The sequence below is a fragment of the Psittacula echo genome, assembly GCF_963264785.1.
Source record: "Psittacula echo genome assembly, chromosome: 2".
NCBI classification, from domain to species: Eukaryota; Metazoa; Chordata; class Aves; order Psittaciformes; family Psittacidae; genus Psittacula; species Psittacula echo.
In genome coordinates, this window is record NC_137737.1 from 35,361,279 (window position 1) to 35,937,994 (window position 576,716).

General features: G+C 39.2%; 9 protein-coding genes and 1 pseudogene across 36 annotated transcripts; 6 read left to right on the plus strand and 4 right to left on the minus strand.

The window, feature by feature from the left end:
* Positions 1–275: 275 nt before the first annotated feature.
* On the plus strand, positions 276–124,116 carry CDK6 (cyclin dependent kinase 6; the record flags this gene model as incomplete). Its single annotated transcript, XM_080610869.1, has 8 exons — positions 276–362; positions 2,437–2,928; positions 30,965–31,100; positions 58,002–58,169; positions 96,203–96,312; positions 118,230–118,280; positions 122,162–122,297; positions 123,970–124,116. Exons 2-8 carry the CDS (start codon positions 2,477–2,479, stop codon positions 124,114–124,116), a joined length of 1,200 nt encoding a protein of 399 aa, XP_080466995.1. The 5' UTR covers positions 276–362; positions 2,437–2,476.
* Positions 124,117–141,596: 17,480 nt separating this feature from the next.
* On the plus strand, positions 141,597–157,680 carry FAM133B (family with sequence similarity 133 member B). 4 transcript variants are annotated; one of them, XM_080610292.1, is made up of 11 exons: positions 141,597–141,803; positions 145,639–145,736; positions 146,432–146,510; positions 148,688–148,762; positions 148,936–148,968; positions 149,353–149,421; positions 150,015–150,110; positions 151,351–151,398; positions 152,945–153,040; positions 153,650–153,698; positions 155,292–157,680. In XM_080610292.1, exons 1-11 carry the CDS (start codon positions 141,780–141,782, stop codon positions 155,294–155,296), a joined length of 672 nt encoding a protein of 223 aa, XP_080466418.1. In that variant the 5' UTR covers positions 141,597–141,779; the 3' UTR covers positions 155,297–157,680. The 4 variants fall into 4 exon arrangements, with proteins under 4 accessions (XP_080466418.1, XP_080466417.1, XP_080466415.1 ...); XM_080610289.1 differs by having other exon boundaries at positions 141,601–141,803; positions 153,650–153,694; XM_080610291.1 differs by lacking the exon at positions 153,650–153,698 and having other exon boundaries at positions 141,598–141,803.
* A 300-nt stretch (positions 157,681–157,980) lies between these two features.
* On the plus strand, positions 157,981–169,925 carry CLXN (calaxin). The gene is made up of 7 exons (XM_080611628.1): positions 157,981–158,072; positions 158,377–158,532; positions 160,047–160,151; positions 161,637–161,788; positions 163,949–164,053; positions 168,022–168,124; positions 169,800–169,925. The coding sequence occupies exons 1-6, from the start codon at positions 158,015–158,017 to the stop codon at positions 168,064–168,066; spliced, it is 621 nt and encodes a 206-aa protein (XP_080467754.1). The 5' UTR covers positions 157,981–158,014; the 3' UTR covers positions 168,067–168,124; positions 169,800–169,925.
* On the minus strand, positions 168,439–172,412 carry RBM48 (RNA binding motif protein 48). 3 transcript variants are annotated; one of them, XM_080611627.1, is made up of 5 exons: positions 172,081–172,412; positions 171,387–171,577; positions 171,114–171,259; positions 169,626–170,161; positions 168,439–168,624 (listed from the first exon to the last, which is right to left on the minus strand). In XM_080611627.1, the coding sequence occupies exons 2-5, from the start codon at positions 171,512–171,514 to the stop codon at positions 168,538–168,540; spliced, it is 897 nt and encodes a 298-aa protein (XP_080467753.1). In that variant the 5' UTR covers positions 171,515–171,577; positions 172,081–172,412; the 3' UTR covers positions 168,439–168,537. The 3 variants fall into 3 exon arrangements, with proteins under 3 accessions (XP_080467753.1, XP_080467752.1, XP_080467751.1); XM_080611626.1 differs by having other exon boundaries at positions 171,878–172,412; XM_080611625.1 differs by having other exon boundaries at positions 172,277–172,407.
* A 210-nt stretch (positions 172,413–172,622) lies between these two features.
* On the plus strand, positions 172,623–198,024 carry PEX1 (peroxisomal biogenesis factor 1). Of its 6 annotated transcripts, none has more exons than XM_080611709.1 (24): positions 172,623–172,848; positions 175,119–175,262; positions 178,185–178,268; positions 178,518–178,632; positions 178,722–179,488; positions 180,975–181,094; positions 182,656–182,779; positions 183,049–183,158; positions 184,503–184,603; positions 184,895–185,027; positions 185,778–185,874; positions 186,378–186,548; positions 187,398–187,552; positions 188,797–188,986; positions 189,180–189,346; positions 190,174–190,308; positions 190,891–190,955; positions 191,765–191,907; positions 191,985–192,088; positions 192,755–192,931; positions 194,460–194,690; positions 196,207–196,416; positions 196,744–196,874; positions 197,806–198,024. In XM_080611709.1, the coding sequence occupies exons 1-24, from the start codon at positions 172,720–172,722 to the stop codon at positions 197,888–197,890; spliced, it is 3,888 nt and encodes a 1,295-aa protein (XP_080467835.1). In that variant the 5' UTR covers positions 172,623–172,719; the 3' UTR covers positions 197,891–198,024. The 6 variants fall into 6 exon arrangements, with proteins under 6 accessions (XP_080467835.1, XP_080467836.1, XP_080467838.1 ...); XM_080611710.1 differs by having other exon boundaries at positions 196,207–196,407; XM_080611712.1 differs by having other exon boundaries at positions 187,500–187,552.
* Positions 198,025–201,742: 3,718 nt separating this feature from the next.
* On the plus strand, positions 201,743–211,377 carry LOC308216902 (1-aminocyclopropane-1-carboxylate synthase-like protein 1; annotated as a pseudogene). Its single transcript has 6 exons — positions 201,743–201,804; positions 202,881–202,938; positions 203,683–203,807; positions 209,909–210,183; positions 210,373–210,511; positions 211,251–211,377. The product of its transcript is annotated as a 1-aminocyclopropane-1-carboxylate synthase-like protein 1 (transcript).
* Positions 211,378–214,873: 3,496 nt separating this feature from the next.
* GATAD1 (GATA zinc finger domain containing 1) lies at positions 214,874–218,503 on the minus strand (the record flags this gene model as incomplete). The annotated part of the gene is made up of 5 exons (XM_080609582.1): positions 218,297–218,503; positions 218,043–218,168; positions 217,440–217,499; positions 215,811–215,994; positions 214,874–215,064 (listed from the first exon to the last, which is right to left on the minus strand). The coding sequence occupies exons 1-5, from the start codon at positions 218,486–218,488 to the stop codon at positions 214,874–214,876; spliced, it is 753 nt and encodes a 250-aa protein (XP_080465708.1). The 5' UTR covers positions 218,489–218,503.
* Positions 218,504–228,936: 10,433 nt separating this feature from the next.
* On the minus strand, positions 228,937–324,781 carry ANKIB1 (ankyrin repeat and IBR domain containing 1). Of its 3 annotated transcripts, none has more exons than XM_080611793.1 (21): positions 324,281–324,781; positions 323,509–323,704; positions 287,168–287,433; positions 269,373–269,673; positions 266,787–266,969; positions 259,280–259,397; positions 255,683–255,891; positions 253,335–253,423; positions 251,887–252,031; positions 250,325–250,491; positions 245,541–245,629; positions 244,431–244,561; positions 241,227–241,361; positions 239,982–240,068; positions 239,796–239,862; positions 239,248–239,393; positions 238,251–238,429; positions 237,642–237,693; positions 234,219–234,330; positions 232,525–232,568; positions 228,937–232,091 (listed from the first exon to the last, which is right to left on the minus strand). In XM_080611793.1, the coding sequence occupies exons 3-21, from the start codon at positions 287,353–287,355 to the stop codon at positions 231,339–231,341; spliced, it is 3,195 nt and encodes a 1,064-aa protein (XP_080467919.1). In that variant the 5' UTR covers positions 287,356–287,433; positions 323,509–323,704; positions 324,281–324,781; the 3' UTR covers positions 228,937–231,338. The 3 variants fall into 3 exon arrangements, with proteins under 3 accessions (XP_080467919.1, XP_080467917.1, XP_080467918.1); XM_080611791.1 differs by having other exon boundaries at positions 232,435–232,568; XM_080611792.1 differs by lacking the exon at positions 323,509–323,704 and having other exon boundaries at positions 232,435–232,568.
* A 78-nt stretch (positions 324,782–324,859) lies between these two features.
* Positions 324,860–360,659, plus strand: LOC308217095 (krev interaction trapped protein 1). 9 transcript variants are annotated; one of them, XM_080609839.1, is made up of 26 exons: positions 324,860–324,939; positions 326,001–326,325; positions 326,996–327,114; positions 327,574–327,733; positions 329,072–329,164; positions 330,032–330,161; positions 332,196–332,439; positions 332,726–332,841; positions 333,273–333,416; positions 334,524–334,680; positions 334,963–335,070; positions 336,577–336,733; positions 341,125–341,276; positions 341,913–342,079; positions 344,191–344,278; positions 345,478–345,720; positions 345,987–346,103; positions 350,303–350,401; positions 351,440–351,616; positions 355,140–355,266; positions 356,412–356,586; positions 356,893–357,012; positions 357,456–357,651; positions 358,238–358,333; positions 359,004–359,172; positions 359,875–360,659. In XM_080609839.1, exons 3-26 carry the CDS (start codon positions 327,013–327,015, stop codon positions 360,051–360,053), a joined length of 3,516 nt encoding a protein of 1,171 aa, XP_080465965.1. In that variant the 5' UTR covers positions 324,860–324,939; positions 326,001–326,325; positions 326,996–327,012; the 3' UTR covers positions 360,054–360,659. The 9 variants fall into 9 exon arrangements, with proteins under 9 accessions (XP_080465965.1, XP_080465964.1, XP_080465966.1 ...); XM_080609838.1 differs by having other exon boundaries at positions 326,001–326,074; XM_080609840.1 differs by lacking the exon at positions 324,860–324,939 and adding an exon at positions 324,989–325,104 and having other exon boundaries at positions 326,005–326,325.
* A 5,054-nt stretch (positions 360,660–365,713) lies between these two features.
* Positions 365,714–478,460, minus strand: AKAP9 (A-kinase anchoring protein 9). 7 transcript variants are annotated; one of them, XM_080610571.1, is made up of 51 exons: positions 478,271–478,460; positions 454,787–455,041; positions 445,828–445,872; positions 438,793–438,846; positions 438,221–438,388; positions 435,630–435,785; positions 434,522–434,719; positions 431,193–433,637; positions 429,470–429,683; positions 428,628–428,707; positions 426,933–427,071; positions 426,353–426,474; positions 424,327–424,432; positions 423,751–423,949; positions 420,260–420,356; positions 419,506–419,598; positions 417,910–418,275; positions 416,727–416,951; positions 415,017–415,157; positions 414,360–414,463; positions 413,432–413,637; positions 406,556–406,767; positions 401,436–401,598; positions 396,661–396,873; positions 395,655–395,693; positions 394,226–394,458; positions 392,085–392,204; positions 389,038–389,214; positions 388,822–388,926; positions 388,257–388,409; positions 387,834–388,013; positions 384,561–385,640; positions 383,332–383,478; positions 382,441–382,944; positions 381,969–382,032; positions 381,076–381,194; positions 380,483–380,674; positions 379,578–379,766; positions 378,787–378,931; positions 377,849–378,068; positions 376,683–376,833; positions 375,157–375,825; positions 373,270–373,475; positions 372,325–372,433; positions 371,301–371,486; positions 370,561–370,701; positions 369,947–370,179; positions 368,891–368,976; positions 368,055–368,130; positions 367,123–367,262; positions 365,714–366,306 (listed from the first exon to the last, which is right to left on the minus strand). In XM_080610571.1, exons 1-51 carry the CDS (start codon positions 478,316–478,318, stop codon positions 366,263–366,265), a joined length of 11,757 nt encoding a protein of 3,918 aa, XP_080466697.1. In that variant the 5' UTR covers positions 478,319–478,460; the 3' UTR covers positions 365,714–366,262. The 7 variants fall into 7 exon arrangements, 6 of the variants coding, with proteins under 6 accessions (XP_080466697.1, XP_080466694.1, XP_080466696.1 ...); XM_080610568.1 differs by having other exon boundaries at positions 370,561–370,761; XM_080610570.1 differs by lacking the exon at positions 438,793–438,846 and having other exon boundaries at positions 370,561–370,761.
* Between the last annotated feature and the right edge of the window lie 98,256 nt (positions 478,461–576,716).

Below are 576,716 nucleotides of genomic sequence, written 5' to 3' on the forward strand. Positions count from 1 at the left end.
CGGCCGCGCCGAGGGCCGGCGCCGAGCCCCGCACGGGCAGGCTACGGCCGGCGAGGCTGCGGTCGCGGCGCTGCAGCTCCGCGGGGGCCACCGGCTGCGATTTTTCTTTCCCGTTTTCGTTTTCCCCGGGCAAGGGGGAGGGGGGGGGGGGGCGGGAGGAGCGGGCTGGGGGACGAGTGTGAGCTGCTTTCTGCGCCAAGGTGCAGCCCGGCGGCGGCAGGAGGATGCGAGCCGAGGGCGGCCGAGCCGCGGAGCAGCTACCTGTGTGGCCCGGGCGGCCGCTGCCGGGACCTGCCGGAGACATCGCCATGTGAAGGGGCAGACCCGGGGCCGGCTCTCCACCCCGCCTCGCTCAATGGGAGGTTTGTTTTAGGGAGGACTCACACCCTCCCTCTCCACCCCCCCACACCCTCGGGGCTGAGGATTATTTGGGGATCTGGTGGCGGTGCAGGCGTCCGCGGCGCACACCAGGTAACGCGGGGCGCCCATGTGCTCCGCGCACCCGGCCCGGCGGCGTGGCCCACACGCCGCCCCCGGCCCGCAACCCCCCTGGGACGCCACCGGGGACGCGTCCCTGCGGCGGCCGGGGGCAGCTCGCCACGCCGTGCAGCCGCATCCCGCCCTGGGGTCGGCGTGGGGGCGCTCCCCGTGTCGGGGGCCGCGAAGGGGCTGCGGGGGAAGGGGCTTCCCTCCTGGGGAGCCACCGGGGGGGTCCCCTCTGCGTCCCGCCGAGTGCCCGAGCCGGTCTCCCACCCCCCCTCCCCACACCGTCCGTCCCCTGAGAGGAAGCGGGGGTACGCGCTTCCCCGCGTGTCCCCCGCCGCCACCCCCCGCCGCGTGTGGGGCGCCCGCGGAGGGAAGCTCGGTGCCGAGGCGGGGGGGGTTGGGGCCGTAGCGGGGGGGGCACTCGCGATGTCCCGGCGTGCCCGGGGAAGGCGAGCGGTGACTTTCCGCCTGGCGCCGCCGCCGCGCCGAGGCAGGCCCGTCGACCCCGCGGCCACGCACACGGGCACCTCCGCTTCCCGCCCCTGCCCGCCGCTCGGGGGCGCCCTCCGCAGCGGCGTGGGCCGGGGGCTCCGGGGCAGGTGTCTGTCTGTCGGTCTGTCTGTCGGTGTGTGTGTCCGGGTCCCGGTGGCGGGGCAAGGCGCTGTGGTCCGCGCTCGGTGTCGCCCGGTGCTGCGGGGTGCGCCGGGTTGCACGGGGCGGTGCGGCGGCAGCAGCTCCGGCGGTGGCAGCTGGAGTCAGTGAGGAAGGCTGCGGGAGGGGGGTGAGGAAGGGGGTCGGGGTTGCGCCAAGCTGCAGCCGGAGAAAAGCGGTGAGCAGCGGGCACGGGTTTTCTTCAGGTTGCTCTGCTTTTCTTCTGCGAATAAGGTGTAAGATCAGCATAAAGGTGCAAAATGCCTCTGGCTTTATGCGTGGATTCAGGGTAGAGGAGCCCCGACTGAGCTGTCTGGGGCTCTTTAATCCTAGCCTGGTGAAAACGGAGCGTAGGAGAGGGTTACAGCCCCAGAGGTCACCGTATCACTATATTAAAAAGAGGCAAGGGAAACGGAGAGCGTTGATGTGAAGCCTTGTGAGGGGAGAGGATTTGCCCTCAGTTCTGCAGAAAGTGTGGATGGAACTGGATACAGGCAAACTGGGTACAGGAGGACGCGCTTCTGCTCTCCAGCCTCGTATGCTGCGCAGCAGAGCGTGCTGTTCCTGAAGACCATGTCTCGTTGGGCTGCTCTGGAAAGAGCTAAGCTGCCAGTCACACAGGCAGCAGTAGCTGTGTCCACAGATGAAGTCCTTGTGTGTCAGTAACTTTCCTGAAGTGTCTATTTCTGAACCTACCTCAGCACATGATGCTTGGTAACATAATTGTCAGTTCAATATGTACATATTGCTCCTCCGCACGCATGCTTCAGGATAGGAACTTGCCTCTTGCAATGTATTCATGAAGGGCTTAGCACAGGGGAGAGGAAATCGAGGCCGAAACCTCCAAATGTTATTATTTACAAATAAGTAACAGTGATATAGTATGGGATATATTCCGAAGACTCCGCTGCATGCACTCATGAAGCCTTTGGGTCCTGCAATCCTGACATGAGTTGCTGGGCATGACTTCCTTGCATAGTTAGTTAGCTTTGCCATCCCCATCACCCATGTGTTGGAGAGTCATCATATTCAACCCATTGCTCAGTCAGATCTCACAGCACGCGGTTGCTCTGTGGCTCTGTGTTACTGCCTTCTGCGCAGACTGTGATAACTTTGTAGTGTTGTATCAGCCATGCAGGGACACTGATACACGTCTCCCTGCTGGTTCACGTCTTCCTTTGCACCATGTTTTTGCTTTGCATGCAGTTACCTACTATATGAGTTCAATTTTCTCATTTTTTGAACAATGCTAAGTAACAAAGTAAACTAAACTCACTTCTTGCTTGATTTGTCCTCCAGATCTAACTGGCTTTACACAGACAATGCTCCCAAAGACTGTATGATAATTCCTGGTGGCCGAAAGAGGAGGCACACTGGGGCCCTTACAGAAGAGGACCGAGAACAGGAGGGCAAGAGCTTCCTACTGCCCCTCTGGCAGAGGTATCAAGTGCGTGGCCTATCTGCCAACGTGAACAACGTACTAATTGTCAGAAAGCAGGCGAGACTGAGAGCTACCCCAAGACACCTGGAGCACGGGAGGAAGAGGAGTGGTGCCAGCATGGATAAGGACAGCACAAGCCTGGCTGACCAGCAGTATGAATGTGTGGCTGAGATTGGGGAAGGAGCCTATGGGAAGGTGTTCAAAGCCCGAGACTTGAAGAATGGTGGCCGCTTTGTCGCTCTGAAGCGGGTACGGGTGCAGACCAGCGAGGAGGGGATGCCGCTGTCCACCATCCGAGAGGTGGCAGTTTTGAGGCACCTGGAGACATTCGAGCACCCCAATGTGGTCAGGTGAGGAAGTGGGGCAGGCATCCCCATCAGTGGGATCCTGGTTTTAGTACATGAGTTGGCCAAGCAAGAGTTTGGGTACATAAATGGACTGGACACTCGTTTGGGTTTGTGGATGAAGTGAGCACTAAACTGTGTGCATGGAATGTGGTTTGAGGTTTCAGCAGGCCGTCGTGCTGCCTGCCAGACCTCACCTCATCCCTGTGCATTGCCTCCCACACACACAAACACCCATCTCCAGAGGCATAGGTGTGTGACTTAAGTGTTTGAGTGGATGGGCAAGGAGCCATGTATATGTTATTTCCTCAGGCATAAGAGAGAATGAGGAAAAAAAGTCTCCCTGGTTTTGTCTCAAGTATTAGTTCTGCCAGCTGCAGCTGATTTTTAGCAGCTCTGTTCATTATTGAAATAGCAAAGATGAGAGCAGTAGTGGAATGTGCATTCCACCTTTTTAGATGGTTTTACAGAGAACTGTAGATTATCATATTAAAGAGAAGTAACAGCTTAAGACTTCAAGCTTTGCAGGCAGCCTTGTAGTTGAATACTGTTTGGCTGGTACTAATTTCACCGTGTACTGATGATTGTGCTGCCAAGAGTGCAACAGTAGAGATGTCAGGCCTTGCTTGCAAAATGGTGGCCATGGCCCCAGGATGTCATTTCTGTTGTGTTGGTAGCAAAAACCCCGGATAAATGACCTGTGTTCTTGAACAGATTCTCTCAGTGGTAAGGCTGGCCCTACTCTAACTTCTTACAGTTTTTTCTGTAGCTGGAAACCTCCAGCAGCCTGTGAGCATCTTTTATTAATATTATGCACTTTAAGAAGTAAGCTTCACTTTGCCGATGCCTAGATATGCAGTGATTTGAAACTGATCAGCATCTTACTGAAAGTGCTATAGTAACAAGAATATTTCCTGCTATTTGTGTTATTATATGCACATATTGCATAGAAAAAGGAAAATATTTTATACTTCACTGACACCGAGGCTTTTTCAGTCCTAGAGAAACAGATCCTCTGAAGCTAGAGAAGACCTTCAAAATCGCTTGTAGCTGTGATCCTCTGCTTTTACAGTCTGAGATGAGGGGGTTTTTAGTGTGTGCAAGAGGAAAGGTGAAACAAAGAATAATATTTAAAATACAACGTGCATAGCTGAAGTAATTTTTGCTCATCTCAAGGCAGCATAATACAACAGTCTACCTTCTCTTAGGGTAGATTTAGAGTAGATATTAAGAAGAAATTCTCTTTACTGTGAGGGTGGCGAGGCACTGAAACAGAGGTTGCTCTGGGGAGTTGTGGCTGTGTTCAAGGCTAGGTTGGGTAGAGCATTGAGCAACCTGGTCTAGTGTGAGGCATCCCTGCCTGTGGCAGGGGGGTTGGAACTAGATGGTCCTAACGTCCTTTCCAACCCAGACCATTCTATGATTCTGTGATTTATGTCTGAACTGAATAGGCAAAACATGCATTCTGAAATACTGATAATGGAGAGCACATCATCAGTCTCACTGCAGTGTGCAATGAGATACAGGTTGCAGCTCACACTTTCCCACTGCTTATCAAACAAATCCGAAGTTTGGTTAATAACCATTATTTTGACTGGCTCCCAGTAATGCCAGAGGCTTAGTCAGTAAATTTCAAAATGGTGGGATATTTGTGTGGAGGTGTTGTATTTGATCACCAAGTCCAAGTGGCTTGGTTTACAGAGGAGAGCACACAAGGTTCTTCCTTGGCAGAAGACAGATAATTGAGAGTTCTCAGATTTTCTGAAATGCAGCCCAATAATTTATGAGTGTAAGTGAAGATGTAGTTGTCCAGGTTTAGACATTTACGTATTTGAAAACTGTAAACCTTCTTTGGGAATAATTCAATATAACGATACTTCTGAATGTTTTTGCCTGCCATTGAGATCTTTCCATATGAAGTGAAATATTTTTAAGAGCTCTTTAATCCTGAATTCAGCAAAACCTTGAAGCTAAAGTCCCTGTTTTCCAAAGAGCTGTTTGATGAACTGACTATGCAGCTGCAGGCTTGTTTTCCTTGGGCTTAAGTGTAGTGCAATCTTGACATAACGTTGCATAAATACATTGAAGCTTAAAATATTTTTACAAGTTTGAATGAAAATTCATTCTCTGCAAGCAGGATTTCAGCCAGCAATATGAGAATGTAGTTTCAATATAAAAAGCCCTGACAGTGTGTTCCAGGTCCTCACAATGGTGTTGGGAAGCCTTTTGCCATAAGCAGCATTTCGAACACATTTGGTCTGTGATGTGTGGGGATGCTTGAGACCTTGACTGCTCACCTTTTCTCACAAACAGGCAGGGGAATATAAGAAGCAATTTCAAACATTCTCTCTTCTGAAATGTGAGGAATTCTGTTTAAAAACTCCCTCTGTTGTGCATGTTTTTAATCTGCAGAGCAGATGAAACTGTAAGTAGCACTTTGGAGAGACTGAAATTATATGAAAGATTATTTGAAAATATTTAAATGCTCCTGTTCCGTTACAAAGTACGGTAGAAGAGTTTGTAATTTATCGAAATTAAAGGTCTATTTTTGTATTATGTAAATATACTCAGAAAAGGAAATACTACAAAAGAAGCTCTGCAGTTTTAAGCAGCTGACCTAGCTGTACCTAATTATTGAGCATGTTACGCTCACAAAAATGCTCATTGTTTGGGCATGCATTCTGGAAACTGGTATAAAGGCCAGGCTACTAAATAAAAATAATGTCAAGTGCACTGTCTACGTGCTGGATTAAAATGTACATTATTGTCAGAGCACTGGGATAACAACACAAATACTTGAAATCAAAGGGTTTTTTTTTTATTTTGAAGGGACATCTAGCTTTTTTTCTGAATATTACAAGCAACTAGCCTGAAAGGAATGAGAACTGCAAATTTGAGGTTGAATCTGTTAACTATGAGTAATGGCATGTGTGTTGCTTAGTGCAAACTGACAGTCATCCTGAGTCAAAATTTAGACAGACTTCAGACAGACGAAGTGCGTACTCCTGTGCTTGACTGCGGTACTCTGGCATCAGCTGGCAGCAATGGCAGAAATTATAGGCCACGTGAAGTTACGCCGTACGTGCTGATCTCTTTCAGATGGTGTCTCCAGAGGGTAGAGTTCAGAGCTCAGCAGTCCAGAGCTTCTCTGTCTCTATGAAGTAATGCTGAATGTGAAGCATAATTTGGTAAGGATGAGACCCAGTACTTACTAGGCAGAGGTAGAGCTCAATGGCTTTGTTGGTCGTGGAGCCAGGATGCAGGACCAGCACTGCTACTGCAGTCCAGGTTTGTCATAGCGGTTGTAGATTCCCTTCCTCTAAAAGCCTGAGCAATGCTTGAAACACTGGAGGGTTCCAGTGCTTGGCATTTGTAATGGAAGAGAATTTTATCCATAAAGTAGAAATGTCTAAATAGTGCAGAATAATTTTAAACAAATATCCTATTTTTCCATGCTACTGCTAATTTTGAGAGCTTTGTTTCATGTTCCTTCTCTCCAAGTCTGTTGTTTCCATATTCGTACAATGAAGAGGCACATTTTTTGCAGCACAGTTGCTTTTACAACGGTAGACAATGAAGTTAGGTAAGACTTCACTGCAGAATGAAATAAAACGAGGTGCAAAACAAGGACTGAAAGGAAGTCTAATCTTCATCAGAAAAGTGGTTTGTAGTGGAAGACTCCGGACTATTGAGTGTGATGGTGGAAATAAGGCCTGGGGGACTGATATAAACTTTTGTAAGACTGTCAGAACAGCACACAGAAAGGCATGGGGAAAATACAGTTAAAAGCATGAATTCTGTATGCTTAAAATCCTCTCCTGCTCATATCTGCCTTTGTTTAAAGTTCCCCTCTGTCAAGGACATCTTAGTCTATTCTATTTATCTTCACAAAGCAAAGTAAAAGATAGAATCCTCATGAGTAAATCTTACTGTGAATTGCTCTAAAATAAGGTATGTTGTAGGCTTTGAAATGTCCTTTGTAACTGGTAGGATGATTGAGGTGCTCTGCTAGCTCACCTTTCAGATAATAGGATGTAATGCTTTAATAAAGCTTTACTATATACGGTAGTCAAAGCTGGCAAAAGTTGGTCCCACACTTATATAGCTTAGTGCTGTTCTGTTTGGGAAAAATGAAATATATGTAGACAAAGGACAGACTTTGCCAGGAGTAAATGACATATTAGATTCAGGAAATTCCTGTGTGTAAAACTGGGAGTATTCCCTGCTGCAATATATCTGTAAAAATTCTTCTTGTGATTACAATGCTAAATTCAGCAATATATTGTGTTCATTTTATCTCTCTCCTGCTGGTAATCAGATGAATAATTTTCCCCTAATGTTAATCATACATCAAACTGTGGATTTGCACTCTGGGAAGGCGATGTAAAAGACAGAATGCTGTAACTCTTGCCGTGCTTGTTTTCTAACATATATATGTATTTAACAGTTTTAATAGTGTTCAGCCTTAAGCAAATAGAGCAAACCTGCAGAGCTGTATATTTTTGCTTCCTGGCTCATAGTTTTTCTGATAAATAAAACTTTTTTCATATTTTCATGGGTTAGCAAGTCTTCAAAATAACCAAAATTATATTGAATATAATCTATTAGAATATAATATAATCTGGGTTATTATTTCAAAGATAAGTGTCAGAAATCCTGCCATTTGAGGTCATCATTAGCATATGATAGAGAATTAATCTTAGTTCTGGCCTTCCTTGCAGAATAGGTGCCCCAGCTAACTGACTTAGGTTCAACAGGATGAACCACTGAGCTGGAATTATATTCCTCAGTCTTTTTGGTACACAGATCAGTTGGGGGCGGGGGGGAAGGGGATGGAACCCAGTAATGATGAGTATTTGCACAGTTATGCCAGGTTCAAGGTTTTGTGTTATTTTATATCATTGAAACATAAATGACACTGTAAGCTGCCCTCTCTGGCACAACACGACAACTCTCATGCTGCTTTTTCCCTGCTTTTTCAGTCCAATGGTCCATGTTGCTATCTCTTGGTTTGCGCTTGAGTTGTTGGTGGAACCAATCAACTGATTCCCTCGGCAAGCAACCTGAGCATGGGGGGAAATGGATGGGGCACACGTGACTCCTCATCCCTATGTGTCCTCACATAGGGATGAGGTCACATAAGACCAGCGCTTGACTCTGCTCAAAGGTCCCAGAACTGTATAATGGCTTGGTGCTTAAAATTATGTTTCACTCAGAAGGTGTCTTTTTATAAGTGTCTTGAAATTCTCTACCATTATAGAGAGCATTCAGAATGTATCTGTAGCAGCTCAGCAATACCAAGTTAACCTTTTGCAAGGCAATTTGAACTTGTATCAAACTGAAATGTTATGGGAACATACAGAGGGAAAATCATTTCAAAATGCAGTAGCTAATTTTGTTTCTCTTTCCAGTTTGTGGTGACGCTCATACTGGCTGCTGGCTTTATTACTGTACTGTTCATAAGTTTAAAGGATGATCTTCTCAGAGTCATTGAGATACTCCATCCCGTCAAGTGAAACATTTCTATTTTCGGGGGTGTTTGTCTCCGGTGAATTCTGCTTCCTTCCTTACTTCCTTTTTCTGCCAAGCTAATGGTAAACTTGCAGTGTGTGACATCATTCTTGCAGATCAGCAGTGTGCTGTATTGTGCGATGCAGTTTATTTTTATGTAGCAACACTCATACAGCATCTGTCAGGCCCCTGGAGAGAAAGAAACGGTTACCTCTATATTGCTAGGTACAGGGATTGTTTTGCACACAGAAAGAGTAAAATAAGATGGAGGGATGGAGCGAAGCAGAAGAAACTGAACTTGAATCTTGCCAAGCTTAAAGGGATTAATGTGGCAGATGAGTCTCAGCTGAGGTAGAGGAGGTGGATGAGTAATGGGAAGGAAAAACTGAATGAGCTTCAGAGTCAGTTTTAGCCTAACGCAAACAGGATGGTCTTCAAGACAGATGTGAAGACGGGAAGTGCCTTGGCGAGAGAGAGGCGTTTCCAGGCTGGAGAGCAGTGATGGTCAGAGAGGAAGGGAGATGGTTCCTGCACTGACCAGGCACGGCAAGGAGGATGCTGCAAAGGTCTTGTGGAGGGAGGGACTGCCTACCTGGAAATATGGCTTCTCCAATGGCAAGACGACAAAGGGGAACGATGTGGCTGACACTGAACAGGGTTTGGCAGTAGGTAGGATTTGGAGAAGTCTGTGAAGCTGGCAGAGGACACTGTGAAGTGACTGCACATGAATGCAGGCCTGTCATCATCTGCTTGCAGCCCTGCAGTACACAGAATAAGCACGTACAGGGAAAATAAGTGATATTCTTCCTGTCGATACGAATTGTTTACTAGTAATGGATGTGATGATTTAGTTTGGATACATGGTCTGCCAGAAACAGGACAAGATAAGAGCATGTCAGGAAGGAAGGGTTGAATATGGAATAGCCTTTAGATCCTTAGGAAATTCAGTTTCTGGAGTGAGTACAAGCTTTCTTCAAAAAGTATTTTATCTTTGTCTGAATCTAAGCTTTTTACAAAAAACATATTTCCAGTCTTTGTGTGAGTGAATATTTGTCATTTTAGATTATGTCCGGTGCTCCATTCCTTCTTTAAATCTGTGGATGGTTGTGTCTTGGAGAGATCTAGTTTTGCTGTGCCCTGCCCAGAATGGAAAACCCAACTCATTTTGCCACAACCGTTGCTGGTAAGAGGCATCCCCTGGGTTAACAGAGCAGGGTCTAGGATTTTGAAAATATTATTTCATGGAATATTTCCTTGTGAACATTTTCTAAGGATGGGACAAGTTTTCAAAGGCTAAGGGTAAATAAATTAATAGTAAAATCAATACAATACTTTGGATGCAATGATGTATTTTGAAAGGTCAGGAGAGTGGATGGTCCACCTCAGAAAACAGGGGCCAGGATAGATTAGTTGGGACTTTCCAGTTTGCTTCATGGTACCTACCCCTTGCTGAAGTGCGGAACAGAATAGGGAGAGGGAAAGGAACTGAACAGGGAGAAGGAAAGTGCTGACTTTCCAGGTGTTTGGAAGAGAGTAGGCTTGAGGCTGTGACTTAACAAAGCACTAAGTGAGTCACTCGGTGGGATTTAAATCATTCTTTGAGGTTTAGCACAGATGTAAGTGCATTATTGAACAGAAATAGCTATGATATTAACTATGCACTGAATTTTAAAATGCTTTACTGAATAGAGTTCAGGGATAATATAGGTAAGGATATGAATCACAGATACTGATTCTTATTCATGTATTAAATTAGCTGAGGCCTTACTTCTAGAGAATTTTTCTATTAAAAGTTAAATCGTGCAGAATAAATACTGTAACTAACCTGATGTAGCAGTAATGTGAATTTGGCCTCGAGTGCTCCCATAGTAATTCTTGGTTGACTTAATTTAGTTATGAAGTTTTTAAATTATTTTCATAAAGTTTCATATTGTTCATCCCCAAGTTTGCAGCTTTATGTGGAGCATTTGTTTTTTACTCTTTGTACAAAATCTGGCTGTTTTCCAGTTTTGCTGAGCAAGTTGATCTTGATGGTTCTATAAAATCATCAAAAGATTGCTGTGCCTATACACGTATACAACTAAGCTGTGTTTTTTCACTCAGAAGAGGAAATTTCTCCTATATCAGTTCTTATATTTTTCTTGTATTCTGAAGAACATTCTAAATTGCACATGCATGCTTATTTAACAGCCATACCTTTAAACGGTAAAGCGTTTGTAACTAGTAAACAAACCACTTTAGAATTTTCCAGGGGGTGTTTTTTTCTGTCACGTACTTTGACATTTTCCATTTGGGAAACCTCCATTTAGGAAGCTTTTGATAAGATGAGCATCAATGTGGAAATGTGACTGGTGATTTCTGAACTGTTTCAAAATACCTCATTGCATCCAAAATACTGTATTGATTTTCCTGTTCATTTATTTACCCTTAGCCTTTGAAAAATTGTTCCATCCTCAGAAAATATTCACAAGGAAATATTCTATGAAATAATCTTTTCAAAATCAGGCCTTAAAATTATAACAACACGGTTATGTTTTCTTTAGGAGGAAAAAAGAATGGTTTATATGAGTGATAAGAAAGTCTTCCATATGATGCTTTATTTGTCTTTTTAGGGCTTTAGAAGAAGATGGGTCTCTTCTCCAGGAAGCATCCTACAAAATTTTAGGACCAGGTGATGATTTCAGATACCTGAATACAGGCTGTAGTGGAATGTGCCAATTTGCTGGTATGGGTAGAGTTGCCCTGGGGTAGGTTTCCCGTGGCATACCTAGCAAACAATTTACAAACTTAGCAAAACCTTAGTTCCGTATTGTTTTAAAAGCATTCCTGCTAACACTGACTAGTTACCACTGCTAACACTGACTCGTTACCACTGCTAACACTGACTAGTTACCACTCTGCATTATCATTAATAGGTGACCAATTTTTTCTTTAGGAAAAGAAAATAAAAAAATAACTGGCATGAATTCATCTTTGCAGGGATTTCCCATTTTTAGTGATCAAAATCTCAGTTCTAGTACAGATGAATCATACTGAGTTTAAATGAAACCTACGGAGTTTGGGCTTTTGCAACATTAGTCAGTGCAGAATGTTACGTGTTTTGATAGAAACAGGGAAAGGAAGTGAGAAATAGAATGGAAAAGCCTGTGTGGTTTTTTTTCTCTCTCTTTTATGGGAAGCTTTGGCTAGTCTTTTAATATCAAAGTGTGGTCACTGACAAATAACTGAAGGTGTCTGTTGCTGTTTAACAATGTCAGAGAATTCACTTTTCCCTGAAATCAATTAATTATAAACTGGAAATTTCAGTACTTTGTTCACTGTTTCTTAACTTAGCATATTTCCAGGAGCTTTCTGTGAATGTAGTTCCTAGCTGCATTGGTGCTTTTGTTTCTCTTCATCTGTGGAGCCAGTGCTCTACTGTAAGGATAGAATTCTATCAGTTGTTTTTTTTTTCCACATTTGATGTGGTATTTTGCATACAGCTGCAGAGTAGACAGTTACCTTTGAAAAGAACATTTGGCTGGTTTAATTTGATTACAGCAAACCACCTCAATCATTTCTGAACTAAGACCGTTTTCATTTTAACTTGGCAGTAGGAGTTGGGAATGTACTGACTGTGCTTAGATGTTTGGGGGAGGACTCGTTTGGACACACAGCTACTGCCAGAGTGAAACAACCTTAGAGGACTTTGCCCATTCTGCTCCTTCCCCATAAAAAGGGAGGGCTGTGGAGCCATTGAATGTCACATTTAACTTTCACTCGTTATGACAAGAAATTGGAATCCTTGCGAGTGTTCCTACACAAAATTGGAAACCTTTAATGCGTAGAAATACATAATCATACTTTTTTATTTTTAATGTAATGTTAAAAACATTAGGATACGAAAGGTTGTTTTTATTTACAACAAACTCAGATATCCCTAGAAACAGTATTTTGAATAAAGATGTATTAAACCCCAATGTAAATAGATATATGGCGGGTTTCTCATAGATATATTGTATCACTGTAAAAATTGTATCACTTTCAGTAAGTCTCAGTGAGATTCCCACATTCTGTCATTCTCCTAGCTTTGACTTTCTACCCCTTTCCTCATCCTATAAATATATTGTGATGGGGATTTATGTTGCATATTAAAGATTAAATTAGATTCTTCAGATTTACAGTATTATGTATTATATATTTGCTTTTCAGTTGCCCTCAGTGGTGATCAAATTATTTTCCTAGAAAAACTCTTGTGGCTGTCTAGAGTATCAGTGTGTGTCTTAATAAATGTCAGAACTTCAATAAATCATGGTCAGATGGTATTCTCCTGAAAAGATGGTTCTGTTCTTTAAGTGCTCTGACTTTGCTGTACAATATTTTAACCAGAAAATTACGTTTGAAGGAAGATCTTCCAGTTATTTTTGTATTATGTTCTGAAAACCAGTATGCTCAGTTAACTGTTCATCTATGTGAGCAGCCTAACACTCGCTACTGACAGAGGAATTGGATCCACATCTTCCAGCTAATCCAAAATGCAGTTGTAAGGCTTGAGTTTCTGCTGGTGAAGTTAAAGTCCGTAGAGCTACACTGATTCAAACAGCTCTAGTTGTTCAAACCATAAATTCCTAATGTTAAGATGACCAAAAATGCATTAGGAAAGGCAGTCTGTGCAGAGGTGTCCCATCAGGCACACACATTTGAGACTTTACCGTTCAGATTTTAGATGCTTCGACTACTGAGTTCACCAAACTGAGCTATAAACGTATTCTTTAATGAGAAGATTTTTCAAGGAGATGGGCAGTTTCTGTTGACCCATTTCACGCCTCCTAATTACATTCCCTATTAGCACCCCCCTACCTTAGTATGTACCCTCTGTTATATTTGATGTCTATCCCTTGTCACCTAGGCAATTTGTACAGCGCTGTGCTTACCCTCAGACTCCAGATCACATCACAGACGTGGTCACTTCAGTGCTATATACATCTCCCTGCTTCAAGAGAAAATGATTCTATAGCTACAGTTAGAGACTTCCTGAATGCTGTACAGCATTTAAAGTTTATGTCTCACTTGTTATTCACTAGCACAGTGGTAGAACCTTTATTATTGATTTCCAGGTTTGCTTCAGGGTGGTAAACGTTAATGACCTGTATTATTTTTCTCTACTAGGAAGTAGGTTATAAGGTGAATCTCATTTTGCTAATTTTATCTAACAGCATACTTTGTTTGTGTGTGTGATCTTTATGACATAGAGATGGAGCAGCATCTACACTTCTAATTAGTATGTTGTTTATCCTTAGATAACCTTCTAGATTGTTAATGGAGATAGGCCTACCGCTGATCCTTGTGGTTTCCTCACAGACATCTCTCATCAAGTTGTTGCCTTCGTGTTCATCTCTGTTTTTTATAGAATGCTGAGCAACGAGTTTTAATCAAAGCAATAATATCCATATCCAAACAGGTTTGAATCAGTGACTGTAGTCTGAAAATCAGAATGAAATATCTCATCAAGCTTAAAAGATTTGGCATTCTTGTAGGGGCCCAGACAAGTTAGTACTTCTTTAGAACTGAGCACCTGTATCTCCTCATTGCACGGAATCCTGTTCATCACATTGCCTTTATGTTTGTAAGAGCATTTTAAAAAAAAAAAAAGGAAGAGTTAAATGGCATTACTTAATTCTATGCTGCTTATTATTCATGGCTTTCTCTACTTAAGAAATCAAGAAATTTTATTACATTTTAATTTTATTTGGTGAGATTAAAACATCTTTTAGAGTTGTCAGTTATTTCAAAAGCAAATATTAATGAAGCAGTGAAAAAAACACAAACAGAAATGAGACTGAAACTGAAAACCATGACAGTACAACAGCAAGAATAGTTCAGAGTTGCATAGAGGAGTCAGGTAACCCATTTGACTAAAAATGAAAGGTATTTGTGGCTATAGATAAAACCTAGATAGGTGAATAACACTGATGAGGGAGTCTTTTTAGAAGATATTTGAAGTGTAGTGTAATGTCTCAAATCAATAGGATATTGTGATGTCTGTAAGAAAATACATTTCAGACTGAGAAGCTGAAGCTGAGACCATTCTGCAGAAACAAAGCACAAGTCATAAAAAGCAAATCTAAATATTCTGCCGTACTCTAGATTAGTGAAAGGATATCGGGCCTATAATTCTGGAAGATACTGGACAGTTGACTAAACTTACTAAAACAGTAATAAAGAACAATTCCAACCACTGTTCATAATAAAGTGGGCAAATCAGACAAAGTTTAAAGACATAACTTACAGACACCGTCAATGAAGCAGCTGTTCCTGGAATACTGAAAGAGAGATCACTCTCTGCGTAGCTTGAAGTAACTTGCAATAGCTGGATTAGGAAATTCTTATAGTCAAGACACACAGTCGTAATGGCCACAATAATTAAATCTGGTATTTCTAGGAGAGGGATGGTTCTCAAGCTTGGTGTAATAACAATAGGCTTTAGAAAAGAGAGATTAAGAAACAGGAGGTAATAAAAGTTGGAACAGTCAAGAGGAAGGACATGAAAATGCTTAGATTTAACTTGGAGGTACTTAAATAGAGATTTGTAGCAGCACATTTTGTCACTTGGGTCATACACCTTCCCTGGTGTGATGCTCTGTTGAGTCACTGGAAATCCTACCTGCTGCTTTGGATCTGTAGCCTCTTCCTGGGTGCTAGATACAGCAGGACAATTTAAACATTTCTGGTTTCTCAAACTCTCCAGAGGGGTGGGGGATGTCAAAGGGAAACACCAAACTTTCTCTATCCCTTTAATGGTTCTGCACCAGGTATTATGATGGATGCACAGAAGGTACCCATAGCCATGCATAGAAAAATAAACCAGCTATGGTGAGCAGACATCTAACCATCTGAATATTAAAAGTATACTCCATCCAAGTCATTCATAGTCTCCCCATCATGAGTGCAGAGAGAGGATGAGCTTTCTGAGAATAATTTATCCCACTCACCCTCTGTGCCCACCCTGGAGCGGAATGAATTGCCCTCTGGAAACCCCTGCTTCTCTCTTGTTGCGTGCAGAGAGAGCCCAGATGGCTAATGTAGAGTGGACACCCAGCTGTAGCCTGCTACAGCTGGATGAGATTAATGCCAGTCAGTATGGTTCACTTTTGAAGGTGGAAAGTGGAAACACTAGCAGGGAGTTTGTCCAGCAAATAAGAGAAGTTACAAAAGCAAATAGGAAATTACTTGGTGGGGCAGGGAAACAAAAAGCTACTATTGAAATCAGAGGGCACTTGAACTATGAGAAAGATCAAATAAGGAATCAGTATTATAGGGGAGCGTATTTTTTTTTACTGAAGTGTATGGATCGATGGTAAGGGTTTGTACAAGACACTTTTTTTATCAGTTGGCAAAAATTATGTGCTTTTCCTAATAGCAGGGTGTGGGTTTCTGTGAAATGTACTGACTTCAGACAATCTGCTTCTAGTTTGCACTTGGCATTAAAGTACTGAGGGGAACAGGGAGCAGCTAGAATGGGTGGGCATTCCCTGGTTACCCTGTATCCAACTTTAAACTCCAGCAGAAGCCATTTTGATCAAAACTTGCTAACCTTTTACAGGAGGAAGAGTGTTTAAATGTGTGTTGGAGAGGGCCAGTTACGCAGCCTGGGAGGGGTTTGAGGCACCTTTCAAAGCTTTCTCAGATGCAGTTTCTCTTGTATATTTTTCTCATTCCCCTTCACTCTGCCATCCTGGTCTCATACAGGATTTGCTACTAAGTGGGCTAATTATCTCATTATTGATAAAATTCTGATGCTACACATATTCTCATTGTCTCAGATTTCTTTTCCAGCAAATGATGTGATTGTACAGTTGCACGTAAATGGAAATTTTTGGTGTCGAACACATATTCCACTCTGAATTATCCAAGACCGGAGTGCTTGGAAAGCGGTGGTACAACGCCATTACCTCTTAGAATATTTTTTTTTAATTTAAAGTTTTGTTTTTCCCTAAGCTCAGAACGTGTCAGCCCGCATTGCTGGTAATAGTCTGCACAATTAAAATCAATCAGTAACGCTATCAGGTTCTGCTCTTCATTTTTGATGTTGATTGTTGGAGCCAATTTTTTAATGGCTCAATTTATAGAGTTTGAAACAGCTTTTTTTATTATGGAACCACAAAGACAATACAATTTAGTAAAGCAAATAATCTGCTCTATTAAGTTGTTTGGATATGCGTATTACATACCTGTTGTGTGCATGTGGAAAAGAAAAACCATGAAAATCTTAAGATTTTATTGCAGTTATAACAGGAAGTTCAGAATTCCTATTTTGTAACATGGATGGAGATTGTAAAACATGTAGGGCTGCAATTAGTTAAAGTCTGTGCTTTAAAAATGTTTGGACAGTTTTCTTTATTCAAGTTAAAAGAAAAAAATTAAAAGGGAATGAGGGCAAGCCAGGAAAAAAATCCATCCCAAAAGCTAATTGTTTTTAAAAAGTTACATGACATTGAAAATTGGAACTTGGAACTGAAATGCCATCTTGCTCCTAAGTATAATAAAATAGTAAATGCTATTAAATGTATTCTGGAAAGAGTAAATGAAAATTGTAAAGCCTGATGTGAGTGGCAAAGAGCCCAGGCAATATCCAAAAAAGTAAACATCTAATGGCTTAACCTAACTGGGGCACAGTCCATTGCAGCAGGCAATTCAACAGGGGATGTCAATATTTAAAAGCAGCAAACTAATTTTTAAAACAGATTGCTTTTTTTCCTCTTGTGTGCAGTACAAATATATATTTTTAAAGGCTTTAGGGAATAGTTAGATGCTGGGAGTGTGTGTCTCCTTTTAATATTGACCCCTTTAAAAATCGTTCAAATCTTGTAAAATTTAAGGTCATTTTGATCTTTCTTCTTTCAATCATGAAATTGCCATCTTTAAATTGCATTATTCACTCAGTTCCAGAGCACATCCTTTATACAAAAATATTGCAATAGCATTTTCTCAGCTTTTAAATGGAGGCTCTTCTTAAAAAGACTGTCGAGTTCTTGAAATAATTTAATGAAACTTTACAGAATGGACATGACTATCATAGCATTTCTAATATATTGATCACTGTCACTCTCACAAGTCTGAGAAAGTATTCTTGTGCTTCGGAAAATCTAAATCCATGTCACTCTGCCTTCGGGAATGAAATCACATGGACTGTACTGCGTGTACAGCAATAGTCATATGCCGTAGGGGCTTGTGTACGGAGGCATTCATGGAAGTGAAGACTACTGTGTCTTTCTCTATTCAGGAAAAAAAAAAGCAAAGCTCTACTGTGTATGTTTCTTCCAAATGGACTTGAGACAGTTGTTTCCCAGTCAAATATTCTCATAATTCAGACACAGATTCTTATTTCAGAACGTACAGATGCCAGTTGTGGTCTTTGAAAACTAAGACATGCCTGCATGACAAGTAGGTAAGGGAAATCACCAGCACATTTGACTTTTCACAGAAAGTCACTTCAATTCTGTGATAACTCAGAAAGCGGCTGAATGGACCTTTATAAAACATATGAACTAAGTCACTTCTAAGTGGAGACAGCTGGGGTCTATTTAATATCCTGTGTAAAATAGTAGAGGTCAGCTTCCTGGAATAACTTAGGAGTTTTATTTCACTAATACCCTACTGCTGCGGGGACCTGGGGTGATGGTGAGGCTCTTGACCTGAAATGCATCGTAAGGAAGAGCTCCAGGGCCGTAGCTCTTGTACTAGCTCTGCATTTGGTGTGGAATGATAGGCAGCATCTCATGGCCTGCAGTATTTGCACATCCTCATAAATGTCTAATGCATGGGTGCTTATTAATGCAGACAACTAGTCTCATTTTTTTCTTAAAATCATATGTTATCAGGACATTGGGATACTAATTGAGAATCATCAAGAAGTCATACTTTGGTCAACAAGTGATTCTCAAATGTACTGATGACCCTAAATACCTGGGTTATTTTGCAATTTGGGACCTTGGTTTCTAAATCACTTATCTTGACAGTTTAATCATGTAATTTTTTCTCCTTGCAATTAATGCATCCATATCTTTACTATCTAAGATCATGCATTTCCTTAATGTGTTCCCTGTATCTGTTCAATTTAATCACTCTTGACTCCTTGAGTTTGGAATCTTACTTTATTTTGTAATTCCTGCTATTCCATTGTATATTGGCCATGTGGGCTAGTGCCACTGGTGAGTGTTCACTCCCGCACAGTTGTTGCAGACTACAGCAATTGAAGTAATTGGTAGGCCAGTGACACTTCAGTTAAAAGCCCAAGGTGCAGTAGGCATGATAGTTCAAATAAAAATTGTATCTATATATAATGGTGTCCAGTATGTTTACATGCCTTTCACAGTGCAAAAAACTTGTCTTTTCCTTGACTGCGTATTTAAATAGAAGATAAATGGAAGCTCTGAAGAAGAACAAAGAAGGGCAATTGTTTCTGTTAGATGGAAAAAAAGACGGAATTTGAAAGGAAATGAATAGTAGCGTGTCATTGGAACAGGCAAGCTGATCACATCCCGAAAACGCTTTTGTAGACCATGCTGATTTTTTGGGCCCTGTATGGCGTGTAGTGTTGCCTCTTTAGTCAACTGTACAAAGGCTCAAGACCATCAGCTGTGGTGTAAGTTTATGTGCTGTTTCTGCAAACAGAGGTAAATAGGATGATTGTAGGGTTTGGGATGGATTAGAGAAAATGATGAGGAGTAACTTCTTCAGCCCTTGATGTCTCTGAGCTTATTCTTGAAATAAAAATAATTACACTAATAAAACAATCCGTATGTGGCTTACAAAGGGTTAGAACAATATCCACCTCACCCAGTATTTTTCTGATGTGAGAAAGAGGAGATATCTTAGGGAACGGTGTAAGAGCAGAACAGACCTGAAGTGATAATTCCTGACAAATGAAGGCTCAACGGTTTTGTTGCTGGCTTGCTCTATGATTTAAAGTAATCTGTGTCCACTGCTTTGTAAGTCCCTGCAGCATTTGCAAGCAGATGTGAGCCAGCCCTGCCTCATTCCCAGGCAGATGCCTACCCGCTCTGCCGGTGCTCGGAGCCAGCTGGAAGCCATGTAGCCATGTTAGAGCTGCGGAGCCTCAGCCATTACGTCCTCCGATCTTCCCTGGCTCCGCAGGGGCTGACACTGGACGTCTCAGAGCACGCTCTCCTCTGCTTGCAGAGCTTGGGTACATGGACTTGTTTTCATTTGCCTAGATGTAAAGATGTTTTAGTGCTTCAGGAACCAGACCTTGTTTTGTGAGATTTATTATAGTGTGCTCATTTCTTTCAGAAATGTGAAAGGTGATGTTGCAAAAGAGCCGAAACAGAGTTTTGGCACGTATTTACATGTGACATACACTACAATGTACAAAATTCTGCATTTATTTCAAAATTATTCCTACATTAAAATGTAAACCCTCATTTCATGCTGCTAAAAGATGCCCCAAAAGAAACAGTTGCCTTTGCCCCAAAGTAATAAAACAGTCGAATAAAATTTATTGCCAGCTCAAAATGTTACTAACACCTCATTTTCATTGCCAAACTCTGCAAATAATCTTTAATTTGTTTTCTTTTACATATGTGTGCAAGAGCTTAAAGGAAATACTGAAAGAGCTGTACAGGCTGCAGAATACTTCACTATGGTGCATTAATCTTTAAATGGCTAGCTCACAGTGCCATGTAAACAGGCTGGAAAAGGAGGAAACATGTATTAGACCTCCACCTGAAGAACTGGAGGATGAAAGCACCTGGGAATCTTACAGAAATAGCTATTTTCTTTGTATGTGCTATGAATTAATTTAATATTAAAAAAGACAGAAATGACAGCCAAGGAGTTTGTGTGGCCACGTGGGGATGACTGTACAGGAAAAAGGGCAGCCATGAAGTCCACGCTTTTAAAAACTTGTAAGATGGAATGTCTTTAATTCTGATGAAACGTGTAAGGAATTTGCGTGCTAATGGAAACAAGGATCCCCTTTTATGTATTGAGTGTTTAAGGGCAATTGCCCTCTGGCTAAATTTATTAAGCTAGGAAAATCTTGTAAAATTCTATTGAAGATATATTAGTCCCATTTGTTTCTGTTCTGTACAACATGAATATTAAACTCAATCCTGCAAGTTTGTTGCAGGTGGAACTCCCTTTCGAATTATAGGAAATTCTGGACCTGAGCCAAAGCCAGTTAAATACTGGCTTCATTAGGCTCAGGTAGAGGCTCTCGTGTGCAGTTCTTCTTAGGATTGATCCTGGTCTGTGGGGGTTCAGGGAATAGGGCTGAGAAGTTTTCAGTCTCTTTTAGTTTTGCCTTCTCTCTCATTTTCAGTTCCTCATGAGAAATAATATCTTTAAATATCTTCAAAAATCAATTGAACGTAACCTGGGATCCAACCAAGTAAACCAAGTATGGTTTTGATCGTTCTCTTCAGAACCCTTTTTCTCTGAAGTTTTCCATTTGCCCACGGAGAGCTGCACCAACCTGATATGTTGGAAACATGAGGACTAAGAACATAAGTTTGTCTCAGGTCCAGATTCAGCCTGATCCAGTGAGGAGGGAAATGCCACCATGCACATGGCCATAGCAAAAATTACCCTTTCCAGCAGCCGAGCATGTATTCCCTTAGTTTTGCTGCTTTGGTTTTAGAATAAATAGCCCTCGCTGTTTTCTTTTATCTTGTAAAGTTACATGAGACTTGCTGCCACTGAGTTTTTCTTTTAGAATGCAACATGTAAAGAGGAGTGCAATGTTTAGGTGCATGAATCTGCCTGCCTCCCAAAACCTCGTCAAATCCTGTTTGGTTTTCTTCCTCATGTGAACAATTGTCTCTGTCTTCTGATTTTGGGAACTCACCTGAGTGCTATTTACTTTTGGATATATGTGATGTGATTTGTAATACATTGAATGGTGGCAACAGGACACGGTACAGTGCCACTGGGAGGTCAGTTGAGTTCACTGTGCTCCCTTCCAGGTTTTGCTGAAGTGAATGGAGGAATTCCCTTTGTCGGAATTTATTGATGCCCCTGGCATCATGGCACATGGGCTTCTTGGGAGTACATCTGGCATCAAAGCCTGATCAATGTCATTCCCTGTATCGAGAGTAGCGAAAAAGCACTGTGAACTGTGTGTCCATTTTTATGTTCTTTAACCTCATGCAGGGGAAGCATGTGTGGAAATCAACACCCAAAATGTAAGACACCTTTTGGATTTTCACTTGGTCTATTGCTGATGGTGGCGTTCGCTGCCTAATCACTCTGCTTGCGTTGGAAGTGGGTAGATGTGTCTGGTCCTTTTTCAGGAAATGTTGAGCAGTTCTAGTGAATCTATAAACAGATTCTTTCAACAGATTTGGACATTTTTTTAAAGTTGTTTTCCTGTGGTTTAAATATCTGGTGTTAATTTGCTGTTTGCATTTGTAAAAGATAACAAGAGCAGTTCATATCCATTGCTGTTTTCTAGTCCCTCAGGTAGAGATTGGCAAAGCAACGGTTCACATTTGTATTCATTTTAGAATTTAAGGAAAAACGAATCTTGTGGTGGACTCTCTGGAATAAATCATGAGCACCATTTTCAGAGGTGTATGGTCATATTCAAGAATTAACTTGAGTCCTGAAGTTAATTAAAAAGTTAGGAAAGAGAGACCTGAGGTGCAAAAGAGGAGCTCACATGGAGGACCCCAAGTTGTAGAGCTTTCACTGCATGGGTAAGAGTCGCTAGACTAGGTACCACAAGCATCAGCTACCATAGTAGGTAGGCGTTTAAATGGCATACAGGGATTTACATTGCTCTGTGTGGTTAATGACCGGCTGAATATAACAAAGAGAAGAATGTCCTTTTTTGGCTTTTTGTCTCTTTGTTCCATGTGACACAGACAATGAATGATTTTTTTTTTTCTTCTCTGCTTTTGTTTCTGAAAGATACCAGACATACAAGGGAGACAGAGCTTCAGATGATGTATACTTCCTTAGAAGTCACTTAGGTTATTTGCATGCTGGAAGTTAAGCACAGCATAAGTTCTTCGGTAGTTCAGGGCTAATGGATTGTGCAAGATCAAGACCTCTGACAGGCTTCTTCTGCACACTACTACGCTAACTCCAAAACTGCCTTTTTGTACTGACAGATCTAAAGACATTTCATAAAATAGTGATGCTTTGTCAATAAAATACTTGTGTTATGTCAACTGACCATGCTGTCATAGCAATAAACAAACAGACCCTGTAGGAAGTCTGCACCTGATTTCCCAGAGTGGTGCTTGTTTCATTCTCTTACGAAGGGTTTTCTTTGTTATAATGTCATCTAGAGAACCAAAAACATTGTATTTAAGAAATGATACATAATAGTAAACCCAAATATAAACAAACGGGTGTGACAGTGAACCATGCAATGTTTTACTGTGTTTTACCTCTGCATATATACATACATAAATTGCTTTAAGACTAATACATGGATATACAGCATGTTCACAGTAGTTCATAGTAGTTGAACCATGGAAGTTTTCCCTTTCTAAACATCAGCTCTTCATCCTTCCTTGAGAAACATAGACCATTTTGTCCCATCTCTACCTATGAAATGTTGTAGAAATGTGTTCTCTTACAAGGCTTTAATGTGTCAGTGTCTCACACATCACTACAACAGTGCTTGTTCTGATGGCTTCAGGCAAAACTGTTGTTAATGCCAGTAAAAGAACTACAGCAAGACATTTTGTATCTAGTACCCTCTCTCCCCTCCTCATCACCATCACCATCGCCGTACCAGCTTTGGGCTCCTTGCAGCTGCTGCCACTATTGGCCCTTCTTCCTAGGAAGTAGTAGCAAAATCATCAGGACTCAGGTGTACTTGCACTGTTTAGCAAGCTGCTTTATCTTAGTCGTTCGACGGCTCTGATAACTGGATTTGCCCTCCAGAAGTAGCCAGACAGTGATTTCTGAGGGCTTCATGTATGCTGGAAGGTTAATTTGGATTCAGACAGAACCTGAGTTTTGTGTACAGCCACCATTCACTGTAGAATTGTGGCTGTAGAGCAACTTGGAGATCATTCAAGAACAGTAGTCCCTTAACTGATGGTAAGCACCAAAACAGTAGACCTCTTCTGTCATCTTCTACAGTACCTGCTTCTTGTTTTTTAGGTTTCCCCATGTCTAAAAAGCAAGAGCTTGGACTCAAATTTGCATTGGAATTACCTACAACTTAAAAAATGCTGAATTAAACACCTCAGGAACTACTGTGACATTGCAGGGATTTAAAAAATTACATGGGGTGGTACAGAGTATCAAACAGCACATTTCAATTTTTGCTGTGAATGTGCTTAATATGGAGTTTAGGGATGTTACTTCCTTTGTTATTTTTTGTATGTTGGCATCAGTGTTAAGTCTCAAGTATTGGTAGATTATTAAGCTACTAAAGAATGAATGATAACTTATGTTGTTGTAAAATCTTCCAAAGATGGGTTGTTAATTTTATTTAAATCTAGGAAAAAGGTGATCAACTTTTAGATCCTGTAGGTTTGGCACAAGCATGAATACAAAATGTAAACTGAAATGTGGAATCTGTAATGATCAGTTTGACTGAGTTACACGTGAGTAAAGACTGGATTTTGTTGTATATCATCTTGCACCAGGTAGAGCTGGGAGTCCAGAACAACTTCTGTGCTCCCTCCATTTGAATTAACAAAATCAATATTCAGACATAAGTTTTATTTACATGTTGAACAATTTAGGGAATACAAAAAGAAAGGCAGCTTTCCCTGAGGAAGGCATTCCACAGAAAATCTAGAACACTTAATAATAAGATGCACATGCACTGCCGATGAATCGGAGCATCTTTAATTTGTACTCCAAACTGGGAGCTGATGGAAGCCTACTGGAAGCTCTCAGTACTGTGTAACAGCAGCATACATGACTCTGAAAGGCAGTGTACATTTGCTTGCTCGAGGATCACATGAGAGCACTATGAATAGGTCAGACAGCTATTGCTGATCCTAAACAATCTGTCAGCGACTGTCTTCTTAACAGGCCACGTTGTTTTTCTGATTTGGGGGTGACTTGGCCTGTCCCTCGCAGAGAGAATCTGACTGTCTCTTCAGTGCAGCAGCACACAGGAGTAAGCATAGGCACCAGCAGGCTGGTATTTTCCCTCAGTAATGGCAATTGCTCAATGTGTGGCCAGTTTGGATTTAAAATCAATTGCAGTGAGATGAAGCTGTTAATGGACTGGTGAGAAGTTTAAGTATTTAAAAAACTGTTGAACTGTAGGACAAGTCCTGAAAGTGAAGTTCTGCAAAGCAGGATATTGTTGGAATTACAGAGACTTCCCAGATCCATTTCTGGTCATTGCCTATTAAAAATAATCTCCCTTTGCAAAGGTGAACAAGAAATGGCAGTGGGAAGGCTAAAAAAGACAGTATGCTGCTATAAACAGAGAGGTGCAGAAAACGTCAGGCGTATGTTTCCTTAAAGTAAAGCTCTAACAACTGCATCTTTTAGTGACTTGGGTGGCACAGTGACTACATGTACTTGGCCTTTTCATCTTTTGGGCACAAATCTTGGCTTCTGTTGAAAATGAAAATTAGCTTTGGTGGTTTCATCGGAGCAGACATTTGTCTGCATCACAAAACCATTCAGTCTGGCACCAGGGCTCGTCGTTGCTTGAGTGGGGCCCAGCGCAGGAGAGCAGGGGTGTTGCAGGTCAGGGCTGCAGTCGGTACTGAGCGTTGAAAGCTTGCCCAGTCAGCCCACACTATCGGACTTTAGCCAGTACTATTTACTTCACTTTCAAGAGCATCTATTTCTCTCTGTCACTTTCTCTGTCTCTCTTCCTCACACACACTTAAAGAACAAAAACCTCTTTTATACAGCTGAGCATTTTAAATAATTTTTCCAAGTCAGAAAGGGAGAGAGACTGGAAAAAATTACCGCACAAAGCTCAGCTTGCAGATGAACGATTGCCTTGTCATCCTAATGTCCCCTTCCTTCCCTTAAACCTCACTGGTGAGTGAGTGGGCTATAAGCAAGAATATTGGCTGGGCTCTGCTGGTGGAGGTCTCCAGGATAGGACTTTCTGCTGTCTTGTTTTCATCGTGCAGTTGCTTCTTTGTGGTAGCTCTGTGCTCAGCAGATAATGAATGAGTGACTGCAGAGTTGGAAACATCTATCTGTATAACATCTGCTTGTCCTAGATAAATTCATTTATTTTATCTGATGTTCGGTTCTGCCTTTTTCTGCTATTTGCCTGAAAGAAGTTTCTTCTGAAGACAAGAAGAGGGGCATAGCCTAAGTATTGATGAACACTGGTGCAGCTGCAGCTGGCATGACAAGCACATTGGGAAGCTCCTGAAGATTCCATATGCTTTTGAGAACGGAACGTAGGTCTTGCATTGCTACATGGTTTTACAAATGTTATTGCCCAAAATGCACTTAAATGTGAGATACTCAAACTTAGTGGCTTGTTCATCTGCATGCACTCTTTTTTCATCTGAAAGTGCTTCACTAAAACTCCTTCAAGCAAGAAAAATCTGTGTCTGAAATACCAGCTTTCAGAGACATGGAGGAGTAGGTGATTGCTGATTAAGGTGAGACAAAGCAGCATGTCCTGAACAAAGGAAAGGAGTTCTGTCATATGTTTTAGAGTGTGAAGTTCTATTTCCTGTTTTGCTATGTGGAAAATGATTCTCGCAATGCATATGTTCCACTGCACTTGCCCAGTTATTGTCTTCTTCACCTGAAATATGACCCCTTTATTACAATACATTGGGTATATATGATTCCAAGAAGAGACTGGTTTCTGTTAGCAGAGTCTCTTTCCTCTTCAAAGACAAGAAAGGAGATGGGAGTTGATATTAGAAGTACAGGGAAACCTGGGTCTTTTTTCAAGGAGTATGTAGTTTAAGAAGTTGGGGTGAACGAAGGGCTTGCTGCTGTGTGGCTTCCACAGAACAGAAGAATCTAAGGCTGCTGCTTAAATTTGGACTCAAAGGATGCCTAACTGATACTCTTCAATGCTTGTAGGTATAAGAGGCTGAAATTTTCTGTGCCATTGAAAATTACGACTCACAGGATTAACCTGAGCCAAAGGCAGTGAAAACAGAACCTGTTCAGGCTCCCCCTCATGCGTTTATCAATAAAGCTCAGTCACGACCTGTGATAGTCTTGGTATCCCAATCTTGTGGTGTTTGGGTAGACACTATCAATCATACATAAATTCTATGCTGGTTTTCTGTCATGTGGATAAATACCTTTCAGAGTTAGGCTGAGACCACCAAACTCCTTCCATCTCAGTCTCTGTACAGACTTAATGCGATCTTAAAGCCTTAGCATATTACTGTGCCAGTACTTACCACATCACAGTCATCTTAAAACATTTCTCCTACTCATAAATCGGTGGTTCTAGTTCTCTTTCTCCGTCACACATAAACCAGGAAGCATCTCTTGCTAGGAAGACACTGTTCCCAAGAAAAATTAAGTAAATCCATATATAGCTTTACAGCGCAAGGTGTGTGGTTTTGGTCAGGGCTGTGAGTGACCAGCAAAGTAGAGGGATATGTGTTCATATTGGATTAGTCCTACTGCAGTAAAAATAACAGCCTTTGGATGCATTGGCAGCAAGTGTCTAATTCTTTGGTCTTCCCTTGGACTATGATCTAGCTAATTTTCCAGATGTACTTGCTCATCTGCCAATAGCCAAGAGAACTGATGTTCTAGAGTTTTTCAGGTCTTACATTCAGATCTGATTTTTACTATTTCTTGCAGGTGGCTTGGGCTTATGGGTTTGATCTCCGTTGTTATTATCTAAGTTTGCTCAGGAAAATATTGTTTATTCTGCGTGAAAGTGGGTAACTTTATAGCAGGTCTCAGAGCATCCCAAGAGCAAGTACAGTAACATTTAAGGACTTTCCAGAAGCAGTTACCAAATTAGTACCAGTCAGTAGATGCAATAGTTTTCACAGGAATTGGCATAACTGTGTCTTCTTATAAAAACATTAAGCATTCAGCCTGTGTATTGTAAAATGAAGATAAACTGAGGCTGTATTTGTTGAATTACTTGTTGTCAGAAGCTATGGAGACTTTAACGTGCATCATCTAGTTTTCTGCATTCAAAAAAACCAGAGTATTTTTGTATGAAGGCAGGTATTCTGCTAGGTTACAGTAAGATCCAGTAGGCACTGGACACATAAAAGAGAGACATAGATTTGTAGCTGATAATTTTTTTTACTTGTAACTTTTTACTTTCCATTAACTTGGAAAAATGTCTGCATTAGAATGCAGGTACTCCCTAAGTGTCTGTTCAACAATGTCCAGTTCAGATCCACACATCAGGCGGTGTGTGACTCCCAGCCAAACATCTTGTTAAATACTTGCAGGATTTCCCATGGCGGATCTTACTTTAATCAAATTCAAACGTTTCTTTTGTAAGTACAATAGAAGGGCAGGGCTTGTGTTTACAAAGTGTTCAGTATGGAAATCCTGTATTAATTGAGGTACATTTACTTCACTTAGGACAGCATCCACATAGTAACTATTTACATAAAAGGCCTTTTACTGTTGCCTGTTCCAGAGGGGCAGTCACATGCAAAACTAACCTGTCACGTACAGAAAATCATGAGGAAGTAGCTTGAGAGATGTTCACTGTAGACAGCAGAGGTGTTCCAGGTAAAGAAGACAACTTCATGGATTATTTTGTCACAGTGGATATGAAAGAATATAATTTATTAAAAGTATTTTTATTCCTATGGAAAGTACTAAATAAATAGGCTGATGTCTTTCTCATTCTATTTGCAGAATGCCGAGCATGGGCAGTGCCGGATGTTGTTTTTTGTAACATCACAGATTCATACAAACTGTGCTTTAAATTATTGTCTTTCTGAGGCAGAAGCTGTATTCTTTTGTGAGTAAACACAATGTGCTTCCACCCAGCCTCATGCAGGATTTGGAGTTTTTATTATTAACAGTAAAGCTTTCAGAGTTTCACATAAAGGGTGTATAAGTAGGAAAGATTACTCAGTGATAAAATTATTACTTAATAATAGGTGACTAGAATTGCACTCCTCTGAGTTCCTTATTTTGCTGTGCCAGAAAATGCCAGAATCAAAATAAGCCACATACAGAAGAATTAAACAGAGAATCAGCATCTCCCTCCACAGTGAGTTGGAAATTACGCGTTTCTTCTATATTCTATACAGTGAAATCTTTTTTCCTTCTTTTCTTGAATTATAGTTCTGCTATCGTTGAAAAGATAATCCTGCCGGTGTGTTAAATACCTGGCAAAAAAGGTGTTTTAGAACATTTTTAGGTAAATGTAGGTCAACACAAAGGAATCATACAGTTGGAAATATTTTCCAGTGTTTATGTTCAGATGTTCAGACCTGTCTGGCTCCTCTCTATTTGCATGTGTTGGGGTTATAGGCAGTCCGGCTACATTCCACATTGATTTATATAAATATATTGCAGATTATTAACCTCCAGCCAAATACCAGCAAATTGCACTTTTCAGGAAGGTTTGTGACTTTTCACAAGACTGATTTACTGTGTACAGGACATCTATCTTCTGTGTACACCCCATTAAGGGAATAGTAAAGAGAACAGTATTTGTCTTTATGAGAAATGTGCCGAGACATTTGCTGTTACAGTCGCTATGTTACCATAATAATTTAATTAATATTTGTTCATATGATGATTACAGATTAAGTACAGATTTGTCTTCTAGTCAAAGACGGTACCCTGGAGGTAGGGTGGCAGTCCCTCCATATTTTGTAACTCCGGTTCCCACTGAAAAACCTCTTCAAGCTAAAAGGAACACACATTCATCCATTTGCAAAACTTGGTAGCTAAGAAACAATTTTTAAGTGTCTGACCACGGATTATTTCGGAAATGCTGTTAAAGTGGAACCGTGGCCTTAACATGTTAAATCTCTATCATCTCAAGTGAACATACTGCTCTCGTAAACCTGGATTACAGTCTTCACAGATAGTTGTGCCAATTTTTCCCTTCTCTTGTGAAATGTTTTGAGATTTAAGGTAAGAAGTAAAAACTCACTCCGAAGTGTTCTCCTTGTCTGTTTGTCAGATGTCCTCTTTGAAAAGCAGTGATCCTCAAGGCTTTGCGCGTGATCTGTTGTCTACAGATCCTGCGTATAAACAGATCCTGTTTACAAAGCCTCTAGTCCTTCAGCAAAGGACAAAAATACTACTTGATCAGAAATCCTGCAGTTTGCACAAAATAAGGAAGCAGTTATTCTAAGTCAGAGGTTGAAAAATACATGTAATAAGACATCATAGCTGCTGTGATGTTGACCAAAATAAGCAGTAGTATCAACACTACTTTGGTTTGTTATCGATGGTAAGTTCTTCAGTTTAACTGTATAGACTTTTTTCTTGATGACTGTATTCATACATTTTTTAAATCAACTGTCATGTAATTAAAGTAGCAATTGATTTTCTGCCTTGCTTCAGAGAGGAGGGAAATCTGGTCTGTACAATTTAAAACTAAATGAATAAACACATGAGTAAAGTATGTGAGGGGGGAACAGCATCCTTCCATCTGTGAGATGGTTTCCTATTGTGATTTTGAAGAAGTGGGACTTGAGGAAGGATGGTGAAAGTCACTGGTATGAGTACAGGTGTCAAGCACAACAGGATGGGCAGACATTTGTGAAAAAGATAAAACAGTGATTAAAGCTGGGATGGTAGATGAGGTGGAGAAGATGAGAGAAATCCTAATTAAATAGAGAAAACAATAGAAAATAGAGTAATCAGACAGGAATGTGACATTATGAACAGCTTTGCAAATTAGTTTGATGTTGTGCAACAAGGTAAAATGATAGCGAAATTTTAGCAAAAGAATGACAGAAAGTGATGAGAGAGGAAATCTTTCTCAGCAGTGGCATCTTGTGCGCAAAGCTTTTTTTCCAGACTGCATCCTGACTGAAGGTATTCCTTGCATCCAGGAACTTGCATGAGTAATCAGTAAAAATGTTCTGTTCCTGCCAAAGGAGATATAATTATAAAGTGCTGTAATGGTGAGCATGGGAGTTATGTGGGAAGAAGAAGGTGCATGCAAACTCCATGTTTCTCAAGCATGTTTCTCACAGTTCTTTTTTAAAGTGACTCTTAAGTGCTGCAGCATAGTATGTGGATAAATATCATGTAATTTTGTGTATTGACTCTACTTGCTCTACCCAAAAGAATTTTTTTCAGGTAATTACTTGACTTTGAACAGCTGATGAATTTTTAATCTCTTAACTGTATTTCACAATCCACAGATGAAAGAAAGATGTTACTGGTGTATCGGTAGTTATGTGATGATCAAGAGCTCAAAGATTGCTCTATCTTTGGAAAGCATTTTGTGCCATCCTATACTGCCCATGGCAGGGCTGTCCTGCCCACGGCAGGGGGGTTGGAACTAGATGATCTTAAGGTCCTTTCAAACCCAAACCATTCTATGATTCTATATACTGTAAGAAATTTAAATAGACATATATGAGCTGCAAGGTACGGATGTCTGCACTGGTTCCTGTGTACTTACCTCTTCTTTTCCTCTTCTCAGATTGTTTGATGTATGCACCGTGTCACGAACAGACAGGGAGACCAAACTAACATTAGTGTTTGAGCACGTGGATCAAGACTTGACTACTTACTTGGATAAAGTTCCAGAGCCTGGAGTGCCTACTGAAACTATAAAGGTATTTAAGAAGAAAAATGTTGTATATTACTTTGGAAAATATTAGATAGGCAAGTAGATAAATCACAAAGAGAAGCTGTGTTTTGATTCCATAGGATTTTGTTATATCAAAATTGAGTAATGCCCAGCCTGGAACATGAATTGCAGCGTGAAGATCTGTATTCACCAACAGATGTAATCTCCTTGTGGAAATGTTGCACTTGTGTTTTGGGTTTTTTTTCTCTTTTAGATTTATAAATCTCCTGAATCTCTACTGTTTTACCAAATACAGCATTCCAGGTCATTAAGAATGACCTTTAATTGCAACTGTAGACAGATGGTTTCATTATTATTTAGTCCAAGACTACTTGAGCCTTCCCTAGAAGGTGTCTGGTAAAGTGCTGAATGTTATTAGAATGGATAAAATAAATCCTGTACTCCTATCACCTTCCTTCTGTCTTTTCCCCAAGAGATTCCTTTAATTTCATATCCCTCTTGCCAGAAAGGTTTCTATATGTTCCAAGAGCAGGAAATGATCACCTGTAAATGGATCTGTGGTGAGCTCTGCAGAGCTTGGGCTTAAGGAAGGGGGTACCCATGACCTTTGTTGTAGAAGCTGGGAAGGCACTCAGTAACTGGAAGTTACTAAGTTTTCCCATCATGTTGCTTCATATTCTGCACCTGTAAGGGAGGACCTCTTCCTGGGATAGGATGTGCTTGCATTATTTGTACTAAAATATGTATACCAACCCCTCTTCTCTCCTGTGAATTTCCAGCAAAGTGCTACATTGAGGATCATAGCTTGAAATATTTGACAAAATGTTTGTGCCTGGGAAGAGAAAGAGGGATTGATGTTCCTGCATGGGGACTGTCTGCTTAACATTTCTTTTGATTTTCTTTTTTTCAAGAGAAGAAATAATTTATGCTTTCAGATAATCTTGCATTTATGAAAGTACTTTCTGGAAATATGTTGTGTCATCTTAGTCTAGCAAAAGTCCTGAGGGAGGAAAAGAAAACATGAAACCTATCTGAAATTCAGTTGGTTTAGTATTTTATTACTTTTTTGTTAACAGCTCCAAACTTAGGTGTTGTTTGATCTTTCAGTATAAAATGAGGCATAAAACTGATGAAGATTGCTTCATTTGTATCAAAGTCACAGATGTGTAATATCAGCCAGTTCCAGCAACCATGGTTTTTAAAGTAACCTTAATGGATAAAATAAAAAAACTGGATACAGCTGTGATTCAGTCCCAGCAGAAGACTGGAACACACCTCTTGCATTTGAAGGACTCTTTTATGATAATGCTTTTAGGGTTCTACTTCCTTTTACAGCTTTAAAGCTACCTTAGGGAACTGTATCTCAGTGTAACTGGCATTATGGAAATAACATACAAGGTGACTGACATACTACCTAAATATATACATTGAAATGGATGGGAACTGAATGACCAGGCCTCTGAAATGTCAATTTTAAGTATCATTCAAGCTATGTTTCATTTAAAGGGAATAGAAGAGGTGATGATTGGACTAAAACATCTGTGATTTTCTAAAAGCCTGTTCTAAATTTGCACTAGTAGACTGTAAAACATAATTGTGAACATACATTTCATGGAGGTAAAACACTGGTGAAGGAAATGGTTTGATTTACGTTTGGAAAGCGCTGTTCCGCATGTACAGTTCCGTAGTTCAACCCAGCTGATACATCTGATAATTTGGCTCAATAAAAGAGAAAAATTTAGCCACACAGAAATCAGGAGGAGCAATCCTGGTGTTTTATGTACAGTACAAGCTCTGCCACAGCCGGTGAAATGAGTGAGTGTAAAATTCCGCTTGTGGTACATACCGCTCCTCTTAAATGTCTGATGAAAAACATAAAATTGCTGTTTACTCAGTCGTTGCTGTTGATTTCAACATTTGCACAGTAGCTGATGTGCATTTCTTGAATTCTGTTTGGCACAGGGGAAAAAGAGAGATTTCATTAACCTAAGTTGCACCATGTTGCTTCACTGTTTATGTGAAAATACGCAGTTTATGGAGGTACTTTAGCTGATAGTCAGGGCTGATCACATGAGGAAGGGTTTCAAGGCTTATTCCTATTACATTTCAATACCTTTCTAATGATATAGTCTTTATGGATATTCCTGATAGAAACTGAAGCAAAGTATAGTTCTCCTGGCTGCAGGGAAATATTGCAGCAGCTGAGCATTTAACCCAGAGCACATACATCGTTAAATGACTAATCTGACTTTTTATAGTTTGGCTTTTGAGGTTAATATGGATTTGTACTTCATTTATTTTCCAGAATTGCAGACAATTTGTGTAGAGTATTTCCCCTCACCACTAGCACAGTACAAAACAACTGCCAGTATTGTAAGACCATCTGTTAAAGTTCTGCATGTGTCAGCAACAAAGAGGTGCCAAATGAGCCGAATAAGCTCTGGATAGCTTGAAGGATCTAATATACCTCTTTGGCACCATGGTGTAAACTCAGCAGTTGTTAGTAGAACTTGAATGACATAAAATTACTATGAGAGAAGTATCAGCCCCAAAAGATCTTTTCTGTGAGAATTAACTACCATCATTACATAGCATTTGGGGGAGGGAGGCTTAGCTTTTGCTGGTTTGGGGCATGTGGGGATTTTACTTACCAACTGTCAGGGAATATAAGTGATATCGGTACCATTTTAAGGATTTTCTTTATGTTTAGCAGATAGTAGTCAGACTTTAGCTGTTCAGAGAAACTAACCATATCCATCATTTGAACATAACTAAAGCTTTTGTCTTAATGCTGCTCAGCAATGCCTTTCTAATGTCTGAAGTCCTGCAGTGGGAGTCACCATACAGGGGGTTTTAGGAACATATCCATAGGTGCCCGTGAAGTGATAGAAGAGGGGCAGTTGCCCTTTGAGGCATTGCCTGCTAGTGGGAATACTTACCTAGGATGTAGAGCAGACATGCTCACTTCCTCTCCCTGTTGCCTGTTGCCATAATCCATTTCTTTGGTTATAAAGCTGGCTACTGAGTTCCAGGTTATTCTGGACTGAGGTATTTTAAATCTTTTTTGCTGAAGCACTTCCACTATTTTTTCATGTAGTATACTAGAGAGATGAAGAACATGACTCCAAATACTCATGGACATGGCTTTCACCTTTGAAAGAGAACTGTGGTCAAGTCCTTAATCTGATTAATATGTCTTCATAACTACTGGGTTATAGTCTTGCTCACCCTTACTGGCTTGCTCTGTCAGACCTTGTTAATATATGTTCCATATGGCATGAATCAGAATCGGCAATGACAACGTCTTCCTTCTTTCCTCTCTAGCCATCGTATCCTCCTTTCTTTTCTTCCTGGGACACTCATTAGGGTAGTTTATGTGGAAATGGAAGGTATGAGTTCAGTTTCCTCAGGACACAGCTGTTAGTCATGCACAGGTCTTTGGTAATGTTAATGGCATTAGCAGTTGAGCGTCCGAGAGACTTGGCTCATTAGGAACTTTTGTTAGTTGACATAAGGGTAGTGGAAATGGGAATGACACCGCTGCTACAGAAAGTCTTAAAAAAAAATGTTAACAGGCCACTAAAGCATTCTGATGTGTTGGTCTTTGGGACTGAAGCATGCTTAAGCTGGGTGGTCACATTTTGAGGTGATGCTTGTGAGGCTGGCATGGGGGTTTTGGTCCTGAAGGATTTGGATATGTTTGTTATAACGCTAATTACGTTTTTAATATGGAAATCATGTGCATGCAAGCAAGTTGATGTTTATTGATTTAAGCTATTTCAAGGTATATAACAATACTTAGCTTTAAATTAATGTATGCATGTGATGGCTTGGTATACAGAGCTGTAAATTAAGTGGTTTAGGAATGGCTCTGTGGAGTTCCCCCCAGTCATCTTGTTCTGCTGGCCAAGGAGTCTGGAAGAATAAGAGGGAATACCAGACTATTACCCTGTTTCTTTCATTTTAGTGATGAAGCAAGTTACCTTTACAAGGTAATGTCATTATAAGTAAAGTTGTGGCATCTTGCAGTAGTTTTCTCACAACTGATCAAAATTTAGCCTACCCAAGCTACACATGCTAACTGGGCTGGGCCTGTTTCAATGTGACAGTCAACAGAGGAGGGAGCAGAACAAACATCTCCAGTAACAGCAGGTGCGTACTTTATCTGTTGTGGGATGTTATAAGAGCTGGGAATGTTCTTCTGCTCAGGTCTGTGTCTGTGAATCTTCATGGTATTCCTCCGCAGCTTGGAACAGGGCAGATAAATCAAAGGTATATCTTTTTACCTGGTGTTTCCTGATTCCTCCTGAATTGCTTCTGTGGATATTATTCTGTTTCTCCTATGTATAGGAAGCCTAGGTCTCCATCTGATTCAGGGATCTAGGTTTTGCTATTTAGATGCCTAAAATTGAGGAAGTACAGCGGTGAACCTAATTTCCTTTTGTGGATTTATCTGATAGTAACCCATACATTGAATTTTAAAATATTGCCCCCAGTCCTAGAATAAATGTAGCTGTTACATCCCTGTGCATTTCCTGTAACTTACATTACCTGCTATCAAACCAGGCACACCAGTCATATCTTTGCAAGACTCTTAGAAAATTAATATGAAGATATTGCTTCTCAGAAGGCAAACCAGTGTTCGGTGTTGTGAGGTGAGTCATCAGCCATCTGCCACGGTTGTACCTACCCGCTTGATCACGTATGAGATGTGCAGCAGATGTCACACAATCATGCAATTCTGAAAACAACACAAGATATTCCAGGAAGACAGATTCGCCAGTACTGAGTCTTCAGAGTGTGGCCGTATTTAACAGCATCAAAGTTAGAAGTAACTGAAAAAAGAGCCTACTCAAATTAATAAGAAAGATACTAAGAATAAGAGCTGTTACTAACATTTTCCTGTCAGTACTTTTGTTTTAAAGAGAGAAGCAAAACTTAGTGAGGAATTTAGAGTCCAAAAATAATGAATCAGACCCAAAACTGATACTAAGAGGTGTAAATCCATTAGCTTCAGTGAAATGATGCTCATTTACAGCTGCTGAGGATCTCATTCTTTGTGGAATATTTTGCAATAAATTTTGTTTGGAATCTGTATTATGAATGAAAGAGTTGCCACTAAAAAGAAATTAAAAACAAAAGGACTGAACTGATATATTATTGTGAGATAAATCTTTTCTTTTTTTCTCTGTTATGGTACTGCTAGGGTTTGGACTGCTTCATGGAAGGATTGCAGGAGAGACAGCAGGTGCCCTGCAAAAGTGGCAGCTCTGAAGGAGCTAAACCTTAAAAAGAGGTTATTTTCCAAAGGGAGTGGTTCCCTCTGTTGTGGGTGTTGTCATTTGTTTCCCATACAGTCAGTCTACAGCCTCTGATTTTAATTATGGTGGCATTAAATATCTTCAGATGCCTGCCATTTGCAAATTCAAATTGGTCATAATGTATAGTTGGGTTTTTACAGTGCTATAGCCCAAGACTGCCTAGACCCCCATTGCTTGCAAACTGAGAGCTCATAAAAATGTGAAGCACTCCAATAATTTTCAATCACTCTGTCCTGTCTAGAATGATTTAAAATCATTGGAGCGCTTCACATTTTTTCAGTTGTTCCAGTTTGGAAGGCAGTCAAGCAACATTGTGGCATAATTCATGAACACAACCTGCCTGAAATAATAATTTTAGCCTTTCAAAACAATGACACCGAATTAGAAATGTCACTGTGAAAAGATGTCAATTAAGGACTCTAAATGGACATCTCAACCTACTTTTCTTTTAATGGCCCAAACTCTCAAGGCAGCAGTTCAGTCCAGTAGGGCTCTAAGGGACACATCCTTTCTGAAGTCAGAAGGAAGCTATTGTTTTCAATAGATGGAGGGCCAGAAATCATCTTTATTCTGAAAGTCAAAGGGAATTAAGAAACTGAAAAGATTCTGAATTGTGGTCAGGGATGGAGATTGAGCCTTTGGTAGATCAGGATTTATGATCAAATCATTGCAAAATGCCAGTATTGCAAACACTGGAAGTGAAATGTTGCTATCAGCTCATTTAATTTCTGTTAGTTCTGCAGAGCTGGACATTGATGTGATGCAAAAAAGAAAGCTTATGGATCCTACTGCTCCAGATTTTCTGAAGATGCTCTCGAATTATTCGTGGCACTGCACTTTCGCTGTTGGAACATCAGTGTGGTAGCAATTGCTACGTAAAAGGCATTGATGCCGCTGAAGAAAGAAAGAGAGTATGAGGTAGGGATAATGCTCAAGCAGGTGTAAAAGTGGGGCTACATGTCAGGCAGCATATCAGAGACAGTGCTGTACTGTTCCACAGCGAGCTTGTGGCCACTCCTTGGAAGGGGGAGTGTTTTCAAGATGCTTTCCTTTGCCTCAGTGGTGGTGTATAGTCACAACTTGCTCTGCAGGTAAATCCTACCTCAGTGATCAGCAGAAGCATTACTCTTGTTTTCAGAGTCTTTCTCTTCATCAAAAATGAGATGCCACAGTTAAAGCAATTAAGAGAAAGCTGTTGCAGCTTATGGTGTATGTAAAGCAGTGGCAGAACAATAGACTGAAATGTTTGGATTTACCCATGTTCTGTATTTTTCTTACAAGCCATGTGTCATTTTTGACAAGTAATTTGAAGGTCAGATTGCAGCATATGTGAGATAAAGAGGAGACGTTCGAAGAGCCATTCTTGATCAACAAAAGTTGGGGGCAGATAGAAATCACCTTCTTAACAGTTTCTGCACTGGAAGGAAATAAGACCCCTATGCTTCTGCATATCCACAAAGCTATACTTCACCCTTTTTCAGAATTCTTATACTTAATGTGGAAGGGGAGACCGAATGACACAAACTGTGACAAGACAGATACTTGGGAAACCTGACCAGCGTATTTTTTCTTGTTGAACTCTAGATTCTAAGGGTTGAACTCAGCTGATCTGGGACAAGAAGCATTGCACCAGGATAGCCAAATCAGCCAACTCAATTTCTCATCTCAGCCAACTCAGCCAAGTTACCACAGCTCAGATTCTCTATACTAGAATATTCACACAGTGTCCATATTTATTCACAGCAAATACACAGCTGTAGGGTAAAATAATTCAGAAGTTGGCCACAGACAACTCACAGCTGATAGAAGACAATAAACAAATTATTCTTTATAAAACTGTTTTCTCTATTCCACCCCACGAGAAACTTAATACTCTTGCACTAGCTACATGCACTGCTTATATGCCAGTGAATAGGCAGGTTATTTCATCCCACAGTAAAAATTAATTTGAAGCATGTTACTTTATTGGCACACTGATTTAATCAAGATATGTTGAATTTGTTTCTTTTCCTCTGTAGCAGATGTATTTAGCTTATGCCAGAGAACAATGTCCCATACAAATGGATGAGGTGGAATTTTTTTGTATTACATGTTCACATATTTACAACTTAAAATTAACTTTAAGAATTTAAAAATTATTTATACATATATATATAGGCACATAAAGACACATACATATATACATACAATTACTTTAAAAGTCCTCTGGCATATTTGCAGAAAGAATGTTGCTATTTGAGCAAGTGGGAGAAAGGGAATGGGAAACTCGATGATCATCACTCTACTGTCTATGAAGTTCATGATCTCAAAATAGATGTGAGCCAAAAGAGGCTAGAACTGGCAACCCAGATGCTTAGAGAAGAATCAACAGTTCAAGAACACAGAAGGGATAGCACCAATTCTCCTCCTGTGTCTAGGGGGTGCTTTGGTGTAGATTATTTATTTTATATGTGTACACGTGAAGGCATACTGCACATACACATACATGTATATATATATATATATGCACGCATGTATTTCTGCTGATTCCTAGAGTCCATCCCATAGGCTTATGTTTCAGCTCATCATCAGATACAGCCAAGCTGGAATGAGGGCTGTTACAGTCACAGGGAAGGAATAAAATGGGACTCAGCTGAGGCTGCACCTCTCATTCCTACCTAGTGTGTCAGATCAGAGTCACCTGGAGACCCCCCATCCCACCTGCCCGTGCAGATACCAGAACAGACATGGTTCCTTCCAGCTTACCATCCTCTGGCCATCAGGGACAAAAAGGCAGAGAAGCACCAGCCAATGATGCCAGCACTACCCTCAGCTGCTGGAGCAACCAAAGCCAAAACCTCTGACACTCAGAGAACTTTCAGTGATTTTAACTCCGTGTTCTCTGCCTGTGCTGATCCTGTTTTTTATCCAGCCCTTTCCTCCATCCTTCCCTTCCATCTTCATTTTTTCACCTCACTTCCACTCTGTATTTACGATGTATAGCAATCTTTTGTTCTTTCCCTCCCTCCAGAATTTTTCTGTTCATCACTTCTCTTCCCATTTTGCTTATTCCCTCCTAACTGACTCTATTCCCATAAAAAAGTAATGTCATGGAACTGTCACACCATTTCTCCACCTGGGGTCTGTCTTGTCCATTTTATTTGTAAGCTTTTAATGGAAGAGGCTGTATGAAAACCCTTGACTGTATAAGGGCTCACCATAATAGGCCCTCCTTTTTGGCTGGCCTTTACACAATACCTTGTTAAACATGAGTCATGATAATCAGATCCTACAACAGCATTATTTGTCTAAAATTGTGCTTCTCCTATGCTCTGCTGTTTCCCTACCACAGCCACTTCACACATTTACACAACTGCTTCCTTTATGTATCAGTGCTCTATAATCAGCGGATGGTTCATGTTACAGGTTCCTCAGGTTTCAAAGTGAGATAAAATGAGCTTTCTTCCATTTTGAGAATATCCTTCTTTTTAAAAAGTCCAAACAAAGACACACATTACTAGTAAGTTTGCAAGCAGCTGCCAGAAGACAGAAAATTTAGAATGGAAACACGAGAGAAGTAACAGAAATACTGTTTGTTGCTTGCTTTTGGTGCGACAGCAGGGGAAAATATTTGGAAATTAAAATGATTAATTTATTTGTAGTTCCAATAAAACAGACATGGTTTTGTAATATTTGCCCATGTCGGTACCCCAGAGCGCCACTATGGGTCAAATTCTTCTGTCGTGTAATTGTGGGCTTCTTTGGGTTCCTCCAGGGGTGCATGTGGTGCAATGCTATTAGCATCAGTTAGCAAGCAGCATTTCATTTGTTTTCCTCCAAAGTTTGCAATTAAGAGCAAATTACAGCGGCTTTAGCTCCTAGATCAAATTTGTCCTTAATTTTTTGATTGGAAGCCTTATCCAAAGACCCATAAACATCAATATTTTAGGTTCTTCTTACTTCTCTGTTTTCATTACAGCTATACAATACTGCCACTGATGTCGGTATATGTAAAACATTTAAACTCATGCTGGAATATATACCTGAACCTTATGATTCAACTGTAGACCTTAAGGGAGAAACCCCAAAGGGAGCAGGGGCTGTGCTCCAGCAAAGCACTTAAGCTTCCGCTTAATTTTATGTAAACAGATTGCTCCAGCTTTAGAAGTGAGGTTGAAAGACTGTGAATTAGAGGAGCTAACAAAGGAGAATCAGTTCTTATCCTATACTATGACCTGATATATTCCAGGGTTAAAGAATTGAAACCATTGTTTCTGTAGTCTCAGATTAGTCATAAACATGCATTTTGCTTGTGTTTAAATGCTTTGTCAGAGTGAGGAAGTAGTCTTCCCTCAAAACTTATGTGTAAGCAGTGTCTGTGCCATTGGAGCCCAAATTCTGACTATTCACGAAAGTGTGTCATAGTTGGTCATCGCGGTAAACTGACTCAGTCCTGGAAAAGGGCTCCGGAGAATCACAGGTTTGACAGACTGGTTTGTTTATTTCTTTTTTCATTAATACCATAACTTCTGGCCACAGAATTTTCCCATTTGCCTTCTTTGAAAATCGTGACTCTTGAGATTACCTGCTTAAAAGAAGCAGCTGGTTTTTACCATCGTGGGCAACTCATTAGAAGCCAGCACATTATAACGTTATGTCACATTATATCTTTATTAATATTGAACAGTGTCTTATACCATAAAGGGCACATTGAAATTAGTGGCTTAATTGCAAACAAAGCTACTGCTCAGCAGTTTTGAGTGTTGCTAAATATGTGACTTTACAAGCAGCGCCATAAAAATTCTAAGTATTTCTAAAATGTCCCATTTCTTTGGTCTGTGCAATAGGAAGCGTTGCACTGTAACTTTAAAATGCCAAAAATAATCAAGAAGACATGTTAGCCATCTCTTAAGAGCGTTTCATTTCCAAGCCAATAAATTCAGCTGCTGAATGTTTGTCCTTTGTTTTAGGATATGACAGTTCTGTTGCATAACTACAATTAAGGAATCTCAGAAAGCTCCAAAATGTTACAATATTCTGTGCGTGCAAACACAGAGTCATTTTTCGTTAAGTTTTACAGCAGGGAAGGGGCACTGGAATGGCAGAGTGTTGCCTTTTTTAACATCTAGTTTATGATTCATTCTAAAATATTCTTTCATTTGGAATTAGCTGCAGATATTCCTGTTCTGACAAGCAGGGTAAATATTTTAGCAAGGACTTTTTAGAGAGAAGTTTTGACAGTAACATACTCCTCCCTTAGTGTTACAAAGGAAATGCTTGCTATCCAAACCCAGAGTCGGCATTTTAATGGAAATGGTTCCAAGAGAATACGTAGGATGTTACAAATGTAAAATGCATTTAATGAAAGAGTATACAGATGTCTTTCATGTATTTTAAATAAAAATGTCTAATTTGAGACTTGAGAAAGTCAACAGCGATCTCTGAGCCATATGCTTGTTATTACAATAGTATGTTGTGTATAACTGTCATTTGGTGAGAAGCAACACAGACCAAAAAGGAAAAGACATATAAAAACATGAAGTTAAAGGAGGAGAAACCATCTTAGAAAGCATTTTTTATTAGGGTTTTGCCTTGATTAGAATATATCCCTTTCTTGCTGTTTGTTTGCTCCCGTAATTCCTGTTGATGTCTATAGGGCTTATTGAAGACATAGGAAAAGGGGAATAGAGGCCAAGCTGAGTGGGCTATAGTGAACCAAAACTGCAAAGAGATGCATACTTGACAGGGAGTTTAAAATAAAAATAAACCACAGTTTCTTTGCTTGGTTTCTGGAGCAGAAAGTCGCAAAACAAGCAGAAAACTTTTGGTTCTTGATGAAATGGTTAGTTTAGCTTTCTTACCTCAACTACTCTGAGTGTTTCAACTGAGTGTTTTAACCTTCGTTTCAGTGCAGAGAATTTAGACCTATTTCAACTTAGGCTTATGTCTGTGAAACTGGGGCTTTGGAAAATATTTCAGAAGTAGCTTTAGTCGTATGTTTGCATTTTGTTCTTTTGCAAATGTGGTGGAGGTAACCTTGATTTGCTAATTAGTGGAGTCATGCTTTATTGTGACAGAAAACTAAGAACAGTCCTTCAGTGAAAATAACAAAGACCTACCCCATGGTGATTGATGAGAATGTTGTACAAGTGAAATGAGCTGGAAAGTCATCATCTTGTCTTTTCCTTTGCCACAGAAAAAGCATAACAGAGAGATTTCTTTTCTTCTGGTCCTGATAAGGAATCTAACGAAGCATAAGGAGAGGTTACACAGCATGGAAATGTGTTACACCCAGCTGCTCACTAGCTTGCAAAGCTGCAGTAAATAATACAGTTGCTATTTAATAAACAAAAGAAAACAGAAGTCCTTTGATAGTGATCCCTAGCCTCTCTCACTTGCCCTTCTGAAGATACAGTTTGTTTATACTTAATTGACTGTCATTTTTGAATAATATAGAATTTGATATTGTATTGCAGAATTAGTAAATATTTTTGTTGTTGATAGGGAAAACAAAAGACTTACCTTTTTAGAGCCTGATTTAGCAAAGCACAAACTTATGTGCTCCAGTTTAGGTTGTAGGTACTTTCATCCTCATAGGTTTTCTGTGAATGGTTACAGTGAAGATACACAAGAAGACATGTTGTTTTCTTTTCCAGATTGGTTTGCATAATAAACAGCATACTTCTTTGCCTGTCACAAGTTACCCTTTTGAGAAGCAATGATGCATATGTCACAAGCTACATTTGTCATGTGTGTCATTTGTGACACTTTATTTTCAAAAGATACTGGAGGCAATCTTCTCCCCTCCCAAGAAGACCATTGACTCTCATGTTACACCTTTCCCTCCATCCCCAAGCCTCACCCTCATCCCCAAAGCAGAGCTGATTCTAATCTATTGTCCTAACACTGAGAAATAGGTAGGCTCATTACTCATTGTGTCGAAGATGCCTGCTTTTTTAAGGAACAGTCAAGTGTTCAAATGAAAACAAGGTGAGGTTTACACTAATTTACACTAATGTAAATCAGTGTCATTTTGATCAGAACTGGAGGGGCTATGGCCCATGAACTTCAGAGAGACTTGGCAGATGTATGGGACCATTCCCACCAGTGCAGGCACAGCAAACATCTTAGGCGTATCACTACTTGTTAAGGTTTGTTATATCAGAAATCCAAGATGAGCTGCTAATGCTAATAGCTGGCATCTTCTGCTGACCTACCTTACTCAGTAATCACCTGGCCAGCAACCCAAAGAGGTGGAGTAGGACCGCAAGGCCTGAGAGTGTGTTCAGTGGGAGAGGAGATAGCTGAGTGGGATGGGTTGCAGTGAAGGAGAGAAGGGTTGAAACTGGGGATGGGGCAGAAAAAGGGAAACAGGGTGCATGAAAGGAGGAAAGAAAGAAGTAAAGGAAAAGGTAGGGAATTCTGCTTTTTAAAGTAAACCCTACTTTTAAAAGAAAAGAAAGGAGAAAGTTGATGGACCATGCGAGTGGAAGGGAATGAGTAGTTGTTCCCCTAGTCTGGTGCTGTCAGCAAATTTCTCATGCTTTTCGTGAAGACAAAAGGTCTTGTGCACTTGCTTGGCTCCTCTTGCAAGACCTCTTCACTATGGCTTGGCTGTAGGTTAAAGTGCCTGTTTCCCTTGTAATGCTCTTGGTTCAAGAGCTATGGATTTTTTAATTCAGCATAATAGAATTGCAAATGAATTGCTACAGTGAATATGTAGAACAACGCAATCTGCTGAGTGCTTTGAAAAAACAATTGTCTTGTTCCCTACTTTTTATTTAGGTGTACTAAGGCATCAGTAAGATTCTCATCCCTATTTTGACAATCGATACAATGCTATAACAGCATTGCAAAGCTATATGTACAGGTCTTGGATTGGAGCTCTTGCCAAGCTGGTTCCAGTAGGCCACTGTACCCTTTCAGCTCTTTCTTGAAGCCCATTTCCACCCATAACTTACATCCAAGAAATCTTTCTTCTTGTGTTTATCCTTGGCTTTCTACAAGGTTGTCATGCCTTTATAACAAAAGCAAATTCTAGATCTTTGGAGTACTTAACAAACATTAACCAGTTAATCTTTGCAACACTCATGAAGTAGTTAACCATTATCCCTGAATTTATAATATGGAGCAAGAGAGGCAGCAAAGTTAAATGAATTCCTGTAACTAGAGCTCGGGTAGTAATTCACCCTAATGTTGAGCCATTGTATGGCACTGAGGAGCATCAAAATGCTTCTGCCATGCAAGTACATTACAACCAAAAAGATCATTGAAGAGTGGCTTCTAAAATGTGCAAAACTGAGGTTTATTTATTATGTATTCCATGGAGGGATTTGGAAGAGATTGTCTTCTTGCTTCCCTTCACATCTTTAATAAAAACTTAACTATTTATTAAAGGAGCGTCTAACTCTAGAGAATAGCTGTATTTCGATGTCAGGTGTCATGCTGACAGTTTTGTCTCAGAGAAAGTTGGCTGCATCTTTCTGAAGGTCCTGCTGGACCTGATGAGTATGGGAGGAGAATGGAGATATTTAAAAGCAGTGGAACCAACTTAGATCTTTGAAAACTGATGGATAAAGTCCCAGTGACTTCACTGGGCTTTAGCTGGGCCTAATATAAAGCCATCTTCTTCCTTAGCATGCAAGTGTTATTCATGACTACGCTGAATTCTGAGAGATTTTTGTGATGAAAACAGTCAAAATTAATGAGGCCTAAAGTTCAAACTCTACACTAACCCCAGTTTCTAATTCACAAAGTGACTGCTTGCCAGCCAGTCTTGCCAGCCTCTTTTACGGTGCCTTGAGCTCATATGTATCTGTATATGTCCTGATATGTGTGTATCAGGAAATAGAGCATGCTGGTGATAAGTTTGAACAAGTTTTTTCTATTAAAAATTGCTGGACAAAGTTTGTAACTTCAAGGGAGCCATGAAAATTAGGTGCGCAAGCCCTACTGATTTTAAATGATGTTTGGGGTTTCTAATTTGTAGGATCCATTTGACTGCTTTTTTTCATGGTTCAAAAAAAGCATGACTTATTTTCTTGTTGCCATGTAGGTATTTCATAAAGAACCTATGAATTTTAGTGGATGCTGTTTAAAAAATCTTGGCTGAAATAATCAAAGCTGCCTTGGGTGTAGGAGATCTGGTCATCCAAATCCCCTGGGATGCTTCTAAAGTCTCATCCTTTGTTGTTATGTATCAGCGTATAAACAAATCTCATCCTTCTTGATGGCACACTGCAGACAAATCCAGTGAGAATTTCTGCAGAAATGTCAATAATGTTGCCACGGTGTTGATAGACCATTAGGAGGAGTAGTCTGTCATAAATCTCTCTGTATTTACATAATTTGAATGCTCCTCTGGACCACAATCCATGTGGTCTAAGCTGTTTGCACATGATATTGAGCATGTTGAGATGTTAGTCTTTGTTCTGAGATTAGCCCTTCTTCTGCTCAGGTGACAGTGTAGGACAGTCATCTTGCAGGACCGTCCACGTTATCTGTAGTGTTAGCTGAAGGTAGCAGTTCCCAGATGATAAATTTACAGATTTCCTTTTTTGGGAGACTTTACCTCTGAAGTCCAAAGCTGTTTGTAAAGCATTTTTCTTGATGTATGTGCACAGCATTGTTTCAGCTTTCTAATCACTGACCAGCTGGCTTGTTAGTGAATAGAGCTGTGGGCCCCTTGCCACATTTCATGTGAGGTCTTGGCTGGGTGGCCAAGCAGGCAGCCTGCAGCCAGTGTCAAAGCAATTCAAGAGGTATTGGCACAGCAGTGTCCCCATTAATTTCTGCTTGTCACATGCTGTCATGCAAGTTACACCAGAGAGGAAATGACCGTTGGAAAAAAAAAAGTATGCTTGTGGCACTTGGTCCCCTCCAGACGTTATCCTCGAGGTTAAACAAGTGGATACAATTAGCTGCTATCCACAGACAGCTGCAGCGAAGGAGAAGCTGAGATCGGGCCCCACAGCAACATGTCTTTCCTGTTGTTGAGGAGTGTTGGCTGTCAACATATGCCATATTTTTAACCCTTAACAGAGTTTGAGTAAATTAAAGAGTTATTATGACCAACAGCATCATGAAGGTGCTAGTACACAGCTGTAGTGCTGATTGAGCAGCGTTCTCCTCCAGGGAAAGGGCTTTGTTTCTTGGTACCATTTCTCATAAAGACCAGTGTCACAGAATTGGTCCATCAGTGGTTGATAACGTACTGCAGTTTGTAGATTCTGGCAAGGAGTGAGACAGTGATTCTGTGAACTCCTTCCAGAAGCAAACTGAAGTAGTTGAAGGGAGTCTCATCCAGCTTTGTGGATTTTCTGGGTGGACTGATTTCTCTGATTACATCAGGAGAGCTTCCACAAGGATTGAAACAACTGATGATATGCTTAGGATGTCCCAAAATACAGCTTGGGAATGCAGAAGTAAAGCCTATGAAGAGGAAATGACAATGATGTCCAATGATGAGAGAAGGAAGTATATACTATTAAAAGCAATCAAAAATCTATGCTCTACTGAGAGGTGATAGAGATAGGGGAGTGTACAGAGTGCTCCAGAATAGACTGACTTAGTCAAGTGAAAGTCTGGGTTTACCCCAGAAGGAAGAGGCTCACAGCCTCACAATCATTGTCGAGTACAGTGACCATTAAAGAAGGTGGAATTACATGAGAAGTGTACTTCAGAATTCAAACTACAGTTCTGCCCCAGCAACCCAGCTTGATCTGATGTGATGCTTAGATACCAAATTTTGACAGCTGTCAGTCACCAGCCATGTGCCAGAACGGGCTTTAGAGCCAATGCATACAAATCACAGAGCCTATTTCAAGTCTCAGCCAACTGGGTGAGCCAGTAAAAAGTTTGGGGACTTTCTTGGTTCATTTTAGTCCTCATCTCTTTCTCAGACGGTATGAGGAATCAGAGTGGGTAACAACCAGCATGAGCTGTGAGAGACTGTCTCAAATACAGTTTTATGAAAAGCTTGCAATGAAGAGAAAGTTTCCCACAAAGTGCATGGAGATGTACATAACTGTGATGATATCATCCAGGGATACAGGAAAAAAATATTTTTTTGCTTATCTAGGCTCAGATCATAGAATTATAGAATCATAAAATGGTTTGGGTTGGAAAGGACCTTAAGATCATCTAGTTCCAACCCCTCTGCCATGGGCAGGGACACCTCACACTGGACTAGATTGCTCAAGGCCCTGTCCAACCTGCCCTTGAACACTGCCGGGAATGGAGCATTCACAACTTCCTTGGGCATCCCGTTCCAGTGCCTCACTGCCCTCATAGTATAGAACTTCTTCCTTATATACAACATAAATCTCCCCTGTTTAAGTTTAAACCCATTACCCCTTGTCCTATTGCTACAGCCCTGATGAAGAGTCCTTCTCCAGCATCCTTGTTAACCACCTTCAGATACTGGAAGACTGTTATGAGGTCTCTACACAGCCTTCTCTTCTCCAGGCTGAAAAACTGATAAATTCCATTAAGAGCTGTGCCTTCTACTGTGTATTGTACTGGGCACAAAGAGTGGAAATTTTTGAGCAGTTAAAAAAGATTGTTGATCACAAAGTTACATTTACCTGCTGTAAAAATTTCATAGCCAGGACAGGTCTTGGTGACAGGTCTTGGTAACAGTACAGCACATTTGCTAATTTCTGTCAAATTGTTAAACCAAAATTCCCCTCTGTTCTCATTTAATTTGCATGTATTTTCTCTTAAAAATACCAATAGCCAGATAGAAAATGTTATGTGCTTCATTTGCATGTCTGGTAATTCCACTTTGATTGGAATTTTTGGTACACTGAAACACTGAAAATAAGTAAGTGGGACAATAATTGTATAGGTTTCCTTTCAGCCACACAAGTCTTTCTCATCAAATACAAAAAATTGCAGCTGATGAAGTCAGACTTGAAAGATCTATATTGCAAACTGACTTGAGAGGTGTTGAGCTACAGAATGAGAAATTGGTGTGGGAGGACTTACAGACACTTAAATTAATATTGATCTGCCTGAAATGAAATACATCCACATGTATGCTTATACACATGTAATGTGCATGTGTCCCACAGGTGTTAAGTACACATTTCATATGCTGAATTTGCTTCACAAATACTGAGATCAATATGCAAATCCGACAGTATTAAGATACTGGTAAAACAGACACGTACTAAGACTGATACTTTTAAAGACCTCTAAAATATTAATGCAGGTCTCTGTTTTAAGGAGAGCACACATAAGGTTACTCAGAACAAGCACACATAAGGTTACTCAGAACAGTTCCTTGAACACAATTAGGTGCATCCATTTGTCTTAGTCTTGTCTTAACTATGTCACCTTTGCTGCTGGTGAGTACTGGTGGTTGAGTAGTGTTTGGAGCATGCCAAAATATGCTTGGTCAGGGTCACCTGTGGCAGTAAAAATTCAGTGGTTCCCCTCTAATTTAGAAGGGACAGTTGATGAGTTTAAGCAAAGGAAGCAGAACATGTTAAATGTGCTGTGGGAGCTATGAATTGAATTCAGTCTACCAACAGCAGCCTGACAATAAAATAAAAATAGTTCCTTGCGTAAAATTCAGTCATAACCTTATGGCATTGCAAATCGCATTGTTCAGCCTCAAGCTTTTTCAAAGACTACCATGGACGTATGTAATTCAGTTAAAATTTTGCACTTTTTCTGCATCTTTTTCACAGTTGCAGTAATTTATTTAGAATTTTCTAATCTTGCTTACCTTACTACTTCTAATAGCAATGAAAATAGTCTTCAAAACAGTGTTTTAGAGACTCCAGTCCTTCAGGTATTGTATCTTTTAAATTGTTATACAAACAGTTCTAGCCATAAAAACCCAAAACAAATTAAAAAGACCCAACCAAGCAGACAGACCTGTGTTCATTGTTTATACTTTTGCAGTTGACTAGTATGGATAATATTGCCTTCAGTGGGATTATTCAAAATACTGAAATGCATATATGCATCCATGAATACTGTTGTGAGTGTGCATGTCTGTAGGGTTCTTCATCCTAAGAACTGGATAATCAGAATCACTTGCCTGAGCTGTGCTTTCTGTCTTCCAAAAGTAGGTTAAAATGAATCAAAAACTGTTTATCAAAATCTATTTTAAAACATCCCTTAATCTACCCTGAGTGTATTGAAGTGTCTTTAATCTAATTGAAATAATTTTTCAATTCAAAAATAATTATGCAAATATTTTACCTCATATTTAAAGATACTTACAACTGGCAATTATTTGTTAACAAATTGTTTACCTTTGGTGCAGCAGCATACAAAACTCCCAGCAATTATTAGACCAATTCCTTGCCTAAGCCTTGCAGATATTGGTTCCCTAACAATACACTAAATGAGTTTGCTGTATTTTTCTCTCTGGACAGCATTTTATTCTGCAAACAGAAAATGAACATTTTGTCTTGTACAGTGAGGTTGATTAATATGGCAAAGTGAATGGGTCATTTGGATTTATTGTTCTCTTATCAAAACAGTGAACATATTTAAATTGAACATGCTGTGAAGTTCACATTCTTTCGGTACTCTAGTTAATTGACAGGAATATCATAGCAGTCTTCTCTTCTGAAGGGACGAACCTTACCCTGTAAATGCTTTCATGCAAAACAATAGGACTACTCTGAGATAAACTACCACACAATATAAGGCAGAGGAAGAGCTCTGTATCCGGGTGTATATTGGGTTGGATCATGGATGACTTCTGAGAGACTATAGTTTGGCTAGGTGAAGGCAAAGAGTACAGCCTCCTCCTTCGTTTTTGGAATGCCCTGCAGGGAGACCAAACAGAATAGCTTTCTCCTGAGAGAAGAAGGAAAAGGGCATGAGGACAGGGTTCTGTCTGCTTCTTACTCTGTCCCAGCCACTGCACCCAGCCAGCTGCATGGAGAAGAGCATCCTGCAGCTCCATAGGCTGTGGCAAATTGCCTCTTTGCCCCCACCATCGCAGTCATGGCGTTCTGGATGGGCTGGTGTGATGGGCTCCCAGCCCAGCGTGAGGACAAGATTTAAAAAAGAAAATAACTGCATTTAACAGGGAGTCACTACGTTATTACTAATGCCTCTGAGATTCAGTGTAACAACATTAATCATGTCTTTTGCTATTCATGTATCTGTACTGTGTAATTCCTCAGGAATGCCATTGTTTTTTTGGCATTAATTAATGTTGACTGTTTGTTACAAAGTATAACCATAGAAGTGCTGTAGTTATTCTGCTTCAAAAATAGGCCCCAGAGAATGTGAAAACTCTTTAAACTTTCATTCCCGCATGTTTAAAAAATACCCTTTAAATTGAAAGCAATTGGATGTTTGGGGGTTCCGTATAATCCTGTAGGATACGAGGGAAGCCTCGTCCTGCTCTTCATCTGCTCAGAGAAGGCCCTGCTGTTCAGTGAGAGGCAGTGCGCCTTTTTGTCAAAGTAGCCTGACGCATTACACGTTGCTGGCTAAAACTCGTCCTCTTTGTTTACACTTGCAGTTGTCTCTTATGCAAACACTTCTACAGGAAATGTTCAGGACAAGTATCCCAACACCTGCCATCCAAAATAGGGACATTCCATTCTGTTCAGCAAAAAGAGAAAAACACTTTACAAGTAGATAGAAACTCTGGGTGAAGGATGCAGGTTGTTGTGCAGGTGCATGTGATACTCCACAGAGAAGCAGAAGAAATGTTAGGACATTCCAAAAGATTGCTGTGTTTTACCAAATCTTAGCACATAAATTGAGCAGGAAGAGGAAAAAGAAAAAAAAAAAAAAAAAAAAAAGCCATAAAAAGCCTGTGTGTTAGTGCAGATTTAGGTAGGGTCTGTTGTAGCTGACAAGGATCTGTACTGTGTTGCTTTTATTTGGTGATATGACAAGTATATATATTCGTGGATTTCCAGAGGCTTACTTTCTCTGGTATTAGGAACTCCTACGACCATGAGCAAGGGCAATCTGATTAAAGATTTTTCTTTCTTCACATACTAGTCAATGGAGGAAAAATGCAAGCTTCATATAATAAGCAGCCATTCAAATGTGTATGTTACCTCTCGGTGGAGGTCTTCTCTGAAAGAGTATTATTCTTGGTGTTTTCCTTCAGGTTGCATCATGCTGTGTCCCCCTTTACCAAGGCCAGTTCTAGCATCTGTACCTTTACCATGGTGCTGGGATAGCCTAGCCCAACAGCCGAACTCCCACCTAGCCACTGACTCCTTTCCGCCACCTCAGCTACAGAAAATAAAGAACAAGGAAAAAGGTTATGTGCTGAGACAAGACAGGGAGATTGCGTACTGTGACAAAACAGATCCAGCCTGGAGAAAACGATCTTAGTTTGATGCCAGTTAAGACAGATATTTAATTGGTAATTAGGTAGCGGGGGGGGGGGGGGGGGGGGGGGGGGAAAGGAAGCATTCAGAGAACACCTTTCCCTGCCTTTTTCCAGGCTCCACTTCACTCCTGACTCCCCGACACCGAGCACTACAGGTCCATGGGTTGTGAGGGGCTGTGGTCAGCCCATAGTGACTCTCTGCCACTCCTTCCTGCTCATGCTTTCTGCCTGCTCCAACGTAGGTTCTCTCCATAGGCTGCAGTTCCCTCAGGAATATCCACCTGCTCCCATGCGGGTCTTCTAGGGGCTGCAGCATGGATTTCTGCTCCACCATGGAGTACCTCCTCTTTCTCCTCTCAACTTGATGTTCCCTGTGCTATTTCTCACTCCTTTTGTTTCCTCCTCCTCTTTCCGGCCAGCATTTTCTACCCTTTCTTAAATATGTTTTCATGGAGGTACCGCCATCTCGGCTGACAGGCCCAGCTGTACCCTCTGGTGGGTCTGTTGGAGCCAGACGTGTCTGGCACGAGGCAGCCCCCGGTCTCCCCTGACAGAGGCCCCCACAGCCCCAGCTGCCAGTGCCTGGGCACCAGCGCCCAAAACAACTCCATAGTTCCTGTTTCCCTGGAGTAGATACTTCAGTTATTTGATCAACAGCCATGCCATCCTCTTTTGGATTAGGCAGGCTGAGTACTCTGGAGAACCTGGCTATTCTTAAACAACAAGTAAGTTATTGCAGGCAATTGACAGATACTGTAGCTGGAAGTCAAGATGGTGGGTGACTCTTAAAGGATCAGGATGGTATTTTGAAAATCAATGGCTTGGAAGGGATTTATGGTTCAGAACCTGGAGGAGGGTTAAGAGGGGTCATTGAAGCATAGAGTCAAGAGGGGAGGGCACAAGGAGGAGACAAAAGTCTGTGGAAAATCAAGGGTTTCTGCTCCTGTTGCCACTGAGTTGGCAGATGTGAGCCATGATCTTGCCTGTGGCAGAGGCATGACAGCAGCTGCTCAGCCTAACACAGCCTATCTCCATCTTTGCTGACACCAGAGGCAGAATATGCAGGACCTACTTCTTATGTCATGACACTCATGACATAATATGGTGTTGCTTGAAAAGTTCATTGTAATTTGGTCCTGACATTCAGTGCTGATAAATTCAGTAAATATCAGACTTGAGCAATGCCATCACTGACACCATATATGGTGGAACATGCAAGAGATGCAGCATTCACATAACAAATGTTGCTCCTAACTGTTTCCATTATGAGGGTTTTACAAAATTAAAGCTACGTATTTGCCTCTAAGGAAAGTGTATTTGTTCACTGTATCCCAAAATAGCTCAGTTTTCAACTGAGTTATAGATAAATATTTGAGATTTGTGCATAGACCACATTGAAAACGTAGCCTGAAAAGGGAAAACATTGTGAAGCCACGTTTATCTGAAAGTAATCACAGTGAAATAATGTGTATATCTTCAACTCAGGCAAGAACCGTCGTGGGTTTTGTGATATTAGAAGCATGGCAGAAATCTGTAATCAGCAACAACAGATGCTATTCTGTGTCTATGTTTGTAAACATCAAATATCCAAAGAAATCTGATAGACGTCAGTAGAGGATTGATCATGACTCGTTGGAGCTTGTTCCTTAAATCTGCCAAGACATGAATCTTCTTGTTTGTCTAATAGAATTGATCATTTTTCAATTAACTTTTGTAATACGATTTTAATTGTAATTCCAATGTATGGAAAGAAAAATTTTCCAAAGAAAATTTCTCAGAGAAAGGTAGACATGGTATAAGCTAATCCTTGATACACATGAAGCCTGTCTTGCAGTTATTTCTATATCTTGGTAACTGAGATAGTCCTGGGCATTCATCAGTGATACAGATGGATGCTTTTCTGTTAGATGAGTAGAATTATCCTGATTTAATTAGCTAGTGATCTGGCTTGTGCATATTTATGGCCTTTATCCAATTTGCTAGCAAAGGTTAGTATCTTCTGATTAGTTACGGTATCAAAGAAAACACACATCCCAGACTGAGTCTGATGTTTCTTGCAAGTGCCTGACCAAGAATATGAAATGGTTTTCCAAATGTGAAGCCTAATGGGTTTTGACTAGGCTTATGTACAGCACAAAATTAATGATTCATTATGGATAAGAGTAATTTAAAAGCTCTCTCTTTTGTTTGCTTTGATACTGAAAATGTATCTGTGCAAACAAAATCAAATTCTGAGCTGCACAATTTGGTATTTTGTATTTAAAGTGCATAATAATAAGCCTGTATCATGTGATTTTGGTTCCTGCCATTTTCCATAACTGGCTGGGAATTTCAAAACAGGACAATAAAGAATCACAAATAGCAAATGGTCTTTTTATATCAAAATGCCCTTCTGTACACACATGAGTCTTTGGGCTGTTCTTGCAAGATAATTTTGAACTGAGGTCTTTTTGTATGTGCAGTATTAAGCAATAAGAGATAGCAACAGAGCATAATCAACAGTCCAGAATGAATACGAGAGAATAACTTGTATGCACTAACTTTGAATTTCCCTGGAAGAGGAAATTTAGCGCTTCTTTTCCCAGTTTTACTTCTTCCTAATACCTCTTAAATTTATACTTTCCTGATACACTTTTCTACGGCACATCTCATTTTTTGTGTGTGACGAGAACTTCTGTAGATTATATTCCATCTTTTGAGTCCTATGTGGGGAGGGAAAGATATACCAGTTTCCATTTTCAAATATTTTCGTTTTCCACGTGTGCCTGGAGGAAGGCTCTGAATTTAGAAACTGAAGACATTGCTTGCAACTTGCAGCTAGCAGAGCAGGATTGAATTTGCTGAGCTTGAGGAAAAAGGTTGAAACAAAATCAGCATCAGTTGCGGGAAAAAAAACATTCTTGATATGTTTGGTAACTGCAGGAATGAGTTTACATACTTGACAAATGAGTCGGATGCAGAAATATCACCCAAAAGGGACTCACCAAGGTCTACTGACTAATCCTTAAGTTCTTTAAATTATTTTCTTATTTAATCTGGTATTATGCCTACTTGGAATAAAAAAATTAGGCCCAAATTCAGTGAAACAATTAACTTGAGATAACCAAGTACTTAAATGTTCTTGACATGTTCTTTGCATATGAAATACTGATCCAAAGGCTGTTGGGGTTTGACTTAAGTTATAATAGCACAGAGTGAGCATTTATGACACATACTAATTCCAGTGATGACTGAGACCTGCAGAGCTATAGTCCTAGCTCTTCCACATGTTTCTGAACTGCAAAGGGAAATTATATAAATATAAGAGGATTCAATACACTTTGTATATTTGTTTTAAAGGTGTAAACCTTTAAAAGCTAGTTACCAAATTATCAGATCTCAATTTTTCCTGGGGAAACAAAGGGAATAAAAGGCATCAGCTCCAAGGAATGAGGTTCTCAGTTTACCACCATCCTTCAGAGGTGATAATAATTAAATGCTGTCACAGCTTCTGTAGTTCCATGGTAATATCTTCACTATCAGAGTCTTGACTAAACACTGATTACTTTATGAGCAGCCCACTGTTACTACCGTTTGGCAGAGTTATATACAGAAATGGCCATAGAATCATAGAATGGTTTGGGTTGGAAAGGACCCTAAGGTCATCTAGTTCCAACCCCCCTGCTCATGGGCAGGTGTGCCTCACTCTAGATCATGTTACCCAAGGCTCTGTCCAGCTTGGCCTTGAACAGTGCCACGAATGGATCATTCCCAACTTCCTTGGGCGTCCTGTTCCAGTGCCTCACCACCCTCACAGTAAAGAACTTCTTCCTTATATTTAACCTGAACTTCCCCTGTTTAAATTTAAACCCATTACCCCTTTTTGTATCGCTACAGGCCCTGATGAAGAGTCCCTCTCCAGCATCCTTGTAGGCCCCCTTCAGATACTGGAAGGCTGCTATGAGGTCTCCACGCAGCCTTCTCTTCTCCAGGCTGAACAGCCCCAACTTTCTCAGCCTGTCTTCATATGGGAGGTGCTCCAGTCCCCTGGTCATCCTCGTGGCCCTCCTCTGGACTTGTTCCAACAGTTCCATGTCCTTTTTATGTTGAGGACACCAGAACTGCACACAATACTCCAAGTGAGGTCTCAAGAGAGCAGAATAGAGGGGCAGGATCACCTCCTTCGACCTGCTGGTCACACTCCTTTTGATGCAGCCCAGGATACGGTTGGCTTTCTGGGCTGCGAATGCACACTGCCAGCTCATGTTCAGTTTCTTAGTGACCAGCAACCCCAAGTCCTTCTCTGCAGGGCTGCTCTGAATCTCTTCTCTGCCCAACCTGTAGCTGGGCCTGGGATTGCCCCGATCCAGGTGTAGGACCTTGCACTTGGCTTAGTTAAACTTTGTGAGGTTTTCACTGGCCACCTCTCAAGTGTGTCAGGGTCCCTCTGGGTGGCATTCCTTCCCTGCAGTGTATCATCTGAACCACACAGCTTGGTGTCATCAGCAAACTTGCTGAGGGCGCACTCAATCCCACTGTCCATGTCACCGACAAAGATGTTGAACAAGACCAGTCCCAACACTGACCTCTGAGGGACACCACTCATTACTGGTCACCAGCTGGACATCGAGCCATTGACCACAACTCTTTGTGTGCAGCCATCCAGCCAGTTCTTTATCCACCGAGTGGTCCACCCATCAAATTGATGTCTCTCCAATTTAGAGACAAGGATGTCGTGTGGGACAGTGTCAAACGCTTTTCACAAGTCCAGGTAGATGACGTCAACTGCTTTACCGCTGTCCATCAGTTCTGTAGCCCCATCATAGAAGGCCACCAAATTGGTGAGGCAGGATTTCCCCTTAGTGAAACCATGTGGCTGTCACCAACCACCTCGTTGTTTTTCATGTGCCTAAATTGTTTTTCATTGTGCCTTTGTTTTTCATGTGTCATGTTTCATTAAAAATCAGATTGGAGTTTCCAGCCATAATAGCTATGCATTTTATAATACTTTTGATAGAGGTATCAGGAAACATTTACATGAAAGCAATAATTTTGCATTAAATTATATAGTGATGTCTGTGAAGTGCATCTAGGTAAAGCAATATTATCAAGTTGAATATTTTGAGGTAGTTTTAAACCCATTTTCAGGTATCATTCCTTTTAATAGTGTGCCTTGACATTTACTTGAAACGTGTCCAAGTCCATAGAGAAGAACAAAAGCCACCAACTTCAATTTATCCATCTTCCCTTTTCTCATGTTTCATGCCATGTACCTCTCCAAAATCATTTTGGTTGCTAATTACAGGATTGGCAGACACCTTGCTGCATGGCTTACAGAAAGGGCATATGTCACTGACAAACACAGAGCTGGAGTTTCATGAATTCAATTCAAGTGCATACAGAAAATAACCTTTTTCTTTATTCCTTTTGTTTCTTACTTGTTGAAGCATCTTCATGTAACTGCATGTTTTGCAAATATAATTTTCAAGTTGACAGTATCCTTCTAGTTTGGAATTCAGGGGGATTTCTAGTATAGATTTCTAGTATTTCAGTTTTGATTCTGTTGGTTCATTTTTTTCATGTTACTAAGATTAATGTGAACACATGAGTACAGGTGAAATAATTTCTTCAGCTGTGGAAATGTTATAGAAGATTGCATCACTATAACAAAACAGAAAAAAAAATGAGAACTGTTACTTAATAACTGTTATTATTACAATGATTTAGTGCTAAACTTTGATCTTTAGGTACTTTCTGTCCTATTCAGTACATTCTATACAACAAGTTTAGCCAAGTAAGTTTTTCCCCAGTGTAACATTAAACCCTGACAAATTTGTCATTTAAACAGCTTTTCTAATTGAAACAGACCCTGTGCCTGTGAAGTGAATGATAAAATTTCACTTTGCTCTGGCAGGATAAAGCATAAACTTGTGAGATGCAAAGTGGTGTGTGGTTTAAAGTTAAGAGCAAAAAGCTGCTGTGTATTTTTCTTACTTGGACAGCTTACTTCTGAAGTTTTCCCAGGATTTACAGACATGCTTTTGCTATTTCTTTTAAGTATGTTAACCAGCCTCTATGCTTCTATCAATCAACCTCAAGTAATTCAACTAGAAGCAATACGTTAACTTGATAAGGACATCTGTTGATGTCAGCTGCTTCTAGCAACATCCTGACCATTTTATATTAATAACTGTTTTTATCTCCTATGCACATATTTAAGTCAATATTTATTAAATTAGTTTTGCAGATTATGACAGGTAGTTTGCTTGTTTGCAACCTTGTCTTGATAATCACATATTGAATTCTTCTTTATATTTAGGATATGATGCTTCAGCTGTTTCGGGGACTGGATTTTCTGCATTCACATCGTGTGGTGCATCGGGACCTGAAACCCCAAAATATCCTTGTAACCAGCAGTGGGCAGATAAAGTTAGCTGACTTTGGCCTTGCACGAATCTACAGTTTTCAAATGGCTCTAACATCAGTGGTAAGTTTCTTGAGGCTTTTATTTTTCATTTAATGCACCAGTGTGCTTTACTCTTTATGTTCCCGGCTTTTTATCCCATATTATAATGCTGCTTCTAAAATTATCTCTGCAACTGAAGTTACTTGTGTCTCTAAACACAGTTGCTTTCCAGAGAGCATTGAAGTTCTGGTGATTACTGCGTACAAGTGATCAATTACTGATTATCGGTTCTAAATTAAATCATGACTAATTACTGAAGGATAGGGACGTGCTAGTTTTCAGAAATGCAGTGAGCCTAGCTTCTGTTGTGATAGTGACGTCTTTTGCGTATTAAACCAGACAGGTAGGGTGAAAGTTTCTGAAGTATCCATTTATTTTAAGATAAAAGTCTTGCTGATCCCCAAGCATCTTGCCTGAAAAAATGTACAGATATACATGAAAATGCCACGCTATCATGCCTCTGATTTTCCACCTCTGTGAATACAGGTTTGATGCTTGCTCCCATATGTTACTGGATGATTTCAAATAGTGCTGTGCTGGAGGCAGCTATTTCCCAAGGCAGTTGTTAAAGAGCACCTCCAGTATCACTAGGCCCCCTGCCACTGTTGCCCGTCTCCCAGCAGTTCTCCTGGTTGTCCTTGGCTTGTATATGAGCTCACTCCCAGAGGGTCTGGCCCTCTCTTGCCTTAATGTTGGTGCAGAAGCCCTGCCGCTTCTCGCTTTTTGACATCGTTTCCACGCTTGCTGGCCTTGCCCCCAGAATCTGCTGCTGTTTGCTTGTCACAGCATCTCTGACGTGTACTGAAGAGTAACCATGCTGCACGTGTGTTGGGTGTCATTTTATTTTGCTCTCTCAAGAACTTTTTTGTTTCCGTTTCCTATTTTGAGTATCGTAACTACTGTTGCAGCATCATTTACGGTAAAGACGGAAAAAGGAGAACTGCTGAGAAAAGAAACTGAAAGGAGCCCACTTTGTATTTTACATTGTATTGTAGAAATCAGGCTGGCTCACAATATAAAATCATAGAATGGTTTGGGTTGGAAAGTACCTTAAGATCATCTAGTTCCAACGCCCCCACCATGAGCAGGACCGCTTCACCCTAGACCTTGGCTCTGTCCAACCTGGCTTTCCATTATTATTATTAGTTACTGTAAGAGTCTTCCCATCATTGTGTGACATAACTGTGACATCCTGGGTTCTGGCTTCAGTGTGAATGAAAGCAGGAAACAACAGCAAATGATATCATCATCTTGCTAAACACATGAACATATCCTTGTCACATAAAACATGTGCAAACTTGTGTTTTGGGGCTGGTTTTTTTCATTGCCTGTAGGATGTAGACTAATCCAAAGCTGAAAGGTTCTTTTTGCTGAGGTCAGTCAGGATTGATCATTTTGTAACTCAAAACAGAGCTTTGAAGAAAATGAGAGAAAAGTTGTTCCTGAATTGCTGCAATTTTTCATTTCCCATTTATCACTCTGTAACAGCTTCAGTGAGTGTTTCTCTTGATCCATAAAATTCTTTAAGCTAAATCTTCAGTATTGTATAGTTTCTAGTGGGGCACATTTTCAGAAGTTCTGCATAAAATGAGGGAAAAGTATCTAAGAACTGAGCAGGAGTTTGTCCAGGATCATGTAGCCTGCATAGGGATGAAGGTCAAAAGACCCAGAAATAGAGTGCATCTACTGAGGCAAAAACGTACCAAGACCTGCTTGTAAGAGAACATTGCCAGAATTGCTCTGCAATTGCTCAAGTATCTAACACTTGCATGCTAGAAATCATGCTTCAAAACCCACTAGTTAGTACCCTTGATGCTGCTGTGAACAAGAGTTGTTCAGACTAAGGGACTGTCCACATGCAAGTCTGGACCATGTTCATACAAGCATGCAACTGTCATTGCAGCTATGCTAAAGAGTATTAAAATAACTGAATTATTCTGTGACCAATGACAACTAAATTATATGGGCATAAGCATGAATAACGGCTTTCACACACCTAGAGCTTAGTTTATCATTATTTTATTAAAAGGGGAAAAAAAAAAAAGCTATGACCATGGCTTTTTTGAGTTAAAAGTCTATTGGTTTTAAAGCAGTTAGTCTTTAACACCTTCAAAATCAACTTTTTTCTCAGTACACCGAAACCTATAGGCAAGTGTTGCTTACAATGTGATAACATGGTGTGGTTTTAAATGTCAGTCTTCATTGCTCCTAAAGGCTGAGTGCTGGTTAGAAACTTTTACTAAATGTGTAAATGTGTATTAGTTGACACAGGGCACCAGTTTTCCTTTTCTGAATGCAACTTTTACCTTTGGCTAGCTGCTTTGGTGTGCAATTTTTTCTTCTTTCTCCCCTCCATTAAACTCAATACAGGATACCAAACTTTTAAAAAACCCAAAATCTTCAGTTTCTTAAACATAAAGATATTCTGAATTTTTCTGTCCCCAAAATAGTCTAAACTGCAGTTCTTTGCCAGGCAATGTGCAACCTTTCATTGATTTCAGCAGGAGCAGTTGAAGTGTATGCAGAAAAAAATATTTCATTATGAAAGAGAGCATATATCTCCATATGTATCAATTAATAGAAGTCCTAGCTTGCAAGGATTTGCTTCTGAGTTACACTGAAAAGCGATAGTGCAGACAGTCCAGTGATAGAAGGCACATTGCATGCGCTATCATTGTGATCAGTACAAGGGCTCTGCAGCATTTCCTTCAGAAGAGAAGCTTACTGCAAGATAAACTACAAGAATCATCTTTTGAAGTATCAGATCATTCCCAAGATGCACCCTCATTCATTGCTCACAAAGAAACCCTTCAGATGGGACAAAAAGAGCTTGCCGTGAAAATAATGCAGTAAAAACTGATTTAACCCAAGTTCTCTGGGCACTGCAAATGGTAACTTCAAAGCAGTCTCTCTCTGATAGCCATTTATTTCCACAGTGCTAAAGAATCCTTCTGGCAGATCAGTCATCAGGGAATATTGCTGTCATTTAAAGAAACCTCTCGATATTTCTGTCAGCGAATGAATGAAAGATTCAAACTAATGTTACGTGGGCTTGGGGGGGCAGGGTGGAGATCGCTGCTCCCAGCCGTGGTGACACTGAGAACTGATACAAGTCTGAAATAACAGCACTAGAAAGAAGGTCAGGCAGGGGTGTCTCAGATGCTGGGTAATGGGGCACGCTTTTGGTTTTGTACAAAGTTAGGCTCTTTTTCAAGGGTTGGTCTTGGCCCTTGGGGAAATTTTGAATAGGCTTTGTGATAACAGAGCAGCTCCATAGGACAGAGGAGGTGGATTGATGTGACTGTAATTTTAGAGTTTGAGAGCAAAAGCTAATGAACTGTCACTTTTCTTCCTGATGCAGAAAAATGGGCACTCAGTTCTAACTTTCTGTGAGTAAAGGAGCAAGTGGCTGTCTGGAAAATCTAAAGTTAGATTGTGAAAAAGCAAGAGCAATAGAAAGAAAAAGCAATAGAGAAATCTATTTTTGTTGACTTCTAACTGCCTTAAAGGAAGGAAATGAAGCTGAATCATGGCACAAGAAAGTGCTAAATGAGATAAATGCACGCAGTTGTGATCACAGCATCTAGGTGGAGCTGAGGCTGTCCAGCTTTTAAACCTGACCTGCATCAGGATCTGAGTGAAACTGTTAGTGTTTGTCACACACTCATAATACTTTCTTTGAAAACATGTGTACTTTACCTTAGATGGCAGTGCTGCTGACGGTTTTTTTTCCCATGAAATGCAAGCAAAAGTGTTTTATGTCTTCCTTCTTTAAGAAAATCACTTGTTTTCAGATTTACTGAAGGGAAAGCATCATTTTCTTTGCTGATGCTTTACATTGTTGAATAATAGCCTCACTTAAATAGATGATTAAAAAGAGAAGACACAAAAAAATCGTGCAGTTGCCATCAGTGAATAATTTTAGATTATGCTAGCATTTTATTTGAGTATTTCTTCAGGATAAAAACTTTCCATCCATTTCTGGCAGTCACTTCAGCACAAATGGTTTACATGTCACATCATGCAGGAGCTTGGATTTCATTTTTTGCTATAGTGGCAAGGGAGCATAAAATAATTTTCACTAACTGGGTTTGCTTTGTAAAAATAAATGTATAAATTAGTTACAGCAACAAAAGCAACAACAAAAATATATAGAAATATCCTCTTCCAAAAAGGAACGAGCACTTTCCTGTTTTCTGTCCACCATTGCATTGTAATTTTCTAATAAATGCCACCTGTTAGTAGATAATGTGAACGTAAACTCTCATCAGAGCTAATAGGATAGTTGAGAGCACAGTCAACTTTCTTTTTTCTTTGCCTTGATTTGGGGGTTTTCCCCCACATTTTTATGGCCACCTCTTGCTGATGCTCTGCTTTCAAAAATCCATATATTTATTCATATGTAATCCACCTTGCAGAGTCCATTCCTATGTTGGGTAGGTTCCAGCAGACCTGCAGTCTGTTGCGGCACACCTTTAACCTGAGATGGATCGGATATCCCAAAATGGACCTGATTCAGTAATCTATTTAAAGCTCGCAGTTAATATCAAACATAGGAGTGGACCTGTGGAAATTAATGAAGCACATGCCTCTGGTGAATCAAAGTCAAAATTAGGGCTACGTTAAAAAGGACCCTAATGGAATTAGAACAGTGACACTAGAATTTATTTCATACATAATTTGATTAGAGCATATGTCTTCCTCCCTCTGACAGCTGGAAGTGACATCGGTTTGGTATGCACTGAGTCCTCACTCTTGTGAGGAAGCCCATCACATTAGATCTGAGACCCAATCTCCAGTTCCTTCTTCATGGTGCATTGCTCCAGTCCACCCAAATGTCCCTGAAAAGGAAAATGAGTCACAGACAGACATCCAGAAGATCGAAATATGTGTTGGTGAGCTTGTCAGTGCTGCTGCTGAAAGGTTGTGGCTATTTAGGAATGCAGTATGATTAAACTGGTTGGCTTATTTAAACGAAATCTGTCTTGCCTACTAACGGAGTTCTGCGTAAAAAGTCCATGTATCTGGCTTTGTGAAATGAGTGAATTTCTCTGATGTTTTAACATCTGGATAGCTGTAGGAATCTTTATTGTTTCCTCCCAAACACTCTATAGGAAAGTTATTTCCATCACATAAAATAAGTCATTTATCTACAGAGCCTTCTTAAGAACAAAAATCGTTATTAGCACATTGACAGTAAAGTCTGCAGCTGACTAAAAACATTTTAATGTATATTTATGTTGACTTCACTCATCATATGTTCACTAAGAGGGCTCAGATTTTTATGAAAATAACAACGAAAAATCAGATTGCTCAATGTCGCAGTATCATAGGGCAATACAGAAATACACGTGGAGAAAGTTAGGAAACTAGAAGTTTGTTTTATTCATCTGCATTATGATCATATAAGATCATTTCCAAAACTGACAATTTTTGTTGCCATCTTAAGAAACTTTAAAGTTTGTAAGACTTGTCTGGAAGAGCAGTACTAGCTGCTCTTGTAGACAGACAGAGGATTTATGGCAAGGTTGTTATTTTTAGGAGCATATCCTAGAGATAATATTCTAAGGGTGCCATTTCACAGTCAGCGTAAGTAGATGTAACATTCCTCCTGCTGCTGAAATGATGGCCCTGCTTTTGACCACACACTCACATCACTTCCCTTGCATTGGCATTGGTGGTCGCGCCCTTGCAGTCTGACTGAAAATGAGCCCCATAAAAAGTAGTTACTCATTTCCAGGTGGATTAGTAGATGCAGATCACTGTGCGGCTACATGAGTTAAAAGCACTGACACACAAGGGAGGCTAAGCAGAAAGGTGGGGTCATCCACTCCACAGACACCACTGTCTTAGATTTGTTGGAGTCAGTTATGAAACCACATCCAAAGTCTTCAGCTAAGGGCTCGAATAACTAAACTAACTCAAAGGCGGAAATGTTTTTCAAAACCTCGCAGCTGATGCTGACTTGCACTGTTTTGAAGATGTTAGAGGAGCCAGTTGCTGGTTCATTTAAGTCTTATCTACTTACCCAACTTTAACAAAACTTCTAAGAGTATCTGTATCAATGTTTGAAGTATTTCTTACCCCTTACTGCCAAGGACTGGGTTCAGGGCTCTGTGCTGTTCCTCCACAGCTGATGGCACAACTCACCCTTGAGACCTGTCAGGAATGCAGGGAATGCAACCCTCTGCTCTGATTCAGGCCCAGGTTTATCATGAACCGTAAAAAGTCTATCTTTTAATCTTTCGAAGAAAGGAAATTATTTCACAGTAAACAAGCAAATTGGCTCCTCATAAGAATATTTTCTGTGCCAGAAAACTCCTTTTCAGAGCTGCAAACATAACAGTATGCATCATTTGATGACAGAGTTTGTCTACAGTGAGCTGATCATGTTTTGCAGCCCTGCAGCTGCACCAGTGCAACCTTGCAGAATAAATTTATCTTGTGCTGGTGGAAAAGTGGTTAAAAGGCACAATTTTGAGCACAGATCGTATCAGAACAAAGGAAGTTTCTGCTGGGCTGGACCAAAGGTTGGTTGTGTGCACTATCAAAGGATAACATCCAACAGAGGATGCTTAGGAAGGACAGTAAGAACCAGCTTTCAGCAATCAGAAATGTAGTGATTTCCAGTGCTGGAGGTTGTATCTGGATCACTGTGAGTTATTCCCTTTTCACCTCCGGGTAAAATTTGGTATTATTTTGCAGCAGTACAGTTCCATTGGTGCAAGAAAATGTACACTCTGCAAATAGACCTTCAAATGTTGATGTGAAGATAAAATGTGCTTTTTCCTTTTCTCTTTACTTTCCTTCTCTTTCACTTAGGAAGATACAGGCTTACAGTTTTCATACAAATATCTGGTGAATGTGCTTTAGGATGCAGAAGAACTGAATTTATAAAGAACAAGCTGTTCTTTATCTACTAAAAAAATGGTGGGGGAGGTTAAGAAAGGGGGAAGGTAGAAAATTACTAAAGTGTATTTTTTCTATACTATAAATGAGTATCCTGCTATTGTGTGACTGTACTTCTGTCCTCTGTTTTCAGATATAAAAATATGTAGTGCATTTCCCCCACCCAGTGATTTACATCTTTTTGTACTATTTTTCTGTTGATTTAAGCTGATCTGTTTTTACATCTACTCCCAGAGATAATTGAGTGGGCTGGATTGTAAAAACAATTTGATTGTTTGACAAGGTCTCTCCCTGTGTATTTACAAAACCGTTCCCACATAATTTCAGACCATCCTGAAACACTAAAATACAGCCTGAGGTTATGCTCTTATCAGAGCACACAAAATAAGCAGGCATGGGCCTGTATGGTACTTGAATGTGAGGCAGTGAAAGGAAGAGGAGCAGAGAAAACAGCATACTCTCCCTGGAGCTTATCCTATTCCAGAGCAAAGGCAGGTGTCAGTGCTTTGCTGACGGAAATGCTCTTAGGGCTTAATATATAATAAAAATGAGTTGTTGACATGTTTTTGCAGTGGCAGGGAAGCATCCATAAATTTTCTCTGCACACTGGCCAAAGTTGTGCTGTAGAAGGTATTTCTAACTGAAAATTCCCTTGTACAGGTACAGCCGAGGAAATGTCTCTTTGCCTAACAATATTTAGTACTTACTCAGTGCTGCTGGCCTGGAATTCTAGAGCTCAAAAGCAGAAGAGACATGAAATCATCCAGTCCTTTTGCAAATCAGGCAGGATTGTTCTCTGTTATGTCATTTCTAATGTTTTGCCCATGTTAACTTTAAATGTTCCAAGAAATAGGGATTCCATTCCCATGGGAGCCTGTTCCAAAACCTCTATATAATCACTCTCAGAAGGTTTTCTTGATGTCCAGCATTCAATTTCCCATTCTTAATTTAACTCTGTTATATTCTTTGTTATCATATGCTGAATGGTAGCAGATGGCCAGGGCCTTGTAGTTGGCTCCCTGCATTGCAGAAATCAGTTCCATATTGCTGTATACATTTGTTTCTGCAAAACATGAAAAGATAATTCATTTGGTAAACAGTGAAAGTATAGATTATCCAGACTTCAGTAAATTATAGGGTACCAATGAATTAAACTAGGTTGCTCTAGACTTCCCATCTTCTAGAATTAAATGGATAAATCCAGAGGAAAATACGTTATGCTAAAAGAATTATTGAGCTACAAGGTAAATTCTTCAGTTTTGGGGATTTTACAAATAGCTTGGTAACAAGCTGCAGAGATCACAGGCAGGCTCTGAGTCACTGTTCAGATGCATGAAAAGAGCAAATGGAAATCTAGACTTTTCCATTTAGGATATTTTATTAGAAATAGGAAAATAGTGATGCCACAACTAGTTGATCAGGCCTCATCTACAATACTGTGAGCTATGCGGTTTCCCTGTGGTTGAGAGATGATTCGGGGCAGGAACAGACATGGGGAAGTTCAGATTTCTGTCCAATGATCGGGTAAGGGGAGACAATATTTTCTGTGAAGCAAGAAGAACCTGACTTAATTTAATGAAATGAATCATGAGAGTAGATACAATTGATACCTAAAAACACCAGGAAGGAGCCAGAGAGGAAGAACAGGAGTTAAAAAAACAATGGTGGCATGAGAGCTAGTTGGTTTAAACTCGCTTAAGTAACTTGAGACAAGATGTTAGAATACAACCTCTAATTCTGAAGCATCCTACAGTAGGACCAGTGCAGGCAAGAAATACAACTGAGAGAGAGCTTGATGAATTTCTGTGATGCAGTGGCAAATCTTGATGACTTGACAGCCCATTTCCAGTTCCATATCTCTGTATTTGCCCCTTTAAGATTTCATGTGCACTTATATAGTCAGCTTTGTTAAAGAGGTGCACTTCATGAGCTCCATCCTGAATGGAAACAGCTTTCAGCAGGTCAGATGGATTGGCATAAACAGCTTTATTCCTAGCAGAGAGTGTCTGAAAAGACTTATATTCTATTCTGCCTAACAGGAGGAAGCATGGATCACTAGTGGTGATCTAGTGGATAGTGAGTTGCTTCCAAAAGAGGTCTTTTGCCTTGCACACAGAGTCTGTGAAAGAAAAGACACTTGCAGCTATACAGATCTGTCAGCTCCGCAGTCACTCACCTGTACAGAGCATTGTGTTCCACGACATCATGAAAGCTATGCTGTGCCTCAGCATTCATTATGTCTAGTTATGAGCTAATGATATACATTTACATCATGCACGCTGCATGGATCTGCAGGAAACATTATTCTCCTGACAGGAATGAGAGAGTTGGACCACTTGGTCTATGCAGAAACTGGCCTAATTTGGAAGAGCTCACATCTTTCTGAGGAAAAACTGGTGATATTCTCTCATAAATTAAAAATGCTCAGTGATTTATATCATGTGCCAAAGCTTTTAAAAAGGGGGGTGTTGATACTGTCCGAGGGGGTTAGGAGAAATTAGAGGGTAAAAATCAATACTGAAGAAACTACTGTCCAATGCTGACCTGCGTAAGTGGCGTGGTGAATAGGAAACCCCTAGACAGATCCCACAGTAAGCTCAGCATTGCCGAGCTAATACCCACGGAGCACCTATCAAATATATATACATGTTGCCAAAAGAAAGTTGAAAGAACTATAGTACTGATAAATTCCCAATTAGGATAAAACTGTCAAGGTGTGTCCCTGTGTCCCAGACAACCTATTATTGTTAAAAGCAAAAAACATTTCTTGGGAATACCTGAGAAGTAGTTGAAAGAAAATTTGACAAGGGAGGAAAAACTGTAAGGGGACTTGTAAGGCTGTATGAATATCTCCTGACATAAAAGTACTCTGTGTGAGATATATCTGACCAAGTGTAGACATCTAACTAAGCAATTCCACTGAATAAGTAGCCTAGTAGTAACCAAAGGAGATCTCCTAATCAGTGAAGCAAAGAGTTAGTTATCTCAACCTAAAGAAGACAGTTAACATAGGTCAGATGAATCAGACTCTAAAAGCACCCACTTCTTTCCACTGACCATCAAGGGCGAGAATTACCCCTGTGAATATCTACATGGTATTTAGATCTCAAGTCAACTGAGCTGAATCCACCCCAAGCCTATCCTGATTTCATTATTTTGGGCTCTTGGTGAGTCAGAAAGAACATTACTATCAAGGATTCCATCAAGATATGGGCAAAGCTGAGACAGCTCCTGGTGAAATGAGGTCTAATTGAAGTGTAATAGCAGTGGTACCTTTCAGGTAAATCTGTAAAAGCAATTAAGCATTTTTCTGGAATATATAGCTGAAATAATAATAACCACCACCCAAAATACACAACACATGCAGGGCCAGTTAGGAATCTAAGCTATGTAGGTGAGCAGGTTTGATTGAGATCTGAATGGAAATGCAGAAGAGCCAGTGGTGTTTGAGAAGATACCTGTGAGAGTGAAAAAAGCAATGGGAAGCAGTGTGCAAATACATATGCACACACAAGTCAACACATCAGTAGGAAGGCCTAAGTCTGTGAGAATCTTACTACTCCTAAAAGTAAGGTATCAGCTTGAAAATGAAAGCTATTGGGAGCTGCCAATGTATATCATCTTTGGGAGTAGTGTAAATCACTAGAGGCTTTCTCTGGCATGCATATCTCATAATACCACTTACGGCAATGGTTTTCAGAGAATAATTAAGTAGTATTTTTTAATCCACTTGGAATATCAATAGCATTGAGATAGATGCAAACTAAGTGCTATTTTGTGATAGTACCGCTTCTACTTACTGGCTTCATGGAACAAGCGAACTAGCTGCTTAGTTCACTCTGGCATAAAGCCTGGCAATTCTTAGGTGGTGGTGAACAAAAATTTTAGCTCTTTTATGGGGTTCACTACAAAGTGTGGAAAACAAGTAGGTCGGGGGGGGGGGTGTTAAATGTGAAGACCATTTGTGGAAACCCAGTTGTTTCTGGGGTTTTTTTCAAAGTGCTTTCTGTTGAACAGTGTCATGACTGTGTTCTTTAAGGGCAAGAAAGGAGCATGGCATGGATTTCATGTAGAGCACATAGAGTCATGCTGAAGTTTTTGAAATTCCACTGAAAAAACAGGAGAACCTTTGAGTGTTTTTGTGGGTTTTTTTTTTTTGGGGGGTACTTTTTAAGTTCTGTTGCAAAGTATAATCAAACACACTTTTCCTGACTATTCTGTACTTTTAAACAGCTTTAGTGTGAGTACTTGAGTAAATTTTTCTAATATTCACAAGAGTAATATGTATTTCTTATGTTTTTAGAGGCAGAGCAGTTCTGGCTACCTTGCAAACTGATCACTTCAAAGAATGTGCTTTCATCACTGGTACTGTGATTTCAATGACAGTATGTCTCAGAAAAAGATTTACTGATGCTTTTTAGCCCTGTTTTATTTGGATATACGGTTTTCACTAATTCTTACATGTTCTGCTTCCTATTGCATTTGCAAGAACAGAACAAGTCGAGTCATTCTTAAAATGTAGAAGATGATTGCTGGAAAATCTGAACATCTTGGTGTGCAGTTTAGTGTGCTGTATTGATCTGGGTGCCACATTACATTAAGAAAGCAACATATCTCAAAGCATGCTCAGTATGACATCTAAACAGAGAGGAGTGGGGTAGATATGTATCTTTTTAATGAAATGGGATTTTCCTTAGTTTTGTTTACATATTTATAGTCTGGCTTCATAAGATGAAAACCAGCTTGTAAACCAAGCTTAAAAATTGGGAGTGCTTTACTGGTTTACATTTTCTTATGGCTATTGCAGTAGATCATGATAGCCACATATTTCAGCTGGTATAAATCACCATGGCTTCAACAAACTAAGCCAATTTATAAGGCAAATAAGAGGTTATGTCTTTAAATCAACAGTTAGTACTTTGCTTTTGGTTTATTTTTGTCTTATATTTAAATTTTATACTTAATTGTCCCTTTGTTTCTCTTGCTGTCTGATGCTACTCAGGCACTATTGCTTTGAAATAAAAGAGACTATTTAAGTTAATAAAGACACAGCTGGCACTGTGTAGATTCAGTGGTACTAAGTTATGGATAGATTTAAGTGATTTGTGACACGAAAGATATCCTGCACCTTATGTAATTTAAAGACCAGAAGAATTAAATAAGGAGGGGCCTGTGCACGGTATCAGTTCTTGTGGGAAAATATGCTTCAGTGACTTACTGGCACTGGTTTTGGAATGTGGCCTTTAAAAGTACCTTTTTACAGTGGGAAAGAATTTGGTCAAGAATAAACAGTCTGACCTTGTTAAATGGACCAAAGGCTGTGCATAACCTAGTTCCAGAAAACTAGTTCTCACCAGTCTGAGATAAAAAAAATAACCCGTTTATAAAAAATGCAACTAGATTTTCTAGAGAAACAAATATGTAGAGGGAACAAAGCGAAAAAAAAAAAAAAAAGATATTTAAATGTGGACTTCTCTGGGTTGTGGGAACCATGAGCTCTAAACATGGTTCAAACCATAATTTCAAGGCATTAAAAGCAGTCAGTGTCCTATACTGTAGCCAGATAAATTCAAGTCATATACAGGATCAGTGTCTAATTTTCAACAGAAATCAAGGCCATTTGTCTTATCCTCAATATCTGAAAAGGTAAAAAACATGAGTTTATAGTAAAACTGAGTTTATAGTATGAGCTAAGTTATAAACACGAAGCTTGGTATCTTCAGGTTTAGTCACTTGGCTGGCAAGAATCCTTTGATACAAATGAAGAGGAAAAAATATGGAGCAAGAAATTTACTCCATTTTGGGTTTAGCTTCAAATTCAGCTAATGGTGAACTGCCACACTGTTACTGAATGTCCATGGTATGAAATCCTAGCTTCAGTGCATTCAGTGGAAAACATCCCTTTAAATTCACTGTGGCCAGGATCTCATTCCAGGTTTTCACATTCTATTCGAAAATTTGAAAAACACAGACACTTGCTCTGAACAAATATTCAGGCTGCTTTGGAGGAGTGGAGTATACAGAGAAGTGCAATGACCTTTGGAAATGATATAAGTGCCATTGATATAAGATACTCATTTCACGGGCCTTGGCCACAGAATTCTCACAGGTACTTTGTAGAATACAGCCTGGTTTTTTTTCTTCCCTAGTGTTAACACAACAGCATCAAAATAACATATTAAAATTATCAAGGCCTTGCAGGTGATGCATTTTTTAATGCAAGAGTGAATGAAAAATCTTACAACAGTTCAAGAATGTGAAATAACATTGGAAGACATTATTGAATAATACTTTGGGTACATCATTTAAAAACTATAGTAGCCAGTTGAGATCCACTAACACAGCAGTCATTGCTGCATAAAAATGAAAATACGTCTGTAACTGCAAAATTACTGAAATGGTACATTTCTGTGTTATAAAATTAAATTCAACATCAACATCCAATAGATGCAACTGTTTAAAAAGCAGCATTACATAGAACAAGTGAATCAAAGAAAAAAATATGCATCAGAAATGTTCAGATTAAAAATTAGAAAGTGAGTACATTAGGTTTTGACAAGTTTGGATAAAGAATCTGTATTAGGCCAGAAAAACAGAAAGCCTCTCTCAATATAAACACCGTTTTCAGATTTTTATAGTCAATGTAAACATCTTCTGAGCTTAGCTTGAGTTTCCTGAATTCTGTCTCGCTCTACTTTGTGTTTACTACATCAGCTATATATTTATCCTGCAGAGATTTCTTGAGGCCCTAAAGGGGGTGGAGTTCCCACCCTGCTGTGAGAAGGCTCTGTGCATTTTCTATGTATAGTCACATGTGACAGATGGACTGCTGCACTGCTCCAGTATTTAACCGTCCGGTTCTGAAAGTGGGAGCTCTACGCTGTTAACTCTGAATGTATGCACGGATTTATCCCCTTCTGTAGTCTTGGACATTACCACTAACTCACAGAAAAGCAAAGACAAAAACTACAGCTGTGCTTAGAATTTAGAGGCAATGATACCTTTTTAAATAAGTTTTATTATCAAGAATGGATTCACCAGGAAGGGATTAAGGACCTATTATTTACCTTTCTCCACATCATTAATGTGCAGGATGGTGTGCAAATACCAAGTTGTCTGAGAGGGAAACTACTATGCTTACACAGAACTTGCTTTTCTGTACTTGATGCACCACATCAAGTGATCTGACCCTCACACTATTAGCAAGTAACATGCATAAATCTTTCCAAAACCTCTTAGATTCATACTGAATTGAGGAAGCTATCAGACTGACTAGAAATAACAATGTTCATGATAAGTGCATGGCAATTCTTATTTATACTGAGTATTCCATAACACTTTGTTCATTGTGTCACTCTTCCTCCTGGGTACTCCACTAGTAAGTTTTTCTTCTTATTTTTCACACCAAGGGATGATTTTATTTTTTTTTTTAATAAGAGACCTATGAACATATTCCCATCTCATAGGCACATACATTCAAAAATATGCAAAATACCTGAAGCTTTTTAAGTCATATTAAAAATCTAAGAGATTTTTTTTTTCCCTGTATACCTTCAATAACATCACAAATAGTGGTAGTAGGCTACGGTACACAGATAACTGGTATGAAAAAATGGAAGGCATTTTTTACTTTATCCTGAGGAACAGATGAAGGTGAAGGGAAACATGCATTTTGTGTTTAATATGCATTGAAATAGGCTCTCTGTGCACCTGCTGCTCTCTGTGAAATTCAAGTGAGTTAAGACTTCAATACAGTTTATATCCTGGTCTTAATTTTATTTTTCAGTGTTGCTAGTCAAATCATCATGGCAGAGAAGCTTTTATCCTGTACCTTGAGAAGATGTTCATATTAGATTTGCATTAGATTACTAACATGAATAACTCAGTAAACAGTAGTTGTAATTAAGCCCAGAAGCCTGAAAAGACAGCATGTGTATTGAGCAAACAATCATATCTGTTGGAGCTATCATTTTCTTCTGAGGATTCCCTGCGTGTCCTTTAGGCTGTGGAACCCATTCAGGGGCGTGAGCAGAAATCTCTCGATAATTCCTGGTGAGGCACATGCTAAAACAGAGAAGAGAAGCCCTTTAATCCTGGTTGAACATTAATTTCAAGACTGAAATGACCTGCTCTGAACACTGCTTTGGATACTTCCAACAACTACTGCATCTGTATAGGCACCTTGTCCAAGTAAGGAGTTCAGCAGAATTCCTCCTGCGTGCTTCCAGCTCAGTCTTCAGAAAATCTCCCATGGCATGGTTTGTATATGTATAGATACACCACCAGGCCAGTATTTACACTGTAAAGGATTCCAGATTTGGTCAGTGGAACTGAGGATGAAGGGCTGTAAAATGAGGGAACTTATAGGGCCATCCTGTGAGTCTAAGCTCATTCAGAGAAACTATGCATTTATGTTCTGACATCAGGAAAGGAGTTGTCTATAGTTAAGCTTTTGCTGTCATAATTCCCTCAGCAGAGGTGGTTCCTTTGAGGCTCCCTCATCATGAAACAGAACATCATTGTTAAGACCTGTACAAATTTGAATCAAGATCTAGTTGTGTGTCATAGCCCTTTTTGAAGGCGTTTTATGACATTATATATTTATGGCCAAGCAATAATTTTTTTCCAGTATGATAAATTCCTAGTTAATATATTAATTATTCCTAGTAGCCAACATAATTATTTTAATCAAGGATTTGAACAGGGTCTCCTAATCTTCAGAGGAAGGATTTCTTTATGTGTCTATTACTCTCCTTTGATGTTTGTAAGCATCTGTGTGTAGTTATGCATATTGCTTTTCATTCTCAGGGGTTCGTCCTCTCAGGAATATAATGTAAAGTCATGTAAATTACTGAGTTTTTGCAATAATGCTCAAGTTCATTTGGTCAGGAAGTGAAAATAGGGAAGACTTTTGGCATTGTCAGAGCTTGACCTCTGTTTCATCTTCTCATGACTTCTCATAAATATACTGTAATATGTTTTTAAATTGTGGTGTTCTGGCTACAATACAGCCCATCCCATCTCTTTCTTTGACTTCCACTTAGCACAGTTCCTAATGTCTTTGTTTCCAGCGAATATTGTATATTTGATGGCACATCCCTAGCAGTCTGTGTAGAGTACTTAGAAGGAGTGAGGAGAAGAGAGCAAAAAGAAAGTGAGGAGGCATAAAAAGACTGGGATAGTCATTGCATTGACAGGGAAAATGAGGCCATACTAAATACAATGACAAGGATTTTTTTGTTGCATTTTACTTGGTTGGGGTGTTTTAATTTGTTGTTGCTTTAGGCCAAGGAGCATTTGAATTCACTTATTTCCAGTTGCTGCTTTGCCTTCTGGACAGAAGATGCTACTTTTTTATATGCAAGAAGTTTGATTTGCCACATAGCTGAAATTCTTTCCCAATGAATATGTGAAATACTATACCCTGAATTTGCAATTGATATGACAAATGACATCAGTTTTGTTCTATTCCTTGTTAAAGGTGCTTCACAGGCAGAATCGTTCCAACTCAACTTAGTGCTATTTTAAAGCTATGTAAAAGACATTCCAGAAGCTTTTTAAGTCTTGCCCTCATCTAAAACACCTGACTTGTTACATTATGTTTGAGCCCACGTGGGCACAACAGAAATCTTTCCATTCCTATGATAGGTTAGTGCATGACCTAATCAAAATCACTAACATCTATGTTGATCACTTGCAGACTTACCATGGCAGTGCACCTATTTAATAGGAGAAAAATGAGTGAAGTTCAGTAACATTTCCTCAGTTGCCATAGAAACCATTCCATCTTATATAGAAAACTTGACTGCTTTTGGGCCTCCATCCTTTGATATGCCAAGTGGCTTTCTGAGAGTCCTTATGTCCTCTTCGCCTATTGAAAGTGCTATCAAAATCAGGCAATAAGATCTTAAACGCTGTGACTTGAAGACAGGCAGTTTCTATCTTACCTTCATTTACGTGAATTTCAACCTGCTACAACTAGATTCCTTTGAATGGTCTGCAGCAACGAAGAGGTAAACTCTGCACACAGAAATCAGAGCCCCAGTTCAGTGTGCTGAAACTAACTCATATGGTGGGACCTTACAGCATCAGATACTTTCCCTGGCTATCAAATGCACTTTTGAAGTTGCAGGCAGCAAACGTTTGCGTCACATTAGCCAGTCCAGCATTGGTCTAACCTCAGATTAAAAAAATGGCACTGTTTTCCAGGAAGACAGAACTGACAAAGCACTGCCTGTGCACCTAAGCCTGCACAGCCAAAATCCCAGCTGACACAGTATTTTGAGTCATATGCTGACCTTACTATGAAAGAGAACTTCAGTTAGATGTCTATTGTGTTTTCAAATATAGAAGAATGGCTTTGTGTTCAATGGATTACCCCACTGATTAAGACAAGGAAGCAGATGCTGTGAGGGCATATAGAAGGAAAGAATTTCATTTTTCCCATTTTATCATAATTCAGAATCTGTTCCATGTACCAGTGCAATTAATACGTAAAGTAAAAACCCACAGATGTATTAGGACCATGAGAATCTCTCAATAGACAGAGGTACTGGTACCTATGTATAATGAAGCTCCCAGCACCTTCCATGTCCCAAAAAGCAAATAGAAAGGATGGGGGAGGGAGGAGAATCATGAAGGGAAGTCTTTTTATATTCTTCTTTTCACGTGAAGGTTTATAATTAAAGGGGAAAGTAAATTAATTACATGAATATTAAAAGGTTACTCTTCTATTCTAACATTTGGTCACAAGTTGTCTAATGAAAAGGAATGCAGGCTGGAGGGCTGCCATGCCTTTGCTTCTTTCTGCAGAGGGCCACAGGCTGAAGCAGTGATTGTGCGTGACAGATTCTGGGAACAATGAGCCTGCGCACAGATCATCCAGATGGAGCATGCTTTTCTAAATTACACCAACAACAGGGTGGCCCACAGGCAAACAAAATAGTTAAACAATACATAATAAAGTTTTTATTTGGTATTTCCTGTGAGCCTCTGCCAGTTGCCAGGGAGTGTACTGTATTTTTCTTTTGCTGTATTAATTGTTGACCACAACTGGCAAGGACCCAAACTAGCAGGGACAGATAAGGGGGGGAAAATGGCATCTGGACACTAAAGCCTCAAGTGTACTGGGAAAAAAAAGCACAAAAAATTACAGCATATATCTGGAATTTTCCAACTAACGATGTGCGGATGTGGTAGCGCTAGGGAAAAAGAGCCAAACTGAGCCTGCTTTGTTCACTAAGAGAGGCCCCCCTGTAACATTCCTTTTAGCTGTGCATATTTTGGCTTCAGTTGTGCAGTTTTAACTATATACTGTGTATGGAGCAGTTCAGTTGTTGCTGCATGAATCTAATGATTTTGTTACAAGAAATGAAATTATGTCAATGCATATGCATTTTTGTTGTGGTGAGATGTTTAAACGGAGGCTGTGTTTTAAATGTTAAATTATAGGTATTAAGTTTTCACAGGGAAGAGGGAGAAAATTTCATTAAGTACAACCCATCACAGCAACAGCTGCAAGGAGGAGACCCTCCGTAGCAGTGAATGCTGCCTTTTTAAACTCATCAATGAAATCAGTCCTTACAGTTATCTGATTTAGGGAAAAGCCACAGTATAGCATTACTACTTGGATAAAAACAGGAGGCTGCATAAACATGCTAGTTTGATACTGGGTTTCTATTTTCATTGCCTTTCTAGCTATAAACAGTTAAGGTATTGGCATCTTTTTAAGGAAGTTTTATACTCCTGATTTACTATATGCAATGTTGTAAATGATTTTGCTACTACTAGTACACAGCAAAGAAGACAAGAAATAAGAACAAGTTGCTGTTATTTTCTTCTACAGGTAAAATAGCCTTGCAGATATTAGGCAGCCTCTCCAAAGAAAGATGAAAGCTGGTGTGAAAACTATCAATATGTATAAAGAAGAGAACCAACTGCACTAGCCAGTGACAGGGTTTGCAGCTTCAGCAGATCTGTAGTTCAGTTGATGGGGAAGAAATTATTGTTAGGAGCCTAAATTGTCATATATTTATACAGCATTTTTGGATGTACTTGGACATCTTCCGGTGACCAGTGGCCCTTGTTGCCACAGGTTTGTTTTCACTTCCCAACTCTCATGCTTTTCCTGGCGTTAAGTACTTAATTTTTTTTCTTGTTTGTGTTTTTGGTTTTAGGGCAGATTTTTTTGAGATTGGTTTTAGCTGCAAAATATGGAAGTCATCTGCTTCATTATTTCTTTGTGCATGTGCAGTTCTTTTCCTTAAGAAAATAAAAGTGTATTTAAAAATTAACTTTCTTCACTTGGCATTATATTCATATGCCCGCTGGTTACCAGCAGGGCTGAACCTATGGATCAGTCACATAGATTCTTTAGTCTGAGCTAGCAGAATACCTGGCTGTAGTGGATGGCTGTCATAAATAGCTGATTACACTAGAAAAAGGCAGGATGCTTTGCCAGTGGATTTCCCAGATTCCTGTTCATCATCCAACACAGAACTACTGCTGTTCCTTCATCACGAGCCTGTATTCCTACCTCTCCTCCAGCCAGTCTCCTTTCTCTACTAAATCTAGCTCCCTCCCCAAATCCTCTGTGAAGTCTGCCCTCCCACTCAGGGGCTCCAGACATGCCCCTCAACAACTTCACAGTCTCCACTCAGCTGCAGGCTTTTCATCAGCCTCTATCTCCTTTAAAAGTTTTTGTCTGATCCCAGTCTCACACACCTGACTGGTCATTTTTCCTCCTTCTCTCCATAGCTCATAGTCTTTTTTCTCAGTCAGTGTCAAGTTACCTCAGCTCTCCACACACACTCTCACTCCTCATTGTTCTTCAACCCAACAAGGGGATATCAATCTCTTCTCTTAATCTGGCTTTCATACTCTCCTCCCACAGTGTGTCCATCTGTTTTCATCTCTGTGGCTGAGTCTGATAGGTTCCTCTTCAAATATGGGACAGATCATTTATAGAGTAACAGGCTTTCTGCACTCAAGTCAGAAGTTTGACATGCCATGACATCCCACTGAGCCCCCTGAAGCTGGCCTGAAGCATACTTGTTGCAAGCAAAACCTTCTGAAAGTGCAGTAATTATACCAGTATAAATCCTTACTGAGCATGCGCTGTTTTTCAGATTTATGACATGGCCAAATTTGGAGCCAAGTTTTAAAAGGATGGCACCACCTTGACATAGAGGCCAAGTTCTATAGCCCTTGTTCCAAAACATGAGAGCACTGGAGCTTCTCAAAAAGGTCACCAGAATTTAAGATGGGCGAACCATGTATTTTTCCCTAGTCTCACTCATGGAAACCCCCAAACAGCTTCAACTGAAATATTCCAATAGGCCTGAGTATATTCCAGAGAGATCAAGCATGGAAAATGTTACTGTACGCAGTGAAATGCTGGTGAAGTTAAAAACTGCTGAAAACAGGGTCTTACACAGATAACTTCAGTAACAGGCCCTGCTAGAAGCTTGAATGTATTATATGTGATGCTTCTGATGCTTGTCTCCTTCCAGAAGGAATGTGAGTCTCTAAGGACTCTTCCCCTCAGTAAAAGCCAAGGCACAAAATCACTCAGTTTTCACTAATATACGTGCTGTTTCCTATGTATCGATGCCTTCTTCATACCTCATAACCAACTATGGTGTATCCTACCACATGTGGAAACTAATTCCTATTCACTTTAAAGAACCTCTACCCATTTCCAGTCTCTAATGGCATCTATAAATGTAATTTATTCACAATTGGGGATGTCAGTTGGGAACAAGCCATCAAAGTGGTGTAAAAATGCTAGATAAGAAAAGTGTCAAATCTGTGGTAGAGATGAGTGTGGCTAACTACTGATCACTGACAGGCATGAGACTCCTGAAGTCCCACTGAAGTCAGCAAAGTTGAAGAGCAGGTCTATGCTTAGCAACATAAATGTACTGATTCCAAAATTCCTTTCCAAATTACAAGTTTGTCTTTTTCTCTCATGATATGAAAAATCATACAATCATGCAACCTAGTGAGCTATTATTTATCATAAAATATGTAAAACTTAACTGGAAAAGAAATAAATTAGAATAGGCTTAATTTCTCATAACTACACTGGTTCCTTTTCCAGTCAAGGACAAGGCAAGTCTTTTAAACTTTCGAAAAGAAGTGATTTATAAATCACTTATTATGGGAGCGGTAAGTAATCTACTTTGTACTTGCCCGAGATGTAATTGATTAAAATTACGTTTGTACCCGACGTGTGAGCTACAACATACAGCATTCATGTATACAGCATTTCCCAGTTTTAGAACTGGAACAGCAGGATGGTTAAGAGATCATCTGCAGTATTCTACATTATTTTTCAGCCTGAAGATTACATCCCAGAATTGTTTTAAGACATACTGTGAGTCTCTACAGAATCGATTTCAAGGCAGGTTGCCAGACTAACACTTCATAGAATCATAAAATCATTTAGGTTGGAAAAGATCTTTAAGATCATAGCGTCCAACCATTACCCTAGAACTACCAATTCCACCACTAAACCGTGTCCCTAAGTGCCACATCTATACGTCTTTTAAATACCTCCATGGACGGTGACTCAGCCACTTCCCTGGGGAGTCTGTTCCAATTCTTGACAACTGTTTCGGTGAAGAAATTTCCCCTAATATCTAACCTAAACCTCCCCTGGCGCAACTCGAGGCCCATTCCTCTTACGCTATCACTTGTTACTTGGGAGAAGAGTGCGACACTCAATTCACTACAACCTCCTTTCAGGTAGTTGTAGAGAGCAATAACGTCTCACCTGAGCCTCCTTTTCTCCAGGCTAAACAACCCCAGTTCCCTCAGCCCCTCCTCAAGACTTCAGTTATTTAGAAGAAGTGCTAGAGGCCTCTTTTGTTGTTCCCAGTAACACCTTTACTGTAACTGAAAAGATTTAAAATCTGTTCTGGTTTTTTTTCACTAGTTGTGCTGTTCACTTCTGTTTTCCTTCTGTTGGATTATGTTAATGGGTTATTTTAGTCTTGTTTCTACTTTGCTTCAAGCAAGTTTTATTTTCAGATTTTCCTGCAGTAGCCCAAAACAAAACAAAGTTTATCTGATGTTTAAAGATGCTTTGTAAATAAAAAAGCTTAAGAAAGGGTCATTTAGCCCCATGTTTTGTAAAAACTTTATATTACAAAATCTAACTTGGTCTAAATTCATCCTGAGAGTATCCTTTTAAAAACAATCTTACTGTTAGCTCTTGAAAGCACTTAGTTTCTGATCCCACAATCATTAATGATTTTAAACAGCAGTAACATAACCTCATGATATTAACAGAAAAGAAAAATACTGTAAAAAAAATGCTTTTTTCTTTCTGTCATAAAAAAATACCTTTTCCTTGCTGATTACCATTTTCCTAGAAAAAATGGTATTTTTAAATGGAATTGTATACTTTCTAGAAAACATAGGTTATTTCTAATTTCTTGTTTCTAAACCTACTTTTTAAAATACTGAAAAATAAAAATGAGGATAGATCTAAATATAAATGATTCCACGGTCTGAAGATGTCTTCCTCTAACCACCCAGAGCTTCCACTGGGATCAGTAGGAATTACATGCATATTTGGAGTTAGGTTGGAGCTCTTCATGTGATGTCCAGTTGGCTTTTTTAACACAGCCTAATAACATTAACCTTTTCATTAGCAAACGATGCATGACATCTTTTGCCTCAGAAGAATAGATGAGGTCCTATCAGCTTGTTCTGTACCTTCTCTACCTTTAGGATTATACCCTTAAATGATGCAGCAACTTTTGGGACTGTTGGTCTGTGTCAGTCCCAGGGCTGTTGGCACTTGAGCTTGGTTTCTGTGTGGATGTTCTAGCATCAAGCACTGCTTCCCTGTTCTGTACTACTAAGCATCTGTAGAGCCATGCATTGAAGGATTTCCTGACTGTATGAGAATATTATTTACAGGACTTCCTCCGAAAGTTCATGGAAGGGAGTAGAATGTTGCTATCCTTATGCAGCTGTTAATAATGTGAAAGTTTTCTGGAGGTGGCAGAAACTCTAATTCCTTTGCAGGGAATATGTAGGGAGATTTTTGCATGGAATGATTGCTTCTGAAAACAGATCTTTTTGGGGAAAAGGCGTGGACAAGCATCATGATGATGATGGGGAAACACACAGACTATGAAACAGATTATTCCAAGGTCAGCTGGTAGTAAAGCTGGTACCGCAAGATCTCTCTGAGTAGAACGTTTAAACTAGTTCTTGAATATTAGTTCCCATTTAATTTATTCTCCCTTTTCAAGGATGGATTACATACTGCAATAAACATTTCAGAAAGCCTTTTTTCTCTGTCCATTTTTATCATTTTTATAAGGACTCTTCCTGCACAGTTAGGAGCCATAAATGATTCACAAAGCAGCAAAAGGGATGTGACACAGGAGGAGATCTCCTCAATATTGTATTTTTTATTCTCAGACAGGAGTGGGGCAAAGCCTCTTAAAGCAGCAGATCTCCATTCCATCATTCCACACCAGGTGCTCCCTTGTGGTCCACTGCACCAATAGCAGGTCAGCCTGTCTTCAATTTTGAGTATCACTTCTCTCCCAAGGAGACCTCAGGAGAAGGTATTGCCACTACCAGCAAACAGCATTGCTACTTATTGTCCAGAGAGAACTAAAACATATCTCTGTAAATTGGTTGTTTCCTTCTCTCCTGGAGACTCAGGACGCCCAGTGTTTCACAACCCCTGTGCCCATAAACTGATGTGATTGCCTGAAGGTGAGAACATTCATTTTGTAACATGCAGAACAACTAAAAAACCCAGTTCTGGACTATTAAAATTACGTCTCAATGCCACTGGTCTAACAGTGGATGCAGAGCACATATATTAGTCCACAATCACTTAACCACTGCTGAAATTGAAGTCTGTCGAACACATGCCTGGAAGTGGATTTGGACTCTCAGAGGAAGTGTTTCCTCTCTAAGGCCTCAGTGCACACAGTGTGCAAGGGGTTAACAAGGGAGCTACTTTGAAAACAGAGGCAGAAGGTCATTGGCGGCAACAGCAAAGACTCCTACAGCCTGCCATGGAGAGCCTTTCACCCGTCATTTCCCACCCAGGGGATTGTAAACATTGGCGCGCAGCCATGGAGTCCTACAGAACTTCTCTTTACTTTCGGCATATACATTTATATGTCTTAATGGAAACTGAAGCACAGCAAGTTATTCCTGCATGTCCAGAAGGAGAGAGGGAGCTTCTGTTCAAGTTGAAGAGATGAGAGAAAGAGCCATTACTCATGCTGGAATTTGAAAACATAGAGATATGCTTGTTTAGTGGTACTTCACATGTAACATAGCTGCTGTTCTCAGGCAAACTTGCTCAACTCACAGGAATGTGTAGAATGCTGTCACTTAATCAGAATCCAGAAGAGCTCTTTTATCGGCTATTTGTTAGTAACTAGCAATATTGTTCTTATCTCATTGTCCTTTAGCCTGATGCAGTGCCCTCAGACATGAGAACTTGTAACATGAAAGCACTCATTACCTTGAACATTCCTGTTTGTATTGTCTTCAGCTATTATCTCTTTAGCTTGAATAGGATGCTTTGTATCAATTTTGAGAGAGATGCATCATCTGTAGAAGTCTGTGTTATTTTCACAAATAGAACATTTATATTTTTAATCTATAACCACTTTGGAGTAGAGTCTTCAGTGATCTAGACTAATTCAGATCTTTTTCATCCAATTGATACAATATGTTATCTCTAACTAATTTCCCTTGGAATCTGGCTTCTTGAAAATAATGTAAATTAATCATACACACTTTAAAGTTAAAATTGGGAAATAAAGCCTAGTCCTAGGATTGGATCAACTGATTTATTGTTTCTGCTAAATCTCCAGATACTTAATAACAGTTTATAAAATCCTGTAGTGTTTATAAGTGGAGGAAATTTTCTTTTGGGTTCTTTACAAATCTTGGGCTTCGCTTTGTACTGTGAATCCTAAGTTTTGGCTGGTGAGTAGTGTATCAAGTAACAAGGGAGGAGATGCTGCCTCTTTCTCCACAGAATAAAACAGTGCTTTCTTCTTCTAGAGTTTTTATTAATCCTATCCATTAAAGTCAGAGAGATGGAATACAATATGCCTAGATCCAAAGTAGAATCCAGCCTGGTTAATGTAATTAATGCCTGCTTTTATTTTTATCCAGTGATGGTCTAATGTAAAATGCATACACATTCCGGAGAGCAGTATCCAGAAACTCGGCTCCTTGCCCCTTCCAGCTGATTGTTCTTAAGCGCTCCGCTACTTTCAGACACAGTCTTGCCCCATGACTCATATACTCCTGGCAGAATAGTGACTTGGCTTCAGCAGAGGCAAGGAAAGATCTATCACCCAAAAAATCCCTGGCCTAGTGGTCAAAGTATTTGCTTTGTAGATGTAGAAGATGCCAATTAAGTCGCCTTCAGAGTGAGTTTCCGCTTTGAGATTAACGTAATAACATATGTACAAGATGTTCATGAGGATGGAAAGGCATAGTGCTTCCACCATCACTCTAGTTACATGCTTTACTGGGTAGGACTCCATATTGACTTCTGTTGAGAACATCCTGGTACCTAAGAAATCTATCTGCCTAAATATGCATTACACACAGTAGTGCTTCAGCTGAAATGAGGCTGTTTGTTTCTGCAGCACAGGCCTTTCTAATGTGTGTGACCATCTACACTTCAGACGCACAGACACTTTAAGAATAAGAAGAGGCATTTGATGAGTAAAGATGCCTACAAAGCTCATAGCCTTGGAAAGTCAGCAGGTTGTGCCCGCCATTTTATTGGTCTTAAGCTCACAGAGATACTTAAATGTGAGATTCAGACAGCCTGAAGAATTGCCTTAGAGTTTTTGTCCTTGCTGTCCTTGGTTGTGCCATGAAATTACATGTCTGCAGCAGGTCCTTGTCCTGATGGTATTTACTTCAAAACTCAACTCATTACAAATTATCTGTGGTATGTTTAAGTATATATAAACACATACACCTATCTACATATTGTTTCTGTATTTAAAAAGTTCCAAATTTCTTTTTTCTTTTTTTTTTTTTTTTTTTGGTGGAAATAAGTATTTCCAAACCTTTTTTCTCATTTGTTTTTAGAAAGAAAGATGTTTCTTGAGGGTTTGGTTTCCCAAATGTAATTTCAAGGAGCAAAGTGTTTCATCTCTGTAGTATCATTTATATTTTTACTTTCCTCAATTCAAAGCAATACATTTATTTAAAAGCATAGTAAAATCTATTGCATTCAATTTCAAATGTCGAATGTATTTGCAGTGTTTAGAGTTGCCCAAGTTCTTTATGCCCTAGGGATAAATGTCAGCCATCATGGTGACAGTAGGATTGAAGTGTGCACCTTGTGAAGCAGTGAAGGCAGGTACATCCCAAGAGGAGCTTCTACGGCAGAGAAGCTGCCTTGTTTGCAACCCTGGGTTCCCTTTGGGTTTTCCTGTAATACAGGAGGTTTAACTGTAAGCTATTGCTTCACATGAGCATCACTGACATGTTGCTCCACCAGCCTTTTTATATACCATGCTGTATGCAATACCAGGCTATCAGTGAAATTGATACTTTGCCTTCAGGCCTCTACTCAGACCTCACTGGTGTCTGTGTCACTAGGATCACAAGTTTGCACTTCCAACAGGGGATTACAGTCCCAGTCTGCTACGGGGAAGGAGAGCTGTGTGGCTGCATGATAAATACATCAGGTGCTATGGTAGCTCCCACCATACCATGCCATGCTGTGGGGAAAGGTAACAGCTCTTAGTGCTGCTGGTAGAGTACTCCTCAGGAGCTGATGGGGCATAGAAGTGAAGAGAGCCCAAAGTTACAACAAGAATTTTTAACAACTGTAGCTAAAATATAGTAGAGAGATGAAATTTCTCATATGTATCATAGAATCATAGAATTGTTTAGGTTGGAAAAGACCATTAAGATTATCGAGTCCAACCATATCACCTTTATAAGTTATCCAGACAAATATTCTAACTTTAGATGTGCCAAAGACTACTTTTGTCCATATCAGACTTTCAGGATAAAAGACATCTGGATAAATATTTTCAGATTAATTGGGACTGAGCTTATTTTTCCTTCATTGCGCATTCTGGTAAGCTCTTATTCAGCACCTAACCCACTCGTGCACACATATCCCATGTTCACCCTGCTGTATGCAGACAAGTACACTTATCTTACTTACATGCCCCGACTGCTGTTTTTCTCCTTACTTTCCTGTTCAGCTCTGGTCATTAACTCAAATCATGGCATTAGTTCATAAGTTTCATTCTCAACTGATTGAAAACAGTCTCTTGTAGAAGTTTTTTGCACCAAGTTTCTCCATTTGTTAGAGTCCAAGCTGGAAAACTTTGTTTTATTCATAGTAGTCTTTATCAGTTCAGGATGCTAACAGAAGTCTGTGTTAAACTCGGACCCATTGGTTACATTTGCCTCAAAATGGTATAGACCTTTTTCTTCTTGAGAGTTCAGGTTAGTTTTGATGGTCGTGTTTCATTGAAAACTTTTTAATTCAACCTTCTTTCTCATCTAGAAGCAGCTGTAGACTGCACGTTAAAGCCTTTCATGTTGAGAACCAGCAGTATTTAATCCATTCTTTGAGGCAGTATTTTCTTTCTGCATCATCTCCTTTTGTTAAACATGGTTTGAAGCAGAAATGGGCCCAAGTTCCATGGGAGAGAGGTCTGTGGTGGCCTTCATGGTTTTGCTTTAGTTACTTTTTTTCTGTTCAGAACTGAAGTCTAACACAGAACCCCAGGAAGTGGGAACACTTTTTTCTGTCAACCAGACTCTGGTTTTCTAGTAGCACTGGAAAGCTGGTCTTCATTATAAAGCCAAACTGTAAGTGGTAAGGCTCAGATTTGCTAGTCTGATGAACTTGGGAAGAGACCAGGCAATCACAAGGGCAGCTTCAGGGCATCTCAACATGCAGCCGACCGTGATTTGGTCCTTGGCACAAGTTAGAGCTACATGTTCTCCTTTTCTCAGAGACTGGGCATAAGTGATGTGGGAGACTGTAAAAGAACTGGATGCCACCCAGTGGGAATATTAGGGTGCTAGATGTGTTGGTTTTGTGGCTACCTAAAGACATAGAGTAGAACAAAGCAACTGGAACAAGGCCCAAGATTTGGTACTCAAGAATATGAGTGTTCCCCCAGCTAGCTAATAGCAACAGGTGACCGAGCAAGTGGAAATGTGCCAAGATCCAGAACAAGACTTGTATTTGAAGGCACAGTCACAGGCTGACACCTTTTTAATGTTTTGTTTCTTCTGGTATTGTGGACAGAATTCTTTCTTACAGTGGATGTGTGACTTGATCAGCGTAAGAAGCCAGTGGTGTTTATTTCTTAATGCCATTGTGGTTTTTTCAGCTCTGAGATAGATTATTAGAACTTGCTGTTTCTGTCTACAAATTTTGTTGAATTATTGAGCCTTGAAGCTTGACTGAAGAATGGCTACTTTTTTAAAAGCCTGTCACTCTCAGTGTTGTCAAGTATCTCTATATGTAAATACATTGCTATGTCAGCACAAGCCTCATTGCATGCAAGGCTAACCACCTCTTTAAAGAACTGAGGTGTCCCATAATCCATAGAAGACTGCTCTGCTCAGAGATAAGGGCATCCGGGTTTTGATTTTATACAAGACAAACCCTGGCAAATCTTTCAGGTACAGCAGTGTTGCTGATAGTATTTTTGCTTTTTTACTTTTCGTATAAAGATAAAACACTTTTCAAGTGAAGTTTCAGGTAGTCTCTCAGAAATGCTGTCTGTATGCTCTGCTGTCAGCAGAGAATTCTATGAAACATCCTGCTTAATGGAAAAATATTTCCTTGTATTACTTTTGAGGTGAGTTCTGAATTACCACTAATGTTTGAAAATATTGCCTCGCCTTAAGAGCCAGTTTTCCTTTCTAGTAGCTGTAGCACAGAACTGCTTAGTGCACAGAGACTTTTGAGGTAAAAACCTCTGAATGTAAAGTATCTTCCGCTAGTGTTTTATGTGCACACGTGATGTGCAAACACACATGCACTCCTACTGACAACGGATGTACCTAGAAATATTCTTCAGCAGCACCATCACACTGGGTTATGTGGTTCTTCCTGGAAATAAAAAAAGCAAAATTCTGATTACCTTGGTGTGTATCAGAGAAATGAATGGCTTCTTTATTTGTCAAGTTATCTTGCAGTAGATGCTAAATTTTGCTTTCTTCAAAGCACAAATGTCTTACCATCAAAAAGAGGAGATCACATTGTAAAATAACGTGATAGTGGGTGGTACATGTGATCAGAATTTGCATCGTTCTATAAATAGTTATTTTTTTCTTGACAATTTAATGAAATAATAACAACAATTCTTCTGTTTTTTACAAAGCAGTTGATAAAGCTTGTACCTACAATAGAGTCAAATGTGAATAAAGAGATAAAATTGCTATTACCATGTTCACTTCGTGAGACCCACAGCACTTGAAAGGATGTAATTTTCATATATATTAAACCTTTTGTCAGAAAATAAAGTGCTCTCTAAAAGCCAGTGTACACTTTTACTTTAAAAGGGAAACTATTTTAATGGTTCTATAAACAGACAAAATATAGTCATGTTTCTCTAAGAAATGTTCTTTTCAGCCATACCTATCTCTGCAGTTGAACTGGAAACAATTACAGTAGTGAAGAACCACTACTCAAAAAAGTGATTAGACAAATATAATTATTTGAGCTGAAATTATCCCTGAAAACTAAAACACATTTTATAATCTAGTGATTATTACCTTCTCCATCACAGTAAGAAACAGTAATAGGTAGGTATTCAGACATAAAGAGAGTCCTGGGCTTGCTTTATAAATGCGTAATGCTCAGCAAATGATTTAAGGATAGTGATGGGAAAATACAGTAAAACAGTCCCCATCACATGAAGCAGACACACTCCTCTTTCAAACCAGGGTTGAAGAATGTGTTGAATTCATTGTACAAAGGCTAAAAAGCCTACACTACCATCACCTGTCTTGGCCTTATTACACCTTTTGGACAGGTGGGTTTTCAAAGAGCTCTTTCCCCATGCTGGAGGTTGCTGTGTGATGTGCTGCAGGGTGCAGTGGGGCATCATCCCTCCGTTCCTTCATCATCTCTTCTCTCCTTCCTCCCCCCTACAGCACACCCCAGACTACCCACTCCCTTGACTCCTGGAACACCCACATAGGAAAAGTTTCCCTATATGGCACAGGTGTGCTCTGCTCCCACAGGTCTTTGCTGTGTCCTGGGAGGACTTGGCGTCAAATTCTTCCTAAGCAATTTTTGATGTTACATTGACTTCATTTTAAGTAATGTTACACTGTGAGATCAGAGCCATTTTTAAGCAGGTTCATTTAAGAAATTACAAACCTTCTTTTCAGACTCTGTGGAGATTCAGTGCTCTGTTTCCAGCAAGCAAGAGGGAGGTGTATTAGGGAAAGAGAATCTCTCCACAGTGGAAAGTAAAGGCAGGTTTCAATCAATATACAAGTCTGCAAGCCCAGATTTTTAGCCATCTGTAATTCTCTCCTTCCCAACTAGTCTGTGACGAATGTCAGGCTTAATTATACAGATAAGGAGAAATTTTCTACAAAGCTTGGAGAAGATTCTGCAACTCATTTTAGAATCTGAGACCTGAAGCAGAAGCCATGCAGTAGCAGTTCCATAATGAAGCTGGAAAGATTCCACTTTGAATCCTCCTGAACAATTTGAAGTGAAGCTGGGAGACCATGAAGCAACACTAAAGAGCTGTATTCTAGATACTACAACATATATTAGCTATATTCCCTCATTTTTACTCAAAAAGAAAGGACAAAAATAAATGAAAAGGAGTCAGAAAGATGCCCCAAAGATAATATGAAAACCCTGTTAGTGAGAACTGAAAAAAATAACTTGAGTTTAAAAACCATATTAGGGAACTTAAAAAAAGTAAATTCCAAGTAATCTTTCATGAGGTTGAAATGCTTTAATGCTTTAAGCAATGAAATGAGCCAGTGTCTAATGGCAAATATAATTAACAAAATCAGCAGCAAAAGAAGTACAGTAGAAACCACAATCACAAAAGCAAAATATTTGGAAGGATGTTATTTGGATTCAAGGATGCTTTGTATGAATTTAAGCATCCTGCTAATTGCCTTTGTGGCATGATTTCTATTAAAGCTAATATTTTAAAAGATTTATAGGCCTCTTCAAAGTCCCCTCAGAATTAATTAGAGTAGAATTAATCTCATCCAGCTTTAGATGTCTAAAAGGAATATGTCTACACGTGGGCCAGTTAGTTAAATTCTCCTCATGGATAGCAAGCAGTTGCAGCATTTGTTCATCTGACCTGTACAACATGCTTAAGGTAAAATAAGACTAGCTGCTGGGTGAGATGAGGAGTGGGCCATGCCTCCCCCACCCCATTGCCTTCCTGGAGTCCCTTCTAAATCAGGAGGGGTGAGGGAAGCATAGCAAACCGCTTTCTCTCTGGAGTGAAAGGAAGACCCAGGGCCACAGTGTGACTCACTGGCTAGTAGACTAAAGAGTGCCAGGAAGCGTTCGTGGGTACTGGAGCTCAATTGTCTATACTGCTAAATTATTAGAGTAGTTCCTGGCATGGTTTTAAGTTATACCAACCAGCCTTTCCCCAGACAGTTCCTAGGCACAGTTAAGCATGGACCAGACATCATTCCCAATAAGCAGTTTGCATGTGGTCACCTTTTCTGAAGGGCTGAGAATTTAATAATATGGACATAGGCCACTCTGTGCCTGTTGGTCTCAGTGCCAAAGGAACATTTCCTGTCCCATTTAATTTCCTAGCACAGACATAGCCGCTGTGTTACAGTCTGATCCCTGCTTTGTTCCTGTAGCTGTGCAACTGAGCACTGGTCTGTACTTAGTCTGTGGCAAACCAAAATGTAGTCTTTTGTGTCTGTGTTACTCAACCCCATCCCTAAACCTCTGTTTGTCTTTTTTGAACTGTATGCTATTCAGACAGCAACTATATTTGGAAAGGGCTGTGTATTGTGAGATCCATTTAACTTAAGCAGTTTTCCAAAAGCTAAAATCTGCTCTGTAGAGTAAATGCAAATTAAATGAGACTGACACAATGCCTAGGTCTTACGTTCACGTTGCTAGTGAGCAGATACTTACCACTAATTTGACTTCATCAAGAACAGGTGCCATGAACTGCAGGATTGAAACTCCTGGGGCTAGATGATCCCAGATAGCAAAATCCGTCAGGTATAATAAGGGAGAAAGCTGTATTTCAAAATAAAGTTCTCTTTCTTCTCTGACTCTAAATGAGCTGTCCCCTTGCTTCTCACTGAGAACATTTCCTTCTTTAAGGGGTCAGACACAGTCTCAGTAGACTTTTGCAGATGTTCTTTTCCTTTCTAATACCTCTCAGATATACATTTCATTTCTTTTCATCCCAAAGTGCTGCCTTAATCTATTGGCATTTAAATTGTTAGAACCAGTGATCTGCAGCTACTGGTACCATTTTTATCTCACATCATCCCGTCTTATCTGGGTAGTGAAAACACAAATATGCACTGGAAAAGGAGCGTAGTTACTCCTTTAAGTATGCACTCCTTCCAGTGTATGAGTTATTCTCAGTCTTTCGTATGTTGCTCAGACTATGAAATACAAATGTCATAGGGTATCCTCAGGACAGGCAGAGTGGGCTGAGAAGCTAAAGGAGGAAAAAGAGCTAATCTGACCCAGGAGCCTGCTGACGCGGCTGGAAAAAAGAGGGGACAGTGTGAAATTCAGGGAGTTTGAGGGTGTGAAGGGAGCAGACAGGGAACGTGAGGGACATGGCAGGGCAGCAGGCTGAGTCCACTTGGATGTCTACGCATGAGCAACAAGGAGGGTTAGTCATGTTGGGTGACACTGTCAGGGGGGACACTGGCATGTGGCATGTGGTATGTTTCGAGACCATCTTAAAAACCTAAACGTACACAAGTCCATGGGACCTGACGAAATCCATCCGTGGGTCCTGAAGGAGCTGGTGAATAAAGTTGCCAAGCCCCTGGCCATCATATTTGAAAAATCATGGCAGTCAGGTGAAGTTCCCGATGACTGGAAAAAGGGAAATATAACCCCCATTTTCAAGAAGGAGAAAATGGATGACCCGGGGAATTACAGACCAGTCAGTCTCAACTCTGTGCCTGGCAAACTCTTGGAGCAGATTCTCCTGGAAGAAATGCTAAGGCACATGAAAAACAAGGAGGTGGTTGGTGACAGCCAGCATGGCTTCACTAAGGGGAAATCCTGCCTGACCAATTTGGTGGCCTTCTATGATGGGGCTACGGAACTGATGGACAGGGGCAGAGCAGTTGACGTCATCTACCTGGACTTGTGAAAAGCGTTTGACACTGTCCCACACGACATCCTTGTCTCTAAATTGGAGAGACATCAATTTGATGGGTGGACCACTCGGTGGATAAAGAACTGGCTGGATGGCTGCACACAAAGAGTTGTGCTCAATGGCTCGATGTCTGGCTGGAGACCGGTAACGAGTGGTGTCCCTCAGGGATCGGTGTTGGGACCGGTCTTGTTCAACATCTTTGTCGGTGACATGGACAGTGGGATTGAGCGCGCCCTCAGCAAGTTTGCCGATGACACCAAGCTGTGTGGTTCGGTTGATACGCTGGAGGGAAGGGATGCCATCCAGAGGGACCTTGACACACTTGTGATGTGGGCTGATGCCAACCTGATGAGGTTTAACCATGCCAAGTGCAAGGTCCTACACCTGGGTCGGAGCAATCCCAGGCCCAGCTACAGGTTGGGCAGACAAGAGATTCAGAGCAGCCCTGCAGAGAAGGACTTGGGGGTGTTGGTCAATGAGAAAATGAACATGAGCCAGCTTCAGTGTGCGCTCGCAGCCCAGAAAGCCAACTGTATCCTGGGCTGCATCAAAAGGAGTGTGACCAGCAGGTCGAAGGAGGTGATCCTGCCCCTCTACTCTGCTCTCGGGAGACCTCACTTGGAGTATTGTGTGCAGTTCTGGTGTCCTCAACATAAAAAGGACATGGAACTGTTGGAACAAGTCCAGAGGAGGGCCACGAGGATGATCAGGGGACTGGAGCACCTCCCGTATGAAGACAGGCTGAGAAAGTTGGGGCTGTTCAGCCTGGAGAAGAGAAGGCTGCGTGGAGACCTCATAGCAGCCTTCCAGTATCTGAAGGGGGCCTGTAAGGATGCTGGGGAGGGACTCTTCATCAGGGACTGTAGTGACAGGACAAGGGGTAACGGGTTCAAACTTAAACAGGGGAAGTTTAGATTGGATATAAGGAAGAAATTCTTTACTGTGAGGGTGGTGAGGCACTGGAATGGGTTGCCCAGGGAGGTTGTGAATGCTCCATCCTTGGCGGTGTTCAAGGCCAGGTTGGATGAGGCCTTGGGTGGCATGGTTTAGTGTGGGGTGTCCCTGCCCATGGCAGGGGGGTTGGAACTAGATGATCTTAAGGTCCTTTCCAACCCTAACTATTCTATGATTCTATGAAGGCAGAGGCGAGGGAGAGGAGCCAGGAGGGCAGGGGACAGGTGGGGGGAACCTGGATGTTGTAAGAGAGGAACAAAATAGACCAGGCAGGGTGAGGAGAAGTGAGGAGGAGGCAAAGGAGGGAAGCTTACTTGATGGGAGGACTAAGATGCGACATGGTCACTAAAGCCTACAACCTCTCATGTATTCAGGAGTCTTGCACTGAATTTAGGATCTCTGTCAGCATGTGTGCATGAATTCCTTTTCCTACAGAAATCACCATGTGCCACATCACATGTTTCTCAGACTTTCAGGAGAGGCAGAATTTAATGAAATGTGCCAATGAAGGTGGTTGTTTTTTTCATCCCAAAAATGAGACTTTATCAAGCAGCTCTTTATCAAGTGCTGTATCTGTCAGGGACAGCCTGTTTCACTGGTGGTGTGGCTTACCTAAGCAAAGCATTTTTTCATTCTAAGTCAGAACTGTGTTAAAGAGGAAGTGATGATCTAGTTGTTCAGGCTCACCATATCCTGTGTTCAAAATAATTTTCATTTCTACTTATCTGCAAATGTTAATGGAATGTCCACAAATATTTTCTTGGTTTCTATGGTAAGAGAGAGTGCGAAACTGTATGTCAAAACCACTGCGTCATCTGCATCATCCTGTGCTTTTCAGGAGAAGACCCTGACCACTAGAGGAGTCATCTGTAGCATTACTTGTGTGCAAACTGACATTCAGTACATTTTGATCCTTTTCAGGTTCACATTTTGAAACACAGACTTACATATTACAAACCACAAAGGTTACTTGGTCACTTTTATAATTACACACTTATGACGGACTGTAACAAAACAGCTCAACACGGATTACTTCCTCTTTGACTATAAAGCAGTCAGGCACTTGCTGGAATTTTAACTGTGAGACTTTGGAAATATATATCTTTTTTAAAAAAAAAAAAAGTTTAAGTTTCCGAATTACTCAGAACTCAAACCTCCAGGTCCCTGTGTATGCGTGGAGTGTCGCAGGGTACAAACGCCTGGGGGGCTGTGCCAGTCAGTGGTCACGTGGGAGAAGCAGCTAACGTGCTGCACGCTTCTGTAGCCTTCTGAGCACAGCACCGTGCCCCCTGGGCCAGCACCTGGGGGCAGGCCACGGGCTGCAACAGTCTTCTCTGGAAACAACCAGCTTCCCGGGAAAACGGACTGCAGTTGGGAGCATACATTGTCGAAAGTGTTCAGACTGTGCAGACACAGCCATGCATCCCCGAATCCTTTGCCCGTGAGAGCGCAGAGCCTCAATGTGGCAGGGCGGGGGGGATTGGGGAAAGTAAAGCACCCTTTCACGCTGTGTGAGAAGAGCCATGTGGATCTCAGACCAGGAATCATGAGGTTTGGTGGTATTCTCACAGATCAGAGATCACAGAGCTCTTACTTCTGACGCCGCACCCACCCACTGACTAACAATAATGAGTTGAAATTGTTATATCTAATTTCTCAAAGCAACACTTCTTAAGTAAGCTTTTCTACAAATGTACTGAGAGACTAGAAGTGCAGTGCAGTTTCAGAGCTATATCTGCATCAGGAAAAATATGTATGTGTTTTAGGAGGAAATCCATGGGACTCCAATAGGGCAGCTCCAGTAAAATCTCTAAGTTCCTGTGCCGTTGTTTTCTTTCCCTGGAGTGAATCTCTGAAGAAACTTTCCTGGTTTTTATCGGGAGAAATATTTTGGAAAAAGCATCAGTGGTATGTATGGTACCAAATCAGGAACAAGACAAATGAAGTTAAATAATGCCCAGCTTCCACACAGGAATCTGTTTCTGTGGACAGCTACCTGGAAGTCTGGTTTGCCAGTGCAGTACTTTGCACTGTGTTATTGAACTGTTTCAAAGACAAATTTTATGAATAGAGATCAAAGTGTTTAAGAGGACTGTTAGCAAATATGACCACTTGTGCAAATATCCGTGAACCTCCCTTCAATAGCCATTCAGGAGTTCCAAAGGCTGTCAGGGCATGTAATGATTGTAATAAATGTTTTATTTGCTTTTGTTTCAGCTGGCTTTGACCAGCAAATTTGGCTGATTACTTCCACTGTTATTTTTGCTTAGAAGACAATTATTTTGTTATCATTAAAAAAACCCCACTCTTCTTATGCATTTCTTTGTCCTGGTCTTGAAATTCAGAACTCACTATCCTAGTTAACATACTTTTTAAAGTTATTCTTATTCTTGTCTTTGCACTTGTTCCTTTTCAGTGTTTTTGCTTTTTTTCATGCTCCTTCTGAATGCTGCATCTCCAACATTTGTGACTGTAGGAGAAACAAAGCAATAATTGCTGAGACCCTCCCTGCCCCCAGGTTAATAGTCAGAGGTTTAAATTATAGCACACAGTAAGAAAATACTGTTATTTAGCTGATGATCATGTATTGTTATGGCTGTATTAGAACTGTATTCAGGAGCAGGATACTCCCATGGCTCTGAGAGTATATTCCATCAACATAATAGATCAGGCAGGACTCTGAAGAAGGTCCTTGTGTTCTTCTGTAAATACACTGAAGATACAGTCAGCTTTGTCTGTATTTGGTCTACGTGTGGGAAACAAAAGGATAAATATAAACTGTCCCATCTCTGTTGTGGGTCCAATATGCAGGACACATCAAAGTACATTGATGAAGCAGTACCAGTAAAATTCCCACTGGATGTCTACAACATGTTGCAACATGACCACCAGGACAAGAACAGCCTAAAAGCAGACGCTTTACATGGCTTATGTCCCTGGGAAAGAGTGTGTCATTCAGAATTCTGAGAGAAGTTACTGCTGGTCTAACCAGCAGCACATGGGCAGAGACTCTCACACAGTTATAAAAGTCAGGAATATGCCAGTGATCCCTATGCTCTGTTGCTCAGTTGAAAACTGAGTTTAAGGTACCTCTAGTGTGTAAGGAAGCCACAGTGGACAGCACTGAATGCCTTTCATAAGGAACATCGTTGAGGATTGACTTAATCTATATCAAATTGATTCAAAAAAAATAAAGTTGTTTCTTTAACAAGAACTTTTGAGATGAGTCAGACATATTCACCCAGCTTGGCCCATACACTTGAGCTAATCCCATTCCTTTAACAAAGAATAATACATAGACTATGAAGGGTGTAGGACAGACAAGGTTCTCCTTTGCCCTATGGGTAAACCCATGTCATTCGTTAGCTTATTTGTTTCCAGTTTGGCTCTGGTGACTACATCTAAGGGGTCCACAAAAGTTTAAGAACTTATTCTGTAGACTAACGTTTGCTCTGTCAGAATCCAGATCTCCACTGGAAAGTGTTTGGAGGCCTGTAAGTTGCAAAAGTGTCAGCATTTCTCATAGTGTGCTGTGATATTGTGATATCACACCAACACTGTACTCTGTTACTGTATTTTTGCTGTACCCTGAACTGGACTGTTCTTGGCATGAAGTGGTCTCATTTCCCAACTCATCATCACTGCAGCTATCTATACTAAGATTTTCCTTACAGGGCCCTCTTCTATGTGCTGGCCAAGCCAGTTTGCCCTAATTTGTGAAATTTTTGATTTGGATTGAACTAAATGGGAGCTGTAATACACAGCACTCATGAAGTTGTACTAAGCATGCACTCTTTTATGTTCATTTTTGTTTTACAGGTTGTTACTTTGTGGTATAGAGCTCCTGAAGTTTTGCTTCAGTCCAGCTATGCAACACCAGTCGATCTTTGGAGTGTTGGCTGCATATTTGCAGAAATGTTCCGTCGAAAGTAAGAAATACGGTTTTATTTTCTTCATGGTTTTCTTCTGTAATTTTAAAAAATGTGCAGTAATGTCTGGTACAGTACACTGGATCACGTTTATATTGGGGAGGCCTGATAGGATGTGTTATTTGCAATGCAACATTTAAATGCCCATTGCTAATTCATACTTGTTGCTATCTTGGAATCTTTCTTTTCTGATACAAGTTTTGGTAAAGCCTGTGTCAGCATTGATGTATTCCTGTTACATGTAAGTCCAAATGCAATTAAAAGTGGGCTAGAGAGGCTGTTGATCAAGTAAAGCAGGGTTCTGGAAAGGATTTACCCTGAGGAAAGCAGGGCTTGCTTAGTGGTCAGCAGTCTTCTTGCTCTGGAGTTTGCGCACTGGAGCATCAGGTGTTTGCTTATAGTCCCCTTTTCGCATATTTGAGATCTCAAAAGTCACTGTAAAGTGGATTTATAGAAGTAGGAAACAAAGATAGGATTTTTTAAAGAATAACCTATTTAGCCTGAGTGTAGGGTAACAAATGTTAAATGTAGTAAAAAAAAAACCAAACAAAAATCCAGCAGATGAAAGACTTGTTGGGGGAGCTGATTCGATTAAATTGGCTATCAGAACTATCATGCTGGAGAATGTCACTGCTGGATGCAGAGTTGTGAATATGAGAGGAACACTTGTGTACTTGTCTTTCCCCATGGGAGGACACTAATTTGGAGGTTGTACTATGTAGGGTTTAGAGAGGAACAAACCCTCAGAAACTTTAACAAGATGAATCTGTCTCAGTATTAACTCAGTCACATGCATTTTGGTTGAGCTTACTGCAAAAAGTGTGTGTTGTCATCACCTGGGTGATCTCTGTCTTGAAACTCTATCGCATTTTGTACACTCACTGTAAAATCAAAAAATACACGTAAAGAAAATGTGAAAGAAAATGATACATTGGGTAACCTAAAACCAAAATCAGTCTAATTTACAAGGAGAAGCCATACTGCAAGGGCCTTGCGAAACTATTTAACTTATACAGTGTTAAGTTCAAAATGCTAATTGAAGTCTTGAAAAATAACTTTAGGGTTCTACTACTTATTAATGTTAGTAAATGGAAAAATCATTTTTCTTGGGCTTCCTGCCTGGTCAAATGGCCTGGGTAGAATTATTACACTCCACCCTCTCTGCTTCTGACTCAGAAATGAGGTCAGAAAATGTGAGAAAAAAAGAATGTGGATTGAGGAGAATCAATTAAACCCTCCATTGCAAACTTCTGAAGATTTAGTCTTATCCCATCTACTGCCAGATTCAGAATAGCATTAAGCCATTGATATTTTTTCTAATTTGAATAGCAGAGTCAACAAGTTAATTTTAGCATTTTCAATAAGAGTAGTACAGGACAAACAACTGAACTCAGAACTTTATTACATGCTTTTTTCTCATGTAGTCTGCAGTATTCTGACAGATACGAAATATTGCCATATACAACCACCACCAATTTAATTTAGTTTTTCGTTTTATGATGTATAAGTCTCACTGACTCTCCAAGTCCAACATAGTAAATTAAATTAGGGACAGTTCAATTTTCTACTTGATTACAAATGCAAATATTACATTAATACATTTTTTTATGGAAATGAGATCAGACTTAAGACAGAGTTTGATAAAACCAGGACTTGTATTATTCTTGCCAAATGCAGGGTCAGTCTGACATTCTTAGTCCTAAATTTGGGAGTCTGTCAAAAACCGTAGAGGTCAGGAATCTGCCAAGCCTGTATGTACTATGTTATTTCATTGGAAACAATATGACTTTCACATACAAGCATGATTTGGAAGGCTACTCTCAAGGCGCATTGCCATAAAGTCACAATGAACAGCACCAAGTGCTATCTCCATGGACAGTTGTATGGGGTTAATGTTGCAATACTCTCTATATGATATGTTGTCTTTTGATTCTCCTGATGGATTGCAAAAGAAAACCCATGTTACTGTGACCTCGGTAGCAGTAAACTGTAAAATTTTGCAAACTCCATGGACTATTTCCAAAAGATTGAATAAATGCAAGAGCTATTTCTGCTGGAAAATGGTAGTGCCCTTGGGTAATCACTGATCTGTATTTCCACTGGTGTTGACAGGATAAGAGTATGAGAATGCTGCTAAAGCTTAGAAGTAGACGTTGGTTTGACATTAAGACAACCTTTTCTTTTTAGTGTGGTACTGGGTACTTGTTGCCTTCTTTCCCTACTCTTTTTTGCTTTCTCTTTGAAAGGTTTTAAAGCTGTGTCATTTTTAAGAAATGTACTGAGGCTCTTCTGAGCTTTTTTGCAGTTTTTTACAGTTTTTTACAGTTCATAGTTTGAGTTTGCTAGAATATGGTTTTGTAGGAAAACACAGCCAAGTTGCTATAGGCTTGGACAAGCGTAGGAGAGATGTCAGCTCTGTATGAATGTTCCAGTCCTGTGTTACAAATTGCTATGTCTATAAGTGGAAGGCATCTCATTTAGTTTAAATCTCCCTTAATCCAAAGCCATTTAAGACAAATGCAAACAAAGTGTTTATCTACGAAATAGATCTAAAATACACAAAAGTGTATAAAGGAATTCATAGACACAAAAAATAAAGTAAATACGTCTCTGTCTAGATACACCTAGAGTAAATTTTAACATTTCTTTCATCTTGGCTGATGGAGCTAAACAAGTGAGTCCTCTCAGCTGAGGACTCTGGTCCTCCTGCAGTCTGAGGTTTGTATAAAGTCATAGCTATATTTAAAATGCATACACTTTAAATATGGTACACATTTGTAGGCTTCTGTGTATGTGAAGGCACAAAGGTTGTATCTTGAAACCCCTCACACAGATTTCTGAGGATCTTACTCTACTTACAGATCAGCAATAAATCACTCAGTAGTCAGGTGTATGTTACGTATGAAAAACTGTTCTGGTTTGTGCATCATCTGTCCATGTGTACTGCTGATGAGATCACCCACAAATAAAGCATTACTTGAAAATTTCCTGTCTAATTAAGTAGGTTGCACTGACTTTTAGATACATGTGGATGGACTATCCTTACCTAACAAAAGTGTAAATGTATTTGTAACAGTGACTGTTTTCTTTGTCATTCAAAAGCTATGGTGCATTAAGAATAACAACCAGTAAGGAAAATTATGAGGTATGCTGTGGCTTGCTGCCGTATCACAAAATCTTTCAGAGATGCAGCGGGCAGGGCTGACAGGGCCCAGTGGCATGAGGGCAGCCTTTGGCACAACAAGAAGATTAGCATTATGTTTTCTTTACATTTAGGTAAAATAAGGATTACTTATAAAAAGGTTTCACTCTGAGGCTGAGCATTTTCCTGGCCAGTAGGAAAGGGCTTTGTACCTCCTACTCAGTGAACAATTCATTAAAGAGAAAGGCAAACATGGGAATAGCATCCACTTCTGTCTGGACACATGAAACTTCCAGCTGGCTCAAGGACTGCAGGCGGCTCCAAAGCAGGAAGCCATGACCAGTATTTTTGAGAAGAAGGGACTGTCTCTCTTCTTGCTTGGATTAGGTAATACTTAATCAATTTGAATGAGTGTGAGAGGGAAAGAATGAATCTGGGTGAAAGAAAGCAGAGATCACCAGTCTTGGACTCTCTTCTGAGTCGGCAGTCATGAGAAAAAATGTCAAAATCTTTTGATGCTTAGTTCTTAGTGCATCTATACATGCCCAGTCTTTAAAATCACAATCCTGTAAGTTTTTGATCCTGCACACACGAGGGTGTTAGTATGTGTATTTGTAGGACTCATCAGTCGGATATATATATAATAATACCAGCTAGGCAAGTTTAACTATAATATTGCACAAGCAACTGAGTTTGTCTTCCTTTGTAGTAAATATAGAGTTAAAAATCATCAGAAGAGATCACCAGTTTTTGTAGCTGATGCTATATTCACAGCCCACTCAAGCTGAAGAAGTCATGCATTGGAATGGGTTGCCCAGGGAGGTTGTGAATGCTCCATCCTTGGCGGTGTTCAAGGCCAGGGTGGATGAGGCCTTGGGTGGCGTGGTTTAGTGTGGGGTGTTGGGGTAGCCATGGCAGGGGGTTTGGAACTAGATGATCTTAAGGCCCTTTCCAACCCTAACTATTCTATGATTCTATGATTTGAGAGTGGCCAGTGTTGTGACTGCATGCACCATCTTCACGAACTTTACAGGTACCAATTCAAACCCAAAAATTGAAAGACAGTCCTCTCCCAAAAACCTTTTCCACCTCCCCAAACTGAAAGTAAAACAGTATTATCTCAGTGCCCCAAGCTTCATCCAGCTGAGAGAAATTAATTCCAGGCACATGGGCTTCTTACTGAGACAATCCATGCACCAGCTCCATGGTGTTTTAATCAGCCTGCTGTTGGTAAGATCATCAGTCCCAGAATTCCATAAGCCACATGATTGGCACAAATAGCATGAGGTTATTATTTATTAATTTTTAAATATTAAATCATGTTTTTAGCAGTTGTCTCATTTTTCAGCTTTCTCTGCCAGCTCCTTATATATGTGAGACAGTTATTGCCATACCAGCCATGCTTGAAAATTGGAGCAGCAGTTAAGAGATGTGTGGCTCTACTAAAACACCTATGATGGGACAAGTTCCCTGGTGAGCACAAACAACAGGCATAAGGAAGCCAGCTATAGGCATGTATTTATACCATCTCTCAATGGAATAAATTTGTCCAATTAGAGTTACATCATTGTGTGTAGAAAAGCCAGGATTCCAGGACTTTGTTGCTCTAGGTAATGTACACAGATGTGACAAAATCAAAGCTTAGAGCCTTATCTGGTGATCAGCCTGTGATGCGAACTCTGGATTTGGGACCTTCATTGTAAAACTTCTAACAGGTTTAAAAAACCTAGTAATACACACATACACTTTCTTAGACACATATTATTACAGTATAGAGTAATTGTAAAGAATCTTTCACACAAAAAGAAGTGTAACTTTATGCCCCTCTCCAAATAAGCCAGAGGTTATTACTAGTGTTGAAAATGCAGCCACCAGCCACATTGCATGCACTTTTTCTGTGTTGACTCCAGAACCAGGTGATAGGATAGATGTGATCTGTGGACAGAGATGTGGCACCTACCTGCCCCTGGATTCTTCTTCTATTTGTGAGTGAGGGAAGAGCAGTCAGGTCTGCAGCTTCAGTTTCAGTTAATGCTTTGTGGGATAAATATGGTAAAGTGGTTGCAGAAGAAAATAGCCAAGTGTAACAGAGGAGCACCTGTTTTTAAGCTGTCTCCAAAACCTGAAGCTGGATAGGAAACTTTGAACTTCTATCGCTGAGTGGAAAGAATAATTCTTTTTAGCTGGATCATGTGGTAAAGTTTTGGCTCCGCTGAAATCACTGTTGAAATTAACCCTGACTCCAGAGGGAATTGTAACCTCTCTAGAAACAATTCAGTCCAACAGAGTGGTGCAAGGAGTGGCAGAGCTAATCTCTGTTAATGTGCACAGTACAGCACTTAGTTGGAATGATCTCCATAAAAGACGCTATTGCAAACTGGCAAGGAGGAGAGTATTGCTTAGTGTTGTCCCAGCTCCCATTTCTTGCACTTCTTTCAGTGATCCTGTTGTACAAGCGTTTGATTGTCTTATCTGTGAAACAAACCTCACCAGGTAACTCCCTAGGACCATAAGACTGTGATTCAGCATAAGGCTGAATGACTCTTCAGGTCTTTGCAAGACTGTGTAGCACAAGCAAAAGAGTGTTCAAGCTATTTTTACAATAATTTAAGGCATTCTGCTAGAATAATTGTTGTTACCCATCTGCTAAAATATCACACACACATGCAAAAGGTAGCTTCAAAGGAAATTAGACCATGGGTAGGTGAGCTGCTGTATGCATTTCCGTGTCCAGAGAAGGAGGTGTGTACTCCCATTTCTTAGCAGTAGGCAACAAAGGGGTGGGTAGTTCATAAGAGAGTCTGCGGGTTCTCTGGTGCTTTAAATGGGACAGGCAGTTTTTGTCTTGGAAGAGATCTGCAGTCCAGTCATCCGTGAATCTGTTCTAACTAGCATCAGTTTTATCATGCGGTCTGAATTAGCAGTTCCTACAGGTGCTAACCTCTTACAGATGTCGTCTGTTAAGGTTGCGCTTTGGAAAAATTAGGTATACATCTGGCGACGTATGTTCAACAGCAGAATCACAGGTTCTCAGCTGCCTAAGCATGTTCTTCATCTGGAGAATGAATTAGAGGACAGTGGGCTTTGGGGAAGGTGATTCACAGAAATTCTGCAATTGCAGAGAACTGCTTGGAAATTTGAAGTACTGTGTCCTCTACTCCAGACATATCCTGGGTTAGTCATTCCTTGTGGTGAGTTGCTTTACTGTTGGATGGTCTTGAGAAACAGACAAAGAATCTGTAACTTTGCAAATGCATACCTGACAGAAGGATTTATATGTACTAAGTGACCTTCAATTCAAATTAAATGAGAGCATGTAATCTCTTAAAATTGTTTTCCATTAATATTGTTCAATTATTCAAATCACTGGGGGAGCAGAAACGTTTGTTTAAAGCCTGTAATTGATAGTAAAGTATCATATGATTCTATGATATACTGGAACTTTAACAGCAAAATACTACGGAACTTAGTATGGAGCTTGTTTTTCTAGGTACAGTACATAACTCTTGCCATAGATCACGTTCATCAATTCAGGCTGCAATATGACTGAAGGTACTTCAGTTTGAACAGGACCAGAAGAGACCACATCTCCATAGAACACACCATAAACAAAACTGTCTCAGATCAGTGGATAAACTTAGCATGACTTATGTCAGGTGGGAAATAATGGAAAAATCAGCAGGATTTCTGTAGGGAAGGATTATATTCCTTGTCTTTTTAAAATTACCTTTATTGAGAATTATTTTGCACCAGTTGTGAACTATCACCCAACTGGGTTTTTAACTTGCTATGTGTATGGATATTGCAGGTGACATCCTGGTCATATTGAACAAAAGAGAAGGCAACTCTGACTGACAGTAGTGAAGACTTTAATTTTGCTTTACCTTTCTGCACATACAAGAATAGTGCCGTGAACAGAGTCTGAAAGGAGACTCTAAAGATAGTGAAGAGTCTAAAATATGAATACTGCCATGTAAGGTATTGTGAAGCATACTTCTATGACATGGCTTTGTCTTATTTTAGGTGCATTTTAATTCTTTGTCAGTTATTTTCCTGTGTTTCAGTTTATCTCCTCATTTAATCCCCACTGGCTTAAGTAGGCACTGTAGTTATGCAGCATTAGATATTTTGCTTTGCCTACTAGATCCTATATTTCTCTATATGGTAAGGTTTCTTATCTTTTTTTTCAGCTCTAAGCTTAACCCTCCCTTTCTGTGCTCTGTTTGCTTATTTCCAACACATTTCAAAAATACCTTTCAAAAGCAGAGAGAGAAGAGAGCTGTAATATATTTTAAAATCTTCTTTATGTTGGAAAGAAGAGAGAAATAGAGGGAGCAAAAGAGGAACACGTGAAAGAAAAAAAGGATGTAGAACTGGATATTGGGAGTAGAGACAGTAGAGACATCTAGGCAAAAAAAACCTATGTAAATACAACCATGAATGCTGCTTATTAGTTGGGTTTTCTGTATAAACTGGCAAACATCTTAAATATGGTTAAAGAGAGAACTGTTCTCTTTATCATGAAGAAATTTTAAACACAGACTTTGCAATCATATTATCTGGTGTTTTCCAGTGACCCTTACACCAACGTATCTAGTGGACCAAGAGCTTGAGAGTGTAATCATTCACTTACCTACGTGCTTGCAGTTAGATTGGTAGCAGAAAAATTAAAACAACTTTCTCTCCCCCTTTCCCCCCTCCCCTTTCTGTTTTGTCTTTGTTTTAACAAGCAAAGGTGGATGTTGCAGCTTAGAACTGTATAACCTGCATAGCTGGATTTGCAGCCTTTGAACCGAAGTACTGTACAGTTCTGGCCTGAGTTTGTTTTTGCCATTTTTGGAAATTATCTTGTTTTGTTACAAGAATGATTTAAGTTGCAAGTGCCATAAAAGTTCACCACAGTCCAGACCAACTGTACTGAGAGAAGGTTCGTTCCTTGGAAAGATCTTGTCAGCGTTCAAAATTCTGTGCTTTGCACTTTTCCGCCTTTATTCTTCTGCCATTCATGTGCATATGAGTGTGTGGGAGGCTGATGGTTTTTCCAAACCAGACCTAATAAAATAGGATTTTTAGTTCCTCCCCAGATAAGTGTCCAGCCTATTACAGAGATTTTCTTCAAGCATTTTTTAAGTTGAGTGGACCCAGGCCACAATTTAGCTTAGTGACCCTCAGTGATCTGATGGAACAACAATGACATTTTGCTTCAAACTTAACTAACAAACGAAGACAGGAGACTGCACTTGTTCATGCTATTTTACTTTCTGGATAGGCAGGATTGTTTTCTGTTTAATCTGACCTCCAAGGCAGAATTCCCATTGGCTTTGGGCAGAGGACAAGCACACATGAATGGAGAGAAGGGGGAACAGTCAGAATGATACCACTAATTATGAAGTATGAAATAGATGTGAGTTTCCAAGACAGCATTACCCAATTAAAGGTAAAACACCTGGTTGGTTTTTAGCTCACTTTTTTCCTCAAGCCTTTTCTAACATATCTTTCTAAGTGTCCACAGTCTGGCTGATTGATAGCCGTTAGTCAAATCCAGTAACTGTATCGGTCTGTGGTTGGAGATGAGTGGTAAGTGAGTGCCAGGCCATTCACATGTGGTTTTCCTTCTAGTTTCCAGCTGTGCCAGGCTTTCAGCCAGAGGAATAGATCGGTTGGTAAGGGAAACCGTTGATAAACCATAAAAACCAAAAACTGTCACTACCCGTGACAAAAAACCAGAAGGGAGCCTTGAGGGCAGGGGTAAGGAGACCTGCAGAAACAGTGTTAGCTGACCAAGTTTAATTTGACTGTTAAGCTCTGGTGTGGGGTCACGTCAGGCAGGCACGGGGCAAGGGACCAGGACTGGGTGGCTCTGGGCTGGCAGCTCAAGCCCTGCAGGAACTGTGAGAGTCCCCTCCTGGAAAGCTTCTCATAGCTTCTTCATGTGCAGGTGACACTGCCCTAGTCTGGAATTCTCCTGAACACATCAGCCTTACACAAACATACATTCCTTAGAGGTGTGGTATTCCAGATTGACAATCTGAGTTAGCCTGGCCAGAGGTCAGAGGAAGAGACCTTGTGGCTAGGAGAAAGACCACAACATATCAGTCATGATGCAGTCCTTGGTATTACATCACAGCATTTGTAATGGATATTTGGAAATGCCACTAGTCAGTCCGTGGGAAGATGCACCACCTGTGTGTCTTCTCGAGCATCTCAAAGACAAGTTCATTCCTGGGATAATCCAGAGCAGCCTGAGGGCTGCTTTAACGGTAACCCCAGCTGCAGATGGCTTTTAGCAGTAACATCACCAGCCAGAGAACAGGAGAGAAGCAGAGCAATGTTACCCTTACCCCTTCCTCTCCAACCTGGAGAGGGATAGCCAGCTGTACACTGCCCAAAGACTTCCCTTTTGAAAGGGTCTCCTGGCTCTTTCACACAGCTTTCCTCTTCAGGAAATTGGCTGAGAAAGGCTTTGCTTTTTGCCTAGAGTTTGGCGAGGGGAAGCTCTGTGTACTTTTGTTTGACTTGTAATAGAACTAAACCGTGTTTCTATTTACTTTACTCTTTCATGAGAAAATGGCTACAAAAAGGTATTAAAACTCCTGGGATCATTTCCTGGACACTGGTGCACTCCAGAGAGGGGGGCAGAAAGACTAGATTTTAACTGTGGCTCATGTTGCTGAGCTCCCAAGTGTGGGTTTTTCCCAAGTTGAGTGTCTAGTCAGAAATTCTGATCTGGCCAGCTTTACTGATTTTTATGTATTTGATTGTCCAGAAAAAAAAACATTGTAGTAATTAGCTACCATTGGTCAGTCATAAAAATGGTGTGTAATAGTCTGGAAGTATAGAGAATCATAAAATCATAGAATGGTTTAAGTTGGAAAGGATGTTAAGGTCATCTAGTTCCAATCCATCTGCCACGACAGGGATATCTTCCACTAGACCAGGTTGCCCAAGGCCCTGTCCAGCCTGACCTTGAACACTGCCAGGGATGGAGCATTCACCACTTCTTTGGGCAACCTGTGCCAGCACCTCACCACCTTCACAGTAAAGAACTTCTTCCTTATGTCTAACCTGAACTTCCCCTGTTTTAAGTTTTAACCCATTACCCCTTGTCCTGTCACTACAGTCCCTGATGAAGAGTACCTCTCCAGCATCCTTGCAGACCCCCTTCAGATACTGGAAAGCTGCTATGAGGTCTCCACAAATCTGTCTCACATTTGTGTCTTTTCTTCTCAATAGCTTCATACTACTACTCCATATCTGTATGCTCACCAAAGCTGTTAGATGTTCTTTACATTTAAAAAGACTTATAAATCTGCATGAGAGAAGTGGAAAGTACGCTAAAGGTACAGACGGCAGCAGGAGTTTAAAAACAGCTAAAGACAGCAGAGAAAAACAGCTTTCTGAAACATTGTACTACTTTGTACCAAGAAAATAATTGGCTGAGAGAGAAAAACTCAAAATGTCAAAGAGAAAAGCAAGAGAAAATTTGATATTTAACTTTCTGGAAAACCATTTCTCCAAAGGAACCACAGTGCCCAGAGGCAGCTGCCCGCTGCCTTTGTGGAAAAGCTTACCTACACCACAGGGTTCAGACCACTGCAGAGAACACTGCCAGCTGGGCTGGGAGTCTGTGCTTTGGCTGTAGTTGCAGATGTCAAAGACCTAGATAGAGTCCTAGTCAAGGGGGATGGCCACAGCCTCTCCTGCGTCTGTGTGCTGACTGCCACAGAGTAGTGTACATGGTACCCACATGTGGCTGGAGCCATCTTTGCCATCAGTCCTCACGGTCCTGGTGTTGGCTGCATACTAAAAAATAGAGAAGAGGCATGGCAGGATACAGCTCACACTAGTTCCTGTCCCTTCTTCCTCTGAAGCCACAGTTTGCCTTGTGATATGAATACACGCATTGTTGCCTTGCTTCTGATTTTTGTTTGCACAACGCCTGTGGCACTGCCATCACATATGCTTCCATGTTCTGCTTGACCTGCTGACACACTGGCCCTGTCCACATGAGTCCGTGTGAGACACAGCCACCACAGTACGCTGACTCTGTGAGAGACAGAGCCAGGATGTGACAAGTGGAGAGCTCTTGGTGTCAGCATGTGACATGCCTGGCTGCTCTCTTACGCTGGCGGCATGCTTCATTTTGCAGTCTTTGAGGAAACGACGGTCTGGCTATGCATGGTCAAACCGTATGACTTCTTCCAGAAACTCGTGCGTAATGTGCTCTGCTTTCCTTTTATAGATGCGCTGAATGCATGCTGTCCAGAAGCAACTCTGAGGCAGACTTTGATGCAGGATTTCTTCTTTTACTTAAATATTCTGTATATTCATAGCTTCTTTCCTAACATATCCAGGTTTGTCAGTAATAAGTGCTTTTGGAATATAGACATTTGTCAAATAAGAATTTCATCCAAGGGATTACTTCATTTCCACTAATTTATTCTACTGAGCTGGAGTAAATTGGCACGAAGATTCAGTTACTATTGATTTGACTGAGTCTGGTTCAGTTACCTAAAGATAAATGGCTCAGTCAGCTATATCATCCAGAATCTGGCCAACTACAGTGAATTACCAGATCATTTTTTATTAGATTATGTCCATGAAACAGGTTTTGTTATTATGTCAGTACAGCACACACACACTGTTCTATACAATTGAATTATTTTATAAGTGCTCTTTATATCCAAATAATTGGAGTGCAATCTTTCAGCATCTAAAGGAAGTATACATAGCAAGAGATTTTTTCAGTAATGTTCCTATCTGTAGCTGTTAAATTAAGCCTGTTTGGCAGTGATGACTCATACTCTGCTGCTGTAAGAATGAACATACTCAGTTACAACTAGATCTCATCAGACCATTAGCAATGAAGAGTGTATGTACAAAATCAGAAGTGCATTCTAGCTGGGTGTCCTACACACTGAGGCACAGAAACAGGCTTGCTTGCTTCTCTCCTCCCTTGGGATCAGTTTTCCTTTTCCAGAAAGCAATTATGAAAGGAGAGGTAGGTGTTGCTCATCTGCTAGATCTTACTAAGAATTTGATGGTGAGGGCACTTTGCTGGAAAGTGAGAGCAGAGTTTAAAGAGGGCCCAGAGTTTTTTGTAAACTCCATTTTTGGCAAACACTACAGCCAAAGCTGTATGAAAAGCAAGGCATAAATTGCTTACCATGGAAAGAATTATTCCCGTGCTCCGGAAAAGGATTCTGTTGTGGGTTTTTTTTCAGTTCTGAGCAAATCACACTTTTTTTACAGAAAAGACAGCCAACTCCTGAGGAAATCCTTGTAGTTGACATAAGGGTGGTAAACAACCTGGTGATGTGAGGATGAAAAGTTCAAGATGTGGGATGGCTCAAAGAGCTACAGGTGCTCAGCACTTCAGAGACTGAGCAAACATTCCATTTGCAAAGACAGAGTTGCATGCTATTCTTATTAAAATAATGTCAAAAGCCAATAGACTTGTCCCATGGGCAGCACAGAAGCAGGGCTATGGCTCAGTGATGGCAAAGCAGAGATAACAACATGAAAGTTCTCCCAGCATTAATTTGGGAAGCTTTGAAACACGCAAATGTACAGCATGAAGTGTATTAATGCTGTAGTTGCATAGGGGTAGGTGGCATCTGAGCAGGATTGTCACCTGAAAGTTCTTTATTTGTTTATTTTCTCTTTAGCATAAGAAATTAACTTACTCTTCCTTGTGGTCAGGATTCAAGTGAGAAAAAAAGATTTCATGTGAAATCAGTAATAGCTGAACAGGATAAGTAACCAGAGAGCTCTCAATAGGTGAACTCAGAATACTATGCGCTGTCATGGGCCAGTGAATGTAAATTGTGCAGCTACTCCAGCCTAAGTAACCGAGTGTATTGCATGAGACAAAGCGGGGCAAAGTTCTATGTAGTTTAACTGGCCTTTGAAAACTCTATCAGATTTCCTTGCATGTTTGCTCTACATACTTTCTACTTTTAAGTGCTTAAGTTCTTCTGTAGGTGTTTATTAATTCACTCTAAACCAGCACAGCTGCTAAAAATTAAAGTATTTTCTTCACACCATTCTTCTAACCCACTTTCATGTCTTTTGACACTCAGACTCAGCAGCTGGAGAAAAAGGTTGAAGTTGAAATTTCACGTCTGCTCACATAACAGTTTACTGTTTGGTACTGAAATATTTTCCCTGCCTTTCTTGTCTGAAGGGTTGTAATCCGCTTTCAGAGATTTTTTTTCTGACCAGGAGTGTTTTATTACAGCTGAAGGTGATGAGACCTATTAGTTGCTGGGGGAAAAGGGGGCAGCAGTTCTTCTGATGTTTCAGCTTTATCTGAGAATTTAAAGAGGCTTAGTGCAACAGGTGCCATTAACACCTAATACAGGGGCAACAGAAGTGATCATAGATCAAAACATGTACTCAGTACCACATAGAAGCAGCTCAAGCCTAGCTGGAGAGAAAACTCAAGGATTCTCTCTCTTAGCTTGTAATGTTTACTCAGAGGGGAAAAAAAAATGCTAATTCCTTATTCTTGGATTTTATTCTCTATTGAGAATTTTAGGTTCCAGATTGTGTAGAGCATTTTGAATTCTGTGTTTCCTTCAAATATGAAAATTTGATATCTGTTGGAGCTCTCATCTGAAGTCTCAGAGACTGCCCATACACAGCCACTGTTACCTCATTTTTCTCTCTCATGAGAGAGAAGGGAATACAGAAAACTAAGTAAGTGATCACGGGAAGAGCATGACCACACTGTAGTGTCATATCAGTAGTTCTTTCAGAATGCTATAAAAAAGAAGCCTGGAGTTCAGTTACATAATTAAACTTCAAAATGCTGACGAGTAGATGTAATTTAACTGTGTGTGGTGTGGGGTGGGTGTTTGACACACAAGGAGTTAAACTATATTGGTGGTAGAACTGTCAGTACAAACAAGAGGATTTATTCTTTCTCTACTCTGAGCAGAGACCATACACTTCTTTCCTTTCCCTTCTTCCAAGGTCAGTTGTGTACATAGTTCCAGAACTTGCTTCAAATGTTAGGACAGTGTTCAAGATGCCACTGTTATATCATGCTCCCGTAGCTGAGATAATGACTTTTAAAGCCCTGGTGAAATAAACCTACAAATCTTCTGGAAAAGCAAATGTCCACAGATAAGAGAACTGACGTGTGCGCTGAGGGACTAAGTGAAGGACATTCAACCATCAAGGCTTTTCCATTTAAAAATTTAATAGTGAATGCTGAAGCAGTTTTGCCTGTGAACAGATGAGATCTGCCCACGTTAGAGCATATATGGTCAAAGATAATATCTGCACTTACCTAAATTTTCAGGGGTTTTAATACATATATGTGTGTGTGTGTGTGTGTGTTTATCCTTCTGTTGAAGCACATTTTTATTCCTATTAGAGGTTGTGAAGCTACATCTCACTTGCCTTGGTCCTGGGGTCATTGATGTCTGTGATAAAGCTCCCTTTCATGTCAGTGATGGGGCAACGAGACCCATCATTCTGCTCCAAGGACACCAGGGACCTTGAAACACTATGCTTTACATGAAAGGTGTCAAGAAAATTTTGAGCACCCAGAAAAAAGGTCTTCCATTGCCCAGTTCCTAAGGGATCTTTGAAGATTTATATTTTCTCTCATTTATGCTTCCTCTTTATTTATTTATTGTTTTATTTATTTTTTGTTGTATTTTTAATCAACAAGTGAATTACACAGTAGCTGGCCCTTCATTGGTCATAAAGCTGTACACTGTGTCTCTGGTTTCCCTTTTGCTAACATTTCCCTTTCAGTTATGCATGCAAAGGAAACATGCATATCCATCTGCAAGTTTCTTGTGGTTAGTCCACTTTACAACTCTGGCTCTTCCCAAGCTGACAATCTGTATGTTAAAAGCCTGGAGAAAGTCCAGCAGTCTCCAGGTAATACAGTCATTTGCAGCCAAGCGGTGCAAACTTCCCATGATGAAGACCCACACCAGGAAATGTTCATCTAATGATCAATCCTAGCCTCAAAGTGGACTGGCAAAATGCTGCCAAATCCTTTTTAGTGTCTTCTCTTTCGATATTAATATTCCCTTCTGTTTTACCTTTTACCTCCCCTGGCACACCAGTAGCTTGCAGCTTCCAGCCTTATTTCTAGCAGCTTTGTACATGAACAGTGTCCTGAAAGCTCGCTGTGCCAGCTGGGTATTTCCCTTGTTGGTTTGTATCTACACACAGCTCAGAAATCCCATGTTTCTTAGGAACTAGACTGCAGGTACATTTGAGAGTCAGAATATTATCTTTAGATTTAGAATTCATTTACATAATTTTAAATGGCAATGGGGAGCACTGGAAGTTTGCAATAGCTTTTCAGAAACTACCTGTTTATCTGCTTCTGTCTGCTGGATGACATGAGAAACTCCAGAGAAAATAATTACTGCAGTTCTTTTGATGCATTAGATCTGATTCTAATAATAATTTACTGCTGACATAGTCCAAATGATCTTAGAGATGTTATTCGTAATCATGGTACTGTCCTACTTGAAGAATGATAGATTTAAGTAAAAAAAAAATGCTATTAAAGCTAAAATGAGAAACTCAAGATGGCTGATCTGTTTTCTGTCAGATTTTAGCTGAAGAGCATTTCCTCAGTCATAATGTTTATCTATGTCATCTTTCTACTTACATGTAGGAGAAGAGAAGTTTCTTAAAAGTTTTGAGCAATTTGTGATCAAGTGTAATAAGCTCTACGTGAAGTAACTTCTTCCTATGCTGTGTCTGGCACCCACCCACATGAAGATATTATTAAAAGGAAAGGAGAAGGAGAAGTGCAAATAATGTTACGTTTAAAATGAGAACTCTGAATTGCACAACAGCTGAGGCAAGTCGCTTGTGACTGAAAGTGGATAACTGTCCAGAGTGTGCAACGTTGTCAGCCGTGGCCTACTTTCAGAGTAAAGCTTTATACTATACCATATTCTTTTCACCTATCAGAAGGGCCAATGATCTCCATCTTTAAACAGTGATACATGTTTCCTATTGTCTTGCCTTAGTTTCTCTTTCCACGCCTGCAGTACGGACTTGTCCAGGGGGTGTGTCAAAGAGAAACAGTAGTGGGAAAAAGAGTGAGGAATCAGCTCAGAAATAATCCCTCTGAATAAGGGTTTCCACAGGACAGTCCAGGTCATGTTATTTCTAGTCATCTCATAATTCTAGTTTTAGGTCTTACTTGGTTTTAATTCTAAAAATGAAAATATTTTCTTCATAAAAGGTAACTAATAATCTGACAAATTATTTGCCAGCTATTCACATTTTGTAAAATGAAAAGAAAGAAGAAAAAAATCATTTAAATATGTATCTGACTATGTAGCTTGGCAGGTTTCCTGTGGCATGATGCTGGATTCCTTGGCAAATGTTTCTTGGCTTTAGCTTTTTTAGTTTCTTCACCATCCCCTTGTTCCTCTTACACACATAGATATACAAACTCCTAGACTTATACAATATGCCCTTACCAGCTTCTAAAATTCCTCATACTACTTCCATGAACTGCTGCTATATTCTTTCCCTTTACATTTTTTGCTCCACTGTGTCAAATTGTCATGGACTTTCTTTCAACACCTCCCCCATCTTGTCTAATGTCTTCAAAGCAGTAGCTATCTGTTCTGAAATCACTATTCTTTCCATCACTTCTCCTTGCCATCTCTTCAACCGGACTGTCTAAGCCCTACTTGCGCAAAAAGCAAATTGTACTTTCCCACTCATGATGCTCTTTCCTTTGTAGGGAGTTCTTGAATGACTTCACTGAGTACATATTGATTGCCAATATAGACTTTTCACTGAGAATGTTGTATATATTCAAGTTAGTGATCAAGAGATTATCATTACTGTTTTTTCTGTGATAACAAGAAAGGGGATGGGATTCCCAACTGCTCTTGTCATCCTACTGAGCAAATGGACTAGCAGAAACTAGAAAAGGAAATATCTGGAAGGAAACAAGGCTTGTCTAGCCTTGGAGACACTTGGATTGGCAACTCTAGAACTGTCATGGTGGCTCTGTAAATTTAGTTTTGATTAGAAAGTGAATTTCTAGACTTTTTTTTTCCCCCTCTCCACTAAAGTTTTTCTTCACATGACCTTTCTTACATGTATCTATTTTACATGTAGTTTAATAACTCAATGTCAAAAATTGAGAGATACATTTCCGATTAAAGTGTCACTAATTGGTTCAGAATGTCACTGTCAAGAAACCTGCAGACATCTTTTCCTGTGTCTCAATGCACATGGGTTTGACTATTTTTTTCCTGGCATCTGCACTGCAGAATAGACCAGAGCAGTGCTTATTAATATCTTTAATTCCAATCTATGAAAATTCTAACTTTTCTTACAAAAGGTCACAGAACCTCTTTGCTTTGTAGACTGAAGGCTGAAAGTAAAGTCTAGAAGTAATGTGACCACTTTACAGGTAAACCTCATTTATTTATCTCTTGGGTGTCATTGCATTGTTATTGTATACAATACTTTTAGCATTGCTTTGGCATGTCCATGGAGTTGCATCAGGGAACATTTCTTCATGAAGACTTGCTTAGGAAATGTTTATACCTTAGTTATTACTGAGTAGCACAGACATGAAACACAGTGTCCATGATAAAGTACTAAAATAAAGCACTCAACCTTTCAGACACCAATATCCAGTTCAGATAGACAGAATATTCAGTGAAGATGAGACTCAGCACAGAACAACAACATGAGCTGAGTATATTCCTTTGGACAAGAGGTTGGTAAATGGTGAAATTTATTTTGTTCAGCTACATAAAGGCATGAGAGCTTTTCAGCCAGAAGATTAGTGGTGCAAGTCCTGCCAAACTGTAAGCAGATAGTAACTTTTTCAAGATTTGTGAGGTTTCACATTGCAACCTTATGTCATGAACTGTATTTTTATTTCTGTATTATCACAGAATCAAAGAATAGTTGAGGTTGGAGGGGATCTCTGGAGATCGTCTGGTCCAACCCCAACTGCTCAAGAAGGCCCACCTAGAACTAGTTGCCCAGTATCATGTCCAGATGGCTTTTGAGTATCTCCAAGGTGGGAGGCTCCACAACCTCCCTGGGCAACCTATGCTGGTGTTCAGTCACCCTCACAGTAAAAGAAGTGTCTTCTTATGTTCATAGGGAACCTCCTGTGCTTCTGTTGGTGCCCATTGCCTCTTGTCCTGTCACTGACCTGTAACCTGATTTTCCTCCTCCTTTTTCCCTAAAAAATCAAAAAAGCAACAACCAACAAAAATAGGAAGTTATGGAAACACAGCAACATAGAATCATAGAATCATGGAAATAAGACTTCTTGAGCAAATAGGGAAATTAAATGTCTTGGGTACACTGTAAGTCTTTTCATCCCATTTTCTTCCCTGCTCAAGTGTGTATTTTGTAGCAGCAATAGCGTTGGAGCCCTCACAGCATGGATTCTGTAGCAAATAAAGTCAGAGAAGGTTGAGAGGATCAAGGAACCACCCAAAAGGCAAGTGTATCCCTACTGATAGCCCTTTCCTCCATTGGAGTATCCCTCTTTCCTGAGACACTCGAACACACAGATTTTAGAAGTCGTTTGAAGTCAGAGGACATGCATCTTCTGCCACAGGAGACAAACCCAGCTCCATGCCTTTCCCAAGGGATAAAGAAGGAATTCTACAAATCAGCTCTGAGAGTCCAACCAGTCTTACACAGATTATCACAGAGAGAACATATCCCCAAGTAAGGACTTCTGGATTGAGTTTGCATAAATAAACCTCAGGGGTGAGTGGGTGAGTGAGTCAAGTGAAAGAGATACCAAGAACAAAAGTGAAATTCTACATTTCTGTGACTGCTGGGTATGGTCCCAGTTCACAGGTACTGGGAGAGCTGATGTGCACCTTTAAGAATAGACTTTAAAAAACAATCAGCTTGAGGTGAAAGTTTTTATGTGTACTGGACTTGCAGTGCTGGCAAGTCATTGCTAAAGAGTAACTAGTGCCAAAATGTGAGACGAGATCTTCATACAGCTGCTGATTAAGTGAATCTACTTCCCCAATCATCCGTCCAGTATTCCAATTGAACCTCCAGCCAAAATTCATGAGGCAAATTTCATTACATTAGAGGTGCCTAACCTGGAGTTGGCAATCTGTTGTAGTCATGATGGTGGGATGGATAGGAGGTTGAAAGATGAATTAATAACACTTCATTATGATGAAATATCAAAGTATGTTGGAAGGTCACCTTGTGTTGTATAATTATATATTCAAAAGAATTTAAATTCTTGCTTCAGCCCCCAGTGAATCTGAGACAGCAGCAATGATGGGAAAAAACTCCCTTAAAAATCCCAAGAATTATACTTGTTTTGGCATGACACTGCCTAAGGTGATTCGCAAACAAGGCTGACTTTGCCAAGCTTTCACATTAATGCAAGGTTCAGCAAACATTTTAAAACATTAAATCAGCTTTCCATTTCCATGGATAGGATTATTTGATTGTGTAGATTTTGTTAGTTTAAAGGGCCTAAATATTCTAATGCTGAAGCCAAAATTAAATATGCAGATTAGCTTCATATTAATAAATTTAAGTAGCCATTCAAACAAAAAAATGTCTAAATTGTTGTATTGTCTGTCTTTGGAAGATAAGGAGTGTGTCTGCTACCACGAACAATACTAGGATTGTAGCTGCTGACCGTTTTGAAAATTGGGCTCAAAACTTACAGCAGCAATAAATGCTCCTGTCTGAGTGAAGCGAAGCGTTGGGGTTTTGGAGAAGCCAGAATTGCTGAATACTTTAAAGCTCAAAAAAATACCTCCATTATATACCTCCAAATACCTGCAGTCAGTAAATATCATGTATATCTGGGAAGCAGCACATAACATTATTTATTATTTATTCAGAATCAAAATAAACAAAGCCCTTTATGGACAAGAGGCTACTGCATTTTACCCTGTCTGTTTCAATCTGACGTCATATGGTTTCAAATTGGACTTGATGAAATTGTTCTCTCAGTGTCCCTGCGCAAAGCAGTTTGCCGTGTAAGTCGATATGACGTGACCTGATTGGCAGTAAGCGTGAAGGAGACAAAATGCATGTTCAGTCCATCAAAGATGGTCAGCATGTCTTCCAGTTATTGCTCTGCTCTTATTTTTAGAATCATAGAATCATAGAACGGTTTGAGTTGGAAGGAGCCTTAAAGATCACCTAGTTCCAGCCCATCTGCCATGGGCAGGGGCACCTTCCACTAGACCAGGTGTTTCTTGGTGGCATGCTTTCTGCAGATTATTATGTTTAACTGAGAAATGTCACGGTGTTCTGGGTCTACTTCCTGTATTTGATGTGGACCCACAAGATAGGCAGTGACATTGAAGCTCTTGTCTGTGTGAGAGTTTCAAGATATAAAGCACCATTTTTCAGAAATAACTTGTGGTTAGCAACAGGATTCCTAGATTCTACACCTGCTCCTGCTTATGGGCAATGAGAGGGGCAGGACTATAGCTGAGTCCCTCTTGTTCTCTCAGTGTAGATGAGAGAGGTTTTCTCCTTTGAACAGCAACAGTGAAATGTCTTTGGCTATCACTGCTGTTAAGGACCTATATCAGACAGAAGAAAATGAGTAGGCAGAGAGAGGCAGGAAAACCAGTGTTTCCCCGTAACTAAAGGCTGACAGCGAAAACATGGGAATACGCATTATTTAAGTCACCAGGTCTCAGCTGAACAGGTTTGGAAACTGGAAGTTTACAGCATGCCCTGTACTCTGAGCTGTGCTCCAGAAGAGAAGGGCAGCCTGGCTATGAGTTGACCCAAATTAGTATCCAGTTTTCAGTGTATCTGAATAGTGTTTTCTGGAGTAATCTACCATTTGTTGAACCAAAATGGTAAGCAAAACCTCAGGCCTGATCTTCACAGATGGCCTCATTCTTGGCTGGATCCTTAATCATCCATTAGTAATCTGTTGGACTGTCTTAGGAGTTTAAACACAAAATTGCACTGTTGATCACACCTTACTGAATTCAACACAAGGGTGGCCATATAGCCATACAAATCTGAATTTCATATTTTACTTAGGCACGATGGGGTGACAGTATTTTATAAATGATGAGTGAAAATATTTTAAGTTGCACTTTGAAACGAAGTGTGTACCACTCTGAAAGTGTTCTTAGTCGCTGTTTTTTCTGAAAGCCTTTGGACATTCAGCCTATTAATTTGTTTCTTTCCTGCACATATCTTTATTTATGCAGCAGAAGTATTCCTCTCCTTCAAGGTAAATTCTGTACTGTCTCACACCCCATTCTTTACAGACCTTCATAAATCCATTGTCATTTATTTGAGCCCTTGAACCTAGGAGCACATTTCCAACATGCAGATACAAGAAATTTAATCTTAAATTTATATCCATTACAATTCATCTCTAATTTGATTATGTTTTAATGAATTGCATGACATTCACTCTGCTTTTGTCTCTCTAAACAGCTATTTGAGTATGTTCTTTACAGTGAAAATTATTCTGTTAATGATGTAATTCATAAGACAGTATTAGTTGAGAGAGAATAACTTCATTCATGTTAAAGGACACAAATTTTCAAAAGTAGTATATTTAAAACTATGTCTCATCTGTCAGTTTTATTATCAGTTTCAGTAGAAACTTGGAAGGTCCTCTCACAGACTGGATAAAACATGGAGGCAGAAGAAGTGAGGTCTCAAAAAAAATAACATGTTTTATCCTATGTTGGCAGGTGTCAATGACAAACATAAATTCATTGTTAATTAAACCAAGTCACATCTTACAAATATTCCTTTATTTTTTCAGACCACTCTTCCGTGGAAATTCAGATGTTGATCAGCTAGGAAAAGTCTTTGAGTAAGTAATAACTAGTTTCATTATGTCAATATCTGTTTAACATTGAAACTTTGTGAGGTTTCTTTGCCATGTTTTTATGCAACAATGTGACTAGAACAAAGTATTCCTAGAACATATTTCCTATTGCTACCGTATGCAACATGATATTTCCGTGTATTCTGTGTCAGAGTGGGAGGAGGAAGCAACATGGAATATAGTTTTGCAGAATTAACAGCCATTATCAGGAAGTTACGAGGGACTTCTCTTTTGGACTTTTTAAATCTCTCAAACATATTGCACATGTATCATTCGTGCATATTCCTAAAGAATTCAATCCAAGAGATTGCCTTCACATAAACAAAGGTTTTATTTTTCATTAATTTCTTTGTGTATTTCAGAAAGCAACATTAGAATACTTACAGTTGTTATTAAACTGAAATCTCTAAGATTATTACCAACAGCTTCTTTGAATAAAAGACTTCTGTACATCAGAACATATTTTAGCTTTTAAGATACACTGTGTAGACTGTTCACAGTCCATATTTTGGTCAAGTTAACTGTGAGAACAGAAGGAATATCAGCATTTTAACATGTGCTTTGTCAGAGATTAACTAATTTGCTTTATTTTCAAACCATCTTACAGTTCTAGGAGTTTGTGCTTTTCTTCGTCAGAGATGTCAAAAGTCTGGAAGGTGGGGAGGCTGTAGACTCTCTGAGGGAGAATAATTCTCATTCAAAATATGTTCTTAGTTAAAAAACAAGAAAATAAGTTATTGATTTTACAGATAATTAAGTAGGATTATATCACTTTTTTTTCTAAAAGCTCTTCAGACCAAGGAACATTGCTGAATTTAGAAGAACCATGTAAATTTTATATCTCATGCCTGTATCATGTACTTAAGAAATCAAGACCACGTAGGGCTGGTCCCACTCTGGAGAATGGATACTGATTTGCCTCTGTATCTCTGTCTTCTCTTTCGTATGGAGGGGCTTCAGGGATCCAGGTGAAGTAAGAAATAGGTAGCAGAGAGAGAAGGCTGAAATATTATTCTGGAAGACACTCGAAAGAGAAGACAGTAAAATTTCTAGGGAGAAGTGCTTAAACAGAACAAATACTGAATTTCTCCATTTAACCATTTTTCCAGTTCTCAAATTGTAACAGATCTGTTTCTAAGCATTTTCATTATTTAATATGAGGTTCACAAATTGCAGGTCTTGATTTCACACAGTTGACTTCCCTTTCCTGCATACCATACCAGTGTATGTGACTCACTTGCGTGGTTAATTTGTCATGCGCTGAATAGCTCTTCCTGCCCAATCCAGAAAAATCAGTCCATAAAGTTTACTTCTTATTCTTCTGCCAAAGCTACTGCTTTAGTCCTACAATATTCTTCTTTATTAAATGAAGACAGTTTTGATACATCAACATAATTTATAATTAAAAAGGACACAGCTGTGATTTTTTTGAAGGACTTTAGTGACATTTAAGGTGAAAAATCAAAATGAACTGGACTAGGATTAAATACATAGCTGCTAGCAGCAGCCTCCAACGGGGATCTTTCCATCCCTAGGGGCTGAGATTACCTGTGCAGAAAAGAATTCATCAAGAAAAGAAAATGCTGTGTTAATTTTAGAAGAAATTCCTTATTACACATCTACTTGAAGTTTGTTTTTCCTTCTTTTGTGCAATTCTCCTTAAATAGTTCAAAAGTTTCTTTCTTGGATTCTGAGGGGCTTATGTTAAATAGTATTTATGTTGTGTTTTCACAGCTGGAGAACCCCCTCCAGTAAGGCATAGCTCTTTTTGTAGGAGGGTTGTTTCTTTCTACAGTAGTGACTCATTCTGCAGACTAATTTGGACAGAAAGTAATTTTGGGATTTTTGTGTAATCTGGACTCTTGCATTCTTTCAGATAATGGGGCCATGGTCTACCTTTGCTTTACCAGTTCATTCCAATTTGCATCAGGTAAAATTCCACCTCACGTGAGGGTAAATCCCTCAGAGGCAGCCCAAAACATTTTCCTGCTTTTCCAGGTCACCATCAGAGCGTGGGATATCCTCACAGATTTCAGGCTAAATGCTGAAACGATTTGAGCAGACTTGTCTCCCATTGTGATCAATGGGAGTGGAAAGTACTTGGCTTTTCTCAAGACCAGGCCTGAACCTTTGGCAGGAGGTGAAACTCATCCAAGATGCTCCCAAACTTAGTCACTGAAATGGTAGTGCTACCAAACCAGAGTGAGGGCACCTACTCTGACATTCATTATTAGAGTTTTGAGTACTACATGAGTATATAACTAGAAATGTCTTTCCTTTCCACTCTTGGTCTTGTCCACCCTACCTGTCTGACAGTCTGCCTCCTTGTTTCTTTTTGTTAGCTTTGCCTATGCTTACTCTGCCCTGTTTATGATCTCTCATGCAAATGTTAAAAGAATTGGGACTAACCAAACACATTTGAATGGCAGTTGAAACTTCATTGTTGTTTAAAATATTTAACTCCCGTATCATGCTACAGTGCTCTTTGTATTCGATTTAATACGGGTCCAGACCCTCAAATAGATGATTACATAGCTTTAACCACCGTGGCCAAGGGAATTGCCCCATACCCCACTCACTATACTTGTGGTGATAAAAGAAGAACTCAATTTTTCATACAAATTTAACTTCTCTTTTCCCAAAAGCTATGGTATCTTCAGATGTCAGAAAATTACATTGTCCTGACATTTTTATTGCTTTGCCCTTCTAGCCATGCTGTTGTTTTGAGGACATACTATTTTTCGGAGGCATTTTCAGTGAGCGAAATTACGATCTAAAATCCATGTAGGTAGATGTGGAGTTCCACTAAGCTCACTGAGGTAACTTATGATTTGCATCGAGATGTTGATGTAAATAGCCCAGTCGCACTACCAGCCTCACCTAGAAGAAGGTCAATGCTGCTCCCTAGCGGCATTTAGTTTAGCGCCGACCCGAGTATTCGGGGATGGTTTTTTGCGTTCCTTCTTGTCTTACTCTGTCAGCGTTTCCACTAAAAATCTCTATTTTACAGGCTGTAAAAAATGATTTTTCCTGAAGCCTGACAAGTAATGCATGCTCTTGTCCAGAATTTCCTTCAGAAACTGCTGTTTCAACACCACCAATATTAGCATCAGACTAAAAGACAAAATTTGTGAGACATGATCCATCATTGGAGGTTTACCTAGTATTTCATTTATTTGTTTTTTAAACTTTAGCATGATTATTTAGCAAGTATAAGTATGGTTTAAAATTTAAAGAATAAAAAAATTATAAAAATAAATTAAAATATTCTTTTAAAGGGTAAAGAAAAGCTGAAATACAAAGTAAAAAAAAAAAACATAAAGACACTCAAGTCCTATGCCCCTTCTGAGTTGAGACTTTAAAACCTGTATTGTGAAGCAAATAAATTGTTTAAATTTGGGCAACAATTACTGCACATAGCTTTGAAGCATTATGAAACATCCCTTTTATTGCCTTACCCTCATCTTGACCCACACTCTTCTCTCAGTCTCTATTCTTGTGAATGAAGATCCTTGCATGCAATTCCCCTTTGAAACTTACTGCTTTTAATCATCCTGGAGCGACATATGTTGCACCATCCAGTCAAGAGCTGAGCAGCTTTCTTCCAAAGCACTCAGCCCGTTTTCAACAAAAAGACACAGAAAATTGAGATGTAGGCCAGAAAATTGTGCTGGCCACAGAATGATTTCTACCAGACACACAGAGAACTTAATCAGCCCCTGTGCACAGAGATCAGTGTACTACTTGTACAATTAATCTCATTTAAACAAGAAGACTTATAAAGTAAACTGCCACTCAGTATAATCAATATAAAGGGGAGAGGGTATAAAATGTTCAGACCTGACATTATGTTTTTCCTTTCACAGTGTAATTGGACTCCCAGAAGAAGAAGACTGGCCTAATGATGTTGCCCTTCCAAGAAATGCTTTCACTTCCAGACCCGCACAACCTATTGAAAAATTTGTACCAGATATTGATGAACTGGGCAAAGACTTGCTTCTTGTGAGTTGCTGTTTGTTGTTCTCCAGGATGCATGACTGATAGTTCCCATTGCACGTGTAGCCTGCCAAGAAACATTTGTTTCCTTTTAATTAAGCTATTAAAGAAAAGCTCAAAAGTAGGTAGATAAATTCACGTAAATCTGTGAAACATCAGCACAAAAACACTCAAGAGGTATCAGAGATGATAACAGCTAGAGACTAGAAAAAGTGTGTCAAGGAAGCGCCTGCTTGACTTGTCTTTAGAGCTTATGCTTAGATCCTCATTACTGAACACAGTTGTGCCACTGGTTAAGCCATTCTCATAGTATAAGATTGACCTGAGTGCGAAAAATGATCTGCCATTTTCCATGGTTTAGTGGACCCAGTATAGAGCAGAAAGTAAGCTGTAGAGGTAGATTACGGCTGCATGCCTTCTAGTGAATGCTGAAAACTTGAGATTTGGAATTCAGCAACAGTTGCTCTTACGAATGGCAGGATTGAACAGAAGCAAACAAATTGTGCTGGCGCAACTGGTAACACTGAATTCAATTAAATTGTTTCTATAATTTTTATAGATACGTTATAAACCCCAGCCCTGAAGTTCAGTCTTGCAATGGAATATAGGGAATGGCCTTGCCTCAGTTTGCCTTTTGCTGTGTTTGTTGAAATCTAGCTAAATTTGTTCTCTGGAACAAATGCTGGACTACATCTGGGCACTTGAAATGACAGGAGAAGCACATCTGTTGTTCTTGCAGCCTGGAAAGCGAAGCTTAGACATGCGACAAGAATTAGATTCTGAGAACAAGAAGGAATAAATATGGCAGAGTGCTCAGTGAGTATGAGGCATGATGGGAGGAAGGAAAAAGACAAGTATCTATGTGTAGAAGGTAAAGTGGGAAGGGTTAGGCAAAGACATGAGAACTGGGAGCCAGCCACAGAAGAAAGGGGAGAATAGGACTGGAAGTCACTGAATTAAATTTCAGAAGTTAATGACAGAAATTATGACACAAGAAAATAAAGTAGGAGTAGGAAGTGCTTAGATAAGGAATAGTGAGGAAAATACTATTTGGAGGTGAATGAAGAAAAAGAGGAGAACAAGATATAAAACCACAAGGCCACACAAGGAGAGACTTCAGTGCTGGCTGGGCAGCGGCTGGGATAAGGATCTGGAAAGATAGCAAGCAAAGTACACATAGGAAGAAGGGGCAGAAACTAAACACAAGACATTAGCATACAAAGGCTACAAAGTCAAAGACCCAATGCCTATAGACATACTGAGCCGAGGAATGAACCTTACAATGCCATCTGTGTTTGTATAACCACAAAACAACAGTACGTTGAGCACTGAGGGATGCAAATGCTGTTTATGAATAGCTGCTCCCTCCAGCCTGTGAGACAGGTGTTCTGTGCATGTGAATTCAAGAAAACCTGAATTCTGGAATTTCCGAAACCATGAATACTTGAATTTTCTAACCTGTTATTTTCTATTAGCTTTGGGGATGCCATATTCATGCACTATGCCACCACTGCTTGTTTTAATGTGAATGGTAATGTTAACGTACAGCCCGTAGTGAGACCCTGTTGTGTTTCATACTGATCATAAATTGAAGGTGGCATGCATCAATGTATATATGCAATGTTAGCCCTGTTAACTGTACATTTTAGTTAAAACCAACTTCTTTTCATACTTACAGAAATGCTTAGCATTCAACCCAACCAAGAGGATATCTGCCTATGTTGCCCTCTCTCACCCATATTTCCATGATCTGGAGAAATGCAAGGAGAATCTGGACTCTCACATGTCATCCAGCCAAAACTCTAGTGAGGTGAATGCATCATAATGCTGACTGAAGATGAACCATTAATGAACAAGATGTGTAGCTGACAAGGCCACTGTCCCATACAAACCACATAGCTGTTCTAGCGAAGATCATTATTTGGAGGTTTTATGCACTTATCGTTTATTTGGGGACTGTGATATGCTTATCCAAGAAAATCAATCTAGTTTACTTTCATCAGAGCAACGCAAGGGCCAGTGCTTTGACCTGCTCCCATTGCAGCTTTATGTTTGTTTTGTTTTTGTTTTGTTTATCTACCTGGGAAAACTCCAGACAAAGAGAAGCTGCTGATCAGTTTTGCTGCCATTTCATCCTTTTAATATCGAATGCTGCCAGTGTGGAGTAGGATGATCGAGTCACTGCCAAAACATGATGCAATCTCTCTCTCTAGCTGCTGAAGCATGATTTGGTACTTTTTAAACTATTATTATGTGATCTCTTACAGTGATATTTAAAGAATGGCATTGAAATATCAGATCTCTGCAACCTGCAGTTAACTGATACATGCATTAATACATCCAGCTACTGTTCATTCATAGCGTATGTGCAGGTGCTTCCCCACTTGAAAACTCGTATGGATTATTTTATAATTTCATTGCTCTAAAAATAACAGTGATGATGGTCATCATCATACATGTGTCAACTTTTAGGTTTTTTCACACACAAACGAGTTACTATCTAGCTACATTTGTGTGCATGTTGCAAAACACAGGTGTTCTAAAAATCCTCTAGAGTTGCGTTCTTAAAGACTCTTTCGGTTTCCAAATGGTCGGTTTGTGTTGAAATCCAGGCACATTCTAGCCCATGATCTAACCCATCATTCCCCCCTGGAAACAGCTGCAAGCACATTCGCTTTATCTCATTCCAGTTTTTCTGATATGCAGCTCAAAGACATGAGCACAGCTAACGAAAATCAATACAGATTTTCACCTTCAGCCTGTTCTGATCATCAGCCAAAAAGGAAAATAGAAAGAAATTGCCGATTCAGAAGCAGAAAATCCTGTACCTGTAATAAGCACAGATATGTATTTGTGCAGAATTGAATGCTGTCTACTGCGCTGCCTTACCTGCAACACCCACCCATGCATTATAAGTGCATGAATATTACTGTCTCAAAATCCCTCAGATGTCATTTATTAAGCAGATTTGTTTTCTATGCAGAAATGCATGAGCTTCTCTCCTAAACCACCATGTGGGTATACTGGCACATGTGTCTCCACTAGGGTTAATGTGCCATTATTGAATGTCAAAATAACTAAGCAATTCACATGCCTTTATAGCACAGTTATTTTAAATATTACATTAAAATTTTATATTTAGTATTTTTACCTTAACTAAAATATATTTTCAGTATTTTAAAAAGTTTTTATTTTTTTAATACTGTACTGGAGAAAAAGAAATATTTTAAATCCATAAAAGCTGTTCCCTAGCATGACTTTCATTCATTTACCTGGATATGACTTGGGGGAAAATATTGGTCCAACGAGTTAGCCCTTACCATAAAACCATAAATATACACTATTGCAGTACAACTGATGATAAGTGAGGCAGCTAGCTTTGCTTACTCCTGTCAGAGTCCCTTAGGCTTTTCTCTTCCTCATTTCTATTTTATCTTTTCTAGCTAGTGAGCCAGCATTATATCCTCATTCACAGCATGCTTGGCAGAAGCAGGTCCTCAGCAGTGAGTTTAGCGATATAGTTTTTTCCAGCTGTGTCATGAGAACTTGTAGCCATCCCCATGGCAGGTTTCTCAGTCCTGTGATAGACTGGCTGTTGTGGCAAACTTCGCTGTTAACTCTGTCTGGGACATGGTCCATTGCTAGCATAGTGAGTAGAACTTATCTGTCTCTTGGATAAAGCTTTTCCTTATTGTTAGACATGTAAGTATGAGACATGGTTAAATTAGGTCTGTTTTAAATAAGCCAGATTTTAAAAGGACAGCTTGCATGCATGCGTGCAGTGGCCTGTGCTTTTCTTCATGCCCAGGATGATGCCTATGCAAAACCTACTAGCATGAACAGGCAAGTTGCAAATTAGGCCTGGCAAGAGCATGCACAAGGCGTCTGCACACAGAGATACTGCACATGCAAAATACAAGGATTTTGGAAACTCTATGAGCAGCAAGCTGAAGGCCAGGGAGCAGTCATGGCAGCTAACCCTCTAATCTTGGCCTTGCCTCTGTCATTCTCTCTGTTCCTCCATAGAAGGGTAACTCACTGCCCTGGTGTTGTCCCAGCCCTATTCCTCCATGTGTCAATGGACCTGAGTGTGAGTAGGTTTTAACAATCATAGAAAAGGATGGGCCAGAGTGAAATTTTTGCTAACCATTTTTAAACACTAATTAGAACAACAAACAGAGCCAAAGTTCAGGAGAATCTTGTGACAGTAACAAACAAGAACATTTTTGACACAGTTTAGCATCTTTAAAAACATTCCACATTTTACCTAGCTCCAGGCTATCATACATACTTTATCAGGGCATTCAGATGGTGCAGCTTTCTAGCAACTGTCAGGGAACTCTCCCAGAAGTCTCCAACAACTAACATAGGTGAAAATGTAGGGGAGGAGAGGGCATTTTCAAATTAGGCTCAAAACTCTCAGATAGAGGTGTGCATCTGTTCTACAAAGGGAAGAGAACATTTTAAGCCAAAGGTTAATGTTGGCCCGAAAACTAATGAGAATGTAGAAATCACAAGGAAGTTAACTACTGGAGCAGTATTTCCCAATCAGTAGTATCAAAAGAAGAGCTCGGAGAGCAGCAGAGAAAAGCAGGAGCTTCTGCAACATGGTGCTGTATGTTGTCTAATACAGGATAAGGTTATAAGTGGGGGTATTTGGGAGAACAGCTTGAGAAGGGCTGCATTAATGGTTATATTCTGGAATATCCAGTGGGAATGGCAGGAACAAAAAAAGAAACCTAAGTTCTGTCTTGTCAGGTTTAGGGAAAACATTTATCTGATAGGACCATTGCAGTAGCAAGGTCCTACATTCCAAGGACCAACAACTTCTCAATTGACTTCCTTTCAAAAATCTCTTTAGGAAGAAATTCCATTTGACATGCCATGGGCTTGCTCATATTCCAGCCTTCCCTGCCAAACTGGGGGGTTTCACTTACACTAGTAAACTCAGAAAGCCTGTTCTCTGGCTGGGCAAAGTGCTGGCACTGGCTAAAATCGTGGCAAGAATCATGCTCATAATTAGACAGTATATACAACTGTTGGACTGTGCTTGAGCATGTGCCCTTGCTCTTTTTATTTTACTGGTATAGCTCTAGTATTTGTGTACCTTTACTCATTACTGCCATGTGTAGAATGTTGGAATTGTGTCAGTGAAAAAGAAGGTGTCTCTGGGGACACATGTTCCAGACTGTGGTGCAAACTCTTCATGTGTCCTTTAAATAAGACTTCGGAGTGCAATTCTTCGTAGCAATAACTATGCCTGTATGTGTTCTACAGGAGCAGTTCAACAACAGCTAAAAACCACTGAATAACAAAAGATACATAAAAATAAGTATAGATGTTTAGCTTCTAGAGCACCCACAACCAGGCACTGTGCTCTCCTCAGCAGAGAACGGGGTGTTCTTAGTAATGGAAGGAGTGATTTCTATTTCCCACCAACCTTTTTTTCTTATCACTACTACATAGTTATGCAGGAAAAACAGACCCAGTAGCCAAGGAAAAAAATCACCAAAGCCAGCTAGTGAAGTGCTAATTGCAATACATCTGAAGCAGCCCTTTTCTCTTTCACCCTGTCTCCACGCTCATTCTAGCTTTTTAGTTCTTTGCTCAACTTCCTTATGGAAACAGATTTCAGTGACACTTACAGGTGCTATTTCCAACAAGATTCTTCCAAATTTTCCATAGCTACCCAGTATCGGCGTATTACCAAGTATTGCTTCAATTCAGTCCAGAACCAACAATTTAGAAAGATTCTCGTTGTACACCTCTTTGCTTACCCTTAGTTCTGCATACACCTATGCTGCTTTCTGTGCGTCAAGTAGAATTCTACAAATAGAGTCTGCATATTTCTGTGTTGGCTGCGCCCACACTCCAGGGTTTTTTCAACCTGTTAGTCCACAACAGTAAATGTTAGAGTACTTTTCCTTGTTGTTTCTGTCCTAAAACACACCAAAAAAAGGGGACAAAATGTTTGCAAAATACTGAAATTTGGTGCTATGCATACAGAGCCTTTTACATGAAATGAATCAGTAAGTTGTTGTATTTGAGCATCTTCTGCGTCCGGGGTGGTACCCAGCATCGTAAGTAACTCTTACGTGGTTTTTACACTTGATAGTTGTTTTGGTGAATAAGAAGAAAATACTGTGCCATGCTACTTTTCACAGGTTCACTCACTGTCTTTGAGAAGCATGTTTTATTATACATATGATTGTCTCTGCTGTTAGGTATTAGGTCAACTTTAATATGGAAAATAAAAAGAAATCATGCTGGTTTGGTCTTTTAACCAACCAATTTGGAGCACTTACCAGACTCACAACTGAAAACACATCAGTTGTCAAATAGGTATATGAATCATAAACCACACAGGTTGGTTTAAAAGGCCACATAAATTAATTATGTTCCATGTATAAGACACAGTTGAATAAGGAGGAATTTTATTCTAAGAACTCTGTTTTATAGAACCACTTTGCTAGTATTTTTTCATATACAGTAGTTTCAGGAATAGATTGATTTTTATATACAATGTGAATTAGAAGATTCTAGGCTATTAGAGTGATTTTGCTGTGTTATGCTTGAAGCTTGAATTGAACACAAGCTTAGGAACCTAACATATTTATTTTATTGCTACAAAACTGCTTCTAAATACCAAGATCTTTCTTGATGTTAACAGATTTCACACTTCTCCTAATCTGTAAATGATTATTTTCTTGAGATTAGTATATTAGAAAAAACATTTTTCCAAGCTGCAGTTGTGTGGGAAAAATTAAGAAATGTATTTTTACTTTCACAGAGAATAATAACATGTTATATACTGAAATCTTCAGTAACTGTCGATAAGCTATGTATCTCTTTTGCTTCTTTTTGATTACTAAGTATCAGAGTATACAGATTACTTTCCATGAAGGAAAAAAAAAATCAGAAACAATCTCAAGAAAAGTAAACGGGATTTTATATATTTAACCTTCCAAGTTTCATTTCATACGCAAATTCTTTATTCAAGTACAGTTCAGGTGTGCAAAAACATGACTACAATTTTAACAGTCTAACAGGCTGTACAACTTAAACAGAGGTTTTATTTGTGAGCTATTTATTTTATCTCTTTGGTTTTCAAATTGTTAGATAATGGCTGTAATATAATTCTAGTTTCTGGACCAGAATCTGTAACCATCAACTCCCAGTAATTTATGTAAAACAATAAGAAGCTTTCTCATGGATTTAAATTAACTAGGCCATTAAAAGATGAAAGATGTGGACATACAAACTGACAAATATGCTTTTGCCAAGTGTTATTTCTTCCCTTTAGTTTTAAGCTTAGCAAATACTGCATACTGATATGCAATATAAATACAAAATAAGAACCGTAAAACCCACTTAGGAATAGTGTGCACAAATAATAATTTTAAAGCGCTCATTAGGTTCGCACAGAAACCAGCTGAAAATCATTCTTTTGGCTGTAACAGTCAAAATTTTGAAACTGATATATTTTTCCATTTAAAATATTCCTGAAAAATGATGTATATGTTTTTAATCCAGACAGTGATAGGCACCCAAACAGAACTGAATCAAACAGGAACTTGTGCTTAAAAAAAGATTCTGCAAAGCCAAGTAGATACCATCAGATCTTTATGTGTTCATCAGAAGCTGAAATCAGCCAGCACCATGCTTAGATGAGCCTTCTACTTTCTGGGCAGAAAAGCCCAAGGTTGCTGCAAGTAAAGTTAGTGGAAAATATGCCTTGACTTAAATAAAGCCCTATGAGAGCTTCTGCAATATTCAGATTTTCAGCCTTCATTGAAAGACACTGCAAAGCAGCTCAGATAAACCAAAACTCCATAACCATCTACTATTTCTTTTCCTTCAGATTAAATGTTTAATCTGTGTTAGAATATATTGGTGGGCTTCATCCAGCCTATTGTCAATGAGGCTTTTGCATGGCTAGAGAAAGTAAGAAGAGATTCTGCTGTGGATATTTTGAAATGGGGTGATTGTGGTAGAGTAGTTTTTTTGTTTCCAAAAAAGGTCAGAGAAATGATACTGCATTCTTTTGAATAAAACAAACAAATGAACAACTGACAGTAAAGATTAATAAGGAGATTTTAAGGAACTATTGGGAAAATATTGTTTGAGTAAGTGAAAAGGAGCCTATTTATAATGTGAAAAAAATATAAATACAAACAATGTATATTAAATATGCATTGAAACTGATACCTTTTCACTGACCCTGCAAAGTTGATGGGGTTTTATGGAAGAAAAGCATCCAAGTATGAACTTATTCTAACTACCATTTTAATGTTCATTTGCACTAACGCAACCTATGTTATTTGACTGAAAGGAGAGGGGAGAGCAGGTAGTGTTTAACTTGTGATTTATTTTGCTGTAAAGCTCTCAAGCTCACTGTTTTCGAGTGAGCTACATTTACATCCACACTATTTAGCTTTCTATACCTTAAACGCGTCCACATGCCAGACACATTTTCTAGTGTTTACATGGATACTTGCTCCCATTGACATGGTCATGTTAAACCCAGCCAAAGAGCACTGTCTCTGCCACTGAATGGAAAATGGATTGTCACAGACTGCCAGCTTCCTTCATACAGTCACTCCTAAAGAGTTTGCAATTAATATTCTACAGTATGCAGCCTTTCCTGGAATTCTATATTTCTTATGTATGTCATGTTACGCAATCCTCAGCTTTTTTTCTTTTTTTTTAAGAAGAAAGTTTTAAAAGAAAAAAAAAACAGTTCTTGAATGTTAGGAGCAATTTTGGGTGGCTAGGTGAGGGAGGAAAATCGTGAAGTGCTGCAAAGATAAGAAAATGAGCAGAGATTAGGAGAGTTCAGGACAATTTTGGCAAGTGAATTTAAGTATGTGGAAAAGTTATGTATAAGTGTAGGGGGAAGACTTTTTTTCCACATCTTTTGTTCTGTCATTCGCTTTCATTCACTTGTCATTCACTTTCATAAGCATCAGATGATAAAGCAAGACTCTTGCATGAGATTTTAGTTCCAGATACTTACTATGCCAACTCAAGTCATGAGCTCCAGCGCAGTTTTTCAGCATAGCAACAGCTCTATTTTTTAACTCACAATTGCAGGAAGCTAGAGGTTTTTTTGTGTAGATATTGAAATAAAAATCTTATGAGACAGCTTGAGAGCAGGTTAAACTGGCCACACAGGCACTGCCTGTAGCTCAGCTGCATGATGTGGAGAACACACAGCTTTAACACAGGAGGGTCATTAACTGTGTCCATTAGTGTGCAATATTGCCATGTGTTGCGAGCTGACTCCTGTCACAAAGTGAAAACCCTTTGGCAATGCAGAATGGCATAGTTTTGAGCACTTGGATTATCTGAATGCAGGTTTTGCTGTGCAGGTGGTTCACCATCTTGCAGGAGCAAGTCTGAGAGCCTAGCAAGTCTGTCCAACACCCAGTGTAACTAGTACTGCAGAACCATCTGCTATGGAAAAAGTCTTTTTGTAGGTTGTACAGCAGGAATGGAACTTTCTGAGCTGCTCTGCCAACCTGACAGCTACCTTTAACTATTGTTATGCCACCTCCAAAACCCATAGAATATAAGGCCTGTGTGGCATTTTGTTTTGTTCAGTCCATGTGTGGGAGTGGCTGTATATGTTGGCTCAGAGCAGCTAATTTTGGTCCTTCCACTATGTGTGAGCAACTGAGCTTGGCACAGAGACAAATTTCACAGTTTCAGGAATGGGAAACCTCTAATTCTACACTGTAGTTCTCTGGCATTTGTTAAATACATACAGTGATAGATCACCCAGACACTCGAGCTGTCCTGTTGTTTTCCCAGATCATCCTACTGTGACACTATGAAAGAAGCCCTGGGTTTGTCTACTCCTCAACAGTCCTTCAACATCCTGCTTCCTCTCACTGCAGTGACAGTTACCTATCATTTGTGTCTGATCCTGCTGGTACTTCCACAGCCATTTAAGAAGCTGTGAGCTTTTAAATTACTACCTTGTGATTCTGCAGCCCCTTCCAGTCTGCAGGCAGCCAATGATTTGTACTGTAATTTTTCTTAGCTTCTCATTTGGAACTGGGAAATACTACAGTACAATATGGGAAACTGTGCTACTTTTACTCTTTGGTTCAAGCAAAGAGATGAGCTAGAATAGATTGGACTGAACCTAATGTGCTTGATCAGCCAAAACAATTTTTGATTCAGAAGATTATCTCAAAAGACTATTTGGTAAGTATAGAAGATCCCTGGATAACTGTCTGTGATGTACATATTTACAAGAGCAGCCAGTGATGCTTCTGTTATACAGAAGTTTTTAACAGATGCAAATCTCCTACTGCTTACCCTCCCTTTTCCTTCCCCTTCCCCAAGATCACTGTTCCCAGGGAGAGGTTTCCTTCCAGTGTGAGGCAGAGCAACTACAAAACAGTTCTTTTATGAAGGTCCCCAACTCTCAAAATAACTTGAGCACATGTAGGCAATCACACTCATTCATTTGGTTTTTTCTACGGCAGCTTTGAGTAAAGAGCCTGCCACAAGTAGTAGGCACAAATGGACTTTAACCCCCAATATATTCTCCCAAGGAAAAGTCTTTCCAGGATCTTGAAGGGACAGTATGCTTACTGTTTCTGACAGTCAACTGTTTTGCATTTCTAAGAACTTCTTAAGAAAGCTCTCTCACTACACAAGAAGGATGACTGTGAATCTGACCATGTTTCTCAACCTTTTTCCAGCAAGACACAAAATCCATCAAGATTTCTTGCAGGGACTTTGTCTTGCAACAAAGGTGGCTGTAACCGTGGGTTGCAACTACAACAAAAAGCACATCAGAAATTGAATGCTGGCAAGAAGTTTGTGGATGTGAGGCTGTACAAGGTAGCTAATAGAAGCTCAGTGTGGATGTGCTCATCTGGAAGTATTGATTGACATGCACATTTCGAACTTACTTATTTTGAAGTTGCCTGTCATAAATTGACAGAAGGCCTGCAGTGTCCTGAGGTTACAGGCTGAAAGGACTGCAAAGATCGATCCATCTTTTCTTTTTCTTGCTAGATGTCTGGCAAACCAGCGGTTTTCCAGCTTTGTTCTGCTTCAATTTGTTTTATTTCACTTCTACCACCACCTTGCTCCTTCCTATTGTGCATCCCAAGTTGAATAGAAAAGCATTACTCTAGTTTACCAGCTCGAAAATCAGAGCAGGCCAGCACTGTCTAAAAGTTTTGATTGCTCTCTGGTGGTCAGTATTAAGTGAATCAGTTTCCCTGTTTAGATTCCAACAAACAGAATTCAGTATCCATGACACCTTCCTTCAGTACTGTCAAATAACCTTGCTGTCATTCTCCACAGTGTTCAAAATCTTTTTCTGGAGACTGAACTCCCCTCCTACAACCCACCTAGAGTCATGGCAGTGTAGGCATAAGAAGTTTCCATTATGGCACTGCTTTTCTGTAAAGAATGAGTCTCAAGGACTCTTAGCCAGGCACCTTTCACAGACAAAGCAGTCACTTCTGTTAAGGTGAGAAACACATTTTAGAGTACTTAAGATAGAGAAAATGTAAAGATGCCATTTATTTTTCTGATAGAATCTGTTTTCTACACAAAGCTGTATGATTTTGGCACTGAAAACAAGCCCATGGGCACCCGTTTATTCTTTTCTTTTAGTCTTTATTTTCTTTGTAAATTCCTTTCAAGCATTCAGATTAATGTATTTATGGTCCATTTCATTCCAATTCATTTAAGTGGTCTGTATCTGCCACTGAATCTCATTAGTTTTATTTTTAATGTAATATTTAGCTGCATTACTTTGAACAGCTTTAAAAGTATGTCTTTGAATGCTCTAGTTAAAGAAAAATTATACCCTCAAAATGATGTCTTAGAAGTTGAGCTGTATACTCGGGAAATAGTGTTTATATTATAACTCCCAAAAGCATCACAGGGTGCTTTCGTCTGTATGTCTGTCTTCTACTTTCAGTGTAACAATGTGTATTTGTATTTCCTCACTAGCTTGATCCTCTCCAGTCTGAAGGCATGCAAACATATGAATACTGTGCCTCGCCTGAGCAGTCCCACAAAGCTAAGCGGGGTTGCTCACGAAGTATAGTTGCTCACAAGAAAGTGTTTGCAGAAAAAGGCTTCCCTTTAGCAACTGACTGTAGTTGTGAGGACACATGGTTAATAACAGCACCAAGACACCAGTAAATGGGGTCAGTGTTTATGAAAGATGTGGACACATTTATCTGCAAGTTATCTGACATTAACCTAAATTATTGCTATTATAATTCAGTATATTATTTCTGATGAAAACACACTAGTCCTGTGAAAGGGTAGTTGCCAAAAAATGTGTTGAGTCTTGCTGCTTTGTTGTTTATTTGCATTTAGTATACATTTTGGTTGTTGAAGTTAAGCTAGTTTCATAGAGAGGCAGAAAGCTAGATCAGTCAAAAAAAAATATAAACAAGCTTCATACTGTACATTGAGTTTTGCAGCTAAGGTAGTATGTGTGTTCAGATGTAGTATGTTTTATGCTTTAGGGTATTTTTGTTTGTGTAAGTATGTAAAGGAATAAGCAGATTACTTTGAAATGCTGTTGTAGAGCAAATCTTACACATAGTGGGGGAATGTTGTCTGAAAAAATAAAGTTAGAAAACATTACATAGGCTGCCTTTGGCTTCATTTTGTTTGTAGCAGGTCCAGCAGGTATCTGGCGATTCCAGACGCTTAAGCCAAGGGCCAAGTTTGTGTGGCATCTTGTAACTGAAGAAAGTTTTTTGCAGTGATAAAGTTGCCCATCTGGGCTTTAAGTAAGAAGATTGTTGGCTAAACAGAGCATAAAGGCAGCAAATATAAGTATTATTTTGTGCATGCACAATTGCATGAAACCGGATTGGGGTTTCAAAGTATTTTAAATTATCTAGCATAATTTACATCTGTTGTAACTCCACTGACTGCAGTTACATTAAGCCAAGAATTTGACCTTGTAAGTCTACAAATTTCAGTGTCAGGCAGCTCAGGTCTATGAAAAGATACTTAAGCTTAGTAAATCAGCAAGAATACTATATAAATGGTAATGTGTGATAAAAATCTTAACTCTAGTAACATTATTTCTCTCAACATTTCTATTCATTACTTCTTTATACAAGAGTTCAGAAGTGCACTTCTTAGTGGCATCGAGACATGGAGAAAAGCATGATGCTGGTACAGAAATGTATCAGAAGTAAGATTCAATTCTTACTGCTCCATACACTCTGTTTGTGCCTACCTTACATGTTACAAATTCCACTGAAGTTAACAGAAGACATGTAGAAAGTTAAGCCTGTTAGTAACTCTCACGGGACACTGGTTTCAGAATCTGCAAGAAAAGTTATGTTCTCAAAAGAAAATAAAAACTTGGGGTTTCAGGTTTACAGAATACCATGGACAGTGAGGACAGCTTCTGAGACACGTCCAGAGTGACTTCATATTACATCAGACCAACATCCATTCGCAAACAAAGTCCATCTCTGTACCTTTGTTTCTCAGTATGATTTTACATAAAACCGAACATAAAAAACATTTGGAAAGTTAAAACAGCTTCTAATGCTGTTTGGCTTATTTTTTTCTCTTTTTCTTCCCCTTTTTTGTAATAAAAGAGGATTTGCTCTGGAGGTGTCTAGGATTTGGTAATTCAAGGCAAACATGCAAAGCAGTTTTGAATATACTTTTTGTTTCATTCACCTTAGGGCATATAATCAGCTGGTGAAAATCAGCACAGTCCTGTTGACTTCTACAGTGTTCTATCAGCTTACACCAGCCAAACAGCTGGCATGCTGAGTTTTAGCATTTCAAGTCACTTTACCTACACATCCAGTAGGATTTTATTTTGCAAGGTGGAAAGTTACCTACGACGCAAACTGTACTACCTAGACTACCATTGATACCTACTCACAGGACATGATTTCACTGTATCACTTCATACTTGAACTTCGTGGTGTTCTTTTAATCAGGGTACAAACATGACAAGGTGCGTATGTTACTGTTTCTTTTAAAGGTGCATCTTTTTTTATTATTATTATTCTGTGTGCTTAATAGTTACTATTCGGTGTTCTTTACATTCTTTGCATTCAGCCTTCAAATGACCAATATGTGAAAACACAGTATCACCTACAGAGGTACAGATAAATGTAACTTCTTGTATTGTTACTCAAATATACTGGCTTACCTTTTGGTCACCAATATGCCATCAAGGGGATACAACGTGCAGATTCTGGTATACAAAAGCCTTGCACCATTACTGTACACGAAATCCTGCAGCCTCTCTCTCTTGTTCTTGCACAGCTGCTGATTACCGTATCCGCCTTGGGGAAAAGTATGTTTCTGCTGTACAGAGTGGCTGGGAAATCATGTAGCCACGTTGGAAGCTCTAGAGCTCCCTTTGCAAGCTTTCAAACGCAGCAGCCCTTTGAGCTAACCTCATGACTGCTCTGTGTCCCCTGTTGCACCCCTTGGGGCTTTCTGCTTTAAGAACACCCTAAGCTGGGTCTATTTTATGTTGACTGCATTGAAGTTCACCAGAGCATGCACCTTACCATATAACATACTTTTTCGCTTTTACACATTTGTAAAGATGGTCGATTGCAAAAATAATCATGTGTCAATACAGCAAAATTAAATTAAGGCACACAGAAGGTTATCAATATTGTATTATATCAGAATTACAGTCCTTCGGAACTGAACATTTTGCTGCTGGCAGTGCAAGAAAAGCAAAGTTGTGTATTTATTGTTGGGTGCTGAGGGTTCAGAATGAAAATCAATATAATAAAAATTCTCATGGTGTCAAGTTCTTTTTAGCTGTTCCCAAACTATTGGAAAGTAAAAAGGCAAAAAAAAATTAGTTTCGTATTTAAGACTGCTTTCCTGAGGTTTACTTCACCTTTCTAGCTATATTTGTCTTTTATCTAAAAATGTAAAATGAATACAAATGCAGTAAGTACTGTATATTAAATACAGAAAATTAGCAACACTGCTTTCTAGTTTTTTCTGTTGGCAAGTGTTTTTCCCAGCACCATGGGTATTCTAGGGAATCAACAAACATACACACAACCAGACACAGGACCATAAGCACGTGCACACCCTTCCCATACATACACCTTCAGTTTTAGGGAAATCTAACCACATTTGTCCTGGTTTCTCATTTCTGAACTACTTTATTGCTTATGTAGGATGAATTGCATTTAAAAAAAAAAAACATACAAAATTCAGTGATCCCTTTTCCTTTCAAAAGCACAACATGAGTGCAATTGCTGTGAACGCTGTATGGTTCAGCACTGGTTTCTTTACTGAAATCTTTGGTTTGGTTTAGGCCACTTGTGCTTTAATTCAGCTATACTGGCTCTCAGTCATTCCTGAAATGCAACGTTTTCTCCAAATGTTACTTGATTCAGCTGTTGCACTAATATGCGTGGTATTTGTGTGTTCCTAAAGATTCTGCTGCCTTCATTTTCCATCATTCAAGAAGGTGAGCACGCTTGATGATTGTTGTTTCTTGACTGACTACAAATATGACTAGTAACATTGCTGTAACTAGTATCATAGAAATGGTAAAAGTGCATGTCTTGAGTCAAACACAAAATGACACAACATTAAACTAAAACCGGATGCATATTTCCTGTCTTCACTCCCAAACAGCCAAAAAATCCTCACTGAAACAACTCAAAGCTTTAGCTTATTGTAAGGATCATTAAGAGCTCTTTAGAGCAGGATCAGGTAGTTTCTATTGATGAGGCCTCCAATGAGCCACCAGGCATAGAAACCTAAAACCTATTAGCCCAAGCATCCAGATTTCAACTTCTGGGTGAATGCTCTAGACAGAAATGACTGCAAAGTTTACCACACCACAAAGGATTTTGTAACTTGGAAGCAAAACTTTGTGCTGCCCCTAGAAACTATAAGGAACCATGAAATTCAACAAGGGCAAGTGTAGAGTCTTGCATCTGGGGAGGAACAACCCCATGTACCAGTACAGGTTGGGGGTTGACCTGCTGGAAAGTGGTGAAGAGGAAAGGGACCTGGGGGTCCTGGTGGATAGGAGGATGACCATGAGCCAGCAATGTGCCCTTGTGGCCAAGAAGGCCAACGGCATCCTGGGGTGTATTAGAAGGGGGGTGGTCAGTAGGTCGAGAGAGGTCCTCCTTCCCCTCTACTCTGCCCTGGGGAGACCGCACCTGGAATATTGTGTCCAGTTCTGGGCCCCTCAGTTCAAGAAGGACAGGGACCTGCTGGAGAGAGTCCAGCGCAGGGCGACTAAGATGATTAAGGGAGTGGAACATCTCCCTTATGAGGAGAGGCTGAGGGAGCTGGGTCTCTTTAGCTTGGAGGAGACTGAGGGGTGACCTCATCAATGTTTACAAATATGTAAAGGGTGAGTGTCAGGATGATGGAGCTAGGCTTTTCTCAGTGATGTCCAGTGATAGGACAAGGGGCAATGGGTGTAAACTGGAGCATAAGAGGTTCCATGTGAACATCAGGAAAAACTTCTTTACTGTGAGAGTGACAGAGCACTGGAACAGGTTGCCCAGGGGGGTTGTGGAGTCTCCTACGTTGGAGATATTCAAGGCCCGGCTGGACAAGTTCCTGTGTGACGTACTCGAGGTTACCCTGCTCTTGCAGGGGGGTTGGACTAGATGATCTTTAGAGGTCCCTTCCAACCCTTGGGTTTCTGTGATTCTGTGAAAGTCCTTTACAAATCATAGTTACATATGCTGCAGGTGCGACACAGCATTAAATAGAAACAGCAGCCACCTTTACCTCATGTGACATTGCAAATCAGGCTTTAAGCACATTATAAGATTACAAGCAGCAGTCCAGACACAAAATCAGCTGCAGTTAGGTCTGTGGCTGGGAACAGTCAGCATCATAAATACCCATTTTCACCACAGCTAATGCATTGTGAAAAGGGGAGAAAATTGTGGAACTATTGAACAGATTAAGTGGGAGCTAACGTATAGATCTGGATACTATCCAGTGGTTTATCTCTGATAGTGCTCAGGACAAGGTACCACAGAAGAAAATCCAACAGCCTGTGGACAATTACAGAATAAATTCTTCATACGGGTATTTTTTTCCTCACCCTTGTCTGTGAGAAGGTGACTTACCCCTGCATGAAGTTCATAAAACCCAGTTATGGAAGTGAAAATTGTGTTTTAAAAAGAAATCCATTACGCAGAATACTAACAACCTTGTAGAAATAAGCACAAATGTTACTTTTCTCGTTATTCACATTAATGTTCTCATCCTCTTTCTTTGCCTCAAAATTATCTAATGACACTTGATGTCACATGCCTATGAGCACCATAGAAACAAATGTTCATTTTAAAAGACTTAAACGCATTGCCTTTGTCTGTCATTTGCTTGCCATTTACTGACACGCAGAAAGCAGGATTTACAGTGTCTGTGACACTCCTCATTTTACACCCCTCAGTTGTGTTGCTTTGTTCCCCCTTCAATAACCAAGGTCATCTTCCAGCTTCCTGTCACTCAGAAGACTTTCCCTAAGTATTTTCATCCATTTTTAGTAATCTGACTTAGCTGGCTGGACTCCCGAGCTTCCTTCACAGCCAAGGAAGAAAAGCTAATGGGGGTCTAATTAAAATGCCCCAGAGTGCGCAGGGGAGGACTCCCTCCTCCCCACTGCCTCCACAGGCAGAGGGACCCGCACCCCTGCCTTCCCGCAGTGGCACATCTTCCGATTTGCAGCCTCACGGTGCAAAGTGCTGGATGAATAAACTCTCCCCATTCCCATTTCTGAAGGCAATTCTGTCCTGGTAGATCTGACACAGGTCAGGTATCGCCTCCGCTGCTGCAGCAGAGCTGAAGCGCACAGGGACCTGCAGTCCTGCCACCATGTCACCGCAAGGACAGGGATGGACAGACAGAGCCGTGCTCCCTCCACAGCCAGGGCCACCCTTGTGCCACCAAGGGCTGCAGCAGTGCTGGGGACAGCCTGCATGGGTGGGAAGCTGGCAGTGGCATTAATCACCTAGAACTGGATTGCAATGGGGTGCTCTAAAATGGCCCACATCTGAAAGTGTGCCCAGGGTAAGGACATCTCCATGCTTCACAAACATTATCATGATACATTTAGTAATAATCCTCATCTTATTCTGTATGTATTTTAATGCAGTTTGTTTCTTCTGTCATCAGTGTACTCCTGCAGCACCACAGGCAGCTCAGTGAGAACTTGGGCCTGATGCATTTCCAAAGCGGCTGTCCTTGTTTCAGGACATAACGAACTATTTTCTGAGGATATGAAGTTATCCCTTCCCTGATGCACCACGCTGCAATTTTCAACGTCAATAGCTGCAATTCTGCTGTCGTCACCTCCTTGGTTTTCTTCTAGTTCCTCGCAGCCTGCTCTTGGATACCACTAAGGAATGTGCTATCACAAACCCCTGTGGGCTCACCGATTTTTCCAGCTCTTCTCAAATAGGATGAACACAGCAATGCTATTGCAGAAACAAAGCTCATTTGTGCTTTGTATGAATAATGTAGGAACATGCATTTACTTTTCTTCGTTTTTACAAAGCTATAACTAACGTGGTGATTTTTAATGGTAACTCTTTAAGAAACGGACACTTTAAATTCTGAGTTGGTAGATACTGGTAACTCCCAGGCCCCCTTCGTCATTTCCATTAACCTAAAGCAATAATAACCCTGTCAGTATTACTGTGTTCTTTATTTTGAAGTGCGGATTGCTGGCGATTAATATGCACTTTTTTCCTTTTTTTTTTTCTTTTCAAACAGAGCCCCATTTCATAGAATTCTATGCCAGGACAGGCTGCTAATTCACACCACCTTAGTCTATGCACCTACTGAAGGAAAACAGAAACGCTGCTGTTCCACCTGTGACTAGGTACATCAACAGGGGGAGAAAAACCTCTAACAACAGAATTCCGTCCCCTCTCGGGGTGTTTATTCCAAACGGGTGCTCCGCCCGGGACATAAGTGCAAGCTGACATTCCATTTCTCTCTCAGAGAGCTCTTCCCCTCCCGCGGGCTGGCCCAGCTTTATCTTCCCTCAGGCAGGCTGGGTGCTTCCCCCTCACGACGACGCTCACCCTGCCGAGGACATGACCGTCACCCCAACCAGCGCCCTGCATTACAGCTTCCGCTCCCTCATCACCCCCTCCCGCCCTTCCTCTTCCGACCGGTCCATCCCGGCGCTCCCCAGCGCCACCACCCCTGCTGGCTGAGCGGCCTCGCTTCTTCTCCGAGGGGCCAGCGGAACCAGCGGGGCAGAGGCGGGGCGCTAACGGCTGCGGCAGCGAGGGGACGCTACGGCCGCGGTGGCGCCGCGGCTCCGGCAGGCGGCGCTGCGCGGCCGCAGCTATCGCCGCTCTTCGGAGCTCGGCTGCTGCTCGGAGCCGAGCTGGGCCGAGGCGCTTGCGGCGCGGCTTCCCGAGCGCGGGGAGGGGGCCCCGAGCCGGACCCAGACGACGACGGCAGGCGGCGGCGACGGGTCCTGGCGGCGCCATGGGGAAGCGGGACAACCGGGTGGTGAGTAACAGGGGCAGCCCGGCGGGAAGGCAGCAGCGGGAGCCAGGGCGCCAGAGCGGCCGCTGCTGGGATCCGCGACAGACGCGGGCAGCGCGGGAGGTGAGGCTGTGGGCAGCTGGGCGCTGCCTCAGCCCTGGCAGCCGCACCCCGGCTGCGGCCGAGCCGGCTCTGTCCGGCCTGCTGCCGTGCTCCAGGCGCTGCGGGGAGGGCAGAAGGGTTCGGCCGCCGCAGATGGGGGGAGAGGGGCCCCATGGCGGCGGGCGGGAGCCACTTGAGGGCAGGCTGGTTACGCAGGGTCGAGGCTGGGGCCCGGCCGGCCTTGGGTCTTCGTGCCGCCAGACAACAAAGACGGCCGTGCCCTGCGGCCCCGCCCGGCCGGAACGGGCGGCTCGGGTGCCGGGGGTCCCGTGTGGGGCGGGTGGCTCCGGGTGCCTTGTTAAATCCGGCTGCGATAGTGACCGGTGCCCGCCTTGTGAGCTGCTAGTGAAGATGATTGAGATGCTGGCCTGGTCCTTGCGAAAATAAAACGTTCCCGGTGGGAGCTGCAGCATTCGCTGAAGTAGCTCTGGTCCTTACTGAGCCGCATTACCTTAAACTTGGCGTTCAGCTGTACCTGAGCAACTGGAAATGTGGCTTTGTGCAGAGCGCTGCTAACCTCGGGAGACAGCAATTCAGAAGGCCAGAAATGCACTTACACACACCTGATTGCAGAGCCTGATTTTATACTGTCACCACATTCATTCCTCCTAGTATTTTTCTTTAAACTTTTTTGTACCAGTTAGCCATTCACCTTATGCTCATGCTTCATGTAGGCATTGTAAATTTACGATTAATGAGGTTTATGATTAAAAACATAATACTTTTTATTTTCCCTGTTTCTTTCCACCTAGTATGTACGGTGAATTCATACTCAGATCTATTCAGGGGAAAGTTTTTGCTTACCTTGGTGGAATACTATGTAATAGACATGATAGACATACACATTATACAAATGGATAGTTCTCATTGCTTTATCGAGGCACCAAAATAATTGAATCACTGAGAAAGAGTTGACAGTGTTAGACTGCAAGACCCAGCCAATGCTTGAAATGTATTGCCCTCTTGTAATGGATTTGGGTGTCCAGTTATTTATTCTTAATTTTCTTTTCCATAGGGCAGTTGGGATGCACATAGCTATGCCATCAAATTTTTACATTCCTACGTAAGATTCATTATGCCACGATGGCTGCTAGTTCAAACTAATAGGACCCTTCTGTGATCATAGAGCTTTCTACCTGTCACTTTTTTGCCAGGTCCGTTCTTAAAATACACCATCATTTTAACTATTTGAAGATGGAAAATTAATCTGGGGGATTTTACATCTGCAGGACACTCTCAAGGTGATAGTAGTTCGTATTGCTTGCCCAGAGACCCTGAGCTGATTGAAGGTGCCTTGTGCTTTTCAGGAGCATGAAAGCTATATAAAAAATACCTTTTAATGACTGCTGAGCAAAATGCCAGCAGAACAAAATGAATGTGCAGGCAAGCACTTTCTTTACTGAGGGCACATTTCTGTGCTCTCTCTGGCTCATGATGTGCAGTTTGGCAAAGTATTGTAAATACTTCTAAGAAATGGTTATTGGCAAGTAATTATTCATAAATAAGCCTGTTTGAAATTCTAAGAATGTGGTTGAAGACATAAATTTCCTGATCATGAAACAGTCATCATGTGCTTGCTGCTGGAAAGTTAAAGCAAGCCACTGAACAGAGAGGATGCTTCCTAGGTAGTTACCTGGGGTTAGTTTGAGGAAGTAGAAAAACAACATTTGACAGTCATAGCCTCTTCTGCAGGTAGAGAGGGAGTTTTGCTGGGAGGCAGGGGGGTGTTCATTTCAGGTAAGCTCAGGTGAAAAAGTAGCTAATTTTTATTTAAGAGCAGCAGGAGACCTTGTTTTTAGGTATAATAATTACATGAGAAGATAGAGCTTTCAGATCTAAGTTCTGAAATGGTAACCAGAAAGAGTTGATGCACTTTACTCTCTAGAGTAAGCCAATTCTTAAATTACATTTCTGTTGTCTAGTCAATCTAGTACATTGAAATTGCTTTTGTTTAATGAAAACAGTGTTCAAATACTGTTTTCCTGCACTGGTAGAGGAATACTTTTTCTACTTTAAGCTGAATTCAAATGAATATTGACTCACTTGTGAATTTGTAATATAATAAAATGTTAGGGTTAATAATGTGAATATTTATCTTTAAGTCCTGTAACTACTTGAGTGCGTATATCCAGCTGGCTACAAAAGAAGGTTCCAAGCTTAGGTGATGAGACTAAACTGGCTTAAATTTGAATACCTCACCTTTACCTTACCATGTTATTTAGTCTGTTTGTATGAATTCAACGAAGCAAAGCCCCAAGAAATGGCAGCAGATGTCACTCTTAAAGAATTGCAGAGTCAACTTGAGTCAAAAAATGGTCCATTTGAAAGAGTTTTTGGGCTGCTCAGTGTGGTCCAGTTGATCTGAACTCCATGTGGGGAGTGCTGCCCTCTGGCCCTCTGCCCCATTCCAGGCAGAGCCCAGAGACCCTCTTCCAGGACTAAATGTAGCCAGAAGAGCTGAAGCCACCAGCCTCCTCGCAGTCCAGAAAGTTGATGTGGCTATGGCCACTGCTCCTCCAGTTGAGGAGGGAGCAGGAGGGGAGGGAGGCAGCAGCTGCTGCTTTTGGCAGCTGTCACGAATGGTCATTTACCTTGCATGGTGGCTTCTGAATGCTTAATTTATGGACTGATAAAAGGCAGTGTCAGACATGTAGGAGCTGCACATGTGGTCGAAGCTTTACCTTCAATCTGCAGAATGTTGTACTCCTAAAAAAATTATCTCAGATTGGGCAACCAAAGTTAGTAGTTGTTTTTACTATCTGATTTTACTTTTATTTTCTCATCTTCAAACTACGGACAGTAAGTACAGCGTGTGTTATGCTCTGAAAAAGTAAATTATGAAGTGTTGGGATGGCATAGTGACAAAACCTGATGACATAAGTGGGGATATGTACCTCCCTTTTACAAGAGCGAAATATTATTGGCATTAAAAAAAAATGAACTGTTTGCTAGATTAGAGTTTTTCCATGAACTGCTGAGGTGGATTGTGGAATCTTAAGTTTTAAATTGATTTTTTTTATAACCTATTACATTTTAAGAGTGAACATGAAGAGGATGCAGGGATTTGAAACATGGAACACCTCATAACAGTGGGGGGTTTTCCCTTCTTAAAATAGCCCTAAATCACAGAATCTTCATACATGCATAATTGTAGTGAAGCACCACTACTTTCTTGCTTTGATGTTACAGCAAGAAACTTTATGCAGAATTTGTGGAATCTACTGTCATCAATTTTGAGTAGAACTTTAAAGACATAGGATCAGTTGTCCCAGAGAGTGAGAGCTGAAATTTAAGTATGTTGTCCCAAGGAAGAATATTTCAGCAATCAGGATACTGTCCTCAGTTTGCAAAAGAAGGTTCCAAGCTTAGGTGATGAGACTAAACTGGTTTAAATTTAGTTTTATTAATTCCCCTCAGGGAAGGAAGTTTCCCTCAGGGAGGGGAATTAGTGAAAGGAACATGGTCTCTTTGTGAATGAGTTCTTTCTGCTACAATATAACTCACATTGAAGGCACCTGAGTCTTTCTGCCAGACCAAATCAGCTTGGTTTAGTTAAATAGTTTACATTTGTAGAAATGAGCCAGAATTGTTTGTCAGGGAGCAGGGAAAAGTGTCTGTGAAGAACAAAAAGGACAGATTTTGGTATCGCAGCATAGCTGATAAGTTTTATGTTTCTTTTTGTTGTTTAATATTAAAGGCTTATATGAATCCCATAGCCATGGCCAGAGCACGAGGTCCTGCCCCAAATTCAGGACCAACAATACAAGACTACTTGAACAGACCCAGACCAACATGGTAAGTAGCAATACTTGTCTGCCCTTCTGACCTTTGGAGTAAAAGATTTGTTCCCTCTGACTGAGAAGACACTGTACCCACTTCCTCTCTGGATACCCAGAAGTAGATTTTGAAAGATTCCTTGTCTCTGGTGAAAGTGTTCTTTTCTAAAAATGTATTCAGTCCCCTCTCTTAAAAATGACAGTATATCATTTTAAAATGCATATTTCTCATTTGTCTTTAAATATTTTGGCAACAGTTTGTCAGAAGAGGAAAACTTTGGTCACTTTACCTCTGTCACAAATCCCAGTACCTACAGCCTGCAGATATATTTAGCTCTTAAACAAAGTAATCTCCAAAACCCATTTTGCTGGTCTATTCTTAGAAAACAGTTTATCATACCCAGCAAAATCATCACTTTGAGATGTTACCAACAACTTACTTTACATTCTGTCCATTTTGCCTCCTCTCGTAAGACATTAGAGAACAATTTATCTAATTGTAAAGTTAGCTTTAGATCTTTCAGAGGGCTTTAGCTACAGTACTTAAGTTACTGGGTTTAAGTTACCATATGCATAACATCAAAGATGCTTTTATTCTTCTTTCTGTTGGAAGTTCAGCCAAAGCTAAACTTCAAAAAAAACTATGGAAAGTTAGACACTGAATAAGGTATTTTTAATTGTGAAAATTGTGATCTATCATTTTCTTTTATGTAGGGAAGAAGTGAAAGAGCAACTAGAAAAGAAAAAAAAAGGATCCAGGGCTTTGGCTGAGTTTGAAGAAAAGATGAACGAGGTTGGTAATGTTAATATTAGATTCTTCTTATATGCTACTTTTTACCCATAATATTTCACTTCAGTGAAGCTTTTAATGAGTAAATGTTTTGGATTATTCATATCAGATGTTAAGGTTACCACTTAACCAGTTAGAGCTAAGTCTCAATTCAGAGAAACATTATATTAAAAGTTTTGAAAATTGCTGCTGAATAAAGCTTAGAGTTTTCATAAATGTAAATATAGTTACACAAATGCATGTGTTTATATTAATAAATGAAACTCCTGTGTTTTCAGATATGATAACCCAAAGTCTGTTGTGCTAATCTTCATTTGTTTAAGGTCACACAATCCAAATATATTGAAAAGAGGGAATTTGTTACTGGGAACAGGTATCTTTGGCAAGGAATGTACACATAACGTTAATGTGGGAGAAGGCACAAAGAATGGCCTTCAAGGTACAGATAGGTTTATGAAGTACTTCTTTTGCACTCATCCTAAGCTGATTACATTCTATACTAGTTCCCTGCTATAAACACAGCTGTTCCGATGCTTGTGTTCAGTACCTGCTGGAGAGCAGCGCGGTATAAGAAAGTTTCACATATAATTCCTGTTGTAAACATAGGAAGAAATTAGTATACAATGAATTTAACAGTTCTGGTTCCTTCTTGGGTCCTGGTATCTTGAGGTAAGATTCAAGCAGTACTTCTCATCATTGTGAGTTTCTTGTCGAAGTAGGTGGTGCTCCTCCTCTGCTACTGGAGGGGCATAGCTCCCATAGTACTCTTGCTACACCTTTTTGCCTAAGATATACCAGTATTTGAAGGGTCATGGGGTGCTATTCTGAGAGGATCAGTTGCTCAGCACTCTGAGTTTTAGCTTGGTGAGTTCGGTTTAGTATTTTATTGTATTCTTTTCCTGTTTTATCTTTGCTTTAATGTGAAGTAATGGAAACACGCATGAATAGAAGATAACAGCTTTTCAGTGTAGCAGAAGGGTACGAAGGGATGCAGGGAGTTGTGAAATGGCCATAAAGCTCCTAAGAACGAATCTGTGAATGGTTGAAAAGATTACAAGTCTCTGAAAGGTGCTGTCTCCTATTTTACTTACAGACATTCTGCTTTTTTATTTACAATGTAACACTAGCACAGAGTTAAAATAGTTTGAAGAGAACACCTGACTGATAAAGTAAAAGCTGTTGTTAGAGACCCCTGGGGTAGCTCTGAATAGCTGGTATATCAAAGTATGCAATGTTGCACAGATGTTACCTTGGGCTGTGGAAGAGCATAACACACAGCACTGTGTCCGAGCACATCTGCCGTGCCTCAGCAGATTTACAGGATGTTGACTTAGGGATCTGTATATCATACTGCATTGCACAGGTATAATCTTACTTAATTCCTGCTATTTCTGTCCCTTCAGCACAATATGTGGATTATTGTTGCTTTGCCAAAACAATACCAATGCAGCTTCATTGTGACAAAAGGGGAGGATCAGAATAAGAGTAAAAAAAGGAGGGAGCACATGGTGGGTCTGACACAGGAAGCAGGAATAGCGCAGATTGAAACCAGCAGCTTTTCAGTCTAGTGAGTGTGGGTTGGATGTTTCAGAGCTCATGAAGAGGGGATTTTAGAGAGACCTAGAGATCTTGTGGGGGATTGAAAAGGAGGAATGAGAGGAGACTTGTATCCATGCAGCGTGTGCTTGGCCTAACAAAAATAAGAGCTTTTTATGAAGATGTATGTATCATTGTTGACACTGACAGGGCCTAGAACAGACACTAGAGATACCCATACATTGAAGAATGGCCAGGAGAATTTGACTTGAATTTTGTTGCAGGTGATTTTAAATCTAAGACAAAATAGCAATTTTTCTGGTAGCGTCGCCTGGCTTCCCAAAGTACTCTATAATTAACATTGTGATACATCACAGTTGATGGCTTTCAAAATAAATTACAATCTCTTGAGTCCAAAGAACTTAAACATTAAGGTATGGACTGACATGGTGTTTCAATGGGTATTAATATTCTGTAAAATCAAATGCATTGTAGCCTTGGTTAACATTATATGTCATTTATTTTCTGTGGCTTTTGTAAAAACTATGATGTCAGGTAGAGGACAGGATTTCAAAAAAGGTCTCTTAAAAAAAGCTATTTGAAAATGACACTCATGTCACTGTTCCGTTTGGTTTTGTTTTCAGAATTGGAGAAAAGAACTGGAAAAACACAGGGAGAAATTGCTGGGTGGAAATGAGAGTTCCTCCAAAAAGAAAGAGGTAAGTTATTTTCAATTTCATACAGTCAGTGTTTGGAAGTGGATTTATCATTGATGCTGCCAATACAGAATTTCATAAATACATTTTAAAAGCCAGCATCAAAGTAGATAAACTTAAATGCACAACAGAAGAATATGATGCCAAAGTAACCTTTGTTTTATTGTGTTTTTAAGAAAAAGAGAAAGGAAAAGAAGAAATCTAATAGGGTGAGCAAAATTTTCAGTGTTCTTAGCTTTTTGCTTTGGGGTTGTTCCTATTTGCCATTTAAGTTCTTTTGGAAATGTAATTTTGAATTTAGCTGTTCAGTGATTTGTATATGAGGGGGTGGCATACATTTTGTAAGGAGATTTTTATTTCTGCTTCAAGGGAAGAAAAGAGCATTAAATAGTATTGAAAGAAAAATGTTAGAAGTTGCTTTTCACCATTTTTTTTAAGAAAATACGTAAGACCAGCTTCTTGGAAGTAAAATTCCATTGATGGCACTTTACAAGTGAAGAAATTTTAAAGGGAGTGTTTAGATAGACTTTTGACTATTTGCCAGACAAAATGCTGCATCTCACAAGCTTCACTTTTTGTTGTGTTTGGTCAAGTTGTCTTCATCTTCCTCTTCTTCATCAAGCTCTGATTCTTCCAGCAGTTCATCTGATTCAGAAGATGAGGTATGAACTAACTTACTCTAACATGTTTTGTTCACAAGCCTTGTTTAACACAGATTTTGGTAATATATTTCAGAATATTGTTTGAGGTCTTGGTTTGCATAAAGCTATTTAATTTTAATGCATTGGGTACATATAATAAAGTTGTGAATTTTAGATATATACCTTTTGAAGAATTTCTTCATGAACACAACAAATTCTGCGTGGCTGGCTTGTAAACTGGATCCATTTCTGGTTCCAGTTTCCACAGAATCCCATGAACATTTCCGTAGAATCCCCCATCTAAGAATAAAAATGCAAACCTACCATTTTTGCTTTTTAGCAAAAAGCTTTGTTACAAATAATGAGATTTTACAGCACACACTGAAATAATCAGCAGAATGTAGAGAACCTGGATTTTTCACTTTTTTTTTTCAATGCAGAAGAGTTATGAATGTCCTCCACTAAAAGAAGCAATTGTAGTATACTTTATTCCTCAAGAGAACATGATAACATTTAGCAATGGTGTTCCCTAATCTTTACATTTAATGTAAGTCTTTAGTTGAGAATAAACTCAGAGTTGTGTTTTTCTTTTTGTCTACAATATTTGTGGATAGGATAAAAAGCAAGGGAAGAAGAAAAGGAAAAAGAAGTATCGCTCCTCACGGAAGTCTTCAGCAAGCTCAACTTCTGAATCTGAGTCAGACAGCAAGGTACTTATGCAGATGTGTTACCCTTAGCAAGTTTTCCTGAGCTATGTTACAAAGACATTTCTGACTTTTGCATATCAGTATTTTTTTTTTATCTTCAAAATTTAAAGCCATGCATTATTATCGTACCTGGGCTGCACTTGTATCTTCCAGATGCAATGAGGAATCTAACTCCACTGCCTCAAATGCCTGCCAGAAATAATTTGATCTTTAGGAAATGAACATGTTTATTCCAGCAATTTTAGCTGTTTTTCTAAATTCAAATATGCAGCTTGTGTGCTACTCAAATATTTAGTTTTAATGCTACATTTAATACATTAACACTTCAAAAAAAAAAAAGTAGTGTTCTGTGAAATTCTGGTGAATATACTGTTTAGTTGAACACTATCTGTGAAAACATACAGGTACTGCAGGACATCAGTGTCCAGAATATTGTCTTTCTAAATACCTGTGGACTAAGTAGTTTACTGTCAAAGAACTGAGTCTTTCCCAAATGCGTATTAAATTGAAGGTGCCTTTCTCCTTTTCTGAAAGTAGAGCAATGTAGATACACAGATATAGTGAATGAACAAAACAGTGGAGAAGATACACTAGGCAATTTGTTCTGTTTTGTTGGCATTTTACTGTGTTACAGTGGATAATAATGGTACTTCTTGCCTAAATATTAGTAATACAGCAAGTTGTTAAAATTCTGTATGTAGACTTTTATTCTGTGTATACCTAATTCAGTGTGGTATAAATTGTGATGAATCACTCTTTGCATACACCTATGAATTCGTGCTAATGGGAATTTGAAAACTTTTGCTACATAAAGGGACACAGAAGGACCCTTACTGCTGTAATTGAAAGGCTGAAAACTCCATGGAAATACCTGTTTAACCCCTGCCTAATCAGCAGAGATGGGCATGGATCGAGAATTAAGACTTGTGAACATGTTAGACATGTTATATGCGGTTGTAGTTGTGATAGCTGGTATCCTTTCTAGAAGCTGTCTGCATGTACTTACAAGTATTCTGTTACCTGATTCTATACAGACCTTTTCACACTGCTGGTTCAGGAAATTAGCAGCTGCACCAAAATTACGGCTTTTTCATATTTTTCCTGTTAACTACAAGGTAGGAAGAGCAACTTTGAAGAATGACCTTCAGTAGGCAGGAAAAGACAATGGGTCAGACTACTACTGGGATTTCTACCTTTTACCTAAAATAATTTTCTCATGGTTTATGTTTTCCTTTCTATTTAGGACAGCACAAAAAAGAAAAGGTCAAAGGAAGATTATGAAAAAGAGAAGGTATTTTTACTCTTGAAATACTTATATTAGAACTGCATTTTACATATGTGCTCTCTCTCTTTAACACTGAGTGCTTCAAATTACACCTATGGAAATTTTCTGTCCAAAACTACACAGTCAGAAAGTATTCAATACCCCCAATCTGAGGGAGACTTTTAGTTGGTTCAGCTCCTGTTTTAGTAATTATTAGTGGAAATGGCTGGGTCTGTTCTTGTTATGAAGGTAAATGGAAAAAAAGTATCTATTCTGCTGTAGTAGATCAGCTGCATTCTAGTATTTTTAGTTTTATCTTGAGCAGTCACATTGAACTAAAAATACGTGTGATGGTATTTCAGTGGCATGCCTGGTAGGATACTGGCTTATTGCTATAAATTAAGGAACATTAAGCAGAGGATATATTTATCAAAATGTAGTCATAATTATAGATACTGTACTTATGGCAGCTTTGAAAAATTGTAAAGAAAAGTGTATTGGCTTAAGGAGAAATTGCCTTTTTCTGTCTTTCCTCAGAACATGAAAACAGTCTCCTTCCCACCACCTCACCATTTTGTACACACATCAGAGGACTTTCTTCCTTCCATTATGTTTAATGCAGACAATCTTGTTGCCCTAAATTTTAGTTATTTCTACCTCATGTGTAAATTAACCATGCTTTTAGAGTCTACCCTCCTCTTTCTGTCTGGTTACCTTTCTTAGCACATCAGCCTCTACCACTCCAGTCAACAGTATTGACTTTGATTTACAAATTTTGCATTGTATAGGACAAATGTGTTGATGGGGGTTTTTTGTTTTTTGTTTTGTTTTTTTTTCCCTCTTTGCTCCTGCTTACATTTCATAGAATCATAGAGTAGTTTGGGTTGGAAAGGACCTTGAGATCATCTAGTTCCAACCCCCCTGCCACAGGCAGGGATGCTTCTCATAGACCATGTCGCCCAAGGCCCTGTCCAACCTGGCCTTGAACATTGTCAGGGATGGAGCATTTACCGCTTTGAGCAACCTGTTCTAGCACCTCACCACCCTCACAGTAAAGAACTTCTTCCTTATATCTAACCTGAACTTCCACTGTTTAAGTTTAGATCCTGTTTTTCACAGAACTTCAATTTCCCAGCAACGTCTTTTAACTTTGAGTAGCTTCTCTTGAAGACAAAGCGTCTAACATAGCCACTTAATGTACTGCTACTTTCACACATCTTCTGAAGCAAAGAGCTTTAGGGGACTAGAGGTCTTCCCCTACCTGAAGATCCCCCATTTCTCAAATGGGCTGTAATGTACTTTTCATGAGTACTTTTGGGAAAGGATTGAAGTACCTATAATGGACTAAATAGCACAGCTGAGATGTGTGATTCCACCTTGCAGAAAGATGATTAGCAAGAATTTTTTTCAGTTTCTGGCATTAGAAATTGGAAGAAAACAGCTTCAGTCTTAGGAAAACTTTGCCTGGTCCAGAGCAAGGAGGAGGATGGGGGTTGAAAAGTAGCTCACCAGAGCAATCTCATCCAACTTTGAAAGGCCTGGCTTTGCTCACAAGTGCTATTACTTTGTGTAGGAAGGCAAAACTCACCGCAGGAAAAGGAAGAAAGCTGACCGTGGTGATGGACCCTTATCATCAGACTCTTTATCGGAATCAGATCAGACAGAGGAGGTCAGTATGAAACCTCAATTTCAGATGTTATAATGCTTTTAGCTTGCTGAATTGCATGCATGCATGAATGATTTAGCTGAGGTTTAATATATTGTTGAAATTGTTCTGCTCTGTACATTGTAAGAGTGCAGCGCATTCGAAGTTGTTTGTATTTTTCTCTTTTGTAAAAACTTTTAGTAAGAATTATTCAGTAGAGCTCCTATCACCTACAAGTCATTCTGAATTAATTTTCTTGAAAATTTCCAACTTTTTTATAAGTACTCAATGAAATGAGGCTAAGTGATTGGTGTGGTGTCCTTCACAAGATTGCTCTCTGATGTTGAATGGGTTGGAAGATTTCAAGATAGCTAAAATTCTACCTTTGTATCTCTGTTTTTTCTTATTCTATGTATAAAAAGCAGAGTACATGTCCAAATTGGATGTTTATAGGATAATGCATATACTAGAATATAATACAGATAACCAGTGTTTCTTCATGGATTATTGTTCAGTCTGTTCTACCACTGTTGTGTCATCATTCATTTACATGCAACAAAAGCTCAAACTTCTATGTAAAGTAGCATTGCCAAAGCTGTTCTCCCATTATATTGGATTTTTTTTTTCCTCTAGGTGCAAGTGAAAAAAAAGAAAAGCAATGAGGATAAAGATAAAACAGCAAGTATCCTTCTTACTCTAGTTTTAGGATATAAATACTCTGTACCTGGTTAATTTCCATGTCACATTTTTCAATAATACGAATATTTTATAGCAAAAGTCTACTGTCACATGAATCTAAATTAACAATTTCTCTATTTACCTGCTGAAGTCACTTTTTCAATTGTAGAATTAAAGGTAGAAGGTAGCACACCTAAAGATAGCACATCAGTGCTGTTCCTCTGTTTGTGTTGGGTATTAATTTTTCCTTGGTAAGCCCTGTCTACCAGACCATGAAAAGGGCTTTAGGACATAATCACTGCAACATCTACATTAGTATAGTTCTTCTGCCAACCAGATAAAAAGCTGTCAGCAACCTGTTACTTTTCTCAATTTTGTTGATTTGGTGAAAGTGAGAGGAAGGTTCAGTGGTGATTTATATAGAACTCAGATTCATCATATATACCTGAGGCTACTCAGTTAGGAGTATAATGATTTTGAGATCCTAAATGCCCGCTCAGGAAGTCTGTATGTCTTTTTCTCTCCCGTCAGCAGCAATGTTCCTAATTAGATATCTCAGTTGTCTAGATGAGTTGAGCGAAGGGAATGTTTACATTAGTCATCTGAAAAATATGCATAGGAGTATCAGTGATAATACACATTTTCCATGGAACTTATTTGTTTTTTCAGAATCCTATAAGCTGTTTGCCATAAAATTTTTAGTGATTGATTTTGATATTTTTCATAGAATTGTGTGGGTAAGTAATAGGTATAAAACAAAGCTTTTATATGAGGATTGTTTTGTTTACATAATATCACACCTACTCAACGATTCCAGTTGAAATTCTGCTTGCAAAAAGACAAGATTGTGTCTCTCAATGTCTGTATTACACTAATCAAGATAATAACCTCAGTACTGAATCCAGTAGGGTTAATTGAGTGTATTCATATTTATAATTGAGATCATAATTGTTTTAGAATCAGAATAGTTAGGATTGGAAAAGACCTTAAGATCATCTAGTTCCAACCCCCCTGCCATGGGCAGGAACACCTCACACTAAACCATGTCACCCAAGACTCCATCCAGCCTGACCTTGAACAGTTCCAGGGATGAAGCATTCGCAACATCCTTGGGCAACCTGTTGCAGTACAATTTTATTTTAAACAAAGTGCAAGCTCTGGAGATTCTAGGCAAGTGTAGTTGAACTGTTTAATTTTGCACAGTAAATATAAGCACTTACTTTAAATTCTGTAAACATTGTAGTTATTCCTACATACATAACATGTAACTGCTTGTCAAAACACTTCCTTATTACTTTGTCAGAAATCTATAAAGCACTGTAAAACATTTTAAAGATTAAGAAATGTAATGGTGATAGTGATGAAAGGTGTGAAACAGTCAGACCATGATGGAGGTAAACTGAAGACTGTTCATATTAGTCATGATTATTGGGTAAAATATGAATTTTCTTTCTGTGATTTCTCAGTAGGTTTTTATAGAAATATCTTTTGAAATGTCTTTGTAAAGATATTCTGTGTTCTCATTTTGCATTAACAGAATTAATAGATGGCAGTATTATTATACAGTGACTTCCATTTAATTTTATTATTTTTTTAGGATAAAACAAGAAAGAGAAAGAAGCACAAGAAACATGGTAAGAAGAAGAAAAAGAAGATTGCTGGTTCAAATTCAGATTCAGAATAATATTTTAAAAAACCAAGACTATCGACAGAAGTGCAATGACGAAAGGAAACTTAAACTGTGAAATGACAGCAAACTTTACCAAACTGCATGAGTTTTTCTGTGTTTTAGAAATACTCCCAAATCTTTCAGTAGCCAGCTAGGTGCAGCTGTGCTGGGAAAGACCATTGTTATTGCCTGCTGCTTAATACATGAGGTACAACTTTTATAAAATTCCAGTAAGCAGTGTTAGATGTTTGAAACAATGTGAGATGGTAGTCCAGCTGAGGTGTAAAATATTGGAAAAGAAGAGTTAAACTTCTTAGATAGTAAAAGTAGTCTTTTAATGCATTAGTAATAGTCTTTATTTGTAAATCAGGACAAATAAAATCCCAAGTTCATCCTGCAGGTTAATATCATACATAAACTATTAGAAGCTGGTGTCTGCTAATGGCATTTACAAAATGGGAAATTAATTACAACATTTAAAATGCTACCTTTGTAGAAATGTTTATCTGCCCCATTACTGTCTTCATGCTTACAAGAAAGGGAATGCTACCATTTTGGCTAACTGATTAGGGTGCCTTTGGTCCTTGCAAATCTCTGCTATTTTTAATCCATGCTGCATCTCTGATTCTAGGGAAGCCAGAACTGTTGTTGGCAGACTTCCTCTGAATAAGTAATTCTGGGCTTCTAAGCATGTGCTTCTGCATTAAGCAAGAGCATTGGCATTTTGCAGTTTAACTGACATTCAAAACCTGAAGATTTTACCTCTGCTCCTTTGAAATAGCGCTATATCTTTGCTAGCAAATATGCGTATTTCATTTAATGTCATTTTGGTTTAGTTGAACACATCTGGCAAGCACTGGTAGCTTTCTTTGCATTACCTTTAGAATTGTTTTGCATGATTTGTACCATTTTTAAATTAATGAAATGCCAGTAATCGTTTGTTGTAACCAGTTCTATGAATTACGTTCCACATACAGAGTTTCATGTATGTATTTAGTTATTGTTATAGTTAAGTTCATTGCTGTGTTTAAGTGCACACTTGCTGAAGATATTTAGCATGTAAAAAGCAGGGTTTTGATACCTTAACAGCTTCATATTGAAGCTGATTTTACTCTAAGCAAGTTCAGTGGCAGACCTGTTGCGTGATGTGTCTTGTTAGATAAAACAAACTACTGCCAGAATATCATTAAAGATACTGTTTAAACAGTTTGTATTTATATTTTTGTACTTGAGGGCTACAGAACGTTGACCTAAATCATAAACCTGTTTTACTTTAAATTAGTTGCTTTAGAAATCAAAAATAAGCTTTTATAAATTAAATGTGTACACAAGAAAACACAACCATTCAATTTTAGTTTTTACATGAACTTCTCGTTATATCTTCCACTGACATAGCCGTTGCTGGGCCTACTGTTGGCCTTTTAACTGCTGCCAGTCCATCCTGGGCGGTCAACTGTAGGTTGTACTCTTGATGCACCCTTTTTTCATTACACAGGTGCTAACTTAAAACTAACCTCTGCTGCATACAGATGTTTCAAATATTGTATTGCCAAGAATTTCAAGACCTTTAAGACCTTGATTATATTATTAGTCTGCAACCCATAACTAAAAACTAGGGGAGAAAGATGATTTTATATTGCCATTCTACAGAGAAATTTACTTCAAATTAAGTTCTTGGGGAAAATACAGCCATTGAGTTGCAGCAGTGTCCTTCTAAACCATAGTAAGAATATTTTGATCAACTATTTTATACTGTTGAGCTTGATGTTATTGATTCTAGACATTGTTTTGTCAGTGAGGTTAAAATAAAGGCAAGATGCAGTGAACAGTAGGGGTTTGGTTTGGGATTTGTGGTTGGTTTTGTGGGCTTGTTTTCTTTTTAAGTTGTGGTGTTGCAGTTTTGGTAAAAGAACCTGTAATGAACTATAGCATAAATGCTCTGTCCTGTGAGATACCTCATTTGACTTTTACTCAACTACCTGCAACAGAAAGAAATAAAAATTGAAATGAGCCCCAGTCTTCCAAATGCAGAAGCTGGTGTGTCATTTGAATTGTCTGGATATTAACTACTTGTTCTGGTCAGCTGTGTGTTGAAATGTTGCCCTTGTGCTTTGGAAGTGGTGTGGCTGCTTAAAGGGGCTTATATGCTTTGTCAGTTCACAACAAAGCTGCTTTAGTACCAGAGGTGAAATGGGTTGGTTCTCATGTATCAACAAACGGGATTCCTCTTGCATCCTTCCTGAAGGAAGAGTAGAGGCTGGTTACAACCCTTCAGCTTCCATCTTTGTTTACACTCAGCAGGTTCAGGTGGTGCCAGGCCACGGCCATGCGTGTTCCAAGCTTCAGCAGTGGGACAAAGTAGGAATGTGAGGATAAAACTATTTTTATAGATTTCTGTTGTATGTAGTCTGCTTTTAGCTCTTCTTTCCGAAAACATTTTTACAAGTTTGAAATTAAGTTATTTTCTTTTCTGGAGCTGCTATTTTTAACCGTACGGTACCAGTTTCTGTTTGCTTCCCTGCATGTATGTTTACCTATGCCCTGCCAGTGGCGCCAGTGACGCCACTAGGCCGCTGTTGCCAGGCCCGGGCCCGCCTGCCCGCGTTACCATGGCGGCCGCAGCGGCGGCGGTGAGCGGCCGGCCCCTCACCATGAACAGGAAGAGGCTGCAGCAGCTGGTGGACGCCCTGGGCCACTCCACCAAGCACTGTGAGTCTCCCCCCCATCCCTGAGGGGAAAAAAGCCGCCGTCGCTGCCTGAGCGGCGTTCGCGGCTGGCGGCCACCTCTCCTTGCCCCTATGCTCGTTCTGTGGCCTTGTTGACCACCCACCGCGGGGGGGAGGGGAAGTCCCGCTGAGCCTTTAGGAACAGGGGTACCGGGTGGAGCAGGGTGAGGGGCGTCGGTTTTACGCTGGGCACCTGAGGTGTCCAGGCCCTGTGGCTCTGCTGTGCAAGGCATGCATTTTTACCCACTTCAGTGACAAAATATGTTGGCTTGTGTTTACCTGGGCAGTTAAAAAAAGTGAAGTGGAATGTCTGATCAAGCTCTTCAACAAGCTGGTGGCCGAGTCCAGCAGCCGCTTTGCTGCAGCCGGCTTTGACCGTAACATGTTCAGAGACATTCTGCACAGCGCATTTGGCATGACAGATGACATGATTATGGACAGAGGTGAGACTGGTGGGTCTAAAAAGGGTGGAAGATTCTAGTTTTACCTTGTTGACCTGATGAGCATGCCTGGATGAGATAGAGCCAGCTTGTCCCTGCAAGGACAGCAAAGGAAGAGCTGTGTTCAGCAGCTGCTGAGCAAAGGATATCTTCTTTTTCCTTATGGGGGATAGTTTTCCTTGTTTTTCCTATGGCTCACGCGCTTGTACGAGGAAGGCCAACCAGAGAGGCAGTTGTACTGCGTTATCTTATGGCTGTTTCTCTCCCAGTCGCTGTAGCGTCGTGACAGAAGAGGGCAGCATGGTGTCACTTGCCTCCCCGGTGCTTCCACCGGGAGTCGCAGTCGCTGCTGCCGGTGGGCAACGCTGTCTCCGACTTGAGGGTCTTAGACAGGCATGCCTGTAGAGTGGATGACTTCTGGAATAGAGGCGCTGAACAGCACAGAGGGGCTAGGCAGACAGTAGGGGGAGATGAGAGTAATGAGCCAAATAACCCCTTGAAAATACAGCGATTTCATGGACTGATAACATAAGGGCCACATCAGCAGTTGCTGTGAAAATCTCATTAATTATATCTGATGTACAGGTATCTAGAGGAGGATATGAAGAGGCATTAGTCTGCCGTTCTTTTCAATTTCAGACTGCCAAGAGTCATCCCTTGGTTAAGCTTTCTCCTGTTGCCTAGCAGGAGGGGTATTTAAATTAAAAAATGGAAACTTGTTGCCATTTCATGCAACAAGGTAAGTGTGCCTTGGAAGATACCTTACATGGACACTTTCTTTAAAATTATGTTAATGCTTGCATGCAAAGGGATTAATTTAAGTTTGTGAAAGCAAACCTATTGTTTTCCAATTACAAAATGCTTGGCTCTGGGTGTAGGGTGTTCTAGTAGCCAGCTTACAAATTAACATTCTAAAATATGAATTATTATAGATGTTAGTGGATGCTTTGAATTATATCTGGGATTTGAAGTACTATATTACTGGCTGTATGAATAGTAAAGCTGCAAGATTGAAAAGTTCTTATTTCAGGGAAGGGAGAAGAAAAAAAGATTTTTGGTACATGAAAGACAGGATAAGGTTATTTTACTTTGTATATTTAAAATATTTATGTATTATGCCTAGGATTACTTTCTGTAAGATTTTCTGTGACAAAACCTAGTAATTAAGATCTTCTCCTGTATTGCAAATATGCTTCAGTGCAAGGGATATTGTGATTTATTTGGTTTACATCTGCATGGAAGCATGCTTCCTGTCGTAGTTTAAGTCAGGAAAGCAACAGATCAAACAAGATGTCTTATCCCAGTAGGATTCTAGAGTGGCAGATCAGCAAACTGAGGGGTGAAATTTCCTTTGTTGTTACATCTTAGAAAGATCCAAGAAGGGTTATCATACCTTGGTCAAAGCAGAGAAACATCTTCAGAAAAAATATGGGGTTATATTTTCATTGAATTTAAGAAAATATTTCTTTGTGTTTCCCTATTGTATACATTTTAAATTTATCTAATACACTTCCCAGTGTTCCGCACTTTTGATAGAGATAACAACAGCTGCATCAGTGCAACGGAATGGGTGGAAGGCTTATCGGTATTTCTTCGGGGGACACTAGAAGAAAAGATCAAATGTAAGATTTATCTGTATGCTGGTATTTAGTAGTAATCATTGAATTTGTGATTATTACTTGTTGCTTCTATTACAATTTAGTAGTTACTCTTATGAAGTATTTGGTGATTGAACAGTTTTCTTCTGTATAGCTTAATGCAGTGAAACAGAGTTCTGAAATGGTTTCTCTGATACAGAGGGTTTTCTGTGTAAATTGCCATTATCATAGCTGCCACCTGATATTGTTGCTTACAAAAACTAGCATTTGAACTTGTTCTACAGCACGCAGTTTTGACAGATTTTTGTATTCACACACAAAATTAGAAAGAAGCAGATGGAGCTAAAGGTAAGTTTGGCTACATAGCACAGTGTCAAGCCAAGCAAGACCTGGGCCAACATTCATTTACTGGCACAATGGGGACACAGCAGCAATTGCGTTAATCCTAGCAGTTCTTCAGCTTGGAAAAATAGGTGGAAAAACTGAGTCTGTTTGTAAGATGGTCATGATAACCTTTACAGTAATGATGCAGAAAGATGAGGGATATAAAATAGCAGGAACTCTAGAGTATTAAGAAGAAAAAAAAAAAAAAAAAAAGAAAAGAAATAGGGCATGTGGGGGGAAAAAAGTAACAGAAAAAGGATAATGTCAGCATGTTGTTTCCATAGTTCCCATGTTGTAGCATCAGCCATCCGTAATGTATTAGATAAATCCATCTGGAAAGTGGTCTGGCATGTCACAGCACTAGGATGTGTGCCCAGGATAAAATTCAGTATGTCAAGACAACCACAAGCAGTAAAATATGCAGCCCTGCACTATAGCATGTACTAATGTGTAGCGATACACAGTGTTGTTTGTCATAAGTGTGCACAAGTACAGTTTTTCACTGCAGACATTGTCAGGAAAAAAAAACCACAAAACTCTTGTGTTCCAAAACTGAAGAGGTTGGTTTGTTTGCTTAAATAAGTTTTGTGAGAAATAAGAGTGTATTATGTAAATTGTATTTAAATAAAGTAAATAGTATTTACATAAAGGGTATTATGGTTGTAGATTTCTGATTCCAGGAGAGTAGGAACAATTAGGCAGGTAAGTGATAGCTGTCTTTTCTGTGCTAGTACAGCTGACTCTTCCTTTTCCTTTACTTTCCTAACCCAGTTTCTAAAATAACAAAAGATGTGTTTTGTATGTGCAAATTCCTTCTGATACAGACAGCTGGTCCCTATCGGAGACCAGAACCTTGTTTATATTCTAAATAAACAACTTCAGAGAAGTTAAAATCTGTAAGTTATTATGGTTTCTGTGAGCTGAAGATGATTTATTTGAGCAAAATTGATTTTCACCATGAAAGGCAAATAGGCAATGTATATGAAGTATTATATATGATAAATGTGGCTCAACAAATATTCTGTGCAACATACAATTCACATTTTCTGTCTATAGGTAACAGACAGCTTTAATGGTGTATGATACAGTATGTATGAATTTAAAATTGGTTTATCTTTCAAAAAGACTGTTTTGAGGTTTATGACCTGAATGGTGATGGATACATTTCAAGAGACGAAATGTTTCAAATGCTGAAAAACTGTCTTCTCAAACAACCATCCGAAGAAGATCCTGATGAGGGAATTAAGGACTTGGTAGACATAGCAATGAAGAAAATGGCAAGTATTTACTTATTATGATACTTGAGTGTCTTTCAAACATTCATTAACTGAACCTTTGAGCATTCTTATCAGGTAACAAAATACTGGATCTGATTAACAGTGGGATTCTGCACCTCAGAGTTAGTTACATACTTGACAGAAACAAGTCTCCTAAGGAAAGCCAGAAATGTAATCCAGATCTAATGAGTCCTAGTCCAGTATCCTCACATGAAACTGTTAATTTATTATGTGAACGTATTACAAACTCTGTGTATAAACTAGCATGTGTATGTGTGCGTACACACGTGTATGCCCAGTCAAAACGAGCCCAGTCAGAAGTGGAAAATTCAAATGCATGAGCTGCATTTATTCCAGTGATAGGCATCTGCAATAGCTTTATTATTAAGTAAATGTGTTTTAACAACTGCTCCTGAAATGTCTTTTACCAATTTATATCTTCTATTAGAATAGTAATCTCAAGATTATTAATGTAAAACGTGTCTTACTATGATTAATTTAAGATATCCAGATCAGCCAGGAACTGTTTCAACATTTTCATCAAATCAAGAAATATAACCTCCCTGCCTATGGTGGTGTTTAAAAGATCTCACTTAAAATAAGATCTTGACACCCAACTCTTTTTATTTAACCTTGTCTTTTCTATTTTTCAAACCCACTCCTTTTGCACACCCTCAGTGAAAGGTCCATCTTGTCCATAGTTCTTGACCATGCTGAGCCTAGTCTTATGCAGAAAGCAAGCTATGACTCGGCAATTTATTCAGTTTTGTAGCCACCTACATGCACAGCTTTCCTGCAGGCTGTTTCCAGAATGAACACCCTCATGTCTTGGGCAGTTGATAAGTGAGCTGTGCTAGTCCAAGCGCTATATTCTAGATATAATGAATCTTCATGTGTATAAGAATACATTATAAACAAATCATGTACATAATCCCATTTCAGTTTTTCCACAAGAACATAATGAAGATCTGACATGTGTTTGAAGAATGTCCAGATCTGATTTGGCTGCTGGGCAGTTGTCCCAGTAGGATATTGCTGCCCATCTTAACTAAACAGCTATTAGGTATCCAAAATGCATTTGTAGTGTCCATCATTCAAAGAAGTAAAAACTGCTCTGAGTAATTGCCTCTAGGTACTATGGCACTGTGACTAAGCATACGTCCAGTTGCATGATACTGTTTTCATTGCAATGGACGTGCTTATGCCCTGCTCTCCTTTGTGTTGAGGGGTATAAAGGTAGAGGGTACCCAGCCACTTCTGTTTCTCTGAAGCATCCAGTGGCAGGTTTTCTTGTTCAGGGATCTCTGCCTACATAGCTCCTTGCCTCTGCTTTTCTGGCCATTAGAACCTGTGTTCCCTGCGCATTCACTAGCTGTGATGGTTCCATGGCTTGATCTTCAAAAATTTTGATTTGGCCCTTTGCCTTGAACATTAATCATACCCACCCATCAATCTTCACTTAACACCTTAATTTTATGTGGTTTAAAGAAGTACTTATGCTCACTGTAGCGTTTGTTGGTGTTTTAAGCTGCCATGTCAGTAGAAACAGGAGGTTTTCAAATTGTAGAACTGCTAAAAACACAAGACTGCTTTTTACACCTCGAGGAATATTCTGCTATGCTGAGATTCTGCAGTACAAAAGAAGTGGGCTGGCATCAGTGTACTCCACCATATGCTTCTGGGTGCTGTATGTGTAAAAGACAGGGCAGGAGTGTACTATAGAAATCACTAGGGTAAAGTATTTCCAGCCTCATGAATAGGATGTAGAATGTACTCATTATGTAAATAGATACACAGAATATATCCTAACATTTTCTGTTCCTTTTAAGTCTCCTAATTGTAATTTATCTCAGTGCCAACTGTGATTGAGATTTGTCCTTGCAATTACCAGCTCAGCCTCTTCCTGTGATAAAGTTAGGCCTTCTCTGGAATTCTGTTAGCAAAGCCATATGAGATGATAGTTGGGGTTGCTCCCCCTTCTGTGCCTGAGGTAAAGGCAAATGATACAGATCTTGTGTGAGCAGAGACTGATGGCCCAAAAAAATAATATTTTCATACTATCAAATTAAAAATAGAATCCATGTCAGTAAAACACCTGTTAAACAAAAATTGTTCCTGCAAGTAATTGCCCCTTGCTGAAAAGTTCCCTTCCTTTTGTAGGACTATGATCATGATGGCAAGCTTTCTTTTAAGGACTTTGAAAAAGCAGTCAGAGATGAAAATCTTCTCTTAGAAGCCTTTGGACCATGTTTGCCAGACATAAAGGTACCTCAACAAAAACAAAAGTGCAATACTCTGTACTTTTGGCAAACAGGTGAACATATTATGGTATCAACTGTCATTACCTGGGGGCTGCTGAAAGTGATAAATGCTTCAGTTGTGAGGTACCGAGTGAGATATGTCAAGTTCACCTGCCTTTCACAGTATCACAGTATCACAGTATCACAGTATGTTAGAGATTGGAAGGGACCTCAAAAGATCATCTAGTCCAATCCCCCTGCCAGAGCAGGAACACCTAGATAAGGTGTTCCTTAGATTCCTAAGACAGGAATGTGTCCAGGCGGGTTTTGAATGTCTCCAGAGAAGGAGACTCCACAACCTCCCTGGGCAGCCTGTTCCAGTGTTCTGTCACCCTCACTGAGAAGAAGTTTCTTCTCAAGTTTAAGTGGAACCTCTTGTGTTCCAGTTTATACCCATTACCCCTTGTCCTATCATAGTTTGCCATTGAGAAGAGCCTGGCTCCATCCTCATGACACTCCCCCTTTATATATTTATATACACTAATAAGGTCCCCCCGCATTCTCCTCTTCTCCAAACTATAGAGACCCAGCTCCCTCAGCCTTTCCTCATAAGGGAGATGCCCCACTCCCTTAATCATCTTTGTCGCCCTGCGCTGGACTCTCTCCAGCAGGTCCCTGTCCTTCTTGAACTGAGGGGCCCAGAACTGGACACAATATTCCAGATGTGGTCTCACCAGGGCCGAGTAGAGGGGAAGGAGGACCTCTCTCGACCTACTGACCACCCCCCTTCTAATACACCTCAGAATGCCATTGGCCTTCTTGGCCACAAGGGCACAGTGTTGGCTCATGGTCATCCTGCTGTCCACTAGGACCCCCAGGTCCCTCTCCCCTACACTGCTCTCTAACAGGTCGTTCCCCAACCTATACTGGAACCTGGGGTTGTTCCTGCCCAGATGCAGGACTCTACACTTTCCCTTGTTATATTTCATCAAGTTTCTCCCTGCCCAACTCTCCAGCCTGTCCAGGTCTCGCTGGATGGCAGCACAGCCTTCTGGCGTGTCAGCCACTCCTCCCAGCTTAGTGTCATCAGCAAACTTGCTGACAGTACACTCAATTCCCTCATCTAAATCATTGATGAATATATTAAATAATACTGGTCCCAGTACTGACCCTTGAGGCCCTCCACTAGATACAGGCCTCCAACTAGACTCCGCCCCATAGACTACAACTCTCTGGCTTCTGTCCTTCAGCCAGTTCGCAGTCCATCTCACTACCTGATCATCCAGGCCACACTTCCTCAATTTAGCTATGAGGATGCTGTGGGAGACTGTGTCAAATGCTTTGCTGAAGTCAAGGTAGACCACATCCACTGCTCTGCCATCATCCATCCACAGTGTTATTTCCTCATAAAAGGCTAGGAGGTTGGTCAAGCATGACTTCCCCTTGGTAAAGCCATGTTGACTGCCCCTCATAACCCTCTTATCCTTGACATGCCTTAAGATGGCATCAAGGATAAGGTGTTCCATCACTTTCCCAGGGATGGAGGTGAGGCTGACCGGTCTATAGTTACCCGGGTCCTCCTTCTTGCCTTTTTTGAAGACTGGAGTGACATTTGCTTTCCTCCAGTCCTCAGGCACCTCTCCCGTTTCCCAAGACTTGGTAAAGATGATGGAGAGTGGTCTAGCAATGACTTCCGCCAGTTCCCTCAGCACCCGCGGGTGCATCCCATCTGGACCCATGGATTTATGGATGTCCAGATTGCTCAACTGGTCCCTAACCCATTCCTCATGGACTAAGGCAAACCGCTCCAGTGACCTGACTTCATCTGAGGTCTCAGGAGTACAGGGCTCATCAGGACTGCCTCCGGCAGAGTAGACTGAGACAAAGAAGGCATTCAATAACTCTGCCATCTCTGTATCTTCTGTCACCAGGGCACCCATCCCATTCACCAGTGGGCCAACCTTGCCTCTGGTGTTAGTTTTATCAGCTATGTATTTGAAAAAGCTCTTTCTGTTGTCCTTGACCCCTCTGGCCAGATTTAATTCTAAGGAGGCCTTAGCCATCCTAGCTGCCTTCCTACATCCTCTAGCAGCAGCCTTATATTCCTCCCGAGTGGCCAGCCCCTCCTTCCATGACCTATAAACTCTGCTCTTCCACTTGAGCATACCCAGCAGTTCCTTATTCAGCCACGCAGGTCTCCTGGCCCTCTTCCTTGACTTCCTACGTGTCGGGATGCTCTGCTCTTGAGCTTGGAATAAGCAATCCTTGAATGCCAACCAACTATCTTGGGCCCCTTTACCTTCAAGCAGTCTTGCCCATGGGACTTCCCCTAGCAATTGCTTGAAAAGGCCAAAGTTTGCCCTGCTGAAGTCCAGGGTTGCAATTCTACTTGCTATTGTACTGGTCCTACCACACAAGATCCTGAATTCCACCATCTCGTGGTCGCTGCAACTAAGGCAGCCCTCAACCCTTACTGCTTCGACCAGACCCTCTTTGTTAGTGAGGATGAGATCCAGCAGCGCTCCTCTCCTGGTTGGCTGATCCACCATTTGCATGAGGAAGTTATCATCCATACACTGGAGGAACCTCCTGGACTGTGGCTGGACCTCCTGGACTGTGGCTGGACCTCCTGGACTGTGGCTGATGTTTCCTTACACAAACATTGGTACAAAAGAGCATAAGAACACACTGGTACTCAGTGTTTGTCTGTCCCAGGGCAGCAATATAAAGAATGATCCTCAGTGAACAAACATCCTCATGATGTTTGTTCAAAAGAATGAGACCATTCTCTTGAACTTCTTACGCCAAAGATCTCAAGGAATACAATTCCTTTTATTTTTCTTCCATCATCTCACTTAATACCTTGAGAGTGTTCTTCATCTCCAAGTGTGGCATGGCTGGTTTTTAATGACATCTAACTCAGCTTTTTTTATTAATGATCCATCTAATTTGGGGTTGTTGGTTGTTTTGGGGGGGTTTTTTGGGTTTTTTTTTGGGGGGATTGGGGGGAAAGATGCTCACTTCATTGGTGTTAAGTTCAACTGTGGAGAGCATTTCTGCTCTAGAACAAAGAACTTTTTCCCAAATCCAATAATCATTATTATATTTGAACTTATGTAATTTTTAAATACTGAAAGTTGTGCCTTCATAGAGATATAAAAGCACAACTCTGGAATACATGCAGTGGTTCCTAGAAGCAGAGGAGCTGTGTAATGCTGGTGAGATGCAGCAAGTTTTCATCCACTGGAAACCTCTGTATCTTGCCAGCTCACCTGCCTTGGAAGGCTAGAAGACAGGAAGTCATCTTGTAGCCACAATTGCAGGGGGCATTATATCATGTCAGCTGCAAAGCAGCTGTTTCCAAAATGCCAGACTTCTGGTAGACTTTCAGGGATTGGGAAAAAACAGGGAAGTACTTGGTTTTGTACACCAGTGAAAAGGTTTCTGAAAACTTTCTGGACAGAATTACATTTGCTAATCAGCACAGAAAAATTAACTAGTTTTCTGAAACCTTAACCTAGCACTGGGTTCATCCCCCCCAGCACCAGTTCTGCTGCCCAGAGGTGGCACCTGAGCACTCCCACACCAGGATTGTTAGAACACAATGCTGTGGATATTTGTCCCATCACCAAGAGAAATTTCACTCCGTTACATTAAGTCATGCCACTCTCTGGCATTCCTGGTTGCAGCCAGTTTAACTCATTCTGCAGCTGGACCTTCTTGCCCTCCATGCCAGATCATTCCTTGGTCACACGTTACCACAGCTGAACAGTTACAATTTGAATTTCCCCTCAGCTGTAACTTTGAATGTTCTGATGGGTCTCAGTGATGACATCATTGATGCTACAGAATTTACCTTTTCTAAGCCAACAAGCAGGAGGTATCCTAACTGCAAGGACTTGCACTGCTTACACAATTCAGTTCAGCATCCTTTCTGACTGTATTTAAATCCTTCAGTTAGTTGAAAATGAATTTGGTTTTGTTTTTTAACAGAGCCGTATGGCATTTGAGCAGAAAACCTTCCGGGAAAGCTCGTAAACTGTAACGCCCAGTGGAATACTGCTGTAAGAGGTTTTTTTCTTCACCATTCTGCATGGTATAGTAAAAATAGGAACAACTTGAAACTCTTACTAAGTTTCAGTATTCCTTTACTGTAAAAGCTAATGAATAAATAGAATTTACTTCTATTACTCTACCTAAACACAGCTCTTCAATGAGTTATGAAATATGTTACAGTATGAGGTACACAGGGAAAGATTGTAGTGCAATGATAGTACATAAAATCATAGAATAGTTAGGGTTGGAAAGGACCTTAAGATCATCTAGTTCCAACCCCCCTGCCATGGACATTATAATGATTTGTTCATTCCAAGAAACAAACTGATACAATTTTTAACAGAGAACTGGAAATACAATATAAAATAATTTTATTATTGACATAAAAGAAGTATTTTAAACTAAATCCTTTGAGAAAAAAGAAGGACTGTAAGAAGATGCTGCCAGCAGTATCTATATTCTTCTTCTCTGCTTTACAAGTGGCTTGGCTGAGCTACACTCTGGCTTTTCCACAGATGTTCTTGACACAGAATCTGCTACCTAAATTGGGAAGAAAAAAGCAGCTTATTAAACTGTAACCACTCTTTTATGCTAGTTTTAGAGTAAGGCCATCTCTCCAAAATTTGATTATTGGGAGGGATGTATTACTACAATCATGTATGTACTGAATTTTCCTGCCAGAAAAGGGGAAAAAATAGCACCAGAGGCAGCACTGAATACAAGAGGTGAAAATCAGAAAATGGAAGTGCTCACAGTACCATTTTTGTATATTAACCACACAAACAAATTTCAGATAGTCAGTGTTAAGAGTGTTTTGTATCTTATCACCCCTCTCCCTACCAGAGGTGTTTTCAAACGTTTAGTATGCTTTTGAAACTCAGGTACGTGTTTTGACACAAACTTTAGAAGTGTATTTAATATAAGGGGTGTTTATCAATTTGACTGGAGATAAGCTCTTTTAAATCAGTCTATTAGTCAGAGTCAAGAAAACTTTTTCATATCTTAATTTAGAAGTTAGAGTAGGAGTGCTTGACCTGCTAATGGATTAGTATCTTCCATAAAAGGTTATATACCTTAAAACAAGTTTCTCACAGTAGAATTTGTGGTTCTGTACATCTTTTAATGCCATAAGTAGTGTTGGAGCAAAATTACTTTGAACTCTGAGTTCATTATTTTTCACTCCCTTTCAATCAGAAACCAGGTACAAGTATCTCACACTGGATTCAGCAGGACTACCTGCAAAGTTATTCTGCCTCCCCACGTGGAAAAAAAATGTGTACTTTACTAAAAATCATGTAGGACCATGCACTGACATTTGTACTTTCTAAAGTGTCGTGTCTGAGGTATGGAGTAGAATTGCCTGCAATACTCTGCATTGTGGAAGAGTTAAACAGTAAAAATGCTAGCTTTAAGTGGCAAATAAACTGGTAATACTGAGTAAGTGTTGATTTTACTTTTCTTACAGTCTCTCTTTTTATGGGTACCAAGCACACAATACCTGTGTTTGGAAATTAAAACATCAGAACTTGCAGAACCCATACCTCTTTCAACTTAGTTCGAATTAATGTAGCTGAGGTATTCAGTGAATCATCATCCAGATCCACTTTAGGTATTTCTGGTAGCCGTGGACCAATGATGACTTCAGCATTGTCCATACTTGTTCCAATGAGGGAAAATTTGGTACCTTCTTCTCTCTTCCTCTTACGTTCTTGCAGGTGAGTTGTCCGAGGCATAAACCGATTGATTCCATTATCAACCGAAACTGTCCTTTGCTGCATTAAGAAGTTTGGTGGAGTATGTTCTACTGGATGTACATTTATTGTTAAGGACGTGTTTTGACCAAAGTGCCCAAAAGTTTCAGCAGAACTGTTATCATATTGGGGAAATGTCAACAGGCTCTGACTGTGATTCCCACAGGGACACCCCATGCTGTGGGATACCCCAGGAGAACTTGCAAAGCAGGATGGATCCCTGTTAATGGCTGCATGTGATCCTGATGTACTCCATGTACAGTCATGCCGGGAGTTCTTTGGAACTGTCTTCTTAGGCCCCTCTGCTTGCTTTAACACAAAGCAATCTTTGAAACAACAACGGAAAAAAGCAGCTTCACTATTTCATGTCATTATTAGTTCTAACACATAAAACCCATTTAAAACAATTACAGAAGCAATACCAGTAATACTCCATTCTCAGCCACCTTTCTGTGATTTTTCCCAAGTGGCACCTTTCAAGCTGGAGTTTCCCATCCCAGTCCCTCTGCTGGTTTGCAAGGGAACGCCTGAGTGGAAGTATTTCTGCAGTTTTGAGAACACAAGGAAAGTATTTCTAATGTTGCAAATCAGCAATTTTTACCTCAGTTATGAGTTCAAGGACAGACTGTCTTACAACATTGGAAAAAAAAAAAAAAAATAGGTGTTCTGATGTTAAATAACAGTGATTTTACTCCCTTTCAACATCCTCATGCAATGAATAGTAGCAAAGTACATAAGCATAAAGAAGAAGCCTGTGCTCAGCAATTTGCTGATTTCTCAGCTGCCCCAGGCTTCAGTGCTGCCTGGGAACTTTGCAGTGCAGCTGCCCCAGTAAACCCGTTCCATTCCTGGCATTCTCCCAATGCCAATATACAAGCTGGAGAAATTTTTTGTTGAAGGTTCTGGAATAGTCCCTTTCCTTACAAAACTCTCCCTTTGAGCATGCCTGAATAAGCTGGAATAAAAGTGAAAAAGATGATCCCAAATCTCCTGCCAGTGCTTGAAATTTCTGATAACATTTTGAAAAGAAAACTTCAATTATTAAAGCTCAAGCATTTCTTTTAGTCTGAACCAAAAATGAGAAGCTGCTTTGACAAAGATCTAGCCCTCTATATATTGAAAAATACCTCCATTCTGCTGCAAACATACTGAAAATACATCTGTAAAAGAGTGTTAACTAGTTAAAAAGTTCTTTCTTTAATGGGCACTTCAACCAAATCCCCACTCACCCACCCCTGAAGTGAGATGTTAATATTCCATAGAAATTTAATTACAAACCTCTTTGATTTGTTGCTTTTGCAATGTACTTTCTTCTATCCTGCAACTTCTCCCTAGTTTCTTGGACTGTTTCAAATTCTGGAGCATAGCACACATGCAGCAAACTACCAAAGAAGCTTCGTTCATCCATTTTTTTCTTGGCCACCCTGGAGGGAATTAAATGGAATTGGCAAAACTGAGGATTTTACTTCAACTCTCTAGAGTTTTAATGGATTGTAAATAAAGTATAAAAGATTAAAAAAACCAAGAGGCAAATACTGCCCTCTCCAGTACCTTGCACACTGCAGTTTTTGGAATTTTATCAGATAAACTTCAGTAAATTCCTCTGCTGGATATTCATCTAGAGCATGATACTCTTCAATGGCACCATATAATGCAAATTGTTCAACTAATTCCTTCATAACCCCTAATGCAGGAACTCCTTGTATTAGTAAATAACGAGATTCCAAGTTGATCGTATAAACCTGGGTGGGGAAAAGAAAACAAACAAAAAAAAGAAGTACTACAAAATGTTCACATTATCGCTTCACTGCCAAAGTAAGCAATTTTCTCTATGTTTTCTGTTGTTCCTCAAATCCTTTCAGGATGCTGAAGCCCCCCCGTACTCTATTTTGACTTCGGACTCTTGAATGAGCTCTCTTTCTCAGCCCAGCCCTAGAAAGTGCAGTTCAGTGCACTGTACGTTAACCGCACACACAAAAAGCAAGTCTGGCATTCTCGCTGCTGTCAGAAGCAGCTCCTCCTATGCAGAAGGCAGGGCCCACCTGGAGCCGCTGCGCACCAGAGCTTCACCACAAAAGTAGCCGAGGCCAGCGGCCCTGTGCACCCAGCTGCCTGCTGGCTATCACGTCTTCTTGCGCTGCTGTGCATCCCTGGGTCTGAACCTCGCACGGAACCAGCCTACTCGCGCCACATGCATTTCTACACGATTAATTTACAAAACGTAACGCGGAGTTAGTAGGTTTACCAGACCCAACTCCAACTCTTCCTTCAGGCGTCTACTAGATGCCTGACGCCTCGCACCGACGCACCCCGCAGCAAGGGGAGAAGCACTAAGGAGACCGGCGGCGCCACAGCTGGATCAGCCCGGCTGAGCGGCCCGAGACCCCGAGGGGCCGCAACCGGCATCGGCCCCGAGCACGGGAGGCCGCGCCAGGGCCCACCTTCACGGCGCGCGGCCTCCGCCCCTCCCGGTACTTGGCGCGCGACTCGCAGACCCCCAGCTGCGCGTGGTGCTTGCAAGCGTCGCCCAACCCGCCGCCGATACTGCTGTTGCTGCTGCCGGTAGCCATCTTCCCATCACCCACCGCGCCCCGCGCAGGCAGCTCCAGCTGCTCGCCGAGAGACCAGCCAACACAGAACTCTCATTGGCTCCCGCTGAGGTGATCAGCCAGACAGAAAGAGCCAAGCCCTCGATAGAGAAGCCAATCAGAGGCAAGGGATGGGTATATGCCGCGCCCGCATTGGCCAGCAGTGGGTCATACTACTGCCTTAGAGATTGAAGGGGGAATTTTGGGAAGGCCTGGCTCGCCCGCTTCCGAGCAGGCAGCTCCCCGCTCGGGCGGAGCGGGCGCGCAGTGGCGCTGGGTTGTGGCGCCTGGCCAGCATGTGGGGCAGCGGTAACCCCGGCGGAGGGGGAGCTGGAGCCGCCGCGGTGACGGTCGTCTTGAGCAGGACCCGGGACTGCTTCCTGCACTTGCCTCCCGTGCTAGCTTCTCATCTCCGCCTGCAGCAGGTACCGAATCTTCTCCACTCGGGGAGGATTATGGGAGAGCACCGTCCTCCCGTGTTCTCCTCTGCACGGCATCCCGTTGCTATGGTGACATGAAGCGCCCCTCAGTCCTTCCAGCCGCCAGCCGCGGTGTCGCAATGCTGACAGAGGGCGCGAGCCTCCCCCTGCAGTTGGGGAACCTTCTCGCGGAGATGCGGCTGCCCCGTGGCCATAGCAACGAGGAGCCCCACCCCCTCCGCCGCGCCCCTGTGGTGGGGCCTGGACGACCCCGCAGTGGTGGTCCGTCACGCAGTCACTACTCAGGAGCTGGCCGGTTCTGTCATCCTTTCTCCTTAATAAAATACGGAAAAGGTTGTAATTAGGCCACAGCTCAGTCTGGCACTGTGTCTCTCTCGCCACTGTTTTATACGGGTTTTCACAGTAACCCCCGTTAACGGAATTATGTGTGAACTAATCTTTCAGGTAAGAGGTGAGGTGATAAATCCGAGCAGAATCATTGCTCTTCATGTGCGTAGATCTTTCACTATATATGCCTGTACAGAAAGGGGTTCTTGTCGTGCGAAGTCCTAGTAAGTGCATGGATCAGGTGCAGGAAGCACACCTGGGGTTTTAAATAGCATTTCACACATGAAAACAAAAGCAAAGCCTGCATGCATCTCGTGTGCGGTGAGCACCAGAACCGGAGGCGCTACTGGCAGAACAGGCAGCATGGCAAGAGTGAGCAGGTGAAGAGGAGGAGATGGGAGCAGAGGTTGAGGCTGGAGATGGCAGCCGCAGTCCTGGCAAAGCGTCACCCAACCTGTATAACCTGCTGGTTTCCCACGGCTAAAAAGGACATTCCACAAAAGCCAAATCAAAAAGTGGCCTTTTTTTGGGGGTGGGGTGGGTAGTGGTAGTAGAAGGAGGTTAATGGAGCTGCAACGAATCCAGTATAAATGTTAGCTGTTGTTCTGCTGTAGTTTCTGGAAGTTTTACAGATTTGCTGGCAAGGGAGAAAAAAGGAGTGCTTTGAAGTCTTGTAATGTCATTCTGTACATACTAGGTTATGGTGGGTTCTTGCTTTTACTTAATGTGACCCACAAAAAGAAAAGTTATGATCTCCCAAATCTTAATAGAAATCGCATGTGAAATGAAATCTCTTGGATAAAAATGTTTAAAGGGATAAGTATGATGTTAATAGATTATACTGAGTAAATAATTTTTAAAAAATCAAGTGGAATCAAAAGCTGAATCTTATTGCTGAAGGTATTAGACACCTGGGTGACAAAACAGTTTACAAAACTCAATGTTGTATCAAGACTCAGGGAGGAGCTTTACGTGTGTGAGTACAGGGAAGAGCTGTAAATAAAATAATTATGTTTGAAAAAAAGATTTTTTTTTTGTGTAGATATTCTCTGAAATTGTTTACAGGGTTCACTGAAAAGTCAAATAATGTTTGAAATTATTAGGCTACTGTTGAGAGCAGAACAGAAAGCATCACTATGTTAACAAGTGCATCTGTGGTATAAACACAGTGTACGTTGTTGTGCTCGCTTGATTTTCATAAAAATAGTCATTTTTGAAAAAAACCCCAAAACATCAGTTGAGTGGTACAATGTAGGTTATAGTCTCTATATGGAAGCTGACTGAGCATGTTAAGACTCTTCAGTTCAGAGTCAGTATAAGTGAGCAGTTCTGAAACAGATTGATAAAATCATTTTGGTTTAAGTTGATGTGATTTGTAACTCACTTTAAATGTTCTCCAGCTTGTGAAAGCACTCTTGGAATCTGTGCAAATGTTACAATGCATGTGGAGTTTTAAGCATATACTAGTTGTTCCTCATTTGGGAAATAGAAATGCATTGCTACACATTTCTGTAAGATATTCTATGATTTCTTTGATACCATTAATACAGAAGGGAAGAGGAATTCTTTTTCTTACTTAAAAATAGTCCATAAAAATTAACTGCTTAGTAGCTGAAACCAACACACACTTCTGTGTTGAGAGTTGTGCAAATAGGTAATGTGGAGAATAATTCTAAAGGTGTTGGTCAGTAAGAAGTTGGCCAGTCTTCTGGAGCTAAAAAAACAAATCTCATTGCTAATAGAAACACCCTTTACTAATCTGTTGTAAATGCTGCAAGTCATTGTTAGGGACTATTCATTAAAATAGGGCATGTGATAGCCAGAAAATGTTTTTAAATTCCTTTGATCTGTCTAATCAAATATAGTTTGATTAACTAATAGTCGTTTAGCTTGTTCGACATTAATTTTATCTCTTTGAAACTTCACAGGGCCAAGCTGTGAAAATGTCCTGTGGTCATCAGCCTATATTTTTGAGCTGGATGGAAATCAGGCATCGAGGTCACCAGGGTGAAAATATTGCGGAGATTAACAGACTGTTAGCAGAGAAACTTGGCATTACAGATGGAGAACAGGTTTGAAGCACAGTATTTTTTTCTTATTTAAAGGGTATATTGTAAGACACCTGAAAAGGTAATAATTTACAAGTTAGCTATGACTTGTTTCATGTATTTAGACAATTACTTCATTTATATCTGTTCATAAGAAAAGTTAACCTTCATGAAATGTCTCTAATACTAAAAGATTTGCTCATTGCATCATAAACAATAAAATATTGTTCAGATAGGCTTATAGGTAGGGCTTTGCAGGGCTGGCACCACTATCTGTAGTGCCATTAATTTTAAGAATATACACTTTAAAGCAATTAGACAATTTGGGGATTATTTCATGAGAATATTTTGCGCCGAGTTCCTGTTATTTTAAGCTAATTCTTCATATTTCTTCCTGTTTGACTTATTTGAGGTTTAAATTTTTCATCTCTTCGTTTCCCCCCCTTCAGCACATGTCTCTGTGTGTTCTCTCTCTTTGAACGTGTATTTAAATTGGCCTCTTACTCTTGGACACTGTTAAACTTTTTCTAAATGGTTCTTTCATTGGATGGAAGTTGAAGAGACACCCAAGAGGCAGCAGAGCTTTCTGATATAGGACTATTAACATCACATTGTTTACTTTAATATATTAATAGGTAAAGATTTAAGCAAACAAGAATAATAAAGTATTACTGTACACAATGTTATTGTGTAGTATATTCATATACTCCTATTTGTTCATATGGAAAATTTTATTCAGCATAATAGAAAACATTAAAGAATGTGGCTTCAAAGCAGTGTGTTATCTTACCTTGTTTACTTTTTTAGCATAATATCTTGGAAATGATGTATCTATTTGCAGAACTTTACTAGTTCAGTGGCAAGGCAACTACCCTTTATAGTTCTAGCAATTAATAATCTTCAACAGAAAAACAATCGACAAAAGAAACCTAAGAAAACCTTACCCAGCTGCTGCCTGGAAATAATCATCTGTACAATCAAATGAATACATGAACAATTGAGTGTTTTGGATTCAGGAATTGTGTGCTTGCTGTGTTTCATAATAATGTACTCTTCTATTGTCTCTAAATTGGAGAGACACCAATGTGATGGATGGACCACTTGACAGATAAAGAACTGGCTGGATGGCTGCACACAAAGAGTTGTGATCAATGGCTCAATGTTCAGCTGGAGACCAGTAACGAGTGGTGTCCCTCAGGGATCAGTGTTGGGACCGCTCTTGTTCAACATCTTTGTCAGTGACATGGACACTGGGATTGAGTGCACCCTCAGCAAGTTTGCTGATGACACCAAGCTGTGTGGTTCGGTTGTTACGCTGGAGGGAAGGGATGCCATCCAGAGGGACCTTGACACACTGGTGAGGTGGGCTGATGCCAACCTGATGAAGTTTAACCATGCCAAGTGCAAGGTCCTACACCTGGGTTGGAGCAATCCCAGGCCCAGCTACAGGTTGGGCAAAGAAGAGATTCAGAGCAGCCCTGTGGAGAAGGACCTGGGGGTGTTGGTCAATGAGAAAATGAACATGAGCCGGCTTCAGTGTGCACTCACAGCTCAGAAAGCCAACCGTATCCTGGGCTGCATTATAAGGAGTGGGACAAGGAGGTGATCCTGCCCCTCTACTCTGCTCTCGTGAGACCTCACTTGGAGTATTGTGTGCAGTTCTGGTGTCCTCAACATAAAAAGGACATGGAGCTGTTGGAACAAGTCCAGAGGAGGGCCACGAAGATGATCAGGGAGCTGGAGCATCTCCCGTATGAAGATAGGCTGAGAAAGTTGTGGCTGTTCAGCCTGGAGAAGAGAAGGCTGTGTGGAAACCTCATAGCAACTTTCTAGTATCTGAAGGGGGCCTACAAGGATGCTGGGGAGGGACTTTTCATTAGGGACTGTAGTGATAGGACAAGGGGTAACGGGTTCAAACTTAAACAGGGGAAGTTTAGATTGGATATAAGGAAGAAATTCTTTACTGTAAGGGTGGTGTGGCACTGGAATGGGTTGCCCATGGAAGTTGTGAATGCTCCATCCCTGGAGGTGTTCAAGGCCAGGTTGGACAGAGCCTTAGGTGACTTGACAGGTGTGAGGTGTCCCTGCCCATGGCAGGGGGGTTGGAACTAGATGATCTTAAGGTCCTTTCCAACTCTAACTAGTCTATGATTCTATGATTCTATTTACCTTGTTGAGGAAAAGATATTCCTCTCAACTTTTGCTTCAGACAGGACCTAGAGGAGTTTAAAAATGATTCTTACTCTATAAAAGCTAACCTGAAGTAAATCTCTCTCATAGAGCAGTTAACTAGTTTTATCTCAAGAAGAAAATAATTAAGTTTATTTAAAAAATATGTGACATGATATTGTTCGATATTTGTTACTTTCTGTCAAATAGAACCTTTGGTAAAAAAATGACCTTTGACATACATGTTTAATGCTTTCTGAAAAGCCTAAGCCACAAAAGCTTTTCTCATTCCTCCTGATACAAGAGCTTCAAACTGTTCTGTGGAAGGAGGGCTGCTTCCTGTGAAGCCATTCATAAAGAAGCTGGTTTTGCTTTTGTATTGTAGTTTTTCATCGTTTTTTCATCTGTTTCTGCCTTATCAAAATTTGTGCACAACTCAATGATTTTTTCAGCATTCTAAGGTCCAGAACATTTAAAAATTTAAAAATACAAAGATGATTGTAATCAATATGCATTAAAAATTGATGGTTTGTTATTGGCTGATAAAAATCTTGATGCTTTCCACATTCACTTCCATTCGTGGTTTGCTGAAATCCCCAAGCATGCCCAATGCAGTCCATTTCCAATCTGCTGAACATCCATCTGCTCATGAATTACCTAGTGTAGTGAAATGTATGATGGAGCAGCTGTCAGGTTTTCTGGCTGAATTAAAGATGGAACTTTTATGTGTTTAAGAATAAGATGTTAAATGTTTTGAAATGGTGTTATTTTTGCCAGGTATTTATTGAACCCTGTTCCCACATCTCCTCCTGCCAGCAAGTAGAAGTGGAACCACTCTCCGCAGATGATTGGGAAATTCTGGTAATAAAGCCCTGACCTGTGTTCATGTCCTTTTCTTACAGATGACACATTCTGACAGAAGTAGGTGTTTGGGTTTTTTTTCCAGTATCCCATTTTTTTCAGTCTCTAAGGAAATACTAAATGTGGTAGGGTTTAAATGCATTTTATATTTCAAATGGTGTATTAGAAAGAGATGTAGAGTTTTTATCTTCAAACAAATGTTTGAAATGTATGCAATATTTAATTTATAATGATATTGCACTTCTGCAGGAGCTGCACGCTTCCTCTCTTGAAAAACATTTTCTTGACCAGATTCGAATAGTATTTCCAAAAGCAATCTTTCCTGTATGGGTTGAACAGCACACTCACGTTTACATTAAAATTGGTAAGCAGCAGTGAAGGCTCTTCTGGCCCCTTGAGTAAGCTGTTTTGCAAGAGTAGATGCATTCATTGACCTGATTTTTTCATACTCAGGTACACTTATGCCAGCAGCCCCCTATGGGAGATTAGAACCGTGTACAGAGCTTCTGGTATGTCCCAAACCACATGAACCTGAGGAAAATATCACCAGCACACCTTCCAAGGAAAGTGACCGCTTGCTCAGAAGTTTTGTGAAAAATAACATGGAACAAGAGGAAGCACTAAAGGATCCTTTTGGCAAACAAGCTTACTTAAAGCAAGGAGTCCTTGAACAGAGTAAGGCTGATGCAGACATGACGGTTGTCTCAAATGTTCTCCCAAATATATGGAATTTCCTAGGGAGCATTTTCTCTCATACATCTGAGCAGGAACAAAAGACTTTGTGTGATAAAGATGAAATGAGCACCTTCAAAGACAAGCTGCTGAACAAAATTCATATGGATTCCATTTTTAGAGTATGTCAGTCCCAGCCACCAAGCGTACAGAATGCATCTGCCACTTATCCGTTTCTGAAATGCAATGCTATTCATATTTTTCCATGGAATTTAGAATTTATTGATTTGGATCCAAATCCTGTAGTATCTTACGGGAAAATTAATGAGCTGCTTTCCCCAAGACAGCGTCATCAAGAAGCAAAGCAAAATCTGCCATTCGAAAAGCAAAAGCATTTGACTAGTACGCAAGACAAAAGTCATTCTGATAGCAGTCAAGCATCCAATGAGGGATCTGTTGTTCAAATCGTTTGGAATGGATTTGAAGACCTAAAGAGTGTCATAGAGTATGGCCACAGTGGGGAAGCCCTGCATGTTGGAAGAGTTTGGGTCAGTTTGAGCACACTATCTTTTGGGCTTTTTATTTGATATTTTCTATTGGATAACTTGTGGAATATGGAATAATGTGGAACTGAGTAGTTAACAAGCAGTTTGGGGATATAGCCTTTGTGTTAAGCTCTCAAGAAGATTATACTAGAATCATTTAATATTTACTAGAGTTTTGCCTTGCTAAGCTGTCTTATTCTGGACTGCATCATGTACTGTCATCCTCCAAGATGCACAGTGTACTCTGTTTTTCTGCACCATTAGCATTTTTTCACCAAATGGGGAAAATTCCTCAGTGTTTCTGGAGGGTATGTATGTTTTCTCTAAAATCTGTTGGTAGCCATTGTATTCATGAAGATGTGAAAGTATGTACTTACATACCTTCAGTACTGCATAACGAGGTTCTTTTCATCAGTTAGCACTTTGTGGCTAAGTGTGCTTTGGACTCTGGATGCCATCAAACTGTAATGGGATCGTGTATCCTAGTGCTTGTGAGTCCATTTAGATATACTCTTTAAAATATGCCTTTAAAAAATAAATATATATTCTATAATTTAAATTACTTTAGGGATTTTATAATACTTTGCAAGGTGGCACAAGTCCCAGTGTACAGACACTGCCATTTCAGCTTGTTCTGGTAGGGCTACAGTCTGCTTATGTTCTTCCCTTCCTGTAAGCACATGTGGGATCAACAAAAATAGACCAAATGCAATCTAAATCACCGTTTGACTGTTTTGGCGTAATATACTTCTCACCTTTCACTTATTTTTTTTGTTGAGGGTGACAGCAAAAGCCTGCAGTGGTCTTTACCACTAAATCTTTTGAGGGACATAAGTTTTCCAAATGATGGGAACCATGAAGTCTTCTAGAGTTAATAAACACTTGCAAGATGTTTTCAATTTGGTTATATGTTTAAAATAACACAGACTATTTGAAAAGTAGTTTCCTTTTTTAAAGGGCAAATTGAGTACTACAGGCAGACTGGATTTTCTCTCACTGGGCTGCAGATATGCATAATTCTGATCTGTATAATGACCTATTTATATATACCTGCTCATGTAAAATTAATTTTAATCATAGAATGTTTAGGGTTGTAAGGGACCTTAAAGATCAGCAAAGGAAAGTAGAGATGTTTTTTCTTCTATACTAAAAGCATTCTTGCAACATTCTAGGAATGCTTGCTCATTCTTTTTCAACCTGTTGGATTTTATTTAAAGAAGTTAGTAGATGGTCAACTGTAATAAGCACTTTTACAAATAAGATACAAAGCAATTAGAAGTGTGCATGAGAGAACAAGATTTGGACTCCATCCATTCTATGGTTTCCTTCATAATTCTTTTGCAGATTACAGCCAATAAACAGATCAATGGTCAAATGTAAAGGTTCTGTTAGTGATAAAGAAACTGATGTTGTATTATATATGCAACATTATAACTGTTTTATTTTCTAATATTTGCTTTTTTCTTTGCTTTTATTTTAAATATTTCAGATTCCAGATGGTCTGAGAAAAAAACTACATATTGAAATACATTCAACAGTCCGAATTAGGTCGATTGAATCTATTCCTAAAATCCCTGTATCACTTACACTGCAACCTAAAGAGAACTTGGTGAGTTGGTAGGGAAAAAATGCGTTTTCTGTTTAACTAGATCTTAATCGTAAACAATTGCTGTCAAACCAGCAGCAGTAATCAATAATTTTGCATCAGACCTTCATCTACAGTACATTAATACTGGTTCTAACCTAGTAAATTTTATACCTTTAAGCCTATAAAAATAAATACAAAAAAGAAAAAGAAGTGGCGTTAAAGAGGAAATATCCACTTTAAGTCTTCTGGGAGAAAACATGCTTGTACTCTTCAAACATTACAGTGCCTGGTGCATTTCCTCAGAAACACACTTGCAGTAGAGTAACAAATTTTATGTGCTGTTTGATTTTTTACTTCTTTTTAATGCTTCCTTTTAAAATTTTCTTCTGCCATGCTAAATATTTAATTTTCTCAAATCATATTGTTGAATCCCTCTGTAAATAAGACTTATCCATTCTTCTGAGAAAGCATTTGTGACAGTAAGAACATACTCAGTACTAGTTCTCCCAGTCTCAGATGTAGCTCTGGAACGATGTATTTCTTCATAATGTACCTTATGCTTCTTTCTGTGATGCTGGCCTGATTTAGCTGAGCTGGCATGTTAGCTGCCCCTCAAAACTAAATACAGCATTTCCCATTATAGCAAAGCTTATGCAGGTTTGTTCTTTATCCCAAATATCCTAATTTGGTTTCTTACTTACAGAGGAATGGTAAAACTGCCTTCTTTTTTTTTTTTTTTTTTTTTTTTAACTGGAGTTAAAAGAATTATTTTGGCAGTAATACACTAAAATTGTGAAATATAGTTATGTGTGCTTTTGTGTGTTTTAAATACAGATTTCTCCCTTTCTAATTCAGTTGAAGTTCTTTTATTTCTTAGAAAAAAGCAAGACAGATGCAGGCAGAAGATGACAGTAATTTTCATTTTCCTTTCTGAACACTGCTTCTATGGTCTTGGTTGATTCCCCCTTTTTAGACAGGAATTATGCTTCTCTGATTAGGATCTCAGACAAGAGATGTACAACTTAGACTCGATTGCTTTTCCTGTTCCATATAGCTAGGCAATCTGGGGTAAGTCGTTTGGTCTCTTTGCCTGTCTGTTGAAGTTTTTGGTGGTGCCCCTGCCCTGTGTGAATGCAGGGTTCTTTATGTAGGAAGCAGTTTATACAAGGAAGAGAAGGGTGTAGTGATCATCTAAAAGAAGTCATGAGTCAATATTGATGCATACCTTGGGTGCTTTTTGAAACCCAGATTTTGAGTACTGCTCTTGGATCTGGCAATACAGATAAGTAAAACAAGAATAAAAGCTTTTGCTTGCTTTCACAGCAGTGTTCCAAAGATAAAATCGTTAGCAGTGGTGGAAGGTTCAACTGTTGCTGTAGCAAGGGCTAGACAGGTGCTTTCCATAGAGCAGTTGATGGAAATGGTGTTTGTTGGCAAAATGCTGTTTTCTAAATAAATAAAATTCTTGTATCTTCTTCCATCTCTCTGTTCCGTAAGAGAAACAAATGCCGCATGCATATGAAGCAATTTTACTTACAAACACCTTGTTTGTTTTATTTCCTTTTTTCTTTTTCCTGTTTAGCATACAGATATACATGAAGATGATATTAAATCTGCTTTCAGTTCTTGGCTGCAGGATTCTACTACTGATGATCACCCATGGGTAATGACAAGTACAGACTGTATACATCTGCCTGTTAAAGAAGGTAAGGATAATACTGGCCTGTGCTGTAGCTGTCTTAACTGTCCAGTATGGAATTTACTTAGGAAATATGCCATTTAATCTTTGTATACACTGTTTAACATACAGATATCTCTTCACACTGAAGCTATAAAGCTGTAAGCATGAATTATGCTTTAATAATTATTAACCTTTACATGCTTTTGTTTTGTATTATGTCAAAATGCACTAATCTATTTAACCTTGTGATGAATTTGTTTGGAATTTTAATAGTTGTGCCTTGGGTTTTTACAGGAATGGAGGAGTTTGTGCTTAGTGTAGTGCATCCTGTGCACATGGAAGAAAATAAGTCTGAGAATATCTTTATACTGAGTCCCAGTTTGCTGCAAAAGACTAATATACAAGTAAATATCACATAGTATCAGGTATCAAGTAATTTAAATTGTTATATTTGGTTAAAAATATATTGCATTATATATGTAATGTATTTGGGTTTCCCTTTTTAAATTAATAATGTCAGTCTGTTCATTAAATGGTATCTGCGTTCTTTATCTTGTTTTATAGCCTGAGGCATTGCTGAGATTCCAGATATGCCACACTTAGCACTGACTTTTCATAGTGTACATCAAACTCAGAAAATCAATTAGAGCAAAGGAAAGTTAATACTGTCCAAGATTGCACATACTGTCCTTATACTTAATTGTTCTTTCCCTTAATACCTAAACCACTGTAAATCACTTCACAGTGTATCTGGCAGGAACAGTAGCTTGTTCTGACAAAGGTGAGACATGTTCCTCATTCCAACCTACTAAGCTCAGACTGCCTTCTCTTTTACGTAGTTTCTGTGCCTTCCATTTCTTTAGTCTTTACTTTCTCAGGAGAATTAATATTTGTATTTAATAGTAGGCTTACTGTTTCTGTTAATAATTCTGGTTGAACCAGTGCCCATGAATGACTCCAGGGTTATGGTTCTAGGAGTGAGATAACAGTTCTTCATTTTTAATTAACTGACACAGTTAATTTTTTACTATGTTCTCTTTTGGCTGTTTAAAATGGAATTTTTCTCCAAAATTTAGGTTTCCTGTTAAGAAAAAAACCCAACAAAAACAAACAAACCAACCCCAAACAAACATATAAAAAACCCACAAAAAAAAACTCCTACAAACAAAAAACCAGCACTAAACCAAGAGCTTTATTTCTACTGAGATTAGATAGGTACAAGAAGACAAGGGCAAAATGCGATTCTTAATAGCCATGTGAGAACCTACCAGCCTCTTCTTATCTGTAGACCTCTCTGCTAGCCCAGTTTGCCTGCCCAGCTTTCCGTACCGGCTCTCTGGTGAACTAGACTGAAAAATTCGTGCAGGTGAAAAAAGCCAGGTGTTTTGTCAGGTCAGACTCCCTATCTAATTCACTATCCTGCCTCACAAGTGCTCATGCCAGCACAATGGGAGAGGGAAGGCACAGGAGAAGGAACAAGCAGCTACAGTAGGGAAAGTGATGGTGGGCTTGGTGGTATTGGCCTAACATCTAATCAGGGGTTGTAACATCACTGTAGACACGGGATTGTATTTTGGGAATAGTTGCATCTCTGCCATTTTACCAATGCATCTTTCTTTCAAGGATAATAAGCTTCAGCAAAGCATACACGAGGCATTTGCCTTGCACAAGTCCAAAAATGGCTAGTTCTGTATGCTACTTCTGTAGTTACATTTAATGTTAAGTACTAACATTTTCCTTTGTTGTAGGTTCTTTTACATCCTGTGACAAGAAAAGCTGATGGTGATAGCCAGCCACCTGTATGTGATACAGACAAGAACCTTCCCTACCACAAACTAAATGATTTAGGGTGAGACATTTTCATAGTAGAAAACATGGGAGAGAATAGGAATGAGAATGCCCATGGCAGGGGGGTTGGAACTAGATAATCTTAAGGTCCTTTCCAACCCTAACTATTCTATGATTCTATGAGAAAAGGTGCTGTCTCTTCAGATTGAATCATCTTTAGCTTTTTCTTGAAAACATGAAGTGTGCCAGAACGTGTCAGCACTGAAACTTCACCATACTGCACGCTGTTACTTATTTACATCATGTGTACTTATGCTGCTCTAGGCCATTTAATATCTTATTTGCTCTGCAGAGGAGTGAACAAATTAGGAGCATCTTCATTTGAACACGTAAGCCACAGTCTTCTGGGGCGCCCTTTATCTCAAAAGTTGGCTGCTATTGCTGTGGGACTGCGAAGTGGAGGGGTGCTTCTCACAGGGGGAAAGGTACACCCTTCGCTACTCTCTACTTGCAAACCCTCCCAGATTGTTTTCCATAGTTACGAAATTGTTTTCTTTAGTTTTCTTCACTACCATGCGAATTCCAAAGAATTAAAGAACAAGCTGAAAAAAAGAGCAGTTAACAGAGTTAAATCAGTCAAATATTATGTATAGGTGCATACATTGTATTCACACTTCATCAATATATATTAATCTTTCATGTATGTGTATATATATGTTACATATATGTAATAGAAATTTTAAAGATTGCTACCAATGCAGTGTCAATTTGTTCTCTTAGGGGATTAATCTATTTTGGTTTATAGTATAATAAACACTTCATGTCTCTGAAATATTAGAATGAAAGTAAGAATACAGTATTTTCTCCTGTGTTCTAACATAAAATGACAGTGAAGTTGATACTCTTATTTTGCTGTTGCCTCTTATAGTGATCTATGTAATGCCATATTCCACTGAAACTAGCAGATGTCTTAACACTGAAGCCAGTGGGATCAGAACACTATCTGCAGTGGATGTATCCACTCTGAATTTGTTTATACTTTTTTAACTCTAGGGCTTTGGTCTCTACCAAGTGATAAAAAGACAGTATATGTATATACTTTTGTTGAGGAATAAAACCAATGTGTGTACAGCACTTTCAGGTTGTTCACTGGTGTATACTGTGACAAAAACTCCACAGAAACAGAAGACACTAGTTCTGTCAATTTAAATTAGCTCACTTTGATTTTTTTGTAGGGAAGTGGAAAGTCAACATTAGCAAAGGCCGTCTGCAAAGAGGCATTCGATAGACTGGATGCTCATGTAGAAGTAATTGATTGTAAAGCTTTAAGAGGTATGATTTTTTTTTTTTTTAATCTCAAGTGTTTGATGTATGATGAAGAAACACATTTGAATAGTTATTCTAGTGTCATTACTGCTTTTGCAAGGGTATGTGATGCTCCAGAGTGAGCATCTTTAACAGTCTGAAAATACAGCTGCTGTAAGCACACTTACATCAATTTCTGCCCCATGTAGCACCACCAATTTAGAATGCTGCTCTAAAGTACTACTCAGTTTTTAACTGTCTGGAAATCAGACCTATAGGCTTCTAGAGTGGTTAGTGAAAGATGATTAACCTCATCTTCAAACAGGCAGATCCTCCTAGTATTTTTTTGAGAGAAGATGTGGAATCTTTACTGACTGATGACTCTAGTTTAAGCTTGCTACTTGGATTTATAGAAGTAAAATTAAGCTACATGATTCAAAACATTGTAGTATCATGTAAGCAATATGCAGTCAGTCTGATTTTTTTTCCTGACATGTTTTTTTACATAAAAATTGTATTTTCTGTTTTAGGAAAAAGATTAGCAAACATAAGGAAAAATGTGGAAGAGGCTTTTTTAGAGGCAGCATGGAGACAACCATCCATTCTTTTGATGGATGATCTTGATCATATTGTTGGAGTACCTTCTACACCAGAGCATGAGAACAGCCCTGAAACTGTTCAAAGCAGTAGACTTGCTTATGGTAATACTGTGCTACCTGTGTCTGGATAAAAATATAATGCAACTTAGAATTTCTTGCCTCTCAATTGTACTATATCACCTGGACAATTCTGTCTTGTATCATTACTGACTCTGGACCATGTGGTATTCTGTGGCAGGGATTCACAAATTATAGTATATAGACCATTTTGTGGACCACCACCTGAACCAAAATAGTCCACTCTGGAGCTTGAAGTAGTTATTTCCAATGGAAATCTTCAATTTCTTAGCTCAGTTTGAAGGAGTTAGCATAGTTTTTTATTAAATTACTTTTGAAGTTCAGAAAATCTGAATATAACTTCTTTGTTAAAAATGCGCACTTAGGGTTAATTGCAGAATTGTTTGTGTTTCTTAATTACAGGTATGTTTAGAGTTTTAACTATTATTCCTTGCATCCATAATTTCTTCAACTGTGTTGTATTACTTTTTTCCTAGATTGCTTATTTTCTAGGCTTAACATCTATTTTTAGTCTTATAACTCTCCCTTTTTTGTTTGTATGGAGTGAATAATACTTTGAGAACAGTGATCATAGCACATAAAATTCCACATTTAATATCCTGTGGTAGACATGATCGGTGATACTACAAATTAGCTTTATAGAACATGCTTGATGGCATTTTATTAATGGAATGTACGGTCCTAGAGAAATAACAATGCATCTTTTTTATTATTTATTTTCTGGAAAGCCTGTAAACATGGAAATGTGACATCTTACTATATATTTGTTTTGTTTGCCCTGATGCTGCTTTCCAGTACATTAGAAACATTTGTTATGAAATGCAGAATCTTTTGTTATTTTGCAGTTAATGGAACAATCTCTTCTGTGCTTAGTTTTGAAAGATCTGATAAAGGAAGTTATTTCCATGGGGAGCTTGATAGCATTAATTGCCACGAGTCAGTCTGAACATTCCCTACATCCTTCCCTGATTTCAGCTCAAGGAACTCATGTATTTCAGTGCTTCAGATGTATCCAATCTCCAGATCAGGTGAGTTCAGGTAAAATTGTTAAGATGTTGTTTGCCTTCCCTGCAGCTTCAAATACATTACTGGAACAGCTACAGAAATAGTAGTTTACACCCGAATATGCAAAAAAAAAAAAACCAAACTGAAATCTTACAAGTTCTCTGATGATGCTGGAATACCTCAGAATTTACATCTGTCAGTATAGGGTTTAAAAAAATAAAAGAAATCCAGTGAAAACTCCCAGTTGGCCCCACTGTCCTTATCTTTGGTGGCAAGAGAAGAGTGTACTCAGAGGACATCTCTGTTCAATGTAAAACAAGTCAGATTGTCTAACAGGTGAGATATGCATGTCTCCTTGTTACCTGTAAGGGATTCTAGAGGAGCAGCTTTGAAAAAACATGTATGTCACTACAGTTAGATAAATGAGATTAAACTTAAGTTTTTTCACTGCTGAGAGAAGTATGTCCCTAGAATGTGTATTTTAAAGGTGTTATTAAAACTAAATGGTAATTTTATGGGAAGGTTTTGTGTCAGTTTTTTGTGTTACTTCCAGCCCTCTACTTTTGAATATAGTACATTTTGCAAAGTAAAAAGGGGGAAGAATAAACAGTATGACTTAATTGCAGAAGAAAGCAGACACATTGTACCTGTGCATGCCTAATGACATGACAGACATGGCAACTAATTTGTATTGAACAGTTGTTCCTGCCTGCTTGTTATCAATTAAAAGCCACCAAGGAGGGGATTCTGCATTAGATACAGTGTAGCTTTCTCCTGCTTCCTGCAAATCTGCTTTTATTTTTTTTAATACTAATGCATGAATAAGGATGTGACATCACTGGAAAAAATCAGGATCTCAAAAGATACGAAATTATCAGATATATTTTTGTCTAATGCAATATATTTCATCTCAAATATATTCTGCTCATACCAGCAAAGAGAAAGATGCTCCTGTTCCTGTGAAATAGAAAAAATGGGTATAAAACAGTAGAATCTGGGGGACAGAGATTTGTTTTATTATTGTTGGACTTCAGATAGCTGTGACAAGGTGAACATTTAAAGTTAGAAAAGTAGTGAATTTATTGAAATTCAGCTGAAGAACTAACTGTTGTTTATATTCATGCTCAGATTGTTATATTTAAAGGTTTGGTGGCATGTAAGCATTTGAGGAAATTTTAGTTACTCTTTTGTGTTTAATTTTTGAATTTCTGAAATCCATATAAATAATAACCTCAATATATACTTGCTGCACAATTCTGTTTTTCAGAAGCAAAGATGTGAAATGCTGTGTTCCATAATAAAAAGAAGACTGAATTATGATATAAGCAAGTTCTCTGATCTTGACCTCCAGTATATTGCAAAGGAAACAGAAGGTTTTGTTGCTAGAGATTTTATTATGCTGGTTGATCGTGCCATTCATGCCTGTGTTTCCAGCCAGAATGCATTTCAAAATGATGGTATGTTGACAACAAAATCTCTTATGTCATAGTCTTACCTCTGATATCCAGAACATGTAGAGTAATACAGAAATGAAAAGCCAGGTTTTATGTTTAAAATGTGTTTAATTGTTACATACTGTGAGGAATTTGTTACTAGTGGCTGTGTGTGCTGTTCTTTTATTCAGGATTTTTTTTTTCTCTTTTTAAGTAGAATTGAATTTGTCAACTGTGGATTTTCAGAAAGCTCTAAAAGATTTTACTCCATTAGCTCTGAGAAATGTTAACCTTCATAAACCTAAAGACATTGGATGGGAGAGGATTGGTGGCTTAAAAGATGTGAAACAAATACTCAAGGATACCATCATGTTACCTGCAAAGGTGCCAAGTTCTTTTAAATTAGTTACTTGAATTTTGTACATAATGCTAGTAGGGGAAGAATGAGTTTTAAGGTGTGACACAGTATTTGACAGCAAGATGACAGGTATGATTTTAAGCTACTTTTGTAGCTTCCCAGTCTGTTCCTCTACTGGAAAACTCTTTGTCTTTCCTCTTCCCTCTTCCAAATACAAAAGGCAATAACTTCTGCTGTTCTACAGATGAAATGTTCTAGAATATTGCAGTATTGCTAACATAATCTTTGCTACACTGTCTGTTGTAGGGTTTGTAATTAGGCTCTGTAAAGGTAGCAGTTCCAGCTGTCTTCTGCAGTGATTTTGCTAGAGGAGTATTCTCTTTTGGATGAATACTAGTCCATCAATTCCCCTTTATTTTACTTTGGCCTTTCTGTCTTGCTTAGAACTTCTAGCGTTGAGATGACCCATCCATTTCAGTCTTCAGAGAAATGACTGAACAGTATATTTGATCGTATCACTCAGTGATTAAAACAGGAGTTCAGAAGTACCAGTATGGACATCGTAAAGCTTTAGTGCATCCCTGATCTGTCCTGTTTCCTCTTAGTAGAAAATGACATTTATTTGTATTTAAGTAGGTACGAAGCCTAACTCATTTCAGCCCAAGTAAGCTAACAACAGTCTAGATAAGCTCTTGTGATAATAACAGGGATAAAAGAAATCAGATACATTCTGCTTAGACAGAAATCAGTGCAAGTCAGTGATGTTACATTACGCTGCAGAATAATTACATATTAGAATATGTCTTGTTATATCTCTTGTTATAGAATATGTCTTTTTATATCTCTTTTTCAGTATCCAGAATTATTTGCAAACTTGCCCCTACGACAGAGATCAGGAGTCTTACTCTATGGAGCACCTGGAACAGGAAAAACACTGTTAGCAGGAGTAGTTGCTCGAGAGAGTGGCATGAATTTCATCAGCATCAAGGTAGCAATATTTTGAAGATTAATTGATTCATTTTATTAACTGAATGAAATAGCTTAACATAATGCTTGTGAGTATGTGCTTGTGCGGGCAAAATGCCAAAGAAAGAAACTCACATTAAAAATTTAGTATGTCTCTGGATATCCCACCATCTGACTTCTGGAACTTCACAATTATATTACTGAGATTTGTTTTTGTGTAATTATTCATTATGCAGAGCTATGAAATTTAATTAGATGTTCTTACTTTCCTAAAAGATACTTGATTTTGGTTCTACTGGACAGCAAAGTTGAGCAATGCATTTTAAACATATTTTCAAAATGCAGTGTAAGCTGTTTCCTTGTGATACTGTAACACATGTTCTGTTATAGTAGAAAAATGGAAATCATTACATTGAAATAAGCTGGAATGCTTGGAAGATTCTTTCAGCTAATCTAGACCCTTTGGCTCTTCTATTCAGAGATGGCACTCTTTCGGTTACAAGAAAATTCACTCTGGTATATAAAAACTATGCTGATGTTAAATTACACATTAGACCTGAGAAGCATATAATAAATGTTCTTTACTTATTTCTTATTTCTTTAGGGACCAGAGCTGCTCAGCAAATACATTGGAGCAAGCGAGCAAGCAGTTCGAGATATCTTTGGCAGGTTGGCTTGTAAAAATTTGTGGTGTTATCAATTAATTTTATTGCTTGAAGCTCCAAGAAATAATTTTGTTGGCCTAGGAAAGGCATGGCATTAGATCACAAAAGCATCTGAAATAATGAGTTCTGCCAAACCAGATGTTCAGATCTTGGCAAGTTCAACTTAACTATCTTTTAAGAACCGAACATTTTGGCTCAGATGAGGAGTGTACTTTTGAAGCTGAACTCCCAGTTCTCTCAATTTACAGTGCATTGATTCACATCACAAAACTGTCTTGAAAAACACGTGCTGAATTCCTTTCAGATGATTCCAGGAGACAGGTGTGCCCAGCTAGTAATGAACACTCAGTACATAGGATCATATGAGACTTAGTATTGAGGTCCTCAGTGACAGCTGTTTTGTTTTTGCAAATCTGCTTTTACTGTTCCTCAGTGCACACTAATGTAAACAGCCTTTGCTTCTCATGTGATTTATAGTGTAGGCAATCTTTGGATTAGATATGTACGTAAGTGTCAAGACCTCATCTGCAGTGACTGGATTTTAGAGCTTTCATGTATATGAACATGACAGTAGAGTAATACAGAAATTCTAAAGCAAGTGCAAGATACGACATAAAAGTGAACAGTAGTTCCATTGTGGTCCAGTTCTTCAGAACTTCTTCATTTCTACAGAAAACAGATTTTTTATTCTTTCAATAAAGATAACTGTTCTCTAAAGTAAAAAGCAATTACCTTTAATACTTCTAAGTAGTTTTATCTGTGACCCAAACTTAAACAGAATTTAAGTATTTCCTTTTTCTTTTCCCCTTTTAGAGCTCAGGCAGCTAAGCCTTGTATTGTTTTCTTCGATGAGTTTGATTCTATAGCGCCTCGCCGAGGTCATGACAACACAGGAGTTACTGACAGAGTGGTTAACCAACTGTTGACTCAGCTAGATGGTGTAGAAGGATTACAAGGTAATAATTCATCTGTGTGTTGCTTTTTTTGCAAAAGTTTAGCAGATGCCAACGATATTTTTCTGTACTTTCCTAAGGGGTTTATGTGCTAGCTGCTACTAGTCGCCCAGATTTGATTGACCCTGCTTTGTTAAGACCAGGTCGATTGGATAAGTGCCTGTACTGTCCACCTCCTGATCAGGTGAGGAAACAAAACACTTTACAAGGAGGCAAGTTAAAACAAACAAACAAATCCCCACAAACTAATAGGCTTTATTCTCCTTTTCTTTATTTAGTGTTATTTCAAACCTGGACAAAGTGGACTTGATTGCCCAGCTCCAGTTATACAGCAGTAGAAATTCACTGATATTAGTGTCAGTGTGTTCATGTAAAATGGGCAAAACAAGGCTGTTTACCACAGTCCTCAGGAAATAACTGGATGCAGGGTAGAGTTTATCATGTTCTGTGTCTCTCTGAATTATGAGTCGAGTGGATCTGCTGTTTGCTTGAAGTGATGAACCATAGTCATTCCTAACTCTTGAATTATCTGAAGTTTTCAGAGCAGTTTTATTCTAAATTCAGTGGATCCCACTCTTTACCCACATTTAGTTTGGAATATTGAAGCACTTTTTAAGTCAGATGTGTCACTAGCTAGGAAACAAAATATATGCCTATATTTTAAGGATTGATTACTGTACAGTATATCCTATATGTACTATTACTGGGGTAGTATCTTCTTTCAAAAAGATCCTTCTTCCCTCAGCTGGGAGGTTGCTTGTGACAGGGCCAAAGCACTATCTAGCACTATCAGGATAAGATAAATAACAGGCTGCTTTACTGACATTTTTTTTCCGTCCCTTTTTTACAGAATTCACGCTATGAAATCTTAAAAGCTCTCAGTCATTCCCTGTCCTTGGCAAATGATGTGGACTTTCAGGATTTGGCAGCAAAAACAGAACGGTTCACAGGGGCTGACCTAAAAGCTCTATTGTACAATGCCCAATTAGAGGCAATCCATACTAATTTAGGTTCAGGTTCAACACAGGTAAATAAACCTGATATAAAAGAAATCTCTCCTCTTCTTGTTTTGATGTCAGTATGTTTGAAAGGGCTAATTTTATCCATGGGTTTTTTTTTTTAGCAAAAATATGTTTAATAAGGTTTCATTTTCCTACATTTGTATGCAGGGAATTAAAATATTAATATGTTTGCAGAAAAAATGCAAGAATGATATAACAAATTAGTTTAAATACTTCTTAAACACAAGTTGGTTTTGTCTTTTTATGATAGATGTTTAATGTTGAATACATTTATGTTTATCATTGTTATGAGACGTGACTGACAGATCAATAGGAGGGATCCCACTCAGAGGTCCTTAGGAGTAGCGAGCAAATTCAGTTTTGAAGTGGCATATTTTGGAAGATGGAGGAACTGAGAAATTGGGGCTTGTGGAGCTGTTCCAACAGCCTCAGTTTGATCTGAAGTCAGGAGTTGTGAGAGGATGGTGATACCTGAAGAGTCCTGCTCTGGATCATCTTCCAGGCACCAGCTATTACCTTCCAAGGTGCAGGATCCCACCCTTGATTTATACCCCTTATGTGACCTCTTTTAGCCTCTATTCAGCCACCTCTCTTCTGGTGCTAGCTGGAAGGGTGCAGGCATGGCTTCCACTACTTGGAGGTCAAAGGGAAGGACTGGGTCAGGGGTGCAAAAATAATGAGACTAGTTGGGTTCTTTTTGCCTCAGTTGTTACCAAGAATGGGACTCTGAGGATGCAACTCTTAGTATTGAAAGGCATTTCCAGCATATCTTTCCTAACAATTCCTTCATTTGTAGCATCAGTAAGTAAGTAATTGTAAGGATACCTGATGATTATCCATTATTAGAGGAGGCTGTTGTTTAAAGCAGTGGTCTTCAAAGTGGTGTGCACCCACCCCAGGGGGTGTGCAAGGCAATCCATTGAAATGCAGCAAGAAAATAATAGAACTTCAATAGTACATGTATATAAATTACAAATAAGTAAATTTGCATATATTTGGTGGAGTGTCCTCAGAATTTTTTTTACTGATAGGGCTGTACAATCAAAAGGTTTGCAGATGCCATTCTAAAGCAAGGACTGTGATTTCCACATCAGCACTTGGAATGTGTTAGCTGGGACTGAAGATGAGTACAGCAGTCAGGCACAATAGAAATAGACTCACCACAATCTCCTAGAGCACTTTACACAAGATACTAAATTGTCTGGAGGGAATGGTTGAGCCAGAAGTGATACAGTTCTACAACAGAAAATATGCATGAAGTTTTCCAGTACTTGCTGTTACTTGCTGTTACTGAGTGAGACAGTTCAAAGCAAACAAATAAAACCTTAAGATTATCTCCTCAAACTAGTTCTCTAGCACAAAGTTCTGCTTAAATGCATTGGATTTTCTTAGCAAAGTCCTAGAGGCAGACAGATTACTAGAATCAGATGTAAATCAGTACTTTCATTTGCACTGTATATGAGTATTTTTAATGTATTTCAGGTTGCAATTTCTTATGAGTTAATGCTTCTAATATTCTGTTCTTTGTCACAGGATTTTGTTTCTAGTTCTGACAGTGACTTCAGTCTCTCTTCCATGGTTTTTCTAAACCACAGCAGTGGCTCAGATGATTCAGCAGTAGATGGAGAAGTAGGATTAGAGCATTCTCTTATTTCTTTAGACATGTCTGACTTGCTTCCTGAAGATCCAAGGTCCAACATGTATCGTCTTTATTTTGGAAGCTCTTACGAATCAGAGCTGGGAAATGGAACTCCTTCAGAACTGGTAAATTACTCACTTAGAATTTTGAATTTTCTAAATATTATCAGTTCTGAAGCAGAAAAACTGCACTAGGAAAATGGTATGGGTTTATAAATACAATTATGTCTGCTTTGTCCTTCAAACTGTCTTCAGCCTATTATGATGTGGTCCGTCGTGGGGAGGAAGATGGAAGGATGTGATCTGACAAAATGCAGTATGGACTTCCCTACAACTTTGCAAGGCTTTAAAATCAAAAAACCAAAATATTGCTTAATATACTGCTTATAATCCAGCTAACTGCATTCATAGGAGACCTCACTGTCTGGTCTAATGGCTTATTGCCTCCCAAAGTTTAATACTAAAAAACAGGTTTTGGTGGGTTTGTTTTGGAGTTTGTTTGTTTGTTTGTTTTTTAAACTTATTTTTATTACTGAAGAATGACCATCCAGCTTTCAAGAATTAAGTCATATTATGGAGAATCAGCAAACATTTTTCAGTTTCCAATAGTGTTCATTAATGGAATAACCTGAGCGCAGGATTGTGTTAGCAACAGAAGTAAACCTTAGGTTCCATCGTTGCTCTTAAGAAGCAGAATTCCTGTTGTTGTAATACACATACACATACACAAAGCAGTACGTTCTCTGGCTAGCTTGCAGATAGGATGTGCTAGTTGGCTACCCAGCACCTGTGTGGTGACTGCCTGGCCAGCTTATCTCCCTTGACTGCCAGGTAAGCCAAGCAGAATATGCTGCCTCCAAGCTGCTTATGGTGAACAGATGATTTCAGAATTTGCATGTGATCCATGTGGTGTTCATTGTCAAGATCTGTTGCAGAACTGTTTTTGCAGGTAGTTATCAAAGTTGTTAGACTCTTGTTTTCAAAACCGCCTTACATTGATTCTTAAACCCCAGAATAACTTACCTTGATATTGGAGGGCTAATTACTGACTGCTGAGGTGCTTTTGTGTGTTTTATCTTGCATTATAGATGATAGTGTTCAATTAATGTGTCTTTAGAGACTTCAGTTTTTCTTTTAATTGTGAAAGTTCTTTAGCAAGGTGTCCTGGGTTCAGCTGTAGCAGTGATTTTTCTCCTTAGTAGCTGGTGCTTTGATCTCTTAAAGATATTGAACTTGAAAGTTGCATGTTTTATCAAGTGCACAGAGAATTAGGAGGTGATGAATTTTCAAATTATGAGCCATTCCAAAGCTAACTACATAAACTTGCCCAGATTTAAGAACCACTGATTTTCATATGTAAATGAAACAATGGATTTGGTAGACTTCTTAGTCTATTGAAAAAATATTTAGTTTTTCCAAACATTGAATACTTCATTTTTGAATCTCTACTTTCCTCCAAACACCTTGGCAAATTAACCTAAATTGTTCTGTTAAATAAGTTATGTGTGTGATAAATCTTTAACAGGAAGCACTCTTTTGCCAGTGGGGGCAAGATTATACTAAATAAGAGTCTAAATCTTAATGGAGGAGTTACTCTTTTGGATCCATAGAGTTAATATATTTCTCCTTGTGGTAAATTTAGAGCTCTCTGTGTTTGTCTGGACCAAACTCCATAACTCATGATTTTACCAGCATGACTCATAGAGATGCAGCATCATCACAACCCTCAATGCTTAGAACAGCTTCTCAAGAAGACTCCTTGGAACATAACCAGGAGCAGCAAATAGAGCACCTGAGGACAGAAGTCAATGCTATCAAAGCCAACTACAGAAGCAAGAATGGAGTATGGGAGGTTTTTTCTGTTATTTAGTCTGAACACTTTTCTATTGTTTGTCCACACTTCTTGGTATTTCAGTAATCTCTGCAGTAGTAGTAACTATAACGTTAACAAGAATAGCAAAGAAAAATGATACCTAGTTTGGGAAAAATAATCCAGACATTAACATACATATCATTAAATAGTTATTTCTCTGTTATTAATACTGAGGGGGGAAGATTTTGGCTGCATTTTTAATACATTTGTTTCTATGTAAAATGAGGAGGCTTCAAAGTTACTGCTATTCATAGCGCTTGTTTCTGTGGTAATTTTTCATTGTGTGTTCATGGCTCTGTTTTCAAGGAGGACAGCACCCTGAATCAGTCAGTGCTGGCCAAGAACACTTTAATTATTACCCAGTCCCATCTGATGACTGCACTTGAGGGTATAAGACCATCCATTAGCCAAGATGACTGGAAGAACTTTACTGAACTGTGAGTCTTACATTCTTTAGTAATTGTGAATCCAGTGGAGATTTGGTCTTTCACATTCCTTATTCATCAGAAACACAATAGTTATTTAATGTGGGGAATGGCAATTTTTTTTCTTTTTTTGAGAAATATTAGATTACAGACTGGTAAAAGGAAATTATTTTACCAGTGCATTGCCTTTTATTGTTTTTATTAATGTGGAACCTAGAATTTCTAATCACAGACCAGAATATTCTTGTATTATGTTGAGCTATACCTGTACAAAGGGGCACTGATTCCTGAAGAATTAGAGGTGTGTCCTTCGTGCTCCCACTGAGTAGTAGCCCCTGGTATTTTCAGGTTGCTGGGTTTTGACTCTTTGTAGCTGTCTTTCTAGCTGCTGTGTTTGAGGAAAAAGCAGTAATATGAAGTATAAACATACTGAAAAGGAGAATGTGTCTCCTTACACATGGAAATGAATGGAGTAAAAAAGCTGCAAACTGGCATTGGGTTATTCTGTGACCTCATCAACGAATTCTTCTGACATGAAGATTATTAAGGAGTTGTTTTCCTCAGCTGATACATAGATAAGCAAGTCTCAAAGCAGAGGAAAGAGAAGGAAGGAACAGGAAAAGAAGAGAATGAGAGATGCTTCCCAGGAGTCTATACCACCCTGTCCACTTGTGTTCCTTGTCCCACCTTCCTTGCCTTGTCCCCAAAATAAAACTAAATAATAAAAGGGAAGCAGGGCAGAGAGCCCTCTGAGTTAGGTTTGTGGGTGATAACTCCTCCAGGTCCCCAGCTCCGAGATAACACATGCTCTTTCTTTTCCACATATACATAAAAATATACTTAAACATCTGTAGTTCTGTGTTGCATTCATAGGCCTCTGAAGAGGCATCTGCAAAAAAAAGGCATTTCATAAGGCTTTCCTAATACCTTTTTCTGTTTCCAGGTATGATAATTTTCAGAATCCCAAGAAGAGGAGAGGACAAGTTGGCTCAACTTTCAGACCAGGACAAAAGATGACTCTAGCATAGTAACTTGTATTTGCTGTAAATGCTAAAATGTAACTGGAAATGACAAATGTTAATTAAATTGTTTATATTCATATGGATTTATTAATGCAGCACTTGAAGATAAGTTTCTTTTAAACTTACATGCTGTATAATTATGTCACACTTTATTTTGATTGTCTTCAGATTGATATTAAATTTTTGAGAGAACACTGATTACATTCTGACCATTTGTTTATCTCATAAAACTTAAAATTCGAGGTTTATCAATATGGTTGCCAAAACCTAACAGTGATTTCCTATCCCTGCTTATTTCCTCACAACAAATAGATTCAGTTCAAATAAACTCTAATAGGTAATGGTGGAAATGTGTTTTAAAACTTCAGTAAGGCCATTCTCTAACGGCCTTTGGAGGGCTTCTACAATGGTAGTACTTCATATGTTGATTGGTAGGCAGCTAGACTAGTACTTTCAGAATAACTATAGCCAAAAAAAGACCCAGACAAAAGAAGGTGATTGTATCTGGTTTTCTGCCAGAGTTTTTTAGTGAGAGCAATATCAAGTTGCATTTCATAACTGTGTCTTCTTATCTCTATCTTTTCTTCTTGGAGACTGTTCAAAAACATCTCTGATGTTTGGAAGCTTTCTAATGTTACATCCTGAAATTATTCAGAACTACTGCCTTACATGAAGATTGTTAAAAGTTGTCTTCCTCAGCTGATATGTAGAGAAGGAGGTCGCAAGAGGAAAGAAGGAGCAGGCAGGAAAGGAAGAAAATTAGAGATGTTTCCTGTGAGTCTATAGCACCCTTTCACAACACGTTGCCTATAGTGGTTTTTTTGCTTGGTTGTTTTTTCACTAACCTTCCTTCCCTACTAGTTACGTCCCTGAGGTAATCAGAAAACATTGGGGTTTAGGAGAGTTTGGGTGGGGTTTTTTGGTGGTTTTTCATGACTGTTATGTGCCTTTTCACACCTGCATTCCTTTGGGCCATTGAGCATTATTACCCTTTTCAATTAACAGATTGGATGTCCAGGCTTCCTCTGATCACTTTTCAGGTACATCAGTAGTAGCATCCTTCCTCAAGCTGCTCCTCAGTGTTTGATTGTATGATCCCACTAAATGTTCCAATTTGTAATTTTTGTCATTGAAATGTATCATGCTATGTCAGTAATTAGGAAAACATACCATACTTGACCATATGATTATGTTGTTCACTGCTGCCTACAACCTAAACGTTGCACTGCTGCGTGTCACAGTGAGAGCCAGTCTCTGAAACATAGCTGTGGGGAAACTGCACCTTTTTTAAAGGCAGTATTTTCTCCAGCTGTTAGTTGATCTGCATAACATATGTTGTTCCTTGTGTGTTAGCAAAATGAAGACCCAGTTGCCAGGCCAGATCCTGCAGCTTGCCAGTTACCTCTGCCTTCTCTTTCCTACTACCACCAGGTAATGAATTCGCACTAGTGCAACTGCTAGTGTATTTGCAATGCCTGTGACAGAGGGTCAGGCATAAACTGGATGTATGGATTGGTTGGCTGATGAGCTGTTAGTGCTGTCAGTTGGAGTTTTCATAGGAATAAGCCAAAATTGATGCCACAATGAATACAGGACTGAGCCAGTTATCTGGGGATATGAGGGAGGGCACTGGTTTTGAGAAGAAGAAAGCCACTTGCTGGTAATAAAGCTTCCTTCTGTTTTCTTCTGTAACAGATAGGGCTACTGTCACTTTTCTTCTGTTGGTTAAGAAGCTAATCAAAGTTGACGTGAATTAAAAGCTGATATCAGAAATATTGCAAGCATTTTAGCACTGATATATCTCAGAAGTTGCTGCATAATCTCTTGGGTACAGCTGGGATGCTTTTCTTCAATGTACTATTCAGGACTCTTTAATATATGACAGAATAATCCAATAAAAAATTCTTTCATTGTTTTCCTTCATTTTGATGATGTTTTAATGTTTTCTAGTATCTTAAAACTAAAACATAGAAATGCAAAATACAAGTATAATTTTAACTCATTAATTTTTATATTCTCCATTTCCTTACTGTTATTGAATAATGTTGTGGGGGTTTTAAAATAACCAAGTTTAACTCTGCTACAGCAGCACAGAAACTCCCCAAAACACTGCATTTCTACAGTACCCCTCTTTTATGTCACTAGCTCCTAAGACCTGACATGAATTACCTGAAGTCTCATCTTTTCCAGTATTCTGACATGCAAGGCAGTAGACGGTGGGAACTTCATTTTCCCGTTTATGGCACCCCTTGTTGCTGGTGCCGGTCATGGTTCTGTGAAGCTGGGTGCTGTTTCACTCTTTTGCAAAGCCCAAAGGACAGGTCTGTCACTGTTACCTGCCTGGTTCCAAGCTCTTGGGTTCCTGTGTGGGAGTTACTTTCCTGGATTTTTGTTCTGGTTTTCTCTCCAACCTCAAGGTGCCACAAAGACCCGGAATGCCAAAGGTAAAAGATCCAGGGGCTTGTTGGCATGCAGGGGTGCACATATTGGTGTGGTGAATCATGGATGTGGTGAATCGCTCCTGGCATGATTCATTCTAGTCTTGATGAGTGGTAAACTGAAACTCTGGGGCTGTGAAGAGTAGAGATGAAATACTGGCTTCCTGAAGATCAACAGGAACTCCACCATCACCTTCACTTGGGCTGAAAGCCTGTCTTGATATAAAATTGACCCAAATTCTTGCCCTTTCTCCAAAACCAAATCCCACTTGGGCTCAGAGATGCTTTATTTTCTCATTTTTCTGGTATACAGCAATAATAGTTGAGTCACAGTCACTGTTATTCAAGGTAACAGATGGCTTCTGTGTTCTTGTGTCTCATAAAATGTTGCACAACTGGGCATCTGAGGAAATTGTTATTTAAACAAAACCTTCAAGGCTTTCATAACAGAACGAATTATGCATTTGTTCTTTTCTCATAAGCTTCATTCTTTTGTGTATTTCGTGCCTTTTTTTTCCCCTGAGAAACACATGCTGGCATATTTGACTCTAATTCTGTGGTTTAGCTTCAGAGAAGAGATAAATTGACAAATTTCTGACTATGCCAGAGCTGCAGAAGCACTGGATCCAGAACATGTAAGACAATTGCTGTATCTTTGCATCTTATTTTTCTTGAACTGACAAAGGTGAGTAAATCTGAACACAAGTATCAGCAAGATGCTACAGGAAGGATATATATATGCAAGATTGGCAGAAGTTTTAATAGTGTTAATTTTCCATTTGAAGAAGTGGGCAAGGTGTAACATCAAGGACTAGTGTTACAGGTGTAGTGGTGTGGCTTTTTCACTGTCTTTTGGAATTTAAACTAGTACTGATGTTTATGAATTTAAACAAGTGCTCATATTTCTGCTAAATATTTCACTGCTAAATATACATTTGCACTACCTCTTCCAGATGACTGTGCTGTTCTGGTTTTGCTACTCTGTCAACTGTATTTATGTGACCCTGGTGGTGAGTAAAAACTTGATTACTTTACTTAGAAACATCTGTTAGCAGTGAACATAATTGTATTGTGGCTTCTGACAGCCTGCTGTTACTCGAACTGCCTGAATGAAGCAAGGCATGGTATTTCTTTGTCACTGGCAGAGTGTCTTTGAAATCATGGCTCTATTTCTAGAATCGTGGTAAATGTTAGAGGTATCAACAGGCACACTCACTTTCTGGAATGCAATCCATAGGGTTTTTTTAAGAGCATTATAGGAAGAGGAGAGAATTCAGTGTATTTTGAGAGCTTAGGAGGAAAAGCAGTGGGAGCCATGGTGGAAGCTGAAGGGAGGGAGATGCACTGGGTTGAAGTTGGGACCCAGAGAAAGCTTGGGTGTCTAGCTAAAGAAAACACATAGAAGGAATTTGGGACACGAATGGAGCTGCAGCAAAAGAGGGTGGTGAAGTCATCTCTTCACCTGGTCAAACAAGGGCGTTTGTGAGAAGGAAGCAGAGGTGGAAATGCAAAGAAGGACTGGAGTCCTGGGAAACAATCTGCTTATAGCAGAAGTAAGCAGTAGGAGAGGAAATGGCTCAGCAAGGGGAAACAGTTTTCTCTCTGGTTTGGAATGAGGAAAGCAGACTAAGCACGCAGTACAGCAGAGAATGGGGAAAGGCACAATGGCCTTCCAGGGAAGGAAGGTATCAGGATGACACAGTGCAGGAGACTGTGCCACGCCCTCCCCCCCCCAGCCCCCTGTTACTGGTACCTTTGTGGGGAGGGTAGACTGATGTAGACTTACATGGTGCAATTACTTCAGCATATCGGTGGTACGAGTGCTGTGTAACCAATGAGCTTTGTTTAGGTTTAAATTATAATGTTTACTGAAGGCTATTTGTATCCATTTCTGTTTTAATATGTTCAGATTTCCTTGTATTTGCGCAGTTTTAATGGGAACTCTCCTGCTTGAATGCTGACAGTCTCCTTTTTATCCCTTTGTTAATGTAGAATGCCCACTTTATCCCCTTGAAAACCCTGGCACACAGCGCTTTAGCAATCTCTCCAGGAGAACACCAGCCTGGAGCTACCTTACAGCACAAAAATGAGGAGGGAAACAAGTTCCACAGCTCTGTAGGCACCCTGGCTGTGAGATAGCACCTTGGCAACCAGACAGAAGTAGTTGAAGTTTGCAGCAAATCCCGATGAAAATTTGACAGTTGAAAATTTGACAGTTGAAAATTAGCCAAAATATTGAGAGCAAGATCATTATTTGTCACTACTGTTTAAACGAAAAACCAAGCGAAGTAGTTGATCAGGTCCATTCCCTTTTACTGAAAATATTTATGATTGTCAAATCTGCTATTGCAAATGCTAAGGAAGAATCTTGGTTTGACTGACATATGTTAAATTGTCAGTTTTGTTTAAATAGTGGTTTAGGCCACAGTGAAGGCTTTGAGAATAAATCAGATGTCAAATTCTTAGATTGTCAGTTTAGTCATTTCTCACAAAATAATTGCTTATTAGAAATGTTAATTTCATTTTTCAATGATTTTACACTGTTATCTTTATTCCAGCTCCATACCATGGCTATATGGCAAAATACAGCTCGTTCATGTGCCCTTTTTCAGTGAGGTAAAGCTATTCAAATACATTAACAGACATTCCACAGGGAACAATAAAAAAAGCCCTGAAAATGCAAACCTAGTCCAACTGAAGAGACGGGACCAGTCTAGCACTTTCAGATGAGACAGCCTGTTGTTTTCTCAGTCTGCAGCATGAAAGGAGGTTGGTATCATCAGATGTGGAGGATTACACTGACTTTGTGCAGGCACTGTTCTGCACTGACATGCTGAACTACAATTTGTCATCCCTAAGTCTGTCACTCCTCCTATGAGTAAATTTGGTTTGCAAATTTCTCCCCTTAAGAAGATGTGTCTACCATGTGAGTTGTTCAACACTGGTTCTCCCGCTCTTTGAAAGCTCAGTGATTTGTGAGGCAAGTCTAAGCGGGGTAGCATCTCTTACAACACCAAATCATACAGTCAGAGGAAAATAAAGGTAAACAAGTTCTCTGTAAGTCACTGATGGTATAGTCTTGGATGAGGGCAGCGTTTAAAACCAAAGTAATTGAATTACATAGAAAAGACTGATCTTAGTTTCAAATGCTGAGGTGGTAATAGTATTGTTGTCGGACTGCTGTGTTCCCTTCTTGAACTAGTGCAACTACAGAGAAACCTCTTCTGTTTAACTTTTTTAGTTTATAAAAGCCAGTAGCAATTGTATTTTCATGAGGTGGGAGCGTTTCTTCACTCTCTTTTTTTATTTTTTAATATATTTTATATATTTTTATTCTGCCTGATTTTTGTCTTCTATATGGTGACTGCCAAGGAAAGTCACCCTTTCTAGTTAACAGCTGAAAAATTAGAAGCTGCTTTACAGAGAGCTAAAAAGAAGATACCAGTAACATTGATATCTGATTTTCATGTTTTCCTAGTTGCTTTGTAAGCAGTGTATGTTCTCAGCATTGGAGCATTGGTATAGTTTCACCTCTGCAGATTTTCAGTCTTCTGACTGAGGTAGCTCCAACTCTGGCAACAGGACCTGAATTGATTTTAGAATCTGGGCACTGTAACAAAATGCAGAGAAACTCCCTGACTCAATTTAATGAAGAAGAGATCTTAAATTGTGTTTCAAGACCCAAGTTTCTGTGTAGATTTTAAAGGAATTCGAAGTGTTGTAAAGAAGCAACTGTTCTGATTGTGAAAAGAGAGAAGAAATTACAAATGTGATTTTTCCAGAGTTTAGGAAACTTTGCTACTTCAAAATACTTCATGTTCAGTGATTTTATTCTGATTGTGGCTGCACAAATGAGAATATTATGGCTTGTCACATACATCTTTTTTTCACATTCCGCTCTGTCTTTGGAACTGCTTTTTTCCCCACGGAAATGTTTGGTGTTGTGAGTGTCATAGAATCATAGAACAGTTAGGGTTGGAAAGGACCTTAAGATCATCCAGTTCCAACCCCCCTGCCATGGGCAGGGACACCTCACACTAAACCATGTCACCCAAGGCTTCGTCCAACCTGGCCTTGAACACCGCCAGAAATGGAGCATTCACAGCTTCCATGGGCAACCCATTCCAGTGCCTCACCACTCTAAGTAAAGAATTTCTTCCTTATATCCAATCTAAACTTCCTCTGTTTAAGCTTTAACCCATTACCGCTTGTCCTGTCACTACAGTCCCTGATGAAGAGTCCATCCCCAGCATCCTTACAGGCCCCCTTCAGATACTGGAAGGCTGCTATGAGGTCTCCACGCAGCCTTCTCTTCTCCAGGCTGAACAGCCCCAACTTTCTCGCCTGTCTTCATACGGGAGGTGCTCCAGTCCCCTGATCATCCTCATGGCCCTCCTCTGGACTTGTTCCAACAGTTCCATGTCCTTTTTATGTTGAGGACGCCAGAACTGCACACAATACTCCAAGTGAGGTCTCACGAGAGCAGAGTAGAGGGGCAGGATCACCTCCTTCGACCTGCTGGTCACACTCCTTTTGATGCAGCCCAGGATACAGTTGGCTTTCTGGGCTGCGAGCGCACTCTGAAGCCGGCTCATGTTCATTTTCTCATTGACCAACACCCCCAAGTCCTTCTCTGCAGGGCTGCTCTGAATCTCTTCTCTGCCCAACCTGTAGCTGGGCCTGGGATTGCTCCAACCCAGGTGTAGGACCTTGCACTTGGCATGGTTAAACTTCATCAGGTTGGCATCAGCCCACCTCACAAGCGTGTCAAGGTCCCTCTGGATGGCATCCCTTCCCTCCGGCGTATCAACCGAACCACACAGCTTGGTGTCATCAGCAAACTTGCTGAGGGTGCACTCAATCCCAGTGTCCATGTCACTGACAAAGATGTTGAACAAGACCGGTCCCAACACCGATCCCTGAGGGACACCACTCGTTACTGGTCTCCAACCGGACATTGAGCCATTGACCACAACTCTTTGTGTGCGGCCATCCAGACAGTTCTTTATCCACCGAGTGGTCCACCCATCAAATTGATGTCTCTCCAGCTTAGAGACAAGGATGTCGTGTGGGACAGTGTCAAACACTTTGCACAAGTCCAGGTAGATGACATCAACTGCTCTGCCCCTGTCCATCAGTTCTGTAGCCCCATCATAGAAGGCCACCAAATTGGTCAGGCAGGATTTCCCCTTAGTGAAGCCATGCTGGCTGTCACCAAGCACCTCCTTGTTTTCCATGTGCCTTAGCATTTCTTCCAGGAGAATCTGCTCCAAGATTTTGCCAGGCACAGAGGTGAGACTGACTGGTCTGTAATTCCCCGGATCATCCATTTTCCCGTTCTTGAAAATGGGGGTTATATTTTCGTTCTTCCAGTCGTCGGAAACTTCATCCAACTGCCATGATTTTTCAAATATGATGGCCAGTGGCTTAGCAACTTCATTCGCCAGCTCCTTCAGGACCCATGGATGGATTTCATCAGGTCCCATGGACTTGTGCACATTTAGGTTCTTAAGATGGTCTCAAACCAGATCCTCTCCTACAGTGGGCCTAGGGTCTTCATCCTTATAGTCCCTGCGTCTGCCTTCCAAGACTTCGTGGTGCGGTCAGAGCATTTGCCAGTGAAGACTGAGGCAAAGAAGTCATTGAGAACCTCAGCCTTCTCCAAATCCTGGGTAGCCAGTTCTCCTGATAGCTTCCAGAGGGGGCCTATGTTGACCCTAGTCTGTCCTTTATTCACTACGTACCCTTCCTGTTATCCTTAACATCCCTAGCCAAGTTTAATTCTAACTGGGCCTTATCTTTCCTAACCTGGTCCCTAGCTTCCCGGACAGCATCCCTGTATTCTTCCCAGGCTTCCTGTCCCTGCTTCTACCTTTTATAAGGCTCTTTTTTCCCCTGAAGTTTTCTCAGCAGCTCCTTATCGATTCAAGGAGGTCTCCTGGCCCTCCTGCTGCACTTCGTTCTAGTTGGGCTTGTAGTAGGTGATCCTTGAATATCAACCAAGGGCCTTGGGCCCCTCCTGCCTTCTAGGGCTATATCCCATGGAACCTTACTAAGCAGGCTCCTGAAGAGGCCAAAGTCTGCTCTCTTGAAGTCCAGGGCAGTGAGCTTGCTGCACGCTCTTCTCACTGTCCCGAGGATCTCGAATTCGACCATCTCATGATCACTACAACCAAGGCTGTCCTGGAGCATCACATTTCCAACCAGCCTTTCCCTGTTGGTGAGCACGAGGTTAAGCATGGCACCTCTCCTTGTCGGCTCCTCTGTTACTTGCAGAAGGAAGTTGTCTTCCACACAATCGAGGAACCTCCTGGATTGCTTGTGCTGGGCCGTACCTTCACTCCAACAGATGTCAGGGTGGTTGAAGTGCCCCATTAGAACAAGGGCCTGTGAGCGTGAGGCTGTTCCTATCTGCCTATAGAGCACTTCATCCACAGATTCCTCTTGATCAGGTGGTCTGTAACAGATCCCCACAGTAATGTCCCCCATCGCTGCTCTCCCTTTAGCCTTTACCCACACACTCTCTGTTGACTGCTCACCCGTCCCCAGGCAGAGTTCCATACTCTCCAGCCTATCCCTAACATAAATAGCAACTCCCCCTCCCCGCCTGCCAGGCCTGTCTTTTCTAAAGAGCCTATAACCTTCCATTCCAACACTGCAGTCATAGGAGCCATCCCACCATGTTTCTGTGATGCCTATTATATCATACCCCCATAGACGTGCACGCATCTCTAATTCCTCTTGTTTGTTTCCCATGCTACGGGTGTTTGTATAGAGGCATCTGAGCCGAGCTCCAAATGAAGCCGGCTCATTGGCTGGAGCGGCTGGAATATCTCTGCATCGCTCCGAGCATTTATTGTAGGTGCTGGCACCTGACTGGGTGTGTTGGGATGGAACGATGCCCCCCTCCCCCAACACATCTAGTTTAAAGAAACCTTGACCAGCTTGGCAAGCCTCCTACCAAAACCACTCTTCTTCTTCTTTGTCAGAGCAGCTCTACCAGCCCCCACTAGACCTGGCCTACTAACTTGGGTCCCATGTTCAAGACACCCAAACCCCTGACTATGGCACCATCCTTTTAACCATTTATTAACCTGGCCAATCCTCCTAGCTTTTTTAAAGTCCCCCCCTGTGTCCTGGAGAATTGATGAAAAGACAATCTGAGCTCCAGAGCCCCTAACCACCTCTCCCAGGGCTCTGTAGTCCTTCTTTATGTTCTCCAGCCTACTGCTATCAACATCACTAGCACCCACATGGATCACCAGAAGTGGGTAATAGTCCATGGGTCCCACTAGAGCAGGCAGCCTCTCTGCAACATCCCTGATCTGTGCCCCAGGTAGGCAACACACCTCCCTTGAGACTGGGTCAGGCCGACAGATGAGTGCCTCTGTCCCTTTCAAAGTAGAGTCCCCTGCCACTATGACCCACCTCTTTTTCCTGGCAGCACCAGTAGTGATCTTCTTTACCAGTGCATCACCCGGTTGTTTCTGGTGCAAGTGCCCTTCCTTCTTAGCCCCCTGCAGGACAGCAAAGCGGTTCTGGGTGGGGACAACAGCTTTAGGAGGAAGCCCCTTGTTTTTAACTGTCCTCTTCCTCCTTTTTTTTTTTTTTTTTTTTTTTTTTATTGGTTTTTTTCATTACTATTTCCCAGCTTCCTGGGTTGACAGCCTCCTTCTCTCCTCCATGAGCTGCAGGGGACGCCTGAGGCCCCTGCACAGTTTGGGCCTGGAGGAGGCAGTGCTGCTTCCTCTCAGCTTCCCTGACATCTTGCAGCCTATTGACAGCATCCCGCAGCTCAGCCCCTGCTGCAGGAGGACCTCCATCAGGGAGCACCGAGTGCAGCCCTGCCCATTTGGCACCGTTCCCTCAGGAGACCAGTGCAGGCACTCCCTACACTCCGAGCATTGCACTGCAGCCTCCCCTCTCATCGGCTCTGTCTGGGTGCCCAAGCTGGCCACTGCCGGGGCAGCCAGAGCAGAGCTCCCAGACCGGGCCCTCGTCATACAACGAGCGATTGCCATCCCGCTCGCCTGCCCGCGCAAACTGCCTCGACCCGTCCTGTTCGCCGCGCTCCCAGGGGCAGGTTTTTAACCAGTCAGAGCTGGTGCCGCTCCTCGTGGCACCGCCCCCTGTGAGTCTCTGCTCGCGTCAGCTGAGCTGCCGGCTCCTGGGCAAGGCCTGCCGAGGACCTGAGGCTCCCACGGTGGCTCTGGCTGCTCTGAGTAGAGGCTCCTGGACGCTGATCTCCTCCCTGCTCCGGTGTTGAAGGCATCCTCTCTTGAGCTACTCACCTCAGCAAATCCACAAAATAGTATACTCCAGTACTTCAGGCTAAAATGTTTCCTATTCTTATTGTCTTGGTATTCATAATCCACTCACTTAATAGAAAATTATCAATGCACTTACACTTAACTGTGCTCTTCCTTGAACAGATCCAACAGAGAAGGCACAGGCTGAAGAGTAAACCATCTTACCAAAGGTGTGGTAATGTTTCAGAACAGGTATTGAGGTAGACTTCTTGTGTCGTCTTCTAGGATAGAAAATGAGGTTTAACAAGAGGTAAAGCAAATAGTTATGAGGAGGGTCACATATAAAAAAGCAGGTATTTTGGATACAGACAAATGTGTGCATGACATTTTTTTATAGATATATTGAAGCTGTCCTAGTTAGCTAATTGCTTGATCAGCACGGTGCCCATACTTAGACACCATCTGTATGTCTGTGTCATCTGTGTGTGCCTTTGCCAGCCCACGTGAGCCCAAGCATTCAGACACTTCTCACTTTGATCCTAGCAGAGGGAGGCAGCTAGCATCCCTGCTGTGTTGCAGTGTCTGTGAGGACATGGGCTAGATGGACAAGATGCTGGATCACAGACCAGATTAGCTCTTTAGAGATCTGCATGTGTTTGTCAGCCTTCTAGGGCTGAAACTGTTCTCATAAATAATACTGTAAGTATCTGCTTTGGATACATGTGGTATCATAAATAGCTGGAGGAACTAGACTAGAACAGCAACAGAGAAACTGCTGTCCCACAGTAGCTGCTCTTTCTATGAAAAGTAATGCCTTCCTCAACATCTTCTGCTTAACACACATCAAATGTCAAATACACTGAATATGCTGTTGTGCAAGGAGTATTTGTGGAACAGCTTTTTGTGCTTAGTAGTTGCATCTTATCTTGTTTTCAAGTAATTTATTCCCGTAGCTGAAATCAAAGGGAATACACTGACAGTTCATTTCTTGCAAAGTTCTTGCTTACAGAAGCCATTAATGCACTAACAAACTGCACATGGCAGAGAAAGCAAACACCAGGGCTTCCTCATCACTGAACTTTATGTCCTGGACTTCCCTAGGAACTGATCCTTGCAAATAACGTCCTTTGCAGGAGGCTCGGGTGGAGTGAGAATTTGCAGTGGGTCAGGTTTTCTAAAAATGCAGAAACGACAAGTAATAACGTATTTTCAGGTATATCCCAAGCATGAAGCAATAAGGCAGCTCCTCATGTTGGTATGTTTGAAGTTTTGCAAGTTCCTGCTGTAGTCATTGCACTGTTGACTGTGTACAATAAAAATGTACTTGCTGCATATAGCTTATATCAACGTACAGTCAGGATTTTTTTTTTAGCAAATAAAGCTGTGAATCAACTGGCTCTCTTCCATAGCTGTCCTGGACCTGTTCAGTGTGTTCTCAGTCAATTCCTTAAGGACAGAGGTTAGCTCTGCTTTGATAGATGACTGGTTGGATAATGTGGTTTTTCCCACCAACAAAAAGTAGCTGAAAGAAGCACAGAAAATTCTTGTGGATGGGCTTGCGCCTGTGCTTAAAAGTTCAGGAGGACTCTATGTGTGGGCAGACTTCAGGAAAGTATGTAAGAAGTTTGAAAAGGGGTGAGAATGTAAAATTTGCAAGTGTAAAAATTACTTGTGCCTGTTGTTACTGTCGTGATTTAAACCAAAACCAGGTCAGTTACACACTTACTGAGTCCTGGGAAATCCTTTCAGTGAATTTATGGACTTATTCGACTGTTAGTAAAAAAATATTTTCTTCTTTTAGTTCTTAAAATTACAGACATTTGAAGACGAACTTGAATTATGGCGGAAGCTCCTTGATAAAAAGCTCCTGGTTAGTCCTGGAAAAGCTTTTTATTGTTATGAACCTGGGTAGTTTAGACTGCTCTTCTCCAATTCTGTAGGTAAGGTTTAATTGTGTAAGTGGGTTTTACTTCTATTATGGCACGTTGTAGCACACACGTTTTAAGAAACATTAAATAAGTTCAAACCTAATTATTCTCTCTCAGCTTGTGAGGGACATTTTTAGAGTTGGTATGAACTGAGAAATACGAGATTGGCCCAGAGCATAGGTTACAAAGCACGTATGTTGGATTATGTTAAACCTCTAAAGCCTTCAAAGTTTAATGTTAAACTGTAATTTTGCTCTATCAGAAGTAAGGCACCAGATTCTATGTGAATTTTTACTCTTTCAGATTATGCTTTATAACCTGTGGGAAGTCTCCACCATCTCTTTTATGTGGCTCATGTTAGATATGAAAAATGTATCCATCTCTTCTGCTGTAAAATACTTAACCTTGAATGAGTGCTGGCAAAGTGGGTGCTTGTGAAGCATATAGAAAAATGTAGACTGAAAGGGTCATCTAGTACAGCTTCTTGCTCAAGGAAAGGCCAGTTTCTAAGTTAAGAGAGCATGTTGTGTGTGCCCTTGTTCAGTCAAGTTTTGAGACTCTTTAAAGCTGGAGATTACCCAGCCTCCCTCAGGAACCCATTTCAGTGTTTCATCGCTCTCAGGGTGAACTTTTTCCCGTACGTTCAGTCAGTATTTCGCTATGTATCTCCTTCTACGGGGATTCAGAGACTTCAGCAAATGTTGCACTTATGCTGGTGAATCAGTCACAGACAGGTTACCTGCTCCTGCAGATGCTTTATGTAGTCCAGAAAAAGATATTCTTTGGCCAAACCTTCACCAACACCAGGAAAAGATGTCTCCCAGCTAAAATCTATGCTTGTTATTAAATTCATATATGCATTTAATGACTTCACGTAATTTACCAGGCTTAGGTTTACTACAGGTGTGCATGACTTCAGTATTTCTGCCTGTAACCTTGCATAACACTCTATTAATTATGTGTGCTAATTAATTATTAACAGTGATTATTAATGCTGTGATCTGGCATGAATAATCTTGCAAGTCAACTTTACAAAATTGAATTTTATGGAAAATGTACCTCATAGATATGGCAAAATTCACCCCTGTGACGCATAGCACTTGGTTTTACTCCATTTTCAAGTGTGCTATGTGTCAGTACAATCAGTGAGTCTTGATATATACTTGCACAGTTGTTGAATTATGATATTTTGAAACACTGGTATAATGGTTGTGCATGTTTCTGTTAAGGACTGTGTATTCTAATCAGAATACTGAAGTACTGAATCAGGTGATAGTAAAGTTTTGCTAAACTTTCGTTGACAGCAAAATGTTTTCATGTGTTCATGAGATCTCTCTGATCTCAAACAAGACTTTACATCTCAAACACCTGTCTGTATCTGCATGCTAAGTGAGTACTTTCCGCCCTGAGCCTTCTCTATTCCAGGCTGAACAGTCCTGGTCCTTACCCTTCTCCTTGTATTTCAGATGCTCTCATATCAATTAAACAAGTATTAAACCCTGAAAGGCTCCTTTCGATGTTTTCTCTTGCAGCTGTTTACCTATTTCTCAAGCCTCAATGACAAGAGGAAGGCCCACATCAATTTGAAAGAAGACATCTGGTTCTCTTGTTGCATGCCTTCATTATCTTGAGAGTCCTTGTAGCAGTATCCATGACTATCTCTATACAAAATGAAATACTTGTTTGATAGTCCTGAAAAGGGAGCAAAAGGGACCTAATTCAGCTGCAGCAATTTCAGGATTTATCCTTATGCATGTCACTCATGTTAGTTTGTTAATCACCATCCCTAATAATCTTGGGGGGTTCAGAATGCTTTGGCCAACTGCAGCTGAAGACAGTCTCACTGTGCTTGGTGTCCCCAGAAAACCCTGACACACATGACTATGTCAAACACTTTAAGCAACTCCAAGTGCACTTCCTTAGATATACCAACTTGAGTTACCCCGTACCATGCAGTACCTGTAATCACTCTGTCAGAGGGAGTTATCAGTTGGTGTGTATCATCCTGCAGCAAATGAAACAAATGTTTGAGTGCAGACCTCCTTTCTTAGGTAAGCAACAGAACTGAAGCAGATTCACCTTTGGTTTACATTACCTACTACATTATTTGATAGTTTCGCTTTTACAGTGTGGTTCTTTATGAATTTTTTTTTTTCCTTTGAAATACGATCAGAATACACCCTTCTTAAAGTTAGTGCTGCTGGTGATACAAATGCAGCAAGGGATGACATTTTTGCTTTCATTTCATGGTGGCAGTGCTTCACAGTTCTTTGGCTTTTCCTACAGAAGTTCCAGGTTTTCTGTCCTGTACAGAATATTTAGTAGAATATTTATACAACATACTATTTTTCATGAGAATAAGACATTATCTTGCTCCAAACTCTTTTCTCTTGCTCTAGCTTTCAAACTACTAAGGCAAGCTTGCAGTCAGTATGACCTGCTGTGTGACATAGGAGGGTGTTGAGACCTAGGCATCAGCAGGTCGTTCTGTGAAACAAACTTAAAATCACAGTCCATACACTGGTTATCTCTCTAAACTGTCCTTGTGATATTACAATTCATTGATAAATAAAATGCAAATGGCAAGCAGGTACTTTTCATTTAGTGTAAACTGTAGAAACTCAAAAAAGCAAGAGTGAGTATGAGCATAATTTTCTTCCCTCTTCCTACAACGATTTGACAAGGAAAGCTGCAGAACTTTAAAGAAGTCAGCCAACAGAAGAGTACAGCTCCATGGATCATGCTAAAGCATAACCAGCACAGGGACTTTACAGTGATCCCGAGTGAAAACCTTGCGAACTGCAAAGAAAGGAAGGAACACATTGAGTAGAGGGAGCCACTCTGGTTACTGTGAATACCTTGTAAGGTTATTTTTACTGTCTTAATTTAATAAAGATAAATCAGCAAAACAGAAATCTGGAGGAAGTGAGAGAAAGGAGAAGATTATCAGGAGCAAGGTCACTTTGGGATTAATTGCTACAACATACTGAACATGGGTGCACATCTCCTGGATGTAGCAACTGAAGTTATTCAACTTTGTATAAGCCATGTAATGCTAATTTCTGAGCATTCTGAACTATTGACAGTATCCCTTAAGTTTAGCACCTATTCCCTTAAGGTTGACTCCTCTTTCTTGTATTTGAAGAGGGCAGAACTAAGGCTGCAGATTGAAACCAATATATTTGGTTCCTGCTGTCACAAGTCCCACCAAAAAGTTAATTATCAATACCTGAGACTTTCAAAATACATTTCATCTTAAATCAAAGCTTATTATGAAGTTAAACATAAGCCTAGTGCAACTGTTGCAGCCACCAACCCCAGGGAATCTGGGCCACACAAGCCTGTCTCTCAGTGTTTGGAGCTGACTGGCTTGTAAAAAGTTTGAGTACAGAAAACTTTAACATTGCTATTTCAGTATGTGGCATTTTGCCTATTCTGCTATTTAAATATTTCCATGGGTATTACTCAGACTGTCAATATATAAAATTAGTCTTTACTTCCCTTAGCAATTTTTTTTTCATTTGAATTACTTGTGGCTATGTTTCTCGTCATCATTAATTGCAACAACTGAAAAAAAGAAACCAATTCAAAATGAATTTTAAGATACCAAACTAATACACACACTCACAGTAACAATGTGAAACTCCAATCACGGGTCAGTGCTGGCTTGCTCAGGAAACAAGATATATTTATGCCACAAGGATGCCAGGATGGCAAAGCCAAATATCATCTTTAAATCTGCAACCAGCTTTCCAATAAATGTATCCCCTTAGATGATAAGCAAAGTTTAGCAGGAAGCGATAAACATCAGCCCAAGAGAATCCCCTTAAAAGGTGACTGTTAAACAGAGCACTGCCTTGAGGATGATTGATAGATTTTAGTTTGAGAAATCTACAAAGGTCACTCCCATCCAGTGTAACAGACAGCTGTTAACTGCATCCCTGACCAAGCTCAGTGTTTATCTGAAGCTAGTCTTAAACTAATTCAAGACGTAAACAAGAACTGCAGTCATAGCTAACTAAAATAAGTATATAAAGTGCTGGATAATTAAGAGTATGTCTTTAACTCCCTTTTCTGGAAAATAAGTTAGAAACACTAAAGGTAGCTTTCAGAATTTTGCTCACCATAGTTAACATGATACTTGTGGTTTTGCCCCAAAATGAGCAATCACATCTGAAGAACAGAGCACGCAAATGACACATGAAATGGAAAGAAAACTTCTACTTTAAAAATCTGATATAATTTAAAATAAATAAATACCATAATCCATAATGTAAAATGAACATTTTATAATTCTTTTAAACTTCCTGTATGGGGTTCACAGACCTGAGAATACACCCAAAGTAACTCGTGTCCGAAGTATTCCTTAAAAAATTATAAATTATTGGCAACAGTTTCTTTAATGGAGATTGCAGGAGTAGGTCCCACATGAGTCCATATATAGCCCTTCTCTGGTCTTGTGGGAACAGTGGGGAAGGGAGACGATCGAGATTTGAAATATTCTGAAGGTGCATGACAAACAAATTCTAAATATTCCATTTTCCTTGGAAGGTCTTCTTCTGGTCCTATGGAAAAAGAAATAATCTTCAAAGACAAAATTTTAAGGCATAAAATGGAAAATGCAGGAATGAATTACTTAAAAATACTCAACAGCAGCCAACATCCCTTGGAGAATGTGCCTTTTCAACCAATGACTTCTCTGGGGAGCCTCAAATACTAGGCAAGAAGACACCTCTACCTTTATTTTTGCTGGTCTGATCTTTTTGGGTTTTTCCCCCCTGCATTTGAAGCAGTCAGTTATTTGAGTGAAGTACTTTAGTTAATATTTTTTAAACAGACACTATTTGTGGCCTGCCTGTCAAAAGGACTCTTCTAAATTATTATTCATTTTATAATCAACAGCAGAATGCTCTCCATGGCAGTGCTTGCACCATTATGTATTTTAAGCAACCAAGATGGAGATCAGCTGATTCAGGCCATTTTCAAAGAAACAGCTTAGACTGGTACATCAGGTTTATACTGTGATAACTTTGATTCTGTCTATGGAGTCATAATTTGATTTTTGAAGTTGCAAGACTATAATTGTGCTGGTGAGCACAAATACTCAGGTAATCACACTCACTGCAGCAGCGCTCATCGTTTTATATACATAGGAAAGATAAAAAAGGTTATTGAAGTAAATGAGATGCTTACAGGATTAGGGTCTAAAATGTGAACCTTGACAATCTAAAAAGTTCATTTAAAGTAAACCAACTTTGCATTAGTCTAGGCACATGTAAGTAGTTGCATAAAATGAAGGCTTAGAGATTACCTATGATATAGGATGCTGGGTCAAAACAGTCTTTGGGGCTGGCTTGTGTAGGAATGAGCCAGGTGAGTGCAGCACTCTTTTCACAGTATTGGTCCTGAATAAACCCACGGATCTGAGCATAGTATGTTTTTCCATCCTGCTCATCAACCACTGAAACAACATCTCCAATTTGGTAGTATACACCCTAGAAGACACACAAGCAATAATTAAATCAAACAATCTGATTTTAGAAGCTTCACTTTGTACCAGTAAGTACCAGTATCTTAAATTATCTCAAATTACCCCAATCTTGAAAGACAGCCTTGATTCAGTCACATGCAAAAGAACAGCGGCTGAGTACTGTCTCACCTAAGCAGTCATCAACACTGTGCAGTCACCTCATGCCTGGGAGCATGCAGAGTAGACAGTTTCATTCGGTAAGCAGGAGGATGCAACACCACCTTCCAGAACAAGTAACTGAGGTAATTTCCCTGTGTGTGCTGGGAAAGCAGCCGTCTGTGTATGAAGTTCACCCACTTGAATGTAAAGGAATCCCAAAACACACATCCACCTCCTTCTATGGTGCTCTGTGATGTGAGACTGTGCAGCAAAGGCAACTCACTTCATGTTATAATAGCTTTGCACAGCACACTGCAGTGACTGCACAATGCAGGTCAAGATCAGAGTTTGCTAAGAATCAGCCAGGAGGGTTTTAAGATAGCATGAATACAAAACCCCCAAACAACCTCCTTGACAACACAGCAAAGTACCACAATAGAAACGTTTTGCATAAGCAGATTGGGTTAAATAAAACTTCTGATGTAATTTTTTGGAATTTCTGATAACCAACTCTCCTCTCCCCCCAGATACACAGGAAAAAGCATTAACTCTTTTGTGAACTAGTCAACAGCAGAGATTCATCTGGGATGCCACACATGAAGCATCAGGTATCCAGAGCATATACATCCCAGTGTACCACTTCTCTTCTTGCTGTGCAGTCTCCTATTGGCTATCCTGACCTCTCCTTTGGAGGAAAAGGCATTTCAAATGGTTGGTTTGTACTACCAGGAAACAAAGGCACATTTCAGAACTTCGAAACACTAACACCTTGTCATGCTGGTGAAAATGCTCTCAAGCATGAATGCGTGAAGGCCCACTTCTGCTTTCACTGCAATAGTCAACAGATCTTGTTGCGAGGGTGTTGGAGGCTGCTTGCACTCAGCTCTGGAACAGGACCCAGTTTAGACGTTAGGGCAGCACAACCCACCCCCTCTAAAGGCAACATTCTCTGTGATTAAGGTAGGAAACATCACACAAATTTAAATAACCAGCTACAGTCACGTCTGCTTGACCCCTGCACAAAAACAGAAGTTAGAGGTTTAAAAACCCTGACTGCAACCATCACTAAGGAAACCAGATCCATCTCTTTCCTGAAAGAAAATGGAACAATGAATGACAACTGTGTAAACTACTGTAGTAAACTACCCTGCAAGACAACCTAATAATATAAGGCAGAGCAAAATCCCCCACAACTGCTAGGCAAGGAAGCACAGGAAAGCACCCCCAGTGCTTTCATTATCAATGGTAATTCATGAAATTGGAAATAGGAAGAGCAAGGTCTTTTTTACAAACAAATTTCATAAACCATACCTTATAAAAGATTGATTCTGCTGTAATTATAGTGGATACAGATTCAGGAGCCTTGATGGGCTGAAAAAAGAATGTAGAAATGCAAAATCATGAGCACTAAAGCAAACAAAACATGTAACTCCAGACTGATTTCTTCCCTTTTAGCCCACATTACCTTCTGGTAGTAAAGACAAAGAATCAGGTGCAAACATTTCAAACGCTTGCACTTTAAAACTGAAAATAAAGCCAACATTGCCACTCTGGGGATTTCAAGCGGAGCAGTGAGGACTAAATTCACTTACTTGTTTCTAGTTACACAAAACTCCTTCCTTCAGGAAACGAGCACGAAGGGCTGGGTGCCGTGCGGACCGGTGCACCACAACCCAGCGTGCCCGTGCTACCCACGAATAAACCGCCCCCGGCCGCGATTATAACCACGTCCCGCCCAGGATTCAGGGTTATTTCGGTGAGAAGCTCTCTCTGTGCTCCAAGGCAGCGGGACGTGATCCCGCCCGCCGCGACGAGGCTTCCCCTGAGGGGCGGGACAGGGCTCGGGGCCTGACCGCGCTGACCCTGGGCCCGCCGCCTCCCGACCCGGCCGCAGAGACCCCTGCAGAGCCTTACGTTCTTCAGCTTGAAGATGTGCCTCCGGCCCTTGCCCTTCGTGGAAACCTTCTTCTCAGCGGCGGGCGCCGACTTGTACTTGGTGTTCCTGAGCCGCGCGGACCGCCGGTGGATCTCCTGCTTGCTCTTGGGGGAAAATTGCCGAATAAGCACAAGGGAGGGCGCTGCCCCGGGCGCGGGTACGGCCGTGCCTCCCCTGCCTTCGCCGCCGGGACCCAGGCACCAAGAGGGGAACTGGGTCCGGACGCTCTCACCTGCTTCCCTGCGCCGCCGCCGCCGTTGCTGTGCTGCGCGGCGGACGAAGTGGTGGCGAAGGTGATGGGCCCGGGCGGCGCAGAGCGGGCCGTGCAGTTGTTGCACAGGATCTCGCCCTGGCCGCCCTTCTTCCACATGGAGGAAGACGTGCTGCGGCACACGCTGCAGGTGGGCTTCAGACCCAGCGGCATCCTGCGGCCGGCGGCGGGGCCCGCGGCCCCTGCTAGCGAGACGGCGAGGATGCGGCACGAACACCGGCGCTGGCCCCTTCCCTTCCCGCCGGCGGCGGATGTGGCTGCGCGGCGGCGGGAGGAGCGGGCGGGCGGGCTGAGCTGGCTGGCTTGCGGCCCTGCCCTCTGCTGGCTGAGGTGCGCTCGCCGCCACCGGCAGAGGATTCAGTCGAGTCCCTTCAGACCAGCTCGCCTCCCCCGGCGTCTGCGCTCGCCGTGCCGAGCCCCGCGGGGCACCGCCGGCTGCCGGGCCCACCGTGCTTGGGCCCTGGCAGAGGCTGCATGCGGCGCGGCCCACCCTTGCAGGCGGGATCGGGGGCCTCGGCTTTCCTGGGCTGCTTCAGGGGCGGAGCGGAGCGGAACGCCATGGGGTCTGTGTCTTGGCAGAGTGAAGGCTGTTTCTGCCAGAAGTGGCAGGCAGCGAGCGCTGGCTTCAGTCCTCAAGCGAAGGCGTTTCTGTCCCAAGCAGGGCACATCTGTTGCCTCAGCAGAAGCCGTGACGAAGAGAGCAGTCCCGGGGAGAGCCAGCGGCAGGCAAGGGGGACAGCCAATGGGTGTGGCAAAGCACAGAGGCTGCCGCTGATACCTGCTCCTTTCCTGTTTGCAGAAGGATGTCAGACCCCATCGCCCAAAGGTGCACAGCTGTCACCCTTCCTATCGCCAGAAAATCAGAGGACAGAAGAGGGATGCAAACAGTTGTCATGATTCAGGAGGACAGTGACAGTGGTTCATACAGGAGCTTCAGCCGTCATTAAGCCAACACTCCTTCTTACACGGACCCTCAGTCCCATATCAGCTAAATGCGGGAACCATGGATCTAACAGTGGTTCCTCACACCAGTGCCACTTATATGGTCCCAAGCCATGCCGTGTAGATATTTCTCTAGTATGAAAGAAATGCCCACTCATGCATGAGGATTTGCAGCCTTTTAATTTCCTTACTCAACCTTCATCCTTGGGAGTCATTTAAACCTTCGGTGGAAGTTGAGTTGATTTTTCCTTTCCTTCTCAGTGAACATAAACAAGTTATCTTCCTTAATAACATTTTTTAGATAAAGGAAAATGATATTGCTTCAAAGAAAACTCATGTAAAATAGAGGGTATTTCACTCACTTGGTGTTATGGTAGCAACTGCATAACTAATAAGGGTTATTTGCAGTGATCTGTTTACAGATGCTTCCCTCATGCAGTGCTGGAGTGCTTGCCTGGGTTGGTACTGACTCATGGGCAGTGGCACTTAACCTCTTGCACTCCTCTCCGTCACCAGCTTTGCCCTTCTTGTCTCAGATGCCAAATTTATTTCCTTGTTTTGAATTTAACTCTATTTTACTTTCATCTCCTTTCAAGTTGTTCATAGTTCCTGGGCTGTTAACCCCAGATTTTGTGAGGTTTGGTTTTTCGGCCCTGTGGGGCATGGCTAGGTAAAGCAATGGCAGAGATAACATACCATGACTACAAGTACTTCATTCTCTTAAACAGCATTAAAGCTGTCTCTTGAGTTACTTCATTTGTGGTCTAAAACTCTTCTGTGATACAGGAGTGGCAAAAATGCACTTCTTAACAAAAGTCAGCTCTTCCGCACTTGTCATATATTGTCAGTTCAGGTTCTCAGGACATATTCTGGTAACAAGTAACAGTTTTTCACTATTATGTCTTCTTGCAAACAGGGATCCTGTAGTACAGGCTTTCTGCTTAACAGGTTATCTTCAGAGGTTACTGTTTGTGCTTCGTTTGCAACAGTTCTTGACGCTCCTGGATCAGTTTTGGGGTAAGTCCTTGAACAGGATTTGAATTAGTGGTTCCAGCTAAACTGCATGCCACTTCAGGCTTAGTTTTAGCCTTTTCAATGGTGATGCAATGATGTGGTCCTTGGGTAACCACGTCACTTGTGACTTTGGGATTACCTCTCCTTGCGCTCGTGACAAACGTAAGTACTGCTGGTAACTGTGACTATGGGAGTTCATTTTCTTTATGCACACTTTTTGTTACAGAATGTTTTCATGTCTCCATTATAAGCCAATATGACAGCTGCAAGCCAATATGGATGCCTGAAGGCACAACATGCACATTCCCACTGTGCATGTAAATTAACTTGTTAATCATATAGACTTTAATTAATCAGTAAAAATTAATTAGTAAATCTATATAAAGGAGATCTGAAAGTTGTAGAAAATTTCATATGAAGTGCAAATCAACCTCAGTTATTTACCATTGCAAGTTTATTACTGTTCTACAGCTCAAAACCAGAAGTTTGTCATTTTCAGGCAGCTGCACTTAACAGGTTACATGGGATTGTCACTGTAGCAGTTTTTATGAAGCCCCACTGCTTCTGATGCAGTCACAGCTGCATTCTTTAAAGTGGTGCTCAAGTCCTTCTGTGGCTGTAGTTCTCTGTATTGCATGAGGAGTCTCTGTTTCCAAGGAGCTGTGTAGTTGGAGCCTTTCCAAGTTCCTGAACGGTGGCAGGCCCATGGTATAATTTCTTGACTTTTTCTCTCTTCATACATTAGCCAAAGGACCTGCTGTAGCAAGCAATAAACTGAGCCGGAGTTTCATTTAGTATTTCCAGTGGGACTTCATTGTAGTACGTGAAATGTTCTCAGTTCTGACCTCAGCCACTCTGGCCTTTGGCATTCTTTGTGCCATCCTGCAACAGCAAGTGTAATTGTGAGTACGAGGCAATTATGAGTATACTTCATTTTCCATGAAGCTTTGCAGCACATTGCAAAATTTAGAAGGGCTGACAAGCATGAAAATAGCAATGCAATAGGAAATTATGAAAGGACACATTTTCTGTATGTAACAAATTGCTGTTGTTTAAGTGTAAAGATTTCCAATTTAAGCCTACAGAGAAGAATAAAATCAGTTATGAAAAATGCTTTGTCCTTGGTGTCGTGGTTTAAGCCCCGGCTGTAAATTAGAACCACGCAGTCTACTTCCCCCCCCCCACTCCCCAGAGGGATGGGGAGGAGAATCGAAAGAATGTAACTCCCACGGGTTGAGATAAGAACAGTCCAGTAACTCAGGTATAACACAAATCACTACTGCCGCCACCAATAACAACAATGATAAGAGAAATAACAAGGGAAGAAAATATGATACCGCTCGCCGGAAAAGAGCCCGACCGAAAAGAGGACGTGCCCTTCCGGGTAGCTCCCAGTTACATCCCCGGGCATGACGTGCTGTGGTATGGAATACCTCTTTGGCTAGTTTGGGTCAGGCGTCCTGTCCCTGCTTCCTCCTGGCCCCTCCTCCTCCCTGGCAGAGCATGAGACTCACAAAGTCTTTGGTCAGTCTAAACATCACTGTTATCAGCTTTGTTCCGAGGCTGAAAGTCAAAAACACAGCGCTGCAACAGCTACTAAAAAGGAGAAAAACTGACTGCTACTGCTGAACCCAGGACAGTATCCACCCCTTATTCCATACCATTCACGTCATGCTCAGATCCCACATTTTCCATATACCCTCACTCTCATTTCAGTGCACTGTTATCTTAGTGCACGGACCAATTCCTATAAAGCTACTGAGTCCGTTCGGTTCATGATGTTGGGCTCCATCTCTTGTAACAGTCTTTCAGGGCAGGAGAGGCTGTGTGCAGTGTTGGATCGTTGTCTGCTGATGCTGATCGTTCCTTCACTGTAGAACTCATCCGGTTCTATCAAAGTTCATTCTCTGTTGGGATGATGGTCGGAGGGAAGTCAGGGCCAGTCGCTGGTGCCCTGCAGACTTCTAGTTGATGGCTATAGCAGGCAACAGCGTACAATTGAGTTCATTGTCTGTTTTCCCCTAAAATCAAATCCCCTTGAGGTACGCATCGGACTTCCCCATCTTCCTGCATTACCCACCAAGTATATCCAGGTCCCTGAGCAAAAGCAATCCCACGAGTGGGTTTGCCTTTACCTGAAGCAGGAATAACCCAGACTGTCTTCCCCAGCAAATTCTTCATGTGCACCACAGGAACTTTGTCCCCCTCTACAATATGTAAAAGTTCCGACTGGGCTGGGCCAGCCCTGTTGGCAGATCCTCTGGTGTTGACCAACCAGGTGGCCTTTGGTAAGTGTGTATCCCAATGCTTGAAAGTTCCCCCGCCCATTGCTCTCAGTGTAGTTTTTAACAGCCCATTGTACTGTTCGATTTTCCCAGAGGCTGGTGCATGGTAGGGGATGTGATATACCCACTCAATGCCATGCTCTTTGGCCCAAGTGTCTATAAGGTTATTCCGGAAATGAGTCCCATTGTCTGATTCAATTCTTTCTGGGGTGCCATGTCGCCACAAAATCTGGTTCTCAAGGCCCAGGATAGTGTTCCGGGCAGTGGCATGGGGCACAGCGTATGTTTCCAGCCATTCGGTGGTTGCTTCCACCATGGTAAGCACATGGCGCTTGCCGTGGCGGGTTGGTGGGAGTGTGATATAATCAATCTGCCAGGCCTCCCCATATTTGTACTTCAGCCATCGTCCTCCATACCAAAGAGGCTTTAACCGTTTGGCTTGTTTAATTGCAGCACATGTTTCACACTCATGAATAACCTGGGCAATAGTGTCCATTGTTAAGTCCACCCCTCGATCACGGGCCCATCTGTATGTTGCATCTCTGCCCTGATGGCCTGAAGTGTCATGGGCCCACCGAGCCAAAAATAATTCACCTTTATGTTGCCAATCTAAGTCCATCTGAGCCACTTCAATCTTAGCAGCTTTATCCACTTGTTGGTTGTTCTGGTGTTTCTCAGTGGCCCGACTCTTGGGTACATGGGCGTCTACATGGCGTACCTTCACCACCAGGTTCTGCACCCGGGCAGCGATATCTTGCCACAGTGCAGCAGCCCAGATGGGTTTACCTCTGTATTGCCAATTGCTCTGCTTCCATTGCTGCAACCACCCCCACAGGGCATTTGCCACCATCCATGAGTCAGTATAGAGATAAAATACTGGCCACTTTTCTCGTTCAGCAATGTCCAGGGCCAGCTGGATGGCTTTCACCTCGGCAAACTGACTCGATTCACCCTCCCCTTCAGCAGTTTCTGCAACTTGTCTTTGAGGACTCCATACAGCTGCCTTCCATCTCCGATGCTTTCCCACAATACGGCAGGACCCATCAGTAAACAAGGCATACTGCTTTTCACTTTCTGACAGTTTATTATATGGTGGGGCCTCTTCAGCACGCATCACCTCCTCCTCTGGTGACATTCCAAAATCTTTGCCCTCTGGCCAGTCCATGATAACTTCTAGAATGCTTGGACGACTGGGATTTCCTATTCGAGCTCGTTGTGTAATTAGTGCAGCCCATTTACTCCATGTCGCATCGGTTGCATGATGTGTAGAGGAGACCCTGCCTTTGAACATCCAGCCCAGAACGGGCAACCTGGGTGCCAGGAGGAGCTGTGCTTCAGTGCCAATCACCTCTGAAGCAGCTCGAACCCCTTCATAGGCTGCCAGTATCTCTTTCTCAGTTGGGGTATAGCTGGCCTCAGATCCTTTGTATCCCCGACTCCAAAAGCCGAGGGGTCGACCTCGAGTCTCCCCTGGAGCTTTCTGCCAGAGGCTCCAGGTAGGACCATTCTTCCCGGCTGCGGTGTACAGTACATTTTTTACATCTGGCCCGTTCCGGACTGGTCCAAGGGCTACTGCATGAACTATCTCACGTTTAATTTGCTCAAAGGCTTGTTGTTGCTCAGGGCCCCATTTAAAATCGTTCTTCTTCCGGGTCACATGATAGAGAGGGCTTACAATCGAACTGTAATTTGGGATGTGCATTCTCCAGAACCCCACAGCACCCAAGAAAGCTTGTGTTTCTTTCTTATTAGTTGGTGGAGACATTGCTGTTATTTTGTTGATCACATCTGTAGGGATCTGGCGACGTCCATCTTGCCATTTTATTCCCAAAAACTGAATCTCCTGTGCAGGTCCCTTGACCTTACTCCGTTTTATGGCAAAACCAGCTTTCAGCAGGATTTGGATTATTTCCCTCCCTTTCTCAAAGACTTCTTCCGCTGTATCACCCCACACAATAATGTCATCAATGTATTGCAGGTGTTCTGGAGCTTGCCCCTGTTCCAGTGCATTCTGGATCAGTCCATGGCAAATGGTAGGGCTGTGTTTCCACCCCTGGGGCAGTCGGTTCCAAGTGTACTGGACGCCCCTCCAAGTAAAAGCAAACTGTGGCCTACACTCTGCTGCCAAAGGAATTGAGAAGAATGCATTGGCAATATCAATCGTGGCATACCACTTGGCTGCCTTTGACTCCAGTTCATACTGAAGGTCTAGCATGTCCGGTACGGCAGCACTCAATGGTGGTGTGACTTCATTCAGGCCACGATAGTCTACTGTTAGTCTCCACTCTCCGTTAGACTTTCGCACTGGCCATATGGGGCTATTAAAGGGTGAGCGGGTCCTGCTGATCACTCCCTGACTCTCCAGACTACGGATCAGTTTATGGATGGGAATCAGGGAGTCTCGGTTGGTGCGATACTGCCGTCGGTGCACTGTTGCGGTCGCAATTGGCCCTTGTTGTTCTTCGACCTTCAGCAACCCCACAACAGAGGGATCCTCTGAGAGACCAGGCAAGGTGGACAGCTGCTCAATTTCCTCAGTCTCCAAAGCAGCAATACCAAAAGCCCATCGGTACCCTTTTGGGTCTTTGAAGTACCCTCTCCTGAGGTAATCTATGCCGAGGATGCATGGAGCCTCTGGACCAGTCACAATGGGGTGCTTTTGCCATTTCCTTCCAGTCAGGCTGATCTCAGCCTCCAGTACAGTCAACTCTTGGGAACCTCCTGTCACTCCAGAGATATAGATGGGTTCCACCCCTTGACAGCTTGACGGCATCAGGGTACACTGTGCACCGGTATTTAGCCTTAGATGGAGTTTACCACCCGCTTTGGGCTGCATTCCCAAGCAACCCGACTCCGAGAAGCCCCGGGCCCGGCGCGCCGGGGGGCCGCTACCGGCCTCACACCGTCCGCGGGCTGCGGCCTCGATCACAAGGACTTGGGTCCCCCGAGAGCGCCGCCGGGGAGGGGGGCTTCTGTACGCCACATGGCCCGCGCCCCATCGCGGGGCGGGGATTCGGCGCTGGGCTCTTCCCTCTTCACTCGCCGTTACTGAGGGAATCCTCGTTAGTTTCTTTTCCTCCGCTGACTAATATGCTTAAATTCAGTGGGTCGCCACGTCTGATCTGAGGTCGCAGCCCGCGACCACGTTGGGCGCCAAAAAGAACTGTCGTGGTTTAAGCCCCGGCTGTAAATTAGAACCACGCAGTCTACTTCCCCCCCCCCACTCCCCAGAGGGATGGGGAGGAGAATCGAAAGAATGTAACTCCCACGGGTTGAGATAAGAACAGTCCAGTAACTCAGGTATAACACAAATCACTACTGCCGCCACCAATAACAACAATGATAAGAGAAATAACAAGGGAAGAAAATATGATACCGCTCGCCGGAAAAGAGCCCGACCGAAAAGAGGACGTGCCCTTCCGGGTAGCTCCCAGTTACATCCCCGGGCATGACGTGCTGTGGTATGGAATACCTCTTTGGCTAGTTTGGGTCAGGCGTCCTGTCCCTGCTTCCTCCTGGCCCCTCCTCCTCCCTGGCAGAGCATGAGACTCACAAAGTCTTTGGTCAGTCTAAACATCACTGTTATCAGCTTTGTTCCGAGGCTGAAAGTCAAAAACACAGTGCTGCAACAGCTACTAAAAAGGAGAAAAACTGACTGCTACTGCTGAACCCAGGACACTTGGTTTTTTTAACAGTAGCTACAAATAGGTTATGTCCTATTGGAACCATAGTCTTCAGTATATCTAATTTAAATGTCTAACACAATTTCAGAGAAGAGCTATATAGTAGCAAAAAGTGCAAAAGTCCATAAAGACTGGCTCTATTCAAGGGGAAGTTACTTCATCTAAATATCTTACATATCTCTTTGTATAATGAATAGACATTATAGCTATCATAAAGGCCTACATCCTAAAGTTTCTTTCTGTGCCATGTATATTGTGCTCACTTTGTACAAATAGAGTAAATGTGGTCTTAGATCACTAAAGAAACTACTGGTATCTTCTGCCTTCCAGGACAGAATTAATCTAAACCAACACAGTATGGGATTGGATGGCTAAATTATAGCCAAGCAGAATTCAGATTGCTGTGCTCCGTAACATTGTCTCTATGTGCTTCAAAACTGTTATTTGAAGTAGTGTCTGCTGCTGAATTATATATAAAGACATCATGGTCAGGAGGGCCTCCAAGTCCAGATGCCTGACCAGAAATTTCAAGTACTGTTTTCAAAATATGTTTTGTTTGTTGTTTTTGTTCTTAAATTGCAGAATGTGAAGTTTTCTACTATAACATGTACAAATTCCAGTATTCTTTACAATTGTTTTAGTGAATCTTGGCTGGCTAATTAACATGACATTGCTGTTTGTTTGCATCCCTAAAGGTGATGATGTTGGCTACATGGACTGCCATGCTAAAAAAAGTAGAAACTGCCTGTGGCCTCTGCAGAGTAAAAATGCTGGTGTCCCAGTAAGACCTATTTTCAAGTAGATCATGATAAATAAAATTGATCTGATAATTAGAGCATAAGTTACAGGGGCCAAAACATAACTGATGAATAATTTGCATAGTTATACTCACTGTTGCTCACAGGAAACCCCCTGCGTTCATAAACTGATAAATACTCCTTGAAACTATTTATGTAAAGGTAAATAATTCTTATGTAATGAACAATTCTTATGTAAAACCCCAAGATTAAATTCCCCATCTCTTTTCTGGTGTCTTGTGGAAAAGATACTTCTGCTTGGATGAAAATATTACTATAATCTGAATCCTGAAGATGATGTATTTGCAGTACTGAACATCTATCTAGATATATTCAATACTTTCTTGCTTGTATTCCATTTATCTGGATATTCACACAAATGATCTAAAAGGAAAAAAAACCTCAAACATATGCAAAACACCTTCTCAAGTTTGTATTTCACTGCAGAAAGGATTTCTGTAAAGGTCAAGAGCAGCATAATTTTAAAAGAACACCATCCTGTTAACAATTAACTTTAACCTTTTGTTGGTGAGATGTAACATTAAGTGTCTATGAAGAGCTGAGGAAAAAAGGGCTTTGCAGTTAAGATAGAAAACATGATTTTTATTCCATTATTCTATTTTCAGTATTTTTTATGAACAACTTAAATTGTTTTATGTTGTTATATATTTGGAGAACAGTATAAATTCTTTACTTGCCTATTTTTGAAGTGGAATGGCAGTATACCATTGCAGAAAGCCAAGCTTTGTCCTCATACAAAGACTGACAGCAAACACAGCTTTATGCAACATTTGCAGGGGATCCATCTCCTCCTTTTGATGCACATCTTGTGCTTTACTCTTCAGTTAGAAGGATGAGATGGTTAAAATTACACTCAGTTTTGCATCACATCTACATCTTGCCACTTTCTGTATCTGTCACCTACGGAAGAGTAGTAAGGACAATAATGAATGTACTGTCTAATTCTGAGTAGACTGTCTAGACAATTTTTGGTAAAGAAACTACCTATCATTACACCCATGGTTGGCTTCCGTTCTTAGAGCCTCTTGAGTGGGATGCCTTGTGCATGCTGGGAGAGGGGCAGAAAAGGAGGTGACGGCAATGGTGAGATTTGCCCTGATAAACAGATCTCTGAAACTGGGCTGCGATGGTGTCCAATTTTGAAGCGTGCTGTCGTGATTTTAAACACCTCAGAACCTATGTTTTAAACTTCTCTATTAGTATGTTTTAGCTGCTATAAACCCAAAAATCTCTCTTGTGATACTCACGATCTTAGTAGTCTTTGCTGACTGCAGCATATGCAGTGATACCACAGCAGCAGGTGATGGAAAGTGCCTTGCAGTGACTAATCCAACTTCATACATTAGCTTTCAGAAGCTCTCCCCCATCTTGGCATGCTTGTTGGAGAAAGCTAATTAAATTACTGTAGCAATTAACAGAATAGTTTAGTGCCTGTTAATGTAACCTGGAATTTCCTGGTAACAAAAAAGGAGCCTGGATATTAAGTGGCACTTAAGTAACACTAATTAACAGGATCTTCCCGAAAAATGAGCCCCCCCCCCTTTAGCACCGTTTGTAGTGACAAGGCATTACTCTTCACAAAAAACAAGTACACAATATTCCTGTAGCAATTAAGACAAAATTGTCTATTTTAGATTTTGTTTTAGAAGCTTAACAAATATAGGTACCTTATATTTACAAGTCAAAACATTCAACTTACTATGTGGTCCCCAGCTACTCTGGCACAGGACTGAACATACCCTAGTAATGTCTGTCATCAGTCTTAATCTGCTACAGTAAGTCTAAGATGTAATGAGACAGAACAGAATTAGTTTAAGTAATAAATGTTTAATCAAAGAATTTTACATATTATTAACAGCATTCATTTGGCCAAACATCTACATGGTTGTAGTATCCTACTTGTATATAAAGTGGGAATGTATCAAGTATAGACTATGAAAGTGCAAATAACAATTCAAGGTTAGAGTAATTTTTTACATTATAAAATTAACAGGTTTACAAAATAGTCTTGCCAAACTTTATTTCTGAATTGTAAAGTCAATGACTATGGTGTTAAAATAAGTACCAAGAAAATACAAATTTAATAGGCTAATTTCATGCTCATACGAGTAACACGGAAACAATGGATATACTGCACAACCTAACCAAATTACAAAAAACCAGAACCCACAGACTTCACAATCTTCACAGAAAGCATTCTTACGTATCTTACTGTAACTTTGCAAGACATCTCAATGCAATACACGATCTTCTTGTGAGAATCTTTCTGTTCAGAAATTACAATTCAAGGAAGCTATGTGAGTTAAACAACTTTCAGACCAATTCATGATGATCGTTCACCAAGAATTGTTTTAGTTGAAGGATTTTATATCATAGAACAATTTAAAATAGGTATTTTTCAAAGATGTCCAAAGGATTATTATTATTTCAGGAACAGGGCAGCTAGAGGAAAAGTTGAAGTTATTTGAGACTATTCTATTTCATTCTCTCTAAAGATGCTTGCAAAATGAACAAGATTTTTATGGGGTAAGGGTAAAATACTCTTATTTAATTTTTTACTAATACAAACCTTGCAACTTCAAGGTTCAAAAGCTGGATTGGCATGAATTAGTTACCAAAACACTCACTTGAACTCACAGTAATCAATACATAAACTTTGCTATTATGACACTTGCCTATACACACTCAGTAGTAATAAACTTTTATATCATATCAACAAATCTCCGGTAACAGTTAAGCAAAACTTAAAATGGAGTGTATGTAATTTGCTCATGTTATGACAAGTTTTGATTATATGTAATTAAAACAGCCATTTGAACAACTTACTCTAGTTGTAATTACATACTGTACCATTGTATCTCACTAACTGTAGATTGATGCTTTTAAGCAAATCTAAACCAGTATTTTTTATTTTTTTCACGGTACAACACCTAGGAAAAGGGGTTTTGTGTTTGCTTTTTTATTTTTTATTTTTATTTTTTTACACTAAACAGTAATCACACAGCAAATGAGTATTGTGCAATAGAACAAATACCTAGCAGTGTTTTGTTTATGCAAAAACACTGACTGAACATTTAGTTATTTACTGTAAAGGCAAGGCCATGGGTGGTTTTATGGAGGTCTTTGCAATTAATAGCATAGTTACTCCAGAACAGACACTGAATTTGAATTACTTGTTTAACTGTGGCAACTATCCAGTTGGGTTAGGCAAAGGCACCGTAACATGTTGAGCAGAATGTGTTATTTGAACTTTACTTGTGGGACTGGCTGATATATGAAAATTCTGTATTCCTACATTTTTATAAAATGTTATCATTAAAAGTAATTGCACTATTAGTGCATAGAATGCTTTGTAGAATTATGAAAAGAAAGAACTATGATTGCACTTCCATTAAAGTGTCTCTTAAAATACAGCATAGCTGTGGCTAACTCACTGTATTTTAATATTTAAAATAACTGTTTAACAGCAGCATTAGGTTTTATTAACTTAAAGATACAGGCTACATTTAATTAAATGCAGTCACCATGGCAACACATGCCAGTTTAATTTAGAGAAGCAATGCTACCCAGTGGTTTCTTTCACTGCTAAGAATTGTGGGATTAGTTTGATAGAGTAACACTGCGCTGTTTTGTTAGGCTACTGCCAGCTAACTATTCACAGTTTGGCACATTTGGACTGTAAATAGACATGAAAAAATCTTTGATTTTAGTGGGAAAGAATATCCCCTAAAACTTGTTCCTGGAGCAGTACTAAGGAGAAGCATTAAATACCTCCGTTCACACTGCTAACAAAAATGAAAAATGACTAAAGAAAAGTTACAGAAAACAAAAACAAAATGCAAACAAACTGCTAAATGTTATTTTGGTGAAAGAATGAGTTCTAAAAAATGGAATAAACTATTTCTTAGGAAAACCAACCAAAATAATCAGTGTAAGCCTTTAATCCATACTTTCAAGTTAAGGATCATCAACCTAAGGCTAAACAGATGCTGCATTGTATTAGGAATGTGGAGTACAACCTACTTATTCCTTCCTCTTGAGAGCAAAAAGGCAAGTACTACTTAACTGAATGCAAAGGATATTCCTTGAAAGGTTCACATTATTATGAAGAACTACAATTCAAGAGAACTCCTAAATATCTGATGTTACGTCAGTGGTTACAGCTGAGCTGTAATTATGTGGATCAAAGCCTCCATAATGCTTACTCCACATACTGTACCATCTGTCACTGCCATCCATTTACTCCAGATTTAGTTTTTATTCATACCAGATGCACATGTTCAATCCATTCACTTGAGGTTTGAGGAGTCTGACTTGAAGCATCTCCTGAAGCATCCAGCGTGCTTGTTACCTCCCTGTTACTAACACCACTTTGTGATACCATTTCACCTGGAATAATGTTTTCTTCAGAAGTGCTTTCCTCTGTTTGGGTTCCTCTGCCTTCATTTTTGAGTGCATCCTCAAATAGTGCATGCTCCTCCTGAGGCTCCAGCCTTGTGTCTGTAAGATTTGGTTGACCTGCTGACCCATCTTCAGTACTGGGTTGCTGTGAATCCTCATCTGCTTCAGTACTTGTTGAGGGGATCAGAGCAATACTCTGTGGGTTCATGTCATGAAACCAGGCCATAATATTTCCAAGTAGATTTTCACTGGTATTGGGATCTTGACTGCTGGAATCAGCATCACTGGATGTTGAGTATAATCCACTTCTTATGTCACTGCAAGGGTGTGAGTGAAGACGATCAGCTGAAAAGGGATCATTGCCTGCCCCTAGTCTCATCAGGCTGTCACCAAGTTCTAACAGCTCAGAGCTGCTCAAAGCGCCTCTTGGATTATCTATACTTATGGGAGCAGAGTCCAATCTTGTAGGCAAAGAGGTACCTATTGCTCCTAAAGATGCCTCATTATTTAGGAAGTCTCTAGTTTCTTCATCTATGGCCAAGCCAGATTCTTGTAATGACAACTGAATAGCTAGCAGAATGTTTGGGTCATCTTCATCCAAAGAACTCAGAGCCTGTGGAAATACACAAGGTTGCTTTCAGAATAAAACTTTCATCTTGTTACATATTCTGGATGAAAAGTAATTTGGGCTCAAATCTCAAATTCATTCATTATTCCTACATGTCATTTATCAGAATCAATTTTTACTGACACAGCTGACAACATAATTTAAAAGGTGACTTACATTAGAGATTGGCTAGCATTTCTTACCAGTGTGAATGTGTCATTTGTTGTCCTAGATTCTCCCTTTCTCACTGAAGAATTAAGACAATTTGCAGAGACAAAATGACACAGAAAAGCAGACCAGAGGAAGGCAAGCAAAGCAGAGAGAATGGAAAAGAGATTAGGGGAGATACCTGAAGAGAATCCTGGTTTTCAGAGCGACTGACAGGGGTATAGTCATGAAGCGAAGAGCTGTGAAGAATACCCATAGAAGCTGAACTCACCATGGAGGTGCCATGTCTTCTACTACTGCCACCTTCCTGAGTGTCTGTTTGGGCAATTGAAACAAAAACGGTTGAAGAACCAGTGAGGAAGCTTTCCCCACTATCACTTACTGGCAGAATCTCTTCCTTCCTTTTGGATTACCTCTGTCTAATTTTACTCCTTCATTCACTCAGAATGATATAATTCAAAACACTCCTTCCACATCGACTCTCACACAGTGGTAAAACCCCAGTCTCACTGTTTAAGGAGTGACTGCCTGGCTCGTTTGTGCTTTTCTGCTCTCAGTGCCCTTCTTTTTGTCTCTGAAAGGATGGAGTATGCTATCAGGAGCATACGCCTGTTGGCAGGAGGGGCAAAGTGCTTTTAAGGCACATAGATGATTTAGGGAAAGTTCTGAAAAATACTGCACATGGACAAAATATAGGATGCATTTACTGATGGATTACAAACAACATTTGCCCATTTCTCTATTATTTCAAAGACAACAACTCAGCTGTAATGTTAACGTTACATTTACCATAACATTGCAGCACAAGTGAGAGTCATTAGTATAGTGTAACCTCAGCAATTACTGACATTGCTGTTTTCTTAAAACAACCAACAAAAAGACATAAAGTAAAATGCTGTTTACAGAAAAACTGCCCTGTAATAAAAATCAATGTAACTCTTTTACTTTGGAAAATGGAATTTTCCATTTCAAAACTTAAAATGAACCAAAGTGAGACAAACTAATTCTCTTTTGTGTGCTTTAACAGTATGTCCTGGTCATCACTGCAATATGCAAGTGTTCAGTCAAATTCCAGTCCTCAAACTAACAAGATGGGTTTGCATTTTACTTGTAATAGGGAAGGCCCGAAGCTCACCAAAATTCTTTTTACTGTTTCTAAAATAAAGAATGTGTTTATTTCTCCTCAGCAGAGAATTTCTCCTTTTGTTTTCAAAGGACAAGCTACGTATAGGACTTAAGTTCATGAGATACAGCAATCAGAGTTTGTGCAGCATGCCTTAGAGACCGAGCACACAACTGGCAGCTCTGAAGAAACAGTGTCATAGTATGATTTGGATTTGAGCCATTTTTGTACCTTTGCAAAGGTCCTGGCAGAACGGAGACAGCCCAGACAGCCAAGTTACAGTGACCTTAAGGGACTGCACTACCAGCCATAGCACTGCTTAGAAGAGCATATGCTGGAAGTCACAGCCCATGCCAACTTGTTTCCTGGCTGTCTTTGCCAATACAGGATTTTCTGAGCAGGGTTTCTGGAATACAGCCTTGTGACTATCTTCCAGCAGGCCTGTAGCAGGGGAATCCTCTTCTATCCACCCTCTGCTTTATGCACAACCGGTCCTTCTAATTGGCATGAAGGAGCAGGTACATAGATAAGACTGTCATATGAAGCATATGCCCTTCAGAATTTCTTCAGAAAAGCAAACCTGCTCTAAACAGCTGAGGAATTATTAGTGGGAAGATCAATGCCTTTCTTTTTAAAAAGAGAAGCAGCCACAATGAAGTCAGCAACACTTCTAAGATCACATACAAAAAAGCAAAAATAAGCCTTTATGTTGTATCCTGGAAAATACAGCGATGTATCTAAAGCTTCTTTAAAGTGTATCCACAGAAGAATGAACACTGTGGTCACTACTAGCAATTTCTGAAGCAGGAAGAAGAAAGGAACAGGCCCAGGCAGGAACATACCTAGTGTACTCTCACTGGGGTCATCAGGATCTGGAGTATTACTCAGCAGACTGTGCATGTCTCCACGTCGACGCTGTCTGTGCCTCCTCCGATACTGAAATTCAGCATATTCCTGCATAAACCAAAGGTTACAAAATACAGGGCAGCATGCAGTAATATTTTTCTGATGTAATAAGCACCACATTTTTATGAAAAATGTGTGATTTTATATGTTTATTATAAAATCACCTGTTTTCAGAAAAATAAATTGCAAGTTGTATCATGCAATGTCTAACAGAAATAATAACTAAAAAAAACCCCACAAGGTAATCCTAAATATATAAAAAAATGAACTAGCAAAGAAAAATACTTGACATATTACCAACATATTAATACTTGCAATCCCCCTTCTTAAAGAATTACAAGGACACATTTTTTGTTTTGATGCCAAATTTCATATACATACACATCAACACGATTTTTCATATATACAGAGCTAGTGATTTTAGAACATAAGAACAATTAATCTGAATTGAACCAACAGATTATTTTAGAGTCCCTGTTGCCAGCAACTACCAGCAGAAAATAATCTTTGGAAGACTACAGAAAGCTGGCCGACATACACTGGGACTTGTTATACTTTTCCCAGCCTCCAGGACACTGTGTCTCAGGAACTTCTTAAGCCACAGCTGATACACCTCTACTGAACAGTCTTGGATGGATTTTTATTCCAGGAATTACAAATCTCTATTTTTGTCTAATTTGAGCTGCTAATGAGCATTACCATACAGATTTGAACTCCTGCAGCCTGGAATTTCTTATGTAGTATGTATTTACCCAAGATAGTTTATGTAACATTTATGGGAAAGACTCATTTTTGACCACATCAAGCTAGTATCCCAAGGATTAATTATCTTAATACTTGGAAATAAATGTTTTGATTTCCATACCTTTCTTAATACTAAGAGACTAATTTCCAGATATGTTTTAAGGTCAGTACAGCCGACAATGACCCTGACTGTGTAGGTAAGATCTTTCATTTCAGTTTTTACACAAGGCAATAAAAACATACACACAGGTATTAGCTCTTCTCTTCAGAAGATAATACTGCTATTTATTTCCCTGAGCCCCAAGTTGGAAAAGACCTCATTTGGCCAAATGAATTTAGAAAGATAACATTACAATTAGCTTTCTTTTCTTATATTAACTTTTCATCCTGGAATATCTCAACATCTAAAGTGTGTAAAACTTACAGAGTGTCATTTCTCTTACCCAGTGACCTCATGGCAGAGAGGTTGGAACTAGATGATCTCTAACATCCCTTCCAACTCTAACCATTTTACGATTCTATGATGGCATGTTGTCTTTCCACGAACTCTTTCAGATGAAACCCTTATCCATAATGACATATGCAAGCCAAAACAAGTCACAAAATCATCAGTGTGGGCAGATTTTGATCTGAGATGATCCACGAAAATTGTAAGAACATAAAAATCATAGAATCATGGAATGGTTTGGGTTGGAAGGGACCTTAAAGATCATTCAGTTCCACTCCCGCTGCCATGGGCAGGGACACCTTCCACTGGACCAGGTTGCTCTAAGTAGCTGTCTGTACTTGACCAGACAAAAGGTCCATTTACCCCACTATTGTCTTCAACAGTGGTTAGTAGTATTGCTTGTTAGCCTATGGAACAGTGTAAAAAAATAGGGCAAACATGAAGTGATTCTTATCTAAAATATTCTTCCAGCTTCTATGGGAGCTCAGAGATTCTCTAAAAGGAAGGCTGTGGTCCAAACAAGAGAAAATCAAAACCTGATATGGAACAGTATAACTAAATTATTTAAACAATATGTAATTACATCACTATGAATCAGCCAAGGAATAATGGGAAGCGATCACTGAACAGAAGATTTATTAATTGTATCAGATCTTATCTCTTATCTGTTTGCAAAAAAATCCTAGATTTTCCCAATAGCCATTTCACTTTTGGTGACTTTTTAACCTTTAGAAAGACATCTTAATCAGTACTGATAAAAAATTACTTCTGATTACTTGGAACAATTTTATATATGTGAGCAAAAGAAGTTTTAGTCTTTTTGGGTAGGAACATTATGGTTTCACACACTGGTCTGCTACAAGCAGTGTTCCTCACTAAACCCAGTGAGAATCTGGTTTCTGTAATAATCTGGTATACTCAGTCATTCTCAATAAAAAATTTTGTAGTTAAATTCACTAAAATAAACACAGATGACCGTTATTAATTCTAGACAATTCCTTTAGCATAGGCGGTTGCAAGTATTTTTGATAGCTACATAGCAAAGAAACCAACTTGCATCATACAGTGCCACATTTATGCAAATCATAAAAACTCATAAGCAATCATCTAAGCACGACTGCAATGGCACTCACTGCTAAACAGCTCATCAACATATTTATCAGCTTTTTCTCACAACCAGTTCCACTGATGACACAGTAACATCACAATGAGTTTGGTATTATCAAATGTGGAATTATTTCAAAAGAAAGGACTAAAGGAACTAGACAGGAGAAGCAAGCTGATTTTTTGTAGAGAAGCAAACTATCTTCTCAGCAGTGTGATGCTCACCAGCAACAATAGCAAAGGAAATATATAGAAGTCTGTGGAGTTTTCCAGGAGGCTTTAAAATGAAAACAGCAGGTTTTCTTTTATAAAGAAAACACTTCTTTTATAAAGAAAACGGCACCAAGGAAATGCTGAAATGAAGTTTCTTTCCTAACTGAAGGCTTTAATCAACATTCTCAAAATATTAAATAAAAGTTAAGATGATAAAGGAAGCCTCTTATATTTTTGTGCAGTCTTGAAAATTATTCACTCTTTTCCCACATATAGATAGTGGAATATTGATTTTTAAAATTATAATTTTCATTCTTGGTTGAGTAGCAGAAGTTCATCTCATCTGAGTATGCAATTTCCATCCTGCTTCAATACATACACCCCAAAAGAAACATTTCAAATACTTAACAATATTTAAGTGTATGCCTGTATGTTTATCTTGGATTGTGACAGAAAGATGGAAATTTCTTAGACTTCTTGTCAAATTTTGCTGAACTGATGTTGCATTCAAAAGTAATCTACACAGTTTCATATATTTATTACTTTAAGGTTCCCCAGCACATAGACACCAATTTACATACAATTTTAAAACTGGTTATGCGCTTGGAAAATGATGAAAGCAACATAGTTTGTCTAACGCCACCTTAAATTAACTGTATCATATAGAGTCACTGCACGGTTAGCTACGAATATATTTCCTTCTGTTGTGAAATAAATAAAAATGGTGAGCTTAGACCAATTTGAAATGCTTTGAACAAAAATAAGGCAGCACTTCATGCAGATTGCAATCATACCTGTGTTTCTAGAATAGGCAGAACTAAGATAAAGAAATTAAAAAGAAATAGTTTACCTCTGGGGATGCAAATCCTAAATATTCCCAATCCCATGTTCCACCAGCAAAGCTATAAAATTAGGAGATACAAAGTTTAGAAGCAGAACAAGTATGAAAATCCTCCAGAGCTTCAAAACCTATCAATATCTAAAAACCAGTGCAACTGTAACTCTCTAAACTTAACAAGTCTTTTGCTTTAATTCCTACCTCACAACACATTTAGAAAGCCATACAATTAAACTGTTGACTCTTCCAGAACTGCCTGATTTTTTTAGCAAATATGCATAGATTTTTAAAGCATACTAGGTATTTAGTGCCAATCTTGAAGGAAAAAAAGTGAAATGGAAGCCATGACATCAAATCATCAAATCATTTATGTATCACAGATGGGAAAGCAATTCAGGTTGCAACATACAGACATGTATTCTCAAATACATGTTTCCTCAGTGAAAAGCTGTAATTACACTAGGATCAGATGTCCAAGAAAATATCACTATTTGGTGACTTACAACCACTGTGCTTATCAGCTCCACATCACCTCTCTGTCAAAGAATGATGGTAGATTCTCTCACTTTGGCACCTACCAAAGCAACTTGTTTGATGTGCACAGCACTTTGTCTGGATTACCTGCGCCTGGGTGCTTCTGGTGAGTCTGCAGGAGCCACACCACGGGCCACAGAGGCCAGGAACTCTTGTCGCTTTTGCTGCACAAGACAAGCTGCACGGATGATTTTATGGCGAGGAGTCCGCAGGTAAGGCCTGTTCACTTTCTGTGCAAGGTCTTCAGTGACCATTTCTAAGTCTGTCTGCAATAGTTAATAAATACAGGATAAAATAGTTTTACAGTGAAATATGAATCAGGCAGAGCTCTACACCATAAATACTGAGCAGAATGAGAACCATTTTCCTGAAAATACCATTTGAAATACCAACATACCCTGAAACACCTGACCTCTAGCCTAGTCTTTTACCAACCTAAATGTTGCCCTTCAGCTTGCAGCTGGGCTTCTCTGGGAAAGGAAAGGGGGAAGGAGGAAGGAGAACAGAGGGAGAAGAAAAAAGGGGCAGAACAGGGAAAAGGAGAAGGAGAGGGAGGGGGGGAGAGAGAGAAAAAAAGAAGGAGAGGGAGAGGGAAACAAAAGGAAAAGAAAGAGAAAAGGAAAAGAAAGGGAAAAGGAAAAGCTAAAGGAGAAAGGCTAAAGGAAAGGCTAAGGGAAAGGAGGCAGCAGCTCCTGTTGCCTATGCCACTGCTACGCAGGTAGTCCCCCAGTTTTGCCCCCAACCACCTGTCAGACACATTAGTAGGGAAAGACAGGGAAGAGGAGCTAGAGAAGATGAAGACTGAAGCTAAAATGTTACCCTCAGAAAGATTATTTTCTTTCTTTCCCCTTCCACCAGTCCTTACTCCTTTGCTTTTGCAGCAAAGTTTTTTTTCATTCATTCTAAAACTGAACTACAAGCTACTTTGTCATGGAATAATCAAAATGTGCTAGTTCTCCAAACTTGGTTACAAATACAGACAGGTATATCTGTTTTACACCACAAAAATGGCAAAACCACACTGATTAACTAATATTACAAAAAAAGAGGAACATTAGAAAAGCAAAATATATGCATGTATTACCTGCATAAGTTCAAATATTTCTTTCTTTGTGCTTTTAGGCTCCAAAAAGAATCCATATGGATAAGAACACTTAAGAATGCGGCGAGTTTTTAAAAGCTCTTGCACTGCATCTTCAATGAATGTGGTATCGGGACAGCCTCCCTCAGCTGTAAGATGAAACAAGCATTATGAAAATACTTTCCTGATGACGTCAGCATTCTTTTAGCGTAAGAGTTTTCTCCAAAGTAAATTTATGTGCACATCAGTTAAATATTTGGCAAGTGAACAGAAGCAGGTTCACAATGACTAAACAGTGCTCTTACTAAAAGAAGTCAGTGCAGAGTATTGCCTTTTCCCTTACTAATGTTACTTTCTCCTTGAGAATTCGGAATAGGTAAGATTTACTGTACACTTAGCTTTCTACCCTGCTTATGAATTCTAGCACTGGAGTACAGAAGGGATCACATCACACAGCAGACTGACGTAAGCTCTACCCAAAAGTAAAGACTTAGCCATAACAAAGCTGATTTTATTTCAAAGCAAATTCATAGATCACAGCAAATACTTACTTCCACTGAGAGCTCTACTCAACTGCTCCATCTTTTCTTTGGCTGTTTTCAGAAGGCGCTGTTCTAACTAAGAAAAAAAAAAAAAAAATATATATAATAACATAATTATTTTTGGATTAAAATAAAAACAAAATCTGTTTCTATCAAAACAGAAACAAAAATTTGTAAAAATGGCTAGACCCACACCTGGTAGCTAAGTTCATGGTTCTTAAATCTTGTGTAATAGTGCATAAACCTATCAAGCTCTTGAAATCTTCTATGCTTCTTTTCAGCCTGGAAAAAGATGGGGAAACAAAAGAAACCAAAATAAATCTTATGACTTAATTCAGCAATCACCAGTAGATACAATTACATAACCAACTGTTTCTATTCCCTCTCTATATAAAGTATATATAGTTTCCTGGGCTCCATCAAAAGGAGTGTGACCAGCAGGTTGAAGGAGGTGATCCTGCCCCTCTACTCTGCTCTAGGGAGACCTCACTTGGAGTATTGTGTGCAGTTCTGGTGTCCTCAACATGAAAAGGACATGGAGCTGTTGGAACAAGTCCAGAGGAGGGCCACGAGGATGATCAGGGGACTGGAGCACCTCCTGTATGAAGACAGGCTGAGAAAGTTGGGGCTGTTCAGCCTGGAGAAGAGAAGGCTGCGTGGAGACCTCATAGCGGCCTTCCAGCATCTGAAGGGGGCCTACAAGGATGCTGGGGATGGACTCTTCATCAGGGACTGTAGTGATAGGACAAGGGGTAATGGGTTCAAACAGGGGAAGTTTAGATTGGATATAAGGAGGAAGTTCTTTACTGTGAGGGTGGTGAGGCACTGGAATGGGTTGCCCAGGGAAGCTGTGAATGCTCCATCCTTGGCAGTGTTCAAGGTCAGGTTGGACAGAGCCTTGAGTGACATGGTTTAGTGTGAGGTGTCCCTGCCCTAGTGTGAGGGGGGGTTGGAACTAGATGATCTTAATATGATTTTATGATTCTACTGCAAACAATGCTGACAAATGCCATGTAAGTAAAGAGACAAATGTAATTTTTAAATTCACAAGTTTGTAGATACTGTAGCCAGAGTTGATATGCTGTGTGTGCATGCTATTTAAAGATACTTTCCAAGAGCCAAAATTAATGCATATCTTCTGTAGTGCACAGCAGCTAATTACAGTACTAGCATACCCATTTCACAAAAGAAAACCATGACACAGAGAAGTAAAATGAATCAAGTCAAGTCACCGGTGGTTGTTACCAAAGCCCAAAAGCAGAACCAAATTCTATGTTTCTAGCCACAAATAAGCAGTGTTTTCTTTCTGTCTCTTTGATATATTTAAGGTTGTATTTTCCTATATAGAGCTTGGGTTTGGAAGAATTTTGATGAAACTTCTCCTAAACAGAAAATTGCAGCCTTAGGGCTATTTTTCAAACACACACGTTCATTTGTTACCTCTACTGTCATCTCTTTGGACTGTTCCTCCACATGTTGAATAACCTCATAGCGAGTGCATCTGTAGTAGCCTCCAGTGGAAGAGCTGTGCTTCTTCCATTCTTCTAAGCATATCCAGCAAAAGTCGTATTTGCACTTCAGAAAAAAAAAAGGAAAAAAAAAAAAAGTTGATACATTACAGATTTACAGTTATTCATCATTATTCCCCCAGGAACAACTGAATTAACACCATTCTGAGTGTGCTTATGGTCAAACAAAGTTTCTGAGGAGCTTCCTTCCTATTTTACCTACTACAGAAGATTTGGGTTATCAAATCACATCAATCATAATTTTTGTTCCTTGGATCACAAGACTGTGTTGGATCTACATGTTCATTTTCAAGTGGATAAAATAATCAAATTATAAATACAGCTGATATTTATCATTTGGCCTGGTTTTGTTATCATTTTCAAAAAAAGATAGTCCCATTTTTTTAAGCAACACAGAAACTGCTCATGAGAATTAATGTTACTTTTTCTCCTAATATCACTTAAAAAATACGATTACTAGTGTTTTTGTCATGTGGCGTTCCTGATGCAAACAGTAAAATAGTAAAATATTTTAAAATAATAATATAAATTATTAAAAAATAAAATAACTTAAAAATACTAAAATATTAGTAACAAATACTAAAGCAACAGAGAAGAAACCAGAACATAAGCTTTGAAGAGTGATTACTCCAAGGTCAGCCTTTTCTGCACTGACTGAGTAGAGTTTTCAAAACAGGTAACACCGTACAAGGAGATCTGACTTATCCAGGCTTCTCTGCATCAGAGAAGATCAAACTGTATTAAATACTCTCAACTCAGTACGGAGCTCTCAGCTACTTTATTTCAAAATATTTGGAAACTATTTACGGATGGACAGGCAAAAGACTTCCTCTTGGTAAATTGTGTTTATTTCATCTGTTTTACAGATAAGCAAAGAAAATCCTGAAAAAGGCAAGCAAAAATTTACGTTAATTAATATGAAACCATTAATATTTGTTTCACAAGCAACAGAACTAATAAAGCTGAACTTCATAATAATTTATATGTATATGCTTCTACTGCACTAATCTCACCTCTTCCAAATTATCTCACTCAATGACCACTCTATGATGAATATGTATCTTCTAATCTCTCACATCTCCCAATGCCTCCTCAAAAGCCCAAGATCCAAAGTTCCCAGACCCTCCTCCAATACCTCAGTTTCATTAAACTTTCAAAACCACATCGCTTATTTCTACACATCTCCCAAACCGTAGCTCTGTTTTATGTCCCTTTATGATCACTTAGCCATGCAGCATCACTGCCCAGGTTTAACAAAGTGCATCTGCTGCCCAGCCACTGTCTCAGCTATGCAGAAGAGGTAACTGCTGAGTAGGTATTTCAGCCTCTCTCTTCGTGGCAGTACAAATTAAGTCTCTGCACCGTACAGCTACCAAGTTCCATGAAACTTGCAGCAATTTAATATCCATGAACCCCATCCTGTTCCTTCATATCTGATTCAAAGTACTCAGAAGGTTAAAAAATATTACAGGCTGGGGAGACAGCAGGACTATCTAAACCTCGTCCCCTTAGAAACTGGCTCATAAAACAGGAAAATGTCTACTTAGTACAGAAATGTGATTGTATGAGTAAAGAATATCCTCCTCTACATCAAGAGTGGTGTAGATGAGGCTACAACATGCTACCTGCTAAGAGGCAGTTGTAGAGTTCACCGTGTAGTAGGCTTGAGCAGATCTTACTGCAGCAAATGCAGAACCTTCGTCACAGGCTGTTACTTCAGTGAAGGAAAAGAAGCAAGGTGACCACTATACCTTGTATCTGAGCCCTGCAATGTGCTTGAGGATACACTTCCTTTCCTTTCCCACTAGGCTGAGGGGAGGCAGCTTCTCTTTGCAGAGCTTTCTCCACCACAAAAGGAATCTCACTGCTTTAAGGACACTTGGAGCTGTTCATAAACTACAGCATTGAAGAATAAAAGAGAACTGTGGTTGTCAGCTGGTGCCTTAGACTGGCGCTGAATTCAATTATCTACATTCAACAGTGTTTAATGGCCAATGTGTTCTCCAGCCTGAAGCCATACTTTCTTCCACTGAGATGAGCTAAGTGGCAAAAGCTGCAATGAAAATACCTTTTACAGTTTTTAGCACTATAGAATTTAGGAGCTCTTTTCAAAATCATGTAAGGAAAAAACCCCAAACTAACACAAACCCCATAAAACTTGGCATAAACAAAAGTGAAGGAGAATCTGTTCTCTGCTGCAACAGACAAAACCAAAGAAATGACACTAAAAAAAGCCCCAATCTTCATATCACAGAAAGGAGAGAATATGTGACGAGAATATAAAGAAAATGGGATTTGCATAGCAATGGAAAGAGACTAACCTCTCCAGAAAAATTACTTTCTAAGTCTCTTAGCTTTTCATCGGCAGCCAACTATGTCAAGTGTGTGCATCTTTCTTATTTTTAATGATGCTCCTCAAAGAGGTATTAGCTGTAGTTATAGAAGATACTTCTGACATAAAGAGATGGTATTCTAACATGCTGCTTTTAACTAATTTGAGAGAAAATGCTTTCTCAAATGATACTGAACTCATGGCAAAAAGTATTTTTTCTATTTTAGTAGCATAGTGCAAACTCATGACTAATTTTTTGGCTTCTGTCACCAGTAAGTTTCTTTTGAAATTACTCTTTGCTGTCTTCTCTTTCCTGCGATTAATTCCTTTTTGCAGTTTTCCATTTAAACTTCTCTGTTTCGCTGTTATGTTAGAGAAACAATGCAAAAGAAAAATGTAGTAAGGCAAAACCTTCATTAGAGCTTATCATTCCTTAAAACGTTTTATCTTCTGCCAACTAAAAATGTTCTTTCTACATCATTAATGATGATTAACCTATCAATTATTTCAATTTCCTTAAGTTCCAAGCTGTATTGCCAATATTTCTTAGTGTTTATGAATTTCGATCATTACAGTGTTTACCTGCCAGCCAGCCAGATTTCACTAAATATTAAACATTTTCTAAATACATGTAATCTGCCATTTGCAAATGATCTAATTCTTCCAGCAGGTTCCACCAGATCTCAGGCATGATTTCTGCACACCTGTGCTCTTAAAACATATACATGACATATGTAACCTGAATTATGTTTCACAACAAATTACATGAAGGGTCTTTCTTACCTTTGCACATTGCATGTGGTTGCAGCCCTCATTCTTCTGAATTGGAGATTTGCAGTTGGCGCATGGTTTGGAGTTCGTTAGTAACCACAGGCAGTTGGCAGCATCTTCATAAGCTTCACTCACTCCCACAACTTTATGAGGGTGACAGGAGGATATGGAGCATGCAAAAGCAGAGAAGTCGAAATTGTACTTGTGTAATCTTTTGTGAAAATCAGATTAGGATCTGTTTCTTGACAGAATATTGTAATTCTTCACTGTATATATTTCTCACAAATATACACATTTTCTCATTTATAAATATCATATATAAAATTACTACACATATAATTCATACATATTTCTACATATATATTTCTATATAAATTTGTATGGTATTTGTAATATATAAATGAGCAAATACTGTATGAGTAAAATTGGCATGGTTTGACATGGTACATTTTCCATCTTTATAACATTTTCTATGCTTTCCAGAATATTTATAATGCATTATGCAAAGGCTCTGAACTGCGATAATCAAGTTGTTTTTTGCTTGAATTATTGTCAATCTGTCATTTTTTTAGTTAATGTTGACCAACAAAATCTGTCGTGCGTAAACCCAACCTTTATTAGTTTTTCTTCAGTAAACATTATTTATCATTAAGCCATCCCCCACAATTGCCTTGCAATTCACCCTCAACCTTACTATTATTATCACCTGTTGGTCTGAATTAAAGCACACAAACAACTGCAATGAACACAACACAAAGTGCAGACTGGGCTAGAAGATTTTAAATTTGTCCAGGACAAATAAAGTTATGTTCAGGAATAAATCAATTAATTAATGAAACAAAGCTGTAAGAGGAAGGGAAAGAATTTTATATGCCATGACTGAACCATATGCGGATTTATGGGGAGGAATGGTTTATGAAGAAGTCCACCACAGGCTGCCCAATATGCAGCTGAAGTATGAAGCAGCCCCTCATTGAACGATTTAATTTTCTTCCCCTTTACCCTATTTTTCAACCAATGTAGAGTTTTTACTTAATGGAACTAAAAAATTCCTCTAAACCCAAAAGATAACAACAGCAAAAAAATTACACCACCCTTCCCAAGCCCTGGCATGGTTCTTACGTTCTTCTGGTTTCATTTCAGATATCTTCTGTAGCCAGTCCTTCCAGGTTTGGCAGTCACAAGGTTCATGTGCTTCACCGAGACACTCCCTGAAAATGAAGGTGTATAAACGATTACTTATTTAGAGATTAAAAATTAAAGTTAAAATTGGTTCAAGCTAAAAAACTTCAAAACTTTTCAAGACACACTCAAAATTTAATTAAGTCAGGAAGATAAAAAGCCATCCAATTAACATTATTCTAAAATGCTCTTAGACTACTTGCTCACAAGCAGAGATGACCACTATTAACAATGACGCGAGACACGAAAGGAAAAGAGCTTTTAAAAATCACAATCTGAAATAAATCAGCTGGTTTGCACTTCGTTGGAGTTACACCTGGATACTAGTTTAGTGCCACAGAATGTGCTTGTGTAGTTCCTGTGACACAGGTAAGCCAGAATAAAGAGATTATCCAAAAGTAGTAGGTAGCTCGCTATAGCTGAAATGCGTTTTATGTAGAATTACTTGCATCTATTCAGTTGTAATAATTAATCTTTAAGTAGATTTGAGCTTTCAATCTAGAACAAGATCCAAACCCTTCAACACCAACTTTAAGTATTTGTGGATGTTTACTCTTTCCACCAGAGTATCCTAAATGGGGGCTTTAACTTTGTTACATGGATATAGTGGAGAAATGAGTCCCTTGAGTTTCTTTTGAAGCTACCACTAGCTTTCAGGATGGCAATCACTACAAGCCAGTGGCAGATACATGCTTTCCCGATGGTGCTTTGGTGTAGATGTGCCAATATGGACTCCAAATTAGTAACAATTCCCTTTTTTACTGGAACAGCAGCAAATAGCCTCAGACATCTGTCACATCAAACAAAATTCAGAGGGAGTACATTTCAGATGGGCACCAACTGCACCAGAACATAACACAAGTTTTCTGCAGATCCACTTATGAACTGCTTTCTGCAGTGACTGCAGCAATACTCTTCTGATCCCTCTTAAGCAGGAACAAAGGAAAGGTCATGGCAATCATTTTCAACTGTTTTCCCACTAGCCAGTCTGCTATCAAACAAGCTTAAATTCACTACACAAGGATCCCTGTTTGGAGATACTTCAGATCTGTAGCTAGGAAAGACTGTACTGGAATGAATGAGTTTGTAGGGCAATCTCAGCTGTGGTGAAAAACTGATACCTTCCACTTCTGTGGGGCAGCAGTACACGTAAATCATTTGCTTCAAGAGAGCCAAGACTTCTATGAAAATTTTGCTCCCAGAAAGGACTGAAACTAGCAAAAATTAACTTAAAAACCTTAGTTTTAAGTTAAAAGCTGATTAGTTAATCTATTACTGGGGGGAAGGTTGTAGTTTTTATGTTTTCAAATTTGTAAATCTATTTTTAATAAAGTGCTATCACATATATATCTCATGTATCTCTATCTCTACATCGATCTATATGATAGTCATGACAGAGACTATCATAGAAGAACAACTTCTCATGGAAGTTCTTTCCTCAGCCCACCCCAAAACAAGGATTTTTATATTGGGATGTCATTTTACCAGAATAAGAGCATTGATCCTATTGCTCATAAATCTTTATGAAACAAAGCTGTAATTTGGATATACTCACTGATGACAGCACTGAATGAAGGGAACTAACACAAAACAGCTGTGACACTTAACACCTTTAGCCTCCCTGACTGTGTTCCTCAGTACTGATCAAGAGGACTCTGTGGATGAAGTGTTCTATAGACGGACAGGAACAGCCTCACGCTAGCAGGCCCTAGTTCTCATGGGGGACTTCAACCCCAGATGGATGGTACGGATGGTACGGCCTGGCACAAACAACCCAGGAGGTTCCTCCATTGCGTGGAAGACACCTTCTTTCTGCAAGTAACAGAGGAGCCAACAAGGAGAGGTGCCATGCTTGACCTCGTGCTCACCAACAGGGAAGGGCTCGTTGGAAATCTGACACTCCAGGGCAGCCTTGGTTGCAGCGATCACGAAATGGTCGAATTTGAGATCCAAATGAAGTTGCTAAGCCCCTGGCCATCATATCTGAAAAATCATGGCAGTTGGATGAAGTTTCCGACGACTGGAAAAAGGGAAATATAACCCCCATTTTCAAGAACGGGAAAATGGATGATCCGGGGAATTACAGACCAGTCAGTCTCACCTCTGTGCCTGGCAAAATCTTGGACCAGATTCTCCTGGAAGAAATGCTAAGGCACATGAAAAACAAGGAGGTGGTTGGTGACAGCCAGCATGGCTTCACTAAGGGGAAATCCTGCCTGACCAATTTGGTGGCCTTCTATGATGGGGCTACAAAACTGATGGGACAGGGGCAGAGCAGTTGACGTCATCTATCTGGACTTGTGAAAAGCGTCTGACACTGTCCCACACGACATCCTTGTCTCTAAATTGGAGAGACATCAATTTGATGGGTGGATGACTTGGTGGATAAAGAACTGGATGGCCGCTGGATGGCCACACACAAAGAGTTGTGGTCAATGGCTTAATGTCCAGTTGGAGACCAGTAACAAGTGGTGTCCCTCAGGGATCAGTGTTGGGACCGGTCTTGTTGTTGGTAACATGGACAGTGGGACTGAGTGTGCCCTCAGCAAGTTTGCCGATGACACCAAGCTGTGTGGTTCAGTTGATACCCTGGAGGGAAGGGATGCCATCCAGAGGGACCTTGACATGCTTGTGAGGCGGGCTGATACCAACCTGATGAAGTTTAACCATGCCAAGTGCAAGGTCCTACACCTGGGTCAGAGCAATCCCAGGCACGGCTACAGGTTGGGCAGAGAAGAGATTCAGAGCAGCCCTGTGGAGAAGAACCTGGGGGTGCTGGTCAATGAGAAAACGAACATGAGCTGGCTTCAGTGTGCGCTTGCAGCCCAGAAAGCCAACTGTATCCTGGGCTGCATCAAAAGGAGCGTGACCAGCAGGTCGAAGGAGGTGATCCTGCCCCTCCACTCTGCTCTCGTGAGACCTCACTTGGAGTATTGTGTGCAGTTCTGGTGTCCTCAACATGAAAAGGACATGGAGCTGTTGGAACAAGCCCAGAGGAGGACCACGAGGATGATCAGGGGACTGGAGCACCTCCCGTATGAAGACAGGCTGAGAGGCTGGGGCTGTTCAGCCTGGAGAAGAGAAGGCTGCGTGGAGACCTCATAGCAGCCTTCCAGTATCTGAAGGGGGCCTACAAGGATGCTGGGGAGGGACTCTTCATTAGGGACTGTAGTGATAGGACAAAGGGGTAATGGGTTAAAACTTACACAGAGGAAGTTTAGACTGGATATAAGGAAGAAGTTCTTTACTGTGAGGGTGGTGAGGTGCTGGAACGGACTGCCCATGGAAGTTGTGAATGCTCCATTTCTGGCGGTGTTCAAGGCCAGGTTTGACAGAGCCTTAGGTGACACGGTTTAGTGTGAGGTGTCCCTGCCCACGGCAGGGGGTTTGGAACTAGACGATATTAAGGTCCTTTCTAACCCTAACTATTCTATGATTCTATGATTCAGCAGGGTGATTTATTTGAAGGTGCAGTATATATTTAATAAAATGTACCAAGTTTCAACAAGTTAAATTCATGTAAGGGTGAAAAGCATCATCCGAAAAGAATGCAGTTCTGGATTTTCTTTCCCCTCGTGGCAATATTTATACCATATAGTGAATTTTGAATCAAACCAGCAGAACACTGTTGCAACCTATAATTGGCTTCCCAAGTGCACCTGAAGAGATGCCTCTCGCAGAGTGAGACTCTAATATATAAATTCTGGAGAATCTCTTAGGGAATGCAGTACCAATTGCTATTACAATGGCTAAGCTGTAGATTACCTGGGTAAAATTTGCAGAACTTACGTAAGTATAGAACTGTGTGATGTGTTGACTGAACTTTAAAGATATAAAGCAAGCTCCTTTTATGCATACAGTAATGATGAAAACCCTCTGAACTGAGAATACACTTTATTTTCTCCAGAGGAACTCACTCATGTATGGCTTTTTTGTACTGTTAAGACTAATATGGCTGTCCTCAGCAAAACTTTCTGATTTATAGTACTGCAGGAACTCAAGGAACTAAGAGAGGGATTTGCTCTGCACTACAGAAAACTATCCAACCACTTCTTTGCTTTTGTTGATGCTGCTGTTGTCCTTTCCTTGGAAGTGCTGAAGATAAGCAATCTGAGGGATGTTTTTTAAATATCTTACAGTTTTTTATTCCTTCTTGAGCCTGTATCCATCTCAAGATTCAGCAGAAGATAACATAAAGGAAATGTGCTGGTCCTAAAGCGAACCAATGATTGAAGTGATCCTGCAAAGAGAATAGCTAACTATAAAGCAAAAGGTCCTTCATAGTTCTATTCAAACTCCAGCTTCTTTGACCTGATTCTACAAAAAATATAGAAAGAGCTAAAAATTGCTCATTTTCTGTACTGCAATGCATAATGTGCAGTGTTTCTATTATACTACAGCAATCCAGAGCAGACACAGAAATCCCTCCACCAATATCTCACCTCTCCTCTGCCCCCTCAGAACATCACAACACTCCATACCACTGTTTTGCATCTAACAGAGGCAATAATGAGTAAGACAGTACTATAAACCTTTGTTGTGCCCCAAAATAATAAACTATTTGTGCACATGAGGCAATTTAGTGCATGGATACAGGATAGTAGTCATACACCATCCATACAGATTTTTGTTACATGCTTGATGCTAAGAGGGACTTTCAAATTAACCCCTGGAATAGCAGCGACTGTTAGTTTATGTAATGTAGGTAAGTTTCTAGTACCAACCAGCAGAAAAGATGTCCTTTCCCACAATCTACAGCAGGGGCTTTTAGCATAGGGAAGCTAAGTGTATCTGATCCTGTTGAATTCGATCCTTGTCTTGTTAGCCTTACTGCTCTTTCACAGCCTGGTATAGGACACCATTTAATAGCAGGATTATTTTCAACAAAAGCCTGGGATCAAAAAAGGAAAAAAGGAAAATATTTTACTACATAAGATCAGATTTCATCATTGACACGAACCAATCTGTATTCATAATCCTTCCTTTGAAGGAACAAAGCCAACAAAGCCTAAGGACAATCTTATAACTACTTTGATGAGCTTTTAAAAATAATTATACAAAGCGAATAACTTAATCTCCACCTTAAAAATATTCTGTTTGTTTGAAATAACAACAGTACTCCCAACCTGTGCTAAGATGCAAATGACTTACACAGCAAACAATATATTCCATGTGTGCAAGTCAACTCCTTTGTGATATGGCTTACTGTAAACTTCTACTACATACGCACTACCAATATACTCATTAAAAAACCTGACTCTTGTAGTTGAAAAGAATTTGAATCTTACTGATTAAAACAAAAATCCCACAATATATCCCATCTGCAAGAAACTTGATATCAAAACTGGACTAATTCAGGAATTTACTTCCAATCTGTTTTGGTTAAGACAGTAGGTGTTCTTTTGTAGAACTTACATCTAATAAATAAGGAGAAAAAGGAACTTTCACTACTTTGCGGCAAACCTGTGCTGATCACCAGCCATGAACATGCAAAAGATTAATCAGATCTGGTATTTAATCTGCATCTTACTGATGCAGAGTTTGCCACTATGAATTAAAGAGACCCGTCACACAGAGAAAATAATGTATCGTAAATGAAAAAATATTTCTCTACTTTCTTATGCCTTGCCACCATTGTAAAAAAGCACATTATCTGAGACTAGTTCATTACTACACTAGGGTAAAAGAAAAAAGGTGAAATAAAAGATCGCTTTTAAAAACAAGTTGCAATGATAGAAACAAACACGCTAAAAAAGCAAACTGGAAAATCAAATCAAGGTTTTCCTACTTCCCTTCCTATATATAGCTATTATACCATGCACTGGATGGAAAAAGATTACTTCGCTTGTACCAATAAATTTAAAAAATGTAAACAGGTGCTATTTCTGCACATAAACAGTCTCTTGGTAATAACAATAATCCAAAACCTCTCAAAAATTTTACATTGCCAACACAAACATGGCTGGTTGAGGAAAAGCTTCATATGCCCTGTTACAAACACTAGTTTGATCAAATCATCTTATTAATACTGTATTAGGATACACATTATGAAAGTACTGCATTTGTGCTTAAGGAATAAATATATTATTCTTTCTTTTTTCTCAGTGGTATAACAAACATTGATATTATGGCACATAAATCAGCCCGTAATTCAGCATACATATTAATTTATGAATTTCTACTTGTAAAGTTACAGATATATTCCAGCATTTAGCACAGAAGCTTGAAGTTTTTCTTTATAAAATGGAATAGAGTTCAGGAATACAAGAACAGTTTGATAATTTACCTTAATGTCAAATTGAAGGTATCTTCTGTCCATCTCCTTGGAAACCACACTTTCTATGATGTCTACAGGCACAAGCTGGAAACAATCATATGCTGGGCAAAAAATGTTGTGAGCTTCACCTTCCTGAATTTTCAGATTCAAAAATCTGCCAGAATTTTGTCAGTCAGTATTTGTGAATAAAAAGTAAAAATTAAAATATGATAAATATGATAAAATATGATAAATAATAATGCTAGATTCACGGATATTCACATAAATCATTTTTTAAACAAAGAATAGGAATTGTCCCTTTCTGCTGAAAAGGGCTACAGATTTGATGAACAGCATAATTAAAAAGAAAGTAAAAGAACACTGTCATGGGCCAAAAGTGAGCACCATTAGCTATGCTTAGCCTGATGTGTTTGTGGCTTCCATCCTTGCCATTTAACAGAGACAGAGCTCTGCAACGTTTAATTAAACTCAGCACTACTTCTAACTTAAATTAGAAATGGAACATGTAAATGTAATTAATCTAGGAAATAATTAATTTGATATGCAATTAATTTTTACAACTGTGCTAGTCAAAATAGGTCTGCTCTTGGAAACAAATTTCTAAATGGAGACCTTTACAGTCCCTAAGCGCCAGAATGCAAGACAGAATGAGCTCAGATATCTGCAGGAAGCTGGACTTCAACTAACAGCGCACAAGGCTGCTTCGTTTAAAAGCTGTAACTTACCACTGACATCAACGATGGTTTAAAAGCTGTAACTTACCACTGACATCAACGATGGTACTCATCTAACTTAAATCACCTATAGGCCACACAGCTATTCTAAGTTAGCCACCTGGAATCCTTTAATAGTGAAGGTAGAGAGATCAATTCATCCCATCTTAGATTTATGTCTTAGAATGTGATAACTCAGCCCTGGCTATGCTCTAAGTTAGAAATGACTGTCACTTGGGGCTCAGAAAGATAAATCCCACCCTAGATGTGACACTGCAAACGCTTATCATTGAGCTGTAGCTCTGAGTGCACGCATAAATCACAGTACGCACAGTCCAGCACCCAGATTAGAATCACCATGTCAGGCCACTGTTCTCTTGGTAACTTCTACATTGCTGCATAACAATTTGCAAGACAGAAGCATGACTATTACTTTTCTTGCCACTTTAAAAGAAATGCCTTCTAAAAGCTCATATGGAAGAGAAAGAGCTCTTCCTTAACACAGGAGGAATGGGTTCATATAAATTTGGCTAGCTGTGCTGATATGACACTGTAACAAGACAATACAGTGGTACAATCAACAGACACTTTCAGTGACAACTTCAATATCTGATAGGGTCAAACCAGCACCTCTCTGAAACCCAAGCAGTACTTCAGTGTTAACTGTTTATGGTCTCTGACTTTTCCTCTTCAAAATGGCAAGTATGAAAGTTTCTTAAAAGATAGAAGAGCACATATACTCACGCCTCCCAACATGCTCTGCAGAAGTCATGTCCACAAGGCATATCCACTGGGTCTTCAAACACAGATATATTACACATACAAATGTCACACTGTAGATGAAAAAAATACTTCTGGTTAAGAAATACCTTAAAGACTTTCATATTGTTAGCAGGACATGTTACCTTGAAAAATATCAGCAAAAACCTAAAGAAGTGCTCAGCACGGGAAAAAATCTAACTCTAATTAGAAAAAAAGTTACTTAAGCCACAAAACTGGGAAAGATGAAGTATCTTGGTTTCTATACCTCCCTTATCAAACAACACATTTTAGGGTGCTTCCCATCATCCAAAGTGATGGGTGAGTCCTCCAGCTCAGTTAAGTGCCTCACCTTGCAGAGTGCTGGGCTCTCGGAGACAGAGTTCTAGGAACAAAAGTGACCTGGATTTTTCATCAGCTTCTCAGGCAGCCAGAAATTGAGTTTGGAGATTACAGAGACTACAGCAAATGTTTAGCATCTCACACAATCAGATCCAAATCAAGGTGAAGCAATTTGGTTGTGCAACAGCAGCAAATATTTTAAGTAATAATCTACATAAATACTATTCTTTTTTAAAATACTTCTGAGACTTTCAATCAAAACAAAGAATAACTTAAGTAACAAATATTCCAACAGAAGAAACGACTGCTGAATTTTATATAACTGGTTACTATAGAATATTGAATATTTAATTGAATATTGAGATTCTTACTCTGGAAACATTTAAAGCACAGGGATCAAACTACTCATTGCTTGTGGTTATGTGTGAAAATAAATATTTATATTCTTCAAGTAGTACAGATTTTTCTTTCCATTAGAACAAAGATTCCATGTAAATGTACTTCAACTTTCAATACATTAGATATTGAACAGACACAAGACTTTCAAAAAATTAGCCTATGGTATGCCACTGTTTAAAAACACTTGTGTTAAAGCCGAAACAAAACCAAACAAAAAAAGTTGGCCCTTAAACTGCGAAACTCAAGGCATTTATTGGTGGTTCAGTTATTTCAGCTTATTGCCTTGCCAAAATTGCATATTCCAGAAGTTGACAATGCATGATTTTATTACTAAATTGATATGAGTTTGCAATTTTATTTAAAATGTAACTTTTAAATAAGGAATTTCATGAAGCTCTGAGCTCAAAACAGCAAGTACAGAAGTACAGATCATTTACTGAAACAGTTTTAATTATAAGATAGGACGTAAATGCAAAATTTGAAAAGAAGTTTTACAGCCGGTGGTTTTATTTTATCTATTCCTTTTAGTTTTCATTTTTCTGAAGAGAGACTTCAGAAAGTCTACATTTTGAAAATATTATTTTTATAGTCCTTTATAAGATTTTTAAACTAACAGCAATCCTAAATGTGTAACTCTGCATTCTGATTTAGACATGCCAGATCTAGAATGTTCATCATTATCCAAACCTGCATTCCTGGCTCATGGACCACCAATGAAAACCAAAACATACAATGTAGAACTGAAGACATGTAAACTTTCATTATGTATTTTAATTAAGAAATATTCCTGGAAAATATTTAACTGCTAATGTAATTAAATATATGATATACAGCTTCTTTTCCAGCATTTTATAATTACAGAAATGAAAGATTTTATGCAGGAATGCAAAACCTTAATTTTAATGTGAGATCTAGGGATGATCCATTTGTAAGACTGTGTATAACATTCTAGAAAAATGCTTAGGTCATGGAGCAAAAGTTTTATAATGCTGCAGCTGCAGATTATTAAAAAGAGAATTCCGTCTTCCAAAAGAACCACACTGATTTTAATGAAAGGCGCTTTCATATTTCAAATTTGCAATAGCCTTGTAAACCGCTTGAAGCAGCCCACACATAGTAAAAGTAATTATAAGCCTTCAGTACACTAGTGGGCTGACATTTCAAAATGCAGACAAAGAGAATTTTGTTTTCTAAAGAAAAAATACTCAAAAGGCAGGGTTCACAGCACTGAGTACATTCAGGGAAATGGATACAATGAGAGTGAACATCTTGGTAAGTATGAGATGAGAAGCTCAAAAGAGCTAAATGCACTTGATGTGACTGTGGCTGGCTAAAATCCTACTTTGTGAGTGACAGCCACAGTGAAAACAGAGTGCTTTTTAGTAGCCAGATACTCAATTGTGTTAGTATACAGAATGTGTAAGGTATCAACTTCTCTGTTCACCACTTCTGGAAAGAGAAGCACACCTTACAGCTTTGCAAATGTATTTTCAGAATGAGATGACAATGCAGCCCTCCTGTCCACACAGGTGTACAATGATTAGAAATAAGCTCTTCTGTCCTACTAGTTTCAGATCTATTTATAATCTTACCACAGCTGTCTCAATGTCTCCTGGTGAGGGGGTGATTTCATCAGGGGAAGTTACAGAAGAGCGAGTAGTGCGTGGAGTTCGTGGAGAAGGGAGCGTATCCCAGGCATTATATCCACTTGGAGGAGGAGTTGGCATCTGAACCCCTGAACGCTGGCAGCAGTTCTCTGGATTAGACATCCATGCTTCAAGTAACTTCTCCCTGTCCCAGTCTTCAATAAAGATACAGATACAGGCCATTATAGACCTGGCAATGTTTGAAATACATTTTGTAACTGCACCCTCTAAAGGAAATATAAACATTAAGCTAAAAAATGTAGAAAAAAATATGATAAAGTATAAGTGAATGGAACTTTAGGCATTAAATTTTACAGAACATATTCCAAAATAATACATAATGCAATGTATTTATGTAACTAAATGCATTGCAAGCATCTCACTTTCCTGTAATACCAGTCTTAAGTAAAATTATTTTTATAATTTATTTACAGCAATTGTAGTAGCTGGGAGACTCAATCAGAAACCAGAACTGCAGTGACCTGCAAACACAGATCGAAGTATAACAGCCCTTGCACCATACAATTTTCAATATTTTCTCTAGGAAAAAATTAATTGTTCAATAGGGATTCACTTGTGTTTCGTTGAGAAGATGAAGCGAAGTGCTATAAACAAAGAAAGAAGACCAAGATACAACTGGATTACAAACACATTTGCCACCTAATGAGCTATAAGTGTTTATAGCACAGGTGATGTATTTTTGTGGGGGAACCCTCCACCCGGTATTTCATATATTCTTACATTCTTACTCCATTTTAATTCTGTAACTGTTAGTGAATGACTTTTTTAATCATAATTAACATTGCCTACTTATATACAAAAAAGAACTACTGAAACAAATGTTATTATGCAGATCTTAGAATAAAATTTTTCTCAATTACTGTTTGAAATGTTTTCTGTTTCTGATTCTTAATAGTAATACTAAAGCTATCTTAAGAATAGTGATTTTTTTCTATTAAAAATACTTCAAAGTTTTCATTTAAATGTAAATCTATCAAATTCCTACATGCATTTGAATCTCAGACTATCAACACTACGGTGAACTAGAATTCAGGTGAACTAGAATTTCAGAAGAAAAGAGAAATTTGTCAATTTTTTCCTATTGGGGTTTTTTAATGTTAGGTACTTCCATGGGAAACTCAATGTTATTAACCAAATGATCTGTCTTACTTTTGTTGAATTTTAGATTTTGTAAAAAAAGATATATTGTATTACGGTGCTGTATTAATGCTGGGGAAAAAAAAAAACCCCAAACATATTCTAATCACTGAACTTGGTAAATATTCTATAAATATATATAAAATCTACTCCCTCCAAATACAAAAAAATGCCTTTGACCAGGAGATGATTTAGAGATCAGGTGCTTACTTAAGCTAAAACATATTGTGGGTTAGTTTAATTTAATTTGTTTAAAGATGCAGACCCTGAACATATTTACATTTCAAAAGTTATAATTTTATTAGCATTTGACTGCCATAACAATGTTTTTTAACCTTGGCTCTAACTCTGCATATTTCTGTCTCCTAATTAAAAAAACAAAAAAAGAGGAAAACTCAACTCTTACAGCTTGTCTCAGTAAATTGTTACAGTTGTACTATGAAAGAAAGTAAAGGTTGTTGGATTAAATATTACACGTCTGTTAACTATTAAAAGTAGTAAAGAAGAATGATCTTTCGAAGAATTTAAAACATGTTTTTCATACATTAAGTATTAAGATAAGATTTCACATTTAGGAATTTCAAGATTTAATGCAAAAACATTACAATTTGGCATTTGATATTTCCCAACTGCTTAAGCCTTTGTAAATAGCTCAATTATTCCCTTTACTAGACTGAACCAATTCTACGTCTTCATTTCAAATAAAATAAATTATCTTTGAATAATTTCCAGTGTATGACTACAGCTACAGGCAAAATAGTTGACTTTCTCATGACTTGCAAATTCTCTGTGCTTGTTTCTCTATACTGGCCAATTGCATTAAGTTACTGCTACATCACTAGGGCAACACCAACAGGATGACCTTTCCAACACAGACTGGTTTCTTCCCAACTTTCAATCCCTGCTTCCTAGATGCTGGCAGACATTTCCCCCCAGTTTCCACCAACCTTGCTGCTTTTGGACTTAACCACAGACTGTGCTGCGAGTTTGAACAGCACTGCCATCATTTTCCTCTTCAAAGTATCTGCACAGGTTACACAATCTGCCTACCCACTTAGTCAAATGCTTAGTAATATTTAGCCTTAATGAGAGTATTTTGAGAATCAAAACCAGCATTCAAATATTGCACACATTATAAATACGTTATAAAAATAAACAAATAATCAGTGTTAAAAAACATATATGCAAAGACTGTGCCCTAAATATCATCAGAGTGGCACAAGTTCATATTGACTTAATTCAATGTTAGAGGAAACACAAATACCAACTATTAAAAGTAATCTAAAAAGAGGTAAGTTTCAGGTACCATACATCCTTGTGGAAGTCTGCCAAATGTTGTGGGTATAAAATAATGTTTTCCTACTTCACTTTTCCCTCTCCCTTTTATTTTAACAAGGAGAGCACAAAAATAATTGTGTATGAAAGCTTAACCCAGCAATACAGTGATGAGCACACAAACCATTAGCTGCCTGAGTAGCTCCTTTGGCATACAGTAACAATGTAGATGCTTCAGTAAGCGTTAAGTTTTGAATCACTGAATCAAAGCCTAAAAAGCTTCCACTGGGTTTCAGAGATACTTTTGTCTGGAGTGAACACACTGAGTTCAGAATATCCCCATTCTGACAACCCCAGTTTAAGTTACATGACAAGAGCACAGACTGGTTTCAGTGAAATTAAACTACTCACAAACACATGGAAAAGTATACCCTGTGTTAAAAAGAGTAACTACAAAAATCCTTCAAAGGACATACACTTGTATACTTTAAACCCCAAGACAATTTCCAACCATTTATTACAATGGTCAGACTGCTTTCATCGCAACAAATAAATAAATAAATAAATAGATCCGGTTTTATACACAAATATACAGAGGCAGAAAACCAACTGTCTTACAAAAACAGGTACAATGAATTTGACTTTTTTTGACATATAAAACCATAGAAGATCTACTTCTGTCTCTCTCCAAAATATGAAAACTCTTTCTCCACACTGCTTAAGTTAAAATGCCTTCCGTTATAATTCCTAGTTTGAATCACTTTCCTATGAGCTTTCCTGTCTGCCTCAGTGCTCTCTGACATACTGCAGCTATACTTCTTTCTGAAGTACAGTGTGAAATAGGAAAGTTCTGTTTCTCCACACTGCTAAAGTTAAAATGTCTTCCATTATAACTCCTAGTTTGAATCAATTTCCTATCAGCTCCCCTGTCTGCCTTTATGTTTTTTTGACAGACTGCAGCTGTACTTCTTTCTGAAGTACTGTGTCAGCTGCTTCCTGGTATTTGATTAATCATTACTTGTTGCTTACTTGAAGATAAAAAGTATACATACAACTGCAATTTTGATTTTGCAGAAAACAATTTCTTTAGCTTTTAAGATTTTGGATTACCATGTGCCCGAAGTAAAGCTTCTGCAGTAAAGAGGGGGGCTTGGAGCATGTCAGCGGATTCCACGATCAGCATATCCTTAAGCCTTCGCAGGTCCTGAAGTCTTAGTCCCTCATATGGCTTTGAGAAGAAGAAGAAAGACAATTTATGTCTAGCAGTATTTTCCAGTTAGTCTCTAATGCCATATTAAAATGAAAACATTCAAAGCATTGTTACTGATCATCATCCCAGCTGTGAGGTAATATGTGACAAAATTTATTCATTATGCAGACCAATGAGCATGCAAAGCTATGCTGAAACAGCCATTTTGCAGTTATTTATAGTATGATCTTTGTACATTCAAAATCTAAAAGACAGTATATCTCTGGAGTTCTCCATTATAGTTGGAGGCCATGTTCAAATGATAAACTACCCTAAAGTTGACTTTCATCCTCTCTCTCAAAAAGTGCTAGATGTTCAAAGAATCCAGCTCAATTTTGAAGGATTGGTATGAAAATGCATGACTAGATTTGAACAAAGGATTTTGGGAGAGAGCAAAAGAAAGGACAGGTTAACATACGCTGCATATAGATTATCTGATTCTAAATTTACACATTAATTGAGACCCAGTAACTTTGAATTGATCTGGAGGAGGATCCATTGAGACATTAGATAGTAAGAAGGGATACTTTTGTGAACAGAATCAGATAAGGGCCTTTTGAGGCAATATCCATCTTCACAGAAGCAGAGAATAGGAAATGAATAGGGTAGATGAGACATGCAGTTAGAGATTCACAGAAACAGAAAATGGTCGGGGTTGGAAGGGACCTGCAGATGTCATTTTGTTCAACCTTTTGCTCAAGCAGGGTCCTTTGAAGCCAGCTGCCCAGGACCGTGTCCAGATGCGTTTTGAGTATCTTGGAGATACTGGGGAGTCACTATACACAAAGATGTTAAAACTCTTTTTGAGAAGCAACGGCCAACTCTGATAACCCTACACAGAACAGCTACCTTCCTGGTCTGCAGCTCCGTCCCTTTATTACAACAGTAGAAAAAGGTCAAATTAGAAAGACAAAAAGGCAGAAATTTTAGGATTCTGAATTGGCTCCAACCAAGGTACCAGAAATGCATATGCATATTTTACAGACTCCTTTCTAAAACTAAGAAAGGAAGAACATGACAGCAAGTAACATATTTGTTAAGTGTTACACAGGTAAAATGCCCAAAAGGTAGAAAAACAAGTGGAAGGATATATACTGTCCCTCTGTAATGGACACAGAAAGGGTATGTGAAAAAATTACTCTTACGTGCACTGATTTTATTTATATAAAGGATAGCTAACAAAAGATTTAAAGCATTTGATAGAAAACTGATATGTGCTCAGGACTAATCAGGAACCTGGCCACCAAATGCCAACTGGCTTCACCAATTTGGAAAAGAAAGTACACAGTAATAGATAACCACAGGTAACAACACACATCATTATTATTTACCATTTGTATTTTGCTTTAATGTAGAACATAGTCCAGGACTCTCCAGTACTAGGCAATATGCACACATATGCATGCATATGTACATAGATAGACATGAAGCAAGAGACTGGTTCTGTCCTTCCAAGTTTACAATCTAAGTAAAAGGCCACGGTGCACATAATCGTTTCAGGAGAATAAGCAGAAAGAAGAAGAGATGGATACCCTGGGCTTCTACGCGATTTTGGATTTTTGAGACACCTACTCTAAAAACTTAACATGCTTCCTACATTGTAGATATCATAACAAACTCTATTAAATGCAACTAAAAAATTAACTAACTCCCTCAAGGGCCTCTTCCATTAGGTAATCAGTAAAAATCCAGGCACTTCTCTATATTAGAAACTTTGTGACTGGCTGGAGTAATAGTGCTATGGCTTTGGTGCATTGGGTCTTTGTCCTTTTTGAGAAAGCACAAAAAGCAGAAGAGAAATGGAATGTGAGTGCCCTGACCTTCATCTTGATTGTTCAAGTTCAGGGAGTTTCTGTATGTCCTTCCATTGCTGATCATACATGACTCAGTAAAGGACAATCTGAACGTTAATGGCTTGCACTGAAATAAATCTGGGCCACTTGATTCACAGCATGCTGGAATTTGGCTGACCTACTTAATTTCTTACAAAAGAGATCATTTATAAAAACATGTCAGAGAGACAGGGACACAAACAGCTGGGTGCCTGCATGATTATAATTGTGCGAATATACTGCAAAAGTGGAAGCAAAGACTAAATTGTCTTGACTGAATCTGAACTGCATTTTGAATTGCAATTGTAAAACAAGTATCTTTGTCGGCACAACAGCACTCAATTCTTGGAACACTACACATATCATAAAAATAAATGTCCCTTCTGTTAAACCTGCAGCATATATGCATATTTTAGACCCTAGTATTTTATTCTGAAATGCAGATATGCTTAAAATTATACTTAACTGACTGGTTCTAGGTCAAACACTGGCAAGTATCTCCTGTGAGCAGCAGACTATTATATTATCTCAGCTGGAGCATTCCACACAACCCAGCAGGGATTTCTGGATCCTGAGGTTTTAAGAATCCTAATTTTATCTTTCTAAGTAATGAGGAAACTACTTCTCAAGAATGTGTTTGAAACTTCAGACATTTGTTTCAGAAAATGATATATGAGCCCACAGAAGCAGCGGAAAGAAAGGAAATTTTAAGCTGGCGCTATCCAGCAGCTTAATCTGAAGATTAAGTCTTAAATCCAGAATGAAGACTTTATACAATAAGAACACTTAAAAATGTTAATGTGTAGAAGTCTTGTAGAGACTTATGAAGACACAGTCTTTAGTTATAAGGATGTATATAATTTGTGTAATACCATAGGTTTAACTGCCTCAAACATTGATGACTTATCTCTGCACTGCCATACACTGTGAAGGATTTTGATTACAGTTTATGATGCTCAGAGACCTCCTTTAATATTCATTTACGGAGGAGCTCTTTATTGATATTTCCTCTGAAAAAGGCATTGTTCAATATTAGCATCATTTAACTATATAATGATTTTGGAATATACTATTTGAGTTACTAATTAAATGCACTGCTGAGCTTCTCATTACAGATTTCAGCACTTTGGTATTCTCAAGAGCCCTTCATTTTAACTATTTTCTTCTTAAGCTTTTACTACTAATGTTTAGATATCATAAATTATATAACTATTTTTCTCATGGAAATACTTATAATATGTAAGTTGATTAACAATTAATTTCAAACTATTATTATTTTCTTCACTTGTAAAGTACCATTAAAATAAGCAAGGGCAAAGTAATTCTTTGCTACAGTGATGACTATATAATTAAATGGTGTCACATATACTTCATGTAAATATTCTCCTTTATAGGTGGAGTTCTATTGTTAATGGAGTCTTACATTAAAAAAATTATCTATACTCCATTTAACTCACTGAAGCATAACTGTCTGCATTATATGTACGTATGTCTTAACTACTTGTAGTCCCCTTCTCTCTTTTCACTTAATACACCATTCTCTATCTGTAGAGACAAAGTACATTTTAAGCATTTTAGATAATTCTTTGTATTTATATTTACATCATATATATATTTATATAATATCAATTCTGGAACTGAAGGAAACTGTCCCAACTATATACATTCAATAAATCATTCACTAGCAGTGTATTTCTACAGTATCCAGTGGCACATATGTAAAATGAAGGAAGACATATACTTTGCTATTGCACAATGTATTTCAGTAAATCTGACTGAGAGCCAAATCTGTCCTGGATGACCTGCATTGAAGTACTGCTCATTCCCAGGTGTTTCTTAAGTAATTTTAAAACATTGTATGATGTGTTTGAAGTGAACGTGCCTGTTATCTTCCAGGGATACATCAACAAGACAAATATGCTGCCATGGCAGAATAAACAGCAAATTTAAAGACTGCACAAATAAAACAAAAAAAATTCATAAAAGCAGTTTAAAAATAGTTACAGTCTTATTATATATAAAAAGATAAATATAAACACAGATTTTATATAACGATTTTTTTTTTTGAGATTTTTCATCAACAAAGTAAGAGAACCAAGACAAGTCATCCTAGATATTCTCCTGGCTTGTTTTCTAGTACTCTAATACTGCCAATGTATCATATATGGATTCTGTTGCTACAACTAACTTTGTGTTAAGAGAGTTACACTTTACGCTCCATTCTTAAATTACTTAGCATTTCCATTTTATACAGGGAAATACAGATTATGTACGTTGGTACATCGCTTTCCTTTCAAACTGCATTTTCTGGGAACACACTCAACAGTCTTGTTTATGTTTTGAAATTATTAGGGCCTGTTTGCTACCCATTTAACTGCAGTCTCTAATTTGATCAGTAAAAAAGTCTGAGGTGTACTAAACCCCAAATAAACCAGAAATGCTGCTTTAAAAGTATGCTTCAGGAAGCACTGTAGTAAAATAAGATTTTAAAAGGCTGGGTAACTTTATAATGGAAACAGATTTTATTCAGAAACCCTCTGGAAGGAATAAACTGAAGTGCTGGAAGATGGACATCTCTTTGCTGTTGGGCTCTGAAGCTCGAAATATGAGCCTACTCAGCAACCTGTACTCCTTGACAGCTTGAGAGCCCCTGTAATCAAAGAAAGGTTTGTGCAAGTTATTTTTTTCACTACTCAAAAGTGTTTCAATTCTAGATGTGAGCACTGGTGTAATTCCTTGGTAATATTTCAACGTGAAGAACAAAATGAATTGGTTCTCAACATCAGAAACAAATCATTGTTATTACCCTACACACACTTAATTCAATTACATTGCACAGAGCACTCCAAAAATGTTTTGCTCTGCATGAAAAGGAGGATTATTTTCTGCTGTAAACGTGGCAGGTCTGGAAGGTGAGGTACTGGGTACTATCATTTCGGATACTATTGTGCATATCATAAACGTTGGAGTTAAGCCCGCTTGGCTGTTTTGCCTGGGAAATAATCCTACTCATTGTTTTCAAATGTTTTATCTTTTCCTCTGACTTTCATACAGGAGATGAACTGACTTTGAAAACGCATTTCTTGGTGTTCTAAAGTTTTCTTAATTCTTTATGAATTATTTTTTTTTTATGTTTTGGAAGGATGTTAAAGGGCATTACCAAACAATTACAATCTAAATACCATGTTAAGCAAGCATTTTGCACACTCATTTCCCTCAGTGTTGAGTATTTTTCAAAAATGAAATTGAGAAAAAAACTAGAGGACTATCTTTGAGTGGCATATTTTGGTGAAGAATATGTGTTCTGGGGAAGGCTTCTGGATCACATCTCATGCCCCACTAAGATTAACAGCTGGAGGTTATCACCACTGCCAGTCCTAAGCGCAGCTTTCACGCCATCCCAGACATTTGTCCACAGACCTGGAGGATGAGGACATGTAGACATCTGCATTGCAGTTCAGTGCTAGTCTTTCAAAAGGCTGCTCTTTTTCAGCTGTTTTTGATCAATCTGAGATCTAAGACTGAAAAATTAACTTCCCCTGGCTACATGTTCTTGGAATCTCTTGTGCCAGCACTTGTGGTGTTACAGTTACATGGAAGTTAGAGAACTTACCCCACTGACAAGTCACAAAGAAAGAGCGGAAGAAAAGAAAGGAAAGGAGCAGACAAATAGAGGATTGTTCTGTGTGAAGCCCCAAGACCACCAATCAGTGTACCAAATTCCAGGCTGACATTTTTTGGCTTGTGAATCTTTAGAATATGTGGGAAAGCTGCCCTAGTATGTTGGATGGATCTAGGTCTGCAGGCCTGCCTGTATTTCAGTTCTCACTCTCAACAACTTTGCTAAAAACAAGTCAAATGAGGAACAGAACTGTACCTTTGAACAGTCTCAAAGTGACCCCAAATTAATATAATCACCTTTTACTCGAGTCCCTTGTAACTATCAAGTCTTTAAGCTGATATTGCTCTAAGTATCTACCTTAAACAGCCATGGGATATTATTTTCTCCTGCAGAAAAGCCTGTTCAAGTGATTCTTGATTTGCCCCACCCATATTTGTAAGTTTCTGAGCTGTGCTGGTGTACATGCCAGCAAAGCCATGATATAAATATAATGATAGAAATTATTCAGGTTAAATAAAATAACCATGTATCACCATCTTGAAAACTTTTTCTTGTTTTAAGCCAAATCACTGTTGTGATCAAGTCAACAACATAACCATCCAAAGAGTTCTAACTTGTACAACCACAAAGGAGTGGTAAACTCCAACTGTGGCAGGAAACCGAAGCAGACTTTACAAGTGGTTTTGCCAACTGAGAAAATATAATTACAAACTATACTCTTGCAACAATTTGGGTGTCTCAGTATAGGAATATTCAGAGAAACTAAAATGAGTTAATTACATTTGCTGTTTCAATGTACAATTTAAGTATATTAAAACTCATCTCAAAACCTCTCATCTAGGAACAAACAATTTAATTAAGCTTGTTTATATTTGAATTTATTCAAGAAAATTAGTCAGAAAATTAATTGAACAGTACAAAGACTTTCTTACTGCCAAATAAAGGTGACCATGTGTGGCATTTTTCAGGGAAACACTAAATGTGACCTAAGCCTACTCACATCTAAATATGAATTAACTCTCTTTTAAGCCTCATTAGGCCGTAACTGGGCTTAGCTAGTAAAAGGCAAGGCCATGCTACTTTTTGAAGGAGTAACCATACAGAAATCTCTTGTCCTTTAATTTATACAGAATTACTTAGTAGTATTCACTGAATCATAGCATATATGTATATATTCTTGTTTAGAAAGTTAGTTGATTAAAATCTGATAACAGATGGGGGAGAGAACTTTTGCTCAGAATCATTTTAGTCCAATTATCCTTACCAAATCACAGCCTTTTGTAAGGCATATCAGAATTCAAGCAAATTTGTGTCAGTGAATTGTCTCTTTCTTTCAAAAACTGACGTCAGAATAACGCCACCTGTTACTACCGGCTTTTTATTCAAGTTCTGGAATGCAGCGGCTTCAGGCATCATGTTATAAAACAAGAAAATAAATGCACTGTTTTGAAATCCTTCACTACTCAGCTGTTTTTTTGGTGACATCCAACCCTGTCTCAGTCTGGGAAGATCCACCAGAACATTTCCCCCTATTCTATCCAACAGATTTTCTCCTGCTTTCATTTTCATCCAGAAAGGCATCTTAAAAAATATGTAAAAAAAAAATCTTTATTTTAGAGAAACTGTTTCTCAGCTTACTGCCCCCATTGTACTTTGTATAGCCTCACAGTCTGCAACACTTTCAAGACTGTCCATGTAAGTAAGTATATGAATAAAACTTGTCTTTAGTTTTGTCAATGTATTTGTTACATTCTCCGAGCTGTAAGAGCTGTGTTATAATCCAACGGTTTACAAATACACAGTACAATGTATTTCAGTACCTACTGAAATACTTTGCAGAATTTTGTCACAATGTACCTGCTACAAATTAAAAAAAAAAGTGTAAAATAGCCTGAATTTAAAGTATCCTCTGACCTCTTTTTTGTCTAAAGCAGCATATTCAGCTTCAATGCTTTCAGCTTCAGGATCACGTGAAAATACCATTCGAGATTCCAGGTTAAGAGCCAGCTCTTTGTGGTGTTGTTTCTCTGCACAGTCACATGGGGTATCTTTATTTTCATTTTCTGCAAACAAATCTCCACCATGTTTTACCAGAAGCTGAAAAGTAAAACAGCAAAGCAAAGAGTTATTAATTACTAACTCTAGTAATACCCTGAAGAAAAGACATGTCAGTTAAGAAGACAACAAAAAAGCATAGAACAAAAAAGATGAGATAAATACAATAGCAATGGTCTTTGGGAAACAAAGATTATCTATTGTTATTAAATAAATTAATACTTGATTTCATACATCATTACATACAATTATACCTATAGCCACAACAATTCCATGGAACCACAAAATCTCAGAAATACATTACAAGGCAACCCTGTACAATTGTCTCTGTTAAGTTTTAAAGACTAAAATTCTGCTGTACTGATATGGTCAGTGCTCCATAGAAAATGAGGGGCCTGAGGACCTCAAGTACCTGGCAAGATGGAGCTAGAGACACCTTTAAATATTTATTGTATATGGATATAACTTGACCATTTTTCTTAACATAGCCACAATAAAGAAGGCTCTGAATATTCTCTGAGCAGCGTGCCAAGTGCATAACAACTCAGAATAAATAATTTTAAATCATCACACAGTAGATCTGTCAATGTGTCTGTAAAGTCGGTGGCTGGACAAAGTGCAAAAGCAATCTCAAATAACATAAGCCAGAAAAGTAAAATGAATTGTTGGAATCTAGATTCTTTGTGGATGTATCACAAATGCTTTACGAAGGACACAAAAGAAAGCCTGTTTCAAACTGAAGTCTCAGCACAAGTGGTTCTGTGAAATCCAATAAACCAAACACTAATATAAATATGCAGAACCATGGTACCTGTTCCTGAGTCCTAATGGAACTCATGTATGAAAATTCTGAACTATTTATTATAATGAAGAATCATAGAACGGTTTGGGTTGGAAGGGACCTGAAAGATCATCTAACCCCCTTCCATGGGAAGGGACACCTTCCAGTAGACCAGGTTGCTTAAAGCTCCATCCAGCCTGGCCTTGAACACTGCCAGGGATGGGGCAGCCACAGCTTCCTTCGACAACCTGTGCCAGTGTCTTACCACCCTTACAGTAAAGAACTTCTTCCTCATATCTAATCTAAATCTCCCCTCTTTCAGTTTAAAGCCACAACCCCTTGTCTCTGTCACTACACGCTTTCACAGAAAGTCCCTCTCCAGCTTTCTGGTATGCCCCCTTTAGGTGCTGGAAGGAGGCTTTAAGAGACTTTTCTTCTCCAGTTTGAGCAATCCCGACTCTCTCAGCCTGCCTTCATCGAGAGGTCTCCTGCTCTCTGATCATCTCTGTGGCCTGGACTTGCTCCAACAGGTCCACATCTGTCTTATGCTGGGGTCCCGAAAGCTGAACACAGTATTTATTGCTTAAATCAGTCATGGTCAAGATTAGAAGGTGGCAAAAGTAACACCAATATTAAAATAGCCCAGAAAACATTGTGAGAGTACAGGGAGAGAGTCACCTTTTACTGCAGAGAGAGATCACTACTGAAGTCCCACATGTGCTGGGATCTGACTGTTTAAGATATACAGAAGTTATCTAGAAAAGCAGGTGAATGATGACGTAATAAACTTTGTTGATGAAATTTGTTAATGAGTGAAAGGTAGTTTCAATAAACATGAAGTTATACACGTATGAAAAGTAATCTTCACTATATATATAAATGCTGAACTCTGAATTGTTACCACTCAAAATACAAATCTTGATGTTATAATAACCAGACTTACGAAAATGCTAGCTGTTTTTGAAAATGTCAGAGGTCTGTTCTTGTGTTCTTTAAATTAAATTACCAGCACAATTAAATACTAGTCCTCATTACTTGGTATAGTTTAAAAGTAAATTTGATGGCAGACCTTCAAAGTCAATATGATTCCCAATCACTCATTACTAGCTACTACTTTCACAAACATTAAAGTAATTTTTAATTTGTGAAAAAGGTAATTATAAGAATGTTAGCACAGATGCACGGTATCTTCTAAGAAAGCTGAGCACTGCAAGTTAAAGACATCAAACCTGTTCTTGAGGCACAGACAGCATTCCCCAGTCTCAGCTACAGAGTGGAATTAAAAGACCTCTAATGTTCTCCCAGACAGTTATTTCACTTCTCTTTACATACATAGACATGCCTATGCTTACCTTTAAAGCTTTTTCTTCAGTGTTACAGTCTTGTAATTATTTCCATTTTTATAGGCCTACATGAGTCTTCATGCTGAGGAATTTCTGTTATGAAGTTAATGTATATATAATCCATTTTTTCATTGTTCTCTACAGACAGTGTATGTTTTGGGCTGTTTATCTTTGTAATTTTTCCAATTAATGAAAAATAGAATTAAAAAGTTAATCCAATATACTATATCAGATTTGTTCCCCAAAACAGCTTTGTAGAACACTCTGCATGTCATTTACTAATAGCAATATAAAGACTTGTGATTATGTATGAACTTTTACCTCAACACAGGTCTTCATCCCTGAGGCAGCAGCATAGTGCAAAGGTGTATTTTTTTTGTTATCAACAGCATCAATGGCTGCTCGTTCATATTGTCCTTCATCCAACTTTGCTCCCTTCCACTTCAGGATCATTTGCAGACAATCTGCTCTTCTGCAGTCGTCTTCTGAGGGTCGTGTCAGGCGAGGATGAAGAGCTCCTTCTGAGATCATGATCTGAGGTCCCATACACAGTAAGTGCATAGATGTCTCGTTGTGCACATTCCGTTTATTTGGGTTACCATCTCTAACAAAAAGGAAAGTTCTGCAAGTGATGGGAAAATAGAAGAAAAATAATTAGCACACAATTCCATTCATTTCCTTGAAGAGAGAAGGGTCTATGACAGCTCTCTTCTTCTTGGCAAGAGTTTGATACTAGGGCTAAACTTCCTTAATAGATAATTACTACTGGACAGCTCTCCATCATTTCTCTTAGGAGTCAAGAGCGAAGATCTAGACAAATTACTGAAATATCATTAAAGACCATATACAACTGTCAGTCAGTCGGTGGCATAAATTTTAGTTGGCAAAGTTTATTCTACAGTTCTGTGTTGTACTGCAATAAATGTTATTAAGCCACAAGACTGATGAAACAGATACTTTCTTTTCTTCTACTCTATGACCCAAACAGCAGTGCATTCGGTAGTTTAGAAAATAGATAATGCCAGAGCAATTTCTAAAAATTCATTCTCCTTTCCCATACCTTCAGTCAGACATCAATGCAGAACTCATTACTTCTAGAAAATATATGAAATATTTTTCCTGCTAGCACTGCATGCATTAAGGAAAGACTTCCTTTGCTTTCTCACTCTAGAATATATGGAAATACAAAGTAATGCAAACCTTCACACATGCAGATGACAGAGACTAGCAAGAATTTATGTCTTCTCTTGAATGCTTCAGAGGTAGTTCAAAGTTGACAATAAACTATGCCAGCAAGAAGAATCAGCTTAGGAATGAAAGGAAAACAACAGACTGATTCCTGGAATTACAACACTGATTCCTGACAGCTTCTGAGACAACACAGCTCTCTACTGCTTCTTGCCAACAAAGAATTATAGATGTTACCATCCAGTTCTGAAATGGAAGAACTGAGACATATCACACAAGTCATGTGAATCCAAACTGGCTTCAGCCTTTTGAGGTATATTAAAGAATCTTTTCCTTAAGGGAGAGTGAATAGTAGGAAATGGCAGAGAACACCATTTCTTTGTGGGATTAGAATCAGAGATAGCAACAGTAAAAAATGCCAGATGACAGTAGGAAGAACAGTTTCCAGAAAGGTAATACCATGCTAAATCAGAAGCATGGCTCATACTTTCAAGAAGTCACTGTAGAAATACTTGCACTGTTCCCGTAAGACTCCTGACACATGAATCCTGTAGAAGCTCATCTCCTCTCCAGGCTGTTCCCTGACTCCAAACAGCTTAAGGTATGAAAGAAACAGTTATTCTGGAATCCTCATTAAGTCAATACAGGAGATCAGCTTCCACCCTCCCTGCCCTCACCCCTAAGACTAAGTTAAAACAGTTTCAATCACTTCCAGTTTAAAACAGGCGGCTCAGCCACCTGAAGGCAGGCACTGCCCAAACATAAAATCAGACCATATTGCTCTTGGTGAACAGCACAGAGCAGAAGAACTTGGTAACCAAAATGGCAAAAGAAAATGTTATTTACCTCAGTTATTGCCCCATGCTACGGTTACAAGTCTAAATGCCACCTCCCTTTGTCCCTGATTGCATCCCACCAGGCACTACACGGTATGCTCTTCTCTCTCTCAGAGATCTCTCATGCTTTGTTCAGGACAAAGAATAACCCTGAAACTATTTTATTAATAAAGGAAGAGGCTACACAGTATGGGTGTGGAATTTCCCTTTCGGAAATTATTGGAAACAGACTGACAAGTATTTCAGTAGAAAAACTTAGGCACAGCTGATCTGATCCTGTGATGGATGGAAGGATGTCTTGATGATAGCCATTCGGCCAGCTGCATTTCTGTCCTTTCTTCCCTCTGAAAATCTCTGATCAGTTTGAGTTTAAAATGAAGCTTATTACTAAAATACTGTTCTTTTAAATAAGTGACAACAAAGTATTCAGAGGAAGAGATAAAACCAAACCAGTCTCCTCTGTTCTGCCCTATTTTGGCAGCCAAAATGTTCCTTAGAGAAATCTCTTTCATTCCATGATAGCTGACATGATAGATGCATTTGTTGGGAAATATGAATATGCCCAACTTCAGATTAAAGATGTTCCCAAAAAAGTGACAGCACATTTTGTTTGCTTGGGTTTTTAATGTCTTCAGAGGAAAGGGATTTAGCAACACAGTCAAAATGCTTCACAGCCAATTACATTAAATGGTAAGACTAACTGGTATCAAACACTATCCAATATGAATTTGCCTGTAATTATCTTTACATAGTAAGAAACTAGAAATAAAAAGAAAGGAGGGGAAATAAAGAGAAAAAGAAGAGAAAGACAAAAGCAGGGGAAGAGGCCAGGAGGGAGGGAGGCAGGAAAGCAGGCAGGCAGGCAGGCAGGAAAGAATTCATTGGGAGCTGGGAGATTAATTCTATAAAGGCACTTAGATTTGAGAATGCTAGATGCCTTAGATATGAGGGTTTGCAGGTACCCACTGAAAAACCTGGATATAGAAAACACAAGGCTAAATCTAAGTCATTGTGGTCTCTGTGAGATGTAACTTTGGAGACTGACTAAAATCTGAGTTTCTCTATTTTTACAATAAAATCTGATTTATGGTACACCAGTATCTTTTCTTCTGTTTACTCCCTTTCACAACTTGATTCAATTTAATTTGTTACGTTTTTGCTTGAAGCAAATATCACCCCTTCACCCCTTCAATGCAATTGTAACTGCAGTATGAACAGAAAAATGTAAAATTGTTAATTTTTCAATTCAGAGTCCCCGAGTAAAGAATAAATAAAGGTTTTTTATTATTCCTTCCTTTCCCTACCCACAGAATTTACTGTCCATGTGTCTCCTGATGTTTCATCCTCAAATTCTTGCATCTTCCTTAAATAAAAAACAAACCAGCAGTAGAGATCACAGCACTGGGAAGAGCCAGTGGCTAAAGATTGTGAAAGACTTCATGTGTGGCTCCTTTTTCAGTAGTTTTTAAAACTAGATAACACTGATGACCAAGCCAGAAGGCCTAGTTTTACCTGACATTTGTAAAGGTAGCAGACATCTGGTACTTTGAAATTCACTGTGGAATGAGTAGAGAACAGTGAGTTATAAAGAAGGGACCAGATCCCCTCAGCAGTCACTACAGAAGACTGTGGTATGGTAGCAGAAGTGCCAGCTTTTCAAATGCAGAAGCATTCAGCAGGAATCCCTGAGGACACACAGCTGAGGAAGTATTGAGATTAAAGGCTTCCACTGGCACAAAGGCGTAAATAGCAGCAAGCTCACTGTACAAAGCTAAGAGAAACAATTCAGTATTGCAAACCGGGTGGACTTTGTCTTTCACATCAAGTGCCTGAACTTGACTTTAAAGTTTGTACTTAGACTGTATAACATGCTGGATGGTTGCACTAATTAGACCTGCATATCTGGAATGTCAGGAGAGTCCTTTGGGTATTCGTTAACCACATCTTCTCCTCACACTTCCAGCTGTTTTATATTCGACATACTGATTCCTGCTTCCTCTCTAATTCAGAGTAAACTGTTGCTTTAAAATTCAGAGAAGAACTGTCTGTGGTTTCTGTACGACACTGAACGAGGGCTTGAGCTTTTTTAATTTGAAGATGACCTTCACTGTCTCCTCCAAAACCAGATGAAGTTTCTCTAGTATCTTTAGCTATCTAATCATCACCTTCTAGACTTAATAATATTACAATGTATGTTACTGTTTTCAATATTTAGCTCTTTATCATCAGTGGAATTCCATGCTGAAGTATTTTAAAGCATGTGATTCCCTCCTGAATCAGGTTACAGTGCACCTGATTTCAGAACAGCACAATGGTTTTTTTTGTGACCTGTAAAAGCCATAGATCAAACACTTTGTATAACAAAGCAGTATTTTACTCACAAACAAAAATACAAATAACCCTGGCTAACATAATAGCAAGGTTAACTGAATTATATCAATTAAAGAGAACATCCTGCCTATATTCATCTCCTTAACTTTATTTTTTTTAAAGCCTTACTATATTTTTCTGAACAACTCAGTTGAAATGCTCTTTAATAATCCCAAGCTACAGGGATTTCATCCCTATTTGACTGACTGTATGTTGTACCCTATTAGTTTTCTAGTACTAAGATTTATATAGGTTTATAGAAGAACCTTTGCAGAAGACACAAATGCTGAATGGATACAAATGCTCTCCAACAGCTCAAGGTAGATATGTCATCTTATCTGTTACAGTTCAGTAATGAGATGGTCTGCCCTAGCCTGAAACTCTGTGCATAAAAGTAGAATTTGAAGGCTGTCTAACTAGTACCCCTTTTTAAACTTTGAATTTGTCTTTGAAGGGTTAACCAATGTTTAAAAGGTAGATTTATTAGTGAGCAACTATTAGCAAAACTTAACTGTTTAAAGAAGTTATGTGTATCCTAATCTAAAATGAGAAGTGCCTATGTCCTGCCTGTTTGCCAATTCTCGGTTATTAAACAAATAGAAAGGCACTTTTCTCTCCTAACCAAATGATGAAATGTTCCAGGATGGATTTAAATAAAACATCATTGTACTTAGTATCACTCCATAGCACAAAGAATACCCCTACTCAAATATGTCTATCAGCAAGCTAGATTTTCAACCCCTGCAGCAGAGACAGAAATCCTCCCTAGAAGGCTATTGTATTGCCTAAGCCAAACATTTGCCCCCTCTATCAAAGTTAACTGCTAAAAAATTGTCCCAACAATTTCTAAATACCTGGAAAACTTCAGAAAGAACCATATGCAAATTCTTGAGAATAATTTTGTGGCATTCGTAAAAAAACACTTCAGGGCTTGGGGAAAAATCAGGTTTGATTACTTGCTCTTCTTGCCTGTCACTCAACTTCTGTGTCTCATAAATGGGTGTGACAACCACTAGAGCCAATCAAAGGCAACCAGCACCTCACTCTGAACACATAAACAGGTTTCTAAGTGCCACACTATTACCCCATTTTAACTCCTTAATCTTTTCCGAAAGAGATTAAAGAGAGGACCAGTGCAAGAGAAAATCAAGCCAACACTGAAAAACCCAGCTGAACCCATGACTTAAAGGTCAGAGATAACTAGAGTCCAAAAAAAGGGTAAATTAATACATTTTACATCACAGATTCATTATTTGAGAGGGGTCCACTTTTATCAGAGGTATTTGGTGTGTAAAGACTTTCACAGAGCAGTGCTATGGACACCTTCAATTTGGCTCCCAACTTCAATAGGTATGAAAAGCTAAATTTGGCCTGGAAATGTACTGACAGAGTGAAAATACACATTGCCTATGGGAAATACCACTAAACCACAAGGCAGCCAGACTTTAGCTGCAGTTTCCAGATTTCAGTTCAAGCTGTAGCTCTTTGCAGAATTCAAACTTGAGGTGGCAAAACATCAAAAAAGTGTTGAAAAAAGTGACAAAAAAAGAAAGGACTGTAACTTTCACACATACTAGTGTCTGTATTTGCAGAAAATCAGCAAGAGACTCAAGATCACAAGGCTGTGAACTTGAATACTAAACAACTGGCACATTCCCTGACTCTGGGAAAGTAACATCAACACAACCATTTCCTCAGGTTTCTATAAACTCTTTCCTGTTAGGGGCATGAAACCCACCCTATTTACAGTTTCTTTGTCTCTTTAAATAAATGCTATATACATTATAGCTATATATATGTATACCCATACATATCCATGCATATAAAAAACATATGAAAATGTATCTACATATATAAAAATAAAACCAAAATAAAAACTAGTGTAAAATTAAATTATAAAGGTACTTCTGACAGAGACTAAAGCAAGTCTGAATCTGCTCAGACAGTGAAACGCACTGAGTTTTGAATGCAAAGCATTTCTGTATACTATATAAATTACACATCAAATTGCACTGTTTCTTTAAGCAAGACAAGTAAGGTACTAGAAAAAGGTGAGCTGCAGCAACAAAGAAAACTAATCTGTACATGTGCCCTTTCATAACATCCCCTCTGGTCCTTGGGTTAGATAGCCCATATAAGTCTAGCTTGCTATTAGAAAAGCTACACTGCAAGCTCCAGTGCAGGTATAAACCTAAAGCTCATAGCTTTCTGAGCATGAAGAGAAGTATGGGTAAACCAGGAGTTACAACAACATACACAAAAGCCAAGCCCTGTTAGCCAGTAATTTAAAAATCATATGCAATGAATTAATTCATACAATTATTGAACCATTCACCTTCCAACACAGTAGGTCAATACTAATGCATTAAACCTTGAATCATTATGGTAATTTCATTAACTCAAAGTACTTCTGTACTCAAACAAATGACCACAGTGTTGCAAGTACTTGAAATCCTTTGTCATTAATGACAGCTCTATAGAAGTATAAGCTGGTTTAAATAATTTTGTGAAGGTGTTATTATTTACCTGATGTTGAAAACCACATCTAGCAAAAGTAATTATTAATATTTTTATTCATTATATAGTGAAAGAATTTTCTTTATTAGTATTTACAGGTTCTTCTCTGTTTCATTAAGATTCTTAAGCTTCTCTTACAGCCCAGGAACCATCTACATGCAGCAAAAACATGGGCAGGAGACAGTGACTATTTCTATTCTAAGATAAAGAATCTCCTTCCAGATCATTGACCATTTATCAAGGAAAAAAACAGAGACTATTATCCTTACTTTTTGTAAGCCTTAAATTCAATTGGCTCCTTGCCTAAGAACTGTTACTACACTACCAGAATTCCCATAAACATTAGTAATACCCTGCTATAGCAAGAAACAAAGTTATACCAGTGGTGATTTGGGCTAACAGCAAAGGAAACATCTGAGTGGATGTAAATGGTACCGTCTCCACTGTTGATAAAGGTATGAGAACAGCTAATTCTTTGTCCCGAAATTTTAAGTCTCCACAGACATTTTCAGATCTCTTAAGTCAACTACTCTGCTGTGGCATCCAATTCTGTATTTTTCCTAAACAGAAATGCCTCCCATTTGTTCTCATTCATATGACTCCTCCCAAGTACGGTACACCCGGCAAAATGGGTTAAATCAATTTCCTGAGTACTCGAACCATTTCTGCTGATTTTCAGAGAAAACCACCAATTTGATAAGGAAGTCCAGACTATGGCACATACGAATCATGTCTTTTACTTACAGCAATTGAAGGTTCAAATGGAAATCTTTGATTCTGCCAACATACGCTCTTCTGGCCCTATTTCACTTATGGACTCAACGTAATGTTCCGTGCAAAAATACTGCCTAGACCACAAGCACAGTCTTCACTCTCTCCTAAACTAGCTCTAAAAAGCTTTACAATCTTTTTCACTGTATTGCTCGCCCAAATAGCTTGTTTCCAAAAGACTACAAAAGTGATTAAAGGTAGGTCAGCACTGGGTTTGTGTCGCGGTTTAAGACCAGGTAGCAACTAAGTACCACTCGGTTATTTGCTCACGCCCTGCAGCTCCCCAGTGGGATGGGGAAGCAAATGAGAAAAAAAACCAACACTGGTGGGTTGAGATAAGAACAATTTAATAATTGAAATAAAAGTAAAATATTATAGTAACGATGATGACGGTGAATAAAGAGAGAGAGAGAGAGAAGGAGTAAACCCCACCCCTCCAAGAAACAACAGCAGTGATGCACAATACATTTGCTCACTACCGGCTGACTGATACCCAGCACAACCAGAGCAGCGACCAGTCACTTCCAGGTAACTTCCCTCTGTTTATATACTGGGCATGATGTGGTGTGGTATAGCTAGTTTGGGTGAGGTGCTCTGTCTCTGTGCCTAAAGCTCTCAGCTTCTTGTGCTCCTCCTCACTGGCAAAGCACAAGAGACTGAAAAAGCCCCTGATCAGGGTAAGCGCTACTTGGCAACAACTAAAACACTGATGTGTTATCAGCATTGTTCTCAGGCTGAAGCCAAACACAGCACTGCACCAGCTACTAGGAAGAAAATTAACGGTATCCCAGCCCCAAATCAGGACAGTCTTGAGTTTCAGTTCTGGACTGCCTCATGTTAACGTAGTAGCCCATTACCTAAAGACACCTTAGAAAGGCCTTATGCAAACACACATCAATAAAGAACTCGCTGTTCTCTTTACTATAAAGATGCAAATAGTTTGAAAAGTTTCTTTGGTTTACTGGTTTTATGTCAGCCAGTATGATTAAGTATGACCTTCTATCAGCAGATACTAATCTGTGGCTTGGTACAACACAAAAACCCAAGTACGACAATGTGCAGGAGTGGCAAAGGGATACAACTGAATTATGGAGCACTGATCCAAAGATATTGTACACTAAAATTGAGGACCATAAAACTTGGTTAATCCTTACATTTGTTATACTGGGGCCCCCAAAAAATCATGCTTTATATATAGTTCCTATGCCTGTTAGGAGGAACAGAAGTACTGAAACACAGAACTAAACCATTTCTGAGACGAAAAAAGTATCAACAACACCCTGAAGTTATCCTTAACCAGAAAGCTACTGCATTTATTTATGAGTGACTTGAGCTTGGCCTTCCCTTGGAGAGTCAGGAATACTTTTTCCATGATCCCATGGCACTTCTGGGTTTTATTTCAATATTCTGAGTGAGATTTCAAAAGAAAAAGAGCTGAGCGCCAAACTGGAAGTGGCTTCCACTGGAGCTGGCTGTTCACCAGCAGCTTTTGTGACTAAATGTCTTCTGTGACGCAAAATCTATGTGATTTTCATCTCTGCCACTGGTGTTTTCTTCTATATATTTGTTTACAGCTAGAGCCAATTCTCAAACTTAGGTGTCATCTTTCCAGCCTTCTCTCCAAATCCCTCCTTTGAACACAGGTTTTTTCCAAAAGGACTATCCACACTAAATTCTCAGGTAACTGTAAGACTATTATTTTCAGACTGGTTTCAGACGGCTGTCAGATGAAATAATAAGCATGAAACTACAAAGCCCTGTTTAAGCACAGAGCTTTGCCTTTCTGCGCATGGACAACTATCAACATATCAGCTTGTAAATCACCTAGCAGTGTATGACATCTAGTGTTGATATTATTTATATATCAGCAATAATGATGAAATTACACAGGAAATATTAACAGGCCTTGTATCATCTCTATTCTATTTCTTAAAAACTATGAATGTATTACAGAGATTGTCTCATCTTTCTCTCCCTCCAGAAAAAATCCCTTCAATTTGTATGTTACTTATCTTTAATGACATAAATTTTTATTTTCCTTAAATGTCTCAATGAAGTAATTTTATTACATTTGAATTGAAAAAAAAATTTTTTTTTTACAAAATCAAATAATCCACAGTCTGTATTTTGGCCAAAAGAAAAACTGAGATTATATACAATATCACTGGATATTTTAGCTGGATATTGCATTCAGCTATAAAAGTTAATCAGTTATTTCTGAGAAATTTACTTCTTGTTACTAGAAACAAAAAGTCTCTCAGTCATTATTCCGGTAACTACTGAGCCAACAGATCTCTCTGGTAAGGAAACCACGTGTGCCTGTAACCCCAGGGTGAAGCCAAGCCATTTGACACAATGATTCAGCAGTTACCAATCAACTCGACAGTCACAAACTCTACCTGGCAACAGAATTAGCTGAAATAAATACTCAGTCACCCTGGCTGGCAAGGACCAAAGCTGTACTGCTCTACAACTCAAATATAACATTACTTTGCCTGTAGTAAAATGTTCATGAGGTTTCTACTAAAGAGGACAACACAGAATAAAAAAAATCTTTGATAACATACTGCATGAATATATCTAATCTCACCAGTCTCTAATGAAGCTATCTTACTCTGCAGTACCTGATTTCCAAGGAAAGAAAGATAAGAACAACGTGGGGAATAGATGATCATTTTAGTAAGAGTGTTTAAACAGTGTCTAAATGTGCAGCGAAGAGCACTGCAACCTAAGGTTCCTGCTTTCCTAAGGGTGCAGAAAAACTAGTATCAAGAAGCAGCAATAAATCAACACACGCAACAGCAGCACTTCTAACTGGAAAGCAAGTCTGTGTTGTGACCAATGAACTCTGTAGGCATCATATGGATTCAACTTATTAAAGTTAAAATATTCAGGAATCAGCTAGAAAAAGGTCAGTTTTAGGAGCTGAAAACAAAGCTGACTTGCATTTGAGCTCTGCTTGTAAGCCAGACATATTGATTAATGGCTTGGCTTTGTGAATGAAGATTTGGGACGGGCTTTACCCATGCTTACTAGAAGCACGATGATGACTAAAAGGGCAATGTGGGATAGGCAAATCCGGTTGGAAAGAAGGCTGCTTGGTCATTCAGGATGTTTCCGAACAAGACTGTCATCTCCTGGGTCAGTCTTGAGCGACCAGTGTCGTGAACCACCTGCATGCAGGGTTGGGTCTGCAGCTTCCAGTGTACTGTATCACCCGCCATTTTGTCCCACCCCTGTCACTACAGGGCTTTGCAAGCGTGAGTAAACCCTTCGAACCTGCACAGTGGATTTTTTAGGTGAGGCACAGCATGCACGGAACTGGTCCCACCCTTTACACCTGAGGTTTATCTGCCAGGGCCTAGCTAGCTACGACGGTGACAGCAAAGTCCTCAGGTCATAGGTTTGATTAGTGTCCTTCTCTTAGATGGATGGCCTTACAAGGCCAGATGAGCTCCATCTGCCCAGGTTTGAAGTTAGAGTTTTCCTTCTCCTAGGATGGTTGACCGAAGGCTAGTGTGAAGATGGCTTGGCTTCGCGAATAAAGATTTGGGAAGGGCTTTACCCACGCTTACTACAATTCCGAACAAAACTGTCATCTCCTGGGTCAATCTCGAGCGACCAACGTCGCAATAACACAACATCAGTGGGGTAAAACGTCTAGGTGGGATTCTAACTTAGAGGCGTTCAGTCATAAGCCCGCAGGTGGTAGCCTCGGCCAAGTGGCTCCTCAGCCAAGAGCACGTACCAGGGGTCTGAACCTGCGGTTATTCTTGTACTGAGCACGATTACTGTTGCAACAACACATCATCAGTAGGGTAAAACTAACCTGTCTCACGACGGTCTAATTAAGATAAAGCCTACCCACTGCCTTGTATTTTGTGAAGAAGTTGTGAGGAGCATCAGGGAGGCCACACATCTCTTCAGTGAAGCCTGCTTTTAAATTAGATTTTGAGCTTTAGGAGAAAAACCCAAGGGTGTTAAGTCAGATAAAGGTTTGAGTTTTTCAGCCTGCCTTAGCTGTACTTTAGAAGATGGTGCCCAACTGGGTGACAGCCTTTAAGAAACCTAGCAAACACCACTGCTGCCACCTCAGGTCTGCAGCTGCTCCTCTACATGTCCCCACTGTTTTCTGTCCTTGGCAGTTTTCTCCAGTTAGGATCCAGTCACAGTAACAGCTTGCTCAATTTTAAAGGCTTCCTAATTTTACCACTCCTGCATCCTGTTCTTGAGACTGGGTATCATGAAAATGAGCTTACAAATGACTTTTTTCTGCCATCCAGTCACATGCTTTGCTCCTTAAGTCATGGGCATTTCAGTTCACTCAGTCCTCTTGCTTCTGTACAAAACACTCCCACAAAAGCCTAATCAGATCATGTTCTTCACGTATTATGGCCTACATCAGATCAAAACCTCCCTTTGATATTTCATACTCCAAAGCACTTAGTAGGTGACCAAGCTTCATAACCATATAAAATAACTAATCTGGTTATTTTAAAAAAAACACAGGTATTTTTTCAGCAGCTGAGTGGAACAACAACAAAACATTCAGATAAATACAATTCAGATCCAAACACTGCACTTATCATTCATCACAGACCATGAAAGTGAAACATTTAACACTATATCACAAGCAGTATCTCACACAAACAGCATTCATGTCTGACACTGTACAACTGTGAAAGTGTTCAATTTACAGCTTTGCAGGAGCTGAGAGTTTGATTTTACAAGATTTAGCACATTCTAGGATGAGATTCATTCTATCAGCACTGGAGATCTACAATGCAGACAACTACAGCTGATTCAGTTCTTTTAGATTTCCTTTATAATCAATGGGTAGAAACAGGCACTTCTAGCACACAATCAATTTAATATCTTATGGTCAACTTCACAATAAAATGAATTGTGCTGTCACCTTCACTAATTATTCTGACTAGATTTATTCCCCAGGTCCACATTGACTATAAAGAGATGCTAGCATGAATAATTCCAATGCAGACATACTTACTTTTATGAATAAAATTAGTCTTAAAGAAAATTATATTCTAAATATTAAATTTATCTGTGTAACCACTGATAATTAAAAGGAAACAAGCTTTTTGTTGTTCAAAAGCAAATAATCTAGATGATAACATTCTAATAAATTATTCAGATGAACTATTATAACATTGTGATATTTTAAGTTATTAAAACAGGGTAGAATTCTTTTGCTGTATGAAGGAAAGGGAAAATAGGTGGATAATCAGTCCACTTCTGGCTTAAATATCCACAAAGTGCTCAGACATAGGAGCATGAAACACACAAGGAAAACCTATCGCTGATCTATAAAGCGTCCCAGCAAGGCTACAACACTGAAAGTCATACCACAAATATATTGCAAAAATGACAGTTTATCTAAGATTTTTTTATTTTCCCTTTCAACCACAAGTAGTGTTCTCATGATTTCCAGCCACACCACCTCAGTCACCCTCTAGAAAAGCCTATTCTCTTGTATTTCATGAGTGGTTCACCAACAGCCCAACCACACTGATAGCAGTCCTTTCAAACGGAGCAGTCAGATGGCCTCAGGTGTACCTCAGGCAATAAAAAGCCTGAGGGCATCAGAGCTGCTTGATCATCTGAAAATTGCTTTTTCTAAAGAAAATGGGTTTCCTGTGTGCTCTTTCTCTGTAATAGTTTACACCAATTTCGTCACTGAAATTTAAACTATCCTCTTGAATAGGAATCTTCTGTCAAGACCTTCATTCACAGGGACTCGTGATAAATGTTTATAGTGGAGTTAAGTCCAATGCGCATGTTGTACAAAGCTCTCAAAATCCCTCTGTGAGTGCTACGTATCTTTTACTACTTTTGATGTTTGAATGCTATGGAACATTTTTCTCTTACTTCCAGAAGCCTTACCTATCACCATCTATTTGTTAGCTTGCAGTGAACAGTCTGAACAGCCACATCAATACAGTTTTGTGACACAGAGATGACATTTCTGAACTAGAGCCGTTAACAACAAAGGCAAACTTCTCTTAACATTAGTGCTGAATTTAAGCACCACCAGCAGATGTCTAGAGGCTGTAGCAGAGCAGAAAATCATTGAGTAAATCACACTCAAATTGCTCCTGTAGTATTTACAATATAGTCCAATAAAGACAACTTGAAATGTTTACTTCTTTGCTTCCAAAATGAAAAGTAACCTCCTCACGTTTTCTGGAGAGATTTCAAGGTATATATTTTCTTTTTGTATCTTTTTAGTTTTAGTAAAAGGCCCCAGACTTTTAGGGGTAAGTAAGGCTCCTGCAGCTCCATGTCCCCAGGTCCAGCCAGTAGAGAGGCTGGGCTGCATTCTCAACAGACACACATGCAAACATACATATGCAATACATATATAGGTGGTGGCCCACACAGATGTATGTGGGCAGAAACACTCAGCACTCACATGACCACAAATAACACTGGCAGTCTCATCCTAGGCAAGCAGGATGAAGGTCTGCTACTGGGAAAAATATGCATATAAAGAATGCTTTTCCTGTAACTGGAAATGTTTTTCCTGTTTTTTCCTTTAGTAACTGGCCTTGGATGCTGTTTATCCTGTAGCTGGTGCTGGATAAACTAGACCTTCCAGTTACCTTGCACACTGATGTACTGCAGATCCTCAGTAACTGGCCTTAGACACTACCAGTATCTGACCCCTGGATGCTCTCACCTCCAGTTGCCTCAAACAGGCCTTCTGGCTGACCTGTGGAACTAATACTGATCTGAAACATGACTCCCAGGCCACTTACACTACCCACTGGCTAGGCCAGCTTGATGTTCACCAGACATTACATGTCAATATATGACTAACATATGCATGCAGTTTGGTCTCTTCAGCTGCTGGCACCCAAGGCTCAGAGGCCACTCTATCATGAGGTGCCTACTTCAGTTGCTGGTACTTAGACCTCCATACACAAATATGCACACAGAATAGTTCCATCACCTGAGAAAATAGTTAAATGAGAAGGACAGACTGTGGTGATCAGGCATGGTCAGATAAACATCATGGTCTAACAAGCCACCATTTCCATGTCACTAGCCCCTTTTAGCACCTGCTCTACTACCCTAAGCATATTCCTCCTCAAACCACCTTCAGCTCTGTGGTGGGTTGACCTTCACTGGCTGCCAAGGGCCCACCCAGCTACTCTCTCACTCCCATTCCTAATGGGACTGGAGGAGAAAATGCAACAAAGAAGCTTGCGGAGATTACTCACAGGCAAAACAGACTCAACTGGGAAACTGAATTTTTTGCTAATTAAACAGAGCAGGATAGTGAGAAATAAAAACAAAACTAAACCCACTTTTCTTTCATTCCCCATTCTGCCCAGTCTCAGCTGCGTTCCTGACTCTTCTACCTCCTCCCCCACCAAGCAGTGATAGACAGGAAATGGGGGTTGTGGTCTGTTCATAATGCTTCATCAGGGAACCGCTGAGCACAATGTAATAACTTCTGGCAACCAGCAGTTTCAAAGCAGTGCTTCAAAATTACTGTTTGTGCTAATTAGCCAGGACCAGCAATTTTTGGTTTATAAACATTAAATGATCTGTTAAAATAAACTGATCTGTCAGGTAAACATTACTTAGGGCTGCAGACTGAACAGGAGTTATATATTAAGGGACTGCCTAACTATTTTCCATTTTTTATGTCAACATTTCTAATAGTCCAACCCTATAACACTTATGAAAAACTATCATAGAAACAATCTCAGTATTTTAACACACTCTTGCTGAATCTTGTGAAGAGGAAAGATATGAACAGCAAATTTTCCAATATTTACAGCTTGATTATATACAAAATCCAGTTCCTGGGCTCTAAATACCGGATGAAAGGGTGCAGCACCCAGATGACTCAACACCTGCAGCATTCAACTGTGCAGTTCAAAACTGTTGAGAAAGTTCTGTTGGTTTAAGTTTCTGCCAGCAGACTTCATGCTGGATGATACAGAGTTTGTCCAGGTCAGGAGTTTTGCTTCATGACACTTTTCACCTCTTCTTCAGTTTCCTGTTTCTCCACTTCTGAGACTGCTACACCAGGATGTCCCCAACTCTCCTTCATTGCAAACTTGGCGCCTGTGCTTTCACTGTGTTTTTGGAGCTACCACCAGCCATCTATACAGTATGTCCCTTTGCCTCAGTATTTGGTAACTCCATTGCCAGACAAGTTATCTCTAAACATTCCAGAATATCTCTCTCAATGTGTTCTGTTATGCAAAAGTTGCACTCACAACTGCATCGCACTACTCTGTTTTGAGAAAATTTCACATAGCAAAATATGTCAGTTCGTATTTACCTACAATAACACAGATATCAGCCTATAAGGAAAAGCTGAATGATACAGTATACATGTAAGTAATATCTGGACTTTGAACTACACATAATGTAGCTACAGATTCCCAGATATTTACAATGCTTAATGAAGTGATACATATAAAATATTATGGTATTATGGACATCTCATAATTGCAAATTTCTCTCAAAACAGATTAAAATTTATTTATTTTTAGCTACTGTACTTCACCAGTAAATCAAACATTAACTTTAATATTCAATTTATTTAATTTCTGACATATCCAGGACTTTCTGTATCAGAAGGAAGAGGCTTAACTGGAAATCACCTGTACCCTTTGCACTATCAACTTTGCTAACAGGCATACTGCAAGTCTGATATTTATTCACTATTACTACTTTGCTTAGATAAAAAGGCTACATTTTCCTGCAGCATGTCTTAGACAAGGGCTCTGGAAAAAAAGCCCTTAGAAAGACAACAGAAAACTAAATAGTGAAAAAACCTCAGAAAATTATTCCTAGCAACAGTGACAACAGTTCAGGTTTTCAGCAGCAGACTCTAGCAGGTAACAGCAGCTTCACTATGTTTACTGGCAAAAAATGCATTGCAAACCTTGGACTTGAACTACAAAAAAGAATTATTCCTTTGATCATTTGTTTGCAATGTAGGTAAATAACACTGAGTCATTCTGTGAGATTTAGATGCTAAAGGTCCCATGCAGTAGTAAAATGTCATTTCTAAATTACCTTTTACTTAACACAAAGCAATTATTTGAGATCTCATCGTAACAGTACAATATGAATTAACTAATGGACTGCTCAGAAGTCTGGAATTATGACTCAATTTCTTTGCATATGTGCAAACAATTTCACGTGTTCTTGTTGTTCCAGTGAGATTGTATTTTCTTAAGAGGTATTTTCTTGAGAGAAATAACCTGAAAGTCTCACAGGAAAAAAAAAAATCACACAGAAAATGTAAATAAAAAACTGGGTGCTATTTAAAATTAAGTGTAGTTATTTTTTTCCCCTCTAATTCAAGAATCAGGAATGGGGGAAAATTTAGAGATGTTAAGAAACAAACAAATTCAGCAATGAAATAAAAACATCAATTAAAAATAGAAACAGAGTATACATGGGGACAGGCAGAAAAATATTTAGCAAAAATCAAGATATATGAGAGGTTATAAAGTATAAAAAGCTGTTAAGTTAATCTGAAATACTGTGGAAAAATTTATGGTGGGAGGCCAGACAGCTAGTGAAGTTACAGCATATGAGGGACAAAACAAACTTTATGAATACCACAGGTCCATCAGTAGACATAAACACAGAGATGAAAAGAATATTAACAATACAGTTTAGTAATGTTTCTGTTCTATTTCCAAACATAAGGAAGAGGATATTTATAAAATCCTCTCTAACTTACTACCTGCTGAAGAAGAGGTTTAGCAATGTCTACACAGCACTAGCTTGATGAAATACTAGACCAGAACAGCTTGTACCTGAAATGTCTGGACATGGATAAGATGTTAATCTTGAATTGATCTTAGAACACTGACAAAAGTACAGAAGAATGGAAGTAGCTAACATTAGGGATTGCTGTGCATGTTGACTGTGACAGTAATAAACTTACTCATTATCAAGATATTAACATAATAAATAAAATATAAATAATAAATAAAAGCTGTCAGAATAACACAAGAACTGGAAATGTATATTGGACCATCTGGAATTAGATACAATCAGTATGGTATCCATTAAGTATGGCTTTACCAAGAGGTTAAGACAGGAAAGCACATCAAAACCAGCAGAACAGGCACTATTTGCAAAGAACTGTGGTATAGGAGTCTTCAGGAAGCCAGCTAAAACTGTCCAAAACTAATGTTACAAGGAAGGAACAAAGATACTAAAAATCAAATTAAAAACTGTTATACCAGTCTGTGATTATAGACTAATTTGTATGATTTTTATTAATACTTGCACATGTTATAAATTGTGTCTGCAACACACATACATATGCACATATACGTACAAACACACACGAGGTATTTATAACCTAGCTGAGACTCCTCCATTTCTTGAGCCAGTTATTCACATTGAAGCAAAACTTCAGAAGATACTTACCCCAGAATACGGTTCATTCCATGTCTAGCAGCATAATGGAGTGGAGTATTGTGCTGGTACGTTTCTCCATAAGAAGTATTTGGGTCAAGAGTTTCTTTTAGTTGAGGGTTGCTCTCATAGATTTGGCAGGCCAAGTTTTCATCTCCATTTATAAGAGCTTTGCGGAATTTGGTGGTTGTATTTCCCATGTTGCTATCCTAGCTATCAATGGCACTTTTTCCTTTCCCCTTCATCCACTTGTACAGTTCTGTAACATGCTTCACAGCCTAAAAAGACAAACAATATTTCAGTTATTCTGTAAAACACCCTTTTGTAGATTAATTCACCCAGAGCTACAGCACTGAAAGCAGGCATGTAAAGAAGTACACAGAGCCTGTAATCTCTACTCATGAATTCCTGAAGTCCTTCTCAGTAAATACACACACAAATTCCCAACTCTCCACAGATTATTTCTCTGATAAATTGTGCCATGTCCCTGTGCAAACATCATCACAACCTATACTCCTAGAACACACAGAAAATAAAAAAAATGGCCATTATCCACCTGTATTAGAAGATGGATGAACACTGATTCTTCATGAATCAGAAGTGAATTAGAAGCAATTTCAAAACACAGTAGAACCAAAGCAAAATTCTTAAACAAGGAGCTAAAATTCTTCAAAAGCATGCAAGAAAGCAGACATCAGTTTAACTCTTACTTAAAGATGATGTAAAAATGCACTTGAAGCACCTGTGTCTGTGTGGGTGGGTGTAACCAGCACCCTTCTGTGCCAGCAAGACGAATGTACATGAACACAAGAATTACCATGGCCCCATCTTAACAGTTCGGCTAAGCAGACTCTTTAAAATACTTAAAACTACATTTGGAGACCAACAGCGGCCAGGTCCATAAAATGCCAGGCATTATACTGACACAAACCAACTCCACCTTACAAGTACTTCAAACTATTTCCCAGCTGCTATGCTCCCCAGCCTCTCACCTGTATCTGATGGAGGGGACCAGCAGACTGAGTTGCATTATGACAAGGCAGACACAGCATCTCCGCTCATGATAGGAGACATGAGAAGCTTATCAGGCTGTGCAGTCAGACAGGTCACACGATGGTTTATGCCAGAGGGACAGGCAGGGGACTCGGCACCAATCTGCAGCTGGCAGCATACTGAACCTTCTAGGAGGTCTCTTTTGTGCGTGAGTCATCCCATCCAGACTGCTCCATGCCAGACCTTTCACCCCACAAAGCGCACACTGCGATCCAAATATGCCAGGCACAGCAGACTAGGAAATTGAGATTTATTATGTTGGGCACATATAACGAGGCAGGGCAGGAGCTGCTTCATACCTAATGCCTTATATTCAACTTGTTGAAACTATCTCAAAAGTTCTATTTCTACTTTGGCTTTCCAGCACAGTTACCAGTGCCCAGACAGCCTTACAGACAGAAAAAATAGAGGAATCCAAGGGGTCTAGAGCTGCAGAAAATCCAAGGAAATCAGGATGCAGATGCAATTCATGTGAAAAGATATTTTAGGAAACTTGGGGAAGAACTGCAATGACATTATTTCTGTTTCCCAGAGTAGTCCTCATACAAGCTACTTTCAGCTAGTGTCGTGAATTTATATACCATGTTGCATCCCAGTCTTATAGCAGCTTTGCCCATTCTGCACAAGATCCTACCAGCAGGAGTCTTGCACTGTCTCCTCTCTGGAATTCTTCTGAGAGATCATTTTGGGAAGGGGAGGGGACAAAACCACTTTCATCTTAACCCCACCAGTGCCATCAGGGCCATTTGAGAAGGAGAGCAGTGGCCTTGGTGGGCTCCATTTTCATCCATTTTCCTATAAAACTTTGGTAAGACAATCCTCATTCTGGAGTTTCTGTGTCCTACCTTTTGATGTCATTGTGTGAGATTAACAATGACACTACTGAATCAACTGACTGAACATGCTAAACATGTTGCTCACGTTCTCCTGTGACCAGTTACTGAATAAACAACAGCATTAAGCTGCCAAAAGTTTCTCATAATAATAACAAAGTAGGTATTCATCTAAAAGCAAATGCACACCCTTCACATGTTTAGTTATATACACAAGCCAAAGCTCGGATTCTTAAATCACAGTAAGGATTCTGCAGCATTTTATATCTCTCTGTCATATCTATATTTTAAAATTCAAACATGCAGATAAAGAATCATAGAATAGTTAGGGTTGGAAAGGACCTTAATATCGTCAAGTTACAACCCCCCTGCCATGGGCAGGGGCACCCCACACTAAACCATGTCACTCAAGGCTCTGTCCAACCTGACCTTGAACACTGCCAGAAATGGAGCATTCACAGCTTCCCTGGGCAACCCATTCCAGTGCCTCACCACCCTCACAGTAAAGAACTTCCTCCTTATATCCAATGTAAACTTCCCCTGTTTAAGTTTTAACTCATCGCTCCTTGTCCTGTCACTACAGTCCCTGATGAAGAGTCCCTTCCCAGCATCCTTGTAGGCCCCCTTCAGATACTGGAAGGCTGCTATGAGGTCTCCATGCAGCTTTCTCTTCTCCAGGCTAAACAGCCCCAACTTTCTCAGCCTGTCTCCATACGGGAGGTGCTCCAGTCCCCTGATCATGCTCGTGGCCCTCCTCTGGACTTGTTCCAACAGTTCCATGTCCTTTTTATGTTGAGGACACCAGAACTGCACACAATACTCCAAGTGAGGTCTCCCTAGAGCAGAGTAGAGGGGCAGGATCACCTCCTTCGACCTGCTGGTCACGCTCCTTTTGACGCAGCCCAGTATACAGTTGGCTTTATATCCCTCAAGAAAGCCACTCCATGTTCACATTACCTGTCACAGCTCTCAGTGCTGTAGCTTTATGTGTTTTTAGACACGACACAGACTACATTACTCTAAATATTGGATAGTTTCAAGCTTTAATGAAAGACTGTACAAGCCCAAAAAACACTCTACACTTTTTCAATCAACCAGCAGTTCACATTATCTTCAACATCTCAAAACTAACTTGAAAGAATGACTTTCAGTAAAGTTGTTAATGAGAATAGTTTATGGTATATTATCTGTCAAAACCTACTGACCACCAATAGTTTTTGAGACTGTAAAATATATTAGACAAGAACAAGGGTCTGAAAAATATGTTCCTAGAAATCAATAATGAAGATCCCACTAGTGCCCATAACAACAAAAGTACAAAACCTTTTTCCATCTTGTGAAATTAGAAGGTAACAGCACCAGCTGCCATGCACTTAATTCTGGAGTACACTGGTAGCTTGCATCAGCTGCAGAACATGCCGCCTCTTGCCCAAAATGGAAACATCAAACATGAGGGAGGGTGTTGAGAGTATAAGGAGATGCAATTGTGCCTTCAGGCAGTCTGAGAGGAACCTGGGGCATGGTGGTACTGTTGAGATGTTGAAGATGAGACCTGAATGGATTGACAGGGGACTGGAAGTGCATAGGAGAAATGCGGGTCTCTCATCTTCTTAGAGGAGAAATGGGTAGGGTGGCTCTACAGAACTAAAAACCTCAAGTTACTGCAATGCAGAAAAAGCAAAAATTGTGAATGTCATTAATTCTTTTGCACACTGAACAAACTTCAGTTATTTTTGATGGAATATGGATGTATCAGATGGCAGAAGAGTCTTCAACAACTAATAATATAAAAGATGCAGACACATTGCTTGAACAATTACACACCTTATCATAACATCCGGGAATCGTAGGAATATGCAGCATGTACTCCGTAAGTCACTGAACAAAACAGTGACGTCTGCTTCCATTAAGAAAACTTACAGCCTTGTGCACAATAAAGGGTTATATATTATACAGACATGATATAGAAACATGAATAAAATAAAAAAGAGTAAGATAGTTGTCTGCATAACAGGACACTCTCCAAATGAAAAGATTCTCAGACAAGGGAAAGGAAAAATTTGAAGAAAGATTACGAAACAGAGCAATGATGTGGCTTTGAACAGACCCAAGAGAAACTCCCCAAACCCACAAGAATCAGCACAGAGGTACGGAAAATTTATCAGATGGCTATTGCAACTATAAGCATCACATTATCAAAACAAAATGAAAGATGATAAAATGGGGGATGTCCATGAAAGCTCTTCAGCTGAAGGCAAACAGTTTATATTTGATGTGATAGCAAGAAACCAACCTCTAGAAAAATGGAAGGAGAGAAGTGACAAGGTCAAAACTAACTCAGAAAGCAATTCCCTACTTAAAATACATGATATGATAAACTGTACTAATGTTCTTCACCTTCATACAGTATCCACAAGGTTTTTCACCTTTAACACTACAACAGGCATAAGTCTTTTATGCCTTGGAAATTTGGTGGGCCACGCTCTAGTTTTCTTTTCTGAATTAGCCATTAAACGTGCCAGCAGAAATACAGAAAGACAGGGGAGAAGCTGCCTCTGTGCTCTGGCTGTGACAGTTGGCTCCCAGTCTGTTTGGAAGTCCAGAAGAAACCAAGATGTGAAAGCTGTTGCCTCTCTCAAGCTGCCATGGTTCATGAGTGCCCTGCTGAAAAATATTCAAGATCTGCCCGTTTGCAGTCTTCAGTTCTCTTCAGCTAAGAGACCAATTACATCCACCACCAAAGAAGCTTCTACTTTGACTGAAGGAGAAAAAGGACAAAATATGAGCTAATGCAACAAACGTCTGGATCTCAAACCAGCTGAAAGTGGACCAGTCTGCCTTCTTTTTCTGATGTTTTTTTTTCTTTTCCATTAAGAGCTTCCAACCCATTACATGTTCTCTGAGGACAGGAAACTAATAAGGCCAATACTGGAACCAGGCAGTGATTCAGAGAAAAGAAACTTGGTTTGCTCTTTCAACCTCTCGTTTCTGAAGGTGACGAGCATGTAATACACGTGTTTCTTCCTAAAACGGGGGAAATGGGTGGCAGGGAAGTAGCCTGGAAGGTCCAGCCAGTCCACAACCTCGGACCTGGAAAGCTCCTGAGGGCTGCTTTAGCAACTTAGGTTGCTATAAAGCAGTTTCACCAGCTCCCAGGCTCATATGGATAGTGTGCAGTATCAATGTCACTGGTCTTGCTCTGCTGTTTGTATAAACCCAGCATTTAAAATCCTTAGGCTATTTTTTAATGTGCCTTATTATAAAAATATCATAGTGGAATAAAAATGACAAAATGACAAATTTCAAGTGTTCTATCTCAATAAAATAAGACTTAAATAGAATTTTACAGGACAAAGACATTTGTTTGGCAGGCAGACCCATTCACTGAATTTTCAAGTTCTCCGATGACAGAAGCGTTATGTCATAACCTTTACCATGACCTCATGACATTTAAAATAACCACAAATATCATAACCTTTTACACCAAACAATAAAGCAAAAACTAAATGTAATGTTTGCTAATTATATCCTGTATTATTTCAGATTTCCAAACATTAGCTATCTCATTCAAAATCAGAAACTGTGTTTCTACTATTGTAAATCTACCACTGCCAAATAGAAGTTCCAGCTTAAACAAAAATGCAGAATATTGGTTACACAACCTACCTTTTAAAGTCTAAGGAAAGATTCTCATAAAATCAGTTAGGGACATCACACTTTCTGCTTTGGCAATGAACAGTAAATCTTCTGCGAGCTTATTAGCAACACCGCTAAAAGCAACACTCTGGTATCATAGCTTTATAAATATTTAACAAAGAGACAACCACTCTCACAGGAGGTTGAAGACAGAGTACAAGATGAAAAAAGGCTGGGTACAGAAAGACATGGGTAGAGCAAGGTAACAATGAGATTTTGAGAGCAGTTGCACCAGCTGTCCAATTACTATTTTTTCCCTGGGCACCATCATAGAAGTGAGTTTGAAGAAGGACAACTGTAATGTTAACAGGATTTTAGACGGGGTTCCTCCTTTGAAATACTGCCACAGTGCTTCCTGGAAATTTATAATGAATGATAAAATATTGTATGAGTGGGATCAGGTAAGTATTTTTAAAACATCCTGCTCCTAACACTCCTTTAGGAAGCACATATTGAACACACAAGTCTTTCATGAGATTACGTACCTCTCAATTTACATTTGAAATGCTTTAATATTGAAGCAGAATTTCTCACTGAATATAGCACTAGCACGTGACTGCACAGCAGCTGTTCTATATCTTGGGATCATGAAGAAAAGGGAGACATACTGTACTACACTGTACTGCTTAGGAAAGCTATAAAAATCAGTAAAAATCAGGTTTAACTATGAGAAGAAAATGTTATGTATTTGCCGTACCAAAAAAATCTACTGTCTATATAATGAGCAAACATCAGCAATGGATCTAATCATCACCTGCAACCATTATTTTACAATATAACACTGAGTGTACATCCACAGTTTAACCTTAAAAGGTCCGAATACATTTTGCAGCTTAAAAGAAAGTGTACTCCTTATTTGAGAAAAGTAGTTTTTCATGTAAACATTACTGTGGAATAGCTAAATGAGCCAAGCTCAGAGAAATAAGACTTTGCATAGTCTTTCACGATTAAAAATATTATTAAAATAGAATAGAATACATTATTGACTAAAATTAGTGTACATTACATGGTTTCTACATCCTTGGAAAGACAAATGATAATGAATTGCTTTCATTAAAAGGATAAAGAAAAAAGATACCAAAACTGCTTGTTTTTCAAAAGTACCTGGCTTTTGCTAAAAGCATCTTCTGTTTCAAGCAGTTAGCCCAAAAGATAACTATTTTATTTGTTTTGGATACTGCAATTGAATAGCTCATTTTTAAAAGATGAGTTTCTAAAATATTTACTACAGAGTCTGTCCTACATTATAAATCATAATTTATTGCAGAAGAGAATCATGAACAGCTTTGTGGTTTAGGAGAATGCCTAGTAACCTGGTATACTGAGGAGGAGAGTCATGTCATGATGTTGGTAATTTTAATCCTTGCTACCAGGATGGACTAACACAAATGAAGCAAGTCAAAAGTTATGTTCAAGAACTCTCAGGATACCAAGCCCTCTCCCAAACACAGCTGAAAAGAGCCCCGGTTAGTGCTCTTCTTCTGCCCTTGATCATTCCCCTCTCTGCAAAGTAAAGAGCACCACAGAGATAAATTGCCAAGAGACCAAAATTAAAAATGAAACATTCAAATGCGCATATATACTTTATGTACAGCTGGGAGAGATGGCTAGAATTATGATGTACTACAAAAAGTTAGGCTAAAGCTAATTTTTATGTGTTTACAGTAAAGATTAAAGATTTGCCAAATTTTAATTAATGGGCTCTTGCTGGATACCTGCATCTGCAGGAAGATGTCTTCAAAGCTTTACGTAACAAATGCACTAGCAAAGCTTGAGATACAAGTTATGGAGAAGTGGTTGTGGAGGTACTTGCTTTGCTTTGGTTTGTTTGGGTTTGGTGTTTGTTTTTAAAACCAGTAATATTCTAAAGTTTGTGCTGAAACTTCGGAAGTCATCAACAGGAAATGATGAAAGCATTTCTGCCACTTTAAATCTCTGTGTGTGGAACTTAACATTATCAAATTCAGTGTTACATTTTACACATCAAAGTACAGCCGAAAAAAACAACTGATATGCCAACATCTCACCCTTTGTAGAATGATTGCTAATGTAACGCTGTTTTAAATACTAAGGTTGAAAAGTAGCAATACTGTTGAGAGTTGATTTGAATAAAACATAGTGTAGGGTAATGAGAGAATTAATTATTTCCTCATTTATATGTTTATGGGATAGAGAGTCTAGCAACTTATGTTACAATCTTTTTATGCTGGCACAAGTTCCTGAGAAGTAGAAGGCTTAAAGTTACTGCTCAATTTGGTAACTTGAGACTTCGGCTTACTGACTCAGGCACAAAGACTTTCATCCAGGTGGAATATTTTCTTTCCAACACACTTCTTTCATAACTCCAGTTTGAGGAGAAAAAAAAGGATTTTAAGTATGGCTTTGGTCGTCTTTGCATTGATATAGGGATTCAACAGGGGCAGCTGCAGCATAGACTAGAAGCAGTTATCAGTTCAAGGAAAAAATTCTCCACAGATGTAGTTAAAGTAATTGCTACATTAATTTTAATGGTGTTGTTTACAGTACTTGCATTCATCATCCAAATGAAACGTGGTAAATCCACTGCGGGGTAGGTACATATGCAGGTGGCAGGAGAGACAAGATATTGTGCAGCCAAATCAAAGGTATACTGTGAATAGACAAAGACAACATCCCTGCAGATAGGGGGAAAAGAAATACCCAAACAGCAGCACAAGTTAAAAGGAGCACCTGTTTGGGTGCATTGTATCTTTTTTTAATTGTTAGGGAGCAGCAATTCAGTAAGACAGAACAAAAGAAGTATCATTCTATAATCATGCACTGGAATATCCAGCAGTCTTACCTGCAATTGCAGATCGTTTTGTATTCATTCCAGGGCACCCTGTTTTTAAAAAATTATTTTAAAAATAACAAACCCCTCAAAGTTCTCCGAAGTCCAGATAAGACTTTGGAGTTGCTCCCAGTGCAACCATCTGTTAAGGCCTTAATAATCTTATTTAATTTGTGGCAGCTTAGTTATTGATAGAAGAGAGATTCTTCTTAATAATCTTTATAGGCTCCAGTCATAAAATACAGCAGAACTCTCTTAGGGCTTAGCTCTTCACTCTTCAGGTTAAGTAGACTAACCAAACGTAAAACAATCTGCACCTAATGTAATACTGACATTACCACCCTAAGACCTTCTCTATCTAGATCAGAAGGCAAAGAGGCATGAGAAGAAATGTTTGACATTTCATTAGATTGAGTCAAGCTAACTACAGATATACTTGATAGTTCTGGCATTTTAATCTTGATCACACTGTTTGTTGTACTGAAAAAGCTCACTATAGTCTGCTCCACTGACCAAAGATACAATACGCTTTTGATACGGTGCATAAAAGACTGCTAGTTCAATGAACATCTATAAAAGTGACTTTTCTACCACAGGTCAATGCTGATAGCACCACTGTGTCATCAAGCAAAAACGAACAAATACCACCAAGTCCCTATATAAAGAAGTACCAGCAGCTGGTGACTCACAGAACAGATAGCACCAGTGATAAGCTAAAGAACATGAACCACAGGCTGGAAATGCTCTTAACCAGTGCAACATCTCTCACATTGGCAGCATGAAAACCCCTGTTCAGGTAATGCAATGCTTCTCTGGTTTCTCCTTACCCTTACACACACGTAATCAGTGTGTCAGCTGGGATGGAAGCCTCTTTGAAAAAAGACTCAAACACACTTCAAGATAAGCAACAACCCAGCTCTGTTCAGTTAAAGACAAATGTGTGTCCCTCCAAAACCAGTTTCAACAGACAAAAAGAACACAGTGAAAGCACCACCTAGAGTTACAAGGCAATGGTTTACAGATAACAGGCAGATGGGATAAACAGACTGACACTGTATATGGAGCAAAAAATCTGAAGAAATCCTATCAGACTGAATGGCTTAGAAAAATTGAGGGTAAAGCAACCAGTACTGGAGAGCACTGCTAGAACGTGAACCAGGAATGAATGCAGCGACGCAAACAGCTACAGGAAACCTTATGGGGCGTATGACTGGCCAATCTAAATAGGGCACAATGCTCCCTGACCCTGGCCTTGACTGAGTCCAGGATGTATTTTTCAAGTATGTTTGCTCAGCTTAACACAGTTTAAAACCCATGTTAAGATTCAGGTAAACAAGTCTGAAACTGCAATGCAGCCTAAAGCCAATCCTCCAGAGAGCCTCTGGTAGATTCTGACCAGCCAGAAGCTTTAATGTGAACCTCATTTTCAGTGCTGTTGCACTGATAAAACTGAAAACAAAACTTTTTGCTTGCCAAGGCATATCCACAGAAAGCAAAAATCAAGAGGATGGCAACACAGAGCTGACATCAAACACACTCCCCCATGGTAAAATCTGAAAATCACTTCCACATTTAGAAACCTTAGGATGTTCCTGAAGGAGAAGTGTCAGTCTGAGGAAGTTTTTTCATAGGAAAGAGTATCAGTTGCTAGGGTCACACTGTCACTGGATCTTGTAAATATGAAAAGGAATACATGGTGGACCTTTAAAAGTAAGGACAGCTAGTACACAAGGTCAGCCAACTGCAGACTGTACATAGTAAGCATTGTTCCACCACTTTCTAAAAGCATACAGCCGCATTTAGAAATAATATCTGAAGTCAGTGCATTTCAACACAAAACCTACTGGTTTTATAAAAAACAATGTACTTTTAATCAGGTAAAAAGGTGAGCAAACAAACCAACCTATATTTTTCAGTGTAGAATCTCCCAAAATATCATGTCGTATTTCAGATTGTCAGAGGAAAACAACAAGCACAGCACCCTACCACTGACTCCTGACTCATAACTACACTACTGAGAGGACCAGTGCTCTAGCTGTAGACTGCTGATACTCTGCAGGTTGCACATTCTGAATAAACTAGGCAACACTTTACTGTAATTTTATTATCCAAATATCTGAAAGTACTGAAAAGAATACATGCCATTTCAAGGAATGTGGATTGTATGCAGAATTCCCTGTTTTTACTTAAGCAAGCTATTCTTTAAACAGTGACAGACTACATCTCTACTTGGTGCATTATAATTATTTCATAAACATATGCAGGATGAAACTTTGTAAAATATACTCCACTTACATTAAAGAAGTATCCTTTCCTGTGCTATTCAAGTGAAAGGTGAGGTAAAGCAGATTAAACTGTCAGAGACAGATGATGAACAATGTTCAAAAAAGCACTGAACTAGAAACAAACACGCATATACTTTTATTGTTTCCTGGAAGCATTCTTATGCGCTGCTCTTCTTTCTGTAAAGCTAAGAGACAATGTGACCCCACTAATCTTTCGAAGAGATCTTGATATTTTTTTTTTTAGATGAATGAACAAATCAATTTCCTTTTAACAAAAAGGTAATTTAACTGGTCAGCATTTCTTCAAAGCAACACATTCATTTAAGGTCTAAACACAGACTGTGGAACATCATTGCGTGTCTAAAATGAGATGGATTCCCACAGCAAAGTAAGTTTTCTACACAGTATTTCACAAGTGTTTTATGACATTTCTGGGACAACTTTAGGAACGATTTAACTCTTTCTTAACCCAAGAGGTATACATCCTGCTTGATCCCAGAATCTTGAGTCAACATTGGTCAGAATGAGCCATTCAGGTAACTGCAGTCACAAGAACCAACACTTGCACCTTACATATGCCAGAAAATTAGCAGAACTGCAACTGCCGCATTTCTGATAAAACATTTAATATACCCACTGCCAAATGGCGAAAGATAAACTGGACCTAATCTAACCTTAATTTACACAAACACATAACTTAAAGGCATATTTTTAACTTTGGCCAGAACACCTCTGCTGAAATACTGATGTTTTTCCCACTGCAAACAAACTGTTTGATCATTTACATAAAGGCTGTGGATAACAAAATTTAATTATAGCATGTCACTTACAGTTTGTATTTATGAAGATTCTTCTTGACTCCAGTATAATTACAATGAAAAACAACCTTATTGCATTATAATGATTTTTGGCTTCACAATAAGTATAGAGCCAAAGAAAACACAGAGAGAGAATAAAGCTTACTGAAAAAAATCCAAAACCTGAGCTTGAATCACAGAATCACAGAATGGTTTGGGTTGGAAGGGACCTTGAAGCTCACCCAGTTCCAACCCCTCCTGTCACAGACAGGGACACCTTCCACTAACCCAGGTTGCTCAAAGCCCCTTCCAACACCACCTGGGATGGGGCAGTCACAGTTCCTCTGGCCAACCTGTTCCAATGTCTTACCACCTCTATCACAAAACAGTATCTTCCTTATGTCCAATCCAAATCTACCATCTTTCAATTTAAAATCATTGTCCCTTCTCTTGTCACTACAGGTTCTGGTAAAAGTCTGTCTCTCTTTCTTGTAAAGCCCCCTTTAAATACTGAAACACTGCAGCAAGGTCACCATGAAGCCTCCTCTGCTCCAGGCTGAACAAACCCAACTCTCCCAGCCTGTCTCACAGCCTTCTAACTATTTCTGTGGCCCTTCTCTGGACATGCTCTAACAGGACCATGTCCCTTTTATGTTGGGGCCCCCAGAGCTGAATGCAGTACTCTAGGGGAGGTCACACCAGAGGGAAGCAGAGTGGAGAGGAAGAATCACCACCCTCAACCTGGCCTTGAGTTCTCCTATTAGATCTTCTCTCAATTCTCCTATTAACCTAATCAACATACCTAGTGACTGATGTGGACACTAATACAACACAAATAATTGCAGTTCTTTGTAGAATGCGAGTACTGACCTTTCCTATGTAAAGCAAGGAATACAGCAAAGAGAAATTCAAGTTACCAGAGTCCACCATTTTGCAAAATCTGTCCCATTTGGCATCAAAATTGCATGAAATGGAACAGAGTACACAGGCTTAACGTTATAAAGATTTTCAAGAAAATGTCTAAAGAAAGAAGTATTCTGCTTTACCCAAGTAATAAAATCTTTGTAATGTACCTGAAGCTTCCACAAGAAGTAACAGTACAGACACTGGGATCATAAAATAGCTCATGGTGCTTGATGGTTAGTGGAACTTTCACTATGATCACATCCATGGGTCATGCTGAAGCTAGACAGACAAGACAGTAACAGCAGTAATGCCATTTCGTTTCTCCTACATTTGCACTATTCCTGCTGGCAACCAGATAAGGCAGTGGAAAAAGAGCAGCAGGAGTAACAAGCCTGGCTGGATGGCCAGGGGCAAGAAAATTGCAGGAAACAAGGGAAAGCAGTTTGCAGCAGTCAGTGGGTGGAAAGTAAAACAGAAAGGAGAAAGGACAACACAAAACCTTCAGCATCTGTGGTCAATTGTCATGCAAGCTAAATAAGGCACGACTAGTAGGCGTCCATTTAAACTAAAGGACATACTAATAAAGGGCCTACACAAGTAGGTGGATTGTGGTTCTCCTGACCAAATAATGCCTTATCTGGCATTTTTTATTTCTAGGAAATGACAGAGACTGTATAAGTCTCTTACATTGATTTTCCTTTTCTTGAGACTTTCTCAGTGTATACCAATGCTACTTGTCCATACAATGCTCCAGTCAGCACAATGAAGCTTCCTTCAGAAACAAAGAGAAGCATAAGGAAGCAATTAATATTACTATTCTTTCTGACATCCAAGCTTAAGAAAAATGTTACAATGAGCTTTAAACTTTAAAACTTTAAAAATCTGAGCCATAAGTAAAGAAAGCAGACATTCTATGATATGTTAAATACAAACTCACTCCTCTGAATGAGATAACAAGGTTTTATTGAGGTCAAAAAGTCAATAAAGCAAAAGCAACAGCACCGGGCGCATGACCATAGCCAGAGGCGCAAGTGATTGATGATTGTTACAGGTTTATATACTTTAAGTCTCCTCCTCTTGGCGTCTGCACACTGCTCTCTGGTGATTGTGGGCAGGGGTCTTGAGGATGAAGTAAAGAGTCTTCCTCTTGTGAATAGGGGTCTCCAAGATGAAGTAAGCAGTCTTCCTCATGGTGTACTTTTCAGCTTTGGCATAGTTGGATGTCCCAGTAGTCATACAATTAACTGAAACCAACCATATCTATAATTCTTCTGTTAACTAGCAAAGATTTAGAACAGGGTGACCTTCCTGCAAAATTTATTGCAGGACGGGCAGGCAAGGAGTATCCCAAGCTAGCAGATGTTCGGGAGGCTCTGTCTCTAAACTGATAAGTAGAAGGATGGTGTGAAATAACTCATTCAGGTTTAGTGGGGCCACTAAATCCTGTTATCTCACTACAGACCTACAACACAAATGTTGTTCTTTAAAGCTAAAGATAGTTTAGAGGACTAGTGTGAAACAATTAACTCAAGTTTAGGGGAGGCCCCTAAATTCCACAGACTTATAACATAAACATTGTTCTCTTTCTACAACCTAAGTTAAGCTAAAAAATACTTTAATTCTATATTTTCCAGGCACTAGTGTTTCTTATATCAAACCCCCCCCCTTCTTTCTCTAACCTTTACAATTTCTTTTGCTATGTGACTCCGTTTTGCCCAAGAGTTCCTGTCCTTCTTTAACTTGTTGTCTAATCTTGTGTCTTTAGCGAGCTTTGTTTCTGTTATTGTAAACTCGTACAGTTATATCCACATAACCACACTTACAATTTGCGAAAGCCAGTACATTTATGTGTTTATCACAGATAGAAAGAAAATAATTTTTAATTTCACTTTTTCTATGTTCTTTTCACAGGTAATACTGCTGAGAAGTCTGCATGTATCGACCAGGGAATTTTCTGCTCACTCCTGCCTGGCATACGGTTCAGCTCCCATGCTCAAAATATATTAGTGAACACAGACCTACTTGTTTTTTAATAATTCTTTTAAAAGTTCTGTTACATTTGTCTGTTACGGTCTTCCTTAAACAGCAAAACTTTGATGTAAATCCCATTCTTTATATTCTAAACCCCAACATTCAGGTCACCAGATTCTTACGTCTTGTGCCTGCTGAAACATTTCACTATTGCATCCACTGTTTCAATTTCTGATTACACATGAAAACAAAAAACTCTCTGTTCATGCAGAAATGTGTCATAACAAGAAAAGAGCATCTGTGCTCCAACAAATCCATTGGTATTTGTACTGATTAAGGCTAACCAGTTTGCAGTAGGGTTTCATTTTAAATTGTCACAGTACTGTTGTAGAAAGACAAGAATGGGTTTGTTTTGTTGGTTTAGCACACAGGCAACATCATACCACACTTAACTAACCAGCCCATATAATCAAATTATTCTTCCTTCAGACAAAGTATTTTGAAAATTTTCTTTGTCCCAGTGCAGTAATTTAACAGCAACTTCCCTGAGTCTGGATTAAACAACATCAAGACATCTCTTTGGACACCACCCTGCAGTTGTGCTAAAAGCTAAAAGGCAGCACACAAGAAGCTGTTCAAAGGTATCTTGGGCAAGACACAATATCAACCAAATTTGATAATTTGAAACTGTTATATCAAAGGAATGTGTGATCTAAGTAAAGGCCTACCTGATACAGCAAAAGATAAAGATGTAGAGTGACAGTTTCTGGATGAAAACTATGACCCAAATTCATGAAGGAATCCATGATTTTTCACAGAAGAAAGAGAGCAGCTTTTGGGTACTGAGAAATGAATGATCCTTGATGACAATAAGGGCTCCTATCCCTGTGCTTGCAGGATTGAGATTTAAGTAATCAGAAAGGATCAGGATGGTGCTGAACTTCTGGCAGAATCTCAGTTATCTTATCCACGGGAATTCTCTGGATGTAACACCAGAATGAGTTTAAAAGATTTTGAAGACCTACAGGAGTTGCAACTCCTGTTTTATTTACCTTATGCATGCTAAAGAAAAACTTTTTTCCTGGATTGCAACCTCAGAAATCGATATAATCCATTATCTTTTCTCCTACCAGTCAGTCCTATTTATTAAAGCAAGAACTGTAAAAAGCTTAGACAATGAACAATCTGCTAAGGGAAAAAATTTCTTTAGTCCAGCAACTAAGTGATCGAACTTGTTCTGAAATTGAAGTCCTTCACTGCTCATCTTTACTCAGGAAGGTTCTTACTGTTTGATTCCACAGCATCCAGTACTCCAAAAATTATAACAGATTCTTGAAGCCAGTGTGTTCTTGAGGTAACAGGTTCAAATGATATTCAATATGTAAACCTGAAAAATGACCTGACTTCTACAGCAGACTAAGAAGGTAAAAACTTTAATGAGCTTTGTAGCTACATTAAAAATGATTGTAGGTCTGACAAAGCCTGCTAAGGGTTCTTTGGTATTTCAGAAGGTATTTCAGACTGACTAGAAAGAAACCAAGTGTTGAGCCTCAAAAATAAAGGCAAACTTTGCTTAGGATTAAATATCCAAAATTCTAAATGGGAGAAAAACTAGTTTATTCCTACCTTGAAAGAATTCTATCCCTAACAGCAATTCTATTTCAAAATATCAGCTTAAAGAATGCTGAAGATGATTTTCCATTATATATACTCAAATGTTATTAATGACAGCTAGATTACTTCTTCAAATTGAACAATCTCATTTACCACTTCTACTGTTTATATGCCAATGTTTTATTAATACAATTTATTGTGTACTTTCACAAAATGGAATTATAGCTGATTTGCAGCAAAATTTCCATTGGTCTTAGACTTCACAGATACAAAACCAAACAGATAGACAATATATAACTTCAGTTCTTTAAAAAGCTTGCTCTTACCAATATACGCATTTTTTTCCTCCATTTTGTTTTCAAAGCTTATTACAACAATGGCCACACTGGATCAGATGCTTCTAATACCTTGCCCACAGAGCTGCGAGCAGAACATACCAATGAAAAATAAAATAACTGGGCAAGCATGAACTGATACTTTTCCACAACACTCTCTCACTCATTGGCAATTTACCCTTTGATGAATTCTTGAAACAGATGTGCTGTTTCTATATTAATAATCTTTTTTTTTTCTTCCATTAATTTGTTCAAAACCTCCCTGATCTACAGGAAATTTTAACAGCCACAGTCTTCTCATATTTCACAGCTTAACTATTCACTGTGAAGAAACATCTGTTTTTAATGTGCCACTTGCTAAATTTCATTTTCACTGTATATGAGAACTGAAAGGTAGAGAGCAAAAACTTCTCCTATTTACTCCCTCTGATTTTAGAGACCACCGTCATATCACATTTTACAGGCGATTACCCTTCTGTCATACCAATCTTTTACTCTTTTACAGACTGATTAACCCTAATTCTCAAAGAATGGTTTCAGTGCAACTTTTAGGATCCATTCTGCTTTTTCGGATCTATTTCCAGTGCCACTAACACCTTTTTGAGTTAGGAGATGAGGAGCTATGTACAACATGCAAAATGCATGGATTTACATGGTTGTGGCATAGTCTCTACTCTTTCAATATCTGATGTCCTTTTTGGACTGGTACTCAGAACTAAGCTGATTTTCTTCAGTTTTTATTATAACCTCAAGATAATGTGAACCTTTCACCTTTAGCTATATTGAGTTTCATATGCTATTTCCCATTGCATCTCATAAAATCATTTTGCAGCTCACAATGTGTAGCACTGTCTAGAGGCTATCATCTTACTACTTACCATCTCTTCCGGATCATTTATTTTCACATTAAACAGCAGAGGTCCTAGCACTGATCTATCTGGGACGCGATCAATAACCCTCAACCACTGTGAAAAATCTCTCTTTATTTCTACCCATTTCCTATCTTTAAACAGTGACTTCTGCATGCAACGGACCCTGCCTCTCTCCCAAATCATGTGAAGAATTTGTGAAGTGCCCTTTGAAAATCCAAGCAGATCACATCAAATGCATTTTCCCTGATAACTAAGTCTGAGAAACCAGACTTTCCCTTACAATGCTATGTGGACTGTTCCTCAGAACATCACATTTATCCACGTGTCTGCTAATTTGGTCCATTATTACATAATTTCTGCTAATATTTCAGTCACAACAAGCACCAGGCTTATGCATCTGCTGTTCCACAGGCCTGCCTCGGATTCTTTTAAAATAAAACTCAATTATGTTAATTCACCTCCAGTAATACAGTACAAAGTTAGTTCTTAAGAGAGAGATTAAACATCACAAAATGCAGTGTTTTGGCAGAGTTTTAATTATCAAAAAGTGTACTAAAGAAAACCATATTTGCATTGAGAAAAATAACCTGAAACAGAGTCTCCAAAGCTTTTCCAGAAGATTCAACACAGATTGACAGTTCTGAGATCAGATGTACAAAATTAGACCCTGGCTCTCATCACCAAGTACATGTACATAAGTACATCTCACTTTGGCAAATGATACTTGGTAAAGGGATGGTGTCTATGCTAATCTCCCTTTACCTTGCTCGTTTTAGTCAAAATGCAGGAAATATGTAAAGCATATCTAGAATATTTTTTTTACATAAAGATAGAGGAGTGATATTCTGTCTTTTAGGAACACTGAATTATTTTAGACTTCTCTCCTCATTTTCTCATAAAAGACCTCTCTCACCAAAAGACGCTGATTTATCAAGGAATGACTGTAGTCAGATGCTGCAAAAGAGAGAGAAAAGCATAAGCAGTCTTGCGCGTCTTTTCTCCTACCCTGATAATGTTTATGGTATCACATACACAGACCTTGCTTCTCCTTACTCCTCTCTTCTTCATAGCAACAAGAAATAAAAGGAAATTTGCCAACCCAAACTGCCCCTCTCTCCACAATTCTCCTGAGCCCATGTTCTCCTGTAGTCTGTAAACCTTGTCACTCTTATTACTGTTCTTCTCCAGTTCATGCTTGCTGGGAAAGAACAACAAGACATCTCCTCACAGAAAACACTTAAATAGCCAAAGCACACCTGAAAAATCTCACTTCCTCATGTGAAGGAGAAAATTCCTCATCCAGAAACAGATTTAATCATTCAACACTAATTATATAGTCTAATACTAATCAGGAAGTTCTTTACTTTTTATGCTTTAAACCAGAACACTGCAATCTAAAAAAGGGAATAATTATAAAAAGATTCAGATTGTAATTTGACAGTTACACTGGATTGCTGTAGAACCGGATCATCTGAGGTACCAGATTTAAGTCTGTTCAATAGCAGATTGTTAACGGTCATGTAATGGCCCCCAGCTTAGCAATATCCTTTGGCTTGCTATCCAATAGCCACATCATCTCATGCCTTGTTCACTAATTCAATTTTGTATACTGCCCAAGCTTTTGCAGGTTGTTTGTTGTTTTTCTTTTTGATGGAAAGCTGCTGCCTTACCTCTTTTTATAGCCAGTTACTGTGCCAGCAAGTATGTGTTCTGAAAAGCAGCATTTTACTAGAGTTACATATTCTTTCTTTCTAATACTGCTTTCCCATGAGTCCATTTAGTATCAAAATATATCATGCGGAGTTAGTGCAGCCTTGGTTGTGTTAATCACTGACTCTGTTCCTTCCATGTCTGCTCCATATAGTTCCTAGGGTCAGAAGAAAAGAATGACTGACAGTGCTGCAAACATAGTTAGTTCACCATTGGACTGGGTACTTCTGGTTAGGTAAGGCAACTGTTAGTACCTGTGTCTGTTATTTGGTGCTACATTAGACAGAGAGGTCCTGTACAACAGAAAAATCCAGGTTATCCTCCTGGCTTGGGAGATGTCAGTAACACCTCACAGCAGGTTCTTAGCCAGTGCTATTTCTGAATGCTGCTCACAAAGTCACAGAGGACATCTGCACATGGGTTTTCCCCACTGAGGTGATGCTGCTATGACTAGGACACGCGTTCCTTTCCTGCTACCTCCATAGCTAGGCATGCCTCCCCAAGTATTGGAAGACTTTTACTTTGATGTCTGCCAAACCTGGCTGCAAAGCCGTGACAGCAGACACCCAGCCAAAAATGACACGTGGCCACCTGAGACTATGCAATCCAGCCTGCTTACGTAAAAGAGCAGACTTACTGCTCTTGAACAAGTCACCATGTCTCTACTTCAGCTTGACAAGCCCATTCATCTTCCTCTACCATGACCAATAAAGCTGCTCTTAAGCAGCTTGACCTATCACAAGCAAAAGTTCAATTACCAATCCAGCATTTGCTAGGTACTGGTAGAACTTGTATTTGGCTGCCTGAAAGTGAGACACAAATCCACTGGGGTAAGGTCCAAGAATACAGAGTTTGTCAGAAGAATCCCATTGCCAGTTTGATTGCACATATCTGTGGGAGCAAAACCAAGCAGTGGTAGATGAGACATAAGCTGGGGGAACAAACTGTATTACCTTGAGAAGCTCACAAAGTTGTAATGCTCAGGAACCACGTGGTGACCGCTTTATGGAACTCCTGCTGCAGTGCCAATGTAACACACAGGCACTTACTTAAGAATAGTTCTTTCTGCTTGTAAGGCACCACAAGAGAACCCCCCCCCTCCCCACCCCCCAAAAAAAAGCAAATAATAAGCAAAATAAGAGCATTTCTTCTTCCCCTACACTTCTTGCTCCTGTGTTGGGCTGTTCTCCTCCAGGTCCAGCTCCCTGTTATCACTACCCAGATCACCACGTGACTTCAACCAGACCTCCCTGAAAGCTTCAGAAATTATAAAGTGATTTTTATAGTTATTATGAAGCATGCACTTAGCAAGCTGGAAATCTGCCTCCACTATCTTTTTATGATGCTAATGATGTTTGAGAAACAGCCTGTAGTTTCTAAAGCTGTTTTAATTTGCACCAGAGCTGATCCTGCCCTGTTTCTGATCCACCCCTTCTGTTCATCCATATTCCTGCACTTTCACTTGGTTGTCACTGGCATGTGTCTTTGTGACTGCAGAGCAGAATAGCTGTAACTCAGATCAGTTCCCTCTTTAGGTTTTTTTCCTGGCTATTGATGGTCCAAATGGCCAGAGCATGGCGGCACTGATAGGGAGGCAAGACTATTTCTACCAGCGCATATTGCAAAGAGTGGAAATACTTTCAAAACGGCGTTTGTTCAAACTAAAGGGCAGACAGAAGCAGAAACACCAGCAATGTGCAACCTGTGCAAAGCCCACGGTTGTTTGGGTGCTGAGGCAAGGAAGGAGTACACCAGCACCACTGCGTTCGTCAGAGTTTTCAGGAAACTCCCGTAGCCCAGCATTATTTTATAAGCTACAACTCAGACAGCAGCAGTTCATTCAGAGCGGATGGTGGATGGAGCACGGACTGGCGGATGCAGCTGCGTGAAGTGGGAGACTGCAGGTTCAGAGCAGGCGTCACAGCACCAGAGGCAATACTAACTGCACCCAGGCTTTCAAGTACCCATGCTGAGCAGTGTACAAAGGAGTATTAAACTGCATCAGGATACAAGACACTGATATAGCAAGCTCACCCTGGTCCTTTCAACAAATGTCAGCTGGCACCTGTGCCCAGTTTTAATCTCATTATGCACAAAACCAGATGATGGTTGATAGCAGCAGATGCTATTCCAGTGCCTGATGCTAGGCAAGTAAGACCTAGGTGGAAAGACAACTAAAATCACTGTCTACCAGGCAGGGAAAGCACACAGGTGAGCTTGTGTTTACTAGAGAGGAAAGACATCCAGTCTGTGCAACCAGGCAGCTAAAAAGCAGGAGTGAGGCAAGAAGGTACTGGTGAAAGGTGTTTAATTTAGCTGCAAGGAGGCCCAGCAGGACTCTGGTGAAAACAAACTCTACCAACTTGGCACAAAGCTTTCTGAACAAACACAGTCTTGAAGGAGGGGGCGGTGAGAAATATGTCTAATGTAGTCTCTATCCTCTAGCACATTGGGAAAGGGTGATGTTTAACAACAGTCATCCCCTCCTTTCCTCCTTTATCACATATCCTGTTGCATCATATTTCATAACAGACTTAAAACTTGCTGGGGAACAATCCATGGACCAGATTTTCAATTGCTGATGGATATGTAGATACAACAATACTTTATCAATAGGGTCAAGGTATTCATTAGAGGATTTAAGTCTTAAGGTCTTCTGAAAACTTAAACAGGCACAAATAAATGGCTTTAAAAATCTACCCTGGTATCTATTGTATGTAGTCACATAACTAACATCCTGCATAGCAAGAAGCACGTTCTAATTGCACGGAACAACTCTCTAGAAGATTCAGAAAGGGAAAAAGCACAATAGACAAGAAGTGAGAGAAATGGAACCCTATTTGTATTACAGTAAAAGTAAGAAGCATCTCTGAAGCAAACACCTAACAACTTAAAAGATCAGCCATGACTAACAATATACAACAATAAAAACCATACCTCTATAAAGAGATGAAATATAAGAGACTCCCTTTTCAAACCGTGGTTTGTATGACAACATATCGTATTGCAGCAGAAGGGCATGAGGCTAGAATGTTCAAGGAATCAGGGATATGGGAACCATCTACTCTAAATGGCACATAATCCACCTGTGCAATAGCTTGCTCATTTTCAGGATGTAATCGAGTGTCTGTGTAACATGGAAATCCTATTTCCTTAGTCAATTAGAATGCCAAACTGTATTAAAAAAAGGCCAAAACTTTGCATTTTACAGTCTCATGTCCCACTGAATCCATTTTGAAAACAGAATACTGCTTTCAGGTCTTCAATTCTATGTAGACATTTAAATTCACTGCCATTTTTAAGAATGCAACACACAAATAGAAAGATAAACAATTTCTTTATCAGAAGCATCCTCAGTTGTAGGGACTGGGGACATAACATACAATTACTGCACCAGAACATTTCTTGGGTGCCCTTGGTTACAGCTGGTTGGATACAGCAGCTGGGTGGGCAGTTTGGAGATCATCAAGAAGAGTTAAAGTAAGCAGACCCAGGCAGTACTAGGGAAAATAAAGTACACAATAGCTAAAGCAAGGCATGATTAGGGTGGACTGTCTGGTGTTAGGAATGTGAAAGGATTTATTTTCACAGTAAGCCGTGGGTAGACTGGTTTGAGAATATTTTTTTTATGTTCAAAGTTCATACCGAGGTTTTAAGTTTCAAAAAGAAACTTTTTTTAAACAACTCCATTTAGCACTAACCCAGTCTGCTTTGATCTGCATGTCATCATTACTTTGAAGGAACTAAAGCATGCTGAAGACACCCAGAAAACACTATTGGGTTTTGCTAGAAATTCTCTTATTCATGCAGAATTTATTCCCAGGAATACACATTATTTTGGGGGTTAGGATTTCTTCCCTTGCACTCATAAGTAGATGCTAAAATTGAGTACGTTTGTGTATTTGCAAAATAATGAAGGACACAGTTATTAGTAGTAGCTCCTCATGGCTACCCTGATACTACAACCTCCAAAACCAAAGTTAATTCAATATACTTTTAAGGCCTGTGACTAATTTAGGATAAATTTGACTCACTCTTTTCTAAGAAAACCGTAAAACACAGGGGGGAGGAAAGGGAAATAAAATAATTAACTAGTTGCCTTCTTAAAGATTGATTCTAAAACTGCTTCTCCATACTGATTCTCCACTTGTACACATAACAGGATACATGCAGAAAAAAAAGACCTTCTGAATTTAGCTCAGAGAGAATTAAAAGGCATTTCTATGAAACAAAGACCAAATCAACAGGCACTTTACACTGCCTTTACAGTAAAATTATGTGATTATTTTATTCAGGTTTGCTTATTTTACATTGTAATAACATCCAGAGACAGAGACGGAAACTTCCAAATTATCTCTTTTTAGTTACACATTACAACAAAGTATTTTATACTAGAACATGCTGTCTAACTCCCATTCCAGACAAATGAATTTGACTTTCGATTCCTTTATTAAGTAAGTATAAACCTCGGGCAGCTTGCTTATGAAAATGTCTGGATTTATGAATTAAAAAAAAAAACCCAAAACAACAAACAAACTCAAACAAAGCAAAACAAACAAAAAACCCCAAACCAAACAGCAACCCACAAGCAAAAACGACTGACCAAAAAACCCCCAACCTCAATAAAAATACAGAATAAGCCTGTTTCAAATTATAAGTTATATATTTATTCAATTGCCTGAAAGGATACACAAGAAATCAGACTACTTCTGCATAGCAGGAAAAGTTTTTTTGCGTATTACAGAAAAAAACCCCAACTATTGTTACTAAAGAACAAAATCCCAGAAGATACCTTATTCAGGATTAGTCTATTCCATTAAGACGTGATAATTCAAAGCACTAATCACTTCAACTCTTTGACTACGCAGAAGTTAGGTTAAAAACCAGGATTTGAGCTGTAAAGCAGAATTTACTTGAGATAATCACACTGTTCTACAAAGCTCCACCGCCCTCTGGGCCACACGCTTCAGCTGGGCCAGAACCAGCTGCATGGAGAGGGGGTGAGAACAGCCGGATGTGCAACTGTACCATCTGACACAGAGCAAGGAGTTATTTACATTGGAAGGAGCCTCTGGAGGTCAAATGCTTCAATCCTCTATCCAGTGCAATCTTCAAGGCTTTAAAGGCTGCTCAAGGTTGTTCTCAGAGTATCCCCAAAGATGGAGACCCCACAACCTCTCTGGGCAACTTGTCCCAGCATTTGACCATCCCCACAGTGTAAATCTTTTCCTAGTCTTAACTGAAACACCACTTGCTGGAACTTCTTCTGTTGCCTCTAGCCCTGTCACCCAGCTCCTCCAAGAAAAGTCTGTTTCTGTCTTCTCTGTACCCTCCCATTACTTGAAAACAAGATCCTTTCCCATGTCTTCTCTGAACGCCAAGAGCACGCAGCTCTTCCAGCTTTTCTTTTTACATTATGTGCTTCTGCTCCCTAATAATCTTGGCAGTCTGCTTCTAGACCTGATCCACTATGCTAGTATCTCTTCCATACTGGGAAGCACAAAGCTAGACACTGTTTAAGATGCAGTCACACAAATGCCAAGCTGACAGCACTTCTCTCAGCTACTGGCTTCACTCTTGCTAGGTAAAGGCACATTTCTGACTCACATTCAACTTGGTGTCTCCCAAAGAAGTGAAGTCATTTACTGCAACTTCACTCTCTAGCCACAGGTTCCCAGCCTGCACCACTGCATAGCTTATTCTGTTTAATTTTTCAGATTTGTTGTTGAGCACCACAAGGTTGGTGTGAGCCCATTTCTCCAGCCTGTCAAGGTCCCTCAGAAGAGCAGCCCTGTCCTCCAGCACACACACTCGGTGTCATCAACAAGCTTGCTGATGGTGCATTCCATCACCTCATCCAGGTAGTTAATGAAGACTGTAAATGCAAACCTGCACTATTTAACCTTAATACTAATTATCACGTCCTAAAAAGGATAAAGGACTTGCAAGTAGTTTTAATTTTAACTAATTAACATGTTGGTAAATGGGATGTTACAAAGGGCTTGTATTTCAATACACAAGCCACCAAATAAAGCCTCTTCAGTATTTTTTTTTTCCTTAATGGACAGTTTGCTCTTGGTGACTCACTGAAATAGCTCCAATGAAAGATTTCTCTCCAACCCATCCTTCTAAATATGGAGAACTAAATATGTAAAGTATCTGTGTCAGTGACTCTCAAAGAGTCAGGGAAAAGGACCTAAATTAAGAACCACTGTATATTTGTACTAACAGCTACAGAGCTGTTAGTAATGTCTCAGGCTGTGTACCTCCAAGACTTCAGAGAATGCAAGTAACTGGAGCTCTTTCATAAGAACAAACACTTTATTTTAGAATTGTAAATTCTAAAATGCTGCACTGGCCTAGATTGTTTGGTATTGCAGTTCTGTAGTAGAATTATTTCTGTAGAATAAATGTGTTGGAAGAACCACATGTTCTGCTGTCATGAAGTCTGCTATATAACTGTGTGTCAAGAGCTGAGCTTTAAAATATCAAAATCCTCACCTTATAGAGATAACTTCAACTACTTAGAAAATGTGAATGAAACACCATCAGTGAGTTCTTTAAAATTTTAAAACCTGTAACTTGCAGTACTAGCACAGCTGGAACTTTGGTCTTCACAGTTTAGTAGCTACACACTTTTGCAGTTTCTTCAAGCCACTGATGAAATTCACCATTTTGATAGACTACCAACAAATTTTCTGGGCTCTACGCTGCCAGGACATTTCTATATGTTTATCTGTAGTCTTTCAACGTAACAGAGTTAACTGGAGATTAATACATTTGCTTTTCTGCGAGCTGCTTTGAGATCTAGAGCATAGCAGAGCCACCTGGATTGAAGAAAAAAATCCTAAGAAAAGTAACAATTCTGAAAGTAATCTACACAGGCAAGGTGACAACAAAATGAACATTTCAGAGGAAAATAATATTGCAACATTTACAGGTTGTTACTGCTGAAAATTAGTCCTGATGTGCATCTAGCCTTGCATACATTATTTTTGTATCTTATACACATAACAGCTCATAAAAATACAAACACACAACTGCACAATACAGTAGTACAGTAATAATCAAACCCTTGATAAAGAGAAGAGTTCATCAGCAAATAACAGCAGCCCTAAAATTCCTATTCTTAAGTCTATGACAAATTTCAATAGAACTGGTATTTAATACAGTGGTAGTGCAAAACCACAGAAAAGCATATATCGTGAACTTTCTCATAACTTTTTCAGCTATTTCTCTAAAGACTCATTTATAACTCATTCACAATACTTCAATGATCATTATCAGTGCTTCATCTGTGCATCCTAAAAAATATGCTCTTTTTAATACAGTAAGATTTTGAGTTTCTACGCAGCAGCTTTCATGGAAATATATAATTTTTAACTTTACCTTCAAAATTCCTATTAAAAGTCCAGTCGAAATAAAAGCGGTGGGGGGATATTACTACCCTAATTAACATCTGTGACAGCTCCCTGAAGAGGAGGGCTTAAGTGGCTGTAAACACAGCTCGAACTAACAAATATAACAAACACAATTTTCTCCACTAAGTTATTTCATTTGCAGTAATTTACAATCAGGACCAAAACCAGCTGCATGCAAACAGGACATGATGTTCCTACAGCAGTTTAAAGTACCTTGAAAGAACAAGCATGGCCTATTTTTAAAACCGAATTATATTTATGAACTAGAAAAATCTAATTCTTTTCTATGCTAAATTCCAAGAAGAGTGATGACAATCAGGTGAAGTACCTGGTGCAGAGAATCGGTTTCCAACTTACGTTTATATTTAACTGCAACCGAATACAGAGTATATAAAACAATCAAGAAATATGCCATTAGTATATACATACTCAGCATTATGTAAACTTCAAGTGTATTTTCCCAGAAATTGCATTGAAAAAATGGCTTTATTTTGAAATAAACTCCAAAACTGTATCTTTCTTTGAATCATCTTTCATGGGGGAAAAAAAAAAAAAAAAAGGGGTGGGGGGAGATCACCAGCACTCTTATAGCACATTTTTCAAAAGTCAGTATTTAAACTGCTTAAGAAAATTAGCACAGAATCAAACTGCGTAAGAATTTTCACACTTAGTCACAATCATGCTTTTACCACTTTTCAAGTAAGTTACAGGTTACTGCTAGCTGACATCGTCTATCAGAGTCTCAGTCAAACCAGCTCAAAACAATATTATGTTTCCTCTCTATAACCTCTATGTGAATTACAGTTAAATTTCAGTTCAAGTTGGCATTTGCGTAGGAACTTGCCCACTTGACTTTAATTTTCCCTTAGTTTATCTTATTTCTTGCTAGCACTTTGATTCACAGCCTATTCAAGACTGTGTGTCTCTTCTTATGTTTTCATCTGTCAAGAACTGTTTAGAATTTCTACCTGCACAGAAGTGTCAATTCATTAACAGTGGTCAAAATAAACCACCACAACCAACCCACCTTGACACCACAGCATGTCTAAAAAGGTGTCGCTCATCCAATTGACTTCATGAGGCAGAGGCATCAGGTAAGCATAACACAGCATACCAGCAATTATCACAGCAGATGATGCTGAAGACAATCCTGATTCCATAAAAAATGTTTTCCAAAAGCAGTCGGAAACTGCAAGCCGTTTATATTGTCTACAAAAGAAATAAACCTTTCCTTCAAGAGATATGAGACCATAATGAAAACCAAAACAATCAGAAAAATATGGGCGAAAGGATGGAAAAAAGAAAAGTAAGAAAATAGGAAGAAATATTTAGAAGCTAGAACATCACGTAAGTAAATACAGAGTACATACCAACACAACACTAAGGTAGAACAGCTAATACAAGGTATGGCAGAGACTGTACAGAAGAGAAGTAACACAAACATCAACAGTAGTAGCCTTCATGGTTCAAGGATATAAACCTCCTAACAATATGTTCTATTTTTGTTAAATTGCATAAACAGAAAAGGATTTAAGTGCATGAGATTTAGAAATACTACCTGAAGAAAGAAAATTAAATTAAATGTATTTTAGTATCTTAAGTTAATCCAGAATTGGAAAATAAGGAATTGACTTTTCCTTCAATAAGCATTTATTAGCTACCTCCAATAGTGACTCCTGAAAAAAACACCAACACACTTAAATATAAGAACTTACTCCAGATTACAGAAAAAATGGCCCAAAATTACAAGCATTTCTCAAAGTTATATGTAGGATGTATACAAGTGGTGATAGCCTACTTTCTTGCTTAATACAGTGAATAACCTAAAACCAGTTGGTCTCTTTGATAGCAAACTAGTTCTCTCTAGGTTCTTTTGGTTTTCAAAGCCTATTGTCCAGCCACCAGAAGTCAAGTTTCTCAAACCGACTTGTACTGTATACAGTCTCACAGATGATTCAGAAAGTGATCATTCTTTATCTTTTCCTCTAAACTGTGCTTTGTTTCAGAAAGTGAGAGAGGGCTACGTCTATGCCTGACAGACCATCAACTGTAAATATACATGGAATAGTTCAGATCATTCCAGCAAACTTAAGGATTTACTCAAAATAGCATTGTGACTTGGAAATGCCTAGACTGTGTTTTTTAACCACAGCCTCTATTACAAAGCAAGGGCTAAGTAGTTCACAGCAATTTAAAAATACTCCTTTAAAATGAATATACACTATATGGCTACCACATGACAGTCCTTACTCTATGGAACTTGATGACTGCAGTATTTCCAAAAGCGGTTTTGATTTATTTACTTGCAAGCTTCTAGGGTGCTATTTTCACAGCAACAGCACATGTCAAAATTGAGTACCTTTTATTTGTCATTATTTTTGTTGGAGAGAAAAGGAAACCTAAATGCAGCACAGAGATACAGAGGAGTAGCAGCCAATGACTAAGTTTCTACTTCCCAGAATGCTATATAGCATGGCAGACTACACTACAGAAGTTAGAATCACAGAATCATTTAGGTTGCAAAAGACCTTTAAGATCAAGTCCACTCATTAACTTAGCGATGCCAAGTCCACCACCAAACCATGTCTGTAAGTGCCACATCTACACATCTTTTAAATACCTCAAGGGATGGCGACTCCACCACTTCTCTGGGCAGCCTGTTCCAATGTTTGACAATTCTTTTGGTGAAGAAATTTTTCCAAATATCCAATCTAAACCTTCCCTGGCACAATCTGAGGCCACTTCTTTTCGCTTGTTACTTGGGAGACAGACATGCACCTCACTACAACCTCCTTTCAGGTAGTTGTAGAAAGCGGTAAGGTCTCCCCTCAGCCTTCTCTTCTCCAGACTGAACAACCCCACTTCTCCCAGCTGTTCCTCATAAGACCTGCTCTCCAGACCCTTCACCAGCCTCACTGCCCTCCTTTGGACCTGCTCCCCTCGCCCAGATCATTGATAAAGATTTTAAACAGAAATGGCCCCAACATTGAGCCCTGGAGAACACCACTTGTGACCAGCCACCAACTGGACTTAATTCCATTCACCACCACTTTTTGGCCATCCTGCCAGTTTTTTTACCTAGCAAAGAGTATGCCTGTTCAAGCCATGAGCAGCCAGCTTCTCCAGAAGAATGTTGCGGGAAATTGTCAAATGCTTTACTAAAGTCGAGGTAGACAACATCCACAGCCTTTGCCCCATTCACTAAGTGGGTCACCTTGTCACAGAAGGAGATCAGGTTAGTCAAGCAGGACCTGCCTTCCATAGATCCATGCTGAATGGGCTTGATCATCTGGTTGTCCTATACATGTTGTCCTGTACACGTAATGGCACTTGACATGAGTTTCCCAGCACTAAGATCAGGCTGACAGGCTGCTCCTTAGATCCTCCTTCCAGCCCTTCTTGTACGGGCATCACATTTGCTAACTTTCAGTCAACTGGGACCTCCCCAGTTAGCCAGGACTGCTGATAGGTGATGGAAAGTGGGTTGGTGAGCAATTCTGCCAGCTCCCTCAGTCCCCTTGGGTAGATCCCACCCAGCCCCATAGATGTGTGTGTCTAAGTGGCGTAGCAGGTAGCTAACTATTTCCCCTTAGATTATGGGGGCTGCATTCTGCTTGCTGTCTTCCAGCTCAGCAGGCTGGGTACCCACAGAACAACTTACTGTAAATTGGTCTTACAGTAAAAGACAAAGAAGTCATTAAGTACCTCAGCCTTCTCCTCACCCTTTGTCACTATTTCTTTCCACATCCAATACAGGATGGAAATTCTCCTTAGCCCTCCTTTTGCTGTATTTATAAAAACTTTTTATGAAGGTAGTAGCCAGATTAAATTCTAGCTGGGCTTTGGCTCTTCTAGTTTTCTCCCTGCAAAGCATCACAAAATCCTGTAGTCCCCCTGAGTTGCCTGCCTCTTCTTCCAAAGGTCATAAACTCTCCTTTTTATCTGAGTTCCAGCCAGAGTTCTCTGGTCAGCCAGGCCAGTTTTCTTCCCCACTGGTCTGTCTTTCAGGACATGGGGACAGCCTGCTCCTGCACCTTTAAGATTTCTTTCTTGGAGAATGTCCAGCCTTCCTGAATGCCTTTGCCCTCAGGACTGCCTCCCAAGGGACTTTGTCAACCAGTGTCCTAAACAGGCCAAAGTCTGCCCTCCAGAAGTCTAAGGTGGACTGACCCTCCTTCCCTCTAATCTCATGATCACTGTGCCCAAGACAGCCTCCAACCCTCACATCACCCACAAGTCTCCCTGTTCACAAACAACAGGTCCAGCGGGTGCCTTCCTTAGTTGGCTCCCTCACCAGCTGTGTCAGGAAGTTACCTTCCACATGCTCCAGGAACTTCCTACGCTGTTTCCTGTCTGTTGTATTTCCAGCAGACATCTGGTAAGTTGAAGTACCCCACAAGAACAAGGGCTAACAATTGTGAGACTTCTCCCAGCCGCTTATAAATTTTTTTTTCCTGCCTCTTCATCCTGGTTGGGTGGTCTACAACAGATTCCCCTCATATCTGCCTTGGCCTTCCCCCTGATTCTTACCCATAAACACCCAATCCTATTGTGGCCATCATTAAGCTCTAGACAACCCCTAACATACACGGCTACTCCACTGCCTCTCTTTCCTTGCCCATCCCTTCTGTGAGGTATCCCTTCTCCACCACACCAGCTGTGCAAGTCATCCCACCATGTTGCCATGATGGCACCTATACCATCATTTTCCTGCTGTACAATGGCTTCCAGCTCCTCCTGTTTGTTGCCCATGCTGCATGCACTGGTGTAGATGCACTTCAGTTGGGCTGTTGATACCAGCACCTTTCTGGGGGAGAAGCCCTAACTTCTACAGGACCATTCGCAGGCACTTCTGTGGTTTCTAACACAACAATAACCCTTGTGTATTTGTTGCTGCATGGATTTCCATCCCCTATCTGCACTGAGATGGCAGACTGAAGGACGTTGCTAGCACACTATCCCTCAAACATTGGCATGACATCCACAGGCTTATCTCTATCTGGTGAGACTCATTTCATTATTTCTCCCCCTTCAAATCTAGTTTAAAATTCTTTCAATACTCCTGCTAACTCCTGTGCAAAGATCCTTTTCCCCTTTTGAGACAGGGGTACCCAGTCTGTCGCCAGCCAGCCTGGTGTCAAGTAAACTGACTCATGATCAAAAAAACCCAAAACTTTGCTTGTGACATCAGGTTCAGAGCCAGGTATTGATCTGCTGAGTCTTCCTGTTTCCTACCTCATTATTCCCTGCAACTGAAAGGACAGAGGAGAACACTACCTGTGCATCTGATCCCCTATCAAGTCATCTCAAAGCCCTGAAGTCTGTCTTGACTGCCCTTGGACTTCTTGTTGCAACTTCATTGCTACCTACCTGAAAAATCTATAATGGATAATAATCTGAGGGCCATACCAGGGTAGGAAGCTTTCTCTTCACCCTGGATCCCAGGGATGCAGGAGACCTCCCTAAGAAGTGGAACCAGTCTGCGTATTAGGCCTTCTGTTCCCTGCAGAACAGGGTCTCCTATAACAATAACCCATCTTTCTTCTTTATGGGAGCAATTTCGATGCAGGGCATAGGTTGACTTAACCTGGGTGACACCTCCACGCTAGATGAACCACTGACTTAATTATTGCTCCGTTCCACTTGCAGAGACTCGTTAAGTATTACGCAAGGCCACCTGGGAAGGTGGCGTAGTCACACAGGAGATGTACCTACTGCACCAGGCAGGAACTTGTCACCATTGCCCCTATCCCTTAGGTCACTGTGTTAAGCCAGGTAGGAAGAAGACAGGGAATCCTCGGTATCGTGCATCCTGCAAGTTGCTCAGGTATGTCAAAATGGTAAGCACAAGACACTGTGAAACTCTGTTAAGTAAGGAAAATCCCCAAGAGGTTTAATAAGGTTTTCTCCAACATGGAAGCCTGTACATACAAAATATGTTATATATAATCAATAATACACTGCCTAATTGTCACAATGCAATATTTAAACTACATTAACTTATTGTCAAAGAATAACATTACTATATTGCATGCTGTGTGCAAACATTGATTCCTAGGTGCAAGCTTATACACCAACATAAAACTTACTTTTAGAAAATTCATTTTGTCCCCTTGTCTTCCTAGTCAGTACAGAAATGAATGAGAAAAGTTACAAGAGGAACTCTACAGACAACACTGTCACACAGCTGCTCTGTAAAGCTACCCAAGCCAGGAATGATCCCAGGCATTCAGCAGAGAGGCCCTTCTATTTCCCTGCAGTAATCCATTTACAACCTGCTACTGTATTTTTACTGCAATTACCCTTCAAAAGTCAGAGTTCAGAATTTATGTGCATTAAAATATAAATCAAAGCAAAACCACCAAATGAAAGTACCTCTTAACTAACTCCAACAAAACCTCTTAAAGAATATTCAAGGATACTAGCAGTACTACACATTAGCTTTAGATCAAAAGAAGTGTTTTATCAAAAATTATGGCAATTCTCTTGTTTGGAAAACAACACAATCAAGGATACACCAAATGTGAATTTCAAATGTTAATCCATACATCAGATGTTTGCAACTTCTGAAAATTACTTTCAATTATCAAAATCAAGAATACAGGAAAAGGATTGGAGCAGTAACAACTACTCCGTCAGACGACCTCTGCATACCAAAAAGAAAATGCTGGTTGATTTTACACAGACACTTATTTTTTTTATTTTCATACTACAATTTAAGGTGTGTGAGTTTAAAAACAAGCAGAGAGTAAGAACTGTACTCTTAACAAAGCACGGACAGTAAAGGAAATTCAGAAAACATGTTTTAAAAAAGATAGCAAAGCAACTGACTAATAGCTATCTTTTTCCAAAATGATTCTTGGACTAACGAACTGAAGCTATTCTGTTACTGCTACGCTTATTTGTACAACACTCCAGGCATTTTTTGAGATAAGACAGATGAACAGATACACACATGCATATGAAAATATAAACTAAGGCAATTTGGAATGCAAACCATATTTTACTTATAGTAGAGAAGACAAACTAAAATTCCTCAGGAAAAAAAAAAAAAAGTCACAGAATGGTTTGGGTTGGAAGGAGACTTTAAAGGTCATCACATCCAACCCTCCTACCATGGGCAGGGACATCTTTCAGTAGATCAGGTTCCTCAGCACCCCATACAACCTGACCTTGAACATTTCTAATCATGGGACATGCACAGCTTCCCTGGACAACCTGTCTTACCACCTCCAAAGTGAAAAACAATGTCTTATTCCCAACCTGAATCTACCCTCTTTTGGTTTTAAACCATTGTTCCTTGTCCTGTCATTACAGGCCCTGGTAATAATTCTCTCATCTTTCTTGTAAGCACCCTTTATATACTTTAAGGCTGCTATTAAGGTCTCCCCTGAGCCTTCCCTTCTCTCAGCTGAGTAACTCCAACTATCTCAGCCTTTCTTTACAGGAGGTGTTTCAGCCCTCTGGCCATTTTTGTAGCCCTTCTCTAGGCCCAGTCCAACAGCTCCATGCACTGCACACAATACTCCAGATAGGGTTGGTCTCATGAGAGCAGAGTAGAGGCAGAGAATCAATTCCCTTGACCTGCTGGCCACACTTCTTTCATGCAGCCCAGGATACTATTAGCTTTCTGGGCTGCAAAAGCACATTGCCAGCTTATGTCCAATTTTTCATCCACTGGTATCCACAATCCTCCGCTAGGCTGCTCTCAATCTCTTCATCCCCCAGTCCATATTGACACTGGCGGTTGCTGCAGCCCAGGTGGAGGACCTTGCATTTGGCCTTCCACAATGGTAAAGACTACTTTTTCTGTTTCCACTTAAAATCCAGAAGATACTTGGAAAATATTTAGAAATCTGAATATTTAGATAAAATATTTAGAAAACTAGCAGATTTTAAACTTTACATAGACTTTTTCATCTTGAATTTTTAATATAATGTATGTAACCTTGCATGAAATATCTGCCCCTAAAATGTAAACATATGTGTGATTTTAGTAACACTCCATGGAAAAGTATGTGGCATGTATTTTGGGAGAAGGGAGGGAAAGCAGTGAAAGTATTGTTTGATTATAATGGTGTTGAAAACACAACTTTCTGTGTCATATTTAACCCCGCAGAATTTCCACAAGGTTGCTCTTCAAGCAAAACAGATCTTTGCTATGTATCATTATCAATTATACAAACACCATAATGTGATTAGAAACATAACTGGTCCAGCACATATATCTGTAACGTCCAGCTTTCCAATTTTCTTTCTTACTGGCATGAGTCACCTTAGCATAGGTGAAAAACTTCAACAGTTACAACTGCAAAGAGCAACTTCAAGTTTTCAGATTCCAAGGTGAAGTTAATTAACTAGTAAAGTAACTAGTAACTACGTGACATCTAAAGCCAAAATAGATAATAATTAAAAAACTCCAAACACACACAGGAAACCCCAATGCAAAGCCACACATACAGAAAACAACAAAAAGACTAAAAAAATCATCAAAATGCCTAAAAAAAACCCATCCTACAAAAAAAAAAAATCACCACAAACCCTGCCAGCCAAACCAGTTAACAGCTAATAAACAAAACCCTTCTTACTGAAACAAAAAGCAATGTAGTGTTAATCAATCACAGCAGAGGTGCCACAGAGCAGCAGGTGAGAAACTGCTCAGGACAGATTAAATCAGCAGTAGTGTTAACAAGATCTTATACAGCGAACAAAGACATAATGATATTTTCTAACCCCAGGTTTGAGGGGTTTTTCTGTAGTTGTTCCACTGAACCAAAGCTGACAGCTGGAGAAGTCATTCCCTTTTAAATTTATATGCTTAGTTTCCTTTAATTTTCTGGAGTTTGGATACCTGATAGGAACATATATAAACAGATACATCTAAACTTACATAGACTATATAACTATGTCTAGGAAAGACCATGTTTTTACAATAAATCTAGTCATGCAGTTAGATATGTACTACCTAGCCTTACATAGATGTGCATGGCACAAGTGAAAATTGGAGGGACTGCACAAAGCTTTCTTGCTTAAATTGTCTTTTGCCTACTGATACAACAGTGCCAGTGCTCTTTTTTATTTGTTTTTTCCAATTAATTTTCATTCAAAATATTTTGCAGATGCACATATATACATAAATAAAGACAGGGCACCACCAACATTGTTTAGCTTTTTTGTAGATTTCTAGTAATATCTGTATTCAGGAATAATATATTGTATTACTGAAATATTTTATTCTTTTAAGGACTAAACTCAAATTTGTTAAAGTTGGAACTGCTTGAGTGCAGGACCACAGAAGGTCTTGGAATTAAAGTTTCCAGAAGCCTCTTCTGTCATTTGGCCTCTTATTTGTAAGGCCAGCATTGATTCTTTCCATGTTCGAGGGAGAGAGGGGGGAAAAAATGCTATAAATTCTACCATTTCACTTCTGTGTAGACACCCCAACTAAATAAGCCACATCTTCTCAGAAGTTGAAAAATGCTGTTGCTTTCCTTATGACCAAAGCCTTTTTTCTTTTTTTCTTCAAGGAAGAGTACTTTTCTCATATACCTAAGCGAGATTAAAGAGAAATTAAACTACCACACTTCATACTGAAAATGAAAGAGATGAAAGTAGGGATGAAACACTCATATGTGGAAGGAAGACAGTCTCTCCTCACTGATAACCTCTACAGCTAATAATTCTTTCAAAAGCGGTCTCTCTCTTTAGGGAAAGTGCTTATTTACAGCACACCTACTGATGTTATGACTACAACTAAAACTCCATTTCTGTAACTGGTAAGCAGAGAAAAGCACTGAAGGAAGAAAGCACAATCAACAATGGTTAGTAACGATAAAAGGGTGCATGCAAACAATTTAAGCTGTGGTATTCGTGCTTTACTCTACAGAGCATGTTTTCGTGACTCCACATTAGCTCTGCACACTATCTGAAAATCGTAAATAAAAGACAGGGTGAGCAGTCGTGAATTATCAAGGTTGTTCTTCCTTTTCAAAAGTCGCTCAATTTCCAGTATGTGTTTAGACCTGCCTAGGAGAGTGGTACTGCTACTTACATAAAACCGTCACAGTAACAAGACTCAGTTTCTTCTTCGAGATCGTGAGCGCTCAATTTCATTCACGGCAGACCTCTCAGGACGGCGTTACCCAGCCTGAAGGAAGGTTACGCTGCCACAGCTCGCCCAGCAGCTCATGCTACCGCTCTGGCAACTCGCAGTTCTTCCCTTTTGCCTTCAAGGCAGGATTTCCAAGCTACGAACAAGGCGGGCATGGGCCCAACAGCGAGAGCTGGATGAAGCCAGGCCATAGAGCAGCTCCGAACTTCCCCACGGCCGCAGCCGAAGGAGCCCCAGACCCAGACGGTTTCGGGTAGAGACCCCCGCCACCGCAGGGCGCGGCGCCTGTGGGAGCCTGGGCCAGAGGAGGCCTCTCCCCCCATAACCACACAGCCCAAGGCCCACCACCTCCCGCCATTACGCTTCCCCACAGCCCCCTGACCACCGGGGCGCGTCCCCACACCAGTACCGCCGCCGGGCCCGGGGACGGCCAGCCTCAGTAACCTGCCGTTTACCTCCGCACGCCAGAGCTACCCTTTGCTCTCACCACCTCCGCTCCCCTCGCCTGCCGACGGAGCCGAGGTGCCCCCGGAGCCGCCCCCCGGCCCGCCCCACCCGCGATGCGACCGACCGCCACCGCCCAGATGTGCAAAGTCTCCCGGCTGTGCCCACTGCCAGACTCGCCCCATCTACCCCGCTCGCAGGCCCCCGGACCCCACCCGAGCCTCCACAGGCGGCGCCGGGATCGCGGCCAGCGCCGCGGGGCACTCACCGGCTCTTCACAGGGGCTCTCCCAGGCCCTTCCCGGCGCCTCTGCGCCCGCCACTCAGCACCTCCATTTGCTCAACGGCCGATTCTCTCTCCCTCGCTCCGCTCCTGATACGGCGCCCTCTGGAGTGCCCGCTCTGCCGGGTCTCCAGTCCGCGGGCAGCCAGGGCAGTCACTCAGCGCCTGCAGCGGTGAGGAGTGCCCTCCCGCCCGGTGGCGAGGCTCCCTCCGCGCAGGCAGGGCGCTGCGGCTGCCACCGTCTCGCTACCCCTTTGTTCGCCGGCGGCTCCTGGCGGCGTGGTGGCGCTGACAGCTGCCGGCGGCACTCCCCGAGCCCGGGCAGCCGCCTCACCTTAGCGCCTCCCCGCCCGCCACCACAGCCTCATGCCCCAACCCACAGCCTAGTCTCTCTCTCTTTATCCGCCCGCGGTCAACAACTGGCGGTGGCAGCAGCACAAGTTCAGGCCGCCGACCCGGAAACTCATCGGCAGCCGAGGACCGCGGGGCTCCGACGGGAAGCGGATCCGCCGAGCCGGGGGAGGGAGTGGGGCGGGGATGGGGCGGAGCAGGACAAGACGGGACGCGTCTCGGGCGCGGGGCCTGGGCGCCGTGTGAGGCGAGAGGATGCGTCGAGGGAGACCACGGCCGGCATCACAGAGGAAGGCAAGAGAGAGTGGGAGGCAGCGAACGGGAGGGCCGGGGCGCTACCCGTCACCCCGGAGGGGCGGTCCCGCGGATGCGGGAGCCTTTCTCACAACGTGGGTCTGCGGTGTGAGCAGAGCCCCAGAGGTCCCGGTGCACGGCCGGTTCCAGGGCGCGACCAGGAAAGTTCAGGGGGCGCTTGTCGGCCGTGAGGCGCGGAGCGGCGGGGTGGCCGCTGCCGCTGGAGTGGGAGGTACTGGCTGTGCGGGGTCGCTTCCCGGCTGTTGTGCGTCTCCAGGGGAGGCCGATCCCCTCCTTGGCGGTGGGGCCTGCGCGCTGCGGGGCCGGGCGGTCTTCCTTGCGGGGTAGTGTGGTCGCGTGTACCCGGTTGCTGAGGGGGCCAGCGGCGGCGGTGTGGGAGGCGGGGAGGGCCGGCAGCGGCTGAGGCATATTCTCCAGACCTGCGTCCGCTGGGACGGGAACGCATTTTTGGCATCTGGGTTTGCTGCCTTCTGAAGCTGGGCATCTTTATTGTCACTTCCTTGCAACTCCAGCCCTCTTCACTCTCTGTTTTTGTTTTCTGGAGTTAGATCGCAGTTCTCTGGGCTGCCTTTCCCAGGCATCCTCAGCCCACTCTGGGTTTAGGGTAGGGCTCTAGCAGAGGGAGTTCGCCCGCTGCTCATTCACCTGCCCCATCGTAATGTACCGCCCTGCCTGTGCAGTTTTTCTCCACACAAACCTGTGACCCAAACCTATATATCCTAAGGAAACCGAGGAAGCATGCTTTTTCCAGCTGCCTCTAAGGGATGGTTGCTTCTTCTTCCTTTCAAAACTTTTAATATCCCAAAGTATGATCTCTCACAATTCGGGACACAGCTGATTTTATGTTTCTAGATGCTACTGTAATGTAAATCAATAGATGTTTCTATTTGGATATTACTGTTTACATGCCATCATTAAGTCGTCTAACTAACGCATTTATCTAAACTGAAAGTGAAAATGTGCATGCTGTTATTTATGTTGGGGTTTGGGGTTTTGTTTGTTTGGTTTTGGTTTTTTATTTATTTTTTATATGTTTTCAGGCAGTCTGATCCCAGAAAAAATACCGTATGGACTAAGGGCATGGGAATCTGAAGACCTGTTTTTCCTAGAAGAGGTGAAGAAGCTAGAAACAGTAACGTTAAATATCTTTGTGGAGGGATTAATCTGCAGAAAGCATGTGCTTGTTTGATGATGTGGAATGAAAGGAGATTCATTTGCAGATGAGGACAGTGATTACCTGGAAGGTGTTAATGGCCTTTTTTCTCAAATTTGATAGGTGAAGTGATTTAGCTGTAGGAGGTTTTCCCTTTTTCATTTTCTTAGTTTTACGATTATAGGAGTTGGCACTTTGGGTTAAACAGAAAGGTAAGCAAACTTTTACCTTAAATCTAAAAACCTCTGCCCTTTTTTGCAAAACCTGAAGATGTATTCCTTCAAAAACTCTGTGTTTGAATGAATTGTGCACCAGTTTGCAGTCCCAACAAAGCAAATAAATCCATATCCGTATTTTTGTCAGCTTAGTTACTAGGGCTGTAGGCAAGATTGTGTTCTGCTTCAGGGAAGGGATTGGAAAATCAGGTACTCTCTTGAAATCCCTGTGGAACCCAGAAATGCAGTACTTTGTTACAGCACTTTTATAAATTATAGCGCTTGTCACTTTAGAATGGTTTTCTTTTTTAAATTTCGTATATTTTTAAGAGTGCTGAATTTTTTTGGCCTTTTGTTTGGCTTGCAAATTGGGGAAAATAGTTACAAACTGGAAAAAAAACCCCACCATTATTTTTATTTTAAAAATGGGTTAGAGAACAGGATTATTTATATTAAATCTGTGTGATGTAGGATTCCCCCCTTTCGTTAAAAGGAAGCAGAATTATAGCAACGGCTGGTATTTCTGCAGCTAAAGAAAAATAAATGAATAATGGAAAGAATTGGTGGTCAGGATTACTGCATCCTGAAGTTCAGTGAGCTGTTGGATTATCTTTCTTTTAATTTTTATCAACTGGCCCTTTACTTCCTGTTTGTTCATTCTTTCCAGTGGTAAAAGAAGGAGAGATGGGAAACCCAGAAAGCATTGGAGATGCATATGTTGCTGTGATTCGTCCAAAAAATACTGCTAGCCTGAATTCCCGGGAATATCGAGCTAAATCCTATGAAGTAAAACTATATTTTTTAATTTATTAACTTTTAAAAATAATAAATTACAATAAATATATTGTAGCAGAAGATTAAATCTGACAATGAGAATACTTAAATAATGTCTATGTATGTCATATATGTACTATGCATTGCCCCATCTTTATGGTATTTGAACACTTTGCAGTTTTGTAATATCTTTGTGTTTCATTTCTTTTCAGGGCCTTTTGCCCTGTGGGCTGCTCAGCCCAAGGGTGCAGCCTTGTCTTTTTGTCTTTAACCTTACTGTTAAGGAGGTCATTCTGACTTCACCATCCTGCTCCTCCACATTCAGTACTTCCTGAATTTTGTTACTGCTTTTATAGTGGTACAATAATTCTTCCCCCCTTCTCCCCGCCCCCCCCAAAAAAAACCCAAAAGAAACCTCTGTGCTTGTTTCAGTTGTCCTTAAACTCCTTTGATTTCATTATTGTTTGAAAGATTTTGTTGCTTGAAGTTCCCATTGAAGGCCAAAAGAAAAAAAGAAAGAAAGTTTTGCTGGAAACTAAACTGCATGGAGGCACTGAGATAACCCAGAGCATCTTGGATTATGTGTTAGAAGCCACCAAACCAATTTCACCAGCCAATCAGGGTATTAAAGGTAAAAACATTTTAATCTCATCTGTTGTTGATAGCTCTGTAAAAATATTCTTAAAGTTAAATGGGTGTGGAAAGGTCATGCAAAAGTGTGAAATTAGTTTTTTAAAAAATAAAGTATGTTGTGAGGTTCATGGAAAAAAAAAGTCCAACTAAACAGCTAAAACCTTTATTTCCCTTTACCTTCCAGCTCTATAAATGCTTTATAAAGCATTTTAAAGCACTACTTCTTCACCTCAATTTGAGATTTATGGCTGAACTTTGGTAAACCAGATTGTAGTAGCTTTTAATCCTTAACTTCATTCTAAATATGAACTAGTGAACTGATCACCTCTAAAGTCTGTTCTAAGGCCAGCATTATTCAGTAGACAGTATTTACATGAAAGTATTTCTGACATAACTGTATTACAGATATAATTTGATTAGTACATCTTCTTTTTCACTGTTGTTGCATAGCTGTTCTGGCAACGAACCTCATGCTTGTGCTGGCAAAAATTGTTTTACCCAGCATATTTCATTTCCAGATTGGTATAAACTATACTGATTATATTTTTTTTGTGTGTGTGTGTACCTCATCTCTGCTTTGTAAGCAATGCTATACTGGGAAGGTTGTCAGCACGGACAAGACAGTGTAGTGCTAACAGTTTAGAAAAGGAACAGCTTGCTACATAAATGTTGTGGGTGGCAATGACTGGAGTTGGATGGACCTAACAAATATAGTTGAGCAGCAAACATGAATTAACAGCCTTAATACACATTGAGGAATACCATCTAAAAGCAAAACCTGTTTCTTATGCAGTTTAGAGAGTTTTAAATTGACTTGCACAGAGGCCCCAAGCATTAATATGCACAGCATAGTGTGGCCACTGCTAAAAAATGTAGTTAAGGTCAGAAAAACAAACAAAATGCTGAATTCTGTAAGGGTGAAAGGGAGCATAACATGGAAAATACTGTCATACCGCTATATGAAAAAAACATTCACCCTAACATGCAATAGAGATGCAGCTGTGCTTTCCCATTGCAGAAGGAGCCTTGTTTAACTTCAAGATAGGTGGTTTGGGTAGTACAATCTGCAAAAAATCAGGGTTATAGAAAAGTTGCTATGAAAAAAGGGGTGCAGTCATGTAATTTTTCATGTTAATGGGTATGTACGTGTTATTTACTTCTTCATATGTACTTAGATTTTCTTAGCTTGTTTGAGTTTATATCTTACAATAATATTTTTTTCTTCTTAGAAATTAGGAATATTGGGTCTGGTGAGCTTTCAGAGAGCCAACGCTACACTGTTTGTTTTATTGGTTAATTAATGATTTTGGGTTTTTTTTTTTTAATACTGTGCTAGGAAAGCGTGTAGTGTTAATGAAGAAGTTTCCTCTTGATGGAGAGAAGGCAGGCCAGGAGGCATCACTTTACATTGTTCCAACTGTTGTGAAAGGTAATGTTGAGCATAATTTCTGAAGTTGCATGCATTTTAGCAGAAGTTTAGTTCAAGGTTTATTAAGAATTTTTATGAATATGATAGATGATATTTTCTGTATTTTAAACATTAAAAGTTGCATTTACATGGAAACCTCTTGCTTGAAAACTTGAAAAAGTTACTTAAAGTTAAGGGAAAAACCCTTGTTTTTAATGTATTGCCTTAGTTTCTGTAACGACAGCACACTTCTGTTTTAAGCTGTGTTTGTTCGGTTGATTATGTTTCAAAACGTGCGTAGAATTTACTGAATGCAAGTGTGAGAAACATCCTATGCAGTTCACTGTTCTTTACTTGGAGAAGAATGCTTATTGAAGTCTGTAAACAGGTTTGGATGAGGAATGGTGAATTAAATCTGTAGAAAGCAAAGTAAATTGCTTGTCAGGAAAAAAAAAAAAAGCCTCAAGAAAATGCCTGTGTGCATTTGGGGAAACTTCTTCATTTTTGCGTTAATGATAGGCCTTAAGGATAAAAGCTATCAAATAAATACCATTGTGTAACTGCAAATATATAAATACCTCTTCTAGTCCCAAGTCCTATTTTTTCTAACAACAGTATACATTTTAATATTAATTCCTCAGATGAATCTGATCACACTGATGGAAAAGTAACTGAACACTTGATGGTTTTTAAGGCTACCCTGTTGAGTTGTGAATTGTTACCTAAGGATTGTATGTAATTTCCATCAATTACCATTTGGAAAAAGTTAAGTTAGTCTAAAGTTAGAATATGCTCTCAGTTAGCTGGGAATTTGTAACTACAAAGTTGCAGAAGGGAAAATATGATTTTTCTTCTCTTTGATGTGTCTTAAGAATGTTTCCTTTTTAGATAACACGAAATACGCTTATAGCCCTGGATGCCCTGTGTTCTATTGTTTACAAGACATCATGAGAGTCTGCAGTGAATCCAGCACCCATTTTGCTACGCTTACTGCAAAAATGTTAATTGCCTTGGATAAGTAAGAAATGCCATCCGTAAACATACATTAAAATAGAAGTTAAACAAGATAATTTGTAGATGTAGCACACAGTTTTTATAGCATTCTTGTGATGAAGAAGGAAGTTGTGATACCATGTTATTTTCTTCATGTTAATCAGAAGCTGAAACCTTAACATCAAATTTCAAAATCTTTCTGAAAATCTTTTTTGTAAACTCGAGTGGTGTGCTTATCTAAATCAAGTGTCTTTTTGGAGGTTCCTGCTTCCAGTGTATGTTACGTAAAACCATATAAAATACTAATGTTTAATCTTCTGTAAATGGCATAATTGTAATCTTTAAGAGTATTTGCCAGAGTGTATTAAAAATACCCTGTTAATTGTATACCATTAAGATTTGCATTTAAATTAAACCTCCTTATAGAAAGGGAGTGTATCTTTCCCAGCCATACAAATGTATTTGCAGTAGGGAATTAACTTTCAGAAAGGTGTTTAGTTGTTTAGCCAGGTTTATTGTAGTTTGAAAATTGAATATGTAAGCAGCTTTTAGCCTTTAGGTACCCTTAACAAAGAAATACCAGACATACTTAAGTATGAACTTATTTACATTAATGAAGTTAGCTGAAACTCCAGACTAATGAAAAATTCTAAGTTACAGGCTACTACCTAAAACTGTAGGATTTTTACAGTTTAATAGTAGAGTTGTGCTTTTTCCGTGTATACCATCATGCCAATTATATTTGTTTGCTCCTTACCAAATGCCTTCAGACTCTAAGCTCTGCTTAAAATCTGTTATGAGCCTTACAGTTGTGAGACAAGCCTTGGAAATATAATAGAAAATCTTTTATATTGATTATTCTCTATGTGTGTAGTCTGGAACACACTTCCCAAAGATTCAAATTACCATAACTAACCTATTTACCAACTATGTAGAGAAAATGCCTGAAAATACTTCAGAGGGACAAGAGGATTTTGGTAGTGCAATGACCACAATTTTACAGTCCTCCTTCCCAGTAGGACCGTAAGTGAAGGGAATACAGATTTTGCAGCACATGATGGCTTGGATCTGGGACTTAAAATCCAGGCCTAAGCACGTGCATTGAACTACAGGCCATGCTCTGCCATACTTACATGTAGTTCTGGGACAGACAAGATCCAAGTGATCTGTCAGTGGATCTGTCTTTCCAAGGCATGTACTTCTGTGTTTCCAGGCTAAATCACTAAATGGAATTTATTGTATTCTAGCAGAGTACATGCTCTGTACTCAAGCTTGTGAGAATGGGTAAAAACCTAAATACAAACCTGGTGCTTAGTGTAATGTTGAACTGGGTGCTTTTTAAGTAAAATAATTTAACAATTTGGTGAAAATACATTTATCCAAAAGCTGAGATGAATAACTTGTCCTGAGTCCTGTGTTATATTGCATACGTGGCAGGAAAAAATGCAGCAGGTATGCAGAGCTGACCACACTAGCTCAGAGTAAGGGGGCTCTAAAGCCCTTCTGTACTGTCAGTAGGTGTATACTTAAAAGAGAATAACCTTCACACAGCTTTGTGAAAAGGCAAATGTGAAAGAGACCTGATTTTTTTGCCTTTTCCTGCCTCTCCCTAATGAAACACGTGAATTAGAAGCACAGATATTGAAACTTCAACTCATCCTTTAAAAAACTGCTTTATATTTCAAAATTTGTATGTTGAGGGTAGTACTGATAAACTGAAAGTAAGCAAAACAATGACATATTAGTGTGGTTAAGTGTTTTGACTATAACCCGTGTTATATTCTTACCTTAGCTTACAATTTCATTTTCTTTGAGACTCTGCAGGAAATGTGTTTGAGGAAATATATTTGCTTAACTGCATTGGGTTAAAAAAAATTTTCACATTTGAGGATTAATTTAGTCCTATAAATTTGGCTGTACACATTAGAATAATAATGGTTATTATTGAAATGTGCGATTATCATAAGTGCAGCCCTTAATTAAACAGAATAATGGACAGGCGTGACCAAAATAGTCGTCTTCTACCTGAAAATTAATTACTTGCCCATTCTCTCCTCAGGTGGTTGGATGAGCGGCACACCCAGTCTCACTCCATCCCAGCTTTATTCAGACCATCTCCTCTTGAGAGAATCAAAACGAATGTAATAAACCCTGCCTATGCTATAGAACCTGGTCAAACAGAGAGCTCATTGCACATGGGTTACACTGCCCTGGAAATAAAGAGTAAAATGTTGGCACTGGAGAAAGCAGATATGTGTATCTATAATCCTTTGTTTGGCTCTGACCTTCAGTATACTAATAGGGTAAGAGTTATATTTTCATTTTATATTCATGAAACATACATTTTAGTTTTACAGTTCATTTACTTGATACAAATGTATGTTTTATGTTTAATATAATCAGAATTCTTTATTGCACGCTGACTGCTAAATGGTTTTCAAATCCTTACTTTTGAACGTAATTCTCCTTACTTATAAAACGTTACTATTGAAATTTGGTTTCAAGAGAATACCCAGCCTGTATGGGGAATTGTTCAGCCAAATCTATGGAAGCTGTTTTTTTAGTTGTGTTTAAATTATGTCTTTGCAGGTTGACAAAGTGGTAATAAATCCATACTTCGGTCTTGGAGCCCCAGACTATTCAAAGATTCAGATTCCTAAAAGAGAAAAGTGGCAACGTAGCATGAGCAGTGTCACGGAGGACAAGTATTATGTTACATTCCTTTTTCATTAATGGATAATTTTGTTTTGTTTATGACAGGAGTACTTTGTAGACTTGATCAGAATGAGATTCCTGTTACTTTGGGACTTTACTGTATAAATACATATTTAAAAAATATTTTGTTTGAAGTCTGTGTACTGAAACAACAATTAAAGGACAGATCAAGAATGGTTTAAATTATACATATTAGGGAAGCATTTCTTAGCATAATGAATACAGCTGTGGCTTGATTAGTGCATGACAAAAATACTAGTTATATGAATACTGGCACAATTTAACTGCTTGAGCTTCATTTTTATTCTTGATGTAGATCTGCAGTTAGTGCTATATTACTAATTTTAAAAAAGTCAGTGTTCTCTACTATTGAAATATTTCTGAACTGTGTTTTCCTCATGTTTCCTGTTTTAATTCATAGGGAACACCAGTGGGTAGATGATTTCCCTCTCCACCGCAGTGCTTGTGAAGGCGACTCTGATTTACTAAGCCACCTTCTGGATAAAAAGTTTTCTGTTAATCAGTTAGATAGTGACCACTGGGCACCTATCCATTATGCATGCTGGTGAGTCAGATGAATGTAGTTTTGCTAATCAGATATATCCTTGCTGTCATGATTCTTTAGCGTTAATTATTTCTGTAATTTATCATACAGACTCAAAAATGAGAAATCGAAAAAACCTCTCTAGACTTTTTACGCTTTGACTCTAATTTATGTTAGTGTCGACTTTCTGAAGAGAAAGATTGCTTCAGGTTGTGAGGTAATTGCAATCTGAATGGTTTCAGAGGAGACCAGGTGTGGAGATTGTATCATCAGACACTTATTGCCTTCTGTATCTGTCCTGAAGCACCTGTTATAATTCTTGTTGCAGATGCTAGGTCTAGTTTAGTGTGGTAACTTTTACAGTCTTTATTGGTTAAAGTCTGTGAGCAGTTTTACAGTACAGCATATTTTGGTGACAGTCAAGCTTTGAGTGGGAAGTTGGACTAAGTGGTCTGCAGAGGTCAACTTGTGTGACTGTAACTCTGTGATGATTTAATCTAAGTGCTTGAGAGCTTTCCTCAGTTGTAAAAAACCTTTTGTTTTATCTTTATTCAAGTTAGTCTTTGATTTATTGTAGAGTCTGATGGTACAAATAACATGAAAATCAAACTTGGTTCTAACAAAAAACCAACCCAACTTACTTGATTTTTAGTGTTTGTCAGAAAGTTTGCATAAATAGTATATGCAACATTTACCAGTGTGAGGCTTAAGAGTCCTTGGGATCCATCTGCATGACAATCAGAAGCTATACTGTGATTCTCACACGATTATGTTTTGGGATTTTTTTCAGGCAAGGCTGAACTCTGTTTTGCTATTACTTAATTGCTACAACTACCCAAATTTAGCTAGTTTAAAGCAAAGTTCGGTTTGCCTGTAATGAATCCAATGAATAGTTACTAGACCAATGGTAACTAGACCAGTAATGGTAACTAGACCATGGTAACTAGACCAGTGGTTACCAGTGCAGAACTGATACTAATTTCTACAAACTCACCAATGTTCCATTGTCTTTGGTGTCATTTCAAAGCTGAAAACTTTTGAGCATGGAAATACACTTTCCATATTTAGGACTATCTGAAAAAAGATCTTATGTTTACTGTGTCTGTTCTGATTTAAACCTGTCTTCAGGTATGGAAAAGTTGAAGCCACTCGAATGCTGTTGGAGAAAGGGAAGTGCAATCCAAATCTTTTGAACGGCCAGCTCAGTTCTCCTCTTCATTTTGCTGCTGGAGGTGGGCATGCTGAAATAGTACAAATTCTACTAAATCATCCAGAAATTGACAGAGTAAGTTCTGTTTGTGTATAGAAATAGCAGTTTTAGCAACAGCTTCTAATGTGTTTATGTGAAATATTTTGTCCAGATCACAGTGTGTAAGCACACTGATCCTGTTGAGAGATTACAAAATAATGCTTAACTATTTTTCATTACTGCTACTTTTCCCATTTTCTGTCAGTTCAGTGTTTGAGCCCTAAGAGCAAAGATTTTAATTATCTCAAAAAATGTGTACGTGTTTACCTATCTCCAGTGAAAACAATGTATTATTGGTGTTTCTGTTTATGTTTATAGCACATTACTGATCAACAAGGAAGATCTCCACTGAATGTCTGTGAAGAGAACAAACAAAATGAGTGGGAAGAAGCTGCAAAACTGCTGAAGGAAGCCATAAATAAGCCTGTATGAGCTTATTTTCTAAATTGTTTAAAGTTTGTGTTTAATTTACACCTAAACTTGTAGAAGAGAGAGACTCATGTATAGCTGTTATTGGAAATGTGCAGTGTACTGAAATTGTTAGTGTAAATCATTTTGTGTCTTTAAATGTTTCTGTCTGTTTATTGCTCAAGAAATGCATTTAAGACTTTACACATGATATTTTATTTGTAGGAGCATCACATCAGCTACCGATTTTATGTCTACTTTTGATCATACAACCATCAGCTTTCTTTGCATTGTCATCTTACAAGTTGTTAAACAAGAGCATTCAGCTGGCTAAATGTAGGCTTCTGCAGAATAAGCTTTACATCACTTAGTCAGTGTAAGCTTCCTTGGCAGTCAGTGAAGATCTAGCCAGGATAGTAAACAGAATTTATTATGTGATTCCTTTCATCCTGAAGTAGATTTAAAATTAGCCAAATGAGATAAAACCTCTTGGTTTTTTTTTTTTGACTTCAGATGTAATGTGTATCTCTGGAGGTAGGTGGCAGTAAACCTGTCAATTTTTCAAGATGTTTTAAATTATCTGAGTTTCACTGTGTATGAATGAAGTCTTCCAAAACAGTTAATGAAAAAATTGACATCCTGTATTTTAGGGATCTTCTTATGCAGTTGATGAAATGGCAGATGTGTGCCTAATGACTCTAAAAGACTAATACACATTTTAAGTAGATTTCACAGCATAATAGGTGATACTGTGTTGTCACTTATTACTATTGAATTAAAATATTAAAAAAACCCCACTTAAATAGAAGTCACAGTGACTGCTACAGCAAAAACAGACTGATGTTTTTCATCCAGCCTCATTTTCAATAAGCTGTCATTTTCCAAGGCAGATTCTTGCAACTTTTTGATTCAAGCAGCTGAAACATTAACCTGTTAGAGAGATGAAAACAAGAAGTTTCATAGACTTATGACTTGTGTGTATATGCTTTCAGCACCTGACTTATGTTTAAGTACGTCTTTCAGGAGGCATACTCTGAGCCCACATGCAATTCAGTGAAAGCTATTGGAGTTCTGTTACAGAACTGCAAAGGATCTTCACTGAGAGTGTATTACTATTGTACTGGGGTCTGTATAAAGGGTGGTGTTTCCCTTTAAGAAGTCTTTTAGCATAGTCTAATGAAAAGAAATAATTCATAACCTGTCAATAATAGTAAAGTGGACATTTCAGGCTGTGCATAGGCAGTTGAGCCCAAATCTCTCAGGGAACTTCAAATTCCTGCTTCCCTTTAAGTTCAACAGAAATTAAGTCCTCAAAATATCAATAAGGTCTTTCTTGGACTTGTGGTAAAAAGCACAGTATAAGGACTTGTGTAGGACATGAAACAAGCAGTTTTGATAAATAGTAAATATGCAGGAGTTGTGCTGTTCTTTTTCTCAGCAGTATGGTAAAATAGCTTTTCTCTCCAGAAGCACCAACAGAAAGGATTTTAACAAGTTGTTTAATATGTTTTAATTTTTATGTAGTATGAAAAGGCACGTATTTATCGTATGGATGGGTCTTACCGTTCTGTTGAGTTGAAACATGGAAACAATACTACCGTACAGCAGATAATGGAGGGGATGCGTTTGTCTCAAGAAACTCAGCAATACTTCACTATCTGGATCTGTTCTGAAAACCTCAGTAAGTAACAAGGAAGATCATTATACTTGAGAGTTTATCACAGCTTTTTTTTTCTTCTTGCCTTTAGAAAAAATAGTATTTTCTAAGGAAAATGGGAAGCATGCTCTTTGACAGTTTGCTATTAACCTCTTTCTTTCTGCTTTTAAAAGTCATCCTTTAGGGGTTAATATGTATCTAGACTCTTAATACACATAGGTCTCATTCTCTGTATCTTTTACATAGTCAGTGAAACCAATTTTTCTATTTCATCTGCTTAAGCTTTCTTCCAGTAGGTAAACTGCCAGCCTTTACAGCCTGATGTTTCCCAACTGTGCTTTCAGAGCTACAGAAAGCTGCTTCATTTTAGCCACCATATTGGGCACCCCTAATAGGTCTGACCCCACATCACTGTGGTATCTAGACTGTATTTCATTTGGGGAGGTGAGGCAGATCCAGATTGCCTTTTCGTTTTGATGTCACAAACAAATTGACATTCACTTTTGCTGTCATACTCCTTACTGCTAACTTACCCTTATTTTAGTGGTATTTTTCTTCCCAGAGTTTCTGAAATTAGATGCATGTAGTTGTTTTTACCAATGTTTAACCTTTTTGAAACTAGTAAAGTAAAGATGATTATTAGTTGGTTTGTCAGAATCATAGAATTGTTAGGGTTGGAAAGGACTTAAAATCATCAAGTTACAACCCCCCTGCCATGGGCAGGAACACTTCACACTAAACCATGCCACCCATTCTCTCCAACCCGGCCTTGAACACTACCAGGGATGGAGCATTCACAACTTCCTTGGGCAACCCATTCCAGTGTCTCACCACCCTCCCAGTAAAGAACTTCCTCCTTATATCCAATCTAAACTTCCCCTGTTTAAGTTTTAACCCGTTACCCCTTGTCCTGTCACTACAGTCCCTGATGAAGAGTCCATCCCCAGCATCCTTATAGGCCCCCTTCAGATACTGAAAGGCTGCTATGAGGTCTCCACGCAGCCTTCTCTTCTCCAGGCTGAACAGCCCCAGCTTTCTCAGCCTGTCTTCATATGGGAGGTGCTCCAGTCCTCTGATCATCCTCGTGGCCCTCCTCTGGACTTGTTCCAACAGCTCCATGTCCTTTTCATGTTGAGGACACCAGAACTGCACACAATACTCCAAGTTGAGGTCTCATGAGAGCAGAATAGAGGGGCAGGATCACCTCCTTTGACGTCCTGGTCACGCTCCTTTTGATGCAGCCCAGGATACGGTTGGCTTTCTGGGCTGTGAGCAAACACTGAAGCTGGCTCATGTTAAGTTTCTCATTGACCAACACCCCCAAGTCCTCTGCAAGGCTGCTGTGAATCTCTTCTGTAGCTGAGATTGCTCCGACCCAGGTGTAGGACCTTGCACTTGTCATGGTTAAACTTCATAAGGTTGGCATCAGCCCACCTCACAAGCGTGTCAAGGTCCCACTGGATGGCATTCCTTCCCTCCAGGGTATCAACCGAACCACACAGCTTGGTGTCATCAGCAAACTTGCTGAGGGCGCACTCAATCCCACTGTTCATGTCACTGACAAAGATGTTGAACAAGACCAGTCCCAACACTGATCCCTGAGGGACACCACTCGTTACTGGTCTCCAGCTGGACATCGAGCCATTGACCATAACTCTTCGTGTGCAGCCATCCAGCCAATTCTTTATCCACCGAGTGGTCCATCCATCAAATTGATGTCTCTCCAGTTTAGAGACAAGGATGTTGTGTGGGACAGTGTCAAATGCTTTGCACAAGTTCATGTAGATGACATCAGCTGCTCTGCCCCTGTCCATCAGTTCCGTAGCCCCATCATAGAAGGCCACCAAATTGGTCAGGCAGGATTTCCCCTTGGTGAAGCCATGCTGGCTATCACCAAGCACCTTGTTGTTTTTCATGTGCCTTAGCATGCCTTCCAGGGGAATCTGCTCCAAGATTTTGCCAGGCACAGAGGTGAGACTGACTGGTCTGTAATTCCCCGGATCATCCATTTTCCCCTTCTTGAAAATGGGGGGATATATTTCCCTTTTTCCAGTTGTCAGGAACTTCACCTGACTGCCATGATTTTTCAAATATGATGGCCAGTGGCTTAGCAACTTCATTCGCCAGCTCCTTCAGGACCCGCGGATGGATTTCATCAGGTTCCATGGACTTGTGCACGTTCAGGCTCTTAAGACGGTCTTGGACCAGATCTTCTCCTACAGTGGGCCTAAGGTCTTCATTCTCACAGTCCCTGCGTCTGCCTTTCAAGACTTGGATGGTGTGGTCAGAGCATTTGCCAGTGAAGACTGAGGCAAAGAAGTCATTAAGAACCTCAGCCTTCTCCAAATCCAGGATAGCCAGTTCTCCCGTTAGCTTCCGGGTTTTTTTGGTTGTTTTTTTTTTTTTTTTTTTTTTTTTTTCCCATTAGGTCCTTTAATCATATTAATTTTCATGTGTTTTGCACCAAAATGATTTTTGGTAGATGAGTTTTCAGATACAGAATCATAGAATAGTTAGGGTTGGAAAGGACCTTAAGATCATCTAGTTCCAACCGCCCTGCCATGGGCAGGGACACCTCACACTAAACCATGCCACCCAAGGCTTTGTCCAACCTGGCCTTGAACACCGCCAGGGATGGAGCATTCACAACGTCCCTGGGCAACTCATTCCAGTGCCTCACTGCCCTTACAGTAAAGAATTTCTTCCTTATATCCAATCTAAACTTCCCCTGTTTAAGTTTTAGCCCATTACCCCCTGTCCTATCACTACAGTCCCAAATGAAGAGTCCCTCCCCGGCATCCTTGTAATTGGTGGGAGGGAATTCTCATGCAAAACATTATTACTACATTTGACGCATTTTTTTTCTTTTTTTTTTTTTTTTTAATTTCTGATTTAAATAAAAAGTAGGTGGTAGTTGTAGTTTGAGATATGTAGCAAAAAATAAATCAAACCACGGAAGAGTCAATGATTGTGATCTGTGTTTTGTCAGAAAATGTGATAAAACAGTACTGCAGCAGCATAGCTGTGGGACACATTACAGTGCATTTACAGAGCACAATTCAGGTCTGGTAGAATGCTGTGACAGTACCATTAACACAGAAGTCTTGCGTTTAAAATTTCATTTACTGTTGTAGAACTTCCCCTAGAGTGGCATTGTTCATTGTTACTTCGCTTTTTTAATCTGTAAATATTGCAGGAAATCTTTTCTTCATGCTTTTTAAATCTTTTTCTCCCTGTATGTCACATGAGTACTGTAGCCTCCAGGTAAACTTAGATGTTAATATCTGGAAGAAAAAGAAGTGTTTGAGTGTTTGAGTCTTGCTGCTTGTGCCTTTTCCAAATAGGATGTCATGTTTTACTCAGATCATTGAAGTATTACCTTTGCAATCGAGGGGATACGTTATTTGCGTTATCCCAAGTAATTCCTTAGATATTTAGCATAAGTTTGAAAATGAGTTGGCTTCTGATTTATGGCTTCAAACAACTAATGGACAAGTTTCATTATAGAATGTATTTTTTGCAGTTTGTGTACCATTGTGAAGACCATAGTTTTCTTCTTTGTAGGACAGATAATGTTTTTCTGTGTTTGAATGTAAGGTGGATGAATTGAGTGAACTGATTATTCTCAGTGAAAAGATGTTGCACTATAATATGTAATTTGAAGGTTTTCATGTAATTTGAAATGTCACAATGTTAAAGCCAGAGCAGTGAGGATGAGGCAGATACAACCTTCTAGTTCCTCATTACTAGAAAACAGCCACGCAATAATCACAAGGACAGGCAGGATAAGTGAATGAGTGTAACTGAATGTACGTATCTGGTAGGACTATAGTCAAAAGCTTTGTATTAATTTCTCAGCTCTCATGTACGCAGGAGAACATGAAACATTGGATGACTGTAGCCTTTAAAGAATCAAGATGTTTTAGAGATTAAAAAAAAAGCATGTTCTGAGAAGTTTATGGTTTATATATACCCCAAAATAGAAAATATATTTATCAGATAAGCTATATCTGTATTTTTCTGCCCAAAATAAGATTACTGGACTCTGTATTTCTCCCACAATAAATGAGAGAACAGTCTCTAGTGGTTTGTTATTGTTTTAATTTCCATCTTGGTATTCCATTAAATTTTTAAATACCACTTCACTCTTGAGAAGCTGAAAATAACAAAGGTTCATCACTAGTGCATTTAGTGAATTGATGCTGAGAGTTTTGTCAATAAATCCATATCTTCAAAACCTTTTATATGTAACAGTTTAGAAAATACAGAGTAAAATGTTAATGAGTCCTCTGTTTCAAATACTCTGGTTTTAATGCAGCATTTAATAATCACATATATATATGTGTGTGTGTGTGTGTGTATATGCTGGGTTATTCTGTTTATTTTCTTAAAAAAAAAACCCTGTTATTTTTCAGGCCTCCAACTGAAGCCGTATCACAAGCCTTTGCAGCATATTCGAGATTGGCCTGAAATATTCACTGAACTGACAAACTTGGATCCTCAAAGGGAAACTTCACAGCTTTTCCTAAGAAGAGATGTGAGACTTCCACTGGAAATAGAAAAAAAGGTCTGCACTTGGAAGTGATAGCATGAAATCATGGTCAGAGTCAGACCACTCTGGTGATCAACACGCTATGTGTTTAATGACCATAGTAATTTCCAAAGTTATTTAAACCTGACATTTCTGTAACAGAGTCTTCAGGTTCTTCCCACCTTCTTGCCTTCTCGCTCTCTCTCTCACCTTCCCAACTGTTCGGTTTATCATAAGTCTGTATCTCTCAGTCTCTGGTTGTCATACGGCTAAGACCAACCTGCCCAATTTTCTTTTTCTTCCTGTGAAGTGATTTTTCAGATATTTAATTGGTCAATTTCAATGGAATTACTCAAACATATTATTCAAAATACATTCATGAGAGGAAAAAAACCACAGATATCAGTATTTCTGTGAACCTTTGGATTGCGCATGGTATGTCAGTCACCTCTAATTTGTGTGCTAGGTCAATGAAGAGTTGGATTAAGTTAATGAAACTGTTATTTTTTTTTCTACTACAAAGCATTAGTAAAATGTATACTTTAGGCAGGTTCAGTTCTTTGTTTTCTGTCTCTGGATCTGTGAGAAACTGTAATTATAGTTTATATATATATAGCTTATAAGCTCATGTGCTTTTACAAATAGATGATATTATTTAAATCTTTTTAACAGATTGAGGATCCCTTGGCTATTCTTATCCTTTTCGATGAAGCCAGATATAATTTACTGAAAGGTTTCTATACATCACCTGATGCCAAGCTGATCACACTGGCCAGTCTGCTTCTACAAATAGTCTATGGAAATTATGAGAGCAAGAAACATAAACAGGGCTTTCTAAAGTAAGTATATGTATTTAAAATTTAAAATTATGGTTTTAGATTAAGTATTTTAGATAGTGTTTACTATGGAACTCTCAAATTTTAGGTATGATATATTATTTTTCTCCATCACTGAGCAATAGTTCACAGTAACCACATAACCCTTGTAGCATTAACAGAAGCTGGACATGGGGTCTGAAAAACATTTAATCTTACTTATTGTCCCAGGCAGAGGGATGGAGGTTCTGTATTCTGTAAGTCTATACCAAGATACAGTAATGCCAAAAAGTGAGTAATAGTATTCATGTGATTGAAGGGTTTTGACATGACTGAGAGTTTGGACAATGATGAAAAAAACTCTTACTATGTCCAGTTAGACCAACTTCTGGGATTGGCTATTCTCCCTCTTTGAAGAGGACAGGCCATGCAGAGATACTATTTCTGTTCTCTCATTTATGTGTGAACTGCTACACTAAATTGGTCAGAAACATAGCACTAGCAGGGCTCTGCCAGATGGTGGTTTTCTCTCCCTTTCTCTCTGCTTGCCAGCACAACAGAAGCTGAGCTGTTCTTGGATATGGCTTTGTCCTCCCATGTACATTTCTACATCAGTAACTGAGCACATCAGGATTCCAGTTCTCTTAATGTGTGCATCTTCACTCCCCACCATCTCCACCTCAGTTCATTCATCTAACAGCAGCTGTGGTATTCTGGAATGCTACTATACTTCTCATCTCCTCTCATTCACAGCATCAACTGAGCTGTCTTGGCTTGCTGTTTTTTGGTTGTGCTCTCCACCATCAGTAAATCAGGGTGCATTTTCTGCTACAGTTACTCTGATGTAAGTGTGGGCTGCCTCTGAAAGGGCTGGCTATATTGACTGCACTTGTTCATTCCTTTCTCTTCCTTCTGTTAGGTGTAGAGACTGTACCATTACAGAGTATGGCAGGTGAATGAGCTCACCAACTGGAAAACTTTTGGGTGGGGTGTTCAGTAGATTCAGCTGCTGAGTCCTGCAGTTACACAGTTTGTAGATTGAGCATGAAGAGGACTGGGTTTAAGTGGGACTGCCCACCTGAAGGAGTGTGCATTTAAACACAGGTTTAATATGAAACTACCCCGTGCTGAATCCCAGCAGCTGCAGGGAGGCAAATCAGCAGTATGATTCTGCATTGATCCTGCTCAGTGGAAATCTGTGAATCTATAGACAGGACTACTTGGAAAGGTAGTTTGGGCCAGGTAATAAGCGTTATGGACATTTGGGCATGCTTTCCATTTGTATTCAGATCAAGACGTTGGAAAATACCTTGACTTGTTCTTCTTCAGATGAAGATATTCTGATTTTTTAATTATTATTTTTTTTGTTATCAACATAAATGTTTATTAAAAGACTTGCCATTTCAAAAATATATATCCAGGCTGTTGTGTGTATGAGAGTACCCTTGACCTCAAAGATCTGGATGTATTGTCCTTTGACGGGTTTTTTGCTTGGTATAACGAGCAGTTACTGCCAAATATAGTTAAAAATTACTAAATAGGTTGCATCACTGGTTTTCTGAGACTATTTTAATTGTGCATAAAAGCAAACCAGTAAAGTCTTCCTTTTAGTGGTATTTTTTTCCTGTGTTTTTGTGTTTAAAAAGGCACTTCATATAAATAGCTCCACTTTCATGTTGTGTAATATACAACTTTCATATGGAAATTAATTGGGTGAAACCACTGGGGCTGATACAGCAGTGAAGGGAAGAATATAAGGTCTCATCTTTTCTGAGTATGTGATGTTCTGGTGTGAATGGCTGTTTGTATATAGTTTTGGCTTTCAAATTGGAATTCACCAAACTGATCTGTAATCAAGACCAGAGTTCCCTGTTCTGCTGCCAGCATTTCCTCTCCCTGCTGTGTCTGTGATACACACAAAGTGTATGACACGAAGTGTATAACACAAAGCTAGATCTCCATTAACTGAGAATTACAGTCCATCTTAGGAAGCCTTAGCTTTTCACCTAATGAGGCAGATAGAGTAGGAGCTGACTGTCTAGCTAAATAGACTTGAAGATACAAATTGGCAGACATTGTTCTTTCTCTTTATTTAGTGAAGAAAACTTTATTTTTCTGCTTTGTTTTTCTCTTAGTGAAGAAAATCTTAAATCTATAGTACCAATCACTAAACTAAAAAGTAAAGCTCCTCACTGGACAAACAGGATACTTCATGAATACAAGGTGAGAGAAATAATCACATAGTAGAAAATCCTGTCCTAAAGATTTTTTTGACTGTTTGGTTGTCAGTTAATGAACAAAAATACTAGTATATAAAGCTGGAAATGTGTATGTTCTTAATTTTTGGATGGGTTGTTGGAATGCTGCTTATTTTGCACTGCTACATTGATGTGGTTTTCAGAAGTAAATACGGTTGTCATCTATTTATCTTCGGTGTTTGGTGCCAAATCAGGCATACATGTAAAAAAATCTACTCTGACTTGTAGCAATAGATCCACAAAATCTGTTTGCCAGTATAACTGGTATGGTAGGGATCTGATAATGCTGCTGATGTGCATGTGCTCACACAAACTCGTTTGACTAGAGCAGTTAACTGAGCCAAATTTGTATACGTGGGTTGCTTCTGTAAGTGACATCTAACTGAGGGCTGTGGGTTCCACGTGGGGCCAGGGGCACCTGAAGATGAAATTCAGGAAAAATTTCATAAAAAATTGTGGGGAAAGTGAGGTGTGTCAGAGTGAGAACTGTGCCGGCTGACATGCATCGCTAAAGGCTAAAAGTAGCTGCCAGGGAACAGTGCAGAGGCACTCAGGGAATGTTTTCAGGCCTTGTCCCTCTTTTGAGATGAGGTTACTGAATCATAAACTTTCTCTTGGTGCATACACCTTTTTTTTTTTTTGTCAGAAACCAGCAGACAATTCCTGTTCTTTCTAATACAGATGGAGTGGATCATATTGCTCTTCCTAAGACTATGGTGTAGCAGAGGACATAGCGGAGTAGTTTCTACTCCTTCTTGTATCAGACAGTATGCAAGAATAATTGCTTTCTTGACCTCTGCTCTTAGGCCATTATTTTGGGGTGTGCATTTAGTATCAGATGCATTTAGTATCAGATGGGTGCATAGGAGCTTACCCCTGATGAGTCTGGCATACTGCTGAGAGAGGTGAAACTCTGAGGCCCTGCAGAAGTTAGGTGTCTCTGGTTCGGGTTTCTGAGGCTTGTACAGGTATCTGCTTTCTGACTCAGTCTCTTTTGGCATTTCAGCCTTTCTGTGAGTGTTTAGTGTAGATGTAGGAAAATGGTTGCTGGGGAAGTGTTTTGGGAACACTCGTTTGGTCGGAATTCCACTAAATAGTGGATGTTCTTCAACTAACCACAGCTGTTTGAAGACTTTTTGATTGCTGCTATTCTTTTCTTTCTAGAATCTCAGCACCAGTGAAGGTGTAAGTAAAGAGATGCACCACCTTCAGCGCATGTTCTTGCAGAATTGCTGGGAAATTCCTACCTACGGAGCAGCTTTTTTCACGGGGCAGATATTCACCAAAGCAAGTTCAAGTAGCCATAAAGTGATTAAAGTATATGTAGGAGTAAATGTAAAAGGGCTGCACCTCCTAAACATGGAAACAAAGGTCAGCTTAAGTGAACTGCCAGTAATAACTGTTAAGGTTAATTCTGTTCTGTTATATTCTTTGTGCTAATAGTCATTTCACATCCAACTGTTTAAACTTGACTGTGAAGATTTCCAAGATTTTAAGATTTTGATAAGGCACTACTAATAGAAAGCCCTGTATTTTTCCACTTTACTACTTTATAAGCTACAACTGGATTGTGGAATATACGAAGTCAGAATCTTGTCTAAGTGAACTAAGCAAAGTTCCACTTGTAAGTATGGTGAATATTTTGAATGACAGTTTTTTACATTTCATTGTAGGCTTTACTCCTCAGCCTCAAGTATGGTTGCTTTATGTGGCAGTTGGGAGATGGAGATACATGTTTTCAAATCCACAGTCTGGAAAACAAAATGAGCTTTATTGTGCATACCAAACAGGTAAGCATTGTCATTTTTCATCGTTTGTGTTCAGTTATTTTTCCTAAACTAGATGCATGCCTCTCCTCTTGAGACTGACCACCCTGGTACAGGATAAAAGAAGCCTAAGCCGCACCCCTATAAATCCAGCAACTTTTGATAGTGTTTGAGGATGTCTGAAGGAAAATGCTTGTTTTACCATAGTCTGCATGAGTGGTAATATGCCGTGTTAACATGTGTTGTGACTCCTTTGAGCATCTTGCATACTTTCACAGTAGTTGCTTTTGATTCCTATGTATTAAGGTGGGCGAAGTGATTGAGTATTTTGAAAATACTTTCACAGGGGAAGTGATTGAGTATTTTGAAAAGCACTTTCTGATAGCTGAGAAAAATCTAGGGTTTATTTTCCTTATTTCTGAAATATGCAACTTCTAACTTACTATTTTTATCTAGTTGCATTTGTTGTACACTTGATCCTTCACAGTTCCAAGATGCTGAGAGAGTTTAATTTTATACCTTTATGCAGGCAGGTCTCGTCGTGAAACTTTTGATGAAATTAAATGGCCAGTTAATACCAAGTGAAAGAAATGAATGATGGAAATGAACAATAGTTCTGAAACTGCATCTGATGGCTAAGCAAAAACCAACTTGCATCTCCTCATAACAGAAGGCTTCCATGTACATGAATTTTACAAAATACAGAAGTCAGTTTGTACAGTTTTTTAACTTTGTACAGAAGCTGCATGCTTTATTTTTAAAAAAAAACCCCCTATACAATGTATCTATTATTTTTATAAATATTTTTGTGGTTCATACATAAGCTATTGTAGGGCTTGAGCTTAACCAGTAAAGCTAACGAAATGTAAATGGTTGACTGAGATGGAAGAGCATGAATCAAGTAAGGCTTTTGTTCCCATAGGACTGTGGAACAACCAGTGCCATTAAGCAAGTCTCAGCCTATTTAGCTTCCATGTTGTTCTGTGGAACATCAAGGAGGCTGTATATCTTACAGTATTTTGTAGACACACTTTTTAAGATACTGTTGGTAAGTGTGACCATTTAGACCTTTGAGCAACTACTTTTGATAAACTTGCTTTTAATTTGATTTCTGAAAAACGTTACGGCTGGCTTTGTTTTTAGTCTTAACTTTCTCATACTTTATATTCATATTTATTCTAAAATACTGCATGAGGATGTCAAAAGGGAAATAACTTTAAATCACTCAGAAGCCATATTAAATGTTTAGCATGCTTGGGTTGGTTTGTTTTTTAAATAATGGAGTTTTACTTTTGCTGTGCAATATAAAATGTGTATATGGAGGAGAGGGAGGTACAGATTTACAAATGAATCTTACTCAGAGGACTTCAGAAAGTTTAATAAATCTTACCCTGGATTGCAGCACATATGCAGTAAGAAAAACTCAGATAGGAGGTACTAAGTTATTTCTGTTAAAACTAATTTTCCTACTGATTACTTAAGTTTCTTGAGGCTACAAGCAGTGCAGGATGCAGGAATGAAGATTTATATTCCAAGGAAGTCAGACACAGTTGGTAAGCACCTGCCTGGTCTATGCAGAGTGAGGATTGGGTCTCAGTGAGCTGGGACCCTATGCAATCTGAAACATATCTTTGTACATTAAAACAGTATCCATTAACACAACTCTTCAGAATTTCTGGTTGTATTTCAGGGTTTTAAGTGCACTTGACTGTTTCTTCCATGTAAACTGCATGCTAAACTAGTGTGCAATATTTTGTAAAAAAGTGTTTTTTTAAAACAATGAAAACTAGCACTTGCCTCTAAGTTTTCAAATAAAAGCAAAAATGAATGTTAGAAGCTGTGCTCTTGTGTAGTAACTTTACTCACACCTTACAACTAGCAAGTACAGTTTAAGAGATAAAAGTAGTAATCAATTCAGTAAACAGGAGACATTTTGTAATCTTAGCAAGCTATACTTTTTTTACTTAAACCTCACTGGCATAAATAACAGTAACTCTTCATGGAGTGTTATACTTAAGGTAAATAATAAAACAGGTGCTTTGTAATGCAGCCATCCTGGCTATCACTTGGCACTGGCATCAGAAATACACTTCTCTATGTAGCACTTTGTTAGAAAACTAGAGGAAATATGTTGAAATGTCGGTTGCATATTTAACAATACTATTAATATGCCTTACTGCTGTATAGTCCTTTCTGCTAATTTCTTATTTATTACTACCTAATAAATTGTTTGCAACAAGTGATGTTTGTTGTTGTTTATTACCGCAGACAGCGTATGTCTTACCAAGCAGGTGTGTTACTATGAAAGAGCAGTGTTTTGTAACAGGCAAGGTTATGTAGGAAGATGGCAAGAGAGGATCATAGGAAGGGGCCCATGGTGACTACAAATTAAGGTTGTGCACCTCAGAAACAGCTCAGGAATTCATCAAGAAAGCTGGAAAACGTTAGTCATGGCAAACCAGAACTGAACACAGTGCCCAGTACAGGGGGATGGTCACTGCCCGGGCCCTGCCACCTATACTATTGCTGATACAGGCCAGGATCCTGTTGGCTTTGGGCACCTGGGCAAAAGCTGGGTCGTACTCAGCAGCCCTCAACCGGGCCATTTTCCACCAGGCAGTTTTCCAGCCACCCCAAACCGAGCCCGTGTGTTGTAGGTTGCGCTCAGGAGGGGCTGACACACCCGATCCCCACGTGAGCTTGTACCCACGGATATCACCCCCAAGCACACTGCCCACGGGCGTTTACCCCAGCCTGCTGCGGCAGCCCCGCAGGCGTGAGCGGTGCTTCAGAGGAAGGAGGCAGAGGCCACCGAGGCGGACACGGCCACACCGAGGAGCCTGGAGCTCAGGAGCTCCTCCAAGCAGCCCCTCGGGAGCGCGCAGGGCCGCGGTGGACACGCACCCTCCGCAGCACAGCCATGCAGGCGCGGTTCTGCCCCCCCCCCCCCCCCCCCCCCGGCGCACCCCAGTGGCCGGTCCCAGGGCAGTGCTGCCTCGCCCGCGGCAGCCCCCGCGCGGCGTCACTGCGTGGCGCCAAAGCCAACCACCGACCGCGACCCCGCTTCCCCGCCCCCCGCCCGCCCAATGGCGACTCTCGCTGCCCGGCAGATGCCGTCACCCCGCGGAGCGCGGCCGCCGGTTGGCTCCGGCGCCGGGTATCGTCACATGGGCAGAGATCAGCCCAGCGCGGGGGGGGCGTGGCTGCCGCCGGCACCGCCGCGCCCCGCGACGCTCGCGGGGCAGCTTTAGTCGCGCGGGTGTCCGCAGCCCGGCGCAGGGTGCGGGTCGCTGAGGCGATGCTGAGCTTGATGGAGGTCGGCGGGCTCCTGCTGGAGCGGGTGGCGGTCGGCAACGCCCTGTCCCTGGTGCTGGCCGCCTCAGCCTTCGTGCTGAGCCTCGGCTACCTGTTCCAGCTGAGCTACCGGCGGCATGTCGGCTCCGAGCACAAGGTGGGCGCCTCAGGCCGGGAAAAGGCGGGGGACCGGACCCCCCGGAGGAGTGGGCGCCGCGGGGCGAGCGCAGGGGAGAGGGGGGGGGCCGGGGGAACCTGGCGGCCTCCCTTCGGGTTGCGGAGGGACGGACGGACGGACGGGGGAGCAGCGGTTCTCACCTGTGGAGAGCCCTTGTGGAGCGGAGGGAGCCGGGCGGTGGGATCGGGTGTGCAGGAGCGGGCTCTGGCGAGGGGGAGCGTTCGCAGTAGCCGCCCCAGGCGCGGGTTCTGAGGGAGCGTGGCGCTGGCGTGTCCTGCCGCACAGCATGTTGGTACCACACGGAGCGTGGGTCTGGTGCTCGTGTCTGGTAGAGGCAGCGGCCGTGCCTTGGATTCTCTCGTCAGAGCAGCTTGCACGAAGGCTCCCACACGTGTGTGAAACTCATCGCTAAGCTGAAGTTCATGCCTTTGAGGACTGTTTAACAAATTGTCAACACTTCTGTTTCTGATTGCCTTGTTTCCCATTGCGGTACCTTTGTGCTTGGCTTTCAGAGGCAGGTTAGCAAGAATCTTCATCGCATTGGTTCTATTTTAACCCCTCCTGCTTTTAAATGTGGCCCGCTCTTACTCTATTTCAAAAAATAATCAGTTGTTTGAAGTTGGCCTTTTCACAAAAGTGTTTAAACAAAACATGGATAAAGTCTCCTCTGTGCTGGGTTTTTATGTAAAGGGACACGATTTTATTACTCTCTGAGGAAAAATCAATAATTATTTTTATTTTTCTTCCTCAGAAATACCCACCGTATATTTCATCGAGCATCCCTTTCCTTGGACATGCAATCGCATTTGGGAAAAGTCCCATTGAATTTTTGGAGAATGCTTATGACAAGGTACATTTCCCCCCATGACCAGCTGAGCATCTGCTAAAACGTTTTTGTATATCTATCCAGTTCTGCATCAGGAGCCTGTTTAAAATCGGTTAATTCTCATTTACCACCTTGAATATGGAATGGAGGCGTGGTGCACAATGTGCACAATGAATGCACTGTAGGCTCCGGTTCTACAGATCTTTTTATGTACACTGTTGTTAGAGAAATAGTGTTTTGTGACATCCCTCTTGTGATTCAGATTAAAAAAAAAAAAAGTCTCTGTGTTTGGATAATGCTGATTCATAAGTTAATTAAAAAGCTATTTTCATGACATTATTTCTTGCCTTAATTGGGAACTTTGAATCTCGCTCTTTAACTAATCTGTGACCAGGCTGGAATGGAGCTGACCAACTGTGTAGGCAATTTGATGAATTTTAAGGCCTCTCCAATGTTAAAAGGGCTGGCGTATAAAACTTCAATAGGTTTTATACTATGACAGCCCAGAAGAAATGGACTAAGGCAGTAGACCCTTCATTCCACTGAAATAAGATTTCTTGATCTGTTTCACATTGTCTAAACCATTTTAGAGTCATAAGCTTAAATCTTAGCTTGCTTAGCTTAGATAGGCAAATTTAGTACATGAAGATCTGCAGGACATGGCCTTTAAACTTGAAAGTCTTGCTCTTAATTTCCTATGCATAATTCCAAATCCAAGATTTTTTGTAACAGTGTTTGTGGATTACCGAAGCCTGTATGTGCTGTAGTATCCTTACTGGTTTTTGTACTGTAACTGATATTTTACTTACATTTTTTAAGCTAAATGGTTTTAAAACGTGCAAGATCTTCTGTGTTTGTTACAACATTAGGTATCACTAGTAAGTATGTTGAGAACAGAACTTAAATGTGGTTTATGATATTTCTATCTTTTTCAATCACTAGATACTTTTTAGGAGAGTAAGTGATTTATGGAAGCCTGTACATAAAGAGACACCAATTTAATGATTTGTAATGTTCTTATTTAAAATAAACTTTGTTTGTTTGTTTGTTTTTCTCTCTTAGTATGGACCTGTGTTCAGTTTCACTATGGTTGGCAAGACATTCACATATTTACTGGGTAGTGATGCTGCTGCTCTACTCTTCAACAGTAAAAATGAAGATTTGAATGCGGAGGATGTATACTCTCGGTTAACCACACCAGTTTTTGGCAAGGGCGTTGCTTATGATGTCCCTAATGTGGTATGTATTTTAAATAAAAGTAGTTTAATTTACATACTGAGTAGGCAGCCCTGAGCTGTTGGCTCTGTGAGGTGGAGCTGGGTGTTTGTGTGCAGTTGTGGCATATTGCAGTTGGTAAATGATTTCAGGTCAATAACCAAGACTGAACGTGTTTAAGTCGCTTGCTTTGTCATCTGGCCATTTGTCAGTCTAGATGCTATTTTTGTTATTGAAACTATCTATTCCCACCAGAGATTTAAAACTAGTAGGCGAGTCTCTTTTTCCTTCCCTTACATTATGCCACTGACTGCACCTACTTTTCTCTTACAAGCAACTTCAGATCTTCCTTCTGAGAGACTTGTAAGAGTGATAATTTTTCATTTATGCCATGCCATATCTAAATACAGGAGTATTAATTTGACAGTTTGCACCACAAGATTTGTCTTGCTCAGGCAGAAATCAGTCTGTGAGTGCTTGCATAATACAGGCTGCATGGGTCTGGAAGCACAGTGGCTGTGTCATGGGGCATTGTTTCCAAGTGAAGCGTTGGCTACTTTCTCGTTTGTGCATGCTGTCTGCCATGACAGACTCCTAAGCTGCAGAAACCAACTTTCTGTGGACAGACTTGTTCCACTGGGACTGCATTCAGTGTATGCTGACTTCACCAGCCTGTTGTACAGCAGAGTAGTCTGGTGGCAGAAACACCATAGTGACATACTTTATGTTTGGATTTTCAGTTTGACTTAATTTTATTCGTATAAATGCCAATAAGTTCACTGGTAGTAGTTTCTGTGGCCATCAGTGCTTTTCCTCTTTAGCACATCTCTTCATTCCCGCATGCAGTGATTGTTGCCTTCTTAATTATGTGCCTGTGGACCAGTAATCACTAGTCTCTTCTCCTCCACACCTGCATTTTGCAGTGATCCACAAAGTATGTATGTTGTTCTTGTAGGATCATGGAATGGTTAGGGTTGGAAAGGACCTTAAGGTCATCTAGTTCCAACCCCACTTACCCTATTCTTTTGAAAATCTCATATAAAACTGACTACCAGCAACTTGCCAGTTTTTAAATTAGTAAAGGAGAACTTAGTTGTCTCCTGCTTTGTTAGGAGGTGTTAAATCATGGATAGATGGTGTCATAAAGTTTGGAGGGAGGATTGGTTGGTTGGGTGGAGGGTTTTTTTGCACTTGATGATCTTGAGTAGCTCTTCTCATCACTTTGTGACCGAACCCAGCAGGACTGCAGCTTGAATAGCAAGGAGGAGATTGTTTCTTGTGTCCTGGAAGACCTCTTTCATTAGTGAGGCCATTCTAGCAGACTTGTGCCTACTAGTTCTGGCAGTAAGAGATTTTCCTGAAAAAGTCAGGGAGGGAGTTGTGGATGCATTTTGGAGCTGCTAGAGTGTAGAGGGTACATGACTCTCTGCAATACATCTCTCAGCTCTTCTCTGGTATAGACTAGTTTCAGGAAAGTGTCTATGAGTCAGGCGCAGACTGCAGAGTTGGCCAGATTTCCACTGTGTTGTGCTTGTTCTTTGGCTTCTGACGGTTGTGGGATGCCTGCTTGAAACTGAAAGGTGCTGACTTGTCCTTTATCCTGTGAAAGTTCATCCAGTTCTTACAGGTGTTTTGCTTTCTACTTTCACACTCCAGTTTACAGATGATTTGAATGTCTGTCTTCATTCAAGAGCTAGTTCTTTGATGGGATCTGATTTCATCTTTCGGGAGTTTTATAGAACTTTCTATAAGCTCCTTGGAAATGGGCATTTCTCACAATTATGCTGTTTAGGACCTACCTCAGTGGTCCACCATGTACTGCTCTTTTTATAGTTACCCTAGCTTTTTCCCCTAGAGTGTTTTTGAGTTCTGTTTTAGTCAAAAGATTAATCTTTTCATATTACTCAGCTAGTCCTGGATGTCTGTGGATACATCTGCTTAAATCATACCTTTGACACTAAGAGGACTTCATCTTTTTGATCTTTTCCCACAGCTGGGAGTTAGTTGCGCAGGGGCTTTGCTATTGACATAGACGGATTAGCTGTAGTTGTATGTTTCTCTGTGTGAAGCTAGAGAGGTGGTATGTCTGCTTTGGCCAGAAGATCTGCTAGGGGTGAGCTGTTTTTTTGCATAGTGCTACCACCACGATTTCATTTCAGACATCTACTGAAATGAAAGCATTTTAGTAGGGGAAGGCATTTAGAGAGCCATTTAAACTTTTTTTGTTGTTTTGCCATTGATGGGTCATCCAGAACTTTTCAGGCTCCTTTCTTTCTGCTCAAGCTGCTAAGCCTCTCTCTCTTCAGTATAATAGTAACATTCAGTCATGTTTTTAGAAGAATTACCCCTTACTCTTTGAAAGGAAGAAGTTATTTATTTACCAGTAATTATGATAATTGCTTGTTAATATGTACAGTCTATATATCAACTCAAGTTCATTGTCTGTCTCCTCCCTGCAAGTCTGTATGCAGACAGTTTTGTGTCAAGAGGAGCTGAAATGGCAGAGGCTTGTGGTCAGTCTTGTGTGCCATTCCTATCTCCATTGAGCTGGAGATTGGCTAGCATGTTGCAAGGGGAAATGTGCTTGTCTCTCTGCTCTGTGGCATGTGTATGATCTGATAGACTGTTGGAGTCCCCACTGCATTCTGGAACCAGAAGTTTCCAGGAAGTAACCTTTCTTTTTGTGCCTTTTGGTTTGTGGACAACTTTATACTACATCCAGAGCCCTTGGTGGGGAGACAATTTTTGGTATATTACTCATGGTACAGTGCAGAATTACAGGACAGGTGGTCTCATTCATAATTTGGGTTTAAAAATGGGTTGAATAATTTTCTGAGTCAACATTTTGTCAATCCACTGAATGGTTCTCATACAATAAAGGGCTTTTTACCAGTAGGTTTGTTAGCTATGAGTCTATACAGAGAAAAAAAGGAAGAGGTAAGAAGGACATGAAGCTCCCCATTTTCCTAGGAAGCAGTTTGCTTCCTGCTTATTTGTCTGACTTCCTGGGCAGTGAAATCAGAGGGCCTAGTAAAGCAAAGGTGCACCTCTAGACCAGAGGTAAGGTATTAATTATACTGCATGAGAGAATGCAGATGCTCCAGGGGGGAAAAAGCAAGGAGGCCACATCACGAGCATCACAGACTGAATCCAGACTTTGCAAGGACAGACCTGATTATGTTTGTGATTATGTACCTAAAGATCTAGAGTGCATTCCATGTTTCAATCTTTAATGCTTCTTGTATCTTCAGAGATTAAGTTTAACAATGATACTAAAACTGTTTTTTGCTTTGGTATTGCAAAAGAGAGAATTGCAGCTCCCTTGAGCTAGTGTTTCACTTGGATGTTGCTAACTTGCTTGAAAAGCAAAGGTGGTGGAAACCAGAATAGTACCTACTAATTAAATTTGAGTATCTGTTGTAGCCTGCAGTCCTAATCGTAATCTCGTTTTACTTCTGTATGTTCTTACAGTACAAATGATAATAAGTTGTTAATTACATTCGGATGATCCTTGTACTGATTGCTTTTTCTGTCTTGGTTTCTCTAGGTATTTTTGGAACAGAAGAAGATGCTCAAAACTGGCCTAAACATTGCCCAGTTTAAACAGCATGTATTGGTGATTGAAGAAGAAACAAGAGAGTATTTCAAAGCATGGGGAGAGAGTGGAGAAAAAAGTAAGTAAAATCAGATGCATTTTTCCTCTGATTTTCTGGGAAGACGTTAAGGCAAATACAATATGTCTTTGTAAATGAATTTCTGCAATATTAAAGAAATAAAGAATGACATAGGTAAAATTGTATGAACATCAGAAGAAATGTGCAAAATGCAGATTTTGTTTAATCAAAGTTAAGGCTATTGGAGAATAAAGCTGCTCAGAAAATCATTGACAGGAGTGAAGGACTATGTTTAGTTTTCTTAGTCACCTCACAGAGTGTACCTGTTGCCTGGCTGAATCAGGCTCATTTTGCATGATATGTGTGGGCTCAGCATAACCCCTTCTTAGTCCCTTGGAAAAAATACTGCTCTTGCTCCTAAGAGCTTGTCAGAGGTCTCAGCTCAGGGATCTTCTGCACTGAAAAGCCACATTCTTGAAGCTGATAGGGTTGTTAGTGATCTCAGTGGGATTCCTGTCTCATTCCTCACCTGTCTTTCCCAACACACCTGCTAGACACAGCCCATTACCCTAGTTGCAAGCCTGCAGTGGCATAGCAGTGTCAGAAATGTAAGTTATTTAAACATATATAATACATATTTATATATATAATAAATATTTGTAACTATATACTTACACATGCAATCTTTCTATAAGATGAAATACTTACATATTGTACTATGGTTAATATTTATTTTATAAGTATATAATTTATATGTAATAGTTAATAATAGAATCTATAATTTTATATTTTAAAGTATCAATATTACTGTATAAAAATAATTCAGGGAGCAGCAAAACTAACTGGCTTCCCATAGACTTGAATTTCAAGGTTGTTTTATGATTTCTGTGTAAGGATTGAGCTTGCGCTGCATGGCTTGCTTTGGAAGGATTACTAGCTCTCCTAGAAAATTTCTAGAAAGGAATAACTTAGATCGTAGATTTCAACAACTTTTTCTAACTAAAAAGTTGCTTCAAGAGAGACCTGATAGACACACAGAGATTTAAAATCAGATGTTTCTTCATTCTCCTAGTAAAACAATCTACAACTCTATTTAAAATTATTTATCTGTGTCCAGGTACTTAATTTCTACAAAATAAATACATAAAACAAAACATCTTGCCAGAAATGCATCTTCAGTAACATTTTTCCAAATCTTCCCTCAGACCTGTTTGAAGCCCTTTCAGAACTTATCATTTTGACAGCAAGTCACTGCTTACACGGGAAAGAAATAAGAGGCTTGCTGAATGAGAAGGTGGCTCAGCTGTATGCCGACCTGGATGGGGGTTTTACTCATGCTGCTTGGCTTCTGCCAGGTTGGCTTCCTCTGCCGAGCTTCAGGTACCAGAAAGCACAGATGAAGCAACTTAAGCATTTTATCTAAACGTCTTTGTTGTTTGGATTTTCCTGTTCCCCTTACTCACACATGCTCCCCCCCCCCCAGTTTCTTGTTTATAAGCTATTCTAGGACATCTCAATAACTCCTTGTAAGCATTTTGAGCAACCTGCTCTAGTGGAATGCATCCCTGCCCGTGGCAGGGGGACTGAAACTAGATGATCTTTAAGGTCCCTTCCAACCCAAACCATTCCATGATTTTTGTGTGTTACTGTGTATAAAGTTGCTAATAGAAGTGGTTTGAATTACAGGCGTCGAGACCGAGCACACAGAGAAATAAAAAATATTTTCTACAAGGTTATCCAGAAACGTCGAAAGTCTGAGGAAAAGGAGGATGACATGCTCCAGACTCTACTAGATGCTTCATACAAGTAAGCCAAGGGTTTGAAGCTTGTGATTTATAGATGTTTTACTTTAGCATTGATCTCTTCAGTTAAAATGATCTTCCAAAGAGTAAGAAATATTCCCTCATGTTCTGAGCTGGTTTAGTTGCCAGAAATTGATCCTAGCTGTATTCTCAAAAACAACTTAAACACCGTACTTGTAAATGAGTATTCAGATTTCTGAGATTTTCATCAGTGTTCACAAGGTGGCTTCCTTTCTCTTTGCTGGCTGTTGGGTAATGATCTTCCAGGCTCCTAGAGAGTCTCTCTCCTGTTCACCTTTCTCCCTATCCACAGATCTTTCACTGCTCCATTTAGGGTAGGCAACAAAAGAGAAGGAGGAAAAAAGCAGTACATTAAAATAAATTGTAAGTGCTTCTGTAACTGAAAACCTGATAAATGAAGCTCTAACGTAACACCCCTCAACCCAGGGATGGGCGTCCACTGACGGATGATGAAATTGCTGGGATGCTCATCGGTCTGCTCCTGGCAGGGCAGCACACGTCCTCCACCACCAGCGCCTGGCTTGGCTTCTTCATAGCTAGAGACAAATCCATACAAGAGCAGTGCTATGCAGAACAAAAAGCAGTCTGTGGGGATGATCTGCCACCATTAACTTATGACCAGGTTTGTGTGTTACGTTATTCCTACTGGGTATTTTTATGCTTTTAGATGGTTATTTAAAAAAACTCAAACCAAACCCAAATACAGTCACATGCTTTGTGTTAGAATCATAATCTGGCACAGTCATTCTGTGATAACACTATCTATGTGCCAATGTATCTCCTCCGTCTCCACTCAAAGCAAATTTTAGCTTGCCACTATTTTTTTTAACCAGTGTTGATTAAGGAAATTACAGTTCCTATGATGTCTATTTAAGAAATGATTGTTCTGTAGAGGAGGATCTTCATATTCCCACTGAGGAAAGGGAAGCAGTGTGGCCTTGTTCTTTAATGAGGCATCAGAAAACTCTCATGAGACAAATCAGTAAGAAACTAGTCATATTCAATGGCACTGGTCAGAGATTTTTCCCTTCTTAATTGAATCAAATGGGGAAAAAAGAAATGATCAGGGTAGCAAATGAAGTGCAAATATGAACTGCTTACTCTTTTGATTTTTAATTTGAATTTGTTTTTAAATGGTATAAAATACCATTTTGTTTGCATTGAATAAACTTGTCTGTCCTGATACATCATTTGCTCTGTATTTTCAGCTCAAGGATCTCAGTTTGCTGGATCGCTGTCTAAAAGAAACATTGAGGCTTAGACCTCCTATAATGACCATGATGAGGATGGCCAGGACTCCCCAGGTAGGTATAGGCATTGTGGTGAGCTTCACTTCCCTACAATAGGGTGGGAAAAGGCCAGGTGAGGGGTCCCCACTGGCAGGAGGAGAACACGAAGGAGCAGTGTTTACTGGCAGGGACAAAAGTTAGTGGCAGCCTGGGCTGCATCAGTGGGCCTGTAGCCAGAGCTGACTGAAGAAAGCAACTTAAGTGTAGCTATTGGTCTCACTCGGGTTTAGACTGGTGCTACCACTTAACAACATTTTTTGTTTGCCATGTATTTTTAATAGTTGTCTTAGAAAAATTTGGCTTGCACTTAACACAAGCTAGGTAAATCCAAAAGAAATCTTGCTGTTTGTACAAATAAGATAGATGGAATGTCAAGTAATTTTTGAAATGAATGGCCCCGTCATGGCAAATGCTTTCAGTACATTGTAAGTTCATTCATTTATTTAAAAAACCCTTTCTGTAGCATTGTGACCTTGTTAAAGCAGCTGAAAGCTTCCTGTAACTACTTGAGCATTGTTCCCTGTACAAGTAAAATAGTAAAGTTTTAGGCCGCATTAATTTTAAATGAGCTTAGCCAAAACCTCTTCTGAAATTGAAGCCTCATGATGCAGCACTTCAGGCAACACTTTCAAAAGAAAAATGGGGAAATCTTGTGATGTATTGGGTCTTGTTTCTTCTCTTGTAGGCTGTTGCTGGATATAATATTCCCCCTGGCCATCAGGTCTGCGTATCTCCCACTGTTAACCACAGACTCAGGGACTCCTGGAGAGACGCCCTAGACTTCAAGCCTGACCGGTATCTCCAGGATAACCCAGCAGCTGGAGAGAAGTTTGCATATATTCCATTTGGTGCTGGTGAGTAAGAACAGGCAGTGCCTTCTTGAGGGCTGGCCCTGGAGTGGCTCACAGTGGTCATCTCATAGGGCACCACCGGACACTGCAGCCTCTGAGAATAGATACTTGTTCTTTCACTGCCTGCCTCAAAAGTTTTCTTGCTGTGGAAGTGCTGTTAAAAGCATGAAGCTGATGATAGTTTTGCATTAGTAATAGCTGTGTATGTCACTCAGAGTAGCAGCCAAAACAAGTCTTTAGGTTAGCATGTGTGAAATTTGACTCAGGTCTTTTCAAGTCAAGGTAAAAGCCTGGTACTATAAAGTCAGTTTAAGGCAGGGAAAAGTCTGCATTTAATCACAGCTGCCAAAACAGTTTGCAGACATCACCACAGTAGGGTTAGAGCTGGTATCTTTTCTCAGTGTTGCAAAAGCTTCTTTGGTGATACAGAAATTTAACGCTTCAGGTGAGGACACAACAGCACAGTCTCATTCACATCGCTAATTAACTCAAGTCTCATTTATGCAGTTATTTCATAATTCATTATCTCATTTATGAAGCTTATAAAACCAACAACACTTTAATGGACCTCCATAATGGTGTATGTGCAGCATCATGTTTGGAAAGAAGCAATCACTGTCTGCATAAAACCTTTAAAGCAAGCTTGTTGTCAGAGGTGATGTAATAACCAAGTATTCTAACTGCTTTTCATGGCTTCCCTTCCAGGCCGTCATCGCTGCATTGGAGAACACTTTGCTTATGTTCAAATTAAGACTATTTGGTCTACTTTGCTTCGCTTGTATGAATTTGATCTCGTCAATGGCTATTTTCCAACTATAAATTACACAACAATGATACATACTCCTAATAACCCCATTATCAGGTATAAAAGGAGGTCACCGTAAATTCTGGCGCTAAAGCCCTACTTATTTAAATTGTGTAAACTAACAGACTTGACTAAAATTGTGACAGAATGAGAAGCAAATGGAAACTGCTCTTAGGGAAGCAACCATAATCTACCGCGTGCAAAGTCTGCATTTCTTGTTTGCCCACACCGTTGAATGCTGCTGTGTATAACTGCGTGTTCTACAGATTTCTTGTTGTATTTCTAAAGGAAAAGCGTCTTTTCTGTTGGTGTAACACTTTTAAAGTGCATGCCAGCTCTCTGAGGTGAAGAAATACATGATTTCCATAAATGGAACTCTTTGTTCTGGAAAAATAATTGAAGATAATGATTACTTTCCCCAGATAACAGGGGGTGAGCCTGCATACCCCACCTCAGGAAACAAGCAACACAGTGGGATGGATGCTGACCATTTAAAAGGATATTACTGTCCAGCTGAGAAGTAGGGAGACTGCAGAATGTTCAAAGAGAAAAGTCTTTTCTGAGAATAAACAATGTAAATGTCTTAACTGGAAGCAGTTGTAAAATGCAACAAAGATTTTCTAAGAAGTACTTCTGAAAGTAGTGATGCCTGGAAGCTTGATGTGAGTGTGAAAATAACAGTGTGATGATACAAACAACATTAATTTTGTAAATAACACGGCTGTGTATAAAATGGTCGCAAATGAAGTGAAATAGCTGAATCTTGTCCCCCTTTGCACTGACTCACACGGGATTGTTATATGGCTTTTGGGTCAAGAGTGGCCAAGATTGAATGGTCATGAGCTCTTCCTCACAGGAACTTTGAATGAAATCTAAAGCCAAACCTCTTGTGGAAGTTTTCTGTGCTCAGTTCTGTCAATTCTGGAAAGCTTCTGTAAGTAAATTTGTCATAAACTAACTTTCTGTCTCATAAGTATGAGGTCAGTCATGCAGACAGCTTGCCCCCATCATCAGTTCTCACTGCAGCAAGAGCTCTGCCCGTCTTTCCTCTTCTAAGCTCAGGTGTAACTGTTCTAAAACTTTGTGTTTGTACCCATCACAGCAACTGAGAGAGTGCAGGATATTCCCTTTCTCTCCTGTCAGGTGTGACCAGGTCTCCAGAAACAAGGGCTCGTAGCTGTCCACTCCTCTCATGAGCAGCAGTATCACAGTATCACAGTATGTTAGAGATTGGAAGGGACCTCAAAAGATCATCTAGTCCAATCCCCCTGCCAGAGCAGAAACACCTAAATAAGGTTACATAGGAATGTGTCCAGGCGGGTTTTGAATGTCTCCAGAGAAGGAGACTCCACAACCTCCCTGGGCAGCCTGTTCCAGTGTTCTGTCACCCTCACTGAGAAGAAGTTTCTTCTCAAGTTTAAGTGGAACCTCTTGTGTTCCGGTTTATACCCATTACCCCTTGTCCTATCATTGTTTGCCACTGAGAAGAGCCTGGCTCCATCCTCATGACACTCCCCCTTTATATATTTATATACACTAATAAGGTCCCCCCGCAGTCTCCTCTTCTCCAAACTATAGAGACCCAGCTCCCTCAGCCTTTCCTCATAAGGGAGATGCTCCACTCCCTTAATCATCTTAGTCGCCCTGCGCTGGACTCTCTCCAGCAGGTCCCTGTCCTTCTTGAACTGAGGGGCCCAGAACTGGACACAATATTCCAGATGCGGTCTCACCAGGGCAGAGTAGAGGGGAAGGAGGACCTCTCTCGACCTACTGACCACCCCCCTTCTAATACACCCCAGGATGCCATTGGCCTTCTTGGCCACAAGGGCACAGTGTTGGCTCATGGTCATCCTGCCATCCACTAGGACCCCCAGGTCCCTCTCCCCTACACTACTCTCTAACAGGTCGTTCCCCAACCTATATTGGAACCTGGGGTTGTTCCTGCCCAGATGCAGGACTCTACACTTTCCCTTGTTATATTTCATCAAGTTTCTCCCTGCCCAACTCTCCAGCCTGTCCAGGTCCCGCTGGATGCCAGCACAGCCTTCTGGCGTGTCAGCCACTCCTCCCAGCTTAGTGTCATCAGCAAACTTGCTGACAGTACACTCAATTCCCTCATCTAAATCATTGATGAATATATTAAATAATACTGGTCCCAATACTGACCCTTGAGGCACTCCACTAGATACAGGCCTCCAACTGGACTCCGCCCCATAGACTACAACTCTCTGGCTTCTGTCCTTCAGCCAGTTCGCAGTCCATCTCACTACCTGATCATCCAGGCCACACTTCCTCAATTTAGCTATGAGGATGCTGTGGGAGACTGTGTCAAATGCTTTGCTGAAGTCAAGGTAGACCACATCCACAGCTCTGCCATCATCCATCCACAATGTTATTTCCTCATAAAAGGCTATGAGGTTGGTCAAGCATGACTTCCCCTTGGTAAAGCCATGTTGACTGCCCCTCATAACCCTCTTATCCTTGACATGCCTTAAGATGGCATCAAGGATAAGGTGTTCCATCACTTTCCCAGGGATGGAGGTGAGGCTGACCGGTCTATAGTTACCCGGGTCCTCCTTCTTGCCCTTTTTGAAGACTGGAGTGACATTTGCTTTCCTCCAGTCCTCAGGCACCTCTCCCGTTTCCCAAGACTTGGTAAAGATGATGGAGAGTGGTCTAGCAATGACTTCCGCCAGTTCCCTCAGCACCCGCGGGTGCATCCCATCTGGACCCATGGATTTATGGATGTCCAGATTGCTCAACTGGTCCCTAACCCATTCCTCGTCGACTAAGGCAAACTGCTCCAGTGACCTGACTTCATCTGAGGTCTCAGGAGTACAGGGCTCTTCAGGACTGCCTCCGGCAGAGTAGACAGAGACAAAGAAGGCATTCAATAACTCTGCCATCTCTGTATCTTCTGTCACCAGGGCACCCATCCCATTCACCAGTGGGCCAACCTTGCCTCTGGTGTTAGTTTTATCAGCTATGTATTTGAAAAAGCTCTTTCTGCTGTCCTTGACCCCTCTTGCCAGATTTAATTCTAAGGAGGCCTTAGCCATCCTAGCTGCCTTCCTACATCCTCTAGCAGCAGCCTTATATTCCTCCCGAGTGGCCAGCCCCTCCTTCCATGACCTATAAACTCTGCTCTTCCACTTGAGCATACCCAGCAGTTCCTTATTTAGCCACGCAGGTCTCTTGGCCCTCTTTCTTGACTTCCTACGTGTCGGGATGCTCTGCTCTTGAGCTTGGAATAAGCAATCCTTGAATGCCAACCAACTATCTTGGACCCCTTTACCTTCAAGCAGCCTTGCCCATGGGATTTCCCCTAGCAATTGCTTGAAAAGGCCAAAGCTTGCCCTGCTAAAGTCCAGGGTTGCAATTCTACTTGCTATTGTACTGGTCCTACCACACAAGATCCTGAATTCCACCATCTCGTGGTCCCTGCAACCAAGGCAGTCCTCAACCTTTACTGCTTCGACCAGCCCCTCCTTGTTAGTGAGGATGAGATCCAGCAGCGCTCCTCTCCTGGTTGGCTCATCCACCATTTGCATGAGGAAGTTATCATCCATACACTGGAGGAACCTCCTGGACTGTGGCTGGGTTGCTGAGTAGTCCTTCCAGCAAACATCAGGGAAGTTAAAATCCCCCATGACAACCACGGCCTGTGACTGTGAGGCCGCTCTCAGCTGCCTGTAGAAGGCCTCGTCAACGTCCTCACCCTGATCTGGTGGCCTGTAACAGACACCCACAACAGTATCGCCCCTGCCAGCCTGCCCCTTAATTCTCACCCACAGACTCTCAACTCGCTCGTCCCCTGTCCCTGGGCAGAACTCAGTACATTGTAGCTGCTCTCGCACATAAAGAGCAACCCCACCACCCCGCCTGGCTGGCCTGTCTTTCCTGAAAAGGACATAGCCCTCCATGACTATATTCCAGTCATGTGAGCTGTCCCACCACGTCTCTGTAATTGCCACCAGATCATAATCTCCTGACTTAACACAGGTCTCCAACTCCTCCTGCTTATTTCCCATGCTGCACGCATTGGTGTACAGGCATTTCAAGGAGGGAGCTGAGCTCACCAATTTCACCCTAGGATTATAGGAGGCCTCCCAGTCTTCATCAATCCTAGAGTGCTGCCCCACTGGGGCAAGCCCAGTTACAACCCCATCCCCCTTCGAATCTAGTTTAAAGCTCTCCAAATGAGCCCTGCTAATTCATGCCCCAGCATCCTTTTGCCTCTGTGAGTTAAACCTTTCCCACGTGCCATCATCCGGACTGGAGCCTTATAAAACCAGCTGTTATCAAAGAACCCAAAGCCCTGCCTAAAGCACCAGACTCGTAGCCAATTGTTTATGGACTGAATTTTCCCATTCAGTCCCACATCAACACTGGAAGATGGAAGAAGTGAGGAGAAGATCACTTGAGCCCCAGACTCTTTCACCATCCGCCCCAAGGCCCTGTAGTCTTTCTTCATCCCCCTCAGACTGCGGGAAGCAGCTTCCCCCCCACCTGTCTGGAAGACCAGCAGCGGGTAGTAGTCTGTCGGGTGCACCAGGCTGGGGAGCGCCCTGGTGATATCCCTGATCCGGGCTCCAGGCAGACTACACACTTCCCTAGGATGAGGGTCAACTCTGCATATCGGGCCCTCTGTTCCTCTCAGAAGGGAATCGCCTACGACAATGACCTTTCTTTCTTTCTTGTCAGAGGCAGTCTTGAGGCGTGAAGTCGACCGCCTTTTCCTATGTGACCTTGTAGGCCGGCCTTGCATCACATCCTCACTTACCTCTCCATCAAGATCCAGGGCCTCAAACCTATTACGGAGGGGCACCTGGGGAAGCAGGGCAGGGAGGAAGGTTGCCCACGGTTCCGAACTGGAACTTGCTTCCAGCCCTCATCGTCTTTTTGGTCCCTTACCTCTGCGCGACAGCTACAGGGCAGGGGCTGTCTCGGGTCATCCCCCTCTGTCTGAGAGGACAGGGGGTCAATCCCCTTTTGGGAGGTATCTCCCTGGAACCGTTCCGGCTGGCACGCCAGGGAGTTACTCCACCAGTCGATCTCCCTTTCACACTCCCTGATGGTCCTCAGCGTCTCGACCTCCTCTTTAAGTTCTGCCACCAAGCTAAGCAGATCTTCTACCTGCTCACACCTCACGCAGGTGGAATGCTGGCCTCCCTCCCTCGGCAGCAGCAGGCTCTGGCACTCCCTGCAGCCAGAGACCTGAACAGCCACGGTTTGGGACGGGATCTCTGTCTGAGTTGCTGCAGTCTCCTTACTGCAAGCCCTCCTTCTGGAGGCGACCATATTGGTCAGCAGTCTGGGACACCAGCAACAGAGTCCACAACACGACCTGCTTGTTCCTCCCTGCGCCCGGTGGGCAGTGTCGCTGCCCTCCCAAAGGCTCTTTCAAGGTAAGGGGCAGGGGTGCTGTCGCCGTTACCGCGGGAACGCCCCCTGCCACGTCAGCCGCTCTCTCGCAAGGGCTGCTGGGGCTTCGGGGATCGGGAGATGTCGGGAATCGCGATGTCTCTGCGCTGTCCCCTCTGATTTTCCTAATCTCTGCTGACCCTCGTGGTCTCTGCAGCGTGCCGGCTCCGGCTCTAGCTGGGCTAGCTCCGATCAGCTGACGTAGTAGTTTGTAAAGTAGTTTGGAAGCTGTGAAAAGTAAAGCTACAGGAGGAGCGCAGATAGGAGCAAGCTCTGCGGGGGGAGCAAGGGAGTGGTTCTTCAACACGGTTAGAAGCATGAAGTTGTCTTTATTTCAGTACTTTGACAAAATACCCATAAAATTCAAAACTTCTACCATTACAAAAATAGGTCTCTACAAGTGATATTCTGTCTGCGCTGCCGGTAGCAAATAGTACGAGAATCATGTAACTTCAGTAGCCTTGCCAGAAAAAGTGCAAGTAAACTTTGCTGAATGTAGCTCCATTTCATTAATACATGTTTCATCTTTGCACCCTTTTGATAAATACACACTTCATAAGTTAATCACTTAAATTAGCATTCCACAAATATACATGTAATTTAAGGGGGGCGAGGGGGCTGGGTTGTTTTGGGGTGGTTTTTTGTTTGGTTTTGGGGTGTTTTTTGCAGGAACACAAAGTGCCTATATACATAAATCCCAGTCTGTGGGGTGTGCCAGGATGGACCTGTAATACAATCATACAGCTGTGTTCATCTTGGTCCCAAAATATACACATGATAAAAAGCAGAGAAAGAGCACGGATTTATGGAAGGCAATCCATGAACATCATCACTGCCAGTGCCGGAGCTGGTGGAACTGGGGTATTATCTTCTCATACCCACATGCAGCTGAGTGTAGGAAGTTGAACCTGTAAGATGGAGACAGATTTTCATCAAGGTTGCCTGGAATAAGTACACCAATGATACGTTACTCAGCTGAACAAGCATAAAAGATTTTACATGTAAAATCTTTTAAGAACAAAACTTCCTCAAATAATGGATTTCATGCTGAAGAAAGACCTTACGAAAGTAACCACAAAAATCAAGTTTGATACATAATGCCCTATTGACCTGACAATTTTCCTGCTACATTCCTTTTAAAGCACAAGAATTACCATCATCTGTGGGACAAAAAAGCTGCAAATTCTGTAATGAAAGTGACAGGAGAAATTCCCCCTGTACTCCCACATCCCAGGCTTTTGGGTGCAGTTAGGCATAGGTTGCCCAGAGAAGTGGCTGTCCCATCCCTGGCAGTGTTCAAGACCAGGCTGGATGGTGCTCTGAGCAACCCAGTCTAGCAGAAGGTGTCCCTGCCCGTGAGCTTTAAAGTCCCTTCCAATCCAAGCCATTCTGTGATTTTTCTCCATCTAGCTTAAAGTCTTAACAAGATACCAACTGAATGCTTGCTGCACATTTATTAGAAATCAAGGAAAGAGGAAGTGTTACTGATAAACTCAAAACACAATTCTATGTCTGTCTCCCCTCAAAGATTCTTAACATTTTCTTCTTAATGAGTTTTTTACCTTGGAGCTTTTTTAATGTGCTGAAAATACTCTCTTTGTTTAAGGCTGAAAATGCCTAAACACAATGGAATTCCTGTATTTCGGAGAACCACTGCATCCTTTCCAACTAGAACTGTGCCTGCACTACTCAGGAGTCACAGGGAGGAATGCCTGAGCCCTCACCTGACTGCACACTGCCCAGTCGTCTTTGCAGGGCCTCCAGCCGGTGGATGTAATCTGTTAAAGCTCTCTCAGGATCATAGTTCTGCAGCTGAGAACAGGCGAAAGAGGCTGGGTTGAAGTCCGTGTGCATACTGGGGAACCTGGGGCAGAACAACACCCATATGTCCAAAAAGCACAGCTTCAAGTAAGACATTAAGTATCAGCAGACACAGCAAACTGTGGTATGTAGGGACACCGTACCGACCCTGCGCTCACCCACATGGTGGCCAGCATGTCAGACCCATGTAATCTCCCAGCTGCTTATTGCCCAAGCCACCACACTGCCTCCCCTAGAGAAACCACTCTTTCCAGTGGCCTCTCCTTTCTACTGCACCTGATTTGTTGCTGCATTTCTCTGGGACAAAGACTGATCAGCAAATTCCTACTGAGACTGCAGCAGAAGCCGTGGCAGATTCAAGTTAGCTTTTCTATTTAAAAGCTTGCATGAACAAGGACACAGCCACCTTTACAGGATTCTGCCTCTTACTTTCTGTAAGTCAGAAGTGGCCATAATAGATTAAACCTTTTTGCCCTAATGAACTGTTATGGTTGTCACAAGCTGAAGAATGTTGAGGTGGTTTATCTAGAAATGAAACCCCACAATGGCTAAAATCTACCACCAGCTCCAAGAAGATGCCGTGAATCAGGCATAGAAGCAGTCTGCAAGCTCTGGCCTTGATCAGCATGATGAGGAAACTCAGAGCAAAGGACTGAGACGTAATTTGTTACGTATTCTTGCAAAACAAGTAAAAAATATCTTAGAGCACCAAAGATTACAAACCTTCTCAGTAAGCACTGACACAATGATTTACAGCGTTCTGATAGCTAATAATAATCTAAAAATGTACTTATGTAGAAAGTTTACAGGAGATCTAGGAGACTCCATGTCTGACCTGGATCTATAGGAATGCCTTTGCTCTCCATAAAGATCCATGCCACCAGAGAATGAGTCAGGCCGCAGTTCATTACCTGGAAGTAGAAAAAGCAATGCCTTGAAAACTAAACAAAGTGACACCTTTTGCACTTCGTAGAGAATCTCAAACATGAGTTTTCTGTTTGCACATCACAAAAATCACAAAAGAAGACCACTTTCAGACTGTGCCAGAGAAAACCAGAGGTGAAATCCCGGCCTCACTGATGTTACTGAGAAAATTCCCACAGGCTGAGCAGGACAGGGTTTTAGTGCAGACCCAGATAGCCAGAAATTAATAAAAAAGCTTTTGATTCTCATTAGGCTCCTACCAAAAAGCCAACAGAAAACCAGATTTCCCAAAGTTTAAGCTATAACAGAAGAACAACAGACTTCTGCTCCTCTTGAGAGAAAGGCCAGGGAGGGCTGGTCAATAGGCTCTATTGCCACTTGTCCATCCCTGTCCTTGGCATCTCCTTTTAGATCTGGAGATGCAGATCTCTTCTGATAAACCAAATGACGTGGCTAAAACTGCTCTTACAAACACACTCCATAGGGAAAAATGCCATAGTTTTTAAATCCCACCCACAATGGAGCAAAACAAGACTGAAGAGAAAGGAAATAGATTTGTGTCTGTGCTGAGCACGGAAACTCTCAGAAACCTGAGAAATAGGTTAATCCAAGCAATTCTAACAAAAGGAAGGGGGAACAGCACCCCATTCATTCCACATGAGGAAAATACAGATTAAAACCCATCCCCACTAAGCAATGGTGTGACTTGTGGTACCATTTATCAGCCATTACTGGACTATGATTTACCTGTGTTCTGGCTAAAGACATCCCTATTGACACTCAGTACACCAGAACCTGTAACTCTGTGCCATCGATGAACCAGGAACTTCATTCTGCATTTCAAATACAGAAAATAAAATACTTCAGGCTAAATGAAATACTCTGCTGCGTGTATTCTGGAAGGCAAAAGAATTTCTTGAACACCAAGCAAAATTAATGGATGCACGTCTAAAACCTGAAGGTGAAGTAGAAAACATGCACGTCCCTAAGAAAAACATCTTTTGTCCAAATCTGCTTTCAGCTTCACTCTGCAATTCCAGCAACTCCAGAGGTGCTGCGTAAGTCCCAGTGGACAGCAAATGGCTGGAGCACCTAAGCAACAGGGCATCAGCATTTCAAAATCTTAATAAATACACTTTTTGCCCTGTTGCATCCCCAAAATTGTAACTGCTGAAAGCTATGAGTAAAAACCTCACTTAAACAGGTACATGAATAGTACCTTGAATTTATACTACACATAAAGCTCTGATCAGTAGCAAGCACAAGTGCTTGGGGGTTCAAACTGTTGTGCAGAGGGATTGCTAGCAACATGGCAGTACTACGAAGCAATAACGTTCACCTGATCTTCATCTATTCCTACTCATCCTCAGCCTGAGACGTAGAGTCTTGTGAATTTGAAGAATGGATGATGGATAAAATTAGTTCATAAATCTGCATCATACTTCTGTGTAAGAATTTAACCTTTAAAGGAAATTAAGTTACAGAAAATACCTTTGTAAGTAAATGCATATCCTGAATCAGAATTTTTTTCTAATATGACTTTATCCAATTTTAATCCATTTTTGAGTATCAAATACAGAGCCCTTTTCAACTACAATCAGGTTGCTTATTCCTATTACAGATTTTAGCTATGCTCTGAACAACTTCTCACTCTACACAGCATCTATTATATTCATGACTACCAAAAATGTATAATTTAAGCAGATGGAAGATGGCAAGTTCTAGATTTAACTAGAGAGCCAGAACAGGATGTATTAAACTGCACAGTGATACTTGTCTGAAATCTAACTTCCTCCAGCTCACCTTGAAATTGCGATGGACACTCTGACGGCAGAGCGAAATCTTGTAAACCCCTTCGAATGGTGTGTGATGATTTCAAGGTCTGTGTAGGAAGGCTGCCCGCCCATCCGTGCGATGAGGGCCAGTGTGGCTTCCTCACACTCCTGGAATCCGCCTAGTAACAGCAGCAAGTACTTTTTCTGATAGATGAGAGCTTTCCGGAAGCTCTCTGCTCGCAGGTATTTGCCATAAATTCTCTACAACAAGAAAAAAAAGGCCCCATAAGCTCAAAGAACAATTACAGTTCTAAGAGTTTTGACATTGCTACTCCTAAGGCATTTCCGTGATTATTCATTTCTCTCTGTCACGGAGAAGACACTTGTTGAGTGTAGCTTCATAATTTGAGGATCACCTGAGCAGCAAGAAATAGAACTCACACTAAAAGACAACAACATCGCTGCTTGCAGATCATTCTTGGGGAGAAAAACTAAGAGCCAGGTATCTGAGGATGGAAATTTCAACCCTGAATTAGTATCTGTTTACTTAGAACAAGCAGAGTGAACACAATGAAAAACAGGCCCGAATCAAAATGAGAAAACGCAGCTGTAGTTAGTATGTGGGCAGCAAAGTCTTCTTACCCTTAAAACAGCGTTTTCAGAATCTGATCCCAGTTCTCTGAGGAAAGCTTCACTCCTGAGCTCTGCTCTCAGCCTGGAGAGCTCCGCATCAGCTTGTTTCAAAGACTTCTGCAGTGACAGCTTCTCTCTGTTCCAGGTTTCCTTCTCGGAGGCAACAAGAGTATCGATATTAACCCCAACACCTGTTGAGTGTCTGGAAGACTGAAGACAAAAGAAACTGAATTTGAACCTCACTGTTTGGAAAAGCTTGAGCAGTGTCATCTTAGTCACTGCTTTGATGGAAAGCTTATAAAATTAATGAGAGAAAAACTACCCACTGATTGGATCTGAGGCCACCCCTGCATTCTAACACCTCAGAAGCAGTGACTTTGGAAGTCTGATCAATGTCCTAGGAAAACAGAGCTTCTCCAAAAAAAGTTCCCCTCACTGGAACTTTTTTCATGACCTTATCTGGATCTATTTCCCACTCACCATGGTGAGATGAAAAAGAGACACACGTGCAATTTAACAGAAAAGAGCAATTAACAAGAAGAAGCTGGGTAAAATCACAGAGTTTACAGTAAACAGAGTGAGTTGAAATGTACTGAGCACAGGACAAGAACAACTCATGCCCATTTACTCTGCAGAGGGAAGCCAAGCCAGAGAGACAGCTGGATCACTCCCACTTGAGTGACTAGGACAAAGAATAATGCTTTTATGCCTGTATGTACATTATCATACGAGCACCACTACAGACATACATAGTCTCCAGAAAGTTGTCTGTGCTGGTATCGTCTCAGTTCTTCCTCCAGTTTCATAACAGCATTCCTCAGATTGTTCTTTTCCTCGCTCAGCCTGCTGACAAAGCCTGTCAGCTCAGCGTTCTGTCTCAGCAGCCTCTCAGTCAGCGAGCTGGATGGTGTCCCTGGGGGCAGCACTAGCTTCAGCTAGAAGGAAGAAAAGACAACCAAACAACTTGTATTAGACAGGAGTTGCAACTTGAAAATAACTGGCTTACAGTGAAAAACTTCTGTAGATAATGACCATAACTTCTTAATAACTTACATATAGAAAACAGGTGTACATGTAACCTATAGATTAATGTGACTCTCTTCTATTCTTACCCTGTATATCACAGCAGTGTTTTCACACAAGCTCAACTGTACCAAGTGTAACAACTTGCAAAGCTTTTCTACTGTGTTTAAGATTTATCCAACTTAGAAGAAAAGCCTCAAAGCTTTTTTCAAGTCATGTTGAAAACACTTGCTTTAAGTGAATGTAAGGACCTAGCCAAGCAGTCAAAAATCACATATTGCTGAATTCTTTGTCACAGATCACCTCATTTCATTTTTTACATAGGTGCACACTACTCAATCTGCAACTGCCTTTCCTTTGGTAAATAAAAGGCAGTCAAGTAAATGTGTTGTATCAACACAATACAGTAAATATTAAATGTTAGTTCTAATATTGAGAAGCATTGAGCAAAGTCTCCTCAGTTACAGAAATACTGCTGAAAGGAAATTTTTTTTTTATTAAAGAAAAGCCATGCTATTTGAAAGTTATGATTAAACTGGAAAAGTTTCACTTTGAAAGTTGAAAATTCACTTTTGAGGTAATTAAAATTGAAAAAAAAAAAAAACAAATGGAAAGAGGTTTTTACACTTCAAATCACAACACCCACTGGAGCAGATTTTCCTCTATAAAGTACAGACTTAACAACTCCTTGCAGGTTTCCCCTCACATCACCCACTCTGCCACCAGTTACAAACAACACTGCACTCTCACCTCTTCCAGATAGGACAGCCCGGGCAGTTTTTGCAGCTCTGAAATAACTTCTTCAATAGCGTTCTGTATTGCGATGAAGTCTTGATCATCTGCTGTTTCAAACTGCAACCTGAACGAAAAGTGACAGTTTCAGCAGCAGGTACAGTCTGAGACCCTGAGCCAGCCTGATGGGACTTCACACACTGTGACTTTATCAAGTCACTTCAGTATTGTGGCCGGGGACAAGGCAACGTTTCCAAGACTTCTCGGTGACCCTAAGCGCAACTGGCTCCATTTTTATAAAGAATTTGCACAGAAGTTCCCACTAATTTGGAGAAAAGGATGTTTTCTACGTGGAGCATGTTTCAAAATGTGCCCCTGCTTCCCACCTGTTTGCGGAATCCGTGTGAGCAAAACCTTAGGTATTTTCAAGATATAACACACTCCACTTTGCCCAACTGTTTCAGAATGAATATATAATAGTAAATCACCATCGCAGCAAAATAAAAACAGATTTAAACCTCCCATGGACCTGGTACCATGCTATTTTTTTTTACCTTAATGAGACAGTAACTCACTTAAACTCAGACAGTAAGAATCAAGATAAACTTCACTTGACCATGAAATGCTTTCCCTGGTGGAAGCAAGGGCGATGATCCATAGCAGTAAGCCCTACATTTGCCCCGATACACTGAATTATTTCTTTTTTTTTACTAAATTGTTTTAAAATAATCTATGTACATAACACTCAAATAAACCTTACCACTTTTCAGAGAAAAAAAAGACAATTTTGCTGTAACTTAAAAAGGACCATATTAAACATGTAATATTTAGAGCAACATTTGACACTTCTGTCATCCTATCTTACAGTGCAGTAACTAGAACAACCTCAAAATCAGTTAAAACTTAATTTATTAGCTTGCCAGTTGCTATTAACAAAACCAAGTAGCTGAAGACCGGTCTGACCTGCTAGCAGCTTTCCGAGCCAACTGCTTCAGCTTTGGAAATGCATTCTGCAGCTTTTGCTTGACATTCTGCAGAACTTCACTAGCAGCAGAGAGCTCTCCTCCTCCCGTCACTGTGGGGTAGGTCGATTCATTGGTCTCGGCTCCTTCCATTTTCTGCTGGAGAACCCATTTTCTTGTTCTGTCATTAGGTGTATCCCAGGTAGTCTGGAGATAAATACGTATTTATATACATACAGAATGCATGTGGTCCAGTGCTTTAAAATGGAAACATTTGATTCTGAAACACACCCAGGAACTGAAGAACAGACAGTTCTGACACAGGAAGGCGTTTAGTGTGATACGCTACACTACAGTTGTAGCATACCACTAAACTATTATTTGTGAATGGTATAGTGTGATGCTTCTCTTGGCTAAGATCTAGCCATCATACAGCTACAGTGTGAATCCATTCAACAGATTTGGCCAGCAGGAAGCCACCAAGCTTTTTCGTTTCTCCCACCAGCAGTATTATTACCAGTTGTGCAGGCATTTGGGCCACTGTGCCCATGTATTTTGATGACTAATTCATAGCCAGAGGAACAGGCCTGGAAAAGCCCACTACGGTCATGGAGGTCAGTCCACAGTCACAGGCAACCATACCACTGATGCTTCCGCAAGTGAAGCGAAGAACTGAACATGTGCTCCTCATCCTCACTAACATGGAAGAACTGCTAGCCTTCCAAGGAAACCTGAGCCTACTGCTGTGCCTTTGGGTATCAGATCATGGTGTGGTACCAATGGAAAAACACAGGGTGTTGCGAAAGTCACAGGAAGCGGCAGGAGATTCATTAGTTGAAACCCTGGGCAGATCCTGGAAAGCAGATCATACTGCCTGCTGCCGAGAAAGAGAAAAACCCAACAGCCACTGCCAACCTGATCCAAGAGAAGACTGCTCGTTGACCACAGTGTTGGCAGCTACCTCCATTCAGAAGAGCAAAGAGCACACACTGAGCATGACAGGAAGGCTGATGTTATCACAGTTACCAATGCACTCAACAGCCTGCCTCTAGCTGGGGGTACCTTCCAATGCTTCAGAAGATTTAAGCCAGTAGCCAAATTAGATGAAGAGAAGAATTTCCTTCCTGGCTCCACAGACCAAAAAGCATGGAATGATAGCAAACACATGGTCAGCAAAAAGGCAAGTCTCCTGTCAACCTTCTCCAGGACTATTAACATACCACATACCCAGAAACACCTACATCTTATAGGGAAGTTTCTGAAGAGTTTTAAAACAAATTCAAAATTAATTGAAAACTTTCTAAACCTTTTATGAGAGAAAAAAATTTACAGGCAACAGTGGTTTCAACTTTCATTCATACAAAAATTAGGCCAGATTCCTACTTTTTTACCTTGATTTCTTTATTTTGTTTACTAACACATACATATGCATGCACACACTTGTTTTCTGATTACTTTTCTAATTATTAAAGTTGTTGGGAGACCATTTTTAAATGTTTCAAAAACCACTTGTGGTTTATGAACTAAAGATTAAGTGAACTGACCTGGAGCGCTCTTGAGCAGAAACAGCTCATTCCTGCAACTGCGTGCAGGGAATATTTTTCTCCTGTACTGAGGCACAAAGTGTGTGTGTACACTGAGGTGCATTTCTCCTGCTCACCCTCCTCCTTACGTATCTCTGCAGCTTCATTCTCAGAGGATGCGTGTGAACAGTTTTAGGGAGAAAAACTGGAATGCTTTCCTTTTCCCTGATGCCCATATTTTGTAATCTGCAGCCCATTTTACAGATTGAGTAAAGGCACAGTGACATACAATGCTAGTTGATCAAAAGAGTTAAAAGCTAAATTGCACAGTTCAGTATTACACATTGCTCTCAGTCCTACTGTACCTCATTTGTATTGTGGCTTGGTGTCCTTTCAGCTTCCTTCCTTCCTTCATTCTCCTGCTCTTTTTTCTGCAGTTCTTGGATTATTTCCTGCAACTTCTTTGTTTCATTCCCTAATTTAAGAACTTCTTGCTTCTTTTCTCCAAGCTGCCACTGAAGATCTTCTACTTTGGACTCAAGCTCATGGAGTTTCTTCTGTGCTATTATGTTAGCATCTTGTTCTGCCTGTAATGCTTTCCTCTGGATCTGCCTTTCCTTTTCCATTTGCTGTCTTACTTGCACAGATTCCAGTTTATATTTCTCCATCTCACTTACTAATTCCACTACACGGTCATGCTTTTCATCCATTTGTTTCTGCAGCTCTTTAAGTAATTCCTCAGACGGATTAGGTGCTCCAGCTTGCCCCTTATCTTCAGCACTTTGAAGCTGAGCACACAGTTCCTTTTCCCTTTCTAGGGCACTGCTTATTTCGAGAGCTCGAACCTTCTCTGACTCAAGAAGTACCTGCAACTCAGAATTGCGGCCCCGCTCACGTGACAGCTGGGCAGCACTGAGCACTTCTTGGGATTCAATTTTCTGCTGCAGATCAGTTGACAGCTGCTTCTCTTGCTCCAAGAGTTTAGTTAGCTCTAAGTTCTTCTGCTTTTGATCTTCAAGTGAAAATTTCAAATCCTTCCATGAGAAAATAGAAGGAAAGAATTGATTAGAGCTATTTGTATACACTTTCTGTGTTACTGCCTGCAAATTGCAAGTATGCTACCTCTACACATGTTGCTTTTAACGGTTTTGCTAGTCACAATTAGTGTGACAATACTCAATGCTGCAGGTACATCTAATATTAAAATTTATTACAGGTGTCTATTCTAGGACCGGATCATCTCATAAAAGGATATTTGTAACGTATACTTTTTAATGAGATACAAAAAGCTGCAGTTCTGAAGTTGAAGGCAACTGCTTTTACTTTCTAAAGCTGTGGAAGTGAATTTTGGAAGTTAAGATTTCAAGATGCAAATAAATCTGTGCTGTTAGTGATTGCTTTTTTGTCTTAATACTTGCACGAGGATATATGCTCTCTTCTCCCTCACTCAAGGAAGCTACTGGTGCATTTTCTCTTAAACTCCTTAGTTTGATTTTCATGAGGAGAAACATCTCACTTTTAAAGTGGAAACAAACAATGTACCTCCTTAAATAATAAATACCATGTTTTGAGATCAGTTGTGGTGGGGGCTAGGTGTAGCCACGTTAGCAGTGCCCTGTCCCCTTGAATGTCTAATTCTATTATACAAAGTAGAATCTTTTCATCTTGGCCCTAAACTGGCAGTTGTAAAACTCCTATTGATTTAAATGGAATTTATATCAGGCCTTTTTCTTTCTTTGCCACACAGCTTCTATACATCTTTCTCTAGAAGATACAATACTGCTGTTGAAGACAGGACACACACTGGACAAAAATGTAAGCTGAGATGAAATGTTAACCAAAAGAGTAACTGCATGCCCCCTGATCCAGACTATCTGGGATTACAGAATACCTCAAGCTCTTCTCTTCCTCTTTCCTCACTGCGTTCCATTTTAGCTTTTTCCTTTTCCAAAGCCCACTGTAGCTCTCTTGATTTTTTCTGTTCGCTGGCCATTGTATCCTTCAGAACATCTAGCTCAGCTGCCTTTTCTTTAACTTCAGTCCTAAAAGAGAAATGGACAACTTCTGGATTAGACAATAGCTCTAATCCCCATCACAGTAACATTAGTTACTTGATATTTATTCCATCTTGTGCACTGAAAACACTGCTTGTGTAGTCCAGTAATTGCAAAAAGCTAATTTAGAAAACCAAGCCTCACTCAAAAATAAAAATGGAGTTGAATAACTCAAAAAATGACAGCACGTGTGTCCATACTATCAGTACTCCATACTGATAATTCTGAGCTGCCATTTAATATTAATTGGTGGCTTGGAGGCAGATAGTGTTAACTTCATCCAGTCAGTGGCCAAAATATGTACAAATGCAGGGGAAATACATCTGCCATTGCTGCCATGTCTCGCAAAGGAAATTATGCCCTGAATTTTCTTTTTTTTTCCCCCAAATAAATTTTGCATCAATTTGCAAAGGAATCTGGCTCCTTATGGACTGTAAAGCTTGTAAGGTAATCTGTAAAATAATGCCAATTTAAACTCTGTCTTGATTTGCTATCTCAGAGCTGAACAAAGGCATAAATAATAATGGCTTTATTGAGTGCTAAATACTTAGCCTGTCGCCTCTGCTTCTGACAATGCCAAGACAACACTTAGAAGTTATGAAATTTTATATGGAAGTACTTGCAAAGTCATCTTAACTCTGCAATTCTTTTCTCCATATTCAGTTTTAGAAGCAGAAAAACTTTTAGTAAATATGGTATACTTATTAGCTTGTATACGGTAGTCTAATGTGTCAAAAATTGATACTAATAAATCACTAGATCAAACTGTGAATCAGATCTTCCTAATGAACAGAATGACATTTTTTGACAAATGGAACAGAAGCCTGTTCTTTGTCAGATATGTTTTACAGAAAAACTAAGAAGCTTCTTACATTTATTTTATGCACATGTAATTTACATTACATGACGACAACTTCCTTAATAAAGCCAGTATTATGATTTGAGACAACATGGAAAAGATCATCTTCACTGTTAACACAAAGTTTGGCACTGAAAGATGAACCTGATGGTTTCTAGGTCCTTGAAGTGCTTGTGCTGTGCTTTAAGGGTTGCTTCAAGTTCTAGTTTGGCTTGTGCGAGTTCATTCTTCAGCTCAGCACCCATCATTCTCTCTGAATTCAGCTGTTCCTGAAGCTCAGCTGCTCTGTCCTTCATACTCCGGAGCTCCACTTGCATCTCCAGTATCTGTGACTGCTTCTGCTGCATATTATACTCCAGCATTTCTAATGAGAGTACCATTAATACGGAAATTACTTAGCAAGCAAACAACATTCTTTGGGTAGTTTCTCCTAGCACAGAGTATGACCACAAGGCTATCACTAAGAGTGGTATTTTTAAACAGTAAATTCTTTCAATAATGGAGTAAAAGCAAAACCATTTCATAACTTTTGTATTTTCCAAGAAGTTACTTCAATTCTTACACTTTTTTAAAAGACTATGTGCACAACCATACCAATATGTATCAGTTGGATTACGATAGATGAATAGCTGAAGTTAGGTATGCATGTATACTTGTGACCAAATTTTTGTGACAAAACACTAACAGTGAGCATTTACTTGACTTTGAAGTATATGTTCTCTGAACTTTTTGGTTTTTTGTTCTAATTGCTTCTCAGTTTACTCATTACGACTGACCATCCAACTTAGAGAATTTCAAAGCTGTCAAACCTAAACACTGAAGCGCATACATGGAAAATAACCTTAAAATACAAGCTCAATTTTTACAGCAATTGAAATAACTTTGTGTCACTTTCAATCTGATACAAGTAGTAAGAACACAGACTATTTTTGCAAAATCAGTCCAATAAGAATGAAAAAGATTAAAAGTATACATACTCAGAGTATCAGAGAGCAGAGAAAGTCAGTAAGTTTTCAGCTACTGTGTTATGAGCACTGCCATGAAAGCATTTGGAAACAGACATATATTACCACAGAAGTCACCTTGGCTTTTTGAATCCATTTCTTGTTCTGTCTTTGGATTACTTTTCTTACTGTTCATCTGAGCATGTAAGACTTGAATCTCCATCAGCAAGCTTCTTCTGTCTGCACTCTGAAGGCAGTCCATTGCTGCTCTCTGGTTAGTAGCCTATTAGCATCAGAAATGTTTGAAAGTAAAGCTCGAGATTTTATTAGACTATCTATGGTGTAGATATTACATTTACTGAGATATTCATACTGCATGTATATTCAAAACATTTTCAATTAAGTCATAATTAAACCAATATTATAATATTGCGAAGAAATAGTTATTTTTTTATTTCAGTACAAGGCATCGAAATTACAGAATCAAAAGAGCTTTTATGGCAAATTTTTATTTTCCTCACTAATCCAGCTTCCAGAGGAGATGACTGACACCTCTCTGTCCCACAGCAGCTTCATCACTTCCTCTCTTTACAACCTTCTTTGTATATACAAGCTACCTTTTCATTTAGACACTGTAACATAATTTTAATTAACTTAATGAAATCAAGCTCAGGACAACTGTGTTTAATTAAAACTGATCTCTGAAGGCTGTATTTTCTTCTAGCTTGTGCATCCAAAACTGCTTTTTTTCCCCGCACCCTCTCAGTGTTTCTTTTTAAAGGCACCTCTTCTTCCTACAAGTCTTTGTTTTCACCCTGTTTTACTGTCAAAACTACTAGTAATACAGACATTTTAAAGTGGATTTATAAATTCAAAATTAAAATCTAATTTAGACAAACACACTTTGACTGAAGTATGGTTTATATTACCTGCTCCTGCAGTCTGTGCTCTAACTGATTCATCAATATCACTGCATCTCTTGTGCCCAGTTCTGCAAGTTCAGTTTGAAACACAGCAACAAGAACATTTTGTTCTCTCACAAAAAGCTGCTGAATAGCATGCAGAAGTTCTCCTCGCCAGTCGGAGACACCTTCACGAGATTCAGCACTTGCATAAATCTACAGTGGTATAAAAACAATTTAAACAGCAGAATTCAAAGTTTCCATCAAGAATGGTTATTATCACTTTATGTGAGGTGTGTGTTTTCAGTGGAATATTGAGCCTTCCTTACTCAATAGCTAAATAACATTCATTCATACAAATGGATGTATTTTTTGTACACATTATGATTTCTTCTGCTAATCTTTCATCTGTGTTTTAGATGGAAGCAATTTAGCTTTTTGTAACTGAAAGCTTAGCCCCATGTAGTTAATATTTATGTTACTGTATGACACTATCCTTTTAATTTTTATGATGTTACCTGTATGCTGCTAGGCTCCCACAGAGCTACTTGGTAGTGTGCAGATACTGTGTATGAAGAAGATTTAATTCCGAATTGATATAAAGTTAATATTTTTAATAGCATCCAAGTTTTACTATACCAATATACAACAACATTAAAAAAAATCTACTTTAATGGCTACTGGAAACATGCTTTCAAAATAGAGCTATTTTAAAAAGGTGGATTATACAGTCAAAAGCTACGAAGAACAAATGCAAGCTACAATTTATTTTATCACCAGAAAATGTGGTATGCTGTTTTACTGTGTAGTTTAAAAATCTTCTGCCTTACAGCAGTATATTTAGACCATTTAAGTCTGAACTGTGAATGTGTCTTACAAGGTAATCATCCATTATTTTTTATTTAGATAGAATCTTATGATATTATTTATACCTCAGCTTCTCTATGAAGTTGCATTTTTGCAATCAGGTCTTTCAAAGATGAAATGGTGCTTAGAAAAGCTTTCCTTTCCTCAAGCCAAGATTCTGGCTCTTGCTTAAGAGATGGCATCTCCCTTTCACCATATGGAAATTCAGTGAGAGACAGCACCTGGATGCCTTCATGATGGACTGCTCGCAGCAAACCCTACAACGAATGCATAAAGAAATCAGTAATGCCAGTCCTCATCAGAGTAATAACAATCTTATTTGTTTACTTTTGTAATATAGATAATAACTTGACACCTGTTAATAACAGTCTGTAAAATTGTGTAGTACATGCTCATGACATTAACACACAGTAACTACAATAAAGCATAATTATTTCTCAAAATAATAATTGAAAACAAGTTAAACCCCCTCATATTTAACCTAATTTAACATGCAAAATGCACAAAATTTATCAGAAGTTTTCTAAAATGTATTAAAATAGCTGACACTCCAAAACTTATCTAAAGGGCTCTCTTTTTACTAATCAAGCAGCAGCTAATCTAAGCTTTCAGCAGTATCACTCTTGCTCCATAATAAAAATGATCAGTTCTATTTTACCTTAATTTTTTTTGGAAGTAAATCTGTTGAAGTTTCACCTTCATCTATTCCTTCAGATATTGTGTCAGATCCCTGGGTCTGAGCAAGATACATTCCCTGACTCCAGTCTGAACTGGAGTCTAAAATAAAAGAAGAGAGAAAGATGAAAGCTAGATTACTGTCAAACTTTGAAGAAAAGGCATCAAACAATTATTTTTGTCTGTTGTTGTAACGGGTGGTTGCATGTCACCAGAGTTGGTTTTAAGCCTGGAGACTGCCTGTTTTGTACTGTTTCTTTTTCAGTTTCAAAGCAGTTACAGCAAAACCAAACCAACCCAACCCAACCAAAACAAAACAAAAAAACCCAAAAAACCAAAAACAAACAAACAAAAAAAAACAAACAAAAGAAACCCCAAACTTAAAAATCCTAGTTTACTTGTAAAAGAGAAACAACTTCTTGCACAAACACTTCTGTCAAATGACTCCCTCCCAATATGCTTAGGCTCTGCCTAGGAAAAGGACCATGTAAGTAATTTTTATTGCTCTTGGAGAAGTCAGTACTTATTATCTCCCACTGCTAGGGAGCTGTAGCTTTTAAATTCTATTAAGAGACGATGAAGCTATGCTTAAGAGGTAATGTAACAGGTGAGAAGAATGTAGGAACTTCAGTGTGAATAAAAAAGTTAGCATCTGATACCTTGACGCAACCCATCTCCACTCTAGTAATCTTCCTTCCATAGCAAATTAAGAGACATGGCATGCTCAGCATCTTTTGCTAGCTCAGCAGGCTTCTGCTTCAATGTGAGGAGTAGCTGTTTTCATTTCTTAGAACACAAACTCTCTATGATAAACTTAGTATTAAAAAGGCATATTTAATTAATAATGCGAATGTAATGAGAATGTAACTTTCTTACCACTGGAACCTCCATCTCTACCTTGATATGGTGGAGAACGTCTTAATCCAGAAACTGGGATCCCCTATATTTAGAAAACAGAATAATTAAATCTTTCATCACTCCACATGCACTCACAAGAAGGGAGCCGATTTTAAGGAGCAGGAAACAACATAAGCCTCTTTGTCTAGTTTCCACTGCAACCAAAGTAATCAAAATGGAGATGAGAAAGATGGTATACAATAGGGTGACCTACACTTGTCCCCACTTCATTGAGCGGGACAGGTCCAAGGTAGTAGCATATGGAAGCAACTTAAATTGCTAAAGAAGGGGTTCATAATCTCTCCCTGGACTATAGAAACATTAGAATACTTAGAAGCTTTATAATGAACATGTGATGGTTCATACTTAATGGACTTTAAATAGGGATTTCTGTAGCAGGAGTGAAAGCACGAACCAAAGCAGTTCAATGAATATAAAATTGGATACATACCTCTTTAGCTTGTAGACTTTCTATTACTTCCTTTAAAGTATTACATTCTTCAGTCAATACTTGCACTGCAACGAACTTCTCTCTTTTTAATGCTTCAGATTCAGAGATATGTCTTGTCTCCATGTCCATGATTTCAGCAGCATGGAGTTCTTGCATTTGGTCAATTTTATCTGTAAATTCTCTTATTATCTCTGCAATCTCTTCTGAAGAACATCCGCTTTGCAGATCATTTTGGATTTCTGCATTTTTAGCAAGGACTGGTAAAGTTTGGATACAGCTGTTTATTTCCATAGCCTTGTCTGTCTGTGATGATGAGCTTTTTCTAATTGGAGTAGGCTCACTGTCTAACAAATCACATGCTATTTCTGCATCCTTTTTGCTTTCAGGTTTTGCCATATCCTTGTCTTTTCTCCCGTAACTTGCAAGTCTCTCTTCTGCTTGAACTAGATCCTCTTTGACTTTGCACAGGTCTTCCTGAAGATGTATCAGACTTGCTTCTTTCACCTGTAAATATGGAGAATCTGAATTGCAGTCCTTCCAAATACTTAAAATAAGTATCCAAAACCCAAACAGCCCTCTATACCACTAGACCTCAGTTTAGTCCTGTTTTAAAGCAGCTATGACACATGGTAGCAAATACTAACTCCCAAGAAATACAGCTCTAGATCCACTGGTGCACTGGAGTGGCCTGTAAAACTATGTACTTTGGCTACAAGTGAAGGTTCAGGATACAGCACCAGTTCTGTTCCACCAACAGTAGGTACTGAGTGACTGTTTTTCTTAGTGGCATTATCAGTACAAGATCAAAAAAACCTATAGCATGCATATTTGCACAGGAAGTCCTGCATAACCATTTGCTTTAAACACAATATGTAACAATCCGGTTCTTACCGCTAGCTCTTGCTGAAGTTTTTCTGCCTTTTCTCTGTAACTGTTCAGTTCTTCCTTAGCAGCAGCTGCCTCTTCTTTTAGTTGCTCCAGTTCAAGTTCATTAATAAGCACATTTTCTTTTTGACTTCCCAGGAGTTGTGCCCCTACCTACATGGCAACACAAGATACGGAAAATGGTAAAGAATCTTACAAATAATCAAGTATTAACAGCATGGATCATTTTCACACCAACCTACAAAAGCCGCGAATGAGAAGACCATGGGGGAAAACAAATGTGTTACTTGGATTAACGAAGCCTCAAAAAAATTAAGACTTAAAGACTGTTTTCCTAGATTAACTCCCACAAACTGGACAAGTATGGGAGGAAAGACTGTCTTCTTACAGTTTATTGAACTGCAAGGAGAGCCTGACTACATCACATAGAAAGAACATGGAGGAAGGCCAACAGAGAGTAGGAAATGAAATGATAATACTTTTAAGTCTATAAGACATTTATGACATTCATTCAATCTATATTTGGATGAACGTCTTAGAACCTTCTACAGTCCAGCACTGGGTTCCATGATGTCTCTGAACTCAAGAGTTTCAGCAATTAAGCCCATGTTTGGGCTACCAAGTATAGCAAACTTTGACTGAAGGTTTTAAATTCAAAGGCAACAAAACCAGTGGTGGACGGAAAACAGGACAAATGTATACTGGCAAAAACCACTGATGGGAAGTATCTTTGGAATCAAGACAGGAAAGCAAGAAAATGTAAACTAAAATCAAAACATACATAAACAAACATTGTCCCTTCTGTCCCCACAAAAAAACCCCACAACAATCTGTACAGACACAAAGTACTATCACTCACCATTCTGAACCCTCTCACATATAGTCATTATCATTTTAGTTTTTATTGCTCTACCATGCCATGTAAAAGTGCAGTTCACTCCATTCGATGTCAATTCAAAGAAAGAATAAAAAAGGATACGACCAAAATTTAAAATCACACCATATTTGTGAAAGGCAAAGTGCTTTCAATGCAAAATGGAAACTGATAGTGGGGTTCACCTAAAAAATAACATCCTTCTCTTCTCTGTAACACCAGAAGTAGTACAGAAATAAAAGTCTACCCAACACAGCAGAATATTCCCATTACTAGTCTCATTAAGAAGTTTTTCAGTCAGTATAGCTTACATGAAATAACTGATTTTAGTGAAAACAAGCCAAAAGAAAATGGCATCTACCTGACATGTCTGCATTTCTTCTTGCTTAATGTATTTCTGAATCTCTCCTTTGTGCTTTTCTTGAACCTCTTCTAGTAATTGCTGAAGTTCTAAGAGTCTTTCTTCTTTCACTTTAGCTTCCTTTTGTGCAACTTTTACATTTTCTTTTTCTAGCTCCAAGGTCTGATTTACAGTTGCCAGTTGATCTTCCATCTCACTAAGCCTCTGTTTTAAGAGTGAGAATTTTGATCCCATCTCATTTTCAGTTCTATCACTCAAACCTCCTGTTTGGGCATTCTTGCTTGCTTCCTCTACGTATTTTGAAGATTCCTGCATTTCCTGCATGTATTTCCTTTGCTCTTGAACTGCATTCAGCTGAACCTGACTCACAAGAGCGGCAGCAACATTTTCCACTAGTATCTTTTCTAGTTCTAATATTCTCGTTTTAAGTGTTTCTCTTTCAGCTTTGCCTTGCTCTTTCAGGGCTTTTATTTCATTGTAGGACTGGCACAATTCTGAATCTTTTTCCTTAATGTGTGCCTGAAGTTGCTGCAACTGTACCTCCATCTTGCTAATGGCGACTCCTGTGTTCTCATCTGAAGACGTAAGCTGGGATTGATCTAGCAACCCTATCTTCTCACGTAAGCCTTTTTCCACCTTTTCAGTGCTCCCATCTTCTGTTTTTTCCCTATCACCTTTCATCAGTGCACACTTACATTTCTTTGTTATTCTTTCATGCTCTTTTTTTAACATACTTATTTCTTGCTTTAGCTGGTTCATTTTTAACTTTGTTTCCTCAAGCTCATTCTTTGCTTGAGACGCCTCTGCATTTGCACTTTCTACTTGCTTCTCCAAAGCTTCCTTTTCTGCCAGAACTGTTTCAAGGGTGTGTTTTAGACTGTCAGCATCTTCCTGAAAAGCAGCAATGTCTGCAGGTACTGTTGGTTCAATATTTGCCAGTTCCTGCTGAAGCTTGTCGATAACATCATTCAACTGCTCTACTTCCTCGTAATTTTTCTTCTTCACACGCTCTTGATCGCTTTTCAGACATTCTACCTGGGCTTCAAGCTCCCGAATATGCTCATTCTGCTCTTCAACAACCTGGGAAAAAAAAGAAAACAAAGAAAAGAAAAGAACTTCATAATGGGCAGCTACTAAAACCTCAGATAATTTTTCTCCTGGACTTCAGCAACAGTTTAATGAATCATTGTAACATCTTGTAGAAGAAAGTGTGTTCTCTGTGGATTTCTTGGTGAGATGACTCTTGTAAAGCTTTATGAGCACCAGGACATCTTCACTAAGACTGACAAAGTAGTCAGTGATCATAATGAACTGCAAAATAGGCGTGAAAGCATCAAATGAAGTGAAAGCATTTGTAATATTCACAGACATCTGAAACACTGAACAAACAAAGTGGATATATTTTCTTAAGGGAATGCCTGGATATCTGAAATGAACAGTGCTTCTACACTGAAAAAGGCAGAAGGAAACCTGTCAAAAATATTTAGAAAGAGATATGATGAAATAAAATGTTAAGGTACCTAAAGGAGGTAAGAACTCTTAAAGGGCCTTTCAGAAATATGAAGAATAAAAAAAAAATGAATAGAAGAAAGATGACTACATTAATTACTAAAATAGCCATGCTTTTTCCTTTTTTCTCAATACTTTGTTAGGTTTAGTTAGCTAAAAAGAATAATAAGACAACTGTGTATTAAGTATAATACGTATGAAAAAAAATTACAAATGTGACCATATAAATCAGAGAATTTATAACCTAGGATTTATCTTTAAAAATCCACAGAAACTGCAGGCAGCTCAAAACCACTTGATAAAATGCGAAGAAGTCATTAATTTTCAGAAAAACAGAACAGTGATCCTGGTGATTGCTATCAACAGCATAACAGTTTCTCTTCTTCATAACATTATGGAATAAAGGACCACTGAAGGCAAATACAGTAATTGAAAGAAAAGCACTTAGTGGGATGAAGATGTCCAAGGGACTAGGAAAGGGATTAATCTAAGAACAATCAATTAATATTTAATACTGATCTCATAATTAAGCAGAGTATTTAATGTCCTGGAAAATATAAATGAGTAAGAGGATGAAATTAAGAAATGAAATTTTATCTAACAGGAAAAGAAGCAGTCATTAAAATGAATTATACCTGAATCCTGGGTATTTTCTCAAGAGAAGGAAATGTAACCGTATTACTATGGTTATTGTATAATGCAGAACAGGTCTGGATTCCTAAAGTATGATTTTTCTCAAATCCAATTTCCTAAACCCAATTCAAAGATTTTTCATTATTCACCAAGGTTCATTTTGCACAGAAGCTCTTAGTGAAATTATCCAGCTTGGCCACAGCTCTATGTTAGTGGACTCAACAGCAGAATGTTGCCTATATTGAAGGTTAACAGAACTACTGTTCTCACCTTACTGAGTAATACTTGCTTCAGGGTAAAAGCTTATGACTAATGCATGTTCACATTTAAAATGGCCAGAATGAAAATTTCATCCACTGAAAAAATTCCATTTTCTTTCTATGAAAAAATGAAAAGTGAGACTGAAAGCCTGTTTCTGCTCTCACATCAATCCACAGTAAGTAGAATTTCTGTTGAAATCAAATTCTGTTGAACAGCATTATAGCTGTATAAAATGGAAGTAATCCAAAAGCAGCAGCTTATTATCATAAATACATATAATTGAATTGTGAATATATGAACAGAAATCTACAGGTGTTAAATCTCAGTAAATAAAAGAAAGATGAATCTGATTATGTCCTTCTTGCTGTCCATTTCTAATAAAACACAGCTTTTTTTTTTTTTTTTTTTTTGCACATCCACCATGCTCCAAACTGGATTAAAGTTGTTGGCAGCTTTGGTATGATGGTAAAGAATTTAGACAGATCATGGAGCACAAAAGTCTAACTGCTAAAAAACCCTATAAAATCAAATGCGACCCAACAGGTGTCACTGAAACGTAACACTGAAAGTAAGTCTTTGTAAGGCAGACAGTAGAATGAATGTTGAGAAGAGTAAGGAATGAACAAGAATTTAAGACAAAAACTCAAGCAGAAACTAGGCAGAACAATAAAAAGAAAAGCAAGCAAATAGTACCCTTCAAAACAGGAAAAACAGATTAGGGTTAAAGCGTTGCTTGAAACTGAAGCATCTGCATTTTTAAATTAAGGCAGCAATGGAAGTTAATTTAACTGGTGGGGGGAATGAGGGTTTTTTCTTTAAACATCTAGCAACACAAAGTAGGACTCTGAAAAAGATTTCAAAAGTATGTACTTTGTTATCAGTTGTGGCTTCAAGTTGCTGTTGCAGTTTTGCTATTTGTTCATGAAGATGATCTATTTCCTGCTCCTTTTCTCGCATGATGTGAGCGAGCCTCCCAGCCACTAAGTGATGGTCCTTTATGGTGGATTTTTCAGATTTCTGGATAGCTAGTCCCAGGATTTCCATTTCGTCCTACCAAAAAAGCCCCCACAAACCCATGTTACAGTAATACACAACATTTTCTGCATATTCTTGTATGAGCATTTAAGGCATAGCAATTAGTATCAACAAATTGCATGGAATACGAATTACATGAGTTTATTAATATTTTACAAGTTGAACTGTGAAATGCTCGAGAGAGAATTTTGTATCCTGGCTTTTTTCCAATAATGCATTACTAGAACAAAGCTCTGGGCTTCTCTGTAACACACTTACCTTATATAATTTGTTCTCCTGTTCAAGTTCTTGCAAGCGTGTAGTGGCCTCCTTTCGCTGAATTTCTAGTTGCATGTGCAATTGCTGCACTTCTTCATTTTTATTTTCTAGCTCCTCTCTGAACTGCTCCAGTTGTTCTTCAAGGTTTGTCACCTATGTTTCCAAAACAAAGGGTGGAAAAGGAGTAGACAGTTATACCAAAAATTAAATGTCTTAATTTTCAAGTGCAATGTCCACAGTAAACTGGTATGGTATGCACAAACAGAAGTGTGCTTTTAAACTGAATGAAATTTTAAAACTCACTAAAAATCAGCTGAAATCACTCTGGTTTTAATCAACTGGACTCAATTTTGGTTCTAGAAACGCTCTTGTAAGTCATTAGCATTAACATAGACAATAATAACAGTTATCTTAGCTCACAAGGGAATTTCGAAGGCATTTGGACTGCTGTCTCTCCGATCTGTTAAAAAATTTCACCCTTATACCTCACTAAACTCCACTGAAAATCAAAAGCTAACAAATCCAAGTATCAGCAGAAACATGGAATATTTCACAGGTATTTTACCTCCTTTTCCTTTCTGTCCACAGCTTCTCGTTCAGCTTGCAGTTGCACTTCAAGAGGTAATTCTCCCTTTACTATGATGGTGCCAAACTGTTTCCTTTCCTCCACCTTTAAATATAAAAAATAGTAATAATGAACAAATAAAGAAAAGATATACTGTTTTGTTCTCAAGAATATAAGAAAGTAGCAACTACATGGTAGTTTTAGACCAAACAATACCTTTTGCAAGTTGTCTGCACTGATGATTAAGGCTTGTTCCAGTTCTCTTATTCTGCATTCTAGTTTCTCAATTTCTTCATTTTGTTCTTGTATATCTCTCTGAAGTTGCTCCTTAGAGAGCAAAAGCTCACTGCATTTGTCTGTTTTTTCTTTTAGATGATTTGTTAACTGTTCAACCTGGTGATAATATAGCAAGAAGATGAATATATTGTACCAGACTGAAAGGGTTTGCTAGCAATAGCAACAGCACTCATTTTTGACAGGAAAAAAAATACCTCTTTTTTTCCATCAGAACAAAACTCCTATTCTTTAGGTGAAACAGAATATGAAGTTAGGATACTGTAGTGCTACATCCAACAAATACAAACAGAACTTTTTAAGAAGCGATATGTTCTGTGCTGTATTACCTACTCTCTACAACTGACCTTGTCTTCTGAAGCCTTCAGATTCTCTAGTCAGTTAAAAGCAAGTAGTATGGCATCCCGATGAAGCCCACTAAAAAGATCGTTAACATCTACAAATGGAATGTCTTGACACTAAGGTCAAGATGCTATTTGCACCTTTGAGGAATATCATAGTTATAAAAATCTGTGACAAAATTATTCAAAATAAGGAGTTGATTAGTGACACAAAGACCCACTGAGTTTTAGAATATGCCTTTAACATTGAAGAGAATTGCTATACTTCGGTCTTGAGAATCAGGAAGTTTTGTTTTCTTGGTGTGTTTGTTACATGGGACCAAACAGATGTGATGGATGATATAACTTCACTTTCTATAGGGGCATATTAAAAGAATAACTGAAGTAGTTAGGAGATAGAGATAGGAATGATCCCAGTTCCAGCAGTATTTTAGAAACGATTAATCAAAATTAGAGATGATAAAGATCTGTAACAAATCCATGGTACTAGGCCTGATGCACAAAGTTAATACCTGAGTTAAACTAAGCAACTGAGCACAAAACATGGAAAGTAATGTTTGTCCCACTCAAAAAATTGATTTCAGTATTTACAATTAGGAAGTTACGATGTAGCCAAAAGGTAGAAGACTCAAAGCATTTCAATAGATAGGAGAGAGGAGGACCAGAACATAGAGCTGACAGGATGGCATTATTGATGTTATCCATCCATGAGTAACATCAAAGTCTGAAGTAACCACAGAAAAGTCCTGAGAGAGAAATGGAAAAAGAAAAATCAAGTCTAGAGCAGACCCTTTATGACAACCCTCCCTGGAATAAGTTGACAGAGTAAGCTGAAACAACAGTAAAAAAGAAATGGTTATCAACAGAAAATGCTCATGGCATTCACGCAAAGCAGAAAAGCATTTCAGAAACCTTACAACTATGAAAAAATAAAGCTGCTACCTCAGAAAAGCATGAGAAATAATGACAAAATGTATTATTTATTAAATATCCCAAGTAACTTTGTGACATCAAAATATACTATATAGTAAGACTATGTGCCTCACTTGATAAAAATTAAATGTAAATATTATACGCCATTGGAAATTCTCTCTATAATTTGTAATGTATCTCTAAATTAGTTGATACACCTGTTGCAGCTGTTTGCAGTTATCTTATTTCTATCTTTCTACCTATCTAATCTAATTTAGAAGCATCTAATACAAATCTCAGATTTTTAATCACAGTTATAGCTACCTTTCATTTTAAAGCATGCTTTAAATTTTCATTGTAGCATATCTGTCAATTTATATGTATGCGTGTGCATAGATCAGGACGATTTTTACATATAGATTCTGTATAAAAAAGGGGCAACTTTTAGTATGCTATCAAATTAGAAATTTACATGCTACCCATGCCCCAAATTTTAACCAGACAGGTAACAAAACAAACTCAAAATGAAAAATTTGGATTCAGGAAAACTACATGTGCTAAAAAGTCTCTGCCATCTGTAGAATGTGTCAACAGAAGAGAAGTGTGCACACAAATTGCAATAGAAGGAAACAGGGAATTGTTCCCTATGTGTTAACATGCACCCAGCTAATTCCAGAAGATGCATTGTTACAGACTGCTGACAGCCATATCACATAGCGCTGACTGAATACTTTGACTGAGATTTCTTACAAACTTTTGTACTGAAATGTATAAACCCTCCCCTATGAATTACACTTCTAAATCTGACATTTGTAAGTAATTAACTATTTCGACAACTTACATCTCACACACTTCAACTTCTGTTCTATTACTGCCTATGATCCCAAACTATATAATACAGAATACTAAATATCGATAATATTTAAGAATTGAATTGCAACAACTGAACTATCTCAGGAAGAACTTTAATTTGCAAATCTCAGTGCAACTTAATAAGATAAATTTTAATACTGAAAATCAGCCAAGAAAATACAGCAAATGTATCAGCCTTGCTCAAAAAGCAGGACACAAGAAAACCTACAAAAAATAAAATGCAATTTAATTGACTAACAGGCCATCAAATAAAACATGGAAGAGCTTCATAATGTATAGCATTTGCACTGCTTCAACTTTTCTCGATTTTGCTGGGTCTAAGAGTTTTCTGAGACTCCCCTGAGCTGCTGTTTTATAATCACTGACTATGTTTCAGAGGAGACAGACCTCCACTGGGAAGCTCCAAGTGTACACAGACAGTGCTACTACATCTCAGGTGCTAAACCTTTGTAACTCAATTATTTCAGTTGTGTACCTGTGCTATAAACAGGATGTCACAAAACAGCTTAAGAACATGTAAAATTGCTAAAGTAGTCCTGAATGTTTCCATGGGCTTCTGAAAAAAAGTGGATTTTCTAAATTAAGTCATATGAAAGAGCATTTTTCAAAGTTATGAAGTCACTGTATATCTACTTCTAAAAACAACCAACCAACCAAGAAACCCCCAAAACAGAGTTTCACTACTTTCCCCCGACACCTTACCCATCAAATTTAGGGGATTTACCTTCCTGGTTTGTAAACAGATGCAGATTAGGTACACCATAAAGTAGCTTCATTACTGTCTCTTAACAGCTGTCAACTTGTCATTTATATTCATTGAGTACAAGTAATAAAATGTGTTACCTCTCTGGTTTGATGTTCATTGACAGGCTGACTCCTTTGTGGAATCTTAAGCTGTTGTTCCAGCTTCTGGATCTCTTGTTGGAATACGTCTCTTTCGTGCTCTCGGTCAATTGCTTGCTCCTGAAAGTTAAGAAATTATGTGGATACACCATTTGATTTCTATCTAAATTAAGTATATTATTACTGTGTATTTCCGTTAATGTGAGGCTGGTAACAGTATGTCAGTATTTTTAAGGCACCAGATCCTCTTTTGCAACTATCATTAACAAAAACTCCTTTCAACATTTGGGCCAACCAATTTCACTTTTAATTAAAAAACTAGGACAGCATAGATACATCCAGTATTATTTCACAAAAATAACAGTTTTGTTTCTTCTGTTCCAGGTATATTACACAAATGGTAACAAGCCAGGATTTTATAATTTTCTTTTTTAATGTTTGTCTTTGATATATGTAGCATAAAACCAGAAATTAACTCTGTGTTAATACTGATGAGGAGCCAACAGTGAAAACCCCTGAAATAATATAAATGGTTTGAATTTTGTATTTCAGTTTTAACTTTTGAGCCGCTTCAGCTGTTATATCCAGTGAAGCATTACCTTTAAATGACACTTTGTAAAACAGACAAACCTTATCAGATGCATGAAAATAAACTAGCTGAAGTATCTGATCCAAAGAGGAATGCTTCTGTCTAGCAATAAAATACTTTGCAAAAATTCAGAAAACCAGAATAAAACCTTAACCTTTACAATTTGCAGATTTTAAAAACTCACCTGCCGTTTTGAGGAAACAGCAGAATTCTAATGCTGTTATTGCAAACAGCTATTCACCTCAGTAGTCCATAACTCTCCTGTTCATGCTACTGATAATCCCAAACCATAATGTGTTTGTAACTATGACACTTGTAATAGGAATTTTTACTTCTGAACCTTGTCCTATTATGACACACTAGTTTCAGTGAGAAAAATAATCTTCTAATTGTAGAAAATGAAATCTAGAAAATCCATTTGTGGTAAGGAGTATATGGAAAAATCTCACCTTTAGTACTGCTTAGATTATGCAGAGAAGGTGCCACAGGGTGTTGTATTTATTATGCAAAAATATTATTCCACCCTACTGCTGTCAGCTAGAGAGTTAATAGAGAAAGCACACAGATAATAGTTTTCTCCCAACAGCAGCACAGGACACTTAATAGGAATAAAATGGGAAAAGAAGGAGTTGGGGAAGATGGTGTTTGCTGAAAATGGGTTAGAGTCTAAAACAAAACTGCAGAAGCAGCCTCAGGCAGGAACAAGTTTGGTACAATAGAGGCAGCTGCCACTGTAAATGGGGACAAATACATATAACTAGTTGGAAGGTTCAGCTTAGGATCTGGGAGGTAAGATTCTTAGCTACTACAAAGGAAGACTGTAAAAGAAACTATGGACCAGCTCCAACAGGTCCACATCCTCTTGTGTTTGGGGACTCACAGCTGAAAACAGTGCTTCAGGTGGGGTCTCAAAAGAGCAGAGCAGAGGGGGAGAATCACCTCCCTCAACTTGCTGAACATGCTGAGGGGGAGAATCACCTCCCTCAACCTGCTGAACATGCTTTTTTCTATGCAGCCCAGGATACAATTGGCCTTCTGGGCTGTGAATCCAGCTCATGCCCAGCTTTTTTATTCCCAGTTAAAAAGTATCCCAAGTCCTTCTCTGCTGGGCTGCTCTCAATCCCGTCATGCCTCAGCCTATACAGCTGCCTCAACTGCCACTACCTCAGCTGCCACAACTCAGGTGCAGGACTTCGCACAGACTTTTGACTAATTCCAAGAGACTATTGAAAAACATGGAAATTCTGCCAACTGTTAAAAAAGATCACAAAAAAGTATGTTTCTTTATTAATTTTAGAAGTTTCTCAGTATTTTAAACATTCAAGAAGTCTACTGAGTTATACTAAGAAATACAGAGCAGTCCTAAATAAGTGTCTTGAATGAATTTTTGACTTTTAAAACACTAATGAAATTCTTGGGCTATAACACTGTGACTATTGTGTGCTTTTTTATGTTTGCTCAGAATCTGGAAAAAAGTAGCATTTCCTGCTGAAAGAAACCTCAGTACAGGCGCCCACCCACCCTCATGGAACTAGCCTTTTACCATACTTACATCTAGAAATTTTCTTGTTTTCTCAAGCTGCTTCTCCAAAGCCTGGTTTTGCTGCCTTAAGTCCATTAGTTCTGCATTTTTTTCTTGTTCTAGCTCTATGAAGCGATTGACCTGTTCTTCCAAGTCTATTTCCAAGACTTTCACTTGCTTCTGAAGGTCACCATACTCTTTTTCAGCTTGACGCTGTACTTCAATTTTTTCTTTCATCAGCTTTTCTGTTTCCTCCAGTAATTCTGGTTATAATAAAACATCACACACTACTTTTAGATATGAATAGTTAGTAATGTTACGAAGCAGAACCACTCCCCAAGGTATCCATGCTGTACTCTGCAGAAGGATGCGAACTGGTTTGGGTTTTTACTTTTTTTCTTTTTTAGACAATGTATTTTCTTCTGAGAAATTATCAAGATAACCACTAAATCAAATCCATATGAAAATCACTATCCTTCAATTAGTCTTCAGAGAACTGTTAGTGAAGTTTTTTGGATCACCTGCCTGTTTAAGTTTCATACAAATTAAAAGGTCTTTGTGTAATTGAAAAGAAAATAAAATGCATGGGTTCAAGCTACAGCTAGAGTAAGCTAACAATGAAGTACAGAAAACCCAACCGTCTTCTCATCCCCAGCGTCAGTAAAATCAATCCACTCCCAGTCTTCATCATTTAATGTGATACATGTAAGTAATTTGAAGGAAACACGGAAAGACTTAGCGAGGTTGCCAGGCAGACAGAGAGGGAAATCACTGACCTGTTACTGGAGCTTTGTAAAATCAATGACTGCATGGATGCCCAATATTGAATCCTTATGAAAAGGCAAGCGTACACAGTAAAGCCCCAAACCACCCTATTAAGCCTCTGAAGCCACAGCCCATTGAAGTACATATTAACTAACCATATGAATCCTTGGAGGTAAAATCCAAACTGTAAAGTGCAATTACATTTGGATAATCTTTAAAACATGATTGATATTTAGACAGAAACAATACAATTTACTTTCACTATAGAAGAAATATCCTTTAAGTACCATCATCTTACATCGTATTTAACCAATTCTCATTTCTAGGAAACTGTAATATATCAATATAATACAGTGTTTAGTTATTATAATAAATGACTCAATTGTATTTGGAAATAATAATAAAGAAAAAAAAAGCTACAAAATCTCCCTCCAATACTATATCTAAGTATCTGTAATTCATAGGTGAATAAGATGATGGTTATTCATGAATTTGCTTATCATGTTTAGAAATGATAAGAAATGTTGTTAAATGAAATGTAAAACTGAGTATGAAGTACAACATCAAAGCTGCAGGCCAGTAAGAATTAAAAGTAATGTCAGTAAGCCGAAAGCCCAATAATCCTGATTAACAATGTCAGTACGTGTAAGTCTTCCACCCAATTACAGATTGGCCATGCAACATACAAACACACCTGCTTGGGAAGCTGCATCGACTGCAGCATCTACTAGGCCTAGGAGAATAGAGAAAGAGAGAAAACAAAAAAAAGAAGCAAAGTAATTCACATGCCAGCTAAAGTTTTCTTGTGGTGCAACAATGTAAGAGAAAATGAAGCCAAAGATAGAAGTGGCATTTAATGATAACGTTGTTGAGGTAACTTAGGAATGTGGTAAGTTATTCTGATATGCATGATGTAAGTACCTACACATACTTATAGAATTATCCTTATAGTTGTTATACATGAAAATAACTTTAAAATACTTAGAAACCTAAACCAAATAACTAAACTGGAGTCCTTGAAGGATCAGTAATTCTTAAAACACTGCTATTGTAATTTTCTTCCCCTATCATAACAGAAGTTACTAGTTTAAGGAAGAATTAAAAGACACGGGGTAAATGTTTTTTTTTGAGTAAGCAGTTAGTTAATTACATTGACATGGTATTTATCTGGAATTTTCACCACAGTGCTGAAAGTTTTCATTACAGGTAGGTAACAGGCTTTCCTGACCATTCAACTTTTGTGCCATTCTTCCCCAAAAGAGGAATTTGTTAGAAAAGTGTATCTTCCGTGTCTAAAGTAAGTATGGCAATCCTGTTCTGGTAGGTATGCTTGCTAATCCCTTTAAAATACTGTTTGGAAAGTTATTAGTATTTAGACTAGTATTTTTACCCATAAATTCAAGACACTCCACCTCCAGTAATAATAAAAATAAAAGCAGATTTTCAGAGGTATTGAGCTTTTTCTGGCTTGAAGAATAATTGTGATTGCTCAACACTTCCGAAACCTCAATGATTTTTTTTGTTTACATATCAAGAAAAGCTATCGTGCTAACATTAGGCATCAAGTATGAAAATACCCCATTTTGCCTTATCACATTTTTATTAATGACTACAAATGAGGGGAGAAACCACTAAGATTACTTACTATTTTATTTGAAAGTATAAGAAAACCTCATGGAAAGACTGTGAAGAATACATACGCTGTTCGACTGGTCCTGCATCTGCTCTCATGGCGTCCTTCTGTCTGGAAAGCAATTCCTTTTCTTCCTGGATCTGCTGCTGTTCAGCCTCTAACTCCTGTAATTTGTTACCTGTACACAGTAGTTCTTGCTCAAGATGGTCAATTACATCTATTTTTTCCTGGAGTTGTTTTTCCAGAAATGCTTTTTCATCTGCATAACCATCAATGAGGCCTGTAGAACAGAAATTTTGGGGCAGATTTTAATAGAAATACAGAACAATTTGAGATTTTTGCATGGTGAAATTACTACAGTAGTCCCACATGCTTGAGAATATACAAAACCCGAAGATGCATCCATTTGTTACCAATCCAAAGTAAAACCTTTGTGAGCACTGAGTTCCCTAAAAGAGAAAATTAAGTAACAGTCAACTTTGCATATACAGCCTGAGAAATCTCATGCATATCAGCCAAGTGCTGCTGACTAATCTTTTTTCCCAGACTTGGATTCACAGAGAACACAGCTGCATAGAGGGACTGGCTGTTGAAACAAAAAATACTGATCTAGAAACATCATTAACAGCAATTAAAAGATTTGAGACAATACAAATGCTAGTTTATTCCCATCATACCAGATGCTGCTCAGAATGAGTACTTAACAGACTGGCAGTTGAGAAGGCATTTCCAGGTTAAATAGGGTGCACACCCTCACCAAAAAGGTACAAGGTAGTAGTCTGCTAAGATCACATGTTGTGGTATATACTCCTGCCTTTTTTTTTTCCTTTAAGAGATGTAATGAAGGTTGTCAGAGTTCAGTGAACAAATAGGTATTAGCATTTCTATCACATTAGGTAACTCACATCTGACACCACTAAAACACTAGAGGTTTGAAAATGTCTCAGCCACAGCAGTTTTTGTGATAAGAAAGAAATGATCAAAAATGACACATTTTATCTCAAGAGAAGACAGAGTACCATCAGATGTATAATGAATTAAGACATTGGTCTGCCTACCTATCAAAGGAATTTGATGAGAGAATGTAGTTTGGCTTTGTCAGAGTATGCTCACAACTCAGTTCAATGAGCAGAAGAAATTAAATAAAGAGAGTTCTATGGCATTTATGTTTCATTATATCAAAACAAAAAAAAAAGGTGCCTGTCTTTTAGAAGTGCATTAATTTCAAAAGTTCACAGAAAAAAAGGATGAAAAATTATTTAATCAATTCAGGAGCTGTAAACCATTCAAGCAATGAGGGACAAATTAGCTGAATTCCTGCAAAAGACTGAACTGAATTTGCTCAACTGTGCAATATATCTAGCAAGGGCTAAAACTAGCATCAGATTCTGTCTTACACTCTAGAACTGTTCATTTACATGTGGGCAATCCCATTATCTACAAACTGGCACCTAATAAGAGTCTGCAGGTTCTCTGCTGCTATTAGTTGGTTTGCACAAGCAAATTTTATGACAGAATTGCATTGGTCCAGGGAAAAACCTACTTATTTTAGATTATTTGCTTGTCTGGTAGGAATAGGATAAAAATAAAATATGAAAATAAAAAATACATAATAATCAGGACTCACTCTGTGGGATGTCATCTTCAAATACAATTATGCATGCACCCTCTGTAATAGAGGCAAGCTCATAGTTCTTGGACAACCTGACTAATGTAAAAAATACAGAACCAAAAGGCAAAGTAACAGAGATAAGTTCATAATAAGCACTTTTAAAAAATAAAATTATTCTCTGGCATTTTTTTTAGTTACTGCTTGTAGGAACAAACCAATGCAGAGGGCTCTGACATTACGACAGATTCCTACCTTTAAACAAAAATGAACTGAAACCTTTCAGCTTTGTCCTAATGTGTTAGCCTATGTTACCTTATTATAGAAGATGTGTGAATAAACAAATAAAAATCTAATGAGACAAAAATATTATCCTTGAAGAAAAGCAGCAATAAACATAAAAGCTGCCAATGTTCTGAAATTCACCAATACTGAACAGTTCTGTAACTACATCTGTGCAAGAACACAAATTCTTGGGTCAACATTTTGGTGGAAGAGTTAATCTTTTTTTGCATGTTTAGATAGGTTTTACATGAGGGGTTTTTCACTCTTAATATAAAAAAAAAAAAAAAAAAAAAAAAAAAAAAGGTAATAATGCCACTTTCAAATTTGAATCTATTCCCTCTGAAATCAGTTTTCCTCCTTTCCAGTTTTGCTAAAGCTATTGAAATTTGTGCCTGGCAAAATCTTGGAGCAGATTCTCCTGGAAGGCATGCTAAGGCACATGAAAAACAAGGAGGTGCTTGGTGATAGCCAGCATGGCTTCACTAAGGGGAAATCCTGCCTGACCAATTTGGTGGCCTTCTATGATGGGGCTACGGAACTGATGGACAGGGGCAGAGCAGCTGATGTCATCTACATGAACTTGTGCAAAGCATTTGACGCTGTCCCACACGACATCCTTTGTCTTTAAATTGGAGAGACATCAATTTGATAGATGGACCACTCGGTGGATAAAGAATGGGCTGGATGGCCGCACGTAAAGAGTTGTGGTCAATGGCTCGATGTCCGGCTGGAGACCAGTAACGAGTGGTGTCCCTCAGGCATCGGTGTTGGGACCGGTCTTGTTCAACATCTTTGTCGGTGACATGGACAGTGGGATTGAGTGCGCCCTCAGCAAGTTTGCCGATAACACCAAGCTGTGTGGTTCGGTTGATACCCTGGAGGGAAGGAATGCCATCCAGTGGGACCTTGACACGCTTGTGAGGTGGGCTGATGCCAACCTGATGAAGTTTAACCATGCCAAAGTGCAAGGTTCTACACCTGGGTCAGAGCAATCCCAGGCCCAGCTACAGGTTGGGCAGAGAAGAGATTCAGAGCAGCCCTGAAGAGAAGGACTTGGGGGTCTTGGTCGATGAGAAAACGAACATGAGCCAGCTTCAGTGTGCGCTCACAGCCCAGAAAGCCAACTGTATCCTGGGCTGCATCAAAAGGAGCGTGACCAGGACGTCAAAGGAGGTGATCCTGCCCCTCTACTCTGCTCTCGTGAGACCTCACTTGGAGTATTGTGTGCAGTTCTGGTGTCCTCAACATAAAAAGGACATGGAACTGTTGGAACAAGTCCAGAGGAGGGCCACGAGGATGATCAGGGGACTGGAGCACCTCCCATATGAAGACAGGCTGAGAAAGTTGGGGCTGTTCAGCCTGGAGAAGAGAAGGCTGCGTGGAGACCTCATAGCAGCCTTCCAGTATCTGAAGGGGGCCTACAAGGATGCTGGGGAGGGACTCTTCATCAGGGACTGTAGTGACAGGACAAGGGGTAACGGGTTCAAACTTAAACAGGGGAAGTTTAGATTGGATATAAGGAAGAAATTCTTTACTGAGAGGGTGGTGAGGCACTGGAATGGGTTGCCCAGGGAGGTTGTGAATGCTCCATTTCTGGCGGTGTTCAAGGCCAGGTTGGATGAGGCCTTGGGTGGCATGGTTTAGTGTGGGGTGTCCCTGCCCATGGCAGGGGGGTTGGAACTAGATGATCTTAAGGTCCTTTCCAACCCTAACTATTCTATGATTCTAAATGCTGCAGCCAGTACTGGTGCAGATGACACACAACATTTACACTGTGTGAACTGACAAGCTACCAATTGTCCCTCATGTCACATTTTAGACACTTGGCCTAGAAACCTGCATTTCCTTGTCTGGTTATGTGTCCCACCTATTAATAGCATGTGAACTCATGTTGGATTATCTGTAAAAACAAGATGAAGTCTGGCAGGGTAGCATTCTCAAGGAGTAACATTTGGCTATGAAACTTTATGCTACCACTTGAAAACAGACTTCAGAGAAGTCTGCTGATCTTCAGAACTAACTAAAGTATCTTTCTGCTTAGTACTACAGACAATCTACCTACAGGGTAGGTGTTTTGTGCATCTTTTCCAGCTGCTAATTACAAAGAGATAATGGTAGAAATGCTGGGTGGAAATAAAAGCATTAGGCTATAAAGACAACAAAGCTATTTCTAAAGAACAAATTAAGTGTCTGTCAGGTTTGAACATATCTTCCTGATGTCAGAAAAGATTATTAGACTTCCGCTGTTGCAATACCCTGCAATTTTTAATTGCTTCCTTAATGCAGCTGCAAATGCACTTATAAAGATGGCTTCAAACAGAGTGCTACCTGAAGCATATCACCACCACAGCATTAAAGTCAGAGTGATGGTTCTGTTTTTTTATCCATGTTTGTGGGAAACTAAGTGAACGTCAAAAGGCAGCAGGCACAAACTCAAATATAGGAAACTGCATTGCAACACACAAAAAAGGTTTTTTTTTAATCTTTCGCCCGCCTCTTTGACTGTGGTCAAACTCTAGAAGAGGCTGCCCAGACACACTGTGGACAAACATGGACAATGTGGATTCAAAACTTGACGAGACACAGTCCTGGGCAACCTGCTCTTACCTGGCCCTGCTTTGTGCATGGGGTTGGAATAGATGATCTCCGAAGCTGCCTTCCTGCTTCAACTGTTTATCATTTTATGATACTAAGTTGTTAATATTTAAGCTTGTCTGCAAAAATACATATCCAAGCTATTAATTTTAGTAAGTCAGACAATACTGAGACAAAACTGGGAAAAAGAATCACACAGTGACTGATGTTGGTAGGGACTTCCGGAGGGCATCTTATCCATAACTATCTAGAGGGCTGATAACATCCTCAAAATCTCCAAAGAAACTGATCTAATTAATCTTCTAATTAATAGGTGAATGTAAAGTTCAACAACTCATTAAAAAGTTACTCACCTTCAGCTTTACTAAGCTCCAAAGCCAACTGCTCTCTGGCTTTGGTTTCTTCATTAAGACGTTCCTGCAGTTCTTCCTGATACTTGATAAACTCTGTGGCCTCTTGTTGCTTTTTGAAGGACTCTCGCATGAGTTCTGTCTGAGTAATTTTAGCATGTTCAAGCTACAACAGGTAAAAATTACATAAGTTAAATAAACCAAAGGTTTTTGGACAACTCTTCTATCATTCCTATTTAAGTAACAGTTGCTTTACGATGTTTCACATAACTGCAGTGGACACTGGATAAGAACTTTCCTGGATAAATGTTTGAAGACTACAATAAGAAGATTGACTTAGTACAAAAGTCTAAGCAAATAGGTTTTGTCAGTATAATGAACTCAATGAGCCACCTGGCTAAATCCTTGTCTTTGTTCCGGTAATTCCTGGTTTAGGAGTTTACACTAGATTCACCTTTGTTTGCACAGGAGTTTTACACTACATATGAGTAAGCTACCACCCACCATATACTCAGAATGGCTAAAAAACATTGCATAAAGCTGGCAGAAGTTTCAATATAAACTGACACAAGGGGTGCTTCACCTCTTTTTCTCCTTAAGATGAAGATAAATGAGGCCACCAGGCAAATGGGAACTTTGAACGCACCGCACTTTTCGACCAGCAAGGCAGTAAAGCAATGTTTCTTCCAACTATGTCCACCTAACAGTTTATTACGGATTTTTCTTTTTTGATGGGTTAATACTTAACGTGTACTGCACAGATGTAGCACAATCTTACTGTGACACTCTACTAAACTACTACAAAACCAGGACTGAAATGCATGGCTTTTTCAGAATAAAACTACATATTCCAATGTCAGAACATGAAATAACACTTATTTCCTGATCCTCTCACCCCTTTCTTTTTCCTTTTCCTTTTTAATATTATGGATATTGGCAGATATTTATAAGATAGTAACATCTGTGGCTTTGCTTTATAGAAACATGCTTTCTCTCAATTTCTTGGGGGGGGGGGGGGAAGCTTTCTCACCATCTCCAGATAAGTTAATGAGTATGATTAGCTTGCTTTAGAAACTCAGAAAAATGGGTTAGGAATACTCTCAGAACACTGCACACAAAACTACCCATTTATAAATAAAATTACACTTTGAAAAGAACGTCTGAATAATAAAAAAATTCTCATTTATAATACACTGAATTACAATACATGATTTCTTTTCTCCAGCATTATTTTTTAGATGGACATCATTAATGTGTATTTATTCTGACAGAAGTTAAAGAAAGGTATAAATACTGCGGTAGAATATCTGCACTTTAAAAATCACTTAATTCTTACATTTTGAGGTATTTAATGAAAGACCCATCTCAGGTAGAAGGGAAATATATAATAGGATTACTGTACATAGACAATAACAAAAATGGCTTACTTAAAAGCAATCAAATACTCCTACTAAAACTCAGTATAAAAATTATTTTCCAGCTCTTTTCAATATCAACAACTCAAGGCATTATTAAAAATAACAGGAGAAACCAAAAAAGACACACAAACATGAACATGATTTTCCAAGAACAAAAATTTCTTCATGGGATCACTGGAAGCCATTAACAAGCTTGTGTTAGTTAATATTACTAGTTAGTGCATAAAAACTATAAAAGTAAATTATTGACAGTGAGAAAAATGTAAGGTAACATCGAAGTGCTTTAAAGAGATCTCAAATCTCTGTAATTCAATATATTTCTGTGTCTGCTAAATTTCTCTTGTTATAAATTTAAAGAGAGAATTAAAGCTTTTTCAGTGCCCACTAAAAACTGACTAGGAAAAAACCTTGTCAGCAGAACATAATAACTTTAATAACAGATACAAGTTTATACCATTTTTCACTGTATTCTCTTCTATATAAGTTGATTTAAAATATATTTTCTTTTAAAAACTTTTATACTTACTGAATAGGGAGGTGTAGGCAAGGAGATTTTAGAGACAACTTTTAAAATGTGCCCATTTTTTTTGTGGCTGAAGTGAAAAATTGAAGTATTTACAACTACAGAATTATTCTCATCCAAGTGTTCAGTAAAAGGAAAAGGATATGGTAAAGGCACACGAGATTCAACCTCGTATGTATCTTCTTCTTGTCCTTCAGTCCACAAACCACTAAACAGATTAGATGCCCAGTAGGTGCGGTAAGAATCCATTCCAAAAAATACTGTTGTTGCCGTCTTCTCGATTGTCACATGGGTATTTTGCACTAAATAGGCTTGTTTTAGAAAATTCCAACAGGTATTTGTAAACAGAACATGTCTACTTAGCAGTTCGAAGACACATATCAGCACTATCGGTGACAAACCTATTCACAATCAGCAGGAAGCCTCAAATCACATTCTCAAGCAGTTATTCGGTTGTTGATTAATCCAGAATAGAGAGAGGTGCAAGAAAACTTTGTGTAGTCACTCCTAAAAATCCTTCTTAGAGAAGTTTCGCATGAAAAAGCAACAGAAATCTTCCAGCAGCAGCTGACAGGTAATTTCCAAGGCAAGGAAGCGTAATTTTACCTGCACAGATACGCTGCAGCAGACATGCAAGCTAGCCGATCAGAAACTGAAAATGATTTTCCATTTCCACTATGGCAAATGAAAGAGAAATACGGATATGTCACTGATTTTCTTCATTCTTGATCTTGGAGCTGATTCAAAAGGAAGAACTTTCTCAAGCTCTGCTAGTTTAAAGGCTTCCTGTTAGTATCTCCCAACCGAACAAGTTCAGGGGAGTGGCCTGATTTATTTACCTATACATAACACCAGCAGGTGGAATTTGAATTAATACACCCACTATATGCCTTGTCTGAAAACTTTCAAACTGCACTTCAGGTCTGAAAGTGTGTGTTCAGACAGGTCTCAAAGTTACTTTGAAGGTTCTGCCAGGTTTCTCTCACTCTTTTAAGTTTATTTGAAGAGATGGGTACATGTTTGTATGCACAACACAACTGAGTAAGAGAAAAGGTTAAAACAGTTTCTAGCTGTAATTAGTCTTAGATTATAAAATATTTCAGAGTAGAAAAAATAAAGGGTTCAATTTCTGAATATTTAAGAATAACTGTCAAGTCACCTACAAACCCTTCGAATGTACAGAAATGTGTATAATCCAGTAAGTACGCAACAGACATTGAAAAGCAGACAAGCCTGAATGCTTGCGAAGTACTTCTACAAAAAAGATGTCAATATTTATACTTAATACTGTGGGATAACGTGTAAACAAATTAAGATTTTATTGATTTTAAAAAACTCAAACAGATATGATCATCAGGGATAAATCCGTATTTGTATAATCTATATTAATAAAACAAATGTGTGTATGTGTTTGAGCCAAAACATAACTCTGTTGCTGGCAAGGTCTCAGCTACAAAGCTATGAAGGGAAAATAAACTTTCTTGATCAACTGACAATACATAAAAATAAGCTACTTAGAATACACCGATTACTTTCATCAGTACTTTGAGGAGTAAATACTGCAAAAATATCAGTCACAAAAGTTAAATAATTTGGAGCTATGTATAAAACTAATGCATTTAAATAGCAGCAATGAAATATTCAGAAAAAATAATGTATTGACAATACTTTCATAATTGAAGCATGAATTCTTAATTACTGTAAAACTTTGAAGTTGGCTTTCGCTATCTGTATCATCTGCTCTTTAAATGGCAGATTTCCTACAAATGCCTAACCATATTTTTTTCAGAACTCCATATATTGGAGTACCTGTGCATACTTTTTTGTTATTATGTAATGCTAATTAAGCTGAAAAAAAGACCTCAAAAAGCCAAATATCTCTTTTTAATTGAACTCATGCTCAATCAGAAGAAAACTGTTGCAGAATGAGTTTGAAAAGAAATGAAATGCAGAAACTGGCTTAAAAGAACCACCAGAGTATTTGCTTTACTAAGTCAGAGGGAGTTCTCTGAATTTGTATTTAAATTACTTGAAATTTTAGTAAGTCACGGATTAGTCTTTTTTTTTTAAGAAAACAAGAGTATTAATTTCATGCTTGAAGTATTTTTCAAAAGCAATAATAATTAAATGCTTAAAACTTCTAAAGTACTAGACTCAATACGAATTTTCAAATTACTTTCATTATCACAGATTTTTTTTCTCCTTCATTTCCAGTAGTTAGGATTTATGTAATTTACACCTAGGAACAAGGAAGTAGTGACTTTTTAAGTAATATTATTACTTGCTTAACAAATATATGGGTCTGTAGTATAGAACACAATGTATCCTTCGAACTCTAGTCTCGAATAGATTAAAAAGCTGACTCTAAACACAAAGTTCTTCAAGAGAGCTTAAGAAGTACAGTGAGACAGAGTATTTACTCTGATACTTTCAAACTGAGATGTACATAATGTAAAAGTAAAGCATACAATATAAGCAGTGTGATTTGAACTGAGCTAGGCATACAGTTCCCATCTCAACAGGGAAGTTGAGATGGGAACTTCCCACCTTAACAGGGAAGAACCCCAGACAGCAACTAACATGCATGGCAAGCAAAGCACCCTGACAGCAAACAGGAAGGAGTAAGCCACACAATGCCTCTTTTTTGAAGAGTATTTATGAATCACATACCTCATATAAATACTAGGAAGCTAGAAGTGCAAACTCCTTTTCTGACAGAAAGGTAGATATGTGCCTAACACAAGAATATTGTGACTTTTTTGGCCAGTCAACTGACATGTTAAAATGGTTGTAACGAGAACTGGGCAGTTGCCCTTTAAGCCTCCCTTTTCACAAGGGCCAGCTCAGTGTGCCCTGACACCTCTTGTCTCATCTCTGGATTGCAGTAGAATGCAGATGACACACCCGTATGAACAATGAAACGTGCCCAAGATTGACAAACATGCCCAAATTTAGACTTCCTCTGCAGTCCAAAGCAGACAGTTAACATGAATCTAAAGTCATCACTGGATGATGCCGAAGTAGACTTTTTTGGGCGTAGACACCTTTAGTATCGTTTCAGCTTTCAGAATGAGGCTTATATGAGGTTTTAGGCTTATAAAATCCACATTCATGAGAAAAATAAAGAAGAAAAAAAAAAAAGGACAAAAATTTCAAAATGCACCACTATCAGACCACCCTACCTGATTCGAAGTTTCATTGATAGCTTCCAGAAGCTTTTCAACAGCTGCTTGTAGTCGAGAACTAATATTCAGAATGAGTTCTTCATTTTCAGGATCTATTTCCACTCCACTTTCTGCAAGATGTTGGCTCAGCAGTCCTTCATCCATTGCTCCTGACCACATGTTAATATCATCATCTCCCATACCACTACCATGATATGAGGAACAGGACTCTGGAAAAACAGTGATTGCCTTTTCACACAGACTCTCAGCACTTCAAAACATGAAAAATTGCACATCCAAGTTATGATTAGAAAGACAAGTCGTAAAATGATTAAAATATTTGTATTCGTCACAAAGACAGGGAAATATTGCATACTAAAATTTACACAAACAAGATACACAAAGTGTTAACTAAAAACAAGCAGAAGGGAAAGAGAAAAGGAGATACTAACAGAAAATAGCTTAACTGCCCTTTCAGTACACTTTTCATCTTTGAGGCTCATTTTCAACTCTTTGTTACTATCAGTAACCCTTACTACTTTGAATAACTTGCAATAGTAACTTGCAAAGTGCATTTAAAATACAACCAGGTAAAAAAACCCAATACAAAGCAGACAGTCCCTGCTTCACCAATGCCCAGCTATGTTAGTGTGCATTAACACTAACTGTTCAAGTAGTGACTCAAAAGCACAGCCTCAAGTGAGTAAAGCAAAAGACACGCACATAATTCGGACAACTTCTCAGGACAAACGGACTAGAGTACAGAACATCAAAATTCAGCATTATTATTAATAAACTCAAAATTGATTAAAATGAGTAGCTGAAAAAATCAAGGACAATGCAGGGACTGTAACTGTCCCTACTGGTGTGTCACCTGGCACCTGCCTGCTGCTCAGCCTCCCTGAGGTCTGATACAGTTTAGGGGCATTTGCCATTCTGTCTGAAAAGCAGGAAACACAAAATTTGCCTATGGTATTAAACTGATAGAAATTCATCTAGAAAACAGTAATTTTGCCGTATTTAGAATTCAGGGCTGTATTTAAGCAAAACAAGTGCAGGCAAACTTCTGAGGTGTTTCAAACTCACACTTTCAGCATGAAATAGCAATACAGTAGTAACATTGCAACAGTGGATAACTATTGTTGGTATTGTGCTTTGAAAATGAAGAAGTGTTATGTCATTAGGCTGTCTGACTTGAAATGTCAGAAATAAATGCTACTGTGGAAAGTTTTTTTAAAATGACAGTTTATTTTAATGAAGTGTATTTCTGAAAGAGATTTAAAATCAATTCAACGTTTTTGTGCTTTGTTTTTGTGTTGAGTTTTTTTCAACAATTAGATCTTGGGTTTGGTTTTCTAAAAAAAAAAAAAAAAAAAAAAAATAATCCACCTTATTTTTGGGAACCAGCAGTATGGCTAAATGAGTTCAGACTGGTCAAATACCTGTTTAGCAGAAAAGTTGCAATACTCAGTAATCCCTGAATTTAAGTTCCTGGTTACTCTATGAATTGTGACTGCTGAACTGGAACAGTTTGTTTAGTTACAGAGATTGAAATGAAATTATAATAGGTCAATTTTACAAAATTGTCTTTAAAAACTGTAGTCAGTACACGTTAGACACAATTTCCTTATACTTGCTCTTGCTTCTTAACCAGGCATGCAAATAACATTGGAAATCCTCTTGTTGATGTTGTTTGAACCTAGCAAGGAAGTCAGATTCTAGTTTTCAGGTTTGTTTTTATTTTTTTTTAACAAGTTGCAACGTGATTAACCACCTGACTTACTTACTATACCTGCAAACATTCTGACAATAGTATCTACACACTTATTTCACTACAGATGCAGCTTGTATATATATGACCCATATACAACAAAGTAATCTAGAGCGATTTTCATTTAGAAAGGTTTCATTTTGTTTACTTTTACTTTACAATTGCTAAGATTTTTAAAATGCAGATGTACTTAGTAATTTTTTTCTTCTAGTTACATCATTACTGTTTCATATCTCCTTTTAGGTATGTGGGATATAATGTTACAAACTATTTTCACACTCCAAAGGGAAAAAAACAGAGGCACACTATAGGCATGAATGGAATGAATAACCGGATGAATAGAATACACATTCACATGGCGCCTTTCATCTACACAGGATTTCAAAGCACTTTCAATACTGCACTTTGGAACAAACTGCTATAGTGGAGTCACCCTAGCAGTGGCTGGCAGTCATTCTCTGCCAGCACACTAAAGATTCCCAATGGAATTGTACATCATGCTTCCCCATAACATCCTAATATTTCACCCCCCTGCAGTGTAAGGAAAGCTGCAAAATTAACAATTCCACATTTTTTATTCAATAGCATTCTGATTTCTCAACACCCAAATTTGGGTTGGTTCTGGGTGTCTCAAAATATCAATAGTGATGCAGAAGCTTTAATATCCTCAGAGTAGAAAGGACCTTCATTTAAGATGGACATCCAGCAGCATACGTATTTCCAAATGCTGTGCCAAGGCAGTTAAAGGCTGAATTGAAGGAAAACATATTCCCTACTGAGCCACCAACACACTTACTGCAGCACCTGATGCTCTTTGGAGGCCACCCATCTTAAGTACTGATCAGGTAAGACCCTGCTTAGCTCCAGAGATCTCAACAAATAAAAGCCCACAGTACAGTAGCACAGCTATAAACAAGATAAAACAATCACATATTAGTTATTGCACAAGCTAATTCTTTCCTGATGGAGTACAAATTATCTGTGTAATGTCTCTGTCTTCCTTCTCAGGCTTAATTCATAATTCATGTCCTATAACCCTTACATTTTAGCAAATCATTTGCTCAAGTGGTACAGCTGAATTGTGCAATGATGAGCGTGTACCAAAATGCAAAAATAAACTTTATACAGAATAACTGCAGAACTGTGTAGTCTGTTACAAAACCATCTGAACTTCTCGCTGTCTGGAAACTTAAAACATAATAGGCTTAAAACATTGATGCCTGCTCAGAATGTAATTCTTTCAAAAGCCAGGTCCAGAACATGTCTCTTACGTTACTAGTATTACAAATATTATTACTATTTCTTGCCGATGACCAGAACAGTACAGTTTGGCCTCCAAGAAGGCATAACAAGACTTTAAACTCCTGTTTTGCTTATGTCAGTTCTTTTGTCATTTGCTTCCATTTCTTCTGGATAAATGCAAAATAAATCAATGTTACAATATAATTTTATTACATGAAAAATCTCAGAATATCATAATTTACCTGAAATATAACTATAAACAAATGAGGAAAAGAAAAAGAGTTGTCTTCTAAAGTATAATTTGGAACATTTAAACTTTATTCTCAAAGATAAACAAGGAAAACCAGAAAGTATCAAACGCACCCTTTAATAATTCTGTTTATACTGTAGGGTTGACAACTCAAATAGAAAAATCAATGGAAAATCATAAATGTAGATGCCCATAATTTATACAAAATGACATGTAAGAACAGGAGTTCATGTTAAAGGTCTTCCTAAATGCAAAGTGAAAATCTCTCTTTTTCCCCTGAAAATGGCCCTAGTACACAGCATCTTGCTGGAAGGTTTTCAGTGGTGGAAGCAAGAAATAGAAATGTTGTCAAGTTTTATTAACTGACCCTGGCAGTTGTATTCCTAACCCTGATTTTGCTAATCCTTAGAATGCTTTTCATTCCTCCATCCCAGAAGAACTAAAACCAAATTTTCTGTCCCCCAATTTTCTTTTTCAGTCCACTCAAAATAATAAACAGAATGTAACTGGCTCAAGTAAAAATGTCTTTTCATTTTGTAAACTCTCTCCTTGTAACAAAAAGAAACCCCAAACCAACAAATGCTCATATTGTTTCCTTTGCCACGAAGATTGCAATTCATCACGTCAGATGTCACGGCCCACTAAATCTTAAGAAAAGTGCTTAATTATACAGTGCTTACAAGTTTCAGATACAGAAGTTGTTTGTGAACTGTCAACTGACACTTCTGAAGCAATACATGCTTTGCATCATGCAGAACTAGTATCTAAGTTTACTCCTGGGATTCCACTAAAAAATTAAGGTTAGGGGTTACCAGCTGAAAACAAAAAAAATCAGTTTTATGTATATACGGGTCAGTATATAAGGCTATTTACTACCTTGTTCCTGATATACTGTTCAGAAACAAGGAGCTCAGAAAGTAGGTAAAGTGTTTTACAACAAATGCCATACGCACACAGGCTTCTCCAGAGCAATCTGCAGTGCTACAATTCCTCCTAAGGTACAACATCTGAGGAACGAGTAGAGCAAGGCCTGCTGGCTCTGTCATCATGATTCCTGACCCAAATCTCCAGACAGAATTAGCTCACCAGCTTACTTTGCACAAATGCTGTTCACTTCCAATGATATGTTTTATGACTGAAATTTGAACTTTACTCACTCTGCTAGAAATAAAATCCTGTGATAGCCAATGACTTAGACAAAGTCCCAGATAAACCTCTATACACTCTATAAATCAGGTTGTGGTTGTAAGTATGTGACCTTAATGATTCAGCTTTTTAAAATGCTGAAACTTGGCAAAACCAGTAAGCTGAGTTTTGTTTGTCAATAAATATAGATTACGTTGAGAAGGTCAGTGAGAATTCACTTTATTAATAAACACTTTTTTATTTTTTTTTCTATGGCATTATTACATTTGTATTGGTACAAATTTATTCCTACAAATTTCGTAATTAAAAAAGAAGCAGTCTAGTGGAAGATGTCCTGCTCATGGCAGGGGGGTTGGAACTAGATGATTTTTAATGTCCCTTCCAACCCAAACCATTCTATGATGCTATGAACATCTGTTTGGCTAGGTTTTAGAAAATACAGCAACATGCACAGGTTAAAATACAAAAGTAGTGTCTACCTATTTCTTACTTCCAGAAAACAATGGGGAAAAACTTTTAAAAGCTCATGTTCTCTCAGGCTATTCAGTAGAAGTATAGGAAATTAACCGCAACAGTCCTGTTGCTGAAAACATTAGCAGAATTTGTCATCTAATTCCACTTGAAGAAGGACCAAATACTTCTGCTGATGGAACAGAATGACTCTCACACTAAGGCTACCTCACCCCAGTGGCAGAACAATGTACACAGCAAGGATGCTACTGGATCATTTTGAAAGGGACAGCTTGAATGCCACTCAAATACCAAAGAGGGGCATTCCAATAGCAGACATTTCTTCGTTACAGAATAGTAAAACCTTACATGCCTCTTCAAAATACACTAATAGCAAACAGAAGAGTTAGAACAGGCAACCTTCATCACTAGCAGAACGGAATAAAGAGAGGTCTTGTTTATTTACGAGAGTACTCTTTAATCAGAAGACTTCACAAGAAATCAACTATACATTCCAATTACAAGGCCTGTTGTGCATTTAGACAGCTGCATTATGAAAGCCAAGCGTGAGTCTGTATTGTATGCACCCGAAATACCAAATAATGGCACTTTTAAAACTGTGCATATATGCAATGCAAATAATGCGTATCAAGAATAGTTCATTACAATAACTAGTGACACATACAAGTACACACATTGTACTTGTGCACAGGAACAAGCAAAAAGAAAATGCATGCATTGTGCATTGTACATGTCCATGCAGAGCAAGCACACATGAGAGTAGTGAAGGGCAATGTTAATGCATTCTCCCTTTGTACGTGCAGTTATGTATATATTATTATTATTATTATTAAACTAGATGTGTTGGGGGAGGGGAGCATCATTCCATCCCAACACACCCAGTCAGTTGCCAGCACCTATAATGAATGCTCGGAGCAAAGCAGAGATATTCCAGCCGCTCCAGCCAATGAGCCGGCTTCATTTGGAGCTCGGCTCAGATGCCTCTATACAAACGCCCGTAGCATGGGGAACAAACAAGAGGAATTAGAGATGTGTGCACGTCTATGGGGGTATGATATAATAGGCATCACAGAAACATGGTGGGATGGCTCCGATGACAGACAAGAAGCAAGAAATAGAAATGTTGTCAAGTTTTATTAACTGACCCTGGCAGTTGTATTCCTAACCCTGATTTTACTTATCCTTAGAATGCTTTTCATTCTTCCATCCCAGTAGAACTAAAACCAAATTTTCTGTCCCCCAATTTTCTTTTTCAGTCCACTCAAAATAATAAACAGAATGTAACTGGCTCAAGTAAAAATGTCTTTTCCTTATGTAAGCCGGACAGACACTATCCTAGTACAATCACAAAAAATTAAACTTGAGACAGTTCTTAGACACTGAAAAGCAACTAACTACAACATTAAAATGCTCCTTTTAGGCTTGTCCTAACTAGCACTCCTCCAAACAGCTGATTGGCAAGTCCTGGCAGTTAGGAAGTTCCTGGAACCGTTTCTCAAAGGCTATTTGCATGCAATCACCCTCTTTAGAAGGCTAAGGAAGGCCTCGAGCATATATATATATATGTATATATACAAGCTGCTCCATGCCAGCTGGCCTCAGTGAGCAGCAACATCCCTATGTACACTTAGTGCACTACTAGGGATACAGCCTTTGACACTAGCTCCCACTCCCCATACACACAGAGGAAGGTGTAAAGTACCATGGTGGTGGAAAATACCATGGAGCTATGTTTAATTCTCTTTCTCTTCGCATCCTTCAACAGGAAGATACTTATTTTTGGTTTTCTCAATCACTTTCCCATTCCATTGCAGGCTTTGAAATAGGACCTTAGATACGTGCTGTAATTGTCTTGCGGCATGATGCAGACAACTCCATAAACGCTGTCTCTTAAGCAGAGGTGTCATATGCATTCAAATAAAAAATAGTTAAAAGTCTATTTTTGATTAAAAATTTCAAAACTAAAGGTTATTTAAATCTATAATGAAAGTATGCAAAACCATACAATCACTACCTTTTTCATATCCCACACTGATACAGGGTTTTACTGATTCCTCTGTCTCTGTGTCCCATCCAGCTGATTTGGAAGGCTGGCCTTTCCCAGACCGATCCAGTAACCCAAGCACATGGCGACCGATTGTCTCCTCCATTGCCACAGTTGTCTTCACAACTTCTAAAAGAATCTTCATGAGTTTTTCATTAGCCTTCTGAAAAACATGCCTGCAGGACAAAGACTAATCAGTCCTTTGATTTTCCTCTGCTTTCAAACTGTTTTTTAATCCCTTATACACCCTTGCAACAAGGAAAGATTGGCAGTTTAAATGATTTCTTCAAGACTAAAACCCACATCATATACATAAATATTAAAGCACATTTGTGTTAGAAGTCAATTCTTTTTACAAAATACGTAAAAAGTCAAACTGTTTATCAATAGTTCCACTTTACCTTGGTTTTTTAACTAGTTATTCTTCTAAAACAGAGGTCTGTTTGCCTGGTATTCATCATAAATTTACTCTTTTCTCAAAGTGACAGTTAAAAAGATTGTTCCACTACACAGATCAAAAAAGTTACAGAACAGTCAAAAGGTATTCTCAAATACAACAATCATATTCATATAAGCTTATTTCATGTATATACATACAATGTTTATACACATACATATGTATAAATTATATGTATGATTGTACACAAGTGTAATATGAAAGACACAGTAAAACAGACTAACATTTGTTTCATCTTCTATGCCATTACCTTGTTGGACTTTATAAAAAGCTCAACATTGCTTAATCTAAAGTATGTAAGCTTAGAAATATGGTTACTTAGAATGAAAAAATTACATTAGCAGTCAGGATAAAGCTTATAAATATTATCAATTTAACAAGAAGAATATGATTATCAAAATTAAAAAAAAACAAAAATGTTTTCTTAACAGTTCTAAGCACCTTTCTTTAGAAAGAAGAGCTGAAGATGTTTCATCAGGCTTTCTTCCTCCATCTTCATGCTCAAAGATCTGCTCTCTCATGTCGTTTGGGTTTTCATTTTCATTCTGAGTAAGTTTTTGCAGAGGGAGAGAAGACAAAAAGAACAGAAATCCTGTCATGCCAAAGTCAACATATTCTTCTTGCATGCAGTAGAACACGAAACTGAAAACCTAAATTAGTTGTGTTTTATAAATAGAACTTCTGCACCAAATTGCAGATCAAGAAATACTCTTTCAATGTGGAAAAATCAACTAAACCAAATAAAAACAAAAGAGGAAATCGAAGGCAGGGCCTATTAGAACTTTGTTATGCTGAATAAACAGTCCTTGGATTTTCTGTTGGTGTTGCTATAGCAATATGAAAATGTGACTTTACCTAGGCAAACAGGCACAGTAACAAACCCCACCTTCAAGCTGTTAAACTACCTTCTGCTTACCTGAAGTGAAAAAAATAAAAAATATGCCTACCAGTACCACCTTTTGATTCTTAAACCTGTTCTGTTTAAGCAATACCCAACATCTTTCAGGACAATACATTCCATGAAAAGATTAACAGCAAAAAGAAATCCTACTGGTTTGACATGCCACAGCTGCCAAGAAAGTCAAAGTCCATATTTACCTCTGTTTGTGTGCTGTTGTTTTGTAGCTCACAAGCCAGCTTCTCTCTTCCGGGAGCAGAATGTTGTTTTAATGATTCCAGTTCTTCTAAAAGCATTCTCTCTCTCTCTGCGACCAGGCTGTCATTCTCCATTGAGACATGCTACGAAAGAAGCATTAGAGAGGCACACACAATTTTTTAAGCTTCTGAGTGAGTCCTGTCACTTCTAATTTTTTACATATTTTGCACAATGAAATTTCAGTCCACCTCTTTATATGGTTACAAAGACACTGAAAGCTTTATATAATGAAATACAGCTAATAAATACTTTTGGCATCTTACATCTTCAAGATTTTAATACCATTTTTATGCACTTTATAAAACACAGAGGTCACAACAAAAACTGGAAGGAATTTCTGGTTATTACATGTTTTGCACAAGAAAACTCAGATGAAAATAAATTATTTTTATAACAAGCCTAGACACACCCTCTTTTACAAGACCTAGAAGTGTTCATAGGTTAAACACAGCATACACGTTCCCATGCAGTTCTTACGGATAAACATCCGTGGTACTAAAAACTGGAATAAAGCCAGCAGCATAAGTTCTACTTAATGCTTTTAACTAGTTTCAGGAATTTGCAACCCCTGATGAAAGATGCAATGGCAAATTGACAAAGAGATAAAATGAGAAAGGTTGTATATACTGAAAGGAAAGATTATCAGGCTAGGCACCTACTAAGCATTTAGGAGAATCATACACCTGACACTGCTGGAAAAGACACCTAGGATAAAAGTGACTGGCTCTCTAGATTACCCATCTCACTGAGCTGAAACTCAAACAAAACAGGACCAGATTTGGATAAGGTCTGAAGGAACATAAAGCTCTGTTTTAGAATTCACTGATTACTGTTTTCACTTATGCTTCTGTAATGTTACATTGCTGAACATATATCAGAGCAAGACAAATTCTTCTTCATTCTGTTTACTTTGCTTTTTGAAGGAAGAAATCCTTGAAGGCAAGCCTATAAAGGACATTTTTGAAGACTTAATAATTAAGATAAATTATTGAGTTTCATTACCATACCTGCCATAGGCTTTGAACTGGTGCAGAGTGATCGCAAGTTAAGTTTAAAAGGCAAAGAAACAGTGGTGTTTCCTGCCAAATCTCACAGATCATTTTTTATTCCAACAGTCTAAGAACTTCATCTCCTATGCAAAAAAAACCCACCAGAAAAAGAGAGGAAGCCACCAATACTGTTCAAGTTCAGACTTAGAGTGGAGATGAGGAAAAAATGAAGAATTATACACTATTTATAGTATTTCTAGTCATGGCTGGTGGCTTCATTGATGTAAACAGATGTTAGCCTGTATTCTGTGCAAGGCCATGTATCTGCAAAGTGGCATGGTTTACAATGCACCTACACTCACTCGCTCTTCTGGCTGCTGTACAACACTACAGGTTTTCTCCAGGTTTACAGAATTCAAAATTGATCCATCACTGACTGAACTTTGAAAACGAGAAACACACCCTTTACATATATGCATATATGTGTTTGCATATATACACACACAAATAGATAATGTGTCTGTGCACACATGGGTATGTATACATGCATGTAGCAAATATGTGTGTGCCTCTATTTACAGGGATACAAGTTTAAATAAATATAAATCTGCCTGCTGTCCCTTTGTTACTCAACCAGTTAACATCAGTTAAACTCTGTATTACCTCAGCTAATTGCACTTTAAGACTCTCAAGCTCTGCTAAGAGTTGCTCTTGATTTTCTTTTTGACGTTCCATTTGCTGCATGTGTCCTTGCCTCAGTAATTCCGTTGCCTGCTGATGTTCCTGATACTGCCGTACCAGCTCCTGTCTCATGTCTTCCAAACGTTCCTCATATAACAACAGCTGACTTGATGTTTCTGTCTCTGATGCTGTCATCTCACTGTAGGGCTGAAATATTGGAATTATTTTAGCATTTTATGTCCAATGACAGTTTCTAGTAAATATTTAAATAAATTTTAGAAAATACTTTCAGAAATTAAAGTAGCCATCACAAAAGCATTATCTTGGTGCCTGCTTCCTGGAAAGTCCAGGCTTAGAATTATTCTCAATTTAAAAGACAAGTTTTTACAAGTAACTGTGAACAGTGCTACTTTAACTTATGCTTTTTAGCTGGTGGGAATCTCATCAGGAAATACAGTGGCAGACATACATGTGTGTGAGTATGTGTATAACAACAGAAGTTTGAGAGAGCAGTATCATTCAAAACAGGAATATTACATTTTGTCACTGTCAAGATAATACAAAATCAGAATGTTTAACTGCTACACAAATTTGAAAGTGTAATTTTTGCTTGAAAAAAGCTGAGGATGAAAATGTGGAGTCAAAATTTATGACTGCTTTTTACCGTATTTATTCAAACTTAGTCCCACCTCATGTCTGTGGAATGTTATCTGTATATTTTAGATATTACTTACAGAATTTCTGTGTTCATCTGATATCCTTTATCACAAAGGATTCAAACTCTTTAAGCACTATTTGTAATCTGTTCCTTGTATAAACACTAGAACATAGCCTAGCTTACAAAAAGCCTTAATACAACTTATGGCTTGCAATACAGTTGTACCATGAAATGGAATAATCTATTTTCATGTAACCAGTGTCATATCCTTTCCTCACAGCATAACATAATACTACGGTAGTCAGGCAGAACACAAGGAAAGAAGGGTAGATACTTTAGGTTTAAAGTTTTCACCCCTTTGAAAGGAAAATATTTAAATGAAATTTTCATCTTCATTTTTTTCTCTGCAGTATTTGTTTTTCCCATTGAAATGAAGTGTAAATGCATTAGAAAGATTATTCAGATATGGTGTTACACACTGCCAATTATTTTCCTAAGAACACTTACCCGTGTTTCTTCTGCTGTAAGACCTTTGACATGAGACAGAAGTTCTTCAGAAATCACTGATTCATGTGTGGTCTGTCCTAATACACAACTAGGCTTGCTATTAGGATGAAGCTGTTCTCCAAGCGAGTTGATCTCACCAGACTCTTCACTGAGTTCCTTGCAAAGTGACTTCAATTCTTCATTCTTCTTCTCTTTTCCTGTTGCTTTTCTGAAAGGGCTGTCAACCTCTTCTTCACTATACTGCTTTTTGATTTCAAAATGCATTCCCTGTTGATATACAGTTTGTGTTTCTGCTTCTTCCTTCTGCCTAGCGATCCCTGACAATTCAGTTTGTTTGGCAAATTCTACACTCATTGACACAATTACCTGAATAAATAAGAAAAGACTGTATTAGTTTATGCTTCACAGAAACTAATTGCTGACTATCAATAACATAAGTACTAAAAGTTCTGAACAATAGGGTTTTTTCCCCCCAGAAGAAAACAGAAAGGTAAAAAAACAGAGACACATTTTGCCAATCTCATCAACAGTCCCATCTCAAAATACAGACATGCTGCATTTATAGTAGTTTAATAAACTATGATGCCATTTTCAGTTAAAATATATTATTTAGCACAGAATTATATAGTTCTTTTTTAAAAAAGATTCTATCAGGTGGCTTGTAAAAGTCCTGGCATGCTGACATAAGTGCAGCTGTGCTAAGTCTCCTCTATCTAACCAAGCATCCTCTGTAAACTTTTCACTGACATAAAATTTTGGGTTGTATCAAGACAGCAGAGCCATGTGCTTGATACTCAGCACAGGAGTTTTCCTTGACCAGAAAGAAACTTCTACTGGCATTAAATAGATTCAATCGTAGTCACAACAGGCTGGTTGTGACTGATAAGTATCTCCTTCTAATACAAATAAACCCCTTTTCCAACCATGTGAGCTGTTCTTTTCTAGATTTAGAATACACCCATTTACAGCATAAGCTACAAAAAGTGTAAAAAATTAGAATAATAAATATAGAAGTGTTACACTTGAAAACACTAATTCTTCCTTTCAAGAAAATGTGAATTTGTCTTTTGAACTTAAATTGCTCTTAGGAAAACAACAGCCAATCATGTACTTTGTTTTCCCATAAAGAAGGGTTTTCTTGGCAGCAGATGAGAGAAATGGAACTTTTAATAGAGAAATGTGGATTACTTAAATTAATGTGATTACCCAGTCCTGGCCATAACTTTCTTAACTCTGACTGCAAACATTTTTAAGAAGCACTCCTTTATTTTTTCCAATGTTTAATTTATGTTAATTTGATTTCTATTTACGCCATGAAATAATGAAAGCAGTGATATTTTTTTATTCTGTAAACAATTAAAAACTATTTTGAAAGTAAAAAAGTAAGTAAATCCACAAACATTTGAATATATTCTACCTATAAAATCTTAATTTTACTTCTCATGTTTTAGAGAAAGTCATCTGATCCAAATAAAAACTATACGTTATCATAGACTGGTTGTTAGCATATGGTATTGCAATTGTCTGAATTGTCAGAAATGGCAAATAAAAATGACTGTATCTTACAAATGTAAAGTACCAAAATAAAAATAGTACCTTTGCTATTTCTTCTTCTAATTTTTCTTGGTACTGTTTTTCTAGCAACTGAACAGCATCCAGATCATTCTGCATTTCAATTTCACTAGGAAGCTGTAAAAAAAACCAAACAACAAAACCAACAAAAAATGTAATTTAAAAAAAAAAACCTGGGTAAAAGACTTATTTCTGCTTTAAACTGAACTTCAAATTTAGAGTCTGCAGCAACTCTTCTTCCAGCACCATTTTTACAGTCAAATGCAGAGAAAATGGGTGAGAAAGCACAGGATCACAGTAAAAACCAGCATCGCTATTTTTCAGAACACAGAATTTTTGAGCCAGTTTTCAAGGAGGACTAGGGGAGGAATGTATTTGGTCTCTTCCACTTCCATTTGGTTTTCAAGATCTTTGGGATTACTTTTTCAATATTTCTCCTTAACCGTGCAGCCTACATTTTGAAAGTACTAAGATTTCACTTAAATCGCTCTTCTTTCTTAACTAGAGTTTAAAGGAAAGTCCTGATCTTTTAAAGACTCCTCAAGAAATCCCAGAAATTGAACACTAATTTTCTTCCACTTCTGTAAGAAGCAGCCCAAACCAAATGTCTTTCTTAAATCTTAAAAATAAGATTAAAAAAAAGTAAACCCCAGGACCAATAAAAGAAGTTTTATTGCACATAATTCCCAGAAGTATTTCTCAGCAAAATTTTAATCTTTTTCCTCTAACATGGACTAACAGTAGTCTAAGTAGCACTAAGATGATAATTATATGATACCTCCAGTGCTTTATCTGTTCTTTGCTGATGAAGATTTTCAGTGCACTTCACTTTCCTGAAGACTTCTTTTAGTTTTATTTCTGGATTCGTGAATACACTAAAAAGGCAGAAGAAACAAACAACTTAATTCAAAGCTATCTGAGAATATTTTGTGTTCAATAACTACACATAGTAAGATGAAGACAAAAGCACTTCTTTGAGTCATAAGAATATGTGAGAAACCAGAATGGATATGTGTATGAAGCCATAAAAACACCTAGAAAGTGGTTATATTTATTTTGGTTCTTTTAAATTGATGTTTATCAACAGATTCACTGCTTTCTTTCATTCCTGCGCTATATAATGAGGCATACATACAGGGAGGTTATGAGTGTCCCATCCTTGGCGGTGTTCAAGGCCAGGGTGGATGAGGCCTTGGGTGGCATGGTTTAGTGTGAGGTGTCCCTGCCCATGGCTGGGGGGGTTGGGACTAGATGATCTTAAGGTCCTTTCCAACCCTAACTATTCTATGATTCTATATACTCAGAATGCTATAAATTAGTAAAAACCAAAATAATACCACACATCACCAACGTATACCACCAAAAGCATAAGATGCAGTATCAAACTACCTAAAAAAATGTAACTCCTCTAGAATTTGTGATCTTCTACTACAAAGAAACAAATACCTTGCCAGAAGACAGGGTACGAACCAGATTAAATTAGAAGATAAGCTTATTGTTTGTGAGACAACCTAACTACACTAGGGTTTTACAGAGCGCATGAAACTTTTCTTTTGCTGAAATCTGGGAGCTGGTTTTAGATAATCCTGAAATGGAGCCCAGAACAGTAATTTTATAACACTTGAAATGTTTTCAACTGCGAAAAGCAGCCAATTATTTTTAGCAGTCATGTTTAATTTGATTAACGTAGAGTAGTAATTGTTTTCTTTTCTGATGTTGCAATAGGATACACAACCAGATGAACCTAGGGATGCGAAAGGTAACAGGGAGGGATTCTATAGTTACATTGCAAATAAAAGACAGACTAGGGACAATATGGGCCCTCTCCAGAAGCTATCAGGAGTACTGGCTACCCCAGTTTTGGAGAAGGCTGAGGTTCTTAATGACTTCTTTGCCTCAGTCTTCACTGGCAAATGCTCTGACAACACTGTCCAAGTCTTGGAAGGCAAACACAGGGACTGTGAGAATGAAGACTCTAGGCCTACTGTAGGAGAGGATCTGGTTCAAAACCATCTTAAGAACCTGAACCAATTTGGTGGCTTTCTATGATGGGGATATGGAACTGATGGACAGCGGTCAAGCAGTTGACGTCATCTACATGGACTTGTGAAAAGTGTCTGACACTGTCCCACACGACATCCTTGTCTCCAAATTGGAGAGACATCAATTTGATGGATGGATCACTCGGTGGATAAAGAACTGGCTGGATGGCCGCACGTAAAGAGTTGTGGTCAATGGCTCGATGTCCGGCTGGAGACCAGTAACGAGTGGTGTCCCTCAGGCATCGGTGTTGGGACCGGTCTTGTTCAACATCTTTGTCGGTGACATGAACAGTGGGATTGAGTGCGCCCTCAGCAAGTCTGCCGATGACACCAAGCTGTGTGGTTCAGTTGACACCCTGAAGGGATGCCATCCAGAGGGACCTTGACACACTTGTGAGGTGGGCTGATGCCAACCTGATGAAGTTTAACCATGCTATGTGCAAGGTCCTACACCTGGGTCAGAGCAATCCCAGGCCCAGCTACAGGTTGGGCAGAGAAGAGATTCAGAGCAGCCCTGAAGAGAAGGACTTGGGGGTCTTGGTCGATGAGAAAACGAACATGAGCCAGCTTCAGTGTGCACTCGCAGCCCAGAAAGCCAACCGTATCCTGGGCTGCATCAAAAGGAGCATGACCAGCAGGTCGAAGGAGGTGATCCTGCCCCTCTACTCTGCTCTCGTGAGACCTCACTTGGAGTATTGTGTGCAGTTCTGGTGTCCTCAACATAAAAAGGACATGGAACTGTTGGAACAAGTCCAGAGGAGGGCCACGAGGATGATCAGGGGACTGGAGCACCTCCCATATGAAGACAGGCTGAGAAAGTTGGGGCTGTTGAGCCTGGAGAAGAGAAGGCTGCGTGGAGACCTCATAGCAGCCTTCCACTATCTGAAGGGGGCCTAGAAGGATGCTGGGGAGGGACTCTTCATCAGGGACTGTAGTGACAGGACAAGGGGCAATGGGTTCAAACTTAAACAGGGGAAGTTTAGATTGGATATAAGGAGGAAGTTCTTTACTGTGAGGGTGGTGAGGCACTGGAATGGGTTGCCCAGGGAGGTTGTGAATGCTCCATCCCTGGCAGTGTTCAAGGCCAGGTTGGACAGAGCCTTGTGTGACACGGTTTAGTGTGAGGCGCCCCTGCCCATGGCAGGGGGGTTGGAACTAGATGATCTTAAGGTCCTTTCCAACCCTAACTATTCTATGATTCTAAAATGTAACCAAAAAATCCCCAGGCTTGGCCTGAAGCTATACTCCTACTTAGATTAAATGATGCAGATACAAATGAGGTATTGAGAAGCAGTATGTAACAGATCATTCAGCAGGTTACAGACTACACCATTAAAAGACACTCCTCTTCAAGCTTAAGACATAATGAGACAGGCCCATACTACGTTATTAGAAACAAATTTACGTACTGGTCTAGGAACTTTCCTGTAAAACTCCAGTTTAATTTTAATGTTTAAAACCTGAACTTAAGAGAATGCAACTCTTCATGGGAATTTTCTTCTAAGTAAGCTTATAAGTACCAAGAATTGCTATAAATGCTTATTAAACATATGGAAAATGAATTTTGAGTATTTTATGTGAACAATTACCATGGATTAAATCAGAACACTAATGACCCATTTTAAAATAATTTAGAAATCATATATGAGTATTTATAACTTGTCCTGGTTAGCACACATACAGAAGCACAGTTTCACAAAACGCATTTTTAAAATGTTAATAGTTTGGGGTTTTTTTAAAGAATTAAGAAATAATGAGTGATCAGAAGGAGGCTCCACAGTTGTCAGAACCCCCCAAGACACTCAGACTTCTTTCAGGTTTGAATTGTCACCACGGTCAGGGCCAGGAGAAGGCTGATGAGCATGTGAAAGCCAGAAAGTTTAAAGAGGGCCTCAACTCTGCCTCAGACTTTATCACTACATATCATTCTAGAAAATAATTTATTTCATGCAACTATGTTTACACAAGGTGTCTCTAGATATAAAGCACATTGCCTGGAGTTTTGAGGGTTAAAAGTGCTCTGTTAAGTTGGAAGTTTTGAAACTACTGCTAAAAAGCTCATGTATACGAAATGACATTTATACATTCTTCTGATTATCAAATCTTGCTCTATTAACTATAAAAATGTAGTAAATTCTAAATGCTACACTACTTAGTTTGCAATGTTTATGTCATTTCTTCATAACACTTAATTCTTAGAGGATCAAAACAATGTAGCAATTAATACCTCATATGGTCAGAGGATATCCCAGCACTATGAAGCTTATCTTGCAGATGGACAATCTCTGTAGTGTATCTCTCTTCACTTTCTTTCAGCTGCTGTTGGAAATAGGACCGGAGGCGCTCCAGTTCTTGATTGTGCTGTTCTTCAAGTTGTGTTTTAAGGTTTCCTATCTCCCTCAAACAGTATTCTTGAATCGTAGGATCTGTATGCAGGTAATTTGAAGGGGGGGAATAAATGACATTAACTCTCTCCAAAGTTAACAGCAGTGATGGACTGGATTATTATTGTGGTTAATATTTTCTTCTGATATATTATCATATCAATTACTTTTCCACGAGAAAAAATATAACTTAATCTTCCATTTTTCAAAATTACATTTGATATGGGTAACATAAATTTAACTGTGGAAAACCTAAAAAGACTAAACCAAAACCATTTCAGAGATTTAATCCTGAAATATTTTAGAGATTTAAGAAAATCATGTATTTCAAGCTGTGGTAAGCTAGAGATCAGTTAAAATTTAAAGTAATTGTCTCTCTGAATATACATAGATTAAAACAAGCATATGCATCTTTTTACCCATTAGATCCTGCCAAGTGGTCTGCAGACATTCCTTTCCTGTTTCCCGATGACTAGGTTGCTCTTCTTTCCTCCTTTCCAGAGAAGACAGCCACGGTTCTTTGACCTAAAAAATAACAAAGTAAATATAAATGATAACATTTTGTCTAGCAATGATGCAAAAATATTAGCTGTAAGTATAACTGTATAAGAATTGGTGGCCAATGCATAAGAGATTGTAAGCAGTGTAACTATGTGTTTCATTTTACAGCCTGAATGACCAAGTATACTTTTATAGGCAGTTGATCAGCCTGTACGGAACATCCGCTGTATCAAGCTCCTCTCTCTGGATATAAACTGTCAAGTCACAATTCCTCTGACCTCGAAAGCACTAGTCTTCCTTTCCTCCTTGCAGAGGAAGTAACTAATACCCTCTTCAGGCCCAAGACGCAGCTTTCACATACTCTTTTTTTTTTTTCCCTGTACATGTATATCCATCAATGCACGTGACCTGCAAGCATCTCTAGCTAGAATTGGTCAGTGTACTCTATTTAACACAGGGAAGTACCTAACCTCAAATTTACTAATAAAATTTGTCTTTAGGAATCCCAGGGCCCTGAGATCAGTGTAGAAGTTCAAAGCAAGCAAGACAACCTTGGTGGAGGAGGATAAGGTTAGGGAACAAACTGGACATGAACTATGTGGTGGTGGCTGATGGGATACACCAAGGAGTGACGAAGGAGCTAGTCTATGTTCCTGCGAAGCTATTCTCAATTATCCTTGAAAAGTCATGGTGATTGAGGGATTTCTGAGGACTAGATAAAAGCAATCCTACCTTCAAGAAAAGAAAGAAGGAAGATTTGAGGAACTATAGGCAAGTCAACCTCACTTTGATCTCTGGGAAGGTGATGGATCAAATAATCCTGGAAATCATTTCCCAACACATGAAGCTGAGAAGATTCTCCATTTGGGAGTAGTGAGTATGGATTTATGAAGGGAAAAATCATACCTGACCAACCTTTTGACACCATCTCCCACTACATGCTCACAGCAAACCGATGAAGAATGAGGATGGTGACTGAAAAGTGGCTGAATTGCTCAGCTCAAATGGTGGTAATCGGTGGCACAGAGTCCAGTTGGAAGCCAGTAACTAGTGGTGCACCTAATAGGTCGACAGCAAAGCCAATACTGTTCAACCTTTTCATTAATGTCCTGGACAATGAGACAACAGTGCACCCTCACATTTGCAGACTATACAAAACTGGGATACACCAGATGGTTGCGCTGCTGTTTCAAGAGACCTTAACAGGCCAGAGAAATGGGCTGAGAGGAGCCTCATGAAATTCAACAAACACAAATGACAACTCCTGCAACCTAGAGAGGAACAGCCCTGTGCACTAGTACATGCAGAGAATGGACTGGCTGAAAAACAGCTTTGCAGAAAAGGACCCTGGGGGCCTTGGTGAGTGCCAAGTTGAACAGGAACCAGCAATGTGCCATTAGGACAAAAGTCCAACAGCCTCCTGGGCTGCATTAGGAAGAGCATTTCCCATGAGGTTGACGGAGGTGATCCTTCTTCTCTACTGGTGGAGACGCATGTGGAGTGCTGGGTCAAATGCAGTACTCCCAGCAGAAGAGAGAAACAAATATACTGGCATTGAGTTCAGTCGAGGGTCACAAAGAAGATGGGAGGCTTGGAGCATGTGTCTTACAGCAATAGGCTGAGAAAGCTAGGAATGTGTAACCTGAAGAAGACAAGGCTGCCCACTGGGTTTATGGAGTCCTCATCCTTGGAGATACTCAAAATTCGGCTGGACATAGTCCTGGGCAATCTCCTCTACCTGCTTTGAGCAAGTGGCTGGATTAGATGAACTCCAGAGGTGCCTTCTAAGCTCAGCCATTGTCACGATTCTGTGACACGGGCAGCTTTCTCCATTTTACCAAACCATTTCCTTACTTTGCCACTCAACCAGGATACATAAACGCTATTTCAAACACAGAGGGAATTCGTGCAACAGAAACTTCAAAAAAAATATAAAAAGTTTACCTGTCTACAGTCCTTCATCAACTGTGTTTGAAGTGCTTTCAGTCTACTGTATTCTTCCATTATCTTGTGTAGAAGCTCATCCATACGTTCTTGTACTGCTAAATTACACAGATAACCAGGGACTTAAAAAAAAAAAAAAAAAAAGAGAGATCAGTCATTTTGCCATAGATTTTATTACGGTGAATTGTTCATAGGTTCTCCACTAAAGAATTATTTCATAAACGTTACATATTATTGTAAAAAGTGATGCTCCTTCCAAATTTTGGATGCATTTGTATATAGTACTGATATGTATGGGTTTTTTGGGTAGAGCTGCTAGCTTCTTCTACAAATGAAGGAGGGGGGGAAAGAAAACTACAGACCTACCAATTTTTTTCACCAATTTCCACTGTAATGAAAACAGTACAAGCAAATACTCACGAGAAGAAATAAAAGTGGTTCAGAATATTGATACTGAGGAAGTCTCTAAAGTAGCGATTTAGGCTCGTTAGTTAGCACCTGAACAACTAATGGCATAACTGCTAGACTGAATTACTTTAAATAGGTATTTTTAACCAGCATGATAGTACAATGCCACTACCTTGAGCTTGACCTGTGCGTACTGGTAATTCTACACTCAGTTGTTCTTTCACAGTTGGAGGTCTATGTAAAATATCCTGCTCCCTACTGCCAACTTCTGTAGCAGCTGAAGAATGTTCATTCTGATTGTCACACAAAACCTGTACAACAAATGAAACACAGAAACACAGTGAAGAATTTCTAATTAATTTATCAATCACAATTCAAAAAGAAAACAGGAGAAATTGTGGCAAGAAAGTAGTTTCTGTGAATATTATTTGCTGTGAATATTATTTGCTGTGGAAATGATGGCATAGATGTTGAGTTATAAGAACCTAGACAATGTTTAAAACTCCTGATAAAAGAAACAAGTATGGAAAGACTTTTCAGAAAAAACATATACATATATTTTGGAATTGTTATTTAATTTGGAACTGCCAAGTGTTAAAATCTGGCAGTGAAAGGCCTCCTTGATTAATGCTGAAGGCAAATTTACATTGTAAATCTCTCATTCTCATGAAGTGCAACTTTATTTAGAAGAAGGATTCCCTATAGCAGGAATTTGTATCTTTGTAGAGACTACAAATCATCTTGCTCTTAAGTAGGATAAAAGGGGATGGCAAAAGAAAACTCAAGTATGTCATAAACAGACTGCCTCATTTTGTTGGTGCTATGTGGCCAGCAGAATAGTTGCCATACTTACAACGAGTAGCCAAACAGAAGATTTATCCGTATGATTTCTGAAGATAAATGATACTTCAAAAGAAACACCCTACTCAGAGCACACGTGGGATTCTTTATGTAAACATTCAGGCCTCAATAGACAGCAAATTCAACTTAAAAAGTAAAATAATAATTTCTCCAAAAGCTCAACATGGAATCATGATTGGCAGCGTTTTTCCCAGCTGTGAAACAACTAATGCCAAAGACTCTCATGCAGCTGCTACTTTCTGTGAGCTATCATGGAGTCCTGCTTAATCTCTCCAATGCTGGCTCTCAAGTAAAGAAGTCCTGCTACCCAGTTTTCAGAAAGGTGTTGAAAAAAGTCCAGCAAAGAAAGAAAAAAAACCCACACCACCAAACCCAACCATTTTAAGTATTTAAGATTGGAAAAACATGGCTTATAATGAATGATGGAAGTAGATTAATTTATCCAGAAATAAGTTTCATAAGTAACTTGATTCTTGGTCAAAAAGTACCTGTAAGGGCTACAATAAACAGGCAAAATAGTATTTATTACTGCTGGCTGATATTGGAATACAAACTAAAAATAACCTTCAATTTTTGACTATAATACTGATTCACTGAAAAACTATAGAGAGCAATTTTGTTAGATTCTCAGGCACTTTCAAGTCTGTAAAAGATATTCTGCTGCAAAGAAAGAAATTACTATCTTATTGCAAACATGAGGGTGATGGCCTGCGTGTCAATATGTGCGTGACATCAGATCACTGTTAAATCAAAAACATATAGCCAAAGATATATAGAAAGGAAAAAAAACCCCAACTTCTGAAGTTGTAAATATAAGACAAACGTCAGATAGAAGATTAAAAGTAGGTATAAAACAGCAGAATTGTCTAGACAAGGCCAATGCAAAGAGGAAAGCTGCAATGAAAACCTGTTAAAAATATGTAGGAAAATAGGATGACTCACTGTACACACAATTTTTTCGTTTTCAAAATTTCTATTCTAAAAAAGGCTTTTTGTTAAGTCTTACCTGAGCAAGCCTAGAACATTCCTCAGTCACAGCTTCATTTAGCTTTTCTATAAGTCTTTGTGTAGATTTGACTTCATCATCTATGAATACAAATTATTCATATTATTTTTAAACACTAGACGCACAACAATTTTTCAAAGGCCTAATTTCCTGCCTTGGTGAGGTTGCCTCTTCAGCTCTTAGAAAGGCAGAGTGTTTTGTTCCCATCCTTCCTGTTCCATCACGTCCATTCAATTATTATGGTAGAACTGCATGTTCAAGAGGAGTAAGCGAAAAGAAATAGCTTTGTGCATTTGTAACCTCTACAAAGGTTGAACTTTACAGAAACATACTAGGGGACAAAGAACTTACGACAAAAAAATTACATAAGGGCCAATCGTGAGATCACAGAAAAAGTAGGGATAGAAAACCATCATGACAACATAAAAGCTCACAGGTACAAAACAGTTTCAAGAGGTAGTAGAATCTTATTTAATGTAGGATAGAAGTCAGTGCAGGAATTCAAAGAACAGAGAACTGAGAGAAAAGAGCCCCAAAATATTTTTCTGATGCATTTGCTTATTATTTCAGTAAATAATACAACCTTAAAGGTGAATCTACTATATAGTTCTTACGATTAATTCACCTAATACAAAATAGCAAAACATAAGTAGTAATACTTCCTATTTCCTGATATAGGAAATACTCCCTGAGTAACAGACTACTTATAATGGGTAAACAATTTGGTACAAAACCACTTTAGCATAAAAATGATTTACTGGACAGCTACATGTACATGTGCTTCTTTAAAGACACTGTTTTCCATATCAAAGGCCTCATTCCCATAATTTTGGTCAAGTTACCTGCTTGTTGAATTTTCAAGGTCTGGAGCTCCAGCTGATGCATTTCTTTCAGATCATTCATCTCTTGTAGATGGCTATGTACAAGTTCCTCTTTAAGACTGCAAAGTGCACTCTCTTTTTCTGCTTTCAAGTGCTCACGAACCTGGTCTACATGAGCTGAATAAACCAGAGACAGGCAAATACGCTGTGCTTCCATCTGTAGCTGTAAATCAGTCTTTGAATAAAAAGACATATATGCAGTTTTGAAAAATCAAATTGTAACATAACAGTATGAAACCTCAAAATAAAAACAGAACTAAAATCAAGAAAACTCGATACGCTCCGATTTCTATTTTGCAGCAATAAAAACCCAACAAACTTTACCCAGATGAAGTGAGAGCAATATCACTACCAACAGAGTAGGTTAAGAAAGTTCACTGCAAACACAGGAAAAAAAAAGACGATCATTAGCAGACCTTAAAAACATTCATTCCCAACATTCTAGTATGAACTTTGGCGGATGTTATTCCTAAGCTAAACATGTTTAGGATATGTCAATAACAAGCTATTTGGAGTTCAAGTTTGAAAAGGTTTTTAGACACCTCTAGACCATGATGATTTTTTAGTTCTAAGGCAGGAATTTGCAAGACTGTTATCACAGCCTCATAAAAAAAAACCCAACAAAAAACCAAAAAAACCCACAACCCACAAACCAAAAATCCCCAGACATTATACAGCTGCAGCTCTTTTCTATAACCTCACAACTGTTTCCAGTGTGGCTTTGCTTATTTTATTTCTTAGGAAATGGATGAACTACAACACAACATAAAATTAGGCAGTGGAGGTATCAGTTCACTGTCAGGTGGATTTTTAGAACATGGGAAAAAAAATCAAAAAAAAAAAAAAATAAAAAAAAAGTAGAAGACTGGTTAACATCTATTTCTACAGAAACCTTAGCTGCATACCTCTTGCACCATGCTATTCAACTTCATCACTGTATATAAATTTAAAGCCAGATTTAGGATTCCAGCACTAATTAAATACTGGTAACGCAATACTTAGCTATTTTTACTGACACAACAATTCTTTCAATACTACCTGCAACTCATTTACAATGCCAAAAATTACAAGCAAAATTTCTCCAGCAAAACACAGATTGGTTAGAATCACAATATGCATAACTTTGTATCTTCACACATTTCTCACTCTCACATACAGATACATGCCTTAAGAAGTGAAAACTGCATATAGATAAAAGTTTTGAAAATGGAGATGAGTATTTCACAAGACTGATAAAAAATGACTGGTGTAGCCAAGAGTTTCTATCTTTATATTGTTTGAATGAGTACTTAGAGAACTGAAAACCTAATCACAGAATGAAAAAAAATATGTTCCGAGTAAGTCATCACCTCAAGTAATATAAATGCTACATCAAAGTGCAAAGTACTCCAGACATCTTCTTCTTACCTTTTATTGTTGTTGCTGATTTAATTAAATGTCAGGGAAGAGTATTTCTTTCACTTAAAAAAAAAACCATCCTCACACACATTGACTGTGGTTATCATTCCGGTAATTCATGTAAACCACTGTCAACCACTGGCCACATTACCATACACATTTGACCATACGCCTGTACTTATCTAACTTACTATCTAATAGGAAAAATACGATGCAAATTTCCAAGTGCAAGTGCTTACAAATTTTCATAGGTAAACTGTTTTCTACACTGCTTTATGTAACGTACCTGTTCTGATTTTAAGGCATCCACCTGCTGCTGAAGATTATTATTTTCACTCTGGGCAACAGCTATTAATGATGTTTCATCAGACAGCCTGTCTGTCATCCCATGCAAATGTTCTACAAGAGACTGTTGTTCCGGTTTCCACATTTGCTGAACTTCCTTTCTTTTTGTCATTTCACGACTGATATCTTTATCTGAACCTAGATTTCCTCTTACATTTATTCCTTCATCAACTTTATTCCTTGGATCAGCAGTTTTACTTCTGCTTTCAGATGCTGGAGCAGCAGTTTTTAGAGATTTTCCTTTAGAGCATTTTGTCTTAGGAAAATTAGTACTATTATTTCCTCTCTGAGCATGGCTAATTATGACTTCTAGTTCTTTACATTTTGCTAGAACTTGTTCTTTCTCATCTTTTAAGGATTTAACTTTTTCATTTAAATGACAAATTTCACTATGTTTTGACTTCAACTGTTCAGAGAGATTGGAAAGTCTCAGGGATAATTCCAGTTTCTCATGCTGGGCAACCTCAAGCTTTTCCATCAGTTCTGTCACATCTTTCTCAACATATTCTCCAGCCTCAAATGTGCCTGCCCTAGACACCTTGATTTCTTTACTCCCTTCAAAACCAGAAGTTTTAGTTTTAAATAGAACTGATCTATTGCTTTGTAAATAGTGAAGTTTTTCATTCAAATCTTTGAGTTTGATTTTATATTCAGCTTCCTGCTTATTCTTATCCTCTTCTAACTCAGTTTTTGCCTTCAGAAGAGTAGCACATTCTTTCTGCAGCTCTATATAACTAGCTTCAAGTTTTTTCTCAGTAAACGCAAAGGCACTCTTCTGCCTTTCAGTATCCTCTTGGAGTTGACCGTTCTGGTTTTTAAGTTGCTCGTTTTCAGTAATCAGCTTTTCTATTCTCTTTTGTAAGTCCAAAATGTCTGAATTAGAGCTAACACTGTTACAAATAACATTCTCTTCAGAGCCTACCAACATGCCTTTTAATTTCTCTTCCAGAGTTTTGTTTTCCCCTTTAAGAAGGTTATTTTGTGTTTCAAGTTCAGAACATTTTTTTTGAAGGCAATCTTCTCTCTCCCTCATTTGTTCCTGCATCAACTCAGTTTTAAGCTGCAACTCCTGAATTTCTTGTTCAAGGGTACCTTTTTCTTTTTCCTCTTGTCTAAGCACTTCAATCTCATTCTGCATCTCATGGATTTTAAGTGTCATTTCTTCACATTTAGAATTTACAACAGACTGCTGTAGATCTTTAAGGTTTGAAATCTCTAATATCAACTGATTTTGCTTGGTGAGTAAGTTGTCATTTTCATATTGCACAGCTTTTATCTTTTGACTCATTTCATTTTGTATCTCATCTAACTGCTGCTTATGATGCATATTCAAGTTATCTTTAAGGCTTTCCATGTTGACCATGTGGTCTTTTTGTAAATCTTCTTTAAGTCTGGAAAGTTCCTCTTCATGACTAAACAGAAGCTTTGTTCTCAGTCTCTCCAATTCTGCTTCTTGAGATTCTGCCATCCTGTCCAAAACTGCATCCTTCTCTCTTTCCAGCATTTCAAGTTTTATTTTGTAATTTGTGACTTCTGCCTCATGTTTTAATTCCAATTCCTTCCTAAATTCAGAGGCAGAAGCCAACTGAGTTTTTAAATCTTCAATCATAAACTGGTGTTTTTCGGCTTCATTTAATTTACATTCCATATCCACTATATTTTGTTTGGCTCTTTGAACCTGCTCTCTTGAAAAATTCAGTTCTTGGAGAAGATCTTCAATTTTAGTTTGCTGAAGAGACCTCTCTGCTGAAATGACTTCCATCTGTTGCGACAATTCTTGCTTTATTCTTTTCCTTTCATTATCAGCATCTTGCAATTTTACATTCATTTCATTAATTTTAATAGTCATTAAATGCATTTGATCTTTATTAACATTCTCATTCAAACGCAGGCTTGAAGTTTTCTCCAATTCTACCTTTTGTTGCGAAAGACGCTGTTCCATTTCCATTGCATGTTGCTTAATTAATTCTTGCTTCATTTGTACAATCTGCTGGCCGTGCATTTCATCTAATTCAGCCTGAAGTTGTGCCAGTCTCCTTTGTGTTTCTAATTCCATTCTTTGCACAATGTCAGCTTCAGACTGGCTATCTTTGTAACATCGTTTCTGCAATTCTTCCACAGTTCCCATTAACTGTTTTATTTCATCAGAGCATTGTCTTTCTTTCTGTTTGTAGGTGGTAAGTTCAGCTCTCATATTATTTATCTCTTGGTTCTTTAGAGAAATCTGTTCTTTCAATTCTTCAAGTAATTTACTGACATCTGATAATTTTTCCTTGAGCTGAAATGATTTTTTTTCTTCTTCTCCAAGTTTTGCTTCCAGCTCTTCAACAAATACATCTTTTTCTTGTAGTTTACTTAAATCTTCTCCCTCATTTTTTTGTTTTTCCTTTAAAAAATGAGCAAAACCATGTTCTTATTTTTAATTTGATAACTGAACATGTATGAACATTTATACTTAGCCATTTAAACACAATGACTTTCTTTACAAGGCTAGTGATCACTTATAAAAAGTAAGTATAAATATTTGTTCATCTCATTTGGAGGTTTTCTGCACCTCTGGAGTAAGTGACAATCCCTGCACCCCTGCCCTCGCATCATCTCTCTCAAAAAAAAAAGGTCAAAAAAGAAAATAATCCCATCCATTTTTTTCCAGTTGTGCTCTGTTACTTAAAACAAGATTTAAAAAGTGCTGCAACCTACTGAAAGTTTTGTCTCTTGTCACCATTAATGACACTTAATTTTGTTAGTCATTATCCCTCAGTGATATGGTTTAGTGGTGGGTCTTGGCAATCCTGAGGTAATGGTTGGACTTGATGACCTTAAAGGTCTTTGCCAACCTAATTGATTCTATGATTTAAGATATTTTCCATAAAGGATAATTAAAAAAAGGAATATGAAGAAAATAATTCATTCTTTTCTTAACAGACAAGATTGTTCAAGCAGGTTATTTTGTTAGGGAAAAAAATGAAAATAATGTAGTTTAATGAAGGCATTCTAATACACAATATCGTTTCATAATTTGTTGTAAATTTTTCTGCAGATTTTAAAACACAGTACATACTAGTGACATAAAAAATTCAGTTTTAAATAATATACATATTAAATGCTAGCTGACAGGACCAGTCTTAAAAACTTGGGATCTTTGTATGCATTATATGCTGCACACTCACACTTACAATCTCTGCTTTGGCCCTTACATTTCAATGGAACCACAAAATCCTGAAATGAAAAACAGACTAGGAAGAGAGATCTTTCTAGTAAGGAACATACCACTTCATATGTGGTGATTTTGTCTCGAAGATGTGTAATCTGCACTTCAAATTCTTCATTCTTTTTCTGATAATTCTTCAGCAGATATTCTTGTTCTTCTAGCTGTTGCTGATGTGATATTATCTGTTGCTTGGCTTGCAATAAATCAGCAGCTGTGCAACTATGGCTGGTGTTCCTTAGGGCTTCACTTGCCTGCAACTTAAATGTGAAAAAATCCCAAACATAAAGTATATCAAGTTTTTCAGAAACAGCTTACACTACATACAAACTATCACAAAATTTTGTAAGCTCTTTTAGGAGGAACTGAAATATACTTTTTCTTTTGGGATGGCCAACCAATGGAAAATATTTGATATTGAACTGTTTTATGGTGAGCTAGCACAGGACAGCAGTGTCTCAGAAACATTTCTAAGTAGTAAAATGAACTAGTTCTAAGTGCTGTCCTCAAAATCAGATTTTTAATAGTAAATACTCAGACTTTAAAATATAACCCACTTGAAGTTCAAAAAAGCTACATAAAGTGCTTAATCAGCATAAAATACTACAATATTCAACTACACCACTATAAACTTTAGTCACAGATTAAGTGTCCACAGCACATCAAACACCAGTGTTTTCTAGAACAAATCCTTCTCTGAAACTTAACTGTGTTACTTAAACTACCTTCTAATAACACTGCAAGAGGCAGGTTTTACCCAAAAATATAGGAAGGACTGGAGCATGAAATGATGGCCCACCAAAGTTGATGGCTGACTGCTTTGATTTCAAAGGGAAAAGGGTGGATTTCTGCTCAAAGCTCTGAGAACTAATTACACAAGTGCTCTTCCTTAAGATAACTGCTATCATCCATTACTTACCAGAAGCAATTACTATATACAAGAAAAGAAAGCAGACTAATCTTCATTATTTTATAGTGAATTAATACAATAAACCAGGTATTCTAATGACAGCTGTAGGGCCAGTAAAGTTACTGCTGATCTGTACTGAGGCCAATTCTTAAAGGAATGCACAGAAATTTCTGTTTCTGCAGGACGTAGCCATTTACAGACCCTCCCAAGTGACACTAATTTTCAAACCCCCAGAAACTATTTGTAGTCCTGTAACTTACATGCTGAAACTGAATTTGCAGTTTTTGACTTTGTTCAGTAAGCTCCAAGAACTCCCTCATAGTTTCATCCTTTTCTTTCCGTGCCTGCTGTAGGTTAGTAGTGAGCTGAGTGATAATGTCATCTCTTTTTTTGATAGCAGCTTCAAATTCTTGCAGCTACAAAAGACAATACTTAACTATTAGTAGACATCAAAGCCACAAAAAACCCCACCCAAACAGAACTAACTTATTCTAGCTAAGTAAAAAGAGGTTGCACAGACCTACTGGAGCGTATTTCCATTCCCCCTACACTCATAAATTCTATTTATAAATATTTCAGAAATAGACTTTTCCCCCTCATTTAACAATATATGACCTCTCCATAAACTAAATTTATGACAGAACAGAATCTGAACCTTTAAGAGGATTAGTTAAATATGTAAACTAAAAAGTGTGGTCACATAAGCAAGCCAACATAAATGAAGCCAGAGCATCTATTTATAGTGTTTCAGCAATTTTGTACAACTACTCATGTACATTCATCTCTCACCAAAAATGCAATAAATGAATTCATCATACTAAATAGATACAAGGCAGTATCCTACATTGTGAACACGGAGACATTATTCATAACTACATGAGAAAATTAGCTCAAGCTGCAAAACTGATACAGTGAACTTAATAGTTTAAACTTTTGGAATTGATGAACCACTGATAAAAGTACAGGAAAAATCCTTTGCAAGTGTTTTATTTTTTTGCAGCATTACGCTCAGGCAGTCAGAAATTCTACAATATTAACTGGGCCTATGTTCACATAGACACTAATTTAAAGTCACTTTGCCAATCTGAACTCTGTTCAAGCTAGCGGAAACTTCATCTCCATGTATTACAAATTTCTCAATCCGTCACTCATCTTCTGTAACTGCTTTGTTTACAATGACCCTACAAAGAAGTTTCTCCAGGTTATATCTTGAGTCTTGAAGTTAAAATTATAATGTTTCCAGATAATGTTTACCAATTGAGAGGACAGGGACAATATTTAATGGAACATACAAAACAGAAGTTGCTAAAACAAGTCAAACTATGCAAAGAATCTGATGAATTTTTTTAAAGTTCTTCCCAGAACACTGCCGTGACTTCCTACTTTAAAAGCATGGACTTAGTGGAAATACTAGATGCTTGTTACAACAGAGAAAATTAGGAACAGATCAGACACTTAGGTGTGTCATACTTTCTGTTTTACAACTATTCAATGAAACTGACTAAGTAATTTATGTGTTCCAATCCACACATTATTATACAATAATTTTCAACTTTTTTAATTCAATCTTTTTACCAAACAGGCAGAACTAAAGCACACTACACATCTTTCAACACTCCCTATTTAAAATTCTTTTGTGTCTTCTGAAAAATAAACCATAAACATTTCTCAACTGAGACATATGCACTGCACCACCACCATCCAAAAATATGCTGCCAATATTATAGTATTATTGTACCACAGCCTGTTTTAATAGATTTTTAATTTATTTTTAAAACAGTAATCAGACATTTAATAAAATGTAAACATTTTCACTTTTAGCTTTTTCAGGGAAAATATTAGCCACAATTGTGGAAACTAGAATTATGTTTATGTTCTTTATTAGGCTGTAATTATGACTATTATGTTTAGCACAACAGATACAAGACACAGTTATTAGAAGTTAAGCTTGACTTAAAATGCAACACCAGAAATTCACCAATGGACAAAGGAACAATAAATCACCTCCTCCAGAGCAACCACTTAAAGATCACTCTAGTATGGTGGAAAACATGTTATCCATTTTCACAGATAAAATACAAATGAAAGCAGAAAAAACTGAAACCATGCAATAACAACAGTGAAAATGACTGAACAGTAGAACAATTTTTGATTTCTACAGTACTTTGCAAAAAAACCACAAAAACCACAATGACATGGCCTGAATCCAAATTGAAAGATAGACATAAGTAAGACATGAAGCATGATAAAGCATTAACTTCAGTGCATTGCAACACTTGCTTAAACTGGAAGAATAGTCTTTACTTTAAAGCCTAATTTTAAATTCCAATGGTATTTCTAAAGTAAGAAATACTTTCCTGTAATATAAAGTTACTGGATGTTTATTAAAAAATTCTGACACAGTTGCTTTGTATTTCAGACTGTGAAGTCTGACATACAAACACCTTTTTGGTTCAAGGATCAACTCAGTTATGTCATTCTTTGGGAAGTAAAACCTGGAAGTTTTCTGACCTTGGAGGAAGGTATTAAAAAAAATGCAGTGTTTGCACAACTAGCGAAGAATTAGGGCTTTTCTTGAAGAAAAGTCTTTCCATTCCCGATCTGAAGAAAGTCACTGGAAAGAAGACTGGAATTTTAGTCATATAATACAGAGAAAAACAACACACAGTGGAAATGCCATGCAAAGCAACAGAGTGCATGGTATGTGATTGACAGAAATTACGTGTAATTCTCTATCACACATTGACTGCATTCTGAACAGCTACCACTAAGTGTGAACTCTTTCAGGTGATGTTCTGCATTTTTGCATGTAACCGAGTAGCAAGTAGAAAGCAACATAAGGTAATTATACCTGTTGCAATCCTTCTGTACCATATGCTGCCCTCATTTCTTCTAGCTCTTTGTTTAGCTCTTCAATCTCTTGTTTCCCAGCCAATTCATTCTCCACCACCTCTAGCTGCGTGTGAGAGTGCTGCATTCCATGCTCAGAACAAATCTCTCCAACTCCAAATTCTTCTTCCTAAATCAATCCAAGTTCCTTAACATGCCATTTTTTATGCTTTATCACAGTAAGTAAACTCAGATAGCAAATTCAGTATCAAACGGCACCTTAGAACATTAACATATAATACAGCATCGCAGATCTCATTGCCATGGTAACCTCCTTTGTTAGTATAATTCACACCTTGAAAGCACTGACATAAAGCGTTTCTGCAAGTTGTTTCATATTCTTAGCCTTAACAGAAGTAGTAAATTGCTTTGCATTTCAAGTTATCAATACACACTATTAATATATAGCAAACTGCAGATGCATAGCACAGCATGCAAAATAAAGTATTAGTCAGCAACACTGTTTTTGCTTAAAACAAACTAAGGTTTTTAGTATTCATCATTAGTATTATGATTCAATTTGCAGTACTGTACCCTGATTAAGTCTGCAGGTATAGCTGTTCTTGTCATAAAACTGCAACCATTTACCTGTGTAAAGACAATTTCTAAATACATTATTATCTGAAATAAAGCTTGATCTCTATTTTCCATTCATTTGAATCTTATATGGTGATTTCTGCAGATTCACTGGAATTTTATGCTACAAAAATTTATTCAACTTGAAATACAGAATAGCTTTATATACTGTAAATTGCATCAAAGTAAGCATAGGTAACAGGTAAAACACACAAAACTGCAAAAATAAACACTACTATCTAAGAACAAAAACCATATTACCACTTCAAACATCTACATTAAACAACGGTATTCAGATTTAAAGGTCAATGCAAAGCTTTATACTTAAAATTATTAAAATGCAGTATTACCGCATCTTAAATTGTTTACTATTTCTATATATTACTAAACATATTTATGCTTCTGAAAGATATTTATACACCTCAAGATTTGCTCTGAAAGTCATCAATCTTTCAATAGTGGATGAAAGGCGGTATCATAGACTCTTACATTCAATGTGAAGGAATTTCTTAAAAATTGAAAAAAACCCAGAAATTATACATTCAACATAAGACATTTGAAAAAAATCCTCTTTCACTGACCTAGCATTGCAACCCCATTCAGTTCCTATAAGAATTTTGGTTCTATAGATTGTGCAAACAAATAAGTACCAATCTCCAAAAGTACAAGCCAAAGTAGCAATTACAGGTTAAAACCAAAAAAAAATCCAAATCAAATGAAAATAATATGCTGTGTACTTGTGAGTAACCACAGGACAGGCAGGCAAGCTTTTAAAATGGCAGGCCAGTGTTTTAAAATGAAAAAGCAAGAACAGCTGTATTTCTCCTCAGAGCTCTTTAATGCATCAGAGCCTGAAAGAAAAATAATGGTACTAGAGATGGAAAGGCATCATAGCATTTCAGACCCAAACACTATGTTTGCATCAAAAAAAGAACCTATACTGCTCAGACATCTGCCATAGTCCAAATCAGGGCTCATTTACAAAGGATTAACATACCTGACCAAATCAATAAGTACACTGTCGTAAACGGGATCAATATAGTCTTTGAGTTTGCATTAAAAGACTGAATAAACCTGCATTAGACAAGAATTTGCAGAGCTGACACAACGTCCTTTCAATTCCTGACTTCCTCAGTAAAAAGGAAAACACCACAGAGAAGCTAATACCTTATTTTACAAAGAATTAAAAAAAAATTGCAGGAAAAAGCAGGCTGCTGATAGAGGCATTGCACATCAGTTGTGTATTGCCAGATGTTCACCCCACATTCAGGCATACAAGTTTCTACACAGTGCCTGGCATCAATGTCTTTATGCAGATTTTGGTGCATGTCCCAGACTAATAACACAATTAGATTAAAAGAAACTCTATTATAAATTAGTTCTTTTCCTTTTAACTCCCATTTTATTTAGGCTTAATTGATTAAGATGTAGTGTATAATTCTTGTTATCTACGCCGGTGGACATGCTCCTCTTCCTGTGAATGATTTCTGTATGCAACAATCAGACTCTTAGATGCTCTACAACAAGAGGTACTAGGAAAGACATAAAGCCTTATTTCATTAGACGTTCCAGACTTCTCAGCAGCTGAAATTTTCGCAAAAGACCTTTTACTTATAAAAGGGATTCTGCATTCCAGACAACTGTCTGGAACTTCATAAATCCCACCTTATTTCACAGGAGCTCTTAGACATCACAGAAAGAGAACCACAATAACATGGTAGTCCATGCTGTTTCTCATCTAATACCTTCTCCTTTCAAACGCCTTATGCCTTCTGGTACAGTGCAAGTTGAAACATGACAAGACAACAAACTGCACCCTAACCTATGGAAAAAGCAGCCAGGCCACTGCAGCCAGGTGCTGTGCTGAAAGGAGCCTCACGAGGAGCCACGCAACTACTGGCATGACAAAAATTCTGCTGTGTCAGAGCAGACAAAGAGTTGGGGCTGAGTAATTAGCTTCAAAACATCTTAGTTTAAAATTAATTGTTCACTCATCTGCAATATTGTGTTACTAGGTATCAGATAAGGCCCACTGGACATCTGCATTTTGCCTCATGGTCCCAGAGGTTAACCATACAGAGATCTTCTGCAAGCCTGTAAGTACTATTGACGTAGATTCTTACAGTTTCTTCTTTTAAAACTTTGCAGTTTACCTTTAATGCTGCAATGTCCTTACACCTTAATGCCTTCTGATGTGCTTGGTTACACTCCCCAGTAAATAATTAAACATCTACAGAAACAATCAAACTGCGTAGCATTTTAAGGTAATGGAAGCAAAGAATAACATGAGCTCTGGACACAATTGTGTAAAGAAACCAAACAGTAATCAAAAACTATATGTAACAACAAATTAGATACACATTAGCAACTGCTTTGGCGAATAAAAACCATGAAAGTTATGGAAGTCCTTCAAAGGACATTCTGTCTGACTTTTCTTCCTTGCTTGCATTTTCAAAATAATTCACAGAAATATCATTTACTAATAGAAAGTAAAAAACAATTTGTTGTCTATTAGCTAAAAATAAAGGTATAATTTATATTGCATCAGTAAATACATATGCTTAAGATAAATGAAAGGAATCCTCCAGAGAAGCATAATGAAAACCAACTTCCATCACTGAATTAAGGCAGCAATTCATGACAACTGCCACCAGAGGTCAGGATTAAATTTATGAAATCACTGTATTCCTTTCAATGCTCCTCAGACGTTGGAAGACCTGAAATTGTACCTCAGAAATATCAGTACTAACATATAATGTGTAACTACTTATAACATTAATGCAAATACTACAGAGATTTTCCTTTATAAATAGAAAAATCATGCTCTCATGAATCTACTGTTCAATCACCGATTTAAAAATTGCTTTGATTTAGTAGCAGAAACATACAGCAGTATCTGGAATGGACTAATAATTTTACCTTTTGTTTTGTGTCATGTCATTGTCGTTCCCCTCTTTTAATTCCTTCACAAAAATTAACACTTAGACCGCCAACACCACCTGTCAACGTTCTTAGCATCTCCTAAATTTTCTATTTATGTCACAACAGACTATATCAAACTTAGGTAAAATTAACAATTAGGACAACTTGGGAAAATGAATTTCAGTTTTGTTTGGTGGGTTTTGTTTACTTTGGTTTTGCTGGAGAATGTGTTTTTTGTGGGTTTTTCGTGGGTTGTTTTGGGTTTGTTTTGGGTTTGGTTTTTGGTTTTTTTTTTTTGTGTTTTGGGGAGCAGAGGGGGGAGTACAATCCATAAATTAAAACCACTTTCAGTTTGTGATAAAATAATTACAATCATGTAACTAAAATTAGCAACTTCTGAAGGATAACAACTGATGTCTTTTTAAAGTATCCTGGCTTAGCATTTTTTTCTGTATATTAATAGCACACAACAGAAGGTTTCTTTACATAGTGGTTAACGTTCAGGTATAGAATTTCATTAACACTTAAAAAATCCCCTTCCTTGTAGACTTCATATTGACTATCTTTTCAGAAGTACAGTTTGCAAGCTGGTAAGAGAGTCAATAAGAGAAAAACAAACAAACAAAAGAATCAGGTGGAACAGTTTTTCAGTTATACTGTAAAATTGAGGCATATGGAAAATGGGTAATTTTACCGTACACAGTTATAAAAAAAACCCTAAAAATTCTAACTGTTGGAAAAAGCCTAACTTCGCTTAGTTCTGAGTTTAGACCATAACCTTAAATAGCTAGTCATAGCTACAATTTAAGTCTATGGGGCCTACGTTTCTATGAATATGTTGTTTCTTAGTATTCCAAAAAGGAGGGCAAGTATCTGAAAAAAAGTAAGCTCAAGATTTCATACAATTTTGTAATTGTGCTATTACAGAAAAAAAAATTAACTTATTCTCATCTTCTTCAACTTAAAAAAGGCTTCAGAACACTTTTATTTACAGGATGGTGATTAATGTAAGTATAGCTTTTAGTAATAAAAGTAACATTACAGCTACCATGAAACGTACTGCAAATTCAGTTCCTAAAATATATGCATTCCTAAGCATGTTGTTTCCTCATTGCAGATACCAATCAATTGTAATGAACTGGAATGAAGAATAGCTCATTAAGGATAGCAACTCTTACCACTTGAATCTGTTCTTCAAGAGATGGAGTATCGTGTTACTATTCATAAGTTTTGTGTTGCCTACTTATGTCTTAGATTTTTTACCTCCCTGAGAGTTATTTTCTTTCTGAAGGAATGAGAATAAAGAAGTGGCTAGAAATGCATCTGTCATTGCATTTTTGAGGATATCTGCAATTTTTTAAAAGGCACATTCAGAAGGCAATCTGGCTGTAATTCTGTAATTCTATTGGTTTTAGTATCTAATCTCTAATATACTCTGTAGACACCTACAGAAATCTTTGAAGAATGAAGCAGGATAAAGTTAAGTGTTTAGATGTGAAAATCCATTTTAAAATGACAACTTTGGATCCAACTGATACTAACACCAAAACACAAAATCATAACATATCCACAATTCCCATGAAGCATTATCCATCTTTTCTGTATTGCGTCTCCTTGTGCAAAGTTGTGTTTCTTGAACTTTTGCAATCAATCTCCAACACTGCTTCCTACAACCTCAGAAGTGGTCAAAATTTCTTATTCATATATATATATAAAAAAAAAAAATACCTCTCACTTGTAAAAATACATTAACATCAATGCCATTGTCAACTGTTTTCAAAGGTTCATTCTTTACATACTGCATATTCCATTTAATAGTAATCACATACCATGGTGATGCATAGTCTAAAAAGATGCAGTAAGGTCATAACAGTTGTTCAAAAGTGTATTTGCTACACTCTCAACGGCAAACTGTGTGCACATACTGCCTTATCATCTTACCATACATTCAGCTAACTCAGATTCTTTTTGTGCTTTGCTACTTCAATTCTTTGGCCAAAAAAACCCCCACATTTTACCTATGAAAAATATGAAGTCTTTAAACAGATTCCACCCCGCGTCAAGTAGTTTACTTCAAGCCCCTGCACCCACCCCTCCATAAAAATCTTTTTTCTTTCTTTCATTTACAGCATTCCCCAGCAGCTGGACTGGAATCTTTGACTCCAAAAGTGCTGGTCTCAGTTGTTTGGGTTTTGTTATTTGGGTTAATTTACGTCACAAAACCACATGCCATAAGAAGGATCACAACTGACCAGACCATATGGGTCAATATTCTGTACCTGAAAGTAGCCAATAACGCATGTGAACGAATGTTTTGATGTATTTGCAAATGCCTTTTTTTTCTCAACATACCCGAAGAAAGTGACACTGCTTAGAAACAAGGACAGGGGGAAAAAATGGGAGAGAAAGAGTCAAACTGGGGAGGAGAGGGGCAGGAAAAAGAATTCAACTAAAAAGGCTGAGATAAAACCTATGGAGGAAACTGTGATTGGGATTTGATAAGAGAGGTTGGAAAGAAAAACTAATGCTTTCATCTAGGACAAGTTGATCTGATCATTAGGAGGATCCCAACATAAGAAGAGGGAATAAAGAAGAAGAAGTTTTCAAGGGAGAGAGAGAAAATAATATAAAAGAAGAAAGAAGGAAAAACACTTGGATGAAGTTGGAAAGGCTGGTAAAGTCTTCAGAATGACTGAGGAAAAGGAAGATTAGAAACTGGCTGAAAAAGCCTGTAAGACTGAGCTAAGAAATCAAGCACAGGGAAAAAGGGAATGGGCAAGGGAAGATGAAAAGACTGACGGGAGCTACTGCAGAAAATGGAAAAATTTACAAAAAACTAGGGGATAGAAAACAGACACAGAGTTGGTCAAGCAAATACGCTGGAAGAAGGAGCAAGTGGAGACAGAGTATTTAAGTTGGGAAAGAAAAGTTCTAGTTTTCATGGCATAGACTGCCCACAGTAATAATGATTTTACTTCTGCACCATGCAGTGCACCAGCTCGGGGACACATTGTCTAGTGTGTATATGCCCTTAGTTTTCACAATAGGCAGCTAGCATGGAAGAGTGTAGTAACCTTCTCTTACAAAAGGCTAAATCAAGACAGGAACAAAGCATTCTACACCAAATTTACTTCAGCAACTGAGATATATTTGGTTACTTCATCCCTTCTTGTCAAGTTTAAGATTTTCGGGTGTGTTTTATAGAAGAATTTAGCAGAGAGATCTGCAAAACAAAACCCAGATGGGCACTACAGAAAGCGATTGTTTTAGCCATAAAAATTAATTTTTTAAACTACAACAATATTCACTATGTTCAGATATTCCATGGCTATTTCATGTTCTTGACCCACATTTTTGCATGAAATAGTTTACTCCTTAGATTATAATAAACTGTTCTATTTGGCCAGACCGAAGTCCCATATATGCTGTGACCTTTTGACATGACAGAGATGAGTAGTAGATGCTAATATGAGGTGTGCTGACCCTGTCTGGCAATTCAGCTCCCCATCCTGCCCCCCAGTAGAGAGGGGGCATCCCTCACAAGTAGGATGGGGGAGAAACTCAGAAGGGCAAAAGCAAGAAAAGTTCACAGGTAAAGAGAGCTTAATAAATGAAAGAAAACAATACAAAATCCCCAAATAACAAGGGATGCAAAGGCAATCACTCACCACCTTGCACCAGCAGACTGATGCCCAGCCAGTTGCTGAGCAGCAGCTGCTTTGGAACTCATCAAAATGTAAACAACTTGTTAAACAGTTTCCCACAGAAAATTAGTAGAAATTATGCACAGCCACAACTCCTATGGCAACATGAAGCATTAATACAACGGTAATGATGACACTGTTACAACAATAGTTCATTATCTACTGCATTGTTGATTATAGTAGCCATCCCATGATGTAGTTGACATAATGGTTGCTTTAATGGTACATTAATCAGACCAGTAATGACATGCAACAACTTTGTCTATAGCACATCTGCTCTTTCTTTCCTTTTTATTTGTAGGAAACAACACACAGCATTGCAGTAAACATGTAAAAGAAGTCAGGAAAAGCATTACGTCAGTCTTACCTCAGAACTGTAATCTTCTACTGTGGTGGAAATTTCACTTTCTGGCTAAAATAAAACATTAAAATATTTACAATGATGGCACACTAAAAATATTATACAAGACATTTTTTATCTGTTTCTGAGAATTCAGACAACACTTGAAAATATTAAGATACACATGAATTTGATTAGTGCATATGTATGTGTGTGTGTATATATATAAAAAGGTATCTAGTGAAGGCCACCTTCCCTTTTTTCCAATGCCAGCTTTAAAAAAGAAAAAGTTACTTTGCTGTTCAACTATGATCATAGAAACATTACATGAGAGAGTCTTCTACTGAAAATACAACCTACAGATACAAAACAGGAATTTGGAAATGTAACTTATTTGGTAATTTATTTGGTTTGGGGTGTTTTTTTGGTTTTGTTAAGAAATAAGTAGTGCCAAGAAAAGGACTTTTTTCTGATAGATCAGTTTTACCTGAAAAACTTTGCTGGCTTAAGAATGTAATCATATATCGGATGTCATTTTCATACATGTAACACTTCTGATATTGACTAGAATTTTAAAACAAATACTCATACTCTCCTTCAGCTTCCAAGGAAAACAAGGAAAGTAAAAGTGATCAGGACAAACAAAGATGAAGACTCAAATCTTGTGATCTAATGAATTGGAACAATTAAAGGTACAAAGCCTTAGCAAACTAAGCATAAATATGCCATGGAAGACGCTTGAATTAAATACAGAGTATCTTGATGAACTACATAAAATGTATTGGGTTTGAGAATCAAAATGTTAGTAGGAAAATATGCAAAATATTCAAATTACCTATGTAAGGTGCACTATAAGCGAATAAGTAAGCACGCTTTTGAACTCTAGAAGTGTAATTTTGAGTTAAAACTACTTTAACAAAAATTAAGTGTACATAATAGGGCTTTTTCAAAATTCTTTTAACATATTAGCCAGCCTCACACTGAATCAGCCTCCATCTTACACTGAATTCTGTCAGGCTTGTTTTCAAAGAATATAGTTGATTTTGAATCAGTAGAATAAGCAAAATTTGGAACTGTCAACTGTGTTTTGTATTTAGTTTTTTTAAAGAAATCTGCCATTCAGACCTACTGGTGATCTGGTTTTTTTATAACCCTCTCATCATCCATTCTACATATTCTGATTCCAATATTTAGCTCCACAATGCAATTAACCTTGAAAAAAAAAAGAAGGCATATTATGTAAAGAGTGAACAAAACTAACTCAAAATATCAGTGTGGAAGCTAAAATTCATACAGTGCATATGACTGAAAGATAAAAAGGTCCACCCTTAAAATAAGCCACAAACCTACAGGCTGACAAAAGTGTTTCTGCTATGGAATGCACAATTAAAAAATATTTATTTTACACAAATGTATTTTATTCAGATTTTGTATACTTATATGTATGTTTGTGGATACATGCATATACACACAAACACACCCAAATTAAACATATTTTTTTGTACTTATATCCTTGGTCTAGGACAAAGTCCTCTGGAAAGAATAAAATCAGGAAACTCACATTATTATTTATTTTCTTAATACAGATAAAAAGATGTATGGCCATATCAGCCTAGAATTTTTCATAGTTTGTTCCAATTCAGAAGACTTCACAAAGAAAGATTAGTAGTATTCCTATAGAAGCTCAGAAGAATTCCTATAAATTTACATATTTAATTCAATACAATGACTTGAAGTTTTTTTTATATACCGCATGAAATACAGGCATTTCTCCAACATGCAGAAAAGGGTAAGTAATCTGATGTATTACATAGATCTTTCTTGTAATGCTTTTGAATTTTATAAGAAACATGATAAATTAATGCTTTCTACAGCATTAATTCTAAAGCACTCTACAGCATTCTAGTACAATGTTAGAAACATTGATTATAGTTAGAAACATTGTACTAGAATGTTTTCTACTAGATAAATGAATGTATCTAGTATGTATCCAAACCTGCTAGGTTTATCCCAGAATAAACTAAACCTAGTAGATAATGCTAGTAAAGACAACTTGCAGACTGAAGCTTAGGCTATAGTGAGAAAATATGAATTCTCTAAGAAAGGTGATTACTGAAAATAATTCTTTTCTTTTAATGGTAATTTTGCCACATGTAAGATTTTTTTTAAAAATTACTATATTGGTGGTGCTTTCTGAATATCAAAGTAAAAAAAAAAAAAAAACCACCACTAAAATAATTTTTAAAAAATTACCAAAACCTATAGTGCTCTATCAGTTTAGGTGTGCAATATCTGTTAGCAGCACAAATAATCTTTTAAAATATCTCCTTCAACCCTGCATCTAGATAGTTTTCTGGCTGTTAAGACCTAGTATTTTAGCCAAGTGATTTACAGAAGGTAAATAAAGACGGCCAAATAAACTCAAGTTAAATGGCTCTGTCTTCTGTGCTATGGCATTCATCCATAAATAAAATCACATTAAAAGACTTAAATCCTCAAGCTCACACATTAGATCCCAACACTGTCCTGGTTTCAGCTGTAACAGGTTGCTTTTTTTCTCCTCCCTAGTAGACGGTTGTCCTGGGTTCAGCAGTAGCAGTTATTTTTCTCCTTCTTAGTAGCTGGTGCAGTGCTGTGTTTTTGACTTTCGGCCTTGGAACAGCACTGATAACACCGACGTTTTCAGTTGTTGCTCAGCAATGTTTACTCTGACCAAGGACTTTGTGAGTCTCATGCTCTGCCAGGGAGGAGGGGAAGCAGGGAGGAAGCAGAGGCAGGACACCTGACCCAAACTAACCAAAGAGGTATTCCATACCACAGCACGTCATGCCCACTATATAAACTGAGGGCAGTTACTCGAAAGGGTGAGATCACTGCTTGGGTCGGGCTGGGTACTGGTCAGTGAGTCATGAGTGGTTGTATTCTCTTCCCTTGTTATTTCTCTTATCATTATTATTACTATTGGTGGTAGCAGCAGTGATTTGTGTTATACCTTAGTTACTGGACTGTTCTTATCTTAACCCACGGGAGTTACATTCTTTCAATTCTCCTCCCCATTCCTCCAGGAGTGGCTGGGGGGGGGTGGTGGGGTGGGGTGGGGGGGTGTGGGGGGGGAGGGAAGCAGGGGAGTGAGCAAGCGGCTGCGGGGCTGACTGAGCTTAAACCACAACAATGGTGCAGTGCTGTGTTTTGGCTTCAGTCTGAGAACAATGCTGATAACACACCGGTGTTTTGGTTGTTGCTCAGTAGCGCTTACTCTGATCAAGGACTTTTCAGTCTCCCATGCTCTGCCAATGAGGAGGGGTACGAGAAGCAGGGAGGGAGCAGACACAGGACACCTGACCCAAAGTAGCCAAAGGGGTATTCCATAAGACAGCACATCATGCCCAGTATATAAACTGGGCAGTATATAAACTGGGGGGAGTTATGTAGAAGGGACTGATCCCTGCTCGGGTTGGACTGGGTATCCGTTGGCAGGTGGTGAACAATTGTATAATGCACCACTTGTGTTTATTGTTTTCTTTTCCTTTTCCCCTTTTAGTTTTATATTCTCTCCCCTTCTTGTTTCCTTTATTATTATTATTGGTGGAAGTAGCAGCAGTTTTGTACTGTACCGTAGTTACTGGACTGTTCTTATCTCAACCCATGGGAGTCTCATTCTTTCGATTCTCCTCCCCATCCCTCCAGAAGTAGGGGGGAAAAAAGGGGGAAAGTGAGCAAGCTGCGTGATTCTGAGTTACCAGCTGGGCTTAAACCACAACAGTCCTTTACAGCGCCAAACATGGGGCACAAAGGGTTGGGATAACGACAGATCTGACCAGAGTGTGTCTAATCATATTTGTGATAAGCATTCATTGTTTCGGATTTATAGTCACTTGTCACAATGCTGATTTATTTGCTTTCGGAGTCGTTGCACCTGGTCTCAGAGTTTCTTTATGTCACACCTTACTTGCAGCCAATATTTGCTGTTTTAGTTTACTGGCTTTGGGTCCTGGGCTAATGTTATCATTTCATTGTACTTTATGACAATGGCTTGTGATACAATAGAATTATTGATTATGAAACTGATTTGGCATGCATTGTCAGTGTGGCCATCACCTCCATACTTCAGGAGGCATGTAATGGGAATTGTTAACAATTACACCTCTTTTTTTTCCACTCTTGCAGTGCCAACCTATGCAGAATATATCCCCTCACACCTTCCGCTCCCCCACCAGGCTATTTACAGTAGTGTCTGAGAATTTAAGAGTACCCTTGAAAACAACCTGCTCCTTTTGCTGGAAACATCATTTTGTTGAATATGGTTCAGGTCTTGTTTAAGGTTAGACAATTATCTAAGAATATCACCAAGACTCATGAGTGGCAGGTGTACGGGATCATATGGATAAGTACCTAGGCCAGTAGGCCCCCTCCAGTGCTTTGGAACTTCACCTCTGAACAAGTGTGAAATCCCAAAAAAGTAGTAAAACATTTGGAAAAAGTATGCTCTCATGCTGGAAATACCAGAGAGGTACAAATAACTGTAACATGCTGGAGCCTAGCCTATGCCTACAAAGCCCCACTCAACCTGATTCAGTAAGCTCAAGGGGAAAAAGATGTTTCTGGATCTGATGGCAAAGCAACCGATACTGTGGCAAGTCCATCTCCACCGATCAGCACCACAGCTACGCCAACTCTGACAAAAGATACTGCAGCCACTCCAACCCCAGAAACAGACACTGCAGCTGAACTAAAGGACCAATCCTTGCTTCTATCACAGTTGCCCTTATAAGCAAGAGGAAATAGAAATGAAAACCAACTCGTGCAGTGAAGGAAGATAAAGACTCAACAGGTGAACTAGAGAAGGTGACATCTGAATGAGAGGAATTACTACAGGAATCAGAGGAAGAGGTAACTTCTCAATCCCAGTCCTTGACTGAGCTGCAGAATATGTGAAACGATTTCAGCCGTCTTTCAGGGGAGCACATTGTCACCTGGTTGCTCCGATGCTGGGACAATGGGGCCGAGAGTCACAAACTAGAAGGTAGGGAAGCCAAGCAGCTGGGATCACTTGCTAAGGAAGGGGGAATTGACAAAGCGATTGCAAGAGAAATGAATCCTCAGCCTCCGGAGGTGGCTCTTGTTAAACTGTGAAAGAAAGGCATTCCTACAAGGAAGTTGTATGTCACCCAGGCAAGTGGCCCACAATGCAGAAAGGCCTCCAGCACCTGAGGGTATTAGCTGTTCTAGAGATGATCTATTTTAAGTCAGATGCCTGGGATACACCCATAGATCCAGACGAAGTAGAATGTACACAATCCATGTGGCGAAAATCTACTTATTTTTTCCAAATCCTCTATCTTACTATACATCCCAGAATATATTTTCTCTAGTCAAAGTCTTTGATTGCTCTTTGCTATCATAAGAATGCCTTACCCACATTCGCCACCTACATCTTTTCTCACTGAGGCATCCTCTTGGTTTCACCATACTGTTTATGTTTCCATATTTCTGTCACTTTTCTTCCTTAGTTCTTCTCAAGAATCCCACCCAGTGTCTCGTTCTTACTCTGCTTCTGTTCCTTGCCTGACAAATCTCAAGCACTAGGAACTGAAGTTAAAGTTTATAGCTTCACGTTCATGTTTGCATTATCTACTTGAGTAAACAGTTCAGCTATTCTAAAACTATTACCAAACAGCTTTGTCCTGTGAAAAACAGAAGACGAGTTACTAATCCAACCTTAGTCAATTAACAGGTATTCTTCATCACAGAACTCTGAACTTTTCTTTTCTAAGAAGCTTTGTATAATAGCTTTTACTACCCAGGTGACTCAAGGACAATTTTACTGTGCCACAGGTTAATTTCTTATGCTTTCCTGGCATTAGTATATTCTTGCAAAGCAGTCTGCTCCAATGCATCACTGCAAGATTTTCCCGAGAAGGTGATCTCAGCAACTATTCACCCTTGAAGTGGTTTTTTCTTTCTTCCATTTTTAGTTGCAGGATGTCACAAAAAGAAGCAATCCTGAATCGAAGAGTTTCATTGATCCAATTAATTTCCTGTGCTATCTCTTCTAGTTTATTTTTACTTCGATGTGGAAAAAGACACTATGGACGTCAAGACCAAAAGATACCAGGGTGCCACAGAACAAAGACAAAAAACAAAGGCAACTAGAAACTCAACATATTATTATCTTTGTGAGACCAAGATGAAAAACATTTAACATAAAATAAGTTAAGACTCAGAAACTTCAACCAGGAAATACTACAGGGAGATAAACTTCTATCCACAAAACTACCACAAAAGAGCCTAGTCAAGATTTTTAGATACCTAGGCAACATAGTCACATATTCTGAGTCTATTTTGTGGTACAGAAAAAACAATTCAAAACATGAATTCCAGTAGAAGATTAAGTAAGTGGACTCATACTAGAAAAACTGCAGGGAGATAAACTTGTATCCACAAAACTACCACAAAAGAGCCCTGACAGGGTTTTCGATAGATAGGCAAGAGAGTCCCATGTTCCAAGTCTATTTTGTGGTACAGAAGGAACAATTCTAAACACGGATTCCAGTAAAAGACAAAATAAGTAATTGGAATCAAAATTTATCTAGGAAATATTCCTGCATAATGCCTCTGGTAATCTTGCCTTACTCTCCTGACACAGCAGCCTATGAAGATTTAATGCTGGGTGAAAAAGCAAACAGCTCAAATAGGCTGTCTAATTCTCCATTGCAGAGATTAGCCTGAAACTGCCTATTACACTGGCTGCCATTTCAACTAAGCAAGCTCTAATCCAATTACTGTAATACAGGCTCTCTGTCCAAGTCACTGCACTTCTAAGACTAAAACCAGTAAGTTATGAGTTTCACTGAAACTCTCAGAATTTTTCCTCTTCTGTTAATACTGCACAGATAGAGACTTTAGCAATCATCTTTCAACTCCAAAATACCTATTACTTATTTAACACAAAGAAGCAGGCTGCATACAACGTGTAACAAAGGAAAATGCCTTCCCAATGGGGAGCAGCTTTTTTTGGTGGAAGTGAGTACTGTTTCAGAAGTCACTAAGACATGAGTAATTCAGGAGAGTCAAATTACAAATACATACTCATCACCATGCTTATTCTTTAAAAGCTACATTTAAAAAACTAAAACAAAATCCCAACAAACCGAAAAACCCCAAATGCACCGCTACATTTATTTACTTAAACATAAGATGATCCCCCTTGAGAATAAGGCAGACCTCAGAAAACTCATACCCAATCTTTAGAATACATCTATGTGTGTAATCTTTAGCAACTGCAGTGCAGATACTTTTCCCATTTGTAAAATCAGTCTCATACTGTTAGCCCTCAGAGATCAACATAGGCTAGGACTAACCTGATTTAATTAGACCTGCTTTGAGCACGGGATTGGACTAAATGACCTTGGAAGTCCCCTCCAACCTAAATTATTCTATGATTTTGTACTTTACCCTCTTTCTCCAGTTGTAGTAGAGGTACTTATCCTGACACAGCAAGTACATCAGCAGAGTTGTCTGTAACATGCAATAATAATGTACTTCGAAATGTATTTGGTTAAGAAAGTTTCTTCATACAGTTATATTTATTTAGACTATAATGTTAAAAAAAACCTCTTAAGCGATTCCCCTAAACAGCTCTCTGCCCTCGCAGTCCTCTCTCCTTAGTTGTAGATAACCTGCGGCATTTCATGAAGTACACCTTTCTCTTTTCCTAAAAAGCAAAAAAGGACTCATCTCCACCTATGAAAACTGTCATTCTGGTATTAAATACTCATTAAAAAAATTTACCTCCTTCAGGAAAAGCTGAGTTGAACAACAGTTTTACTGAGTTAAACAAACAGTTTTGAAGCCCTAATATGACTTTTCGAAGTATGAAAAGCTGCATATTAAAGGCACATATCCTTAAAGTTCAGAATACTTAGTGTATCGATATACTGCAGACTTAACATTGCAAAATAAACGGCTCAATGACTTTACAAGTTTTTATTCACAAGTATGATTTAGTCTGCTCCTCCACTAGAGTAACCTTCTTTTTTTTTGCACAAATGCAAGAAATTTTTTAAAAGTGTAATTTTTCTATTACTTCTCAGCTACTGGAAATGAGATAATGGAGACAAAATAGTTACAAATTGTCTATCCTAGCACAGGACAAAATGCAGAGCATTCCACATATCTCAGAAAAGACTAAATTCACCTGCACAGAGCTGGGAATCTGCATCAAGCTGATTTTTCAGAATACCATTCATGTCTTTTTAGAAGCACTGCTTTTGCAAATGGAATAAGCTATTCTGTAAATACATCAGCATCTCCTGTCTCTCATACCTGGAACAACGTATTACATTATATGAATTCATGTTCATTCAGAACTGAACTGGAATGCCAGAGTATATCACACAGGGCATCTTGCAACCTTCCCAGAGCACATACTTTCAGCCACTAGTAGTCAGAATTGTATTTCATTAAGTAGTAAAAGTAGAGTATCTATCAGTCTTCTAAGCCATCCAATTCTAGAGTGTTTTCTAAATTTATTCCTTCTCCTTATTAATCAGAAAGGCTCAAATTACATTATGAGTACATGAAAGATGCTTAGTTTTGCATTTTGCTATTACCATAGCTGCAGTGATCAAAAATCCACTGCAACTTGTAAACTTTTAATAAAACACAATGCATAAAAACAAGCAATAAAATAAAACCATTTTTCACCTATTTAGAAAGTATAGCAGTACCAACAAACTTTCCATAATCTACAGTACACTGACTATCACAGAAAAAACAAGGAGACTGGTAAAAAGTGCCTTCTCTAAGGAGAAGGACATACCATGGACAGGCAGAGGAGGCAAGGAAATAAAATAATGTCCAAAATATCGTGTAATTCCTTTATTTCCACTCTCAAAGTTAATGGACTATTTTGTCCCCCCAAAAGTAACTTTCATTTATAGCTTTGCTTTGTTAAAGTTTTGTTTACAGCCTGAAACTAACTTACCTCAATGGTGTAAGTCTGGCTGTGTTTGATAATTTCTCCACTATGCAAAGTCCTGATAATAGCAAAGTCAGCAGTGGCACCTGCTCCCCTTTGGCTGCTGCACGTGGATGCTTCATCACCTCGAGATCGCTCAGTATCAATCCCATCTTGTACTGATTCTTCATCTTTGATGTTTGCTGTTTTCTTCTTCTTTTTCTGCTTCTTTGATCCATTCTGACCATCAGTTTGGGCCTTCCGCTGCCTAAACTGGGCAAGCTGCATAAAAGACAAAATCTCGTTAAAGGTGAAAGTTTTCCTGTTTCTTACTAATGACATCCTCGGTAAAGGCTTACCAGCTATTCTACATAAACCTTCAAACCAATCACTACTGAAACAAGTTGGAAGTTAATGCTGCATATCTGAAACACATTCAGGTTTCCTGTTTATATAGTTTGCTTTAAAAGAAAAGTTAAATATAAATTAACAATGTATTAATGAATTCCTTTTCAGTTTCATACTAGCAAGTTGCTGTTCCACAAACTGATACCTAGAAATCAAACCATACAAAGGTAAAGGTACAAATGCCATTATAAAGGACAAATGCAGTTAAACAACCTCTGATTTTTAATTTTCATAGTAACAAATACCTCAAAAAGTCAATTTACAGAAATCACTTTTAAATTTTTATGCCAGAGACATATAAAGCAAACCTTTCTTTCAGCAAGTATCATATAAAGCTTTTTTAAAAAGTTTATGTTAGAACTCAAAAAGCAGATCAAGTTCCGGAAAACATCATAAAGAAATAGTGAAATGCATAATGAGGAAAAAGTCTAGAAACAAGCAGTGAGTAAATTACAAGATACACTACCTTGTAGCAAAACATGCTGATAAACAAAAACTCACAGGTGAGCAATGCACACAGTTGAAAAACCAATTAGTATGTAAGCTATTCAGATATAGTAAGACACTGCCTTTTGAAGAGCTTACCACTTTTAATCACTTTATAGTGGTTTACACAGGAAAATCCATTTAAAATACTTTTTTCTTAACAAGAACAGAATTTCTGTTCAAACAAGAAAAACAGGCAGAGCAGGTTTTACCAATTAAACTGAATTAAATATGAAAACTAAACAGATGCTACCAATAAAATCAAGTATCAAAAATCATTATTTTCCAATTGAAGAGTCCAACATTAATTAAGTGCCACAATATGTTTTAGAAACATAGCTCCAAAGTAAATATAAAGTGTGCTAATGAAGACCCTAAAGCTTTAAATACTTTTTACATCAACTAATACCAAATATCATGATTTTTTAATAAATCTGCTGCAATTTTAAGAGAAAGCTATAGAAAAAAGGCAGCATGTTTGCTCAGGATATTCACCAATCGAGAAAGCCAGGCTTCCATCCAACCTCTTCAGCAACACCCAAACCAAGCAGGACACACAGATTCCCTTTCCCAGTCACCGTTCAGCTGCAGTGCAAGCTGTCACTTGAAGTGATCTCTAGTTCTCATCTGGCCCCAAGACAGCTGAGACACCCCCGTCTAAATAAACACATCACTGACGGATCAGTTCCGACTTCTGGCTAGTTTATGCTTTTATCCTTTTATCTGTATTTCTTCGTGGCTTTCTTCAGCCTCCTCTCCATTCTCAAGACGACTGACAGCTTGTCATATGGCTCCTAGTCTGTTTACAAGAGGAAGACCTGAAGATTTGCTGAGCCAAATACACCTACCTACATAGTTAATACCTACTTCCTCCCTACTACATCTTCATGAATTATTTCTTTTTATTTTTTAAATAGGTAACTTTCATTATTTCACAAAAGAAAATCTATTAAATCCACAAAATCTGAACAGGGCAAGAAAGGATAGTCTCCTGACTTCGAAGTTTAAGGAGAAAAAAAACCCCACAAAGAACAAAACTATAGATTTAGCTTCTCAAAAATAGGAAGGGTGAAGGTCCCAGTTTCCTCCTCCCAACATTACTACATTCTCCAAAAACTGTAAATTTACGTCAACAAACTATCTGCAATTTAGCTAAAGACAAGCAGAATTTGTCCAAATGCCACAATTACAGGAAGCAGACAACCTGACTTCAAGTGTGACTACAAGAGATTTCGCCTTTTTCTAGTTTTAAATAATGAAAGACATTTAATGCCACTGGTTAAGAACTTCCTTCCCCAACTTGATTGAAACCTTGTGTAATGGAAAGTTAAGTGGGATTTTTCTTAAAGCAGCTTTACTGTCTTGATTTGCCTACAAAATTAGATGTGTAGCTCAAGGATAAGTGAATTACTCCATGTCCCTCCTCAAGAATTTTGCATATTTTAGCTGAAGTATCAGGTTATGCCAGATTTCTCTCCTTTCCAAATTAAGTTGTCGACTTTCACTTCTTCAGAATTAACAGCCTATATTCTACCATGGCAGTTATAAGCAGACCTTATTTTTTCTTTTTTCCTGCTTAAACATTGATGAAGATGGGCACATATGAAAATAATTTTATTTGCAGATGCAATTAGTTTTGTTTTTTTTTGTGTCACACAAGTCCTCAACTGATTATTTCTGTACCAGCATCTAGTATTTTGGAAATAACTACACTATTAGTGATTAGTGGTGGACGCATGCACAAATCATATTACTTCTTCCTCTAAACATCCACATGCACACAGAACTGTCCAGCTACTAATGCACTATAGCTTCAAATTGCAATCAAATTTAAAAAAACAACAACAAGCAAACAATAAAACAGAAGTGAGAGAAGCAGCATAACAAAAAAGCTACTGCTGACCAGATACAATTTGTGATGCTCATATCAAGACAGGGAAGTCTCAGCATCCTACTTCCTTCAGAAAATGGGACTCATGAACTAGAGTTGAGGAGGATCTATCTAAATTTCAATAACAAGCAGGAAAAAGTCCATCAGCAGTCATGGGAACTATGTAAAACAAATTTTCTAGAATTAAAACTTAAAGAGAAAAATACTTTCAGATTTTGTATTTCAGAAAAATAGTTTTTCCAGTCGGTACAAAATGTGTAACAAATACAAGCTAATATAACTATACATTCTTTCACCCTGTCTTCCAGGCACATCAGCTTGATAATGACAAAACTAAGTCTGCGGAGAACTTAACATTGCTTCTGTCAGCTCTGAATCTGCAGTTTTGAAACTATCAATGCCATCTCTCTGTTGAGTTAAAAAAGTTGCAAGCAAGAGCAAAAGATAAACACAGGAGTTACTAATGGAGGAAGAAGAATCCAAAACCAGAAGTTGAAGGACACTCAGAACAGACTCTCCGCACTGATCTGTCTCCAAGAAGCAAGACGGAATGAGCTGCTTAGCCTGGGAAAGCATCAGGAACTTAGCCATGATGCAACTTTACCATAGGCTTCAGCACATGTGAAAACCAATCTAGAGCAAGTTGTTCTAGATATTGCCTCCTATAAACAGGAAAACACTTACTGAAAGTCACTAGACTACAATAGAGTAACATGCAGAAAAGTAATGGGTATACTTTTCAAAATCATTTCCCACAGTAAAATAACAATTGACTAGAATGTAGATATTTAGAGGACATTTATTTATGTAGTTGTAATTATAACCTTCTTCTACGTATGAATCTCAAACCAACACACTAGCCCCAATCCATCACAGACTACACCAAAATTAGACACCTGGTACATCATTACTTAGCTTTCAAATGCTGATGCCCTCCAATTGTCGGAAAGTCAGAAAAGCAGAGGAGAATCAACTGCTATTAGGAATTAAATACTCTTGAGGCAGAAGGGAACTAACTTGCAGAGTAGTGGGGATTACTTGTGTAAACCGTGTCAACTGTTATAGTTAATGTGCTGCTATGATTGCAACAGCAGCAGTATTTACTCACTCAGCTATCTTCAGCATGTTCTGACCCTTGGCAATTATGCCATCTAGATGGCTGGGATATGCTGTGCATCGATTAATTTCAAATATGGTCTGACTGAACTATTTCTAAAGTAGAAATTAAAGTGCATCTTAAAATAAAATTTGGCTCCAAAAGATTGCAAAACTTAATCGCCACTTAAGCATTTAGAAAAATACATAAAACATCTGAGCAAAAGCCACAACATTTAATCAATGCCCATATAGCAGCACAAAAAAATACTGAAGAAATCCATGAAAATTAAGTTACATTTATAAAGCATCAATAGCTATATTTTTACTTCACAAACACAGTAAGCTCCATTTAAAATTGGATGCTACCTTATGATTGCTTATTATTCCTTATTAATATTCACAATGTCTGGACAGTCTCATTTTCAGATGTAAAATCCAGATAGTTAACAGGAACTGAAACTGCTCAGTGCCTCTGAAGAAGGTTGTTATGAAATAAGATTTGTTGTACTTAGCGTTTAAAAAACCACTTCTAATTGCCAAGACAAGAAGTTTATCGGTAGCACATCCTGTTGCTATATAGTTGCACTTCATGTATCTACACACAAACATTATTGGCTTCAAATTTTAACTTAGTAACACCAAATGCTTACATCTCCTAATCAGTCCTCCATAGGCACCTCTGACAGAAGGAGCAGGGTCTGTTCATCTCTCACAGTTCCTTGTTAAGTCCAAAATCTCTATTTCTTTTTTTAACCCATATTTAAAGAAGCAGCATAGCAGGATGAGTTGTGAATTTACAGACTGACAACAAACAGAAACTTCAGAGAAGCTGCTACAACCAAGTAATTACTGTTTTCCATTTCTCCGCTACTCAAAAGCATGAATGGAGATCGACCTCATGGTCTTGCATTTCTCTTTCAAAAGACGTTCCAGATACTGCTTAAACTTCAGCTGAACGTGTCCTACTCACAGAAGAAGTCTGACACCCAGTGAGAAATGTTTTGTGCTGGACCAGTTCTGTGATGGTCTTTTTTTAGACCACTGTCATTTTAAGCCCAGATGGCAACCCAGAACCACGCAGCTGCTTGCTCACTCCCTCCCCTTCCTTCCCCAGCTTCCAGAGGGATGGGGAGGAGAATTGAAAGAATGTAACTCCCACGGGTTGAAGTAAGAACAGTCCAGTAACTAAGGTATAACACAAAACCACTGCACCAGCAGTGTGCCACTTCACTCAGTCAATCAATATCAGAAGACAAGGACTTCTGAATTTTCTTGTCTCTAGTTCAGAGTAGTGGCTAATAGTTCAAAGTCAAACTGGCAGTCCTATAGTATTCAGTATCTTTATAGATAATCTGAATGATGAAACTGAATGCACCTTAACCAAGTTCATGGATAATATTAAACTGGAGGAAAGCCAGATACACTACAAGGAAGAACCACCATACAAAGAAACACCAACATGTTGGAAGACTAAGCCAACAAGAACTGTAAGATTTAACAAAGATAAACCTCAAGTCCTACACCTGGGATGGAATTACCTCATACAGCAGTAACAGCTGAGGACTGACTGTCCTGGTTTGTAGCTCTGCTGAAGAGGACCTGACAGTCCTGCTGGAGAGCAAACTAACCATGAATGAGCAGCATGCCCTGGCAGGAATGAAGATAAACCATGAGAAACCTCTCTGAAATGACTCTCAATGCCTACCATAGCACATGACTAAGTTTTGAATCCAGCTGTCTATACACCAGTTTTTCAATTAACTACTTACTGTATGACTGAAATAACCCTACATGTTTTGCAAAATCTTGCTTTGTAAAACAGAATTTGATAGCAGTAATACCACTTGTTTTTGAGAATCTGGTCTCACAATACAGTTGAAAAAGGCACAGTGAGCCTAACAAACAACTCCTAGATTCAGTCCTTCAATGTAAATGTTGCATTTAACAGCAAAAAGCATCTCTTTCAGTCTAGGTGACCGAAATTCTCCACAGAAATATCTGCAACTAAACACATAAAGGGTAGGCAAAAGTGAAATGCCAGGTGTTCCTTGAGACTTGACACCAAAACAAAAGCCACAAATTTGTCTGAGAAAGGGGTATTTGGCGTATGGACTGAATACTAAGAAGTCTGTTATAAGTTGCATCTGAATGCATAACATGCATTTTGGCAAACTGTATTGTTCAAGTGATAACTATGACATATCCCAAAATCATACAGACTCCGGCTGCAAGTAAAGATGACACTCATGCATCATGAAGCTCGCAGAAGATCATAAAGAGTCTTGTGACAGAAATGCTCAGGCTTTTCCAATTATAATGCTCCTAATCCTTATGACTGAGTGATAATAAGGTATTATTTCTGAATTATTACTAAGAGTGAAAATGAAACCAAAATATTCAGTCTAGGCCAGACTATTAACATCTTTAAAGGTGACGGATTAATTTAAGGTTCACCTGCCCTAGTAATGATAGGTCATTACTCCCTTTGACCACAGTTAAGCAATTATTGCTACAAAGGCTTTCAGTGATACACAAAGTACAAAAAGCAGGGCACCGGAGTGGTATTTGTTTTGATCATCTATAAAGTACAGGTATGTCCCATGAAGTCTTGACTTGGGTGTCTCGCAAGCCAACTGGGACAAACTAAAAAGGCCAACCTGAATTTGAAATTTTGACATCGTTTAGAAGCTGGAGATCAGATGCAGTTTATATCTCAGGTTACCTATTCCACCTTTCCCTGGATAACTAAAAAATCCTGCCATAATCTGTCTCACACCTGTGACCTGTTTTTATGATTCCAATACACAGGAACAATTTAATGTTCCATGGTAGCAGATAAGATGCCCTCAAAAGGGGTAAGTAAGAGAGTCTGGGAGACTGCAACAAGGAGATTTAGGCAGTAAAGCCTCGCCTAGGCTGTTAAACTCATTTGTCATTAGGCCACCAAGTTTTGTAAAAGCTTGACAGTCTGCCTCCTAGAGGGGTGTAAAACAGGTTAACTGGTAACTCTACCAGAGAAGAAAGTGGCTATTTGTCACTTTTTGTCATATTCTCAGAAGATCTAAGCACTGAGGGTTGTGTTGCAAAGTGCTAACTCCTGAGGTGTAGACAAATTTATAGTGCCACCTGGTCTTCTAGGTTCCTAATGCCTCTACTAACAGAGGATAACTTCAAAAACAGAGGATAAATAGACATCTTTCTGGTGAAGTCTATGATTCTATTATTCTATTCTGCTAATCAACAAATTGGACAGTATCAGAAGTCTTTCCAAATTCTGAGATAAAAACCTACAGAAAGGTAATAGAGCAAGCAACTTGCAGATATGTTCAACAAACTATGTCACACATCTGAAAATCCAAACTGTAAGTAAAGAACTAATGTTCTCTAAGTTTCAATCTACTTAACTGTTGAGGCAAATGGAGCTTAAGTTTATTTGTTCCACTCAACAGACGCTGAATTTACTAAGTGGGAAACACTAGGTTGAATGAACAAGAAAATAATTACCCAGGGATGGTGTGTGTGTATATATATATATATATATATATATATATATATATATATATAAAAAATACCCAGGTATTTCTAATCTACTCATTTTTATGTTGCACTCACGGTCAAATTTTCCCAAATAACAACAGTAAGACCTCAGAACATCTCCCCTTATGGAGAGACTCAAGAGTCTCAGAAGATGCCAATAAGGCTATGAAAATTTCCAGAAGAAAAGCTATAGTCTTTACTTAAACACAAGGGTTTTCAGCTCCAGACAACCACTCTTTTGCAGTAATCTGAAGAAAACCAATGGGATCACCAAAAGTTACATTTATAGCTGAAGTGCTACAAAGGGCCACACAGGACAGTGAGAGGAACAGCACACCAGCCAATTCTTTTTAGCAGTCTGTATCAAGTCGGAGTACTGTTGGCAGTGCTAATAACCAAGGACACTGAACTTGAATGAACCCCTCCAGATGGCACTGTGAACTGGAAAGCCTCAGAATTAGTGTGGTTCTCATCTGGTCTGCTCTTCCATGTCCCAAGAATTTAAATAGGAACAGACCTAGGGACAGCTAAGTTCATTACAGCTGGGTTATTTTCTGGACAAGGAATGGAAGTTAACAGTACGAAAAGAGTCTCAAGTCAGGTTACAATGACAGACACAAGTACATCAAATGCATTTCAATGCTGGACTGCTTCAGGAAATGCAGTGCCTCAAACTAACTGCTTAAAAAAATTACTCAACTAGTTTCTTAACTAACCTACTTCTACATACATGATTTTTATACTGCTCCTATCTACTTTTAAACTTGACCGTCATACTGAGTGAAAAAAGCATATGACTTGCACTGGTACTGTATTTCCCCCAAGTGAATGCAAAATCAGTGGATTGGGCCAAGCTGTCAGTAACAAAAATGAGAGGGCAACAGAAAGCTTGTTTCATGCTGTTGTGTAAAAAAAAAAAACACAGATCATCCATGCTTGAAGCCTGAAATACCTTTGTCCTGCAAGGCCAAGGGAGCCAATATGTAACAGAACCTCTTTTACTCTGTGTTAAGTGAGGGAGATCACCACTTGGGTGCTGTCTCAAAAAGCACGATCTATTCTTTGCTTTTGCCCAGAGTTTCAAAGGCTCGGTAATAATGGGAAGGCGAAAGAGTTACACACTGACAAAAATTGCACTCATGTTCCACTAGGTTTATGTGTAACACCAACTTTAACTAAAAACTGGATCCTGAAGCTTTCTTTAACTAGGCTGGAAAAAAAACGCAATCAACCCAATGGCACAAACTAACCCACTGGTGGGATGTAGTAGAGTAAATCAGGTAGGCTACATATGACACCAACCAAATGGAAACTAGATTGTTGTGTATCCTCTACTGGCCTAAGACAAAGCTTGTGTTAGATAAATTTAATCACATGAAAATAAAGGTAAAACAAAACAAAACCCAACAACAATAAAAAAGGCCTGAGACTTGCAAAAGGTATCACACCTTAAAGCCACTGGCACAGATTAAAGTAATGCCTACAAAACACATTTGGCAGAAAAATCATTAGACCGAAAATCATAATAAGGACAATATTTCATAAAGATGAACTGTTGAGCAAGCTTCAGCATTGACAGTTTTGTAAGGTTATACAATTACAAATTTAAGTAGAATTTTAAAGTACTTTTCCCCCATCCAACTCCTGATGAAATCAGCCTTGCAAAACAAGTTACCTACTGCAAACAAAAGGCAGATACAGCATTCCTGCACAGGAGGGGGAAAAAAAAAAAAAACCCACAAAAAAACCCCCCTAACCCATGCTACTTAAGCATTAAAATTATGTACTAGCTCCCAATTTTGTATCTGCTTTTTCTTTCAATATTGTGTTTGACTCAACAAAATTATAGTGTTAAGCTTCACATTTACTGCAGTTGATTTCTGTTGATTTCAGTGCAGTCAAGCGAGTTACAAACAAGCACTGATTTTACTCATTCTTACCAACAGAACTATACTTCACAAACTGTACTTCATGAACTGTTCACAATTAATTATTTAAACAAAGCATATCAGCGAATACTACACATCACGAGAAATAAAAAAGTATGGACATTCACAGACAACAAGCTTCACCTGGGCCTCAAAAGAACACTTGTCGTATGTCATAGTAGCAACTTAGTGGTTAAATATAGGCATTAACTCATTAATCTATACAGAACTTTAATTTTTGGAAAGCAGTAGAGTCATCAGACACGTGCCAGTATGTTGCCTTCTGTATCACTAAAAAAAGAACTACTAACAATCTGAGTGTTGCTTATGTAGTTACTTCACTTTATTTCTTCTTAAAGCAACTGGTTTAGCACCTGTTCTTTAACAAGCATATAGCTATATTGGCTATTTAACTATATATAGTTAAATCAACAGCTGGAGACTCAATTAACCCCTTGGAGATCTTTCAGGATAACAATTTATTTTCAGAAAACAACTGCAATACAGTTAGATGGTTAAGCATTAAGCATGTTTATTCCACTAGATTCAGGTCTCAAAAGTACTCAGGTCAAAAGAAATGTCTTCTGAAATAGGAACAGTCTGAAAAACAATGAAACCATGCCATTAAATATGACACGTATCCAAGAAGTTAGTAAATCTGTCTCGTTCAGTAATTTTCCTCACATGCTGCTCTTCCTCTCCAAAAAATAACCTTAGAAAAACATTCCTAAGACCACAAGGCAGTAAAAAAGTGAGTCTCTTTTCCCTTAACCCAAAGTGACACTAAACGCCAACCCATATTTCTCTAATAATAGATGGAAAGAGCAAAGTTTCCTTCTGGTAAATGAAGGATTTGTTTTCACGCCTAGCATTTCATAATTTTTCTCCTCATTAACCACATGTAATTGCAATTTATCACATCCTAGAAAACAGAGTTTAGTCCTCTTTTTCCCCTCCCCCCCCTCCCCGGAATCAGAGCAAAAAGTTACATAGTACACACAGAGTGGACAGAACAAGGCTAATCCTTCAAATAGAAGTTCCCAGGGCCTCTCCAAATAAGTTTTTAAGCTCTCAGAGCAGAACCAAATGCTCTATGAAGTACCACTGAAACATCTAGTTCTGACTGTGAGGTAGAACATTCTTCATTATCAGTAAGCATAAAGCCAGACAGTGTCAATCTGAATATTTTTTTCATGAAAAACTTTAAGAATTTGCTACTACCACAAAATAACATTGACTACTTAATGAGAAGTTACTTGAGAACGTATCTTCCAATTATTCAAAGGCTGGGCACAGAAACCTTTCATATTATTAACGAAATATTAAAACAGTTGGTTCCAAAAACCCCATATGACAACTTAGCAACAAAAATCAAAATCCATGTAGTGTTAACTCTGTTAACATTCCTAAGTTAACTCTGTTAACACTACTTACACTCTCTTATATATGTATATAAGTAGTTACTCTAGAACTCTATACATGTAGTTACTCTATAACTAGTATAACACGATATTTAAACAATGAAATTTAAAATACCATACAAATGTTTTCTCTAATTCAGAAACATATAAAAATCATGATCTATGGCCATCTGTGCTTGCCAGTTAGAAGCCAACTATAAAAATACAACAGTATGCAAAGTCAACAGTTGCCAGTATCTCCACACAGTGCTTGTCAATCAAATTACTGACAACCCGCAAGTTCATATGTAACACAGACACTTTCTTCTATTTATTATCTTACATGTTTAAAAGTTATGGTTGACATTTTACACTTCTATAAAGATTTAACTTTTAACATTATCATTAAACTATAAAACCAGAAAAGAGAAAGCATCAAGGAGAAAAGTAATGATCCTTATGTTTCTAATAATACCTCCTAAATACAAATTACTTGCACCAGATTTAATTATTACCAGACTCACTTACATTTATTTATGAAACAACTATAAGCAGAACACTATTATGTTTATGTTTTCAACTGCAGAAAAATCACCAGGAAAAATAAGCATTTATCAGTTTTATAGCATTCTGTACATTAATTTGAGTAGGTTCCTAATGAAATACTTGAAATCCATTTTTCCCACAGAGATACCGCTACATGGACACTACATCCCAAATTAAAAAGGTATTTTTCCCCACTCCCAGTAGATGAAGACAATTCCCCCCAATACAGACTTATTTTGGAGAATATGGAAAGAGCGAAGTACTATTAGAAATTATCTTAATTGCTTGTCATCTAACTGCATTACATCCAAAAAATGCAGGGTTAATATAATCCTTTTGTTGCACAGTCCAGATCAGCTCTTTAGGATGTAGTATAGACCTGAATTGCTAAATATATGCTGATGTATTTGTATTTTCTTAAATTAGGTCTATGTTGTGTCTAATCTGGCACTCTAAAATCAAGTCGTTGAATGTGATTCTCCCAATAGAAAGTTGGTTGGAAAGAACAAATTGGTACCTACCTCTTTTTGCAGAGTTAAAATAGCATTCATAGGAAATGTTAACATCTGAACATTTTCTGGAATAAATTAATACTAAACCATAATATTTGCTAAAGATGCTTAAGTGAATCTAAAAGCTGGTTCACAACATCAGCAAATAGATACAGAGGAAACCCCCCACACATACCATATGCTGCAATGAAAAAATTACATGGTGAGGAGCAGGAGAGAGGCAAGATAGCTATGTTGGCTTTTCTACCCACCTTGCAGTCTACCTATCCAAATCACCCATCTCCAGATTGGTTACAAATAGCCAGAATTCAGTCACATCAAATGACTCATGCCAAAGTAAACAATATCCACTATTCTCTCATCTAATGAGCCACTTGCCTCATCATAGAGGACAATTAATTTGCTCTTGATAAATTCCAATCATGTTCTTGCCCATCATGCGCCTGAACACAGGTTGCAGGAGGATCTGCTTCATAATTTTCCCAGAGACAACCAGACTGTCCTTCCTACAGATCTCCAGATCCTCCTTCTTGCCCTTCTTGAAGATGGATCTGATGTTTGATTTATTTTTTCCCCTGCTCATTTGGATGTGCCTAATTACAATGACCTTTCAAAGATGAGCAAGGGAATAGCCTTGCAATGATAGCAGCAAGCTCCTGGAGAATGTCTGGATACATCGCACTCAGTCCCATAAATTTGTGTATATCAGATTTTCTCAAGCCATCCCCAGCTTGACCTTTTGCACTGGGGATAATGCTTCACTCCCTCCAATTATGTCATTAGGCTCAGGGACCTGAGAAACCCAAAGACAGTCCTTATCATTAAGGACGCAAAGAAAGCTTTAAGAATTGCTTCTATGTCCTTTTGTACCAGATCGTTTGTCAAAATAATTTTGAATTCTAAGCCTCTTCACTCACTTCAGTTTAGTACTGTCTACATAAAACCATGCATTCTTTCCACTGCTAATAACGTAAATGCTGAGTGACACAGGCCCCTGGAAGACCACCTACTTTGAGAGTAAGACTTTAAAAAAAAAAATAAAGAAAGAAAAGCTAAGATGCTTAGTACAATGTTTTATTCACTTGTAACCACAAAATTATGATAGTACCTAGACGAAGTCCTTAGTTTGTTTCTAAGACTGTGTGAAACAGTGTCAAAAATCTTAACACCACACTGACTTTCAGCAAGAAGTTCTGTCCAAATCAGCCCTAGTTACTTAAAGGCATTCTCATATTAAGAGTTGTGCAGATCCCCAAAGACCTTAATGTTTACAATTCATTAGACAAGTCTATTTCCTTTAAAAAGCAATCTTTGCCAGTCTTTTGAGACTCCCTACGGAGTATATGCAGAATCTCACTGATGACTGTGGCCTTGGTTATGGTTTATTATCAAGCATCAATGTAGCTTCCAGGGGGCCAGGGTTGGGGGTAATCAGATGTTTCTCAAAAATCATGAATACTGATGAGAATCCTCCAAGAAAAAACTTGACATGTCTAAAGAAAACTGTAGTCAGGCAAATACTGTTTCCTGTGGGATCCTAATCAACACTCTATTCCAGCTCACATAGTTTGTTCTTCCATAACACACCGCAAATAGCCAACTGCAAATTCAAATTCATTAACTTTAAAAAACCCCTACCATTTCTAGAGTATAGGGCTTGAAAGATGCAGAGATATTGAGACGTGTAATGAGAAGCACAGAGAGAATTTGAAAGAAGCTTTGTCCAGCCTTCTCTATGCAGCTAATGCAAGAAAACTTTAATCACAGGATTTGCCATTTCTGTTTTGTGTTGATGCTGCAAGAAAGGGGCTGCAGCCCACTGCGTGTTTTTCCTGATCAGCAGGATTCCTATACTTCACAACAATGCACATTTTTCTTTCCTCCAGCACTGTAACATTTAGTCTATATACTAATTGAGGAAGAAGTATTTATTAGAAGGTGGCTGAAAAGGGTTGTGGAGTTTATTTCTGGATGTCAAAAAAAGCATCAACTATCGATTTACTTTGACTCTCTATATACTGCTTATATTACCGTGATTCGTGTAAATTTAACTTTTTCCTCCTAAAGAAAAAAAGAAAGGATTTATAATAGCAAAACCTTTACCCAGCTATAAACCCTATTAGTTGTATTTATGTAGATGCATCTAGATTTGCTCCCCTCCACTTCACACTGTGGCCTTTTTAATAAAAATGTAGCTATATCATAAATATCTAAAGATCCAAAATGAAGGGAAAAAAAACTTTTCAAAAGGTAGAGACAATATATAAAGGAACGGAATAAAGCACAGTAAGATCTAAATACTTTTGCTGTATCTAATTTCTCATTAACTAAGTGGTCAAAGAAAAAGGCACTGTTAGAATGAATCAACTATGTCTAAGTAAGACTTTATTAATAACTAGCACAAATAATTTTTTTCAGGTTGGCAAGTGTCATAGAATTGGTAAAAAAATCTAAGAGGTTACATCCTTGGCAACAAAACAAACAGCCTTTCAGACACAGATCATCAGTTTAAATCCTGTTTAAGATAAGCAGAGAGCAATAGCCCCTCCCTGTTAATACATACAAGTGTTTCGATGACTTCCACCCAGTTGTCAAAGGCGACCTTTTCACAAACATTACTGTTGAGATTTTCAAAGCAGTCTGGAGAATTTATATATGTTTTTAGGAGACTATACAAAGGCATTCTGCCAGTCCTGTGTGCCAACTCTTGCACAGAAACTGAATAAAACTTTAAATTTTCATTTTAAAAACTTTGTGGGTTTGATTTTTTTTTCAATAAATTATAAAATATTCAGAACAAGCCAAACTCAGTTGTGCTTCATTATTTTCCCACCTAGTTTATATTATTTTTACATGAATTCATACCATGTGGCATGTCTGGCACAGAATGGACAGAGCCCCCAAACTCAGGAGGTTTGTGAGTGACAGCCCTGTGAGGAACAAAGACATAAGGAAAGAACCAACTACATGAATCCCATGCTCACTGTACAAGACTTGACAGGCTTCAACTACTTTTTTTACACGCTGCTGAATCATGAGGGAACAGTGAGTTCACAATTACTCCAATATTGCTCACAAAATTCCATATTTGTCTGTGGATTTTGCGCTTTTTTTATAAAAAGAAAGCAAAATTGAATTCCTGGAATACATTCCAAATAATGAAGTAAACGTAAGAATCATATCCCTCTTTAAGGAGTCTGGTATCAGGATTTCCACTCTTCCTTTAAACACAGCAAACTAGGCTAGCTAGCAGGACATACTACTAAGCATACAAAGACAGGGCTTCATCACTGTTATGGAGCATTACCTGTAATAGTAAAACATTTCTCCTATATACCTTTTAATTGAAAATATATATTCTCAATGTATGGTACTAATGGTAAATCAGCTACTTCATTTTAACAATTAAATGGATTTAGGTACATTTAAATATTTTCCCCTTGGTTTGTGGTTGGACACAGGAGGCTTCGTCACAGAGAAGTAAGAGTTCAAAAACAACTGAAAACATCAAAAACAAAACCAGGATTAAGGGACAACCACTTCTGTTAAATCACAGCCTGCCAGTGAAGTCAGATTTTAATGAGCTCTTATGCAACTTATTCTGCTTATTCTCTGTCATACCTATCTTATCAATGTTTGCACAGAAACATAGTCCCAGAATCCTATCTACTCCACCTCTTAAGACTCCACCAGTTTTCTTGAGTCTTCTGCTCAGGATCAGAGATATGCTGTAATTTTAGCATGACAGTAGAGTCTTCAACAAATCTATGCTTTCCCCTGGGAATAGCACAAAAATTGTATATATTTTTTTAAAATTATTATCTCCAATTGTGGAGAGTCTTAAAATTTGTCATGTTCTGATATTTAGAAACACAGTCCATTAGACTACTGTGCCTTTGCTTTGGGTGATGCTACAATTTAGGGTTGTTACAACTGTGATTTGATCACTCCCCCACTCTCCTAAGTGTAGTGTTTGGTTTCCAGAGTCTCACATTCTTTGGCACAGCTGACAACTACTGAATTTGCTCCATCTGGAGGCTTGTTGGGGTTCCTTTTCAGAAGACGGGGGAAGCAAGAAAACTAGCTCCATACTTCCAAGAAACTAAATATTCTAAGAAATCTTAGTATTTTTATTCATTCTTTTGTCTTTTCTCCACTGGTTGTAGAAAATGCAGTTTTTAATATAAAATGTCAGCTTCTCAAGAAATCATGTAAAAATGCAGATTAAGATTTCTTTCACGAAACAGGAACACCAGAACCATCAACACAATATGGCATGCCAGCACTCTGCAGTCAACATACAAGCATCTCATCATCATAAATTTCAAGATCTCTTTATGTTTCAGCATAGCGGTCAAAAGACTGCAATTATCAGATGCATTTCATTGAACTGTGGTACATTTAACAACATGCCTTTGCAAATTCAAAGTGTCATGTTAGCTGGTACCAGTAACAAAAGGATTCTGAAACAAATACATAGCAATATACACTGAAATCTATACCTATGGGGCAGATATTTCAGACAGAGCTTTCAGCCCCTAAATTAGGATTCCCAGCAAGTGTGTTATTAGTATATAATCTTATATTGCAATATAAGGTAGGACAACAAAGTTGGACATCAGCAGACTTTTTTCTTTTGTCCTCATTTTCATCAGATTTTTCCTTATTCCAATCAAACACTAAGATGCTACAGTCACCATATATTATTCTTCAGTTGGTATCTCTGGACATCAACATTTAGAAGTGCCTACTTGTTTGGTTACTTCCTGTGTGAAAAAACCACAGGATTTTCTGGTAACACCTATATATGTTCAATCTGCTTTCCCTGAAGTATCAGACATACTTTACTGAAAGTACTTCAAAAGAATTTGTGGTGGTGACCCAACTTATTTCCAAACTTATTTGTATAAACAAACTTGTGATACTGTTATAACTGAGGGAAACAAATGTCCCAGTCACCTTTGTTTTGCTTTTGCAACACCCATACTAAGAAAACAAGTAGTTGGAAAGTAGACCATAGAAATAAGGGAGAGACTAGTGTTAAAATGAATGAATGTAAGCAGAGCAACTTTGCGTTTTCTTTTCTGTAACTCCTCCTCTTTACACAAGGAATGAAAAGCAAGAAAGCATTTTAAACTGTGTTTTTACAATGCAATTTCTTGCTTTCACAAGTGCTACTAACAATACTGTGTTGCCTTATTTATCTATTTTTGTGAAATTCACTGGGCATCTTAAAGACCAACTTTCTCTAATCTAGCTACAGAACAAAGGTTATTTCAAAGTGCAATTATACTGCATTCTCAGAAGAAAGCAAGCTTAGTTTAAGCTCATTCTGCCTTGCATTACTATGGTAAGGTAGACAGCTACTTTAGAGCTTTGAACAAAAGGGTATATTGACAAAAAAAACTTAAAACAAATAATCAAGCCCTGTATCAAAAGCAAGAACAGATCTCTGGAATGAGGGAAATGGAGATAAAAAAAGGAAATAGAAGAAAAAATGCAGAACACAAATAGGAAGAGTTCTAGTAGTGCCAACTGAAAAGAGCATTGCAACCCCAGATTTCAATTCAACTACTATTTTTTTCATAAGGACCCAATAAAATCCAGAAGAAACTTGAACATACTGAGGAAAAGAAAAAAGAACACAGAGAAAACTGTAAGGAGCAGGCAGTTCTATTATCCTCAAGAGAACAATCAAGTTAAAATTTCAAATATATAGAAAACTTTTTTCTATAATAAAATGCAGATATCTACTGTTTTGAACAAAAATAAAAGCACACACACGGAGGTGAACACCTCACTTTTTGTTTCTCTTTAATCTCTACTCAATTTCTGCCCTATCTGCTTTTACTCAAAGTTTTAAAGCCACGTATTTTCTCTCCAGGGTAAAATTCAGTCCTTATATCTGTGATTTCCTCTGCAAGACAAAAATCAGTTCTTAAGCTTACTTATGTTCATAACCAAAATACACACAGGCAAATCCATGTGCCTCCTACTGTTTGCATTTAGAACTGACAGAGATGCAACAGAGACAGAGTACATTGAAGCCTGTAAAAAAGCCAAAACCCCCAAAAGTTTAGAGGGATCTGGGAAAAGAAACAGCTTAGCATTACAGAAGAGGAATGCCTAGGAATTAAGTACAAGTTTGTAAGGATCTTCATGTGCAAAAAAAGGGGCTCCCTAAAACTGTTCTTCATCATAGCTTTTTTTTTTTTTTTTTTTTTTTTTTTTTCTCCACAGTTTCACTGCATTCTCCTGCTTTCTTACAAACAGAAATTAGGCAGTTGCTGTTCACATATGTTGAGCCAAAGCTCACCCACACCTTTCCAGGAGAATCTTGAGAGTTAGCCTACACTCCCCTTCAGCTGCTTCGTCTCTTGTTCATTAATGCTGAGCATTAATGAACAGCATCTTCAGATATAGCCCAGCATCTGTGAACTCAACCCATAAAGCTGCTCTCCTCCACAGAGTGACAACCATGACTAAGGCCTTATGATGAAATTAGCACTTGGTGATATGGCAAATTCAACTTCTTATTTTAAGAGAAAATAGAGTAAGAAAATGCAGACTGAAGAGGAAATTCTCACTTCCAGTGAGACAGGATAAACAAAATGAACAGTCTACACCTGAAAGCAATAGAAGATGTGCTAGCAGGCCAGCACTTCAATGAAATGTAAGGCTTGAGTGAATGTAATGTGTCTTCTGTGATGAAAAATTCTTAATAACCACTGAAATACTACTTTTTTTTCCCTCCTTAGGTAAATTACAGGGAGTTTAAAAAGACTGTTTTACAAATACAATCCATACGTTAAATTCTTCTGGGGTTTTAAATTAGTGTTTTAATCACTGTAGCACATAACTATAACATGTTTTGCTTGAGTCTTATTCCAAAAAACCTGATCAACAGCTTTCTTTGAGAAATCCAAAATATCTAAGTCTGAAGAGGTCAGACATAAGGAAGTAAAAACTTTTTCTCCCCTCAAAAGAAGAAGATGTAAGAATGTAAAGAGCAAACATTCTCAGACTCTTAGACAATGCTATTTTAATACTACATATAATTTTCATCTTCAGCCACCAGAAACATTTTCATGCATGACCAGAAGACAAAATATGCGATTATTTCTTTTCACTATGCAATTTCTGAAGATAACTTGTCAAATCAGTTCTACAACCTGTAATACTTGTCCACTGAGTGCCATCAGAACTTCCCAAACCAGTGCCACTGTTCCATCTGCTCAGCAATTCCCTGGTATACCAGGGATCAAAAGCAGTAACACTGCTCATTCTGTACTCAAATATTTAACTAAACCAGTTCACTAATTTCTTAAGGTTCTTCAACAACTATATGATTTCTTCGATTACCGCAACAAGAATGTATTACAAGCATACACAGAACCTTTGAAAATCAGGACATTAAATTTTGTAGTTTTAACATTAGACCTGAAATCCCAGACCAACCCAAGAGAATTTGCAAATTAAGTTAGTGTCTTTCCCTCATTCACCGTTCACACACCAAAAAAAGCACACAGCTAAGGGGAGTGCCCTTTCCTCAACGCAAATTTAAACTGGATCAATACACATATTTAAATACTTTGTAAATAAAATTTCAGTACTGTAAAATGGACTATTTCAGAAGAGGTGCTACTGCTATTTTCGTATCTCTTAATTTTACCAGTCATAATAGCTGTGTATTTCATGTGTGTGTAAAAGTTAAACCAAATTAATTTTTTTAATGTGAAGTTTTACCAAAATACACTCAGGCATTTTCTCACATGGAAATCTGAGCCCCTGATGTTCTTATTCTGAAGCTAGCAAAATACTGTGTATAGTTTTGAAAGTTCATCAAAACAGTGCAACCTCCTGATAAGACAAGCCAGCTGCTAAATAAATACATTAAATTACAATACCCAACTACCATAACTAAAATATACTGTAATGTTAGATGAGATTTCCAAGCAAACTGATGCACACAAGCACGCACGCAGATGTGCCCATCAGTATTGCACCAACATCTTTAACCACCATCCTCTGCAGTCTTTTGTCAGACCAGACATACCTACACTATATCTCAGGCCATCAACAATATTCTGGAATTTCTTAAGCAAGGCACAAAACAGATAGAATCATTGAATAGTGAGGGTTGGTAAAGACCTTAAGATCATTTAGTTCCAACGCCCTCACCAGGGACAGTGACACCTTCCACTAGACCAGGTTGCTCAAAGCCCCATCCAACCTGGCCTTGAGCACTGCCAGGGATGGAGCATTTACCACTTCTTCAGACAGCCTGCTCCAGTGCCTCACCACTCATAGTAAAGAACACCTTCCTTTTATCTGAACTAAATCTCCCCTGTTTAAATTTTTGAAGTTCACTGTGTTTTGGGGCACCAATCAAACTAACAATAAGCATCTGTATTTCCACTGCCGGCACACATCTTCCTTCCACCTTCCATCACAGTCAAACACATTTCCCTTAACTAACCTTTCTGACAAACACTTTTCTTGCTCCACCATAATCAGATCAGGATCCAAGATGAAGAAATTGCTTGTCTGGGAGGAGAGTTCTATAAAGGCACAGAGAGACCATTACAATGGGCGAGACAGACGCTTATAGAAGCTGGGTTAATATCTAGCACATCTACCTTGTGACAAAGGAAAATAAATTATTATAGGTCTGGAAAAAGGAGCATGTAATTTACTGGGTTTAACTTTGTGCCTCTCTTGCCTTTGTGGGTTTGAAACCAACAGAACAGCAACATATGGTGCAACTGCTTCATAACCGACTTGGCATAGTCTCCAGAAGTCAGCAGGTACACATGAATGTTGGTAAGCCTCTATCAGGAGCTTTTTATTTCATTTTTCAAATGATGTTCAGGTGAAAGCAGTATGTTTGCACTGAGACCCATTCTGCCAGGCTTGAGTACACTTAGTACCTTTCAGTCAAGGTAAGATTCACAATGCAGCTTTTTACTCCCAGTAATAGTAAAGGAGGACTCAAAAGAAATTTCCATTGCAGAAAAATCCATTTGTAATAATCTTCTCTGTAAAAAATCTATGTGGGGAGACAGCGTCTTAATAAGACATCAAGAAAAATTTCCATTGCAGATAAATTCTCACAAACCCAAATTTCACAGCTTGCTTAGTCAACTTTATGATCAGAAAACAACCAAAGGATTGCTTTACAGAAAGTTCATGTTGCTTAAAACTCCCACACTGAGATTTGGCAGTAGTTAGCTATCTACTTTTTGATTAAAAAAAACCCCAACAAACCAACCCAAACAAGAACCTAAGTGCCAATTTTGAATAATAACTCCACTGTTAGCAATGTACCAGCCACCTCCACGGCACCTACTATACTCATTTACCAGTCTCCCAATTATCTACTTTCATCCTGTGGTATATGTAATATCTTATTTATATTTAAAATGTACAATTTCAGGTGGATGATCAAGGTATCTGCAATATAGCAATATCTGTGTGTTTAGCACAGTAACAACACAGACTTTAATACACTTTCCCAGCTATTTTATTTAAACAACACTCAGTGGTTAGGTTCAAAAATTTTTTGGATGCCTGTTGCTGTGGTTTGCAGAAAATATTCATTTGGAGCCAACCAGTTTTAGGAAACATACTGATTATGCTACTGTGACTGTGTCTGTATCCTTGAAAAAGAAAAGCAGCTGAAGGAGCAACTCCCGCTTCCATTCTCTGCTAACAGAGTATCTTTTTTCCTATTTGTGACCTAGTCTCCACAGTACAACACATTTAATTACATCACTCATGTGAAAAAAGGGGCAAACAGTATACAGAACACTGATGACAAATCTGCAAAACTAACACTGTTTTTACAGTCCCTTCCCATGTAAAGTACATAGAGCTTTAAAGAGTTATTATGACTTAAATCACAAGGGATGCTTAAAAGCATAGAATACGAAAGCCTTCAGGCAAATACTTACTTATAACAACATCATTAAATTTTCGTCAGAAATGACTACTAGAAGAAGGGTGAGAGTTATGCCAGTGCTCTTAAAATGCAAAATAAGTTAGTAAAGTGTGTACCCATCTTTTCTTGAAGTAAAAAGGGAGCCACTGAACTCCTGCTAGAGTACTGGCTTTTCACAGAATCATAGAATAGTTAGGGTTGGAAAGCACCTTAAGATCATCTAGTTCCAATCCCACCTTAGACCATGTCGCCCAAGACTCTGTCCAACCTGGCCTTGAACACTGCCAGGGATGGAGCATTTACCACTTCTTTGGGCAACCTGGTTCAGTGCCTCACTTTCAGTAACTGTCATTTTCTGTGTTACTTCCAGGCCTACATGGACAAAAAAATATAAACTCACTTGATAAATTCTTCTCTGTGGTTTATCATACCGGCAAATTTACTTCAACCATTTTCTTTGGGAACTACTTTCTAATTATTTGCAAAAGAATTAGCCAACCCAGGTGTGACAGACTGTACCAACACCAGCTCCTGACCCATCCCAGTGCCTTTTAATAGTGCTGCATATAATAGTGCTGCATAATGCTGTGTAAACACCATTCTGGCTCTAAGCGTTTCAGAACAGGTTTTCCTATATAAACATGCAGCTCTGTCTAGGAGAGTTTCCCAAGGTATGTTTTGAGCACTTTTTCAAAGGAAAAGGAAACACTAAGTTACAAAGTTTTTGTCTAATACAGCAAAATACCTGTTCAATATTTCTCAACCAAACTACACTACCATTTCCAGAGACCACATAAACAAGGCAATGATGATGCTTTGTAGTTTCTTCTTTAGCTTGTCTTCTTGTTGCCCATACTATCAGCTCCAGACAAGTTACATGCTTATCTTCAGCATGAATGACTGACGGACCAACTTGTAATCATTTAGATTGCTGGAAGGAACCAGACTATACCTAATGTCAAAACGCTAATTTTACCTCATTTTCCTACAAATGCCACTAATTAACTCATTGACCACACCGAAGCTTTCTTTGAAGTAAAGAAGAGGTCCTCCTACAGTACAGGAACTCCAGTCTGTTGTCCAGAAGGTAAACTGCTTTGCAGTCAGTGCGCACTGAGCCATACTTAAGGAGTAAAATGGTAAGCTCCCCGATTAACCCTGGGGGAAGCCCGCCGGGCACTGGCTGAGCCGCCCCAAAGCCCCTGAGGTGGCGGTGGAGTCCTGCGGGTGACCCACGGGCTACCCAGCATTTTCAGACAACAGGCAAACACACTTCACCTCTGCCTCCTAAGGCTCTCTCCCACTATTAGTACCACACTGAGAACAACTGTCGGTTTTATCAACTTCCTTAAAGGTTTACAGGGAGTTTCCCAGGCTTAAGAGGCAAAAGGAATCCCTGCACCGGGTGTGAAGCAGTAGGGAGGTTAGCTCTCCTCCTCCTCGGCTCTTCCTCCAGCGGGCACCGCCAGCGGAGCGGGCCCTGCCCAGGCTGTCACCGCCGGGCCCTCCGACGGGCACCTGTAGCATGCACACTGCTGGCCCGCTGTCACCGGTCCCCGCGCCCCGGCCGCGGAACGCCGCTCGCCCCGAGGCCGGCGGAGGGAGCGCGGAGAGGACGGCATCACCGCCTCCTCCGCCCGCAGCTTTGTTCGCGGCGCAGCCCCGCGCCAAGCCCCCGCCGCAGCCACACGCCGCCGCCCGGCCCTGCTGGCTGGCTGACCATTCGCCCCAGTCTCTCTGCAGCCGCGCCGCCACCCCCTCCTACCTTGGCTTTCCCAGCCTTCAGCTTCTTCAGCCTCTCCTCGTCCTCCATAGCGTCTTGTGCGGGAGAGCAGAGCGGTACCGGCGACGGCAGGCGGGGCCCAACCCACCCCCTCCCTTCAGCCGAGGCACACACTCGCTACGCTGTCCCGTCCCGCCTCACAGCGACGACAGCTGCCGTGGCGGGGCCATCGGCGCCGCCATCTTCATCCCACGTAAACACGCGGCCGGGGAAAGTGACGTTACGGCCGCCTGCCCCTCCTCCTGCTCCCAGCCCGGGTAGCTCCGAGAGCCGCCGGTGCCCCCGGTCAGGCAGAAACGCCCTCCTCAGCCCCAGAGTCACGGGCTTGCACCCCGTCCGGCCCAGCGGGGGCACGCACCTGCGGCGGGGCAGAAGGACGGCTGCGGCGGACGGGGTACCGGCGGGCACACCCCTTTCCACAGCGCTGCTCGCTCCTGCAAACAGAGGGGCGGGGGGCTTTCTTTTCACACAAAAGAACTGCATCAGCGAGACGCCTGTAATTTGCTGTCGTTTTGATGCAGAGGGCTGATCAGGCAGTACCTGAGTGGTGTTAGAGCGCTGCCTTCTGCTGCCTCGCAAATCCAGCCTCGCTGGCTAAAACGCTAATTTTGACAGTTTTGGTTTGCTGTTTCTTTGCTCTTGCGTGGGGCTCACTGAATTGCAAGCTTCCTATAGCGTGGATCTAAACCTTGGAAGTAAAAGCACAAGCTTTCTGAGCGTGGGTCGCAGACTATGTAAGGATGATAAAAGGATGTGTAGCCCTCTTCCCCCCGCCCGTTTAAATTACTTAATATGCACCCATCGTGCCAGAAATAGGTGTGTTAAAATCACAGTGGGGAATATGGCAAGTGTCAATTAAATGCTAATACAACTTGTATACCTCAGCATTCGTTACCAAGTAGTATTCTGGGATTATTTAGTATTGTCTACTACATGTGTGCCTTGCAAAGCGAATAGCTATTTGTATTCCATGTTATATTGTGCTTTTTCTTTCAGCTACCCCTGAAGTCGGTTCCTTTTGTGATGGTGTGATAGATGGCACAGGCTTACACATTCTTGGCAAGCCTTTTTTTTTTTGTTGTTGTTGTTAATGAACAGCTGCCTGTGAAGAGAATCCTCATTCTGCATTTGGAATCATTCTGCTTTATTATATGCAAAATCTAAAATCTTTCTGAATCAACTTTCAATCAGCTGAATCATCTCAGCTGTGCTGATCCTTTGAATGCAGTTCATTTAGTATACATTCTTTCCTTGCTTGAATTTTCCAGCAAAGACCGCACACACCCAAAACAGAATAAATGCCAAAAGAAAACATTATTTGCACAGTATTACTGACCAGGGCCAGGACAAAATATTAGGGCTCCTAGCAGCAGAATTCTACAGCCATATTACTGTCAAAGTAAACTAAACCCACAATCTGGAATTTTTAAGGATTTTCCACTTCTCCTAAAACACATTGCATTTCATGGAAAAGTCTGAAATAATTTGCTGATCAGTACACATAATGTTTATTCTTGTATTTGGAAAACCATGTCCTCAACCTTTAGTCAAAAAGGAAATAAATACCATTTATGTAAAAAGAAGAAAGCACCATCAGTGGTAGGGAATGAGAACTGTCTGTATATACTTTGTTCTATACCTGAAGCAAACATATGCTTCAGTTAAAGTTCTCTCAGTCTTTGCTATTTCTCTAGAGGAAAAGCATGTATAGAGACAAACAGCAAATTAAAATGAAATTAAGAATTAATTAAAGATGAAATATTTTTATAGAAATCCAAATTTATTTGAGTTCATTCCTTAAAAATATGTTCTCAAGTCAGTAAAAGAAAGTACATCACACAAAGCCTGTCCAAATGGAAGTTTTCCCCAGCAATTACAAAGGCCTAGAGCCCCCTGAGGGAAAAATAAATCACCTTTTCTGTGTCAATGACATTCCTCTTGGCTGATGGAGGCCATGATCACAGAACTAGCTGTTAGGTGTCAGTAAAATTTCATACATGCATGACACTATGACACTAATTTCTTAATCAGTAAATTTCTCATTTAAAAGATAATTACGGAGTTCCCAAATCACATAATTAAATGGGTTCTTGAGTTAATGATAAGAATCGATGGGCCTAATTTACCTCTCACAGACTTACATCCATGTAATTCTGATGGATTTTAGTTAAACACCTAATTCATGACAATGAACATGATGAAAATCAGACTGACAGACTATAATAGAGCACTGTGGAAATGACTACTGGATAAAATATCCCAGGGAATAATATTTCCATATTCCCTCAACATTAGAAAAATAGGACTTTTTCTCCTAGGAGTCAAAGAAAGAAAAAATCCATACAGTATGATTTCCTACTTAAGCTATTTTAATTCCCATTTTATAATTTCTGCAGGCCGAGCTGAGCGGAATTCACAACTTGGTTAGTCAAGTAAACTACCAGTTACAGAAAGGCATTAAGCTTGCTTTCTTAATGCTCAGAATTGGCCAATAACATTCACTTGCCTAAGAATGTGAGATAGTGTACAAGAGTCAGGCTAACAGCTGCTTTAAAAATTGATTAACTTTCTAACACTCATTGAATTCAAATAAGCTAAACATGGGTAAACTGCTTTCAATAGTAGCATATGTGAAGTGAACCAGATTAACGAGGTAAAAAGTATAGATCGGACATTCTCCAAATTAGGAATGACTGGTGTTTTGGCTTATTTTTATATACCAGTGTATTGATTATTGGAAATGTTCATACAAAACTGCACTGAACCAGCTCTGAATATCAGACCTAGTTTTTAGTTGTGTTTGTCTGCAAATAAGAACAAAGTCCTCTTCACCTACAGCATTTTCTCTAACAACGAAACCCTACCTTCTTCCTACCACTTCTGTTTCCTTTATTCACTGTTCACTGAAGATATGCCTGGTGACTCTCACTGTGGCACTTTAGTGGACTGCAAAGCCAAAAGATGGATCCTAAAGATCATGTGTGATAAAGTCACAAAGTTCTATTTATAAAATCCAAATTCTGTCCTAGTCCACTGAAGTGAGATGTCAGATCATAATGAGCTGCTGGTAAATTGCATGTATAAGTAAGATGCAAAAATTCCAGAATATCACAGGCCTAAACTGATGATACAACCTCTTCCAACAGCTAAGGAGCTCAGATATGTGTGTTCTCAGGTGTCATAACTATCAGCAACACCCCATTTAAATAATGAGAATATCCAACAATAATTTATGTATTAGAATGGAAGACATCTACATGAACCATGAAAGATTCCCTGAACCAGAGTGTAAAAAACAAATATTACCTGACAAATTTACCTCTACCTTTGCCCCAGTGCTGTGCCAGCTCTGTACTTGCTTTCTGCCCTGCAGCTGCACTGAGCATTGCTTTGTGCTGCAGTTTCCCCAAGTGCTGCTTTGTTAGCATGGTTGCAGCAGGCAGGTGGTTTAGGTAAAATGTGTAAAGTTCATCGTTTCAGGGACCCTTTGTAGGTACTGCTGAGGGAGGATTACCAAATCAAATTACTTTGCTGTTAGCAAGTGCAAATCAACTCAAATTTCAGGTAGAACCTGGCCTATTATATTTACATGGTCTGACAGCATGTTATAAAAATATTTTTTAAGAGTCCAGTCACTTTCACCTCAGGGATTTTTGAGGTATGTTGTTTATCTCAGGATTACCTTGAACTATGTTTTAGAAACAGACACATGTTCTCTTCTTCAAAGCAGGGCACAACAAATGCTGTTATGGAATAAACAGTAAGGTTTGGTAGTTAAGTAGGTGAGCTAGAGATATAAGGAAAACATGATTTAAAGAGCTTGCTGTGGTTTTGTTGTTTTGTTGTCTTTTAAGAATGAGTGGAAAAGCATGGTTGTATGAAAAAAAATATCAATGGGGCAACTGATGAATATATATACAATCAAGGTCCCATGTAACACCTAAAATTTCTATACTCTTGTATGTTTTTTTAAATGAAAAAAGGACCAAAACCTATGCAACTTTGGTTAAGCATGCACACTGAAGATGAAAATAAAATGTCCCAATATAAAGAGAAGCAGTTACCAAAAAATGTAATTTTTAACCTATACCTGCAGCTATCAAGTTAGACAAATTTATATAAACCATTACTAGCAGTGTCCCACCAGGCATCTGCTTTCTGTCACTAGTCAGCATGCATTTTTTTCCTAAATTGAAATAGGTTTTATTGAGTTTTTTTATAACAGGTGACAAAAGAAATCAGACACTAAATCATTCCACACAAATACGTGATCCAGGCATTCACTAATACATGAATAAATGTGGGCTTACTAACATGCTTCAGTCACACACACTCAAGTCCAGCACACAAAAGTGTACTTCTTATTTCCAAAACCAAAAATTTATCTTCTGCTGAAAAGACAGTAGCATAACTCAAAAGAAAGTTGTAAAGCATAAACCTCTGGCGATAGTACAATAACACATATCTCCTGGAGATGTGTGTCCTTGTTTTCTGAATCCCAGAGTTGTATAGCGTACAGTTTGACAAATTGTAAGCTCCATGTATCTTTTTTTTAGGCATACTTGAGTCTATTCCTCATAATTTAATTAATTAAGATAAATACTGTGGTGCTTGTTAGTTGCCTTGATGTAAATACTGTGGCTAGGAAGAGGCAAGACTTTTCAGCTAAGTTTTGTGAGATGAATAATTTATTCTGCAAGCATAATATATTGAGAAAGGTAGTTTAAGTAAGCTTGCAACTAATACAACTAATAATTGACCCAGAAGCATCAAATTGGCATTCGATGTTTGAGGTAAGCACAAAAAATTAATTCATACCTTAAATCAGATATATTTATACCATAAATCTGATAAATTTGTGTCAGATATATATAGAGCTATTATAGTACACATTTCTTCGTAACTGGTCAAATTGTCCAAGTTTACATAAAGGGTCAGTGTATGATTCTTTTCTGCCTACTGCATATGAAGGTATAAAAGCTAGTTATTTTCCTGCTGTTCTGGTATTTTCTATGGTCAAGTGTTATTCATGAAACTCCATTTAGAATGTGGAAGAATTTACAGCACAATGTTTCAGCAGAATACCAGTTTATCAGTTGTGAATACGTTTCTTTTTAAATTTATCCAGACTGTTGACCTGGCAGATCAGCATTCCCAGTATCTTTTTATTTTAGAAATTCCAGAATTTCCAGTGGTATCTGAGATGGTATTCCAGGGGTATCTGAGACTTCAGTCCCTGGGAAGGTTATGGAGCAAATCCTCCTGGGGGCTATCACAAGTCAAATGAAGCATGTGATTGGGAAAAGCCAGCACGGATTAAGTAGGGGCAAATTGTACTTGACAAACCTTATTGCCTGCTATGACAAAGAGACCTGCTCACTTGGTATGGGGAGAGTGATGGACATTGTCCATAAGGTTTCCCACATCTCCTCCTCGAGAGACTGATAACGTGTAGTCTGGATAAGTGGTCTGTGCTGTGAGCGGGGATCTGGCTTACCAGCTGCCCGCAGGAGCTGGTGGTGAAAAGGTGGCTCCTTTTCAAAGTGGCAGTCTATCACTAGTGGATTGATATTGGGCCCAATGCTGTTTAATACTCTGTAAATTATCTGGAAGATGTGATCAAATGTACCCTGACCAAGTTTTCCAGCAATACTAAAGTGGACACTTTGAAAGGGAGAGTCACTCTGCAGGATGGAAGAGTGGGCTAACAAGAACCTCATGAAGTTCAACCAGGAAAAACAATGGCTGGCCTGTGATCCTGGCACATGCTCCCTTGTGTGACTGCAACTTCTGCTGTCACCAAACCCAAACACACTTTAAACAAATTGGTTCCTACCTGCTGCTATCAACCTTGTCGTTTAAAAACTAAGGTAAGTAGAAGGGGTTTGTAGCCCACCGCTTATTTTTGTAAATCGAGATCTTACTGTAAAAGGCTACCTAGAAAGCCCGCATTTCCATGCAGGGGACACCACTTTCAGAGTAACAGCTGGGACCAAAATTCAGGGATATTTTATCTTATGCTGCCATCTCCTGGCAAATAGCTCAATTACAAATAAAGTGGTAAGTAAAAAAGCTCTGCAAGGCGGCACCACTGAGAACAAAGCCGGCCTCGAGTAATGGCGGTTTCTGCCTGCCGCCAGCGGCAGCGGCCTGAGGGGAGGGGCAGGTTTCCACTGCCGGCTTCTCGCATCGGTGGCCTCGGGCAGCCGTATTGTAGTTTGAATGTAGAGGCTGTATAGAGCAAGGTGAAAACAGCCCCATGATTTCTGGTCGGTGACTTACAGTCGGTGAGGTGAAAATACGTTGTCGGTGGGATTTGACAAAGGCTGGTGTAAAGGCGTGGGATGTTTCTGCACGACAGTTTAACCTACCAAAGTGGTTACAAATGGGACCAGTCTTCTGCGCTGGCACAAGTTAAAAGTAGAAATGAGAGAATCTGCTGTTGCCTGTGTAAGAAAGGATGGCAGTGAGCCCAGGTGCCTTCCCACTGCCTCCCTGAAGTCGCAGCCCTTTGGGAGGTGTTACAAACATTCCTATCCCTAATGATTGTATCAATCAGTCTTTACAGTGTGATAGAATATTAACTTTGTTAATTTGTATATTCAGTTTATGCACTGTAATGTGATAATGTAGTGGAATTTTACTGGATGCTTTAGTATTGTTCACACTTAAGTAAAACAAACTAAAGAACAACCTGGCCCTGGAAATAAGGACTTTGCTTCTTGGAAGCTTAAAGCTGTCCATTAAGGATAAAGGGTACACTTGCACAACCAAGATAACGGCAGTATCCTAGCCCCACTGACATGTCTTTGAAACCCTCTCAGTGTGGTCTGGTATCATAGATAAGTAACTATAGCAAGACTGACTCCAGGGACATCTGGAAGATGCTGCAAGAATGCTGCAAAAATGTAATTGCATGACTAAGTTTTACTATGATTAGTGATCAGTAGTGTGGGTGTTAGTGATCAGTCAATTTGTGTTTTGTACCTAAACACTTGAAGGGTATAAGAACCCTGTGTAAAACCACATTTGGGGTGCTGCAGTTTGTCTGGGACACCCTATGCGCATGAATAAATATTTACCCCTTGTAGTTGTATACTTTGTGTCCTAGATTCTCATGGTTGACAGGGGGCAGTGGTGAATTTTTGTGATAGGTGAGCAGAACTGTACCGTGGCTGCTGTGCCCCTGTGTCCAAGTGGCACTGGAAATGGCCAATTTGTGATTACACAGGGGCAACCTGTATTGGTTTTCCTTGTGTTTGGGGTATATCTCAATGTAAAGAAAATACCATTGACACAGGTAATCAAAGCCTGGGATGCTTGCTAAAGGGGAGGAGAAAGACAGCTGGTTGTTTGGGAAACCACTTCTTTCACTGACCTCCATGGAAGGACCTTTGATGCTTTTCCGCTCATTTGGCTTGGGCGTAAACTGCAACAGTTCTATAGAAGCGTGGCTGATATTTACATGGGTTGTCATGAATAGGGGTTGTAGGTTTGATGCCAAGATAGAAAAAAAAAGTGTTCCTGGTGTAGAGAATTATGCAAAATTTGTTAACTAGTAAACTTCTGTGCAGGGCTTTAGGAATGAAAGGAGAGACCAAAAGAGTGCCAGAACTTGATTTTTATTTGCTAAAGGAGTAGCCTTAATCATGTTGGTCCAGGATATTGTGTGACCTTGTGTTCGTTGTATGTTTCAGGAAATGGCAGTGTCTAAGATCTGAAGTGGCTCCCCACAGGCACTTCAGCTGCTATAGTGCTGGAGTTGACGCGTGGCACTTCATGTTCTTGCAGTGCCGCAAATTTAGCTCTGTAAACACTGATACCGTATTGCTGGGGAACTTCACTGAAACATGCTAAGAGCTTACAAACACAAGTAGCCTGCACTGCACTCACTGTTTATTAAAAAATCATGGCGACTTTCATCAGCAGTTTATGCAATGTGGTCTGGGTGTTGTGAATAATTTGTTTTATTTTCAGTAGTGGGTAGACAAGGATTGATGTATGTATGGGTCTGCTGCTTAAAGAAAATTAACAAGTTGTTTCATGCACTTGAAGGGTTATCACTGGGCTATTAAGGCTTTTTAGTCTGAATTCACTTAGCTGGCGTAACAGTGTGAAGATTCAGTGTCATGAGCATTATTTTAGCTGTTTGAATTGAACCCAGCTTGATACAATTTTGGGGATGGGGGGAAGACTTCTAGAAGAAATGAAGGATGTCTTGGTAGGCTTTTTTTACAGGTGGCCTCAGATACTGCTTTGATGGCAGCATAGCTTTTGATCTCTCCCCATCTCATGCTGCAAGTTACTTGCAAAAACATGAATAGATACTGGAGCGTGAACAGCTTGCCCTAAACACCTACTGGATAGTCACCTGGATTGGACCCTAATTTTTCTCTCCATTAATTATAATCATATATAGGTGGCTACATTTACATTACCATGCTGCGGTTTGTTGATCGTCAGCTGAAGTGTTTCCTGAATTGTTGGTATGACTTAGGGAAAAAAGCAGCCTCTCTCTTCCTGTTGGTATTACTGCATGGCATATTTGCTGTTCAGAATCAGCATATTTGTTGTTAATTGTTTCAAAAATAAGGGATCAGATTTTAAATAGTGTTTTGTGGGGTTTTTTTAATGTTTTTTGTTTGTTGTTTGTTTGGGGTTTTTTTTGTGTGGTTTTTGTTGGTTGGTTGGTTTTAAAGTAAAAATAAGTTGCTATTTAAAACACAGGAATGTTGTCAGCAGTTAATCCTGAGAGGTCTGAATCCTATTCTGAAACCTATTTTGTGACTTTAGAGATTTTTATCTTTTCAAGCTTACTTTGTGAGCATATTCAGGAGATAGGCTTTGTAGAGTTCTTAAAAAACCCACGAAAAATCCTGGTTGGAGACAAAGGTTTCATTCACTTCAGCAGGCTGCTTGCGTCACTGGCTGAGAAAGTGTGCTGAGATTTAGGACTTCCAACCTGATTTTTGGCACTAAGACTGCGACGTCATTTCCTGAGTTGTGTGACCATGCTGGAAAATTAAAAACTGTGATTTTTAAACAACCAACTTTACTTAAAAGCCCAAGAAATGACGGATTATGCTATTTAAGCAAATTCTACAATAAAAATTCCTTAAAAACAGTGAAAAGGAACCCTGAAAAGGTGTGCTTTTTACAGCTCAGGAAATTTTTAATTTATTGCAATAATAAGATTTTGTAAAATAGTTAACTGTTAAGTTACAAAATAAAATACACAATTTCTTTGTAACCATGAAACAAAGGTATTGTGTACCAGAATTTGGTGTTGTGATATACCACTTTTACTGACAAAGCCTGCATTGTCATCAAATGAGAATGCTGTGGAAAACCATACTCCATACATTCAACTTGGTTGTACTGTATGGTTTGTCTTTTTCCTCACTTCCAGATGAAGAACCATGCAAGAAGAGTAGTAGGAGAGTATATACAGCTTCTGAATCCCAAGGCAGTTAAATGCTTGATACATGCGAAGAACACTTTGCTTTTCTAATACAAATGATTTCTATCTATTAGATTTTCAGTGGGGGTTGTATTCGGAGTGGTGCTTTCTCTGGCTTCAGAAAGAAAATATTAAAGTAATGGTGGTGCAGAGTCAATGAAGAGCAATGTGGCATGTGTGAGTGGATGTCGAAATAGTAAGGCAACAGGGTGTTCTTAGGAGATTGATCACAAGCAGGGCCTGAAGCAATTCCTGAAGACCAAATGAGCTAGCAATCTGCTCATTACTATCATCATCTAACGTTTGCTGTGGGTCATCCTATGACTTTCTTGAAAAACATTGGGAAAAATATTATCATGGGTGTTGCGAAAATTAAAAGGATACTGGCAAGTTGCCCAAAGTCCTTTCTTCATTTTCATAGTAACAGTAATGTGCAGAAAAGAATACCATCTTTTGCTTTCTTGAGTTGACATCTAAAAATATTTGTGGCAAATTGAACAGAACACCATACGTATTTTGAAACAGAGTAGAACTGGTACATTACATACCAGCTTTGTGAGGTTGCCTATATGCAGTGAAAACCAAATTGCTTTTTAAAGACCATTTCTAGAAATGTCTTTGGACCAGAAAGTAACAGCACTAATTTTCCCTAGATATCTTTCAAAGAGAGAAAATGACAACTGCTATCCCTGGTTGTGTGGCTGGTATTTGAAAGTTATCTAATGAGCACATTGAAAGAGTCTTACTGACATCAAGGAGAAACTACCTTCTATTGATTGTATTGGAAGACACGTGGATAGACTTATTCTCAACTATCTGCAAATTCTTTTTGTTTCATCCAGAAACTTTAATGATAAAATAATCTCATACAGCCATAAATCTACATTAAATATATAACAATAAACTCATATTCTATGTAAAAGTACATTAAGCAGCTGGATCAAAGAATTGAGAACTTGATTATAACTGAATTTTATAAAAATGGCAATCTTGCTCTAGTTAAAAGGAGATTTGAAGCTAAAATGAAAACATTTCATGTTAATTAATTAGATATAGATATTATTTATGCGTAGAGAACTTACTGTGTGAGAATTCCTTGAGCAGATTTTGTAACTAAAAAAAAGCTTTAAAATGGGGCTTTTCCATATTGCTTTGAAAAAGTCCCATTCTCCCCATAATAAACAGCTGTAAGGAAATGTTCTGATATCAGTATTGGAATTTTCTGCAGTCATTATGAGAGAGTTCTGATGCTTGATCTGTTAGTTTTGAAGGTGTAGGACCTCTAGAGGTGTATTAGTTGTGCTTTGCTGAGGATTTGAATAAAATCAGTAATGGCACTGACTGGAATGAATGAATGAAAGAGGTGTAAGAAGATGTGTCTCTTGCCCCAGTGTCTCAGGGGCAGATACATCAAAGACTACAATCTTTATGGGAGATCAGACTAGTCTGTTGAATAATTTAAGAAGGCCCCTATCACAAACAAAAAGAGTGACATGATGCCCCTAAAGTATAAAAAAGGGGTAAGTTAAAGTAAGTTGTTTTCTCCTCCTTTTTACACACTATGGCATGTAGTCTAAAAGCATGTCTTTGCTCAGAAATCTAGACAAAATCTAATCCATCAATTTGTATGCATACAGGCTTTTCAATTTACTTTTGTTACTGAATATTTAGTCTTTCTAGATATAATTTTAATTTCTAGTTAACAACAAAGGCATTGTTTTTCTTTCTGTTTCCTCTTGTGAATGCCTCGGGGAAGGAGGGTTACCTGGAAGGCTTGATCATAACTCCTGTAAAGAAGAAATGTTGAGGCAGGTTGTGTTTGTCTTTTAGCAAGAGCTTGAGATTCCTTTTTGTCTTAAATTTGGTTCAGAAATGTTATGATTAGAAGGTTGGCCCTTCTTTACAACAAGAAATCAGAGTGAAAAAATGTTTTTTTTTTTATTGTCTAGCTGTTATTATTTAAGAAGACAAGTGAGATACAAGAAAACAGATGCACATCCCTCAGAAATGAATAAATCGTTTGTTTCTAAAATTGAGGGTAATCTATGTTTGCAGTTGGTGCATAATGAAATTAAGAAGGCCCTCCAGTAGTTTAAAGAGACTGATTTTATTTCTCTTAGTTTTGTTTTCCAGTAACTAAAAAAGTGAAGATCCTGGAAACCTGCAGTGGCTGCATGAAGACTTTTTGTCCATATCAACATTTATTTTTATGCAAAGCCATTTTTTTACTTTATGGTAACATAAAAGTTACCAAGAAAAGTCAGCATAAGCTTCACTTTTAATGCAATGTAAAATAGTAAGAGCAATAGCTCTAATAACTACTGTAGATCAGTGCTTGAAAACAGATACCCCAAAATGTCAAGCTGCATATGTATTGCTTGGCTCTGAGAGAAACTGCAGTAAATGCTGCTTTTATAGTGAGTTTCTCTCACTGCCAACAGAAGAACTGTAACACATTTATAGGGAGTAAAAGTTGGAATGAAACATGCTAGAGTAGAACAGCAATTACTTCCTTTTTACCAATGGGAGAGAATTAATATAATAAATCACTAGGACAATAATTGGAGATATGTTTGAAAGATGGCTTAGTTGTTAGAAGTTATAGTTTAATTAAACAATAAATTATAAATAATGGCAAGTTCTATCCCAACCCAAAACTTTCATGAAGGAATATGCATTTTCTTCTTTATTTCAGAAACAAAGAGGACCAAAAAAAAAAAAATAAAATCCTAACTTAGCTGTTATTAGTGTGTATGTGAAAGCAGAAATTTTATGAAGGCAAAATACAGCAATAGTAGCTCTTAAATGAAAAAAAAAATAACAAACAACTGACTATTGGTTACTAGAAAGGGTAAAGTTGTTGTATTTGAAGGTTAGCAGCAGATCAGAATATCGAATCCTTTATTGTATTCCAACTAATTAGTCTACATATGAAATACGAAGTTCACAGTATGTTTCAAAGCAATCATGACTTTCTTGGTAAGAAAAGATCACCCATTAGATGTTTTTGATTGTAAAATAAAAATATGTATCTCATAGATGCTCATATATTGTGCCTTATTTTGTCACCTGAATGCTGTTCAAGCCATCATAGAATTATTTAGGTTGGAAAAGACCCTGATGATCAAGTCCAACCATTAACCTAGCACCACCAATCCACCTTTAGACTGTGTCCCTAAGCACCACAAATACCTGTCTTTTAAATGCTTCCAGGGATGGTGACTCAACCATTTCCCTGGGCACCTTGTTCCAATGCTTGACGACTCTGTCCATGAAGATTTTTTTCTTAATACCCAATCTAAATATTCCTTCGCTCCACCTGAGGCCATTTCCTCTTGTTCTGTCACTTGTTATTTAGAAAAGACTGATAACCATCTCACTACAACCTACTTTCAAGTAGCTGTAGAGAGCAGTAGGTCCCCCCTGAGCCTTCTCTTCTCCAGGCTAAACAACCCCAGTTCCCTTATCCACCTCTTGTGCTCTAGACACTTCACCAGCTTCTTTGCCCTTCCTTGGACCTGCTCCAGCACCTCAGTATCTTTCCTGTAATAAGACAAAAATGAGCACTTGACTGGTAATATGACTGTGTTTTGGGACTATGAGTGAAGTTGAGACATTGATAAAAGGGAGAATTCAGTGTAGGACCACTGAGATATTCAGGGAGCTGGAACATCTGGCAAATGAGGAGATGCTAAGGAAACTGCATTTGTTTAGCCTGGAGAAGGAAAGACAGAATGATGACGAGCCTAACTACTCCCTAAACAGGGGTCACAGGAACATGGAGCCAGAGCCTCCTCTGAGATACACAGTGAAAGGACAGAAGCCAACAAGAGGATTTCTTATTAGACATGAAGAAAGAGGATGACTAAGCATTACAACTGCCTAGAGAGTCTGTGATATTATTGTCTTTGCAGATTTTCATTATCTGGCTAGGCAGAGCCATGTGCAACCCAATCTAACTTTGGATTGGTAAGGCTTTTTAGTTCTTTCTAGTAAAGTTTTCTTAATTTCTATCAGAGGTAGTAAATGGTGGATGCTAGCCCCTGAATGATTTCTTCTACTATATTTTATCATTATAGAACTTTCTCAGTGGAATGACCCCACATCCTCTGAAAAGTAAAAATTATTCTGAAAGCCAAACATAGAAACATCTTTCCTTACTGTCCTCTCTACCCTATGTGACTATAGATAGCACAGATATAAACTCTTCAATATTACTAGGATGACATCTATTTTAAGGACTGGAACGAAGAATGGCAGAATGCTGGCACACCCGAGGAAAACACGCTGTGTTATGGAAGAGGCAACAGGGTAGGAATTATATGATTGTTAAAGAAGACACAAGATAAATCATGAGAATGATCTATATAGGTCCAGATTGTTAAGCCCACATTGTCTCAAAATCATGGAGAAGAATTAAAACACAATAAAAATCCCTTTTTTTTATTGCAGAATGCTTTGCCTATATTACAGCCAGAAAGGTTGAAACCAGCCAGCCAGAGCTGGTAAGTGGCAGTGTTCCTTTTCTACAGAGAATAAATTTCAGGAGGGAAATTTTCTATGGTTTCTGAAGCAAAGGGTTTTGAAGAAAGCATCTGGACTTGGAGATAATTCGGAGCAAAAGCCTACAGATGATGATGGCAAAGTGCTATGTTTCATCTACGCAATATATTCTTTTAAGAATATTTCCTTTCTTATAGCAAACTGCTTGAAAAGGGTTGGGTATATCACTGATTTTTGTCTGGAGTTGTAAAGGAAGTTCATCAGCCAAACTTCTGTCAGCTCCATGTACTGTTTGACAGAGGTGTTTCTTACTGTGAAAGATAAGTAACCAAATACTCTCTAGGAGAACTGACATAATTGGCTTTCAAGATAGTAATCCTTACTGAATTCTAAGAGTTGCCAAATTGCTTCGTATGTTCTAGACCTTTGCTAGCAGACATGTTTGAAGTTCAAGGTTCTTCTATGTAAAAATCTATATAGAAGTTGTCAATAGAGTTCTTCCCAGCCTGTTGCACCAAAAACTGAAAAATACAAGAGATGTTTTTTTTCAGTTGTGTTTGAGTACCACTGAGGAGGTTCCATGAACTTTATTATGCATCTTCATAGTCCTTGTGCACATATTGCACTTCTAAATAAAGAAAACCAAATTGTTAGTTATTGGTAAAAGATGGTTTTGCAGAAAAGATGTCTCCAGGTGTTAAAGAACAGATGAGATAAAGCAAATCACCCAAGTCACACAGAATACAAGCTGTCCAGTGGATGGGTTTTTCAAGAATTATATACAAAACACAAATATGTTGAAATATGAAGAATTACATGATTCCTGGAAAAAGACCCAACATAGGTACCCGTTTGGTTTCGATCAGCCATTGTGTCTTTCACTGAAAAAATCTTTGGAGCTGGAACTGGGAGAAAGGTAAGAGTTGGCACGGAGCTCCCAAAGTGGTAATAGCATTAGAATTTGTAGTCCCTATGAACTTTTAGAAGTTTCCTTACAAAGAAATTTTTCTCAATGGAAATGAGAGTCCTGCTCTGTGCTAGAATATAGAAATTATAAAGGTGGTGTTAAACTGAGAGACGAGAGTGACCTCAGTATCCTATCAGAGTTCTATGCGTTTTGTAGGAGGCTGTTGAAGAGTATAGCAGTAGAAATCCCCTCTGCTACCAGAAGATCCTGGATATAGGTTTAGCTATTCAGAAAGATCCAGTCTACTGCAGAGAGGCATGAGTGGTAATTAAATAACTCCCTCAGAAGGGAAATTATAATTTAATTTTTCTTCCCTCTCCCCACATTAGAAAGAGTAATAATATAAGTAAAAATGACTTGGTAGTTTGTCAGAAAGCAACACATTTCCATGTCACCGAACAACAGTTTTGCTGAGCACATAGCTATTGCTGTATGATGTTGAGAGTAGAATTCTTGTAGAAAGCAATATCCCCGATTTCCAGTCAAATGAACACAGTCAGCTTCTCCCTGCACAGGCTGTAATAACAAGAAAATTTGAGAAGAGAGCCAGATACAGCATGCCAACTGAAAACTTACTACTTACAAATAAACCTTAGAAAAGAATGATCATAGAAAAGAATAAGAGCATAGTTTAAGATAAGATAGAACTTCTTTATCTGACAGACGTCCTTTAAAAAGCAGTTGCAACAGCAGGAGAGATTCAGATCTCACTTCACTTGAGGAGCTTGCCTGCAAATTGCTGTCCAAAAGAATGCGTTAAAAGGGTTCTAGATTAGCAGAGGTACTGGCAGCCAGGGCAAAACAAGCAAAAGGCTTTAGTCAGTGGCTTCTGTCACAGATGACCAAAAGTCTGAAGGCAAAAGGAATTCAAAATGTTTCATGTTAATAGAGCTAAAACATTGGCACGCAAATCCTATGTTTATGGTATTTAAAAAATACTTTTAATTATTAATGCTAGTTTTCTGAGATAAAAGGGGACAGAGAAAGTGCTGCTAAAAGCCTCACAATGGTTCTTTTGTATGCAAAGCCAAAAAGAAATTTTAAAACTTTCTTTGGCAGTCAAAATAAAAATCGCTTTAGGCTTTTGATGCCCTAGACATTTATTTGTGTATATGTCATGTGCTCCCTTAAAGTAATTTGTTTAAAAAAATATTGTTTCACTTGGAAGAAACCCGGAACAGGAGGAGAATTGCCACCAGCTGGAATTCTATTATAGCTGTAAAAGAAGCTGCAGACTATTATTTTACCTTCTTGGAGCTCACTGCTGACAAATTTAATCAAGTTGTATAGGTCTGCATGACTTCCCAGGGAGGAATGGCACCTTTAGCTGAGAGGATTGGGTGTGCACTTTGTTAGACAGACTCATGCTGATTCTAATTTTTAGTACAACTTCCTGAAACAGGGCAGGTATTTCACAAAAATGGAAGCACTGTCCCAAAGAATTTGGAACCTGAGTTGACTCGATATGACTCAGTATGTTATGGAAACAAGCAATAATAGGGAGAGAATAGGATGGGGAGCTAATAGAGGTATATAAAAGATATGGTTCTTGTTGAGTTCCATTTTCCTGTTAAGCTTCTGAAATCCACATTTAAAAGAGAAAATACAGGGTGCACTATTGAATTGTTTAGCACAGGGATTGTAGAAGAAGGAATTTTCAGGACTGGTTTGAAGCAGAAATCATCAGTATTGAAAGAGTACGGTCTTGCAGGATTTTCACACACAAGGGGAAGTGAGGCTGTCACAGATACCTGTTCATTAGCAACAGTACAAATTCACTCCTGATACAGGACCTGCTCAGCTGACTTTCATGGCCCAGTATGCGTAAGTAAGCCAATGTGGCTCAGTATTGCAACCACCATTATTAACAAAGAAACTAATTGCGGACTTTTTAAAAATAATATTAAATAATAAAATTGTGAACTCTTTATTCTTCTTATAGGTGAAACTTTCCCAAATGAGAACAGCAGTGGGTGTTCTGTTCACTCTTCAGGCTCTATGTGGAACTCATTGCAGGTTATTGGTTTATAGTCTTAATCTTTTTCCCTGATTACCTGCTTCTCTGCTCTCCCTCACTTGTGTATACCATCAGACTACACCCACTGTCACATTTAAGGGAATTTCTTGAGATGTGGTTTCTACAGTATGTCTCTGCTTTTTCTCACTGTCAACAAGCTGGTTTTTCTGCCATCCAGTTTCTGAATGGATTCCCTAAACTCATTTTCCTTCCTGATTGGTTGCTTTCTTGAAAGCACAGTGGCGTGAATCTCCTGGTTAACTGCTGGGTCCATCTTAAATTTAGGCCTCCTTTATTTACAGGAAAAAGTTTTGAAAGAAATCAGTACTTTTTGATAGGAGCAGTCCATTAAGTTACCTCTGTCCTTTCACAGAAGGTAATCTTTTAAGTATCAAATAAATACTTTTAGTATTATTAATTTTTATTTAATAAATGGTGATTTGAAGCTAGATATTTAGAGTTTCTTAACTGAAATATTTCTGTAGAAAGCAGGTGTTTGGAATTTATTCTGCTAACTTGAATGACACTGATGTGACAAGTTGCTTTACTTTGAGTTGTCTTAGGCTGAGGACCAAATAATGAGAGAGACTTCAGAACTGTAGTAACATAAAAGGTTATTGGAGCAGATTCCTTAGACTTCTCTTGTCAATCCTGATGAAGCTTTCCACTGTCATGATTCAACATAGCTTGACAATATGAAGGAATGAAAAGGCACCTTTTTCCCTTTACTATATTTTAATTGCAGTATCTAGTGATGTGCATAGCTTAGTGAAGCTCTGGGTTCTGGTTCCAATATGTAACTGTATAATGGAACTTGGATTTCCACCAAATTTGTGTAGGTTTTTCTATAATGCTGCCAGCCCACATACTGTCTTTGACACTTACTAGTACCACATATGATTGCATTAGACAAATATAAAAGAATTTGGTTAAAGCTGGTTGCAAACTTTGTAATTTGCTCAATAGACGGTCAGGCAGAGAGAGCTGGGGTTGTTCAGCCAGGAGAAGAGAAGGCTTCATGGACACCTTAGAGCAGCCTTCCAGCAGCCTATAAGAAACCTGGAGAGGGACTTTTTACAAGGTGACAGGACAAAGGGGAATGGCTGACAAAGGGGATATTTAGTTATTAGGAACAAATTTTTTACTGTGAGGGTGGTGAGACACTGGCACAGGTTGCCAGAGAAGCTGTGACTGCCCCATCCCTGGCAGTGTTCAAGGCCAGGTTGGACTGGGCTTTGGACAACCTGGTCTAGTGGAAGGTGTCCTTGCCTATGGCAGGGGGTTGGAGCTAGATGATCTTTAATATCCCTTCCAACCCAAACCATTCTGTGATTCTATGAAATTATTATTTACTGGCTTATGCACTTTATGACTGGCTGAGATAATTTCTAAAATATTAATTCTGTCTAGTGTTACTGGGACATCTTGTGTTCCCCTCCTTATTTTGAGATAAGGAAGAGAATAGCTCTGCTAGAGAAATGTCCATGCACTTGTATGGGTCTTCCCTGCTCCCCCCTCCCCCCACCCCGTTTTGTTTCACTGTGGATGATTTATTCTTTATACCATCTATAAATGACAAATAATGTGCTACAAAAGCACAGCAAACCATTTATAACCTTTTACTAGGCAGAAGTAAATATATAACCAGTTTGTACAAACACAGTTGTTTTGTCCCCTGGCTTACTGCCAGCATGCCCGTTACTCTTGAGCCCCTTGTACATGTCAAGACCTGTTCCTGCAGGCATCCTAAACATGCTCATTCTCGAGTTCTGCTGTGCTCTCTGGTCCTCTCTTCCTGCTATGTATTATTTCATTCCCTTTGGGTGACAGTGAGAACAAATGGGAGAAGGGAAAGGAAAGAGCAACTCTCTTGAATTCTTTCTATGCAAGAAGCATTTTCTGGAAATAAAAGCCTTACTGAAATGGGCCAAGGAGCCTTCTTCTGTGTGCTAGGGGCAAGGACTATGCAGTTCTCAAGGAGACACACAGAGGACATGGGGAGTGTTGCTGTGTAAGCAGATGAGAATTGAGATGAACAGGTTGTTGATCTGTATTTGATTTGGTTTTCCATAGGGGAAGATAGTGTGTGATTGTACTGATAAAAGTCTGAAACATAGTGCACGCATATTAAAGGGCTGAATTAAGTTCCCTAGAGAATTTTAGTTTTTACATTTCTCAACTGCTCAGTGTTTGACTGCACACCTTTAAGAACACTTTTCTGACATAGCTTTTCTGTAAAGCACAGGAGCATCACAACTGGATTAGTGAAGTAAAAGAGAATATGCTCTAAATGGGTTATCAATCAATACTGAAAGATCACAACTCACAATGTCTTGAACTTTATTTCTGTAAAAAAAAAAAAGTAAATTCTATCTTTTAGTTGAATCAGATTTGTACTCCTTTTTATGAGGATAGTTCTTAGTCTTTGTCTAGCTGGCTTTTCTGCTGTTTGCAGCTAGATGGGGAAAGTGCAACACTAAATTTCAGTCTGAACACCAACGCTGAATTACAAAATCCAGTGAGTACCTAAGTTAAAAGTCTGACAGTATATTTAACATATGGCTAACAAGAAATGTTGCTTAGGTGAAAACATGCTTTACTGTAATTTCTGGCAACTCATAAAAAATGCAACTTGAATTTTGATTTTAATGACTATTAAATGATTTTATAAGTTCACTGCAGTTGTCATATTCATCATGGCTTATGCATAAACTATAAGATTATGTTTCCTTGACATTGTCTGTACTATGTAATTGACTTAGAAGGTTATATATGGAATTTAAAGGGGATGAGAAGAATGGAGCATTGTTATTTCATAAAACAAATGAACCAATTCAGGGAAAAGAGAACTTTTTTTCCTTTTCCTTATATATATATTTATCCTTCAAGACCACTTAATGAAAGTAACCCCTAGATAATCACCTGTCTTGCTGTTTCTCTGACTAGTTCTTAAGAATTTTTTAACTGCATTTTTCTTTTTTCTTAAACCATAGACAGCTGAGCCTTCTTTTATCTCCTCTGTTAGTTTGTAAAAACATGGCAATGAAAGCATGGCAAAGCTTTGAGAATAAAATGTTTTCTAATTACAAAACATTGGCAGCTAAGTGAGAGAAAAAGTTGTCTGCTTAAAAAAATGTTAAATAGATCCAGCTGAAATTTTTAACTTTGCAAAACTGAACAGATGCATAGACTTTGGAAGATAGAGCCGTAGATCTTATACCACTTATGCCCTGATAATCATATGCAATCTAAAATAACTACTGTAGAATTTTATCCAGTAATTCCTTTGTCAATCCCAGCAACTTTTCTGCTGAACTAGCTACATATGGGGAGCTGAGGAATGGAAAGACACTTGACTAGCTCCAGGTCCTGTGGGAATCTGTAGTAAAGCTGGCAGCTGGATCCAGATCTCCTGAATCACAGGCCAGTCTGGTACAAACCAATTCATTTTCGCTAGTTAGCACAATAAAGCACTGTCTTTTGTCACTGAACATTTTAGCTACATGAAGAATGTTGTCAAACTGTGGTAAACATCTAAACTACTTCATTAGGGTCAAGTTCAGAAAAGTTGTAGAGTTGCAGACTGCCACAGAACTGGATCATTGTATTGTCTATACTGAGTTGGGTTGGGCTGGGCTTTGGAAGACTCCTATGGTACCACCTCTGTGGAATATGCCTGTAGCGGTTTTATTCCATGTTTTTGTTCTTGCTATATAACCAGGCAGTAAACCATTAGCATTTTTTCTGCTTTCCTACGTAGTAGCTTGCATTTTCAAAGTATGCTATGAATATTTGTATGCTGTTATCAGCATTCCTGTTATATCAGTATATCATATAATTTCATTTTTGGGAGAATGAACCATGGAAAAGTTAAGTAATTTGTAGGAACTGTGGCCTTACAGCATGGATCTGGGTGGCAAGAGGCCTATATTTAAGAGCTCTACCTGTCTCATTGTGTGATATTAATGTGTAATCACTTGCGCAGTGTTTTTTTTATTCTTAGGAGCAAAGGACTTATGTGTGATGATACAGTGTTTGTCCTGTGATCAATCCAATACAACACTTCTAAATACCTTGCAAAGGACGTTATATTCAAACAAAAGCTACACTTTCTCAGGCAAGGTAAGAGGTTGCTATACTGAATGCTACACATACTGTTCTGCCAAGGACACTATGTGCAGCAAGAAAATGAACCATTATAGACCTCTGAATTTCTGAATGACTGTGTGCTGGCTTGGTGGAACTTATAATTAAATGTCAGTCTGGGTTTGTTGCAGTGCAGAATAACTTGAGCTTGTATTTCTTTTTTTGTTCTGATGAATCTGCAGAATAGACAATGATAAAGAGCACACTAGTCTAGGAGAAAATTTATGATAGAAGTGCTAGGACAGTTGATTTGACCCTAGCTCATACTTTCTTCATAGTAATGAGGTTCTCTGCTGACTGCATTGACCTGCTCTCCAGTCTTGTGCTTCCTTACTAAAGTCTAAGGTGTATTCCATACCACAGCACATCTTGCCCAGTATATAAACTGGGGACAGATACCCAGAAGGGGCCTATTGCTGCTCAGATTGGTCTGGGTATTGGTCGGTGAGTGGTGAGCAATTGTATTGTGCATCACTTGTGGGTTTGTACTGCGCATCACTTGTGGGTTTGGTTTTTTTTTTCCTTTCCCCTTTTAGTTTTATATTCTCTCCCTTTGTTATTTCCTTGTCATTATTATTATTATTAGTATTAGTATTTTACTATACTTTAGTTATAACTAGTTAAACTGTTATCTCAACCTGTGGGGTTTACATTCTTTCAGTTCTTCTCCCCATCTCACCCAGAGAGAGGAAAGGGTGTGGGAGTGAATGGCAGCGTGGTTGTGAGTTACCAGCTGGGTTTAAACCATGATATGTGTTTAAATGAAAGGTGTACTCTGTTTTGGTGTTTTCAGACATTTGGGAGGGACACCTGGATTCATTAACAAAGATGACTTTTTCTCATTTGCAAGCTGATGAAGCAGGAAAAGAAACCCAACCCAAAATCACTGAAAACTGGCAAAACCATCTTTCCTGTCACAAAAATGGGCTGATACTGCCTTAGCCTGCTGTATGCACAGCGCTGGAGAGAATGCCAGGCAAAGCTCAGTGACTTCCCTCTGCACACCCTGCACACTCTCTGTGTTACACAAGCCATGGTATCTTGGTCATAAACAAGGTATAATAAACCCTGCTTATTTCCATTTTTGGCATTAAAGGTGTTTTCTCACCTCTCTTGGATCTGAACAGTGAAAGATTAATCAAGCATCCAATCCACAAGAAGTAGCAAAGATTTAACAACTGTTACTTGAAAAAAGCCTAAATCTGGCACCTACTTTATGTTATTTGCCTCTCAGTAGGCTTTGCAAGTAGCTTCCTACATTTCAAGAGGAGTGTTTGCAGAGAGGGAGGATTGCTCATGCCAGTAGCTCTCTCTGATGAAAAATGGAAAGCAATGATTATCTTCAAAAGTCCATGAAAGTTCAGTTAAGGTAAAATATGAGACATATGATCAAAGGACTAGAAAGTACACAAATCTCAAGTGAAGGTCTGATTCCATGACAAATACTCTGTTCAGCCTTTACCAAGAGACATAAGGGCACCAGAGAAACCATCCTGGATGATTGAGGATTCCCATCCCATAGTTCACTTCAGGAGGATTAAGAGCACATCTGCTTTGTTTTGTCAAGGCACATATTTTGCAGGCTGTTGATGAATTAGGTTAGCATCAGTAAGAAGCAGACTGCATGAAATGTATCTTTTCATCATCATGAAGCTTTTCCTTTTAGTTTTTCTTCAAGGGTGGTAAGAGCCCTGAAATGAAAATGTTGAACAACGTGTTTTCCCCCAAAAGTTGCATTTATTTTTTTTCCAGGAAGATCCAATAAAGGCTCGTTATGATTTAGCTTCAAACATTTTTTTCAATCTATTTTACAGTATTGACTGTGAACTGGAAAGTAGATCATTGCTGAATTTCAGTGATTTCTATCTCCTGATTTTTAGACCAAGGACCTATACCCTTGTCTGGTAGAGATTCCCATAAGAGCTTTTAGTTTAAATGAAGCTCTGAAGTACCTCTATGTCTGGATGAGAAATAAGGGGTTTCAGACAGAATTAGGAGCCGGGAAATCTTCAGCTTTCTCTGGTCTTAATTCTGTATATTTTTCATTAAGTCCCATGTGTTCCATGTAGGAAAAAAAATGAGGCTATTTTCTATCATTCTTTTTCCAACCATTTGTTTTAGGACAGCCACAGGGCTGCTCTAAACTTAACTGCTTCCTAATTATCTTTAAAAGACAATTTCACTTGTGGTGATGAAGATAATGAATGAAACAGACGGAGATAAAAGAGTAACTGAAGTTCACTGTGCTTCCACCCCTGCCCTGTTTCCCAGCCCCCACTCTTCCCAGGCTTGGCAAAAGGGAGGCAGAATTTGGCTCTTAACCTCTTTGTAGCCTGGAGCAAGACAAATCCTTAATCTCTCTCTTTTTTCTTTTTTTTTTTTTTTTTTTCCCCTTCCCATTTGTAGGAAATAATCTCAAAGTAGCAACTCTATCTCTGCAAATGAAATTGAAAACTATGACTGTAACTAAAGACAACTATTGTTATGTAGTATGGTTTAGCTATAAAGCAATATTTTCCTTAGTAATTTAATCAACAATGGGATATTCACTAATCAAGTAGATATTGAGAAAAAATCAGAAAGCAACATTCTTTTTTATGCATTATTACAAAAAGTCCTTGAAAAAGCTGCTGTGTAAATTTATGTAATGTACCAGGATTGCCCTTCTTAGAACACTTTGGTTTTCATTTGTCTCTTATTTTTTCAGCCTGGGTGTGACTGCTAACTGAGACAAAAAAGGATATGCCTTAGCTCTTTAGTTGTGTTCAGTGCTTAGTTTTCTTTTTAGGAGGAAAATACATTTCACAGAGACTATCCACTGCATTGCCATGGTGATCACCATGGAAAAGTCAACAGTTATGAACTGTAATGTTCCATAAAATGTTAAGAAAATGCAAAATTTCTTACTGTGGAGGCATCTTACCTTTGGTTCTGTTTAGCAATCATTTCACCGTAATGAAGATCACTGAAGTAATTTTCTTTGAATGTTTTTATTATCAACATTAAGAGCTCAGATTTGCTCCTACAGGAGTGCTCTGGTTTTAAAGGGAATGTGGGGCTTGGGACACCACAGAGAAGAGGCAGTGGTGTGAAGCTGCAGCTGAGGAGCTGCTGCCTACATGCTGCCTACCTGTAGAACTCAGAGGGTGGGAGCTCCCTCAACAGCAACTGCTCCCAGCCACAGAGCATGCTCTACCCTCCTTCCCCATCCAGGATCCCATCTGCCAAATAATTTGCTGGCAGTCTAAAAGCATGTATCTGATGTTGGATCCTGGAGCTGGAGGGAAGCTGAGGAGCTATTGTGTGGTTGCCTGAGACTGAAGCACCACACTGAAGAGAGCAGGATGGAGCCAGATGCATGTCTTGTGTGTGCAGTATGAAGCTTGACAAGTCTGGCATTACACACTCCAATACTGCTTTTGACTTAGTTAGCTTTTGATCTGAGTTACACCATGATAAATCTATGTAACTATATTGACATTTGCTTAACAAAATTAAGAATAACTGTTTATTTTAGTAGAGTTACTCTGCGTCTTACCGGATGCAATTAAGATCAAAATCCTGATTTACATTGTTGGCTTTAATTTTGAACAATTGAAATGTAAACAATAAATTCAGCAAACTTATGGAATGATGAAAGGACAAATTCTCTTCTTAGTTATATCCTTGGAAAATGAGTGTTTAGGATTTGACACTGGTTCCATCAAGGCAGAGTGTTGCCCTGGATGTGTATTTTAAATAAGACTCAAACTGTGGTTGGGGGAGGCTCACCTCAAATGGAAGCTTAACAAAATCTTTTCCTCCTTCTATTGCTGTCCACTTTTTTCCATATTAATGATTAATTGGTTATGTTCTTGCTCTCTTACTAAAATGCTGAGTCTTCCACCTACTGTTTCCTTCTGTTTTATTCCTTTGTAGTTGTTCCAGCTAACCACCATCTATATGCAAAGCATCTAACTGTTTATATGAAACATGTGGTTCTTATTTTGCTCTGCTCCAGACATGACGTGTATGTGCATAGGAAGGAAGATGAAGTAGTTAAGAGTACTAACAGAAAGCTAGATGTTTGAGAAGAAAACTGCTTGCTTAAGTGAACTAAAAAAATACAATCTTTCCAATTAAAATATTCTTAAATCAAGAAAAAAAGAAGGACATTCTGGATTAGTACTCCCAAGGAAATATCTTTAGTATTGCGAATTGTTGCTTTACAGTCTGAAACTACAGCAAAGTTTCCAAAGTTTGGTTTAAATAAGAAGGATTCTTAAGGAATGCAAAATTTAAAGCTTCAAATATGGTGTTCCTTTCTTTTTTCTTTTTACTCTTTTCCTTATTTTTCTGTTTTTTTCCTTTTTTTAAAAAATTTCTTTTTTTCTCCTATTTCTTTCCTCTTTACTCTTCATCTACTGTTTCTTTTTCCTTTCCTTTTTTCCCCCAACATTTTCTTTTAGTTTTTCCTAGTTTGTAGGAAACTTTTCAGATTTTTTTTTTCTTTAATCTCTCTTCAAGACATGGAAGGTTTTGTCTGTTTTTGTGTATATTGAGGCGATAGTAGTACTTTAAGTCTTATTTAACAAGGAAGAAACACATGGACACTCTAGTCCCTTTTCTGCAATCTATATAGAAAATCAGTTATAAGGAATGCTGGAGCATCAGGGGACTATTCTTAGCTTGACTTTGCTACGGTTTACAGTGAGGATTTAGATGCTTGAGAGCTAGATATCCAAGATCTTCCATGGATCTACCTAGAAACTGATTTTTCTGCACATAATTTTGTTTCTGACCTCCCTTGAAAATCTTTTGACATACAGGTTAAATTCACTCTGTCATAAGAAACATGATTGAAAGGGAAAGAAGTGCTATGTGTATGTGTGAGATTTTAAGGCTTGCACCAAGATGGAGCAAACTGTTTTTTGAGGACAATGAAGCGGGGACTGGAGGTTGGGATGTACTACTGTAATTCATAGGTAGAACAAAGTTGTCTCAGTCTCTGCGTTGGAGTAGTGCCTTCTGTCATCTTTCTTTGCAGAACTCTGAGGCGGTAGGACTGTGTGTGAACACTCTCAGGCCTCTCTGAGGGTGTTTCTATAGCAGGAAGCCTTTATGTCACAGTGTGTGTGGTTTAGGACACGTTTTTTGATTCCACCCAGCAACTGCTGTTCTTTTCCAAACAGATGTACATAGCTTATGGTTTTCCATGGTGCAAAGAACTGTGTCTTGTTAACCAGAGGCAAGGGGTGCAAATTCAGTCAACAGTGCATATCAATTTCAATATCACAGTTAGTCAGCATCTCTCTGAACATGTTGCAGGGAATGGAGAGCAGAAGTTAGACAACTCTTGAAATAGATTTGTTGATTTACTTGTCTATCTAGTCAACAAATAGACTCTTACTATTCTGGTATCTCTGTGACCCTTTCTGACAAAGTGGGTCTGTTCCATCTTTTGCCTTACTAAATACTTTGGGATGGGAACTTTATTCTGTGTTTGTACAGTATATAGCACAAGGGGTCATGACCCTTAGCTGAGGCTGTGATGAGTACTATGAAAATGTAGATAACATTAAGAATATAAAAATGTCTGACCACATAAACCCAGACCTGGCTAGCACAGACTTCTCCAGATGGTGGACAATTTTGACTTTTGAGGGTAAACGTGTAAGATACTGGGCAAGAGTAGCAAGATGTTTATCCTGATTTACCTTCCTGGATTCTGGCACTCAGCAGCTGTATAGAGACTTGTATAGCCAGAGGGTGCATTTGGATCACTATATGCATCAGACACTGATGGACCTATCCCCCTGCATACAATTCTTTATCTAAAAGAATCTGTAAAGTAAAACTAGGTAAATACCACAGATGACATAAATATTAATGTGAGTGAAAGTTAAGAGAATGGAATAAAGTGGACTAGCTGCTAATGCTGTTAGAGATTTTAGGGAGTGGTACAGCACAGCTCAGAAATCATTAGCTAACTCCTTCCAAACACATTTTTATTCCATGAGCAGGTTGGGGAACCACACCTAAATTCTACTGTTAAAAAAATTGTAATACTTTTATTCTTTCAAGCTTTAGTGGCTTTGAGCACAGCAGCAATCTATAGGTATTATTTCAAAGTGTCGTGGTTTAAGCCCAGGCCGTAAATCAGAACCACGCAGTCTACTTCCCCCCCCCACCTTTCTTCCCTCCACTCCTGGAGGGACGGGGAGGAGAATCAAAAGAATGCAACTCCCACGGGTTGAGATAAGAACAGTTTAATAACTAAGGTATAACACAAATCACTACTGCTACCACTAATAGTAATAATGATAAAGGAAATAACAAGCAAGAGAATACAACCGCTCACCAACCGGTACCTCACCCCCACCCTGCCATGATCCAGCCCTTCCGAGGACTCTCAGTTCTACATCCTGGGCATGACGTGCTGTGGTATGGAATACCTCTTTGGCTAGTTTGGGTCAGGTGTCCTGTCCCTGCTTCCTCCCAGCTTCTCCTCCTCCCTGGCAGAGCATGAGACTCACAAAGTCCTTGGTCAGGGTAAACATTCTGACCCACAACTGAAAACATTGGCTTTATCAGTATTATTCCCAGGTTGAAAGTCAAAACACAGCACTGCACCAGTAGAAAAAATGACTGCTACTGCTGAACCCAGGACACAAAGAAAAACATATGCAGAAGAACTATACTATCTTTCTTTTGCTTTTGTAAGCTCAGCATACATACCACATCTAATTTTTCCTGTGCATAAGAAATGCAGTTTTAGACCAGACAGACTACAGAATTAACACCCTTGTGTCACATTCCTCATTAGTCATTCATTTTATATTCCCAGAAGAGTGCACAAGCCTGTGTAATTCTAAGACTAATGATTGTACATGCATCAATGCAGTTTCCTACTAATAATGCTAGTGGGGTTTCACATAAATGTGGAAAGTCATCTTCTGACTAACTGTTGGATCAAGACCCTATATACCTTAGAAAACAGTATGGCTTGTATCTCATTCTTTCCCAACTTTTCTATCACAAAAATTTACAATTTTCCTCACAGGGAGCTGCATGTATGTTACATCTGATATTTTAAAGCCAAATAGTTTCTGCCTAACCTATTCCAAAGATATTTTAATAGACCATCAGCTAAATAAATATCCTTACACTATTTTAGGTCTTGTATATCCAAAGGAATAGCTGGATGCTCTTCAAAGATGAAGAGTATAAAAGATAGGAAACATTGGTGGAGATAGAAACAAGGGTAAAATATTTCAGGGCAAAGATAATAGCTGAGGGAAGTGCTGAAAACAGGGGCTTGGAAAGAAGCAAAGCTATATTATTCTCCGGTGCTCTCCACCTAAGAACTGGCAGCCTAAACCAAAATTCAATTTCCGCCTATATCCCTAGGTGATAAGAAGTTAATTCCAGGAATTACTTTTACCCCTGAAGTCCTTCCTTAAGGCTTGTTAAGTGTGATTCCCTTTGACTTGAAATGGCCATTTGCCTGGAAAAATGTGGCAGGGTATAGCTCATTGAGGTGGTCTTGTATATGAGGTAAGAATAAGAGGGAGATGTGAGTGAAGATTGCTTTTCAAATCATGTAGAAGATTAGCACCTTCCACATTGATAAGAATAAGAAAGTCCACATAATCAAGGACACACATTCTGTTTTTCAAGCAGAAATTCAGTCTTCAAATTGTGCACAAAAAGTTATATTTTCAAATTTTAAATTGTGGTACTTGTACATCAACTGGCTAGAAACAAATGTTTATTTTCTGTCTGAAAAATGCACGTTTGCCAGCTTAATTGCCTAACAGCTCTTTATTTATGTTGGATGTAAATTTATAAATGTCTTTTCAGAAATAAACTTGCCTGCAGATGGCTGCTGTATGTTTCTGGAAATCTTTTTAAAAAATCTGTCTATTTAAACTAGCTTCAGTGGAAATCTTGTAAATAAACAAAGGTTTCAGCTAATTCTTGCCAATGTTCTAGAAAGAAAGCCATGTCAGGCCAATAACATGGAGTTGTGCTATCATAGATTATGTTTTTACTGAAACTTTTTTGCTGCAAATACTGGATATGGTGTTTGATTTTGCTTATGAATGGGCAATGGCATATATACTTTTTCATGCACCCCCTACTTCACTATTTCTGGTAACATAAATTGTTCCTGAGTTGGTATTTTTTCAAAGCATTCCTTGAAAAAAATCTTTGAACTTTGGTTGGTTTCACTTGGAAGTGTTACTTTACATCATGTATTAAGCAATTTTCTCCATTACTTCAAAGTCTTCAAATACAGCTGTCCCCACTTTCATAGCGCAAAATCAGATATCTAATATAATACGCTGAAGCAAAAAGAGACCTCATTAATTGATTTTAATTTTCTTTGGGCTAGAGAAAGGACCTAAATCTCTGCAGCCAAATTGAAATTCATCCATAGTGCATAGTCCCACAGTACACAAACCTTGATTTTCAGAGCAGATGGATCAGGTCACTTCAGATCCAAAATCACAATCGTTTTTTTTCTGAATTGCAAATTAATTCTTAGGTGGTTGATCATGTGTCCTTTACACAACCTTTCCTATGTCCTTCTCAACCCTTTAAATTCACACCTCATTTCTTAGATAATTTCTACTAAGAAGTCTCCGCCCATCATCATAGCATGTGGATCCTCGGAGTGGATATGGTTGCATTTGCTGTTTGCAGTTTCTCATGGATAGAGCACACCTTGGGGGCTGAGAAGTACTATTTTAGACAGCACAGTCAATCATTAAACACTGATGAGAGAGAAAGTTGTATTGCAATTCATAGCCTTCTGTTAGGCAACTGCAGGAGAGCTGTCTGCTCTGCTGGAAAAGCAAAGAATTCAACAATATATAATGCCTATTAGGCTCATGTAAGGGAGAGAGTAATGACTTAAGGCCAACTTTACTACCGATTGCTCAAGCCCCAGCTTTGAGGCACTTAATACACCGATAGATGTGGTTAGGTGAGCAGAATATAGTCTATCCTGTGACACAACCTCATCCATATGCAGTTCATTGTTAATATATAGCTAAACCAGGAAATTTCTACAATCAGATAAAGAAAACTCTATACTGTGTGATTATGGCTTGGTCAGATGTGAGTATCTGTATGAAAAATAATACCTCAGGTTGAATAACAAAGAACAGCTTGTATTTGAACTTGGCTGTGGTGAATTAAAATGAATTCCCCAAGTCCCTTTGCTCATGGTAGCTTTCAATTTTGTAGCATTTTTCAACCCTTTTTGCTCCTTCAGGGTTACAAGTGATTAATTTTATTGACTTAATCTCAACCTGATATTTTTACTGCAAATCCTTCCACTGTTCTGAGTATAATTATAGTTTAATGGTTTAAATTTGTGTATTCTTTTCCCCAGAAGTAAAGGACTATATTTTGCTTTTAGATTTTTAAAGCCATTTTTTCTGTTTCTCTTACAAAATGAGCAAATAACACATAGCGAAAGTGGGAAAGTTTGTTGTTAGTGACATATTAATTGCTAGAGGTATCTATCATTGATTTTTTTTGCCCTCAATTTATAATTTTATAATGAAGTCTACAAGCAATTTAGTCTTATCCTTAAGGGGGGTGGGTATCAAAAGAATCAATAACATAGGTGAAGTTTAATACAGGAAGCAAAATTGTGTTTCATGAGCTGAAGGATCCACAGCATTGACTTTGTCCTTAATGTAGAGGTCTGAAAGATAATATCTAAGCTACCAGATACATTCAACATTAAATCTAGGTAGTTACAATGAAACGATTATAACACTCTTTAGACAGCATGAGAAAGAAATATTACAAATTTAGTGAAAGTCAAATTTTCAGAGACCTAGTGTGATCTTCAGTCATATATGCCTCAGTCACTCGCATGTACTCTTCTGTCAGCTACCTTTTGTGTTAACAAATAATATCTTTTAAACACAACTCTTGTGCTCTGGTTGAGTCTGACTGATGCCACATGCAAGAGATTTCACTTCACATAACTAAACACTGAGTTGAGACACATTACAACAATCTGGCTTATAGTGCTGTTATATTCCATATACAGAATAAATATTGACATAACAACTAAGGCTAGTCAAGATGACTAAAATAAATATTCTTTTGGTGACTGATTTTTTTTTACCTTCTCTTTGTCTTTGCTTTCACTGGGCCTTGAATAACCACAATGAAATATGAAGCTGAGAAAACATGGCAAGAAGTAAAAAGAGTTCCCCCCGGTCTTTTTAACATACATTTAGAATATCATGCTACCTTCACAGCAAGTTACTTCAGAGGAGTCTAGGTGGATGAATATCCAAACCATTCTTAAGTTTTCACCTATGTTCCAGTTACTACTGTTCTAATCTAGTGGTATTGCTACTTGAATTTGCTTCATTCAGAATTGGACTGGAATTTTGTTTCCTCTTGCAGAATACTGCTTCTGCCCCTGAATTTACATTATGCAGTACATATGGTTGGGGACAAGTTCTGTAGTAGGATGGTCAGTAGAAACTTTGATAAGAGGCTAATAGCAGCCTAATCTGCCCCTTCTCTGAAGACTAAAAATTGTCCCATGCTTCATTGTGGCATGGTTGAATACTTAACAAATACTTGGCTCATTTTCCTTTCTAGAGGAAAACTTACTCTGTCGTTCTTCAGGAGACTAGGAAATGAAAAAGTTTTTGCTGGTATAATTTGTGTAATGGAGTCAGAGTTAATATTGTCAAATCTCTTCTTTTGATGGCATTCCTTAGGCAGATGCCCTGAACAAATGAAGTAACACTGGCAGAGGAGTTTTTGATTGTAGTACTCCTGCATTAAGACTTAGAGCTGATACAAAAGTGGGGCATAGCCACACTTCTAAGTGAATACTGTTTCTAATGTATAAATTTATTTCAAATAAAGAATAATGTGGTGTTTTTTTGTTGTTTTTTCTTTGTTTGTTTGTTTTGTTGTGAGTTTTTTTGTTTTGTTTTTTGCTTGGGTTTTTTGGGGATTTTTTTTTTTTGTAAACATGCACAGGTTTTCTTTGTGGAACTTACTTTAAATTTTTTCTGATGACCAATGCCAGCTCTTCCTAGTCAGCTATGTACAGTGACTTTTTAAATAGATTTAATGTAATTATTTCTACTTAATTCACTTTGCTGTCTCCATATCACTGTAGCAACATTTTTCGTCTTTTCTTTTTCAATAGAGCGGCATTCACAATGGAAAAGAAAGCAAGGGGCCATATCTGTGATTCCCAGATTGCATAGACAGTGTATGAGACAAAATACGGTCACTGGTTTCCAATCACTGCAAGCAAACTTTGCAAGTTTTGTGCATAAGTTAAGTTTCCAGAAAGTAGGAGTCAGGTCTTAAAATTCTCAATCGAAAGAAAATTCTTTGAGCCAAAGTAAAGTCCTTCAGTTGGGTAAAATGAATCAAAAGACTTGGGGTTTTTTTCATGTCCTATTAAAAGGGTTGCCATAGTCTTGTATTCCACATGGCCATGGCAGGTGTTTTGTAGATTATTAGAGAAACAGTTAGCTTGTAATTATCTATGTGTCTATTTGTCTTTAGAAAGAGCTTGTCAGTTTTCAGCATGCATTGCTGGATGAACTTGTAAGGTCCTGTCCTGAATTCACTACATTTTTTCTGAGCAGAATTGGGGCTTTGATGAACTGGAGATGCAGAGAGCCCCTGGCTTAGCAGGGCTATTGGCTTTAGATCTGCTTGAGCTGTAACCTGTAGATGACTCATTTGTGGTGGTGGTCATTCATGATAAGTGGGAAGGGGGCAAACTTCTTAAGTTAGTTTCACCTATGGATCAAAAGGAGAGTAAGAGCTGACACAAGAAGAAGATGAAATGGAAATAGAAATGTTTATTTTCAAGCTCCTGATTAGCAGCTGAACCCTTCTTCTGCTTTTCATTTTTGGAAGGAAGATTAGTCCTGGAATAATGGGCTTGTGCAAATTTTAATTGGAAAATTGTATCAGTTTTTTGTAAGTACAAAATGTAATCATTGTTCTGAAAATCAACCCCATATCAAGATTATGATTTTAAATTTGGTAAAACCTAGCATTTGTTTGCAGTGAACACAGTTTTCACAGTTTGAGTACTCATACATGTTTGTGGAATGTTCAGCTCAGTGCTTTCCACTAACTTTATATCACTACAGAGCCAAATAATGATAATTCTTGGAAATGCTCAGGAATAGTGGATATTCAAAGAAAAAAATTCAGCTACCCATAAAGATATGGAGAATTTCTTATCTATTTTAAGGACCTATTATTTAGAACCACTGCCTCCCACATACATGTACAGGGGTTCTGGTCATCAAACATTTAGCAGATTCTGTCTTTGGCAGATACACTCTTAAACCGTATTTTGGTCCTTTTATGTCCCCTTACATACCTTGAATATGGATTTGTTTGTTTGTTTTTTTTTTTCCAAAATTGTGCCCTTATACAAATACTCAGGCTTGATAAGAGTTCTAGTTTCTCAATTTCCACATATAATTGCTGTCTTGTGCATCCAAAATTGAACAGCCAAATACTTGAGAACTAGAGCTGGATGATGAATTGAAAGTGTTTCAACCTTTAACCCCACATGTCTTTAAGTCCTGTCTACTTGCACAAAACTGACAAAACCACATTTTTATGATTTGTTTTCTGTGCAGCTGATCTAAACCAGCTTTTTAGAGAAAAAGGAAAGTAGATCATACTCTTTTTCAATCAGTTTCAAAGTAATGAGAGAATTTTAAATTACAGAAGTGCTGTGTGTTGTTGAAGAAAGTGTAAGATAGAGAAGATGCCTAGCTTCTTTTTGCAAACCTGAGCTGAGCTCAAAAGTCTGACAACTTTGGAAAAAAAAAAAATTCCACTTTCCTATAGTTCCATGTCCCTGTGTGAATTGGTTAGGAGGTCATCTAGTGTAGGAATTGCCACACACTACATTCTGCTCTCAGCTTCTCAGCTTCAACCAGAAGATTAGTCACCTGCACAAATGAATCCATCCATCTTGCAAAAGTGTAGATTTTTAATCTAATCTTCACATCAATTCATTGACTTAAGACCATTTCTGTATGTCTTTTTTTTTTAGCTGCCACCTTGGCCCTTTGTTTTGCTAGCTAGATTGACATTTGAACTGTAGAAGATAGAGTAGCAAGGATGTCCTGATGCATATTAGGTAAGTTCTAACAGGAGTGTATGCAACTTACAGTAACCCACAGCTCAGGCTGTCATCTGTGATCTGTTCCTTTTCACATTAGTGAGACCCTGTATTTTCTGCTTCTGGTACTGTCAGGAATTCCGTTCATCTTTGATAAAAATAACTAACTAAATTTGGAAGAAATCTTAACGCAAGAGAAATACTGCATATACTGAACTAAAGCCACCTTCAAAGAAGGTTGAAATACCTCTTTGAAATTAATGTTGCAAGCGATGTTTTGTAACTGTATATTACAAAGAGGTTAAACTGCACTAGGGAGAATGTGGCAACAGAAGGAAAACTGTAACAGGAAGAAATAATTATTCCTATGAAAATAAAGAGGACTAGATGTGTATAAATTACTTTTTGTGCCAGAGCTGAACAGGCCCCTTAGGAAGATAATAAAGGCCTCTTGAACCTCAAAGGCTTCTTGCTGCTTTTATATGCAGCTTCTTCTATAATACCTGTTTTGTTCAAATTAAAACTCACGCTCCTGTTGCCAATATAGAAAGCTTTTCAAGCACATTGAAGGCATAGCTCTTGGGACCAGAAGTGGGGTAAAGCATTCTGAAGAAATATATTTTCTAAAGTGAATGTGTAATTTCTTTAACCTCATCCCACAAACAAAAACCATAACAAGAATTTTGATAAACATGTTATCTTCAGAAGAATGTAAGATCTGAATAAAGTGTTTCTGGCTTTATTGCTCAGAATGAATGGACTTGTAATGTAGTTGCAAATGACAGAGAATATTTGTGCTGAAATACATTAGCTTATTTAACAGTTATGATAAGACTACAATAAAGCATGTATGCACTGGAAGATCTATTTGAATAATGATGAAATTTGTGAAATCAGTCATAACCAGGCTGAACAAATGAGTCCAACGATAAATTGTGCATCAGTATAATAGAGTAGTTTAAATAGAGACCAACTATTTAAATAACAGAGTGCCAGCTGATGCTTTCATTACAGGGGTTAGGAATATATCCCAGATTTAATTAAATTTTTTCCATAGTACTATTAATTTTAAAATCTGCATCAGACTACATGGTAATAATTGAAAGGCATCTGTTTGAAGAGCCCTTATGAAAATGAAGGATAGGATGGTTTCCCTAGGAGAGAGTCACAATTCTGTAAAGAGAGAAATTAAAGTCTGAAAAATGTGTCTGAAAACTTTTTAGCACTGCAAGATTATGTTCAGAGGAAGAAAACTAGGTATCGAACTAATGATAAACCTGGTGGTGACATGAATATGGAAATTCTGTGTGTTCATACCTTTTGTCCAGATTGAGGTGCTTTCTGATAAAGACCAGTGTATTTTAAATATTTTTATATTCTGATATTTTGCTATAAGTGAGAAGTAAGGAATAAAAACCAAACAATCAAACAAACAGTAGAACTGAAAATTATTCTATACTGTGGAGATTGTTATTTATGGATAATGACAAAGAATGGCATTTGTAAGATGATTCTCAGAAGTGGAATGTCAGCAAAAGTGAGGATTTATCTGGAAGTGTTAGTAAGGGCAGAAAAGTGAAGAGATGATCCCACATTCCAGAAGCATGCATAATTCCACCATGGTGCAATTTGACAGTACAAATATGTGGTGGTGAAATACTTTGGGTAAAGATAAAAGGAATAGAAACCAAGAAGAGAAATAACAGCCATCTGTTACACATCAGAAGATCTGGAAAAGAGTGTGGAAAAAGAATTCCTGGAGCCATTCTTTATGCTGTGGGATGCTGCGCTCCTGAGGAATGTTTACAACTCATATATTTGCTACTTAGTAAACTCAACAAGCCTGCATAACTGAAGAGGTCTGTAAAGTATGCAGAAAAAAAATTTTCGAAGCACTGCTTAATTGTGCCTGTAAAGTAAAGGCCTCCTGTGAGGGACTGGTGAAGATTCATTCTCTTTAGCGAAAACCCACATGTTTTAGATATAGTCAATTCTGAATTCCACCCATTTGGATTTCTACTAATTTTTGATGACATGGGAGTCGGTTTGGGAGGGAAGTGTGGTATTAAGAGATTAACATTTATCAAGTCTTTGTTCTTTCCAAGGCAGGGCTTAACTCAACTATTCTTTGAAAGGCCCAAATCACCTGAGCTTCTGAGACTTCAATGCAAGTTTTGGCTTTGTTGTATAACTGTGGACTTTTGACTGCACTGAAATGGTGCACACAAGTCAATGCACTGCACAGCTGGAAAGGTGAATTGTATGTATGACAAGAAAGTGCTGATTTTCCAAATATACCCTTGAAAGCGCTATATTGCTTGAGTTCCAGAAAATAGTGAAACAGAGGTTTGAATTCTGTTTTTGCAAAACAGAGATTACTATTGGTTGGTTTATATTAATTTCAGAGTTACCAGAAATCTGAATGCAAGTTTTGTCTACTGCATGACTCCTCAAGTTGATTTATATGATGACAAGCTGGCATCAGGTGAGAAGTGTTCACTGACATTCGGAGAAACACACTGTTATTTCTAAGAGAAGTTAAGGTCAGAGCACAAATATATTCTTTTGTTTGTTTGTTTGTTTTTACAAAACCCCAAGCCAGTTTGGTCAAGTTCTTCAGTCACACCAGGGTCTCCACTTCCTGCCCAAAGAAATTTATCCCCACAGTGTATACCCTTCATTCCTGACCTAGATTAGGATCTTCTCTCTGTGGAGTTTGGTGAAAAATACAGAAAACTTCACGCTTTGGTAAGGGCAGAAGTAGCATATTCAGGATGCACTTAGAAATTGGTTCTTACGAATTTTTAAGTCTTGGCTTAACAAAAAAGAATTATCAAGAGAATTACAAAATAATCCTGGAGAAGAATTCTGTTCAGTCCCTCTTCAGTGCTAACCATACTGGAGTCCTGGTTCAAGAATCTGCTGTAATGCAAGCAATGATTTGCAGTAAGAAATTAGCTTTGCAGAGAAACTTGCTGTGACTAGTTATTAGGGTCATAAAATTCATAATCAAGATGAAACTACCCTGGAACAGTAATGAAAAAATTATGGTATACAAGAAAAATACGAAAGGATACTTTTCTTCTTACAGTTTGAGAAACCTTTGAGCACTGCAACTGTTTCCAGAGTTTTCTGAAATACAAAATTATACAAGTAAAGAAAAGGGTGTTTTTCTAAGCTAAATTAATACAGTGTTGAAACTATCATTTTCCCAGTTAATTAATATTTGTCTCAAAATCAAAGCATGCTCTTTTAAAAGACAGTGAGTTCAAGAAGGAATTAATTCTTAAACTTACTTGAGGTGTCTTCAAGGTTATTTGTGTGGGAAGAAAGCTCTCAGTAGCAGAGTTAGGCTGTAACAATATCTAAAAATGCATTTCAGAAAACCAAGAGGACAGGAGCCTTGCATGTCCAATATTGCACACAGCACTCATAAACTTTATGAAAAGGAGCACAGCAAAAGGGGTTTGTTTCTATTACGATTTGTTTAAAATTGTCCCATAAATGACACAAAGCAGAAATATTGTCCCTCCTACCCACTGCCTCATCAGAGATTCCTCAACAGTACTAACCTATATGACCTTTGTGTGAGTCTCACATGACTTCAATTATTCTGCTGTGAGCTCTGATTCTTTTACACAGCCTGCCCTTAACTTTAAAAAATTGAAGAGGGAGGAGGTCTGGGGAGCATGAAAGCTGTATCACATGGCCTGACCACACTTTGTAAGCTATGAGACAGGCCATCGAAATCTTGGAGAGACAGAGGGAGAGAATTTATCTCCCAAATCGGTAGATATCAAGAGGAACTGAGTTCCACCACACTGGGGTCAGCTGTGCAAAAGCACCATATTTTGAAACAGTCAACTTGAAAAGTAATGGGAGACCAGAGACAAATGAGAAGCAGGAAGTAGGTTACGAAAAGGAATAAAAATGTGGACCAGGTTATGCAAGAACAGAGGGGTCAAGGCTTGAAGAAGCTTGAAAGTTGCCAGTAAAATCCTAAGCTCAAATCTCAGTTTCAGAGGGAACCAATATCGTGGCGTGAGCAACGGAGCAGCATGATAACAGCAGGGGCAGCAGCAGTGGGATGAAGGTGAGATAGGAAGCTTTGATAAAAAATACGTTGCTCATGTAAACCCTCAAATCAATGCTACTTCTATGTAGAAATTTGAGGCCAAGTCTAAGTCTTACTGAACCTTGTAGCAAAATTTCCATTCAGTTCAACAGGATCAGGTTTGGGCTCCTAAATTTTAAGTTATATACCAGATTGCTGCATATACACAATAATGCAATGCTTCAGTGTGTATAATTTCAAGATTTGGCTTCAGGATTCTTTTATAAGGGTTTGTGTGTTTCCTGCCCCTCAAAAAGCTGCAAGTATAAGAATGTCCTCTGCTCTACATCATGTTAATCTGTGGCCAAAGATACAAAAGGGCAGTAGACAATCCTGAACTAAGGTTTTAGTTGGAGTTGTGAGGAGAATCAGTTGTGAGAATTTTCGCTGTTTGAAAGAGTCTTCCCATCTAAAATCAGAATGGGAAATAAAAATGCATTTTTTAAACAGAAATAATAGTTCAATGAGTAATCAGAGTGCACTAGTTGAAATGTTGCAATATGTTCACTATGCTTACTTTCAGTTCTGACCTTATAGGTTTTGTTTTTTCTTTTTAATACTTTAACCATAAGTAAATTCTAAATTTGACATAAACAGATATGGTGAAAATAATTAAAAATATGTTGACAGTCAATACTTTCTTCTAAGGTTTTCTTTAAAAATGAAAATAAGTGAAACTTATTCTTTAGATAGATGACCATTTCCCATTGAAAGGTTTTATGCCAAAAATATTTTCACTTGCTCTTGAATTTTAGCCAAAATTTAGACCTTAAAATAAATGACAGAATTTGGGATTGACTTTCACCCACAATGGAAAAGACCTTCCTCCGCTGTTAGGCGGTTACCCTGTCACACAAGAGCTATTCATTTGTGTGTAAGGGGACAGTAAGTTGCACAGCCACATGTGCCACATGTTGACAACTGTTTTTTTCCTGCACTGTTATATGTTAGTCTTGCTTTTGATGGAAGGTATGATGAGTCATTTCTATGGCTAAACACCATAGAAGCTATAGCTGCCAAACAGAATGCCAGTGCCTGTCACTGTCTGGCCTTTGCATGGCAAGTGGGCTCTGACCACTGTAGGCTCATTACCCAAAACGTTTAGATTAGGAAGTGCATCGTTCTAGCTCACACTGCCAGGTTTCTTTCCTGTGAGAACATCGATGAGGAGGGAAATGCGTTTGGCTCTGAGTGATGGAATCACTCTTGTCTAAGCAATATGTGTAAACATCACATATTTGAATCTGCTCTTTGTTACTCCTTTTGCTTTATTTATCAACCCCTGCTTCAAATGAAGGATTCTGATTTAGCTAATGTTTAACTTACATATGGCAGCTTCAAAATGAGGTTCAGCAGTATCTAATCTATCCTTTTACCCCATTAAAAATCTTAAACTGAGCTTGCTTGAGACAGGGAATGTTTATACTGACCTGTCATATTTTGTAAATAAAACAAATGGGTTCAGAGTTCACAGCGGATTTGGGGAAGGTGAAGAAAATAAAATGAAAAGTTTTGCCTAACTAGAAAATACAGTCATTGTCAGTAATCTCTCCAAAGAAGGAAGAGGGGAAGGACAATGAGGAGAGTGCACTGGGTATCTACTCCACAAGTCCTCCCTGCATATTTCATTGCAGATTGGACTGGACTCATGCTTTCTGTGGTGTCTATGTCAATAGCTGTAATGTGATGGAAATAAATGCTGTGAACTCAAGATTACTATCATCACAATCATCATTAGACATTAAGAAATAAATAATATTTTTTAATTAATATCTTATGCATCCCTTTTTTCTCCTGTGTTAATTTAAAACAATAGTACAGGTGGGATAGTATCATATCTGATTTGGTTAATGGAGTGACCATCCTTGCACTTTTTGCTAAAGAGATTAGAAACATTTTTTCATGCACATGAGCCAGTGTGCAGGGAACAACAGATGATCCAGCTAAAAAAGCATAAACATTAAATTAATTATTTAAAGCCATATTCACTGTGGGAGGCTAGGTGGATTCTTGCTCCTGAGTATTTTTAAACAGGACATCTCAGAAGATGTGTTATAAACTGATAGGTTGGTAAAGAAAAGGGTATCTGAAAAAAAATGGATAATGAGTTAGCAATAGTTTGGGGCTTTTTTAAACTAGAAATAGTAACAGATCAGCTAGAGCATGTGGTGCTCAGGTAAGAGTTACATAGGAAGTTAGCTATGAACTGGGTGAGCTATTATCATGGCATAGTCTTCTAAAATTTCCCCCTTGCTTCTGAAAAGAAAAAGACACAATTTTGAAAAAAAAACCAAAAAGACTTAGTAGAGGAGTTGAGGATATATAAATCTTAGTGAACATGACCTGCCCATTTAGTAACTTCATCGTAGTTAAAGAAAAGAACAATGAACAATGAATAAATGTGATTCTTATAATAAGGAACAGAACCAATGAACATATGCAACGGGACAAATGCATATGATTTAGTGAGTAGGACACAAGTATTGTGTTTACATTGGAAATTATTCTTAAAAATATGGATTTCCTCGAAGTAGTCAACAAGCACTGGATGAGAAAATCCTGTTGATGCCTTCTACTGGGTTTTCCAGAAGGATTTTGAGGAGGTTTTCATCAAATGTTTTTAAGGAAATTAAGTGGTGTGGCACAAAATGAAGGATCCTAGCATGTTTAAATAGCAATTTTGGAGGTAGAAAAGAAACCAAAAGGGGAATTTATTGGCCTTTCTGATTGATGCACCCGTGGAAATCCACAGAGATTGTTGCTGAGCTCTATGCTTTCAAACACACATAAGTCTGGTTAAGGGACTCAACAAAATGAGGTGACAGCTTTTTTAAGCAGAACTAACAATTCAGGATAGTTTTGAAGGGATCTTAAGGTGCTGGGTGGATGATAAAATGGCAGATATAATTCAGTGTTGGAAGATGTAAACTGATGCACCTGGAGTTGACTCTGGAATTATTAAGAGAGGAATAGAAACCGAAACAGAATCCATCAATATAGCTCTTCATAAGTCTGTGAGGTGGATATGTCTTGACGGCTGCATGTGGTCCTGTCTCCTACATCTCAAAAAGGATAAAGCAGAACTAGAAAAGGGTGACTGCATACTCAAAGTTATGAAATAGCTTCCAGATGAGGATTGACTACATAAACTTGGTATCCTGAGTAGGAAAAGAGAGGAGGGGAATAGAAAAAAAAGGGAGGAGGGAATGGAAATCATGAGTAGCAAAAGAGAGGTAGCGCAAATAGGGACATGGAGTAGCACAGTTGACAAGCAAAAGGCAGCTTTTTCACAGAAAAGAGAGTTAAAATTTGAAGGCGTTAGCACAGGATTCTGAGGATGCTAGAAGTTCACATGGCTTCAAAATGAATTACATAAATACACAGAAGAAGAATCCATTACTGGCTGTAAAACACAAAGAAACCATTTCTGGCTCAGAAAATCTTGGAGCTCACAGAGTACTACAAGCCAGGGGAACATTACTGAGTGTTTGTCTTCATTTGCATGTTTCCCCAGCCTCTTTTAGACACTGCTAGAGACAAGATGCTGAAACAAATGGTCATTTGGTATGACTTGCGATCATCCTTGTATGTATATGCCTGCATTCCCTCTGCCATAGCTTGAAAACTCATATTTGCTTCTATTGAGGTGCCTGGAGCTTCTGCTGCTGTCAGGGACAGAGACAGGATACCCATTCCCAGCAGCAGTCTTTCCTCTGTTTTCCCCACTCTACCAGCAGTCATAAGGGCTGATTTCTCATAAGACCCCCTCTGATAGGTGTAGTCCAGCTCTGAATCATGAAATTTGGGGTGGTAAATCTCCATTTTGTCTGTATTATGAGAAGCTCAGGATGAGCTTGTCCTGTGTTTGGGGCCTTTCAGAGTCAGCAGTCCTGACTGGTAGAGTCGTTCTCACCTGATGAGAGATTATGGCACTCAGCATGAGACCCATCGGAAAGGCATTCAGAAGTGTCCAGCAAAACACAGAAGTCACTCCAGGACCTATTGGAACTTGGCCTGGTTCTACTCAACCGAGGGAAGTTAAGCCAAGTCAAGCAAATAAACAGTCATTTTCAAAATACATCCTGAGTCTTCAGGTGCAGAATTGAATTCCAAACAAATAGAAAGTAGAGCCTAGTTTTTACTGAAATTGTGTAAAATGTTTTGCCTTAACAGTAAACCCAGTATTTTTTAGGGGAATGAAACTGTGCATATGAATCATCTACAGATAAATTCAGCTGAATAAAGAGTAAAACAGATGTTACACAAAAAAGAAGCATTAGTTCTTGAATTTTCTGAAGAAAAGGTTCCATTTTAGAATGTTTAGAAAGCTTGCTTTTGACATTTGCAAAATAACTTCTTTTTAGTATCTAATAATAGCCCATTGTAAAAAGAGAATGTTTTAAAATGAAAGCAAAAATCATTATAGATTAGTTTGATCCAAAAAAAAAAAAACCCCTCATTTTTCCAAAACCATACAATGTCTGTGTTGATTCAAACTCAACTGATTACATTTTGTTTTCCTTTTTCTTTAGTGATTGAACCAAAAAAGCCTACTTGTTTGTCTAGCTCTGTTTTGAGTTATGTTATGAAAGTTTTACAAAGTGCTTCACACTAAATTGAATGCATTCATAACAAATTATAGCTGCCTTTTCCAGCAAGAGTAAATACTGGTTTTTATCTTTGCAAATAATGGTTACCGCCTCATGAATATCAATGAGAAAGGATAGAAAGGACAAGTTCAAAAATTTAAATTTGCAGTTACTGAAACTTCTTGTTCTAAGTGCTTAATGCTGATTAATGCAGATACCACATATTCCCTTTCTTCTTCATGATCATTTTGTCTTCCTCAGCTTAAGGAAAACATTCAAAAGAAATCAGTTTCTCTTTTTTTTCCACCCTCTCTTCTTTTTCTTTTTTAGGCTTCCCTAATTCTCTTTCTTTGAGTCCTTCAGTACTGATAAATTCTTTTAAACCAAAATTTGTTTAATGACTTTTTTCATAGAAAAAATTGCTTTGTTTATCCTTTTTTTAAAAAGGCAGTTTATTTTAACGGCAGAATAACTGACTTTGAGTAGTCTTTCACTTTCGTGAGTGCTTGCCAAAAGGACTGCACAAATGAAGTGCTGCCTCTAATCTCACTTGGCTATGCAGAGGAGTGAGCTTCCCACATGCTAATTTGCAAGTTGATTTGAGGGAGAGCTGCGAGGCAAGGCAGCTTCCCCATGAGAGAGTGTATCCCCACAAGCCAGAGCTGTCGTCCCTTTTCTCCTAGCTAGATATTTAGGAGGACTGTGAGGTGGTGTGAGCCCAAGGAACACATCAGTCCCCATAGACGTTATTATTTCTTCCCACTGTGCAGTGCTTGGTACTTCTGGCTGAGCCGAGTCCCTTTTTCCACTTTCCTTTGGAGCAGCAGATGTCAGTCAGTCACTGCTGTAGGTTGGATACTATGCCAGTTTACTGCTGGCATGTTGCTATTGCTATTTAGAGATGCTTTTCACTTACAGAAAAACCCAAACAGTACACCAAACAGGCCAAAACCCATCCTTTCACCCCAAGAGATGGGGCATTGCACACACGGCACCCACTCTCTTCCTACTCAAAACAAGGTGGTTTCACCCCCGTCTCCAACACCCTATCCCTGGAGTCATGCCTAGGCCAGAGGGGTATTTTACATCCTCTCTGTCTGCAGGGCAGTGCTTCATCCCATAGCCTGTTCATGTGCATGCATGAATGTGGTCATTGTGATTAGAGCCACAGAGAGGGCTGGTTCGTTAGCCTCTGCTATGCCATGCATAGGAATGTAGCAATGTGCATTTTCCTTGTAGTAAAGGCTGAAGGTGTCTGCCTGGATCACCAATACCTAAAACTATAATTGCCATTTTATTGTGCTGACAGAGTGACAGCTACATCCCATAGGAAAGCAGACACAATCTGTATCTGTCCAAAACAATCCAGATTCCAATTCTATGTTGCTTTCTGTGATGTGTGTATATATTTGCACTAGGTCTTCACCCCGACCGTACTTTATTGTTTATCAACCTTTGCCCCACTGCTGAGGGTCCACTAAAGAAATCACAGCTTCTAGAGATAGATTGGAAGAGTTTAGATTCATGTAAAGCTTCTGAACCACTATTATATTTTACACCAGGAAGTTTACTCTTGGGTTTAGACTCACTCGTAATTGCTCCAAATGCAAATTGCCATATTTAATTATCACCTACTTTGACACTTTTTTCTCTTTATAGTAATTGCATTTTTAATTGCTTCACTGTTGGTCATTGTGATTTCCCTTTCAGCCCTTACCAAAATTCAGAATTTTCACTTTTGTTTTTCTTCTTTTTTCAATGCAGAGGATTCTCTCCAACCAAACACCCACACCTGTTTTAGTTTGCAATGCTCCCCTGATAGGATTTTTTTTTAATATGGTCAACTTTGGATGTGGAGAAATCTTACAGGTTTTATTCCCTTGTTTTTACCCAGTTATCCAGTTGGCATCAGTGGCACTAACTGAATGAGGAAGAGCCATTCACATGAAATGTCTGTGTGATCAAGACTTCAGTTACTATGACTGAGAGACATTAAAGTCTGCGATATGGAAGACATTTTCCCTTCACAGCACATTTCCAAACCCAAAGTGAAGGATAGTAATTTTCTATTGCTGGGCTATATTAATTTCTGGTGTAATCTCATAAAATGTTGTAGAATTACACCAAGAAGGAATATAAAGCCCCAACTTGAAATTTCATTCTGTTTCACAGAGCTGTGAGTTGCAGTGGTCTGGCATAAGCATCTGTGGAAACACTAATCACTTAACTAAATATATATTGTTGTGTTCAAGGAGGTCATACAGCTCTACTTACATTTTTTTTTGTGATTATTTGCTTTAAACATCCAAGCAGAAAAAGCAAGCCATGCCATATACTTGGAAATACTTAAATGACCACAGCAATGAATGATTTAGTGCAGGTCACCTGAAAGATATTTTCACATATTGCATTTTAAACACTGCCATTTTGTTTGCAAATTCCAGGACATGTCGGTGAACAACTGCAGAGCAGTTGCGTCAGCAGCACTGGAATGTAATGGCAATCTGGAATAACAAACTCTAATTTTGAGTTTGTGAAGGATGATTTCTGTGCATTATGGGTTATTATGTTATTATGTATAGTATAGTTAAGCTTAGAGGTTTCAGTGAATTTGGCATCTCATTAAACAAGGCACAGTAGAAACACATAATGAGACAATTTTTTCTGAAACGTTACTTACAATCTGCAAGACAAAAGTGCAAGAGAAGCACAGAAAAATTAAGGCTGTGAATGTCATGGTGTCGAGCAGTGGCTGAGTCAAGAACACAGACTGAGTTTCCAGGCTCTTAGTTGATCCTGTTCTTATTCAGATCCCACTGTTGTAGTAATGAAGTTAAATCTAAGTGTTGGGAAATAAAAGCTTAATTTTTCTGTAATCATAACAATCAATAACATGTGGTGGACATAATTGCAAATAAATTAGTTTAACTTTGGAACTTCCTGTATAGAATTTATGCATTTTGCCACTTTTAATCCTACCATAAGCATTCCTTGTGCATTACGCACAATGTTGCTGCCAGCTACACGGAGAGCACAGGGGGAACTTATGCATGGAAAGCTGAAGGAGTTTCCACAACCGTTCCACTATATGGTTGGCATTGTCATTTTTCTCTGGGTTCAGTGGCTTACTGGGGGATTCAGCCACAACATAAAGTAATTGAAAACATTCCCAGGGTGTCTGAAAAAAAAGTGGTCATGCTCTCGTCTTGCTAAAATATTATTCCCCTACAAGGAGTAGTGCAGTAAAAGCAGTGTCACATTACTTTAACAGAAGCATTTAACATTTTTACTGACAGAATCTAAAGCATGTGGTTATGGAGTGTGAAATCCTCATTAAAATTCCTCCAGGAAAATCAGTTGAATAAATATCCAATAATTGTCACAGTGCCCTCATTGCTGTAGTTTTAAAATACCATACTTCTCTTCATTGATCAACTTTATTCTTATATCATATAAGGAGCACAGATTCATGTTCAGGAATTTAATACCCGTCAGGGGAATTCTGATATTTGTAAGTCTAAAACTGTAGAAATATGTTGCAGTAACTGCGAGCTGGGTCATACTGGTGCATTCATGAAGCTTCCCTGTGCTACTCTTCTGGAGCAGCGGCAGTTGCCTTTCCCAACACACTTCTCCCTGTTTCTCCTTCACTTACTGCATTCAGAGAATATGGATAAGGCAAATGAGATTCTGAAATGAGCTGGTGAAACAGAAGTGAGAAATACCACCAATCCTACTCGTCTTGCTCAAATGCCCTTTGGGCTTCTCGCTTCGCTTGTCTCTGTAGAGAGGATTTCTGCGGACCACGGTGTGCTTGGGGCCATGCAGCATGGGAGTGAAGGGATGGGACCCTGAACTGATACACAAGGGAGGTGCCCTCCTTACATAACTGATCCTGAAATAGCTGGAGGTTTTAGGGAAACCTTCAGAATGTTGAAGTTAGTCCTAGAATTTCTTCAAAAGTGAAAGGCAGTGGCCAAACTCTGCTCCTGGATGGAAGGTTATTGGAGAAATTTGATGTGGGGATGCTCATGTGTGTATACCTATTTGTGTCCCGGGTCTCTTCCAACTATTAACTTTAACAAGCAGTAGTACTATCCTTACCTTGATCCTGTCACTGTTTTAAAGCACTTCGCAGTTTGAAAGGACTGGAGGAGTGAGATACTGAATGTATCTTAAAGAGCTGCTGACTTCCCTTTTGGCAAATGATTCTCACTTTGGTTAAACTGCAAAATTATAAATCTTTCTTATCTCCAAGCTATTATGAAGATTTCTTTGCATGTTGCAGAGTTAAGAGTTTGTAGCTGTATGACTCCAAATAACATGAGACTGTCAAGATAAAATTCACTAAGACCTAAAAGAGTTTTGCTGCCAAAGTTATTGCACCTTTGAACAAGGAAACCTTTAAAATTCAGATAGTCTATCAAAAATGTCTCAAAATTGGAAGCCAAAACCCCATTGCTAGCATATGAAATGGAGATTCTCATCTCAAGATGCAAACCTGCACTGAACTTTAATTGTTGAGCAGGAAGCCTCTGCGTTTGGTCCAGGCTGTACTGATCCAGAAAGTTCAGTAGCGGATATACTGCGGTATGCCAAAGAAACTGGCCCAAGCAACTGACAGTATGGTTATTGTGAAATCATACACAAAATGGGCTAGTTAAGCACGTGCAAGAATAGATAAAAGTGTTGACTACAAAGCTGGTATGTTTTATTTCACATTTTCAACCAGAAGGTGGCATTGTATCATGTCTTTTGCAGGCAAACCATCTAAAATTTTTTTCTCTGTAAGAAGGCTGGGGCTTTACAAACAACACTAACTCAGGTTTTTGGTTTTTGCGGTTTTTCCGGGGGATTTTTTAGATTTTTTTTTATAGATGTGATAATCACCGTTCCTATAGGTTTAATGGTTACTGAAAATGTGTTCTTTGATGACAATCTGATACTTCTATTATTGTTTTTCTATACAGTCATATTTCTGGTCAAAACAATTTGAAGAACTTTATCTAGAATACTACCTATATATACTCTGTTGTGAAATAATTTACAAATTATATTGCAGTAATTCACAACCAGGGCAATTGCATGCCACTAAATGTGCAAACCTCTTATTTATGGTGGCTCAATAAAGCTGTCTAGCACAGAAACAGGGCCTGCTTAAAAGCCAGAAACCAAAGCTGTTTGTTTGAGTTGAAATAGTCTGAGTGGGAGAGATATTTATTTTGCAAACTGCTTAATCAGAGTCCACAGAGGTTTGAGCAGATACCTGAAATCAGGAAGGAATGTCAGCTGGTTTAAAAAATGAGTTTTATATGTGCATGAAAGCCACAGGATAGGCAGATACCGCCAGTCAGATGTCATACTCCTATAGTCCATGGACTCATGCAGATTATGGGAAAAAGTTTCTAAAGGGGAAGACAGTCTCAAAGATTGTATCAACCTCTTCAGCCACCCATTGTGTGGACTCTGCAATGGCTTCTCCTCTAGGTCTGTGCCAATGTTAGTTGTTTCCTGTTTGGTATGGGCAACTTGGAAACACGGATACCAGCAACCAACCATAAGATGGTGGCAGCTATTTGCCATCTGAACTAATTCAGCATCCTAAATACTGAAGATCTATTTTACCTGTCCTTAATCGGTTTCTTAAGCAATTTTGTAAAGGAGCTACAAATAGTGAGCCAAGGAACATATCCTGCTGATCTACGAGTCCACCCCATAAAGGAAAAAAGCATCCACCTCAAAACACTGATTTTCAATAACAACTTTTCTGGTACTTTGCTTGAATATTTTTACATTAAAATGGAAATAGAGCTGCATCTGAAAGTGAAATATATTTAATTTTTCTAAGGTGATCCCACAACCAACATCTCTGCTTTTCACATTGGGAAAGGCATATGTTTCTGGGGTATAATTCCTTATGTATATATGGAGTCAGGTTCAGTTCACAATGGCATTCATGCAAACCTTCTAAACCCAAGCAAAAGCAAGGATGTGTAGATGTCAAAATCGGAAATGGTATTGCACTAACCTTACAAAAAGCCCATGGTCAATATGGCTGCTTAAGCTTTTAGACTTTCAGAAACAGTAGCTTGACTCACCACAAGGGACTCATATATATGCTTCTGGAAACAGTCATCATAATAATCTCCTTAACCACTGGTTAGCAAATCATGTTGACTGTTTCACATAGAAACATCCCTGCAGCATCAAGTAGCAAAGATTGTATCATACAATTGACAAGTTTTATGTGTTCCTGTGCTGTACTTGGTTGCAAACCATTGCATCCTCTATAATGTGCAATTCAATTCAAGATATTACACTACCACAGTTAGGAGACCTACTGATACTATCCTGCATCAACTTGAAAGTGCTGGTATGGTCTGCTGTATTTACGGTTTTGAGGATCAAATTCTGGCACTGCCATATCTTAGAACCTGCGGAACATGTGCCTTCATTGTACCTCAGCACTGAACTAAACCTTCCATTTGTATTCTGGCAGGTATCGCAAGCATGCAGCTAAGACCTTTCAATTTCTAATTACATATGATGGAAAAGGTCGTAAGACAGATGAGAAACCATATTCAATCAATACCAGACTGATTTTTTTCCTCCACTGATTTTAGAAACTGTTTCCATGGTTAGTAGCACTCTGGGACACAGAGAAAGAACAGTTAACTGATGTGCCTGTAAACATATTTATTTGGCATTTTGCTTCACTGAGCATAGAAGTCATCTGGCCAATCCTAATTTTTTTCTAAGGGACCATCACAAAAACATCTCATAACACAAAGGAAAAACAATCTGCAAATGCTCCCTTGAAATGTGGCCTTTCCTGCCTACTTATAGAATGAAATCTATACAGAGCTGCAGATTTGTTGACCTGCACACGACATTGAAACTATAATATGAAAAAAATGAAATTCTTGCCCGATGATAGATTTTTTCTCTATTTGGATGCCACTAGTGGGAAAAATATAATGACTGGAAGGATGTGCAGCCCTCTGTATAATGTTAGAGAATGTCATGTTGAGAAAGGGCATATGGTCTCTACATCACTGCTCCTTAATCTTCTCAGATTTTCACAAAGAAATCATATTAATCAAATCTGCTTTCAGCTGTTTAAAAAGTGCAGTTTGAATGGTTCACAGCTTAGGAGGAAATTGAATGTAGAAGAAAACCTTGGCTAGAAATAAGCCCAGAACTTAAAATAGCTTGCTGTTGTCAGTATCTCACTTCATGATTCTGAATAGCTGTGACAATTATGCATCAGAAAGCTCTGAAACTGCCCCATACTGTGGCTATGGAGTAGTCCATGAAGGCAATACAGGAGCAGAGGAATTGCCAGATGAAATCAGGCTGGTGAGCCATCTGCTACTGGCTTGAAAAGAAAAAAGCAAACCCAACAAAAAATACTGCCCAGAAATACATCAGCAAGGGGTAAAATTCTGTCTTGCAATGAACAGATACCCTGCGCTTCCACCTCATTTGAAAATTTGCTTGGGTGCTTGAGGAAGATTGGGCTGTATATGTACGAGGTGCAGGTTTTGTTGCAGTCTCGCTCCTTTTCCATTGCCCTGCTGGGGGCAATATGGGAAGGCAAAGAGCAGGTACACTGTGGTCCCATACAGCAGCAGGATGGGCATATATGGGAAATCGGTTGGCACTCCATACACAGGGGCTGTCCGAGAGCCACCGTGCTTTCTTAAAGCAGGGTAACCTTACGGTGTTCCCTCTGACATGGGCTGCCTCATTTTGGGTTGTTTTGGAGACAGCCTTAGATCTGTAGAAATATATTTTTTTATTAAATATGCCAGGCAAAATCCACAACACTTGTATGTGGTTTCCTCATTGCTATTAGTGTTTTGTGTTTACTTGGCATGATTGTTGTGTTTGGCACCATTCAGACTGCAGGGACAGACCTGTTTCCTGTGCCCAAAAGCTGACGTTCTGATGACCCAGTCTTGCTTTCATTGAAATCACAGGGATCCTTGCTGCTGATTTTGGATATGAAGAATAGAGAGGACAAAAGGGTGCACTCCTTTCCTCTCTGTTAAATTTGAATATCAGACTTGTAAGTAGATGATCACCATATCACAACGTAAACTTCGAGATATGAATGACAGAATGTTGATTCTGGCAATGGGATCTAAAAACCACTTCTGCGTCACTTGAAACAAAGGTAACAGCATTTCTTTTGAAGGTAAAGTATATTTAAAAAAACCTCAAACATTACTAAAAAAGAGGCACCAATCTAATAAGAATTATATTTTAAATTGGTGCCAGAAAAACAGGATATTCCTGATGCCTTTCTGAACACATCTATTTCTGCTTGGACTCTGGAGAAAATCTACTAATAGCAAAGGCATGACATTAGATTACAACCACAAAATTGCAGTCTTAAGACTGTAATGAAAATGGGTTAAGTCTATACCATTTCTTATTTGTATTATAATCCCTGCCATAAGAATAGCCTTTCCTGGAATAATTGAAAAGGAAATTCTCCCTTGCTTGTAAATGTAATTTCATTTTTCCTCTCACTATATTTGTAAAAATTTTTATCAGTTTTCAGAATGGTATCCAAATCTAGGGTGGTTACTATGAAAGAAATCTAACATAGGCTAATGGTTATTATACTGTGGTATTTGAAATTAGGAGTGTTTAATTATGTAGAGACACATGGTAAAGTCAAACTTCTAAGGAGAAATGAAAAATGATATTTGTAGTCTATGTGGCTTGCAGATGCTCAGGATCTAAAACCTCTGTGCTTTGGTTGCTGTTAGTATTGACTACTATGCATATCCCTTGGCATTCCTAGCTGTAACGGGAAGAGAACCTTCTGATTTGCAGGTCTTTTGCTAAGTGGGATGTGATGGATCTCAGTAAAATGAGGGAATATATCTGTGTTCAAAAAGCTGATTCTACAAGAACATGATCATTCAGCTAGTCTCAATTCTCATGCTGGTGAGAGTGGAGGTACTTACTGTAGTTAAGGCATATGTCCAAATACAGTCTGTAGTTGTGTGTGAAGTTGCATGACTGGGGAGCAGGAGAGGCTGTGGGACTCAGAAGTGTGGTGATGGGGACCAGCGTGCCAGTGCTATTCACTGGGTCCATAATGATTCTCTGCTCATATGGAGGTGCCTTTACAATGACATCAGTCAGGAGTGAGTCATGGCAAGGTGAAATGCTCCACATGTCGGGGAGAAGACTCCTGTTGTGTGTAGCCAACTTAGCTGATAGTGGTATGTGCCATTAATATGACTCTTTGTAGACAGGCAGGCTTTTCTGTGTGTGCTGCACATGTGCGCCTGCAGAATCATAGAGTTAGGTCCTGTGGCCTGCCTTTGTGGGGAGCCTGGGCACCACTCACTTACAGCACTGTTTGCTTTGAAACAATCACTCAGACATAAATGACTCGCCATGAGGCGCTGGAAGTCATGCTGGTTGGTGTAGCATTCAGCGGTTTAACAGCCTCAAGCTCAGCACAGGAAGAAAAAGACAAATTTTTCACTGGAGTCGTAAAAAAGTAAAGAGAGAAGCCTGCTGCTTAGGTTGTCTGTTTGACACTATTGGAAATCAGCCTATCTAGGAATTGCAGTAGACAATCCAAGGTGAGCTATGATGTTTTAAAAGCACTGATTGAAGGAGGTGATGAAGCTTGCTCGCAGAGTCAGGCTTGCTGGCATGTTAAAATTGATGGCTGAAAGTATAGAAAAAATCACCTGATTTGGAAGAAAAAAATACAGTTTCAGAATGATTTTCAATTATTCTACTCTTCCAATTTTCACTGGGTCTTCAATCATTGACTTTGAATAGCCAGCTAATATGCAAAGTGTCCTGCAGCAGACTAGCAGTAGAGGTAACTTAGCAGGAAACTATGATTAACTTGGAGCTTGTGATCCAGTTTTACTTGACTCTTCACTTTGCTTTTTGCCCAGACAAGTGGTTAGGAGTTGAAGCTGACTCTTTTTAGAGTCACTCTGAAGTACTCTAGAGTACTGAGCACAACAGCACTCTGCTGGCAGCAGTATAGGGAGGCTGAACTCATCCAGGTGCCATATCCTTCCAAGCACATTGTGAGGGTGGTGGTGAAGACTGGCGGGTTTCGGATGTTCTTGTTACAGGTATATTGCAGTGTAGTGTGTATGTATAGGTTCACCAGTGAAATTGAGTTTCACCAGGAAAAGTATAATCAGAAGAGATTGTTATCTCCCTACATGCTCCTGTTCTGGACTCAATTTAGCTATTTCTATAGCATGGATGACTTGTTAAAGAGATAAATCTATGTGTTCATTTCCTTCCTTGATGCAGCACTTGCCTTTTCATATCTGAGCACTTCCAGTCAGCTGGCCATTTTATCTGTCATGTAGGGACTGAAGAGGGAGTTGGCTTGTGTGAGTATGCTTCAGAAGATTCTGAGCTCGCTTAGGCAAAGAAGCAAGCCAGGCATAAATCCAGAGAAGAAGGTGTCGTGCCCAGACTTGAAGTTGTGTGTTGTTAGGCAAAGGAAGGGTACCAAATCTGAACCTTCTTATGCTGCAAATGCTCTGGAAGCCTCCATCGACACTGTCCCACATGACATCCTTGTCTCTAAATTGGAGAGACATCAATTTGATGGGTGGACCACTCGGTGGATAAAGAACTGGCTGGATGGCCACACGTAAAGAGTTGTGGTCAATGGCTCGATGTCCGGCTGGAGACCAGTAACGAGTGGTGTCCCTCAGGGATCGGTGTTGGGACCGGTCTTGTTCAACATCTTTGTCAGTGACACAGACAGTGGGATTGAGTGCGCCCTCAGCAAGTTTGCCGATGACACCAAGCAGTGTGGTTTGGTTGATACGCTGGAGGGAAGGGATGCCATCCAGAGGGACCTTGACAAGCTTGTGAGGTGGGCTGATGCCAACCTGATGAAGTTTAACCATGCCAAGTGCAAGGTCCTACACCTGGGTCAGAGCAATCCCAGGCACGGCTGCACGTTGGGCAGAGAAGAGATTCAGAGCAGCCCTGCAGAGAAGGACTTGGGGGTGTTGGTCGATGAGAAAATGAACATGAGCCAGCTTCAGTGTGCGCTCGCAGCCCAGAAAGCCAACCGTATCCTGGGCTGCATCAAAAGGAGCATGACCAGCAGGTCGAAGGAGGTGATCCTGCCCCTCTACTCTGCTCTCGTGAGACCTCACTTGGAGTATTGTGTGCAGTTCTGGTGTCCTCAACATAAAAAGGACATGGAACTGTTGGAACAAGTCCAGAGGAGGGCCACGAGGATGATCAGGGGACTGGAGCACCTCCCGTATGGAGACAGGCTGAGAAAGTTGGGGCTGTTCAGCCTGGAGAAGAGAAGGCTGCGTGGAGACCTCATAGCAGCCTTGAAGTATCTGAAGGGGGCCTACAAGGATGCTGGGGATGGACTCTTCATCAGGGACTGTAGTGACAGGACAAGGGGTAACGGGTTCAAACTTAAACAGGGGAAGTTTAGATTGGATATAAGGAGGAAGTTCTTTACTGTGAGGGTGGTGAGGCACTGGAATGGGTTGCCCAGGGAGGTTGTGAATGCTCCATCCTTGGCGGTGCTCAAGGCCAGGTTGGATGAGGCCTTGGGTGGCATGGTTTAGTGTGAGGTGTCCCTGCCCATGGCAGGGGGGTTGGAACTAGATGATCTTAAGGTCCTTTCCAACCCTAACTATTCTATGATTCTATGATCTGAGTTGCGATTTTTGGAAGGTCTCCTCCTTGTGGTAATATGGACTAAAAAGTTGATATTCACGAAGCATAGAGGCTGCTTCCCCTGACATTTTTAGATAGAAGGTTATAAAATTTAAACCTATGTATATTCTTTTGCAATTCAGAATGAAAATATGAAACTGAAACAAGGGAATTAGGTACAGACCATTCATGACTTATAACTTTCCTCCATCTCAGGAGTCCTTCCTTCCAAGCAACTCCTTGCAGAGTACAGAGTAGGTAGAGGTCACATTGTACCTGTTGTCTTTCTTCTGCTTTTCCTCCAAGGAACTGGTACTAATTACTGTCAGATGCAGCATACTGTGCTGACAGACATCTTGCTCTGACTCAGTGGTGTTCGGAAGTTATACTCGCATGTATCTCTGTTTCCATACCAACTGCTTGATGTTGAACACTCTTGGGAATTGTTTGCTGAAGACATGGTGTTCTAGCAACTGAAACCTGAGAATCACTTACATAAACTTTACAGGTCTCTCATTTTATAAATCTCTTCCTGTCTCCTCATCCTATTCTTTTTTCCTGCCTACTTCTTATTCCCTCCAATTCATTCTCTAAAATGCGAGATGTCTTTCTCCTTCTCCCAGTACATTCCTGAATACTGATTATGCTTTCTTGCTGCTTCCTTTTCAATAAGGAATTCACTTGTGTCTCTTAATTCAGTGGGCCACCTACTGTAGCAAATACTACATTAATTTGTTGTTCCTGGTATTCTTGGACTTTACCAGAACTAGGATTAGTTCTGGTTCTTTTGTGTTCCTGCTAAACCACAGTACAGTTAGAACATGTTTTCTCTGCGTTCTGTAGCTTGTAAAAAGGGTGGCACATTCCCCTAATCTAAATGCTAAAATATTCTTTATTTTGAATGGCTGGTTACATTTCCTCTTTGTCACAGGTGGCCAGGTTTGTAAAAGGAGAGGAAAAAGAGTTGCAAGCCTACTGGAATTATTGAACTTTGAAAGCAACAGTTAGTATAATCCCTGTCTGTGACAGAATGGTTGAGTGTCTAGAAGCATAACAGCATTTCTTATATAATTAAAGAAAGTTTAAAATAGAAAGAAATCATGCAGAAAGAAATCATGAGGTGTTTGTAGCAAAAGTCAGAATATCAAGAAGGGATTAGGGCTCACTGGAAAATACCGACATTTGGGTAAAAGGGGAAAACAGAAGTTTTGACCTGAAACACAGAAATTGTTTGAAAATCAAAACTCAAATATGCAGTCTGGGACTTGATACAGTTTCTAGTTGGGTTTCTTATTGGTCTGTCATTCTCTATTGCTCAGTTTATTTATTCCATAATATGCCATCTCTTGCTGCTTCCTCAAGTAGGACATGTAGTCCATCAGGAAAACCAGATTTATGAGGGCTATTGGAAGACAATGATAAAAAGCTTAATTTTATTTTTTTTTTCTTGAGAACTAGATATTGAAAAGTAATTTTTTGACAGACCATAGGAAAAGAAATGTATATGTCTATATGTAAGATCTGAGAACGATTTTCTACAATCCTAAAATTGTGATTTTTGACATCTTGATTTTTGTTTTCTACAGACGTGCCGTAGCATGCTAAAATGAATTACTCGAGGAAATACGCATAAGGGACAGGGAAAATATTTTGGTTATGATGCCATCTGTCCAATGCTAGCTGACTGATGAGGCAGTGGAAATGGAAATTAATATAATACAGTGTGTGTAATCTTCTTAAATCTCAAATTAAATTAGCATCAGGACTGGCACTTTTAGACTGAATTGATGGCTGTGATTATGGCTACTTCTTGCCTTCACTAGTTTCATTAGTTGTTAGTTGTTATTATATGTTCATTAAAAAGTAATTTAATAAATCATGGGATTTCCTGCCTGTAAAACAATTATCAGAATGAAGAGTGACAGCAATGGTTGGGGAATATGCTGAAATTTGGTAACCCTTTGTGAAGGCAAAACAGGTCACAAAAACTTCACTATTTAATCTGAAACTATTTAGTGTCATAGTGCTTTCCTCTATCATCCATAAGGAAGTGAAGGAGGATTTAAGGCATCTTCTGGGTTCTAACTCTGCCTCTGCTATGGGTGAGTGTGCAAATGTCTCCTGTGTCAACATTTTTGGGAACCTGTGATAATTAGTCTGTTGATTACTCAAGTAGAAGGACGACTGGGCAGTATCATGACACTATGGACAGACATTCACAATTCTCTTACACAGGTGAGTACTAAGGACTGTACTAGAATAATTTTAAGGAATCACTGACCAATTAATTTAAAAAATTCAGAGGCCTCTGGGTATCCAAATACAGACTCTGAACTTCATTATAGCATGGGTGTATGTGAAGCCATTCAGGACCAGGTGCTTTTTAGTGGCCTTTCTGTACTGTTTGAATACCTCTATTCAACTTGCTTAAAAGGTCTCCAATCACACAGTGAAAGTGAGGAATGGTGGAGGAAGCAATGAAAGTTTGGTGAGGGGGAATAGGGGAGCCTAAGAGAAAAAGAGAGAGATTGTTCAGACAGGCAGAGAGCATATGAGCGGTAACTGGAACTGTGTTTATACTGTCATGTTAGTTTGGGATTCAAGGTCACACTCAATGCTTTCCTCATTGCTTACACACTAACGTTCACCCTGGCCTTACTGGCGGTAAGGCAGAGCTCGGATCTGACCATGAACACAGCTGCATACACACTGTGCAAAAGCCTAAAGATTTTGAGGTCTAGGGAAGAGTCAAAGTTTATGTGGAGACAGCTGAAAGAGGCATGCTACTGAGGGATGAAGTGACATAAATAATGGAGTGCTGAACAAGGAAGGGTTAAGATCAGGGGGATTCAAAAGAAAGGAGGATGGTAGCCAGGCCAGCCTGCGGGACAGAGGGAGCAGTTGTCTTCTGAAAACAGAAACTTGGTCCAGAGGTTTTCTGTAGCTTCACTGAGATGGAGATTACCAGGACCTGCCTTCCTCATATGGTAAACTGGTGTGAAGCATGGAGAGAGCTACTGACAGCAGTCATCTCTAACAGCTCCTCTGGTCAGTGCATAGCCTGAGGCAGTGCCTGCCCAAGAAGACTTCTGTTTCCCAGCAGATACGGAGAGAAATTCCAAGTGTAAACATGCATCAACACAACCATTTTCTTTTCTGGACATCAAAATAAATGATTCTAGCTCACACAATATCACTTTAAACCAGACAAATATTTCATAGTAATAGTCGTACTACAAGGAATTAACATAACTCTGAGCACTCTCAGAGGACAGTGCAGCCTTCAGAGCCAGAGGACACACCTACACTGAGTATGATGTGTGCTTGTATGACTCAAAGATAATATTTACAGCTGTGGTGGTTCGGTTCCTCAGAACATGCCATGAGCCCTCCTTTCACACTATATTATCCTAGACTGCATTGTTTGGTAAGGGAGACACAGAGTCTGGCTCCCTTTGGACGATGTTGGGAAGCCAGAAAATGTGCATGGGGTATTGACTCCTACAGGATCACTTACTCATCTCAAAGGTGGCAGACTCATTGCAGCTAATAATTCCTCTTTTAAAACCTGGCTCCTCACCATCACCATAACCCTGAAACAAATATAATAGTACCCTCAGGCCCATAAGAATGCTTGTACAGCAGGAATTTGGCATCTTCCAAATGTGATTCATAGGCTTATTCATTATGTTGTGCCCCTTAAAATATCAAGAGTAGAGCCCAGGTACACAGAATCCATGAGTTAATTCCTCTTTGATGAGGAAATATGTTTGCCTGACCTGGAGGACTTGACATTTCTGATAAACTTGGAATTGAACGAGCTGGTGGAGAGTGAGTTGAGAGTGTGCATGGGTAAGAAGAATTAGAAATAGTCAAAGTTTATATGGAGAGAGGTGATCCAGCTGGAGGATAAACTGAGATGAATGGTGGAATAGTAATTAGAAATAGGAAGATTTAGAAGGATTTAGCAAGCAAGCAAAGAAGAGGCGATCAGATAGCCTCTGCAGTCAGGGGCAGGCACCATAGTTGCCTGTTGAAGTTACATGGCAAAAGGAGTGAAAAGATCCTCAAGGCAGTTAGCACTGACTGGATGTGGCTATGGTATCTAAGCTTCATGTATTAGCCAACTTCTAAAATGCACAGTAGCTGAACAAAATCAAAGTCAGAGTATCCAGACACTTGCCTGTCAGTTGCAGAGAGCAAATTGTAAACCAGTATAGACTGCTCTCATGTTGCAAAATTTTCTAAATCTAATACTTATTTTGTTCATTATTATTTTATGAAAAGTATGACAGAGGTTTCTACAAGCCTGAATCATGACTCAGGATGTACTAGATACAGTAAAAATAGATTATTTTTATCTTCAGGAAGGTCAAAATATATGACAGGAGACTGCAGAAGTAAACAAACATAAGAGGCAATGAGATATGTGGTTAATAAGGTAGACACATACAACTTTTAGGTTGTAGGTTCAGTCACTTACAGATATAGGGCATGTCCTTTAAGAGGCCATTTTAGTCTTTCACTGTTTTGCATCTTTTTCAATGTGAGGTATTAATTGGTTAAAGGATGCATCTTTTCAAGGAAAATTCACAGTAGAAAAAGGTATCTTTCCTTCTTGGAAATTGAAATGGCTTCAACACAAAGACAAATCATTAGTTAACATTCAGTGGTTCCTTCCTTATTCAAATACTGCCTTTCTGCCTTCTCAACTGAAAGGGGCTGCACAATACACGAGGCTTAAAAAGCCTCGATACACAGGTTTAAAAAGGCTTCAGTTGAGACAAGAGGAATAAGAAATAGGTGAAATGGTAAAAGTCCTTAGAAGAATGTAGTGCTGGACAAAGGTGTGCAGTGAAAAAAAAGAAATCATAAGAGGAAAGGTAGTCTTGGAAGGGAGACCTTAAAGGTGATGCTAAAGAAGATAGGAAGCTTTGGAGGTCATATGGGGTAAAGAGAAATGACATGATCCTTATAACAGAGAGAATTTTACATCTAGCTAATACAATTTGCAATCTTTTTAAGGACCTGCATAATAATTTGCTGGTGAAAGGGAAACATTTATTCTCACTATGTGGTCATTCAAACCATGCTAACATACTGGCACCCTGTGCATGTTACGGGATTGCTTCTTGGTGAATACTGAATAATTACTCTTACCACTGGAGAGATTAATAGCATGAAAATTAAGCTTCTCTAAATGCAATCTTGATTATTAGGGCTCTGAGTGTGTTGCTGGGAATCCACTGCTCAAGTGTTCAAAAAAGTGCACAGTATGTACTGTGTTATCAGTATTTCAAAAGTTAACAATTTGATGGGAATTTCAGCATTAAATGTAATCCCATATGAAACACTCTCCGGGAGCTAATCTGTTGCCATTTCCTGTTTATATAACTAGATCAACCATAATGAATTAATGAAAATATATGTAACTCGATGTACTTAGCAAAGCATGTACCACTGATACATCTTTGAAATGCCTACTGGCTTATACAACATTTTTTTTTTGCCTACTGCTTAGGCTTTTTGAAAGCAGTGTGGTACTTAGCTAAAGCACAGAGCTACATGGAAGAGAATATGGTCCTCTACTCTGCTCTCGTGAGAGCACACCTGGAGTACTTTGTACAGTTCTGGTGTCCTTAACATAAGAAGGACATGGAACTGTGGGAACAAGCCCAGAGGAGAGACACGAGGATGATCAGGGGGCTGGAGCACCTCCCATATGAAGACAGGCTGAGAAAGTTGGGGCTGTTCAGCCTGGAGAAGAGAAGGCTGCGTGGAGACCTCATAGCAGCCTTCCAGTATCTGAAGGGGGCCTGTAAGGATGCTGGGGAGGGACTCTTCATTAGAGACTGTAGTGACAGGACAAGGGGTAACGGGTTCAAACTTAAACAGGGGAAGTTTAGACTGGATATAAGGAAGAAATTCTTTACTGTGAGGGTGGTGAGGCACTGGAATGGGTTGCCCAGGGAAGTTGTGAATGCTCCATCCTTGGCGGTGTTCAAGGCCAGGTTGGACAGAGCCTTGGGCAACATGGTCTAGAGTGAGCTGTCCCTGCCCATGGCAGGGGGGTTGGAACTAGATGACCTTAAGGTCCTTTCCAACCCTTTCCAAACCATTCTATGATTCTATGATGGAGGGGCATTTTTGATGTGGGTTGTATGAGTTCTCAACTTGCTCAGGACAAGCTCATGAGCTCTGTGTCAGCACTGGCCAAGTTGCACTTAATTTGGATCTGTGGTTAACTAGCACTTATGTTTCCTAGATTTTTCCATTACCTATGGTATCCTGGACCTCTTTCAGTTCAGATAATGGAGTGTTAATAAAGGTTCTTTTGCTGTAACGTACATTAAAAATGAGGCTAATGTTCTTTGAGGCAAATGTTCTTTAAGGCAAATACATATTTTTCCCTCTTGCATTCGTAAAACAGAGAAAGAGGTAAGAACCACATTTAAAAAATAATAATGAAGAATAGAAAAAGAATAACCATGGAAAAATCAACTCTGAAGTCACTTGGGAGGAAGAGAGAACATAGCAGAAATATCCCGCTGTAACTTTTCCACAGCACCATACAACTGGAAAAAAGAGTTCTTTTAGTTACCATTTATTTTTAATACTCAGTTGCCCAATGTTTAACTAATTCTTTCAACAAAGTTTTGCAATGAAAGTTGTTGGGGTTTTATTTATTTATTTATTTTTATTTTAAAACCTCTAAAAGAAGTACATAAAGAACGAGGAACAGAACTAACAGCAAAAAGCGTGTCACTGGGTGCAGTGCTACTGGCGCTGTTCTGTGAACTTCAGTGTGACAGTGAATTTTTCCCAGATAAAGATCAGTGAATGCCTGTAATTCTTTCACAAGTGGCATCATCAGAATTTTGTAAGGTAAGAAACTTATTAAACTATTTTAAATCCTAACTAATAATGAAAAGGGTGCACTAAAATGGCTTTACATTTATGTGACAATTATAAAACAACTGCTTAGCAATTAATTGCAAATGAAAACAGAAAGGAAAATTATCAGCCTTGAAAGATCTGAACAACACCAAGTACAATATGGTTTAGTTTTTGAGAGATGGGACGCTTCTATGAGACACAAAGTGTAGGAGACGAAGGGGCTTTGCACGAACAGTTGACATGCCTATCTGAGGCACCCGCTTTTCAGAAAAGTTATTTGTATATGTCCAAAATGATGGTCATCTTTCAGTTAAATAACAAGGATTAGACCTTTTCTTTTGGTTTCATTCCAGGAAAAAAGTAAGGACTTCTAAGATCAGAAACATGTCAGGTTTTCTTTCAAGTATCTATTGATACAAAACAGGAAGTTGTAACCGGAAACCAGCTAACACTATGGATGACACCCTGACATCTGTTGGAGCGATGGTACGGCCCAGCACAAGCAATCCAGGAGGTTCCTCAATTGTATGGAAGGCAACTTCCTTCTGCAAGTGATAGAGGAGCTGACAAGGCCATGCTTGACCTCGTGCTCACCAACAGGGAAGGGCTCGTTGGAAATGTGATGCTCCAGGGCAGCCTTGGATGCAGCGATCACAAGATGGTCAAATTCGAGATCCTCAGGACAGTGAGAAGAGCATGCAGCAAGCTCACTGCCCTGGACTTCAAGAGAGCAGACTTTGGCCTCTTCAGAAGCCTGCTTAGTAAAGTTCCATGGGACACAGCCCTAGAAGGCAGGGAGGGCCCAAGACTGTTGGTTGATATTCAAGGATCACCTGCTCCAAGCTCAGGAGTGTTGCATCCCAACTAGAAGGAAGTGCAGCAGGAGGGCCAGGAGACCTCCTTGGATGGATAAGGAGCAGCTCAGGAAAATTCAAAGGAGAAAAGAGGCTTATAGAAGGTGGAAGCAGGGACAGGCCCCCTCGGAAGAATACACGGATATTGTCCAGGAAGCTAGGGACCAGGTTAGGAAAGATAAGGACCAGTTAGAATTAAACCTGGCTAGGGATGTTAAGGATAACAGGAAGGGATTCTATATGTACGCAGAGAATAAAAGACAAGACTAGGGACAACGGAGGCCTCCTCCAGAAGCTATCAGGAGAGCTGGCTACCCAGGATTTGGAGAAGGCTGAGGTTCTCAAGGACTTCTTTCCCTCGGTCTTCACTGGCAGATGCTCTGACAGCACCACCCAAGTCTTGGAAGGCAGACGCAGGGATTGTGAGAATGAAGACCCTAGGCCCACTGTAGCAGAGGATCTGGTTCGAGACCATCTTAAAAACCTAAACGTACACAAGTCCATGGGACCAGATGAAATCCATCTGCAGGTCCTGAAGGAGCTGGCAAATGAAGTTGCTAAGCCACTGTCCATCATATTTGAAAAATCATGGCAGTTGGATGAAGTTCTCAACAATTGGAAAAAAGGAATTATAACCCCCATTTTCAAGAAGGGGAAAATGGATGACCCAGGGAATTACAGACCAGTCAGTCTCACCTCTGTGCCTGTCAAAAGCTTGGAGCAGATTCTCCTGGAAGGCATGCTAAGGCACATGAAAAACAAGGAGGTGCTTGGTGACAGCCAGCATGGCTTCACTAAGGGGAAATCCTGCCTGACCAATTTGGTGGCCTTCTATGATGGGGCTACGGAACTGATGGACAGGGGCAGAGCAGTTGACGTCATCTACCTGGACCTGTGCAAAGCGTTCGACACTGTCCCACACGACATCCTTGTCTCTAAATTGGAGAGACATCAATTTGATGGGTGGACCACTCGGTGGATAAAGAACTGTCTGGATGGCCACACGTAAAGAGTTGTGGTCAATGGCTCGATGTCCGGCTGGAGACCAGTAACGAGTGGTGTCCCTCAGGGATCGGTGTTGGGACCGGTCTTGTTCAACATCTTTGTCGGTGACATGGACAGTGGGATTGAGTGCGCCCTCAGCAAGTTTGCCGATGACACCAAGCTGTGTGGTTCGGTTGATACGCTGGAGGGAAGGGATGCCATCCAGAGGGACCTCGACACACTTGTGAGGTGGGCTGATGCCAACCTGATGAAGTTTAACCATGCCAAGTGCAAGGTCCTACACCTGGGTCAGAGCAATCCCAGGCACGGCTGCACGTTGGGCAGAGAAGAGATTCAGAGCAGCCCTGCAGAGAAGGACTTGGGGGTGTTGGTCGATGAGAAAATGAACATGAGCCGGCTTCAGTGTGCGCTCGCAGCCCAGAAAGCCAACTGTATCCTGGGCTGCATCAAAAGCAGCGTGACCAGCAGGTCGAAGGAGGTGATCCTGCCCCTCTACTCTGCTCTCGTGAGACCTCACTTGGAGTATTGTGTGCAGTTCTGGTGTCCTCAACATAAAAAGGACATGGAACTGTTGGAACAAGTCCAGAGGAGGGCCACGAGGATGATCAGGGGGCTGGAGCACCTCCTGTATGGAGACAGGCTGAGAAAGTTGGGGCTGTTCAGCCTGGAGAAGAGAAGGCTGCGTGGAGACCTCATAGCAGCCTTGAAGTATCTGAAGGGGGCCTACAAGGATGCTGGGGAGGGACTATTCATTAGAGACTGTAGTGACAGGACAAGGGGTAACGGGTTCAAACTTAAACAGGGGAAGTTTAGATTGGATCTAAGGAAGAAATTCTTTACTGTGAGGGTGGTGAGGCACTGGAATGGGTTGCCCAGGGAGGTTGTGAATGCTCCATCCTTGGCGGTGCTCAAGGCCAGGTTGGACGAGGCCTTGGGTGGCATGGTTTAGTGTGAGGTGTCCTTGCCCATGGCAGGGGGGTTGGAACTAGATGATCTTAAGGTCCTTTCCAACCCTAACTATTCTATGATTCTATGATTCTATTTCAGTCCTCCCTGCTACACCACCTCTTCTCTTGCCATTCCTGTTTGTCACTGCAACTTTTTGGATTTATATTATAGGTGAAAGTAGATTAGAGCATCTTTCAGAGCTGTTCCCGAAACGAGAAGAGGTAAAACTTAGGCCTACTTAGTTCTTCAAATGGCTTTTCAAATGGTTCACAATGATGCTGAGCTTTCTGCCTGCAGTTCATTCACGGTATAGAATGCTTATACAGAATGGGGATTTTTTCTCTGCCAGCACAGTGGTCTCTAAGCATTTCCTGGATTATAGCAGTTAGAGTCCTGTGGGAGTCAGCAGCCCATCTGTCCTGAGGGAAGGGTAAAATGTTGTCATTGTGATTATAAACACAGTCTTGAACAATTGCATGAAAAAACATGGGAATGGAAAATGGTGATACCGTGATAAAGGGCAACAAACACAGAAGGTTCAACCAGTGATACTATGCATGCATCCCTTTTCATTGTATGTAATTTGGTTGGCATTTCCAGGTACGTTTAAATTCTGACTCTGTTCCGAACTCAGATTATGCACACAGTCTGACATGGACTGCCTATAGCCTACAGCATATTGAATGAGCACAAGAGAGACATTTTCTTTTTTTGCATGACTGGTGTTACAATTGTCCAGTTCCTGACCTGGAGCTGCCACACTGGAAATCTCTGCTCCTTACATAGTTCTTAATCATCACATAAACAGAAGGCAGGTAGTGGGGAAGGCAGAGATTGGAAGGCTGTAATACTGGCCACATAAAATATGGGAAAAAATCAGATATAGAAGACATAATTTTCCTTAAAAGCAGTGTCTGGCAGTGAGATCATAAAAGGCTGGGGTTGTTTACCCTAACAAGGATTAGCAGTACTTTGTTCTGTTTGTTCTGTTCCTTATCTGTCATGATTTTTGCTTCTTTCTGACTGATTTTTTTTTTTTTTTAAATCCTGTGATGGGTTGAATGTCACCTCAGTTCTTACGACAGTATTTGTTACCATCAACCTCAATATATTTAGATAGCATATTATTACAACTGAATTATTTCTGCATTTGGTGGCTTTTTCTGCTTCAATAATTTTGTTTTGCTCTTTACAGTGGCTGTTTTCCAGTTCTCTGAACATCCCTGTATTTGATGGCACTCCATTTAGATAACTGCATAATCATTCCACATCTCACTGTGATGGCAAGGCTTTGGAAATTCTGAGTTAGGACTGCCTGTTGGATTAAGGCATGAAAGAACTGCTAGGGTCTTTGTGAGTGCCTGGAAAGAAGAAAACATCTACCATCCGTCTCCTGAATGCTGTCCAGAATCTTGTCCTTTTGGGGATATAAGACAATATTTTAAATCCTGAGTAACAATCTACATAAATTTCCACCAATGCAGTTCTACCAGAGGTGATTCATCTCCATTACTATCACCGATAATAACTCAGATATGATGGTCCAGGTTCTTATTTAAGTCAAGGGCTATGGCACATCAGAATGGGGTGAAGTGGCCAGAACACAATTAAGAATAATTCCCCAGCTGCCAAAGAACTGTCTGGAGCCAGTGCTGGGAAACAGTCCCTTACATTATTTTCCATGCTGTTTCTTGTGCTCCAAAACTCAGGGTTTTTTTTATCTTCAAGGAAATTGAAGAAAAAGAAAGTTTTCTCAAGACTGTATTAATTTTGTGTGTATATATTTAATGTGAATTATCTATAGTAATTGTTGACAAATCTGAAATGTGTATATCAATATATTGACCATCACTAAACGAGAAGTGAGAGCAAATATATGTTTGGGTGCTCCACATATTTCTGAACAAGATTGCTATAGTTAAGATTCGAAAAAATGACAAAAGGGCCAGCACTTTTGGTGGGAAAACATCTTGAGAATTTTATTTATTCTTTAAATTGTCTTTTGATTGACTTTGTAGGTCACTATGGTCCTAGTATAGATTAGTCATAATTTAATTAGAAAACAGAGACAAAGAAGAATCCTGTTTATAACTCTTAATCTACTTAAATTATTATCTAACCAGCAGTCCTGAGAGAATATTCCACATATTGAACTGATTCCTGCATGCTTCATTAGCTCTTTATATCTTAACTGTACCCAGTTAATTCCCAGCTCTGTCATGGTTATCATGGTGGAATTTCCACTGAAGTCAATGAACTCTGAGTGTAAATTGACTGCAAAACAGTGACTGGGACAAATTCTCTATTTATCTGAAACCTTTGAAATGCCACTGGCTTGAATGGAATTGCTGGAGACATGACTAAATTTGGTTTAATTTTCTGGTATTTATTCACGTTAGTGCCTTGAAGACCTGGAGTTCTCTCATTTAATTTTAATATTTTGAGCTGAACTTGACAAATACTGATAAAAATAATGCCTTTAGGGCTCGGTTGAAAAGCCTTTTTGTGACAACCTGAAAGATTTCTGTTACCATCAGCAAGCCCTTGACTGAGCTTTTAGTGGTCATAGAGAAAAGGTAATTGAAATCATCAGTCAACTAACAGGGTGCTTGAAAAATGGTAATTTTTTCATGGATTTTTAAAAATATAGCTAAAAGTTTATTGCATTCAGATTTGTGCAAAATGCAACCATTTAAAAGAGATATGAAGTAATATAATTTAGTTTCATTCCAGGTTCAGGCCACATTTTCTGACCTTTCCTCTCTAGGAGAAAAGGAAATAAGAGGTGAAAGGGAAGCTGAAGAGACCTAAAGCTGTAAAGACTTCTTCTATCCACTCTGAAAAAAGGGAAATATGTGAAATTATTCCATCAACCCTTCCTTACTTCCCCTTTTCTTTTTCTTTCTCCTCTCTCTCTTTCCATCCCTTCTTCTTTCCTTCCTAAAAGAATAGGTTTAAGGAAAATAAAGGTCTACAGTTCTACTGCTATAGGCACAGACTGCAATTAGAGCACTTTCCAGATCAACATGGCATCCAGTACAGTCAACAGAGGAGAGCCATTACAATGTCTACAACAACCATCTAGCATGGGATTTATTTAATCTTATTTTAGCTACATAAACTTCACATTTCTAGTCAGGGTAATGATTTAGGATCCTTTTATAAGCAACGTGGGGGTTTAAGTGCTTTCCCAAGAATATTCTTCCAATTTATGTTGGTGTCTGTCTTACAAAAAACTGAGCTGCCCTTGGTTCTTTTTGTCTGTGTGCAGAGGGAGTCTAGCTGGCCAGCTTTGACCAAATACTTGTCTTTTGAACATGTTAAATAGTAGCAAAGTGAATGCCAGCCAAGCTGAAAATGGCCATGTGCACTTCCATCTAAGACAGCAGAAGGCCCATTAATTTCCCGCTAAAACAGGTTCAGCAGGTATGAAAGAGGGACTACGGATCATGTGGTATGCAGAGTTTTCCAGATGATTCTGGTGAAGAACCATTCCTCATATCTTAACTAGCACTGTAAAAATATTTGAGACCAATTTTATTAAAGAGAAAGTGTATTTTGTAGGTGTTTTGTGTACATCCTCTTCACACTTAATTTTCATGCATAGAAGAATCTATGCTTTTTGACTTCCAAAGATCTGTGGGAGTTAATTTGATCTCCACTTCAATTTTACATCTTATCTGCATGCAATATTTGCTCACCTGGCTTTGGTGATGCTGTGATTTCAGGATTATTGACCCAGCCAGGGATAATGATGAAAGGATGCCGCATTCATACAGTTCATTGTTTTCCAGGGAGGATGCTGGCTGAGTCACTTGCATACTAATAATTCTGCCATCCTTTTCTATCTGGAGGGAGATTTATCTCCCTCTCTATGCTCAGAAGACCTGACAAGTCCCATCACGTTTCATCATTTGGGGAGAACTGTAGAGGCTTTCTGGAGTATCAAGTCACTATTCCCAGCCATATGCAAGCATGAGCACTGTACTATCAGGGAGCAACTGCTTAAAAAAGGCTTTGCATAATGTGGGTAATCAGAGCAGAATGAGGAATATCTTTCAGTATCAGCACATCTTTTCACAGGTTCCTATTGCCATAAGAGATGCCCAGCTTGTTCTAATTATGCTGCTTATTTCTAGTTGCACAGAATGACTGCAGTTAGGGATTGACAGTTCTGCATTCTTTTTCAGGAGCAATGTTAAAATGCTATTCCTGCCTTCTGAAAGTAATGAACTGTACTACAACCTTAGCAAAATTTGCAGGATAAATAGACTTTAAATCATTAATACTACTTCCTAAAACTCCACTGAGGTTTCCCACCTACAGATTGATTTAGCCCAAACCCCGGACCTGTGGTATGGGATGGCAAACAATGATAGGACAAGGGGTAATGGGTACAAACTGGAACACAAGAGGTTCCACTTAAACTTGAGAAGAAACTTCTTCTCAGTGAGGGTGACAGAACACTGGAACAGGCTGCCCAGGGAGGTTGTGGAGTCTCCTTCTCTGGAGACATTCAAAACCCACCTGGACACATTCCTGTGTAACCTCATCTAGGTGTTCCTGCTCTGGCAGGGGGATTGGACTAGATGATCTTTTGAGGTCCCTTCCAATCTCTAACATACTGTGATACTGTGATACTGTGAGATCAGAGCACTCATTTCTGAGACTGTAGGTGCAAGCTGAGAGCCTATCAGCATTGCTGTTGTGAATATCTTTCTAAGGATTTATAATTTAGTTTTTAAATATGCATTGATCTGAAACTTGGCATAGGTGCAACATTTGGTTTTAAGTGCGAGAAAGGACTTCAGGTAATCAGTTATTTTTCAAGTTGGGTATTTTTGCTGACATTCGTGCTATAGTAATTGAAAAGGCAGTCATTAAAACTGAAATATTGCAAGCTCTTTCTGTGGAAGATGTGCTGTGCTGGCAATTAAGGAAATCTAAAGAGCAGAGGTCTTAAATAAAATGCAAAGACACACACCTGGTTTTCCTATTTTCATTGTATTTGCATGTTATGTCACATGAGATATTTGTAACATTACTTGCTGTACCATATCCAAGCTATATATTTCTATCACACATTTTCGTTCTGCTTGAGGTTAACGTACTAGTGGCTCCAGTAGTACTCTCTGCTCTACCAAATGATGTGATAAAGCCTACAATGATGTAATTCTGAGGTTCCCTTCCCTTTACTGCTCTGAATCAAAATTCACAAAAGAAACTCATCCCTCTAAATGAGTCATCTTTTAGAGGGTGCTAGTATTTGAATTTACAAGTAAGCCATGTAAAGTGTTTAATTTAATTAATGTAACTATCATTACTGTAATGAACTCTCAGGCATAGAATGTGAAATGTGAACTGTGTACCCAGGCACAGTGAAGAAGGGGGAACACAGGATAACACCTGGGGTTCCTGATTCAAGACTGTGCACTGCTAGCATAGTTCACAGCAGAAAGGATCCTTAAACTTACTGTCTATGGTGTCTGCTGAGTGTCAAAGGAGCTCTTTTCCCTTTATATTTGGTCCATTCATCAGCCAGTTCTGCTCCTCTGAGGGCAGCTTCTTTTCACCTACAGGGAGAATCTCCTTTGTTGATTTAAGGTCACACAGAAATGGGATGTGCTGGAATTAAAATTACAAATTTAACTCTTTGTCTGCACTGCCCAGCAGGGTTCAAGTTATAAAAGCCAGTATGTATGCTCTAATTAGCTGACACTATTAGCTCAGGTCAGGCCAGTTATAGTCTTGGAGGGATAGGCAAAGCTTTTGTCAGCATTAATGCTGTGTCCCTGACCCAGACCTCTCTTTCCCTCCCCTCCTCCTGGCACCTAAGGGCAGCAAGCATCTCCCTTGCTCAGGGCAGCCAGGGTACTGTTCCAGCTTCAGCCCCAGTGAAGTTAAATACTTGTCTACACTTGCAAATCAGATGGGATTAACTGAATGTGTGAAGTGAGTGTGCAATAGCTGCTTCAGAATAAATACACGTGTGTGTGAGCGCTGTGGGCTGCCGTAATCTTTTCCAGCTGGCTGCGACATGCAAAGGCACATCCCTAGGCAGCTGAAGTAACAAACTCTCTTGCTATGTCCCTTCTGTGCCACCTCTCTGGAGTGGAATCACAGGGCTCTCCACTGGTTGACTTTTGCCAAGCTGAAATTTTCCTTCTCATTTGTCCCATTTGTTTCCTTTCTCCAAGCCAATTCCTTATCTGTGAGCATACTTCACTTTATACTGCATGATCTCTTAGATTCCTCTACGGTCTTTTGGGAGGGACTTTGTCAAATGCTGTTCAAAAATTGAAATAGTTGCATCATTCTGCTTTCTTATCTGCTCTTATTTTGACATAAACTATTCTACTGGGTTGGGATGGGGGGTGGGATAATCATAGAACCATAGAATCATAGAACAATTTGGGTTGGAAGGGACATTAAAGGTCATCTAGTTCTAACCCCCTCTTGCCATGGGCAGGGACACTTCCCATTAGACCAGGTTGTTCAAAGACCTGTCCAACCTGACCTTGAACACTTCCAGTGATAAGTCATCCACAACTTCTCTGGGCAACCTCAGTGAAAGGTAATATAGTGAAATAGAATTGGCAGTACCACTAAGCCCCTATAAAGCAATACATTTAATAGTGCTTATTTAATGTCATAAATATTTGTATTTACTTAATTAGTGATAGAAGAATCTTTTATATCTTTCCCAGCTTTGTGTTCTCGTGTCAATCTTGGTTTGACATTTCCCTTGAGTGGGTCAAAAATGAGTTGAATGGGGTGAGTGTTAGGATAAAAAAAAGATATCTTTTGAAAGGTAAACATCAATAACATTTCTATTTTTTCCCAGTAAAATTTAATGACATCTTTACAGCCAATTACACATTTTTCCATTGCCTTTCATTTTCTGTTTTCTGTCTTTCTTTTTACTCTTTCTGTCTTTTTGTGTTAGAGCACTGGGGCCCATAAATGGGGAAAAGATAATGGTTTACAATCAATGCTCATGGACGAGACAGCTAATCTGAACTTAACTAAAAAGTCAATATTTAGCTGTACCTTATCAGTGGAGAAATGTCAAGCACAGAGGTAGACATGAACAAATTTCCGACTGATTTCTCTTTCGTATGCCTCAGCTTTCAAAGCTTCATGGAAGAGTTTTAACATCAGATAAGACAAAACTGCCTTTGTAAAAAAGCAAATAACAAATGACAAACTTGTGGCTGCACAGACTGGAGTTTATGAAATGAAAACATGCGTCAAAAATTCATTCTAATCTCGCTTCGCACATTCCATTGGTCACCTTCCAGTCTGTGTGATGCTAGCAGTTGATAGTTAAACACTGCAAGCAGTCTTTAAGAGATAGCAGCAGGAAATGTTTTCTCTTTGAGTGAAGTCATAATTTGTTGCCACCCAAACCAAAATTGACATAAATCATTTTGACTTCTAAAATTGGTCAGGATTTTAATATACATGTGAGGTACTGACTGGGAATTGAACTGTTGTGAAGAACAACTCTCACAGCAAACAGTTTTTGTAATTAAAAATGTGTTTGTTAACTTTTTTGTCCTCTCACAGTGAACAACATTTCTAGGAAGTCTGCATTTCATTTAGCCATCTTGATTTTTGTAAAGGAACAAATAATGGAGTTAATTACACCAGGAGAGAATTTAACCCTTAGCTAAAAATCAGGACTGCTTAGTTTATTCCCATTGCCACTCACTTCATGGGCGATCTCTTAAGACATGATGGTCCACATGTCTCAAGCATAGTCATGGAGCTAGACAGTAAATAGTGTTTTTAAGAATTGTCATAGCACGTGGAATCCACCAGCTTTGTGTTTGGGTAATCTTAACATCTGTTTGCACTGCTCTTTGTGGATGTGAGGGAAGGGCTGGATGCGCAAAGCTGCATTTCTTGTGCTTTATGCTCATTTTTGGTAAAATCTCATCAGGGAAAGAAGTTGTGTTGGATTACAAAATGTTACATATAAAGGTTAGTAAGAATATACCAAACAGGGAGTAAAAATAACTGCATGACTAGCAGTTACTAATGCTTAAACATAACAGAAAAAAGAACACAACAGAAGAAAGACTGCCAGGGTCTCCTGAAGATTAAAACAATAATGGGAAAAATCAGAAATTCATAGCCATATTTGGGTCCTCAGAAGTGGTCTTCATTCATACACCAAATATACACATTTTGTTTAGGATTGCAACATTTTTGAAAGAGTAATGACATCGGCAGACTTTCCATGCTACCCAGATATTTATAACTTGGTTTAAATTTTGGAGGAATCCCTGCTAAAATTAAACCCTTAACTTTTATGTAGCAAATACTGGACTTTTCTTTGTCCCTTCTCACTTCTTTAATGCAATGGACAACAGACATTCAGGATGAGATTAACATGGGGGGAAACAGACAATGAAGAATTTGGGTAAAGTTTTCAGTAATGTTTTTGGAAATTCACTTGTTGGATGTATATGGATTAGATCATAATTAAACAATATTAATGTAAATTAACATTGATATTTTCCTCAGAGGGGAATAAAAGACAAATATGTTATAATTTAATAAGAATATTAAATAATTTTATCAGCCTGATCACTCGTAACAAAGCTTTATGTGCACACACACTTTGTGGCTTCAGATCACTGCTATTTTACTTTCAGTTCATAAGGAGCCTGCAGAAAAAGAGATACACGGTTTGCACTTCAGTGCAACTGTACTGTTACTGTATTTTTGTTTTTCTTTCAAGAGAAACAAAAAGCCTTTATGGTTCTAGAGCGTATCCTTTTTCTTAAGAAAAAATTACCTGTAAATGATGCCAATATTTATTATCACACCTCTGTCCCTTGGATGTTTTGGAAAGTTTGGAATACTACAGCTGGGATGTGGGTAGCAAGGTGTCACTGTCATGGAAGAGTGCAGGATGTTTGGAAAGGGTAGGCTGCGAAGAGGAGGGAAATTTATGCTCCACATAAAGGAGCTCTTTTCCTGCACAGAGCTCCAGTGTGAGAGCAGAGACGTGTCTGCGCACATTCTTTAGGTCAAGATCAGAGGGAAGGATAATACTGTTAATGCTGTGGAGGGGTCCGTTAGAGGCTGCCTGACCCTGCCCAGTATCTCCACGCTATTCATGTTGCTTACAACTTACACCATCCTGTAAACTTGATAGTTAAATGACCATGAGAAGGTAAACTAAACTCAGAAACTACTAGTTTTTCCCAGCTGCCTGTAGAAATGGTGAAATTCTTACATCTAGTGAATAAAACGTGTGGCTGAGCTCTTTCTGCTGACCCTGGATGTCTCCTAGTGACTTATTTCAGAGAAGGCTGCCATTGCATTCATCACGGTATGACAAGCTATATCAAAGGGAGGGAAAGGTTGCTCAATCAAAAGAAAGCTTCCAGCCCTCCATCTGGACTGGCTTTAGCTGCATTAGGTGAAACACAGCCAGAGTGGAAAAGATTATCAGATATGTCTGCCTGATATATCTCTAGAGATTTCTTTTCTACACAGATGTCAATGAAAGGGTTTCAGAATTACAAATTATAAATGGGACAACTTGGTATCACTTTTTCCTAAGCTAAAAAGTTGGACATTTGATGTGAGCCAAAGATACAGGAAATTTGCTTTTGATAACTAGTTGCAATCCTGGCATAGAATCATGTTTAACAGGTAGATTTAACATATTGTTTTGTTTCTTTACTAGCTCTTTCTGTTGTGTTTCAAATCTGATCAAGATCTTTTTGCAACTGAAGTACAAATAAAGGAATTGAAAAACATTATTTGTGGACAGCTGCCTACAGAGAACTGCACAAGTTAAGGCCAAATAAATTAATATTTTGAAAGAATGTGTAATTTAAATGTGGAATTGTACCCATTTAGACCTTCAGTACATATCTTTGTTCACCTGGGTTTATTTTATGGAAAAGCTTTCATTTTTGATTTTCAGACACCAAGAAATGGAGAACCCTTCATTTTTCTTGGCAGCTTTTTCCAAGGAGTAATCACCCATAGCTCTTAAGATATGTTTCCTCTTCCTAGTTCTGTTTCAGCTGTTGGTCTTTGATCCATTTTTCTTTGGTAGGCTAAGGAGCACATTATTAACGTCTGGTAAGTACTTAAAGAATAGTGTCAGGTAACTCCTGCATCTTTCTTTTGACGAGCCGAAGAGATGGACTTCTTTAAAACATTCTCAATAAGGTATTCATTTAAAGTCTCAAGTTATTTTTGTGGCTTCTCTTTGTAACATCTCCAAGTTTCAACACCCTTTTTCTAATGTAGATACCAGAAATGAACTTGATATTCCAGAACTGATCTTGCCAGAGCTACCCATAAAGGCAGAATGATTTCCTTGCTCCCAGCTGTTCTTTTTTCTTTATCCAGGGCTCAAAGAGCTCTTTGGATGTGGCATTGTACAGAGGTCTCATGTTTAGCCTGTAATCAATCATAACTTACAAATATTTAGCCACTGCCTCCCAAAGGTCTCATCCCCTCCACGTACAACCTCTGTTCTTTATTCCCAGATCTATGACTCCATGACTGCTCATGGAAGAAAAAGTCTTTGAAACAAAAATGCTTGGATCCTGAAGTGGTCTGGGAAAGTGCCTCTATTTCATGCTCGTGTCAGGATGCTGTATGGACTAGGGTCTCCCGTGGATGATGGGACCTCAGCGAGGCTCATGGCTGAGTAGGGAGCTGGAGACCAGCCCTGCTGTGGCATCACTGGTGGCAGGGACTGATGGCCCCAGGAGGCTAAAATGGGGTCCTGGACTGTGGGTAAGGCTGGGAAAGGGGGAGGGCCTAAAGGCTGGGCAGGGTAAGTCAGGTCTGTGAGTGCCCTAAGGACACAAACAGTTCATCTGGCATTTACATGTCTGTCCAGGAGTCACAGTTGACTGTGTCTGGACGTAGGACATGGTGGAGGGTAGGCTTCAGGTCTGGCGAGGCACAGCCACTCTTATCTTCTTTACCTGAACCAAGCTGACACCAATGCTCCTTCTGGATACCTCCAATAAGTGCATTGGCAGTCTTAGCTTAACACCATTGACTGAAATGACCTACTCCAACCTGCTGCACAGAGTCAAGATATTTATGGTTTATCCCTGAAAAACTTGTGGGGTTCTTCCCTTAAGGAACGTCCAGAAAGCACATACCATCAACTTCCTGTTTTCTCTCATGCAGTGATTGCCTGCTTTTGTAATTTAGAAAGTTTTCCATCACCTCTTTTATTTTTTTTTACAGCAAAATTGACTGATTTGTTCTGGTTCTGCCCCCTTCTGCACTTGGAGAGCAGTTGTCTTCTTGAAAGGCTGTTCTCATGCCTCTCATAGTCCTCTTTTTCTCCTAGACTAAAAAGGCAAAATTCTTTTAAACATTCCATAGAAGTCATACTTTCTAATTGTTTTATTTTTATTCTTTTTCTGGCTGTCTCTTATTTGTCTAAATTTCCCTTGAAGTACAATGCCTCAACAGGCTTCTATACTGTAGCTGTGATTTGACCAACTGCAGCTAAAATAATTGCCACCTAGATCTTGCATATGACGCTTTTATTAATGCTTAAACAGAATTTAAGTATCAATTGCCTACATGTGAGGGGTTTTGAGGCAATATATGAACATAGTAACTATATATACTATGTAACTATATATAATATATAACTACATAGTATACTATATAACTATATATATAGTATATATGTAGTGTATATATACTATATATATACTATAGTATATATATATATACATATATATATATAGTATATAACTATATACTATATAACTATATATATAGTAACTATATATACTATACACTGAAGGCAAGTGCATTCTCACTTGGAAAACTCAGCGAAGGATGCTTTCTGTTACATTAATTGAGAAAACTGCAGAAAATTAAGGAATGCGAACAAAGATTTTAAAAATCTTTGTCTTTCATGCTTTTTGTCTTCATGTAGCTTTTCTTTACAAATGCATGTGTAGGCTCCATTGTCTGCTTTGCATCATTCAGCTGTCTGACTTGGTATGCTCTAGGTCAGGTCACATATATATCATTTCTGAGCAAGGAAATACTTTATTTTGGATCAAGTAAAATAACCTTGGCTTATCACTAAAAAGAATAATTGTCTGGAATGTCTGCTTTTAAGTCTACTATTATGTGCTGCAAATAAATTATTATGTGAGTGGTACATTAAGCAGGGATATTTCTGAGTGACAAAACAAGCAATGCAAGCTGTAAGTAGTGTGAAATTTTGTGTCAACTCATCATGCTTATCATTAGTCACATAGGCAATAACAAGCAATCAATCATGGACATGGGATAACTGAAAATGGTATTCTGAAACATTTCTTGAAAATAGGTTATATTTCATGATGCTGGCTCCCAGCTTTTCTTTGTGCATGTTTTGGATTATTTGTTGAATAAAAGCCAGCTATAAAATATAGTAAAATGCATGATAGATTCAACTCTGACAGATTATGTCTTTTCCTCTGTTCAAACATCATCAGTCAGGACTAAGGTTTGGTTTCAGCGTTACCACACTGCACTAAGTGAACTAAAGCACACACTTTGTGGAAAACGTGTGTCTTTTTCTGAAAACTGCTATTAATGCTCCAACTAAGAAAAAAAAATTATTTTTTTTTTTTTTTTTTTCTCTCATGGATATTTACACGCAGTAAATGACCTTTCTTATCCTCTTTGGGATTTCTCTGAGGAAACATTTTTCTCCACTGAAAAGACATTTTGACCGTAATATTCATCTTTTAAAAAGCACTGATGTGATGCCAAATATGAGATGAAGTCTAAAGAAGAAATGAAAGTATTTGTCTTGTTGCAAAACCCCTCTGGGTTCTTCTCTTAAGCAGTAAAGTTAAGCGAATGAAGTGAACATTTATTTTTGACCATTTCATGAATTTAAACCAAGGATTATGCATAACTAGAATGGAAAAAGAAAATGTTTAAGGAATACAACTTGAGGTTCATTACTGAAAACCATTAACAAAATGCTGCTAGTTTGGGATGAAACAGTTATCTGAAACAGAGTTGGATACAATTTCAATACTAAGTTACGTCTTCTGTTAAGGTACTTACAATCATATTGAACAGCTACAGTTAGCAAACATATTCCTGTCTGAGGCAATCTAAATAAACTGTCTGTGGAGGAAAATGAAAGGGTAATTTTTCCAAACAAATCTATTATGATGAATTGTTTGCTGACAGACATTACTCTGAAGAAAAAAAAATCATAGGCAACTGCTGAATTTGATAAGCCCTTTGTATGAGAAACACACCAGGCCATAAATCCTGTATGAAACCACCCAAATCTAGGATGAATTCCATTCTGGATGTGAATTTTGTAATCTTGGGCTGCCCCCAGCTATTAATAAATGTTATAGTTTTCTGCTACATGAATACGGCTGTATTGCTATACCTGTATGGGTTTCATAGACAGATCCAGTGTCTTGCTAGACCAACTGATACAGCTATTCAGATTTGAAGAAGAAGAAATCTTCAAATGAGTCAGATTATAATTACACTTAATAAGAGGAAGGTGAAAGAAAAATGATGAAATTCAAATCTTCACGAGAAGTTTAAGAAATGAATTAATTTATGTCTGTTCTGTAATTTACCACCAAGCTTGGTGGCTCCTTTTGCTGCATGGAGATTGATTTCCTTCCATTTGGAGGTTGAGTCTGCAGTAAACATGTTATAATAACTCATACATGCCCCACATACCCCCCAACACTGGTTACCCTGGCAAACACTACAACCTTGATCTTCTGGGAACGCTGAGAAAATTATGATAATGATTCAGCTTCCAGAATGAAGAAAAATGGAGGGAGAAGTGACTGAGGACTGACAACATCTCATGTAAGGAGACATTGCAACTTTGTCCTTTTGCATGTCTCTTTGCAGTGTGGTATTCTGTATTCTGGCAATAAGTAGTGGAGAGTCGTCCCTTTCCTGGGACAAGGGTTTATTTCCCTCTGCTGTCAGAGATGTAGCAGGAAATGCAGTGTGAGGAACCATTTTGTGCTAGAATGGCAAGGAAAATTATTGCACCATGGTCAAGGTGACACAGTTACTTCTGACTCTGAATAGCAAATGGATATAACTGGAAAGAATGGGCATCATGTATCACATTGAAGAATCAATGCTGTACAAGAGAGAGGTGAAGAGAAGTTATTTAAGGTACAGCTGTTCAAGGAGAGTAGATATATGCTTAAAAGCTCAGTACTAGAGAAAGAAGAAGCAGTAATGAATGATAATGGGAAAAAACCCCACCACTAAACAAGAATGAAATTTTATGACATTTTGTAGCATCATATTGGGAATAGTGGCTTGCTCTACGATAATGAATATTCTTGCACAAAACCAAACTACAAAAAAACCCCAAAACCCAAACAAAACCAAACATGTGCTATGTTTGTGTTATATTGACTTTGAAAAGTAGCATGGGGGAATAAGGGAAAAACAATACATTATCAAAAATATTCTATAATGATAAGTGGGTAAATGCAAGTTTCCAGAATAGGCTTTCAGTACTCTAAGCAGAGTATGTCAAAGTAGCAGAAGACATATCTATCCCTAAACAGAGAAGAAAGCAAGAGGGAAAAAATTGACCTCTTCCATGATTAAATTGCAGTGCTGGTTATTCAGGTGGCTTCAGAAGATGGAGCAGCAGTCCATAGAAAGGGGCCTAAGTGATGAAAGACAACAGTATGTTCTGGAAAGCAAGAAAGCTGCAAACAAGTTTAACAGGAGAAAACAAGTAACAGGAAATCATTTTATTTTTTTTTTTAATCAAAGGCAGGAAGCTTGTGAACTTTTATCAAAGTGACCAAATCATTCTTGCTGCCTTCCTTACCAGCAAAAAAAAATGTGGGAACTATCATCCTCTCAGGCATTTAAGACATGTTAATTCTGTGAAGTAGTATGAGGGGAAAAGGCACTGCTGTAGCTGTCCCAGCACTGAAATTAAAAACTCAGTAAATTAAATTTTTTACTTAGGACTGGAAAATGAAGGAATAATCTCAGTTGGAAGGGACTTCTGGTCCAGCCCTTCAGTTCAGAGGACAATTCTGAAATTAGAGTGGGCTGCTTAGCACCATGTTCAGTTGGGTGTTGAATATCTCAAAGAAGGGAGATCCCACAGCATCTCCACACAAATTACTGTTCACAGTGATTTTTGTTTCCCTTTTTGTGCCCCTTGCTCCTGATACCTGGTGCAGCAGTGATGTCAAAATATTGTGACACCCGTTATGGAGCAGGGAAAGGTTAACAGCATATGATCCACCAGTGGTCAGGGCTGTCTCCTGTGTGTTCACTCAGCTCTTGCTCATGCTAAGGCCTGATGTATTCTGGGAGCATCACCATTATGTCAAAGCGAGAGCAACAAGTATTCAGGAGACAATGAAGAGGAAGAGATAAAGATCGTTAAGGAGGCATTACCACCTGCAGCTTGCTGTCTCCTGCAATATATTGATTGTCTGGCAGCCTCTTCAGAATCCACTAAGGGAAATGGTAAACACCAAATTCCCAAACTGAGAAGCATCATCTTATCAAAAAAGTTTTTGAAATGGATCTAAGAGCAGCTGGACTGCTCAGGCCTTTGTGTTTCCTAGTGTGATACAAGGGGGTGCTGAACACTGCGAAATAATCAGTTCCCTTGTCCTGATAGCTATATTTCTTCTAATGCATCCCAGTATGTGGTTTAGTCTTCTTTGTTGCAAGGGTGCTTGGTGGTTTATGTTCAGCCTGGTGTCTGACAGGACATCCAGGTCCTTTTCTGCAAAGCTGTTTCCCAGCCCTAAGTCTGTACTGGCACATGGGATTGTCCTTCCCCAGATGCATGCAGGAGTTTGCATTTGTGTTGGTTCCGTCAACCATAAAAGGGTTGGTGAAATCATTAAGTTTATTTCAGGAAGCTCATATAACTCCCAAATAAATAGTAGGACATATTTATAAATCACTGAAAAGATGTAAAAAATGTGAATTTTCAGCATAATTGTGGCAAAGTCAATTGCGCTTTCTGTGTGCAATTATGTGCTACTGCTCCTTCAGTGGAATAAGAGAAAACTGATGAATGTCTCTTATGTGGACTTTCCCAGTCTTTTAATAAGATCACTTATAAATTTCTAGGAAAATAAAATGAATCGTAAAATGAGAAGCATAGTTCTATTGTATCTTAGAAACTGGCTAAAATGAGAAAGATCGGAAACACGGTCCATTTTCAACAATATAAACAGTTAATGACCTCTGTGTTTTGCCTGTAATAAGGTCGTCTTGATTAAAACCATTTTTTAATCATTTGGAAAAGAGAATGGAAACCTGAGAAAATCTTCACCTGGCATAAAATTTCTTAATTTGGCAGGATTACGGAAGACTTTGAGAAACTCACAACATAACCACACTGGCAGGACTATGGCAGACAGCTCCTTATGGCCAACAGCAAGAGCGCACAGACTGAAAACAATATCTTTTTTATTTCTTGAGCATATGACTGGGCTCTAAATACAGCACAGCCTCATACTGCAAATGAACTCCTGGAGTCTGTGCTAAGAGATCATTAGAAGTTTCTGTACGTTGAAAAATGTTCTGTATGCTTTCCTGTGGCAGGTTGTATAATTCTAATTAGAAAAGAAATCAAAAGAGACATAGGTAGACAGAAGATGAAAGGATTTTATATGTAGAGAAAAAGTTATTAGAAACATAGGAGGTCCCACAGAAACAAATAACAGAAATTGTAGAAATTTTCTATTTTCTGTAGCAGTAACAACTGAAAAAAGAAAGGAATTTATTTAGCAATAAACACTTAGACTGACTGTAGCAAATAGAACAATTATATATAAAGATACTCTAAAACTAATGACAAACAATGTATATTGAAAGCTAAAATTACAAGAGCAGGGAATGTAAAACTTTAAAGGAAGTATTTTGAATTAACAAGCAAATGAACTATGAAATATGTGCTGCTGGGTATAGCTGATGCTAAGAAAAACAGAAAAGTACTAAAAAGGAAAACATTTGCAGAAAAAAAAAAATCACAACTGTAGAGGACTGAAACTATGAATCTTACGAATGTTACATTTAAATGTGTTTGTCAGCCATTGATCTCGATAGATGCTTGGAGGTCATAGAATCACAGAATACCTGGTGGGAAGGACACAGACACACACACAAATAGATATCAGAAAAAAAAATATAAAATTTTTCGAAACCTTGCAATTCTGTTTAAAAATCATCACAGTACTGGGACACAATTTAATAAAATGCAGTCGTCAGGATTCCAGGTGAAAAATTTGTAGTGAAAATTAATTTTGGACGTTTTGTTACTTACAGATTACTGCCATCTCAGTATTGCCAGTTGCATTTGAAAACCAACCTTGGACCAAAGCCACCCATTTCCATATCTATATTTAATTTTCAGATCAAATTTTCCATTTAATCCAGATTGGAGGATGCATTTTTTACTTCATGCCAAAGTGTTGTTATTTTTCCACCATTACAGCTTCACCCAGAGCTAGAGGTAAACCAGTTTTCAGCACCAGAGAAAACACACACATGCTATTGTTCTATACTGTACATTTGCAGGTATTGCAAAGATCACGTGTATGCTTCCAAGAGTATATTCTTTATCACATGCACTTTGTACAACTTCTTAACCTGTGGTAATAATTCAGTAGCAATTAGACAGCTAGACCATTTTGGTTTACCTAAATGTATCACCCATATATTGTGAATCTCACCATGCTAGCAACAAGATGTCACATTTATATAGGATACAGCCATATCAACTTTGGAAAGTGAGAGGGATGCCTGAAATACTGGCACATCTTATATAAATATTCACATTCATTTGAATTTCATAACAATCCTAGATACTTTCCAGAACACCAGAGAAAAAAGACTTTATACGCAGCTTAGCGCTGGATCCTTGTTTATTAACTGTTCTATTATTCCTAGGCAAAAGATGCCCCAATTAATATTTTCATGCTTATTTATCTTTTAATCTGGTGGAACTTCACTGTAAAGTTGCTCCAGAATTGCAGCATAAGTGCTGCAATGCAAAACTCCAGTGAAGCTGGGGCAAGAAAAGGTAAACAACTTCTTAAGATAGAGATATGGAGTGACTTGCCCAGAAGGGAATGGAAAAGAGGTGATGGCATGTTTTGGATTCCCTGCAGTCACACCTTTTCATGAAGGAAAGGGCCAGATACCTGCAGAATAGGAAACGTTTCATCTTTATCTCTTCTTTCTGAGCCCATCGAGACCTCCCCATGTGAAATTTGTCCATCTGTGCAGCTGGAGGCTTTTAGAGGGAAACATGTCTGGCAAAGTGTCAGGAGGAAGTTATTTAATAAGGAATTGGTGAATTGGCGTCAGTCCCCTGGCATTGGGAAATATTGTGGGAAACTGGGTTCTACCTGAATTGTGCTTCTGGAGGAAAAGAGGAATTATAAAAGCAGTGTGTATTGCAGAGGAAGGAAGAAATAAGTATGCGCATTATCCATCTTTCTTATACAGATTGTTGGGGAGATCACCTCACTGCATCTACAAAAATGAGAGATAGCAAAACCCTTGCTTCCCAAGGGGAGAGTGCTACAGGAATGAATCAGATTCGAGCTGTAGGGTCTAAGGGATGTTTTTACAATGTTTGTGGAGCAGTAGGAGCAGGAAGGCAAGCTGCCCCGCAGCTAAGGTGGGAAGCAGGGCTGCAAGCCAGGGGGAGCTTTGTTCTTCTCCTGGTTTAATAAATAATGAAGCTCTGGGATGAGGGCACGGTGTCTCACATACAATGTGCTAAAACACAAAGCAACTGAGACAAACTACACCAGGTACTTTTGGGTTAACACAGACAAATTAAGGCTCCTGGGCTAAGTGCTTCCCTGCTGAGTTATAGCTAAAGTGAATTTTCACAGGAACTGTTTAGTTACCGTGTAATGTAGAGAAGGTATTTTGAAGGCCTTAGTGACAGTCTTGGTGCTGGTACCACAACAAAGCCACTACACTTGCTGCTGAAGAGACTGTCTTAGGTTAATGTTGGAGACTTTGCATGAAAATCAGCTTTGGCTCTCCACTTGGTCACAAGCAATTTAACAAGATTCATATGTGCAGCTGCAGGACTACAGCTCACTTCAGACATGCAAGAAGAGCTCTCATTCCTGGCACAACATAACAGATCAGAAACCCCAGGTCTGCTTTCTGTTTTCTGGTGATGGTTTTGATTCGCAGCTAAATCATAATTACACAGGAAATCCAAATGTAAAGCTATGTAGCAGGGAGAGGTGCTTTTTCTTGTTCAAAAGCATCTTGCCATTCTGTGGGTGGTCACATCATTCAGCAAACGCCCATGTGAACGTCAGTAGGTTGTATCAGCTGGCTCCGCGCAGCCCAGCTCCAGTGTGCAGCACTGTGGCACATTTCACCTAAGCACTCCAGGACACTAGGTCTTCCTGAGGAGGTAAACCTCGTGCTGGAAACAACATTTCAAAAAGGATCACGTTTGGAAAGAAAAGATATTAAAGAGAACAAATAGCACATAAATTAGGATTATACTGCTCTGACCAGGTGGGGGTTTTAATGCCCATTTTCACAATAAAGTACAAAAGTAAAGAGTCGGTAAAGCCTCTGATAGAAGTCGATGGTATAGGATATTTTGCAATTGTATGTAGGTATCTGGGAAGGAATAGTCAAATGTTCTCCATCAGCCACTTTGAAAATGTAAGTCTGCCTGTCAGGATTCACTGAGTCCTTGCAACCCATTTTCTGGGCCACAGAGTTTATTCCTATATTGCCAAATTGAAAATTAAATGTTCTTTATCTAAAACTTTGATTATCCAGTGGCTTGTATGTTTCCTCCTGAGACGCTGAGATAATCAGATTGCAGCAATGTGTGGACAAAATGAACTGTGGTTGCAAGTAGCTATGCAGAAATTATACCTTCTTTCGCAATAATATAATCCTGTCATGCATTTGAGTCTGATCTGCTTGCTTTACTGACAAAAATATGGGTTTAGTCTGGAAAGCAAAGGCTCCGAAGTTGTAGCACACAAGCTGAATTCTGACTCCGGTGCTGGCAGTCAGTCTGTGAATTAAGTTGTGACTACAGGATGTTTATTATCCAACTGAAAGCTGCCTGTGTTAGGGTTTTGTTTTCCTGTTGTCCCTGTCACTAGCACATCTATGCTTTCATTGATTATGATCAGGAATGGATTAAGGCTTAAAACAGTGCCCAGGTTTACCAAAATAACTGAGTGCTTCAAAACGCTCCTTTGCTACTTGTCCCCTCCCAGTCTGCTCAGTAGGTCCCTCCTTCCTCCCTCGTCATGCAGGATGCCGTCTGGACTTCGCCTACTCCTGACGCCTGGCTGCCCCATCCAGGGAAGGCAGCTGAGCACCCCCGGAGGCTGGCTGGCACCCCTTCCGCTGGCTGGCACCACTTCCGTTGCCTCTGACACCCCCCATTCTCAGCCCTGGCTCCTGCCTGCTGACCACAGATATGGGGTCCTGGGAGGGCGGCTTAATCCCCTCCTGCTCCTGCTGGGGATGCAGGAGGCAGAACCACACCTTGCTTTTCTGATGCAGGAGGGGTTTGCAGTAGCAGAATCTATAGCAGCAATATTCGGACCTGTAAATGGAATTGATTACCATTAGAAGGCATGGAAGGGATATGTTAGATACCCACAGACTATCAGGACTACAAAATAATTTGTATCTGCACTTCACACAAAGCCAAAACTGAGCAATGAATAAAAATCAAGTCTGTGTTACTTTGCTGTGGCATCATAATAGCAGCAGTATAAGCTACAGGTGAGAACACATTGAAAGTCTTTATTTTCAAACACTCATAGTGATTACAAAATAAAGAGCTCAAGGGAATGAAAATTGTCAGACTAAAAAACGTTTTTTTCTATTTGAAAGTCTAACAACATTGTAGCTGGCCATTTGTAACACGGACATGCTGGGGGCTTACTGCGCCCAGGTCAAAATTCTTTCAGCCCTGCTAGCTATTATGCATAGTCTTTTCGCCTGTTTATATGACTGTCTGAAGATGTGGATGGGAGATTGCTGCATGAAGTTCTCTGTGGGTCCCTACTGCCAGCATGGCCCTTAGTGTCCACGACAGGGGGCACTATGGTGGGTGGAAACGCACAGCCCAAAACAATGCCTCTACAGTCCAGTTCCCTCGATGATTTTAAATAACCTGGTGACATTTTTTGAGGCTAAGGAGTACCACAGCTATATGGCAGCTATAGAAATTAGTTACATTCTTTGTCAGTGTCAGTCCACCAACAATAACCCACATACATGTGCCTGTATGCAGGATGCATTTGTGTGTATGTGTGCGCACACACACACACAGAGATATCCTTCAGCAACATCAGTGACCATTTCTCTTTTGATCTTGGTGAAAGCTCATCCAAGCTGGTTTCTGATTTTGTTGATATCAATGTCTAGGACTCCAATCAACTTGGAAAAATCAGAACGTTTGTGTTGTCTATTGTCATTAATAATGACTCTGAAAAATTGTTGCCTGTCATCTTGAAATACAGCTGGAGTATGAATTATGGAAACCTCCAGGGAGTAAATAGCAAGTAGTTTGTTGACAAAAGGAGGCAAAATTGTGATAGACAAATGTCAGGATTTTAAATCAAGTTGATTATTTAATGATCTGTTAGGCAGAAGATATTTGATTGGTCGTCTTTAGCTTTACAAATATATTCTTTCTTGCATAAAGTAATTTAAATACTAGACAACTGTTCTATCTGAAATAGCTTAAGGATTGTAGATCCAATTTTGAAAAAGATGTGTGGGCTAGGAAATCTCCTGATTCTTCTCTGTTACTGTTTATATAATTATGTGCCTTTTTCAGGCAGATCAGGATAATACACTGACATTAATATAAGTACAAATTACAGTTTTGGTGCTACCTTAACTAAGGAGTGGCTGAACATTTTCTGCAATAGAGGCAGGAATAATTCTGTATCTGTAGTTCTGCCACGTAACCCCGTGTTTCGCAGCTTTGTTTTCTCTTGTACATTAATCTGCACATTTTGAATAATTTTATTTTATATACGATGCCAGTTCTGCCAGGTAGCTCTAATGCCGACCTCCTACTGTATTTTGCACAGTGAGATGAGCAGGGATGTTACTCTTGTCTTTGGGCTGCGGCACACTTTTTGGGATAAAGAAGTTCAAATACTGGTCAGGCAGCCAAACTTGAGGCTGAAACAAGCAAATGTAGCAGACCACAGTTGGTTTGCTGGCATATTATTTATTTTGTTAATCAGTGCTGATAGTAAAATCCTTCCCAAGAAGTCACTCAAATTTGATATTATTTCTTTTTGAAGCCGTGGTTCATTAAAGTCTATTTTGTTACTAGCATTAAAGTTCCCACATATAAAGGCTTAGGCTCCGGGCTGTAGGTCAGGCACAAGCAGCTTAATAAGATTCTGATGGTATACAAGCTATCAGAGAGGTATAAAATTCTTCAGACTTGCAATAACAGCTTCTGTTCCTGGCAGACCGTAATATCAGCAAACTCCAGTTCCGCTTTCTGTTTACTGTAGATGGTTCTGATTCACAGCGAAATTGAAATTACACAGGAAATCAAAATATTCAAACTCAAAGGTATGTGACAGAGAGGGTCTTTTACCCTTCCAAGACTATTTAATAGTTCTGGGGAATGAGGGCATTTTACAGTGTTTAGCATGCTAAAAATCTCACAGGGAGAAAAATATGTGATAGGGAAAAAAGCAACAAAAAAGATATTAATCCTCACTCAAAAAATTGCAGTGTGCATAGTCTAAAGACACAATTGCAGAGACTTACATTTCCTATTGTTTAAAACATTGCTTCTGCTGTTTAACATGAAAAAGCATAATGCAGGAAGAGAAGAGCAATATTGGATAGAAACATCTGCAAATGTATCTAGCTCATCAATAACTCCTTATTTAAGCTCTGATTGGAATTTTTGCATAGAAATGAGGTTAAATCCCTAAGCAGTTGCTAATCCCCCACTTAGAGTTGTAAATTTCCATGCTGAACAGCATTCATGTGGTTGAAGAAAGTCAGCCTTTGCACGTGTTTGCATGTATGTATGTATATGATACACCTGTGCCTGTTTTATTTTCAGAATGTAGAATATAAAAAGGGAAGGGGATTAATAGAAATATTCATAGCTTTCTCTCTTTTGTTGCTTGCAGAAGATCTGATTCTTTTGGCTAGAAGATCTGCCTTGCTGACAATGAATTTACAGCCTGGAAATGAGCCAACTTCATCATCTACTTATCTACCATTTAGCTTGCTAGTGTTATTGGCAAATTGCACCGACATACCACAGTCCCTTTCATTCCGAGGGAAATGGAAAAACTTAAAAGATGTTCAATATTTTTTGTGTGAAATGTAGATACCAGTGAGGGTGATAAAAGCTTCAGCAACAAGGAAAAAGGAATGAAAGCTGGAAGAAATTATGTGTTCTTTCATGCTCTTTCAACTGTATTTTTGGACCAGTGTGATTACAACGGAATTATATTCTGATGCATATATATATGTATGTATAAAAGTGTATATATGTGTGCGTGTGTGTATGTGTGCTGTGACATCCAGACAGGCCACCATTTAACAAAGCACACTGTTCCTGGACATGGTAAAAGACCCGTGTTCTCATTTCAGAGCTGCTCTCCAACCCACTAATTAATTCTACAACTCATATTCATAATTACCATTATCATGGTTTTTTTAATAATGAGTTTAAATTCCACAGAAACCTGGCTTCTTTTCCTCCCTCTGTCTCCACACAGAAAAGCTGTTGAATAAGCACAATCCATTTCTTATCTTTCAGGAACTCAGGCTGGTTCACAGCGTAAGCAGCTAAGCTGAAAGATTTAATTCATTTTGTTCATTAAAATTCAAATAATTATAAAGTCAGAGATGTTAACTTTTCAGTTATTACGATACAGCTGGCAAACAGAGACTGTTGCGCCAAGTGGGAGACTTAAAGCCTCATCTTTGGTGGGCAGGTAATTTTATTTAGCAGTTTAGCTGGCATTTAAATCAATACTTCTGAGAAATCTGCTTTATGAAATTATTACCGATAATTGATTTAAATGTACTTTTTCACAACCTCATGGTGTTTCACATGACATACATGTCGGGATTATTTCGCGTGCCTGTGGATATGTTTCTTGTTGTCTTTAAGTACTAGATAGAGTTCAGCGCAGAGAGGAATAACCCACGACCCTTTAAAGTCCTGATTCTGCAATTTTAATGGACAATTGCACTTAATTATACAGGGTGGGTGGGACTGCTTGAAACATTTGTGCTCAGGAGACAGGGTAGAGCTGGGTTTATAACCTTTACCGAGGCATTTTTGATTCCTTTGTAACATTTTGCTCTCTGCAATCCCCCCTCGAAACGTTTTTCTTTGCTAGCTGCATTTGCCTTCTCAGTTCAAACTCAGGATGCTTCCAGGAATAACCACCAAAAAAGTCAAGTGTTATCTACAAAGCTTTGGCATTGCCACACTTAATGATGAAATATTTCCACCAAGGCATTTACTCCATGGTGTATTTTCACCTGCTGGTGCTACTGGTGAGAAATGTTCAGAATGGACACAAATTTACCAGTCATAAAATGAATGTCTGTCCTTTGGGAAATTCTGTGAACTTCACAGCACTGGTGTTCATTTACTACTTACATTACACTTTTTCCTCAGTTATATGCCAGAGGATGGGCTCAGCTCCTGCAAGACTTGAATAGTTGTGGGAATGAGTAAGACAAAGGGAAGGTATTCATAGTACAGCCAGCCTGGTCTCATTTATCAGCCAGTTTTCAACTTTAAGCCTCTTTGGAAGAAAGATACTAAAAATTTGACTGACCACCACATGTCACCATTACGCCATACACATTTGTCCCATTGCAGCCCAACATGATTGTGGATGCAGTCTTTTGGATGACGGGGATAAGGAGGCTGTTTGGACAAAGGAGTGGAGATTGTCTGGAAATCTTACACTTTTCTGTATAATCAGGGGTACTGGTAACGCTTCTTAGGGCAATGGGGTATTCTCTAAATCTGGCCTTGGGAGATGTGAAAAACTGCTGTGGTATTTGACAAGCAAAGGTACCTATTCTCAGTGCAAAAGGTAACTCCCAGCAATGTGTGCAAGGACAGTAAGAGGAGAATTTGTGGGCAATGGAAGAGGAGATTCCTAGTGCCGTCTTCGAACCCTTTCTAAACAAATAGCTCTCTCTAGCTTTTTATATTTAGTGATTAGAAGGAGTTAAATTAGCACAATCACCATGGAAATTTCTTAGGCATTAATGTTTCCTGTTTCTTCTGTATTGAATGCCCTTGTGATAGAAGAGAAAGAACAAACATCAAAAGTACCTTTTAACTTCACAATTCTTTCTAAATTTCTCTAAACTTATAGGCTATACTGCTGGCTTTCAAACTTCAAAGCATGCAGGAAGATCAGGGTCACACAGAAAATTATTTCTTACAGTTTAATAAAATATGCATGTGAATCGTATGACCTGCCAGAGAAATTATTTATGTGTTAATGTAATGTTGTAACATTAATTACACACTTTAATTTCTTCCTTAGTAGCTTTTTTACCAGTAAGAACAGTACTGGTTATAAATTGGGATTGAAAAATATGTTGTGTCACCAAAGCTTAAATTATTTCCAGACTGAATTGTTTTTTTTGCTTCCACAAGATAAAAATCTCTCAATCTCTTTTTTTTTTTCTGTGGATTTTTTGCTTTTTATTTATTTATTTGTTTATTTATTTCAGTATTTGGGAAAAAAAGAAGAAACTGAGATTGAGATCTTTTACCTTTAACTCAGAGGATCCATGATGGCTCATTTTCAGCCTCACTCTTTCACAGTGTTACAGGCTGCACTTACTGTATTTATTGATAGCTGCAGAAATGCCTACTGCATGTTTTTTGTGACTGAATCACACAGCTTTAATTTATGGCTGCTATTGTAAAGTACTTAATCACATAGGATTGGTCGCTTTGGATTTCTTTCCTTAGTGGATCCCCTACCTCTTTTCTATAGTATACATATGATTAAAATCATGTACATGCTAGCACAAGGATGTGTACCAAGTCGTACTTTGTGAATTATTCTTCATCTGAAATTCTTAATAGATAGACACAGAAAAGTTCTATGTCACTTAGTTCAACAATGTCGTGTAATGTCTCTATAGTTCAATTCTAAATTGTCTGCAGGAGATGAGAATAAAAGAAAAGGGGGTCACCTCTCATCTACCATACAAACTTCCGGAAATTACCTACTTGTGTATTAGTCTTCTCAAATGTGAACCTGAGGCCTAACTTCATTAAAGTGATTTGAAATCATCAAAGGAAAGTGCTAGAGATGTGCAAAATACTTTTACAAGAAGCATTTGCTTTTATCTGTGTTCATTGTTTCACCCTTTAACATTTCATTAGTTACTTTTTTGTTCTTGTACTATGGACCAAGGTAAATTAAGAAGGGTAAATAAGAGTCCATTTGGCATTGCTGACATCATTCATTATGTTATATGTGTCTGTTTTACTTTGCTTAAGTAAATACTCCTTGTCTCTTAATCTTCTAAGGTGCCTACCTGCCTGCTATCTCAAAGATTTTTTTCAGTGGCAATAATGTTGGGGTTATAAGCTGCTATAAAATTATTGATTTTTTTTTTGTGTCAGTGTTAAATGGTTCACTGCTGTACTTTGTGCGCTGTCACAGAATAACCTAAACTGTAGATCACTAATGGCTGATATATTTTCTTTAGGACACCTTTCTTGTATTCTACCCTGGCATCAATGAGATCTCGTGGAAGAGGTTTTCCAATTGCTCCACATTCAGCCAGTCTTCACCTACTCTCAATGGCAGTTGATGGCATCATGATGTCAGATGAGGCTTTTTGTCATGAATGTGCAGAACTTGGAGCCCAAATTGATTTCACAAGCCTCCTAATAAACAAATGACACACATAACTAGTGGATTTCAGTCAGTATCTTCTACAGTCAAAATGATTTACTATCTATTGCTAGACTTTGGAATTGTACAGATCTTTGCAGTTGTTAGGCTTGAGACAGGGATAGGGACCTGATGGTCATCTCCAAGTATAAATCACTACCTCCATAAGAGAGGGAGATTTGTACCATATAACATCCTTTTTAGAAAATGAATTGTGAAAACATAATGTGTTTATTCAAATAGTGCAAAATACCAGTGCCAGAAGTTCAGCTGCTACAAAGTGCATTGGGATTGTTACAATGGTTGTACAGGAGTTGTAAGCAGAGATGAACAATATATTTAATGGAAAATATCATTTAACTTGAGGTTTTCCCTGAAGCGCAAGTGAGCCAAATATGAACATTTTTGAGGCTAGGAATAGTGTTTAATTTTACATTTTCTCACATGTTGGCACTTCTTGGAATCTGAGGGAGCAAAAGTGGAATTACCAGAATACCACAGGTATTTTTTGGTCAGTGCTGGTCTAGAGGATGTCAGGAAATCTTGGAAACTATAGAAAGACATTTTTTCTTGATATTTCCTCCCATTCACAGTCTGGGATACTTTAGGTAAATTTCCAGAAGCTTTGGGTGGATGTTTTGCAGTTTTGCAGTTCTTCGAAATGTAGTGAATGGCCACTTTTTTCCAGTTTGCTTGCAAGAGCTAAAACGTTTCTATTCATTATCAATGAGACATCTCTGCTCCTTCACTTATTCATGTCCTGTTCATAGATATAGATTCAGATTCTTTATATTACAGTCTATTAAGCGGTAGAATGTTTTCTTCTGTCTCAGAGGTTTTTGATTACTTGGGTTTAGGATTAGCACAGTGGAGCCCTGAGCTCTAAGACTAAAGAACCTAATGAAGAAACCGTAGAGACAGGAGATGACTCTCAAGGACTGAGAGAAAACAAGGGGATCCTGGATTTGTTTATTTTAACTTACAATTTTTCTAGTTAAAAACCTGCTCATCCTGGACAGACATAACTCTCTCCAGGAGTCTGCAACACACAATCAGATAGCTCCCCTCCTCTATGGTTGCTGGCTCCACCATGGTGCCCTCCCCACAGTCCCATTGCTACCCCAGAACTTCATGATGACCCTTTATCTTCAGAGTTTTCCTGCCAAATGGCTGCCTGCCTCTGTCTTGTGCCAGTCTGACTGCTCTCAAAGGTTCATTTGTTAGCTCAGTTCACACTGACATCATGTCTGTGGTACAGATTTCCCAAGAAGGAATGAATTCTGCTCTACTTACAGGTCTGTGTGCTGCCTTTGACCTCCTGTCCTGGTATGGCTTTTCTAGAAGTAGTTAGGGTGGAAGAAGATTGCTAAGTGTGGCCTGGTGCTGGGATGGACATGGTGGAAGACATGAGGAACAGCAACCCATGAGAGGTATGCTGCATCCACAGATACCATGAGCATCACCCAAACCCAGGCTGGTTTTAATCCTTTTCAACTTTCTCCACAGGTCGTGTTTGTTCCCTATTTCATGTTCCACATAATCCCCTTCAGCAAGCCCTTGTCTGGATATATTATGAATGGCTGGCACACCAGGGTAACCTCAAGTTTTCTCCTAGTTATTTCACAATTAATCTCATTATCCCCCCTGCTATTCAGACTGTCTCAGGATTTCAAGTTTTTGTGCTGTTTGTGTGGTGGTTTTGTGTTTGTTTGTTTAAGGTAGCACTGATGTCCACATGTGCCATAAGCTTGCTTTAAATTTTCAATTGTGCTGTGGTTATACTTCCAGCCTATAGCATGTTAAAACCATCCACGTGGCCAGGTATATGTTAACAACAAATTTGTATCTAGATGGTCCGAGCAGTGGTTTATTTCCTGTGTATCTCCTTTGTTTTCCACTGGGAATCAAAACGGTATCAGTACTGCTATTCTACTTGTCAGCGCTGTTCCCAGGCTGAAAGTCAAAAACACAGCACTGCAGCAGCTGCTAAGAAGGAGAAAAATGACTGCTACTGCTGAACCCAGGACACTACTCCATCAGCTTTCCTGATCAAATCAGTCCATTCGTTGAGAGGACTATCTGGCTGTGTTTACATACAATGTATTTCTTTCCTATTCCTCATTATACCTATGTAATTATTTTTACATTTCATTTCCAGAGGTGAGTGACAACATACAGATAGCAGAGATGTTATTCTTCCTCCACCAAATGTTCTCAGAGGTATATGGTATTAGGAAGGACCCTGTTTCCTTGGTTACAGTTAGCAAATTTGCATGCCAGCGTGGGGCTATTCATCATCAGAGACATCATAGACCTGTCCATGGAGAGAGGGTTTTGGAAGCAAATAACCTTTACATTCTTGGCTTCTGCTTTGAATATACGGATGAGGAAAAAGTAGTTGTCAACTAGCGGGAAATAGGCTGAGAAGCTGAGTCCTGGAAGCCTTTGGGAAGGAAGCTGAATTTTTTATAAAACTAAGGAAAGTATCTGTGGTCGCAGGAGCAGTTTTTATGTTTGGCTCTAGTGCTGCTTACACTGCTTATTGCTGCTGACCATGAATGGCTTGATCTTGCTCAGGACTTGTGTCTTGGCCATTCTCCCTGGTTATGCACCAGGATGGGGAGAGGCAGGACTCTGCTGTTGCATGATAACCCAGTATTCCATGGAACACAAGGTATAAGGGTGAATTTTTTTTCCTAGGCATGTCAAAGCAATGGATCAAGAGCAAGTTAACCTGGCCAGAGATGCCAAACTAGTGAAGGCAGACCACTAAAGCTGAAGCTTCCCCTCTCAGATAGCCTATTGTAGAAATATCACCTGGCTTCTTCAAGGCATGTGTGTCTTGGTTCGAAGGAATCAGCCTGGTCCTAGCAGGCACAGCTTCTCCCAGAACCCCCAGACATGGTGGATAGATGGTGTTTCATTCCTTCAGTAAGCACAGGATATAGGGTTTTCTCCTGATCAGTGTCACTATACATAAATTCAGCTACAGGTTCAGTCCTAGCTGACAGTTTCAGTGAACAGACCAAAGCCAAGGAAAAGCATTAATTTAATTTATCTTTTCAGAATTTTATTGTTAAAAAAATAAAAGTTTATGATGTCCATTTGGTGGCCAGCAACCAACAAGCCTGACACTCACTGAATCAAAGCTGTGTTATGTTTCAGACTGGACAAGGACAAAGAGGGTACTTCAGTGCCTTGGAAATGAATGAGGATTCAGGGGTTCTGGGGTGCTCTGCCTGTGAGCAGCTGCACACATGAGGGTAGCTCTACCTTGTGTTCAGCTTCTCCTTTCTGTAAATGTCTCTGCTTTGTAAAGTGCTTTGAAATCTGTAGAGAAAAAGTGCTGAGTGGTAAGCAATATGTAAGTAACTGCATTTCCCAACCAGGAAAAATGTAAGTGCAGTTTCCAGTAACACATTAGGAATGGATTGAACAGTAAGCCATTGATCCAGAAACGCAGACAATTGAAGACAACATAAGCTAGGAGTTTATTAAATTGATTTACTAGCTATTTTCCAAGTTGCTCCAGGACACAAGTTCATGGAATTCCCACCAATGTGCAGGGCCCTGCTCTATCTCCAGGTCTCATGGCTTCGCACTGAACTCCCCAGCGTTCGCTATTGTGTCTCCTGAGACAGCAATTGCAAGTGTGTTGAGCTAAATGTCTCTGTGAAGCACTTTAAGTGGTTTTAGGCTTTGAAATCTGTTGCCTTAAATGTGGCTTTGTGGTGCTAAGAGGAAGATGGGATGAGCCCTGGGTCTATACAGGTCCAGCTGGAAAAAATCCTTCCCGATTCTCAAAACAACACTCTTGAATAAGAGGTATCTGTGAAGGAGGAAAGAGGTAACTCCCAGAAACTCCAATAGAAATGCTTTAATTACCAAAAAAAGCAGTTAATTCCCCTCTACTTCAAACTGGCTAATAGGACCTATGATGTTTTACTTATTTCCTTTGTAAAGGGCTTTCCTGCCCCTTGGTCTCCACCTAACTCAGGCTGATTGAACTTTGGTACTTAATGAAATGGGGAGAGGGAGTTTGAGATAAGCTCTTTCAGAAAGGTAGTTAATGGTGTAAGTCTGGGAAGAGTGAATACATTTTTCTGTTTTACAAAAGAGATTCTTATCTGTATAGAAATTAATTACCTTTCTTAAAGTTTTGATATTTTCCCTCATATTGCACATTAAGATGTGGGGAGATTTATTGTCAATGCATAAAGTGCCAGTGTTGTCTGGCCAGGGTTTCCTTTTTGAGGTGCCCTTCAAACTGTTACTAAAGACATCAAAAACCAGGCTGACGTGTCCAATTTAAATTGCAAAGAAACTAATTTTAAGGTATAGAAACGTTTTCAATCCTGGCGTTTGGCTCATCTATGGAGTTGCATTGGCAGGTGGCTGCTTTAAGCAGCACTAGCTGTGGGCATCAGGGCATCCAGCTGTGAAAACAGATCTGCGCGGCACAGCAGTGATAACTGGTACCCAAGGAAGTCTATTTATCTTGAAGAATCCCAAAGTGATTTATGGCTGGTAAGAACCACAGCCAGGTGTACTGGAACCAAGATACAGATATCATTTCTGTCTCTGCTGGGGGCTCCTCCATCAGATCCAGATTATTCTGTTTGGCTCTGCCTCTCATTGGGTGCTAGATGTCTTGCTTCCCAAGTAGTACTTTCTTCCCCATTATACATCTTTTATTTCCTGGATTAGTCAGACCAGCAGCCAAGATCCTAAATCCCAGCTCTGTACAAATTTGCAGTGGTCAGAGCCAGCCTCAGAGCTAAGCCTTAACTGCCTGCAGTAATCACCAGCCCAAAACCATAAGGGAGGTCTTCAGGCTTTGGTGAGACAGACTTCAAAATCCATTTTAAAAAATACGGCCTTTTTATTTGCTGTTTATATTTTGTTCCTGGTTTCAAGATCTTTGTTGTGAACTTGGGGAGCTCTTTCATTATAAATGAAAGTGGAAATTGTCATGTAACCTCCAGGTGCCAGAAGAGAATGTCACGTCTGCTACAGGGAGATTCTTGATAAAATCATGAGAGTGGGCAGCTGCATACATGGGCCTATGACATTATTTTAATAATAACAGAGTTTAAAGGCTCCTGCCGGGACCCCTGTGTTAGACCCTGTAATCCCTAAAGAATTCACAGGCATCTATATTCTTCTTTTGAGTATCTCTGTTCTTTCTATGTTTGATAAACAAACATTATCATTTGTGCATAGATGTAAATTCCATGCCAAGGAAACAAAATAAGCCTGGCCTTGTTTCTCAAGGGAAGCAATGCTTGTGGGTCTTCCTCTTTTGAAAGATCACACCAGAGTTGAATGGCACTCAGCTGCCTTACTTAGTGGTCGGGGCCAGGGCTGCAGGCTGTGAATTCAAGACCTGTTCTTCCTGGGGCAAAGCAAGGAGAGGAAAAGGAAAACTTGAGGGATTCCAGCAAATGTCCTGAAATGAAACGTTTGTTGTTGGGTTTGTTGTTCCAAATTCTACATCAATACATTAATGTTCTCAGCATTTGAACTAAAGAGCTGTTTAAAGCCTTGGTTTAACCCAGATATCATGAATTAAATGGTTCAACATCTTTTAACTTTTTTTCTGGTCAAACATGACTCCAGTTCCTGGCTGATAGCCCTGGTGTGAAGCCATCTGCTCAGCTGAGTACGGGCTTCTTGAGGCTGCACACATGCTTGTAGATTATGTCTGCACTCTCTTGCCTTCATGTGCAACCTCCCTGGTGCATTAAGGATGGAATTACTTCCCTCAGAATTGCATGGAAGAGAAAGGGAGAAGGAGAGAAAAGAGAGATATGTGTAAAGATGGGAAAGGGGGGTAAAGACATATGTGTGATGGTAACACCAAAACTCATGTCTTTCTGAGAATCTCAACTATATTTGGTATGAACTATATTTGGTAATGAATGTTCTTGATGGCCAGTGGGAGGTATTGACACTAAAAAGTGAAAAATAATTTGATTAAAATTACATGTTTGAATGAGGAGCTCTGGAGGCAGAAATCAAAATACTGGAGAGCCTGAGTTCATGGACAAGGTCAGAACACACAATTCAATTCAAGGAAATCCAGTTTAATCTATAAAGCAACCTGTGTCTAATACTTTTGCCAAAATAGACAGTCTTAACAGCCAGATTGGGTAAAAGATAATGACATGGAAATGAGTTGTTCACCCTGATCTTTTCAGCTTCAAAGCAGTTGAAACTTTACAGTGAATATCTTATGGAACATAGCAGTATTTCTTTCTCACATGCCTACAACTGCTTGGATGCATGGGAGCACAGCTTTCAGGTGCTGTGGAGGAACAGAGTGAACGCTGGCCATGCCTTTAGAGTTTCAGTCACCCTTTAAGAAACACGTTCTCATGTTCCATTTACTATAATTTTGAAAATCACAACAGTCAGCATAGGTACATTGGGCTGAATCTAGTTTACATATGGCAAGCTAAATTCATTTTAGTATGCCCAGGTTAGCTTTTCCCCTTTCTCCCATAGAGGCAGAAGAGAGTTATTTTTATTTTTATATTTTCAAGTTATCCAACTCTGAAATATACAGAGAGTAAAAGAACTTTAATGAGTGAAAGTCCTCTATGCATGGATTTGCTAAATTTTCTGACTTCTCTGAAACACAGATCGTTGGAAATTGAAAGCATATAATGGGGAAGTAAAGCTCCATGCTGTGCTTACATTTTATATTAAGCATCTGCTTTTGGCTGCAATCACAGTGAACGAGCTACTGGACCTTTGACCTGGTACGGCCATTCTTGGATTATATTGATGCATGCAAAATACCTAGAGAAAAGACCTTAAACCTAAATAAGAAATCATAATATACACAGCTCGTCTAGTACATAAAACAGACTTGTAACCAAGGAGCCTGTGCCAGCAGTGGTAAAGATCCTAGCAATGTAGAAAGTATGTTTGAGTGTGTATATCTGTGAATGCATTTCTGTTTTCAAGGGAAAGGTAAGTACCTAATTAAAGAAAAATCTATTTCAGAGCCTGTCAAAATCCAGTTCTTTGTAAAGGTCTGAGCCTTGTATTAGTCAAATTAATAAGAAAAAATATTATTTTGCACTATCAAGAAGCCAGGTGCTGTGGTA

What these genes read in the sequence shown, in the direction of transcription:
- FAM133B (XM_080610289.1), top strand. Translation starts at nt 141,780, where the DNA reads ATGGGGAAGCGGGACAACCGGGTG. An exon ending in AATCTGAGTCAGACAGCAAG is followed by an intron (nt 150,111 to 151,350) that starts GTACTTATGCAG and finishes CTTTCTATTTAG; the next exon opens with GACAGCACAAAAAAGAAAAG. An exon ending in AATCAGATCAGACAGAGGAG is followed by an intron (nt 153,041 to 153,649) that starts GTCAGTATGAAA and finishes TTTTTCCTCTAG; the next exon opens with GTGCAAGTGAAAAAAAAGAA.
- CLXN (XM_080611628.1), top strand. Translation starts at nt 158,015, where the DNA reads ATGAACAGGAAGAGGCTGCAGCAGCTGGTGGACGCCCTGGGCCACTCC. An exon ending in GGGCCACTCCACCAAGCACT is followed by an intron (nt 158,073 to 158,376) that starts GTGAGTCTCCCC and finishes TTACCTGGGCAG; the next exon opens with TTAAAAAAAGTGAAGTGGAA. An exon ending in TGACATGATTATGGACAGAG is followed by an intron (nt 158,533 to 160,046) that starts GTGAGACTGGTG and finishes TACACTTCCCAG; the next exon opens with TGTTCCGCACTTTTGATAGA.
- RBM48 (XM_080611625.1), bottom strand. Translation starts at nt 172,405, where the DNA reads ATGGCTACCGGCAGCAGCAACAGCAGTATCGGCGGCGGGTTGGGCGAC. An exon ending in GGAGGCCGCGCGCCGTGAAG is followed by an intron (nt 171,578 to 172,276) that starts GTGGGCCCTGGC and finishes TTCCCCACCCAG; the next exon opens with GTTTATACGATCAACTTGGA. An exon ending in CAAAAACTGCAGTGTGCAAG is followed by an intron (nt 171,260 to 171,386) that starts GTACTGGAGAGG and finishes AATTCCCTCCAG; the next exon opens with GGTGGCCAAGAAAAAAATGG.
- PEX1 (XM_080611709.1), top strand. Translation starts at nt 172,720, where the DNA reads ATGTGGGGCAGCGGTAACCCCGGCGGAGGGGGAGCTGGAGCCGCCGCG. An exon ending in AAGCAGTAGACTTGCTTATG is followed by an intron (nt 186,549 to 187,397) that starts GTAATACTGTGC and finishes TTCTGTGCTTAG; the next exon opens with TTTTGAAAGATCTGATAAAG. An exon ending in TAGGTTCAGGTTCAACACAG is followed by an intron (nt 192,932 to 194,459) that starts GTAAATAAACCT and finishes TCTTTGTCACAG; the next exon opens with GATTTTGTTTCTAGTTCTGA.
- ANKIB1 (XM_080611792.1), bottom strand. Translation starts at nt 287,355, where the DNA reads ATGGGAAATACAACCACCAAATTCCGCAAAGCTCTTATAAATGGAGAT. An exon ending in TGAAATGAAACCAGAAGAAC is followed by an intron (nt 244,562 to 245,540) that starts GTAAGAACCATG and finishes ACCCTCATAAAG; the next exon opens with TTGTGGGAGTGAGTGAAGCT. An exon ending in CCAGAAGCACCCAGGCGCAG is followed by an intron (nt 237,694 to 238,250) that starts GTAATCCAGACA and finishes CTAATTTTATAG; the next exon opens with CTTTGCTGGTGGAACATGGG.
- LOC308217095 (XM_080609839.1), top strand. Translation starts at nt 327,013, where the DNA reads ATGGGAAACCCAGAAAGCATTGGAGATGCATATGTTGCTGTGATTCGT. An exon ending in CCTATCCATTATGCATGCTG is followed by an intron (nt 333,417 to 334,523) that starts GTGAGTCAGATG and finishes ACCTGTCTTCAG; the next exon opens with GTATGGAAAAGTTGAAGCCA. An exon ending in CATAAACAGGGCTTTCTAAA is followed by an intron (nt 342,080 to 344,190) that starts GTAAGTATATGT and finishes TTTTTCTCTTAG; the next exon opens with TGAAGAAAATCTTAAATCTA.
- AKAP9 (XM_080610568.1), bottom strand. Translation starts at nt 478,318, where the DNA reads ATGGAGGACGAGGAGAGGCTGAAGAAGCTGAAGGCTGGGAAAGCCAAG. An exon ending in GGAGCTTAGTAAAGCTGAAG is followed by an intron (nt 396,874 to 401,435) that starts GTGAGTAACTTT and finishes TCTGTTCTACAG; the next exon opens with GCCTCATTGATGGTTATGCA. An exon ending in GTGTCCATCGCAATTTCAAG is followed by an intron (nt 368,977 to 369,946) that starts GTGAGCTGGAGG and finishes TTTGAAATGCAG; the next exon opens with AATGAAGTTCCTGGTTCATC.